The sequence below is a fragment of the Pangasianodon hypophthalmus genome, chromosome 17 (assembly GCF_027358585.1).
Source record: "Pangasianodon hypophthalmus isolate fPanHyp1 chromosome 17, fPanHyp1.pri, whole genome shotgun sequence".
Taxonomy (NCBI): domain Eukaryota; kingdom Metazoa; phylum Chordata; class Actinopteri; order Siluriformes; family Pangasiidae; genus Pangasianodon; species Pangasianodon hypophthalmus.
Genome location: NC_069726.1, coordinates 20,148,466 through 20,710,989, shown reverse-complemented (window position 1 = coordinate 20,710,989; position 562,524 = coordinate 20,148,466). Strand labels below are relative to the sequence as shown.

The window sequence follows — 562,524 nt, the reverse complement described above, 5'->3', positions numbered from 1 at the left end:
TAAACCAACAACTCTAAAATAGCAACGGTATTACATATTTACAAATTTCAAAGTTTGTAAAACTATATTATAATCCGCTTCACTTCCAGGCGAGGCCTAGTGAGTGGAATAACAAAGTCGGAGCAAGAAAGCAAACTTGGCTGATCTACTACATTTGGTGTACATTGTGTCCGTTTCATGTCTTTATGATGTGTGCGACCGCATTGCTACCTCTTTCCTAACATATGGACTGGCACTGTAAACACACACACACACACACAGAGTTCTGTAATGTGGCTTTGATGGCTCTGTGGTTTAACTTTGATGGTCACCGTACGGAGAACTGCTGAGATCTTTAAACCACAAAGAGGAAGTTTGGTGGATATTTATTAGCCCGTAATGGCCCCCCTCCTGCTGTAGGTGTAGCGGACGTGCATCCTCATGATGCCACACTGACACCTTTCTGTTCCTTGATTCTCTCTTTTCTTCTTCCTCCTGCTTTTCCTTCTGCTGTCATTCAGCCAGCACCACTCACTTCCTGTCCCTTACGGCGCAGGTTTTACAAGATGAACCCCCGTCATATTATGCATACTGGCTACTTCCTACTTCCTGTTTTCACATAATTACTCCCCATATATGGTGCATGAGGTGTGGACACAACTTTTAAAACTTTTTAAAACAAAAGAAAAATAGGAATTATGATTCGAACCATGTAACAGGTTTACTGTAGTGGTGGAACCTGAGAACACTGGGAGTGAGGCTGGACGGGACACCAGTCCATCATAGGACACCAAACACACGCATCCATACCTAGGGGCAATTTGCTGTAGCCAGATCACCTACTGTCATGTTGTTTGGAAGGAAACGCAAGCACACAGGGAGAACATGTGAAACTCCTCACGGACAGTAACTCGAGCTCAGGATCCTGGAGCTGTGAGTTGGCAACGCTATCCAGTGCACCACCATGGCGCTTGCCATAATAGAATTTCTCTCATAATTAATCAAAATTAGTGACGCTCCTAAAGAATATTCAAAATAAATGCAACCAGGCTGTCATCCTAGAAACAAAATCCTAACAAATTTGTGTATTGCAGTTAAGCTAGAGCAGGAATGTTAGCATACGTTGCTTTGTTGTAAAGATTCCAGTAATTGAGGCACATCTGAGCTGCTACAGCCCTACACCCCTGCTTTCTGTTCCTCCACAGAGCAGATCCTTTAGTGCCAAAGCCCCCGGAATATGGAATGCCATCATTCAGGAACTTCCTGATTGCACTTCCTTCTCACATTTTAAAAGTCAGCTTAAAAAGTACCTTTTTCTGCCAACAATTTGTGTGTTCGACACTGTATAAATGTAAGGCACTATATAAATGAATGAATGATTTATGAATTTATGAAATGAATTATTATTATTATTATTATTATTATTAATGCAACAAATGCAACAACCCAATGCAACAAACACATCCTGTATGCTATAGGAGCATTAGAGTTAGTAAGACAGCATGCTGGAACACGTTTGGAAACAGCGAACCCTGCAGATACTCTGTGCTTATTGACCTTCACTTCACCTTGTCACACTTTACAGCCCTGATGATTTACATCTCCAATTTTCAGGTATTACACATTACAGCATTTCTTTCAGCCACCACCGTTCAGTCATAATTCAATCCATCTCTGCCATTTTGTTTTTTTTCCTGACTGGGTGTAGTAGCAGATGATGTTACAGATGTTTGAAGCGTCTGAGGGATTAACACTCTGCTAATGAGCTTTTTTTTTTTTTTTTTTATTCTCATTCCCTTCATAATCCCCAGTCTGCTGTCTCTGTTTTTGTCTTTATCGCTTTTCTTTTTTCATTTTGTCTCCCTCCTTTTTTTACCCTTTCTATTTTTCTTTCTTTCTCCCTCTTACAACTTGGTGAATAATTCTTTAAACATGGGTAGGAAAACACATGATAAACTCACTGTTCCAGTGGTTAGTTGAGTACACTGTTGCTAGGCAACTGCAAAATATGGAACTAGCAGATTACTAGGACAAAGTTAATTCTTTTAATATTAGTAGTATACAACATAAAAGCACCGTGATGGAGGAAATGAGACAAATGTATTGTGACAATCAACAGTTCCCTCTGATGTGTTGATAAATAAGTAAGGATAGACTCAGTGTCAGTAATATTACACTGTAAGTATACTTAGCAACAAAGCTAACTGAACTTCCATGGCTTCTGCTGTATTAAGATAACAGAAGTAAGCTCTGTTGTGTAGACCAATATAAAGAATTTAAAAAACACAGTCCAAATATTTTTTGGTACTAAAAACTCAATCTGAAACACTTTTCAGCTGTATTTCCTTATTGTAGTTGCTAATAGAGTTATGATCTCCTAACCACAGGTAAAGACAGTCATACAGTTATGAGTACTACTCCAGCTAAAACCTCAAATTGAGCCTGAGGGGGTTTTGTGCTGACACATTCCTGGTTTCATTCTGACACATTCCTGCGTTCTTCACATTTTTCACACGTTTATCATGGAAAGTCTTGCAGTGTATAACTGTGGGCTGATGGGAGTTCAACACACCACAGATAGTAACATGTTTAACCTCACACACTCGGAGAGGACATGACCTAAGCACGTCAGAAGTTTGGGAGTGAGCAGAGGGAGTGAACGAAGAGAAATGTTTAAATCACAATGCCTGTAGTGTTTTCTATCCACCATTTTTACACAAATTCTGAAAAATGAACCTCTGAAAACATAAATATAACAAAAACATGGCAGTGTCCTAAAGATTGAGATGTAAAAGCCGCTGTATGGTAAGAAGAATGATGCATTTACACCTTTCACTCATTCATCCATCCAATCTACAGCGGTCCAGTTTGGGTGAGCCTGTGCCGTCAGATTCCTGTTCTTGGCAGGAGTGGTGGTATTCTGCTGTTGTAGCCCGACCGCTTCAGGGTTTCACATTTGTGCATTCTGAGATGCTTTTCTGCTCAACACGGTTATAAAGAGTGGTTATTTGAGTTACTGTAGCCTTCCTGTCAGCTTGAACCAGTCTGGCCTGGAATCTCCTCTGACCTCTCTCATCAACAAGGGGTTTCCACCCACAGAACCGCCTCCCACTGGATGTTTTTTGTTTTTCACACCATTCTGTGCAAACTCAATAGACTGTTGTGTGTGAAAATCCCAGATGATCAGCAGTTTCTGAAATCCTCAAACCAGCCCTTCTGACACTAAAAACCATTCCACAGTCAAAGTCACAGAGATCATATTTTGATATTTGATGACATTAAATGAAGCTAAAGCGCTTGACCCGTAACTGAATGATTTTATGCGTTTTGTTGCTGCCACATGAATTAGCAGGTTTGGAGGTGTTCCTATTAAAGTGGTATATAGTGGCCTAAGGTGCAGTTAGTATTCCAGTTCATCCCAAAGGTGTTCAGTGGGGTTGAGGACAGGGCTCTGTGCAGGACAGTCGAGTTCTTCCACTCCAACCGTGGCAAACCATGTCTTCACAGACCTCACTTTGTGCACAGGGGCATTGTTATGTTTGGGCCCATCAGTTCCAGTGAAGGGAAATCTTAATGCTACAGCATACAAAGACTTTCTAAATAGTTGTGTGCTTCCATATTTTGGGCAACAGTTTGGGGAAAGAATATATGGCTGTCATGGTCAGGTGTCTACATACTTTTGGCCATATAGTGTATATACACAAAGGTAGAAAACAGCCTACATATCCAACAGGAGTGTGTGTGAAGGTCTGTGTCTTAAGAAAGTTAGTTGAGTTCAAAGGTCAAACAGATGCTTTTGCTGTCAGGAGTAGACAGGAAGTGGATTTGCCTGTTTACTGTTTGTGCAGGATGACTTCGAGATAAAACAAGCAGTCAGACTCGACCTCTATCCTGCATATGTTTAACGTTTACATCGTCGGATTTATGCCTCCATGGGTTGTTATGAACTTCTGTGGATTCAGATAAGACACTGCAATTCACTTTTATTAGTAAAATAAATCTTCACAACCACCAACAATATGAGGTAATCCCCACAAATATGGTGACTCTTGCAGTAAACTTCATGTATGTGAAGAAGTAGTATGGATCTGCAATGTGGAAAAAGGGCTCAGCTTTCTGCAAGCTAAGATGGCATCCTGATGTCGTAGACACTGTTCATTGGTTTAAATGAGGTAGATAAAATTAAAAAAAAAAAAAAATAGGAACCTGTATATTAATGCTAGCTAGCGTGTGTTAGCTTGCTATTAGATACGTTACGTAAATATATAATAATTTATAAACATAAATACATACTAGATCCATAAAATAATATATAAGTAAGGTATTAAGTATTGCTATATACTGTAGCTAAATATAAGGATGTCATTGGGGGAGCTAAGTATGACTAGCTAGCTAGCTTAACAGTTACCTACTGTTACTGTTTAAATTAACGCTAAACATTAGCTCAAAGGAAACATTATTTTCCTGTACACACCATTTTTCCCTGACTCGTGATTATGAACAAGTAATTGTTAAATTTAAACTGTGAACTCTGCTATCAGTTGATTCAATTCAATTCATTTTTATTTGTATAGCGCTTTTTTACAAAGGTCATTGTATCAAAGCAGCTTTACACAAACAAAAGTAAAGTGAAGTTGATGCGTTACGATACATCTGTGAGCAATTACGTGTCAATATTTGAACAAATATATTAATGTGACTGGTTTATATTCATGTAGCAGTTGTCATGTTGATGAGTGTGAGATTCTTTAGCAGGCAGTTGAAATAAATTATAAAAGAAAAGTTTTTTTTTTTTAAATTACCCCATTGTAGTAGGTTATGTATTTCAATCTATCTTGCTGATAGTAGGGGCTTAATTTTTTATAATGTTTAAACTGGTAAAATGATATTTAATAAATAAATATGAGCACTTTAAACTTAAAATATTAAGGCTGTTATTTGTTGATCATAGTATCAAAATATAGCACACATTTGCGGTAATGAGTGTTAAATAGTCTATTATTTAGCATCAATCTAAAACCTTTTATTTTCTTCAGAGCAATAATGTTAATTGATCTGTAACCTAATTTGTTACTATTAATGTTCTTCCCAGCCCTCACTCGCTCACCTTTTACTGTTAATTTGAGGGAAATGTGCTGTGAGACTGCACCTCAGACACATCCTGAGTGTTTTACGGTTGGGCTGTAATTAAGCTTACGATTACAGTCCAGCTTTGTGTCTTGGCTCTATCAGGTTGTGTGTTTGGAGCTTAATCCGCCCCCGTAATGGCGCACGTTTTGCGTGTGCGAGTGAGAGGGTTGCAGGAGTGTGTTTGTCGTTAAGTTGAACAGTGTTTTTACGCTCTAATCTCTGGAGGCTTTTTCCTGGCATTGTTACTCCACTGTCTCCCGTCTTCCTCCTCGGCAAGGAAACTGGGGTCGTAGATACAGGATATACACACACAAACACACACACACACGATTGGGGGAACTGGAGTGGTGGTGAGCAGGAGTTTTTGAAGATAGAGGAAGGGATATTGGCCTTGAGCAAGGAGCGAGGGCTGATAGGAGCAGAGAAAGAGCGAGAGAGGATTTCTGAGATTTTCAGACAGGGATTTAGCATCAGTCTTAAGTTAACCTGCACCAGCTCTCAATCCTAATTTCGCACACAGAGAATGAGGTACAGCAAAATTTATCTCCCCTTAGAGTTGTCAGGGTTTTCAGGTCTGTTTGACAGAAAACAGCCCAATATTCATTCATTCATGCGCCTTATATGCTTTATTCGGGTCAGGCTGCATCCAGATCCCTTCTGGGAACACTGGACACAAGGCAGGAATATACCCTGGATGGGACACTAGTCGATTACAAGGCATCATTCTTACACAAACACACACTCCAGCTACTAGCATGTTTTGTAATCAGTCAGGGACCCTGGATCCATAAGGTAGCAACACTACCCACTACACCAGCATCTGCTGTAACTCCTTTATCCTGGGCATGAGGTGGGAATACACCCTGGATGGAACTCAAAGCCAATCCACTTACTGTCATATTTTTGGGAAGTGAGAGGAAACCCACATGGCCACAGGGAGAACATGCAGAACTCTTCACAGACAGTAACCTGAGCTCAGGTTCAAACCAGGGACCCTGGAGGTGGCTGTGAGGTGGCAACACTACCCCATGCTCCATCGTGCCACCCTGACATGAAATCGCCAAGCATTTTCAGGTCGACATGAAAACCTTCTAGACAGGAATGTTTTGGCTCTGACGTCCTACTAGTGCATGTCGCATTTAATCCCCCAGATGTGCAAAGAGTAGTCTGGCGAGTATGTGAACCATGCTGCTCATGTTGCCCCAAAAATGTAGTCACGTGTCAGAAGAAACCGGGCCTAAAGGAATCAAATTTCCTAATACTTTTTACCTCAGGATATGTGCTATTTTAGTAGGGTGCATGTGGCAGGGTGGTGTGTAGTTTGGCATGTAACTGCAGTCACTGTCCACAGTGCATTTGAATAGTATACTATAATACATGCTCATTAGCAAGTGGTGTTGGCTATATAGTAGTGACATGCGTGTCTGTGTTTGTCTGTCTGTGTGTTCTAGACACTTCTTGGATGTGTCCCAAACCACATGCCACAGTATTGAACAGTGTGTCAGTGTATAATGCTATAATACAGTAGTACATACTGAATAGCAAATGGTGTTTGCAGTGTTAGACCCACTGTTTAAGACAGTAGCATGTGGTTTGGGATGCAGCCACGGAGAACCTGGAACACACACTATGTCAAACATTATGTTCATTATCACTATTCTGTTTACAAAAGAAACCTTTCATTCTTTAGCAGCGTCAATCATATTGCCACACACATTGAGAGGAAATGTAAGTAGTTTCTGTGATTGTTTGTATAAAATAAACATTACACACAGTGATTCATATTTTCTTCTAAATCATTTTGCCCATTCTCCTGATGGGTGCCAATAGTTTTGGAATTAACTGTATATTGCCAACATTGCATCAGCAAGACAGTCAAGCTAATCGTTATTATCGCTTCATTTGAGGTGACTTATGCTGCGTTTGACTTTCCTCAGAAGCTCGGAATTATGTCTCGGAATTATATAATTTCCAACCTCTGGGCGTTCAAGCTACAAAGTGGGGAAAAAACATGGACGCCTCCATGTTCATCTTCTGTTAGCAACCATCTAGCAACTGTGATGAGTGATGTATATTTTCCTCCTCAAAACAGCAAACTGTATAGTCACTGTTATAAATTAAACAAGCTAATATGTCTGTATGTTGAATGATCATCAGACTAGCCCAAGTTCCTGAGTAGGAATTGCGAGTTAAGGGGGTGTTTTTTTCTCACCTTCTCTTTTTTTTTTTCTTGTCAGATGCTGGGAATTATTACTTACAACCTTCAGTGGAATGCAGCATTGATGTTGAAACTGTCTTAGCTAGCTAGATAGCTTCTTCAAATACAATAGCATATTTGTACAGTGGTACCTCAGGTAGCGCTAGTTAGCTAAACAACACTACCATTGCAAACATGGACTTTTACACATAAACATATTTAAAATATATCCTTTTTTGTTTTATATGGAAATTTGTTGGGCAAAATGAAACCTTCCTAGTTATCGTAAGTGTTTACATAAAGTTAGCTTACAGCAAAACTGAATTTTTGCACTGTTAGAGCTGTGCTAAACAGCGTTTAATGTCACCTATAATCTATAATGATGTTGCAGAGGCTTTACACAGATACTGCAATGCAGAGAAAACTGCCACTTTGGATATCTTCGCTTTCTCTGGTAAAGAAGCTAAAGGAAGAAAGAGAATGAGTGAGAGAAAAGGAGGGGTGACCTTCACTTACAAAAAGACTGGTGAAGTAATGATGCACATGGGAATATAATCACACACACGTTAGCTGTACATGTCCTCCAAATCTTGTTGTCCAGCTTACAGCCATCTTACACAGTAACTTCTACAGTGATGACCTGTGTGTGTGTGTGTGTGAGTGCATGTGTGGATGGACAGCTAACCACTTAAGAGCTCCATTTTAAAATGGACTGATTGCAAAGCCATATGGCTGCAACTCCTCTGATCCTACTGTACAATAGTGTATTATATTACAACCCCGCCTTAGTGACCAAACTACAAGTATGTGGGTGTGTGTAAAAAATTAAATAGTGTGACAAATTTCCATTTCAGCCCATCACGGTTATCAATCCTTCACCTTATCCTGTTACAACTCGCTATTTTATAAGAAAACGACTTTCATTGGCATATAACACTACACCGTTTCGTTCCACAACATTACCTGTAACTATAAACGGTTAAAAAGTATAATGTGTCATTCGTTAATAAATTCAACATTATAACCATTGGCAACCATTGCTTCACTGATTTTTTTTCCTATAAGTTGAATTTTTTGATGGTTGTATATATGGAGGCTTGTAAGTCATGAAAAGCTGGCTAACTCTTGAATGCTAACTGTAATTTCAGTATAATTTATGTTGGATGGAGTCATTTTTCATGTAATTTACCAACACATCTGAGGTAAATGTTGATGTTTGCAATACTTTTGTCTCACTTGCACTGTCAGTGTACCTTTACATTACAGTATCCACTGTCTATAATGGTTTTGTTGTAGCTAGTTGATTTGTTAGCCTCAGTCATCAGCTAGTTCCTTACTTCCCAGTTGCCTAGCAACTAACTGTTCGTGATATTCTCTACAGTTGTGTGTAACTTCTGCTGTCATTCTGCATTCTTAAAAGTTATGTGCTAGCTAGTTAAACCATTAGCTTTAGTCTTTAGCTAGCGTGTGCTTTGGTGTAGATATTTTCTAGCTGCCTAGCAACTTGAATTGTGAGCATATTGAATGTTTAGGGTCCCATTTATAGAACGCACAAATTCACAAGTTCTCTTTGAAGGCAGAATTTGTACCATAGTGATTTTTGTCATTTTAAATATATGTATGCTATGTAGGGTACAAATTAATGGGCTTCCACACCCTATCTAGTGCACTTTATATGGACTTGCCACACTAAACAGTGAAACAGTTCTTTTAAAAAATGCTGAAGTATAAGAATGGATTTTGCGACGTTCATTAAAACTGCTAATTGATGGACACTGATGAAGATCAAGAGGTCGCGTGTGTGCATGTGTGTGTGAATGTGTGTGTGTTCCCTGGATTTTGGCTGCCTGAAGCCCCCACGTTGGCCCAGAGGAAGAGGAAGACCCTTGGGATTTATTTAGAATTTTTACTGCTGCTGGTGTTTGTGTTGACCGCAGGAGTGTGAGTGTGTGTGCTCTTATCTGAGGCCTCCTGCTTGACCTCTTATCTCCCAGTCGGGCGTTAAATAGTTCCTGCTGTTCCCAGCGTGCAGGATGGAGGAGGAGAGTGGGATTGGAAAATAATTTGAGTTGTATGGAGAATAAGAGACACACGGCTGAGACTGAGAGCAGACGAGTTTAATCTTCCTGTGACAGTCACGTCCAAAAAAACAGCTCCAGCTGGCCTGCATCATCATCTTATCTTCCTCAGGGTATGAAATAAGGGGTTAGGCCATATCTAGTGCTCTTTATGTCCATCATGGTGTCAGTTAGAGTTCATAGGATTCCGTCGCCTACTCTCGATATATTGTATTGTGCAAAAGAAATTCAAAATTTAAAAAAAAAAAAAGAGAGAGAAAACTAAACCTGCATCAGTTCCTTTAGCGTGTAGGTTGTTGCATGCATCTTGGAGAACTTGGTACGGTTCTTCTGCAGACTTCTGTCTCTGCAGGTCCCAGAACAGTATCAATGAAAAGTAGACTATTACTTGATATATTACTTTCTTTAATGACATTTCTCTTTTAACATTTTTTTTTTTGGAAAAATTAATGTCTGCTCTTAAAATGTATTCTTTTCTTCTGGCACGCTAATGCAGAAGACATTACAATCATGACGCTAAACTCTGAGCGTATGAGATTACAATACAGAGTGCTATTAATGCGGTTAGCACTAAATATAAATCCTATCTGGAGATTTGCTGTAACTCAGGAACAATGATGTGTGCCGTCCCTCCTTCCTCCCTGTCATACTTTATTTTTCACTCTCTGTTTTCAGCAGGAAGAGAGACAATGGCCTAATCAATAAGACAGCCATCGGCTGAAGACACAACCTGGCTCCAGTAGGCATAAATAGAGGTCACTTCCTGTCAGCCAGGCCCTTCTTCCTGTAGCAACCAGAAGGCACCGGTGCTGCAGCGGGCAGTGATGAGTGCGTCAGCCTCAGGGGATTCTGGGTAGACACCATGGCGACAAGGACTAGCAGTATTGTGGAGAAGTAGACAGGTGAAAACCGTGTTTCCCATCATACAGTGATGATGTGTAAGAAGTCTATATTATGAGAATAACATAATGGAGGAAAAAATAGAATCTGTTTGTAAAACTGCCCTTAAGATGCCTGGTCAGAAATAGCAATACAGACACTGCAACCAGACTCTGCTTAAAAATCAGCGTTAACCAGTAAAGATATCTGGAGTTAAAAAAAAAACAGCAAATGTGAGTTTCAAATCCTGAGGATAATCATAAGATAATTATAAAACAATTTCAGTTCTAAAAACTTATTGGCTGAGCCATGTTCGAAGCCATTGTAAAATGCTCGATGTACACACACCTCGATCTAGCCACTTCATAATAAGTGAATAATTGCACCAGGTACCAATAAAATCATTATACTTATGCCACTGTTCTGTCCATAGAGTGCCCTAATCTTTGTCTGTTATGTTGCTTAGCAACCAGAGCTTACTTAATGCGGCATAAGAATTGTTTATTGCGAATATTATTAATAATAGATTAAATTATATAGTGAAAATTCAGTGTTGTTGTTTTTATAAAATTGATAAGCTTGAATGTTAATTAAACAGTGGCATATAGTACATTTTATTCGTTTACATTTTTTGTTGTAGAAACGTTCACAAAACAAGTTAGTTCCTATTCTCACTTACATTATAGCAGCTATAAACACTTCTCTCTCTATCTTTCTCGCTCTCGTGCTCTCTCTCCTCTCTCTCTCTCTCTCTCTTAAAGTTAATAAGACAAAAAACATGCAGCTGATTACCAAGAAACCGGAAAGCCCTCTGTGCTGAAGACTTTCCTATGTCAGACAATTTACAGCTTTATCTCTGACTGTTACAAAGTGCTGACGCTGGAGACTCCTTCCATAAATGTTAAGTGAGAAGTCTCCTTACAGAAGACATTTAAACAATTACACACATTTAAAAAAAAAAACTAAAGAATTACATGGAGCATGTGCTGTACAAGAACCTGTGTGAGTTGTTGCTATAGAAACAATAATGTATTAGAATGAGTCCATTAATATAAATATTGAAGCCAGAAAATTAATCAACATCATCTGACCAAACAGAATCAAGCATTCAACTGTGTCATGGTATAAAATTCTGTAATTAGCACAGTTACAAACTTTAAACTCACTACTCTGACTACTCTGAGGTCAGACTTTCCAACCTGACCACATACAATCCAACTCAAGTTCAACTGGTGCGCCTGTCTGCTATTTTTGCAAGTCTTAAATAACCAACCAGCTGCTGGTCTTATGGGTCTAAATAGCACATCATCTTGGGCACAACACGCCCTTCAGGACATCCCTGTTGTACACAAGTTTGGCGTAAGAGTCAAGTATTTACATCAGCTGAGGATCCTGTCCCTCCCAAACAAAGCCACAACAATGGCCTGACAGAGACAGATTGCTCCAGGTGAAACGTTTCTACCTTCAGTGACCCACAAACACAAGCCGGACACGTTTACTCCAGAGATAGTGCTTCCTCCTTTAGTGTGATACGGAGGAGTAGGCACTGACCCTTGGCTCATTAAAAGAATAAAACTTTTGGCTCAAGTCCTGACTGGAGCTGCTAAATACCATTAGCATGCCAGACAACAAAGTGTACGTCTCATTACTCTGAATAGACAGACGCCACACTCTTGGCCACACTTCAGTCATCTAAAAAAAGGCTATGATTAAGATTTAAGGGAACTAGTGCTGAGTGCTGACTTCCTCATCATGTTTTCATCATGCTTGCTAGCATAACATAGTAAAGCACAAAGGGGAAACCCAACTGCAGAGAAACAAATCATAGACAAAGAACACTTATGAGTTACTTAAGAGCTCTGATTCACAGTGATGGACCTTCCAGATCTTTTCAGTGAGTCAGATCATTTGACTCAACTCACCAATAAGAGTCAACTCTTTCGGCTCTTTTATATTTTTTCTAAAGCAGACATTGTTTGCGATATTATGGCTGATGATTCTTCTTCTTTGGCATTACTTACATCTATGACAAAAGAAAAAACACTCATGTATGCAAATCAGCACTTGATGTTCATCTAAAAGAGCCGACTCATTCACAAATGACTCATCACTGACTCACAGTTTGTAGGCAGCAGTGTTTACATTGTGCACTGAACTTTTAGATTTGTTTACTTGAAGAATTCACTGTCATTAGAAATGTCATTTTCTGTGCCCTTTATATGTATAATGTCATTTTCTGTGCCATATTTTTCATCATAATGAACATTCCTATCATTTTTTTATTAATGATATTAACTATAGGAAGTTTTGTGAGTAGCAATGACACATCAACTCTCTGGTTCAGATTTAGCCCCAACGGAGTTGTTTCTCAGTACACATTATGAATAAAATAATTTAGTTGTTGTTTTTAATTAGTTATTAGGTGAAGTGGTTTATTTATATTGAAGTATATTATACCCATGTTTTTTGCCATGAAAATAGCAACAAGTGGGAACAGCAATAAATCGACCCCACCCTAATTAGCAATACACCAGCGTTATACCACTAAACTATTAACGTATGAGAAATCCAGCTGAATTATTATCCAGCTGTTTTTTGAAACAGTTCTGATGGTTGATAAGTTATAATGAGCATGGAGGCTAATGTTAACATTATGGGTAGTTAAATGGACACTTTCATTTGTCATAAAGTAACTATGAATGACTGTTAATTTAATACTACAACATAAGACAGGGACAAATTTTGGGAGCTTTGTAACAAATTAGTAGTTTGTGATTAACTAGCAAGTTAGCTAGCTGAATACTGAGAGTTAGTGAAAGCCTTATTGCTAGCTTGTTTCATTAGCTAGCTAGCCATGTACCTGTTTCATAACATGTGTTATGATTTGGTTAGGAAATTAGCAATAAATCTTATTTCGAGTGCACTCTGATATTTTTTTGTTTGTTTTTGTCTCTAAATTTTAGCATTAGTTGCTCTCATTGAATAAAACCTACAGGTCTGAGCTTTTTACAACTCTTATTTTGCTGAGATTGATTAGGCTGAATCTTTACGACTGTGTTTAAAATGTCAAAATACCACAGTGAGTTAAATAAACAGAAGAGCTGCTAAGTGGTAGTTTGCTACAGCAGCAGCGGCTGCTCATCTTTCAGCTAGTCTAATTGTCGGCTGGAGACCTGAGGTAATCAGCACAGCTGGGGAAACAGACACAGAAAGAGAGAGAGAGATAGAGAGAGAGACAGAAAGAGAGAGGTTATGGAGCCATTACGGCTGAAACGTGTCTGTCACATGCTAGCCTGATTAGCATCCGACGGTTTCAGCAGCTCATTAAATGGAAACACACACGGCTGTGAGGTGAATGTTTGTCTGGGAACTTTAGGATGAGTGTGTGTGTGTGTGTGTGTACGGGGGATGGCCAGAGTGAGGAAACTCTCACCACTTTTACCGCCACACTCTGATGTGTGTCTGTGATATCAAGCTATTTTACCTTAGAGACTTTAGGGACCATCTTATTGGCCAAGACTGAGCCAACATCAGTGCTGATTTCAATGTGGCACTTTCCACAGATACCGCAGACCGAAAAACAAGTACAGTAAACATGTTTTTACCAACGGATCAGCGATATCTGAATGGGCAAAAATAGAATGTAAAGCACTGTAAGATGTTTATGAAGAGATGCAGGTCCACCCTGATAAAACTGTCTGTAACCTGCTTTATGTTCAAACCCATTTTCACAAATCTGGCTGTGTTAAGTTTCTGCATATGTAAAGTTAAGTCAAAACTTTCTGAACCCCTTGTATTAACATTGGTCCACTGTCCTGAAGACTTTCCCATGGTGGAAAACTTAATGACTGTTACAAAATACTGACACTGGAGTCTCCTTACCTAACCATAAGGGTTAAATAAACATCTTCTTAGAGAAAACATCACAAAATCAACAATTACAATTACATTTTTCTTTGTTAAATAAAAACACATTTTTAAATCTGTTTTTTTTTAATTAATCGTGGACTATATGGAGAGACCCTATGAATGAGCTGTTACTATAGAAACAATAATGTGTTAGAATGAGAGCATTAATATAAACCTTGCAGCTGGGACTACTGTCAGAGCTGCTGTTGTAGAAAATTAACCAACTCCTTCAAACAAACTGCAAAACAGCGCTGTGGTATAAAATTCATATATCACTCAACAGATATTACTGTTACCAAATATCTCTGCAACTTCACTCATATTTCCTTTAAAGCATAAACCATAGTAGTAACAATATACCATAATAACCACACTTTTTGCACAACACAAACCTTTTCTTCATGATGATGTATATAATGTTTAATGCAACATATAACTGAAGTAATTAAGCATGAGTAGTTGAGATTTAACAGTCTAGGCCAATAACGCAACAGTGAATCTGCAAGTTGTGGGATTTAAACCTACAATCTTCTTCATTATTAGTGCAAAATCTGAACCAGTGAGTCACCACTACCTCATTTAATAATCTTCATGTCCTCAGTCAGTGTTGTGGGTCATGCCAGGACAACAGCACAGAGGCACAGGATAGGGGCTGCATGTTCAAGGATGTTTGTCTTCTCTAATTAAGTGCATCATCTTCAGGAAAACCGGCCGGATGTTGTGTCCGGATGTTGTGCATGATAGGTAGATTTGTTGCTGTTGATGTTCTCCATCCTGAGTGTCCTGAGTGTTTATTGAAGTTTGTCCTCCTATTGATACTGTAGTTTATTTTACATATGACAAAACTTACAGTTCCTCAAATAGAACACTGAGGAGTTACACCAAAAACCTTAGTAACAGCTTGGCCCAAAATTGTATTTAAATACTAATAATGATTAGACAGACTTCTTTAGATTCGCACTGGAGCTACCAGGCTAATGTTGCTAACAAGTAGGAGAAACTTATAGGGCTACAAAATGAGCTATTCTGGCTTTTATGATTAATGTAGCTAGTTCCCCTGAAGCTAGCTATTTTTAATTTTATGGTTAATGCTAGCTAGTTTCCCTGAGAATTAGCTATTGCAGCTTTGTTGGTTTATATCAGGTTGTTTTCCTGGATATTAACTATATTGACTTTCCATGCTACCTAGTTCCCTTGAACATTAGCTATTCTTGTTTTTATGGTTTTTCTAGCTAGTTCTCCTGAATATTACCCATACTGGCTTTTATAATGTTACCTCTTTTCACCGAAGATTAGCTATACTGGCTTTTATGGCTCATGCTAGTTAGTTCTCGTGAAGATTAGCTATTCCAGCTGTTATGGTTTTTCTAGCTATCTCCCCTGAAGATTAGCTATTCCAAAATTTATGGCCTATCCAAGTTAGTTCTCCTGAAGATTAGCTTTTCCAGCTTTTATGATATTTCTAGCTAGTTTCCTTGAAGATTTGCTATTCCTGATTTTATTGTTCATGCTAGCTAGATTCCATGACTGACTATTCTTCCTTTATTTGCCAACAGTTTAATGTTCTACAAACTAAACTTGTCTCAAAAGACTCTGTTGGGACCGGGATGAAATGTGATTTGTAAGAGGTTATGCTGTGTGTGTGTGTGTGTAAAGAGTTATAAGGTGTGAACTCGTCCATCGTTCTGGTCCTGGTGATTAGCAGCCTGGTGTCAATCACCTACGACCTCTCGACACACGGACCGAGACGGCAGAGACTTTAGATCTGAGGAGCTCAAACTGTAAATCAGTGTCATGCTAGTAAATCAGGGGGGTTTAATTCTGCATTACACATAGGATTTATGCTCTATTTAATACACAGTTTAGTTTAAATCCTTAAACTGCCAACTTATTACTCAGTTATTCATTTTAAAGGATATAATTCAGTACCTACTGCATGTTATTTATAACTATAATAAAGTAATAAGTTTCTATTAACAGTGATTAGAGTAAAGAATATACAGGAGAGTCCAAAAGACTAAAAGAATTTTGTAACGCTAAGATTCCTTTTCACATAATGAAAAAAGTTTGAAAATATAAACATGCTGTAAAGAGTTGTAAACAGTGAAACAACCAATAAAAAGCGTATTGGAGAACTGTTTTTTTCTTAGCTGTGCGCTATATTTAGCGCTAACTGATGTCAGCTCACTTTCGAAACCAGCAGTGTCACTGTGCCGTGTGTGTGTGTGTGTGTGTGTGTGTGAGAGAGAGAGAGTTTATATTTTAATATATCAACACAGATCTGCTGCAGATGGACTTTCTACCATTAAGAGGCAAAACTTCTTCTTTTTGGTTCTTGAAAATTACTTTTTGTTGATCTCAGACTATTTTTTGTTGACTTCAAACTATTTTTTGTTGTTTTCAAGCGATTTTATGCTGAATTTAAACTATTTTTGTTGATCTTAGCAGTGCACCCATGCAGTACTTTCCAGTTATAAAGAAAAGATTAGGCTTTTCTTGAATGTGGAGAGACCTGAAAACATTAAGCTAACAGACAGCTTGATCATTCAATCACGGATCTGAAATTATATCTTAAATCTGACAAGAATGATGTAATTAATTTGTGGTCTTTGGTTTAAATAACAAAACAATATCTTTTTGAAGTTGTGGTTATGATAAAAGCACATATCTTCATAACTGTGAGAAAAAGGCATGACATGGCCAATCTTCTGTTTCTATGGTAACAGTGATCTTCAGACCAGAGGGTCTGACTTCCGACTCACTGCATACAGTAGGTGCACTAAGTTATAATGTTGTGGTTTCTACAATTAATGGAGGGCATTATGTGGCCAATAAGATAATTTATGATGCACACTGTGGTTGAGTCCAGTCCCTGGAGGACTAGCGTTTAGGCCACAGCACTCTCACTGCTGCAGCCCGGGTTCGATTCCCAGCCACTGGAGTTAAGTGCAACAGTGCGCTCTCAGTGCTGATCCCAAGCCCAGATAAAATAGGGGAGTGCATCCAGTGTAAAAACTGTGCCAAATCAAATCCGTGGACCAATGATCTGTTGTGGCGACCACTAACGGGAGCAGCCGAAAGAGGAACAACAACAACTGTGACTAAGTTCACTATCTATAGAGCTAGCTAGTTCCCCTGAAAATCAGCGTTTCTGTCTTTTAGGGGTTATTCTAGCTAGTTCCCACTAAAGATTAGATATTCTGGATTTTACATGCTAGCTAGTTCTCGTGAAGTTTAATGTGATCCTTGCTCTAACATTAAATAATCTTTATTCAACAGTGCTTTTGAAAACACAGGAGAAAACACACACACACACACACAAACCAGCTGCTCTGAGGGGTCTGTCACCAAGAGGCCTTTCTACTTAAGTCTTTATTTTTTTACTGTTTCCCTCACATCTTTTTTCTCTCCTTCTCTTTTTTCAGGTCTCCCTCTCTCTCTCTCTCTCTCTCTCTCTGCCTCACGTCCTTTCTCTCTGTTTTGTCTCTCTCTTGCTTCCACCCTTTGTCTCTCTCTCTCTCTCTCTCTCTTTCACTCTCTCTGTTTCTGCCTCTCTCTGTCTTTCTACATACTTTTTCACTCGGTCTGTCTCATACCTGCTTTCTTTTTTTGTCTTACTCTTTCTTTTGTCTTTCATTTCCTCTTTCCCTCTTATTCAGTTGTTCTCTTTTTTTTACTTCAAATTTCATACTTTCTTTCTCTTCTTCTGTTTTCTCAACCTTTGTTGTTCTCTTTTCCTGTCTCTCTGCTTATGTTACTCTTCTTCACAGCAGTCTTCCAGTGCGAAACTGGTAGCCATATGCTTTCATTACTTGTTAGCTAGTTTCAAAGCAGCAGCAGAAAACCAAAAAAGCAAACTCCATACATCAAACATGTCCTGGTTGATCAAATACATTTGGGTTGAGGAGGAACAAGCAGTGACTATTTTGTTTCCTTACATCGTGTACATGCACACACACATACACACATGCACTCACACACACACAGCTGCTGAAAGATAAACTAATTAGCGCCTGCTGCTCCTGCCGTCTTTATGTCACCGTGAATATGTATAGCGATACCATTTGCCTCATCAAATTTGCCTATCTGCATCGTTAAGACTGATAGTGAAAGATAAGAGGATTCCTGTGGGGTGTGTGTGTGTGTGAGAGAGAGAGTGAGAGGGAGAGAGACAGAGGGAGAGAGACAGAGAGAGAGAGAGAGAGAAAGAGTGAGAGCTCTGATTTAGCTTTAGCAATACACTGCAAAAAACATACATCTTAAAAAGGCAGTTTTGTTTAGTATTTCTTATTATGAGATTACTAAACTGTTATAACACAATTCACCCTATTTATAGGTATTTTTACTCATTTTCATTTGAAATATTTGCTGCATTAACAAACCATAGACTTCAGCAGTCAGGTATCCTAAGTTAGCGTATGTTCCTATGATAACAATTAAAGTTAATTAATACGTATTAATTACTGTTTCTTTAACTAAATACAGCTACATTAACCAATGTTTAATGCTAAAAAATAAGTGCCGAACTATGAATAAATGGAATTACGTGTTACTAAATATTGATATATACCTGAACCAGGAAATTTCGCTTATGAACTTCACTAGTAAACTGCCACAAACAGAATGATTAAGGTTTTAGTTCATTTTGGTTCGTATGGTGGTGGCATGGTGTGTAGCGCTGCTTCCTCACAGCTTCAGGTTTCCTGAGTTTGATCCTCATTAGTGTTTATGTGGAATGTTGTATGTTCTCCCCGTGACTTTGTAGGTTTCCTTCGGGTTCTCAGGATTCCTTCCACTATCCAAAAACATGCCAGTAGGTGGATTGGCTATGCTAAATTGTCCCTAGGTGTGAAAGTGTGTGTGCATACTTGGTCAATTATCTGCTGATGCATTAAGATCATTTGACTCTGAAAGATTATTAACATTAATAAAAATACTTGTATACCATTCTAATGATGATACGTATTAGGACAGTTTGCCTATACTGTTTTTTTTTCTCATTGTCTTACGTCCTCTTTCACTTGCAAACCTTGAAAATCTGAATTACAACTGAAAAATCATTAAAAAAAGAGCAGCGTTCCAATCACGGGAAGCAGCCTTCCACTATGCACTTCCTGCCTAGATAGTGGACTAAAGAAACAGAGAGAGAATGAAGAGGAGGGAAAGACCGAGACTGTGATCAGTATTAAGCATGAGGAGAATGATGTTATAGCAGAGGAGACTCCCTTCCTGAGCTCTCTCTGTGTGTGTGTGTGTGTGTGTGTGTGTGTGTGTGTGTGTGTGTGTGTGCGAGAAAGAGAGAGAGAGAAAGAGAGAGGGCACAGATAGTTGTGTCTGTGTGGGTCAGGGCCTCGGCGCCACTGACGGTGCAGTGCTGATAGACAGGACAGAGTGCCGAGTGAAGTGTCCCGCCTGCTAACACACACACACACACACACACACACACACAGTTGAGTAACCTGGATGACTTATTTAGTTCAGTCAGTACAGAAAAGTTACTTCTAATAGTGCTCATACTGTAATGTGTATATGTACATCCTGTATATTTCCTATATTTCCTCATATCCCAAATATCTAAAAAAGTATTAACTGTAAGTCAAGATTTATGTAATAAGGTCAGTTTCGGTTTACATATATGTCAGAAATATATGGAAATGGATCTGCTTTGAACAGGACACATTTGGGACTGTTAATATGACTAAATTATTTTTTAAAAAATTGTTAAATGATTAAAAATGACTGTATTTATTCTACAGTGCTATCACCTCCATCTCTAATAAGGAGTTGCTCTCGAGTGTAGCCTAATAAGGGTCCTTGAACAACAGCTGTCCTTACACTGCTTTCCAAATGGGACCGATTTTGTCTCAGAAGCACAAATGCTGCACAGAGTTGCCTCCCATTGAGACCTCATCACTCAGAGAACCAGCAGAAACGGCCACGATAAGAATATTGCACAGATTAAATATCGTGATGTATCGTATAACTGGATATCTGCATGCGCCTCCTAATCAGTTTCACTTTAGTTACTGAATAACATCCTTTATAAAGACAGTGTTTCTCACAGAACCAGCGCCCCAGTTCAACCTAGCTGAGACAGTTGAATCAGGTGATCTGGGATCAGGAAGACCACTGTGCAGGACAGGGGTACTCCAGGACAAGAGTTGAGGAACACTGAATAAGAAGCTGTGTTACATTGCTAGGTTTGCTTCAAATGAAAGCATAAAATCAGATGAAAAAAACAAACAAACTAGCAATTCATTTCTTAAATCTCTAGATTTTGCTAAATTATACCATTTGTTTCATATTTACAATAAACCAAGACCTGGGTTTAATTTTCTGATTAGTGTTTTATAAAAAGAATAATCTATAAATTAAAAAAAAAAATTCTAGTAAAATCAGAGTTGCTTGAAAGAAGCGAAAAAAATGTTGAAAATGAAGAACCACCTCCAATTTCTTAAATCTCTAGATTCTGTTTTTAAGTTTCTTTCTAAATGAGAAAGTAGTTTATCAAAACTGGACTAATTTCTGATAAACCACTGAAAACATTTGATTTTGGTAAATTGTGATTGCTGTGAGTTTGGGCGCTTGAGAGCTTAATGCCAAATTAGAGAGAGAAAAATACTAATGTTTTATTTATTTTTTTTCTTTCATTTTTATGAACCAATAATTGTTTTCTTTTTCTTTCTTATTTGCTTAATAAATAGAATAAGTCTAAAAAATCTAAAATAATTGTTATTATTTAATCCATTTTTTTTTTAAACGGATGGATTTCACATTTAAAACCTGACTTTCTATTCTAGTGGTTTGTCCAGTCGTGGTTTTGAGCACCTAATGATACATTTCCGGATGGTAAAAGACAATGTACGTATACGGTGTGTGGGAGTTTAAAGGTTTAATTCCAACAACCAGAAATTATATTATGACTTTCTTATTCGTGTCGAACCAAAGCATCTTTATCTCCTGTCTTCTTTTCCCCCATATTTCATAAAAACATAAAACCAGCAAAATAAAGAAGTCGGTCACTGCGTTGACCTTTTTTTCTGTGGATTCCTTCAGACACGTAATATCCTCCTAAATAATGTGACATTCCTCTTTAGAAAAGCAGACGTTCCTCCTCTGCTTCACGTTTATCAGGCTTTATCTCTGAGTCAGATGGTGAAGGATGATGCGCTTTTGTAATTTCACTGTTTTTAGTGATTATCTGACGAGCAGATGCAATTTTTATATTTTATCAGCTGGCCAAGTTAAACATATTTTTGGGTTGGACTGCAGTGAAAGACACACACACACACACACACACACACACACAGTTGAGTAACCTGGATGACTTCTTTAGGGTGATGGAGTAAGCACGGGATAATTGTCTACCTTTAGGCACCATGAAAATGTACTCCTGTTATAATTCTAATAAATAAAATTGAATAAATTTACCTTGTTTTTATCATGTTAAGCCTTGAATATTACCTGCTGATGGTTACGAACAGTAATATATAACAGGTTTGGCGTGTGTTCGTGCATTACAATTTATATTATTTGACTTTAATTAGTATGTTATTATCATAGACAACTGTATCATGACACTAACACTAATCATGAACATGTATTTATTTATAGATTTATATACATCCACTTTTTCTTATGATCTCATAGGGTAAGTATGAGAACAGGCATTACTACTGTACTTCTCCTTTCCTCTTCCGTTTGTTATGAAAAGACTTACAGTCCTTACGGTTATCGGCTCTGTTTTGTGTGTTTATTTTGCTGAAGAGAAATCCTCTGTATCCTGGTCTTGTTCAGGCAGGTAGGTGATGAAACTGACATTTCCACAAGTGTAATGGTGTGTTTTGCCAGTGGCATTGGCATGGAAATGGGGAGAAGTTTTTTTCTGAATAGGCTGTCGTTCACACATCAACCATCGGCTATTATGATCTGAGTTTATCTCTATAGGGCAAAAACCTCGCGTCCCGACTTGTCCTAACAAATCCACTCTCACGCTTTTTAAATGTACACTTTGTTTTGGCAACAACCCAGAAGTTTCCTTGTCTATTTTACAAGTTTGTTTTTAATTACTGCTACATGGAAAAGTGTTAAAAAAGAACAAATGACCAATTAGTGTTTTATTTGTAACCTAAAAGAACAAATCTGAAAGTGCTGATTGGCAACATAAGATTTACTGTTTTACTAGTTTATCCAATAATACAAAGGTTAATTGCAGCATTTTTCTATTCTTTATATTTTTCCTTTAGCAAAAATGACATCAATTTTATAACTTTAGCTTTATTTTTTATAGCTATATATGTTATTATATGTTATGGCTATCATATGTAATAAGTATGAAGAATTTGCTCCCATGTGCAAAGTAATGGAGTTTACAATAAAGAAAAGCAAAGGGGGCGGGCAGGAGGGCGGAAGTGAGAGGCGAGAGGAGGGAGGAGGGAGGAGGGGTGGGCTTAGAGGGCTTTAAAAAGGCACCGTGTCTCTCCCAGAGAGCATTCATACTTGGACTCACTTGAAAAAGGAGGTCTCTTCTGCCTTGTCCCTCACTGCTGATTCAGGACTGAGCTGATTTGTGAGCTTCACACTCTGAAACTTGATCAACTGAGCTTCTGAAACTTTTAGAAACAGCTTTGGACTTTTAGACACTTGAAGGCATCATGGATAACGGTACTGATGAATACATTGACTACATGTACGATCTGGAAAATGTGAACAACTCATGCGAGTATGATGATGAACTGCCAGTGTCGTACACTCTCATCCCCATCCTCTACATGATCATCTTCATCCTGGGCCTCTCAGGGAACGGCGTGGTCATCTTCATCGTGTGGAAGGCAGAGAGCAAGCGCCGAGCGGCGGATGTCTACATCGGGAACCTGGCTATGGCGGACCTGACATTTGTGGTGACCCTGCCACTATGGGCCGTGTACACGGCGCTGGGGTATCACTGGCCGTTTGGTGTGGCTCTGTGCAAGCTCAGCAGCTATGTAGTGATGCTCAATATGTTCGCCAGCGTCTTTTGCCTCACCTGCCTCAGCTTGGACCGGTACCTGGCCATCGTGCGCTCTCTGAGCAGCTCACAGCTCCGGACCCGTGGACGAATGAAGGCCTCGCTCATCGCCATTTGGGTTCTCTCAGGCGCACTGGCGTCACCCACACTGGTCTTCCGCACCACATTGCATGATAAAGTGACCAACCAGACCTCCTGCGCTATGGATTTCAGCCTCGTGGCGACCAACCAGACTGAGAACCTTTGGATCGCCGGCTTGGGCATCTTGTCCACAGCTTTTGGGTTCCTAATCCCTTTGCTGGCCATGATGGTGTGCTACGGCTTCATCGGCTGCACCGTGACGCGACACTTCAACAAGAATCTCCGCAAAGAGGACCAGCGCAAGCGGCGTCTACTGAAGATCATCACGACGTTGGTGGTGGTATTCGCTGCCTGCTGGATGCCCTTCCACCTTTTCAAGAGCATGGATGCCCTCTCCTACCTCGGAGTCGTGCCTGATTCCTGCGCCCTGCTCAACTTCCTGCTCTACGCTCATCCGTACGCCACCTGCCTCGCTTACCTCAACAGCTGCCTTAACCCGTTTCTCTATGCTTTCTTCGACCTGCGCTTCAGATCCCAGTTTTTGTGCCTCCTGAACCTGAAAAAGGCGCTCCACCCCAGCCCGGCAAGTTCTCTCTCCTCTCAAAAGACTGAAGCACAATCTCTAGCCACTAAGGTGTGAAGTACAGAGATTTTTACGAGAGGAAGTCATCTCGTTGGGGCCTTCGCAACTTGACGGTAAATCTACTGATCTTGGACAAGTAACCACAGACTCTTGCTTGTGTATCGCACCAAAAGACCTTGAGAGACTGCTCTTTTTTATTGACTGCTCTTTTTTTGATGAGCACATTGGTGCGGTCTGAGGTTTTCTGGTTTGCAGTGCCAGTCTCTTTGGCATCGCTTCCAGAGATCAGAACCCACTGACAGCTGCGTTCCAGACGTTAGTGTCGGACGTCTCGTAGACCTCATGTGGACTCTTTAGGGGGCTTGGCGCTGATGGAAGACGCCTAGTGGGTGGTCTGCGCAACTTACAAGGGACGTTTGCTCTCAACTTTGGCAAACGAGCTCCTCCGTAATTTTATCGCTTCATTTCTTAAGCACTTGGTCATACATAGATAAGGGTTGTGCCATTTTCTCCTACTGAGCAATTTACCTGTTGTCTTCATCACTGGGGATCAGACTATTGGGAGGGGGGAGCGGCTTAGGGGGGGTGTCAGCCGAGAAGAAGTGTTGCAGCTTGATTAAAGAGTCGTGTGTGTGTGTGTGAGTGTGTTTGGGGGACTGAGAATGCCAGATGGCAACTGACAAATGCTGTCGGAGGAGGGCGGGTTAATAAGTGGCAGCTTTTACAAATGATAGACTGCTGTGTGTGTGTGTGTGTGTCTGGACATTTATGGAATGTAATGGGTTGCTAACTTTTTCATGAATTGATTACCTGCTGTATGACACTGCTATGAAATAATCTGTAAATAAAATGTTTATTCTACTGAAACTCCTTAGTGTGTGTGTGTGTATGTGTTGTGTTTGATGTTGCAAAACACTGCTGGAATGTCTTCAGCATCGGGTAATGTACATAGTTTTCCGGTTTCACCCCCCACCATTTAGCTCGGCCATTGTCCAAAATCAAAACAGGCGTCTTTACAGGAAATGCATGTTACACACCAATTTCCCTTCAACTCCTCAACCGCACAAAAATGCTGTGTGTTTGTGTGGACTTGCAATCTCCTGGCATTCTTTTCATGAATTGAGGGGAAAATTTAGAATATAGAATATGATATCACAAAAAAGCTTCAATGTGCATTCATATCTTTACACATTCATTCAAAATGGCATCAAATTTTGATCATCTTTGCTTCTGTCTTATTACAGTTTAATTAAAATTAGTGCCTTAGACAGAATAAGAGAATAGATAATAGCAATTAAAAAGGAACTATATTAAACCACAGACTTATATGTTTGTATTTAAAAAGTGAAATGGACTCTAAATGGTGCTTTGTGAAAGGCAGGTGCATTTAGAAGGTAAATGAGTTTATAAGCCTGTAGTTAATGACTTACATACAATGCTAGTGTCAAAGTTTCATATTTGAATGATTTTTTAAATGTATGAAAGCTGCTGTATATTAACAAAATAAAGTGTGTTATTATCAATATAAAAGTGAAGTATTTATTGAAACTCGATTGTCTCATTTTAGAGAATGGGCTTTGCACGAACACTTCTGCGCTCTTCTCTGCGGTTCTTTCACTACACTTGCAATGGCAGTATTTTGCAGTCAATGTCTGCAAGAACTCCCAAAAATGTAAGAAGAGGATATGTGGCATAAGATATGTAAGAATACCTGCAAAGCACCTCTCGCATGCTGACGTAGTACGTCAAGCTGCATGCTTCGTTATACGTACACAACTACGAATGGTAAGAAAATACCTATTTTATATATAACTCATAAATATAAGAATAATAGTTCGAAAAACCTGAAAGACAAATAGCTTTCTCACTGTACTCTCACTTGAAAAGCGAGAGCAGCACTAGTTCAGAGCGGAAGTTAGTCATAGCAGTGAACGTAGTCAGTTTAGACCTTGAAGTTTAACAGAAATGTGCCTCAACAGCTTCAATCCTGTAGTTCCTTCACCCACAGCTTGTAATCGTCCTAATCACACATTTCTAAACAAATGCTGCGTATGAAGAGATGCTGACCCCTTATCTTCTTCATTAAGCCAAGTTAAGCACCTATGAGCTTTAGGCTGGATGTAATCTCATCCGTATGATCATCCACTCCTAACATGCGCTAATATTTACCCTTAATAAACCCTTCTTTGCTGCTTTACAGTTCAAACCCTAATCAAAAACTACATGGAAAACAATGCAAAATGATTAAACGTACATTAGATTAGATTCAATTAGAAGAGTGAAAAGTGGAAGAATTTGTGATTTCTTGGAGCTCATGAGGTCAATTTATACTAAAACAAATTAAAATATTGGAGCTCAGAGCCAGAGTTTTGGCAGAAGAGGTTATTATTATCAATTTTTAGAGTTTGAAAACTGAAAATGTCAGACTACAATACATAAAAAATAAATACTAACAAAATAGAGTGGTGTTACTGAAGCCCAATTTTAATAGTATATAGAAAATATGATTAGTTATCACACAGACAGACGTATATACACAGTCATTGGCCATTTTATTAGCTACACCTACCACATAGGTCAGTTTGTACGTGTATATTTACTGACTGTAGCCTATTTGATGTTCCACACAATGTATTGGCCCCCTCTACCCTGCACATCAGGTCAGAAACTAACACAGATGTAAAGACCTAGAGGTTGATTAACACACACTGTGCAGGAAAAAAGATGAATTTTAGTTTCTGAACACCTACATTTGATGTGGTGAAGTTTTCTGTGAGGAAACTCCTTCCATATTTAACATTTATGGAAGGAGTCTCCAGTGTCAGTGCTTTGTAACAGTAAATTTTTTGAGTCATCTGGACAGAAGAGTTTAGTAACATGACAAGCTGTGTTTTTTTAATCGTATTAACTTGAAGAAAGAGAAAAAAAGGGAGGATGGTGAGGGAACGACTGTTTATAGCTGCTATAATGTAAGTGATAACAGGGTCTAACTTGTTTCCCGGACATTCCACAACATTAAATATAACAATAAATATCTAAAAAGTACAACGTGTCATTCTTTAATTAATAGAAATTGTAACTGATGGCAAATTGCTGTGGTATAAGAGGAATAAACCACTTTGTGATATGCTGTTTTGGGAATATAATCAACAGTTCCTTGGCTTTGGGTCAGGCTGCATCACACCACCCCTTTGTTAATTATTTTCCTATAAGAGCACTCCCTTATTCCATACATAATTAATGATATTATCTCATCAAAATGTATTGTTCTGAATAAAATCTTTTTTTAACGTAACACTAAGTTGAAATGAAATATAATGTACAAAGGAAGTACATGTTAAAAACAAATTAACAAAATGCACAAATACAAAAGACAGCCAATGACAGCCATTGGGTCTTATATGATGGTCACGAAACACACTGAACTTAGCAAAATTACTAAACTGGTGTATCATTGTTTGTTTACAAAAATGATGTTGTATGTCGAATATCCAAGTACATAATGTACCAATTAGGGACACATGGCTGTGTGATGAAACAGTTCTGCAATAACAAGACAGTTAATAAACATGCATAATCTGGAGATTAATGTTGTGCAGCACAGAAGAAGATTATGAGCCAGAGGAAATGTGTGTGTGTGGGTGTGTTTGTGCATTGGGTGTGTATTGGTTGGGGTGTGAGTTGAAACGTTAGATAAGTCTTGAAAAAGAAGTCATGTTTATGATTAAAACACATATAAAAGGAGCACAGACGTTAAGCCGAGTGCAAATTAGGGCAAATTAATTTAATATAAAACGAGAATTCAGGACAGAACAGAAATAAAACATGACTCTCATTCAGAATATGCTCACACTGAACATCCTTTCAACACACTTAGTACTGTTTTATACTGTAATGTATCGTATCCGGTGTCAAACAGAATACGACGGCTTCCAGATTTCTGTAAAGCTGTTTTGCAACAATAGTAAAAAGTGATTTTATTTAAAAGTCAAATTTAATTGAATTGTATAATGAAATAGTGAGAATAGACGAGCTGTACTGCACAAAAATGGTGAAAATGTCTTGAATATATTCAAAGTTATGTATTATTAAGACCATTACTTTTTTTCATTTCAAGCTTGAAATTATTGTTCTGCTTTCAGACAATTCAAATAATGAGAAATATTAATAAAACAATATCAAACTCCAAGATATTTTCAATTGCAGTGTGTTATACAGAAAGACCCATTGAGACCACACAAATGTGTGTGTGTGTGTGTGTGTGTGTTCAGACACATATGCCTCCTGTAAGGCCATGTGTGTGGCCCGGGAGTCACCTTAGTGTTGTTTTAGGCTTGTTTATTTGTTTACCTGTCAGTGCAGAACTGAAAAATGTGCACAGGAAACACATGCTGCATGCTGTAAAGCCTCATTTACAGAATCTGCGTGTATTCAGGGCTCCAGGTGACATAAAGAACCGACCCTAAAGCATGCACATCAGGCCAGAAAATTAAATTATGGCTCTGAAAAGCAAACAGCCTTCTCCTGACCTTCTGCCAAGGTCCTGCTCATGCAGAGTTTCTGTAGTGCACATGTGGGCTGTGGTGTTTTTCCCCCTGTTCAGCCTTCACTCAGCAGCAGCTGGAGAGATTTGAACCTCAGCCGCGTAGGTGTCGGATTGTGGCCTTCAAAAGTCTCTGGTTACATTACGCACCCAAAATCTCCATGGATATTTTCAGAGATGTCGTAAAATGATTTGGGACAGTAATCCGATCCCGGCATTTACACAGATTTCATGGATCTCATGGTCACTTACACAAACGCTTCAAAGAAAGACGTATCAATGAGCGGAAGACAGAAACCTCAAGAACGTTACGTCTAAGTCATTACATTTACAGTCTGTGAGTCTAAAAGCCTTTTCTACTGCACAGGTATCAAAACATTCAGCAAAGAAGTGCATTTTTTGGTATTTCCTGGCTCAAAATAATTATTATAAAATAATTGTACTGATTATCATGCACTACAGTGTTAACAAACATTGAATAATTGGAATAATTTTTAAAATAGCAGTGATTTGTTAGTTATAAGCAGGTTCAGATAGTTCTGAACCTGCTTAAACATTAAATATCTTTTTTTTAAAAAAAAAAAAACTTACCAACATAAAAGTACAGAAATAATTTATGTAGGTACGATTTGTCATTTTAGTGCAGTTCATCAAAGGTGGGTTAAAATTGAGATGATTTTTATTTAAGGCATGATGGTTCAAAATGAAAAACGGAATAATACATCAGGAAAATAAAAAATAAAATAAATAAAATATAAGAAAAATGTATACGCAAATTTTCTGATCATTTTCACTTCTGTGCAACTGTACGGAGGTTTATAGTGTGTTAACATCCTTACAGTAGGATTTTTGTTTCAGCATATTTCATCATCAATGGCTTGATTTTTAAATTGATTTTTTTTAAAAATTAAAGTAAGTTATAGATTAGTTCTATATAGTTCCACTGTATTTACAGAATAATATGGATGAATAACTGAAGGATGAATAACTGAATAATAAGCTATTCCAGCCTTCCATCTTTCTTCAGCTCACATTCAGAGCCGTTAGGTCCAGCACAGCTAAACTGGGGCTCACACACTCCTCTACACACTCGCTAAATCCTGCTGTGAGAAAGAGGACCTCAGCTCAGATGTGTATTGGCTCTGCAGTGATTGAGCTACACACAGCTCTGGCCGTGTTTAACACCATCACAGATTCCTTTCATCTGCTTCCTCTGCAGCTTTCACCACCAAACAATGAACACCATGACACGTCATAAACAAACTCCACATTACATCAAGTCTAGCATTAGTGCATTCGTCAGATTTGCCAATTTCTCAGATTTTCCAGGTTTACCAAATGTTTTCCGGTTTTTCAGTTTCTCAAATTTTCTCTTTTTTTCCCAACCTTTTTTTCCAACTTCCAACTCATTTTCCAACTTCTTTCTTTTCCAAATTTCTCCAGATTTCCAATTTAAAAAATTTTCAAATTTCTCCTATTTTGCCCCAATTTATCCAGTGTTCCATTTCTCAACATTTTCCCCCAATTTCTCTAATTTTAGAATTTCTCCCATTTTCCATTTTCTCAAAATTTCAAAGGTGCTTCATCAGTTCTGCATTGCACAACATTCATCTGTGAATAGAATCAATAGAATCAAGTTTTCACATTTTCACATTGAATAAAACAACACAATACAGCTCATAGCACCCTGACACTTTGGGTAATTTTAAATTACTCAAAATACATAAACATAAAGAATGTATGCATACATATACATACACTATATGGCCAACCTGACAACAACACTTACATGTGCTTATTGAACATTCCATTCCAGATTTATTCCCCTTTGCTGTTATAATAAGCTCCACTCTTCTGAGAAGGCTTTCCACTAGATGTTGGAGCGTGGCTGTGGGGATTTGTGTTCATTCAGCCGCAAGAGCATTAGTGAGATCAGGCACTGATGTTGGTGAGGAGGTCTGGGGTGCAGTCGGTGTTCCAGTTCATCCCAAAGGTGTTCAGTGGGGTTGAGGTCAGGGCTCTGTGCAGGACACTCGAGTTCTTCCACTCCAACCTTCACACACCATGTCTTCATGGAGCTCGCTTTGTGCACAGGGGCATTGCCATGCTGGAACAGGTTTGGGCCCCTTAGTTCCAGTGAAGGGAAATTGTAACCCTACAGCATATAAAGACATTCTATACAATTGTGTGCTTCCAACTTTGTGGCAACAGTTTGGGGAAGAACCACATGTGGGTGTGATGGTCAGGTGTACACATACTTTTGCACATATAGTGTGCATCCTACAGTGATAAGATACGGCTGTTTATACGGACACATGAATAATCCGGTAATCTTATAACCAGTGATAATTTCAGCAGCATTTCAGTGAAATGTAAACAAGGTGCTGGTGTTTATGGAGTATTTGTGGATATTTATGGTCAGTTGGCATTTCTTGCTCTTTTTTATCCATTTGACTTTTATTTATCCACTAACAGGTGAAGCAGAATCCAAGAAATTTCGTACAATTTTTCCCTTTTCTCTAAATCAGCCAAGACTTGACTTTAGAGCTGTTCCAGGTGTTCACAGTGATACAAGTGTTAAAAATCCAGCATCTGAATGAATCTGAATGAATGAATGAACTTGAGTCTTACACACCATCACACCTGGTGTGTATACATACTCTTTGCTGAAACATTTCCTGTTTTGATCACACCGTGTGGAGCGTTACAGCACGACGCCTGCTCTGCTCTGCTGAGGTAATTAACTGGACTCTTCATTAAGCTAATAGCAGAACACTGCTGACAAATGAACAGCACAATAGACTTTAAAGCAGACGAGGCTGTGAGTCAACACAACACACTCCGGCTGATAATCACCACACACACATGTGCCACTTCCTGACACAATCAGATTCAAGTGTGATGTAATTCATTTAATGGGGCAACTTTAATTTAATTCTGTTATAATGGGATTGTTTTAAAAGTGGCACTTTAGTTGTGTATTTTTTTTTTTAAAAATTCAAGAATAAAATAATGTCCACTTTATAAAATGCTTCCAAACACTTTTCGACCATTTCTATGATAACTGAAACCAATACACACACAATGACATGTTGTTTGTGAAGATGATTGTTGTTTACGATCTGAGTCCTCAAGTTTAGTTTTCTCTTACACACACACACACACACTGCAACAAAAGATAATAAACCTTTTTTTTGTGTTATTTTCTACCCCATCATTGTGTTAATATAAGCGCAGATAGTGTGGTCAGATTTTTTACCCTAAATTATGTGTGAAAATCTGCCAGCAGAACAAAACAGTTGAAAGTTTTAAATGAGTAAAAATGTCTAGAAATAGACCTTATAATCACATATTTATTCCCCAATATTAAAATCATTTTCACTTGATAGGATAATTTTTTTTTTTTTCAAAAGCTGGCAAGCATGTGCTAAATAATCACATGGTATATATATACCATATATATATATATATAAAGATAATATAATATAAAGCTTGAAATTGTTTTGCGCTACTGGAGGATAATTTAGTTTCTTTCTAGAAAACAATTCTTGAAATAACCAAAGTTATCTGGCAATAAAACAAAACATTTGACACTCGAAATAAGCTTAAAAATTTTTCATTTAACGTAATTGCATAGGGAGAAATATTAGATAAATCTGCATATATTCAAGACAGTTGTACTTGCTAAGATATTATTTTTGCAGTGTTCTCTGTCATTTAACATATATTTAACCTAACCGAGATGACACAAAAAGATGTGTTGTTAATTAGCACATCATGTCTGAGAGTGTATGATTAGCTAGAGTTTACAGGTTGCACACTTGTCTCTACACTTGTTTAAACCCATTTAGTGCACTTGAATGAGTAAATAAATAGCTTAAATATGTAAGAGACGTCACCACGCCTATGTAAACTGTCCATAAACATGTGGAGGACGAGGCGCTGTGTATGAGTTGAATGGATTTGAATAAGGCTTTAGCAGCACCAGCTCTCATCAAGCCGCTGAATGGCTGAAGGTGTGTTTCAATGGCCCAGGTGTGGCTGCTGCCCGCTTTCATCTGTCTGTATGAATAGAGGTGTGTGTCGCTCCTGAATGAGCTGTGAAACACACCCTGAACGTCTGAGCTGTAGGGGTAAGTGTAAGAGTAGACTGACTGTGAATTCCATCTCACAAGGGGTTTAAAACATGTTTATAGTAAAGAAAGAAAGAGAATTTGAAAAAAAAATGTGTTAGAAAATTCTCACTTTTGAGTCACATTGAAGCCACAATGCAAATGAAACCTTTCTTGGCTAACAGAGAACCTTATTAGAACCGTCACTAAGCATTTGATACGTTCTAAGAAGATTTTGTAACAGTCGGGAAATAAACTCACAGCTCCAGGCTCTGTTTGTTACTGAATTTCACACGTTCTCCCCAGGGTTTCCTCTGGGTTCTCCAGTTTCCTTCCACTGTCCAAAAACATACCGGGAAGTGGATTGGCTAGGCTAGGTGTGAACGAGTGTGTGAACAATGTCCTGTGACAGACTGGCATCCTATCCAGGGGTGTATTCCTGACTCATGCACAGTGTTCTCAGGATAGGTTCTAGATCCGCCATGACCCTGAACCAGGATGAATGAAGATTATTAGAACATCGTGCACTAGAGATGGTACAGATCCAGTGAGCAGGATTGGTATCAGGTGATACTCACAAAACTGGTGAATCGGATGTGGGGGGTAAAAAAAAAGAAAAAAGAATGAATTTAACCCTTTCCTGTAACAAATGGAAAAGATTGGAATTAGGAGAGACTTTTTTGGAACTGTATTATATACAAAGAAACTTAATTGTTTTTTTTTTTTCATTAGAATTGAAATTTATTTATTATTTATACTTTATTATATTCTGCAATGTTAATTGTTTTTTGGGTGGAAGCATCTGTTTTGTGTAATGTTTTTAGCTGTGTATTTTCTCCCTGTATTTTTAGGTGCTTCAGTTTTTAAAAAAAAAAAAATTTAAAAATAGTTTTTAAAAGAAAAAAGATATCGGATGGGTATCGGTATCGGCTGATACTAAAAGTTTCGGTATCGGAAAAGAAAAAATTGGTATCATGACATCTCTGTTGTGCACACAACGTTCCAAAGTAGACAAAAAATAACACTTGGAAACATGTTTTATATGCAGAGTTAATGTTCCTACAACTAAAAATGTTGCAGTGAACATTTATGAACGTTAGGTGTAAATGTATACTCAGAACACTAAAACTTTTAAGAAAACATTCAGAAAAAGTCAAACTGGTAGCTGAGTTCAGGAGGAAATATAAATACAGTGAGTATAAAATGTTTAAACACCCCTGTTAACATTGCAGGTTTTTATGACATAAAATGACATTTTTTTCCCACCAATGTGATAGAGCAGCCAACAAAATTCAAGTGAAATACAAATAGAAACATTTTAGGAAAAAAAAGAAATGAAAAATTACAATACGCTGGTTGCACACCATTAATAATGGGGTATGTGACTGTGCTCAGAATGAACCAATCACAGTCAAACTCATTCAAAAGTAATTATCATACACCTGTAATCAATAGAGTGATTCTGGTTAACCCCAAATAAAGATCTGCCGTTTCTGTAGGATTTTCTTGACATCAACTTGGTTTCATCTGCTGAAGCCATGGTCCTTACAAAGCATCTCACTGTGGAAAGGTATCGATCAGGAAAGGAGCACAAAAGAATTTCCAAAACATTACATGTACCATGGAACACCGTGAAGGCCATCATCAACATGTGGAGAAAATGGGGCATCGCAGTGACCAAGAATCACCAAGAACAGAACAGTTCTCCAAAATAGGCAAAAAGACAAGACGAAAACTAACCCAAAGAATGACAATACCCATGATGAAGCATGGTGGTGGCAGCATCATGCTATGGGGCTGCTTCTCTTCAGCTGGGACTCTAAGCAAGATAGTGGGAATCATCAATGGCTCTAAATATCGATCTATTTTGACACAAAACTTGCAGGCCTATATATATATATATATATATATATATATATATATATATATATATATATATATATATATATATATATAGTGTTTCATGCTGATTGCTTATTACATTTGTTTGTTTGATTGTTTATTTCTTCATTCATCTTTAGTAAGCCCTTTATCCTGGTTAGGATGGTGATGGATCCAGAGACATACTCAATGTGTTTTGTTCCTTACTTATAACAGGCTTATGCATGGGTTATGAAGGCCCAGTGTGTTCACCCTTCAGATAAAGTGTTACTGATTAATGTTACGTGCACTAAACAAAAGAAACGTCCACGTCCAATCCCTTGAAACTGGATCAGTGTAAGAATTTCATTATTGTTACAATGAGACCTAAAACTTGCAAAGATCAATGAAAGTTTAGAAACTTGAGATCGCTTTGCAGCAGATACACTATATGGCCTTGTTGGACTTGTTGTCCTACTGATTCCTCAGGGAGATGAAGGAAAAACCCAGACACAATCGCTCGTTTACTAGGCCAGCGGAGGAGAAAAGCAGGCTAGGTCAGGAATAGCTCCTGAGGAAACGAGCACCATTGGCTCCACTGGATATTAACAATAGCCGACAGCGAGGGGAGGGAAACGCGTGCTGACCCTCCAGAAGATCTTGGAGGACCTCTCAGTTTCCTTTTGGGAACCTCAGCCTCCACCTCTGCGCTTCCTCCATCTTCCCTCCCCTGCTGAGGGTGAGGCTGAGGGGGAGAAGGTTCCTGTTCAGGGAAATCCTGCTTTTCAGCATCATCACTGCTGTTCATCTCTTCAGCACAGAACCTCTACAGCCTGCTTCACCCCCTGAAGAGCTGTCAGGGTGTTGGGCAGCCGTGATAAAGTCCATACAAACACACATCCTCATCACCTAACAGTCACACGCAGGGCAAGAGGGAAGAGGGAAAAGTGGAAATGCTGATTTACAACAGTGCAAGTGACCAATATAGCATGGAGATATAGAGACAGATAACAAAATGACAAAACAAATTGATTCAAAAAACTGTATTATACAGAAATGGTTGGATTTAAGAATTTTATTAGTGTATTCTTCACAAAAGCTGCGCTTTAATACTTTTTTTTTTGCGTTTTTCATAACCATAAAAAAAATCATAAAAATTACAAATTTTTTATGATCTTATTTTGAAATAACAAAAGTTACAACTGTCTCCTTGTGGAATAAAACACTCACAAACTCTACAACTAGCTAGCTAAAATTAACTCTGCAGCTGCTCCTTTAGCCTTACGCATCATCACTGTCTAGCAGGTTGTTGCTTCTTTTCTGTCTACTCAGGTTTCCACAGAGTGTTTTATTTCATCACTGGAAGGATGACGGATCTTCTAACAGCTATTGACATGCACAGGCCAATAAATGCGATAACAGGAAGCAACAGGGCTTTATGCTTAACCTTCAGTGATTAGTTGATGATTATAAATAAGACAATTTAAAGTGGTTATATTTTGTTTCGGTCTGGTTAACACTTTTGACTAGCGCCATAAACTCTGAACAGATGAGACGTCTGTTTTAAACTGCTGTTTTGATCGTCTTTAAACAGTCTGGTTTTGTTGTTAATTTTTTTTTTCTTTTAAACAAGTCATGTCAGAGAACATGAAATAAAAAATCTGTGAAAGTCTGTGAAAACTCTTCCCTTTCTCGATGAGCTGCTTTTATGCAAACGATTTAAATAAATGCACGTGATTGACAGCAACAGCGAATCTGTTACAAAAGCCTCCATGGTTTATGTTTAAGAAACTACAGGACTCGCTGAACCACAGCCAGTTTTTTCATACGTTGATCACTTCTGCTAAAGTGTTTTTTAAATACTTGGTTCAATATGCTGAAGTACTTTGCAGGGGCCACCTGATGATGACCCCTGCTCCAGGGGATGAGCTGAAAAACCCTTTAGAAGGATACACGAAACTTTTTTTTTTTCCTTAACAGTCTAGAATGCTTAGTGTCTTAAAAAAAGGAGAAAAGGGAAAAGATGGTTTATAAGTTTTGAAGATGAATAGCAGTGGATGGAGAGCTTCTCTCAGCTCATCCTCTTATGAATCCTGGCTGCTTGGCTTAAAAAGACATCTTCAAAATTGTAACACATACTACAACAAGATGTTTAAAAAGACCTGAAGGACTAATTAATGAGAAACTGCACCTGGAGAAGCCATTAATAACTGAAGCTGAAAGAGAGAGCAGTCTCCAGGTCGTCCTTTGAGGAACAGTGCATTATTAAAAGGAGCACGTTCGTGGCGGTCCACGGCTTGTGGGTGGAAAAGCGTGGAACCTTCCGGATCTGAGGGTGTGAGAGCAGGAGATCTCATCCTCCAAAAGCCACAAAGGCTCCCTTCATAACCTCCTCTATCCTCTCCATTGTAAGTGCTCAAACCATCTCTCTCTCACCAGCGCTAAATGAGAGCCCTGTGAGCGTCGGAGCACACAGCCGGCTCAGCTGCGCATATTCAGGCCATTCACACACACACACACACACACACACAGCTCTCTTCTCATCACACTGAGAGAGGGAGATCGGTGCTATAATTTTAATGATCTTATGCTACACTTGTTATAAAGAGACCAGTGTCAGAGTAAGTGTACTTCAGCCATTTAGATTTTGTTCTAGTGACCAGAAGGTTGTGAGTTCAAATCTCAGCAATGCCTTTCCAGCAGCTTTTCCATGATTGCTATAGAACAAACATGGTTTTCAAGCCATCATAGTAACCAGTTTCAAAACCACAGTTACGCCTTAGCAACCATGGTTATTATGGCATGTCTTCTGTACTAGCACTGTTATTATGTATACTGAATAATAGTGACTTTGCAAAGATAAACAGTCACACAAAATGTATTTGTTTAGTCAAGACATGTTGCTAATAAGTAGGGGAAGGTGATAGCCATCATTTTGAGCAGAATGCATTTCTAAATCATAACACACTCACCTCAAAAGACATTGTGTTGCTCAATTTGTACATAAAAGTGTTTTATAAGAACACAGTCAATGGGATGAAACTCATCTAGAATAAAAAAGTGGACCATGATTGCACCATAAAAGCTTTAAAGATAGACAACTATCTAGTTTCCATTTGAAAGATTTACACGAAACTCACCCCAGTGAGCAGCAATGCTACAGATATGAAGTAAGTGTCGGTTCCTGTTGTTCATTCAATTTTTTTCTGAATGTTTTCACTGATTTTGCAGGCATTTATGTAACAGAAAAGGTGAATCAAGTGAATCATATACTCACCAACATGAGATGTGCACAAACAGCACATTGTAGGCTTAGTCTTAGATCTTACAGAGTTAAAGAAATAACTATAATCGCATCCAAATCCCCTCTAACACACATTTTATAATTTGGAAATCTGAATGCCACACCTCTTAAACTTTATAAATGTGATTCTTAGAAATGCTTCAAATGGATGACATTCCATAACACCTCCGAGACAACAGCTGAACTCTGAACAGCTTTTTCTTTTTCTTTGTGCTGCATTTCTACTTTTGTGTGTTGTGTTGATACAGCTACTTCTCGTGCCTGCAATAACGACCAACACACACACACCTCCATCCCACACACACAGTCGCCGAAACAAACACTCTCTCGCACACACAGCCTCTTCCTCCGAACAGGTGCTTCACTCAGGAGACCTCCCGCGTGGCCCGCTGTAACGGCGTCAGCACTGCAGCAAAACCTGAGCACGTACAACAAGGGAAGTGTGTGACCTGCTGGAAGTGTGTGTGTGTGGTAGTCAGGAACATTTGTACATCCCCTAAAGCAGGGGTTCTCAAACTTTTTTCAGCCAGTCTCCTTCCTGAGGAAAGCAATTTCCAAGGACTGAGTTATGATCACAGAACAGATTTAATTCTAAGAACATCAGGACAAATGCATACAATCATATTAATTTATTATTAGAGCTTTTTATTCCTGAGTATCATATTAACACCAAATGAAACTTGCAGTTCGATTAAAGTTAACATTTATATTTATATCGTTTTTTTAGTTACCGGGTTTTAAATGAACCCCTTTCCTTTCAAGCAACCAGTCAATTAATCTTACAGCTGTGTTAACTAAATAATAACCATAACAGCATTAGTACTAGCTGATAGTAATCTCCAAAACCATCCGGTGATTTAAATAAAGAAATACAGACATGGATCCCCTAGATATACATCACAGACCCCTGAGAACCATGGCCTAGAGTGTGTGTCAAGTAACATTTCTACTAATTTGACCAAATTACCCTTTGTATTATAAAGATTCACTGAAATACAACAATCCTCACTTTAGTGTTTAAATACCCTACTGTAATGAGAACTATAATAATATGTGGACTTATATTTGGTGTAAGTACTATAAAAGTGGACACAAAATGTTCTACGAAGGTGTTGGTTATTTTTTAGGACCTGCAAAGGAGCCTAAAACAAACTTTAAACCCCCTTATTACTGGATTGTTTATCACACGTGTTCATGTATATTCTTCTTACAGGATTTTTGTAGAAAAATATAGAAAAATGGATTATTCTACAGACCAGGAGTTGTAAATTAGTGGAATAACTTAAAATCTAAAAGCAAGGTTTGGGCAGTTGTGGTTCAGTTGTTAAAGTTTGAGCTGGTGAGTAGAAGATAGTCAGTTTGAATCCCAGGCGCAATGCCAGGACCACTGTTGGGCCCTTTAGCAAGAACTGTAATTAAATATTAAAAATAAGAAGAAAAAATAATGTTATATAGCCCCTGTCTATTTAAAGAAACTAATGGTTTCTGAAAAACAAAAACCCCTAAGAGGAAGAGGAAAAGGTTAATTTTAAGTTGGGAGATGGGAGAAGGAAGTGCAGTGATGAAGGTCTTGCATGATGCCATTCCAAAGTTTGTTAGCTATGACACTAAATTATTTGACCTCCATTGATGTCACTGCAGAGGGGTGTAGGAGTAAAGGAGCTCAACGGTATGAAAATTAAATGTTTTTATAAATGCTTGCACAATTTCTGTATTATAAATTTCAATTTTTAGGCAGCGTGGAGCCACAGTGCGTAGCCTTGTCATGTCACAACTTTCGAGTTCGATCTTGAGTTCAGGTTACTGTCTGTGTGGAGTTTCACATGTTCTCCAAAATTGTTTTATGGGTTTCCTCCGGCTTCCACTTCCCAAAACCATTCCAGTAGGTGAACTGGCTATGCTAAATTGCCTGTAGCTGTCCCATCTGGGGCAATCGCCCCGCCATGCTTCCAGTCTTCTCGGGATCGGCTTCACCGTGACCCGGACCAGGATAAAGTTGTTACTGAAGATGAATGAATGAACTGAATGAATATCAGTTTTAATGTGCTGATGAAGAAACAAAAATAACAACGTAAGGATGTTATCGACAAACTAAAACATCTGTATATGTTCTTATACATTTTCCTTTTCTTCTTTTCTTTCCTTTTTACTTTACTGAAGTAACATTTCACTGTTCATATTCATCATGCCTTAAATAATGTTAGTTTTAAAATTGCCCTAAGGTGTGAATGTGCATGTGCATGGCGCCCTGTGATGGACTGGATTCTCATTTAGGGTGTGTTCCCAGCTTGTGCCCAGTGTTCTGAGGATAAGCTCTGGATCTACTGAGGATTAAGTTTTAAAATTCATGTATTGTTGTCTGGAAGCAATGTCAGTGGAGCCTGACCTCTACTGACACAAAGAGAGAACTACAGCAGGAACTAATCTCTCGGAACTAACATGTGCGCTAGAAAGACGCTGGGAACTATTTTGCAGCCGTACGGGATTGTGTAACGTTTATATATGTCCGTGCTGAAATGCGGTGTATTGGTAAGCTTAGGGCCATAGACATATATTTTATTTTTATTCATATTTTTATATATTTTATATGTCTATGCTTAGGGCTAGCTGAGTAGTTGATTTAGCTTAGCTTTTGTATTATCATACCAAACTAATTAACATTTTAATTTATTGGATTACGAACGAAATTACGAATACACCGATTGAGATATTTATTTATTAGCTATCTGAGTGAATTAGCTAGCTAGCCACTGTATTATTTAAGTACATAATGGCGTCCCGGAAGCAGAAGAAGGTTTGGCGCTATGTGGAAGAAGGAAGTCTGCTGAAGCTGAAGTCGTATCTGCGGAAACACAGAGATGTGGAGCTGAAGTTCACTCAAGGGAAGAGGAGAAGAGGAGTGCTGCATCTGGTCTGCTCTCACGGAGACGACGCGCTGCTCCGGCTGCTGTTAAAACACGGAGCAGATCCGCTGCAGAAGGACCGGAACGGGGACACACCGCTGCACCTGGCCGCCAGAAAAGCCCTGAAACACGGCAAAACAGGTGAGCTGATACCGCGCGGTGCTGTCTGCAGCTCTCCTGTCTGCTCTCCTGTCTGCAGCTCTCCTGTCTGCAGCTCTGTTCAGGGGAAAGTAGCTAGTGCGCACTCAAGAAGACGCTTTAAAAAAAAAAAAAAAAAAACACCGGATGACGTAACTGGATCATTTGCATATTCATTGCATTCACTGATGCTCCAGAAGGAAAAAACATGCATTTCTTATTTTGGCTAAATATCATATTTTTTCACACTACAGAAGATAGGTACATGTTTTCCAGAAGACAAAATAAGTTAAATTTACCCTGATCTTCAAATTCAAAAAGTTTTCACCCCCCGGCTTTTAATGCATGGTTTTTCCTTCTGGAGCATCAGTGAGCGTTTGAACCTTCTGTAATAGTTGCATATGAGTCCCTCAGTTGTCCTCAGTGTGAAAAGATGGATCTCAAAATCATACAGTCATTGTTGGAAAGGGTTCAAATACACAAAAAATGCTGGAAAACCAAAGAATTTGTGGGACCTGAAGGATTTTTCTGAAGAACAGCAGGCAGTTTAACTGTTCAGGACAAACGAGGGACTCTTGAATAACTATCAGTAAACAAAAAAACACAGCTGTGGATCATTCAGGTAACAACACAGTATTAAGAATCAAGGGGATGTAAACTTTTGAACGGGGTCATTTTTATAAATTCAACTATTATTTTCTCTTGTGGACTTTATGTAAACATCTTTTATGTGAAATATCTTATTCAGGTCAGCACTAAATAAACAATAACATGCATTTTGTATGATCGCTCTTATTTTGGTAAAATAATAAACATTTTGCAGATTCTGAAAGGGGGATGTAAACTTTTGACCTCAACTGTATGTTAAATGATAAATGAGACAATGGTGTACAATGGTGTACAAAGTAAAGTGGTGTGTGCTGTTACAGTGGTAGAGTAAAAGTGACATGTGCTATTTAATCAGGCAGAAGAGTAAATGCGAGTATAATAAATAGCACACACTAAATCTGAATAGTAAATATCTAAGTGTCTGGAATTGTCAGTAATAAAGTGTCGCAGTGCTAGATGAAGGACCACTGGCTACACAAAACCAGGCATATCTCTCAGATATTAAGGTGTACAGTAAAATTTCATTTTTAACTTGATTCTTTTGCTGAAACCAAACAAAACTTTGGGGGCATTCAGCTCCAACTTGATAATTTGCATAATATGCAAAACCTATTTTACAAATTAGACCTATGATATTTATTTATTTATTTATTTATTTATTTATTTATTTAGCCTTGAGAAATCTTGAGAAACTTGGTGCTCGAACATGATCTCTCTGCTCGTATAACCAGCAGCTGTGATTGAACTGGAGTGTCTTAAAGGTCAGCCTATCTTGCGATATACACTCATCGTCCACTTTAATAGGAACACTTTCATGCAGTTATCTAATCAGCCAATCATGTGGCAGCTGCACGATGCAAAAAAAAAAAAAAAAAAAATTCAGATACAGGTCAAGAGCTTCATTTAATGTTCAAACAGCAGAATGAAGATAAAATATGATCTCGGTGACTTTGACTGTGGCGGGGTTGTTGGTGCCAGAGGGGCTTGTTCGAGTATTTCAGAAACTGCTGATCTCCTGGGAATTTCTCACACAGCAGTCTCTAGAGTTTACACAGAATGGTGCGAAAAACCAAAAACATTGAGTGAGCGACAGTTCTGTGGGTGGAAACGTTGTTGGTAGCTGAAGATTAAAAAAAGCTTAAAAAAAAAAATAAATAACCTGGTCTTTTTCCAGGCTTTAAATGTCCTGTCTGTGCTCATGATTCTTGTTCTTGGCTGATAGGAGTGGAACCTGATGTGGTCTTCTGCTGTTGTAGCTCATCCACTTCAAGGTTTGATGTGTCGTGCATTCTGAAATGCTTTTCTGCTCACCGCGGTTGTAAAGAGTGCTTATTTGAGTTACTATAGACTTCCTGTCAGCTCAGACCAGTCTGGTTTTTTGTTTTTCACACCATTCTGTATAAATCCTAGAGACTGTTGTGTGTGAAATTCCCAGGAGATCAGCAGTTTCTGAAATACTCGAAACAGCCCCTCTGGCACCAACATCCATGCCACAGTTAAAGTCACAGAGATCATATTTTTTCCCCACATTTTTTTTCCATCAAACATTTTATGTGATTATAACATATAAATCAAGCAAAAAAATGTGATTTTTCACTAAACAATTGATTTAAAATGTCTGTAGGACAGATTCTCTAACTATGTAGTTCATGGTGGTTTTTTTACTTTATTTTTTTTTTTGCAGACTATGATGATCTGGTAGTTCCTTTGCGTAAACACTGTCCTGCTGCACTGAGCATACGGAACAACGCTGGAGTCACTCCTCATGAGCTGCTTCAGGGACTGAGCTTTAAACAGGTATGATATGATCCAGTCTCAATGCAGAGATCAGGTTTACTCATCTCTGGTCCTGAAACCAGCATGGTTTGGTGATTTTCCTGCTATAAAACACCTGATTTATCAAGTCATAATTATTAAAAAATAAAAAACTAAAGTCTTAAGAACATACTCTTCAGCTACTCAAGCACTTTTAGCCATCAGCTCATTCCACCAAGGTGCTCTAGGAAGCGTTATGCGACAATTTGGCAACTGTAGTGGGGAAAATACATTCATCTGTCCATCCATCCATCCATCCATCCATCCATCTTGTTCAATGTAATTAGGATTTGCTCATTTCAGTAATAAGTATACACAGACAATAAACAAACTGGAATAGGATTAAATTTCAGTTGTAAACATATTTCCTGTAAACTATTAAATGAAAATGAAATTAGTGAAGCACAGCTTTGTATTTGTGTGGTTCTGTACAGAAGAGGAGTCCTGGAGCAGATGCTCCGCAGCGGTCTGATCCTGAGCAGGAGTGGAGGGAGAAGCTGCTGGGGGAATGCCAAGATGAGTTTTTCGAAACATTTGGGCAGTATGATGACGGTGAGATTGTAAAATGAATATTTTATGCTAAGCAGTACTTCGAGGTGAGATGAGGCTAGCAGTGATGTCACATGATCACAAGTTTGTGACTGGCTGCATTCACGGTGTGTGGAATTGTGGAGGATGGGCGACCCTCCCATTATTCCCACTTAAACACCTACACACTATTTAATAGAGTGAGTGTTAGCTAGCATTAGTATATAACTGTTCATGTTAAACATTAGACCTGAAGCGAGTGGTGAATTTTATCAGCTGTAGTTCATTATAAGATAAAATATAAACTCAAATGTCTATTTTCAAACTTTATTTCCTTGGACACACGGCATGTTTGTATATCTCACTTCCAGGTTTGGACAGTTAGAAAGCTCACAAAATTCCACCTCGTAATTCCTACTCGGATGTCAATTTTAACAGTTTTCTCCCAGTCAGAAAGGGGGATTTATGGGTTTTTTTCCCATATGACATGAATGCAGCATTAGATGTAAGTTCTGCTCTTGCTGATCCACAGACATATCTCTCTTCCCAAAGATCTGGACTTTTGGAGATAAACATCCATTAGACCATGGCAGTTTAGCAAATCAATAAATCCACCATTGCTATGTTTTTCATGATCTCTTTCATGTGTTTTCCAGATTTTCTGAGAGATGACGAAGACGAGGGAGACTTTGCTGACTGGGCTGAGCGAATCAGAAGGGAGTATGAGGCCAAGCAGCGGGCCAGAGCGAGGACAGACAGGAAGGGAAGAAGAAAAAAGGAGGAGAAAAACGCAGAGGAGGAGGAGAGGCAGCGTAGAGAGCTGCACGCCCGGCTGGAGAAGGAGCACAGGGAATACCTGGAACGTGCCTCTCGTAAAAAAGACGAGACCCAGCAGGGGAAGAAGAGGCGCTATGAGGAGCGCTGTGACGCCGTCTTCCTCAGCTCCGCCTCCGGAGGCGGTGCCCTGGGATATGATGACATTCCCTGGCCTGCGCCGCGTGGTTCTGTCGACGAGATGATGGCCGTCATCCTGCATGGTGTGGACCGATCCGACACGGCCACTTTCCGGAAGTTTCTGCGCCGCCAGCAGGCTCTCTGGCACCCAGATAAGTTCGCCCAGCGCTGCGGTGGCCGGCTACAGGACGGAGACAGGCAAAGGATTATGGGTACAGTCACGGCTCTCTCCCAGGAGCTGAACAAACTGGCTCAGAGTCTCCGGTGACGCTACAGTCAACTGCTGGAGCCAGAAATTTTGTAGCTCTGTAATAATGGGATTATTTTACAGGTTCAGTGTGGAATTTGAATCTGATTGGCTGCAGGCAGTCAAAGAAATATTTAATAAACAATAAATATAAATAATGTTTCAATATTTTCAAATGCGTGGTGTTTTTTTTTTCTATGAAACTCTCAGGTTTCATAAGTGGAATGTAAAAAAAATTTAAAAAATCAGAAATATAACAATGTTCTGGAAGTAAATATTTTTGTATAGTCAACTACAGAATTAATGGCACCCTTCCCAAAAATGTACATATGTTAAACGTTGCATATCGGCTGCGATAAAATCACTAATGAAAAGGCTTGTTAATGAAAGAATATTTTCTTATTTGGAGTGAGAGTTTTTTAAAAAATTATTATATCTTGAGTTAACACAATACAAGGTTATACATGTAAATAATGTACTGTATATACAGGAAGAGTACAATCTTGTGTCAGTAATATCTGATACACAACCAACTGATACACAACTGATACAATATCTTTTACTATCTGTTGTAGGAGGATTATAGAAAGATCAGAATATTTCAGTTATGTCTGAGGTGAAATGATTCGAATTCAATGAAAAACACTGTTAGGAAAACCTCTTTAAAGTCCATAAGCTCTAAAAACTAATGTCCAGTTGTGCACAGCTGTAACAGAATCGCTCTTTGCCTCCTCCGTTTCTGTCAGGCTCGGCTCAGCTCAGCTCAGCATCATCACACAAATTACAACCTGTCATGCAGGAAAATCACTGGCTACCAGTTTCCATCCCTCACTGACCTGCACTCATTGATACTTCACTTCCTGGCTACTGTTTCTCTTTCTTACAGAGAGAGAGAGTGTGTGTGTGTGTGTGTGTGTGTGTCTCTCTCTCTCAATCTCTTCCTCTCCAGGACAGAGGACTTTGTGCCTTGTGGTTACTTAGTAACATGACCAGAAGACAGTTTGTTCTGTCTTATTAACGTCAAGAGGAAGTGAGGGAATGACTGTTTATAACTGATATTATGCACATGATTACAGGTAATAACTTGTTTCATGGAAGTTCCACAACAATAATGGCGACTATACATAAACGTAAATATACGTAACTATACATAAAAGTAGGGCTGTAGTCAAGGCACCAATGTCAAGTCCAACATAAAGACTAACTGAGGCCAAGTCAAGTTCGAGAATGAAGACCATCAAATCCTTTTCGAGGTCAAGCCTTTATTTCACTTTCATATACAGTATACGCCAAACACAAACTGCAAATAAATTTGAGAATTACCCAGAATCCTGCAGAATCATTCTGGACAATAGGTTTAGGCATATAATTGGGTTACTGGAAGACAATATAAACATTATTTTTACAAATTCTCACTTGAGACCAAAATTTATAAGATTTATTTAGCAAGACTGATGCCCAAGACTGAGACAAGTCCAAGTACAAATGCTAATAAGTCTGAGACAAACCCAAATCAATACAGAAAAGGTCTCAAAACTGGACTCGAGACATTCTTAAGTAAAATAAATAAGTAAAAAAACTGCTAGCATTGGCAAGTTGCTGTGGAATAAGAGAAATAAAACACTTCAGTACATGCTGTTATAGGAAAATATTCAACTTCAGGTTGTAACAGTAACTCCGCATCACTGCTTCATTGATTATTTTCCTATAACAGCACACCCCAAACTGTTTTATTCCTTACACAACACACAACACTGTCTCCTTGACTGGAGTCTAGCCTAGAGTGATGTCAATCACACATGCTCATTAGAATATTAGGCCACGCCCAGTATTCAGCAGGTGTTTCATTACATTTATATCTTGATCTTGATTTTTTTTTTTTTTTTTTTTTTCAGTTAAACTTTACTGGATGTTTAATAGAGTAACACTGACTTCTGGAATCATACAAACATTTTTATTTTACATCACACACCCTGGGACATCAACAGACCCTGCTGTGGAAGAGTGAATATTGCTACAACATGCAGTGATTGTATGTGTATATTTAATCTGAATAAAGGTCAAACTGTTATCATGTCATTATAGTGGATTTTCAGCAAGAATACTTAGTGTTCAAATTCACACCCTTTTAAACAAAGGACAGGCAGATGGCCTCCTCTGGGACAATACAGCACAGAATATATTCAGGGATGCTCGGGTTGCCAGATTGTGTTCAAATCCTTTACAGAGACCAAAAATGGAAATTAAATGACTATGGTTTAAATACAAATCATTTGTAAACATTTGTTATGATTATTTTACTATCATTACTAACAGTAAGATGTGAAATACTAAAAGTACAGGTCAACTGTTTCTATTTTTTTAACTTTACAAAAGAACATAATAATGTTATCAAATATATAATAACACTTTTCAATAGGCTATATCTGTTCATTGCACCATTGAGTTACAATACATTATTTTTCCTTTGTTTATCATAATTATGAACTAAAATATGATGTTTGTGATTGTGTTTGCAGACACAGAAGACAGGAGAGATAATATCTGTAAGATGTATGAAAATATCTATTAAATCTTTAGTTTTCACAGTTCAATCAAAGTTATAAGGAAAGCATAAGAAAATATGTGAAAATGACAAAAGAATTTGACAAAAATTAAAAAATTTCAGATCGCTGGAAACTCATGTGGAATTGACTAATAGACATTTGTAGGACTTATAATTGTAATTAAATGTAGACAAACTGTGACACAACCGCCATTCGAACAACCCTCATATGCAGTGTAATGTAATTTTTGGTTTGCAAGCTAAATTTCCCTCAGGCCTTCAGACAATCCTGTTAGACAGCTAGCAGGAGGATGAATATTAAACTCAGTTACAGAATGTCAGGAAGCCTTGGCGCTGATGGAGCAGTGATTCTCCTGCAACTTGATTACACTCCTTAAGACCACATCAGTCAGTTAATTCCTAGCTACGATCTGAGTTTATCTGTTAAAGCTTTCATCATATTCTCAGAGTACGCAATTATATTAACAGAGAGTTACTGAATGAGAGAGAGAGAGAGAGAGAGAGAGAGGTGGAATAGCAGGCAAGGCCTGAGGATCTCCTGAATGTAAATCATCTGTGTAGTGTGGTAAGGAGTGTTAAGTAAATTTTCAGTTCAGCAGGTTCAGCAGAACTAAAATGTCAAGACCACACTGATATTTCTAAAGATGTCGAAGAAAGTAAGTAAGATTTTTTTCTCTTATTGCTGAAACTTAAGCCATTATACATCTCTGGATTGCCTCGTTGCCTCAATTTAAAAAGTAACTATATCAGATTGTATTGGCAAATACGTCAGATAGGCGTCAGATATAACATCAGAACTTGGAATTATGTCATTTTGGACCTCTGTGTGTACAAGCTACAAAATGCAAAAAACATGGACGTCTCCATGTTTGTTTTTTGTTAGCTGACTGTGATGAGCGATGTATATTTACCTCTTCAGATTAGTCAGCTGTATAGTCAGTGTTATAGATTTAACAAGCAAATGCTCGTACCTACAGGATAAGTGATGTTAAAGTAAAGAAGTGCTACTGTGTTTACTGTTGTGAGCAGCCATGTTGATATGACGTCATTTGCTGATGTTGGGACTGAGGAGACCTTCCTGAATATCCGAGTAGGAATTTCCTAGTCAGAGGTCAGAACATCTTAGTTACAGGTTTTAGTCGAACGCAGGATTAGCGCTCGCTTCTTCTCTACCTGAAAAGAGTGATGCAGCTGCACTTTATCCTTTAGTCCTCATCAGACCAGCTTCCAAAGCTTCAACTTTCATCCTGATACCGCCATCAATGCCAGCGATTTTTTCACCATAACTCAGCGTAAATGCATCATATAGCTGCATTGTATTCCGAGTCCAGCATTTATACCAACATCTCCACGACTTCTATGCTGAATTTCAATTCAATTCGATTTTCACTTCAATTTTATCTGTATAGTGCTTTTAATAATGGGCATTGCCACAAAGCAGCTTTACAGAAATATATAAATTCTGGATGTTAATTTTAAATTTATAAATTTATCCCTAATAAGCAAACCAGAGGTGACGGTGGCAAGGAAGAATTTGAGAAACCTTGAGAGGAACCAGACTCAAAAGGGAACCCATCCTCATCTGGATGTCAGCGGATAGTGCGATAATAATTTAATAATAAATAAATAATTTCCCTTCTATAAGTGTATACTATAGAAAAAGTGCAGTTTGTGTCATTAATATGACTCTGGAAAATGGTGCGTTAGAAAAGACGCCCTTACTCATTTGTTTTTTAGCGAGACCTGATTGCGATCACTTCTGTTTGAGATGGATGAATTTGTTTCTCCTATTAAACTCCATCGTAAGTGTGCCAGCTATAACGCCACCCCCCGTGACATCAACAACTTCTCACAAGAATAACAAAAATATAGACTCAACCCACAAATTCTCACCAGAATCACTAAACCCATGACAAATATTTCAGTATAAACATTAGTAATATGTTTTCTTTAAGGCACGCCCACTCCGACTCAGTGACACGCCCACATTTCTGCTATTAACGCGAAGCTGGGTGAGTAGTAGTGTATCTGGCAACCTGAGGCAGAGCAGCTGAGCTCCAGCTCATTACAGGAGGGAGATTTTCCATCGCGCCGCGTTTTAAACGCTCAGCATCCTCAGCTGCGCTCATTCTCATCTTTTCTTATCGGATTGCTAGAAGCACAGGCGCTGTTGTTGACTGATTTCTCATCGCCTTGTTTCCGTCGCTTCAATGGCGAGGCTGAAATTAAAGGTACAGAGCGCCTTCGATTAATCAGTGCAGCTCTGAAGAGGTAAGCCACTGCAGCTGCTTTAATTCAGGCCTCATGCTGATGTGAGGGCTTTCAGCTGGAACTGTATTTTAAAGTGCGATTAAAACCAGGCTGCCTTCAAGCTAGACCCTGCTCCATCTAATCATATATAAGACTCAAAGACATAGTGCAAATATCTAATCATATATAAGACTCAAAGACATAGTGCAATTATCTAATCATATATAAGACTCAAAGACATAATGCAAATATCTAATCATATATAAGACTCAAAGACATAATGCAATTATCTAATCATATATAAGACTCAAAGACATAATGCAATTATCTAATCATATATAAGATTCAAAGACATAGTGCAATTATCTAATCATATATAAGATTCAAAAACATAATGCAATTGTCTAATCATATATAAGATTCAAAAACATAATGCAATTGTCTAATCATATATAAGACTCAAAGACATAATGCAATTATCTAATCATATATAAGACTCAAAGACATAATGCAATTATCTAATCATATATAAGACTCAAAGACATAGTGCAATTATCTAATCATATATAAAATTCAAAGACATAATGCAATTATCTAATCATATATAAGACTCAAAAACATAATGCAATTGTCTAATCATATATAAGACTCAAAGACATAATGCAATTATCTAATCATATATAAGACTCAAAGACATAATGCAATTATCTAATCGTATATAAAATTCAAAGACATAGTGCAATTATCTAATCGTATATAAAATTCAAAGACATAGTGCAAATATCTAATCATATATAAGATTCAAAAACATAGTGCAATTGTCTAATCATATAGACCAGACACAAAGACATAATGCAATTATCTAATCATAGACAAGACTCAAAGACATAATGCAATTACAGAGTGAGCTCCTATTTATTAAATCCCCATCAATTTCTCTTTATTATAACCAGAATACATGTGAATTTCTAAATCAGTACATATTACAATCACTCTTCATCAGCTGAATGAATGTATGCAAATGAGGCATCACGTAGCCTAATTAAGCATGCACACATTTGCATACTTAACAAACTCAACTCAGAAATCTAGTCTTTTTGTTGTTGTTGATGTTGATGATGATGATGATGATGATGATGCAGCATTTAAAATCTTTGTTTCACTGTGAAGACTTTCTCAAGCGAAATTTTCAGAACAATTTTTTGGAAAAGTCATTCTTCATTCTTTAACTGAGAAAACACTACAGGCTTTTATAATTTTGTCATTTTTCAGTATATAAAATACAGCTCAAATCCAACATTTAACAGCATTTTAGGAAAGATCCTTGTAATTTCCTATGCAGTATCGTTCTAAATAGAAATAGAAATTAACTTGTTTGGTTCAGAACATAGAAAAACTAATGAATCTGTGGAAATGAAACCACATTGTTTTTAAACTCCAATGTGGTTTAATGTGTTTCCACTCTAGTAAGTGTGGTTTGTAAAGGAAATTGATGGGTATAATCATAAAGACCCATAAGTTGACATATAAATCAGGAAACAAGGTTTTCTATGGATATATGACATGAAGTGATTGTTCCAAGTGGGTGGAGCTTAAAGACTTTATCAAAGTTGCTAAGTTGCAAGTTTCAGATAATGTGGTGGTCTTGAGTGGATAAAAACAGTTAACATTTTTCTGTTGAGTTTTGATGATTTTATTACTAGAGTTTACGAGAAGACATGGATGACAATTTAACCAGAAATCTTAAAATGATGGCCAAAATTGTTATTTCTATCTATAATGACTTGCTTAAATAATAAAACCAATAGCAAATGTTAATCATATGAGGGTTATTTCAGCATTTGAGGATGGTCTCTTTGCCTTTGACATTTTAATGAATAAAAACACACATAGTTTGCAAATACATAAAGCCACCTGCATAATCAATTTCTACATATTCTCTGTCAATAAAAACACTAAATAGTTGATATTTTCTTTTTTAAATATTAAAAATTCTTTCAATAGTTGCAAATGCAGTAAAACGGCATGTCCCTGGGATTAGTCAACAGTTTTTCTCTTAAAATGAACTATTTTTTTAAAAATGAAAACACTGTTAAAAAAAATGTAAGCTTTGATTTTACAAAAAAATGATTAAAATCATATTTTAATGCATAAAAAATTATGAAAAAAATATATCATTTTAAACTTGTCTTCAAATTCCTGTCAACCCTGTTATAATGGGGAAAAAAATGTTGTAATCTGTTGCTTTACGTCACATGACTCTAAGGAAGCTGTCACATTTTTCAGCATGTTTTTGTACATTTGGGGTCAAACAGAACTCATCAACCCTGTTGCACTTAAATCATGCAGAAAAGAATAAAATATTTGTAAAATTAAAAAATATATGAAAATGTTATTAGAATCTTTGTTGAGTACACGGGCTGCCTCGCCATGTGCTTCACTACATTGCTAGCTATTGAAGATTTAGCATGCTAATCATCAACCCTGTTAGTGCTCTTTTGTAACAGAGTTGACACTATTGCATTATACTTATGGCTGGGACACCAAAAAGCCTAAGTTTATTCCCAGTAAATTAAGAAAGTGAATTCACAATTGCATTCTATTCAAATAGTTAAAGAAATGTTTGGATTTCTTTTCAGTATATATAGATTTCAGTGGTGTGGCTCCAGTCAGAGCAGCAGAGAGGCAGAGACAATACAGGGCAAGGAGAGATGCTGACCTGTGAGAAGGCAGCAGGATTTGGAGAAAGAGAGAAAGAAATGAGGCAGAGCAGGTTGAAAGGGAAAAAAGAGCAGAGACTGAAACGCAGAAGATGGAGAGCTGCCCAGGAGAAGTGTCGTATGAAGGCAGCTACAGCAACCACAACTACTTCAGCTGCAACAGAGAGAACCCATTTAACACTTAAGTTCAGGAAGGGCGTTCAAGGTCACAATCTGAGTAGTACTCTGAGGAGGTTTCTTAAATAAATGTACATAGTTCAACAATGACATTGCAGCCTGTGCCTTTAAGAAAGCATTAGGTGATGTCATTCTAACTTTTTTCTTCTGGTCATCAGGGAAAATCTCAACTTGTGATATATCTTAAGATCCCAGTTATAAAAACTGTCATGTAGAACATGGTCCTAGGAGCTGTGATCCTAAGAGCACTATTTCTGATGCTCCAGTGTATGGTGTATGTGCAGAGCAGCAGTTGCCCGAGGACTACAGGACTGGGAAATACTGTTGTAGATCACTAATCCAAGCTAAATTCTTTCATCTCCACACCCGTTTCACTGACCTTACTGCCACCAGCTAACAAGAGAAAAAACTCCTATTGGACACATACACTTGAACATTACCAGTGGCACCTAAATCGAAATTCAGATTCCAAGAGATCTCACCTGTGCTCTGAAAAACCATGCTTTTATTGTTTAGGTTAAAGAGAGGACCTTTTGATAGTTCTAAAACAATTAATGTATATGTTGCAGGCAGAAGGATGTAGGAAGTAAAAGATAAAAAAACAAAACAAAGGAAGGTGCTACACTCACAAATCAAAGAACTTGAAAAGGGTCTCAGAAAAGAAAGAAGAGAGAAGGAAAAGCTCAGGAAAAGATTCAGCCTGTCATAAAACAGGCTTTCCGAGAACATAGAAGAGACACATGATGAAAACCCTGAAAATCCTCTTGTAAAGAGAGAGATTTCAGAAATAAAAGAGAAGTACAAACAAACTAGAATGGAAAAGGAGAAGCAGTTAATAACTCCTAACTGGAAACTAATTAAAAAGTACAAGCTGCAAGCATATGGACAGAGGAAGCTAGGCATCTTCCACAGAAAATGCTCAGGTGAATTTTCACATCAGTTCAAAAGATCTGAAGAATCTGAAGAGGTTAAAAACAGTGTCGTAGCTTTTTATGAGAGAGACGACATGAATTTTTGGCAGAGAATGCACAAGTATCTATTTCTTACACTCTGTTTTCCGTCTCCTTCCATTCTGGGTCATGCATCCAGCAATCTCGGACAGAGACATTTGTATGTGTAAACTGCATGAAGATTTAGGTTTTGTGACAGAGAAGCTTTCCCAGATGCATCTCATAACGACCTGGAAAGCCTTGCACCAACCTGGAAAGCCTTAGTGCAGAGTTCTCATGTTGTACAGCAAATAAAACCTGCATGTATGAAGAGTGCAAGATTGAAAACCTTCCCAGTCAACAAAACTTTCGGAGGGAGCCACTGGAGTCTCTGTGACACAATGGATGAACTTTTCAGTAGAACTGAAAGGAAGGAAGTCAAAATGGCACTGGACGATCTCAAATTGAAAAAGCATTCATTCAGTTCTCTTTTTGCCGAGAACTCAACAGGAAGAACTCTCTTCCTATACTGCAGATAGGCTTCTCTGAGAACTATTCTTGCAAGTACAGCAAAGAAATTCAAGCTGCTCACTTTGGTGGCTCGTAAGCAGACAGCACTACATACAGGTGTACTGTATGTAGGAGAAGAAGCTGAACCAGGTTGTTTTTGTTTGATCTCCCCAGCCAGACTGAAAGGTCCTCCAGTAATATGCCAACATCTTGACCCAGACCTCAACCATGTTAAGAGCAAGTATCCTGCTGTGTCCACATTACACAGTCCCTGTACTCAGTACAGACATAAAGGCAACTTTAAAGGCACCACACTGGAGAGAAAGGGCTTAAAGCCAGTCACGTTAAGAGAGCAGCCGATGGTGTTGGGGGCAGGGTGCTAAAGAGGACATCGGATAAACCGGTCAGCACTGGGCATGATATACCTAATGCAATGGAACTCTTCAAGGCTCTTGATAAGTGTAACACCTCTCTGAAGCTGTTCTGTGTGATGACTGAGGCAATTAATGAGGCCGCTGAAAACATTCCAGACAATATCACATCTGTTGCATCAACAATGCACATTCATGTCAAGTTGTAACAACACACCCGGCACAGCTGATATATCGTGATGTGAGCTGCATGTGTGCCATTGCACACAACGCACTCCAGTGCAGTTGTTACAACACACAGGAGTTCACTTTCCTGGAGCCTAAAGCATCTTTCTCTCCATCAGAAATTCAATTTGATAGCTCATAAGTACTTGGAAAATGGTGCATTGTGAAATATGAGGAAGATCTGTAGCCTGGAATAATTATGGCCGCAGAAGAAGGCTATGTACAAGTGAAATGTTTGCACCATACAAGAGCAAACTGCTTCTTCTGGCCAGATATGGTATCTCTATGATGACATTGTTTGTCAATTCCACCACCAAGGTCTGTTACTGCACACCATGTGGAAGTTGACCAAGACATATGGTCTAAGCTACAAAAGTAAAGATCAACATTTCAGAAGAAAAAATATGAAGTGACGAAGAGTTGCCTGAAATATAGTTAATATAGTTTGTTATAAAGTTTTCTAATTAATGTCTTTTGAGCAATTAAATCTGAAATCTATAGTTCTTAATTCATACCACTTTTAAAATGTTTGACTGTTTATAAAATGTTTCATTTGATGGATAAATTTAAAAATGTTCCATTTATGTTGTATGAAATGTTTTAAATAGTTACATTTGCTTAGCCAAATATTTCCATTTTTGAAATCTGGATTATTAGTGAAATGTCTACACACTGTACAGTTTTTATTGTTATGCAGGTTCTTTAGATTTTGCTTCTTTAGAATTTCTCAAGCGTCAAAGCTGATAGCACTGTAAACGTTTCGATTGCAAAAAATGTGTCATTCTGTTGGTCAGAAACTTTTAAACTGAGACACCTTTCTAAATATGTAAAAACTCTGTAATATCACATCAGAATCAACTAAAAGGAAAATTAAAAGACTACTTTGTTGACTGCTTCTTTTAACGCCATATAACCCAATAGTGTCAACCCTCTTAACACTGTGTCAATCCTGTTATTTACAGATATTAGGAAAATAATATATGTTGCCAATTTTCACAAAAATACTTGGATATTAAAAATTAAAGAGAAATATTTAGCATATTTCTTTGAAAAATCCTAACAGATTTGATGCCATTTTCTCTAAGGATTCAGAGGCTCACGTGTGCTTTTTTATGTTAAAAATAACTAAATGAAAAATAGCTTTTAATCAATTAATCATTTGTTATTTAATTGGGTACCAATAAAGTGATATAAAAGTTTTTTATGCTAGTAATTTAATTGCAAGATATTCCCTTCGTATAGCCATATGTCCATAACAGGGTTGACATATGAATGTAAGAAAACTGAAAAAAAAAATAATAATAATAATTTTAGTATAACAACATGCTGAGATGGCTGCACATGTGTTTCTAATAGTTTAATATGTCCCTTATTCAATGAAAGTGCAAGAAAATGTCCTCCAATGCTGAAATGACCCACGATACTAGCAATATTGTGCAGCAATATTGTAACCATTTGCACCTAAAGTTCTGTAAAGTCCTTTAAACTTGTAGATATTCATTATGTTGGTTTTGTTAAAATTTCCTGATATGAATAGATATATATGAATAAATTTCTTTTTTTGGGCTACAAACATGTGTCATCATGGAGGTTTCTTAAAGGATACCAAACTGCCTCATTTGCACCTTTAATTAGAGAACATAGAGGATATAATGTGTTGTAAAAACTCATTAAAGCTACATGGTTGGACCTTAAGGACCAAATATTTAAAGGTCCTTTTACAATTTTGCAAACAAAAATGCACTCGTTAAGTATATGCTCCTACTGCAGGATCCTACGATAGTGTAGGATTTAACATTCATTGAGCTGAATTTACGCTGAAATTACACTAAGCTGAATAAGACTTACATTTGAATTTAAATGGAAACTAATTGTCTAGGCTGCATGAAGATGTCGTAAAAGTAGGTAAAGCTGTTTTTATTTAAGATATTTTAGGATGATTATTATTATGGTCGTATTTTATATTTGTATAGCAACAGGGTTATGGTTGAAATTTTAATGATCCACGATGCAGTTTGTGGTACTTTATTGTGAAATGTACCACAGCACTGTTAAAGTTTTGAATCTGTTTGGTCAGAAGGTGTTGAATAATTTTCTGTAACAGCAGCTCTGACAGTAGTTCCACAAGATGTAACTATAATTGGATAAAAAGCAACATTCTTTAATTAATAAAAAAAAATGAATCCTCGGCATATTGCTGTGTCATAAGAGGAACAGGACACTTGGGATACTGACATCACACCACATCATGTTCCTTACAACACCATTACAGCCTATTCAGCCATTTTCTCTATGGAATATAGACTGGGGTTAACAGCACAGAATAAAATCAGGCAAATATACAGTAAAATGATCTTCTCACCTGTTTCAAAAATGGTCAGTTAGTAGTCTGGATAACAAGTTTAATCCACACCAAACTAGTTTGCTATATAACCAGCTAGACTGTACGTTTGGTGTGCATTTCACTTGTTAGCAAATCATAATTGCTTAAACTGCTTATTAAAATTTAAAAGACTATATTCACATGACATAGGTCAATGGTATGAGCACACGTCTTAGCGTGCAAGTTCAGCGGAGACTTTTTGATCTGGTTATGCAAAGTAGGCTAGCCAGCTTTTCTGTGACAGAAAGCTTTGGCATTACTTTGGGTGACATTAATGCTGGGGAAAACGGGACAGAAATAATCTAGGCTGCTTAAAGATTGAGGCATCATTAAGTTACATTTAGAAGTATGAATACTACAAAAAAAAGGAAAGATGGATTTTAATTCTTCTTACATTTTGATGTTTGATGCTTAATATGCTTTAACATGTGTTATCTATATTCTTTATTAGTAATTTATTTGCTGTTATGAATTGTGAATGTTCAGTTTTCCATCACTAATTTTTTACTTCCATCATTTCAGTACAATACATTCAGGCCTCAGTGTCGAGATTAAATTATGATATCATGGCAGCACTATAACATTCATCTGACATTGTTATAAGTAGTCTGTACTGAACTGATATACAGTCGGGTCCATAAGTATTTGGACAATGACACAGTTTTCGTAATTTTGCCTCTGTACACCACCACAATGGATTCGAAATGCAGCAATCAAGTTGTGATTGAAGTGTAGACTTTCAGCTTTAATTCAAGGGGTTTAACAGAAATATTGCTTTAACCATTTAGGGGTCATTTCAGCATTCGAGGACAATCTCTGTCCCTTTGACATTTTAATGAAGAAAACATACATAGTTTACAAATACATAAAGCCAGCTGCATAATCAATTTCTGCATATTCTTTGTCAGTAAAAACACTCAATATTTGATATTATATTTTCTTTTTTATATATTAAAAATCATTTCAAACATCGCAAACACAGTAAAGTGGAATGACCCTGAGTTTAATCAATGGATAACAGCTAACAGTGTTTCTCTCAAAATGAAGTAATATTTTAAAAAAATGAAATGAAACATAAAATGAATAAAATAATTTTTTAGTGCATAAATAGTGCAAAAATATCCTTTTAAACTTGTGTTATAAGGGGGAAAAAACTGCAGGAAGTGGTAATATGTTGATCTGTTCGACTTTAAGGCAGTGACTTCATTTCATTACAAAGAAGTATAGCATGCAAAGAATGGTACATTAGCTCTTTTTTTAAACATGTTTTTGTACATTTGACACATGGGGACAAACAGAACTCGTCAATCCTGTTGAATGTAAATCCTGCAGAAAAATATTTGTAAAATATATATGAAAATATTATTAAAATCTTTGTTGAGTACACGGGCTACCTCACCATTTGCTTCACTACATTGCTAGCTATTGAAGATTTAGCATGCTAATCATCAACCCTTTTGTAACAGAGTTGACACTATTGCATTATACTTATGGCTGGGACACCAAAAAGCCTAAGTTTATTCCCAGTAAATTAAGAAAGTGAATTCACAATTGCATTCTATTCAAATAGTTAAAGAAATGTTTGGATTTCTTTTCAGTATATATAGATTTCAGTGGTGTGGCTCCAGTCAGAGCAGCAGAGAGGCAGAGACAATACAGGGCAAGGAGAGATGCTGACCTGTGAGAAGGCAGCAGGATTTGGAGAAAGAGAGAAAGAAATGAGGCAGAGCAGGCTGAAAGGGAAAAAAGAGCAGAGACTGAAACGCAGAAGATGGAGAGCTGCCCAGGAGAAGTGTCGTATGAAGGCAGCTACAGCAACCACAACTACTTCAGCTGCAACAGAGAGAACCCATTTAACACTTAAGTTCAGGAAGGGCGTTCAAGGTCACAATCTGAGTAGTACTCTGAGGAGGTTTCTTAAATAAATGTACATAGTTTAACAATGAACGTCTGTGCCTTTAAGAAGGTATTAGGTGATGTCATTCTCATTTTTTCTGTTGATCAGAAACTTTTAAACTGAGATCCATTTCTTAATATTTTAAAACACTACTATATCATATCAGAATAAACTAAAAGGAAAATTAAAAGATGACTTTGTTGACTACTTCATCTAATGCCATATAACCCAACAATATCAACCCTGTTAACACTGTGTCAACCCTGTTATTTACAGATATTTAGGAAAATAATATATTTTGCCAATATTCAAAAATAAATACTTGGGTATTAAAAATTGAAGAGGAATATTAAGCAAACTGTAACCACATTTCTTTTTAAAATCCTAATAGATTTGATGCCATTTTCTCTAAAGATTAAGAGGCCAAGATCAGTGCTTTTATGTTAATACAATAACTATATGAAAAATAGCTTTTGGTCAATGATTTTTTTTTGCCCAATCACTTGTTATTTAGTTGGGGACAAATAAAGTGACATAAAAGGTTTTTTTATGCTACCAATTCATTGCAAGATGTTTCCTTCATATAGCCATATGTCCATAACAGGGTTGACATATGAATGTGAGAAAATGTAGAAAAACTGAAATTTTATTTTAATATAAGAACATGCTGAGATGGCCCCATAGGTTTTTCTAATAGTTGTCCCTTATTCAGTGTAAGTGAAAGAGTGACAAAATATCTTTTTTTTTTTCTTTTTAATTAATTATTTATTTATTTTACAAATTTTCAAACTCAAAAATGTTCAATGCTGAAATGACCCTTAGGAATTAGAGCAGGAATTACAGAGTCCCTCTGTTATCACAGGCTCAAAAGTAATTGGACAAACCAACATAATCATAAATATTAGGATTATTTTTAATAGTTGGATGTAAATCCTTTGCAGGCAATTACTGCCTGAAATCTGGAACCCATGGACATCACCGAATGCTGAGTTTCCTCCCTCGAGATGCTTTGCCAGGCCTTTACTGCAGCTGCCTTCAGTTGCTGCTTGTTGTTAAGGTCTTTCTACCTTCAGTTTTGTCTTCAGGAAGTGAAAAGCAGCTCAATTGGGTTGAGGTCATCGGACATTTAAGAACATTTAATTTCTTTGCCTTAAGAAGCTCTTGGGTTGCTTTCATTGTATGTTTTGGGTCATTATCCATCTGTATTGTAGAGCGGCGTCCTGTCAGTTTTGAAGCATTTGACTGACTCTGAGCAGGAAGTACAGCTCTATACACTTCAGAATCCATCCTGCTACTTCTATCAGCAGTCACATCATCAATAAACACCAGTGACCCAGTTCCGTTGGCAGCCATACATGCCCATGCCATAACACTGCCTCCACCATGTTTGACAGATGATGTGGTATACTTTGGATCATGAGTCATCCTTTCCTTCTCCATACTCTTCTCTTCCCATCATTCTGGTATAAGTTAATCTTGTTCCAGAACTGGGCAGGCTTTTCTTTTTTTTTTTTTTTTAGCGAGTCTAATCTGGCCTTTCTGTTCAGCAGCATGTTGAGAGTTCCCATGAATAGCTACCAAATGCAAATTGAACGCTTGGAATCAACTCCAGACCTTTTATCTTCTTAATTTGTCGTGATATAAGGAGGAAACAGACCACACCTGGTCATGAAACTGCTTATCAGTCAATAGTCCTATTACTTTTGAGCCTGTGAAAATAGAGGGACTATGTAAAAAATGGCTGTAATTCCTAAACGGTTAATGCAACATTTTTGTTACACCCCTTGAATTAAAGCTGAAAGAATATACTTCAATAAATCTTGAGTGCTTCATTTCAGATCTATTGTGGTAGTGTACAGAGGCAAAATTACAAAAATTGTGTCAGTGTCCAAATACTTATGGCCCTGACTGTAATAGTGATGGACCGAGTTTAAAATGTGAATGTGAACTGGCAACCCTGCAGGAATCAGTGACACCAATCTGGCAACCCTTGTTCTGGTGTAGACAGGGTTTTGTTTTATCCCCCCGACTGCAGTAAGATGGGCTCGAGCTTCAGGAGCGAGGAGATGTGCCTGGCACAGCTCTTCCTGCAGTCAGCTTCAGCATACGACTGCATCAGCGAGCTCGGGGAAATGGGCCTCGTCCAATTCCGAGATGTGAGTGCAAACTTCCTTCTTCTTAGGCCATCTACTAGGGTGTCCTTCTCACAGGAGGGTATACATATGCTTCTGGGTCATGCATCTTCAGGATTAGCATTATATGCATAATGTATGCAAATTGTTGCACCCATAGGATTGTTGTATGAGTGCTTTGCATTGTGGGATACGGTACCCTGTTCTGAAAAGCAACTAGTTTGTTCATGTCCCATCAATTGATCAACAGAAAGTGGCACAAATCTGTTTAAAAGCCTGTGTTTTCTAGGATGCCTGCGGTGCTTTGGCACAGATTAATACCCTTCTGTGGTTTCCGTGTAGGTCACTGTGTGTGTTTGTGTGTGTGTGTGTGTGTGTGTGTGTGTTCTCAGTTTCCCCTGTTCTTAGACACTTTAGTTCAGAGTGAATAATCAAATCTAATATCATGTCAATCAGTCCATCTTTTTATAGCTTCCCATTTTCAAAGAGAATATATTTTCTTATATCAGGATACAATTTAATCACAGGTCTAAATCAGTGTACCTTGTACTGTGTAACGCTGTTGTAATGTAACCATGACAACGATCCTAAATAGCGTTTTAGGCCAGGCTTTTTTGTTTCCTTTGCTACTGAACAGAAAGGTGTTAATGTTGTACTTAAACCAAGAATTTTTATTACGCAGATTTATAGCCTACAGTGCAGAAGAGAGTGGGGTAGCGCTCTCCAGTTGTTACCATAGCAACAGTCTTACGTGGAAGGTTATTAATATGTTAAAAGTTAGCTGAATAAAATGACCGTTTTGATATCATTCAGTCATGAAGGAAACATTTTAATGTGTCTAAAGAGATACTTCATTTGACTGATGTGGCCTGACAGATGATCAACCACATACATTTCCCATAGCTCGAAACTATTATCTCATTTACTCAGCACTAACTGCTTCAAACAAACATCAACAAACAAAATAACTTTTAAAGGCTTGAACTTTATGAAGTCCAGTGAACATATATCTTTCTCTGAATAGCTCACTGTTTCGAGATGTTGAAAAGTTTGTTTTACTGCTGAAACCTGGCACGCAGAAGTGTGTGTAAAAATGGACGTGCAGAGACCCAATCAGATTGCAGCCTTCAAGATTCTGAAGCTTGTGGCCAGAAAAGTGTACAAAAGATATCATTTTATTATATTATTATAATATTAATTAACACTAATATATGTAGTAATATAGAATATCTCATAGGAGAAAAATTAAAAATGCTTTCAAAAAAGCTTTTATACAACTTGCATAATACGTCCACACTGTTTCTCCGTAGACAAATTCCTAGGAGTAGAATTATTTGGATTCGTTTTTCCTTGCTCAGATACATCACAGTCTGTGAAAATCTAAAAATATACAACCCTGTGATGTTGAACTTATGGGACATCCTATATATATTAGATTAATGGCTAGGTCTGGGCTGATTTGCTAAAAGCATCACAGCGCAAAGATCATTAAAAGGTAGAGCGAGAATCACATTGAACACTCTCTCGCCCGTTTTCGATGAGCTTAACTTTGCGATGGTTTTGAGAAACCCAGGATGCCCAGCCCAGGATGCTTGATCACAGGATTACTAAAAAGTTGGGTGAGGTGTTTGACTGATGCATGCTGGGTATTGTAGTGTCCACATCAATGGACAAAACACAACAACACACTGTTGAAAGCTCAATTCTGATTGGTCAGAAGGTGTCGATTCATTTTTTAATAACAGTAGCTCTAGCTCTGACAGTAGTTTCAAAATTATCTTATTCACGCTATAACTGAATGATACAAGTTGTTTCTTTTTATTTAGCCAACTTTCTAAACCACTCATAAATTTTTATAGGTTACCTTTAGATGATGGTTGCTATGGTTACAGCTCAGAGGGTGTTACTGTAGATTTTAATTAAAACATTTTCATTCCTGGTAGCCTGTAAATGACCCTTTGAGCAGTGTGATAGGGAAGGTGATAGCGAAGCATAAATGTAGCCTAATTTATGGTTGTTGTCATGGTTACATTCCAGTGTGATATGATTGAGCATGATGATTAAATTTTGGATCTAGAGGTGCTCAATATGAAATGCCAGCCAATCAGAAATGAGTATTTATGCGACCATGGTACAATGTGGAATACTGATATAACAGTGTTATAGCGAGTAACAATACTACGCTGGGGTTTAGCTTTAGTCTGTGAGCTCGTCCTGGTGTGTCTGTGAGATATTGATTAAAGTGCAAAAAAGCCCAGACTCAGACGTGAGGTGAAGGTTAATGTCTCATTTCAGCTCAACCCCAGCGTCAGCCCCTTCCAGCGCCGCTTCGTCAGCGAGATCAAGAGGTGTGAAGAGATGGAGAGAATTCTGGGTAAGAGGGATTCCACTGACACATTTTAGTGACCTCGATAGAAAACCTACACACCAGTGTTCACCAGTGTGCTAGTCAGTAGCGTGACTGCTACTGCTAATTAGCGTTTCACCCGAGTGCTCTAACAGCAAGTGCATTTATATACAATTACTATTTAATTGTTTTTTAATTGATAGTCATACGTCTCTGTGTTACGTTTTCAGTTAATATATTAATTAAAATTAGTGAAGAATGATGGAATCTTCTTGTGTGTGTGTGTGTGTGTGTATATATATATATACACAGGATACCTCTTAAGGGAAATCAAAAAGGCCAACATTGCCATTCCAGAGCCTGAAGTCAGTCCTGTAGCTCCTGCTCCCAAGCATGTGCTAGAGATCATGGTAATTATCATTCTTTCAGTTTCTATCTATCTGTCTATCTGTCTATCTTATCATATTGTTGCCTGCCTTAAAATGTATCTTCCATACAGGAGATTTTTTTCTTGCATATTATTACATGCATTATTTTCACAGAAGCAGCGACACATCACTCCGGCGTGACACTAATATTGCTGTAACTTTGTTAAATGTGATGATATTTATGAAATGAGGTCATCAGGTTATCTGTCCATTATATATGCCATCATATTTTAACCATGTCTGTGATATTTAAAGGGCGAGTGATTGAAAGGAAATGAATCTGGTTAATGTGTGGATGTTTTGATTTCACACGAGTATCGTCTGTCTTCTGTCTCGGAGAGAGAGAGAGAGAGAGAGAGAAGTGAATATGATAATCAGCATGTCTGTCTATAATTATCATGGATTCATGGTATTTGATAATCTATATATTATACTTCAGCATTCAGTTATAAAACTTCTCTCTGCACTGAGACATCTTTTTTTATCACAACCCCACAGATATAAAACACTATACAAATGTATACTATATTTCTGTTACTTATTTATATTTTATACACATATTTGTATTTGTATGTTTTATGATGCATTTATATTCATATATATATTGATATTTATATTTTGTAAATTTGAAAAATCTCTTTCATTTTTGAAAATTTACTTTCTAAAACTTATATATTTTTATTCTAATATTCTATTATTTTTAGTCTTTTTCTCTTCATGTGTTGTATTTATTTTTATACAGTTTTATACTGTAATAAACTGTATCATACTATTTTATATATAATGCTATATAAAAAATTTTATATTTATATACTGTATTTTTTTCTTAGAAGTATTTTATTTTAGAACAGTTTTTTTATTTTTACAGAACATAATTTTGTGATGTTTGTTTTGCTTTAAATTTAGTACAAAACATTTTAGATTCCAAACATTAGTTTTCCAGCACAAAATTAAATGTTACAGAAAAATGTTTGTATGTCAGTAAAGAAAGCAGCAGATTCCATAAGAGACACTTTTCAGACAAAAAAACATAATGAAGGCTGCTGGGTTTCGCTGCAAAAATAAGAAGCGAGACGACAGTCAAAGTCTCCAGAAGAACTGTGGCTGCTTCTGCAAGATGCTCAGTAACACTTACAGCTCATTTCATTATAAAACTGTACAAATTGTAACTGAGACTACTATTTTTTTTAAAGCAAAGAATCGTCACACCAAATATTGACTTTGTTTCATTTATTACTGTTTACTGCTCTTTATAGTATTTTTTTAAATGTAGAAACATTTAATTTCATTATTTTGAAGACATCGTTGCTCTACAGCATTTCTTTGCATGTGCCTAAGACTTTTGCACAGTAATGTGTATGCATTATATATATACAGTATATAGATAGATAGATAGATAGATAGATAGAACTGCTTTTACATATAGCAAGCAATGTTGTGGTGGATCCTGGGAATAGACAGGAGAGGGCAATACACTCTAGATGGGACATGAGTCCATTGCAGACCTTAATATTGTTATGCAGAACATATAACTTTTAACCATATAGCCATTATATAACTTATTTATATTGTGTGTGTGTGTGTGTGTGTGTGTTTGTGTGTGTATGTGTAGGAGCAGCTGCAGCGTTTGGAGGTGGAGCTCAGTGAGGTGGCCAAGAACAAAGAGAAACTCCAGCGGAACCTTCTGGAGCTTACAGAGTACACACACATGCTGAGGATCACACACACCTTCATGCACAGCCGCTCCAGGGTGAGCTACACAGACACACACACACACACACACACACAGACACACAAGCACACACAAGCACACACACCAACCCCATACATCTCAGACATACTGTCATCTCAATCAGCTCTACCGTGTGTGTGTGTGTGTTTGTGTGTGTGTGTGTGTGTGTGTGTGTGTGTTCAGCACGAGGCTCTGGGCCCGCAGTATGAGGAGTTCCCATCTCTGGAGCCCGAGTCTGTGGCCGGCTGCACCAGCATGCAGAGACTGGGGGCCAAACTGGGGTGAGTGATGATGGAGCTTCACTTCCTCCCTATGGCTGTGTCCCAAACACCAGTGTTTCATACATGAGTTATCATTATGATTTATAAACATACAGAGAAGAGTTAAAAATAACGTCATAACCTGGCACTATTGTGGCCTGTTAGCTGATCAGGTGATGTCTCAAATACTTACTTTTATTGTGTGTAGTGTGTTTATGCTAGAAAGCTTGGTGAGATGCAGTGAATGATGAACTAGAGCCACAGGGAAATGAAGTGTGGGACTGTGGAAAGTTTTTACGCTCAGCGGTTGCAGTCTGCTCAGCATAGTGAAAGGGGCGGAGCCATCAGAGGGCTTTGCGTACTTTTAGTACTACAGAATGGCCTCTGCACCAACAGACATGCTAAACTAACAAGCTTGCTAGCTGTATGTTACAGATAATGTAGCTAAATCTATTTTGAGTGCATTATGGGTAATACATAATGGGTAATAGACACAGAAATAAAATACCAGAGGTCTGATTTTTGAGACTGATATTCACTCGTTATTTTAAGAAAAAGGATTAATTGAAACATTTTATAATATATACATATTATATATAACATAAAATTAAGGTGAATATGTAGTACATGTTAAGTATAATTTAGTGTCTATCTCAAGTAAGTATGTGTGTGTGTGTGTGTGTGTGTGTGTGTGTGTGTGTGTGTGTGTGTTAGGTTTATCTCAGGGCTGATCCAGCGGGTGAAGATGGAGGCGTTTGAGCGTATGCTGTGGCGAGTGTGTAAAGGTTACACGATCCTCAGCTACGCCGAGGTGGATGAGAATTTGGTCGATCTCGACACTGTGAGTGAAATCACACACACACACACAGCTCTTTGATGGTCAAGTACAGCTAGAAATAGACCTCTCTGAGGCCTGCTGTGTGTGTGTGTGTGTGACCCAAACCCATTTCTATGTTTTACAGCAGCTTTATTGTTACACACACACGCACGCGCGCACACACACACACACACAAACACACACACATACACACACAGAGTGTGTGTTATTGTTGGTTTTCCTCCATTTCCTCCTGCAGGGAGAGATCAGTAAGAGCGTGGTCTTCCTCATCTCATTCTGGGGCGATCAGATTGGACAGAAAGTTCAGAAGATCTGTGACTGGTAAGTAAGAAAAGTTTATGGTGCCTTCCTAAAACAGATTTTAAGAACCATCCCAAATCCTGGTATATATATATATATACACACACACACACACACACACACACACACACACACAGGTAGGAGAGGAAATAATAACTATTATGTTAGATTTGTTGAAATATGGTCTGCATTCTTTGCTTCTTGTGTTCTTGTTGTGTTATTACACCTGTGTGTCTGTGTGTTTGTGTGTGTGTGTGTGTGTGTGTGTTTCAGTTACCACTGCCATGTGTATCCCCACCCAGAGTCCGATGAGGAAAGAGCAGATGTAATGGACAGCTTAAGGACGCGTATTCAAGAGCTCAATAATGTACTTTCTTTACATTCTCTAAATTTCTTTCCTCATCATGCTTTCCTCATCATGCTAGAGGAACATAGACTAGAGTTTTACCAATATTTAAAGCTCTCAGTGAGGAAATGCCACAGAATCACTAACCCTAACCCTGTGATGTTACCTGTTTCTTGTGTGTGTGTGTGTGTGTGTGTGTGTGTTTCAGGTGCTCCACCGGACTGAAGACTACCTGAAGCAGGTGCTCCATAAGGCCTCAGAGTCAGCACACTCCTGGGTGCTCCAGGTAAAGAAGATGAAGGCCATCTATCACATCCTCAACCTATGCAGCTTTGACGTCACCAACAAGTGTCTCATAGCTGAGGTGTGGTGTCCCGTTAATGACTTGACCAACCTGCGGAGGGCTCTGGAGGAGGGTTCGGTGAGACGAAACTCAAACATACTGTTGTTGTGTTCTGTATTGCAGTTGTCCTGGTGTGGGCTTGGATCATTTGTAAATAACCAGATCCAGGAGGCTAATTCATCTTCTGTAGCAGTTAAAGAGAAACTGAGCTTGTAGCCCACAACTAAATGCTTAACTAAACACTAAAATAATGTATGTACGAGAATCACTAGCTCCTTTTTCTAGAAGTGCCTTAACTTGTTGGTATCTTTAGATTGGGGACAGTCTGCTCTAGCATAAGCATAAGAACGTGCTCTTCTGTATGTGCCTCTGGATAAAGGCATCTGTCAAATTCCATGAATGTAAATGTAACCTGTATAGATTGGTTTTACTACTCATATTGTGCTACTATTGTTTAGTAAAGAAGATAAAGGTGTAATTTTGCACTGAACTTTAGGAACATTAGGGCTAACTGATCTCTTTAAATGTGGACAGAGGAAAGGAGACGCCACTGTGCCGTCGTTTGTGAATCGTATCCCAAGTAAAGACACGCCGCCTACACTTTTGAGGAGCAACAAGTTCACATGCGGCTTTCAAAGCATCGTGGAGGCGTACGGAGTCGGAGATTACAGAGAGGTCAGTCCAGGTGAGTGGTGCTAATGATAACTCAGTGCTTTTATTCCTCAGTGACTAAGCCTGCATTCCTGCTAGCAACCACTGATTTTGTGTGCAAGTGCAGGACAATGTGAAATTTTATGATTCTTAATGGTAAAGCAACAAATCCAAATGATTTAGTCCAGTTAATTCCTGATACCAATTCTAGAGCACAGGTTTGTTTTTATGTTTTACAAATAAGACTAAAAAAATTGTATAATGCACAGACATATAAATTGCAGCACCTGCATTTCAGTGGTTCAGTGCATTTAATGATGTATAATTAAAAAGTATAAATAGAACTGCTTTCTGTCCACAGCACCCTTCACTCTCATCACATTTCCCTTCCTGTTTGCGGTGATGTTTGGGGATCTGGGACACGGCGCCGTCATGGCGCTCTTTGCCCTGTGGATGGTACTGAACGAGAAAAACTACAAACGAAGGCACTCAGGAAATGAGGTCAGAGCTGGAAACTAAATTAAAACTCTACTGAAGATGCTTTATTCATCAGAGAGGACAGTTAGGACACTCGTGTCCACCATTAAAAGCTGTTTTAACTTCATGCGCCAGGAAAATTTCATTCTTATTATTCAAAAATCCATTATTTTAACGTAGACAGATGCAGTGTTTAGCTGTGTGTTAAATCCTCATATGACACTGAAATCTATCTTAAATATCCTGGTCATACACTATTTGCTTTTTTCTGCTGATTATGATATATACACAATTATATTTGTATAAATTATAATATTTATAATTATATTATATCAGTATTTCTTTCAAATACTAACACATGCACTGGTGTTAATTGGTTTTAATCTTTTAAAGGAATGGTTTGGTCAAAGATGAATATTGCAGAATGTTCTCCTTACTTTGATTGCAGTCGATCAGCCAAGATGTGTCTGTGTCTTTTGCTTTGTACGGTTTAAGCACTGTGCAAACTGCAGGCCTGAATCACCACCCACTCACTTTAAAGTACATTAAAGTGGCTCAGTAAGGCTATTTCTAGAAAAACAGTTTGTCATTCTTTCATCTTCATCTTCATTACCTGCTTTATCATGGTCTGAGTCATGTATGTCATTGTGTATGTCGGGAATACACACTGGATGGGATGCCAGTCCATCACAGAATACAATACACACACACAAACACACACACAGACACACACTGCAAAAAAAAAGTCATTTTAGCAAATTAAAATATCTTCAGTGTAGTCAAAATGATCTAGTATTTCCTATTGTAAAATTAAAAGAAAATAATAAGATTAGTAAACTTATTTCTAGACTTTTTTTTTTTACTAATTTCAAGCTTGAAAAGTCTGGCTCTATTGATTATGCTCATTTTAAGCATTTATTTCTAGAAAGAAGCAAAATTGTCTGCCAATGGAATAAGAAAATTTAAAGCTTAAAATGAGTAAAAATGTCTAGAAATCATTAAACTTATTGGTTTAATGTTATAATAGAAAATACTAGATGAATTTGACTATATTCACTTTCTAGGAGTTTTTTTTTTTTTGCAGTGCATTTACACACTCCTTCATGCCTAGAGACAATTTAACATAGTCAGTCAGCTTTGTTTTTGGGAAGTGGAAGGAAACCAGAAAACCCAGAAGAAACCCTCTGTAGTGTGTATTGAGAAGCAGCAGGACACAAGTGTGTAAATAAAGCAGATGTTTTATTAGGGCAATCCATACAAATATACAAAATCCTAAACCTGGGAACACAGAAATCTAAGGCTCAGACTTAAAGACACAAACAAGACATTGGAACACCAAGGTATAAGTAGACAAAGTAACTGATGAGTAACACAGAACAGGTGCGCACAGTTGGCAAACAAACCAATGACAGGACGAGGGACAGAGAAAATACTGAAACAGAAACCAAAACAAACACTATGGGTGATTATTGCTATGAGAACTACAATGCAAAGGACAAATCTTTGACACCATCTATGAGGTTATCATTAACTGGTTATCATGGAACTGTGAGGTAGCAGCCTCCATGCTGCCTGAAACAGTTTATGATTTCATTGATTTGAGATCATGAACAATTCAACACAGCAAGTTAATGAGGAGTGTGTGAACATTTAGATATGGAGTTTGCACAGTGCACCTGCTAGAATGCATAAAAACCCATCTTGGATGTGTTTTTATCCGTGTGTAGATGTGGAACATGTTTTTCGAGGGGAGATATATCATCCTGATGATGGGTGTGTTCTCCGTCTACACGGGACTCATCTACAACGACTGCTTCTCTAAATCTCTCAACATCTTCGGCTCAGGCTGGAGCGTCAAGGCCATGTTCACAGAGCAGCAGTGGACGTAAGACACACACACACACACACACACATTATAGGCAAGTAGGGAAGCAGTAGAAAAAAACATGCAAGTGGAACAGTAAATTAAAATCATTTTCTTACTTATTTTATATTCTTCTTTTTTGTTAGTTTATCTTAAAATCTGGATATAAGATACGTCCCTGTACATTTTGGAGAAAAATCAACATGCATGATGCTTTGTTGCATTAATATCACAAGTTTATTGACATATTCAGTACTTTAGCACTTCCCACAGTTCTGGCGTAACTTAGTGTTTGTCCTGTTTTGCTGCATTTTGCTTCGAATTTACTGGGAAGTGGGAAGTTGTAACTTGGTATTATATCTTTTTTGACCTCAAGCTACAAAGTAGGGGAAAAAAAAAATGAACACCTCCGTAAGCAACAGTCTAGCCAGCTTAGTATGATGAGTGATGTACATTTACCGTCTCAAAACAGTGAACTGTAGAGTGAGTGTTACAGAATTAATAAGTGAATATGTCTGTATGTTGATGGAACTAAAGAAAACACTAGTATATACACTCTAACTCATTTAAAAGTAAAAAAAAGTCCAAACTTTGTTAAGGTTGATGCTGTGAACAGCCATGTTGAACTGAACTCGGGTGTTGAGGAATTTCATTCGGAAATTCATCTCGAGTTCCTGAATAGGAATTCAGAGTTGAGAGAGGTGTTTCCTTTGTTTTTTTCTAGTCAGTTTTGTTTTTCTTTTAAAAGTTCATTTCCATTGGGCTTTCAGTACCAAACAGTAGTGTTAATTCACACCACAGCCGACATATTACCGTAACTGCTGGAGTAGATGTTCTACCGTAAAGACACTAATACTAATACAAAAATGTTGAAATATACAGTGCTTTGCACATAAAATAACATAGAATCCAGAAAATACAGTACCTGCTACTTAACTCTATTTTTCTTCCATTTCTATATTATATAGAAATGAAACTTTACAGCTGAATGCTTTCCTGACGCTTGATCCCAACGTGTCTGGAGTTTTCACCGGACCCTATCCACTGGGCATCGATCCGGTATGGGATACAACATTTCTAAAGACTTTCATAAACATTTATAAATGGAGATTTAGGTCCTTAAATAAAATTATGTATAAATTAATTACTTAAACTCGCAAGCATATTAACATTTCTTTGTGTCATTTTCTGGGACACTTCTGTTTTTTAATGCTGGGCAAATGACTGAAAATGTGAATTAAGAGGTCTCATTTTCTCTCCCTGATGTGTGTGTGTGTGTGTGTGTGTGTAGATTTGGAACATGGCGACGAATCGGCTGGCTTTTCTCAACTCATATAAGATGAAGATGTCGGTGATCGTCGGGGTTTTGCACATGAGCTTCGGCTTGGTGCTCAGCGTCTTCAACCACCTGTGAGTCACTCACTGTCTGTCAGCCGCTCCTGCGTTCAAAAAAAAAAAAAAAAAAAAAAGCATATGCACTTCTGGTAGTGGTTCATTTTCAATTTATTTGCAATTCCTCTATTTACCTTAAAGTTAAGTGCAAATGTTTTCAAATGCTTAGGACAAAATAGAAAAGAAAATATATTTCACTTACAGCAGCAAGACATTCAGTTTGATTTCACAACCAACAAAAATGGAAAAATGTGTATGTTAAGAAAGTAAAAGGCAGTTTGCATCTCTCTTTCTAATGTCATGTCCAAATGTTATGTCCAACTTTTTTCTTTAGAACTGCCTCTCTGATATCACAGCAAAACGTTTCATTTTCTGCATTTTAAAATAATTTTTTAATTATAGCCACATTTTCCTGCTTTCACCCAGAAACTAAACTCTTGCACTTAAGTCTATCTATCTATCTATCTATCTATCTATCTATCTACATGTCTGTCTTTCTGTCTGTCTGCTGTGTTTCTGTCTACTTGTCTGTCTGAGTGACTGTGTTTGTCTGTCTGCTGTGTGTGTCTCTCTCTCTACATGTCTCTGCCTGTCTGTCTGTCTGTCTGTCTGAGTGACTGTGTTTGTCTGTCTGCTGTGTGTGTCTCTCTCTCTACATGTCTCTGCCTGTCTGTCTGTGTGTCTGCATGTATGTCTATCTGTCTACATGTCTGTCTGAGTGATCGTCTTTCTGTCTTTGTGTTTGTCTGTCTGCTGTATGTGTCTCTCTCTATATATGTCCCTGCCTGTCTGTCTGTGCATATGCATGTATGTCTATCTGTCTACACGTCTGTCTGAGTGACTGTTGTGGCTGTCTCTTGTGTTTCTATCTGCCTGTCTGTCTGGTGTGTGTCTGTCTGTCTACATGTCTCTCTGTCTGTCTGTCTGTTGCATGTCTATCTATCTGACAAACACATTCAGTGAGTCTCTGTCTCGCACTCTGTCTCTCTCTCTCTTTCTTTCATTGCTGTGTCTTTTTCTGTGTTTGTCTTTCTGTGTCTGTATGTATATCTGTCGACATGTCTGTCTGTAACCGTCTGGCTGCTGTGTGTCTATCTGAGCGTCTGTCTACATGCCTCTCTGTCTGTCTGTGTGTCTGTCTGTCTCTGTCTGTATCACTGAGTGTATGTGTTTCACATGTATTCTACATTTTCTCAGACACTTCCGTCAGCGTTTTAAGCTCTACCTGCTCTTCCTGCCTGAGCTGCTCTTCCTGTTGTCTCTCTTCGGGTATCTGCTGTGTCTGATCGTGTATAAGTGGCTGCGTTTCTCAGCGTGTGAGTCTCGCTCTGCTCCCAGCATCCTCCTGCACTTCATCAGCATGTTCCTCATGCAGTCCAGCTCGACCACGCCCCTTTACCCTGGACAGGTGAGTGATCACAGTGTATCTGTGCATACTGACCTGACTGTGTGTTATATACTAATGTGTGTGTGTGTGTGTGTGTGTGTGTGTGTATCAGACGGCACTGCAGGTGTTCCTTCTGGTCATGGCTTTGCTATGTGTGCCCGTGCTGTTGCTAGGGAAACCGCTGTACCTCTACTGGCTCCATCACGGCACCAAGGGCCTGGGAGTACGCAGGGTGAGTGTGTGTGTGTTCAGATAATATGATTATGATCAGATAATATGGGTTGCCAGATAATATGCTTAATATCTGAATAATAAGCTGGGATTTTAAGGGTTAAATCCTGACATTTACACTCTTCATGTTTGTTCGTAAAATGATGTCACACACTATTGATTGAGAGCTTTCAAAAAACTGTAATTACATGTATGAACAGTTTTAAAAATTTTAATTAATTACCATAATTCAGGCATGAATTATAGTAAACACACTTTAAGTTGCACTTTATAAAACACAACTTTACATATTCTGTGACTTATATAGTGTGTTATTGATTGTTCTCTGTGTGTGTGTGTGTGTGTGTGTGTGTGTGTGTGTGTGCGTGTGTGCGTGTGTGTAGGGTTACGAGAGAGTTCGGCGTGTGAGTGAGGACGATCTGTCCCCATCTGTAGTCCATGATGAGGAGGAAGGACTGGAGGATCACACAGGACGGGAGAGCAGCACACACCAGGTTACACACCCTGAACACTATGTTGGTCTTATTAAATACTTATTGTATTTATAGAATAAATAAATCTATAAATAGCTAATAAATGGAATAAGAACCTAAAATATAGATATATTATAGATATATAATGTATTATTATATATATTAATATGTATATAGATAATAGATTTAGAGAATAGATTTATAGATTCAACATATTTGGACGTGACGTGACAATACAAATGTGTTTATTTATTAACTGTTACAGCGCAGCATGATTCAATTCTCGAATATAATTATTGATGTGGTAACTTTTTTTATTAGAAGACATTTATTTAGCATTTACAGGAGGAGTCTTAGTGCTTTGTAACAGTCACGGTGCTTTGTAAAGTTTCATGGACAGAGGAGGCAGTTTACGTTTTCCAGTTTCTCTGTAAAATGACAAGCTTCATTTTTTGAGCGAGAGAGAGAGAGAGAGAGAGAGAGAGATGTGTGACTATCATGCATTAATAAATGAAACATTGTAATTGTTGGCAATGCACCATTGTATAAGTGGAATTACACACTCCAGACCATGCGGTTATATTAAAATAATTCTCTGCTTTGCATCATGTGACGTATCACCCCACCACAGCGTGGATTATTTTCGTATAACTGAACAGTCTGGAGTGTGTTATTCCTTTATATTCTGTTGTTGTTGTTGTTGGAACAAATGTACAGTAGGCCATTACTGCAAGAATGCTGTGTGTGTACAGATGTGTGTAAAATTTAATCCTGATCATTTAGATGCTGAATTCATTTAACAGACAGATGACTAACGTCATCTAGCTCAAAATTACTCTGTGCATCTTTCACTGGAAAAAAAATCTAACCTAAGCTTCGCCCTTTTTGAAATTTCTCTCTCTCTCTCTCTAACTCTATTTCTGTCTTTGGATCTCTTTTTCTCTCATACTGTCTCTCACTGGAAAAATAAGAGTATTAAGTCTGGCCAAAGTGGCTGGTAAATTAAAGGAATTTCCTGTCAGGGCAGGTGTTAAATTTGTATTTGTGTTTGTGTGCGTGTGTGTGTGTGTGTGTGTGGACAGTTTGATTTCGGAGATGCCCTGTTACACCAGGCCATACACACTATTGAGTACTGTCTGGGCTGCATCTCAAATACAGCATCGTACCTGCGCTTGTGGGCCCTGAGCCTGGCTCACGCACGTTAGTATACACACACACACACACGCACACACCCACACAAACACACACACAGACACAAACAAACGATCAAACAAACACACACACACACACACAAGAGAAGAGAGTAGTTTGTGAGGTTGTGTATCTTTTTACACAAAGGAGAAGGGTTTTAGCTTATTTTGATAAAATGACACACACACAGACACACACACACACACAAGAAATTATGGTCATTATATATTAATAATAATTAGTAATATTAGTAATAACAATATTATAAAGTATCAATATACAAATATAATTGTAAGCATTTTTGTTGGTGTCTGTTATTAAATGTGTGATATATTGTTTTTGGTTTCTGTGTGTGTGTGTGTGTGTGTGTATTAGAGCTCTCTGAGGTTCTGTGGACGATGGTTATGCGTGTAGCTCTGAGAATAAGCGTGCGTCTTGGCGTGCTCTTCCTCGTTCCTGTCTTCAGCGTCTTCGCTGTCCTCACCATCTCCATCCTGCTGCTGATGGAGGGACTCTCCGCCTTCCTGCATGCACTGCGCTTGCACTGGTATACACACACAAACACGCACACACACACACACACACACACACATATAGACAAACCAAGATTCCATCATTCTTCACTAATATTCATCAATAAATTAACTGACAACACGTAACATTTGACAGTTACGTTTCTCCCAGAAGTCTTCATCATTTTTACTACAGTGTGTTTTTATTGAATGAAAGCAACATGGATGACAACAAATCATATAGAGAACACTGTTGCTAGGCAACTAGGAAATATAGACATCAAGCTTAAGTTAGCTAATAGCTGAAGCTAATGATTTAGCATACTACTTCCTAGCCAAACCTAGGTGAAGGCAGAAAGAGTCAGAGTGGAAATGAGGCGTATTTCCCTCACACGTGTTGGGAAATTAGTAGGAAAAGACTCAGTACAGCTGAATTTACAGCGGAATTACTCTTAGCATCAACTGCTAAGCAAACTTGCTATCCAAGACAAATGCTAACTGAACTAATGTTACGTATTACGTTCAGTAATAAAAACGTTTGCTAGTGTAGCAGGGTAATAATGCTTTATGTGAGATTCTTTACTAATTACCACTTACTCATCAAATAAAACCTAAACTCTGCCCTTTTTGACCTCTCTCTGTCTCTCGCTCTCTCTGTTTCTCAATAATTTTGTCTCTCATTCTCTCTAAATGTCTGTCTTTCTCTCTGTGTGTCTCTCTCTCTCATTCTGTCTTTCTCACTCTTTCTTTCTTTCTCTCATACTCTCTCTCTCTCTATTTCTCTCTGCTTGGTCTCTCTGATGGTCTCTCTTTGATTTTCTTTCTTTCTTTCTTCCTCTCTCTGTCTCTCTATATCTCTGTCTGTCTTTGTCGGTCCCTCTCTTGCTCTCTCTCTCTCTTTCTTTCTTTCTTTCTTTCTTTCTTTCTCTGTCTCATACTCTCTCTCTCTCTCTCTCTCTCTCTCTCTCTCTCTCTATTCGGCCATCTCTTTGGTTCTCTTTCTTTCTTCCTCTCTCTGTCTCTTTATCTGTCCCTCTCATTCTCTCTCTCTCTCTCTCTCTCTCTCTCTCTCTCTCTCTCTCTCTCTCTCTGCAGGGTGGAGTTTCAGAATAAATTCTACAGCGGTACAGGTGTCAAATTCGCCCCGTTTGACTTTTCCCTCCTACCCTCAGTCTTCGAGCAGGACGGATTACTGTGACAGGAACAGTTTGCTTTTCAGCTCGTCCATCATGACGTACTGTCGCTCACAGACTTCCTCGTTACAGACCTCAGCTCAGCCGGAGTGAAGAGAGCGTCCGGACGCTTCGTCATGTCTCCTTCACGCTTTTTAAATCCCACACAAATCCGCCTTCGAGTCATGTCATCCATATCAGCCGTATATCAACGCTGGTTCCATTTGACACCTCGGTCTGTTCTATTTCTCTTTAGACAACAACTTTGAATTCATCACCTTTATTCAGTTCTGTCATATCAGAGTTTAAAAGTGCCATCAAGTATTTTGCAATAGACAGTTTTGTACGTCACGTGTACTGAGGATATGACAGTTAGCTGCGGATTTTAAACACACACACACACACACACACAAAACATCCAAGAAAACTTGTGAAAACTTTTGTAAGTAGAAAAAAGTCATACAGAATCAAGTGTATGGAGTTCACTTCCTGTTTAAAGTCATGAATCTAATGGCAAATGTGTCCATTTTTGCTGTGAAGATGGAAATTAGATTTTATAAATGTGATATGAGACTGTTCTCACAAAATTTTTGCTAGCCGCACTTGCAGATTTACAAATCAGACTATCTCATTGCTGAATTTATGTCCAATTAATATTGACAGGAAAATAACTACATACGTGTCATCCATGCATTCAGTGAACTTTTCATTCATTGAGTACACTATTAAAGCATAATTTCCGGAAAAAAAAAATCCTAATGGCTGGTTATATTTTTCACTCATAAGCATATGCTAGTGTTTCAGTTTTTATATCATTATAGAACTTTTTTTTTATCACGGTGTACCATTTTACCACCATATTATATATTTAAAAATGTCTTGCATTGGGTCAGTAATTTAATTCAACATTCAAAGCTAAGATTTTAAAACTTTAGAAAAATTCTTGGATTGTGTTCTGTATGGAGGACGCATTGTGATGCTCCTTCAAGTTTCCTTCATATAAGGGACTTTAGCAGACAGTTTTGTTAAATGCTGCTTTCTAAATTTGACAACTTCATCTCAGGAGCAAAAAGAAAAAATAATGCTGCCCACCTCATAAGAACACATATCAATATCACATGTCCTGAGTATCATATTGTGTGATATTGTATTTTATCAGGTTTTGCCCTTATTTTAAGGACATGTGTGAAGTGTGTAGTAGAGAAATTGTAGTTCTTTTGGCTGCTTATGGCTTTCATTAATTTTTTTTTCATGTGAATGGGTTAGACTTTATAAATTAGTAGACTTAGAAAGAAAAGCTTGATAAATGCTTTTGTAAGCTGGCTTTGCAAATTGTAGTTTTTTTATATCACTCATTTATTTTTTATTGATCCATTTAGATTTAATTCGTTAATCTGATTGTTAGCTACATTCACCTTGTAGGTCCAGTGCAAAATTAAGGATGCAAACGTCAGGGACTAAACATGTCTTGGCTATCTTACTAAATTTTACGTAAGGGGGAAATGATGTGAATTAAAAACATTTTCCTCTAATCTTGTTGGGGATCAAGACTGTTATCAATTTGAAGTTGTAAAAGAGAAAAGTTATTATTATTATTATTATTATTATTTTGCTATAACCTTCCAGCTTTGTTACATATATAGTTATTATTTAATATTTCAGCAGTCATCCCGGATGTTACACTTAGGAAAAATGGGATTCTTGCTAGTTGACATCACATCAGTACATAATTACACCACCAAGGTACATGTACAAAACAGAGGAAGGAAAGTAAACAAGTTTATGTAAATGTAAGAGAGACAGAAATCTAACATAATCTAAAGAGCAGGCCTGCATATCATTCAAATTGGCCGATTTAGTCTATTTTGTCTTTTAATTTAAGCACGATTGCAAATCTATAACAGTTTAAAGTCACAAAAATAAAGGATCCAAAATAAAATAAAATAGGCTATGTGATGTTACTTATAATAACACTATAATTATATCTCATATTTCTTATTCTATACAACACAGCAGTACATTAAGCTATGCTCTTTAAAGAAAATACCTTTAAATGAATGCTTAAACATAGCCATTCTTTAAATGTTACAGATAACCTTTAAAAATAAGAATGTAGACATTAATATGGCAAATCTGTTGGCTTTATGACAAGCAGGAATAAATCTAGTAGAGACTGGAACAGCCATATTCCTTCATTCCCTCCAAATAGGGCTCACACTTATATCCTAGATAGTATAAGAGAGTAATATGGTAATTATGGTAACATACTCTCGTGGCGTACTACTTAGTACGCTAGTATGCGTGTTAGAAACGTAGCCTGGATACCTGTGTCGTCATTACGGACGGATCCATTCGATATTTTTAAGACGGTACATATTCATTAAAAACCTCTCCGTCAACCAATGAAAGTGTACATTTTAAGCAATTCTCGTTTTCTAAAGCTAAAAACAAGTTTCATGTGAGTAGGTCAAAAAGAGATTGTGTCTTTAAATACATTTTCATAATATTGTATTGCGTGGGAATGGAAGCGCCCTGTCGCCATTTTCACGCATGCGCACTGGGGTTGGTAGCGAGACACGCAAATCCACGAAATGGCGTCCGCAGCAGGTAATTCAAATCTTTGTATGGACAAAAAAAAACATCCAATTTTTCTTTTTCTTCATAGAAGAGTCATTGTAGCCGATAGGAATTGTGTGCGTGATTAGATTTAGTTGGTATTATTAGTATTAGCGATAGGCGGTATGTTTATCTTTGTTTGCATAACCCGTTTTTCGCTTGTTAGATTAGCTGAGCGGGTTGCGGAGGCTAAATCCCAAATGGCTGCGTACTTCCTACACTAGTGCCCTACGTAGAATCTAAAATAATTGCACGTGCGCTCTAGATAGGGGACTGTAGACAGGTATTTAGGACTGAGCCGTTGTTTTATCAGGCCGGTTGCTTAGCAAGGCTGTAATATAGCTGGAGAGCGATGAAAATGGTCGCTTTAAATAATTAATTAAGGTGAATATAGAAGAAGTAAAGCTTTCAGTGTTGTAGCTAGCTGGGCGCTACATTAGGTAGAGAGTTAGCGAGATAGGGAAATAGATTTTGGAGAGATTAACCTTGGCGTAAACGTTAGAAAATGCTCCACTGGATTTAATAAGTTGTATATTTTCAAATGCTAATAACAGTGGAATAAACACAAGCAAGGCGTTAGCTGGATAAGTCGGTTAGCTTTCACCGTTTTAACCGTTCACGTGCTTCAACAGGCCGGAGGTTGAGCTTTAATTACCGCAGCTTAACGGTTTATTTAGATATTGTTTTGTTTTAATCACATGATTTACTATACTCAGTAACTTGTAAGTTTAATGGTGCGTATGTTATAATTTAGCAATGCATTTCTGAAGTCTCTTTGTGTTCAGGACACAATGGACTGTGCATGAACGTCAGCCTCAACAATTTCGTTTTCCAGCTTCTGATCCAGAAATGGATTTGAAATCACATTAAATATGTGGGAAATGGATTAGGGATAAGATTTATAGCTTGAGAAGGTCGACATTTGTGGGTTAGCTGCACATTAACAATGCCTCTGTGCCTCATTGGGATTACAAACATCAGGATTAGAGACAGTTATCCTTTCAGTAGCAAAATGAACCTTTCCTAGTCATGTCTGTTTATAGTGGATAATGTTTATGCAGGGATAAAAACATTTAACTGTACAGGACCCAGAGACTTACTGTAACCTGTGAAGATAAAGACAATCTCGCTGTGTATCTGAGCACTAGCGGTATCACGGCCGCCATCTTGAACAAACCCAATCACCTTTGTTTTATCTTGATTGCGTTTCAGCATCATTAACACACCGGAAGTGCTGGAGTACTGAATATAGTTCATCTTAGGGGTGAGGGATATGATAACACACAACATGTAGTACACTGTGTAGGGTTGCAAAGAAACTGCCAACAAAACAGTGCTGACATTTTAAAACATTGTGCCAAAGCTGCTGTTGGGTTCTTAAGTCTGATTGGTCAGAAAGAAGGCGTTGATTAATTTTCTATAACAGCAGCTCTGACAGTAATTCCAGCTGTAATTCAATTTACATTAATTACATTAATGCATTTGTTCAAATTCAAATTACAGGTTTATATTAATGCGTTTGTTCAAATTCAAATTACAGGTTTATATTAATGCGTTTGTTCAAATTCAAATTACAGGTTTATATTAATGCGTTTGTTCAAATTCAAATTACTGATTGTTGATATGGTGAAGTTTCTCTGTGATGAGCTGTTTAAGATTTATAGAAGGAGCCTCCAGTGTCAGCATCAGTAATGTTTACGCTTTGGGAAAGAGTTGTATGTTTTCTGGTTCCTTTAAACCTAATCATGGATTATTTTTCTACGACAGCATGTCTTGTCATGGTTTATTTCTTGCTTAATGTTGAAAAAATAGATAGACATTGAAAAGGAGAAAACACAAATTTTGAAAATTGAGCACTTTACAAGATTCAAAAAACAGTTTCAAATTAGTTGCTTCAAATCAGAGTTTTCAATTTAAAAAAAGTTAGATCACAGTATCTCAAAAGTGTGTTGTAAATTAAAGTTGAAAATAAAAATACAGACAGTGAGCAGTTGCTCTTTGGTCCCTTTGCAATTGGTGGAACCCTTTAACTTTTGTAAAAATTACTAACATGGAGTGTTTTTGGTTGCTGCAGATTATAACAGTTACGGACAGGCTGGAGGCCAGCAAGGGTAAGAATTTTTTTTTATCCGGTTAGCAGATAATATTTGTTTACTTTATTAGTTAGTTTACTACTGGCTCGTAATGTGTTGTTTTGCATGCTGTGCCATTTGCATTATATGTCTATAATCCTGAGAGGCTGCTGAATGCTGCTTCCTTTTGATTTTCCTGTGTAGTAGTTTAGTTAATGTGTGCGTTTGTTTGCTCAGGTATGGCTCCTATGCTGCCCAGCCTGCTCAGGCCTATCAGCAAGGTACCCAGGTAAATCACTCAGCCGTTCACTCACTCACTCACTCACTCAGCAAACTGCCTTTTAGTCAAGTCCTCTTTCCGAGTGAAAGGAAAACAAACCCTTCAGGTCTATGGGAGATGGCATTTAAGCTCTGGTTTGTTTTAGAGGATACAACTGTCTCTTAAAATGTCTATTTCAAAGGCTTTTTTGTTTATTTAAAATGTCAGCTCAAGAGCCTGCTGATTTTCAACGGCCTTGAGTTCAGAAGTAAATTTCCCACTCATTTTCTCCATAGACTAGAAGGTTATTCAGCAAAGAGTTTAAAGTGTCAAACCAAACAGCTATGAGATGACCTCATAAATAATTTCAAAGCAACAACATTTTGAAAGACAAGAAAAAACACGAGTACAAGACTCTGTGCTTATTGTCTTGTACAAGCGTAAGAACTACCGTTCCCATAACACATTCCAGATGCCATCTGGATCATCTTTCCTCCACTTTTAGCCTGTTTCTGCCATTTCCATTAGACATATTAGAATAGTAATGGTATCTAAGAGTATTAATACCTGGTTTCTATGAGCTATGCTTCATGTTCACAAATATAAACTTTAAAAAAAGGCAGACCAGTCCCAAAAAAAAGGTGGTGTTAATTCAGTCTGTATTCCATGGTTACAGTGAAGTCGGTGGTGAATTGCACTTCTGGGTTTTCTGAATAATAATTATAATAATAATAATAATGATAATAAACTTTATAATAACCTTTATTTAACCAGGTAAGTCAATTGAGAACCAGTTCTCATTTACAATGGCGATATAGTATTGTATACAGTATAGTGTAATATAGTATTGAACCTGGACATTAACAAATGATTTTGTATTTTTATTTATTTATTTATTTTAAATCAGACAGACTTGCATTCTACAGGAGCGTATAGCATTTTGTAGCTCATAACTCAGTCTTGTCAGGTTTAAAAATTCTTTGATGCCAAATTTTTTTCAACTTTCAAAAAAAAATTCTAAAAAGTGTGGTCTTACCATCATTGATTTGTGTGTTTAGCAGTCATATGGTCAGCAGCAGGGCTACGGCTCCTACACCCAGCCTGCTGATTCAGCGTACTCCCAGAGCGGCAGCTCCTCTGGAGGGTACAGCCAGCAGGCTTATGGGTCTTCATATGGACAGCAACCACCAGCCAGCGGTGAGGGTTTTTATAATGCTCATTTAACTATTTGACCTGTTCTGTGCTCAGATTATGCTGCTTATTTATCAATGGACTTGAAAAAAAAAAAAAAAAAAAAAGTTAAATCTACAGTATGGGACAGTAAATGTGTAGAAACCCTGGTGTGATATTTATTTAAACTGTCTGAGCATAAGTGTATTTTAATTGTAAACTTTCTCCCGTCTATAGGTGGCTATAACGCTACTCCGGCTGCCCCTCAGGGCTACTCTCAGCCCGTCCAGGGTTACGGAGGCAGCGGTTATGATGCGTCCTCTGCCTCCTCCAGCACTAATCAGGCCTCATATGGCAGCCAGGCTGCATACGGAGCCCAGCCTGCTTACACCGGGTACGGACAGCAGGCCGCTGCTTCTTCAGCTCCTCCCAGGTACTGCAGCTATTTATAATCACGTTCTATTCATAATTAGCAGTGTGGTTCTCTCCAGCACTAAGTTTAGAGAACCAACATGTTTATGAATAGCCATTGTGCCTTATTTATCCCCAAGGAAATTACAGGTTTTTATGTCCCTGCTTTGAATGAAAGTCGTCAGCTATTGTAGCCCACCTCTGGAATAAGAGCAGGTCCTGTCGTGAATGATTTTAACTGCAGCTCTTTATTCTCTGTCAGTTACAGCTCTGGTGGTCAGCAGACTCCAGGATATGAACAGAACTCGTATTCCCAGCAGCAGCAGAGCGGCTATCAGAGCCAGCAGGGCAGCTACGGACAGCAGAGCTCCTACAGCCAGCAGGGCGGATACCAGCAGCAAGCTCCGCCCCCACAGCAGCCTCCACCTTCCAGCTATCCCCCACCCTCTGGGTCCTACGGACAGCCTCCTGCCAGTCAGTATGGGCAGCAGGGCAGCAGTGGAGGTGCATATGGACAAAACGACTACAAACCCCCTAGTCAGTATGGTAGGGTGGGGCATACATGGATGTGGTTTCAGCCTAAATCAGCTGCAGCCACAAAGCCTACTGCTTATCTTTGTAATTGATTTTTTTTTTTTTTTTCCTTGGTTTTGTTTGTTCAGGTAATTACAGGCAGGACCACCAGAACGGCAGTTACTCCGAGTCCGGTGGTTATGGCGGTGGAATGGGAGGGGGGGAGAACCGCGGGCGCGGCAGAGGGGGGTTCGACCGGGGCATGATGAGAGGAGGAATGCGTGGGGGAATGAACCGTGGAGGCATGGGGTAAGTGTGTGTGCGTGTGCGTGCCACAGTCACTTCCATTCCCTTATACAGGAGCTGTGAACGGCCATAAAGGGGCTGAGGGCTATGCTAAATACACCCCCAACACGGTTTCTCCTGTGATTGAGTGGGCTGAATTCAGTTATGCAGAGCGAGGCATTACTAGAATGTAGGTCAAAGCGGATTGTTGGAAGGCTTGCTGTGTTGTAAAGGTAGTGGAACAGCAGTAATTGGCAAACTTCAACTCTTAATTTAAATAAAGTTGGTTATGAAAATGGAAAGTGTAGATGATTTAAATAGCTCTCAGCCCTTAGCTACATGGCCGAAGGTAAGAGGTTGCAGAACTGTTATTTTGGGGGAAAATGATCAAAAATCATTTCCACATCAATGTTTCATTATTAAAAGTTGATTGCGTGTGACAGAATCTAAGCTCTACTCTGTAAACAGAAACCTGAATAGATTTGGCTTTGGTTTGCCACATAAAGACTGAGTTAATGATAGGGGTTTATTGATCTTTTTTTTTTTTTTTAACCAGGTAGTCAATGGTCGTAGCTTTGAGGCACTTTATCAACGTGATATTAATAGATATTTTTCTCTCTGTGTATCTAAGAACATTCTGCTATTGGCCACCATTTGAATTAGCTACAGAAGTGCCGCAAGTAATGCTTTAAATTGCTGGGTTATTCTGTATTTCTATATGTGTCTGCAAAATGGAATCGCATCTTTTTATAAACTTATGACCTTCAGATGGTTTCTAAAATATTTTTGGAAACGGATAAATTAAGCTAAAACTCTTACAGTCTGTTTTTAACAAACACAATTCATGTATCTTTTTTTATTCCCCTCCAGATTAAGGGTGTATAATGGTCTTGGTGGGCAATTCTGCCAATGTTTTGATCAAAAAAGAAGCTCTCAAATGTTTCCAAAGGGTTTTCTGTGATTTTCAAAGGTTTTGCTGATAATCCAGTGATGAACAGGTGGTATTTGAATTTTGAAAGTGAATGCAGTGTTTCAAATATTGACACATTTCCTGGTTTTTCCTGGTTTCTGGGTTGCTAAATTGTGTCAGTTTACATTAAAATAAGATGGTAATGTGTCTACTGCCTTCAAAAAAGGACTTTAGTGAATATTTTAACTTTGGAAAAAATGATGAATCTCTATATCAGGTCTGTAAAAGGTCCATCCTCACCAAGAAGTGTTACTGTTTACAAAAGTGTTAAACACTGAAACAATATTTGCCTCAAGTAGCATTTTTTGTGTAAAGCATTGGAAACAAAAAGGGTATATTTTATTTAGGGTAATGCAAAATATTAAACCCGCTATAATGTACCACTCTGCACCAATAGCCCTGGAAATGAATTAAACGAATCAGTTGTCTGTCTTCTGTTTAATCTGTACCCAAATTAGAAATGCAAAACGCTTGCTTTTAGGCAGGAGTTTCTGCTGCCGTTTGTAGGTGGTGCTTGTTTTACTGCCAGCAATTTGCCCAAATACACTGCATCCATTTTCTTTTTCTTTTTTTTTTTTTTTTCCCTTAATGAGTTCTGGGAAAATATTTTAAAAATAATTTTCATATGGTTATTGCATTTGTCTCTTCTGAATGAATATGAGCAATTCTGCTTTAACATGCTTTGTCACATTTATACGCTGCAGGTAACAAAGTGAGAGCCATGTTAACACAGCAATACATTTACAGTACCGCTACTCAGTTCAGTGTGGCCCGGCAGCCTTTTCAAATGGGGACATAAAGAGTTGGTGGCGTCATTTAAAGCGAAGAGATTCAAGTGTGGTTTAACCCTCACGGGGGAATTGCAGAGAAAAGAGTCTTGTGTGTTTATTAACCCAAAAATAACTGTAATGCTGTATTTGAATGTTTGATAGCATTTTTACTTTGTATAATTATTTCTTAAACATATTTGTAACAAAGGAATGGTGTATATTTTAGTTTCACTGCTTTATTTTATTTATTTGACTGAAAGTGCATGTACCAGCTTTGTGTAAGCCGATTGTTTCAGATGCAGTCAGAAATTAGAATCATTTTTGTGGTAAAGGTGGGTGATGTGACAAAAAAAAAAAAAAAACAGTTAAGTTTTGCCTAGTGAGGCTTATTCAGCTAATCCTAATGTTTTAAGGTTGCTTTTACCAGTATGTAGACAGCTCAACTTCAGCCTTATTTTTCTGTTAGAAGGAAACACAAGTGATATTAAATTACTTTTGACTTTTTCTTCAACTCGTGTTGAAGCCCTCAATGTTGGCTTCTACTTGAAACCTTTCTTGATTCCTGAGAACTCTCCTATTATGTCTTGCAGTAGCCAATTAAAACCCCCATTTTTCATAAGCTTGATGGCTGTGGCTAAGTGTGGGTGGAGCGTTTGCATTGATCATGAACATCCAAACAGCATAAGTGTTTAGTGATTATGTCAATCTTGATCAAGATGTTGTATCGCCCACCTGTATTTTTTTTTTTTTAATTTATTTATTTTTTTAACTGAATTCACTTCGCATATTACAAGATTTTGCACAGATGATACTTTTGTTTTTTCTTTGTTCATTCTTAAAATGATCAAATCATACTAGCAGAGGTTTACATTTTCCCCATACAATAACCCAGCTGCTGGGCTGCATCTGAAACAATTAATTCATTTTTATTTTGTGTATTAAAAAAATATATATATATCCACATCTGTGGTAGTAAAGAAACTTCCCTGTTTTATTTAACCATTCTTACCAATGTTCAGCCACAAACATGTAAAGTACTTTACGCCATTTGAACACACTCTCCCCTCCCCCGAAATAAGTGTTAACTAAACCAAGTGTTGTAACTAGTAACTAGTCTGGGGGATGTTTAGGGCACATTGTTTGGGGTGTGTAGAGCCAGACGTGTCCACTCTCCCCCATAACCCCCATTTTGTGGTACTGAAGTGGCTGTTTAAAGGGAAAATCGCCTTCATATCTCCGCTTATTCCCCCAGCATCACTGGAGACAGAGGTGGCTTCATTAAGCCTGGTGGTAAGTTTTAATGAGAATTACCAGAGCATACACAAACTTGCTTTTGTTCCACCATTTTCATGGATATTTGATATTACAGAGGGGAAATATTCCTTTTTTTTGCCTTGCCATGCAAAGACACAAGTCTGCCGGCTAGAGTTTTAAGGGTTGTTATGAACAATTATCTATTGGTTGACAATGGGGTTGGTTCAGTTTAATAACAGAAATATGGGTTTAAAAATTACGGACTCCTTCAAAGAGTTTTTCACATTTTAGGGTTTAATGGTAACTGACCGTGCGTCACACACAATGTCAGGGTTTACTGCATTTTCTATGAAATTAAGGTACGGAGTCCAATTTGGGTTTGTGGTTTGGCACGTTTTTGCTATTCATGGCACACTTGCAGAAACAGTTAGGTTCAGGTGTACAGGTTAATTTGAATAGATTCTTTTAAATATTTTCCCCACAATATTGAAGCACAATGGTATCTTACTTCTCTCCTTATTTTTGAATGCTCAGAAGAGCAAGTGTGCCTGGGAAATCTTTACCTGGAGTTGGTCATGTCAGTGTTCAGAAAGTGAAGCATGTAGACTAACTTGCTCTTTTTCTTTCTTCCTCCCTCTGTCATCATCTTTAATATCAGGACCAGATGCAGACATGGGTAAGTGCAGCTTCTTCTGAGTGTTTTTCTTTGTTTTTGTTAGAATTTTTTCCCCCTTATACAAAATGTGTAGTGTAAAACGTCTTTAATGGGTGCAACCCAAGGCCTACATTGTGGATATTTGTGTGTGTGTGTGTGTGTGTGTGTGTGTGTGTGTGTGTGTGTGTGTGTGTGTGTGTGTGTGTGTGTGTGTGTGTGTGTGTGTTAGGTCGCCCAGAGGAGCAGGATGACTCAGAGAACAGCACCATTTACATCACCGGCCTGACTGAAAACGCAACAATGGATGAAGTGGCTGAGTTCTTTAAACAGAGCGGCATCATCAGGGTGAGGGAACAGTGTGTGACTGATACCGTCACTGTTTAAGCAAGAAAGAAATCATCATATTAAATGGGAAGTGGGTATAAAGATCAACTGATAACCAGTTGGTCAGTTTAGGCAAATTGTTCAATGCTCTTCACTGGAACTGATGTGGGAATATGAATAGGAACCAAAAAAAAGGTTGCTTTTGAATGACTTGGGCTTTGTAATTATAAACAGGTTTATTGACATGTTGTGCATCTTCTCCCCCAGATTAATAAACGTACTGGCCTCCCCGCTATAAACATCTATACAGACAAGGACACGGGGAAACCAAAGGGCGACGCCACCCTGTCCTACGAGGATCCGCCGGCTGCCAAGGCAGCAGTGGAGTGGTTCGATGGTGTGTTTGATTACAGTTTTTTCACTCATACATACAGGATTCAGAAATCTCACTCCACAACCAAGAACTGTTATTTCAAAAGTTCTGTAATGAAACATAGAGAAGTGTTCCAACTCAATCAACAGCTCTATCAAATAACAATTGCCAAGGGTTGGTTAGAGTGTTGGGAGTAGTGTGTTCCCTGGGGAGTTTGGTAAGCACATTATCATGAAACTGATGTACTAGCCATAGTGTGAAGTGCTCTGCACTTATTGAACAGAGTTTGTAACCTGCCCTGCGTAATGGAAAGGACGGAGCCATCTGAGCCCACTGCTGTTAGATTTCTCAATGGATGACGCACCAAGTGTGAAGTTAACGGTGGCCATTTTGGGTTCTTTTCGATGCTGTTCAGGCAGACCTCCAAACGGTCTACTAGACAGTCAATTACATAGTTAACAAGTCTGTCAGATTTGTAAAGAATAAAACACAACAGGACATGCTGTTCTAGGAAAATCAGTGATGCTGTGATGTGACTGCAGACCAATGCAAAGTAGAGAAAGACTCACCTGATTTGAATGCAGCAGCTCTGTTTCTATATTCATTATCTAAACAATGTTAGGAATGTACGTTACATTTTTATTTAAATGCTGCTGTCAGCATTTCTGTAATTGGGGAAAAAACACTAATGTTCCCAAAGCAGGTTGTCTTTTGCCAAAGAAGAACCCATTATTTAAAAATATTTAATTTTATTTTTAAAAACTCCTAAAATATATAAGCTTTGTCAGTATGTGAGTTATAAGTAGTTGAATGGTTTTCTTTGTTCTGCACAGGTAAGGACTTCCAGGGGAAGAAGCTGAAGGTGTCGATGGCCCGGCGGAAGCCCATGATGATGAGGGGTGGGATGCTGATGAGGGGAGACCGTGGGGGCATGATGGGAAGAGGAGGTGAGTAACCAGGAGGTCTTTAATGAAATCTGTTTCCCAGGGAACTATGTGGAAATGGTGCTACATCGCAGGGACATCGTAGGATGAGTAGGTTTGCCCTTATAACAAAGCTGATTTTGTGCCCGTAGGGATGATGGGTCGAGGTGGCATGGGAGGCCGTGGTGGAGAGCGTGGAGGCTTCATGCCTCGAGGGGGACCTAGAGGAATGGGCCGAGGGGCACCGACTGGTGGAAACATGCAGCAGCGGGCTGGAGACTGGCAGTGTCCTAATGCGTAAGATTCCCCTTTTCCCCTCCCCTTCTTTAAATCTTAAGACCTTTTGCTGTAAAAAGTCTTTGCTGTGTAGTGTCATGCCTTGCCTCCCATGTTGATTATTTCTTTCTTCTCTCGTGTTGCAGTGGATGTGGAAACCAGAACTTTGCTTGGAGGATGGAGTGTAACCAATGTAAGGCACCCAAACCCGAAGGTTTCGGTCCACCTCCCTTCCCTCCAGGTAATGGCATCTTTGGAGTTTCTTCTCAAAGGATAAAGATTTATTTTTCTGACCTGTCTTGAAGTGCAGACTGTAAGACGTGTTTAAAACCTCTCCTGAAGCTGATTTGACTTGCTTGTTGTTTTCAGGTGGTGAACGTGGCCGTGGTGGACCTGGAGGCATGCGCGGCGGCCGTGGCATGGACAGGGGTGCACCAGGAGGCCCCGGCGGTCCTGGAGGATTCCGTGGGGGCAGAGGGGGAGACCGCGGCGGCGGCTTCCGTGGCGGCAGGGGCATGGACAGAGGTGGATTTGGTGGGAGGGGCCGAGGTGGACCTCCAATGGATGACATGCGTGGAAGGGGCCGGGGAATGGGACCACCAGGGAAGATCGACATGAAGTGAGTCGGACTTTCACTGTGAAGGGAAACGTGGTTTCGGCAGCAATTCTTACATAGTTAAAGAGAAATTGTCGGAATAGACTTGTTTAGCATGTTGGATGGTCTTGTTTCTGGTTTTACTTTTATCAGTATCATCAGAGTTAATTGTTGGTCTGGCAGTGTTGCTCATAAGGCAGGCAGGCCATTGGACCTGGAGTAACTGAAACACATTTTAGTGTTTTTCTTGCTTTAGCATCTATTTTAACGTGAGAGGCACTCTGTCAGGTGTGCTAGAGCAGGGAAATATGTAGTACAGCTGAACTAGAGAGGCTAGACTGGGCAAATGACATTACTCTTTAGAAAATACAAGTTAATGTTTTAGCTCATGGACAGTGTTCACTAAATGATAGTTGTGTAATTCTGTTATTCTGTCTTTCTCAGGGGAGATCATCGCCAGGATCGGCGGGACAGACCATACTAAACCTCCCCACTACGCTTTTCATTCAGAAGATTTTAAACTTGTAATTCCATATTTATAATGGTTAGTGTTGGAATTGACTGGTAGTCCTTTTTATTTTTTTAGATTTTGTTCGTTTTAGTTTGTTCTTTTTGTGCTTTGTATTTTTCGCTCACAAGTCCAGATGCCATGCATGCTGTTCTGTGTACAGAATGAGTCTGTGCAAAATGTTTAATTGTGGAACAAGCTTTTTTTTTTTTTTTTTTTTTTTTTTAATGCTTTAAAGCTGTTTTTCTTTTTAGCACCCCTTCTTGTGTAAATTGAATTAAAAACGAAAACAAACTTGGTGCGGTTATTTTGATGTAACAGCTCATTGTATGATCGCTTGTGGAAAGAATGTGTTCATTTACCACATCGGCGCACTTTGTATGTACTAACTGTAGCATGTACAGTTTTGTCCTAGTAAGTATTTAGTTGAATAAGGTGTGTTGAAAATGGGCAAACACTAAACTAAACTAGACTCCAACCCTCAGGACTGGAATTGATGACCCTGTGTTAGTCTCAGATCTTTTACCCTGCATTCACACTAGCAAACACCAAATGATAGTGAGCTGTGATTACTGATAAGCGAAGCAGCGTTTAAATTGAGCTCATTTTTCTTGATTAGTTCAAAGGCTAAGTTCAAGAACTTCAAACAGCTCTACTGAGTTCCCATACTCCACAGCATTCTGTCCAGTGATCTACAGTTAAAATGTGAGTTTCATCCACATGTTTAGGTTCTCATTTGCTTTGTGTAAAGAAAATAGCTTCATTTTTTTTCCTGAGTTGTATTATATACCACAGTGCTTGCATCTGTTTGGGGCAGAAGGGTTGATTACTTTTCTATAACAATGATGTGCAGAGAATGTCCTATCAATGGGCCTTATTTATCAGTCTGGATATGAATGTGTAAGTTGTTCAAGCATTTACACAGGAATTATGGTATTCATGAAAATCCCATAAACTCAGAAAAATATATCCTAAATGTGTATATTTACACACAAGAAGAGTAATGTAAACCTCAATTTGATCAACTTCAAATCATATTATTTGGATGGATTCCTGCACTTTTATATGTACCGTCTAATTTAAATTGCTCATTTTATTACGTTTACAGTATTTAGCAGATGCCCTTATCCAGAGCGACTTACAGAAGTGCTTTGAGTCTCTGTCAAAAACACATCCTCATGCTAGTTCACTAGGACAGGGAATAAGAATGCTATCGAGAACATTTTGTGAAAACCAGTCACTATATATTGTTGACATTAAAGAATATTAAAAAAAATAGCAAGCTGACAAACTAATCATTAAATTATGGCAAAAGAAATGACGGTGTATAAATGGAGGATGGGCCGGTCTGTGCACAGAGCCACAAGCTGTAAACGTACGCCTCAGCTGATGGAGGCTTTAGCTCTCATTATTATTATTATTATTATTATTATTATTATTTCTATTATTGTTCTATATGAAATATTTTTATTGGCATAGAAGTGAGTCTAAATAACTTCCATCTCTATCTTTTGGACATTACCCTGATTGTTCATTTTATGATCCTGGCTGTCTGTGCACTTGAACTTTTATGGAGTTTCCTGTGCGTCACTACATGCAAATGAGCCGTGTCACGAACACGCTTTGCACTATACACGTGATCAATATACGCACGTGAGTAAGAAAACATTTACGCAAACATTTACACAAAACTTCACTAAAAGATTTATCAATGAGGCCCAATGATATTTGAACATTTATGAAAGCAGTTTCCACTGTCAGTGCTTTGTAACAGTAAGTTTTCTCTTAAATTCAAGAGAAGAAGAAAGATGCTAATGAAAAAATGATTGTTTATAGCTGCTATAACTTAAGTGATAACAGGAACTCATGTCTCAGTGTTTCACTGTATTAAAGCTAACTATAAAAGTGTGGTTGTGTTGATTAACAAATGAAAAATTGTAAGTGTTGACAAATTGCTGTGGTATAAGACGAATAAAACACTTCTGGACGTGCTGTTGTTGAAAACTTTTCATCAGTGAAGTCCTGCATCTTTAGCTTAGAGCTAAATCTGGCCTCTTCCAATATGGCGGACGCGTTGCCGTATCGCAGGAGCTAGCAACAGCTGCTGATTGGAACACACCAGTAATGGCGGCCAGTTCCAGTTACGACAAAAGTGCGCAGGTTGGACAAAAGCTGTAGCTTTATAACACACCACACAGCTGGTCTGACAATAACAGCGACGGAAAGCGCTCGATGCCTCCATCATCCGCGCCGGGAGGACCTTCATCAAGCTTTAACAGAGCCACAGACAGGGTAAGGTTATAGAGAAACATGTCGCTGGGCTTCATGAGGTCGTTAGGAGGTTATTATAAGATGCTGGGGCTTGTGTAATGATTAATTTTCTTTCTCAGTGCCTTATTTCTCTAAGCTGCGCAGTCAGGGCTCAGTGAGTTCATGCTAGAAATGTAGATGTAATATTAAACCACAAAGTCATTCACACACGACCTTTAGCTGTTTTCCTAGCTTTTATTTATTATTTTATTTTAAATGAACAGTGTTATGAATGTGTTATTACACTACTGAGTGAGAGTACTAAGGTTATAATGATATTCCTGGTGATGAGGTGCTTTTAAAGGATGACAATACAGAGATCCAAGCTAAATAATAATAATAATAATAATAATAATAATAATAATAATGCTCGAGTTACAGCCTTTAATATTTTATATTTATATTTCAAATCATAAGATTAAGCTTGCTAATTCATTGAATTTAAATTTCAGTATTCTCTGCACAATCAATGAGTATATGGACCAGACTGGAAATGGTATAGCCCAGTGTAGGGGTGTGGTAAAGTTTCATTTACATGTTTCTTTACGGGGACACGGGCTAGGAAACGTATATTAGTGTTTACTAGTTACACAACGGAGTACATGTCGTTTTATGAACCCAGAATCATCTGTTTTTACTTTATTTACTACGTTTGAAGTCTTAATTATGTAGGTGTCACCCACGCACACAAGAGATACAGTGGTAGGTTCTGCGGTTTAGGCTATAGGTGGCGTGAATGTGTGATCCTGACTGCAGTCGTGTCCTAATGCATAAATGTTTTGTCTGTTATTTGCCTTGCAAAATTGGGAACATGTGAGAGCCTTGTTAATAATAATAATTTGCATGGGCGGAGACGTCAGAAACAACAGGACGTCCTACAAACTCCGCCCACCGCCGTAGGTAGCGGTTTTGCATGTAGTTCTCGAAAACGAACAATTCAAAATGGTGACGTTTCTAAATATATCCTTACCATAAATCATTCACAGTGATTCATGTAATGCCTCGTGTGTATGTGTGTGTTTTTTCCCTGAAGTTCTTTCCAGTAATTCCTCTCGTTAGAAATTTACTTCCGGGTTTTAATTGGTTAGAATATCTCTGATTGACCAATCGCAGACGAGATCGCTGGGCACGTGGGAGGGACTTCACGTGCACCGTTTCCAAGGCCAAAACAAATGTCTGTTGCTACCTGATTGCGTCATTGCTGAAACCTGCCACTCCCGTATGAATAATAACATATTAATAATAATGAAAACACGTGTTGGGAAGGCAGCACGTGGTGTTTTCAGGCTTCTTAATGAAATCATGGATGTTTCTATAACTGGAGCTAACACACTGCAGTTTGAGAATCACAGAGGTGTTTGGCTGAGTTACCTAGCTGGAGCTCAGTTTAAGAATTGATTTATCCATCCTTATTGTCTGTGGCTCAGGGTCCCAACCCTGGTGCTGGAGATTCCCCTGTCCTACACACTTCATTGTTTTCCCTGCTCCGTACACCCCCGATTCATCTAATCAGCTTATTAACAGTCCTCCCTGAGTTAAAGTGGGCGTGTCAGAGCGGGGAAAACACTGAAATCTACAGGACGAGGGGTACTCCAGGACCATGGTTGGGAACCTGTGGTCTGAAGAATGGACGTGCTGTTATGTTCCATCACAAATTCAAGATGTGTTTGCGCCAACAGAGCTGAAGATGAAGCGAACATGATCAGCGCGGATGATGGCCCCTCTAAAAGCGAGGAGACCCGGGACACCGGGCAGAGGAGGACGCGTCCGCTTGAAACGCTGCACCTTCTGTCAGCCGTGGTGGTGTGGCTGGTCACGGGAACCACCATCTCCAGCCTGAACAAATGGATCTTTGCGGTGTATAACTTCAGATACCCTCTCCTCCTGTCGGCTCTGCACATGCTCACGGCCATAGTCGTAGGAGTCGTAAAGTACTGGTTTGTCCGAAACCAAGGCGTGGCAGAGCAGGACCTGACCTCCAGCGCCAAGTGCAAAGTGTTCCTGCTGAGCCTCACCTTCTGCGCCAGCATCGCCTTCGGAAACGTCGGGCTCAACTACGTGCAGCTGTCCTTCGCACAGATGATCTACACCACCACGCCGATCTTCACTCTGGCTATCTCGTCTCTGGTGCTTGGCAAACAGCACCACGTCCTCAAATACACGGCCATGATGCCCATCTGCCTCGGGGCTTCGTTCAGCATCATGGGCGAGGTGCAGTTTGATCAGACGGGCTGTCTGTTCGTGCTCGCCGCCACCATGCTACGGGGAGTAAAAAGCATCCAGCAAAGTGAGTATGAAAACCTCCATCAGTCAGTGTGAGAGGATTTTATTACATCTATAGCAACAAGACATTTAGTGTGCATTAGTTTTGGCACATGTTCCTTAATTATTGCCAATACACTATATTCTAAGAAATGAACTGTACCTTTCCTTGTTTCTGGGATTGTACTCTTGATATGTAGCTTCATTCATTAATTCATTCATTCATCTTCAGTAACCAGTTTTGTAGCAACCTAACATGCGGATGAGCCTGAATGGGACACCAGTTCACGTTCACACTTACATGTAGCCAACCCATCCACTCGTGCCCCATCAAGAGTGTATTCTTGCTTCAGTATTCCCGGGATAGACTCCATGTCCACTGCGACAATGATCAGGATAAAGTGCATGCTTATGTTTTGCTACCAAAAAAAAAAAAATCCAATTCTAGTTTGTTACAATGAAACCGTTACTTCACTTACTACACTCAACTACACTTACAGTCAGTTACCATGGCGACACTCAGCGATCCATCCAGCTATGGCTCCTTCGGTAGCTATTATCATTAATGGAGCAAAAATATACATCTGTACATTTGTCCATATTGTTTATTTGTCCATTTGTTTATAGAACTGTTAAGCAGTATCACTCTCACAGTCGTGCTGTTGTACTGAATATCAGCGCGGATGTGATTACCTGTAGCTGAACTACAGACGTGCTGATATTCAGTACAACAGCACGACTGCGAGTGTGAAAGCAATTTGCTTAAATATAATACTTTGCTATCAGAGTGCCAGAAAAAAAAAACTAAAAAAAAAGACATAATGCTTAATAAAGAATATTTTAACATCCAGTCAGCTCCTGTGTGAGTGTTAGTAGTGCTGCCGATACCTGCGATACTCGGACAAAAGTGTATCGTGATGTAATTTATCAGAATACCAACATGATATCACCCAGCTCTGCTAATAAGTCACATAGTAAGGATATATTATAATAAATATCCGATTCTTAGGTGATTGTGATTCTCTCAGGAAGATTCTGCATTGATGCGCAAAACGTCATCGATTCTTACGCAGATGTTTACAAAAGCAGAAAGTGGTCATAGTGTTGTAGGGCTGGGCAATATGATGATAAAATATCAATATCATGATAAATACTGTCACACTACACTGGTCTGAGATATCGTTGGTAACGTGAAATCTTTTTCTTGTTTTTAATAACCCCAGACGAAATGCAGCTGAATGCTAGCAGTTGATTTGATGTTTTTTTTTTCTATTTTATTCTTCTTTTCAGTGTTACAGTTTAGTTTTAGTAAGCAGTAAATAAATGTATAATCAACCTCAGTTTACAGTTTATAATTTGTACACTTTTATTTCAACACTGCTGTTTTGCTGACCGTCTGGTAGCGAAATTACATATCGTGATACTTATCATGTTGTGGAAATGTCCTCAGGGATCGTGATATGATATTTTAACATAAATTATGCATAAAAAATCAAAAGTGAGTCTACTTGTGCTGTGATTAGAGATTCCCTCCCTTACTAGCTATGCTTTTCATCAAGAAAAACGGGCTAAAGGAACTAGCAGATGGTTATTTAGATGATTTTTTTTATCAATGATCGATGATAAAAAATGAGTTTGCTTGCTACTTAGCTAGCAATATTATATCTCCAGTGTTTATTTTAACTTTCAGAAGTCAGAAGTGTTTATTTAAGATGCGGCTGTAGCAAGTATGTACACAGATACTCAAACACACACACACAAACACACACCACATGGCATCATTACTCATGTGATAACCATATGTGCCTCAGCGAGGCTACCTGTCAAAAGGGCTGTTATTTTAGCTGGCAGTGTAAAGTTTCTAAACGAATGTTCTTTCCTGGGAGACGCCGTGGCCAGAAATGGAAGCTGACTGACGTCAGGCGCTACTTTTGGTCCTATGAAACCTCTTTTCTGTGGTTGTTACTTCCCAGACGACTGTTTGAGCTCCTTGGAATCTTTTTGTCAGAGACACACCGCACAGCACCGACGCCCGCTCTGTCCACATCCCGTTTTAGACTAGCGGAGCTGAAATGTCCTGCTCAAACACACGTTTCAGCTCTGCTCATACCACCAGCTTTATCTCACTTCATGATGAAATTGTAGCTTTATTGATGGAGGGATGTAGAGCTGAGCTGTATAACAGAAGTATTCAGATACATGAAGGCTTGGAGGTGTTGTGATCACACATGCACAAATGCTCAGTCATCGATCTGGTGACTAAAACAGACCCAGTGTGAAAACACCCTAAGATGTGTTTCCTAACTTGCTGAAACAAGCAGCACACTCCCAGGAAGCGTAATCTCTTTTTATTCAGTGCTTACAAAAATAAACTATTTCACAACATGCACATGGGGAAAAACAAGACAACTGGTAAACAAGTAAATTTAAGACTTGTCCGATTCGCAGCTTGTTGCTACGTGGTTTCAGTGCGACGTTATAGCCACGCCCACATTTTTAACACACTGTCTATAAAGACTTGTTTATGGACCGTGCAGTTCAGTCAGTAATCGAGAGTACTCACATGTCATCGATCATGATAATACACTAACAGCGCTGTTGGATTCTTGCTTCTGATTGGTCAGAAGGTGTTGATTAATTTTTTTTATAACAGCAGCTCTGACAGTAGTGCTGGCTATAACTCAAACCACAGCTTTATATTACTACGCTTCTTCTAGTACCTCACTGTATTGTGGACACTCCATATAAACAGTTTTAAAACCCTTACAGTAGTTGATACGGTGAAATTTTCTGTAAGGAGACATTTTTCTTAGCATTCAGGGGTAAAGCTGACATGTAACTTGACGTTTTCCAGGACAGAGTGTTTTCCAGGTTCTCAGTAAGACAACAGCCTGCATTGTTTGTCTTTTTAACTACACAAGCGAGAAAAAAGAGAGGCTGGTGAGGGAGCGAGTGTTTACAACTGCCATAACATAAGCGATAAAAGGAACTAACGTGCTTCACTGACATTTCACAACTTTAAACGTAACTATAAATGGATAAAAAGTCTCATTGTTTAATAAATTAAAAAAAGGCTATAAAAATGTGCTGTAGTATAAGAGGAATAAAACATTTTTATAGGAACACCACCCCATCGTTTTTCTTATTTTCCTATAACAGCACACTCTCAAGCTCTTGAAACTTCACTGAATACACATTACGTGATAGAATCGTTGTTTAGGACACTTCAACAGAGTTATGTAACATGGACAAATTGCTTTCAGCTGGACTTCATGATGTTAAGTGGTGTCCACAGTAGAGTAATTAAACCGGTGTTTTAGACACACACACACACACACACACACACACACGCACTGACTAACATACAGAGTGAGAGAAAGAGACCTGGTTTTATTAAACATTGGATCACATGACTCGACACTGAGGAGGGTACAGTGGCTTAGTTGTTAGCACGTTTGCCTTGCCACTCCGGGGTTGGGGTTTCAAATCCCGCCTCCTCCTGTGCGTGGAGTTTGCATGTTCTCCCCGTGCTTCCGTAGGGTTTCCTCCGGGTATTCCGGTTTCCTCCCCAGTCCAAAGACATGTTTGTAGGCAGGCTGGCATATCCGTAGTGTGTGAATGGGCGTGTGAGTGATGAGTTCGCACCCCATCCAGGGTGTCCCCCTCCTTGTGCCGCGAGTTCCCTGGGATAGGCTCCATGCCCCAGAGAATGGATGGGTGGATGGATTCTACACGGAGAGACACGCACGTCTGCATGTTACAGAACAGAACAAGCTCTAAAACATCGTGTTTAAAGGGAGGATTAAAGACACATGGGATTTTCCATCGCACTGATCTAATTAACACAGAACTTCAGGCTTTAGAGTCAAGTTTTAGGTCACACAGTTATAAAAGCCCACAGCGCTGAGGAGAGCAGAAGAGCACCGATTCGATATCCAGTATCAGTACTGAGCCAATATGTGCAGAATTGGATATTAGAGGAAAAATAAGAAAGAATCCGATCTAATTCTGTAACAGACCAACATGCTTTTATAAAATGCTTTATATTTTTATGTAAAACTCTTACAGGGATTTATCTTCTACTGTTGGGTTTTTCTGGAAACAATTTTGATTACATATTGATGATATTTGCATAAGTACTGAAGTACTGAATACGTATTAGACTCAAATTGCAGTTACTTCCTACATTTGCAAAGCGATATTTGAAAAAACTGCAGTTTGTTTAAATCATGTTAATGGATATGTATTTGTTCCTACAGGGTCGTTGAGTGAGAGTTGGAATATAGTAATTGTACATGACCATGTATTTAAGAGAAGTGCTTCATTAAATACAATCATTTTAAAGCTTAGTAATAAAAAAAATATCGGATTGGTTTTGGTAATGGATACTCAGGGTTTCGTTATCATGGTAAACATTACACCACTGTAACATGCGTGTATTCATGTGACAGAAATCCACGCCAGAAAACACGAGCGAGTCTGTTTTTGATGCCGAAACACTCGACAAGGCAGTGCGATGCGAGCGTGTGATGATTTCAGTATACATTTTTGCATGATTTAAATTTGAATGCAAGACTAAACAAGCAAAAGACACGTCATAGCTTATTAAATACTTTGGAATAAAGAAAGAACTGTCAGAGCTGATATTTTAATGATACCGTTTTTTTTTTGTTTTTTTTTTAACTCAGTACATTTCCTCATCTGGTGTAAAAACACACGTAGATTACATAGATTGAGAGATAAGGAAGAGGATTGTCTGCTTTTGAACAAGGTAAATTAAGCTGCGAGTTGAGTTCTCCTCTTCCCAAAGCTTCCAAACAGCTGAGTAATCGGGCACAAATACTCATCTGGGTCGACGTGTTAGTGTCACGTTTCAGTGGGTTATTTTTGCAGGCTTGTTGATGGTGTGTGCCGTACACCGACCGAGTCAACACGTGTTCCAGCAGACTCCAAATTCACCTGCTTATTTGAAGAGATCACTGTGGAGTTTCTGTATTAATTCCTATTTCCTCCACTGTATATGTGTGTGTGTGTGTGTGTGTATACAGTATAAACTGTACTGCGTGGGTTATAAGTCACAATGGAGCAAAAAAACCCACAACCATCTTAATGTACATGGTTTTCATTTAAACCACAGCACTGCTGAATGCTGAATTCTAGTCAGACGGAGTTGATTAATGCCCTTTATACCAAAGCACGGTTGAATTCTCAAATCTGATTGGTTAGAAGGTGTGCATTATTTTTGTATAGGTTTATATTAATGTGCTGGTTCTAATACGTTATTGTTTCTATAGTAACGGCTCATGCACAGGAGCTTGTATGGTGGACGCTTCATAAAATCAAAGTAACTAATAGTAAATAATTATAAACTAATAATAAATGAATTTTAAAATGTGTCATGCATACATATACACAGTATGTTTCTCAAAGGCTTCAGGACAGAGGAGTTTACACTTACCCGTTTCTCAGTAAAAATGACAAGTTGCATTTTTAAGAGTGAGAGAGAGAAAGAGCAAGAGAGAGAGAGGAAGAGTCTGGTGAGGGAATGACTGTTTATAGCTGCTATGACGTAAGTGATAACAGGAACTAACTTGACTCACAGGCAAAATTATATTCAGTGATGGAGTTTCCATCAAGCATTCAACAAAATTGACTCTTCTAGACCTGGCCTGCCCAGTGGTAAGGCAAAAACGTGATAAAATATTTTCAAGCTGGTAACAGCGACAGCCTAACATACACCAAAAGACCAAAAGTTTGTGGACACCTGACCATCACGGCCATATGTGGTTCTTCCCCAAACTGTTGCCACAAAGTTAGAAGCATGCAATTGTATAGAATATGAAGTATAGTCTTTATATGCTGTAGGATTACAATTTCCCTTCACTGGAACTAAGGCCCAAACCTGTTGCAGCATGACAGTGCCCCTGTGCACAAAGTGAGTTCCATGAAGACATGGTTTGCCAAGGTTGATTAAGGTGGAAGAACCCAAGTGTCCTGCACAGAGTCCTGATCTCAACCCCACTGACCACCTTTGGGGTGAACTGGAACACCGACTGCACCCCAGGCCTCCTCATCCAACATCAGTGCTTGATCTCACTAATGCTCTTGTGGCTGAATGATCACAAATCCCCACAGCCACACTCCAAATTCTAGGAAAGCCTTCACAGAAGAGTGGAGGTTATTATTACGGCAGATGGGGACTAAGTCTGGAATGGAATATTAAAGACCTATGAGTGTGACGGTCAGGTGTCCACACACTTTTGGCCATATACTGTGTGTGTGTCTTTGTTAACCTGCGTGTCCTGTACTTTTTTAGGCATTCTGCTCCAGGAGGAGAAGATCAACTCTGTCTTCCTGCTCTACCTAATGGCGATCCCCAGTTTCTGCATCCTGGCTGTGGCAGCTCTGGTCCTGGAGAACTGGGCTGCTCTTCAGTCGCCCCACCACTACGACGGCCATCTGTGGGGCTTCATAGTGCTCAGCTGCCTGGGCTCTGTGCTCTATAACCTGGCGAGCTGCTGCGTGATCAGCCTCACGTCTGCCGTCACGCTGCACATCCTGGGCAATCTGAGCGTGGTGGGAAACCTGCTGCTCTCCCAGCTGCTCTTTGGCAGTCAGCTTTCTGCGCTGAGCTGCGCCGGGGCCGTGCTCACACTCACCGGCATGATCATCTACCAGAATTCGGAGTTCATCGTCGCATATGTGGATGCCCGCCGTGCAAGAGCCTCAAATGGCAAGATCTGCACTGATGAGGCAGAACCTTATTCAGGATGCACTTATGAGACGTCTTCATGTTTAGATCCATCTGAGGAGCCATCTTTAGAACTTTCCTCAGACATATGCCACTCTACTGAGCCATCTCTAGAACTATATGATGATTCTGACCCATGGGAAGAACTATACAATGATCTAGAACCACCTCCAGTAATAGAACATGACCTAGAAGCATCTCCAAAACGGTACCATGACCTCCAAACACCTCCAAAATTGAATCATGTTCAAGAACCACATCCAGCACTTGATCATGATCTAGAACCATCTCCAGATCCACGCTATGACTTCCGACCCCCTCCAAAACTGTACTGTGTCCAAGAACCACATACACTTGATCATGTCCTAGAACCAAATCCAGAACCGTGCCATGACCTAGAACCATTCTCAGAACCACCTCCAGCATTAGATCAAGACCTAGAACCATCCTCAGAACTAATTCAAGACCTAGAAACATCCTCAGAAGTAGTTCATGACCTAGAACCATCTTCAGAACTAGACCATAAGCTAGATTCATTCTCAGAACTACACCATGACCTACAACCATCTTCAGAACTAGACCATGAGCTAGAACTAGCCTCACAAGAAGTACATGGTCTAGACCCATCCACAGAAGTAGTCCATGACCTAGACATATCCTCAGAACTAGTCCAGGACCTAGAACCATACTCAGAACTAGTCCCTGACCTAGAAACAACCTCAGAACTAGTTCATGACCTAGAACCATCCTCAGAACTAGTCCAGGACCTAGAACCATACTTAGAACTAGACCATGATCTAGAACCATCAGAAGTAGTTCATGACTTAGAACCATCTTTACCACTAGACCATGATCTAGACCCATCTTCACCACTAGACCATGATCTAGAACCACCTCCAGCACTAGACCATGTCAATGACCTTGTCCATGACTTAGGACATTCATTAGAACTGTATGTTGACACTGAGTCACCTCAAGAATCCTCTATTGAAGGCTACATTGACGTAGAACCATCAGCAGACCTAGAACTGTTTCCACAACTAGCTCTAAAATCTGACAGGAGGACAGAGATAGGGTTCCATGAAAAGATGGACTGAGGACAGAAAGACAAACTGGAAATCGTAAGTTATGGTCCTTCCTCACATGAAGTTCCGATGAATCCTATCTGGAGGTTTAACTGGTTTTTCTTGTGAGCTCTTGTGACACATAATTACTCCTTTTCCACCAACATGGTCCGAGTGTCTGTTCAGGGAACCTCTTTTAGGGAACCATAGCCAGGTTTTGACTCCTTTTACGAAAACATAACATAGAAATAACCATTGTGGGTCATGAGTTGCTTATGTTGTTCTCATGGCGACAGTGTGACCATATGCATGCTACTTAATGTCGCTGGTTCTATTTGGCCAGCTAGGAACTTGTGTAAAGCACAGAACGGTTCCATCAGCACCAGTACCAGGTTGGTGGAAAAGTGCTAAATGTGTTTTGAGCCACAGTACCGGTACCTCCTTACTGTGCCAATAGGTTTCAGTTATCTCCAAGCTCACAAAGCTCTGAGACTCTAACTTTGCATATTACCTCCATTTTGGTTAAATACACACCGGTTGGCATAAACACTCCTGCATGAGTGACTGATCTTTATCTCCACTGTGAAGCCACAACGCAGGTGTCTGCGGGATTCTGGGTAACACCGGCATTCAGCAGGTCGCCTATGAACTGCTCAAGCACTTTTTTTTTGTTTTAAAAAAACTCAGTGGTTACAAATGAAGAAATGACCGCTTTGGTGGTTTGAGGTACTGTTCTTCTCGTTCTGCTAGTCTGGAAGGGGCTTGTAAAGGCAGCTCTTGTATGTCAGGTGTTTGTTACAGATTTTTTTTCTCAAGCTTACGTTTACATAAACTGCACACTGGTGAGATCATCTCCATTTCTGTTTAGTTTACAGTAAGGATGGACATTTAGGAAAACTGACAGGCCTGACGTTTGTGGGTGTATCCGTAAAAAAACAAAACAAACAAAAAAAAAAAAAACCTGACATTTCTACCTAGATAAATTAAACTGTTTAAAGAAAACAGCCATGAGCAGGTTTACTCACAGGCTTGGGATTAAACAAACAGTCTGACAAATATTTAAAAGTGTTCCCCTTACTGCAAACATACGATTAGTGTATGCAGATTGCTTCTGAAGCTATGAGGGAAATGTTAGAAAATAATGGAAGTCTGTTTCACCCAAAAATCCTTTTATCATAAACACATTGCCAAATTGTCTTACACTCACTTCAAAAGATATTGTAAAGTAGGAAGTTGCTAATTTTTCAATAACAGCATGTCCTGAAGTGTTTTATTCTTTTTATACCATAGCACTTTGTCAGTGATTACAATTATTAATTTACTAAAGAACAAAACATCATATATTTTTTATCCGTTTATAGATACATTTCTGTAACTTTCGTGGGACGTTAGTTCTTGTTAGCATGTGAAAATATAACATTATTATATTATTATATTATACATTATAATGGTATAAAATAGTTGTTTTCTCACTAGCCTCTCTTTTTTCTCTCTCAAAGTTGATAAGACAAAGAAAACCACAGGTTGTCACATTACAGAGAGACAGAAAAGCGTAAACTCCTCTGTCCTGAACACTTTCCTGTGGCAGAAAACTTACTGTTACAAAACTGACACTGGAGACTCCTTCCATAAATGTTAAATAAACATCTCCTTACAGAAAGCTTCAATTTATCTGCTATACAAGTCCCTGTGATTGAGCGGTTACTATAGAAATGATAAGGTATTAGAAAAAGTGCATTAACATTAACCTGTGATTTGAGAAATCGAAAATTAATCAACACACCCTGACCAATCAGATTTGAGAATTCAACAGCAATGTTGTTTAGGCTCAAATAGCAGGCAGAGTGCATATTTACAAATTCAAGTTTAAAGTGTCACCATATTATTACGTCATAAATTCCAGCTTTCGTTTACAATTCTGCTTGCAATTGTTGTAAAGCGGGGCTTAGAGGGGCGTGTCCTCATCGGTGTGCTTGTAATGTTACATACAACCCCGCCTCCAAAGTGATTGTCCAAAATGGCCGCCTCCATAACATTCAATCATTCTGTGATGCTATGAAGTTTTGTTTGTGTTTATAGATGACAGAAAGTCCTACAGTCTCCTAAACCACACCAGCAGGTCTGTGTGACATCACCGAAGAGCTGGAAGTGGTTTGAGGCAGAAGTGTGCAGAAAAAATGTTTGGGGTGACATAGACTTCCATTATATTAGCCTCACAGCTTAAGGGCAAAACTATAGAAACAATGGCCAATGTCTTTACTCACTAAAGAACAGCTGGAACATGTTATATAATCCTCATTACGGGGTTTTATTATTAGACTTGGCCTGTGTCTCTAAGGATATTCGGATGTCTTTAGCACAGCCGGAATGAACACCGAAACAGAAATGGCTTTGTGTTTGTCCCTCAAAAGGTTTTGTGTGGGTGCTTTTTGTCTATGCGACGTTTTCCTTGATGTTTGTTCTCAGTATTACTCATGGTGTTGGGATTTTTCCTGCTGTATTTCTTACTCAGACAGCAACACCAGTAGAGGTCATATTTGGAAGCAGTGTGCAGTGGTACGGTCACACACTCACAGCTGCGTGTATGTCGTCATCTGCTGGACGGAGAGTGGAAGTCATTCTTATTTATTTTTGCATTTTATTCAATGTAAATTGCACTGGTCATTACAAGGACCATTTTAGCTTGAAGTGGATTTATATCAGCGTCGTTTTCAGGAGTCAGTAGGTAGTCTTACCTTAGTGTTTACTCAGTTTGGTAACAGAGCTGACAGCGATCCCAAGGTCGTGTTACAATAAGGACCTGAGAGCGCAGTCAACTCGGAGAACTTGAAAATTATATCGTTAAAGTCACGCTGAATTAGTCATGTGCCAATCATTTGTTATAACCTACGAAGAGTTTCATCCCAAAATGGAGTCTGTTTGTTTTTTTGGACATTTTTGGTAATTATGGATTTTAAAAGTAGAGCCACTGGACAAGTATTCCATATCATAACCATGAGCATGTGTAAGGACACGCATACAATAATGCCAATCTACTGCGAACACGTTTTTATATCTAAACAAAGGAATGTTGGCCAAACTGCAATATACTGTATATCCATCTGAAACAATAAGGATTAAAGATATCTATTGGGGTTTCACATAAAATAAATAATAAATAATGATGGGAAATCAGTTAAAGTTTCTAGCATAATAAAAATTAATATACAGAACAGTCAGCAGTATCAGTGCAGTTAGAACAGCAGTATCTTTCAGAGCGAAAGAAATACATAATAATTGATCATTTTTTTCCGATGCTGCTGCTGCTTACATCAGGCTCAATTTCAAACAAAAAATTTTAAATGATCTACTAATTAATTATCTATTATATCTTTTATCTGCACTAATTATCTACTGAACTCTTCAGGCTGCATTAATGCAACTGTAAAGGATTTAAATCTTTTTATTTTTCACGCTGATAAAGCTAGATGAAGCTCTCAGGAACGGAGGTCTAATTCTGCTGGAATGTATCACGCTTTGTTCACACACACGTGATGGATAACATATTTCGCAAAAAAAAAAAAATAATTGTGCTTGTAACGCTTGTGTTGTAGTGAACCATCAGCATTCAGTAACATTGCGAAGATGTTGATTTGGCGAAACAAAAATGTCACTTAGGAAACAAAGTCTCCATGTACAGAGTGCAGAGTGAGGGGCCGTGATATGGTAGCAATATCGTATCATGATTCCTGAAGACTTTTTCTAATGATAAAAACTGATAAACAAAAATAAATTATTTTTAAAATAGGTTGCTCTTAGTACAAACAGATTTGGACGATGTTGTACTGAAGAAACTCAGGAGGCTCTCAGATGTCATCATTTATCACTATAATGATGAATATATCGTCATATCACACAGCCCTACAGCTTCAGTACGTCATGTACACGGCCAGAGATAAAGCCTCGAATGGATACATTTGCGAGAAGATCCATGGAAAATCAGTGCTTTGTGTCTAATCACGTTTTGTTAGAGAAAAGAGGAAAACGTCGTGTGCTTGGCAACGGTCATCTCATGCCTCTGACTCAGTGTTTACGCCTCCTCAGCTGAACGTGACTGTATGGTGGATTTGCTGTGAGTGATTAGTTTGGAGTTAAATACCTCATTAATATTCTTCTTCTTCTGTTAAAAGCTCCTTCTTCATATCATGGCATCAAAACTGCTTGTTGTACAAGTCAGAGGATTTACAGATAAAGCAGTAGAGAAATAAAACGTCATTCTCAGTCACACGGTTATGAATAAAAAGCGTATCAATAAAAAAAGCAATAGAAAAAGCCGTCGACTTGGTTATTACATCATGAGAATTAGTTTCAGGGTTTTTTTTTTTCTTTTCGTTCGTCAGTGGATTGTCCACTTCTCAACAGTTTTCTTCTTCAATAGCGCACTGTTGATCCATGTCTCTACTGCTTTATCTGCCTGTCCTCTGATTTGCCCTTTTATAAATGTATTCATTAACAGATTATTGATTGTCCTTTTTTGTTTTATGAGGCGAATGAAGTACTGATTGAGAAGGACGGCCTCGGGTTTAGGGTTTAGAAGAAGAACACAGTGTGGAATTAGGGAAGGTCAGAGGTGTTGCTGGAAAATGTTCTTCAGTGACTTAGAGCAGAGTTTCTCAATCCAGCATGTCCTCCTTCAGCTGCACACACACACACACACACACACAGATGCTGTAGGTAGGTAGATCTATATCAGAAGGAGTTTTTCAGGAACTAAAGAGTTCTGGAACATTTTTCAGGAAAAGGGAAGAGTTTCAGAACCCTTTTCAGAACTGAATATTTCTTGAACTTTTTCACTAACTGAATAGCTCTAAAACATTTTCGGGAATGTAAGAGTTCTGCATTTTTTTTTTCAGGAACTGAAGAGTTCCACAACCTTTGTCAGGAACCAAATATTTCTGGAACTTTTTGCATTACCTGAAAAATTTTGGAATTTTTTTTTCAGGAACTAAAGTGTTTTGGAATATTTTTCAGAAACTGAAGCGTTCCAGAATTTTCTACGGGAGCTGAAGAGTTCTGGAAACGTTTTATGAACTGAAGAGTTCCAAATAGAGAAACAAATAGTTCTGGAACATTTTCAGTACCTGAAGAGTTTTGGAATCTTTTTCAGGAATGTAAGAGTTCCATAACTTTTTCAGTACCTGAAGAGTTCTGGAACCTTTTTCAGTAACTGAAGAGTTCTGGAACCTTTTTCAGGTGCTGAAGAATTTCAGAATGTTTTTCAGGAATGTCAAGGTTCCAGAATATTTTTTCAGGAACTGAAGAGTTCCAGAACCTTTTTCATGAACTAAAACATTCTGGCATCCTTTCCAGATACTCAAGAGTTCCAGAACATTGTTCAGGAACTAAATAGTTCCAGAACTCTCCTGATCGAGAATTCCGCAGTTCCTGGATGAGTCTCTAGCCTCAGCACAGACAAGGCTGAGTGCACGGTTATGTTGTTCTTTACAGTTTTTTGTTGTTGTGTAAATATGATGTTAACACTAAAAAAAATACACTCTCATCTCGCAGCAAACATTCTACATCTTCTGAAATTCTTGTTTAATGAGCAAAGTTTTAAAATTGATCAATCAGTGAAGTATAGTTGGCAAGCTCCTCCCATATAGTTCCTGGTTGATTTAAAAAAAAAAAAAAAACACTAACATCAGTCCAGTTTCCTGCTGTGGAAAAGCTCCTGAAGCTCATGAGTTCCTAACAGGCATGCTTTAATGGAGACGTGGACGTGAGGACTGGATTGAGAAGCTCTTGGCACAGTATTGCACTGAGTGACTTTAGGACAAGCTGTCTTCTCTGTGAGTGTACAGCTGCGGTGTGTACGTTTCTCCTGTCGCTACAATGAAAGATGTAAATAATTTTTATTATATTTTATGTATTTTACAATCATGAATAAATATGCTTGTTACAGGATCTCGCTAGTCTCTTGTCATACTTCACTTATATAAGCTTTATTTTTATTTATGGCCTATTAAAAATGGACAATTTATTTCACACATAAACACCAGGAAAATAGTTATCAGCTGTTTTAATGTAATTACCTCATGCGAAACACTGCTTTTACTTTTACTCGCTTTCATTCCCCTTTTCATCTGTCCTTCTATCTGTCTCTCCTTTCCTTACTTCACAGTCTTCTCTAAACGGTGAAGCTTCCTGCATCTTCTGCAGTGTGGTTTTAATGCTCACGCTTGTCTATAATCAGAAGAGATGGACAGGACGAATGAAGACTAACGTTCTATATTCTTCTTTTTCAAGAATAACATACGACATGCATCTCGATGTGTATCAACAAGATACATTTAATACAGTCAGTGAGTAAACTACACTATAGTTTAGAGCTCTTTGACTCTAACAGTGGTTTAGTATCGTACAAGCAGCTCAGTTTAAAAAACAAATGATTAGCTTTGAGAATGAGAATCCTCACCACCACTGGGACTGCGCAGGTTCCTAACCCTGGTCCTGAAGACCTCTCAGTCCCTCACATTTGAATGTTTTCCCTGCACTAACACAACTGATTTAACTAATCAGATAATTACCAACCTTGGCTGAGTTGAACCAGGTGTGTTAGAGCAGGGAAAACACTCAAATGTGCAGGACCTCCAGGGGATCACCAGGACTAGCGCTTGTATTAAATGCTTTTTAAAATGCTTGTTATTTGTTTTAATGACTGCTTTTTAACACATGATGGCGCTAAAGGCACCCTGATCCGTAACTAACACCTTCTACCTCACCATGCTTCAAACTGGACATCAGGTCAAGTCAAATTTATTTAAAAACAACTTTATTTGACCAAAGTGGTGTACAGAGATAAAGCTGACACTTGAAATCTCAAGAATATATGGGGCATTCTTGGCCATGACAGTAGGAGGACCTGTGTGTGTGTGTGTGTGTGTTTGAGACTTCTGTCTCCAGACGTGAAGAGGATGTAGCCTATGTAAACAGCAGCAACGAAGCCAGGCAGCATGTTTTCCTGTTGTGCCTTAATAAGGCAGCATTTCTCTCTCCCTGTAGTCGCACAGCCTGCTTACATAATCATTTACTTCTATTCATTTGGCAGACACTTTTATCCAAACCAACATCCAAGAGAGGCTGAATCTGATCCGAGCGCAGAGCCGAGAAGTGGAGGGTTGTGGAGGGTTGTGGTTTTGCTCAAGAGCTTTCTGTGAGTCATGAGATTGAACTCGTAATTTACCTACCCTAACCACTGACACTAAACTAACAGACTAAGCTGAACCTCATGATGTTTCTACAGTTAATAATGATAATCGCTTTAGTATATTATGACTGAAGCTGAGAACTGACACTGGTTTGTAGTCTTGCATGGATGATTCAGATTATACAGATTGGTGATTGGGTCAAAATTAAATCACTTTCTCAGTAGGTTCTTATAAAACAGATAATAATGTTATTAAATGAAATCAGGTCAGAGATTGAAGAATGTGCCATTGAACACAAAAACGTTTAGCCACAGAAATAGTTATGTAGATGTTTGTTATGAACAAAAATTTGGTTGTTAATTTCGTATTTTAATAGGTTGGGTTGCTGTAATATAAAATATAATGATGCAGATTGAGACTTCGATACTGAAATCCAGTTTGTATCAACAAACGAAACTTAGATAGTGAGTTAGCTAGTGATGTTAAACTGTTTGTGATGGCAGGAGGATGTGCGAATGTTTCCAAATTGCATATTCATGTATATTTATAGATTCTGGCCTTTTTCCAGTTAAGATAAATGTGTATATTCTTATAAAAATAATGTTTGCTATGGGTTTGTTTTAATGTTTCCAGATCATTTTTAGTATTTCGTGGTTATTAAAACATATTAAACAATTTATTATTCTGCTTAACTCATTTCTAAAGACTTGAAGACACACATTCAAGGGTATGTTAAATAAAATGTCCTCTCAATTATATATTTATAATATTAGTCAAAATAAACATTTCTTTTATTAAATCATTTTGCTTCTATCTGAAAATCTCATTGGAAAGCAATACGAGAAACCAAGAAATAAAAAAAAAAATCCACATTCTCTGAATATGCAAATTAGAAATGGCCTGAATTTGCATAATGTTACTTAATTGGCTCTTATATTTTGTGACACGATAACATGCTCTTGTCACACGTTCAAAACTCTGACTCAGATTGTTCTTCAAAAGAAAACAGGTGTGACCATTGTCTCACTTTGACGAATCTGTGTACTCGAAAAAAAATTCCCTGAAAGGATTTTACCATAAAAAAAAGTTTGGTGTGATTTCAACATGTGGTTCAAAGGTCTAGGCTGGGTTTAAACTAAGATTTTTAAAAGACTATTTTTGTGTTTTGGAAAAAGACCCTCAAAACTCATAGCACAAGGACTGAAACACTCGAGCCCTAAAAGGTAGTAAATAATATATCAGTATGACAGTATATCCTGATTATGAAATCTGAAATAGTTGTATTGTTAATGCTGTGCTATACCAGTTTATATCATAGTGCTGCTAAATGGTTAACTCTGATTGGTCAGAAAGTGTTTTTTCTTTAACAGTAGCACTGGCAGTAAGTGCCACCTACAAACTGTTGTTTTTAATAAGTGACAGTGAGGAAACAGTGTTCCCACATTTGAATAAACTACAGAAGAATTAAGAGTGATCCTCGTTAATCCTCTTAAAGTCTACTTTAAACTATATTCCAGTAATTTCTCAAAACAATCACGATTAATAATGTCATCCTCTTTGGAAACGTGGAGCTGGAAGCTGTATTGAAAACCGTGATATTGGATTGGACGATTCTCCCACCGTTCCAAACCAGCTTCCCATTTCTAGCACTCATATCTTCCTCATCATCCTCATCATTCTCATTGCTTCTCCTCGGCTGTTTCCTGGCTCTCGGCCCATGTTCAGCCTGGGAGGCGTCTCAGGAGAGCCCAGAAGAACTCAAACAGTCCGACTCTGTGAGTTCAGTTTGGCTGATCTGAGGGGGAGTGTACACAGTAGCTTCCACAGCTCGACTCTACAGACCTCTCCAACATCTCCAACAGCCTCATCCTGCTTTTCCAAAGAAGCAAGAGCAGGAGCAGCAGGTGAGTGTCATCGGCTGTCCTGTTTGTTAACTAGAATTAGACTGATCTTATGGTGTTCTGAAGTATCATGTATTTATTACACTATAAAGGTTATCTAAGGCCAACATGCTATAATTTGTGGGAAAAAAAATAATTTTAACAATTTTCCTCTTACGCCAAATGAAATGTAGTTGATTAGCCAAGACAGCTTTGGTGCAACTGGTAAGTAACTGGAGTCATTCTAACTCGAACATTTTCTAATAAAAATACATGTCCGAATCTTCATATACTTACTTTAAATGTTGTTATTTAAGCTATGCAATCTTATTTTTTAATAAATATTTTGGCGAAAAAGAAGAAATTCCTTCCTTACCGGATTAAATTTAAAATAGAACTGTATTATCACTTGCTTCAACTGAACCTTCAACCTTTGATGGCCTACGTTGTTAGGTTCTTTAGATGGTTTTAGCTTTCTAAAGCGGTTTTACTTAATGCCTTTTGCTGTAGGGTTTTACAAAGAACCTTTAAGGTTTCCCCAGTGAAACAAAATGAAAAACCATTTCAGGTGTTATAGATTAAACCTTCTTTTCTAACGCGGTAGTATGTGTTGACCATGTGTCCGTGTTGTGAATTTAAACTCTTATATGGAATGATAATGGCACTAAGGAATGTGCCAATGCTCATATTTAGATTACAGTAGGTCCCATTGTGTCCTAAACCACATCAGCCCGTCTGAGTGACATCACTGAAGAACTACATATGGTTTGAGGCAGAAATTAACAGAAAAGGTTTTGGGTGAGACAGTCTTCCATTACTTCTTAGCTGCATTTGTGAGAAAGAAGCAGACGTCAGGCACCAAACATCTGGGCTGTTCGACTAACTTTGGGGTAAGGGGAAAATATGGATGTTTCAGTGAACTGTTCTTTTATGCAATGTCACCAGTTCTATCTGATGCAAGAGTGTGTATAATGTGATCTCAGTTATACATAGTTTTGTATTATTTAGATAACACACATCCTGTCTGTTTACACTATAGAGTGCTGGGACTCTCAGCTCACCCACTCGTTCTCATAGTGACTCAGTCTGTGTGTGTGTGTGTGTGTGTGTGTGTGTACAGTATGTGTGTGTATGGAATATGGCCAGTCGCTTTTACACAACACGTGAGGTGCAGACTTGTATCCCTCAGCTGCTGTGTGTTTTATTTCAGCACAGGCTAGCGCACTCAGTGTTTACGCTGAGATCAGCCTTCTGATAGCAGATGGCTTCTTCCATTTAAGTCCAAATTCAAGTCTACTTTCCTCTGAATGGAAAAATACAGAATTGCACGTTTTATCTCACCCTATAGCTTCTTATACCGGCCCCAATGAGGGAGCTTCAGATGTGAACCATCTGCCCCAGTGATTTCCTATACTTACAGTTATTTTAGTCATATTGAGTGTTTTCTTAGTAATTAATTAACACATCTGAGGTAAATGTTAATATTCCTGACAATTTTGTTTCATTTATACTGCCACTGTGGCTTTACATTGCCCGTATTAAAACTTACAAGTCAATGCTAAGTGTAATTACAGTGTAAATGTAGCTGTACTCTTTTCTTAGTAATTTATCAACACATCTGAGGTAAATATTGCTATTCCGGACCGTTTTCTCACTTACACTGTCACCGTACCTCTCTATATCATCTGTATTAAAACTTAGCAGTCAGTGCTAATTATAATTACGGTGAGTGTTTTTCATTCATCTGAGAAAAATATTGATATTCCTGACAACTGTGTCTTTTATTTTTACTTACATTGTAGCCCTCTACATAGTTGGTATAAATGATGTGTGTTAAATTAGCTAGTTAAACTGTTAGCCTCCTTAGTTATTAGCTGTAATGCAACGTTGCAATCTCCATTAGCATCTCGTTTTTCTTCTTTTCTCTTTTGTTTGTCTTTTCTTAGTAATTTATCAATACGTCTGAGGTAAATGTTGATATTCCTGACAATTTTTTCTCATTAATACTGTCACTGTGGCTTTACGTTATCCGTATTAAAACCATATTAAAATTTAGCAGTTGATGCTACATGTAGTTACAGTGTAATTGGGATATTCTGGCTCATTTCTTAGACATTTATTAACACATCTGAGGAAAATGTTTATAGTCCAGAGAATGTTGTCTTTATTTTCACAGTCTGTGTCCCTTTAAGTGGTCAGTATAAAAGACTTAATGCTATATTTTAGCAAGTTAACCTGTTAGCCTCAATTATCAGTTGTGACACAGTGGAAGCTCGGAACCCACAGAAGTTTGATTGGCACCTCTTTTTCTTTTCTCTTTTTTTTTTGGTTATGTCTTTTCTTGGTAATTTAAATGGTAAATGGTGCTATTCCTGACTCTTTTCTCATTTACACTGTCACAGTACCTCTCTGCATTATACATATTAAAACTTAGCAGTTGATGCTAAGTGTAATTACAGTGTAAAAATGAGTCCTGTTCAGTATTTTCTTAGTAATTTAACAACACATCTGAGGAAAATGTTGATATTCCTGACAATTTTGTCTCATTTACACTGCCATTGTGCCCCTTTATATAGTCAGTATTAAGAAATTTGATTCTTTACTAAGTAGTTTTCCAGCACATCTGAGGAAAATGTTAGGCGTACCAATTTGCATTATCCATGCTAAAAATTAGCAGCTGATATTAAGTGTAACCACAGTGTGATTTTAATCCTACTGCTTATCTCCTAGTAATTTGCCAACACACTCGAGGAAAATGTTGATATTTTACCATATATTTAGTATATTTATATTCCCATTTCCACTGTGTTTCTGCCTCTACATGGTTTGTATAAAAGACTTAGCCATTATGTGCAAGCTAATAAATCATTATCTTCAGTCTAGCCAGTTTATGCTCAGGGTCCATATTTCCTAGTTTCCCATAATATCCTTGTCGGTAATCGACACTGGTACATCACACTTATATTTATAATGTAATTGTACAAATCATTCATAACACACATCTTCATGTTAACACCTGACCTGAGAAAGTGTAAGATAAGATACTGGTTCTTAGACTACTTCATGTCGACCTCATGTCTCAGCGACCTTATTTATCTTCTCTGTTCTCTTTTTTTCCCCAGAAAAGGAGGGAAATATAGCGAATAAAGAAATGGCTGCGGTCAGTGCAGGTCCGCTAACAGAGGAACAGCTTGCAGCCATCCAGGATGAGCAAGTGCTGAATGACATGGTGGGATGAACAGCTAGCAAACACTGGATTCCAGTACCTTTTTTGGGCTGAAAATGTTTGGGACTGTGTTTAATTGCAGTGTGTGTGTGTGTTGTGTGTGTGTATGTGCATGTGTACAGTACTGTGCAAAAGTCTTAGGCACATGCAAAGAAATAAGCAAAGCAAAGATGCCTTCAAAAATAATGAAACTAAATGTTTCTAAATTAAAAAATACTATAAAGAGCAGTAAACAGTAATAAATGAAACAAAGTCAATATCTGGTGTGATGATCCTTTGCTTTTTTACCAAAAAAAAAAAAAAAATAGTAGTCTCAGGTACAATTTGTTCAGTTTTATAAGGAAATTAGCTGTAAGTTTTACTGAGCATCTTGCAGAACCAGCCACAGTTCTTCTGGAGACTTTGACTGTCGCACTTGCTTCTTATTTCTGCAGCGAAACCCAGCAGCCTTCTTTACTGACATACAAACATTTTCCTGTAACATTTAATTTTATTCTGGAAAACTAATGTTTGGAAATCTAAAATGTTCATATACTGAATCAATAATGTAGAAGTCATAAAATAAAAATCTATAACAAAGTTTATACTAAAAAAAAAATATGGTGTCTAAGACTTTTGCACAGTACTGTATGTGTGTGTGTGTGTGTGTGTGTGTGTGTGCGTTCTGTAAAACAAAAAAAGATGTAACTTTAAAATGCATGGGGTCAAATGAGCTCAGTGACTCAGATCCACCTCAAAAAAACTGTTATATAGTGTTGAACGTTTCTTCTTTTCTGTGTGTGTGTGTAAATATATATATATATATATATATATATATATATATATATATATATAGCTGGACAAGGCTACAGATTTCGAGGAAAGAAGAATGATCCGTGCCGCCATGAGAGAACTGCTGAAGAAAAAGCGGGGTGAGGTGCAGGTCACATCCCTACAGTGCTGTAAATGCTGCCCAAATGTGGCAAAGTTCTCGAGCCGTGTTTTTATAGCATCTCAACATCTATTTGTAGGGTGAGAGTCAGGGCTGTTGGCACAATCATGGTCATTAAAGTCATAGTTTGGCAGAAAATCAAATATACACAATTTTATTTAGTTAATCAAAATTTGTCCTTTTAACATTAACAAAAGAGATAAACTTTGCGATCTGTGCAATGGATTTGTTTATGGAAACCTTTTATGAAATGGTGTGCTGTGACACATTGTTTATCTTTCTTGTTTATCTCTCCTGTTGTCAATGCGGCTGCATCCTCAGAGCAGAGGGACCGAGAGCGCGCGGCGCGGCAGGAGAACCTGCGTCAGCAGGGTGTGTGTGTGGGACCAAAACCAGCCAATGGCCCCAGCAATGTTCAGTCACACACACACAGTGAGTTTCCCTCATATAACACACATCATACATCGTGATCACAGTGAAGGGGGCGTGGCCTCTATATCAATTAGTCACAGTGAAAAGTGTGTGCCATCAGACACAAAACATGTTTTGGTTGTTGGACTTCAAGTGCACTATAAGTATTTTTTTATTGGCATATTTTTATTTAGCACCCAAATATACTAACTAATATTTTTTTAACTGAATAAAATCCTTGTACCTCACTTTACGTGCTTGTGCTGTATTCTCTATTTTATGGACCTCCTTCATTGTTTTTTTTTTTTGTTTTTTTTGTAGAAACAGCTCAAGTGAAGTCTCCTAGTCCAGCACCCACAGGCTCACTCCCTAAAACATCGGGAAGGTGAGACTTTAATAGTAAAAACTGAGTTTTATCAGGTTTAATAAGAGTTTACCCTATTTTGTCATGCTAACTGGTATCATTAGCATTTACTTGGTTTAGCTGAACTGTGCTTTAATGGCTGTGGCCTAAACATTGTTAATGTTTGATAGACAAGCTTGTTGGTTATTAGGATTAATTTTAAGTAATAATTGTTGAATAAACTTAAAAGAACATGGATTGGGTAGAGGTATGTTGATACTCCGTTACAAAGAAGAGTCACTAGAATAGGCACTGTAGACTATTCAACACCTAGCTTATAGGCTTCTTGCTAACATGCTAATTAGTTTGTATGAGCCTGACATAGGAAATTGGGATGCTAAACACATAAAAGATCATTCAGCTCACTTTGCACTCCATTTCATTACACAATCATTCTGACATGCCATTTCTCTGTGTTAAAATTGTTGTCTGCTTGCAGTGCATTATGGGTATTATCCATTATCTCTCTGCCACTATGAATAACACTTTATGAACACCTGAAAATAGAGTACCTTATCAATAAGTATTCTTAAATAGGATTATATGATTTCTGCCATTTCTTTACCATAGCTGACTTCCTGCTAAGAACATGAACTAGACAGAGCGTAAGTCTGTTCTTTTCTTTTTCCTGGACACAGTGTGGCTGGTCCTCCCGCTGCTGGAGTCAGAGTGCCCCGAGGCTCGGCGCTCGGCGGCCCGAACACCAAAGACGTGAAACAGATGCTGCTGGACTGGTGCAGAGCCAAGACTGAACCATACGAGGTGAGTGCGGGGGGAGCTGAAATTTACGTGACCCTATAATCCTGTCCACATACACTAGCACAACATGTAAAATTTCAGCTTTTTTCTTTAGATTTATGTTAGTGGTTTTCTTTTTCTTTTACAATATGTTTACAATTACATTTAGCTGTACCCTTACCTAAAGCCAACAGGGTTTTGAATTTAGATATAAGAAGCTAGATGCAACACACTATAGCTAACTTCAAGAAGCTAATCATGAAAAATCAGTTTCCTAATGAATATATAGGACCTAACCTCGTTATGTTTGTGTGTAGGGTGTGAATATACAGAACTTCTCGTCGAGTTGGGCTGACGGTCTTGCGTTCTGCGCTCTGGTGCACCGATTTTTCCCTGAAGGGTTCGAGTACTGCACTCTGGACCCGTACGATCGCAAAGCCAACTTTGAGAAAGCCTTCAGAACCGCAGAGTGAGAAGAAGATCTAATCGTCTGTGTCCTTTACCAAGAACCGTTTTCATTTCAGTAGTTATCAGATCTTATAGTATTCCGTGTAGAATATGGAGATATTCTACACAAAACATGGAGATATAGAGGACTGCTCTATGCTCCGCAACACCACCGATACCTACATTGTGACGATCTTGCTAATGTTGCTGGTTAAGTTGGTGCTTAAGATGCTTCAGTATCAACACCGTTGGAGTTTAAGATGACTCAGCTTTTTCTGTTTGTGTGGGGAAGAGGGAAGGAAAAAACATACCATCCTATGATTGGTTATTTTTTTAAACCCTTGCATGAGAGTTTCAATAATATACTCAAATAACAGCTGCTCCATGATGGTCCTATGATGGTCCAGCTGTGCATTGTGTGTGTGCTTGTGTGTGTACGCAGGACGTTGGGCGGCTGTCCTCGTCTGCTAGACGTTGATGATTTGCTGCGGATGCGGGAGCCGGACTGGAAGTGTATATACACCTATGTCCAAGAGTTTTATCGCTGTTTAGTGGAGAAAGGACTCGTCAAGACCAAAAAGAAGACCCCTTAACCACACACACATACACACAGCGCCAAAGGTGAGTCACACACAAAAAATGTAAACTGTCACACACTCTTGAATCCTTACAGTCCTACAGCTAGTTTATTGCTGTAATGAATTACATGCATAGAAGTGTGACTACTTGTAGATCTTCTGGATTACGACATTACATCTTTTTGGTTGGTCTTGTACACCTTATGAAATTTAAAGCAGACAGGCAGGATGTATATCGCTCCATTTACATTTGTGAATGAAGAACTTGTAGTGAGAATGATGTTTATGGATAAATCAATATTTTGGTCACCTAGATGTCCATAAAACAAACTCAATGCATTAAATTAAAAAAAAAAAACACACACACACAAATGTTCAATGGATTCATAATGGAAATGAATAAAGCTACAAGGAATATTTTCAGAATTATTAATCTATGACAAAGAATATTATTAACAGAATAAGTCTAAGGAAAAATCTTAGTACATTTCTTTTACCGTTGAAGTAACTGCAAGTTTGAGAATGTTGTAGTAGCTTTGACACGAGTTATGGACCTTTCCCATGCAGAGTTGTGTTCAGCTAGCTAGATTATGTAGGTAATGTGTAGCTACTAGTGATGTGTCATTTGCGAACGAGTCGGCTCTTTTAGATGAACCTTGAGAGGTCCCTTTTTTTTCTTTATTTTTCGCAAGAGATGTAATTCACTTCACTAATTCACTGATGTTCAGTAACCGCTTAAATAGTGCCTTTGAAACCTCTTTTCATCTGAATAGTCAGACGTGTGTAGCCATGTGAGTGTCTTATCATAGAGAAGACATTTTATTGCAGTACCAAATTAACAGCACATTTCAAGTGTTTTAAATACCATATTTGTAAATAATAGATACGAAAAAATTAAATGGACTACACTACACAAAAATTAAATGGACAAAAGTGGTGGGTTGCCTGCAGTTCACATTAAGATGCTCCTCTCTCTTTCACTGCGGCTCAGTTTAACTCCTGCATACATGTTATTTGTAGTTCATGGCACTTTAAGAGTCTCAGTTCTGATGAAGTGTAAAATATGATGTGTGCTTATGTGTGTGAGAGACAAAGAGAGTTTTGCCTCACAATCTGTACATTCCACAGAGGTTACATATCTGTATTAATCTTACTCAGGGCAGGCACCATTATTGTGTGTGTGTGTGTGTGTGTGTGTGAGTGTGCGTGTGCTTGGATGACTTTTTATGGTGTTGTTGCTGTGTTATGGAGGCAAAAAGTCACCCTGCTTATTAAGGACATTGGAGCTGAAGCCAGAATTATATTTATCTGAAGTATTGAAATATCTCCAGCACACATCAATTTTATAAGAGTTTAAGAAATACATCATTTAAAGTGTCCTCTTATACTAGTGGAGTGGGAGGATATTTTACAGAACTCTTTTTCCATGAATAGGTGTAGTGTTGCAGGCCCAGCAATGTACCTCTCCATCTGCACTGAGATGATGCACATGTGATTAATGATCTGAAAATAAAATAGCCTAGGTTTAGCTTTGAGGGTTTGGAAGCCACACCTCCTTCACTGGAACTGACAGACACATAGGCCACACCTCCTTCACTGGGACCAGTGGACACATAGGCCACACCTCCTTCACTGGGTCTAACAGACACATAGGCCACACCTCCTTCACTTGGTCTGACAGACACATAGGCCACACCTCCTTCACTGGGACCAGTGGACACATAGGCCACACCTCCTTCACTGGGTCTAACAGACACATAGGCCACACCTCCTTCACTGGGACCAGTGGACGCATAGGCCACACCTCCTTCACTGGGACCAGTGGACGCATAGGCCACACCTTCTTCACTGGGACCACAGACAGAAATCACGCCCCCTTTGCTGGGACTGCCAGACACAGAGGCCATGTCCCCTTTACTAGGACTGGTAGAATCAGTCTTCACACTCTTGTTTTTCTTTTTTCTTGTTCTATCCAGGTCAGGGTTTTTATGGAAGTGATGTGGCCGAGATCCAGACCAGAGGGAAAGACCAACACATGCGCACACACACACACACACACACACACGTGCTTACTCAGGAACAGAGACACGCCTCCTTCAGTCCTGCAACAGAATGCCAGCACCAAATAAACCAGTCACCATCCTCCAGATGCTGTAAAAACTGCAAAACTGCATATGACCACTAGGTGGCAAACTTTGATCTTTGACTTTTTATACCACGTTGAAATGAGAAATGCACTGTCACAGGTTCCCAAATCTGGTCATGGAGAACCCATATTTTAGTGTTTTCCCTGCTCTAACACACCCACTTCAACTCAGGAAGGGCTGTTAATCAGCTGATTGGTTGGGTTGGGTGAGTTGGGAGCGGGAAAACACTAAAACGTGCAGGACGGGTGCTTCTCCAGGACCAGGGTTGAGGACGTGTGCACTATGTTGTAACTATTGCTGCCTTCAAATCCTCCTCTGAAGTTTGAGCGTACGAGTTGGGCGGTCGTGATTACGATGTGGTGTGTGTTCAGGTGGTTTCGGTCAGAAAAAAATGGACAGCATGAGAAAAATGTATTTAATTTTAGTTTATTAATTAAAGTTTATTTTGCTTTCCTGAAAGAAAATGAAGAACTGAACAGTTAACATGCAAAATTACCTCTTAAATTGTACCATGTGCTGTAAGCTCTTAGAAAAATGCAAATTCCTGAGTTGTAATTACAGCATTGTCATGGCGTTCAGGTCCGCTCTCCTCGTACCATATTTCTGACAGGACTTGAAGGCAGTATACAGTATATTGCTATTCTGATTTTTTTTTTTTTTTTAAATAAAGTATTACTGTTTGTCACAATGTGGTTGAAGAAGCCTTTATTTGTCACATATACATTATAGCACAGTGAAATTCCTTTCTTTGCATATAGAAGCTCATTAGGGAGTTGGGGTCAGCCATGATCCACCCCTGGAGCAGAAAGGGTTAAGGGCCTTGTTCAAGGGCCCAACAGTGGCAGCTTGGCAGTGCCTTAACCCAGAGCCTTAACCACTGAGCCACCACTGCCATTATCAACCCTCTCTGATACATAAACGACTTCATATTCAGATTCAAGGAAAAGTTCGCCCAAAAATGAAATGTACACAACTTTTCTGTTACTTCAAGTAGTCTATAAGCCAAGACATGCTTGTTTTGTGAAGGCTGTCTGTTTAGATTTGCACTGGAGCTACAAGCGAGAGTAGCTAATGAGTAATTGACGCTTATAGCTACCAGTTTAACATCGTTTCAATTCAATTCAATTCATTTTTATTTGTATAGCGCTTTTTTACAAAGGTCATTGTCTCAAAGCAGCTTTACACAAACAAAAGTAAAGTGAAGTGTGTGTGTGTGACGTCTCTGATGAGCAAGCAGGGCGACGGTGGCAAGGAAAAACTCCCTGAGATGGTGATAGGAAGAAACCTTGAGAGGAACCAGGCTCAACAGAGAACCCATCCTCATATGGGTTTACACTGTACTCTATACTCGTTCATAGCTACATAGCTGTCATCTTCCCAAAGACTATTTTTGGCTCAGTAATACTGTACGTACATAAACAGATTCATATAATAATTAAATATACAATCACACTGGAACTTTTCCTATATTATCATCTGACTGACTTCTGATGTCCAATTCCACGTTCAGCTGCCTACCTGAGTCTGATGCTGGTGCTGCGTGACACTACACTATGTTCTGAGCAAGACGATGATTTGCTTTCTTGATGGCTACTATGACTGTTTTGGTTCTGCAGCCTTTGAAATGCAGTTTTCACAATGTTATATTTAAGACTATAAACTTAATTACTCATCAGCAATGCCGAACTAATGTTGCAGCGATCTGACACCAAATACGTCGACAGACTACATTTTGAATAAAGAGGAACATTGTGTGAATGTCCATTTTATAATTAAAACACTTGGAGGCATGCTGTTGTTGGAAAATAATCAACAACAGGGTGGTGTGATGGAGCCAGACACAAAGCAAAGGTAATGTTACCACCCCAGAGTGTTTTATTCTTCTTATACCAGCTCTAACTCTAACATTTTTTTTTTTAAATAAAGAACTACATGTCATATGTTTTATCCATTTACAGTTACTTTTAAGGACAAGTTAGTCGTTGCTGTTATTAACGTTATAGCAGCTATAAACAGTCGTTCCCTCACCAAACTCTCTTTTTTTCTCTTTTGAAGACAATAAGATAAAAAAGAGCACTTTTTCCCTGTGTCTGGAAACTTAAAGGAACTGCTTTACCTCTGACACTGGAGACTCCTTCCATAGATGTTAAATAAACACTCTTTTTAATTCATTTATGTATTATGTATCTGCTATACAAGTGCCTGTCTAAGTTGTAACTATAGAAATGATTAGAACAAGTGCATTATTATAATAAACCTGTGATTTGCACTGCTGTCAGAGCTGCTGTTCTAGGAAATAAATCAACGCCTTCTGACCAATCAGCATCCAGGATTCAGCAGCAGCGCTGTGACAGAACAGTCATACAACAACCTTAACGGAAGGATTATGTCATAAGGTGATAAAGTAATGGAAATAGGTGTGCTTAATGTCATCAAAAAACGTTTTTTTAATTACACATTAACGTTAAAATGTCATCATTCAGTTATGATTTCACGTCATGTTTCCATTATTTTGTGTTCAAATGGAAACAACTTTCACACTTCTTCCCCCTCACTCTCTGCCCTCTCGCCCAGTCTGAGGCACTGCGTGACCCTGCGGGGGGCTGCAGCTAGGTGTCACTCGCGCGTGCACGTGCGTGAGGACGGCTCGCCGTGCGGTTTGATTCCCCCGCACGCGCTTTTTTTTTTTTTTTTTTTTTTTTTTTTTTTGCCTTGCAGCGTTCACAGACTCGCGAAACGCTCCGTGACGTCACTAACGCCTCTCGGTTTGACAACAACAGATGTTGGATGAGATGTGACAGAGACCGGTGACACACAACACCTCTCTCTCTCTCTCTCTCTCTCTCTCTCTCACACGGTTGTCCGGTAAGGTGTCGCGTGCAGTCCCTGTCCTACGCGGGGATAAAACGCATTCACCACCAAGGACAGGACAGGACAGGACCGGAGAGGAGAGGAGAGGACAGGACCGGAGAGGACAGGACAGGAGAGGACAGGTGAGAAACCCACCACATTCGTCATCACATCACATCACACAGGTCTGTGTGTGGTGCATGTGCATGTGCGCGCAATGTGTTTGTGCATATTAGTGACGTTTATCTGTTTTCAGCTGTTATTGGTCACGTGACCGATCTGCCCTCACGCGCGTCTCTCTCTCTCTCTCTCTCTCTCTGTATATATATGTATATATGTATAAGCTGATGTATTGCGCTAATTAGGCAAGACGTCAGGCTTCACAACTTTGGAAAAAAAGATCTTTTTGTTGACCTGTTACTGCTATTACTGGCTGGATGAAATTCATTTGGTGTTTCTGAGTCCCTGTGAAAATAAACCAGTAACTGGCTGAGGCGGTTTATCGTTTCACCTTGTGAATAAAAGGTAAGCTAAGCTACATTTCCGAGAGTCAGCAGTGACTCTGTACATTTATTACTGACATTTATTTGTGCTACAGTGTTTATTTTTATATTAGCAGAGTAAACCGGGACAGCGGTTCAGACTCACTGTAGGGGTTTGTGTTAGGGTTACAACAAAATCTGTTTAACTTTGTCTTATTATCCATTGCGCATGCGCGGTCGCTGGGTAACACGGTGCGGCTCTAACACATTTTGGTGTAACAGCGGTTCCGATGATAAATTTAATTTAATTCTCCTCTTATCTAGTGTTATTCATCTGCTAGAAACAGAAATTCAACTGTCAGCTTATAGAATATATATTTTTAAAACATTTTTATACATTATCTAAAATAAAATAAAAAAACTAGGCATCTAAACTTATAAATTTTAAACTTTCTAGCTTTATTTCAATATATATATTTATATTTTTAGTCATTCTTATAGTCTCTATATATATATATATATATATATAGAGAGAGAGAGAGAGAGAGACTATACACAATTTATAGATTTCCCAAATCTGATTGGTTAATCGGGTGTTGATTAATTTTCTCTCTCAGCAGCTCTGACAATAGTGCCAGCTGTAATTCAAACTGCATCTTTATATTAATTCGCTCATTCGAATACATTATTGTTCCTATAGTAACAGCTCCTTCACGGGGACGTGTATAGTAGATGCTAGTAATAATGGATTTTTAAAAAGTGTGTTATTTAACCAACAAAATATATACTCGTTGATGTGTTTTCTGTTTCTGACGCTTTAACATTTATGGAAGGAGTCTCCAGTGTCAGTGCTACAGTGTCAGTAACAGTCAATAGTTTTTCCACCACAGGAGAGTCTTCAATACAGAGGATTTTGTGTATCAACCGTAACTAAAATGGTTAAAAAGCACAATGTGTTGTTTAATAATAAATTAAAATTTGTAATCATTGGCAACCTGCTGTGGCATAAGAAGAATAAAACATATTGGGACATGCTGTTATTGGAAAATAATCCACTTCAGGGTGGTGACATTCACTCCGCTCTGCGTCAGGCTGCATTACACCCCGCCGTCATAGATTATTTTTCTATAACAGCATGCCCCAAGTGATTTATTCCTCGATCATTTTACATATAGGCATGTAATAACAGATATTTCAGTAAAAATAGACTTATCCTATATCACTGCCTCATATTTTATTTTATAAATAGTGTACAGGATATCACTATCAAAAATAATTACACACACAAAATGCTTCCTGCCCAAAGGTTTCTCCTATCCTAATAAGAGGTTCCTTTTGGTTCCTCTTGGTTCCACTTGGTGGAATCAAATCTGTCTGAATGACCTTCCTCAGCGTCCAGCCTGTGCATACTGATCAGCATCACACTGTGGCAAAAAAAAAAAAAAAAAAAAAAAAAGTGTATATATACAAAAATAAGTTAACACTGAAAATAAGGAAAATTTCAAAAAATTAATTTGGTGGAAAACTTTATCAAATCAGTTGCTTGTTATTAAAAAAGATAAAAAAATTATTTAAAAAAAAAAAAAAAAAAAAAAAAAAAAAAAGCAAAAAAGCTCTCTCAATATCCAGGATGGCCTAATGGATAGAGAGTTGGACTTGGAACCTGAAGGTGAACCTGAAGGTTGTGGGTTCGAGTCTCGGGTCCGGCAGGGATTGTAGGTGGGGGGGAGTGAATGACCAGCGCTCTCCTCCACCCTCAATACCACGACTGAGGTGAGACCCTTGAGCAAGGCGCCGAACCCCCAACTGCTCCCTGGGCGCTGCAGCAAAAAAGGCTGCCCACTGCCCCGGGTGTGTGTTCACGGTGTGTGTGTGTGCACTTGAATGGGTTAAATGCAGAACGCAAATTCCGAGTATGGGCCACCATACTTGGCTACATGTCACTTCACTTCATTTCCCAGGTTATCATTTTTGCCATATTGTTATAACATCCCAATTCAAAAGCATACGTCGCATGTTTTTTGGGTTTACTTTTTATTGCGTGGATCTGATACAAGAATTATTTTGTGCACAGAAGAGAATAGATGAGGTAGTAGATTGAATTTTGTGATCTCATTTGATGATTAAACTTTTGATTAAAATGCAGATGTGTCCGGTGTTAATGCTGAGTAAGGGCCGCTGTGGAGCTCAGTGTGGAGCGCGGTGCACAGTGTGTGTCTGGACATTTATTTACACCGATGCCTCGCTGCACAAGCTGCGCTAGTGTTGGTTATACACCTTCTTATCTTATTGCTCAGTTATTCATCTTACAGCATGTTATCCAGAAACAACTGTCCAAAATTATTCACTGTTTGAAGCTTAACGTTCGTTCCATGGGTTTATGAAGTTCACAGTGAGTTCTTTGGCCTTAAACTTCCTCACTTCATTGCTGCCATAGCAACAACTCGCAATGCAAACAGAGATGCCATTAATGTGGTGTTTATCGCAGTTGATGTCTCACCAATCCTTCACTCTGACGGTATGAAAGAGCTCAATGAAACCAGGAGCTCGATCTGTGGGTTTTGCTCTTGTACAGCTGATTACATCTTTTGCAGGAGAGACAATAAACAATAAAGGAGTGATGGAGTTAAAATATGATCCTTAATGGACTGTGATTTTATTGACTGTGTGAATTTTTGCATAAGACAGTACAGTAGTTATAATCTGACAGACTATTTGTTTCTCTCCTGACAAGCAGGTGCTTTTTTGCTGTCTGTTAATGATTAATGGTTGTTTAATGGTTTAATCGTGTTAAGGTTTAATGGTTGTCTGTTAATGATTTGTAAGTTGTTTATTTTTGTTGTAAATTTTTTAAAAAACATACTGAACAGCACAGAGAAATCAGAAAGTGCTGCAGTTTTCCAGCTAGCCAAGCGAGAACGTAGCTATACTGCGGACGTACAGAAGGAGCAAAAAAGTTTAGGGTGGACATTTTGGGTTGTACAGTGGTCCTGTGTGAGGTACTGCATGGTCACAAAAGGTTATTGTTTGATTTGACGTTACTGCCCTATAAACTTCCACAATCTCAGAAATAAAGGTACTTTTCTTGTCACTGGGGTGGTATCCCAAAGTGTACATCCTGTGCACCTTTAGTATGTAGCTTTTACCCGGGGATGTGCGTGTATTGTGCCTTTAATTAGCTTTTAGACTAAAGCTTTAAAGGCACATCAGTGGTCCTCAGTGAGGCTGAGGGACTTGAGTCAGGTCTTGAGACATATTCGTGGTATTGACTTGGGCTTGTCTCAGACTTATTGCCATTTATACTCGTGACTTGTGTCAGTCTTGGGCATTGGTCTCACTTAATGTGGTCTTTGACTCGACCGAGAGTTTGCCTCAAAAGGAGTTTTTCAGTGTCAATCTTGACTCATTCTTGCTTTTATTTGGCCTCAATCTTGATTTGGCCTCGACCCTCTTAAGACTCGAATCGATTTTAGCTAGTCCTGGTCTTGGACTTTACAATAGTGGTCTTGACTACACTGAAAAAAAACAGCTCAGTGAATTGAATTGACTTAATTTAAATGCGTACATCGGTTTCATGTGAATGAATTGAGTTACATTAACACAGCTTGTTTTAGTACGTCCAACATGATTCAGTCATGTATAAAATGAATAAACCGAAGCCCTGAATAAACTTGAATGCTGTGTGAATGCTGCGGCCGAGTTTGAACCCAGGTCACCGGTGTTGTAATGCAGCAACGTTACCCGCTGTGCTATCATGCCACACATTATTAATCAGGTCAATTTAATACTGTAGTCATTTCATCCTGTGAGATTTTATAACCTAAACGTTGGATGTTAATATTACATGAATTGATCACACTCACTCTACATAATTCAAACTAGGAATTAGAAACTTGTTTAAATTAAATTTAGTGTAAGCAGTGAAGTCATGTTTTGATGAGAAACTAAGTATTTGTATGTAAACTACACGTAATATTTTCTCTTAAATCTGACTGACCACATATTCCCTTTTTTTCAGTGTACAGTCCACAGGGTCCAATTAGCTTAAATTATTTTTTAAAAGTATACTATACACGTACCCTTGATGGTACCATGGCAGTGACAAGGAAAAGTACAGTTCGGTACCTTTATTTATGAGAATGCAGGTACTAGATAATGAAGTACATAGTGTAGAGAAGGGGTGTTCACCTAAACTTTGTAACCCACTGCAAAATGGTAGAATGGTGAAAACAGTTACCTTTTAATACTTTACTTTGGTAATTAGTCTATGGCTAGAAATAAGACAAACTGAAGTGGTTAAGTCACCACTACGAGCTGAGATGAGATGCAGGGAGAATAAGCACATGCTGGCAAATCCCCACAGCTACTCTCCAAACTCTAGTGGAAAGCCTTTTCAGAAGAGTGGAGGTTATTAAATCTGGAACTAGATGTTCAACAAGCACATATGGATGTGATGATCAGGTGTCCACAAACCTTTGGACATTTGGTCATATATCAGTTCTCTAAGCTTACCAAAGAGGTTAAATGAAATAAAAAAAAAAATCTGTGAAGAGTCTCCACTTTCTGTAGCTAATCTCTGTTCAGATGAGCTGTCTTCAGTGAAATCATTTAAATAAATGCATGTGATTGGTCACAACAGAGGATCTGCAACAGAAGCCACAATGGTTCATGTTTAAAAAACTAGACTTGTCGTTTTTCCCCCTACATTTATCAGCTCTGCTGCAGTATTTTTTTATGTACTCAGTTTGTTCCACTAACTGCTGTATATGGTGTAAGGATGCAGTGAGACTTGTAACATAGCCTTAGTGTTCTCACATTAAAAAATCATTCAGCAGGGAATGATCAGACACTGAGCCAACTGTTTCACCCCATTAGTCTTGATTCACAAGTGATAAAACCATCAAATATATATTTTTAAAATGTGCATATATTCCTGCTCTTATTGACATGATTATTTATTTCATAATTGCATTTTTATTTCTTTACATACAAGACAGGATAAGTGTAAAATATCAGAAAATAGAAGTGTTAACAAATGTTTTATTAAACACCAAATGCAAACGGAAATCTGGGAACAAAACCAATATTAAAATGAGGTGAAGGAGCTGTACGTCTGTCTTCTATCGTAGAAGTGTAGAAGGATGACAATACCAAGAATGTCAAGTTAGTTATTTTATTTTTACCAGCAAAGAGGTCATTGAGCCTTTGTGGTTAGTAGAGATACAGGAGCGAACCAGACACCAGGGTCATCGTTCATCATAGTCACATGCTTCCATTTTCCATTCTCAATATGATACAGGGATCAGAGCTCTGAGAGCTGATACTGAGCTGATATCCAATACCTTGAGCTGATTCTTAAAGCATATGCTGTTGAATTTTGTGAAAAGTTATAGGCGTAATGGCAAATTGGCATCTTAATTTTGTGTGAAAGATCCGCGTTGTGTGAATCATCACATAAAACACAACAGAGCGGACTGAGAATCAGATCACATCAGATCCGAAACCAGTCCAGCTTTTTAATGATGGCCCTGATACAAATACTCACATAAGTGCATGTACGTAACACTTGTACAGTCAGCTCCATAATTACTGGCACATTATTAATGAACATGAGCAAAACTGAATATATAACATTAATAACACATGCAGTGTTATTAATGTTATATAAATAACACTGCATGTGTTATTAATGTTATATATTCATAATAATAATAACACATGCAGTGTGTGATACTGATATGCAATTGATACTTCGTCTTTGAGTTTTTTTTTTAAATTAGAAATTGTTCAAATTGACATTGTTTGATTAGTCTTTCTACTAAGTTTATATAGGAATGAATTTTTGTTAAAGGTTTTTATTTTATACAGTATTTTTGCCTATTTTTAGAAGGTGTCAATTCTTCTCTGTCTTTATTATTATTATTATTATTATTATTATTATTTAGTGTTTCTTAATACAGTGGATAGTATCTCTGTCTAAGCTGTTTTTTTTCTATAGCATATTGTTATATGAAAGACTATTATTCGTTGTCTCTTTTCCTTTTTATTGGAGAGAATAAACAGCACTGCGATGTCTTCCACACTTGACTTCACACCATTTTCTTCCTCATCAAACACTGCAGTGCATGTGATCTCACCCGGTCTGTTTGTGAAGATCTGTCCCAAGATGCCACTGCGCAAACTCGCCGATCTGTCCACGTCGAGCAGATGGAGCCAGAGCGAGGCATTATCTCAGATACACTTAGACACTTTTCTGGATGTGGATCAAGTCCTTTGTAGGAGTAAATTACAGTCAGGAATGGTAGTGAAGATTGTTAAAAGATTTGACTTTTTTTTTTTTTTTTTACAGTTTTAATCAGTTAAATCTGACCTTTGAACGATTGGTCAGTGAGCATCACTCAGTCAGTGCTAGGTAAAAAAAAAAGAAAAGTATGCTGTCTTTAAAGAGGAATTATGGGATTGCAAAATTCCAGCAGAGGTTGTTGGGCCATGGAAGTTGTTGCCAGGCAACGTGAAAGTGGAGCAGGATAGATGAGGGAGGGAGGGAACGAGGGAGTGTCTGTCATCTGCAGGGAGGAAGATGATCCTCACTGAGAGATAGTTCTAAAAGCCTGCTGATGTCAGCCGTGACGTCCCGACCAGGACAGAGACGGGACATGAAAGCCAAACCTACTCACACTCACTCACTCACACACACACACACACACACAAACACAGTCCTGCAGACAGCATCAGCGGACGAAGGAGGAGGTGTGAAGAGCATACTAACTCAGCTCGCCCTCATTTCACCCTTCACACTTTCATCACCTATTCTGCATCAGCATCAAAACAAAATACATAATTTATTTTTTTTATTAAAGCTACCATTTCATTACCGTCGTTTTCTCACATTTCCACTAATAAAAAATGAATGAGATTAATTAATTAAGAGAATGAGAATTAAAGACTAATTACATTAAATTATACCTGTTCTCACAGGTATGCGTTTAAATACGCATCACGTACAGTGATACACATTGGACATTTGTTCACTAGCTTCTCAGCTTGAATGAAGAATGAACACTTTTTTTGGTCCAAGATCCACATAAAATGTTGAAACTTTATAAAGGGCAACTTCGCACTCTGGTTTAGTTTAAGCAAACTATTTAAGTTCAAATCCAACTTCAGGTGATTAGTTTAATGTTAAAGCTAACAGTTCAACACTCACCTAAAGAGGTTGCTTATTAATATGAGCTCTGCAGCTGATCAGCTCTTTTTGCAAAAACATATCAGCACATTCACCTAATAAACCTGAATATTAGAACCTAACTGCATGCTAAACTTATTTTACCAATTTAGCTCTTGCTCTCTTACTAAGAATATATGCCATGTCTTTGCTAAGTAGTTTAAATGCACGTATGCAGCTAGATTTGTGCCTCCAGGATGGGAGGAGTATTAAAAATATATTTTGCAGGGCCTGTAACCTAACGACAAGTTGAGAAGCATTATTAAGCTTTATTGTGCTCCTTGTATGACAGATTGCTATAGCAAAGTCACAGCGATTGCGGAGAGTTTTAAAGAGAAATTAAGAGACCTCCAAGTTGCTCCATAGCTGCAACTATGTCCCTGAATAGCTAGTATGAAATTGCTTAATTATGTTGTACAAGTCAGCATATTAATCATGGGATGTTTTAGCTCTGATGTGCCCTCTAGTGGATATGGCTTTTAATTATATACAGGTGAGAATGTGAACAGTGTTGCTTGCATTGCCGCTGTCTCCTCACATGTAATCACACATCAAGTATAACCCCAGGCTAACATGGCTATTGAGCTAACTAGCTAATGATTGCTAGTTACATAAGCTTCCTGTTGTGATGTTACCTAGCTAAGTGTGGCATGTCTTCTGGAAGATGGTCTCATTTTTACTGGGTGTTTGTCACATGCTTTTACCTCCTATGTTTATTTTATGGTTTAATATCAAGTATTTTTTCTGTGCTCTTTCTGAAGGTTGATGGATCCAGCACAGCCTGGCCAAAGCTGCTCATTCCTGATGCAATCCACAGGAGCACCAAGGCTTAGCCCAGCTTCAGTTCCCATCCTGCCCCCTCCAGCTTCAGTCTGCCCCACCACAAAGACATTAAACCCTCCAGCGATCAGCACTGCCAAGACATCAGATACATCCCTGCAGGAATGTGGAGGCCCAGTGTCCACCTCTTTAGGCTCTGTTAGCATCAGCCGACCCAGGCCTACTGCCAGATCTGGGGTAAAGTCCCCTAGAACCGTGGACCCTCCTGCCATTTTACCCATTATTCCAGCGACAAGCTCTACGTCTCAATCCCCTGCGGAGCCACTACAAGGACGCCGCAGCCCACAGAGCTCACAAAATTCTCAACTCAGCCCCAAAGATACTCAGCTCAGTCCAAATGCCCCTCTTAGTCCAATTCACGCCCAGCTTAGCCCCAGCGCCAAACCCAAGTCGTTAACTTTCCCTAGTCCTCCTGTACAACCTGGTCGAAGCGCAACTACACACTCGAGTCTTCTCCCTAAACCAAACCTTAACACTCAGTCCATCCCTATTCCACAACCCAGTCTCCAGAGCCAAACTCCAGAGCCGATCATCATAAGTCCTGGCACTGCAGAAAAAGCTCCACACAAGAAGCCCTCCAATGATTATGAAGATTTTAGGTAATAATGCCCTCTTCACAACTTATATATATATATATCAGTATTTGAACAGCTTTGGCTCAGCTTTTCTGTGGTGCTTGTGAATGTGTTGCCATAGCAATTAGACAGCAGCTTTTTTCCTTGAAGGTGAACCATTAGGCCTAATAAAGATTAATGGCATGCATCATTTGTCTCTCCTTCTGTGGTGATGCAGTGTGCATCACGGAACATAATCAACCAGCGTTCATCCAGTGTATGAAAGAAACATTTAAAGCAGCCAGTAATCTGATATGATCTAAACAATTAGAGCTGTTTCCATATAAAATGATAAGATGTAATTCATTACGAGATTGGAGAAGTGGGAGGACGCACTTCTTTCACTGAAACTGACAGGTACAGGGGCCACGCCTCTTTCAATGGAACTGACAGGTATAGAGGCCACACCCCCTTTATTGGGACTGACAGATACAGGGACCATGACTCTTTCACTGGAACTGGCAGGTAGAGAGGCCATGTCTCCTTTACTGAGACTGACAGGTGCAATGAGAATGAAAGGCACAGAGGTTACGCCCCCTTAATGAGGATTGACCTATACAGAGACCACAACACTTTTCCCTGGACTGACATAGAGGCATAGAGGCCATGCCTCCTTTACTAGATATGACAGATACAGGGGCCACACCTCCTTTACTGCAACTTACAGTTACACAGGCCACACCTCCTTGACTGTGCCTGACAGGTACAGAGGCCACACCTCTTTCACTGTCAGGCCAAATATTGAGACAGAAGATGTTCTACTAAAGGAAACCACAAGTTTTAACTTGAAAATTTTAAGCCTAATTGAAGCCTCTGAGGATTGGGACAGGCCTGTTTTGGGACACGGTCTCCCACGAGTCTGTGACTCCACAGAGGGTAAAACAATTAGAGCGGAGACTGTCTGATTTCCCTGATCTGGGTCTTCGTCATGGTCTCTAGGCTGTGAGTGACAGAATGAGCTCAGCGAGCTGCACTGGCCACGTTCCCGTTCACAGATACCACACAGCAGCTTGTGCCACATAATCTTGAGCTGCTCTGCCAGGCACATGATGACAAAACATGACAAAACATTTTTAGTAGTAAGTAGTACCATGCTAGATAATCCAGCATGATCTGACCAGATACCAGCTTCCAAAAACACAGACCGAGCTAGTCAAACTGGAAGATGGGAATCGTTTCTAAATTATCACTATTAATGCACTATCACACACATGTTTTTAAGAAACAACACTATAGTAAAGGCAGTTAGAAAATCTCAATCTCATTTATTGAACAAGTATTTATGAAGTTGGAAAATAACTTACCAGCTGGTGAGATCAAGCTGGATTTATCAGCAGTGTAGGGCATGGTATGGATTTTATCGGCATGGTAAGTTTCTATCAACTTTATGCACATGATACAAGCCATATAAGGAAAATAAGTTGAAGAAAATATGTTTGCTTTACATATCAATGATATTTTTCATAGGTTTTGCAGTAATGTTTTATGATACTTTTCTATTACTTATAGGTAACTATGCAGAGATTAAGCAGCAGCAACACTTAATTACTACTATTAACTACTAGGGAATATTAGTTAATTAATTATGTTTCACTATTGACTAAGCAGTAATTACTTTTTTAGTCTTAGGTTTCTCCTGCAGAACTGCTAGCTAACTATGGCTTTTTTATAATTCCTGCACATAATTAAACATAACAAAAAGCAAAAAAACCCTGAGGGTTGAATAAGGCTAAAGTCATACACATAAAAAGCCTTTTTTTATTCGTCGGCCTAAATCAGAACACATGGCATTTCTGTAACACTACAGACAGCTCTGTGCTTTGGCTCAGTTTGCACCTCGTGGCTCAGTTTCTCAGCTCGTCTTTACCAAAAATGCTGCAACCCAAAACAGGGCATGCTTGATTCACATCTTGCAGTCGGGTCAATTCAGGGTCGAATCGCTTTCTCACTGCAATTGAACTGCGCTAGAGTTCACTTGGAAGCAGATTGAGACCACTTCATTTAGATGCTGTTGGACTGGCTGTTATTTACAAACCCACTTTAAGTTTATAGACTAGAATAAACTAGTAAACAGTTTTCAGTATTAGGTCATAGTGTGATTCGACGGCTGTGAAAATAAAGTGTTGCACAAAGTAGCCAAATGTTACAGGAACACATATGTATTTAACTGTGTTTGTGTTTTATTGTACTAAAAAAAAAAAGCTGTTGGTCATAGAAGAAAACATTAGGGACCACTAAAAGCCCATTAGTACGTCTATGGATGCTGCCATTGCTGTCAATATATGTAGTGCTACGACTTTTATTTTTGATCCATAGCCATATCGATGTTTTCTGGGCACTGTCCTAATTTATTTACACAACATGCTGTAGGACTGATGGACTGTAATGGCTGTAATGACCTGCTTCTTTCATTAATTATTCATTCCTTTATTGATTTACTCATTTATTATTAAGTAGGAAAGCCCTACAGAGACTAGTGTCTCGTTTTCAGAGAGACCCGACATGTTGACAACAAGGTAATAAAAACTTCCTTCAAAAAGAGTATCTGGGGAATGCTGGAGATAGCACAGGCAAAATCATGCCAAAATACATGTTTTTCTGGGATTATGCAAAGATTTAAGTCTAAATATGGAACTACAACAATTAGACATTGGTCCTGGTACAGATTTAATGTTCTCCCAGTGTTGTTAACTCGTTGTTAAACTAGGTAGGGTAGTTTAAAAACAACTGAAAAACTCAATTTTTACAATTTTCAATTTCAAATTTTCAATTTTTACAATTTTCAATTTCAGTTTTACAATTTTTACAATTTTTGCATTTAAAATGACTAACGAGCCTCAGACTTTCATTGTGTTCTGAATTTTATTCTACTGGCGAGGGGCAAAAATAGCAAAAGTGAAATTTCCCAGGGTCACCATTAATGTCTAATTATGATTCTAATTATGGTTCTCTTTTAATGGCATTGTTCTATATTAACAGTGTGGTTCTATGTTAAGGGCATTGTTCTCTAATTAAGGATTTGGTTCTCCATTAAGGGCATTGTTCTCTAATTATGGATTTGGTTCTCCATTAAGGGCATTGTTCTCTAATTATGGATTTGGTTCTCCATTAAGGGCATTGTTCTCTAATTAGCAGTGTGGTTGTCCATTAATAGCATTGTTCTATAATTAAGAATGTGGTTCGCCATTAATGATATTGTTTATATTCTCACTGACATTGTTCTTTTGTTGATAATGTGGTTCTTCAGTTAATCATTTGATTCTCTCATTATTTATCCGTTGACCACACGTTATTTTGTGGTTCTCCATTACTGATATAGAATGATGTCGTTCTCCATTAAAGGCATGTTTCACTTCTTATTGGTGGTGTTCTCCATGCTAATGGCATCCTTCTCTCATTATTCAAATGGTTTGTCCTTGATTAGCGTGGTTTTCTTGTTTGTAGGGTTCACATCGTCACGTGGAACGTCGGCTCAGCGATGCCACCTGATGACATCAGCGGTCTGTTCGGCCCAGGAGTCACTGATGGGAGCACAGACATGTTTATCATTGGGTGAGACGGTTTGTTTTTCCCCATCATGTCATGCTACGTGTTCAAACCTGCAGCTGGAGACATTTGATTCGCTTTGCAATGGTAATCTGACACACTTCTAAAATATAACACACCTCTAAAGAGCTCTAAATTGGCGGGAGCAGGTGCATTAGCCTGAAGGGTTGGAAAGAAATTCTCCAGGGTAGTGAAGTCCTGCAGGATCAGGGTTTGTTGACTCTGTGAGACATTTCTCTTTGTCATTGCCCTGATGTCTTTCTTTGTCACATCCTGTCTCTCTGTTTGCCCTCTATCAGGCTGCAGGAGGTGAACTGTATGATCAATAAGAGGCTGAAGGATGCGCTCTTCATAGACCAGTGGAGTGAGCTGTGCATGGACACACTCGGCCGTTTCGGTTATGTGCTGGTCAGTGACATGATGCTTCTAGAAAAATCAGCAGAGAGGTCTAAAAGTCTCAGCTGACTTCCAAGAACTTTGTCTGACACAGAATCCATTGTTTTAAATGAACCTTTGTTTAGGTGTGTCAGAAACCTTTGTATGAAACTGAAATCTATTTATGAGATCTTGTTTGATTTTTTTTTTCAAACTGCTGTGGTTAACACTGTGTTGTCATGTCTTAATGACTAAATGATGTTGATACAGTCTATGTTAATTATCATCATCACTACTATTTTCACGCTAATTCCGCCTTATAATAGTGAACAATTATGGAATCATATTTGAAAAATATAACTTGGGAAATTTGCCCTAGCTTTTGATAACTGATGAAATAGAAACAGTTCTATAAAACAGTACAAGTGAACATTTGGATCCTGCTAAACATTTCTGCAGAGTTTAATCCAAACATGAATCTTTCCTGCTATGTATATATGCACCATAGGTGTTGAAACAAAATGTGTTCATTTGTCACTGTACTGTATCATGGATTTTTGTTGTAAGTGATAATAAGTGTGTGTACTGAGTCAGAGGACAAAAAATATTTTAATATGATGTTTCTGAGCTACTGTGAGTCCATCAGGTAATAGTACTTCACAGTCTTCATTGTGTCTGGGGTGTCAGTTTGTAATTGGCAGACAATTAGTAAGCATACATCATACACCAGTTTAGATCAATCAAACATGTCATTACACCTCAACAGGCACAAAACAAGTCAGACTACAGGTAATCGGCAGGAGCCACAGCCAATCAGGATAGACAGAGATAGCATGAGAAAGTTAAAAAAAAAAAGGAAAAAGGGAAAAGGATTCAGTACTGAAGGAGTTTTAGCTTTTTTGCTGAACAGTTATTCATTCTCAAATCTGATGGTGAATGACAGTCAGCTGATTCACCCACATTGTGGGGTTTGTATCGTTACCCAGTTGTGACGTTTTTGAGCTAGATAACTCACGATAGCCGGCTAGTGACTCACAGAAGGTGTTGGTGAGTTTCTCTATATTTTATGGATTTCATATATTTATTGCTCATCCCAATTATATTTAAATAAATTAAGCTCTTAAACAAATTTGAAAACTTGTTTTAATTATATTTTCGTAATATCAGTGTCAGGAACGCCATATAGCATATAGCTTATTGGCTTTGGAGAACGCTGCTTCATTCTACTGTATACTTTTATATGGCTAGAATGACAATAAAAACACTCTAAATCTAACTCTAGCAGCACATGCACTGAACATTACTGTTCCCAAATTTTAGCCTCCCTTGAAAAACTAGAACCTCCCTCTCTTCCTAAAAACCAATTAAATCCTTGCAATAACATAACAGGAAGGTGCAAGCACTAAAGGCAAGTACATAGCATGTGTCAATCTCCTACTAGAGTGTTACAGGCCAACCTGGCAAGAACATAGTTTATTAGATTGTAAGAAGATTCTTCCCATGCTAAGTATTAAGAAAGCTTATGATTAGTCTGGACTAAGTGTGTTAGATCAGTGTTGGAGGTAAATTCTGCTCAGATCTCTAGCTGTTGAAGCAAGTGATAGAGTGAGATCTGAGTGCAGCTTCTGTTTTTGGCCTGTAGGTGGCGTCTCAGAGGATGCAGGGCGTTTTGCTCCTGGTTTTCTCCAAGTTTTGCCACTTGCCTTTCCTGCGTGGGATTCAGACCCAAAGCACCCGAACTGGCCTCGGCGGCTGCTGGGTAAGTCATGTATTCAAACATCATTGTATTCCAGTTTATTTACATGCAATGTTGGTCTTGTGGGAGCAATCTACAGTTCACTGTCTGATTAGTTGGGAACTTTCTAGCATGTATGTACTTCAATAGAATTTCTGCTGTCAGTGTAAAGTGGGCGGGGCTAATGTTGGGTAAAGCTTGTATATACTTCATCCTCACCAACCACGAGGCTGATGTTGATGCAATCTAAAGCTAACATAGCACACATAGCCTATTGTGAAGGTTGAATAATCCATTATTTTGTGCAGATTGCACCGTTGTGTTTAGTTTTGCTTGAGTGCTATAGCAGGCTATTTCCTATAAAGAAACATTTCTATCCTGATGGGATAGGATCCAATCCAAGGCTCACTGAATGGTATGATAAGGACAAAAATGATGTAAATCATATCCTATGGCCTTCACACACACCACATCTCAAGCCGAAGAATATGTATGGGTAATTTTGGAATGATGAGTTAGGAAGCGCTCTCCACTACCATCATCAAAACACCAGCTGAGGGAGACTTGTAGAATCTGTGCCAAGGACTATTGATGCTGCTCTGGCAGCTCATCATAGCCTGAAACCTTACTAACACACTTAATGTTGACTTTTCTTTTAATTTTTATCATTTCTGAAATATGATGTAACTTAGAAGTGGTTATATCCGTTTATTTGTCCGCCACTATGGTGGCGCTGCTCCTCTCATACGTTTGATGTTTAACATCAGAGATGTGTGTTAGGCTTTGACCCTGGCGTTTAGGTGGATCTTTGATGATCAATGCTAGCCAGAGAGAGAGAAAGGTTAGGTTGGGTGTATGTTCATCTGCGTGTGTGTGTGAGTCTGTGAATAGACGTCACAGGGCTCGTGTACTGATATCGTCATGGCTCCAAGGTTGTGCTGCAGTCTCCTTTGAGCTGTGTGCAGTAGGACACAGCAGCTCATCTGTATACACACACACACACACACACACACACACACAGGCAGTATTTTAACCACCAGTGTATTACACAGAGAGTGAACACAATAAACAATAAGCACGATGAACGTATCGCTTTTCTTGTTCATCAGCATGTTCAGTCAGGTCCAAAAGTCTGTGTCACTACTAACAACTGATATTATTTAGTTATTAAAGACAACACAGACTTACTCAATTGATGCCTATTATTCAAAAATCTGTCATGTAAAAATGAGATCCAGTGTTTAGCTGGATGAGAAATCCTCCTCTGAAACTGAAATCTGATTGAAAATACTGTTACATGGTTGTGAGTGGTGTGTGAGTGATGTCGCTTAGGGAATACAGCTGTCCTCTGTCCTATTACACTCCATTAGTGCTGCATCACGCCGACCAACACATCACGTCATATCACAACCCACAGCTCCTGATTATTAACAGCAGCCCATTACAGGCTAATGCATATTAAGCCTTGTTAATGTTCCTTTTTGAACAGGAATTTTCAAGCCGTCAGCATGACACAAAAGCACTTCAGGAAGTGAGGAAGTGCCACTGAGCGAGTCATCCACCCCCACAGCCATTGCAAAGTAGTGACATATGAATGGGGCTGGAACATGTTGAGCAACAGTGTCACTACAAGTGACAGATCTATTAGTGTAATGGTAATACTTAAGGCCATTGTTCATATGACACCTTCATAAGCTTTTAAATGACAATATGCAGGAGACACCCAGTGTTAGTAATCACGTAATGGTAACACCTGTTGTAATAAACCTTTATATATTTTTTTATGTCAGTTGTCATTAAGAAGCGTAAACAGATGTTATGTACACTGCGCTGAAATCAGCTCTTACAAGTTCAGCTACATTCCTCAAACATGAATTGGTCGCATCATTTCATTTTATATCAAGTAGCTTGTAAAGAGAAACTAGAATCAGAGGAGTAACCAGGCCATGATGATAAATGCTTAACATCATTAATTTTTCCTAAATGGTTGGAATCGCTTTTCTCCAATCGCTCACTGCTTCTAAGGATGGCCCCACACGGACAGCCTAAAGAACCCCATGAGATTACTATGGAAGGCACCACTTAGAAATCATGTGGACGTTCTTTCTTGGATAGCCTTTGGACTGCAATTGCTAAGGACAGTTTTCACTCAAGTCTCCATCATTGAACAGTTAATAATCAGTTTGATACAATAGACTTAAGTTAAGTTAAATTGCTCATAAGTTCCTGTTAACACAGTTGGCACTTTCTGACTTTATAGTATACAGTTATAGAAGATAAATTATTTATTTATCTATCACCCAGATGAGGATGGGTTCCCTTTTGAGTCTAGTTCTCTCATGTTCTTGGGGAGTTTTCCTTGCCACCGTCACCTCTGGATTGCTCATTAGGGATAAATGTATACATTTAAAATTTATATCTGGAATTTATATAGTTCTGTAAAGCTACTTTGTGACAATGTCCATTGTTAAACGCGCTATACAAATAAAATTGAATTGATTTGAATTTTTGATTTCGAGTCAACACAACAGAGCTTTTCTTATAAAGTCAATGATTACAGTCTATTTTTATTTGAACCTTAACATTTTTATATTTATATTTTACAATTAGTCTCAAACTTTTTACAGCTAGAGTCCACTTTAACTGTAAAATAAATTCCATGGATCCCATCAGTAGGAGGGTAACTTGAAAGAATTCTGGGAGGTTGTGAGCGAGACAGGTATGAGCATTCTGAATGCTCTTTAGCGAAGATTTTTCATATGAAGGAAGATCAGCAAGAAGAGAGTTGCAGTAGTCATGTCTAGATATTACTAGAGCTTATATAAACATTTTAGCAGGTTTGAATTCTTCTGATGTTATAAAGAGGAAATCTGCAGGATCTGGTGATGGATGCATTGTGATGGGAGAAGTTAGGTCCTTCGTCTAAAAGCATGCCAAGATTCTTAGACTGTGAGGATGTTGATGATGACAGACAGGTCCAGCAGGGGAGAGTTATTCACTGGTAAGTATTTCAGTTTATTTTTGTCAAGGTTGAGTTTCAGGTGATGGATCGTTCATCCAGGTAGAGAGATGCCAGAAAAGCAGATCGATATCTTCCGATGGAGGAAAAGAGAAGTAAAGTTATGTGTCATCTGTGTAGCAGTGATAAACCAATTAGACCTGATCATTAAGTTCAGTGGTTTAGTATAAAGTGAGAACAAGAGTGGACCACGTACTGACCCCTGAGGGACTCCAGCAGTAACAACTGTAAGGTGAAGATAAAAACATAGTGTTCTCTCTGGCTTTGTGTAAATCTTCAGTGGCTACCAGAAGGCCAGTCTCTGTCAAATACAAGCCTTGTAACCAGACTGCTTTCCACCCACGAGCTCATTTAGTTTAAAATATCAAGACAGCTGTATGAGAATCTTACATTTCAGGGTTATGAATAGGAATGTAAGGAGAGAAACAGGCCTGTAGCTTGCACATTTACTTTTGAGACATGCTGCTGAGTAAAAATCAAAGTGTCAGGTCATTGCTAGTTTTGGCCACAAAATGGCCAACAATGCCTAGCACATCACATGACCTAGTCACACTCACGGATTACTCGCACCTGTTTTGTTGTGTGTTGTGATGTTTCATCTTGGTTATGCTGAGTCTCATGTATGTATTATACCACACTGTTCATGCTCTCGCTCTTGTTTTTGTTAATGATCTGTGCTTCCACTTTTCTATAGTTTTTTTGTTTTCCTTAATAAATACCTGCAGTTGGACCCGCCTCCCGATCCCTGACTCAAAGGCCTTCAATCATGTAATGGCCTACATGCCATTTGAAACTATAATATATGTAGCAATGATTAAATCCGAACATGCTTTCAAGAAAATGTTCCCCATTAGATTGAATTCAGTGTTATGTTCCTCAGACAAGGCCTCAGCAAAAACAGCAACATGCACATCTCAACTAAAGTGCATTTTAGTTTAATGGACAAAATCATGCACTTTCATGTTACTGTTCTGAAACACAATAAATTCTCATCAATCACTCCAGAGATTATTAAAGCTCTGAGTTAATCAGAACTCTGCCTCTCTTTCTTTGTGAATGTGAGAATGATGTTCTCTCTCTCTCTCTCTGTCTCTCTCTCTCTCTAAGGGAAATAAGGGTGGAGTGAGTGTGAGGATGATGATGTTTGGTCACCCCGTGTGCTTTCTAAACTGCCATCTGCCGGCTCACATGCGGAACCTGGAGCAGCGCATTGAGGACTTTGAGAGCATCCTGCAGCAGCAGCAGTTCGAAGGCGGAGCTGCCGTGGGCGTGCTGGACCACGAGTGGGTGGGGCCAGGGGTGTAGCAAAGACAGTTTTCCAGTTATTTCATATTTTTGCTAAAGCACTTTTAAAAACAACAAAATCTCTGACTAATCTCTGGACACTGCGGTCATATTACTCTGAGATAACAAATTAAATAAATGAAATAAGTAAAACAAACAAACAAAAAAAACACTTTAACTTTTACATTAGTAAAGATTTGGGAATTTTTTTTACCACCTTTGCTCACATATAAAAGCATGCTAGCCACACAAGTTTGGTTTAACTGAGCTATTTGACCAGAATGGTTTTACATCAACCACAATACAATGACCTTTAAAGAACCCTATATTAAAATGAAATATATGGCAATATGAAAGGATATTTATTGGAAATATATTTTTTTTTTTTCCTTAATTTTTTGACATTTTCTACTTGGGTATATTTCAGTCAGTTGCAGCTAAGTATACTTTAACCAAATAAGCATTTATTTAAATAGTTTGAATAAAATTTTTTTGAGGAAAATGATGCTATGACTCCAAAACCAGGTCTGCCATCGGGCTGTTGGGCTATCAGACATGATGTGTGTTCTCTTTCTCCGCAGTGTTGTGTTCTGGTTCGGTGACCTGAACTTTCGCATTGATGACTACGATATCCATGTGGTGAAAAGTGCAATAGAGAACAATAAACTGTCTGTGCTCTGGGAGAAAGATCAGGTGAGGCCTCTGTGACTCTCGGGTTTCTGGGACGACTGATTTCAGCCCCTTAGAGAGCAGGAGAGTGTACAGTTTCAGGGGTTTGTTTGTAGAACGAGGACATGTAATATTCATTCTGGACATCAGCATTGAGATGGAAAATCTGATACAATCTACCAATAATAATATTTGGTACAATAATAGGATATACTGTAGTAATATAATATAATATTATAATAATCCTCTTTGTAATGGGTGTTGAAGTTCATTGCAGTTCCTTTTACTTCCACAAGAGTCCGCCTCATCACCACATTTTTGGTCTGAACAGCTAAAGGATAGATAAAATGATATCAAAATATTTAGGGAGACCAACAGCCCTTTTTCTGAATTTCTGCTAATAATGAGACATCTTAGGCAAGTGAGAAATTGCAAGGCATCTAGAAAACCACAAGCATTTATTAACAATTTAGACAAGAAATTAGGAAGCTCAAATATGACAGTGAACTAGTAATTTGTTACTTAGTTATTTAGCTACCTCGTGCTCGGACTGCATATATTCCAGTTGCCTAGCAACAGCATTGTTGTGACTGTAGCCACGTAAATGACCAGCATTTCATGCAGATCTTCATCACATGTAGAATTTAGAAATATATTATTATACATGTTTTCAACTTTGTTTCACTCTTTCAGCTCAACATAGCAAAGAAGAGTGAATCTGTGATGGATGAGTTTGTGGAAGGCCCTCTGAATTTCCCACCTACCTACAAGTTTGATGTGGGAACACACACGTATGACACAAGGTGTGTACATTTCTGTGAGAACTAAAGTGATTTTGACGACTTTGTCATTATTTACACAAGTTTTTCTGTCTGCGTGTCAGTGCTAAGAAGAGGAAACCTGCCTGGACAGACCGAATCCTGTGGCGCCTCCGCAGGACGGGTTCCCCCGTGCCATCACACAATGCCGCGCTGCAGCGGGGTCTGACCTCGTGGCTTGGTGGGGCCACACGGGTCACGCAGCACTTTTACCGCAGTCACATGGGCTACACCGTTAGCGACCACAAACCTGTCTCTGCCCTTTTCTCTCTGCATGTGAGACAAAACAAAGATGTTGAGTCTTAAAGACATTTATACAGAAGCCAGCTGTTTATACAGCTGTGTACATTCATTCAGCTGCTCTAAAACATTTGTGTCTCTGCAGTTTCCCTTTAAGCTGGATCTGCCATTAGTGACACTGGAGGTGGAAAAGGAGTGGACCAAAGTGTCGGATGCGACAGCCAAGTTTACTACAGCATCAGGTTTCCAGAGAAGCACCTGGGACTGGGTGGGATTGTACAAGGTAAGAAAGAATGCACTTCATATGCAGGTCATCAGCGACCACTGAACTTAAAATGAACCTTGGCAGCATCACTTCTGGGCTTTTTCAACAGGCTTTTTAGTGTTACTTTACTAGCAAGAGTGAAAGTAATATCATTTAATCACTGAGTAGAATTTCTTTCGCTCTCATACAAAACTACACTCAGATTTATCTCACTGGGCAGCAGAAGCGTTCATCCGGCATTATCAAGAGATCACGCGTTTGAATGCCACGACTATCCGTGGCCAGGAGTCAAGAGAGCAAAACTGGCCGTGCTCTCTCCCCTGTGAATCAGAGCGACATTAATCAGGCATGGGAGTCTGTGAACAACTCTGAATGTTTTCAAAAGAGGGCATTTGGTGTTTCCTCTGGAGGAAGCACATGTTAGTCTTCACCGTTGTGTGATAGAGGACAGCTGGCTAGTGAGTGGGAAATGGCAAATTAGGAGAAAATAAGGTGGAAAATAATTATATATAAGGATTTCTCTTGATTTTTTTCACTGCACAGTAAGATTTGTTTTCCCCAGCACTTGGACTTTCAGTGCTACAACACTGCCAAGCAACAACTCAATCAGAATGGGTGACCGGTTATGAATTTTTGACTCATGAAATTGCGTGTACTCACCTACATTTGATCTCCATTTGGGCTCATATTTGTCATCTCACTTTGGTGATGTGTCCATAACACGTCATCAACAGTTGTGTAGAGACTCAGTCACACATGTAATGAACATGAACAAAGTGGATTATTTACTTCATCATCCTATTTTCCCCAGGATGATGCAGGAGAAAGTAAAAGTTAGACTACGCACACGTTGTCCAAAGTATAAATGACACAAAAGGACAGATGACAAAACCAATATTATTTTGTTGTTTGATTGTTTTGCATGTTTGATATTTGGAGGAACACAACATGCAGCCAGTTGAGCATTAACGACTTGAAACATTATAAAAATTAGAAATCATTAATGCAGCTCTCTATATGCCTTTAAGTGTGTTTGTGTGTGGGTATACTTTGCACTAATATTATTATTATTTTTGCCATGATGTAATGCATTGCTCAACAATAATAGTTCCATTGTCAAGATAAGGATAGATATTCGGCTTTAGCTCTCCCGTTTAATATCACCATCAGCCGCCACTGGTTGTCATATAAATTAGTCTTATTAGATTCTTTGCTATTTTACATTACAAACTTAAACCATATTACCCAGTATATACATGAAAAACAGTGCAGAATGAGTAATATTCATATTACATAATGAGCATAGTAAGGAGTGGAAATGTAGAACCATCCATGTAGTAAGGTGAAAGCCGTGTATGCAACTAGACCTGTCTGTGAGTTTTTCTAGGCATATTAATAACATCCTTCTGCAATGAAGGCTTATTAGAAATGTGCCAAGAAAGAAAGTGCTTGTTAAATATCCCTGTATGGTGTGTAACTGACTATCAGCACATGCCTACTGTATGCCTACTGTAATGGAATTTGTGCTTTCAAGACAGGAGGAGGCTGAAGACAAAATATCTTTGTTGCCAAGCTACTGAACAATGTAGATGCCAAAAAAACTTGTTACTGTTAGATATGAAGGTAGCGATTAAGCTACATGGCACATAGCAGTTACGCACATTCCTATTATAACTGTCAGTGTGTTAACTCATGACATTATGGTGCAATCAACTGGAATTTCAACACAGGGAGGTGGGTAAAGTGTAAGGTTATATGAATGCCAAAAATTGTATTTTTTATTGGACTCAGCTGTTGAATTAAATTATGATACACAAGCATTAATAATGCTCCAAGATTAAAACATTTTGGCTTACTTTTTTCACAAGTGGGAAGCCAGAGTATGCAGTGATTCTACATTAAAGGCTAAAAGTAAGCTAGCTAATTCATTACCCTCGTTAGTTAGTAATTTTGCTGCTTGTACTCAGCGTCATAGTTACCAGTTACCTAGCAACAGTGTTTTTACAAATGTAACCATGTTCTAACTAATTCTGTCAATTCCATTCAAATGCACCATTTCAAAATTGTTGGCAATATTAAAAACAAGACAGTTTTGCTTATCTAATTGATTTTCCAGGAGTTGCACCATACTGAGAAATGTCAGTATTGTGTCACATCTTGAACTCTGAGCTATCGGAAAAGTTTGAGTGACCAAGAGTGAACATGTGTAATCCTCTCATAAACACAGTGAAAACGGGACCTCTGATTAAACTTTGCACTATTGCAAATGTCATGATGTGTGTTTTAGATGCTGTTTTATATGTTCTCTGTGACCTCCTTTTTGTCAGGTGGGATTCAAACACCACAAGGACTATGCAGCCTATGTCTGGGCCAAATCAGACCATTCCACTCAGGTAATAAAAAAAAGCACCATAAGCCTGAAAAGCACTCAGACAATCTGCTTAGTGTGTGAGCTTACACTAAAGACCTTATGATGGTCGAACCAGCAAGTGCCGATATCTGCTTTGTATAGTCGAGTTTTCATTTTGCTTCCAGGTGACTTTTCCAGAAGAGGATTTGCCTAGAGACGCAGGAGAATACGTGCTGGGTTACTACAGCCACAACATGAACAGCATTGTGGGAATTACAGAACCGTTCCAGGTTGAGTGGCTAAGATCTCTTAAAGTAAACGCATGTGCAATTCAAATTTACCATAATCCTTCATTTAGTCCTAACACAAAGAATGCTTTAGCGTTTGGCTATGACCCAGCTGGTCATAAGTTCATTGCTCACTGCTGGACATTTCAGTACATGGTTTCGCTTCACTTTTTGGTCATTTGCCAGAAATTCACTGTAGCAACTCACAGCTGCCACACATTTCTTTGAATGTTCATATACACTATTACTGTATCTAAATTAAGCATGGAAAATACTATATAGCAAGCTATTTATTTGGGCTTAAGAGATTAGTATCATTGTTAGTAAGCACATCCTTGCAAGTTAGATTTTTTTTCACTCTAACTCTCACTTTCAGTAAATGCTTTTGTAACGTTTCCCAGGTTCAGGTAGGGAATGAGGAAGCAGGAGGCAGGCTTTGAACAACTCAAAAGGCGCTTTATTCTTTATCTTTTACTTTTGCTTTTCAGCGGTTTTTTTTTTTTTTTTTTTTTTTTTTTTTTTTTTTTTTTTATAAATACACACATACATGCACACACACACACGGCTCTGTGCTGGTTGGCTCTCTCTCGAGGCGCTCGTCTGTCTCCTTGCAACACTGCTGCAACCCAGAACATTAGCAGAATTCCCCGCAGGTGTGCATCTCTTATCACTCATCTTCTCGGGCTCCACCGTCCATTCACAATCCGGCGTGCAAGCATGCCCCCGCTTCCAGAGCTTTATCCTGGTCAGCGTTATATACTGTATAATATGATGAAAAATATTTACAGCTTATAGCAAGACAGAGTTACTTTCAGCTGCTGAATGTGAGACTATAGTTGGTCTCTTCTTTACAGTTGCTCCATATTGACACTCTTTCTCTTCTCTGCATTTTTTCTCCTTTCCTTTTGCCTTTCCTCTCTCCAAACTTCTTTCTCCTTTCCATTCCACTCTCTCACCTCCAGGTTCAGTTACCTGTCTGTTCCCCTCCTGCTCCGCCGTGTCCATCCCGCTCAGACAGTTCGGATGCAAGCTCAGAGGACGACAGCACCATGGTCCTGCTGGTTTCCAGCTCACGCAGTCCGAGTCCCAGGACACGCTCTAATAAACGCCAGCAGCGGCACCATCGCAGTCGCAGCCCGGCCGTGCCCGCTCTGCAGTCCCTCAGTCTGAAACCCAGAGACTCGCCCGTTCCACCCCGCCAGGCTGCGAACACCAAGAAGGAGCGTCTGTTTTCCCCTGACTCACCCTCTCTTAGTCCTCTGAGCCCCGCCAATGGCATCAGCGTCCCCGAAGCACTCGTTGCCGCCATGCTGGGGGAACACAGACCACCTCAGGGCCAGATCCCAGCCAAGAGTGGGGACTCTAACCGATGACCACATATCTGCTGTCCAAGACTTGTAGAATGCTAGTACATAACAGCTACAATGTGTGAGAGTCATGGTTTTTAGACGTAGCTCTGACCTGTTGCTGTGTCACATTGCAGTCTGTTTTCTGCACATCCATCTCTTCAAATCAGTGCCGGTTCGAGCCTTGCTATTGGGCCTCCTTCTTTTATCACAATCTGCTGTGCTCTTGAGCTTTTTGAGTATGAATAGGTAGCTAGCTTGTTATCTTGCTAATGTCTGAAGACCACTATGATGAGAGCTAAGCTGCTATATGATGAGAGCTAACCTGCTAACATATCATAAAGTTTATTGTTGAGAATCAAACTCATCTGCTCTAACTATCATATAGCTTTGATTGTAGTTTCTTAAGCTAGCTAGCTATTTTGCTAGCTACTTTTCTGATTATTGAGCTAGTGTTAGCATCCACTCTTGAGACACTCTCAATGCTAAACCAAGCAGCTAGCAGCAACTAGCAAGACTGAGTGTTTTCACATGTTTAGCAAAGACAGAGTGCTTTGAAATGTCTCTTTGCAGCTGGTGGACAGTGTGCCATGTCCATGTTTATCTTGGCAAATTGTTTTACCGATCACAGCATGGCAGTTGGAATAGCACAGTTGTAGGCTGTTTATCTTTAAATGTACACTGGAATGATCAGCATACATTTGGTTCTGTATGTCAAACATTAACATGTTCTCCTTTCAGCATATGAGCTTTTGTTACCCATGTGACAAAAAGAGATGAAGAGTTCACCTCCACATGAGCACATGGATGGATTAAACTAGCCTACAGTAATTTCTATAGAGATCATTAGTCTTAGGTATTCTCTTGTGGTCATTCAGAAAAATAGCATTCTCCTATATTTCTGCCAATTTCTATCTATACCTTGTCAATAATAAAAAGCAATATCCTTCACTATAGAAGCTATATACACACACGCAACCCCCAAGGGCCAAATTGTGATGGCTAGATGGACTGGGACAGAGCATCTCCAAAACGGCAGGTCTTGTGGGGTGTTCCTGGTACGCAATGGTTAGGAGGCACAAGGGGGGAGAACCGGCGACAGGGTCATCGGTGCCCAAGGCTCACTGATGCTCATGGGGAGTGAAGGCTAGCTCGTCTGGTCCGATCCCACAGAAGAACTACTGTAGCACAAATTGCTGAAAAAGTTATTGCTGGCTATGACAGAAAGGTGTCAGAACACAGTGTGGGGCTGCGTAGCCACAGACCGGACAGAGTGCCCATGCTGACCCCTCTCCACCGCCGAAAGCACCTACAATGGGCAGGTGAGCATCAGAACTGGACCATGGAGCAATGGAAGAAGGTGGCCTGGTCTGATGAATCACGTTTTCTTTTACATCATGTGGACAGCCAGGTGCGTGAGTGTCACTTACCTGGGGAAGAGATGGCACCAGGATGCACTATGGAAAGAAGGCAAGCCAGCAGACACAGTGTGATGCTCTGGGCAATGTTCTGCTGGGAAACCTTGGGTCCTGGCATTCATGTGGATGTTACTTTTACACATGCCACCTACCTAAGCAGACCAAGTACACCCCTTCACAGCTATGGTATTTCCTAATGGCAGTGGCCTCTTTCAGCAGGATAATGCACCCTGCCTCACAGAAAAAAATTGGTCAAGGATGGTTTGAGGAACATGACAAAGAGTTCAAAGTGTTGACATAGCCTCCAAATTCCCCAGATCTCAATCTGATCAAGCATCTGTGGGATGTGCTGGACAAACAAGTCCAATCCATGGAGGCCCCACCTTGTAACTTACAGGACTTAAAGAATCTGCTGCTAATGTCTTAGTGCCAGATACCACAGCTCACCTTCAGAGCTCTTGTGGAGTCCATGCCTCGAGATTATATATATAAACAGTATATATATATATATATGTTGGTGGGTAAGTTTTTCTTGGTATCTTGGAGAACGTGCCACGGTTCTTCTGAAGACATTGCTGCACTTGCTTCTGTTTTTTTTTTTTTTTTTTTAAGAAAAACCTGAAAACCAGCATTCTGCATTCATTTTTTTTTGTCTGAAAATCTGAAAAGTAGTCTGTTACGTTATACTTTCTTTACTGACATGCAAACATTTTCTGTAACATTTAAATTTTGTTGGAAAAGTAATGTTTGGATTTTTTTTACTGATGCAATAATGCAGAAGTCATAAAATAAACATCTGAAACCATTTGCCAAGATATACACAGGACATGGGTCCGGTCCAATTCAATCTAAAGGCCAATTCACATCGAAGGCATGTGAAGTAAATTTCTGGTCACAAGCCTGAAAAAGCCCGGCCTTCTGTCCTTCTAGCTAGTAGTGCTATGGATCGGACAGGCTAATGCTAGCTCCATATGGATGAGAGGAAAAAAATCAGATACTAATAGTTGTTAGACTTTGACGTGACCAATCGAAATTTTCGTTTACGAGGAGCTTCTCTCAGTCAGGCGCTAGAGCAAGTCTTAGAACACGCTCTATTCTACATTACACACTAATGTACTCGTGTAATGTGTATGTAGGACGAACCGGCACCAATGCAGATCCCCACCTGAGGCTCGTAAAAGTGATATGTGTGTGCGTGTGTGTGTGTGAGCTTTATTCATTCTTCCTCAGAAATCTAGTCATGACTTGTGATCATATGCAGAAGAGATCTTTCTTTTTTCGACCCACCTAATGTAGGTGAGTCTGAATGAACATTCACATCATGTTGTTTGTGTAGAAAAAACCCCAAAAGCCATAATCTACAGTATCTCCAGCCTTATTGTTCAGTACAGCTACCAAAAAACAGGGTGAGCTGGTCAAACTGATGGACTTTTTTTTTACTAGCTGGAAAGTGCTACTAATGTGAAATCATATTAAGAAAATAACACATTAAGGCAATTAGAAAAGCTCAAACATTTACTGATAATGAAGCTGGAAAACAATTCACCAGCTGCAAAGGTGGTCTTTGACCAGCTCGACTTGAGTTTTGGTAGCTGGTCAGACCAAGCTGGATTTTCCAGCAGGGAGTGCTGTCCGGGTGAAGAGGATCAAGCTATTATTGATGTCTTAGGTGAGTGCAAACGTTTGCATAGATTTATACTGTAGATGTTCCCTCATTATCAAATGTATCAAAATTAAATATTTTTCTTTGAAGTCAATAGACACCTTACTTGCATAAAGCCAAATGGGATGTGAACTTTTGAGGTAAGAAAGACGGATGCTGACACTCAATTTCATGTAATGTTCATGCATCTATTATAATAAAGTTTTTTTTTTTCTTTTTTCTTTTTGTTAGAAACCAAAGGGGGTGCAAACTTTTGCACTTTACTCTAGCTTCTCTCTACATAACAGCCAGACCCAAAAACAAACAAACAAATAAATAATATTAAAGTATGGTCATAGAATACTACTACACACTGATTTTGAGCAACATTTAAGTTAATTATGCAACAAGAAATGTCTTTTTTTCAACTAACTTTTCATCAAATGTTAACCCTCTAGATAACTTAGCTAACATTGAGTGAAAAAAAATAATTATTGTATTAATTGTATGTATTATGTAAAACACAAATTATATGAAATTTTATTTTGCTATTGCTTCTACTCGATCTGCGGAGCTGCAGCTGTCACTTACTTCATGACATTGTGTCTATTTCTTGCTCATAGACACTAAGTCATATTTGTGTTTTACGCTTTTCATTATGAATTATCTGCAGTGTCTAAGCAAATGATGAAGTGTACATGTCTAAGCAAATGATGAAGTGCAGCTGTTTGACAAAAGCTGGTCACCTGTCCTCTGATTTATTGCACCGTTTAGTTTTTGTGAATCACGTGAATGTCGTGTGAGAGCTGGTGAACGTTTTTGCAGTTTGAGAGCTTAAATACATTGATTGTGCAAAATAAAAAAAAGAATAACTTGAAGACTGTGTTTTCATTTATAAAAGTATCAAACGTAACTTTCAGGAACATCGTCTGCATGGCCATTCTTTCAAAACCTTGGGTTTCTTCTTTTCTAAATTTAATCAGTTATATTTGGAATATCTGCTTTGGAAACTTGGGCCTTTTCAATGTGTTTGGGGGAAAAAAAAACACCTGTCAGCAGACTGTCCATACTTCTTCAGTATTTCTCAGGCGTTACGTCCTGGAATTAAAGGAGAAGTCCACTCTGAAACACATTAAATATATTTATATTGAAGTATCTGTAATGTGTTTAGTGATTGTGGTGCTAATTTGCTGGTTGTTGCTGTATTCTCATTACTCCTGTGGTTATGTGCCTATGATGTCATAGGGGACATTGTTATTGCAAGCACAGTTACAATAGTGGTTGTTTATGTTTTGGCTTTTTTTTAAGCTTGAGATGAAGGTAGGTGACCCACTGGTTAAATTCCACCGCATCACTATCAGCAGGTAGTCAAAACCCATTAACGAAAGTGAAAATAGACCAACATGTTGATGAATTTCACTACAGAATAAATATCGGATGCTTTTGAAGATCATGCATTAATTGCTTCAGATTTCATTTGAAGACCATTTACAATGTAGGTGTTGGTGTATTAGGTGTCTGTGTTGGTATTTGGTTAAATAAGGTGTTATCATGAGCAATGAGAACAGATGGTTATCTAAACTCAAAACAGAGGTCATTCACAAAATGAAAGCACCCAGAAAGCACCCAGGAAGCACCCAGGAGGTAAACAGTGAGTTCTGTGACTGCAATTTGGTAGAAAAACTGAGCTTTTATGTTTTCTCAGTGTTTTTTGTTTTATGTGTTTCTCAGTATGCTTTGGTGCTAGGGATGTGGAATGATATTTATGCCACAAAGATTTGGATTTAAAATTTGAAATTGCATATTAAGTGTTGAAGATGTAAATGATGTCATTTGAAATGTTGGTTGCACAAAGTACTTCAAAGTCAGTTCATCAAATTCAGATTTTAATTCTTATTCAGGCCCAGGTTCTTTCATCAGGAGTCCAGACAGTTAGCAGTCTAGATTAGCACTAAAGGACAGGGAGTGCTATTTGGCTAAACTAACACTTTCAAATGGTGGAACTCTAGAAGTTCCTTATGGCTCGGCGTCCTGTCGGTGGCTAAACGATGCCAAGCGGTGACCTATCCTGCAAAGATCGGACATATATACACATCTCATAGAAACTCCAAACGTCTCTATTTGAGAGAAATTGAGTTCATACTAGTCTGTTGATGTTTATGCTGTTGCTGTGGCCACGTTCAAGACATAATATTTTCCGATTACAACACTGAGGACATCGTGGCACTGAAAGCCAAAGTGCTGCCCAAACAGATGCCATAAACGCATTTGCATGCTGAAATAAGTTATCTATCTAAACATGTCCATTATAGACAACTCCTCAGTAAGAACATGAGCTAGCTACAGTATCTGGTGTTAGCTAGCTAGGGCCTTGATCTAGATTTTAGGTGAGCTACATGGATTTGTTAAAGCAATGTAAATTAGGCATGGTAGCTAAGCGGCACCTAAGCCTGTTAGGTTCTTAGTTAGCACATCAACATCACTGATGATAGCTAGCTACTTAGCTGAGATGAAATAGGTGCTACAAAGATTGAGCGTATCGGACCAATTATTTATATCTAGATGTGTTAAACAACTTAGAACATGGGACCTTTGGTGAACAAAAGTATTGGAACAGATAGTCTTAAAGTAAATAACACTCAATGTTTGGTTGCATATCCCTTACTTGCAATAACTGCATCAAGCCGGCAACCCACTGACATCACCAAACTGTTGCATTCTTCTTTTGTATCATTTTTCATGGCTTGTACCGCAGCTTTTTTCAGTTGTTGTTTGTTTTGGGGGGTTTCTCCCTTCAGTCTCCTCTTCAGAAGGTGAAATGCGTGTTCAGCTGGGTTAAGGTCTGATGATTGACTTGGCCAAATCCTTTCTTTCTCCACACTTTGGCCTTTCCATCCCTTTGGTAGAGGTTAATCTTTGTTGTTTGTGGCTCGTCTCTGTATTTCTTTAATAATTCCAATCCGGGCTTCCATTTCTTACTGCTGATGAGTGGTATGGCATCTTGTGGTATGGCGTCTATATTTCTGTTCTCGAAGTCTTCTTCAAATGCTGGATCGTGATACCTTCACCCCTGCCCTCTGGAGGTTGTTGCTGCTGTCACTGACTGTTGTTATTGGGTTTTACTTCACAGCTTTCACAATGTTTCTCTCATCAGCTGTTGTTGTTTTCCTTGGCCGACCTGCTCAGTGTCTGGCTGTTGGAACACTAGTGGTTTCTTTCTTTTTCAGGACATTCCAAATTGTTCTAAGTTGTCTAACACATCTAGATATAAATATCAAGAAATGAAAGCTGACATTTGGATCTATCGTCTCATATTCATCTTTTGATCTCAAACTCATTTGTCTTCAGTGTATAGCAAAAAAAAAGAACTGGCCTTGCTGCTTTTAATACTTTCAGAGGGGACTGTATCTCACGTATCCAGCCTATGAATAGGCACACAATTAATCTTTCCTGCATAAATCAGGAAGAATGTCTAATGTTTATTGTGGCCATCAATGTATGAAAGTCTTCTTTAAAGAAGACTTAAACAGTAGAATATAAAAAACAAATACATGCTCTTTTCCAAAGTTTGTGAGATTTTAACAACCAATGAAAAAAAGAAGAAATGAGACTGCGGCACTGAAATTAGAAAAAAATGACTTCTCCAGTCTGGCAAAAAAGAACGGGGCAGAGTTGAGGACAAAGACTCTAATCCTAAGGTAGCTGCTTACACCAGCCCTCACCCCAGAGGTGGAAAGACTACTGGGGATACTGAGCAACAGAAGGATTCTCTGGAGGGGTAGTTGTGAACTTAACTGAGTTCCCATCTACACCACCACAACCTGGATTGCCTGTACATCCAGTCCTGTGTCAACTCCTGGGCCTTCACGTGCAGGGCTCAGTCAAAGAGCCCCACCTGAGCAGGAGACAACAAGAAATACCTGTGGGTGTAGTCAAGAACTCTTGAAAAGGAAAGGCTTCAGGGAGAGAAAGAAACATGAAGAGCAACAACAGCAGGAGAGGCACCATGAGGAACTGGTTCAGCTAAAGAAGGCAAACTTAAAAGAATGTTCTTATAAAAGAACTACTTAGCATTACAGACATTTCGGGAAACCCACTCCTGATAAGGTTTTCTAAAATTGAATTTCAGTTAAGTTGAATTCACCTTAAAACATCAAATTTTGAGTAGTAATGCCAATAAAACAAACAAAATGTTAGTATTGTCGCTAGGCAAAAATGTCACTACATTTTTGTCTAGCTCTAATATGCGTACTTATTTTGACATCAAGTTTGATTCCAATACCAAAGAATACAATTAGAATGTTTAAAACACCCTTAAGGATCATTTATAACACCAGTTTGCTACAAGTGCTGTATGGATGTTTATTCTACATTAGATAAATTATCTAGCTAGCAATGGTAAGTTTAAAAGGCTAGTTAAATTAGCATTGTCATTTTGTCATGTGTCTTGTTACTTACAGGTCTTACACTTTAGTGTGTTCTCAGCAACACTAATCCTCAAAAGCCTTTTGCCACTTGTAAAGCAACCAACTATAACAATAAAGACAGTGTTTAATCTTGGCACAACATTTCTTCCACAGCATGCTGCTTTTCTGCAAATCCACAGGCTAATACATAATGCTATGATACACAAACTGAGCATTAAAGTCTATATTTCTAAAGAGGCTGTGCCATTTCACCCAATTATGAATAATGTTTTTAATACAAATATACAAAAATGTTCTTCTGTTAACTCAAATCTGCTACTGCTACGACTATTTGTATGTGATGTATTGAGAGAGTTTGGAGAAACACCAGATTTACTCATTTCCTCTTTTCAAATATACTCAGTCAACCGAGACATGTCTGGTGTCAAGTGTTTGCTTCCTTGGTGTTAAGCTTGAGGATAATTATACAAGGATAATGTAGCTAACATTTCAAATCAAGTCAAGGGTTTTTTTTTACTGTCATTCCTATATATAGCTTGTATACATTGGAATGAAATGTCATTTCTTCAGAACCATGGTGCAACACAGAACAGTATGCAGGACTAAATAAAGTGACAACAGTGTGAGACGAGTGCAGGGCACTAAATACACAGAACAGAACAATAGATACACACAACAATAAATACACAGGACAATAAATACACAGGACATGGGCTGTAAACTATTGTGTAGTGTAGCAGCAATAAGTATAGCAGCAATATTGGCAGCAAAAACGAGTGCCATAATATAAAAGTGACTGATGCACCTTTGTAAAGTGCAGTGTGCAGTCATACTGGGTTATGTGTTTGAGCACTGGGAGGCAGCAGGGTGTTCAGTAATCTGACTGCCTAAGGGAAGAAACTGTTGCGGAGTCTGCCAGTGGTGGCACGGATGCTCCTGTACCTTCCGCCAGATGGCAGGAGAGTGAGGAGTCCATGAGAGGAATCCGCAATACTGGTGGCTTTGCGGATGCAGTGGTTGATGTACGAGGTGTCAGTGGTGGGTAGAGAGACCACGATGATCTTTTCAGCTGTTCTCACAATTTGCTGTAGAGTCTTGCGTTCAGAGTTCCCGTACCACCAAACTGTGCAGTTCCCGTACCACGCGGTGAGATAGCTGGTCAGAATTCTCTCTATCGTTCCTCTGTAGAAGGAGGTGAGGATGGGAGGAGGGAGTTTGGCTCTCTTCAGCATCTGAAGGAAGTGGAGGCCCTTCTGGACTTCTTGGCTAGGCAGGTGGTGTTGAGAGTCCAGGAGAGGTCCTCCGTCATGTGCACACCAAGAAACTTGGAGCTTTTGACTCTCTCCACAGTTGCTCCATTGATGTGCAGTGGTGAGTAGTCTACTCGGGCCCTCCTGAAGTCAACAATCATCTCTTTAGTCTTATCCATATTAAGAGCTAGATTATTGTCTCTATACCATTCTGGGAGCTGCTTCACCTCCTCTCTGTAGGCTGACTCATTATTGTTGCTGATGAGGCCCACGACTGTAGTGTCATCAGCAACCTTGGTGATGTACTTTGAAGCACAGTGATGAGTCAGCAGGGTAAACAGCAGTGGACTGAGCACACAGCCCTGGGGAGCACCAGTGTTCAGTGTAGTGGTGCTGGAGTTGCCAATCCTGGAGGACTGGGGTCTCCCAGTCAGAAAGTCCAGGATCCATTTGCAGAGGGAAGGGTCAGACCCAGCAGGCTCAGCTTTGTTATCAGTTGTTGTGGGATGATTGCTGTGTATTCCTCCAAGTCTGTGGTGTTGTGGTATGTAGCAGCTTGTCTGAACATATTCTAGTCTCTGTGCTCTAAACAGTCCTGAAGTGCTGAGATGGCTCCCTCAGAGCAGGTTCTCAACTGTTTCAGAACCAGTTTGGCACGTTTCATGAGTGGTCTGTATGCTGGGATTAGCATAACAGAGATGTGGTCCAAGCAGCCGAGGTGGGGGCGGGCTGCAGCCTTGTACGCACTGTGAATGTTGGTGTAAACAAGGCCTAAATTGTTTGTACCACGGGTTGAGAAATCAACATGCTGGTGGAATTTTGGCAGCACTGATTTAAGATTTGCGTGGTTAAAGTCTCCGGCAACAATGAAAAATCTGTTGGGGTGCGCTGTCCCTAGGTTATTGATAGCCTCATAGAGTTCACTTAGTGCTTCCCTTGCGTTAGCGCCAGGTGGAATGTACACAGGGACAATGAGCAAAGTGGTAAACTCTCTGGGGAGGTAGTATGGCCGACATTTCACAGTCATAAACTCCACCAGCGATGAACAGTAGCTTGAGGCCACAACAGCATTCCTGCACCATTCATTGTTTATGTGAACACACAGACCACCGCCGCGAGTCTTACCAGACAGTGCTGCTATCCTGTTGGCGCGATGTGCTGTTAGCCAGGCTAGCTGATTGGCTACATCCGGAATGCTGTCGTTGAGCCATGTTTCGGTAACATGGCTCAGCAGTCCCTGAGTTCACGCTGGGTAGTTAGCTGTAGTCTGAGGAAGTCCAGTTTATTGTCGAGAAATAGTGAACATTGGAGAGGAAAATGGATGGTAGAGTCAGACGGCTAGGGTTAGCCTTTAACATTTACTGGAGGTCTATGTCAGCTAACATGTTTTCTGTAAATTTCTTCCTCAAACCACATCCAGGTCTTCAGTGATGTCACTCAAACTTGTTGATGTGGTTTAGGACACAGTGGAAATTTTTGTAGTCTATAAACATGAATTCAACTTCACAATCTATATGAACATTGTATGATTATGGGGTAGCCATCATGGACAACTGGAATCACTTTTGTTTTGTGCATTTTATCATTCCACCCCTAAGCATCCGCCTCTTAAATTTTGTAGCAGATTTTTTGCTGCATTTGATTTGACTCTGAACTTTGGAATTACGTAATTTTTGAGCTTGGCACATTTGAGCTACAAAGTAGGAAAAAACATGGATGTCTCAATGAAAGTATGTGTTAGCAAACTGTATGGTTACTGTCATAGATTTAACCAACCAATGTATCTGTGTTGATTGATCTAAAGTAAATGCTACTATAAACTCTTTTAAAATAATGAAATGATATTTCATTTCCTGTTGACAGTGTGAGAGGCCATATTCTTACAACATCATATGCTAAACTCAGGGTAGGAGTTAAAAGTTGAGAGGCACTTTCTCTGGTTCTTCCTAGTCAGTGGTTGGAAAAAGTTATGAGCTTTTTTTTTTTTTTTTCGAATGCATCATTATAGTTGAAAGCAGGAAGTGATGCAGATGAAATTATAGTTTCATTTGAAGCTAAATCTGTAAATATGTTCTCTATCTGCTATTTCAAAATTGTTATTTAAATTATGTAGTTTTGCGATGATGTTTCACTGTTTGATTATCCTTGCATTTGACATGACATCTGTATAAATGTATGAATGTGGCCATTTTGAGAAGCGCATAGAGGACTGAAAGCATCAATGTTATTTTGTCTACACTTCAATAAGAATTGATTGATTGCTCTAATAGACTTCACTACATGCATCAGACAGCAGTGCAATGGATTCTCCTTGTCGTGCTCATCCTAATACCTGTGTTATCTATGGGACAACTGGGAAGTTTATCTCAACAGCAAGTATTGTTAACATTAGCAAAATTGGTTAGTTATCTGATATCTATGATATTTTACCCTCTATATCATCACAGAGTTTTTTCTCCTCCTGATGAAACACCCTGAGAAGTTCACTCTGGATCACAGTCCATTTTATCAACTTTGTGAGTGTACCTTTGACAAGTAAGGTGAGTAATTTAAGTCATCTTTCACCTCTAGTTATGTACACATTGTGCATCATTTACTAGTTAGCTACATTAGTCTCAGTGCAAAACTACCCTACTGAAACATCCAGCTTGGTCTGACCAGCTAGCAAAACACAATAGGTATACCATCTTTTCCAACCGTTATATCCTACTAATGCAAGTTAGGGTGAATTTAGGTAAACTGGGACATTCAACTTAGCCGCATTTATGTTCTTTCACTTTTTTTTCTTACTAAGGACAAAATCATTTTATTTCTATCAGACAGTGGAAGTGCCTGATAGAAAATACCATAATTTAATTCATGTGAGATCATATAAGGGAATGTGGTCAGCTTCAAACAGGAAACTAACCTAAAAAAAAATCTCAGAAATGTCTGCAATGGCAAGTTTTTAATTCAAGTTTATACAATTGTCATGAATAATTTATTCCACATATTTATGATGGATATAGTATACATAAGTTTAAAGTCGGTTCAAATCATGTACAGATGTTTATAATTGAATCATTTTCAAGATATCCCATTTGTGACAGCATGTTTGAGGTTAACTGGGACAGTCTGAAACTACAATATGTGGAGAGAGGAAAAATGATATAATGGATGCACTGATCAATTTTATGTGCATTAAATGGTGTTCGTATGAAACATCTTGATAAGCAGGGGAATAAGGCAGACTGGGAAATAATAGAGCCATACTTAGGCCTACTACTGAGTACACAGAAATTTTTATTTAGTGTAATGTGTTCAAGTTAATTTTAAAGACTGTTACTGATGTTTATTTATTTTTTTTATCCTGCTACAGCAAGAAATATATTAAATAATGTTACTTAATAAAATGATTAATCTGTTGCATTTGGAAAATATTGAACATTTATTAAACCCTGTTAGTTTTATTGCTGTAAGAAATAAATTATAGAACATTACTCAGGCCAACACCTTAATATGTAGTCAGTTTTATTATTAGAATATTAGAATATGTTGATGATGAATTTGGATAAGATTTGTTTTTAAACTTTTTAAAATATAACCAATATAGTGACCCTTTTATTGTTATAATAAAAAAATTGTCATATAATTTTTCCTTTATATTTAGATAGTTAACACTTCATGCTGGAACAGGTTTGGGCTTCTTAGTTCCAGTGAAGGGAAACTGTAATGCTACAGCTTACAAAGACATAATTTTTCCTTTATATTTAGATACTCAACACCTTGAGGATTTCAGAAATGTATCATGTATTGTGGTATTTGTTTCATTAACGGTAGAAATTCAAAAAATGTCCCAAGATATCTCAATTCACCCTATTTTTAAGAAAACAACACAATAGTAAGGCAGTATTTTAAAATCTCAAAAATAAAGTTTTAAAATCATTCTAATAAAGCAGTAAAGAAGCTGGGAAAATAACCTACCCAAAAAAAAAAGAAAAAATTCATTTGCATGATTGACTACATTTGGGTGAAGGGGAACATCGTGTGAATTAGATTTTTTTGCCAAATCATGCCTTTCGATGCAAGCCTTGGCAGTCATAATGACTGGACTTGTTTAAATGAAGTCCACTGAAAAGTGTGTTGCAATTACAACTCCTTATATCATCATTGTCTAACCTTTGCTTTGTGTTTATTCTAGCGTGTATGAAACAACTTGATAAGCAGGGGAATGAGGCAGACTGGGAAATAATACAGTGATACTTAGGTCTTCTACTGAGTATGCAGAAATTTTTACTTAGTGTAATGTGTTCAGTTAATTTTAAAGACTGTTATTGATGTTTCTTTTTTTTATCCTGTGTTATGCAGCTACAGCAAGAAATATATTAAATAATGGTACTTAATAAAATGATTAATCTGTTGCATTTGGAAAATATTGAACATTTATTAAACCCTGTTAGTTTTATTGCTGTAAGAAATAAATTATAGAACATTACTCAGGCCAACACCTTAATATGTAGTCAATTTTATTATTAGAATATTAGAATATGTTGAGGATGAATTCGAATAAGATTTTTTTTTTAACTTTTTAAAATATGACCAATATCATGACCATCACACCCATATGTGCTTTTTGAACATCCCATTCCATACTTAGTCCCTTTTATTGTTATAATAAGCTCCACTCTTCTGGGAAGGCTCTCCACTAGAGTTTGGAGCGTGGCTGTGGGGATTTGTGTTCATTCAGCTATAAGAGCATTAGTGAGATCAGGCGCTGATGGTGGGTGAGGAGGTCTGGGGTGCAGTCAGTGTTCCAGTTCATCCCAAAGGTGTTCAGTGGGCTTGAGGTCAGGGCTCTGTGCAGGAAACTCGAGTTCTTCCACTCCAACCTTCACACACCATGTCTTCATGGAGCTCGCTTTGTGCACAGGGGCACTGTCATGCTGGAACAGGTTTGGGCTTGTTAGTTCCAGTGAAGGGAAACTGTAATTCTACAGCTTACAAAGACATAATTTTTCCTTTATATTTAGATACTCAACACCTTGAGGATTTCAGAAATGTATCATGTATTGTGTTATTTGTTTTATTAATGGTGGAAATTCAAAAAATGTCCAAAGATATCTCAATTCACTCTATTTTTAAGAAAACAACACAATAGTAAGGCAGTTTTAAAATCTCAGAAATAAAGTTTTAAAATAATTCTAATAAAGCAGTAAAGAAGCTGGGAAAATAACCTACCCAAAAAAAAGAAAAAATTCATTTGCATGACTGACTACATTTGGGTGAAGGGGAACGTCGTGTGAATTAGATTTTTTTGCCAAATCATGCCTTTCGATGCAAGCCTTGGCAGTCATAATGACTGGACTTGTTTAAATGACGTCCACTGAAAAGTGTGTTGCAATTACAACTCCTTATATCATCATTGTATAACCTTTGCTTTGTGTTTATACTACCTTGTGTGTGCGTGTGTGTGCGTGGGTGTTTTTTTCCGGTTGCTCCCAGAGGTGTTGCTCTGAGGTTCTGTTGCTACGTTTGGATTGGTGGAGCTGAAACACTCCTATAAGGCTATCTGAATTAACCTGAGACGTCTACTCTTTGTTAATGAGTCCTGAACGAGGCTGACTGGATGCCAGTAAAGATCATGTGACAGGCTGCTGGTAAAGCTGCTTAAGAACACAGACAGCTCTGATCTGAGCTGAAAGCTGAGAGACTCATTCATGCCCGCATGACTGCACCTTTTCAATGACCTTTGTAAAGCTTTTTATCCCAAAATATTACAATACAGTGCTTCAAACACACTTTAATAAAATAATGCAACTTATGAAAGTGGTATTTTTTTACTGTAATTATCGGAAGCATGTCATGTGACGTGATGAATTTGAAAGTGAAAAGGAAAGGAAAAGGGAGTCCCTTATTAACTGATAAGGGAGAAACTGTAAGAACCTACAGTGAGGTTTTTATTTGCAGAAGTCTGTGGTAGCTTAGCAGTTAAGGTTCACTGCTGCTGACAACCACAAATTTGTAACTTAAAATCCCTGGACAGATAGAGAGCCAGAGTTGAGCAAAATCAATACAAAACCTCAAAGATGCAAAAAATGTAAATAAGTCAACAATTAACTGGATAGCTGAATTAAAAAAAAAAAACTTTGCTAACACTGTCCATTTTTTCCCCATTTAAAGGCTTTAACAACTTTCTCAGGACTTAGTGTATAAAACTGTGTATAAAACTGATTTTAATAATGATATCAGGAAATCATGTGATTTCATGCCACCAGCAGTTTCATTTGCTAGAATGAACTGGGCCTCAAATTACCTGGACACTAGCCACATGCTAATCTAATTAGCTAACACAGTTATGATCATAATTGCGATTATTACAGTCTGTTCTCAGAGGTTTGGCTACTGTTAAAATCTACTGCTTAGCTATCTGAAATCCTGCATGGGTGACCTGTGACAAATCTGAGCTTACTTACCAGTGGCAAAGTTAGCTGATGTGAGTGATATTTTGCTAAAAAGGCAGAAGCAGAATGTGGCTATTATCAATATTCAAAATATCAATATCAAAAGGTAAAAATTGTAGAGATGTTCGTATGCCAATTTAGTAGTTATTTAAGAATTAGATATTATGTAAAATTAAACAAATAATATATTTAATGGATACTTGTACACATACTGGGTACCTCAACCCTTAACTTCCTGGCTGTATTTTTGAATTAGCTTCCATTTCATTTTTTAAGCTGCTTTGGATAAAAGTGACTGCTAAATGAGAATATCACCTGACAATTCTCATCTGTATGAGCTCTGACTCTGTTGCTCAAGCTAGATTGCCGAATCAGCGGTTAAAGTGGCTGTGGTCAGCAGATTAAAGTGATAATTCTGCCAAAAATGAAAGAACGAGAAATAGACTCAAAATATGTTGCTCAGCAACATGGTATCTTTCTGAATAAACAACGTTTACAGTGGGCACAGACTCACCAAAACTGGGCACCTGGTCTTTTTCCAGTCTTCGACTGTCCAGTTTCAGTGAGTCTGTGCTCATGATAACCTCAGATTCTTGTTCTTGGCTGATAGGAGTGGAACCTGATGTGGTCTTCTGCTGTTGTAGCTCATACACTTCAAGGTTTGATGTGTCGTGCATTCTGAAATGCTTTTCTGCTCACCACGGTTGTAAAGAGTGCTTATTTGAGTTACTATAGACTTCCTGGCAGCACAGACCAGTCTGGTCATTCTCCTCTGATCTCTTTCAGCAAGGTGTTTCAGCCTGTAGACCCTCTGCACACACAGTGTTTTTTGTTTTCACACCATTCTGTATAAACCCTAGAGAAATTCCCAGGAGATCAGCAGTTTCTGAACTACTCAAACCAGCCTGTCTGGCACCAACAGCTATGCCACAGTTAAATCACAGAGATCATATTTTTTCCCCATTCTGATGTTTGGTGTGAACATTAACTGAAGCTCTTGACCTGTATCTGCATGATTTTACGCATTGTTCTGCTGCCACATGATTAGATTAACTGCTGATTAGATAACTGCATGAATGTCCAGGTGTACAGGTGTTCCTAATAAAATGAACAGTGAGTGTATGTTGTAGTAATAACTGATATTTCGAACAAGTTTCTTGTCCAAGAGCTTTTTTTTTTTCCAAGACAGAAAATATAATGAAGGCTTCTGGGATTTGCATGCAGAAAAATGAAGCAACTTTGACAGTAAAAGTCTCCAGACCAACTGTAGCTGGTTCTGCAAGATTTTTGCACGGTACTGTATAGACACATGCATACAGCATACACTGTCTGTGTATATGTCTGTGGGAGAGAGACAGAGACAATCAATGTACCATACAATGTCAGAACGGCCTGACGGCCTAAGAGTGTTGTACCTCTTTGGGTAAGAGTAACTTTTTTTTTTTTTACATGTCATCTTTGGCCAAATTATTGCTTTAACAATGTTGTTGTACCTCTTTCAGCTGCTCCCGTTAGGGGTCGCCACCATTTATCCAGGATTGGGACCGGCACTGAGAGCGCACTGTTGCACACAACCCCAGTTGCTGGGGTTGATTCCCTGGCCGGGAATCGAACCCAGGTCGCAGTGTTTAGACAGATGTGAAAAAAGTGCCTGAATCTAAAAGTGTTTCCCTTTGTACTTGGGTATGTGCAAATGAGTGTCAGAGCATGTCTGTGTCACCTGCTGACATCGTGCCAAAGGTCATTTCCCTAGTTGAGACATATAAGGCGGGTTTATGCAGTGCTGCAATGTGGCAGATTACGAAACAGTAATTACAGTAACTGAAGAGTTTTTTTTATAAATCAGACTAGAGCTAAACAGCTATGTTGTAGTTACATGTCTTGCTGCAAGGTTTTTTAACAATGTTTCAACAGTGTTCTGATAAACTAGAGAGAGCTGAATATTCTTATAAGTTCACATTAAATAATGTTTTTTTTTTTTGCAGTTTCCCCCTCCGAATAACTAAATAGTTCATCAAAAAAAAAAAAATCAGTTTCCTTCTCACCACAAATGTAGTTCAGCCAAGTTTCATACACTCTTGAGGGAAGTCACACTGCTCTGACCCACCAGTTTGGCAACTCTTCACTGCGAGATACACAGCATAAAATGAGCATTGTTAATCACAAACAGGTGTATGCTGATTCATGAAATTATCCACATGTTTTCCAAGACTTCGCCCTCCATTCATAAACGGTGCTTGGTCACACCCCCACTGCCACAATAACACACTCGGAGGAAAGTGTTGTTAGCCCTCTTCCGCATACATGAGCTCACAGACACCTGCGATTGGCTAGTGTTGCTCTGATTGACAGGGGGGAGAGTAATACCATCCCCATCCAGACAGCACTCTTGACTCATGGCCATGGACAGCTTCATTGTACTTTTTATCCATTTGTAGTTACTTTTAATGTTGTGGAATGCCCACAAAACAAGTTAGTTCATATTGTCACTTACATTACAGCAGCTATAAACAGTTTTTCACTCACCAGCCTCTCTCTTTTTACTGTCTTTCAAAGTTAATAAAACAAAAAGAAATACAGTTTATGTTACCAAGAAAATGCATAGGCTTTCTCATGTCAGAAAAAATAATTACAGCTTTACCTCTGACTGTTACAAAATGCTGATACTAGAGTCTCCTTCCGAAAATGCTAAATAAATATCTCCTTACAGAAAACTTCACCAAAACATCAGCACCAAAATATTTTTCCTCCTTCTGTATGTTATTCAGGAAAGCTGTTGAAGCAGCCAGTCTACGGCTGTCTTCTTGGAGAAATATGATCATCATGGAGAAAGCACATCCATAATAAAGCAAATGGGAAAAACTATCATCATCTCATCAAAAACCAGATCAGAGTGAATATGAAAGTTTAAAATAACTATCAAAACTATCATTCAAGTTGAGAAATATTGTTTTAATAATAAAGTAATAATGTCTTATAAACAATATTCTGATAATATTACAAGCTGTGGTAAGATGATATACAAATGGTACAGTGTAAAAGACTGTCTCAAGCTGTGTGTGTGTGTGTGTGTGTGTGGGTGTGGGTGTGATGCTAATTTGCTAACATTCACTTGTATATTTATATTTAAATAGTTGGCCTGTGAGTCTAATGCCCAGTTAGACTAGCAAACAAAGGCGAATTGTTAATATTGCAAACTTTCAGAGATTGAATGATGTTCTCAGGCAAAACGGTGAAATTGCTTCAAAACAAAATCAAAATAATCGAACAGTTTTAGATAAGGACTAAAAGTTACTTTTCACATGAAAACATGACATGAAGTGAATTTTACCAGTTAAAACATTTTAATTTTTGCTTTTTAAAACTTGAGTACATTTAAAAGTTGCAACATTTTTACTTTCACTTGAGTGCTTTTTTAGTCCATACTTCCACTTTCAACTGAGTAAGATTGTGACACATTATCTATAGTTTCACTTAAATGTTTTTTCTCTGTACTTTGTCCACATCTGGACATGAGCAGTGCTGGAGGTTCAGAGTCCACCTCAGACTGGATATTTCCTGCATCAACAGCTGATGAAATTGAGTTGGATTATGTGTGTGTAATCAACAATTTGTGGTGAACTCTGGACATACACGATAACAGACTCCATCTATGACAGCTTCATTTCTGAGCTAGTATGTGTGATACAAACAAGGAAGATTTTCCCATTTTCATGTCCCGTCAGACGTGAAACATCATATGAACTGATTGCTTATGCCTTTATTTAGTCTAAAAAAGGACAAAACTGTTAGAAATAAAGTTTTTTTTTTATATATTTGACCTGAGAATGCTGTGTCATTTCAAGGAAGCTGTTTCTGTTTGGTTATGAATTATTTGTGAGTCATTCCATCTTAAGTGGTCTACAGGTTGCTTGACCATTTTTAATTTTCAAAATTTTTTTGAGTGATGACCTCTATGTATTGACATTGCAAAACCACCAGATTTTTTTTTTAATTTTACTTGGTTTAACCATAACAACCACATTTGTCTCAAGGCACACAACAAATTTTGGTTATACAGCTGTTTACGGAAATCTCAATATCTCGGCTCAGGATGGGCCTAGCTCCTTCCTAAATGGTCCTAGTGCACGTTACAAGGTACATGTACATATATAAACATTTTGCACATTCTTGTTCCTTAGACTTAGAACTTACGTCCTAATGTAATGCTCAAGATGGCTCACGGTTCCACTTTTAGGGTCAGTTATAATAGGAAGGGTTCGAGTCTCAGTCTTAATTTTTTTTAGGTACCTAGGTAAGTGGAAAACTGTGAGTTTTTTGTAAAATTCTTCCACCCACCTGGACCACGAACTTCATTCAAGATGTTCAAGATGAGGATACCGCATGGGTTCCCATGAACAATGTTCTCAGAAAACTGACACCTGCCGAGTTGACTGTCACCAGACACTCCCACAACATCGCAGTGAGACTGAGGAAATACTCACACCTTCTAATAAAACATGTACATGTAAACATGTAAAATACTGTTCATTTTTATTATTTGTTATGCTTATATTACATCTGTTGCTTTCTCAAAATGCATGAATAAAATAGGATTTTCCCCAGATGTCTACTAGTCCTATCTCTGTAACCAGTGGAATCTCAAACTGAAACCTTTTACAGAAAAATGCTACTATAGAGGACTTATTTCTGTGAAATAAGAGATACTCAACCCGAAAGTGAAAATTTTGCACTTTCTCGCCCTCATAAAAAAATAAGAGAAGTCTCAAACCTGAAATGTTCTGCATGCACACTATACTTACCTGGGGACCTAAAAAATTAAGACTGAGACTCCAACCCTTTCCATTATAACTGACCCTAATAGTGGAACTGTGAGCAATCTAGAGCAAAATGTGCAAAATGTTTGTAAAAGTACACATGTACATATGAATGTACCTTGTACATGTGCTATAGAAATCAGTTTTTGTTCCAAGGACCTAAGACTATCCTGAGCCAAGATACTAATGTTTCCATAAACAGATGTATAACCAAAATCTGTTGTGTCATGACACAAAGATGGCCGTCAAGGTTAAACCAAGTGAAATAATAATAATAATAAAAACAATGATGGTTTTGGAATGTCAATACATCCAATACAATCACTCAAAAAAAATTAGAAAACTTAAAAACGATCAAGTAACCAATTCTACAGTTATTGAACCACTTGAGATGGTCGGACCCTTGCATCTCTGTGTGGACGCCGCTTAATCCTGAGCTTAAACGTGATTGGCTGGTGAAAATGACGGACGTCTCTTTAAACCAATCAGATTTGGGTGCTGGGCCCACATACGAAGAATATAAGCGACGGCACCAGTCACTGCATTCATTCATCGGGGCTGAGTCTAAATAGAAGGTGTGCTTGAATTCAACAACATTCCCGTTTTAAGGAACAAACTAACAAACAGCCAGCCAGCCATCCAGAAAGCCATTCAGTTTGCATATTAGCTACAGTTACAATTTTATTGACCAAAAACATGAACGGCCAAGGTAACTCCATCTTTGATGAAGATTGCTTCCTGTTCACTTCCGAGTCAGTCGGTGAAGGACACCCTGGTATGTATATCTAAACAGTATGGTGTTTTATTCTCATTTGGGTGAAAATAAGCATTTAAATACAGATTTATGCCATGGTGACGAGCAGGTGACGAATCAAAACTGACCCAAGCGTAGTGCGTTTGCGCAGTTAGCATGTTAGCAAACAATAGCTACGCCGGCCGGTGTATTTTTCGTGTAATGTAAGCGCTTGTTTGTTTAAAAATATCTATTTAACTGCGCACAGAATTGTAGTGTCAGATTCCAGAAACCATATATTCTTACATACAGCCTAAATAAAGTTTTATTTAAGGTTAATTTGCGGTTTGTTCGCCGGTATCCGTTAATGCTGACCACGCCGGGCGTTTGGCAGGCCAGAAAATAATGAAAATATAGATTATATTGTGTGTATGTGTATGGAAACGTGGATAAAGAGGTTAATTTTGCTCAAATGTTTTTCTTTGGTTATATCTGAGAAGCTAAATTAATTACTGTGAAGTGATGGAGAAACTGTGAGCATGCGCAGTAGGACGGGAGGACAGCATGTGGCCAGAGCAATGCTCAGTGAAAAAGTGTTTAATTTCTTTACATTATTTAAATAAATAATCACTATAATACTTATTATTCACACACAATGTCTTGACGTAGCTTTATATTTTTTTTAATATTCTCTATACATCTTACAAGTCTCTTTTTACAAGTCCAATCTCACAAACTGTTTATAAATGAAATTTTTAAAGCCTCTGGGTTTAATATTGTCTTTATTTTCTTTAACGGAGCCAGAGAAAGAAAATAATAAAGTAATAATTACTTTTATTATTAGTGTATTAATGAGTATGACTTAATCCTCCTTCTTATTGCCTGCTTTTGTGTCTCCACGTGTTTGCAGTCTTGCGTCAGCCTCCATCCGGTTGCCAGATTGGCGGGATTTAATTTTTTTTTTTTCTGTCCCCCATCTGGCACCCAAAGGAAAGTTATGATTATACCTGAGTCCTAAATATGTTCATTTAAGGCACTGTCTGGCTCAGTGTGTAGAAATAATGCTGTATGTTGTGTACACTGTGAGTGAGTGTTTCAGTCTCTAAATCAGCGTGTGCTTATCAGGTTATGCCGAGACTATCACTCTTTGGCTCGGTGCCACATTTAAGCAATGCACTGAATTGTGGTTGAAGCAGCCATATGTGGGAAGATGCATCATAATTCAGGAAGATGTATTCATCATGTGTGCAGTAAATGAAACTGTGTAGGGTGTTAAATATTGGGTTGATCAGAGTCCACATCAAAACTGTGGTATAGCCGGAAACCCACAACTTGTGTACTTAGAAATCAGTAATCATTTTCCATCTGAAAGGAATTTACTTTTGTTTCTGCTGAACTAAATAAAAAAAAATGTTAAGATCATTATCTGCATGCTTCTTGCTTTCTCTTTAATACAGAGCTTTGGCTGTTACCATGAAGTGTAATAACGCCCAAACTGGCAACCCTGGCCTTGGAGGGAAAATCCTTTATGTGATTGAACCACATTTAGGCTGAATCCTGAGCACATAATAAAAATTGCATAATATTTTTATTATTTTGTGCCACTGATTGAACATACTCCTGCTCACTGTGGAAGTGCGCTACATTAGACGCAGCCCATTGTTTTGTACCCTCTGTAGTGCACTACCACATGAAGCAGACCAGGACAGGTTGATGCGCAGGTGCCTCAAGTCCTGGCTACGTTGCAGCTGATTATTTAAGACGGCTTATGTCTGCTCTAAATATAGATTTCCTCCGAAGGCTGCGGGGTAGTGACCCAACTCGAACACAACCCAGCCGTTAAACAAGGTGTCTGTCTGCAGTTCAGCGCAAGTTCTTATTCATGCTCAGCATCAGTAGAAAGCGGTGAAAATAAAATTCTCGAAGCCATTTTCATGATGCAGTTTTATCCCCATGTTGGTCTAAACGGAAACTGTTAGCTACTCTAAGAGCAGAAACCTTTGTAAGGAAATGAGTTGCAGTTGTTTCATCTTGATTAAAACATCTGCATCAAAGGTTATGGAAATGTTACTGAATAACCAACAATGGTCGTGTTTAAAGTAGAGCTGGGGAAAAATGATATCACTATATTCGATATTACTATAAGTTATGTTGCAATACACTTTTCCTGAGATATTGTGTATATCAGCGGTATTTTTATAACAATTGGAAACTCGGTTTACATGCAGCTGATGCTGTAATGAATTTGTACTGAATCATTAAAACTGTAAAATCTTGACATTTTTTAGATGTTTTTAATGTTTCTTTATCAACGCCACTATTGATGGTTGTGTATTTCATGATCCATATCATGTATTGTTGAAGTTTCATGATATGATACTGGTCATGTTGCCTGCCCCTAGGTTTTTGTGATGTTGGTGTTCGCATGTTTGATGGAGGAGACGCTGAAAGTGCTGAGCATGCGATGTGTTCAAGCCTGTGATTTCTCAGTACAATAACGTGTACTGATGTCCCACTCAGGAAAAGAACATGAGCTGAACATAAGCGGCTCGTATCCATTACTGTAGAAAGGCCGTTTTCCTTTTAGTGGAATATTTATGACGCAAGGGACTCGTACTTGAAGCTTTTTTTGCTGCAGTGTGCTGCTTCGATCTTCAGGGAGGAATGTGGTTAGTCAGGATTCTTGGCACGATTCATTTCCTGTTGTCAGCCAGGTTGATTACAGTCTCGATAAGCAATACTCGTTCGTGTTTTTTCTTCATGTACTGAAAACTGAATGCAGAGCTCTGATTAATTTTACAGCATGAATCAGAAATTCCCTTTTTATTAATCATATTGCAGTAATGTGACTGTTTTACAGTAACGTACAATAAATCCTCCTGTAAATACATTAGATTTGTTTATTAGTGCAGACCTGGTTACGGCCCTCTGACGTCAACACTATGCACACTCTTTCCCCAGATAAGATTTGCGACCAGATCAGCGATGCCGTGTTGGACGCTCACCTCAAGCAGGATCCTAACGCTAAGGTCGCATGTGGTAAGCATTGTTACGGCCACAATAGCATCATTACTAAAAATGGAGGCTCTGTGAATGTCACAAATGTTCACAAGGGGGGTGTGTGTGTGTGTGTCTAATGACATCTAGAACTTTCTGTACTTGTATTTCAGTTTTTAAAACTTTTATAAATGGGCTTGCCTCCTTTTAATCGATCCTTTCTTACTACCTCGCTGCGATCTTTTATGTCTTCACAGAAACTGTGGCTAAGACTGGAATGATCTTGCTTGCCGGTGAGATCACCTCCCATGCCAATGTTGACTACCAGAAGGTCGTTAGAGAAGCCATCAGACACATTGGCTATGACGACTCCATCAAAGGTGTGACAGTAGCATGAAACCAGTCGTGCAACTAAAGCATGTCATTTTGCGTATAAAATGCATACTTTTTTTGAATTGCTTTGCATAGATTCAAATGTGCATTTTGACTTTGTAGTGTACTTTCAGTATAGGTTTATGGGTCTTAACCCTAAGAAACAAGTCCGATTTGATTTGGATTCATTACTGAGCATGATGCTAAACTGTACTGTTTTGTGGTGACTGTGTGGCTTAATTAAATTATTAAATGTGATCTTTTGCTTGTTGAATGTGTAGAATGTTTAGTGTTTATTCTGTGTACAGGTGTAGAAGTTGTGTGTTGCAGTGATGTAATCCTTCTTCAGTTTACTAAAAAAAAAAAAAACCCTCTACAGAGATTATGGTCTAATGGTGTCCGTAGCATCCCTTGTTGTAATTTTGGGACTCCTTCTGTTTTGGTTCTGTGGCTCTAATGTGCTTTTCATTGCTCAGGGTTCGACTATAAGACCTGCAACGTCCTTGTGGCTCTGGAGCAGCAGTCCCCGGACATTGCACAGGGTGTCCACCTGGACCGCAAAGAGGAGGACATTGGTGCTGGAGACCAGGTGAGTGTGATGAACTAAACAATAGTACGGTGGTTGTAGGACAAGCAGAGTATCATTAAAACACGGAGGACAGGATGATATTAACATGGTACATCAGCATGAATTGAGACAACTATGGCCTGTATAGCCTTTTTGGTCTGAGACATGCTTTATGTGGATTTCAGGGTTTGATGTTTGGCTACGCCACTGATGAGACGGAGGAATGTATGCCCCTGACCATCATCCTGGCACACAAGCTGAATGCTAAATTGGCTGAGCTGCGCCGCAACGGGTCTCTGCCATGGCTGAGGCCGGACTCCAAAACTCAGGTGAGGTGTTAGACTGCAGCTCTTTAAATGTAGTTTTTTATGTCTTTATTGACGGTTAGATTTCAGGTAACAGATTTCAGATTTGCTTAAAAATAGGGTGGATTTTTGGAAACTGTTCAGTAAAAAAAAAAAAAAATGTAAATGATAAAAAGATCATGCAAATGGATGTGTTTGCATCAGTTACATTTCTGGGCCAAGTTTCCCAAAAGTACCCCAGGACAGCGATCTTTCTTAAATGGCAGCGCGAGCATCGCATTGAACACACTCTCTCAAAGTTAAGATCTTAACTTTATGATCCTTTTGGGAAACTCAGTCCTGTTGAATATTCTACAAAGGAGTGCACACACTTTTCTATCAGCCTTTGTTTCGTCTTCTCTTTCTTTTCCGCAACACTTGTAAGTTTTTTCCTCAGTATTTCTTGTGCATGAATTAAAGATTCCCACAAATGTTCATAAAGAAACATCAATATTCTGTCACTGGATGCAAAATACTTAAACATGCAAATGAAAGCTATTAAAGTAATGCTCCAGAGTGTCTTTCTTTAGAAGCAAGAAAGGCTAATATGCACCTAGTTTGCAAGTGGTCACGTGCTTACCTCAGACTGCTTTGTCATGGCCATTAATTTTGATTTGTTTATGACAGTTGCATATAAAAATGGGAGGGGGGGGGGGGGGGGGATGTCGACGTGTCACAGTGATGCATCACGTCATCCCTGGTTGTTGAATTCGAGCACTTTGTCTCTCGTATAGGTGACTGTGCAGTACCGTCAGGACCGTGGCGCCATGGTACCCTTGCGTGTGCACACCGTGGTGGTGTCTGTGCAGCACGATGAGTGCGTGAGCCTGGATGAGATGCGTGATGCACTGAAGGAGAAGGTTGTGAAGGCAGTGGTGCCAAGCCAATACCTGGATGATGACACCATCTACCACCTGCAGCCCAGCGGGCGCTTTGTCATTGGAGGACCACAGGTCAGTGGGGAGTGGGTTTGTTTTACCCGTGAGAGGGTGTGGATGCAGTTTTTATTCCTTCACCTGGATTTGAAAATTGAGGGTTTTTTTTTTGTGTGTGTTAATTGTGGTGCAGGGTGACGCTGGTCTGACTGGACGCAAGATCATCGTGGACACGTATGGAGGCTGGGGAGCTCACGGTGGCGGTGCGTTTTCTGGGAAAGACTACACTAAAGTGGACCGCTCTGCTGCCTATGCTGCCCGCTGGGTCGCCAAATCTCTGGTGAAGGCGGGGCTTTGCAAACGCGTCCTTGTGCAGGTGATGATTTTTAACGAAGACCTTTACAGAAGTACTACTTACAGCTCTTTTTAATTGGGTTTCCCTTAATTTTACTGGTTTTGACCTGCAGCTGTCGTATGCCATCGGCGTGGCCCATCCTCTTTCCGTTTCCATCTTCCACTATGGTACCTCTGAGAAGAGTGAGAAGGAGCTGCTTGAAATAGTAAAGAACAACTTTGACCTCCGCCCTGGCGTCATTGTCAGGTAAAGTACGCTTGTGTGCAATATACCATCGTACTGTCATGCCCCTTGACGATTGACTCTTGGATCATTCGTGGCTTTGGAAGGGTGTAGGCTACAGCTGGAAGAAGGGAGTGTGGCCAGAAATGCATGACATATACATGTTACATCATTACAAGAAGCTAGTGTTATTGTTTAGTCAGAAGCTAACATGAGTTAATAAATAAACCAAATGAGGTATTGGCTGTAATTAAGTTAATCATAAAACTGAAGTAAATTACATACCTGTGTGTGTGCATGTGCTCTGTGGTGAATAGCAGCGGAGATGCTTATCGAATTCTTGTATCTGATTAACGTGTCATTTTCTTAGTACAAGCCCTTGCTCATGTTTTGGAAGGCTAGTATGACTATCTGTTTGGCAAGCATGGACAAGCGATGCTAAGATGCATCAGAGAAAGATGTTCTCTGTTGCCCTTCTATGAAGGTCAGACAGCACAGACTATTAAGGCTTGTGTAGGATTGTAAATTAGGCTGTACACATTACGAGATGCAGCGCAGTTTTTGTCTGTATGTAGTGTTCAGCCAGCTGCATCACATGTTTCTGATCAGGATGGTGTTAATTCAGGTGACCTGGAGGAGGAGTGCTAATGAGCCTGTAGTCTAATGGACTTTTTGCTAAAAATTTCAAAAGAAATGTCTTCAGCATACATGTTTCTTTGTATAAGTGTGTGTGTATATATAATGTTTTTTTCTTCAACATTCGTGATGGTTCTTGGCCGTGTTTCATCATGTTCTCCTGTGTACTTCCAGAGATCTGGACCTGAAGAAGCCGATCTACCAGCGCACCGCCGTGTATGGCCACTTCGGCCGTCAATCTTTCACATGGGAGGTGCCTAAAAAGCTTCAATATTAAACCTGTAACAGCTTCTCCTTTTGGGCAGCGGGTGTACACTACAGAGAAACCTTGCTGCCTTGAGGAGAAGGATATCCCTCATGCTTAACTCTAAATCCCATCCCACTGAATCAGTAAGTCCCAAAGAAGTCCGTCCTTCCTTTCGCTTGCTCCCCCTCTCAACACTTGTTGACCTTCGACCATGACCCTGTTCTGTGTTTTTAGAAAGGTCTGTCATGTGACAGCCTGGATAATGGTTTTTTTAAACCCCCTCTGTCCCATATTCCTCCTTTCTTTCCTCGCTCCCTCACGCTCCTCTCCCGTGTTCTACTGAAGTTAATGATGGCACAAATTAATGTTTTGAATGCAGATTGCTATGCATTGCCACATGAAGCACTGAAGCCAATCAACTTTTTTTTTTTATTTTTAATTTCCTGCAAGTACCATTTATACCAGCATGACCTTTTATTTAAGCGATGTTTTTCAGTCACTAATGTGATCAAAACCTGAGGGTCAGAGGAATGTTTAATAAGCCGAATGCCGCCAGCGTGTGGAATTGAGTATGGTGTAGTTAAAGTATAACTCTTGGCATTTTTATTAGCTGAAATGGTGTTATTTTTCAGATGTCTATTAACGTCTCGGTCCTGGCAGGCCATACGTATTCTGGTGTGTTACAGAGAAGCCAGAAGCTGCTAACAACTGTGGTCCTGGAGGACTGTGATTCTTAACTCCACCCCCTTCCTTCTGCTTATTCCTCAGTAGATTATTTTTATAAATTAAATCTTATCTCAGTAGCTCTGTTGGCCCCTCCACACCACGGTGAAGTCACTGCACTTCCCCCTCTGTGCGCGGTTGATAGCCGGCGTAGCTACAGAGAAGCTGAGCTTCCTCACCGCTGCAGAGGGGTTGCCTTCACCGCTTGAATTGCCCCAGTTTCAAGCCCTGCTGTCCATACGGAAAAGTCAGGGAGCCTCTAGAGCACTAGAAAGTTGAGTTCCTTTTTGTATGTAAAACTTTTTAAAGATTATCCTGTGCAGCAGTGTAACTGCGTGCCCAATGTGCCAGCCCGTGGCATCCTCATCGCATCGTACAGAAAAGCTTTGAGGCTCTGACACTGGGTGGCTCAGGAAGCTGTGACCATTGTTGCCTATTTTATTAGTTTTACCTGAGTGACAGCAGATTAAGAGAGGCTGACCATACACGCACATATTTTATTACATATTGGATGAACTGCCCTGCAACCGAGACAGAAGCAGGAGTTTGGCCAGTGTTGTACAGAGAAACTGGCCTTGTTTACATTGCTCTGCTCGGTAGCGGTCAGAGATGAGTCTTTTACATATTAGTTTTATTTTATTTTATTTTTTTTTTTAATGCCAGCCATTGGTGCACCAGACTGGCTACTGGAAGAGCAAAAGTGCCTTTTTCTGTTGTTTTTCTCCTTCCCTTCCCTGCCCTCCTCCCTCTCGGTTTTCTCTTCCTCTGTCCACCAGATTTCCTCCCTCTGTGATGTTCGTACCTACTGTAATCCTCCACGCCTCTGTTTTTCAATGTTGATACTGTCTCCTGATTGATTTAAATAAAACTTCTGCTCTCATGTGCTCAGTTCATCTTTTTTGAGTCTTATTTTTTACCCGGTTAAGATACAAGATCAAGATTTATGTTTGTAGACAAATAAGTCAAGTTTTTTGATTTAGCAGCCGAAATCTGATTTGCAAATTGGCTATGTAGTAGCATTGACTGTGTGTGTGGTTGCCACATTAAACGTTGTGATTCTGGCATTTTGTATGTTAGTTTTTTTTGTTTTGTTTTTTTATTTTTAAAATTTTTTATTATTTATTTATTTTTTGAACTTTGAAGAATGTGTTTAACTCTGCCAATCAATCCTTCAGGCCCAGTTTTCACCTTGTCTTGACATGGTATGTGTATTTACAGGGCGTCAATGAGTCCGTGAAGTCTTGCATTTAAATTTGTAAAAAAAAAAAAAAAAGAAGGTAATTTCAGACATTGATTTCAAATTCAAATTGATTTAATAAATGTACATGGTTTTAAATTATGGTGCAAACCCTCATGAGTAATTGCCCCAGCGGTATTTGCACCTAAATAACACCAGAAGCACTGAGGCACACAGGTCACACTGTGGCCGCTCTTTGTCTCACAGGACACCAGTCATACGAGGTATATTAGTAGAATGTAGCATGCAAATGTGCTACTGAGTATGATGAACAGAGTTTGTTAATCCAGTGGGTGTTTGTTAATGTTGCAAGTGTGCACAGTGTCCAACCTTTTTCTGCAGTTTTGAATTTGTATTTTAAACAATGATTGCGCTCACTGCGACAGTAGGACTACAAGCTGAAATACCACCATGCGAGTTATGCGAGAATATGTTGACGAACCTGTCCCTTAAATTACTGGTCATGACATAGTTTAACATTTTTAAAAACATAACTAACATAACTGACATCACTGTCTAACTTTCTAAGCAATAAAGAATGATTTGACTAATGCATACATTTATTTATTTTAAATTTTCTTTGAAATTGACAAGTGCTGGAAAAATAGCTTGTCCCACAAGACAGCTGTACTGCTTTAGAGGCTATTGCCTCATTTTAATGGCATAGGCAGAGCATGAAGAGTATGACGGCCATCAAATATATAAATTAACATAAAAAAAAAAGAGATAAGTATCTTTAACCCTGCATTTCATATCATTGGTGTTAACAGTTCTAAAATGTTTTGAAATCAAAATTGTGGTTTAGTTCTTCAAAGGTCAGAGTTCAGAACACTGAGGAGCCATTTTAGCCGCACCAGTAGTTTCCCTCCACACACAGTAAGTTATTCATTTACTTGTAAGTTAATTTTTTTTTTTGTGTGGATAATTTGATGTGTCATTGGAGTTGCTACTTTTAATCTTCCTGTAAATTAATTTTTACAGACAAAAAGGTCCTGTTTTTCATTTTGGAAAAAAGTAATAATATTGGTCATTCATTCAAGAAGAATTTCAAAATCGAGTATGAAAACAATTCAAAAATTGAACATTTTGCTGGTCAGACAGTCAGTATGTTTTGAGAATGACTCATGTATGGTTGGGACTGTGTTGAAAGAAGTACACTATAACATAAATATTGTATTTCATAGACTTTGTAGCCAGAAAAAAACATCTGGTGTATAAGGCCATGTTGATTAACAGGGGAGTGTATTGAAAGTGGTGCTGTGTCACGGGGTTAACGCATTGTCTTAGCTATTGTGTCTTCTGCTGTGTGCACAATTTACAGATCTACCTGTAATTAGTAAATAACATAGATATGATATATTAGTTAGCAATGGTCTCGTGTCAGCTATCACTACAACTATGGTATATTTACCTTAATATCTGTGAATAAGCTCGCAGTATTTCAGTGACATAAAACATAATTTTCCCTTTAACTGAATCTAGATACAGAAACAAACATACTATAGTTGCACTGAGTTACACCCTTAATAGTGATATTTGTATTTGACACACGAATGTTTTTACTAAAAAGTATCACTGCTCCTTAACATATGTGGTTAATGAGCTATAATAATTTTAGCATGTTATATGCATGCTAGTTTAGCACTGTGTGTATAAGTATTGCATTTGACAGGCATTATGATACAGATCGAATTAATTTTTGCTAAGCTTTTGTGTAGCTTTTTGTAAGCTTTTTTGGGAGCATCTGTTAAAGTCAAACAAAAAGACATGGGAGGTTTTGGAGTGAAGTGTTAGACAGCGCTCTCCATTACCATTATCAAAACACCAACTGAGAGAAAATATTTTGAAAGAAATTTTTGTTCATTGCTCCAGTACAGTTCGAGAGACGTGTAGAATCTGTGCCAAGGAGCATTGAAGCTGTTCTGGTGGCTTATGGTGGCCATTACTAACACATTACTAATACACTTTATGTTGATTTTCCCTTTAATATGTAATCAATGTATGTCCAGAAGTGAATCAGCACCATACTTAGACGTGGTTTCCTTTCCAGAGCATTTACATTTTACATTTTACATTTCAGAGCAGACAGGCTGGAATGAAAATTTCACTAAATGACTCACTAAGTCTTTGAGTAATAATGGAGACGCCTAAAACGTTAATCTTTAATCCCTTTAATCAAAGGTGATGGGTGTGGTGTCAGGTTTTTCATCAAGACTTAAATAGTATCTGTTCATTTCTCTAAAAAAGTGCCAAATGAATGATTATGAAAAATAATGTATGCAGTGTTATGAAATATACTGTCTTTATTTAGAATACACAAATGTGACCGGATAAACTGTTTACAGAGTTGTTGAAAAAATTGAGTGCTTGCTTTGTGTGGTGTGCTGTTATAGGAAATTAATCAGTGACAGGGTGGTGTGATGCAGCCTGACCTTAAGTTATAACAGCTATAAGCAGCCATTCCTTCACCAGCCTTTCTCTCTCTCTCTCTCTCTCACACACACACACACACACACACATTTAACAAGTCAAATACAGCTTGTCATGTTACAGAAACCACAAGTAAAGAGTAAACATTTGAAATCATTGGCAAATTGTTGTGATATAAGTGTAAAACGCTCTGGGACATTCTGTTGTAGGTAAATACTCAGCTTTGGGGTGGTAACAGTAACTCTGCTTTGTGGCAGATTGGATCACAACACCCCAAAGTTGATGATTTTCCTCAAGTGTTTTATTCCTTACTGTTATGGAGTAACATCTAATATCTTTAGTGGTCACAAGTGAGGCAGAGTCTTTTAAAAGAACTGTACCAACTGACCTAAAACAAGTGCAACATACAATGCTAGAAGTATTGGCACCCTTCATTCAAGTGAGCAAAACTTACACAACATTCTCTTTAGCCCAAATGTATCAGCCAAGACATGGTGTCTGAAGTTTGCTTCTTTAGTTTTGTGTGTCACTAAGAAATGTGGGAAACTAGCTACCAGTTGAATTTCATCCTAATTTTATTCATGCTTCCAAATATATGTTGAGCAAAGGGATTAGATTGTGTGAAATCTGCAAATATTCTCATTTTAAGTAAGAACTGAAGGTTCTAAATGTGATGGGAGGAAACAAGTCTGGGTTGCTGATGCAGTGAAGGAAATAATGAGATGTTAGAGGATCTGAACAGAACACAGATGGCTATATTTTAAGTTTTCCAGATATAAACTTGATTCGTCCTGTGTCACAATATAGAGTTTAGCATGTGATCCTGGAAACAATTCACAACTAGATCACAGTGACACTGAACTCAGTTTCTGCCGTGCAGGTCAATCCTGTTGACCGGGTATTTTGTCCTTATCAGAGCTCTGCAGTTAAAAAAAAAAATCCCTGCCCAAGGTTATTATTGGAAGTTACATAAGATATAAAACAATTTAATGTTTTGTAATACATTTAGTCATTTTCACAAGTCAGATTTATCATCCAGGCTAAATGGTTAGCTCAGCCTGTGTACTGCACACTATTACTAAACCTTCAACATTCATACTGATGTAATATATTTTTTCCCTGTATTAATCAAAACATATTGCATTTGAAATCCAGTGCTTAGGAACCTGTACAGCTTTGAATACCTGATTAAACTCATAAAGGATTTTGGCACACACTTCAGGAGTTTAGGTTTCCCAAAACTGGAACCTGCATAAAATAGTAAGCATCATTAAATATATGGAAAAAATCATTAGGGGTCCAAGCACTACTTTGCACACAGCCTTTGCTTGGACCCCTAATAATGATGATAACTTGTATATTTGTATTAGGACTGTCAGTATCTGTTTAGTGCACCAAATAATCATATCTGTATTAGGCTGTGGCCTAAACCAGAAGTCTGTTTCTAATGAATTTAGTCATTTCTGTTTTCCAAAATATAAACAAACTAGTAGCCGAATTTAGACGACTGTGACCCATGACCTGGCAGTTATAGTGGGGCAGCTAAGTGCAAATATTGGCGAAATCGTTCACAGGGACTCATCAAGGGTTAGTTGATATAAGAATAATGTTAGCCATTTGAAAATCAACCTGTAATGGTAATTATAAGTCAATGTCATGCACTACCAGGGCACACTGGTGACATCACTGCTGTGAAACTCAGCATGGAGCTCAGTGTCAGCTTCTGTAAAGAAATACAGTTAAGTGTTTTAATTAGCCCCATATCAGTTAGATGTCTGCACCTGCATTGACAGGATGTGCCATTCGAGGAGGGCCAATCCAAGGATGATGGGGCTTTAGTCATCCGGATGGTGTATAGTGTGCACGAAACTTGAATGACACTGGATGAACTATCAGGCTATATATAGGGCAATTTAATACATGAATGTAGTTGTATTCCATATAAGAAAGTGCTTACAATTAAGGTGGTAAAATGATAAACCCTCGGCCTTTAATTGATCATTACCATATATTCTTGAATATGGCTGACATTGGAGAATCTTCATCCAAGGGGTGAACAGATTGGAACAAGTGCTGTCTTTGTCACCTGGACAAAAAATGATCTTAAATGTCCACCAATTTCATATAGTATAGAACAGGATGGCTACAGTGTGAATGCAAAAAATTACCAATCATGCTTGATCCTGTCTGATTAGACGAAGGTGATGGTATTGAAGCAACTTTGAGGAGGTGCAAGGCAAAATATTATCAAGGCTATAGACTCATGTTTAACAATACAAAGCTGGAAAGGGCAAGAAAAAGAACAGCAACAAGTGAAACAAGCAAACAGTCCTTCCAGGCAGGATGCGTATGGAGTCAGACAACTGTATGTAGGCCACAGTACCTGAATCCTAGTGACTGGGGGTGGACAAAGCATGGCAAGGTTTGATGGAAGACTCTCCAAACTATCGCAAAGTGTTGCCAACAGCTGACCAAATGCGGTTGTAAGACCGATTGCCATGGAAGATGCAAATGCTATTGGTTTGGCCTGAGCTGCACTGCACTTTGTAGTTGTGTGTGCCGGTCCTAAGGTTCAATAAATACACAATGATGCATCCAGATGCCTACTTACCATGAAAACTGAATCATCAAGTAAAACATTAGGCAACTGAGACATAAAATGTCTTAAACCTTTTAAACGATGATGAATAAATCTATCCTACAAACCCAGATGTTGCAAAAATAGAAAATCCATTTTTCCAAACATAGGAATTGACCCCTCAAATATTAATTTTGGACAATTTGTTTTGATTATATGAGGATAATAGCATCCAGTAGCCATAATTTGGTGGCCATCTTGAAAAAACGGCAGCCATATTGGATTTTTGTTTGGCCAACATTAATTTCTTTATAAGCAGCCTAAAGGTGAACCACATGCAAAATTTCATGCTTGTATTACCATCTGAACGATTTTGCACTTAGCTGCCCCACTATTACTCAAGATGAATGTATACTAAATAAGTAAGCTAATTAATTATAGCTAACATAATTGGCTAGGCAGCAACGCACATTCTAACTAATGGTAAATATTGTAAGAGTGGAGTGGTCCCCAGTGGCAGGAGTGGCAGGGAATCCAGGGAAGGGAGAACTCCAGCTGAGGGCTTCTATTTTAGAAGTTACACGTGGCGAACTTTAAACCAATGGATTCAAAAAAACCTAAAAAAAAAAATGGCTTGATCTGATCCAATAGTAATATCTTCTGATAGCTGCTCAGAGCTGTAGACATCAGAAAAAAAATTAAATCCTGCCTCAGAATTTTTGGAATTTGACTCTAGCCATGACTATCTGACCTGCTGACATAAAAGCCTGCTCAGTTTGCATTCTTTGAGCATATCAGTGATTTCTTTAGGTCATAAGCCATTTAGTTATTTATGAACATATCACACCAAATTAGACTGCATTCTGTATTTAACACGTTTGTATTTACTGTCCTCTCACCCCTGTTGATCTTTGTTCGCCCTGTGCTTGGACCCCTAATGTTAAAGATAACCTATAGAGCACTGTTTCACCACCTTTTTTTCCATGGCACATTTTTGTAAAGGAAATTATTATATGGTACAAAACTGTATTGTTTTGCTTTTTTAATACACTGAAAAAGCAGGAAGCTGGGAGATGTGAAATACATGTAGACCCGGATAAGATAAGATAAGATTAGTTCAGAATTTGAAGTCTTATCTGGGAAGCCATGTTTAGGCTTTAATATTGCCAGAAATATTATTCCAGACCACATGACATTTGGGAGACATAAAGACGAACTTGTTTTCTATCTGCCTAAATGTGCTGCAGTCACAGCAGGAGGCCATTTTTTTCTTATGGGATCCTCAAATTGGGAAAAAGTGAAAAATTTCGAAATGTGTGTGATATTAGGGGCTTATAGATCCCACTTTAATAGACACAGACGCTAAAAGTCACAGTTTCTGCTTAAACTACTACATTTAATTGGTTTTTGTGTCAAAATATAAGGTCTGAATGACCAATAGAATTCAAGATATTGACAAAATTACAAGACAAGTTTACAAATTTGTGCTATATTGACATGCCCAGATGGTGATATTGACGCAGTCGTAGAATCATGAAGAATTGTGCGTAATATGTTTAAAGTATGGTCATGTTATGTTCCAAATTGCAGTGTCCTTCCATGTTGTCTTCACATTCAAAAGTAACAAGATATCAGCCCATGTTTTGCCTAGAAGTGACTGTAGCCATTTACATAAATTGGACAATATGTATGACTTAAACGTGCTACATAAATTAAATCAGCACATTTAAATGTGTTAAATGTTGGCACTTTCATTTATTTGAATTATAAAGAACACAATTTAATCTCAGAAATAAGTTATAAAAAACATACATACAATATAGACTATATAGACTATGTACATATTAGAACTGTTCTCACACATTTAGAAAGAATACTGCTGGTATGTGCCAATGTGAGTGTTTTTATTGTTTTGCAAGGGAAGTCTCAAATTTCATGTCAGAGCTTGAACTACTTGGGGCTTACTTTTACTTTCAGTTACATTTCCAGTAAAGTAAGATAATTTTGGAACTTGCTCTTTTGTTTAGTACCCAGAAAAAAGTTAATTCAAGTAACTTACCTGAAGTAATATGCTAAAGTCTGAGATCCAGTCAAATAGTTTACCTTATATACGTGTAGTTGAATAGGCAAAAATATGGCTCATATCTGGATAAATAGTCAACATCACCATCTAGGCATGTAAAAAAAAATAGCCCAAATTTTTTAATTTTCTCAATGTCTTGAATTCTGTTGGTTGTTCAGACCTCAGACATTGACACAAAACCAAAGAAATGTAGTAGTTTAAACAGAAACTGTGGCCTTTAGCATTCGTGTCTATTAAAGTGCGGTCTATAAGCCCCTAATATCACACATTTGGAAATTTTGCACTTTTCCCATTTTAAGGACCCAGTAACAAAAACTGGCCTCCTGCTGTGACATCTGAGCATTTAGGCAGATAGAAAACAAGTTTGTCTTTATGTCTGCCAAACTTCATGTAGTTTGAAATAATATTTCTGGCAATATTAAATCCTAAACATGACTTCCCAGATAAGGTTTTTCTTTTATTAGAAAACATTATATTTTCAGGGGATTGAAAAAATGTGATGGTGTGATGATGAATCCAGCCAAAAATACATTACCGACTTTGGTTTTAGGGCACAAGCACCAACAACAAAAAAGATTGAACAAAATCTGAGACATGCAGCAACAACCCTATCTGAAATTCCATGGAATGACCAATTAATCTATTTTGTTGACAAACTGGATCTGTGCAGTACCCTGTGAGCAAGAGTAATTGTTATAGTTCCTTGTTCACACCCAAGATCCTCTCATAAACACATCCTTCAGTCATATGGTGGTGTTTTACTGCGATCTATAGGGTGTGAAAGAGAGTGGCAAAGTAACAAGAGAAGAAAGAATCCCAGCTGAGGGCTTCTATTTTAAAAGTCATGTAGCTGTGCTGTTCCACATGGCAGAATTTAAACACATTTCCTAGTGTACATTTAGATGCTTTATGACTCTTGTTGATTCCTGATAAACAGTCTGCTGACACAACCATTACTGAATCTTAGCCATGCATTTGGTTAACAAAACAGACCCATTAAAGCTTGATTTTAATCTAAAAAATGTATAGAAATCATTGATTTCTATACATTTTAGGAAATATTATTGTTATTTTCTATATGATATTAGAGATGGCAGTCATAAATAAAGAAGCTGAAATTGACCTCTTCATAGTCAGGGCCATAGTTAGGAAAGCAGGAAAGCGTATAACTTCTGACTTTAGTCAAGTCGCCTCAGAAGAAGAAAGAATTACTTTCAATTTCCAGTATCCGTGACATTGCACAGCATGTCTTGTTTAGATTATAAAATAATAAAATATAATGTAATATGATAAGATCAAGGATGCTGTAATGAAGTATTATTATTATTATTATTATTATTATTATTATTATCATGTCTGTACTACCACTTTATAAGGAACACTTGTACATGTGCACCTGGTCATTTACGCAATTATCCAATCATGTGGCAGCAGCACAACGCATAAAATCATGAGGATACAGGCCAAGAGCTTCAGTTAATGTTCACATCAAACATCAGAATAGGGAAAAATTTGAGCTCAGTGATACTGGCATGTTTGTTGGCCCCAGACGTAGTTGCACAAAAGCATCCAGGGAAGCTTTTCGAGAAAGGTTCAGTTTCCTCTTAAGCACATTCCTAGAACACTTGAAGGACTTCCTGTTTTTATTGCCTGTACATTTATTACTAAAGTAACTGGATGTAACTTATGTGTGTATATGCATAAACATTTCATACATATTTTATACGTATACATAATATTCACATAATTTATATGTGTATTAATTAATCTTTATAAAGCTTTTACAGCATCATGAGAAGGGAGAGAGGTGACATGGTGGTGGTAGCATTGTTGCCTCACATCTCCAAGGTCCTGGGTTTGATCCTGAGCTCAGGTTACTGTCTGTGCAGAGTTTTACAGAGTTCAGGTGGATTGGCTACGCTAAATTGCCACTATGAATGAGTGTGTGAATGTGTGTTTGTGGTGCCCTGCGATGGACTGGCATCCAGTCCAGGGAGAATTCTCCTACCTTTGCCGAGTGTGACCAGGATAGGCTTTGGATCTACCGCTACCAGAATAAAGCAATTACTGAAGGTAAGCGATGAGAAGGAGAACATGGGAAATGCATTAGGGAGGCTGCATTATGATTCCCTGTTTGATCCTGAGCTCAGGTTGTCACTGTTTTGTGTAGTTTCACATGTTACACGTTTGTTTGGGTTTCCTTTGGGTGCTCCAGTTTCCTACCACCTCCCAAAAATACGCCAGTAGGTGGCTCGGGTTCCCACCTCATGCTCAGTGTTCCCAGGATAGGCTCTGGATCCAGTGCAACCCCGACCAGGATAAAGAGCTTACTGAAGATAAATGGGTGAATGAATGACTAACAAAAATAGATTTATAAACGTAGTGTCTTAAAGTCTGTGTTAGTTGGAAAAGAATATTGACACTTTACTTACTTTCCAAACTTACTTTACAGACTTTCCAAAATGTCTTCGGAATTGCTGTACCTTTTTAGATCTGGAAATCTGCATCTTTAAATTTCAGGCTTGTGCAAGAACTGTGCTTTACTGTATATGTAATATTTTTAATGTTTAATATGAATACGTACTGGTTTCACCATCTTTAGATTCTTCACACAATAGATTTGGTAGTACTAGACTTCTGACCTCTGCACTGCTTCTCTAAGGATGTGATGCTAATGGTTTAAGGTTATGACGTAGATTGTGCACTTTTGGACTGAGCTTGATGTCATTTCTTAATTTCTTTTTTATTTCTGAGCCTCTTTACCTGCATGTGGCTCATGACCCCAAGTACTCCTGTACCTGTCCTGGCTGTACTTTGGCTTTAATCTTTCACATTCTAGTTCTTCTCAGTACCTTCTATTTCTGAAGCTTCTTTTATAGCCACATCTATCATCTCTGCCTTTTTCTTTTCCTTTTGTATTATTAAAATATACAGTGGGTTCATTAAGCATTCAAATCCCTTCAGCTTTTGCACATTTTATTGTGCAGTGGATTTCATTTTAAATGGATTAAATTGACTTTTTTGCCATTAATCTAAACAAAATAATCCATAATGACAAAGTCAAAATATGTTTTTAAAAGATTTTGCAAATTATTAATATCAAAAACTAAAATCTCTCATTTAGTTATTCAGTCCCTTTATTCAGTATCTTGTAGAAGCACCTTCAGCAGCAATCACAGCTTCGAGATTTCTTGGGTAAGTCTCTACAAGCTTTGCTTCTCAAGCTCAGTCAGAAGAGATGGAGAGAATCTGTGCTGCCACCACCATGCTTCATCATAGGGATGGTATTGGCCAGTTGATGAACGATATCTGTTTTTTCAGTCATACAGTAGCTCTTGGAGTTCAATTTTTGTCTCATCAGACCAGCCAATCCTTTTCCTCATGCTCTCAGAGTCTAATAAGTGCCTGCCATATGCTTTTAGTCAGGAGTGACTTCTGTCTAGCCACTCTACCATAAAGACCTGATTTATTTCTGAGTATTTCTCAGATGGTTGTCCTTCCAGCAGATTCTCCCACCTCTGCAGAGGACTTCTGTTGCTCTGTTAGAGTGGCCATCACCTCCCTGACCAAAGCCTTCTAGTCTGTTTACTGAGTTTGGCCATACGACCAGCTCTAGATGGCTCCAAACTTCTTCCATTTTACAATGATGAAGCCCATCACACACACTAGAAACTCTTTACATAGTTTAATATTAATGCAGTCATGACAATCAAGTCTTCAATCATTTTATATAAACAAAGACAAAAATTACTGTTGATACTTGCAAGATTACAGAGGCAGAAAAAAAGGACTTAACCTAGAAAAACACCTGAATGTAACAGTGGTGTCCAGAGTTTAAAAGGCTCAGCTTGTTCATAAGCCCATCATTTTATCTTGTTCAGCTGACTTTTAGAAAAGCTGGTTGTGAAAGTAATCAAAAGAAAAAACACATCATGAGCATTAAATTAATAATGGCTGAAGAGTCAGAATAAACTGCCTCGATGGCTGATTTTATCTTATCACTTTATCGTATTTGTCTAAACAATAGCAGGTCAGAGCTCAGGTTCACCTCGTAGCCCAGATTAGAAAAGCAAACATGGACAGTTCTGTAAAATCCTTTTAGACTGCATGTTTAGATTCTGTGTGGCTGATGTTGTGATGAGAAGCGGCTGTGAAGCTGAAATCCAACAGAGAACAGACCTGTTTGTAAGAAAAAGAGTCAAAACTTATTACACAATATAAGAATCAGAACAGTATCTGTGTGCTATAATATACTGATAAGAATCAGAACCAGGAGGAAGTGTACCTGTACTATGCTGATATCTGATTTTAATTACGGGCGTGTCGAAAAACATGATAAATTCACAGTATGATAACTGTATCACACTTTTCAGTATTCAGTGCTGTTTTTTAGCTGGCTAGAGTTAAAATAAGTAGTTCCCATTTGTGTAGCTAAAAAAAAACAACGTTATACCATAGTGCCATTTATTTCTCGGTTCTGATTGGTCAGAAGTTATTGATTGGCGTGTGTGTGGAGGTAGGGGGGAGGGGTTACTGGTATCTTGGAAACATGACAAGCTTTTTTTTTTGTCTTATTAAATTCAATAGAGAGAAAAGTAGAGAAACAAGTGCTGGTGAGGGAACTACTGATTATAGCTGCTATAAAAGAGAAATAAAGGCAAGTGAAGGAACGACTGTTTATAGCTGATATTACGTGATAACAAGAACAAAGTGGTTTTGTGGACATTCCACAACATTAAATGTCACTATGAATGGATAAAAATATGTGTCTTAAAAAATTGTTAGGGTTGCCAAATTTCTGTGGTATAAGAGGAATAACCCCTTGGAGAAATGCTGTTTTCAGAAAATAATTAACTGGTAACAGGCTTGTAATTACCCTCCTGATGATTATTTTCCTAAAGCTCAGTAGGGAACCCACTCAACAGAAACACCACCATGGTCACACTGGTAGAACATAATGCTAGCAAACACTATAACTATTTCAGATTTCCTCATGTTATACCACAACACTGATTTATCATTACCCTCAGTATACAGAAACATAAATATGTGAGTTGCTGTTTATAGGCTGTGATCATGTGTGAAATATTTACTTACTTCTACTTCCACACGTTCATCCGGCAGAAAGAGACAACCTGAGAGGAAATTATCACACAAATATTCTTTACATTACTGAACAATAACCCTGTTATTTTAGTAAATCCTGTCCTAGACATCATTCAGGCTCATTTACCCTTCAGTAGGTGGAACAGGGCAAACTATGCACTCTAAGGTCTGGGTTTATAACACAGATTTAAGGCGCAGTTTGTTTTTGGCGCCCTCTGCTGTCTGTGAGGTGAACTGCAATGGCAACATAAACACTGACAAGTAGTCTTTCTCCTTATCCCCAAATGATCCAGTCTGTTCAAACCAGGAAAAGTCTGGGTGTCAGGGTGTAAAGCTAATATCCAGGCCAGAAAATGAGCACAGAAAAAGGTAAACTATTGGCTAAATTCTCTATTTTGTTCCATTTTGTTTCATATATTACATGGCAATGACCTTTAATAAATTACAGTTTTTCTGAGGGGTTGCTGGAATTACATGATTAATATAAGGCTATGAACATTATTAAACATTACAAACTGGATCTTTAGAGTTAAATCTGGGGTACATCATGCTGTTTAATACATATAAAGTTTAATACATATAAAAGGAAAACTGAAATCTCATTCCCAGAGAAGCCATTGTTATAATAACAGTAAGATAATCAACATTATTTCAAATGTTAAATTAATTAATAATAAATTAAGCTATTAATTAATAGTTAATTAAACTAAAAATACAAAGTCTCATACCAGGAACTTATTCAACTGATTTCAGTATGGGAATTGAACATTCTTACCTTAATTGTCTCACTCTCTTACTTAAATCTCACTCACTCACTCTCTGACACACTCACACACACACACACACACACACTCATCCTCATACACAACTCACCCCACAGGTGTGAGCAGTTTGTAGATCTCGGCAGGTGTAGCTCGGCCCCAGTGTGCAGGGGTCACCAATGTCTCCCTTCTCCGTCCTCTTAATCCCCATACACAGATCAGCTCTCTAAACACACCATGTACAGCAATGGATCATACTCAACATTCTGACTCTGTGTGTACAATATAGTCCAAACATTAAAAAAATTTAAATAATTAAAATTTTAATGAATTAAATATCTTTGTGACAGACTGTTGGGCCTCAGAAAGACATTATATATTATCATTATTATTATTATTATTATTAGCAGTAGTAGTAGTAGTAGTAGTAGCAGTAGTAGTAGTACTTTGGCGCCCTCTGGTGGCTCATAAAGCCATTACAGCATTCAGACGGTTGTCTCTGTTACTGTGCAGTTAATGTTCGTACCTCACACACATCCAAAGCCACTGCCTCTTTACCCAGAATCCCCTGGAGTTTCTCACCATAGCGCTGAGTAAAACTCTCACACTGCAGAAGACAAATAAAGAACAGACACAACTCATGAGCAGAATGTTTCGGCAGAAGTGACACGAGGTGACGTGAGGTCTGGAGATTTTAATTAAACTGAAACTCTTCCCAAAATTCTCTCAAAGAAATGGAGAGTTTGTACATGAAGAGGTCAGGTCCAGTTTAACCAGTTAGATCAGTCTGTTTATCCCCATTTTTCTCCCCAATTTGGTCACCTGCTAATTCCTAGGGTAATATCATACATTAACTACCAGCTGGGCAGAGTGAAGGCTAACACATGATTCCTCTAAGACAGGTGAAGACAACCACATCGTTTTGAACTGCTGCTCATGCAGCATCACAGGGCGCTAGCTGCCCTCTTCCACATACATGAGCTCATAGATGCTCATGATTGATTAGTGTCGCTGTGATTTACAGGAGAGAGAGCATGTTATTTTGCTCCCTTGGCTCCTGGTGGACAGAGAAGTCAGAAATTTGCACCAAGATAAGTAAAGCCAGCATGAAGCCTGGTCAGGGCAAGACATCACCAAATTGTAGTACTCCTGGTGACAACAGTAGCAAACGTGTTTGGCAGTCTGTTCAGTTTTTGTTGCTGTTGCCTGCACTGAATTCATTTAGAACCATGACCAAATCCTTGATGTTCTAATTTGGCACATAGTGCTCACCACCTACACTGCCATATTATACGCTATATAGTGAGTATATATATATAGTGTTTAGAAAGCCATTTGGGATTTAGCCAAAGTTTAAGTTGCAGATTTTCACGTGGCTCCTGGGTCTGCATGGTGGTGATGTTTAACTTTCCCCTGCCTCACATGCCTACTACATGCCTGCATTGTTACTACAGTGACCAAAATTAATACAAAAGCTACTAAAAAACAAATCAGATTTGGTCATTTGCAAAGTGGACCTAAAGTTTTAAATCAAGACTGTATGAAGGAACCCTAGGTGAAGAGGTCAGAGTTCTAAGGCAATCGATCAGAAGTGAAAAGATGAGACTTTAACCTTGGGTAGGATGCCAGGGTGCGACTGGCACACGGAGCGCAGGAAGGAGGTAACCTGAGGCTGAGTGGCGTTCGAGCCCAAATGGAGACGAGACAGGACGACCAGAGTCAGACACGAGTCACAGTCCGAGAGAGGAGACACCACTGCGAGGAAAGAGAGAGACATGCATGTCAGTAAAGAAGATGAATGACAAAGAAACACAGAGAGATGGACAGAAGAGCAAAACAGTGTAAGAGAGAAAGAGAGCAATACAGATGAAAGGGAACAGGAGAAAGACAGGACAACTGACTGTTACTGGGTCGAGCTGAGCTGCGACAGAACACAGAGCAGATGGAGTTGGGCGATGCTGCGTTCAGGAGCACCTCAAGCAGCATTTTCACTGATCTCTGAACCAGCTGTGAGCACTGACTTCTTAAGAGGAAGGGGAGGAGGGAACACACTTCATCCAACACACCGATCACAAAACTCTGACATGGACAAAACACACACACACACACACACACTGTACTTGTACAAATGTACTCATACAACAAAAATTCCTTATTCCTTAAGTAAAAGTGTAAATACTCATGTAGATTTGATTCTCTGTTTTGATTTCTTCCAAATGGAGAATTTCATTTCATTTATTTTCATGTGTGATTTTTTTTTTCCAGACAATTCATTTATTTTCGCATGATTTTTCCAGATGATTCATTTATTTTCACATGATTTTTTCATATGATTCATTTAGTTTTAAGTATTATTATGCACTTATTAATTTATTTTCATGTGTAAATTTTTTCCCCTCATGATTCATTTATTTTCATGCCTGATTTTTTTTTCCAGTTGATTCATTTATTTTCAAATGTGATTTTTTTAGATGATTCATTTATTTCTACATGTGATTTTCCACATGACTAATACATTTTCACGTGTTTACTGAGTTCACATGTGCATAACGTGGCATAAATTTGAAATGCAGCTTCACATATTTTTCACCTGTAATCACATATTACTCATATAATCACAAGTGAACTGTGTGTGTGTGTGTGTGTGTGTGCTGATCTCACCTCTGTCTGTGCTGTGGGTAGGAGACAGTCCAGCACATTCAAAGCATATGTGCAAACGCTGCATGGGAACGAGGCCTCCAGCTATATTGTGATTTGTGTGTGTGTGTGTGTGTGTGTGTATGCACAACAAGAGGAATATGATCATTTACAAAGCAACAAAGCAAGTAAATCAAAAACTGTTCTGTAAGATGTTTCTTTATCATTCTTTATCACTGTGCTAAACAGCGTTTAGGGACGAGAACATACACAGGAGTGAACTAAGTGCCACTTGTTTAGAGATAACTTGAAATTGCATGAGTGTATTATGAGAGTGTATTATGAGTATATGCATCTCCAAAGCTACATGGTCTGGATGAAAAAAAAACTACACAATGTTCGTCACAGCCTCAGCCGACAATCCTGTGTCTCACCACTAGAGGTCGCCAGAAACCAAATATTAATTGAGCATACTTAATGAATCAGTTTCACCTGTCTGGAATTATTACCCAGCATGCACTGAGCAGCCAGTTTATCAGCTCTACTATGCAAGTGACTTTGCAGGTGCACAATTACAGACTCTAGTTCATCTTGCTCTGTACAGTTTGCTTCCCAAGATGGACATATAGTCTATAGAATAACATCTGGAATGAGGACAGCTCCTGGTAGTGACTCTTGAGCTGACTTCAGCTGAATGCACGTGAGTACACGTGTCTGGTGTGTTTACCATGACAGTAGAGGGTGTGATGATCTTCTCTATGTAATTCATCAAAATGTCCTCCATCTGCAGCTTGAGCTCGCCTTCACACAGGTTAAAGTAAGTGCACACTTGTCTAGGGTTCTACAGAAAGACAGAGAAAATGGAAACACAGCCTTTGCTATTGTATGTTTTACAGGTTGGAATCTTTAGGAACATCACAATTTGATTTAATTTCAGTTTGCAAATGCAAATTATGATTTTTTTTTCCAAGTAGGTAAGTACCACATATGTTATAAAACATAACATTTTCTTCTATTATTAAAAAAGATGTACATATTTAAAGGTTAAAAAAGATTATCCATATTTGATTAAGATCCATGTTCTACTTTTGGTCAACTAACATAAGACTATTATAACAGGCTCCCTAAATGTTTTGCCTAAAGGACCGTTGATGTTGGAAATGTCGTTGGATAATTTCATGTCATTTATGGCATTTTTTAAAAATGATGTATAAGTTTTTTTTAATGTAGTATAGTATAAAGTGCACTGTTTCTAATGTGCATGCTATAATGTTTTACTGTTACACTTTATATAGTAAAGATAAAGTAGATAACATATAGAAAACCATGTAATATTTGTCCAATCTTTGAATCCGGTGTGAAAACAGCTGCGTGGATGATTATGATGTGGATGATTAAATTTGGTAGCGTAAGAAATGTCAAATTAAAGAAATTAGTTCAATATATAATAAAAATTTAAAAAAAAAAAAACAAGAAAAAAAATCATTGAGCATAATAAAATAAAATAAAAAAAAAAACAGAATGCGTTTCAATATTAAAACTTTAAAGCAATTAAAAGCTGAAAATTGCTGCCTCACAGCTCCAGGGTTTGATCCTGAGCTCGGCTTACTGTCTGTGTGGGTTTCTTCCGGGTTCTCTGGTTTTCTCCCACCTTACATGAATTTGCCACACTAAATTGTGTAAATAAGTGTGTGAATGTGTATGTACGATGGACTGGTCTCCCATCCCAGTGTATTCCCACCTCATACCCTGTGTTACCAGGATAGGCTCTGGATGAAAAAAAATGAAATGCTTTTATCCAAATTATTTGGTACTGTTCATTTTCCTCAGTAATAAAACTCATGTGTCTGGAATATTATACATTAACAAGGGATTGCAGAATTTTCTAACAGCTTTTTTCCCCAGAAACCTGGTTGTTTGTGCCATACATGATATAGTGCTCACATTTTGGGTTGATGAATTTATTTACAGAAATCCTTTATACCATCCACCTGTAGCTGTAATTAAATCTCTAATTTAATCAGCCTGCACAGTTGTGCTTTTTCTTTTGATTGATTTTCTTTTCCTCTAAAATTTTAAGATTTCCGCTAAAAATTTAAATTTTAATGGACTCTAGCAAAGCATCTATCTTTTGGGGATTTCTGGAAGTATTTTCTTTTAATGTGTGGGTTAAAATGACTAAATATAACGATATCTATTTATGATGTGCTCTTACAGTGGAGAAAATGTGATAAAGTACCCTCCCCCTAGGTAGATAAATTGTTATAATCTGCCCTCTTGGGTGCCCTTCCAGTGGAGGAGATGTGATGCAGTGCCCTGTATCGTTCCCCTATGTGCAGGGAGGCTTCAGCCCCTCAGACAGCCTTTATCCACCCCGCCACCTCCACATGGAAACCTAACCCAGACCAAACAGGGCTTATGATGTTTAATGAATCAATGCTTAAAAAATCAATGCCAGTAATCTTTCACAAGAGAATCATGGTGCATCTTGATCTTACAATCAATTATTCTTTCCGTCTCTACTTCGTAAACACACGTGTACAGTAAAATGAATTTTTCTTCAGTTCTAACCTGGAAGAAATTTGGGGTCACAGGATCAGTATGTTAATGATTAAGGGCCTCAGAAATTGGCGTGTTATTGCTGCCTGAATGTAAACTCTCAGCGGTTCACCGATGCAGGATAACTGACTCACCATCAGTTCGGTGAGGAAGGTGAAGACAAGAGGAAGGTTTTTGTCCACCTCATTGTGGCACAGCTGCGTAATCTGCGCAGGCAGCGAGTCACACACCTTCTCCAGAGTGCTCTTCAGCTTTGTCTGAGAGAAACAAAATGCAGATTAACGAATAAAATATCGACAAAAGGCAAAATAGTTCAGCCCAAGTACCATCCACCTGATCTAACACATACAATAATACAGAGAGGCCAAGAACCAACACAGCGACCATTTCTCTTCTCAGTGCTTCATTTATTTATTTTCTATTTCTTGATTTATTGTGTGTCAAAGAGAGAAAGCGATAAGAGGGAGATAAATCACAAGGCAACACAAACATTGCCAAAGTTTCTCAGCTTAATTTCCTCTGCTTTTTAATAATTAATCATTTCTTTTTCTACTTGTTCTTGACCTCTTCTGAACCTCACTAGAGTCATGCAAGCAAACATGAAGGAGAAAGGAAGTCACGATCATGCACAATGTCTTTATCCCACTATTGTAGGCATGTGCCAATATTAAACTTTCATCACTTCACTCCTATCATAGATATTGCATCAAAAAATGACAACGTTTACCTGTCCCTGACTGCATTGCACAACATTTTAAGAAGTCAGATTTTTTTACAAATTTTTATCAGAAGTCTTGTTTGGTGAAAAGAATTATGGAATTTTGTGATGGATCCGTACAATCCTTCTTTCCTGTTCACCAAAATAATTATCCTGAAAAGACCTCTACCAGTGTAGATCTCTACCAACATAGGTCTCCTTCCTTTAAATGGAACATTGAATAATGAATATTTTGTGTGTTCGTGACAATATCATGCCTGATAAATATTGTGATGTATCGTATACCGGCACATGCCTACGTTGTTGACGTGATCAGATCAGTTTTGTCACTTCATTTTATTAATAAAATAAAATTCTCACCTGAACCTGATTCTGCGGAATGAAAGTAAAAATGTGTTTATAGACACAGAGCTTATATTATGTTCTCATACATGTGTGATCACATTTAACAAATGCTGAAATTGAATTTAGTACCAACAAACAAGCAAACAAATAAATAAATTGTATTAAGCTGTAGTAGTTTGATGCATACGAATATTAATAAGTCTATAATTGTATATGTGCACAGACACTGAATATTAGCAGTAGTTCATCACAGAAACTGGAAATTGAATCTAAATCACTATGAGGAAATATGATCTTATTGTAAATGTAAATGCTTCAAGATTGTTTTTCATTTATTTATATTATTGTGTGTGTGTGTGTGTGTGTGTGTGTGTGTGTGTATATATATGCTGTTCACCTAAAAGAGTTGACTCAATCGACTCTTTGTAGTCGACTCTTTGACATCGTAGATGTATTCACTGTTGTCACGCTTGTAATGTAGTTTAACCAATTTGCTTCCATGAAAACATTTTTCTTTTCAACGTCTGAGCCGTTTGTTAGCGTGAAAGGTAAGACATGTCAGGATAAATGGAAATGAATCTTCTGAAACAGCTGGCTTATTAACATTAATATTATTGTCATCCCTTACTTTATGTCAGCGCACTGTAATAAACTTGTAATTGCTTATTTTAATGATTATTTAATAAAATGCACTGCAAAGTGATGTTTTGTTAATTAGAAGGTAGCACAACATTCATGAAACAATAAACCACAGTTAAGCAAAGAAGAGCAAACAATGGTCATAATATTGCTTTTAAAAAATGGCAGTGAGTCATTTGTGAAGTCTTATTGGTGAGCTGAGTCAAATGACCTGACTCACTGAACAGAGCCAACACTAGCTGGGAATTCAGGTGACTAAAAATATATCATGGACTCTTAAACATTTAAATGTGAATTGTTTTTTGCCTTGAAATAAATAAATATTAGAAACGTTCAAATAGCACTTTAATAGAAATTGGTTCCGACACCAAAAATATGTTCCTACCTGGAACTCTTCATCCAATAGCAAGTGTTTCAGGATGTCTATGATTTGGATACAGTCTTGGCAGGCTTCATCATCCTAAAATGGATCATCATATTAGTCATGGTAATTGAGGAAATTATTAAGCATATTAAGTGCATGATTTTTGCATTCTTTTACCAAACAAATAAAAATAAATGTAATTATTCATTAGAAAAATTCATGCACTGATCACTCCATTTTCAGAAGGAGTGTAAAACTCTTACAGTATTATTTTAGATTATTATAAATATTTTTTTCAAATCTAAAAATAGAATTAGAGCCTGAAAAGCTAAAGCAGAAGTGAGATTAGTGTACATCTTGATAAATGTGTTATGGTTGGTGTATTTTAGGTACACGTGTGCGGAGTTGGAGGATCTGAAAGCTGTGACAGCCTCACTAGTGTGAAAGAATGAAACCTTAAACTGAACAAACGCAAGTGCAGATCTCTGAGTTTGGATTGAACGTTACAACGATCACATCAGGATCAGGGTTAACGAGTGGTGTTTATAGCAAAATCAGGCTGGAATTAAATTCAATTTATTCTTAGTCCCAGCTCTAATAAATAACTGCCACTGATAATATATTAAAGTAGACAATGTTTCACTTTCCCTAAATGTAGTCATGTAGTCATTTGCTTCTTTAGCTTTGCATTGGTATATTTACCATCTTAAAACAATGAACTGTGTGGACAAGATTTAACAAGTGAATGCTTGATTTATGCTATAAATCAATGTAACAGATTTAATGTGAATGCTTCACTTGCTGAACTTGGAGTTGAGGAGTCCTACCTGAGTTCCCGAGTTAGAATTTTGAGTTGAGAGAGTGTTTTCTTTGTTTTTTCCTGATCTTAGGTCAGGAGCACACCTACATTATCACTCTCAGCTCAGAGGGCATCATTTGCAACAGCAGCAAGTTATTTTGCAGTAAAGTGCTACAACACAGACATCTTCCACCATATTTTAACTTCATAAAACCTACAGAATATTGTATTCTGTGTTCATGAATGTCTCCAGTGTGTGTGCATGTGAGTTATGGTTACTGTGAAAAGCTGTCTCACCTTAAGGACATTAGTAACCTGCACTGCTTCTGGACTGAGCATCCCTGCTTTGGCTGTAAAAAAAAAATGAAATGAAATTTCAATCTTTAAATAATTGATTTATCACACACAACTCTGTGATACGAGGCGGAACAATGGTGCTGTGGGTATTGTAGCCACCTCACAGCTCCAGGGTTTATATGGTTCGACCCTGAGCTTGGGATACTCTCTATGGAGTTTTGCATGTCTGAGTGTTCGTGTGGATTCCCTTCGAGTTCTCTGGTTTCCTCCATCTGTCTAAAAACACGCTGGTGGGTGGATTGGCTATGCTTGATTGCCCCTAGGTGTGAATGGCCTTATCAGGAATTCACCTTACCAGGATAAAGCAGTTCCTTACGGTGAATGAATGAACTCTGTGGTGTTGTTAGGAATATCAAAGTTGTTCCAAAAGATATAAGATGAATGTTTGACATAAAAGTGCATTGTGATTTTTTTTAAGAGAGAAAAGTCACAAATAATTTACTACACACATCTCCTCCATCATTAGGAAGGTCTGTAAAGGTCTAAAGTAAATTTAAAAAAAAAAGAAAGAGAAAATGGAAGACAATGTAGCTGTCTAAAAAGGAGGAACTACTAATGATGTGTTTTTAAAAAAAAGGAAAAAAAGCAATCAATAATGTGATTAAATCATGTGATAAAATTAATAATATTAGTAAAAATTATTTATTGTATTATGTGCAGGTTTTGGTGTTTTATCATGGGTAATGCAGTAAAACAACACTGATGTAATATCTCACAGGTCAAATCCTTTAGGTTTAATAAAGTAAGAATAATCTGAAGTGTAAAATATATTCAGCTTGAAAAATATAACTTTATTTCAATGTCATTTTAATTGTAGAATAATTTATGCTTTGGCTGGATTTAATGTTCATGTATTTCTAAAAAAAAAAAAAAAGCGATAACTAATGCATAAATGATACACGTCACATCGTCACTTTGAGCCTGCTAGAGGGTAAAAACTCTAAGACCATTGCTATAGAGTCCAAATAATATGTTATAATGTTGTAATAGTTCATTTTTTGTACAGCTATGGTGGCTTATGTTGTAAATCTACAGCATCTTATTATACATGTTTATTAAAATATGTGCATAGAAATGCTGACACGGTTTTGCTGATGTATCTTCTCTGCCACTAGATATAACTTTGTCTCGTGTTTTTTCCCCAACAGCCATAAAGCAACAGGCAACAAGAGAAAAAGAAAAAGAATTATTTTAGCAGTTCATACTTACCAATGCCAAGAAGTGGAAGGAATAAAAGCAGCAGGATCCTGGGGAAGGTCATGTCTCTTTTCAGTCTGCTCTTCAGTTTGGAGAAGTTCTTCACTGCGCTCTGCTTTGGCCCACTATATACAGTTTCTCAAAAACAGGAACTAACACCCTGAAGCACTTTCAAAGAGCATTTAACATGCTCGAGTTTGGCCAAAGCCACAAAGCCAGCCTGAGCTGATAAGGTGTAAAGCTCTTGCATTGTTCAGAAGCTGGAGCTTTGACCGAAGTCACGGATGAAACTATCTCTCTGAAAAAAAAGAAAAAAAGAAACAGCTCCAGTTTCAGGGTCCAGAGCAGATTTGTTGATTTTTTTTTCTTCTTTAGATGATTTCAACACTGAGTTTTAGCCTATATAAACCCTCAATGACACGGTAAGGAACAAAAGATGAATATCAGCTCCAGTTTGCTTTTTGATACGCACTTGATGTCTGATCTTTTCTATGAAGCTGATATGTACTTTAAAAAACGCACACATTTAAAATACATGTCTATATGACTCTGCTTTGGATCGTGATTATTCACTCACATGAAATGATCAAACAGCAAACACTGTATGTGACTGTATGTGAGATCATTCTAACACTCAATAAACAGTATTATCATAATGTAGTGATGTAATCATTTAGCAAAAGATCTCATACTCATACAGATTATCTGAATATAGTATGGTTCTAATCAAGAAAAGAAAGAAGAATAAATCTGATTACAGATTTTACAGCTCACTGATATTTTGTCCTCATACTCTCAAGGATTTACAGCAATGGACTTATCCAAAGTCATATTCTGTTAATACTTTTACATCTACACACTTATTTATTTCAAAACAACTATGTACAGATGTTTATAATGATAATATGGATGCATGAAACATTTCACAGCTATGGTTTAATTCTGTATTGATGTATTTTATATGCATTAAATGGTGTTTTTTATGAAGCATCTTAAGAAAGGGGAGTAAGGCAGACTGGGAAATTGAGAGTGTTACTTAGACCTACTGCTGAGTATGCCAAGGTTTTTAATGTACTGTGTTCAGATAATTATTAGAGATTGATATTGATGTTTGTTTTATTTCTAAATCCTGTGTTATGCTGATACTGCAAGAAATAAATTATACACAATTATATACTTTTTATTGATTTTTGTGGGTTTTTTTTTATAAATCTGATCATACTGAATTTTAGAAAAAAAATTACTTATAAATGTGAAAATTATTGAATATTGTTTTCTAAACCTTGTTATTATTGCATAACTGTAAGAAATGAGTTATAGAATGTTACTCAGGCCAACATCTTAATATGTAGCCAATTTTACTTAGGCCACTGTATTCATACAAGATAAAAATATTATAATGATGAATTTGGAAAAGTCTTGGTATGAAATTTGATTTATTGATGCCATTAAAAATTATTGATACCATGATGTATTGATGCTATACATGCTTTAAACGTGCCACTGAGGATGAAACGAAACCAACGAAAATGTGTCCCAAGTTACAAAACGTCTTTAAAACATAAAATTTTCAGTCAGTTTCAACAAAAGGGTAAGCCATGCTTCTTCAAAATATAATGCATTGTAAAATTTTTCCTTTACATTTAGGTAGGCCAACACTTGTATCATGTATCATGTGTTGGGGATTTGTTTATTAATAGTAAGAAAGGTGGAAATATAAAAAGTGTTCCAATATATGTGAATTCACCTATATAATAATGGTCTAAAATAATAAATGATAGTAGAGAATAAAACAAACGTATTTATTCACAGTTGAAAGTAATCATGCACAAATGCTTAATGGCAGCTTTTAGGAAATAACATTGCAAATTTCCCAATTCTCACTTGTTCATTAATCTATGTATTATTGTATGTAATATATTGTATATTATTGTGACATTTACCTTTCTATACTATATGGCCAAAAGTTTGTGGACACCTGAGCATCACATCCCCATGTGCTTCTTGAACATCCCATTCCAGATTTATTCCCCCTTTGCTGTTATAATAAGCTCCACTCTTCTGAGAAGGCTTTCCACTAGATTTTGAAACATGGCTGTGAGGATTTGTGCTCATTCAGCCACAAGAGCATTAGTGAGATCAGGCACTGATGTTGGTGAGGAGGTCTGGGGTGCAGTCGGTGTTCCAGTTCATCCCAAAGGTGTTCAGTGGGGTTGAGGTCAGGGCTCTGTGCAGGACACTCGAGTTCTTCCACTCCAACCTTAACACACCATGTCTTCATGGAGCTCGCTTTGTGCACAGGGTCACTGTCATGCTGGAACAGGTTTGGGCTTGTTAGTTCCAGTGAAAGGAAACTGTAATGCTACAGCAGACATTCGATACAATTTTGTGCTTCCAACTTTGTGGCAACAGTTTAGGGAAGAACCACATATGGGTGTGATGGTCAGGTGTTCACAAACTTTTGGCCATATAATGTATATCTATGGTTTCTAATCTATGTAGTGCACTTAAGTTTTACTTTTTACAGTAGTGGTTCTCAGAGTGAGGTCTGAAGCATAGCTAGATGGTCTGTGACTTCTTTTTAAAGTGCTGGGAATTAAAACCCACCTTTATCAAAGTTAATATGTTTATTATTGAGTTACAGTTATTAGTCTGTTTCACAAGTCATTAATCCAAACCTCATTGTCTCAAAAGCAACTAGGCCTATAAAAAACATTCAACTTGGACCCTAACCTGTCATTAGAATGTTTGGGAATAAAAAGCTCTATGGTTTCAAAAATTTCAATTCAATTTTATTTATAATGCACTTTTAACAACAGAGATGTTTACATGCACATCAAATTCTGTTTAATGTCTGTAGTCATATTCTGAATACGATGTTTATATGCGTACAGGCATTGGAATATTTCCTTATACATGGTTGTCGTAAGTTTGCCTGAGTTGCCATTCCTAAATACCTAGCTTACAGCTAAGCATCTGTTAGCACCCACAATTCCTTGCGGTATGACCATCTCCTTTCAGTGGATTTTCCGAATAAGGTGTTTACATGCAACAAATCTCCGATTGAAACAGGAATATTCCGGGGGTGGGAATCAGAATTTGGGGAATCACAATATTGTCTTAATCTGAATCGGGCAATCGGATTGCGGCGTTTACATGCATGACTCAATACTAATAAGAATATTGCCAAATTCTGATTAATATCCGAATATTGATGTGCATGTAAACGTAGCCAGTGCCACAAAGCAGCTTTACAGAAATCGAAATGGAATGGAAATGGAAATAGAAACAGATTTAAATTTTTTTCCATAGAGGGTCGAGTCGAGCCAGGCATGACCATGTCAATGAAAAAACCCCTGAGACGACATGGGGAAGAAAGCTTGAGAGGAAGCAGACTCAGAATGGAACCTGTTCTCATCTGAGTGACACCGGATATTGCGATTATAAATCATCTTCTACAACACAGAGAGAACACAGAGTATTAGTTATGCTCTTGTAGTGGTTTAAGAGGAAGAGGATGTACAAGCAGGGACTCCAGCAGGACTAGCTCTGACAGCAAACAACTAAAAGAGAGAGAAGACCAATAACAATAAATAGCCAGATTATCACTTTACATACTGTATTTGAATAATGAGCCTTTGTTTTTTGTAAAATGTAATACTTAGATAATAACTTAAGGGGCTGTGTGGAATTTATTTTAGAGTTAAAGAGGCCCTGAAGGTAAAACAGTTTGAGAAAACTTCTGCCATAGAGAGTGATTTGGGATGCGGCCCTGATGATTACCCAGAATTCCTGCTACCGCGCTCACTTCCTGGAGACGAGCGTCACCACGCGCCGGTTACTAAGCATGGCGGCGCTGCTGTGGCTGTTTATATTAACGTATTTTGGAAATACTATTTGCGTTAATAATGCGAGCTCGAGCCAAGTGAACGTCACGCACATCGTGTCGAAGGACACGTCTGTCTTTGATAAAGCTTTTAATTTGACCGGAAGGCAAGAAAACGCTACTGTGGGGAGCTCAGGAGAGCAAAGCGCCAGCGCCGCAGTGACTGATGGAGGAGTCCGGCCAGAAACAACCCCCTTTACCACGCCTGAATTAACAACAACGGAGACATCCGCTCTCACATCAACTGATTTAACAGCGGAAACACCCTTATTTACAACACAAGGCTCAAAAACAAGCATATTAGCTCCAGCAAGCCCTAATACAGAGGGTGGGGGCATTTCCTCACTGCCTTTACCCCTCTCAGGGTCACTGCCTCAGCCTGTCACTGAAGGTACAGCCTTAAAGGTGCAATAGTCGATTTTTAAAAATATCTTACTTGTACGAATCACCTGGAAAATATTTAGGTTATGATAAAAAAATATATTGGTTTAAGCCTTGACTTCAGCACAAGTGTACTAAGTGGCTGAGGAAACCCTTTTAGAAAACTGACTTCCGGGCCGGAAAGCTTGTTTGTGTTTGGATGGGCTTCCTGTCAGTCACTGTATAAACATTATCATTATGTTTGTGTTTAGATGGGCTTCCTGTCAGTCACTTTATAAACATTATCTGTACAAGACACTGTAGATCCTGGGGGTGTAGATTTGTGAACACAGGCAGTATTAGGCTAAAGGAGTAAAAAAAAAAAAAAAAAAAAAAAAAAAAAAGAAAAAAATCAAACTTACCTACATAACTGTTAGAGACCTAATCTAGATCAAACCGAATTGACTCATCTTACCTAATGCACCTTTAATTATAATTAAGTTTAGCTCATTTTATATTAAGCTTAACTCTATAATACTAAACTAAGCACATATGGATCTGTATATTACTAAAGCCACTGCTAATATGCTAATATGCTTTAGTCATATACAGTATAATTTAGTTTTTCTAAGACAGTAACGCTCCAGAACTTCAGTGTGCGAGTTACAGGGTATTTGGTGGGAGTTTAACTCTCCAAATTAAGGCATTAATAAAAATAAAAGTAAAAAAAGAAAAGAAAAAGACAAAGGTTTGAGGGCTTTTAAAATGATTCCTTGTGATTAATTTCTTTAGCAAATGCTAAAATATGATTATCAGCTATGTTAAAGAAAAAACGCATTTAAAGCAAACTTTTAAAAACCCTTACACTGAACCGTACCATTATTTAAATGTTGCTTTAAGGCAAGACACTACAGGTGAAGAGACCATTCTGTCAGTCATGTAGGACTCTGACTTCGAGCACATTTTATTGTGCTTTATTTAGTGTTTTGCTTTTAATGTGATCAGACCATGAATATAGATTTTAACCGTCGTGGCATTAAAATCTAAACACATAATCCTACAGGTGAAGATGTTCAAGGTTTTATTAAAACAAAACTGACAAAAAAATAAAAAAATAAAAAACTATATATCAAAAGAATCTTCCAGTTATTGCTGATATTCTTACAAATATTTTTTGTATTGGAACCTTTTCAAAAATCTGCATTTATTTATGTAAACAAAGCTTCATCTCATTAAATATGTGTAAATTTGCATACTTTATAGTATCAAAAATCTAGTCTTTGGATGATGGTAGAATTAAATTTTTTATAGCACTGTGAAAACACTCTCAAGAGAAAGTCTTTACAGAAAAGTTTGTTGGAATGTCATTTATTTATTGTTCAATCAAGAAAAAATGGCCTGCACGGTTATAAAACTAGTTATATAGGTAGTCTAGAAACTGAGATTATTGGTCCTGAACAAGGAAAAAAATGATTTTGAGAAGAGCGAGTTTATAAATAAATGTGATTTCATGTATTTCTACACTAGTAAGTGTGGTTTATAATGTTTAAGGTTTATAAATGCATAACGTCATATTTATAAAAGAAAACAAGCTTTGCAATAATGTGACACTACTTGATTTTGGCTAGTGGGCGGAGCTTAAAGACTCAATCAAAGTTGCTTATTTTCAAATAATGTGGTGGTCACATGTGTACGGAAAAGCAGTAAAATAACCATAATACTTTTTTTTCCCCACATTTTTAATGCTACAGTTTATGAGTAGAGATGCAGTTTATCCAGCTGGATAAACGATAAACGATATTTCTTTTGCAGTATTATCATATCATAAACTGATCAAGCCAGTGATATAAAACAGTAACAGTAAACAGTAAAAAACAGATGAAATGAAGTGAGATTGCACATACTCATTGTAATGATGGTTTGTGTTTGACTCTGTGTGTGTGTGTGTGTGTGTGTGTGTGTTTGCTCCAGTGTCTGCTGTGTGTCCGTGTAACCTACAGAGAGAGCGATGTGATATAAACTGCTGCTGTGATCCGGACTGCACTCAGGAGTTGGCCCTCTTCACACAGTGCTCAGTGCAGAAAGTTGTGTAAGCTTCGCCTCACACACACACACACACACACACACACTTACTAGTGATGGGTTTTTAGACTAATACATATTTTAAACTAACATGCTGAAACAAGTTCGTGCTGCAGGCTTTTCATGTGATGTTTATGGTTTGTATATATATATAGTGCAGTGTGAAACCATATCAGACCTGACAAATGGATTAATATAGCCTTTACATGATCAGCTCTCTTTGGCTTGCTCATATCACAGGTAGAATGTTAAAAATCTACCTGTAAATAATTTGTCTTGGCATTAAAAAAATATAAAACTATATATTTTTAATAATCTACAAAAATTACAAACTCTGGGAGCAGCTGATTACATGTAAACATTTTGTGCTGAATCTTTGAATTGGAAAATGTTCATTTTAATTACAAACCTTTTTTATTTTCATCCTTTTCAGTGTTAATTAATTTGTTTTTTTCATGTGTTAATTATAATTTTTTTATTTAGCATGTTTTTTCACAGTTCCTAAATGCAGCACTACTGTTTGGCAAACCTACAGATTGTAATACAAACTGTGTATTATGCAAATCTCTGAGTATCATGATACAATATTTGTGTCATATCACACACTCCTACTTAGCAAACGTGGCAGATGCATGTGAAAGACCAACATTTACACCCACTGATCTGAGTTCAAACTGATTTAACTAAAAATCCACAGAAATGATCATAAATTAAATAGAATTAAAATCCACAACAACCAATATGAAGCCATAACAACCTGTGAATAGTGTTCCTACTTTGACCTGAGTTCAGCTCATGATCAAGATTTAGTAACATGTTGCAATTTCATTTTTGCTAATTAAAACAAACATCAGTTAATAGAGGTGTGAATTACTTTCTTCATGTCAGCTATTGCAGTAAATAAAGTGATGATAGCAGTATTTTGCCATGACTCCAACTCCTACATTTAAAACTAGGTATATATGATTATACCTTATAACAATGCTCCTACTTGTGTGTTTTGCCAGCGGGGACGCTAAGCTGTGCAGCCAGGATGCAGCCCTGTACACACTCACTGTAACTCCAGAAGGTTTGTCCAAAGTGATGACGTCTGTCCAGAGAGAGAGCAACCCTGACGTCTTCTGCGTACAGTCAGCTAACTGTAAGTGCAACACCACTTTACACAAGAACAACTGTGCTAATTCTATATTAACAATGATATCATGGACGCTACCAAATATTTTCACTGCAGCTTGTTTTATTCAGGAGGAAGCTGCCTGGGTAGGCACCATTTCTAGGCAGAGTTTGTGTTTTGAGGAAAAAGTCTGTGCCAACTCATTATGTTTGAGACATGTGCTCGGCATGCGTCCTTCTCAGAAAATTCTATCTTTCCTTTTTGCTCTAAGATGAACAGGGCATGTCCTTCATCAACCCGACGATTCCCACCGAGAGCAATTTCGACAGCCTCTTTGATCGCTTTGTGGGATTCTTCTTCAGAGCCTCTAGTGGAGACGGCCGTGCGCTACAGACTGCTGCACAGGGAAACTCTCCAGGATACGTGGTAAAGTTGTGCATTATCGCTGTTTCAGTCATGTGACTGTTTTCAAAACCACTGATTCCCTCAGGTCTGAAACAAACATAGCAGGATGTGCTGGAGGTTCATGCGGTGAGATCTAGGACATTTTTACTAGCTAGCCATCATGCTAAGAGTTATTACACGAACAATTAGTAGTGAAGATGAAGTTTAGCCAGGACTGTGAGGCGATTTGTCTCTTTTTTACTGCTGTTCTGCTCTGCTCTCTTTTTGTTTCTCTATCCTTCTATCTTTCTTTCCTCCACCATGACCTCTAACGTCATAAGCAAAATGCAAGCAAAATGTTTCGTATAGGAAAAATTTAATCAGGCAGCCGTCCATAACATGGACTAAATACCATTAAAATGGCAATACCATTTTAATGTTTAAAGAGTGACTCAACCTGCCGTATTTTTCAAACTATATACAAAATGTGTGTGTGTGTGTGTGTGTGTGTGTTAAATGAAGTGACAAATATACAAGTATGTGGACACCTGACTATCACACCCATATGTGCTTTTTGAACATCTTGTTACAATAACCTCCACTCTTCTCAGAAGACTTTCCACTAGATTTTCAGCCACAAGAACATTAGTGAGGTCAGACACTGATGTTGGTGAGGAGGTCTGAGGTGCAATCGGCGTTCCAGTTCATCCCAAAGGTGTTCAGTGGGGTTGAGGTCAGGACTCTGTGCAGGACCCTCGAGTTCTTCCACTCCAGCATTGGCAAACCATGTTGCTTTGTGTACAGGGGCATTGTCATGCTGGAACAGGTTTATTCCAGTGAAAGAAAATGTTAATGCTACAGCATACAAAGACATTCTATACAATTGTGTGCCTTCAACTTTTTTTTTCAACAGTTTGGGGAAGAACTACATATCGGCATGATGGTCAGGTGTCCACATACTTTTGGCCATATAGTGTATCAATGGACGAAGTTTGGCTATGTAGTGATTTCCCATATTAAATTTACAAAATGTTACTTTTGATGCTACAGCTTTAATGTCTATCAATAAGTAATTTCAAGTTTTTTTAATCTATTTCTAACTACACTGCAATTCAAACGTTTTGGAACCCCCTGTACCCCCGATATTTTTATTTTAAGAAATGGGTTCAAGGTACATAGGATAGAATTAGAAGCTCTAAGTAAGACATAGGTATAAATGAGCTCAGGGATGTTTGTGACTTTTATTACTATCTAATATCAGCTGTAAGACAAATCTAGTCTTACAGTAACAATTTCACCAAACAAGTACAACAAGTATAACCTGAGAGTGAATGATGACGTCATCCCTAAATACATAGATTTAGATCTCTAATAGACCACATGTTTAATTTTTTAATTGCCAACAGTGGGAACACTGGCAGTGTACATGTACATTTGTATGATAAGTGCATATATATATGTATGTGTATATATGTATATATATATATATATATATATATATATATATATATATATATATATATATGTATATGGACTACATCAAGTAGATAGATCTGATTATGGTTCTTCATGCCTGCTGTGTTTGTCTTCAGTATGGGGATCTCATCCAGACGATGGATGAAGCCCAACAGCGAGGTTTCTTCAGGCTTCCAGCATCTGCTGGTGCAGTGAACTGCTTAGACACGAACCCTGCAGGTAAAATGACACATCCTCATCGGACACAGACTTTGAATCCACAAAGTACAGTTCGGGAAATTTTCCAGGTATCAAAATTGCCCAAGTTTTGAAAAAAAAAGCATGTCATTATTACAAGATAACACTTTTTTTCAGACATATTGGGATAATTTCCTGAGATCTAGAGCAGCTGTTCAGAATAAAAATGTGAATCCATGGCCTTTTAGGGCTTCAGTAAAACTAAAAAAAAAGCACTTTAGTGCTGCGATTATTGCTTTATCTCATCTTTTGTTATAGTTGTGTAGTTTTTCTTATAATCGCTTACATCTGTCTTAAATATATTGATTCCTCTATCCATCTCATCCACCCCTCTGTATTACTTCCATACTCAGCACAGATTAAGAGAACTTCTTTTTATTTTATTTTTTGACATCTTTCTTACTGCCTTTTTTCTGTTTCTCTGCAGCCTTTCTGAAGGATCAGACAAGCAGATGTGTGAGGAGCTTCTCTTTGGCACAAGACTGCACCATGTTGGATGCGCTGAACCTTAAAGCGTACATCAGTTTCCGTGTTTTTTCAGTGAGTCCGGAGCCATGCAGGTTCTTTTCAGTTCGGTATTGTGACTGAGCTTGGAGCAGGCAATTCCATAATTATGTGCAACATACAAGCCATTTAAATAACATAGATGGATGGATATAGATTTCAATATCGCTAGGCAACTATGATAATATGAAGCTGCATGTGCCTAACTACTATCTCTTAAATCATTAACAGACTTTAACTAATTTTTCTTTTTTTTTCTTTGCAGGGGAAGGACAGTGGTGCTGATGTAAGAATACAAATTTATTATATTATGCTCACTTTATCTGGTTTAGCCATGCTTTGGAAATTGAAGACCCATAATCCTGTACTTGTTAGATGGCCTCTAGTAGCAGTGCTGTGACGCAGTGATTAGAAGATCTAAAATATTTCTAACGTTCAGGTTGCTATACTGGTGTAACAGAACAACATTTCACAGGATGTGCGAGCAGCTGGATTAGCAGGACAGGATTAGTGCCATGTCTCTGACTGGTGTGTGTGTGTCTGTGTGTGTGTCTGTGTGTGTGTGTGTCAGCTGGTGTCTGTAACAGTGGAGACCATTACACTGCAGTCTCTAGAGGGTACACACACACTGGTGCAGACGGATGCTGCTGCTTCTGACTACACACCCGTGTTTCATGGTCAGATATGCAACCAGGTGGTGCTGCAGGTGAGCAATCAGAAAACCTCCATTTTATTGACTACTGTCCAACAAGGACTAGAGCAGGAAAGTACTACACATGTATACAGAAAGAAATGATTAAGAGTGCATGTGCAGAATAATGTTTAGTGTGTCTAAATTGAAATCATTCCCTAATGGATGAATCTTAAATAAAGTAAGTAATTAATCAAATAATAGATTTGATGTTTTAAAGACGGATGTACATATGTAAATATAAAGATAAAATATAAACATTATTTTACATAAATGCAATACAATCTCTAATAACAAAGAATTATTAATTATTTTTATTATATATATATATATATATATATATATATATATATATATATATAAATCAGTGAATAAAATTAGTATTATATATGAATTGAGCACTACATTGAATTTACAGTAAGGTAATCATATGTGAATTCCATGAAATAATTAATTATGTGTATATTATAAACACATAGATTTTTATTAGACTTGCAATACTTGTGGTCTGCTTTCTGAAATCTGTTTCAGGTTAAATACACAGTGAGGTTTGATGACGCCGGGCAGATTGCGAGAGTGACGGCATCTTTCGTTCTGGGTGCTGTTGATGAAAACACACTGCCGATCCAGCAGGAGTTTCAGATAACCTTTGTTCAGGTGTGTGTTGAATGGATTTGTGAATGTTTTGTGGCTAAATTAACATGAAGTATATTAATAAGTATATGGTACATCTATATGATTTGAAATATGCATATTTTTAGTGCAACTCAGTATACTATATTCTACAGGAGACCAGAAGTGATGCTACGCTTCGCTCCAGTGGAAATCCTGGTTATGTGGTTGGGCTGCCCCTTGTGGCCGGATGGAAAACTGCAGCGTATCCTTTTCATCGATCTCTCCTCTGATAACATTTAGATTTTCAGTGATGCAAAATTTTATAATTATAAAATAAATTTATATACCAAAGAAACTATCTGCTTTACTCCCTTTGTGGTTCTGGCTTTAACACACCTCACTCAGATTTTCAGCTTATGCTCAAACCCTTCATCTAGGGCTAGAAAATTTAAATGTATTTTAATTAGAGATGCCACTTTTCTTTGCCAGTTCCGATATTGAACCCTTGAGCGTCAGCCAATACCGACACCCATCTCATATTGTTCTCTTTAAAAACTACTAAGCTTTAAAATGTTTTATTTTTTTTTAAACGGAAGCACTTCACAGTTAAACTTTTTCACACAAAAATCACTTACACTGTAAATATAAATATAATAAAGTATAAAAAAGAAATCAATTATAACAAAAGAGAAACAGTCAAGTCTCATTATATGCAAACATTTCCAGTTCCAAAAATAAATTTATTCTCCAAATCCAGTTCCAGCCTCTGCCATTTGTTACAAGCTCTGATATCTGATGTGTTTTCCCTGAGATTCGATCAACCATTTTTGCTGGTATCTGTCTGATAACCGATACTGAGTATCAGATCAGTTCCATTTCTAATTTTAATTATAATATTTTTCAGCTTCAGATTTATACATTTGAAAGAATACTGCCTGTTTTATAATGTACAATTTAAAAGAAAAGCCTATTTTCTGTTGCAATAAAACTGTTCCTAAATTGGCAAAATATCTGTGATTAATTTTCATGTTTGTCATTATAACGTAAGCATGCGTTCATGAATTTAAAATCAGGCGTTAGTGCCAGAAAACACACTGTGCAGTGCAGGGGGAGCTAGAGTAAGCAGGATGAACAACTGCTGCTTTACAGTATGTAATTTTTTGCTTATAGACCAGGCACACGGTGCAATCTCCACGATGATCCAGCACAATCTTTTGCATACTTTATCTTTTATAAACACTTTCTGAAATTCATGATCACTTCATGTTTCATCAGAAACAGTGGAACTGTTTATGTTCACAGTATGATAACTGTACATCCCCATGTTACCATTTTAGTACAAATCACGATATCATCTTCCTGTTTTCAAAGAGGATGACATTAAATGAACCATTTAGTGGACTGCTCTTAGACTTCAGTAATTAATTCATAAAATCATGTTTTTAATAATAATAATTATGTAATATAATAATTATATAATAATCATAATCTTGTAACAGACTTAAAATGTTTAGAAATGTTTGTCATCATCTATTTTGGTATATCATTGTTTAATGCTGTAATATTTCAGATCAGGGAAAGCTTCTAGTTTATTGACACATGCATCAGTTCTTGATTCCTTAACTCCTTTTTTAGGGGAGTTATTCGAAGCTCGGATCCAGACGGGTCTCTCACTGTCTTAAAGAGTTCTGCAGAGCAGGACTGTCTGTTCGGCCCGACCCGGCGCTCACCCGTACTGTTCGGGACAGATGTGGTGTCAGGCTGCACCTTTAGGTACAAGATTTAAACACTCAAGCAGTCAGACTTGTAAATGTTCATGTTGCATTACATATATTTATTTGCAAATAATATATATTAATTTATAACCATAAACGTATTTGTTGTTAAATTTTAGGCTTGAGGACAGTGCAAACTGTTCGTTACTCTCTGAAGTCATTTTGGGGAGACTGAAAGGTCAGACATTTCCAGATTACGTGTCATCTTTTGGAAATTCTCTTCCTCAAAACCCCATGGACTGGGTTCCTATAGAGAATCAAACCACACCAACGGTAAATCCTTACATGTTGTTCTAACTCACACACTAACTCCTATGTAACAGGGTTTCAGGATCATGGTATCCTTATATACTGACCTGTTTGGATATGTTTTTTGATAGAGACTTCAACACACTTCTGTAAGTTGCTGTGGATAAGATCATCTGCTAAATGCTGTAAATGTGCTTATTATTTCTTGTTAATTTTCTTTATTTTTTTTAAAAAGGAAACCACCCTCTTGTTTCATATTGGATCATGCTTCCATGGTGTGCATGGTGTGATAGAATTGATGAAGATGAACTCAGCACAAAGGGAAATGAACCTTTATCAGAAGCAAATTCCTTTTTTTGCATCCTTGGCCATTTACCTGAACTGGGTTATTTACCATACATTGTGGAAAGGAAAAAAAAAAAACACTAAACAATATTTAAGTTACTAATTTCTTCATATTTTGAGGAATCTGAACAACCCAATTTATTAGAAAATATATCCACAAGCAGCAATCTGTGGAGTCCAAGCACTGTTTCTGCAAAAGCTGCAGTTGGAGTTTGAGTGATTTAGCGTGAGAAAAAAAAAAACCCAGCCCCACACACAGCTCTAACCAAAACACAGACATAAGTGAATCAAGGACAGGAATTGTCACATTCCAACAGTTAGACACTTTTGTGAAATCACGTGATATGAAGCAGAGACTTCACAGGATCACTTGTCACACTGTGGTGTCTGTTGTACACAAGAGTGGCTTTTTAAGTAAGAGAAACCTTATGTAAAGGTGAGTTTCCCAAGAGTCACAGTGAAGCAAACAGGCTTGAGTTGCTATATAAATACTGTTTTGAATCCATCTCATTTTACAGCGTTGTCAGCAGGGGAATGGTTTGACCTCTACTGCTGTGTCACTATGACCGGACTTGAAGTGTACAATCCATTAGATCCATTGGGCTCAAGTTCAGCTTCAAACTGGTTTTCCTTCTTTCTGCTTTGAGATCTGAGGTGTTGATTACTTAAACATTTTTTGTTAGGACTTGTTCAAAGTGGTTTTAAGACAACCTTTATTGTACACAATTTATCAGTGTTAAACCACTTAGACGACACTTTGCTTAGTGTGGAAAAAAATTATATTAACCCAATAATAATTTTTTTTTTATTACTTTGTTTTTTTTTTCCCTGTTGTCCCTCCAGTGACTAGTGTTATAATCAAGTGGCTTGTTTTACTTAGAAATTTATATTATATTATGGAAGAAACTCATCAATTCAAAAGTTTATTTCCTTTTCACATTGTCTTTAAACTTCTTTCTAGGACACGCAGGGATGCAGCATTCCAGTGTCCTATCATCTCGAAGTAAGATGGACCAAGTATGGTACCTTGGTGAATCCCCAAGCCCAGATAGTGAAGGTGATGGAAACAATCCAGACCAACACCAGCACCTTGGTAATTCTAAGCAGGTTTTTGGTTCTCTAATGTTTATTACTAGTAAGTCAAAGTGACTGCTCTTATCCTGAAGACTCTGCTGAGGTTCTTCATCAGTCTCACAGAACACTAATGCTATGAACTTATAATTAAAATCTCTGATGTTATGTCATGCCTTCCATAAACTTGTTATGCACTGGCACATAAAGATGATTGGACAGCATTGTAAGTTGATGATAGTGGTGCATTTATCGTGTTCAGGAATGGTTTGTCAGCATTTTAGCGTCTTTGTCTTCTCTGTCCTTGATGTGGATATTGTTGTCCTTAAAAATCCATTTTTTGGGGTTCCTGAGTGGCGCAACAGAAAAGTGTTTGCCATTTCGAGTTCGAATCCAAGAGTCTCCCAAAGAGCATTACTCTCTCCCCTGTCCATCAGAATGAAACTAGGCAGTTGTGGGTGTCTATGAGCTCATGTGTGCAGAAGAGGGAAGTTAACACTTTCCTCTGAGGCTGTTCTGTGGCCATGTGAACGAGCATGAGCAGCTGTTCAAAAAGATGCTAACACTCAGCCTTGCCATTAGATAGCTGCAGTTATAGGTACTCTTTGGCCCTCCTGAAGGACAGAGGACCCTTTTGGTTCCAAACAGGAATTTGAGTACCACTGTTTGACAATTTGTTGTGAATATAATGCACTATATTGCCAAAAGTTTGTGGACACCTGACCATCACAGCCGTATGTGCTTTTTAAACATCCCATTCCAGATTTAGTCCCCCCTTTCTTGTTATATTAACCTGTGTTCTTCTTGCTAATTAAATTGCTCTTAAAGATCTTACCCTTGATAAATAGTGTTAAATGAAAGATTTTTTAGTATCACAAAGAATTTTTTAACCCTTTAAACTACAGTAGCATGTTTTTATGATGAATATTGTTTGTTTTCCCAGCCATCTCCCTCGACCGGTGGTGGTGTCGTCTCCGTCATGAGCTCTGTGAGCTTCATTGACGTGTCGCTGTCAGCCAGCCCAGGATTCAGAGCTCCTCCCACGATCAATGCCAAACTGCCCTCCGACTTCTTCTTCCCATTCGTATGAGCAGGGAAATGAGTAAGGGTTCGACATGGAGGTAATTTCCAGTCTAATGTAATTGCAAGGAATACAGTGCCAAAATTTGAATTCCATGAATTGCATATTCGGCTGATTTCATAAATCTTTAAATTGTAACATAGATTTTTGTATTCTAATTTAATGGTTGTGGATGAGTATTCACACATTCAGCTTGTACTTTATGTCTCACTTTAGGGGTTTACACAACATAATTTACATGCTGAGATTTGATATTTGGATCTGCAACTTAAACTGTAAACTGTAGAACGGTGTAATTTGGACTCACTTGGCCCCGCCTCCAAAAACATGCCACAGGTGGAATATTTCAGTTTCACAGTGATTCGGGAAAGTACTGTGAACAATGTAAGTGTGTAATTTGATATGTGTAATTCCAAAATGAATGTTGTTAAGATGACAGAAAAAATATTTTGTGGTTGTAGCATGAGAATTGCACTAAGGAAACATGGACTACAATCACAGATGTATTTTTCCGATTTCTGATTATGGATTTGCAATTTGTAAAATTAGGATCTTATTGTTACGTTTACTTGTAACATTTACTGTTTGCAAAATGAAAATAACATGACATTTAAATTGTGGAGGACAAATTTTGCTTGAGCAAAGGATGTGTGAAAAGGATATTTGTATTTTTCTTGGTTTTTTTTTTGTCCCACCCTCCCCCACCCCCTTAATTATTTTCTCCCACAGTACTGGCAGCAGTGGTAATATATTTTCAATCAGGACAAACAGTATAAGATGTATATATTTATACAGATATATAGGGCTACCAAACCGTTTATATATAAACTTGAGGCCTTTTAGACCTTTTTTTTAATATCATTATTCTGTACTGTGTCCTCATTTCCCCCCTACAATAACGGCGTTACTGTAAATAGTAAATTATTCTGTATGAACTGTATATATTGCACTCAGATTCACATTTTGTAATAGTTTATTCTGTATGCATACTATTTTCAATTAAAATAAAAAAATACTTGATTCCTTTACATAATATTAGTTAAAGTATATTATTTTGCAGCAGGCTAAACAGAAGCTTAACAATTTAATTCTTAGCAATATATTAGTGCACATACTGTAATTCTGCATAAAGTCTTTGGATAAGAAAATAATCAAGAGGTGCTATAAACCTTAAAGAAACGCTAAAGAACAAGCTCACTGTTGATTCCCTTCTTCCTGTTACATATCCTGTTAAATATTCCTGTTACATGTGCTGATATAATGTGATATTCATGATGCATTTTAATGTTGTCATGGACAGTTTAAATAATCAGGACTATCTGTGTTACTTTTGGGAGAAGGCTCCGTAGATAGGCACGATTTTGTACTCCTGATTCCTGAAATAAATTCTGTCTCTCGTTCAAAAGGCAGTATAGTACAGTTGTCTTCTAATAGTCCTTATTATGGACAAATTAGAATGAAACTCCTTGGAGAAGGCTTGGGAAAAAAAAAAAAAAAAAAAAAAAAAAAAACACATGGTGGCCAGTACCATCACAGATGCTGCACTCCACTTAACTCAGATGTGGGAAGTTGGAACTCAGAATTACGTCAGTTTCAAACTGTGTGTGTTCAAGCTACATAGCGAGTTATAAAAACATGGATGCCTCCATGTTTGTCTTTTCTAAGCAAAAATCCAGCCAGCTAACTGACTAATGTATATTTACCTCCTCAACTGTATACAGCGAACTGAACAGTCAGTGTTATAGATTTAACAAGCTAATATGTTGATTGATCTAAAACAAATACAAGTGTGGACAGTATAACTTGAGGGGCTACTTCGTTTAATGGTGATGCCGTGAGCAGACGTGTTGATTTGACAACTCGGGATTGAGGAGACTGTCCCAACTTTCCAATTACGAATTCTAAGTTTGTCCTAGTCAGAGGTCAGAAATCCTGAGTGACATGTTTTAGTTGAGCCTGTAATTTTGCGATGTTATTAAGTAACAGTTATTCTATAATGATTTACTGTCAGCACATTCCTACTCTGAACACTCCTTCAGGGCCTTGTTGTTCAGAAAGCTGCATTGGTATAGCATTGGTATAGCTAAAATTTATCATCCTTGATTCTGGCTTGTAGCACTGGCGTTAAATACGAAACTAGAACTCTGAGCTATAGATTGTTAGTTTACTATATTTCCCTTCACTGGCCCATATTCATAATGAATTATAACGAGTATTTTGTACAGCTGGTAATGGTGAGATACGGTCATCAGTACTGGATGGAGTGCTTTGTTAAGAGTGCTCTCAGCTTGCTGACCTCTTGCTCCTGTAAACGAAATCATAAAATACATATTAGTGCTTCCTCTCAAAGTAACTCAAAAAGTCATTTATTGCCATTTCAACCCCCAGGGAAACGAAATGTACACTGCTTTGTGTTTAGGGTAAAACAATCTGCAGTATTAAGTCGCTCTCTTTCCAATGTGTACATGTACTTCATTAGAAATTCTGTCCTTTCGATGTAAAGTGGGTGGAGCTAATCTTAGACAAAGCTTGCACATACTACACCTTCAGGGAGAGCATAACTACTTTATACTCTATTGATCCAGTGATCAGTAAAGTTAAAGCAGGTAAAAATTCATAAAAGCAGTTTTGGTTAGACCTTCTCTCATGTCTTTCTTTATTGAAAGACTATAATGGTTGTCCTTTTTATGTCACGATTATATATAATATTGCAGTTTAAGCAAATATGTAGACATGGTAGATAGAGAGCAGACTGAAAAATTCTAATATAAGCAATAGAAGTTGATATCATTCATACATTTTTAATAATTTACACATTCACGTTTTCCTTGCTCCAAAACATGCATGTAGTACACGACAAATTGAAACTGTAAAACTATGAACGTGATGTGGTCATCAGTCTGCTCAGCAGGTCAAACACTCACCATTGCAATTTTCTGCTCTTGCAGCTCGCTGATTTGATGGAGGAGATTATCATTTTCCTCTTTCAGCTTGTGCACTTTGTGATTAGCTTGACTCTTCACTGACAACAGAATACCTACAGGAGAAACAACACAGAAAATGTACAAAAGGAATCAATTTTGGTGTTGATGAAGTTTGCCAAAAACAGAGGCATGTCTCAGATTTCAGATTTTTAGATCTCAGATTTCTACCTTGAACATTTGTGTATGCTTTTCTGCCATGATATCCACGGCAGCAGGATGTCCAGTACCACTGTTTGACAATTTGTTGTAAATACAATATTTCACTCTGAGATATCAGTTTTGGACAATGTAAAGACACTAAACTATACCTTGCCCTTTCATAATACTAAAATTAGAACATACACTATATGGGCAAAGGTTTGTGGACACCTGACCATCACACCATACATGGTTTGTCAAGGTTGGAGTGGAAGAATTCGAGTGTCTTGCACAGAGTCCTGACCTCAACCTCACTGAACACCTTTGGGATGAGCTGGAACACTGACTGCACCCCAGACCTCCTCACCAGCATCAGTGCCTGATCTCACTAATGCTCTTCTGGCTTGGACATAGTCAAGGACCCAGTGTATGGTATAAGAATATAGCACACAGTACGTGGTATGAGACACACCCCTTTTACTGAAAAGTCACCAAACATTTTCTGGTTGATCAACTAAATTTGAGGCAATATTTTTTCTAAACTGAAGGTTTGTAGTTTGTTCCTTTAGTTTTCCACTGGATATACAATGCTAACATTAAGGCTAAAATTTTATGGATGTAAATTAAAATGGTTTTAATCTATACAGTGTATGACTTGACTTTGTGTATTGTTATTGACAATTGACATGTAGTGTCAGAAAGCAGAAAAAAAACGGAGACTGTCTGAGATGCTAAACACCCTGTTGGGTTAAGGGTGTGTGTGTGTGTGTTTCAGAAGGTAAACAGCGCAAAGCTAAACTAACAAATTGAAATCATTTTTTCCTGAACTCTTCCTTTAACCATATGAGCTGTACCATTAATGATCCTGGCCACCCTCCACAGCCTGAGCAGGATGAGTAGGCCCATGCCATCAAAGGCGTTTTCTTTGGAGATGTACACGATATCTAGGATGAAGGACACAATCACGACGATCGCATCAAACACCTCAAACTTGTGGTGGAAAAACTCGAGCCGATACGCGTACAGCTTAAAGCCCAGCTCCACTAAGAAGAAGGTGAGCAGCGCCAGGCTGAGGTAGTGAAACACCTGCAGAATGACAAAAGAAATAACTACTGGTGAGGATTTTCCTTTCTGATTATGAAACGAGACTAATTTGCTTTGGATATTGCTTCAGCTCACCTGTGGAGCGATGTGGTGCTGGTCCGCTTCGATTATAGACAGGTCTAAGAGCAGCTCACACAGAACAAATAAGGCATCCAAGATCACCAAGCACACAACAGCTATCTAGAGCACAGAACAACATTCTCATTATCAAGAACCCAAACAGGGCATGTGAGGTTTATCTGTACTACTATAGCTTTATAGTAAACTTATCTTTAAATGTCAGGAAACACACTGAGGGTTAATTTAGAGGACGGAAATTGAAACATAAGAGGACGAAGGTTACTTCTTTAGTTTTACTAAGGCTAATTTAGCTAATGGGTCAGGAAAACCCATCTTCCCTTCCATAACTACATGCCCAAATCTTCAGAAACTTGCTTTAAAGATAGGCTTTTAACAATACAAATAAACAATTTGTAAAAAGGAAAGAGAGTCTTTATATACATTTAAGTTAAAAGTTAAACTATTATTGCCATCTGTGTAAAGCTGGCGGTATACTTCAAACGACGAAGGAACTAAACGATGAACCTCCACCAAACATGCAATTGTCAGTTTACTCAAAAAGAGTAAACATCTTGCTAGGGTACAGAATGGTGCTGAGAGGACTGTGAGCTGCACTGCAATGTTAGAGGACTGTGAGCTGCACTGCAATGCTTTTTGTACCGCTTTTTTTAAATGTATTGCATGGTATTCCTTTTTTATATCAATATCAATTTGTAAATGCAGCCATGCTGTTAGACATAAAAATCAGTGTATGGTGTTTGGATAGGAAATGTTTGGTGTTTTGGATGGGGCCTGTGAATGGCAACCCTGTCAAACAGAACAAATAATCCAATAAAGAAAATCCAGCATAGTTAGCACGAATGTGACAGAAAGAGATGTCGGTTGTAGTGTTGGTTTATTTCGCAAAGCAAAAACTGAGAAGAAGGTGGCATATAACAGATAGAGTTGGTGCTGCTGCTTCTGCAAACACGTAAACAACAAACCCAGAAATGATGTTTAGACCAGTCACAGACAGGAGGTCTTCTTGCGTCAAAACATCTTTTTCGTTTGAAGTATACTGCCAGTCTAACTTCCAGCTTCACCATGGAAGGTGAGGTTGTCCAAGACGGCTGCTGCCATAATGTTAAAGTAGTCAGGTACATTGTGAACTGGTTGAGGTTTGATACAAATATTTATGGAAAGGATTTTGAGTGAGAAAGACCTCCATGAACTGAATTCAATTGAACTTTCTGAAATACATGATATAGATATTGCAGCATTGCACCAATCCAACTTTTTCATCTTGCTCTGACACCATTATGACACTAGTACTGAGAAGTACTGAGCAATACCAACATCCTCACAGTAATTGAGCCAGCATCCTGCAAGTTACGCAAAACATCTGTTCTGTTCATGTGTATGATTTGTTTCAGTCAACATCAAATACATTTCTGGCATAAAGTACATCAGTGGATCAGAATGGGAAATGCAAAGATACCAATCCAGTGTTTCAAGCCAATATTGGAGTCATACATCTCAAATAAATATAATTATTTTTATTATATATTTATATTGTACATTTTCTCGCTTGTTGGAATTTGTGTTTATATCTTCACCACAGAAGTTCCTTATACACCTTTCTTGGCATACAAAGTGAAAAAAAGGTTCTGATTCTGAGATATGAAGTTAAGTTACGCAGAATGTTTTCACTGCATCTTCAGTACCTGAAATTTCTCCGAGCTGAAGAGACTTTTCAGAGCATCTCTGAATGTCAGCCGTGTGGCCGGTTGTTTTACAGGCTCCCGGTCTTCGGTAACTTTGTGTAGTTCTTCTTCATTCCACTTTGAGGCACCGTGGTGGTCGTCGCCCACCACCGTGAAAAACCTCAAAAACCGGACCATGGTCAATCCAACTCACCCACTCAGCAACTAACAGCTACGAAGCTCTGCATGAGGAAACAGATATTATCTTCAGTCCATTTTAGCTTCATCCTTATTAAGCCTTTGATCAACGTGTAAATAAAATGATGAAACGGTCATCCTACCCAAAATATCAGTCTGGATCTCAAACAGAATGTATATAACAATTATTCCATGGACAAAGATTATATTAATTATTTAAAGATTATTAATAACAATTTAACTAAAGCCTGCATTAAAAACAGTTTCTTTCAACAAACCATGAGCCTAAAGAAGTTTGTTCTTGCCAGTTTTAAACTCTTCAGTCTATTTGGTTGTGTACTATAATAAGAAAAAATGAGAAGTTAAAGCTTATCATGCATTTTGCTTTCCCCACATACATGTCACAATAAAATTACAAAATCAAGTTTGGAGATGCAACATAAACAATGCAACACAGGCCACATTTAAACTGGACACATTTTAATGTAGACAAAGCATTATTTCTGCACCAGAGGGCCTAAATGGCTGTGTGTGTATCAGTGTATACACTCACTGGCCACTTTAATGAACATCAGTATCTCTGCACATTCATGCAGTTATCCAAAACATCAGTCTTTTTTTTTTCTTCTAATTTTCAGCTGTCCAGTTTCTGTGATCCAGTTTCTGAAATACTCTGACCAGCCCATCTGGTACCAACAACCATGCCATGCTCAAAGTCAAAAGATCATTTTTCTCCATTCTGATGTATGATGTGAACATTACATGAAGCTCTTGACCTGTATCTGCATGATTTTATGCATTGCGCTGCAGCCAAATGATTGGATAACTGCATGAAGTTTAGTGCACTGGTGTACACTTGTTCCTAATAAAGCGGACAGTGATTGTGTGTGTACAGAACATGTGGTTTGGGACGGTATCCAAAGAAAAACTGCTAGAAAATATAACAGCTTTTTACCCCACCATTGCCTCTTCAGTAAGTAAATACTATCCTGCACAAAGTTTTAAAAAAGAACATTAACTAGACAACTGTCTAATCTTCTGTTATTATTTCTTCTCTTTGGAATGTATTGTTTTCTTAATGTCATTACATGAAAGGAAATTGGGTGAGTTACACAGTTCATTTAAAAATAATGGAAGCATCTCTGAATCATTAATGCATTGGTTTTTAAATTGGACTCCGAGGACCTTCAAAGATTTGTCGAAGCATATCCTGGGTCAGTGATGTTTTAAAAATGTTGTTACAATATGGAAATTTTAATCCATCATTATCAAAATCATTATATTTATTATTGAGTTCTTATAGCTTTAGCCTGTTTGACGCATCTCTTTAATTTAATGGATTTAAATTGGGTGGTGTGATGTGGCCCAAGGCGAAATGGAGATACTGTTAACACCCCAAAAACAGAATATCTTTAAGGGTTTTATTCCTTTAATGTTGTGGAACTTTCCTGTGTTCCTGTTATCACTTATGTTACAGCAGCTGTACAGAGCCGTTCCCTCACTTTCTCTTGAATTTAATAGGACAAAAAAGAATGCAGCTTGTTACTGAGAAACAACAAAACATAATGCCCTCCATCCTCTCCTGAGATGGAAAACTTACAGGAACAGGTTTTCCTCAGACTTTTACAAAGCACTAAACCTGGAGACACCTTCCATTACATGTTCAGTCCATTACATGTACTTTATGAAGCTTCACCTTATGAACAATTATCTGTTTTCTTTGTTAAATAACAACACATTTTTTCCATGGAACTTCCATGAATGCTAAGTGATGTTCAGTACAGCAAGCTTCACCATAGACTGCAGGACCCTGGAACAGCAAGTATAAAGGTTCGTCAAACTACAGCCCAGAAACTAAAACTAGCTATGGTTCCTCTAGTGGAACCAGTTTAATTCATTCAGGGTTTAGCTGATTTACAGATAGGCTAGATCTAACCTGTGATGTTCTTCAAACCCCTTCACACTCCCTCTGCATTGGCTATTTCTAAAAATCCTTCCTACTCATTTTTGGCCTTTCCTATCCCCACACTGAGTTGTCTTTACACCTGCATTATTTCCTCCTTGTCTACATGCCTGCCTTTTCTTTTGGTTAAGATAACAGAATTTCTTGTTATTGACTTGTGGTTTGTTGTTTCTTAAAATTTTTCTTGCTCATTTTCAGTGTTTCTTATCCTTGCCCTGAGTTGTCATTTATTTGCTTATTGTTTAAGATGAAACTGAAGTGTATTATTGACCTGTGGTTTGGTTTTTATTGGGAAAGCAAAGCAACAGTCAAAGGAAGAACCACATGGTTGATGTTGTCAATATCCTTGCGACATCGTTCACCAATCACCTCCTAGTGTGTAATAAAAAGAAAAAAAAACTGTCCCCTGGTGACCACTTCCTCACTGTGATGGTGTCCCTAACTGCTGCTGGGCTTAGTCAGGGGCATGCAATATAGTACTTCTGACAAGGGCTCTGAGGCGCAACAGAAAAGCGTTTGCCCTATCATCCAGAGTGTGCAAGTTCGAATCCTGATGTCCAAGGCCGTGCTCTCAGGGAGCGAGCAGCACTAGCGACACACACGTCTGTGAGCTTGTGCATGCGGAAATGGGCGGATAGCGCTTTCCTCCTCTAGGACGGAGTGTGTTTCACTGCCCCCTGACGCTACTTGAGCAGATGCGGTTGATTGGCTGGCTTCACATGATATCGCATGAATCCCTGGTTTGTAGCTGTTGTGTGATAGGTGGTGTTTCAGATCAGTAACAGGTTCTTATCTATTTGTAGGCTGTCAATCAAACAAGAGATCACTGACATGGTATAAACAAGTATAGCATGTTTTGTTCTGTTCAAACCAAGTGGTGGCATTTAGACAGACATGATGATGATGTAACCTGAGGCTGTGATAGACACTTATATGATGATTAGTATGTGACGCTAAATTGCTAGATAGATGCATCCCTTGCTTGTTGGCGGCGCTAGCCTTGTAACTCCAGTACAAGACTAAAGAAGGAAACCTCAAACAAAACACGTCATGGAATTTGTATGTATTTTAAATGTTGTTGTGCTTACAAGACAAAAGTATGTGATGCCAGCACAGACCAGTTTGTGTCTTTTGCTTATTTAAAAAAATAAATCAATCAGACACCACTTTGTCATAAGACATGATTTCATTTACACGCATGCCTCACATGGTTCCTATTTGTTTATATGGAAACTACCTTCTTTAATGTCCAGGATTTCCTAATTTCCTCACAATGAAAACAGCAAATTTAAGACATCCATAAAGTTTTTAAATGTACATTTCTGACCACTTCCCTGGCATTTTCCTGTTTTTCTGTATCTTTAATTAAATAATTATCCTTGTCAGTGCACAGTTGTAGTAGAGATGGTCTTAAATAAAAACCATACCCAGTGCAATTCTTCTTAACTGTTCCAAAAAAAAAAAAGCTCCTTCAGACATTGTGTTCAGAAGAAAACCTGCTGTGCTGATGATGTTCTCACAACACTGAAGTCTATCACGCCAAAGAAAGTGCAACACAGACAGCACTACAACAAAAGATATGTAGTAAGATTTTGGTAACAAGAGACTACAGCCGTATTCATTATTTATGTGTTTGCCATGGATTTATAAACTTTCAGTCGCTCTGCTGGTGCTGAGGTTTTTGACACTTGAACCACCAACAGCTAGCATTCAACCAGGGCCTGTAAAAAGGTTTTAAGGACATTATTAACAGATTACACATTCATAAATTAATAATTATGCGTTCAAGGGGTGTGTTCGTTCACCTTGGTGCTCTTGACCTGGAATAAATTCATTTTCAAATAAAATTATCGCAAAGTAGTCACACAGGTATTCTTTGGGGGAAAAAAAATGTCTCAGCTTCATGTTTTTCCCCCTCAGACCTTACAGTGTTTTTTTTTGTTTGTTTTTTTTTTCCACATTAAGTTGTTACTCAGTGTGGTCTTGTTTACTTTATGACTGTGAAAGAACTGATTTTAATGATACACTTTAAAAATTATGATATTATATTTCAGCACTGATGGCCCTGATTTGATTTTTTTGGCTACTGTCTTTTGTTATTGTGTTGGTTTTCGACGTCCATTGCTTTTATTAAGCAGACCTGGTAACCCTGTTCATTCATATGAAGACCAATCCATTTCTTGAGGCATAAATGAAATTCCTACGGATTTTAGTTCAGGTTTTAAAACGAAACTCCAGGTTTAGCCTGTGAATGAGCTGCACCGGATCTTCCCAGCTGCCTCACTGTTTATTAAAGAAATCCGTTGAAAAACGTTTACGTGACGGTTATTTTTAAATTTTAAACAACAACAACAACCTCGCGCAAAGTGAGCTCGCGCACAGTAGTTCTATAAAAGACTCGGCGCAGGCTAAGATGCTAAGTACGAGTTTATGTTCTTTAAAGTTTTATTTTCCAAGCCACAAATGAAAGTCTGGCTGTTAACCGACCCGTCATAACGTGTCCTGTGCTTAGCTCGTGATTTCCTTTCCCACTCCCTCACACGGTCAATACAGAATTTCTATTTTACTGCCTGCAGTTCAAATAAAACGAAGATATGCGACCAATTTCAACAGCAAGAATCCAAGATATAAACAAACCAACAATGTCCCGCATCACAGTCTGTAAAATGTTTCATTTAGAGCTTTGGGGCTTCCTAATACATTACATCCTGCAAACTGAAAGAAGAATCGGTGTTACCTTTCCGCCGAATGTTCGGTTAGTTGATTTACAGCTCAGGTGTCGAGTGAAAGTCTTTAAAAAGTTAGAAATGTTGATAGTCTTTAGATGAAAGTCTCCATTTGTTTGGATAAAACTTTGACCCTCCTAAAAACTCCGCCTCTGCTGTGTTTCTGCCTCCAGACTGATCCGAGATCAGCACGCGCCAGATACATTCACATACATAGCGATTTATTTTAAACCACTTTCTATCTCATCATCCAATTTCAGTAGCACATTAAAGCATATGAAATAAAAATATGATATTATATTTTATTATATTATAATATTAATAAATTAAGTTAAAAATGTAATATGTGCACTTGGGCCTAATGGCAATTTTAATAAACTGAGTGGACACTGAACAGTTGAAGACCGCAAAAGACCAGGTGATTTTTTTTTTTTTTTTTTCCTAATCTTCAACTGTCCAGTTTCAGTGAGTCTGTGCCCAGGATAGACTCAGATTCCTGTTCCTGGCTGACAGGAGTGAAACCCAGTGTGGTCTTCTGCTGTTGTAGCCCATCCACCTCAAGGTTTGATGTTTTATGCATGCTGAGATGCTTTTCTGCTCACCACGGTTGTAAAGAGTGATGTTTGAGTTACTATATAGTTCCTGCCAGCTCAAAACAATCTGGCCATTTTCCTCTGATCTCTCTTATCAACAAGGCATTTCCACTCACAGAACTGTCGCTCACTCAGTGTTTTTTGTTTTTCGCACCATTCTGTGTAAACTCTAGAGACTGTTTGTGCAAAATTCCCAGGAGATCAGTTTCTGAAATACTCAAACCAGCCCCTCTGGCACCAACAGCCATGGTTAAAGTCACAGAGATCACATTTTTCCCCCTTTATGATGTTTGTCGTGAACATTAACTGAAGCTCTTGACCTGCATCTGCATGATTTTATGCATTGTGCTGCTGCCACATGATTGGCTGATTGAATAACTGAGCAGCTGTACAGGTATTACTATATATATATATATATATATATATATATATATATATATATATATATATATATATATATATATATATATATATATATATATATATACATATGTGTGTGTGTGTGTGTGTGCACACAACAGTGCAGGACTATACAGTGCAGAGACAATAACAATATATATCTTTGTACACACTGCAATATGCAAGTGCATCTGATATATGCTAAATGATAGCCTAATATTAAGAAATGAGAAAAGTTGAGTATAAAATAGGTGTATGTGACCTGAAGTTTTTTGTTTGTTTTTTGTTTCTTTTTCTTTTTTTAACTGTAGTTAGTCCTAAACTTTTCTTGATGTAGCTGGAAAAAGGCATGTGTAGCACACAACATAGCCTATATTTGTGTTACAGCTGATACTAAAACTGTCAGTATTAACTATGAGACAATTTTAAGAACCAAACAAATGTACCGGACTTTAATAAAGCACTCGTATAGAGTCTGAGATTTGTATCTGAGAGTAGACGATGAAGAAGTCCTTAAATACAAAGGTTTAGGTGTTTGATTAAACACTTATTTTTTTCCTTATCTCATTATCATAAATCTGTGGAATTATTAATTATACATCCATAATCTTCTTAATGTTCGAGGGTTTTTTTTTGTTTGTTTGTTTGTTTGTTTCACATTGTAGCTATGAGCTTTATTAGCTTTATTATAAATTTCTGAGTTCCAACCAGTAAAAAACCAATAAAAATATCAGTTTTAGCAGTATGAATTTAACAAGTATCATCAATGGTTCAAAAAGTTAATGCTTATTGGCAACATTTGTCTTTACAGTGTTCTTTTCATCTGAGTACTGTTGTTTTTGGTGAAATGGCTAACAGAGTTTGGAGCAAAGAAGAAAGGTTGTATAATTAGTAATCTAACCTTGGTGTGTTATAATGTTCCAGTGTGACAGTGTTGTAGTGTCATATAAGTGTTAACATTTATTAATCACCCTGTAATATACACATCATTTAAGTGTTTTTATTTATTTTTGCAACACTCATAAAGAAAATGTCATCAACATTTTATCAATATTTTATTTATTTATTAATTTATTGGGGTTTTTTTTCATTTAGCACTAATTATTTACCTTGGGCTACTGTGTCTGTGGAGATTCTTTGCATGTTCTCCTTGTGTCCGTGTGTGTTTCCTCGAGGTGCTCCAATTTCCTCCTACCTCTCAAAAACATGCCAGTAGGTGGACTAGCTAAGAAAAATTGTCCCTAGGTGTGAATGAGTGTATGAATGTGTGTGTTGGTGCCCTGCGATGCACTGGCATCCCACCCAGCGTGTATCCTGCCTCATGCCCAGTGTTCCTGGGATAGGCTCCAGATATACAGCGACCCTGACCAGGGTAAGTGGTTACTGAAAGTGACTGTGTTTTTTTTTTTTTGCTGTGTGTTTGGTCATTGTGTCCTTTAGATGGTGCTGTGTATCTGTTCAGCTCTCTGCGCCTCTCCAAATATGTAAAATGAACTAAGATCCTTTTTTTTAAAAAAAAATGAGGATAAGGATTTTTTTTTTTAACATATACACTCTCATTAATGCAATTCAGCTTTATTTATATAGCATTTTTAACAATGGCTATTGTCTCAAAGCAGCTTTACAGATATCTAGATACAGAGTTAGATTGAACTCTTATTCACAAGCCAGAGGCAATGTTAGCAAGGAAAATCTCCCTGAGATGACATGACGAAGAAACCTTGAGAGGAACCAGACTGAGAAGGAAACCCATCCTCATCTGGGTGTCACCAGATAGTGCGATTATAAGTCTTTACTCTTTTACAACTGTATACTATAGAGTCAAGCAGTGCTAAGTGTGTTGGAAAGATCTTCAGTTTAAGCATCAGGGTCATGTTTTTGATTTCAGTAGAGTTTTAGCTTTAAATCTATAATAACCGGGTTAAATTATTCACTGTATAATGAATGAGCATGAGATTTGAGCTTTAAATACATAGAAAGCTACAAGCTACACAAAAAAATCTGTACATAGCATATAACATTTTTTAATTAATGTATATTATAATCTCTAAAAGCACTTTTGCCTGCGCTACAAAAAGACCTTTTCGAAAAATTGCACTAAACTTTACCTTTCAGGATATAAACGCTTTCACTAAGATGACACTCTCAAGGGAACATCTTTGCACCATTAGTCTGTGTCTTTCGCCTAGGAAAGTGGATATATGGACATGTAAAACTCTTTTTAAAGTACATAATTGAATCACTGTGGTACCTTTGAGGGTTCATTTGCTTGTCCTGATTTTACTGAGTGACAAGCACCACTTGGATTGTGAGGCTAATGTAGCTAACAAAGTAAGGGAAGTTTTTATCCACACGTTTAAACTGGAACTATTTTGGACCATTTCTAATGTACAATTCCACCTCCAACCTGAGTCTGACAACCCTGAGATTCCAAGTGCCTTCACAAAGTCTTTTGAGGCAAGCATGTGATGATTTAGACATACAGTGTGCTTGATGCTAAACTGGAAGCTATATGGTTCCATTATTTGTTACAACATTACATTATTTGTTACAACCATAACATTACAACATTAGACTCATAGCTACAGTGCAAACAACACCAAAACTACTATATTTGTGGTACCAGTACATATGTAAAAATTGTGTATTGTGTAAATTGCCTAATTATTGCTATAAATCTTTCTAAAATCAAAGAACATATGTTTCTTGAGATAATTGTTGAAATTTTCCTTTAGCCATCAGCACATGCTCAGATGAATGGGCCTGAGTGTTCGCTGTGTGGTATGAATGGGGTGTACAGAGACCTATCCGCCCCTCATCCCCCCGTCCTCTCGTCTCCTCTCCTCCTCACACACAGCTGGACTTAATGAGAGTATAAAACTCTGAATCGGCCTCTGTTCAGCCAAAGGTCCTCTGCTACACATTTAAAAAAAATTCCCTGTCTCCAAAATGGTGCGCTACTACCTATATGTAATATATCACAAAATGCATTATGGGTTTTCTGTAACCTATTGCAGTGCATTGTGGGTATTTATGATACTCTCTGCTGCGCTTTTGAACATGGACATAAAATGGTAAAATAGTTTACTATGTAGTGAATAGGGGGCAGTTTTCATGTCTATTTCTGAGTCAGGATTAAAACACTCAGAAGTGTGCTGTTATAGGAAACTAATCAACGATGTGGTGGTGTGATGCGGCCCAACGCAAAGCGGAGTTAACCTTACCCTCCCAAAGTTGATTGTTTTCCAACAACAGCATATAGTGTATTAATTTCTCTTATACCACAGCAATTTGCCAATGCTAACATTTCTTAATTAATAAAGAACAAGACGGCATATTTTTATCCATTTATAGTTGCATTTAATGTTGTTGAACATCTGTGAAACAAGTTAGATCCTGTTATCACTTATCACGCCATAGCAGCTAGAACTATCCGTTCATTTACTAGCCTCTCTTTTTTAATTTAATAAGACAAAAACAGCTTGTCACATAACTGAAAAACCGCAAAGCGCAAAATCGTCCATCCTGAAGAATTTCCAGTGTCAGAAAACTTAGTTACAGCTTTATCTGTGACTGATACAAAGCACTGACACTGGAGACTCCTTCCAAAACTTGACTCCTCCCAGAAAACGTCACCATTTCAGTGATTATATACGGTTTTTAAATCTGTTTATGTGAAGTGACATCATGCAAGTCTTGGTGTAATTTGTTACTGTAGAATGACAGCGTACGTTAATATAAATCTTTCAATCAAAACTACTGTCTGAGCTGCTGTTATAGAAGACTAATCAACACCTTCTGACCTGTCTGTCTATGTCTGTATCTGTCTGTAGTCAGTGTGTATGCTTGTTTTTTCAGTGTAATCATGGAGGTGGATGTGTCAATGTGAAGCTCTTTATGTTTGAACAGAGAGAGAGAGAGAGAAAAAAAATCACCTGACTGACTTTAGTTTTATTGCTGAATTCTCACTTCCCTGCTGGGAGCTTTTTCACCAGCTAGCACAAGGGTTTCTGAGGTACACAGCAAAAACCCAGTGCTGAATGAACACAAGGTTTACTGAACATAAATGAACACAACATATAAAGGGAAGGTAACTGAACTCTGCATGAGGTAACCTTCTGTAGGTCACTGATACATGTTAAATTCGACCATGTATGAGTTAATTCAACAATTTAGTTGGTAATTAACCACTGTAAGAGTTTTGGCTTTTGTTTTGTGTTTTCCCCTCTGTTTATTCACAGGGAGATTAGCTTGCTAATCCGTTGAGTTAGTGATATGCTAATTTAACTGTCCAGACTAATCAGGAGGCTAACATCATATCCATGACTAAACTCGACGCCATTCAGTTTAGAAAAAGGACATTTCTGCTTTAATTCAAAGCCCTGACTGGCATTTTTCTTAAAGAAATCACTGAAATATAAATATTCTATCATACAAACTGAAAGATTGACACACTGGCTAAAGTGCTTTACCACACAGCAGCCTAAACTGGTTGCTATAGCGACCAATTAAAAGAGAGAAGTTCGCACGCGCCGTTAGCTCATCCCTGATATCACCCATTATGCTAAGAAATAAAAAGAAAGAAAGAAAGAAAACACACACATTTAGCCATCTTCTCCTCATATTAAATTTCAAGGCATTTTGATAACTTGAGTGGGCATTTATACTCTCAGTGTTGTTAATTTCTGGCGGTTTTCCCGGGAGAATCAGGAGGCTTTAGCTGGAGAGGCGGAGTGGAGCTGTACAGGGTTGCCAGATTGCTTTCAGAAAATCCCTACAAACTATAATATTGGCTAAATTACACTGAAATGCTTGATAATGCATATCAAATATAATATTTTACGGTATTTAGATAATATACACCTATGGAATATAATATAATGCACTATTGTTTATTTAAACATGCTTTACACGTATAAAAAACACCTCAGATGGCTACATATGGCATCTATTTTAAAGTCTCCAGCTAAATGGCTAAATATGGCTAAACGACTAAATTCTGCGATATGCTGTGAGGTAAATGTTGTGGTATTAATAGAGTAAATGTGGAAAAAAGTTGAGAGAAATACATTGTTAAGGAATAACTGATGACTGTGTGTGTGTGTGTGTGTGTGTGACACTTTCTCCATGACTTTGTGTGTTTGGCTGGAGCTCTTTGGTTGACATCATCTTGTTCCTCATCAGAACATTAATTTTTTTCTGAACATTTGAACACAGTTATATCTAGAGAGAACATGTCATCTTTACAGAGCTGCTGAGGTGATATGGGGGCCATGAGTTAAGATATTAAGGCAACAAGTTCATTTTTCAAGGCCACAAACGTATCTTGTATCTCGCAGCACCAATTATTATGTTGTGGCAACGAGATGCCAGAGTCATGGCCATGAATTGTGTAACTTGAGCTCTTGACTTAATATGTTGTGGCAATTTCATTCCAAGACTGAAGTGAAGTGTAATATTATCAGTAATTTCCATCTCCGTGTTTAGGTTCCTGTGACCACAGTGGTCTAAATACAGCAGTTGCTACGAGTTAAGTATTTTGCTGTTGCTATAGTCATTCATGGCTACATTTTATTAAAAAATAAGTCTCACTGTGAAATGATCTAATGTCAGTTCTAACACTTAAAATTTCAATAAGAAACTGTTAATAATAATAATATGATAAAATATTCTCCAAAGGGTTAAACTATAAAGTCACAAAAACACTGAAAATCTAAGTAACAGGTTGATGTATGATTAGATCATAAGTGTGGTGTACATAAATTCATATCAGCAAAATCTTTTTAAAATATATCAAGCACATTAAGAAAAAGAACACAAAACACTGCAAAGTATACATCAGATGTCACGCTCCAAAGTTTAGCGCTCCATCTTATTAACCAAGACCTTCAGGAACTGAATCTGGCATAGAACAGAAACAAATCCTTAAAGGAACCTTGAGGACCTCATATACAAAATAAATCATGGATTAAAGTGTGCTTATTTTATCTAGTCAAGATTACAGAATGTAAAGTCATTTCTTATCATAGTATAGATACATAAGATCATGAGTGGAGTAATATAACCTGTTAGTTTAATGTGCACAGACTTTGTTTCTGTGCTATTTTTAGATTGGGTTTAAGGTAAATCCCTTATTTCGAGGTGGATATATACAAGTTATACCTAACCAATAGAACACTAGACGTTATTGAGATTTGGTTGCATAAATAAATCAGAGACAGAATCAGATTTTTTAAATTGATGTTTAAGGTTAAATGTCACTGAGGAATTTTAGTTAACTTAACAAACTGGAACAAGCAAGAGATAAGAGTAGAATAGCAGAAAGAAAACAAATAGAGTAATAAAATGTTTACTTTTTACTTTTTGCCCCTTGGTATTGAGTCTAAGGGCATGTTCACACTTGGTGCGAATACTCAGGGCCGATTCTGGACTCATAATCACAGTGGCTGAACAGTGGCTCCTATTTCATATATGGCCTGGTCTTGAAAACAGTGTTTACACTTAATCGATTGTACTGAACTTGGGGCTGGAAAAAAACGCAAGTGAAAACAATCTAAGAGTAACTGCATTTCACTCTGATTATCCAGTGCATATTAATTGAATTAATTGCCATGTTTAAAGGTAAAAATTTATGGCCAAAACTTGATCATCACACCCATATGTGGTTCTTCCCCAAAGTTGGAAGAACACAATTGTATAGTCTTTGAATGCTGTGGCATTACAATTTCCCTTCACTGGAAAAAAGAAGCCCAAACCTGTTCCAGCATGACAATGCCTCTGTGCACCAAGCGAGGTCCATGAAGCCAGAGGAAGATCTCGAGTGTCCTGCACAGAGCCCTGACCTCAACCCCACTGAACACCTTTGGGATGAACTGGAATGCCGACTACATGCTAGGCGTCTTCGCCCAACCTCAGTAATGCTCTTGTGGCTGAATAAACACAAATCCCCGAAACCTAGTGGAAAGCCTTCCCAGAAGAGTGGAAGAGTTATTATAACAGTAAAGGGGGAACTGAATCTGGAATGGTATGTTTAACAAGCACATATCGGTGTGATGGTCAGGTGTCCATAAACTTTTGTCCATAGTGCCTAGCTTAACCAGGATTAAGCAGTTAGTGAAGATGAATGAGTTAATGTGTTAATGAATGAGCCACAACCAGCAATGACAGAGGGGGATCCCTTCCAATATGGCAACCCTAATTCAGCTCCTCTTTCATAGACTGCTGAATAGACCTTCTCAGTTCCTTGTACACTGACAGAACAGTTTCAGTGCTTTTCGTCTCATCAGACACACGCTGTGGTAAGTCATCACTGATTTCTCACAGCTTTCTTACAGATTTGGGGTTTATTACACTTAGTTTAAGTGATGCAAGCTCCTAAAACTGAAGCTCCTCAGACTGAAACTATAGCTTAAGGACATGCTTCTAAAACTAAAGTTTAGGTAAGAACACAATTTTAAAACCACAGCTGACATAAAGGCATGTTTTTTAAAACCATACTTGCTTGTAAAAACTATAGTTTAGATAAGGACATGCTTCTCAAACTACAGTTTATATGAGACAAACCATAGACACATCCTGTGGTCTTTAATATATAACTGAACTCCTATATTACAGGAGATTTAAATAATTTGTGGGTTTGGGTAAGATAGACTTCCAGGACTTGTTAACTAAATTGGCCTTAAAGCTCCAGTGCCTGTCTAAAAAAGCAAATTTATGTTAAAAAAAAAAAAGTGATTAAATAGAATTTCCCCCAAAACTACTTTTTTAATGGCTGAAGCCCAGCGCAACCCTCTAACACCACTGAGGCATTCCTGTGTACAATACCTGAGTAAACACAGCATACTGAAATGTACTATACTTAACCGTGTGTGTGTGTGTGTGTGTGTGTTGATCGTTATAAAGGTTTTCAGGATGCCATGGAGCATTACTGCTGCAGTCTTGGCATTTCAGAGTGAAAAGAGATAATGTCAGGCAGGCACACACACACACACACACACACACACACACACACACCGCTCAGCCTGGAGCAGTTTGGTTCAGTGCATTTCAGTATTGAGTGTATTTTCATTATATAGAGGTAGAATTAAACCAGCTGTTATGACAGTTAGACTCATTATCCTTTTTCTTCCTTTCTAGCTTCTCCCTCTCTCTTACACACTCACACACACACACACACACACACACACACACACACAAACACACACCCCTTAATATCCTAACATATTAATGCATCTAATTAATGGTATGCCTTGACCTAAATCTACCCCTAACCTTAGCATCAGTAACTAAAACCTTTTAGTTTTTTTTAAAAAGAAAAGCTTTTTTTTTAAGGTAAAAAAGCAGTTTTCCTCATGGGGACCTGCCTAATGTGCCCACAAGGTCAAAACTATCAGTTATTCCTATCTTTGTGGGGACCATACACACACACACAGCGCAGCCGGATGTACTTTAGTGCATTTCCATATGTCATGTTTTTTATATAGAAATTGAATTAAACCAGCTGTTATGACAGTTAGACTCATTAACCATTTTCATTTTGTCTTGCTCACACACACACACACACACAGAGTGAGTGCACTATGCATTCCAGAAACGTGTGGGATTCAGTTATACAGCTATACCACGCGCTAGATAAGATATGGAATACCAGCTCTTCGACATCCTAAGTATTGCACTATATTGCAAGTGTGTGCTTAGATTCTTGTTCTGGGCTGACAGGAGTGAAACCCGATGTGGTCCAATGTGGTTTGTAGCCCATCCACGTCGAGGTTTGATATGTTCTGCATTCTGAGATGCTTTTCTGCTCACCACGGTTGTAAAGAGTGCTTATTTGAGTTACTGTAACCTTCCTGTCAGCTCGAACCTGTCAGCTCATTCTCCTCTGACCTCTCTCATCAGCAAGGCGTTTACACCTCCAGACCGCTGTAGAGTCTGTTCTGCACCATTCTGTCTACAGAGTTTACACAGAATGGTGTGAATAACAAAAAACATGCAGCGAGTGGGCACAGAAGATTGGAACATTTGAACATTGAAGATTGGAAAACATGGTTAGGTCTTTTATCTTCAACTGTATAAGTTTTAGTGTACAGGTGTTCTTATTAAAGTGGCCAGTGTGTGAATAATTGTGTTTAATTTCATTGCGTTTCAACCGTAATCACTCATTAGCTTCGTAGCTGGGATACACACCTCATTAGATGTTCCTGACTGGCTAACATAGCCAGAATGTTATAATTGCAGTGAAGACAAATATGAATATTGTTAAAAAACGTTTAAAAAAAAGAAAGGCTATGAGACAGACGATTAACTTCCTTCTGTAAACACATTCCTCAGTCAGAGTGTATGGTTTTGTCAGCCACGTTTTTCACACTTTCATGGAATTCTCTTCATGAATTATTGCCTTGCCGTCTCACAGAAAGAGACGTGATGCTCCTACAGATTTATCCAAAATAAGGAACTGAAGAAGAAAGTTGTCCTTATGTTGCCTGTTGAATGAGTTTATTTTAGGAGCACGTCCTTCCTCTTGAAATGATCAAAACACTATCTAGTTGAGAAGGATGGTCTACACGGAGTTTCACAGTTAGCAGTTCTCAGTTAGTGCTTTCCTGCTATAAGGTTACATTAGCATCAGTTGGGAGCGATGCTGCAGGAGGCTTCATGTGTCTCAGAGGAAGCACGCTGTAGCCCTGGTGGCTGATGGAGATCCAGATAATGAGGTGGAAAATGGAAATAACCAAACTGGAAGAAAACAGATACACTTAAGAGAATCTTGTATATCACAATTTTGTGAAAAGGTATATAATCTGGAATTTGTTAGCTAAAATACTCACTGAAGTGAGATTTATTTCTATAGCTTAGCGCCTGACCTCTAACTCCTTAACAATATCGCCTCTTTCTTTTCTTGTGTAAAATGAAAAAAAATTACTTTTACAAACATAAGTATTCTGCCATGGCTATCTATGTACTAAACTTAGTGGTTATTATGTACCATGTAACCATTAGCATCATGCTAGCTACCAGCTTTCATTCATTATTAGCTTTAGCATTAGGAGTGTATATTAATCATTTGTATCATGTTATATGTGACTTGGATGTAAGGTAACTTGAATGGAAACAGCAGTGAGTGTGTGTGTGTGTGTGTGTGTGTGAGTGTGTGTGTGTGTGTGTGTGTGTGTATGAGAACTGATTTGGTATTTTAGCGGGAGCACAGATGGCAGAATGAGGAGATCCAGCTTAATGAAGGGGAGCGAGAATCACCTGAGGCCTGAAAACACACATCAAACACTCCTTTCTCTCCTCCATTCTCTCTCTCTCTCTCTCTCTCTCTCTCTCTCTCTCTCTTTCTCTATCTAATTCTTTTCGCCCACATCTGTTCCCTTTTCTCACATTTTCTTCTCTTTCATCTCTACTATCTATTGCATTTCCTGTCTGTGGGCAGTGTGTGTGTGTGTGTGTGTGTGTGTGTGAGACACCTGGAACAACTTTCTTGGTGCCGTCCTTCACTTCCAGCTGTAAAACCAAATGGCCTCCCTTTCTTTTTATCTTTCTCTCATTTTTTTCAATCTGTCCATCTCTATTTCTCTTTCTATCTCTGACACGTTCTCTTCCTTTCCCTCTTATACTCCCTCTCACTGTTTCTCTCTCTGTCTCCTTTTTTTATTCAAGTTCCCCTTTGCATTGTCAATTGTCTCTTTCCGCTTTCTTTATCCTTTCTTCTCTCTTCCTTTCTTTTTCTTTCCTACATTTTTCTTTTTCTGTTTATGTCTATATGTTTCACTTTCTCTCTCTCTCTCTGTAGTATTATCTCTCTCACTCATCTTGTGCTGGACATGGGGGCGGAGTCATGCTGGAAGAGACCACGCCCATCAGGAAAGAAACGTTTCATCACATGATTAAGGTGATCAGTGAGAAGGACTGTGTATTGATTTGCAGTGATGCTTCACTCTGAGAAGACGAGTGGACACAAACCATGCTGGCGAATTGAATAAACGCCCCTACAGCGTAACAGAGTCACCATTTTAACCTTTAATATGTCACCCTTCTGTAGTTTTATTAGCTGTAGGACTGAATATCGTGCAGTAGGAAATGCTTTAGACAGAAGGGATATGAGACCATGTGTGAGACAGGAAAAAGCGAGAAAGAGGGAGGATGAGCAAGAGAAAGATCAGCCAAAGTTTAGAACATGAGAGAGGAATAGGAAGAATGAGAGAGACAAACAGAAAGTCTGAGAAAGAGGGAGGAAAGGCACAAAAGGCTCAAAAAAGAGAAGTAGAAGGATAAGTGAGTGGGTGAGAGACAGAGAGAGCAAGAGAGAGAGAGAAAGAAAGATTTTGCCATCTTTGCCCTGCAGACAGGAAACAGTCTAAGAGGGAGGAAGTTGTTAAAGAACACAGGGACGGAGAGGTGACGCGTCTCTGCCTCTGTCTCTGTTTCTCTCTCTCTCTCTCTCTCTCTCTCTCTCTCTCTCTCTTTCTGTGATTGTGTTTGCCCCTCTCTCTGCTCTCTACATTTGTCTGTCTGTCTGTCTGTCTTTCAGTACAACTCTGTTTTTCTTTTACTCTCTCTTCATCTCCGGTGTGTGTCTTTCTGGGTGTGTTTGCAGGAAATGTGTGCAAATGTGCGTGTATATGTGTGTGTGTATAAATTGCCTGTGATGGCATAAACAACATACTTTCTATGCATCTTGTGTGTGTGTGTGTGTGTGTTTGTGTGTGTGAGAGAGAGAGAGTATGCAGTGGCTGCAGTGTGTCCGGTGTGAACCGTTCTGCTGTGTTAAATGGTGAGTGTGTACGATTACTCAGGGTTTCCACGTGCTGATGCCAGTGAGATCATTACCCTGTGAAAAACTTGGTGTTTTTAAATTGATGCACACAAACACTTGAAGCCATAACAGCAGTTTTAATGCTTTGTGTGTCAAATCTTGTGATGTATTGCATAGAAGGATGTCGCTATTTGTAATATGTGCAACATGAGAAGTAAAAACCAAGTTGATAAATAGTTATAAGATTAATAAAATCGATTTAATATCAGGTATAGAAGTACATAAAAGTAACAGTGAAGAAATGAGGTCTGAATAGAACTGAATAGCTCAGACGCTCAATAAAAAAAACGCCAACGGAGGAAAAATCCTGCATCATTTCCTGTGTGTGTTACAAAGCCAGCAGAACTGGAGTTCAGAGAATAATGAGACTGGGATAAATTAGCCGTATTTGCTAACTAGACAGTTCCTGAAGACATCTGCAGGCTTTTAGTGTAATTAACCCTATCTGCAGGGCGTGTTGAGTTGTGTGTGATCTGTAGGATAAAGGAGGATGTTAAGTAACTAAATAGACATTCCCTTGAATCCAGAAGCTTGCTTTTTACTTAATTAATCATCAAAAACTAATACATAATCCATTCTGAGTTGTACTGTATTGTATTATTATCCCTACTGCCTTCAGCCAATGTATCAGACTTGGACGTATATTAGTGTAGACATATAACAGAATACATTAATTTGTGAGAAGTAATGAATAAAACAGTTGGGGATATTCTGTTATAGGAAAATAATCAAGACAGGATGGTGTGATACGGTCCGACATGAAGCTGAGTTACCCCAACAGAGATTCTTTTTTAGTGCAACAGCATGTCTGGAAGTGTTTTATTCCTCTTATACCACACCAATTTGACAACACTGACAACTTTTTAGTTATTAAAAAAGTCACATGATAATTTTTATCCGTGTAATGTTGTGGAATATCTCTGAAACAAGTTCCTGTTATCGCTTACTTTAACACTTACACCTATAAACAGTCATCCCCTCACTAACCCCTCTGTTATTTCTCTCTGTTAAAGTTAAAATGAAAAAAAAAATTAAGAGAAACTGCAAACTCCACTGTTTGGAAGACTTTCCTGTAGTGGAAAATATGAAGTTACTGATACCACCCCGAAGCAGATTATTTTCCGATAACAGCATGTTTTTTAATGCAGTTATTATTATGGAAAGTGTCCGCCTAAGTCCCTGTTTATGAGCTGTTACACAACAGAATATCTTATATCAGATAAAAGCTGTTATCATATTTCAGGAAATGCAATGAAGGTTATTCTTGTTATTGAGCACATGTATACTGTAAATTTGGTACCTTTCATTTCTCTACACCTGAGCATCCAGCTGAGTCATTACCGATAGTGAAGGAAGACTCAAAAAGGTACAACAATTGCAAATTTATATTTGCATAAGAATTTGCAGTGGCTCAGGGGCGAAGTTAGTGGATCTATCTTCACACCGCTTCATTTGTATGAAATGGAATTAAATCCAACCACATCACATTATTACTGTAAAAACGCAACAGAAAAGGGTCGTATCACCAAGAGATCATAAGTTTAAATCTTGACAATGCCACAGTCATCCGTGGCCAGGAGTCCAAGAGAGCAAAACTGTGCTCTCTGGGTGGGAGGAGCATACTCTCTCTCGCCTGTCAATCACAGCGACACTAGCCAATCGTGGGTGTCTGTGGGATCTCATGTCTGTGGAAAAGGGCAGATAACGTTGTTCTTCCGAGTTTGTTATGCTGCCCAGTGATGTAGCATGAACAGCAGTTTGAAAAGATCCAAGTGGCTAGGTTCATGTGTTCATTAGAGGAAGCATGTATTAGCCTTCACCCTCCCTGGTTGGTAGCTGTCGTAGGATGGGGAGAGCTGGCTTGTGTGTCGAAATCAGCCAAGACTAAATTAGGCGGGGAGGAAACCCCTACTGCTGCAATTTAAAGTTACACTGCTTGTTATAGCAAGAAGCCAAAAATACAAATCTAACAAAAATGTGTTTTTTAATAATCATTTCAATTCAGTTCACAAAAAAATTTATAACAAAAAAGAATGAAATACAAGGGAAAAAACACTATTATGTATTTATATGATATCAGATTACACAAGGAGAACTTTCTAAAAATAATAAAAAAAACTATGTAATAAGAAACTGCTAAAATGAACAATGAGGAACAACAGAGACAGAATCACAATCCTGAATACCCCACACACACAAACACACACACACAAACCCAAGATGGACTGTCTATTTAAAATATCAGTCTATGCTAGCTAGCAAACATTAGCCAGTGAGCTAAGCTAACATTACCTAATGTTGCCTAGCTTTATCTCCTATTTAAACTTGCCATACTTACCCTGCTTCGCTACAATCATTGATGCCAATCATTATTTTTAATGAAATTTAGGATGACAGAGTAATGAAAGAAATTAAAACAAAAAAATTGCTATATGATGTTTCTTTGCTGCTTCTGGTAAATATTTTAGCAGCTCGTTTTACAGTAAAGTTAATGATACCGTATGTTTACTGTGTAATTACAGTATATTCACAGCAGATGATACACAGTCAGGACTGTAAATAGTTTCCCAAAATACCAGGTGGGCTACAGGAAATCTCTCTAAAGCACATTTACCTCATGAATTTGGTTTGAATACAGTATTGTACTATAGAAATTTCAGAAGTTGTTTACAGTGTAGAAACTGAGAGATGTTATATATTTACCAGTAAATTCTCTACTTCATTAAAATAAATGTAAAAAGGTGGCATAGAAATTGAAATTTACATCATTTTCTTCTTCTTTGGTGGGGTTATTGGCAGGTTGCAGAGAAATTAGTAATGCAGCGTCATGTGTTTAGAAAGAAATGTGATTCCTACTTGACTCATAGAGCCAGTTTTGCCATTACCACATGAGAGTTTAACATGTAAACAAGCTGAATGAAGTTTTGGGAAAATAATAATAGCCAAAATTATAGTGTCTGCCCATTGAATAAGACCGTTTTAAACTTTTGATTAGTAAAAATGGGTAGAAGTAGGTTTAATTGATTTATAGTAATCTCATAATGAGAAATGTTAGATACATGTGCATGCACCTTATATACCTTAGGTAAGCAATAAAACACTTTGAGTGTGCTATTATAGGAAAATAATCAACAACAGGGTGCCCAACGTGGGTGCCTTAATCAACCGTTAAGTTGATTATTTCCCAATAACAGCAAGTTCTGGTGTGTTTTATTCCTCTTATACCACAGCAATTTGGTATTTATTACATTTTTTTTATTAAATAAAGAAGAACATGTCATACTTTTTATCAGTTTATAGTTACATTTAATGCTATGGAATATCCATTAAAGAAGTTGGTACATTGGAGGAGAGAATGGGGAAAAAAGAGGAGAAGTTCCTCAAGACAGAGAAAAGACAGAAGAAGAGTGATGGAGAGGTTATCAGAGAGGAAGAAAGAAGAAAAGAGAGGAGAGGAAGAGGAGAGAAGGTGAGGGATGAAAAGAGGACAATGATAATAGAGGAACAGGGAAAAGAGGAAGAAGAAATAGAGAAGATGGAAGGAGGATGGATGGATGGAGAAGAAAATGAGGGTTAGCAAAGGAATGGGAAAAGAGGTGAACAGGAGAAAAAAGAGATGAACAGGAGAAGAAGGGGGAAGTAGATAGAAGTAAGAGGAGAGAAAGAGATGGCAGGATAAAGAAAGTGAGGAGAAAATGGGAAATATGATGAGAGTTTGGACTCACTGGGAAACTCACCATGTCACTCACCTGAGGTAGAGAGACATAGAGAAAGAGGGAGAGAATGATAGAGAGCAAGATAAAGAAAGAGAGAGTAACTGATCACTCAAAAGGGTGTGCTAACTCTCCTACCTGCTCTAAAAGTAGGTTAATGAGTGTGTGTGAGAGAGAGAGAGAGAGAGAGAGAGAGAGAGTGCATTTGGTGGGTCACGTACCCAAATGTGTGTATTCCTGATACACCCCTGCTCTCAGTGCTAACATAACTAGTCCTTTCATTCGACCCAGTCTTTACTTGTAAAAGAGCTGATTGTGTGGTAGTCATCACACACACACACACACACACGTGTGTGTGTGACAGGCAATCACATGCACTTTACCTCCTCTCTTGAGTTCAACTTCTTTTCCAACAGCCCTTTTCTGTTTGCCGATAAACCATGCATCTGTGTGTGTGTGTGTGTGTATGAATGCCTCGTCTTTTGCCCGTATGTTTGCTCAGCTCACAGTACGCTTCTTCTTTTCCCTCATGAGGTCGTTTTTAACACTGCCCTCTCACTTTCACACGTTCACAGGTCGCTCTAAAACAAGAGCAGTGTGTTTTCACACTGAAACCCCGTGCACTTTGCTGCCTCAAATATATCACACACAGCTTGTTTTCACTTCTCTATTTATTCAAACCTGTTTGATAAAGTCAAGCTGGTATTGCATAGACATTAATCTTTAAGTTTCATGTTTAAGCCCAAAACTGTACAGAAAGTAGAAGGGTAACTACTAAGGAGGTAAATTCCTGTTAAAAGTCATTATACGTGCATTTTATGTCAAATTTATAATTTATATCAGCCAATTTCGTAACCTGTGTGCTGCTCATGTGACATTTGCAAATCATTATTCACACAGTCTGTTTGTAAAAAACTAAATTTTAGACTTGGCCAGTTAGCTCTCGGGAGCATTCCACTTGGCCCCACTCCTTAATTGGCCCCACCCCAGATCTCTTGTGCAAGCGTCCCCAGCTCTCTGCGACCTGGCCCCACCCCCTCATCTCTCCGTCCACTTGGCTCCACCCCGTTAGTTGGCTCTGTTCTCTGTTCTTTGGAGTTGTACCCATGTCCACTTCAGTGTTTTGTGACCATACACCCAGCCCCATCCCTTCAGCTCTTTAGAGCAATCCAAATGGCCCAACCCCCTTTTTTGGCCACACCCACAGGTCTCAGAGTCATACACCTGTCCAAGTCTCCTCAGATCTCTGTAGCTACACCCCTGGTCCCACTTCCCTGGTTCAACTCTTTCAAGCCATCTACGTAGCTCCACGCCTTAACTGACCCTGCCCCAGATCTCTGGAGCTATATACCTGGTCCCACCTCACCTCACCCCACCCCACCCCAGCCCTCTAGACTCACTGTTACTTGCAATATCTACATTTTTTCAAGATTATAAAATAGGATTCATAGCTGTAATATGAACATTGCAGATATATTTATATACAGGTTTCTTTGTAGTGAGCTCACACTTGGACCTAACTCTAGACAGTCTGGCTTTTATTCATTAATTCCTCTCTCTCTCTCTCTCTCTCTCTCTCTCTTTCTCTCTCTAGGTAACACAAAAGAAGATGAAATATGCAGGAGGCTTATATTAAACACAGAAGATAGCGTGGATACAAACTGCTGACTGAGGAAGATGAAAAGTGTCTGCTCACGGAAATGAAAATCTTCTTGGACATCTAACGATTCTCAACATGTCCCATTTTGAGTCATACAAAGGAGAAGTATGCTGACTCTTCTGATTTAAGCTCAAAGAAGCATGATATGAACCTGGACATGTGAATTACTCAATGAACAGTTTCTCGACAGGTGTCATTACTGAGGGTTTAACGGTGCGAAGTGGCGTGTTTTGTGTCATCACAGCAGGACTGAGCTGTTTTAGCCACAGCCAAATCTCCACTAAAGTAGCCTCGTTCTAAAAGACAAAGGACAGGCTTTAACATGACTTGAAATACAAGAAACACACATGTGTAGGTGTACCTTTATGTAGCTGACTCAATCAAAACAAAAACCTCCTCTTTCTTATCTCAAAGAAATTTATCTTTAGGAGCAATAGCTGCTTAACCAGATTGGAGGTTCTCGAGCTGGGCCGAAATGTGACTGAAAAGAACATGCGAATGAGAAGGCGAAATTAGGGACAATCAGATCTGTTTTGGAACAAGTGTATCTTTAGCATCCTTTAGTAAGAGAGTGTTGCTCACTCAGACAAACCCTCCTCTTCTCCACTTCATGTCAAAGTCAGCATTAGCAAGAACAACAGTAATGGCTTATTTAGCATTTCATTCTTTTGTCTTAATTTCACATCTAAGATAAAGCAGACATTACTATAAACACATGACGTATCTGATTATATTTCTATGTGAAATGATAACTTTTTTGCTAAAGACCACAGTGGCATGTTGATCTGCTGTTCCATTTCATATCAACCAGAAAGCCTTAGCAAGTATCTACTTGACAAGCTTTTAGTATGTTGTCTCACTTCAGCATCTAAGATAAAGCTGTGGGAAGGACAGAATTATATTTGTGTGATATATCACACTGTGTTTGAAACGACAATACTATCCAATTAATTTGAATTACCATTTCATATCAAAGATAGCTTTAGCAGAGGTAGCATTAACTGCTTAATCAGTGGTTTGTCCCACCAATGTGTTAGATATAGATATATGTGTGAAACACATTGTCACTGTATTTTGCTAGAAATGTTGCTCAGAGGATAGCTTTAGCAAGCACAACAGGAACTACTTGACCGACTGTGCCATTTCATTTTTAAGCTATCATTAGCATTAGCATACGACAGCAGTAACCGCTCAATTAGCTTACTGTCTAAGATAAAACTACATAATGGATATGACTATACATGTGTGTATGTGACACTGGTTTGTTCGAGATGTTGCGCAGAGGATTGTTTTTGTGGCTCTCTCGCGTCTGTGGCGTTTTAGTCCTCGTTTGCTGCTTTCTTTCTCTCCTCTATGTCATCACTTGCAACCCTCATACCGATGACCCCTTGGTGGCACCCAGGCTGGGCGCACCAGGCTCTCCAAGAGGGCCCGGGGTTCCTGGTGTTCTCAGCGGCGCCCCCTTGGGTTCATCAAGCCACGAAAACTATCAAGCTTTGCTTCAGGAACGTGAGGAGCAGCAACGGCAACACATTTCCAGCCTGAAGAAGCAAATCGCAGAACTGAAGGAAGCCCTGCAGGAGCGAGTTGAGTGGCCAAAGGAGCTTCAGGAGAAAACGGGCAATGCAGCGACTGATCTGAATGAGTTTCTCCGCACCCAAATGGGCCGGGCAGAGATAAGTGCAGGTGTCCGCTTGCCAAATGAGTATGCTGTGATTCCATTTGACAGCTTCACGCTGCAGCGTGTGTATCAGCTGGAGACAGGACTCACACGCCATCCTGAGGAAAAACCAGCTAGGAAAGATAGACGCGATGAGATTAACGAAGTGGTGGAGAGCGCCGTGCACACACTGAACTCGCACAAACACAATATGGGAGATAAATTTAGTGCAGACAAGGTGTACAGCATGGCTGATTTCATTGAAGGTAAGTTTGGTTCAGCTGAATTGGTTCATGAGCTGTTTGACTCTGGTAATAATGGATGGTGCTAGTGTGACGTAATTTTGGAGGGAACATTGTAGTTTAGTTTGCTAGCTGACTTGTTTGGGTTTTGGATACTATGAGCAACAAATTACATTAAGAAAATGATGAGGCAAAAGTTCAGTGTAACAAAAAAAATGTGCAGAATTGCCAATGTTAAAAGTTGCTATAGCATTGCCAGCAAAGAGTTACAATTTTCATAAATGAAATGAAATTAGCTAAACTATTTTATTGACCAAGTAGTGGATCAGCACTGATAAGTTGCTGCTTGTTATGAGTTTGTTGGAAGCAAATAATTGAAGAAAGTTTGTATTTGATAACAGGACCGAAGTGTTTACAAGAACAAATAGTTGGTCAGGAAGCATTCTTTTGATTAGCTATTTGCATTTAGCAGAAGAAGTAACATCAGTTATGAATGTAGCTTTGGTTTGACTAGCTAACTTTAACTATCTGCTTTAGTTAATCGGGCCAACATTTCCAATTAAATATCAGTTTGGTTCACAATCTATAAACTTTCACAAACTTTGGATATTCAGCACCACAGAGTACATTGTTGTGTAGTGTAGCTTGACCTTCTTTTATCAAAAAATTCAAAAGGTTTGCCTAGATAAACTTACCTCAAAGTGAAATTAACTACTAATTCCTTATCTCTCTTCCCCACACTTTCCCATTCAAGTGAACTTTTTTGTCCCCAAATATTTTTTCTGATTAACTGATATCAAATTAAGCTAAATTTTAAAACACAGTTCTGTCGTATTGCCTGAAGAACACAACAGCCAGGTTTCCAGTGAGTTTCCCCTCAGGAAATCCTGTGATATGGGGAGCATGTGTGTGTAAATGCAGCAGGAAACAAAACCAGCTGCTTTATTGTGCACAGCTGAGCCATGTCTCTCACACACACACACACAGAGAGAGAGAGAGAGAGAGAGAGAGAGAGAGAGAGAGAGAGAGAGAGAGAGATACACAGAGTTACGCATAAACACAGCAGGGCAAAGTTCCACACAAAGGTCACACACACACACACACACACACACACACAACGGAAATAACCAATTCATCCACTGAAAACTTCACACACCCACGTCAGAGTGTGTCATGAGTTAAGCTCTTCAGTATAACATATTGGAAGAGTTACATTATCTATGAGATTTGGTAGCTAAATATAGCACCACAAAACTTAACAAAGAAGGATTTGTGTGGAAAGTGAAAAGTCACAGAATCCATATACTCTTCAGCCAAAGTTAATTTGTCCTCGTCTTGAAAAATACTTTTGTTTACATTCAAAACTGTAAAGTTTTCTCAGAAATCCTGTCAAGTTAGCTATAGCTAGCTGGCTAGAGTTAGCAGTGAATATAATGAACATTTATGAAAAGGACTTTATCTAAGGAACCCTGTCAGGTTAGCTAGTAGCATTAGCAGCGATGATTATAATTGATTATGAAAATACCCTCAGTAATATTGTCAAGTTAGCTCATTAGCCAGCTAGTAATTAAGCACTACCACTGAAGATTGTAAACATTTGTTTTTATACGACCTAAAAATCCTCTCAGAAATCCTGTCTAGTTATCCTGTGTGCTGGATATCATTAGCACTACCACTGAAGATTATAAACATTTATTTTTATACGACCTAAAAAGCCTCTCAGAAATCCTGTCAGGCTAGCTCATGTTAGTCAGCTATGTAGCCTTAAAAGTGAAGATTATCAGCTTTTATGAATATGATTTAGTTGTTGCACAAAGCTGTTCAGGTTAGCCAGCTTTTAACTTTTAGATTAGCTAATGTTAGATAGCTACCTAGCATTGACAGTGAAAATTGTGAATATTTATGTATATATTCAGAAAGTATCTCAGAAAAATTCCTGTCAGTGAGCTCGTGTTTGCTATGTGGGTAAAAAAATCTCTGAGGAAAAAACACTATGCCCTGTTCTCCCAGTGTCCATTTGGGTTTCCTCCGATTTCTCTACTTTCCTTTCATTGTCTAAAAACATGCTAGTAGTTAGATTGCGTATGCTAAATTGACCCTAGGTGTGAATCAGTGTGTGAAGGAGTGTGTGCGCGCCTGGTGCCCTGCAGTGGACTGGCTTCCCATGTAGGGTGTTTTCCCCGCCTCACATCCAGTGTTCCCAGGATAGATTCCAGTTACACAGTGATCCTGACCAGGATAAAGCAGTTACTGAAGTTGAATGAATAAATTAAAAACATGCCCTTATGAATGCAATGACTTCCTTTCTTTCACTTTGAAGACTTCCATATTACGGACTCAAAGACACATCTACATTCCCTCCTATGAGCTAAAGTCATTTCAGTATATGGCCTCAGTGTACAACAATTCCACATTACACTCAAAGACATGCTTTGATCTGTGATTTCCACATAATTCCTCCTGGGTCAGAGTAATGTTCTGTCACATTGCCCCAGATTGTCTCTTTAAACTGTATAACAGTACAATTGTAAGATCCCCAATCTGCCTTCAGTACTAACTGATAATTAGTAAAAGCAATTCTGATGGAAATGAAGCGGTAAAGTTGTTAAGTTGAGCACATAGAGCTGCATGTTCTCGTATTGTTCCCGTTTCAGTAGGAGGTGGCATTAGGAGGAAGTGGGGCAGGGTGCAATCACAGCATGCAAGACTTGTTTAATCTCGTCGCTTTTCCTGTTATTGACATCCGTTGACTGAACATGACGTTGTTGTGTGTTAGTAGAATCTTGCTGAAAGTGTGATTCCATGTGACACACTGTCCTTTATGCCTTTTTTTCACATGTATTTTCATGTTATTTTTTTCATACTTGTTACATTTCACATAAAATTATATAAAAACCTGGAGTGGGATCTTTGCCTACCTGGATCCTTCTTACCAACATGGGGCTCCTGTCCAATATAGGGCTTCTGACAACAATAGGTTTTGCATCAGCATGGAGCTTTGGTCAGTAAGAGGCTTTTGCCCAGCATGAAGCTTTTGCCCATCCAGGGGCTTCTCCTCAACCAGGAGCATATGTCCAAATTGGGGCTTAGGCCAGCAGGAGACCTTTGCCCATTGTGGCCCTTCTGCACACCTAGGTGTCCTGCTCAAAAATGGGGCTTTACCAACTGGAAGTTTCTGCTCAACGTGTGACCTCTGCCCATCATAAAGCTTTGCACAACCAGGGGCTTCAGCCAGGAGGAAGCTTTTTCCCAGCATGGGGTATTGCCCAGCAGCAGGTTTCTGTCCAATATGGGGCTCTGGCCAACTGAAAGCTTTTTCCTAACACAGGGCTTCTGCCTAACCAGGGGCTTATTCCCAAATTGGGGCTTTGGCCAGCAGGAGGATTCTGCGCAACATGAGGCTTCTGTCCATCCTAGAGCTCCAGGGTCTTCATCTAGGATTCTTTTGCCTAGCATAGGGGTTTGCCCAGCAGGAAGGTTTTGCCCAACAGAAGGCTTCTGCCCAACATAGGGCTTTGCCAACAGGAGGCTTCTGCCTAACCAGGGGCTTTCCCAGCAGCAAGCCCAAATTGCTTCTGCCCAAATTGGGGCTTTGGCCAGTGAGAGTATTTTGTCCAACATGGGGCTTCTATCCACATAAGGGTTTCTACCCATCCAGGGGCTTCTCTACTCATTTACTTCCTCCAAATTGTGTGACATTTATAAGTAAGTGTGTGATTCACACCCCTGATAACACAGATATTAATTTCAGGTCGCATGACTGACACTAGAGATATGAGCTGGTGTGTAAAGATTTTAGGATATCCCAGTACGTAGTTGATAGTGACCAAGACAGTGTTCTTTACTCATCTTATTCCTTTACGTCTACTGCAAGGCATTCTGGGTGTGTGTGGGTCAAAATAGTGTCAATAGACTTCAAGAGAGAAACTGATTAGAACCACAATCATGTTAACTGTAATGAAATTTATAGTTTCTCTGGTTCTGATTGAGTGCCTTCTGGGACCAAGACGTCTTCAGAATGTTACCAACAGCTGAGGCAAAAGGGAAGTTTAGACAAGTGAATTTAGACAAGACTTTCATGCAAACCTTTGTGTCAACAGGGTTTCCTCCTTGAGCAAAGAGTCTGTAAGTCTGTGCGACTTTGATTTCCAGTCTGAACAATAGATCCTGTGATGCCATTCAGCACAGATCCGTTAAAATGCTTTTGTTGTGTAGCTGTGAGAAAACGACACCAGTGTTGATGGATTTAAGCGTTTAATAAAAGAAATTGTGTTTATCATGGACCCATGTGTGACAGTTTTCCAGCTGTTCCTCAACTCACCAATGCTGAGATGAAGCCAGAGAGAGTGATGTACATGGTGAGGAATGATTGAGTAAGCATTTGCCATTGTTTACAATATTACCATGAGTCTATTTTTATTCAAATAAAATTAAGCTGTTTACCCATACTTGTTCTCACTGGGCAGCAATTTGTTGAAGACTCATCGTTCATCAGCTGCTTTCTAGTCAACTAAACATAACACAATTAAATAGGAATAGCTTTTGTATCACAGTGCAAGCTTAATAGCTTACGGAAGCACTGAACTGCAAGGTGTAAAAAATATTTTTTCATTTGCTTTGTCATTATTTTGACTTACTCAATCATTATTTTGTCTTAGTATCTTGTTATTTTTACTAAGTTGATTTTTTTGACTTAATGTCTTGTTATTTTGACTTACTAAGTTATTTTGGCTTAGTATCTCGTTATTTGGACTTACTAAGTTGTTATTTTGACTAATACATTATTTTGACTTACTAGTACATTATTTTCACTTACTAAGTCATTATTTTGACCTAGTATCTGATTATTTTGTCTAACTAATACATTATTTTGACTTACTAATACAAAATAATGACATAGCAATTGAAAAAACAAATTCACACCTTGCCTTCAGGACTTCCGTAATAGCTAAACATAACATTTGGTTAGCTAATATCATACTTCATTGATCACTAGCTAGCTGTGCAGCCTCTCTTTTTGTCTTTCTCTTGAAACTAATAAAACTAACAAAAAAAAAGGTGCAGATTGTCATGTTGCCAAGAAACCAGAAAGCACAAACGCCTCTGTCCTGAAGGCTTTCCCATGTCAGAAAACTTAAAGTTACAGCTTTACCTCTGACAGCTCTTTCTTTCAAGTCTGTTGTCTCAGTATGCCTCCGTTCAAATCAGCAGCAATGCGGCGTGACAAAGTGGCTGGAAGTGATTCATTTTCATTGTAAGCTGGTGTTTTTGTGGTTCTTTTTGGGTACATTAAACATTTTAAGCCTGTCAAATAGGCAGCAGAAATCGTGAGAAGCAAAATGTTGTTTTTGGCTCATTCTGACATGATCATGATGTGCTGCAGAGATGCATTTTATACACAAGCATCCCTCCAGAATTTTTATTTTTAGTGAGAAGACATTTGATTTGTGATCAAATAGATAGTTTTGTATATGTTCTGTAGCTAGCTTATGAATCCTTGGCAACTGACAGAAACTAAAGATAGGAACGCCCACTAACGACCAGCTTAGAGCGACTTGAGCAGTGTGAGGTGAAAAATCGTTGGTGGTCTGAGTACTGTTAACAATGAAAATGTTTTGAAGCGTCTTCTGGTCATGCGGCTCACAGAACAGATACACACCATCTCCATGACACTATATATATATATTGCCCTGTGCTTTTTCACACTTGTGCATGTGAGTAAAATGTACAGTTGTTATCTAAAGAGTTTGAGAGGACAGGTGTTGATTGGATATCACAGTAGCATGAATAAGTGCCTTGTTTTTGTGCTTGTGTTATGATATAAAAAAAAATTATGTTAAGTCTAGTGTTATAGCAGTGATCTGACATAGAAGTAATAGTTCTGTGTCTTCTCTATCTCTCTCTCTCTCTCTCTCTCTCGCTGTAGGTCTAGCACGAACTGAGAAGGATAAAGGAACGCTGTACGAGCTGACATTCCGTGGAGATAGGAAAAATGAGTTCAGGCGTCTCGTTCTGTTTCGTCCCTTTGGCCCGTTGATGAAGGTGTCGAATGAACGTGTGGCGACGTCTCACACTGCCATCAACATCATCGTACCGCTTTCACAGAGAGCCGACAAATTCAAACAGTTCATGCATACCTTCAGGTAAAACCATGCCCTTCAGATACACCTACATCATCAGCAGGGTTTATTTTTCAAAGCACAGGTGAGACTATATGTAGGTGTATTAAATATAGTGGTGTATATGTTTAAGTAATTGTAATGTAAGTAATTAAACATATCATTTAGGGCTGCGTAATAAGGCAAGGTGTGCTGTTATAGGAAAATAATCAACAACGGCTTGATGTGATGTTAGTTATCATACCAAAGTTGAATATTTTCTATAACAGCATGCCCCATAAACAAAATTGTTTATTTCTTCTTATACCACATTAATTTGCCAAGACACATCACATTTTTTATCCATTTATACACTATTTATATTAATGTTGTGGAACGTCCTCAGAACAAGTTACTTCCTGTTATCACTTATGTTATAGCAGCTATAAACAGCTGTTCCCTCACCAGCCTCTCTTTTTAATAAATGTAGCTTTTCATGTTACTTATAAACTGCAAACGTGAACGTCCTGAAGACTTTCACGTGGTGGAAAACTTTAAGAAACACTGATACTGGAGACTCCTTCCTAAAATGGTAAATAAATGTCTCCTAACTGAAAGCTTCTCCATATCCAATTTCACATTATTCTTTTTATCTGTTTATGTGGAGCATCCTCCATACAAATCCCAAGTCACTATAGAAACTATGATGCATTAGAACGAGGGCTGTAAAATAAATTATGCTCAGAGCTGCTGTTATAGAAAATTATTCAACACCTGAACCTGACCAATCAGAATTGAGCATTCAACAATGGTGTGTCATAAATAGTTTGAAAATCATTATTGTAATGATTAGCCTTTGTGTTCAGTGTTGTAACGACAGGACGGGTAGGGGATGGGCCTGTGCTCTCAGAATGCTGATCATTTAAATCCAAAGAAACATAATATTTTAGAATGCAGGAATCTGTCAAAAACCTCTGATGTGCAAAGACATGTCACAGTGCTCCCCCTAAAGACGCCCTATTTCATTAGCATGACTGTGACTTTCAATAAATCTACTTGCAGAACTGTCAAAATTGACATACCTATCGGGAAGTCAATTGAGAAAGAGGAAATGAAAAGAGGTGAAAAAGAGGAAGCAGTTCATTATTAGCTAGAAGTATAGGTGCTTAGTTTGGAGAGTAAATAAACAGAATGTAGATTCATTGGACTGTAAATTAATTAATCTCATTTTCTTGGTAGAATTGGATGTCCAAAGTGTTTTAGATGTAGTAAATGATAGTAGAAGCAAAAGTGTGTGTTTTTCAGCCTACATAATGTAATCCGGATTTGTTTAACAAGGCAGTTGACCTACACAGTATTTAACTAGCAAGTTGTTAAGTTAGCATGTTGTTTTGGAGCCTAACAGCTTACAAGTCTATAGTATGAGTCAGAGAAATAATTTATCTCAGACAAACTAGACTAATTTATCGCAGACAGACTAGACTTGACTACAGGTAAAATATATAAAGTATTATTCCTATTGTGGCTACTTTCTAATGATATTATTTCCAAAGAGGAATTTGTGTAAAAAGAAATATAAAATCTTATGTGATGATATATTTCTGCGCATATACTAAGTCTTTTGAGTAATGTAATGGCAATGAACGTTAGACACTGGGAAAAAAAATGGCCACAGAAGGATCACAAGTACTCTCTGGAACTGCTTTTGTTTTCAGCTCTCATTTCACAGCTCTCTGACAAGTCACCAAATGTTTTATTAAGCCCTGTGAGTATCAAGAGCAACCTTAGACAGTCTGGATGCTATATCCACAAAATATAATTAATTCAAGTCATATTAATGAAGGCCAATTTTTAACTATATCGCATTAACGGTTCACGGATCGGGTGCATGTTACAATCTGTCCCCATCGTTTAGCCTTAATACTTCCTGCTAAAAGTAATTAGAATCTATTAGAGATTTCTAGTGGTTGTACTGGATTTTACTGTGTTTCTGGTGGTCTCTAATGTTGATTAATTTTCTATAAGAGCAGCTCTGACAGTAGTTCCAGCTGTAGTTCAGATGATAAGTTTATATAAGTGCACTCATTCTAATATGTCATCGTTTTTATAGTAACAGCTCATTAACAGGGTCTTGTATGGCGGACGAGCTATTTAATCAAAGTCTAATAATAAACATTAAGAATATGTGTTATTTAATAAACTCAAACACATAATCATTCATATGGTGAGGTTTTCTGTGTAAGAGATGTTTATGTAGCGTTTATGGAAGGAGTCTCCATTGACAGCGCTTTGTAAGAGTATGTTTTTCTGACTCAAGAAAGTCTTCAGGACAGAGGAGTTTGCGCTTTCCGGTTTCTTGGTAACATGAGAAGCTGCATATTTTTGTCTTATTAACTTTAAGAGAGAGTCTGGTGAGGGAACAACTGTTTATAGCAGCTATAACCTATGTGATAACTTGTCTCGAGGACATTTTGTAACATTAACTGTACCTATAAACAGATAAAAATCATCACACCACCCCAATCATCAAGAGCACACCCTGTTGTGTTTTATTCCTTTCTTAATGGAATGTGTTGTTCCTAATGGTTCCCGATGGCTTTTATATATTTTATTCTGATGGTAATCGTCCACCCATGAAAGAAAGCCTGGGATGGAAGTCTTCAGGATTCTGATGGAAACCATTAAACCCATTTCTGTTACATGACGGAAATTTCTTTTTTCTTTTATTTTCAGCAGGACTGTTCCAGCTTAGTAATTTTAAAGCATCTCAGAGGCTTTGTCATGCATACATGTCAAATGTTAATTTTCCAGTGTCTCTACTAGCAGGGTAATAGTGACACTGGAAAATTAACATTTGACATGTATTTGACTTGAAAACTGGTTTCAGAACTGGGATAAAAGCATTCATGGCTAATAGCAACTTTGGCTAACAGCAACATTATAGGAATAGCAACAGTAGGATAATAGTAGCACTGTCTCAGACGCCAATGGCTTTATGAGATTATGAAAAGGAATGTAGGTCACTAAAGAGTGCACACAGGATAGGGAGGGCTCTTTTATACATTATCTGATGGAAACTGTAATCGGGAAGCATTTAAAGCCTCTCAGACTCAGTACTGCGATCTCTTTAATTATGCATTTCTTCCCATTTAAAGGTTGTGCACTACATTTGAGTATAAATTGAATCATTGGCTGTATTTCAACCCATCGATGAGCTTCCTGTGAGACCACTGTTTAAATGTTAATGGCGGGATTTGTTACCTTCACTTTGCAAAAGATGTAGTTTACATTTTCTCGTACATTGACGATGGGATGAATTTTTTATTCTCTATATTGCATTCAACCTGCTCTGTTTGTTCATTTTTATTTCTCAACAAGCACAGTAAAATGAAAAAAAAAAAAACATAAGAAATGATTGAATAACTAACAAATTTAATGTATAGTTCAAGTACATAAATTCGCTCTTGACTCTTAGTAATACACATGAGCTAAACACACGTCATGCGTTTTTTAGAGTCTGGATAAAAGGAAACACAGGATAGGAACGAGGGGTAGGGAAAGAGTGATTTTTGTGTTTAGTGGCAGTAAGGGCTCAGAGGTTAAGGCTTTATTGTACTTATCAGACGGTTTGAATCCCAGTAACACCAAGCTGCCACTGTTGAGCAAGACCCTTAACCCTAAGGAATATAAAAAAAAAAAAAAAGCCAAATTATTAAATCTAAAAAAAAATTGTTGGAGAGATGTTTGTCTTAATATGCTGATTAGGACTGCCCACTGACATAATTATTAATGCAGTGAATTAATGCTATGCCTGCAGTTAAACCTTAACCTCAGTAACCACAGAAAAGCATTCCCCTATCATCAGGAGATCATGAGTTCGGTCCAGATGATGGATTGATGGACAGCAGACAGCCAGCTGTAGCCAGGAGTCCAAGTGCTGTCTGAGTAAGAGGAATGGTGTTACAATCTCTCCTGTCAAGTAGAGCGACACTAGCCAGTCGCTTGTATGTGGAAGAGGGCAGATAGCACTTTCCTCTGAGTGTTCAGGTCTGGAGGAGATCTGACTGGTGGCTGCTTCAAGCTCTTAGCATAAATTACACTCCTCAGTGCTGATGTTTGCCGTGTCCCCCAAACGTGAGCGTCTCCAGAGCTGAGCTTGTCTGAGTTTTTGCCATTTTTCACATGCGTAGAAAGATAAAAAGAAAAAAATGCAAAGTCAGCACAAACCTGGAACATTTGGCGTCTGAATATCAGAATGTGTCTGTGTCCAACTGCTGGAATTTCACACCACTGTTTGTGTGTGTGTGTGTGTGTGTGTGTGTGTGGCTTCTGTTTTCAGAACTACACGTAATGTGATAGTATCCACCAACCCACAGAGATAAAATTGCACACAAACTGTATTATTGAATACATTTCAATAATCCATTTTCCTTTGGTGTATTTTTATTAAATACATTTTATATACACTTTGTATAAAAACTATTTGACATGTATGAAATTGGCCAATTAAGATTATATTTAGTAGAAATACATTTAATTTATATTTAAATTGAAAATGACTAACAGCTTTAAGAACTTAATTTTTTATTTTCTTTACAATTCTATCAAATATATGTTCAACTCAGTCTACATATACTGTAATCATTAGGTTACGTTTTAACTCCATTTTTAAAAGGGAAGTGGTAGCTCAGTGGTTAAGACCTTGGCCTTCTGATTGGAAGGTTGAGAGTTCAAATCCCAGCACCACCAAGCTGCCACTGCTGGGCCTTGAGCAAGGCCCTTAACCCTCAACTGCTCAGTTGTATAAGTGAGATAATTGTACGTCACTCCGGATAAGGGCGTCTGCCAAATGCCGTAAATGTAAAAAAAAAAAAAAAAAAAAGGGGCTTGGTCTATCAGCAATACATTCTGAATTTTATTGCTTGGAATGCATATTATAAGAGGAATAAAACACTTTGGGACGTGCTGTTAAGGGAAAATAATCAAGTTCAGGGTGGTAACAGTGCTTTTCGTATAACAGAATACCCTCGAGTGTTTTTTTTCCTACATATCCAGATGCTTCTTTGGGCATCATGAATAGTCATCATGAATCCCTCAGTTGTCTGTGGCAGGTAAAATCTGGTGTGTGTGTGTGTGTGTGTGTATGTGTGTGTATGTGTGTGTGTCTTAGGGAGGTGTGTATAAAGCAAGATGGACGAGTGCACCTCACCGTTGTCTACTTTGGCCAAGAGCAGATGAACGAAGTCAAAGGAATCCTGGAGAGCACGTCCAGGTACAGTACATAAGTTTGTGTGTTTGTGTGTTTGTGTGTTTGTGTTGTGCTGAGACCTATACACACCATCAAATGAAGTAGGAAGCAAAGATGAATAGCCATCATAGGAAGCCGAAGTGAACTGTTCCTTTTTTCTACAGGGCGCACACACACACACACACACACACACACACACATTCGGTACTCTTTCTGAGCATGGAAGATGATTGCAGGGCTGAGTTTCGGGTGGAGATCTCACAACGTTAGACTGGTGCCGCTGTGATCTTTGACCTCAAAGAAAATGATGGTGTCCTCTGCCAGATGAACTCTACATACCTCTCAGCCTCCTCATGCTTCTCATGCCTCTCTTTCTGTGCCTCTCTTTCTGTCTCGCTCTCTTTCTGTCTTTCATTTTTACTTGATGTACCTATCTGCATAACTTGTATAAACAGCTATTTGCTCAAACTTAGTAACAAACTCTCCAGTTAATGTTAGTTAGTCACCTGACAAGGCATTATAAAGGTTTATATGCCAGCGTTGTTGAGATCTCGAATCTGATTGGTCAGAAGGTGTTGATTAATTTTCTATAACAGCAGCTCTGACAGTAGTTCCAACTGCAAGGCAAATAACATGTTTATATTAATGAATTCATTCTAATACATTATCGTTTCTATAGTAATGACTCAAACAGGAACAGGAATGACGGGCACTCCATATAAATGGATTGTTGATATGGTGAAGTTTCAGTGAGGAGATGTTTATTTAGTGTTTTTGGAAGGAGTCTCCAGTGTGAGTACTTTGTAACAGTCAGAGGTAAAGATGTAACTTTACGTTTTCCAACATGGGAAAGTCTTCAGGACAGATGAATTTGCATTTTCCGATTTCTCAGCACTATGACAAGCTGTATTCTTTTTTTTTTAATTCAAAAGAGAGAGAGTGAAAACAAGATGCTAGTGAGGGAATAACTGTTTATAGCTGTGAGTGATAACAAGAATGAGTAGAAAGTATGAATAAATTAATTAATAAATTGCAAGAATGAGTAAAAAGTATGACATGTTATTAATCAATAAAATAAGTATACTGTAGTTAGCAATGGCAAATTGCTGTGATATAAGAGGATTAAAACTGTGCCGTTATTGGAAAGTAAACAACTTCAGGTTGTTAACAGTAACTCCACTTCATCACACCACCCCATTATTGATTATTTTCCTATAACAGCAGGCACCCAGGTGTTTTATTCCTTACTCATTAGGAGCTTTGCTGTATGATGTGTAGTACAGAAGGTTTAAGAGTTCTGTGAAAGAGTAAAAGTTCTACCTTAAAGTAGAAGTTCTACTTAGAAACCTTTAGGATGCCTTTTGTTTGCTTCGAACTGCTGCTCCTGTGACATCATATGAGGAGACTGCTAACTAACCACTTTATACTTGATTCTTACTAAACAACATGACCACAAAGTTTCATTGAAAAAACCTTACCTTTGATAAAACCTTACCTACCTTTACCTTATAAGGAACTTAAAGCTAAGTTCAGTGTTGTGTTAGCAACAAGCTGTGATGTAGCATCACATACCCGTCCTGTGAATGTTAGAATAACACCCTTAACATGTATAACATGTAAACACACTAATAAATAAGCAGACTACTGTAATTGCTGAAATAGCACACCAGCTAATGTGTGTGTGTGTTTGTTGATTGTAATTGCCATAAAAATCCATTGTAGGAATGTAGAGAAGGTCTCCCAGTCAATATGTGACCTCCAGCCTGACACACAGACACATACACACACACACACACACACACACACACACACACACACACACCAGACATCATTCCAAAAGCCAAACACACTCTGACCATGATTAATTTATAGTACACACACACTCTGTTATACCCCTCCCTCCCTTCTGAAGCCTTTATATTGTATTCTGTGTGATCTTCAGTCTGTTCAGAGGAAACTTTTGGTCTCCAGTTTAAAGAGAGCTGAACACACATCTGCGAATCGATAGCCATGAATAATTTGTGTTCATTTGAGATGGAGAAGAGATGTCACACGCACTCCAGCTAATTCAGACAGAATATTAATACACAACAAAATAGCTGTTCTTATTTGTTTTCTACTTGCCAAGTTACTTTTACTCTATATAATTTTAAAGGATTAGTTTAGCCAAAAATAAGGTATTACCTCAGATGTTTTATTCACGATACTATACTATTTTATATTACACCGTCCTATCCTGTACTATCCTGGGCTATCCTATGCTACATTATACTATACTAATACAGGAGTGCAAGTAGTTTATTCCTATCATACTCCAATGCTAAGATAGAGTATAGTATAGTATAGCATAATATAGCATATTACAAGATAGGATAGTGTAGTATAAAATAGTATAGTATAGTGAATAATACAGGTGTAGTATAGTATAGTTTAGTATAGTATGGTATAGTAGATCAAATAGGTATAATATAATATGCTATATTAGATAAAATAGCTATATATGCTGGAGTGTGATAAGAGTGTGGTAGGCTTGACCTGAGCCTCTTACAATCTGGAGAGTGAAAGGACGAAACTAAGTGCACTCCTGTGTTAGTCTTGACCATCTTAATGTACAGTGTGAATTTCGTGAAAATCAGAGAAGGTTCTTTTTTGCCCATAAAAACCCACATAGGCTAACCCCTTACCATTTTTTTGACGTTCTCTGATCTTCACCAAATTCACATTGTGCTTTAGGGTGGTCAGGACTAACACATGAGTGCATTTAGTTTTGTCCTATCACCAACAAAGTTGAGATAGCATAGTATACTCTAGTATAGTGTAGGATAGTGTCGGAGAGCTATATTATAGTACAGTACAGTAGATCGAATAGATATATTTCCGTCCAAACTCATGTACTGTTGTGTTAGCCTTGACCGTCCTAACTTACAGTGTGAATATAAAGTATTATAGTACAGTCAATAAAATAGGTAGTGTATACTGTGGTATAGTATGGTAATCATAGATAAAATAGGTATGGTATAACATACTGTAGTATAGTAGATTAAATGACTATAGTAAAACAGTACAGTAAAGTACAGTAGATGGTATAAGCAATGATTCAATTCAAACTCATACAATGCGCATGTACTTTAACTGATATCGACTAGTAAATGTTTATATTTGTGCGTCCTAAACCTGTATATTTTATTGAGTGTAATACAATAAGAAATAAGAGCATGACAGGATGAAACAAAGTGCATTGCTATGGTAGTCTTGACTGTCCTAATTCATGGTGTGAATTTGGTGAAAATCAGAGAATGTTCAATTTCTTTCTCAAAAATAGACAAAGGCTAAACCCTTACAGTTTTTTGGCCGAAAGATTTGACTTTTTCCGATCTTCACCAAATTCACCCTGTGCATTAGGGTGGTCAGGACTAACGTGGGAGTGCACTTGGTTTTGTCCTATCACTCTCTAAAACTGAGTCATAGTATAGCATATTATAGTATAGCCTAGCATAGCATAGCATAGTATAATGTATTATGGTCTAGTATGGTGTAGAGTATGGCATAGGATGGGATAGGATGGTGTAGTATAGAATAGTATACTAAATAAAAGATGTATAGTATACTATGGTACAGGAGATGAAATAGGTATAATATACTGTAGTATAGTAGATTAAATAGCTATATTATAGTATAGTACAGTAGATAAAATAGGTATATTTCCATGAGAGGCTCAGATCTCAGTTCTGGAGCATGATGGGATAAAACTAAGTGCACTGTTGTGTTAGACTTGACTGTCCTAACTTACAGTGTGAATTTGGTGAAAATCTGAGAATGTTAAATTTTCGGCCAAAAAACCCAAAAACACAAAGGCTAACCCCTTACCATTTTTTTGGGTGAAAAAACTGACGCTCTCTGATCTTCACCAAATTCACACTGTGCGTTTAGGTGGTCAGGACTAACACATGACTGCATTTAGTTTCATCCTATCACCTTCTAAAGTTGAGATATAGTATAGCACACACTGTGCACACTGTGTATATTTTATTGAGTGTAATATATTGGAAATGAGAAGCTCAGATATCAGCTCTGGAGTAAGATAGGACAAAACTAAGTACACTCCTGTGTTAGCCTTGAACATCATTACTTACGGTGTGAGTTTGGTGAAAATCTGAGAATGTTAAATTTTTGGCCAAAAAAACAAAAACACAAAGGCTAACCCCTTACCATTTTTTTGGGTGAAAAAACTGACGTTCTCTGATCTTCACCAAATTCTCACTGTGCGTTTGGTTGGTCAGGACGAGCACATGAGAGCATTTAGTTTCATCCTTTCACCTTCTAATGTTGAGATATAGTATAGCACAGCATAGCATACTATAGTATAGTGTGGGATAGTATGGGAGAGAACAGTACAGGACATGATAGTGTAGTTTAAAATAGTATAGTATAGTATAGTCAGTAAAATAGGTATAGTGTACTATAGTGTAGTAGATAAAATAGGTACAGTATAACATACTGTAGTATAGTAGATTAAATAGCTATAGTATGACACGGTACAGTAAAGTACAGTAGATTGCATAAGGAATGTTTCCATTCAAACTCATGCACTGCATGTGTACTTTAACTGATATCGACCAGTAAATGTTTACATTTGTGCATCCTAAACCTGTATATTTTATTGAGTGTAATGTATGGGAAATGAGAGGCTCAGATATCAGCTCTGGAGTAAGATAGGACAAAACTAAGTACACTCCTGTGTTAGCCTTGAATATCATTACTTACAGTGTCAGTTGGGTGAAAATCTGAGAATGTTCAATTTTTGGCCAATAGGATGGTGTAGTATGGAATAGTATACTAAATAAAATAGGTATAGTACAGTATGGTACTGTGGATAAAATAGGTATAATATACTGTAGTATAGTAGATTAAATAGCTATATTATAGTATAGTACAGTAGATAAAATAGGTATATTTCCATCCTAACTCGTGCATTGCATGTGTACTGTAAGTGATATCGACCAGTAAATAAAGTTAATACTGTAATATAATGGAAATGAGAGGCTCAGATCTCAGTTCTGGAGCATGATGGGATAAAACTAAGTGCACTGTTGTGTTAGACTTGACTGTCCTAACTTACAGTGTGAATTTGGTGAAAATCTGAGAATGTAAAATTTTTGGCCAAAAAAAGTAAGTTGCCATTTTTTTTGGATGAAAAAACTGACGTTCTCTGATCTTCACCAAATTATCACTGTGCGTTTAGGTGGTCAGGACTAACACATGACTGCATTTAGTTTCATCCTATCACCTTCTAAAGTTGAGATATAGTATAGCACACACTGTGCACACTGTGTATATTTTATTGAGTGTAATATATTGGAACTGAGAAGCTCAGATATCAGCTCTGGAGTAAGATAGGACAAAACTAAGTACACTCCTGTGTTAGCCTTGAACATCATTACTTATGGTGTCAGTTTGGTGAAAATCTGAGAATGTTCAATTTTTGGCCAAAAAAAACAAAAACACAAAGGCTAACCCCTTACCATTTTTTTGGGTGAAAAAACTGACATTCTCTGATCTTCACCAAATTCGCATCATGCGTTTGGTTGGTCAGGACGAGCACATGAGTGCATTTAGTTTTGTCCTATCACCTTCTAAAGTTGAGATATAGCATAGCATCCTATAGTATAGTGTGGGATAGTATGGGAGAGAACAGTACACTATGTTATACTAGACAAAATAACATGATAGAATATACCATAACATAGTAGATAAAATACCTATAGTACAGTAGATGAAACAGGTATCTTTCCTTTTAAACCTGTGTGTGTGTGTGTGTGTGTGTGTGTGTGAAGGAGGACTCAGGAGACAGGCAACTTTGACAGAGCTTTGTGCTTCTTTTATTTTATCCAGGGATTTATTATTATTTTTTTTTGGCATGAGCACTTTTCAGCGTGTTTCTCTTCCGCTCACTAATGAAGATTAAATTAAAAACAGTAAGCCGTTCACAGCTTGCTAAGTTCCACTAAGATTAAGTTCAAGTTCAAGTTTAAGCTTAAGCTTCAGATGAGTGTGTTGTGTCGGCTCCGCTGGCTCTGTGTCTCTCTGGCTCACAGCATCCACTGAAAAGAGAACACACACATAAGTAGGTTCCCAGTAATGACACACAGGTGGGAACAGTCATGCATTACCTGCCAGTGCAACCCGCCTCCTCTCTCTGTCAAAAGCCGATGTTTTACCATTCTTCCTCTGCCATAAACTGATATCCACCAGTAAAGGTTTAAATTTGTGCGTACCAAACCTGTGTATTTTACTGAGTGTAATATATTGTAAATGACAGGCTCAGATCTCAGTTTTAGAGCGTGATAGGGCAAAACTAAGTGCACTCCTGACTCAATCTAGAACGTCTTAATGCATGGTGTGCATTTGGTGAAAATCTGAGAATGTTACATTTTTTTGCAGATTGTAAAATTTGTAAAATTTGCAAATTGCGTTAGGGCGGTCAAGAGTGCAGTTAGTTTGAATCTTATCAACCTCTAATGTTGAAGTATAGTATAGTATAGTATAGTATAGTATACTGTAGTATGGTATGGTATGGTATGGTATGGTATGGTATGGTATGGTATAGTATAGTATGGTATGGTATAGTATAGTGTAGTATAGTATAGTATAGTATAGTATAGTGTAGTATGGTATGGTATGGTATAGTATGGTATGGTATGGTATAGTATAGTATAGTGTAGTATGGTATAGTGTAGTATGGTATAGTGTAGTATTCAATTCAATTCAATTCATTTTTATTTGTATAGCGCTTCTTACAAAGGTCACTGTCTCAAAGCAGCTTTACACAAACAAAAGTAAAGTGAAGTGTGTGTGTGTGCCGTCTCTGATGAGCAAGCAGGGCGACGGTGGCAAGGAAAAACTCCCTGAGATGGTGATAGGAAGAAACCTTGAGAGGAACCAGGCTCAACAGAGAACCCATCCTCATATGGGTTTACACTGTAGTGTGCGTGTGTGTGAGCACAATGTGTGTTGGTGTAGTCCATGGAAAACAGCTGAAGCGTTTTCGTGGCAGTATGAAGCATTGCCGGTGGACAGGTCCAGAGTGAAGGGGGGGGAGGTCTGGATCACCGGCAGCTCAGGAGTGTAGCTCGGCAGAATGGTATGGTATAGTATAGTATAGTATAGTGTAGTATGGTATAGTATAGTATAGTATAGTATAGTATAGTATAGTATAGTATGGTATGGTATGGTATGGTGTAGTATAGTATAATGTAGTATGGTATGGAATAGTATGGTATAGTATAGTATAATGTAGTATGGTATAGTATAGTGTAGTATAGTGTAGTATGGTATGGTATGGTATAGTATAGTATAATGTAGTATGGTATGGAATAGTATGGTATAGTATAGTATAATGTAGTATGGTATGGAATAGTATGGTATGGTATAGTATAGTGTAGTATAGTGTAGTATGGTATGGTATGGTATGGTATAGTATAGTATAGTATAGTGTAGTATGGTATGGTATGGTGTAGTATAGTATAATGTAGTATGGTATGGAATAGTATGGTATAGTATAGTATAGTATAGTGTGGTATGGTATGGTATAGTATAGTATAGTATAGTATGGTATGGTATGGTATGGTGTAGTATAGTATAATGTAGTATGGTATGGAATAGTATGGTATAGTATAGTATAATGTAGTATGGTATAGTATAGTGTAGTATGGTATGGTATAGTATAGTATAGTGTAGTATGGTATGGTATGGTATGGTGTAGTATAGTATAATGTAGTATGGTATGGAATAGTATGGTATAGTATAGTATAGTGTGGTATGGTATGGTATAGTATAGTATAGTATAGTATAGTATAGTATGGTATGGTATGGTATGGTGTAGTATAGTATAATGTAGTATGGTATGGAATAGTATGGTATAGTATAGTATAATGTAGTATGGTATAGTATAGTGTAGTATAGTATAGTATAGTGTAGTATGGTATGGTATGGTATGGTATAGTGTAGTATGGTATGGTATGGTATGGTATGGTGTAGTATAGTATAATGTAGTATGGTATGGAATAGTATGGTATAGTATAGTATAGTATAGTGTGGTATGGTATGGTATGGTATAGTATAGTATAGTATAGTATGGTATGGTATGGTGTAGTATAGTATAATGTAGTATGGTATGGAATAGTATGGTATAGTATAGTATAATGTAGTATGGTATAGTATAGTGTAGTATAGTATAGTATGGTACAGGATAGGATGGTGCAGTATAGCATAGTATGGAGAAGAAAATAGGTATAATATTGTGTAACAGAGTATGTTATAGTAGACAAAATAAGTATATTAGAATATACCACAGTACAGTAGATAAAATAGCTATAGTACAGTACAGTAGATAAAATAGCTATAGTACAGTACAGTAGATGAAATAGGTATATTTCCATTCAGGCTTATGCACCCCATGGGTACTTTAACCGTGTAGAACCTGATGTATGTGTGTGTGAAGGAGGACTCAAGAAACAGGAGATTTTGACAGAACTGTTCTTTTATTTTATCCAGGGATTTTTTTTGTGAACACTTTTCAGCACACTTCTCTTCCACTCACTGAAAATTATTTTAAAGCAAAAACAGCAAGCCGTTCACAGCTTGCCACGTTCCACTAATATTATTTTTCGTGTTTAAGCTGAAGGTGAGTGAATGTGTCGGCTCCTCTGGCTCCTTCTCTCTCTGGCTCACAGTGTCTACTGAAAAGAAAATACGCACATAAGTAGGTTGTCGGTAGCAACATACAGGTGGAAACAATCACGCGTTACCTGCCAGTTCAACCCACCTCCATTCTCCCTCCACAGCTTATGCTTGACCACGCCCCCTCTGCCACAAACTGATATCGACCAGTAAATGTTTACATCTGTGCGTACCAAACCTGGATATGTTACTGAGTGTAATATAATGGAAATGAGAGGCTCAGATATCGGTTCAGGAGTGTGACATGATGAAAGTAAGTGCACTACTGTGTTAGTCTTGACCGTCTTAATGCACGGTCGGAATTTGGTGAAAATCTAAGAATGATGAATTTTTTGCCCCAAAAAACACAAAGGCTAACCCCTTACCATTTTTTACGCAAAAAAAAAAAAGACATTCTCAGATATTCAGCAAATTTGCACTGTGCATTAGGGCAGTCGAGACTAACATAATAGTGTTCTTACTTTTATTCTATCCAAGATACAGTACACTCCTGGGCAAGAATTAAACAGATGCACTCCTGAGACCTCCCGCGCCACCATTTGCTTGTTTCCTTTTGCTGCAGTGAACTGTTTGGGGAAAAGCTAGAAACAGGGAAATTCACTTATATAGTCTTCTTGTACACAGAGGTAAAATCATGATAATGATTTAAATGTTTGATGTAAAATTCAAACTAACACTGGGTGTCTGGGTGTACAAAATATCTTCTGGAATGTTTTTTTTTTTCTTAAAAGATTTGTCTTTATCTAACATTCTGTAGTATAGTAGATTAAATAGCTATAGTATAACACAGTACAGTAAAGTACAGTAGATTGCATAAGGAATGTTTCCAAACATGTTTCAAACTCATGCACTGCATGTGTACTTTAACTGATATCGACCAGTAAATGTTTAAATTTGTGCGTCCTAAACCTGTATATTTTATTGAGTGTAATGTATGGGAAATGAGAGGCTCAAATATCAGCTCTGGAGTAAGATAGGACAAAACTAAGTACACCCCTGTCTAAGCGTTGAACATCATTACTTACAGTGTGAGTGTGGTGAAAATCTGAGAATGTTCAATTTTTTTCCAAAAACCCCACAAAGGCTAACCCCTTACCATTTTTTTGGTGAAAAAACTGACATTTTCTGATCTTCACCAAATTCGCATCAGGCGTTTGGTTGGTCAGGACTAACATATGCGTGCATTTAGTTTTGTCCTATCACCTTCTAGAGTTGAGATATAGCATAGCATAGCATCCTATAATGGAATTGAGTGGCTCAGAAATAAGAGCATGACTGGATGAAACAAAGTGCACTGCTATGGGAGTCTTGACCGTCGTAAGTCATGGTGTGAATTTGGTGAAAATCAGAGAATGTTCAATTTCCTGCTCAAAAACACACAAAGGCTAACCCCTTACCAGTTTTTGTCCAAGAAATTTGACATCATCAGATTTTCACCAAATTCGCACTGTGCACCAGGGTGGTCAAGATTAATACAGTATTTAGTTTCATCCTGTCACAGTCCAAAGCTTAGACATTATATAGTACAGTACAGTACAGTATAGCATAGTGTAGCATAGCATAGTATAGAGAATAAAATAGGCATAGTATAGTATGTATACTATGTACATATAGTACATATTGCACTGTACTGTACTATAGCTATTTTATCTACTATACTATAGTATATTATAACTATTTTATTGACTACACCATAATATACTACATAGTATAGTATACATGTATGTATGTACTATGTATTTATAGTATACTATGTAGTATATTATGGTGTAGTCAATAATATAGCTATGATATAATGTACTGTAGTAGATAAAATAGCTATAGTATAGTAGAGTACAGTATATCAAACAGGTATATTTCCATTCAAACCCGTGCACTGCATGTGTACTTTAACTGATATCAACCAGTAAATAAAGTAAATAGTGTAATATATTGGAAATGAGAGGCTCAGATCTCAGTTCTGGAGTATAATAGTGTTTGGTGTCTAATATTTGCTGCTTTAGAATAATGTTGCCACCATCTGATGGAAGTCTTACTCAGCCAACTCTATTAACAAATTTAAGTTCTAACTAGAACTGTATTATTATTTTCATCACTTTCACACACCAGCTTTCCACCTTGAGCCTAGAGGGCAGACTGATAATAAACTGTGCCAAAAAAAAGTAATCATGGTTGCCTGAGATGGCTGTTCCCATTTACATGGTGAAGTTCACATTTGTAGATGACAGTAAGTCCCACATTGTCCTAAATCAGCAAGCAATGAGTAACATCACTGAAGAACTGGATTTGGTTTGAGGTAGAAATGTACAGAAAACATTTGGGTGAGACAGACTTCCATTAATCATAAACACCCTTTGAGCTGTAGAAATGTTTTATTAATTTATATGTATTGTTGAGTATTATTTTGTGTATATTACTGAGTGTTTATGGGAGTAATTTGAGGTGCTTAGTGTTCTGAATCCCAGAACACTGAACCCATTTTGCCTTTGTAAATTACATGGAGACATTAGGCTAGCCTGTGTGTGTTTGTGTGTGTGTGAGACAAACTTGCCCAGAGCTTCAGTACAGTGGAAAAAAGGTGAACAAACTGAAGTGGAGGAAAAAGGAGTCTTTCTAGACAGTCCCCTTCTCTTGAAAACAAACCAGTATCGCAAAAGGAAATATTTGCAGTCTGCTTTAGCCGGGGTTGAATCACACACACACACACACACACACACACACACACACACACACACACTGTAAATCTGCCAGGTTCTGTACTAACCGCCCTGATTACTGCCTTGTCTACATTGTTATTGGCTCATTTTGGAGAATTAGTGGTTTCTAAAGGAATTTGAAAAAAATCCAAAACTATGTGCTTATGTGCTAAGAAATTGAATCTGGGAAAAGTGGAGCACAGAACACTTGATCTGAGACCTGCTCGATCTGTGAGGTGGGCCTGTCAAACCAGGATGATCTAAATTATAGGCTTGGACCGTTTGTATATCTCTGCGAGGGTCATAATAAGACTTGAATTAGTTAATAGGAAAATTGTGCATATCGGTATTCAGGATTATTATACTGTGAAGAGCTGCTTGACTTCAGCTCATGATATTTTGACCTGATTTCAGTTCCAGTGAAGGAGGTGTGGCCTCTGTGCCTGTGTCTCCACAAAGGAGGCATGGCCTCTGTGTCTGCTAGTATCAGTGAAGGAGATGTGGCTTCTATTCTTCTCCAAAGTAACATATTGTTCATCTCTCTCTCTCTTTTGACTCAGAGAGCTGAATTACCGTAATTTCACAATGATCCATCTGAATGAGGAGTTTTCCCGAGGCCGAGGTTTGGACGTGGGTGCCCGAGCATGGAAAGGAGGAAACGTTCTGCTGTTCTTCTGTGACGTCGACATCGTCTTTACTGCTGACTTTCTCAACAGCTGCCGCCTGAACACACAGCCAGGTCAGTAAGAGAGTAGGAATAGAAAGTAGCAGAGAGAAACAATATGTTAATCCTTTACACTACTCATCACCCTGAGAACACCATCCCTACAGTGAAGCATGCTGGTGGTAGCATTGTGTTAAAAGGCAGGATTCAACCACGTACCCTGGAGCTTACACGTTATATTTTTGTTTTGTTTTGTTAGATAATATAGCCTTCGGCGTGGAGGGCTTAGCTTTTGCAAACAAGACGTAGATGTTAACAATGATCAGTGGCATTGTTATGGACTGTGACTTTGCAGCAATGTTTTTAATACATGATGTTTAGCTGTTGATAGAAATCTGACTAATTAACCCTTATGTTCTGTTCAGGGAAACAAAGATGAAGTGATGAAAACATATCTGCTGTGCTGTGTTGTTCTATTCTCTCTAACTCTTTTTTCCACTCCTGTCTGCCATTTATGAGTTTATGAAGGGACTCTGGGGCTCTGTTTGCATCTGGATTGTTTATATCGATTATGACTGAGAGGAAGGGAATATAGATTTTCAAATCCATGTGTCTGTCTCTTTCAGGAAAGAAAGTGTTTTATCCGATTCTGTTCAGCCAGTACAATCCCGCAGTGATTTATGGAGGCAGCGATCACGTCCCGCCTGTGGAGCAACAGCTGGTAATGAACATCGGTTTAATCAACATGCTGCTAATTTTTACAGAGCTGGATTGTTAGGGATGTGTTCTTTTAGCTGCTACAGCTCAGAGTGGATAACATTAACAATAGCGGAATCAATAGCTGATAGAAAGTTGTTCATTTTGTTTCACCGCTGGAACAAGATCATTTCTCTAACAGAATTGAGAAAGGATCTGTCTATCTGTTTCTATCCCTCTGTCTGTCTGGTCTGTCTATCAGCCAGCTATCTGTCTGTATGTCTTTCCGTCTGTTGTTCTGTCCTTTCACCTGTCTTGTGTCCATATGTCTGTCTGCCTGTCGGTATGTTTATATGCCTGTCTGTCTGTCTCTCCGTCAGCCTGTCAGTACTTCTGTCCATCATGTTTGTCAGTCTGTCTGTCTTTGTAATGCATTATTAGAGATTATAAACTTCACAGAACATTGTTAAACAGTTAAAGAGCTATAATCACATTAGTTTATGAATATGGACTTCAGAGAAAGTGTGTGTAGCATTAGACCATGTTGAGACACACAGCATGATGACGTCAGTGTGTGTGATGTTTCCTGTGCAGGTGATTAAGAAAGACACAGGCTTCTGGCGGGACTTTGGTTTCGGGATGACCTGTCAGTACAGATCTGACTTCATCAACATAGGTAAATATGAGACTGAACATGACACTCACTCCTCCTTTCTTAGTCTGTGCTAGATTAAATCACCATTCTGCATCTTGAGAACACATGATGAAGGATAGCTCTGCTGCCGAGATATCCAATCAGATCAGCTCCTTTCGTTCCCTTTAAAAAGCCTTTCTCGGGTTTATACCTTGTCTCTATGAGATAAATAAATTTGGCAAATTTGAAAATGTATTCAATTTGTTAATCATACTACATCCCTTCTATGTCTGATTCCCATTTGGTAATGAGCTGCTTGTTTTTGTTTTGTTGTTGTTGTTGTTGTTGTTATGGATAAAATCATTCAGTCAGTTGTAGCTGTTTAGTAGTTTGGTGAAGTGGGTTATTTATATTGCAGTGTAGTGACATAAATAGTGAACATGCGAAAGACCAGCTTCTAGGAAATGGGACAAGACTTTTAAGGCTTTGCTTGAAGTCCATTTGGAAAATACCATTTTGGCTTTGTGTCTTGGCTAAAAATGGCTCTTGATATGCAGTAACGTAAGCACAAGTTTGGACTGAAAATTTGAAAATACCAGATTTAGAATGTCACACCCACGTCAGTGCAGGCGCGTCCATTTCTGACCATGAAAACAACTGGCAGAGAACAGAAAAAACCTGGTCTACGTCCAAACAAAACACCACTGTGCTTACACATACACACACACACACACACACACGTATCCTGTTTGCTGATTATTGTATTCTCTGTCCTGTGTACTCAGGTGGATTTGATGTGGATATTAAAGGGTGGGGCGGTGAGGATGTGCACCTCTACAGGAAGTACCTACACAGTAACCTGCTGGTGATCCGTGCGCCGTCTCGTGGCCTTTTCCACCTGTGGCATGAGAAGCACTGTGCCGACGAGCTCCCACCCGAGCAGTACAAGATGTGCATGCAGAGCAAAGCCATGAACGAGGCATCGCACGGGCAGCTGGGGATGCTGCTCTTCCGGCATGAGATCGAGGCTCACCTGCGCAGACAGAAGCAGCGCATCGCCGCCAAGAAAGCCTGAAGCATGAACCATGGTGACTTACAGGCACATGAAAAAAATACAATATAGAAAACACTCACATATGTATGTGAATTGCACAGGCTTTGGGCTTCAGTGCTTTTTTAATACACACTTTTTGACTTCTCCTATTGACTTGGAAGTGACAGTTGTTTCAACAGGAGCACACTCAAGAACAGGTTATTTCCATGAAGCTTGTGACATTGGAAGACGATACATTCAACCAGTCGAGTGGTTTAAGGTTTAACAATGCCGTTGCTAGGCAACTGGAAACATGGATGTCAAGCATAAGCTAGCTAATGCCTGAGGCTAACAGTATAGCAAGCTAGCACACACAAATCTTTTACAATGTAAAGGCACAGAGACAGTAGAAACAAGACGAAACATTTAGAAAACTTCCTTCAGCAATTTTGGTAAACAGTCATTATAACTAAAATTACACTTAGCATCGACCGCTAACTGAATTTCTCTGGGTTCTGCCATATCAACATTGTGTCACAACTCAGTGTGGATGAATCCGACTCTCCTCAAAACATCATTTATGATTTATACTGTAGTTATTTTTTTTAAACTAGACATCTTGTTGTTGAATGCTGGCCAATTTAGAAGATGTTCCAAATGCTAGCACATAGAAGCCATCCAAATAATAACTTCTAGATAGACATTCCTTTATTTTAAAGTCTTCTTACACAGTTATACTGCAAGCGTATGTTAAGTAAGAAATAAAACACTCCATGTTGTGCTGTTACAGGAAAATAATCAGTGACAGGGTGGTGTGATAAAGTATAGTTACTGTTATCTCCCTGAAGTGTTTTGTTCCTCTTATACCACAGCAGTTTGCTAACACTAACAAGGTGTTTACTAAAAAGCGTTATATTTTTTATCCACTTATAGTTACATTTAAAGTTGTCAAACGTCCGCTAAACCAGCAGCTATAAAAAAGCCCTCAGTGTCAGAAAAGTTACAGCTTTACCTCTGACTGTTACAAAGTGCTGACACTGGAGACTCCTTCCATAAATATTAAACAAACTTCTCCTCACAGAAAATGTCACCATATCAACAATTACACACTTCAGTTTAAGTAAGTTGTTGCCATAGAAATGATAACATATTATAACAGCACATTGCAGCCAGAACTACTAATCAACACCTTCTGACCAATCAGAATTGAGAATTCAACAGCGCCTGTAGTATAATAAAACCTAAAGATAGCTGTGTTATGTTTACCTGTTATGTTTAGTGATCTGGGTTAGGTTTTAGCTGAGTGTGTTTATTTAATTTACACACTGAATAATTAGCCAATTAGCTAGCAAGCTGCTGTAACGTAAATTTATGGCAACAACACACGATCTGTGTATACCGCCCCTAACCATATTTTCTCAATCGGTGTAAGTTGAGTACTAATGAGAATGATTTCTAATGAGAACTCTAGAACACTAGCATTTGGGATGTTGAAAACGTAGGACCTGAGGATGTCACCCAGTAGCGCTCATTGGTTCATTATGTCATGGTGTCCTCTTTTGGTCATTGGAGGAACTGCAGCAATTTAAAAATGTAATTTTAAATAACAGGTTTGCTTGGTGAAATGTTAAATAACCAAGTTCATCAATTTCTAGAGAAACCCATAATGATAATGTCTTAATAATTGGTATTCTATTTTTTAATTTTGGTTTATTTTTATTTTGAGAGTTTGAGATGATATCGTTAATGTGTCCATGATCTGGACTTTATTCTAGATGTTTAGCCAGAAAGGCCAGAATGTTCATCAGTGTTGCTTTCACTCAAATACACAAACAGTGCAGTTAAATTAGAGCTCCCCTTGATATAATATTAATTAAAAGTACAAAATCCACTATTTATATGTTTAGTTCAGTTAAAGTTCAAAAATACTTGCTTTTGAATATTTATTATACACTCTTTATACTATTATTTATTAAGGGTTCTTCAGGTTTTCATCCTGGGGAAGCCTTAAAGGTTCTATGTGAAAACCTACAAGAGTGTTTTCCTATCAGATAGGGTTCCAAGTAGACCCCTTTTAGGAAGCTAATAACCTTTAACTATCCAAGAACCATTTTTTTCTAAGATGGTACAAAGTACCAAGACAGTTTAGCTAAATTGTAAACGTCTGCCAGGTTTTTTGGTTTTGAGAAGAAAATAATTTGTACCACACACATACCCATACTTAATCCACACACTCTAAGAAAAGGTGTTCGCACGGGTTCTGTGAGGGTTGTTTTATTTTATTTTATTTTTTAATGAGTTAAACACTTTGCTTCAGGGTTCTACATAGAACCTCCCTGTTCTACATAGAAGCTGCCCCAAGAGGAAAAACTGAAGAACCATTAAGGGTTCTACATTTTTAAGAATGTAGTTGTTAGGTGTTTTTTAAATGTTTCTATTAAGGAGAATTGGCAAAGATAAATTTAAAAACTTTCTTAAATGTTCTGCATGTATCCATGTTTTCCTGATTTTTGCAGATATTTTAGACAATCTCATTTTCTCTCTTTTTAAAAATAACGATTATTGACACACGCTGGAGATCATAGTGGAGGGAAGAGTAGAATTTTGACTTTGCCATGTAGAGAACTGAAGGTATAATGTCTCTAAAATGGCAGTACTTTACTGAAGTAAGGGTACTTCAAAAAAAAAAAAAAAAAAAAAAAAAAAGCACTTAAGTACAGTAGGATATTGCATGTAATTAACAGCCTAATGATTGCTCACTGATTTATAATTCACATCAAACTGATCAATCTTTAAACTCCATTGATCCTTATTTTTTTATTTAACACATCGTCAGTACACTTATCTATGTGTTATGTGTTGCTGTCTCTACTGTTTTCAGAAGACACTTTACTGGATTTACACCACGCTTTATTATCAGGATTTCAGTTTTTTCCCCATTGCTTCTGCAATTTACATCAGTCCTAATTTATTGTCTATAGAGAGACTGGATATTGGTCAAAAATGATAAGTCTGTTTATATATAAGCATATATATAGTTTATACTTATATATTAATACTTATAGTTTAAGCGTTAATATGCACAAATGTATTTCTCCATTGTCTCATGGAGGTGAGAAAGGGAGAAACAGTGATCTGAAATGAACCATTTTTACAGTTTGATCCGTATACGTTTATATCGGTGTGTATGTTCAGAGGATGTTCAGTTTTATGAACAACAAATCTCATAATGTCAATCATAACTTGTTCTGGTCACAATCACTTGTTAATTACGTTGTCTAATTACATTGATTGATGTTGGAGATTGTTGAGGTCCGAACTAAAAAAAAAAGAAAGCTATTTGAACGCATCATTTCTAACTGAAGTGTTTAGAACTGGACGTTATTGAAATAACCGACTGACGTTCACTTTGTCCTGAGACCGTGTTCCCTGTTGTTTTGAATGATTTGAATGGAAAAAATTAAAATGTATAATTAATGTCTGAAGCAGACAGAAATACAGTAGCAGTAGATATGACGAGTGGTTCAACGAACTACGACTTTTATTTCTTTCTTTACACAGCTGATGGGTTCTGTTTCAGGATTTGGCTGCTGGAAGTAGCCTTCACAGGGTAACGTTACTTTAATTATGTTGACAAAGATGAGGTGAAAAATCGTTCCATTTTAAGAGAAGGTGATAACAGGGTTTTGTGGTAAACTAGCGACCATAAGGCTTCTCGGAAATCATTATACTCTGCACGTACATAGCTTTTTGTTAAAAAGGCCCCATTAAACTGCCTTGATATTTGCGACATCAGTGGCATCTAGCAGGAAGTCGAAGCCTGATTTCTGGATTTATGGTCTTCATGCAGTTGGACAGGAAGATTGTAAGTTCAAATCCCAACACTGTGCGACTGTTCGGCCTTTGAGTAAGACATTTCATGCTTAACTCTTCAGCTCTGTGCTGTAAAAAAAAATCATCTGCCAAATAAATAAATAAATGTAATGTGTGATATGTGTTCTCAGCCAAGGACTATGCTGTGCGACTCTGATTTGTAATATTGTTTGTATTAGGAATGAACTTAAATTAAATCGTAAGCCATATTTAATATTATTAGTGTTATTTGGACCTCCTTAGATGCAGATTGAGCCAGGTCTTAGATTATTTCATTTATATAGGAGGTTAAAGAAGAATGTTTTCAGCTTGACTTTAAAACAGGAAATGTAAGAGCAGGCTTGAAGAGGAAACGGAAAGGTTTGGGATGTTCCAAATGTTTAGACCCTAAGACAATAATTGATGGACAAATGGAGTCATTTAGTCTTTAGCTTCCCATATTTAACCTATATAATAAGAGATTTCTATTTATTTATCTTATACATTGTTCTTGATTTGAACCTTTTTTAAAATGAAAAACCTTTGCACACATGAAATATGAAAAGATTCAAAACAAATCTGCAACCTATGGGTATGTGTAAAATATCCATGTTTATACTTTAATAGAAATTTCCTTACATTTTTAAAAATGTGAAACAATTCCTTAAATAACAACAACAGTAATGCATCAGTAATAATAAATTTATATATGTCTTTATATAATACACTGAGCTTCTCTGTGTGTTAAAATGACTTTTATGGCAGAATGTTCTGATAAACATTCATTCAGTTTATATTATATGGATTGATTTTGTAAAATGAATTAAATGAATTTTCAAGCTTGTATTATTGTGTTTAAAAAAAGTAGATTTATGGACACAGGGATGAAATTTAAATTAAAATGTTCAAATAAAATGTGTCTTGTCTTGTGTTTTAGCAGTGTTCAGTAGTTTGTTCAGGTTGTCTTTTCAAAAGAGCACAGACACACACACACACTTACCTAAAATCAAAATGAAGAAGTAATCGTCTCATAATGTAGCTGATGTAGATGTGGACTCACGTCAGTGACTAGCTGAAAGATAACTTCATTTTAAGCTAGAAACTTCTAACAAACACCACACACTAGCATTGAAGAAATCAAAACTGTTGAGCGTACAATCTAGTGATATCTATGTGCGATATAGGAAATATACAGCGTGTCCCAGAGGTCTCCTTACATAGGGAAAATTAACACTTTTTAGCAAAACGTCTTCCAAAATTTTTCATACTTGGTTTATATATATTTTTTCAGATAGCCTTTAAGAAAGCCTTTGACAAAAGAAGAAAGTATTGAAATCATTCTCATGTCTGGATCAGGAAGCTGTCGCAAGGTTGCGATGGACTTTAACAGGAAACATGGCGAGTACATCACACACGACACTGTTGCCAAACTTATTAATAAATTCAACAAGGCTGGAAGTGTTGCGGACCAACCAAGAAGTGGACGTCCAGGAGCATCCACTGACGAAGGCACAACTGACGTGGTGCTGGCAAACATTGTCCCCTGTGTATGGAAACTTTTGGGACACCCTGTAGTTTGTGGAGTTCTCTCCATGGCCAAAAGTATGTGGACACCTGACCACATAACACTTGTATGTGCTTTTTGAACATCCCATTCCAAATTTAGGCCCCCTTTGCTGTTATAATAAGCTCCACTCTTCTGGGAAGGCTTTCCACTAGATTTTGGAATGTGATTGTGGGAATTTGTGCTCATTCAGCCACAAGAGCATTAGTGAGATCAGGCACTGATGTTGGTGAGGAGGTCTGGAGTGCAGTCGGTGTTCCAGTTCATCTCAAAGGTGTTCAGTGGGGTTGAGGTCAGGACTCTGTGTAGGACCCTCGAGTTCTTCCACTCAACCTTAACACACCATGTCTTCATGGAGCTCGCATTGTGCACAGGGGCATTGTCATGCTGGAACAGGTTTGGGCTTCTTAGTTCCAGTGAAGGGAAACTGTAATGCTACAGAACACAGAGATATTCTAGACAATTGTGTGCTTCTAACTTTGTGGCAACAGTTTGGGGAAGAACCACATACGGGTGTGATGGTCAGGTGTTCACATACTTTTGGCCATATTGCGTACATCAATACATCCCAATGCAGAATGTGTGCTATATCAATTGCTAAATTTTAATCTATTAAGTTAGACCACTTAATATCATTGAGTTAAATATTTTGGTTAACAAGACAACCTGTTGATTTCAGCCTCCAAAATGTCACAATATTGTAGCACGTTTTCTGCGGTTTGCTATCATACTTCTCATAAATGACACAGTGGCTTGACTATATATTACAAGCACATATAGTATAAGAGGTCTTTTGTCAAAAATATTCCTTTGTATTGTTATTGAAATGTATATAATTATAAATTATAGAACTTAGACGTTCATTATTTTCTATTTTATAGCCTATTTACAGAAAAATGGACTCTTTTCATTAAACAAACTTACACAAAATGAACGTTTTACTTTAGGTAAAAGATGTTAAGTACAGTAGTTAATAAGAAAGTGTGCATGTAAACTTTTCTACTGTCTCCATTTTAACCAAAACAGATGAGTGGCAGTTTTATTTTCGTACAGAACACAGTGGTTACTATAAAAACCAGTATAAATGATCAAAAACTAGACCTCTGAGTCCTCATAGCTAGTTACAACCATAGTGCTGGATTATTATTTGATTAGACCTAGTTCATAGTAATACAGAAAAATTTCATTGCATTTTGTTAATCATTTTGCATTTTTCTTCTACACTAAAATGGCATCAGCCACCAAAAAACACCTGAAAACACTAATGTGGCCAAAACATAAAAACACTGTTGTAGTATCTTGAATGTGAATAACATACTTACTGAAATATCCAGTAGGTGGTGATATTATACTGTTTTCCTTTCCCAGTATAATTCCTGCAATAATAAGAGAAAAGAACAGCAGCACAGTTACAGCTAGTTACACATGTAAGAGTTACACATGTAAAACATACACAGTACACACTAAGAATATGAGAAAAGTGTCTACTCTGATGTTTGAAGATACATTTCAAAATCCCTCATGTTAGTGTTCACTAGGCATGAGTGAGTGTGTTTGACCAGCTGCTTATACACTCCTCACCTGTAGATAGCAGCACTCTGTTATTTATCATGTTTAGTCTTAGTGATTCAAGGCCACAGGTCTTGCTTTATGATCCTTTATGATTTCTTTCATAGACATATAAAATATAGTTTAATATAAATATATAAGTACATTTAATATAATTATATGTCTATGGTTTCTTTACTAGGTCTGCTGAAGGCGGGAAAAAATGCTCTCATAACCCCATGTTCCCTCTATTTCCTCTGTTTTCTCTTGCTATGACTCAGTAAGGGAACTTACAGACATTACTCAAAAAAAAACTTACTCAAAAAATTACTCACATTACAAAAAAAAAATTAGCTGAAAACTAGTATTCACTGATTATATAAGATCATAAAAGGTATGTTTGTGAATATACCTGTGGTCTGGATGTTGAGTCTTTTTTTTCCTTTGGTAATATAGGGTTGATTCCTATGTTTTATTTTCTAGGAAATTGGGAAATAGAGCTTTTGGAACATAGGAATCTGGCAACATACTGTATGGTTGTTTCCTAAAGAAATTACTTAGGGAATGTAGAGGCCTGGCAGAACAGGACCCTTGGAACCTTGGGACCTAGAACGATAGGATCCTGGTAATAAAAGAGCCCAGGAAACTTAGGGTTCTTTCCTTGAGAATGTCACTTTGGGAATAAGGGTGCTTGGGACATTAGGCTGTTTTGTAGAAAATTATATTTAAGGACCAGAGAACCTTGAGAAACCCTGAGAATAAAGAACAGATTTCTTCCCTTGCAAATTCCAACTAGTGAACATAGAACCCTGCGAATGTACACTGCGAATGTCGATCCCAACAACATATGGTCTTGAAAATATATTTCTTTCCTTGACACTATCATTCAGGGAACATAGAACACTTGAAAGTATAGTTCTTTCTTTTAAAATATTAATTAGAGAACACAAGGGAACACAGGGAAGATAAGAACCATTCTGGTCAAGACAGAGAGGAGTAAAGCAGGTGTCTACGTATATTCAAACAGCACAAATGGAGGACTGTATAAAGGAAGTGAGGTTTTCTATCATTTTCTATCATGGCTAGTACACTAACTAGATGGACTGCTAACTAACAGAAAGAAGTCTCGTCACCTGTCGTGTACAGTAAGAGGAAATGCATATTGTGCCATTTAAACTTATGAAAAGCTTCAACGAACCTGCATCATACCACGGATGTGTTTCTGACAATCTACAGTGACCTGATTGGTCTTTTACCAGCCCTTAAGACCATGACAGAGCTTCAACCAAGGACAAGAATCAAAGCTGTTGATGTAACAGATAAATAAATAAAAACATTAATGAAATGTACAAAAAGTAGAAATCAGCATTTTTGCCTCTTCCACACTTTACCTCGAATTATAATCCTCAAAACATATTGTATTATTTTTTACATTAATTTCTGAATCCATTTAACATCTCATGCTTGAAACATCCTTTTCCATCCAATATAGGGTATGAAAAATACATTACGAAAGTATGTTTCCCTTTTTTCCCCCCCACATAACATTAACTCATCAGGAACACATTATTTTTGGAATATTCCACAAGTCACAAGTCACAAGTCACCTGTTCATCAGGAAGCTGCATCATCTGAATTTCCTGTAGATCATGTGAAGACGAATTGTGATATTGACTGATGAGGGCACTTTGAACAAACAACCTAAATTGCAAATTGAAAGTAAATTGTATATATATTTATATGTATGTATGTATATACTTTATATATATAAAGTAAATCATTAGTCCTTAATGTCTTCATGCCATTAGTGTGGATGCTAGCTAACCATATTTTGCTGCTAACATATTTTGTGTATTTGATCATTTTATGCTAAAAAATATCCCCCTCAGTCCTGTTACTTTCATACCTGTTACTCATTTATGAGCAAACTGCAGCAGTTCTCAGCAATGAAACCTTGAAAAAGAGGTTGAGAGTTTGTTTAACACATGGGATTTTTGAAGGTTTAATGCATGTTTTCTTACATTCAGTACTGAAACTTTCAAGAGCTACAAGGGCTAAATGTCACCCAGTGGAATCATCCTTAAATTAATTGGATTCTTCCTTCACTGCAGTAAATGATAAGAGGTCAAATTTACTGTACAAAGTTCAGCAATAAAGGTCAAAGCAATTTCTCAACCATGTATGGGGTTTTGTTGCATGACTCACATGATGGCCTTTATAGCAGTGAAGTAAGGGATTTATTTCTGTGCATGCATGTTGCTACTTTGGTTGGGTGTGAACTTAATTTTCCTGTTCTTACCCATTTGCTATTTTCATGGTCAGAAATGGGCACGCCTGCACTGACGTGGGCAGAGAGACAAAACAGGACATGACATTTAAAATCTGGTATTCACAAACCTAACAATCAGCCAGCTGGTTATCACAAGCGCTAAAATAAAATCTGTATGTGAATTCCGGCCTCTGCCAGGTCACCACATGTGCCAAGGGTCACTAAAATACAGAGAACACCCATTACACAGCAACACACACCGGTGCAGAGATCTTGTGAGAAATGTTATTTGGTATATCATCAATATTTGTGCTTACAACATTATTTATAAAGGTGTACAGGTGTTCCTATTAAAGTCACACAGATCACATTTTTCCCCAGTCTGAGGTTTGATGAACATGACCTGAAGCTCTTGACCTGCAAGTGCATGATATTGTGCATTGCGCTGCTGCCACATGATTGGCTGATTAGATAACTGCATGAATGTGCAGGTGTTCCTAATAAAGTGGACAGTGAGTGTGTATTTATGTGTGTTTGTGTGTGTGTGTGTGTAGTACAAATTTAAGTGAAGTAACACGTTTCTGAGGAAACAAGGGTAAAATGTGTGTAAAATATAATGTCATATAGCATATAGTGTAGGAATATAGTGCATAGTGTACAATAATATATAGTTTGCTCCAGAATTATTGGCACCCTTGGTAAAAATGGGTTAAAAAAAAAAAAAAGTTATGAAAAAAAGTCTTTGTGGTTAATTAGCTTAATCTCACACTGAAAATATGAGAGACATCTAACCTTTAAAAGAAGTAAATATATTCTAAGTAATTGTTTAACAAAACAATATGTATCAATTATTGGCACCCCAAGAAATTCTTATAGACAGAATATAATTAACATTGTTTGTTCCAATTTATCATTTATATTTCACTTTTTAAAAGAAACTCTTAAGTTATACAATACTTGCTGTCTTTCTCTAAAAAGTAGTGTAGTGGTCAGGGTCACAACGGATCTGGAGCCTATCTTGGGAGCATTGGGCTCAAGACAGGAGGATTCACCCCAAATGGGACGCCAGTCCATCACAGGACACCATACACACACACACACACACACACACACGCACACACACACTCACACCCAAAAGCAATCCAGCACAGCCAATCCACTTCTCTACATGTTTGTGGACAATGGGAGGAAACTGGAGAACTGCAAGGAAACCCAGGTGAACACAGTGACAACATCTGAAACTCCACACAGACAGTAACCCGGGCACAGGATCAAACCAATGACCTTGGAGCTGTGAGGTGCCACCGTGCTGCCTACAACTTCAATTCAACTATTGTTTAAATACATGACCATTAAGAAGAAAACAGCCTTATTTCAAATTTGTTATGGAAGAAAAAGGAAGAAAAGGAGACCTCCCAGCAGTGACCTTCCTTTATGTATAAAACAAAAAGAGGAAAGTGTTTTTTTTAACATGAATAAATTCTTCATTCTTTATTTCTTTCACAGCAGTCCGTTGTGTATATACACACACAAACTTTCACTTCCTGATTTATCCAAAAGCAGCATGTGAGCCGGCTAAAAATATCAAACACGTTATTTGTTATGGCGATTAACATTCTTCTCAGGATCATGAACAGTGGAGCAGTTTGTGTTTTGTGTCCTGGTGACATTTCATTTAATCGAGTATTTTAAGCAGGTATACGATTCAAGAAAGCATATACAGTGGATATAAAAAGTCATGTACAGGTTATTGTACATTTTAAATTTTTATACCTTGTAACTTCGCATTGAGGGTCGAAAAAGTTCTGATGTGATTTATCTTGGTTTCATTTTTTTACATCACAAAAACCTGCCATTTTAACAGGGGTGTGTAAACTTTTTGTATCCACTGTAAGCAGGCATGGTGATGTGTGATGTATTTACATACTGATGTATAAAGCCTGTATAAGTGTGTGTCTTTGAGTAAAAAATCACGTTAAGAATAGATGTTCAGCTCATTAATTTGGCCTCTGTATATAGTTTATACTTGTTTTCAAGTTACTGAGTATTACATGAAACCTCTTTAATCTAAGTTATAGTTTGCTGAACTATAACAACTGAATAGTAACTACATAACAGTGAAAATGTTTAATTCTTTATAAATTTTAGAAACGAGCTTTTGAGCATAAAATCCAAATAAATTTTGACCTCTTTTGTACTTTGAAATGATTCCTAGATTTGTTTGACGAAGGAAATATCTCGTAACTTTATTTTCACTGAGGTTTTTGGTGCAGTAGTGAACAGGGGTGTGAACCACAGACTTCTTTCCACACGATACAATTCTGATTCATAAATCAACGATTCTGTAGTAGATGATATCACTGAATCTGCTGCGATACGATACTACACGATACAATCTGGTAACCTCCAATCGATATGTGACCAACCTTCAGAATCAGGGGTAGGCCTACTGTTAATCTGTGGATGATGATGATGATGTCGAAGATGATGAGAAGGACAATTTTAAGTATCAGAGTTAAAAGCAACTCAAGTTTACATTCATAGTTGTAAGTTTTGAAAAAAAAAAAAAACACCCCATGATTATTATGAAATTATATCAAATCATTCCACAAAGCAGGATAAAGCAGGTTGTTGTTTCCACCCCAAAATCTGTTACACTACTAAATTTTATATTAGAACCACAGCACTCTAACAGCATAAAATATATATATATATATATATATATATATATATATATATATATATATATATATATATATATATAAATTATAGTCAAGTATAAGATAATTTATATTTGTTTTCAGGTTACTGAGCTTTAAATTAAACCTTTTAATCTGTGCATTGTATATTTGTGTATTCAGTGTGAACACTTTTAGGGGAGAAAAGGCTGAAATTTGGCAATAACAAAAACGTGACCTCTTCATATCTCTCGCGCGCCCTCTAGGCGTGAACTATTTTTTCTTTCTATTTAAAAAAATATATATAAAAAAAATAGAAATTAAAAAAATATACAGATATATATATATAAAAAGTGGGAGTTCCCTGATTCTAAAAAAAAGCAAAAAAAAAGCAAAAAAAAGCCCATTCCAGTGTTGTGTTTTTCTTTTGTCCAGCAGCGGCTATGGGCGTGTCCGGGGAGTTTTCAGCGTCACACACGCCGTCGTGACGTCGTAACCGGAGAAAAAGACACTCGCGTGCGTGCGCATGAAGGTCTCGCGCCTGCTCACGGCTCCGTCGTCGCTCGCGCTTTTAACATTATTGTAGGCTGCACTTTATTATTTTGGAAATGCTTGGTCAGTCACAGCATACACTTCAACTCAGCAGCTTCTTAGTCTTCTTCCTCTTCTAATATGTCCACTTCCGGGTGATTATTATGATTATTATGATGATGATGATGATGATGATGATGATTATTGTTATCAATAATGATTATTACTGTATTTCTGGTCGTCGTCAGTCGCTGGAAGCTCGCGCGACGCCGCTGATAGGCTGACGCACACTTGACCCAGTTTGATTATTTTCCACAGCTGCCGGTCGCTAGTGTGAACCTGAGGAACACCGAGCTCACGCGCATTCGTTTTCCTTCAGGACGCTGTGAAGATGTTTGACGCGCGCGGGATTCCCTTCATCGCGCTGGACATCGCCTGTCTGATCCTCGGTATGTGTGTGAATCTGCTCATTTCCTAACCTGCGCGTTCCTCCTGATGTGTGTGTGTGTGTGTGTGTGTGTGTGTGTGTGTGTGTCAGAGGCTGCACGGTACATCATCCGCCAGTCATCGCGATAGTATCGGCTTTCGTCTTGGCGATATTTCTCACTCAGTGCTGCAGATTCTGTAGAGTTTACCTCTCAGACGTGTAGGATAAATCTGAATCACAACAGAGAGAAAAATACAATCTTGAGATATGATATGTGATATGATATGTGATATGATATGTGATATGATGTTCGTATCGTGCAGCCCTGAACCCGGGGAAGAATCTCACCTCAGATGTACTCAATCAGCCAGAACAGGTTTTTTCATGTCTAAAGTTTGCGTCTTTTGTTTAGCAAAACTGTAACGAAGGTCTGTCTCAGCCCAGAATCTTTCTGCAAATGCACGCCCAAATGTTCACAATAATCTGCATCACTTCATCTTTCTCCATACATTCACACTCTCAAGCCGTCGCGACAGGTTCATTTGCTGTGTGACTCAGGGCCTCAGTTCTATGCAAATTAGGTCTGATGCATTAACGAAACATCCAGACGATTAGTTCGACTGATTCCGCAGACCAGACGTGATACACAGCGTAGCCATCACTTCGCAGAATAGATGTGTGTGTGTATATATATATATACGCACATACCTCTCTGCTCAGACCAGATTTCCTGTGTGGTCAGATGCTTTTTCAATTCTCCGCTCACTACTTTAGTTCCGAGCTACCTATATAGTTCCCACGGAGGGTTTGACATGCAGAAATGAAAGAAAAACGTCTAACCATGGTTTCATCTTATCCTGTCATATACAACCTCTCATTAAATGTGCAGAGATGTTATGATAAGATGAGATAAGACGTACCTTTGTTGATCCCTCATAGAAGAATTCATGAAGAATTATGAAGCGTGGGAGAGTGTAGCAGAGATGGTTGGTGCCTCTTTGGTCGCGATGACGTGAACTCTGTTGAGCACGTCATATGAAGCGCTGTAAGATGTCTGATCTCAACTCACAACCCAAAAAAATTCTTTTACAATGTGCAATGTTTGTCTGTGGTCAAAAATCATACAGCGTGTTATAACTCTGGTGCAAATCTGAAGACACCAAACAGTAAATGTGGTGGCTGATTGACTGCATTTGGGGTGAGAGGCTCAGAAATTGCGTAGCTTTGTATTTTCTTTTCACTAAATTGTTCCAGCGATCCTGAGGACTGAAGGATGAGCTCCATTTGTTGTTAATGATTATAACCTGATAGTTACGTCTGTTTTCATGAACATACACATCTGCTTTTAGTGTGAGTGTGTTTTGAGTTGCTCCACCAGATCGTGCCAAGTTTATCATTTTATCATTATCACTACCATCATAATCTTTGCAAAAAAACATAACCTGTCTGGGAAGAAGGACCAGATATTAGGTTGTGAACGAACACACGAACACAGACACACACACACACACACACACACACACTGTTAAACCATCCTGCAACAACAAAGCCACTGGGTTTGCAGTGTTTTCCATTAGGTGTGCCATTTCTTATGCATATGAGGAATATATTACAGCACACACACACACACACACACACACACACACACTCCACACACAGTCTGTACAAGGCCCCAGGTCCTAGTCTTCATGCAGGTGTGTTATTAAAATGACAGACCATCTAATGAAGTGAAGTGGAAATATAGTTTTTGAGAATTAGAGCTGCACGATATGATGACATGATATTGATTTTGCAGTAAATTAGGGTATAATTGCTTGGCTGCTTTTTTCCTGTGAAACACAATACTTGAGAGTACTGTGTGTGTCATCAGTACCTCTCCATCATTAGCTACATTTACAACATTTTATTCATTATTAATGATATAATATGATGTAATGTTGGAATGAAAATCACTCCAATCAAGCGTGGTGGATAATCTGTTTAAAAATCAGTGACATGGAAGCATAATTACTTTTTTTGTGTGTGTGAGAGACATGGCCAAAAAAAAATTCTGCGGGGAAAAATGTACGTTATTTAGGACATTCTCATGGCATTTTTTTTCCCTGTGAAATTGATTGCTTAGTAACAATTCAGGGCTGATATGTTGTAGCCATTTAAGCAAGATTTTAATGTTTATTGTATATTTATATTTAATAAATATATATTTTTTTGTTTTGGTAAGTTATATACTTTTGTTCTATAAATAGTCTAATTTAATGTAAATTTAAGTTACATGAGGAGGTGTTTCGCAGAAATTGACTGTCAAACGTCGTAAGATTGGCGGTTGATTAAGTGTGGGAAACATGGTAAGAAAACCAAAATAAACCAAAACAAAACAACAAAATGTTCAGTTCAGCCTACTACACTACACTACACTACAATACAATACACTTCTCAGATTTAATACACTGTACTTCATTTCATAGCTTTTGGACACTTATTGGGACTCTAACTGCTGTTGTTTTGGAACAATAAATAACTCCAACTTGCTGGAAGTGTGTGGAAAATACTGAGGACACCATGCAGAATTTTAGAATAATCACAAGATCGAATGTCCAGCTAACATTTTGCGAACTTGTTTATTTAGATCATTTGGCTTTTGTTGAGACTAAAACACAAGTGAGGTTATTGAAGACGAAAGTTAGCTAACGTTAACTATGTGTTACTCCGACAGGATTTTCATGCATGATTCATATTCCAGATAAACAAATAAGCATTTTACTGGAGTTAATCAACCTTGGCTCACAAACAGCTTATGAACAAATCTGTTGCAAAGAGAAACAAAAAGGTGATGATGTTCTTTGGCATTTTTGTTTGATGTCTTCCTTTTTTCTCTCATTAAAACAGGAAGTGAAAAATCACAGTCTTGAGTAACCTTATGTTAAAATAGTGTGAGGGTAAAGAGGCTCAGGGTTTTGCTTTGATTGAGGGTTTTTTTTTTTTTTGATCAGGCTTGATTTTTGTCCTTGCAGTCAAAAATCACAAGGTGATTAGAGGTTAAAAGAGTTAAAGGCTAAAGAATGGAACATTATTGAAAAATAAGAATTTTGTCTTATAAGTCAGTGATGCTGATGAACGCTGCACAACATGGCCAGGAAATGATATAATTGGAAATAATTGGTTAAATGCTAACTTTCTGGCACTTTGCTGGAAAACCCAAATGCCATAATACAAATCAAGTATTGTGCTGTGATATTTTGTCAGATCACCCGTTCCTACATGTGGAATGCATTACCATGGGAAGTGGATGCTTCCTACTGCGTGAAGCGTGTGTGAAGATGACACATGGTGTTATGATTTGTGTTATATGATTCATACACACCACAACAGTTATAGCTTGTAATTCTGTGAGCAGTCAACTTATTTGCTAATTAAATACAATTACAAATTTATTCCTAGCTTTGTTTAGAGGAAGAAATCTTACTGAAGTGTGATAAGTTCAGTGGGTTGTTATGATCATGTTTGTTCTGAATACACACATGCTGGTAGTGTTAGGTATCTTTATTATGTGTTTGTAATTAGTAAAGTGCAAGGGGTGTGTGTGTGTGTGTGTGTGTTGCGTGCTGGTTTGAAGTTGCAGCTCATGTTACTGCCAGGAACACAGCTGCTCAGATGGTTCTTGTGTCCGTTTCACCTACCAGCACTAGTGTGTGTGTGTGTGTGTGTGTGTGTGTGTCTTCCATTTCAAATATGAATCTGTATGTAGGGTTAAAATCACAGAGGGATTGACTGAAGAGATGTATTCTGGGTAAATGTAAATATTTGACTAAAACTGCACTGTCATTGTCTCATGCAGGGGAAAGCACGAGTGTGTGTGTGTGTGTGTGTGTGTGTGCGCGTTTAGATTAACAATATTTCTGGATAGATTCCCTTACATCAATTAAAGCCCGGGTAATTGGATTGATTCTGTTTTGGACCCTCTGTCATGTCCTGGCTGAGGAAGAAACGCCTTCTTCATTTCCTTTATTTATCTTCATTTATCCTGAAGCGACTCCAGCACGGCTACACTGCTTCCATCAGTCTGCTATATTTTAGATTTAATCAAAGCTGACCTTCATTAGTTTAGCTGCAGTTTTGCTCAGCAAACTGTATAGCTGAGAGGCGTTTATGCCAAGTTCTGTATTCAACTCCATTCTTTTTTGCCTTTAACTGCAGTCTGTTCTTGTTCTAAATCATCAAATTCTTTTATCTTAAGTGCTGTTCGGATGGGATTAGACTTCCAGACATGCTGTACGTCTGTGATAATTACAGTCAGTTCACAGAGGATAAGTGATCTCTGCGTAAACCACAGAGATGGGAGTGTCTCCACAATGCTCGCATGTTCGTCACACTAAAAATTACAGTCCTACTACAGACACCTCATTTTAGAACAAACTCACTGTTTTAAATTCTGTTAAGCCCTTGTTGTAGTGGACAGTCTATATCATCAGTAGGTCACCTGAAGGTTTTTTTGTTTTTGAAAGTTCTTGATTTCGCTTTGGTTTTCCTGGGAGACGATAGAAAAGAGCGAGTGCTTCCTGAAGTGCTTTATACTGAAGAAAAAGCATAAAACCTCATGTCCAGCAGCATATAATGGAATCTTTACCAACATGTAAATATGGCTGTAATATGTAATAAATAGAAAGTAAAATAGGGCGTAAAATACAGCGTGCACGAACAGTCCAAAAAAAAAAAAAAGAATTACTAACGTTTTCAGAAAGGACAAAAATCCCAGAGATACTCTAGCACTAATTAAATTACCCCACCTCCTCATGTGAAACTAATCCAGTCCGAATAGCGCTAGACATAATTTAGCTAATAATACAAATACTATATGTCTAGTGTTAAGCCCTATTTGGACTGGATTAGTTTTACATGAGGAGGTGGGGTAATATAGTTATTTCCAGTCTGTCTCTGGGATTTTAGTCCCATCTGAATCCGTCATGTCGGTAATTTTGATGGACAGTGCATAATTCCTGTGTCTTAAAGAATATGCCATATTTTACCTTAATAACCCCAGGTAATATACTGTATATCCTCTCTGAATTGACATGTTGGAAGAAATTCCATCATATCCTCTGGGAAAAGAGGTTTAGAGATTTTTCTTCAGTATAGAGACATTCCTAGGAGCATTCTTTTCTATCATCCCAAGCTGAAACCAAACCGAAACCAAACCGAAACCAAGTTAAAAAAAATCAGAACAGTAAAATGTAGATCACATTTAAAGGGCACTTATGGGGTTGTGTGGGAAGTTATTGTGTTCCTAGCACAGGTGTAACCTATATATATATAGGTTACACCTGTGCTAGGAACACAATAACATCTATGAGGTTTTATATATATATATTATGGTTGCATAACCTAGTAATGATCAACATGCACATAAGCCTTAAAAAGCAGTTATAATAAAAGTCGAAACAATCGGTTTGCATAAAAGATATGGGACAAAGATTGCATATCGTGTGCGAATCATTCATAATTTCAGGTGTCTTTACTTAACTGACAAAGTGTATGTCCAGAAGACTTCTCACACCTGAATAGTACTTTAGACTGAAAGTGTAATCCTCTTATTTTAGCTGTGATTTGGGTATAACTATCTAGATCAGGGATTACGGCAGGTCTTATATGAAACTTCAAACTGTAGTCCAGTTTACGTCTCAATTATTTTAGTTCAACGAAAAGATTTGGACTCCACACTGTTTTGATCTTGCGTCGGTGGCCGGCTTTGTTAGGCGGTAGCATAAGTGCAATTTTGGACCGAAGTGGGCTGAAAATACCAGATTCTGAACATCACAACCCCTGTTGTACAGCTCCACCCACATCAGTGTGTTTCATTTCTAACCACGAAAATAACAACTGGGCGTCAATGGGGGAAAAAAGGGCTTAACCAAATCAGTAATATGCCTGCACAAAAATACAGCTCCTTGATGTAATTTAGATCATCAAAGAGATCCAGTTTAGGTGTAGTTTAGTTTAGTTTAGTTTAACCAAAAAAAATCCAGATGTGGACTTGAGGCTTGGGGCATTTTTCCACTTTTTAGACCTGGGTGCGGTCCAGAAACCCGATCTCTGCTCTCTATGAAAACGGGTGAAGCTTCAAATGAACTCCTGAGGTGGGCGTCAAATAACATGATTGGTTTATCTTGTTATTATCGTGTTACTTATCGTGTTACGCTTTAAGTTTCAGGGATGCCTTTTACTAATCTGTGTGTGTAATAGCAAGTTATACAACTGTAAAATGTGTTCATATCATATAAACCTCCTGTGTTTGAAACATCACACACCTTCATCACAGCCTCAATCAATCTTCCACAAACAGCAGTGATGTATAAAATCAATCATAATAACTCACAGCAACTCATAATAAATGTGTGTGAAAAGACACTTGCGATGAGGAGGACGCCCTCCCCAGGGTCTCTGCAGCCATCCTTAAGCTAAATGGAATACTTTTTAACACCTTTTCAGTTCCATTAAAAAAGTCATTTAAAATCAATTTTGCAATAATGCTCCAAATATAAAACATTTCAATATAACTTACCTATAAGGACATTTCTGTTTATGTGGGCATTTTACAGCAGATAAAAAAAACAACCTAAAAAAAACAAAAAAAAACATCTCGCACTGAAGTCACACAACTGACATGTCAGAAACCGTTAGCCAACATTAGCCTCAGTTTAACACACGCCAGTACCACGTGTGAGTGAGTGACTGTGTGTGTGTGTGTGTGTGTGTGTGTTTGTGTGTGTGTGTGGGTTAGGTCTAGGTTTAAAAAAAAAAAAAAAGTTTCAATTGCATGCCAAAAACTGACACTAGAATAAAATAGGATAAAATGTTTTAATTTAAGACAATATTTAAGAAATTTAAGACAGTTGAATAAAATTTAAAGCCTTTCATTTGTGATAAAATTATGACTGGTTTATACCAACAAAGATTAAGCTTTAATGTAGATCTATTTAATAATTCAGTTGCACCAAACTTACTTTTATTTTAGAGTGACTTTCTTCCTGTTGCTGCTGAAATTCTAACTTTTCAGTTTCAGTTAAGGATAAATTTGAATCTTAAAGCTAAATTTGTACTGAATTTCGATGTGACAGTTCATTGTAGGAAAGAAATTATGCTTCTAAATAATAAAATCTTTTTAAACACTGAAATTCATCATGGTGGCCAATCAGAATGTTAATTTAATCAGAGGTTAAAGTTTTAGTTGCTGATTTGTAAAGCAATGTTTAAAATTAAGTGGTGCAACACAACTTATCTTAAAATAAAACCTGAATCGACAAGTCCTTGATTAGCTCCAAACTGGATTTGATGTTATTCCTTATTGTAGCCTAATTAAAAACTTTATACGGAACCTGCGAACATCCTGCCTGTCTTTAAATGGGCCTCGAATTGGTCCTGGGTGTGGACCGCCCTCTTTAAACTTGGACTAAAGTGTGAAAACGCCCTCTTTAAACTTGGACTAAAGTGTGAAAACGCCCTTTTTAAACTTGGACTAAAGTGTGAAAACGCCCTCTTTAAACTTGGACTAAAGTGTGAAAATAGTCTGATTATTCAGCTTACACTCAGGATACAGTGGGACCTAGTCACACACACATTCATGTTCATGATAAAGCACCAGGCTGGCTCGGCTCCACACGTGTGTGTGCGTGTGTGTGCGCGTGTGTCACATGCCCTAACCGTCAGTAACAGACTCTGTTGTTTGCTGACATGGAACATCAGCCTATTGAATGAGGACATGCATGTGTGGACATGTTTTTGTATCTTGGTGCAGACCAGATGTCCCCACAAGTATAGGAATATCTGAATTGAAAAGAAAAACAAAACAAACAAACAAAAAAAAAAAACTGAGAGCCAGAATGTTTCCTTTATGTAAGTGGAAGGTCCTCACAAGGATAAAAAGTGTGTGTGTGTGTGTGTGTTTGTTTCCCCTGGAACAATAGCCTAAGGCTCACGTTAGACTTTAACCTGTCAGCTTGTGTGACGTGTTACGATTACACACTCAGCCTGATAAAGTCAGACAACACACTATTATATCACACACACACTTGAGATTTTGGGGTCAGAGGCCAGATTGCAGCAATAATTTACACAAATATACTGTTAGTCCCAGGGAATGGAGTGGTAAATATTAATGCTTGCATGTTGCCAAACTTCACTGTTACGTTATACATTGAGCAACGTGAATGGACACGATCCAAACATAACATCCGTAACCATTCTGCCTTAGACACGGTCCTGATGATGTCACTCTCTGAGGAAAAAAATGATCAGCTATTCCAGTGACTGTGATTTCCAAACCGAGCTTGTCATTGCAAACAAACCTTTATCTCATAAGCTCTGTTTCCAACCAAATGTTTTGCAAATGTTAAGCGATGACATCATCAGAAAAAACTCCAGCCAAACAAACACACACACACACACACACACCATTTGGTCCAAACAATCCACCTCCATCCTTTTTTTTTTACCACATCCCTTTCTTATCCACACATCAAGTTGTTATTGTTTCCATTTAGGTTTTTTATTTCCACAAATTCAAAATGGGCATAAAAAAAAGGTCGATGGAAATCTGGATGTTTATTTTTATGTGGGTTTATTTTTTTTTTCTGCCTTTTAAAGACACCCAGTTTTATATATTATACAATTTTAAAGTCCCAGGTTTAGAACTTAAAGTTTAGAGCCCCAAGATTCTGAGTCCTTAGTTTAGAGTCCTGAGTTATAAACAACACCACAGCAAAACAAAGTTTATGGGCTTTGTTTTTGGGCAAAATTCAATATTCACAAATGATCATGTACATTTCTCTTAACTGCTCAAAATATTTTTAATATGTGTTGATTTCCTCCAGTAACTTTATGATGCACATTTCCAAAGGTTCAAGGGTTCCTCGCTTGGTCAAGGGGTTCTCCTTGGAATAATCCCTCTGTTATAGGGTCTTACATGGAACTTTTAAGGTTTTTCCAGAGGGATAAAACAAAGAACCCTAAAATGGTGCCAGACCTAGCTTTTTTTTTTTTTTTTAAAGAATGGAACAAGAATTTAATGTCGTTATTTATAATATCGCTTTAATCACATTTCTTCCCAATTAGGTTTAATTTTGGGTGGAAAAAAAAAAGAGGGCGTGGCCTACATGGTCATGGCCACATTCTCAGCAGAATGACCATGACAAATCAAGCTGTACTGATTACATTTAGCCAGATATTTAAAAACCTAGGAAAATTATTAAATAGCAAAGTCATGATATGTTTTGAAGCTTGCCAGTATTCAATAATTTAATCAAATTTTCCCAGGTCTCAGGACTGAGAACTGTTCAGTTTTCATAGCTGCTGATCCTCTAGCTGTATTATTTACACACAGCTGCCATGCTCAATACACTAGTCTCTCAGTTCAGAATGGCTGAGAGTGCTGTGTTGAGATGTTAACCCTTTGTTAACCCTTCTTCCATCCACAGCTGGCCTTCCTCTGGCGGCCTTTAACCTGGGTAAACTCAAGCCCTTTCAGAGGGGCTTTTTCTGTAACGACGAGAGCATCGGTTACCCGTTTCACTCCAGCACCATCACCTCCACTGTGCTCTACACGGTGGGCTTCACACTGCCCATCTGTAGTGTAAGTAACACTAGCTACAATCGCTCACATGCCCAGGGTTTCCCTTTATCTCAATGGGTTTGATTGGTCACCAAATTCATGGATAGTTTGTAGGAGCACGTCTTATAGTCTGGACTGACTCAGTCCAGAAAATAGTATTTGCAGATAGTGGTAAGTATTTTAACTGCAGTATGTACAGGGTACATAGAGTTTAGCATACTGATGGACTAGCAGCAGTTTTCTGAGTCCTGAGTTTTTTTTAGTCCCAAATTTTTGAGTCCTGAGTGTTTTTGAGTCATAAGGTTTTAAATTCCCAATTTTTGAGTCCCCAAGTTTTTAATTTTTTTGAGTCTGAGTTTTTGAGTCACCCAGTTTTCCAAGACCGCGAGTCTTTCTTATTTCTGGCTAGGAGTCTGAGAGAGACTCAACTAGCAGGTAAACGTGATGGACAAAAGATAATGTTATTCTCTTCCTAAAGGGGTTCTATATGGGTTACTGCTACCATGGTTCATAGAACTGAATCCCAAAAGGAACAACTCAGTTAACTCTTAAGGCTGCTAGATAGAATGGCTATAATGGTTTAATATAGTAGCAGTTACTTACCAGGTGTGGTTTTCTGCCTGTTCTGGCTCCGTTTTAATATTCTTACTCTTTTATACTTGCTCATTGATTCCTTCAGCTCCGGTCTGAAGGAAGCCATTTGCCTTGATCAAATGCAGCTGAGCTCCAAAATCTTCAGCTCAAACATAGAAAAACACAGAGAGGAAGAACAATTTCTCATTTTCATTCTCTATGTGTGCGGATTCCCTGGGCATGTCACCTGACATTACTTGCATTTTCAGCTTGCAAAAGAGGATGCAAAGGCAGAGGATGTCAACTCAATGTTAGTCGGTAATATACTGCAACATTACTAATAGCCATTGGTGAATACCTAGAGCTCGTTAATGCTCCATCTGTAGTGTTATCTCGTTAGTGTTTTCTGACACTGCAGATGAAGCAGCTAAAGAGAGGCCATGCCTGCAAATTGGTCAGTTTCATCAAAAGTTTTTAGTTTTCATCAAAAGGTAGAAAACAAATGAGGGAGAAAACGTGTGGACTTTTCTAAATTGTGGACAGATTGTCACAAAGAAAGATTACCCATCAGCATTTTGTTTATTGAATAGATATTATAAATAGGCACAGAATCCAATTAAAAGCCGGAAGTTTTGGTTCCAGACATCTGAGGCCTCAAGGCTCTGGAAGATAAGAGAAGATTGTTTTGGATTTGATCACTCTTCTGGAGCACAGATGAAATACTTGGTCTGTTTTTGTACGATGTCCCTCCAGAAATAGCTGAAATAGTTTCCCGGAACATCTTTGGTGTCCTGATTGGCCACTGTTACTAACTATTGATTTACAGCAGCTGTTTTTCTAAGGAAGGAGTTTTAGGGACAATGTGTTGTGTGTGTGTGTGTGTTTGTGAGCACAAATGTGTTCACGCCTGTTGGTCTTATATGCGTGACTTCGGTGCATCTGTTTAAACACCTCACTTTGATGAAACCGTCGGTTTACCCATAATGCACCTTGTGAACACCAAGTGTATCTCCATATATAGCCACATGTATGTGAGAGAGAGTGAGTATGCGTGCGTGTGTTTCACCATATGGTTTTGAAATACTTATTGAAATATGAAACCCCAAATATGCAACTTTCATCGGGGACTTTGAAAGTGATATTATGTCAGTAGTTAACTTCCAAGAGTCATTCTTTCTGTGGCTTAATTTTTCCAATTGTGTTCTATTGGACATATAGTGCACTACAGAGGGGTTTTATATTAAATACGATTATATTATACACTATATAGTGAGCTTATATCGTGATCAAGAAGCCATTTGGGATTCGGTCAAATTGTGTGGGTTTAAAAATAGATATCTGCATGAATACAAGTTAAAAAGGGAGAATTTTTACAAGGATCTAGAAATTAAAAAGTAAAATGCAGCAAATGTTATTTATTGAATCATAGTAAACTATACCTACTGTCTTTAGCAGTATAAAAATTATAGGCAATTAAAACTAAATGTAACTTGACAGCTCTAAAATGCAATTTATGGTCTCCAATAAAATAAGGATGTGATAAAACGATTAGTCAAAACAGCCGATTGGACTCACGAAGCAAATACGAGCCAGAGTCAGGAGAACTGAGGTCACTTGTAGGGCATATCTGAGAATCATGGTTCAAATTCATACCTGAGACCAGTAATAATAATGATAATAATAATAATAATGTTTAATTTATACAGTGACTTTGTATAACCAGAAAACACACCCAAAAATTCAACAGGCATGAGAGGAGAAGAGATAAAGGTTTTAAGTCTGGCCCTCAAAGTGGAAAGATCAAGGTAGAGAGTTTCCGAGTTTAGGGGCCATAGCACTAAAACATCTGCCCCCAGCAGAGACCAGTCTGAATTTTGGGACTGCTAAAGCCCAGTGTCAGCCTACCTGAGAGTGCGAGCAGGGGAGTACACGTGAAGCAGCTCAGCTAAATAGGGCAGACCTAAGCCATGTAGGGTTTATATGTAAGTAGAAGGATTTTAAACTGGATGTGCAGTGAAACAGGTAGCCAGTGTAACTGATAGAGGACTGGGGTGATATGAGCACATTTTTAGAATGAGAGAGAATACTAGCTACAGAGTTTTGAATGTATTGTAGAGGACGCAGGGTTTTTTCAGGAATGCCAATAAAGAGAGAGTTACAATACTCAAGTCGGGAGGATATGAAGGCATGGTCCAGAGTTTCTGCATCTGTCTTATTAAGCAAAAAAATCAGGTTTTCATCAGGTTCATTAGAGTTCAACAAAAGTAAATACATAGTCATAGTTAAAATATGCAGATGGAAAGAAACAGAAAAAACCCTCACCGCACCAGAAACTTGGAAAACAGGATATACGGGAACTAGAAAATACTCATAACAACAGTGAAAACACATGCAAGGCTCCACAAAGCACATGTATGAGAGATGTACTGAAACACTTGCTGAACAAGTTGCCAATTCCATGTGAATTCATAGAGCTACAAAAGGTTTAATCAGAAACCTAAATGAGAACTTGCGTTGCACATTGTGAAACTCACATATGGAAGACACCACGGAAGGACAAATGAATCATAACTTCCATATTGTGATATAGAGGGATGTAGAGAAATGAGACAATGATCAGACAGATGAAAAATAAGATCTTTAGCATCTATAATGATTAATGATTCATGAAAGATGATTTGATGATTGCTTGAGGAGTTCAGACAGGAAAACACCAAACTTGAACCTCAGTTGTCCATTATGGACATGGATGGATGGATGGATGGATGGAGGAATAGATAGAAATCATGGAAAGGCCAATTAATGCTATAAAATTATATTGACTTTGATGTAGACATGCAAGCTGGGTAAGTGAACCTTGGTTAATAATACAGTGGACAAAAGTAAAATATCATGGACAAAAATAAAACGCCTGGTGTAATCAGTAAAGAGATTAAATGTGATGATTTGAGAAGCAGGAAAATGTTCAGCAAAACCTAACTAAACTACTGACTCTGATCACCTTTTATGGGGTTGGCTGGTTTGTTGGATGGACTTTTGAAAGAGCAGGTGATGATTTCATCTGATATGAATTCAACAAATGATGGAGAAATGGAGAATAGGAAAATGTTTCTACCTGATTTCTTTTAATGTTGCTAGACCACAAATACCTCTGAGCTAAATTAGCAGTGCAGTGGCTCCCTGGTTGCCCAGAGTGGAGCCCATGGATGACTCAGAAAACCCCCCAAAAAAAACAAGTAAAGATCTTAAATAATATGCATGTTAATGTGAATATCACCACTAAGAAATTTGGTGGAGAATTCTGCTTTACACTGAGAACTGTCAGTTGTTTGTGGGCTCACAAAGTGCAAAGCCAAACTGTTTCCTTTTTAGACACACTGACGCCTCACTATTTTAAACTCCTGCAGACTCACTGTCATCATTCATGCAAATATGCCATAGTTTTGCATTGCAGTTTGACTGAAGGTGACGTTTCAGTGCCTGACGTCTTCTGAAGGCTAACCTCTTTGTCATTCTCTTATAACCCATGTGTGTGTTGGCTTGCTGTAATCCCATAATCACTGAGGAATTGCGCCAGGAACTCACATGCTTTTCTTGGGTCTTGTGTTTATAGGGCATAAAATGGAAAATAGAAGTAGAAAAGGTCAATAAGAGGTCTGACCCAAATTCAGTTTTTATATACGTGTAAATTGCAGGTGTGTATTCAACACCCATATGCCAGATTGACCATTCAGCCATAATTTAAAAAACAAAAACAAAAAACAAAACAAAAAAAACCCCAGACCTCAAATTGGGCTTAAATTTGCTGTGCGATCACATCCTTCCAGATTGGATGCTATATTTGACTAGGGAAGTTTCCCATGCCGACCTTAAAGCCACTAGAGAGTCAAAACAAAGGAATTAAACTATGTAAATAAGAAGCTGAAAAATTCAAATGACTTCAGATTAGCAGATGGTTAAGTTTGATGGTGTAGGCTATGGCTAGATCAGAAAGAGATCATCAAAACAAAATTATATCCTTGTATTTTGCACATGTTTTTAATGATATATTCAATATATTTCCTTCTGGTTATCACCACATGATACGAGATATCACAGTATTTAACCCATTGCCCATTCGGCAGCGATTAAGCTTTTGGGCAATTATAGTGATAAAATAATTAAATATTGATACATGTCCAATTTCATGGTTCTGGCTCAAGCCTTAACAAAGAGAACTCAGAGAAGGTCACATGGGCCATGATAAATAATATAGTGCTAGAATATTAGGTATCACATCATCACTTTCCATTTTCAAATTGCTGCAGAGTTTAAAATTTTAATTTTTTTTAATTTCATAATCTGCATTTGTACAGTAGATTATTATAGTTACTAATCAACTGCATAATCTGCATTTGTACAGTAGATTATTATAGTTACTAATCAACTGTATAATCTGCATTTGTACAGTAGATTATTATAGTTACTAATCAACTGTATAATCTGCATTTGTACAGTAGATTATTATAGTTACTAATCAACTGTATAATCTGCATTTGTACAGTAGATTATTATAGTTAATCAACTGTATAATCTGCATTTGTACAGTAGATTATTGCAGTTGCCAATTAACTGTATACAATATACTATATACTACAATAATCTACTGTACAAATATATATTATTGTAGTTACTACTTAACTGTATAATCTGTATTTGTACAGTAGATGATTGTAGTTGCTAATTAATTATATGATCCATATTTGTACAGTATTTTAGTATTCCTACTGATTAACTATATGATATTTGTACATTACAAACATTGTTGCTATTAATTAATTTTAATTGTATGATCTATATTTGTTCAGTAGGTTTTTCACTATTATGACTCACCTTCTAGTACAAAATCACAATATTTTGTACATCATCTATGTGTAATATATGATGTAATCACACTGTATCACATTGCTGCTCTGAGACTATGTCTAATATGTCATGTAGCTCACCTTTCATGCTAAACACCATCTGCTGATCTCACATGTCCTGGTAAACTGGTACTTAAACAACTGTCTCATGTCTGCTCTCCATCCACAGCATGTTTGTGTGTGTGTGTGTGTGTGTGTGTGTGTGTGTGTGTGTGTGTTCGGTGTTGGGCTTGGCCCTGTGTCATGTGCGGACTTCTCTTTTAACCCACTGCTGTCATTGTTTTTCTCTCCCATTGCTTTGTTTGTTTCTTTTTGGTAGTTGGACTCCCATTCGCAATACTCACACTGCAACACTCACCATTCAAACGGGGATTTTTCTGTAACGATGATTCGATCAAGTACCCTCTAAAGGATGACACCATTTCCTATCAGTTATTAGGAGGAGTAATGATACCTCTCACGCTGCTTACTGTAAGTGTACTTGGTTTTGTTCATGTCGTCTCTGCCTCATCCTCAGTCTCTGTTTCTAGCGTGCCTCAGTGTTGCTCGGCTCCAGTCCTGAAGGGAAAAACCCTGCACTGTTTAGTGTAAAAACGCATTGCTTAAGTTTCCATAACATACCTCACAAAGGGCTGGTGCAAACTGAAGAAGCACAGGTAAATATTCACTTCCAAGTGGATAACAGCTAGATAAAAATCACGGGGACGAGATCATCTAGACCAAGACAGAGTACATATATAAAAAAAAAAAACTTTTATCATTATTCGTAACAAACATCAAAGTAAGAAAAATTATTCAGGTAATTTACTTTAATAAAAGCATGATGTAATACTAAAAACAAAAAAACTTTGATTTACACTAAATATATAATTACTTATCTATATACTGTTCATATCAGGATTGTTAGCATGAATTTCATATCATTCATGTATTGCAATACCAATATTGCAAAAATAAAATCAATATTCAGACATCAATCAGAAATCAGAAAAATCAATATTCAGACATCTAGGATCTGGTGTTCATAGTTAACTCATGAAAGTCTATGTTTATGAAATGTGTTTCAGAAATGTAGAAAAACATCTCTGAATAAATCCATGACAATAGTCCTTTGGTTTAACATTTTAAAGAAGAAAAGTGCTGCATGTGTCCTAAAAGCCATACAGAAATTCTGTGGCTGAATTTCAAATTTTTCGCGCTTTTGTAGGTTTTACGTTGCCTGGTATGTTACACCCTATGTAGTGAGCATTTAGAGTGTATAAGCTGACTTTTAGGATTTGGCCGTAATGTGTATTAGAGTCATAAAAAAAATCATAAAAAGAAAAAAGGATTACTGCATGAAGATGAGTTGAATTTGGTGAATTTTTACATAAATCCTGGGTACCGGAAAAATACCAATATTGAGCTAAATATCAGAAAATCAATAAATAAATGAAAATCTAAACGAAGCATTAAAGTTTAGGATAAAATTGTGATTTTGCTTAGTTGAAAGTGACCCAGATTTTACCATCTGTAGTTTATTTTATTTTACAAATAAATAAATAAATAAATAAATCAGGTTCATTAATCTTTCATTGCTGAATGTTTAGGTACATAAAGTAGTTTTATTTCATTACTGCCCCATTACTGGTTGACTAGAATAGACAGGTTAGTGTTAATGCCAACATTTCTGCTTCATCTGATGAAAAGCTTAAAGAAGTGTGAGGTTTGTATAGACAGGACTGGAGTCGGGAACTCTGGCTTTAAAAGCTCAGTGCCTGCCATCAGCTGCTTTGATGTTTAACACTTTGCTTCAGATCTGTTTGGTCTGCCATCATCCTCTTTCAACTACAATAATGAATAAAACATCCCAAGCTATTAAAACTGACCAAATCTAGGTCAGATCTGATCTAAATCATATAGAAATGCACTGTTTTCAAACTTGTAAGAGTATCTGTGACCTTTAATGAAACAAAGACTCATCCAAAATCTCACACAAGGGAAACAATGTGTCACACAAACCACATGCCCACTTACTTAACCCACAGAAGCATGTTTCTCAAGGCATAAGGAAATCCCCCTTACAATTTAATAGCTTTAGTCTGCTGGAAATGTACTCATTTTGTGTATTATTAAGTTTTTGGATATACCCTTTGGCCTTTTGTTTAGTTGCAGCTCTTGGGTTCATCTGACGGTTCTTTAGGTATCAACAAATTCCAAAAAAAAAAAATGGAAATAATTTTTTTCCAAGTAGGATATGTTCATGGAAAAATTCTTTTATTTTAAAACATCGCTTGTCTGATGTCTCTGATATTATCGGTGTGTACATCCCACTAGAAAATTTCCAAGAGACAGCTTCCATGATGCCAAGTCTATCGCATAGCTCTACAGTTCATAAAATTAAGCATGTTTTTCTTTGTTGAAATGTTCAACAGTAGCTAATGTTAGCTGAAATGTTTAAAACTCTCCACTTTTGTAGCTTTAGTATGTACTCTTCTACCTGGAAAGGTGCAGGTGAGTAAAGTAAACTTTAGATTAAAACTTTAAAGGTACCTCAGTGGTCCAAATATGTACCTTAACTTATTTTTACAGGTACATTATGTTCACGTTTCCAGCTGAAAGATACATGCTAAAGGTATAAATGATGTACCCTTAATGGTACCACTCCAGCAACAAGGAAAAGTACAGTTTGGCACCTTTATTTCAGAGAGTGAAGTAGACTAATATTACCCAGCTACACAAACTTCTGAGAGAGAGATTGTTCAAACGGTACAAAAAAAAATGGAAAAAATGTGTACACAATGTTTGCTTGATTTTTTGAACTGAAATACAGAGCTACACCATAAGCTTCCTGACTAGTGCGGCTCTGGGGTGGGAAGAGGCACATACTGGCAAAATCAGATGGCAGTGATTTGGGTGAAAGGAATGTTATTTTAGGAACATGTCCTACTTAAAGAATTTAGCTTCACACTGTGCATACTAACACCTTGCCAAGGAGGAAAATCCAAGATTTCTATGAAGTAAAATATGAGAAAATAAGGAAACCCATCCAGGATCTGAGGCTCAGAAACCAGGCTTACAGTGTGAGCTGTTTCACTCCACAATCAGAACAAATTCAGAACAAGAGCTAGATCTCAAAGAGAACTGGGATTCTTCCTACTTTATATTTTTTACAGTTATTAGTTCGGAGACACAAGTGCTTCTATGGCAAGTTATGAACTAATCCGGTCAGTGCAGAACATTAGCCATGGAGCTTCTACTTCCCTGTAGCCAGGTGACATCGAAAAGAAAAGAAAGAAAAATAATTGCAGACCATGGGTTACCAGAGATTGCTGCTTTGTCAACCAGCACTTCTGCTCTATCTTGCCTTCTAATTATTTGAGTGGACATCCTCATTAGTATCTGGTCAAGTTATAGTGAATTCTTTCACAGGAATGTGCTACTAACCTGTCTTCTGTCCTTTTCCTCCCGTGCAGATGGTCATTGGAGAGTGCGTTTCAGTGTATCTAAAACGTATCAAATCAAAGTCCTCTTTCAGCAACAGCTATGTTGCCTGTGTCTATAAAGCAATCGGCACCTTCCTGTTCGGTGCTGCCATGAGCCAGTCCCTCACCGACATCGGCAAGTACTCAATCGGCCGGCTGCGACCTCACTTCCTGTATGTGTGTCAGCCTGACTGGAAGTTGATCAACTGCTCGGGTGGAGCTTACATCGAGAACTTCTCCTGCACTGGGGACCAGAGGATGGTCAATGAAGCCAGGTGGGTGATCCTAGGCACTGATCCAAGAGCACACTCTTAATTTATCGAAAGTCAGCTTTATTATACATTATACATACTTCTCCTTCTGAAAAGCCTTGACCATTTCATGAAGTCCTCTTTCCAAATCACTTAAACTTAAATTAGAAGAGCGTCTTCAATCCAACTCGGCAAAACCCTATCAGTTACCTTAATTTAAAATTTATACCTTCTGGTACTGATAACTAACTGAAGTCATTTTTACATCTGCATTTTATAATATATTTATTATTTCTCATTCATAGCTAATAGAAACCAGTGGAGAAACATCAGGTGAAAAAAAAGGAACAGCTTAATCTGCTTTCTGTTGCACTTTTGTCAGAATTTCCTTCTTTCTATAAGCTACGAGCAAGAAATTATAAATCACCTGTCTAAACCATGACTTTAGAGATTTAAAGGAGGCGGCCAGAAGTCAACCCAACTACAAGAAAGAATCCTACTGGACAAGTTATCCAGCTAACAGAGAAATTCCAGCTCATTAAAATGCACCCTGGGAATTTCTTAGATGTCTGATGCCCTTAAAGTCAAATGGCGTACCATCAGCGCTCTGGTCTACTTCATGAGTGGCTTTGAAGTGGAAATTAAGAGCATGTAAAACATTTATGCCCTTCCACTCTACTACAGCTACTTTCATGTGGTTCTGTCTGGAAGGCTTTTTTCCAACCAAGTAAGCATGTAAGATCTGTATTTGAACCATAGCAGGCTACTTCTTAAGCACTCCGATATCTCAGATGGTCAGCACCAAGGTTAGAGGCTTAATGCTCCTTCCAACAGTTACAGGGCTTTGAATGGTCCAGTGGCATTGGATCAAGCGTCATAAGAATGCCGCAGTCATTGACATACAATCTGATCAAAATGGTGTCCAATTAATGGAGTTCCACTTGGCTCCTGACTCAGGTTTCTGATTGTTCCTGGAGGACCAGGGGGAGAGCTTTGATCATTATGTCGGTAGTCCTTTCAGTGAAATCCAGTTCCCCACAAGGGTTTGGATCTGTGCAGCTTTTGTGGCGAGACTGTGGTTCACACACTCCAGTGTGCTCCAGTCCTGTGGTGAGCTGCTAGAGCCCACACATACAGAGACAAAGAGTCCGACGCTCAAGGTTTCAGTGTGGTTTCTTGTGCCAGAATCAAGGCCAGTGGGGAAAGTTTTTCCAGAGCGTTCTCATTAACAGTAGGTGTGGTTCTTGCCTTTGATAGGAAAGCACGCTGCTGGACAAAATCCACTGTTTTTCCTAGGAGACGGGGCCATAAATAGAACAAATAAAGCACGGGGGAAGTGTGATGCCAAGAATAATCATGAATCACCCTTCGTTAGGTGATACCATGGACATATGGCCTCACACCAAAGCAGGAGTATGTTTGGAAAATTAATGACTGGCTAATCAAACATATCTGCTTAGTCCAGTCCTCAGAGTTATAAAGTAAGCTGGAAATAAAGCAACCTTGGCCCTGATGAACCTATGTCAGCTCCAAAGATAAAAAATTAATGACGCAGATTTGAGATTAGGGTTGAAAGGTCCGAGTTTGCATCTGAGAACTGGCTTATGTCATTAGTTATCAAATGCTAATCATTTTCATGAATAGTAAGGATCAGCTGAGTCTCACATTAGATCTGCAGTGTGTCTACTTTGTCTCTGTCTCTCAGCCATACGTAATTGTTCTCTGCTTCTTTGTCTCGTGCCTTGTGACCTGTAATTCGATCCGTCCAGAGGAGCACGGCAGTTCATTTGAGCTCTTACATGGCAGCGTTCCAGACAGACTGCTTTTAGCTAGATAAAGAAAAGACGCATATATAATTTTATACTTCTAGTGTTTGTCGAGGTCCAGGCTATGTGCTGCCTGGTTCTTGATGAAAAAAAAAAAAGAGTTATTTAAAACCGATGTACAATTTCATCAGCATCCAGAATATACCCATACATCAAGAAAGCATCTTCCTAAATATTAGAAACATTTACGATACGCAAGACCAACCCAGGACTGAATATCAGTGTTGGTGGATGTTCTCTCGATGTCGTAATTTCATTGTAAATTTAAAATGTATGCAAAGTTCTAATGCAACTATTTTCAGTTTCATTACAGAATCTAATCTGTTTACATTTTCCCATTGAACACTTTTCCCCAAGAGCTCAGTCTTCCACTTAGAGAAACGTTTAGAATAATGTTCTAAGTGGATTTACACTTAGCTTTCAAGTGTTGTTGAAGGTTTGTTGTAAAATTCTCCTTTTTGTGACCATCATTTATATTTTGTGACTTTGTATACTTTGTGTAGAACTATTTAAGAACTCCATCACTGCGTACCATCATAGTGATATATCGTCACACTCTTAATCTATAGTAAGCAAGGTTTATTTTTTTTTTTGTATATTTATATTATGTGATGGGGTTCAGTTTAATGACCATGTATTCGTTTCAGCACTCGTGTCCTGGTGTCTCTGAGCAGTTTTTATTGCAGTGAGCCTCTGGCTAATATAAACAGGAAGACACAAAATCCCTCCGGATACTCTGCCCACCCTTATTTTGCTGATCCTGTCCACACACGCTTCCCCCCACACTCGTCACTCTCGGCCTGCCCTTCTCACCCGGAAAAGGGTGTGCACACGTAGTTCCAACTTCTCACGTCTCTAGTGAATTACTAAAACACACACAGACACAATATTTAAATCCAGTTTGTTTGTAAAGGACTTGCAGATGTCATTCAGTTTGAGCAAACAGAAGGTCTGCGTAAACACGAGTGTCATAAAAAGCTTCTAATGACTCTTGGTGTTTTCTGCTCTAACACACCTGTTTCAACATTGACACGCTGTTCAGGAGTTACAGAACACTTACACACACTTATCACTTAACATCAACACAAATAAATCACAATTAGTTTAACAATGCCTTTAACCCAGATTTTATTGCTTTTTCTTAACCACTTACAGGTTTTATTTGTTTGTACATTTACTCTGTGTGAAATTGCTCAATTCTAAAATTTGAATTAATTAATAAATAAATGAAATAAAAATTCATACAAACGTAAGATTAAATAAATTTAAATACATATAATATAAATAATAAATATTAATAATATAAACAAACTAATTTATATTTTATTTTATTGCTAAGTGCATACTATTTATTTATTTGCCAATAGAAATCAAGAACTGTACAAAAGAAATTTGCTGACAATGAACCTAAATCTGAGAGTTTTTAAAAATATTATTATTATTATTCATATTATCCAAATCTATCTAACATCAGATAAAAGTAACTCCCAACTCAGTAAAGGTGAACGTATAGGAATATGGAAGAGAAATGGACCCTGAATCCATACAGAATCTGAAATCACAGCTAAGGTGAAATTTGAGGAGCAGGACTGATTAAGTAAAAGCTGATTGTGGATTCGAGTCGTGGCAGTGTAAGAGCTCACTGTCAGCGTTTTAATGCTTTGCTTGCTGAGATCTCTTCTGTTTTTCTGCATGTGTTGCAGGCTGTCCTTTTACTCCGGCCACTCCTCATTCTCCATGTACTGTATGCTGTTCCTGGCAGTAAGTACCTATTTATAACTCTATAAAAAAAAATAAAAACCTCATCCTACAGCCTCACCAAACGGCTGGGCAGCACCTTAATAACACATTACCGAATGGGAAAGGTAGACCTTTAATAACACAGAGTGAAGATTACAGCCTTCTTCAGGTTAGGGCTGTGTCCTAATAATTAACTCAACAACTCATCTATTCTTACTAGCAAATATTTTCTCAACATGTCTACTAGTCATTTCAAACTGCAAACCTTCTCAGTCACATGTATATAGTAAAAATGGAGAATACAGTCATATTATTTATCAGATTGCACATAATACTCCATTAATAACATGCTTTCAGAAAGCATAGGGTCCGTTTAGCATCTCGTTAGCTAAAGAGGCAAAGTGTGTTTCCTAACCAAACCTTGGAAACACCAGAGTACTGATAAATGCAAAACTCTAACGGACCAACAATTGAGCCCTGAGGTACACCTGATTTAGATCCATGAATCATTTTACATTGGATATACGTTAAAAGGATGTGAGAAATCAGAACTCGTGACTCAAAGAACACTTCGTCAAAGGAGGAACTGTGCATAAAGATCAGTCTGTGTTTGTATTACAGTGTGAAATATTTCTTTCTTTAAAATGTCATTTTTAAGCATCTGATTAGACAATTCAGGAAAACAACCATCTAGGGGCATATCTGTATCCGTTTAGTGCATTTCTTTAGTTCTCCAAATATTCATATCTGTGTCTGGATTTGGATTTAAAGCCCAAATTGGTGTTTTTTTTTTTTTTTTAATAAATAAACCACATTATTATGCACCCCACAACCCAGAGGTAGTAATGTAAGCAGTGACAGCATGGTGTGTGAATTCTGGCTCTAACAGTTCCTCAACCTCATCTACATCATTCCAGTTCATAACTGGTCTTGAGTGCAGATGTGCGGAAGACTGTTTTTTAATCCTGCTTGTGCAGCTGTTTATCTTATTTTATCATTATTTTCTAATTCACTTAGTTCTATTTCCCAAAATATATACAAACTGACCAGGAAAATACTAAGGATGAATCAGTAGAAGCTGTACTTTCATTTTAACATGGTCTTCTATTCTGACCGCTCATTTGCAGCCTGAAGCATGAAAAAAATGGAGGCTCATGAGTGGCACAGCAGAAATGCGTTCACCCTATTGTTAGGAGATCGCAATTTCGAATCCCAACGATGCCACAGCCATCCATGAGTCCAAAAGAGCAAAACTGGCTGGGTGGGCGGGATAGCATCCTTTCTGTTGCCTATCAGTAACAATGACACTAGCCAATTACAAGCTTCTGTGAAAAGAGGGGCAGACAGCGCCTTCCTTCGAGTGTGTTACACCGCCCCATGATGCAGCAGGAGCAGCAGTTTGAAAAGATGCGCATGGCAGCATCACGTATCTTGGATGAAGCACGTGAAAGCCTTCAACCTCCCGGGCTGGTAGCTGTTGTATGATCATGGAGAGTTAGCTAGTGGTTAGGAATTGGACAAGACTAAATTAGCTACATATCGCTGTGGCGCTATTGCTTAAAGTACATTGTAATATTGATTTTGAATATTTGGGAAATTACAAATGTGCATGCCTTCAACATTAAGAAAAAAAAATTACACACTTGTCCCTGACAGAATTATACTTTTTTTCCCCCAAGTAGTCATTGTGTGAGATACAATATCATTATAATATAGATTTTGATTAAAAAAAAGCTATGCATTTATCGTAGCATGAAAACAGTAATTCAGTTCCTTTCTTTCAGTACCAGTAACCTTTGCTGGAGACGTAGCTATCTTTTTTCTTTATAACCTTTTGCATAACCTTATCTCATCCATCTGCACTACTTAAATTACTCTCACATCCCAACACTACACTTATCTTCTCACCTATGACCTAATGAAGCAACACTTGGGTCTGCAATACTCCCCATAGGGAGAAATGAGTTATTAGCCATCATAAATGAGTCCCATGTAGCAACAATAGCAAGGTTTACATGACACACCTACATGGCATAATTAGTTTCGTTGAATGAACACACACACACACACACACACACACACATTCTTTCTTTCCTGCGTAAAGGTGGAAAAACATTAAGATAATTGGGGCCAGAGAGCTGTTATCAGGCACTTGAGTAAGACTTTTAATCCTCAAGCGCTCAGCTCGGACTGAATTTGGTTTCATTTATTCAACTGCCAGATGAATAACTCCAGAAGTCCTTTGTATTGATATTTATACATAATAATGTATATATATTATATACATAGAATTGGGGAAGTAGTAAATCGCACTCTGGTACACAAAAGCTGTGCTCAAATGCCTGACTATGTTAACCCTGTTCAAACTGGGTATGTAGTAAACATCAAGAAAATTTCTAGTAAAGCAAAGATTAGCATGTAGCAAGAGATATCACTGTAGTGTATTGCATCCCACAATGCTAAACAGTCACTCCAATTCCTACTAAATATACCTTTATGCAGAAATTTTGCATTTCTTAACTATTTTCAGATTTTTTATTTTTTTTTGGTGAGCTATTGATGCTAGTTGAGCTGTTGCTACACAACGCATTGACACTGCACTCCTGTTACACAGTTAATGGTGAAATGTTTTCGTCTGGTTTACATTGTTTGGCTTTGTACTGGGTTTATTTTTTGCTGGTGAGTCGACTGAACCTGTGCTGCGCTCTCAACTCGTTTAACCAGCAGCTATGATGTAAGCTGGAGAGCCGTATAGTGTGCAGGACAGTCTCTAACATCTGTTCAAATAGTCGCTAGGCTCTTTTTTGAAATAAAGTCGTAAAAGGGGTCTAAAAAGTCACCAACGCTGTCCATTTAAGAGTCTGTAGCTGATGGTTAGGCAGGCAGCTGCTCTTTGTACTAGGGGTATGACGGTATATCAAGATAATATGGTTAAATATAACTATATGGTTAAAATTAACATGGCTGAAGGTTGTTTATTGCTACACAACAACAGGTGGAGGCAAAGAACACTAAAAACCAAAGCAAAGTTTGTTATGTTCTGATTTTATAGCATTCACACGAGGGTCCTCGCAACTAAAGGTTGTTGTACAGTTTTTGCTTTTGTTACGTCATAAATACTGTTGTCTAGCTGTTCTAGTTATTTTTAATTAAAAACATTTTCACGCACTGCAGACTAAATTATTTCTTTCTGCATAAATAAAATCATTAGTTGAATAGCAAGAGAACACCCTTTGAGACATAATGGTAACAATCGCACAATGATGACTTTTACCTATGAGGAAACAAAACCTACACAAAACCTCCATTTGTTTGAACACACACAAAACAAAAAAAAAAATCAGAACATAACAGAGGCTTTGTTTCGTTTCCACAAAACTAAAGGTTGTTACATCTCACATGGTGTTGCTATTCTAATTATTTTTCATTAAAACATTTTCACACACTAAATTAAATTAATTAGTTGAAATGCAGCCTAGGCTGTTATGATCTTTGTCCTGGTTACACAAAATGATACAGAAATGATTATATCTCATTAGAGGTGTCCTAATATATATATATAAAAAAAATGTAAAATAAAGCACGATTGAGAAATGAGTATTTTTCTTCGGCTGCCATGCTGTAAGAAATCAATATAGCGCTTATATGCTGTTTAGGTATAAACTCTTAAATTCTGTGACAAATAGATTAGCAAGTTTTGCAAGAGATTAAATTGAGAGAGAATCCACTTTTAAACAATATTCTAGCAGTTTTCCTTCTCTCTCTCTGTCATTGCGGTGTTTTATCAGGAGGTTCTAAGCTTCAAATCATTATATTGGGTTGTGCGATTGTTAGACTGTTTCAGCCCAGTGGAGCAGCGTCTGAAACCACAATAACGTAACAACACGAACCTTTATTTAAAGGCGTTATTATTACAGTTACTGCTGTGCATATCGGGATGTTCACAACAGGAGTGAGTTTGTAATCAACAATATTGACGTGAAGCTTTTTGTAGACGTACTCTCCTCTCGCAGTGTGCATCAGGGATTTTTTTTTTTTTTTTAAAAAAACCACACTACATTTCTGAATATAGAAGCTGAATCATGCTTTAGAGCTGGGCAGATGCCATACAAGGTGTAATCAGTGTAATTGTAATTGCCCATCCCTAAAGAGCTCTGTAATTATGCCATAAACACAGACAAGAGGTATTTCTCTGCCACGAGTATTGCAGCAGGGAACTTCTCAACAAAGTCAACATAAAAGATGGCTTTTGAATTTGGCATTTCTTCCGATTTTATTTCCTTTATTACCACTATTTACCACCATCTTCCCTTTTATTGTTATTTCTATGAATTCTATTTCACATTTAATCTGTGCTCCAAATCATGATCATCTAGTGCTGGCGTTTCCATATTCCACGTATGAAACTTAAAAAGCGTGGTGAAACAGCCTTTTGTTTTTATCCACCAAACATCTGGAGCACACCACTACACATTTGTCAGGCTCCATCCATCACTGATTTTTAAAACAAAAACATTTTTTTCACTTTTCAATAGCTTTTATTATTTTTATAAAAATCGTTTTACTTCTACTGGCACTATACTTTTACATCACTATTATTTTTTTTATTATTATTATCATCATTATTTGCCTGCTGCCATGCTTTGCATCAAGGCCACATCACACCAACCTGTTGTTGATTATATTAGTATAACAGTACACTCCCAAGTGTTTTATTCCTTACGTAACCATCTTTCTGAGCTTTTGTGTATTTTGTTTAGTTTAGGAAACACACACTGTCTTAATCGTGTTGGTGACGCCTCAAGGCAGTTAGCAGGCAGTTGATTTAGCGGGTTTGTCTGCTGCTTGGCCCCGGCTGCTCTGGATCGACAACAGTTAACTAGGCCTGTTGTAAGACTATGAGCCACGTTTAAAAATATGAGAGCAGCACATTTCTGAGTGGGATGGATTTCATCCTGCCCTGAAAGGCCAGACTTGCCTTCAAAAGTAACCAAATTATCTAGAAAGCCCATTTTGTTTTTGAGAACCACTCAGACATCCAGTAGTGCAGCGACGATGAATCTAAGGCATATTACAGAACAAGACATCATCTTCGTTAATTTACACACATCTGCATCTTATGAGGCAAACGTCAGACACTAAACATGTCTTAGCTGATTAATTGTAAAGATTTGTACATTTTATTTTGGCCAAACTGTTCCTTTAATCCAATGTATAAAAGCCAAAATGTACATTATGTAATAGTATCATCATTAGTACTTCTAAATGATTGTTTCTTCCCTCTCTCAGCTTTATCTGCAGGCTCGAATGAAGGATGAATGGGCTCGTCTCCTGCGACCCACAATCCAGTTCTTCCTGATTGCTGCATCTGTATATACAGGACTGTCCCGTGTCTCTGACTATAAACACCACTGGAGTGACGTCCTCACGGGCCTCCTACAGGGAGCGATCATGGCCTTACTGGTGGTGAGTGTCCTTTTTAAACAGATATATTATTGTACTGGTGTCTGGAACACTAAGGGGCAGGTACAAAAAGCTCTCGGACACAATTTTAAATTCAAGGGGCACTTTACAAAGCTCTATTATGACCTGTCTTCACACAGAGGTTTTACAATTGTTGCAACTACTCTTACCACCTTTTTAGGGATTTTCAAAAATAACACACTTTAAAATCCACAAGATGCCTGGTGAATTCAGTTGGAGCGTATACTGGTCTCTTTTTTTCCCAACAAGGTGTTGATTATAGCACATACTGTTCAGCTCTTCCTTGAGTTTTACTGCCATCTTAAACATCTACACTTTGTCTGGATTTAGAAAAGCAGCGTATCCCATCACTCCTCAACCTACAGAGGCAGAATTTAACAATCATCCATACAAAAGAATTACTTCAACTCATCAATAGATAACTATCATCCGTGTGTCCTGACTTACTTCTACACACACAACCTCTGTTTAACAGCTAAATTTGCAGTTAATTTACACATTCACTTGAACACAAGATCTGTAAACCAACTAACTAGCAGCTGCTTTTCAGTGTTAAAACAGATGTTTACAGTGTATTATGGGTAACACTGCCACTAACACTTGAAGTAAAGAAGTACACTGTACAAACACTTGAAAATGGTCTAGCTCAGGGGTTGTAACTTTTTGTAGTCAGGGACTTCTGTATTTAAAAAAAAAAAACAAAATAATAATAATAATTTTTAAAATCCACAGACCAGCTTTTTATTCCTGAATGGTCCACTCACAGAATACATTATTTATAGGCATAACTGGGTTGAGTTTTGGATTAAACCTATTTAATTCATGTGACCAGTCAAACTAGCTAACTACAAGAACTCAATAATAAATATGGTAACTTGAGTAATGTTAAAAGTCGGTTGTGTTTTCTACAAATGCAACAATATCTATCTTTTTACAGTTCTTAAAGATATGCTACCACTAAAGATATGTGGCTAACATTTTTAATGCGACCAGACCCTTCTGTTTTATTACTATTATTTAAGTATTATATGAATCTTTTATGCTTAATGTGTAACTTCTAAAGTGTGTATGATCTAATGACCAAAATCCTATTTCAGGGATTTATTTATAAATGTATTAATGAGGCCACTGTGTGCTGCCCAGACGTTTCGGTTGCCTGGAAACCTAACTGCCTGGGGTAAAAACTGAGTATACTGTAGTCCTTATCCTCTCCTGATAAGGGTTTAGATGTAGCACATCATGTTCACACCCTCAACACAAAGTTGCTGATGAACGTTGTAGCTATGAGCTGTAGTGGTCCCTCATTTCATAGCATTGCCAGTTGGTCTTTTTTTTTCCCTCTCCTCATGTGTAACCACATCAACCACATTTCAGAGAGTTATATAGCATTTTTGCTCTGCACTTTACTCGGTTTAGTCTGTTTCCAATTCTGTAAAGATCGCATGTCGTGTGTAAGCTACATAACCTCCCTAGTAAAGATCGCATTTAAAGATGGCACAGATTGCATTTAAACATGTATAATAAATAAAAACATTTGTTTTTCAAAAGTCAACAGGAAGTAGGGTTCATTTTCTTTCTCGCTGAACAAATGCTACATTCGACAAAAGGTCCTACCTCGTAATTTCTGACCAGGAAAAACCTGAGACTCCTCGACATGGAAGTCCTGCTCGTGAACTCGGAAGGGCTTCCTCAACACCGAGTTCATCAAATCAACAAGGCTGCTCACAGCATGAACAGTAAACAAAGCAGCACTTATTTAAAGCTAAGAAGTTATACTGTATATACACCAGTATTTGCTTTCGATCAATCAACACAGACATATTCGCTTGTTAAATCTATAACAGTGACTATACATTTCACTGATTTGAAGAGGTAAATATACATCACTCATCACAGTTAGCTGCATATATTGTTGCTAACAAAAGACGAACATGGAGGCATCCATATTTTTTTGCCCACTTTGTAGCGAATTCCGACTTTCCACTTCTGAGTTAAATTCCATGCAGCGCTACTCGTCTGCAAGGCAACTACAAACCAAAACCGAACAGCCCAGACATGAAATCAGCATGGGTCAGCGATTTGTCCACTCCTGTATTTTGAGCTGTGTTCCACTTAATTCTTTTTAGAGCACCTTGTAAAAGTGTCATTTTAAGAACACATTTAATCCTTACATTTCTCTCTCAGGTCTTCTTCGTGTCTGATTTCTTCAAGAAGCCGGCGGCCCCGGAAAAAGATGATGAGATGCTGCGCACCACTCTGCAGGAGACGCCGACTAACGGAAACCACTACGACGTCCCTAACTGAAGCTGGAAGGAGCCCTCGTTCTGCGTCTCACTGTTCCGAGAGCACGGTCTGTCAGCACGCACCGACTGTGAGGAAGGACCACTGGGGTGGAAACCTGTGAATGTAACCCCCGCTTTCCCCCTCTGCTATGCCCAGACTCTGTGGCCCATGATGCCTTTGGGCTGCTGCTTTCCTGTGTATGATGCTAACAGATTTGCTCCTCAAGCAAAGTTTTATTTTTTTTTGTTTTTTTAAAAGAATAAAGAAAAATAAGTCGCTATACACTTTTTTAATTAAAATTATGTTAAAACACTATGTACAAAAAAAAACGCATTGTGCTGTATGAAGGCAAAAGAAAGAAGAACGTTAATAAACATATTCCGTCATCACCGTCTTCACGTTGTCTTTATGAAAAATGAAAGGAACAAACAGAAATGATAAAGGGAAGGAAGGGAAGGAATTTGGTAAACAGCAGCTTCGTCCCTCACAGGTAAAGACTGGCAGCAAACACAATGTCACGCTTGATCTTCGTGATGCCTGTCAAAAAGACAAGAAAATTAAAAAATAAATAAATAAATGATGAGCTTCAATGCCTGAGATACGTCCAAGTGTGACATTTGAGGGAATTTTTCACCACTTCAGCTAAAAGGTTAGAGCTCATTTCCTGTCAATCATAATTTTCTTTTCAGATCCATAATTTCGTAAGTCATGTTTGTGAATCTCTAAATATGCTCACAATTTAATGTATTTTTGTTGTTCACAGCTTAATGTATTTTTATGTTCGCCTTCCCATAAATTCAATATCAACTAAAATCTTACTCAAGAAATACTGATGGAACAGATTCTGAGTATTCTAGGGCTTGAAATATTTCTAAGAACACTAACAATACATGAAATCTAGCTTTAGGGATGGAGTATTTTTGTTTTTTTGCGTCATACCGAGAGCGAACTTGTTCTCCAGCTCTGTGTTCCCGATGGCCTTGGCCGCTTGGCACATCTGCCTCAGAAGCTCCTCCAGGCGCCTCATGCAGCGAATAATGCTGCCTGAAATTGCAGGGAGAGAGATAGAGATAGAGAGAGAGAGAGAGAGAGAACACAAAGAGAGAGCATGAGAAAAGAAGAAATTGCTCCATGTCCTCCCTACGGAGTGATAACATGCACCCAGTTCTCTCCTGCTTGATTGCATACCAAGCGAATCAAATCACTTTTTGGCCTTGGTGCACTTCACTAATTCACTGTTCATTTCCATTACACATTGATTTTTTTTTTTTAAAAGCAGATTTTTCTTGGAAGAATTTTCCCTTTTTTCATCAGAAAGTAACAAACTCAACTGGGGAAAAAAGTACAAAAGCGTGCCAGGAACTCCATCTCCTCCGCTTCTGTGTTTTCGGGTTTAATTTATCACACTCGTTTCACTTAACCTCCCGGAAACACAGAGGACAAGGAGCTGGGCTTTATCACGCTACACCATCAGAATGAGACGTGTCAATATTAAATTTCAATATCATAATATTTGTTTAACCTTCAATCACGGTTTACAATATCCCAGTATTTAATTGAAATGCTATAGCAAGACATGTTTTAAAATTTAATCCTTGCTTATAGCCTAGTCTACTAACTAGTTTTTTATTATTTCCATTCTTAGAACATTTCTAAAATTCCTTCCCTAAACGTTTAAAACAGAATGTGAATTAAGCACACGTTCTGTTGGCAAGGTATAAAATACTTTTCCAGAAAACCATAGTAAGGTAGTTTCAGTAAGGGCCTCCGTCACTGATATTAGAACAACACGAGACTCGTCGCTGCCAAGAAAATGTCTCCATGTAACACAAAGCAAATCCAGATGTAACTGATCCAGGCATGTGTTGATATGATCATATTGCAACATCTTGTTAAGCTTTTTTAGAGCGCTGATGGATGCTAATGAGGGAAAAATCACCTTCGAAAACATCCGTCATTTTGCAGATCTGAGAGAAGGAGGCTCCGTTGGCCCAAGTGTACACTACGTCCATGAGGTGAGGACGGAACTGGTTCAAGTAGGCGTCCTCATCTACGTCCAGCTTCGCCTCGGCTGAGACTTTAGCGATGCGCTTGGCACATTCCTGTCAGTCAGAATGATTGGTTAAATAAAACCCCGTTACAGTTGTATTGCTATAAAATCTAAGACATTCTGGAGAATTGGTATTTAGCACAGTGGATTTATTACATCACAAAATTTAAGAGCCAATCATTTTGCAATATTGAAATGGTTCCTGCAACAGCAGAATCTGTATTTCTAAATCAGGGTAAAATTGTTATTGCCTTTGTGCATGTTTCTGTTTTTTCATGCCTCTGCCACAGAGCACTATGGTTTCAGGTAGTCCGTGTGTCCATCCGAGATTCTCGTTAGCACGATATGTCAAGAATGAGTGATTAAATGTTCGTAGGATTTATATGTTGTTATTATTATTGTAACCAGCAGATCAACTGATTAGATTGATCCAAACAGAGTTAAGGTCACAGCAAGGTCAAATGCCTGAAACAGTTTTTCCTCAATAGCTTCTGTCCTGTTTGTCATACAGAGATGTTACTTATGTGTTCATGTACAGGAACTTAAGGCCCTTTTTTTGGCTAGCTAAGATTTTTGCCATTCGACATGTAATGATATATTTCTATAGAACTGCCACATTAAATCTTTTGTTATTCAAGATACGTATTGGGAAAATCGTAAATAGTGGGGGAAAATTAATGTTATTACAGTGTACAATATTATAATAACTCTACATAAATGCAGATTAAAAATAAGACTATAAAGTTAAATTGCTTTTAGGTCATTATAATGAAAGTCTGGAGGCAAAACCACCTGAGTAGAACTGGTTTAAGGGTCTAAAAAGGCCAGGAGTCTTCCAAGTGTCAATGTGTCGTCTTGGAAATAGGACAGACTTTATATCCGGAGCATGAATGGGACTTAAATATGCTGTCTGTCTAAGCAATCTCCTCTTAAATATTATCTGCATGTTGAGATGTCAAAATAACAGAAACTACAGAAATATTGTCTACTAACAAGAGATTTGCAAGAGAGACCAACTTCAGAGACTCCTTTCTAAACTCCACCACATCGAGGCATGAGCACTGATGTGACACTCCATTTATGAATGTAAACACATGTGAGAGGAACCACAGTGCTGCATCAACATACACTGTGTGTATTTCAGACTGAATTTATGTTACCTGCATCTGTCGGAGTGGACCTGCTAACTGCTCTGTAAGTTTAGGCATCTCATTAGCCTGCAGAGAGAGAGAGAGAGAGAGAGAGAGAGAGAGAGAGAGAGAGAGAGAGAGAGAGAGAGAGAGAGAGATGACATTTCTAACAACGGAACAACATTCATTAAAAGGAAATAAAATAAACTGACCCAATGCACTAAACACAGTGTAAGCAAGCTCGCTATAAAAATATGAAATATGTAAACTTTAAAAGACCACACACAAGGAAAATAAAACCCATGCATCAGACATTTAATAAATCTGAGCGTGCGCTGTTCCAGTAGCTATCAACTGACCACGTTTCATGAGTTCCACCCTCGCAGCGAGCCACAGTGGTGCTCATCGACTCATCTTTGAACGTTTGTGTTATGAGATTTGAGACATGTTGCATAGAGGCCACATTCTTAAGACACTCAAACTCACTTGAACCATCCTATCGTGCCAGGGGCAGCTAGAACTGGCCAGAGACTTTATATTAAAGGTGCAGCCAGTGATATTTAAGGCAGAGCACTGTTTGCTGCTTCAATAAAATATCTGCTCAGAGGAGAAACTCCAGGCCCTACAAAAGGAAGGAAAAAAATTTATGTGGCTCACCAACATCCAATCAGGAAAAGGAAGCATCTCCACTCACTCCCTCAGTCATGTAACCCTGTCTGTTCTTTCACTAGCATTCAGATGTTCTAGCTCAGGCATGCGTTGTGGGGTAGAGGGGTATATCGGGGCTCAGATCCTGATTTGGGGAGCCAAAGAAAAAGCCGCAGGAAAGACCACGTTCATTCATGTTGGGAGATGCCTAACTCATTTACTCTTTCATCAGTAACTGCTTTATATTGGTGAGGGTCACTGTGGTTTAAATTATAGATTTGTATATATTTTGACAAATAGAACCAACTAAGTCAGAAAATATGATTGGAAGGAGCAAACAATAATAACTGCTTGCTGAGTGGGTGGGGTTGGTCTGAATTTCTTCAGCAGTGGGCAGTATGGGACGTAACATCTCTAGGAGCTAGTGGGATTTGGCAAGAGTGTCTGCAAGAATGGTTGGGATTGGTCAGAATTCCTTCTTGATGGAGCTGGTTTGGTTAGAAATAGTTCAGAAGTGGGTGGGTTTTGTCAGAATTCCTTCAGAAGCAGGCAGGATTGGTCAGAATTCCTTTAGGAATAAGTGGAATTGGTCAAAATTCCTTCAAGAGTGAGCAGGACTAGTCAAGAATGTCTGAGGGAGAGGGCAGAATTTGAGAGTTTCTTCAGGCGTGAGTGAGACTTGTCAGAATTCCTTCAAGAGTGGTTGTGTTTGGTCAGAACTCCTTCAAGAAGGAGCAGGATTGGTCAGACATCATTAGGGGGCTGGTGGGATTGGTCAGAATTCCTTTATGAGTGAGCAGGAGTGGTCAGAATTGCTTTAGGAGGGAGCAGGAGTAGTCTGAATCCCTTCGAGAATGGGTACAATTGGGCAGAATTTCTTTCAAGACTGAGTGGGATTGGTTAGAATTCCTTCAGGAGTGGGCAGGATCAGTCACAATTCAATTTTTGGAGCAGCCAGGAATGGCATTAAAAACAGTTCCATGAACATCTCTATGGTGAGGGCAGGAAGCGTGAAGAGCTTAAAACAGCGAGCTTCAGCTTACTTCCAGTACGACCACCAACAACTGCAAGCTTGAAGAATCTACCTCTGCTGAGACAGAAGCTGGACTACTGCAAAACTCACTAATGATCATCACATTGTATACAGTCCAGTGATACACTGCTGAACCAATATATCACCAGATGTCCAGCGACTTCTAGCTTTGATGATTTTAACAGTCAGTAGGAAACACTGGTCTGTGACACTGGTGTAACCTTTGACCTCCTACAAATGCCCGAGTGCTCTCAGCCACAATCCATTCAGAGGAGGAGACATAAGCTGTGTATTCTGCAGCATGCGTGAGAGAGAGAGAGAGAGAGAGACACGACAGGTGGAAACACTCCAAAATGACAGCTGACAGAGGAGAGAAACCAGTTGTCAACACACACACATACACACACACTGTCCCATAATACCAACTGAAAAAGCCTCAACACGCACACACCTTCCACACAGCTACCATGCTCGTCGTTTCTTCCTACAGAAAGTTACAACTTTATACACAAAGTTACAACAATCTCAGTGTATCTTAGTCTTAAAATAGTGCTATATATGACTCACATTTATAAAAAAAAACAACAAAACAACAAAAAAAAAATGTCCTTTTCTGTTACTAGGGGTTCACTGAAAAATGGTGTTGGCCTCTCTGTTATTACAAGGAGCAAATTATTATTTATTTATTCATTCATTCATTCATTGAACACTTTTTCCCTGTGGCTAGATGGTTTAATCTTATTAGTAGTGTTATACACATAGTATATCATTTCACTTACATCACAGTCTAAACAATATTTTGAGGCCCAGACTACAGCTATATTCACACTCCTCAATTCTAAATCACTTCAGACACAATCTGGAAATAAAGTGCAGGTAATCGCTAACCTTAAAGGTGTTGTTCATGTTACACAGTGGGCAAAGCGAGCGGCTGTGAATTCACAGAAACAACAAGGGCGATGAGGTGAAATGAGAGCTGTGTCCTCACTGCAGTGTTATCAATTACTATATAAAAAGAGCACAGTGTCATCAGAGTAACATTTACTGACCGAGTGCAAGCGGAAAAACGATCACTAATGCCAAGTTAATCACGTATTCTGATCTCATCGTTTAGACAGAGCTTGCATTGCCACATATCAGAAATCAGACTTCAGGACTACAAATAAAACCGGGCCAAATCAGAATGCAAGATAACCTGGACGGAAGAATCTAACAATTAATCAAAAGAGGAATCATAAAAGAGGAATTTGGGCCACTTTTACATGCAGTGTGAAGATAAAACCATGTAAATTTCGTCTTGCTAAGGACTGACAAAAGTTTGTCATATTTTCCAATATTCTGACAGCAGAATTTACTAGGTTGAAGAAACACAGTGCAGTCTGTTTTTGCGGAGTAACTCAACTACAGTGTTAAAGTCAGCATAAAAGAGAAATTCGAATAAATTTTGTTTTCTGCAATGTGATGCATTTCTGAGTGAAACACTGATAAAGATTGTTCCAGGCTTTCAGAAGCTCATTCCAGACAGAAACAAGTAACTCTAACTGAGCATCAACAGCTTCATCACGAAATCTACTCAGGCCTTCACTGAGCTACAGCTCTATATCAAAATGCACACGAACTTCTCACTTTTATCCTGAATTCACACTAAACATATCACACATCAGTGTTGTGGCTCAGTGTCACGAACAGTCCGTCTAATTCACATCACAAGCGCTCCACATGTGCTACCAGCACGACAGCATGCATCGGTTTTAATCAAGAAAATTATTGTCCAAATATACAACTGGGTAAATGAACCATGGAGGATGGGTACAGATCAAGTCGGTTGAGCCAGCTGTAATTACAACGCAGTTCAGGAAAACACTACACGAGACTGCAACATGGAATAAACAACCTATTTGTATTTTTCCTGGTTATATAAGGGTGTTTTTACACCTATTACTCCATTTGCTGCATCAGAATCAGAGCAAAAGTGATACTTTGTTTTAGTTCATATACTATTTGGTTTGATTTCACACTGCACGTAATAAAATGAACCAAATCGACCCAAAAAAAAAAAAAAAAAAACCTTTACCAAGCAGAGCCAACTCTAAATAAATAATTAGGCAATTGTATAAATAGCTAGTTTAAAACATTTTCTGTAGTGTTTATTTTGTGTTTTTGTTTATCGGTCACTTTCTTACTGCAGTTGAACCATGCTAGGTAGGGTTCACTTGGAAGTGGGCCAAGATAAATTGACTCAAACGCTCTTGGACCAGAGTGTGATCACTGTGTCCTCACCTACCTGAAGAACCGCACTGAGGGGAAGAACATACTAGAGCTCAATTCAAACTGTACAAATGCTGCAGATGTGAAAACACCTTGAATGAAAAGATACAGCAAACAAAGTGTGTGATTTCAAAAAGGTTCTATGGAATGTATGCTTCACTTCCACACACAAGTGAAAAAAATAGCGATGACGTGTTAAACAAGGGCAGCGGTCTCTAGCGCACCACTGACACTGCTGATATGGAATGAAACGCTTGTTAAAATAGGAGTGTAACTGCTGTTTGTGACGTCTCTCACACAGTTAGAAAAAAATGCTTTAGAATACGCACGCACACAGTTTCCACTGGAAGCATTACTGGAATGCATTGGCTCAAATTCGGATTCCTGACTAACATCAACCTGCTCTTCATATAAACAGCATTAAAGTGTTTTACACTGCAGCTCAAAACATCAAGTATTTACATCCTGAGATGTAAATATACATATCTGAGATAGAAACCATATTTTCTAGGCTATGACTTATGTATACTGTATTTCTGCCTTCTAGTGGATGCTGTTTATTCAGGAAAGCCAGGTATGTATTCACATGTTTGGCGTCTTTACATTAAATAGGGACTTTATGGTACATAAACAGAATGTGTGCATAGTTACATTTTCCTGGAAGACAAAGCAGCTCAGTAAAGCTGTCGCCTGTTCAGCAGTCAGATCGTTAAAGAGACCGTTAAACATCATCTCGGTCAGGAGCAGCTCGTCCGCACTGGAAAACACACACACACACACACGCGCACACTGAAACATTATATATTAAACAATATTTCCCAAATCTTCAGCCATTTACAATGATACCTGTGTACATCATGTCTTATTATTTAAATAACACAAAATGAATAAAGAATTTAACACTTTGTCTCAAGAGTGTTTACAGCCTTCTCTTTTGGTCTCCTTTGCTCTCAACCCTAAGCATGCAAACACATCCGCTGAGTCATCTTGTAACCTTCAAGGCTTATATGAGACCATAAATATCTTCCTTATATTAAAAAAGTTACAAGACGGAGGGTTCCTCTTATACAGACTGCCATGATTGGCTGCTTCACCTGCTGATCTCACAGGCGACCCGCCCCTTCATCTCGATGACATCGGAGGAGGTGGCAAACCCGAGGCGTCGCAGCACGCGCTTCCGACACTTCAGCTCGTCCATCTGCAGCACGGTGCGGGCTTTCTTCAACTCCCGCTTTGCTGCCTTGATATCACCCGCAATCTGCAACACACACACACACTTTACTACACTTGCACCACACTATTAATGGCTGTTTATCTGTGGAAATGCATCATACATGTAGACAGATATAAAGATACTATATGAGAGGCAGAGACAAATGATTGATGCAGATTGAGATAGTGGTCAAGACATGATTTTGGTCAGTGCTACAATGCACACAGACAGTGCATGTGAAACAGAGGTTGAGTACGCACGCAAGAGCGATATTTAGAGACAATAAGAGGCGTTTCTGGGTGTGTCTGTGTGTGTTGGTTGTTCAGGTAGTTATACTTCAACCAGCAATTTCCCTAAAGTGCCATTGTTGTGGGTCAGTACCTAACAACTCCAGTGATCACGAACGTTCGAGATATAAAAACACAGACATCGGATCCACACGCACACACATTACTCACTGCAGACACGTTACAGACGCTGGTTTATGATGAGGATTTGTGAATGTGCAGTTAAGTGTGATCTGTCTTCAAATGGCTCAGATCTGTGCTACACCTACTTTGTGTTTTTGGGTCCTATAAATGTGAGTGCAGCCAAAAATGTTTTCCAATTCCATGACACTTGTTGACTACATGACATTTTATAACTTTTCCCCCATAGATAACTCAGTATTTTTATAAGAGCTTTATAAAAAGCAATCTCTTCTGACTTAATCTCCAATGTAAGGTCAGTTTCCTGCCTTTGTTTCCTTACGATGAAGGAAATCTGGGGTAAGAAATGATAGTTATTTCAACACAAACAACAATGCTAGACCACCATGTGCAGCACTGAGCATTTATCCGCAGGAGAACAAGTAACCTTTCACAAAGCACTGAATTATTCTTTTCTGCTTCGAAGATCTGCACCACAAATTGATCATAAACCTAATAATCTACTAGGCTTTTGTAGCAAGAAGTGCTGGTAGCTTAGTATTATACATATTCCACACTAAGCAGGAATATTTTAGATCGAAAATGCTAATAAGCAAAACCTATAACACCTGTATGTGTGTCTCTGTGTGTACTCACCACTGCTTTCTTCTCACAGAGTGTGTAGACAGTCCCGAGGCTGGGGTCAGTGTGGAGTGGGTGTGTGTACATCCTGTGCTCAAAGGCCTCCACCTTCTGGATGACCTTCTTCAGCCCTGAGTCTGTAATGCCCATATCATCGATGGGGTCTAACAGAGGGAGACCATCAGGGAAACGTTTCTGCACCTCCTGAAAAAGAGAGAGAGAGAGAGAGAGAAACAAAGAGAATAAGATACAGATACAAAAACAATGAGAAAAATAGAAACTACATGAGTTACAAGAATGCAGCGAAATAGTGAGTAAACTTCTTCAGCTGAATGTGTTTTCCCTAGCCTAAGCAGAACTCAAATTTTGGAAGCTATGAACTCTTAAGGAGCCCAATTTCTAAGAGTGTACAGACTATCCTTTATATGCATACACTCTTACATCACTATTCCTTCTTTCATCCTATTGAATTCTGGTGAGCCATACATATACATATATAGTGTGTGTGTGTGTGTGTGTGTGTGTGTGTGGGTGTGTGTGTATTACCTGTATGGATTTAAGCATGCTCTGTCGGTTGTCGTAGGGCCGCAGGTCTTTGGGGATGTAGAGCCGCACTGAACTGATGGAGGTGAGGAGATTCAGCATGACGGGCACCACCTGATTAAATAAAATTAAAAAATAAATAAATAAATAAATAAATAAGTGATTCACTCCATAACCTTCTCTCACTCATTTACATCATCATCATCAGAAGAAACCAAGAGGGAGAAATATTTATCACATCAAAAGGTTCTTTACCCAAGAACATAACATCTTGCATAACCAAGATCCTTTGGCACACCCATCCTCTCGGAACTGTTCAACACTTTTAAAGTAAGTTTTTCTTTCTTTTCTTTTTTTTTTTTTTTTAAACCTAACAATCTGTTACAATACACTCTCTCTCTCTACACACACACACACACACACACACACACACACACACACACACACACACACACACACACACACACACACACAAATGCTGCCAATCGTCTTTACGACATTTTATTTATAAAATGGGCAGTGCCTGATTTATTTATATATACACACAATCAGACACTGCCCACTCCCAACTTCAGGGCACACCAACTTAGATCTATATATTAACTCAAAAACACATGTTCTGTGGATCCTTTAGAATAAATAAATGGGTGTATATTTCCTCACCTGCATCTCTCCTTTCTCTCCCTGTGCTGCTGGTTTGGCTGCCTCCGTTGCAGCGTTTTTCACACTTTCCTTACTGCAGTTTAATAAAACTTCCACAACATACAGAGGATCCAGATCACCAGTACTGGCCTAAACACACACATACATACACCATACAGTTTATATTTTGCTTCTGAAAGAAAAACAAAAGTCTGGTTATTACTGGATACAATTAAGGGCAAAGGGTATGTGCCAATATTACATTATATTTTCACTTATTTATCACGGCTTAACCATAACATTGTATTTAATTAGTACATTAGTTTATTTAAAAAAAAAAAAAAAAAAAAAAAAAACCAGCATGGGTATCATGTTTTACATTCTTTTGTCTGAAAAGAATTATGGGATTGCCTTTCTCTACAAGGACAGTGCTCGTTTAAATTGAGACCTTCCACTAAATATGTAAGATGTTTTCCACCAAAATGTGTAAAAATTATAAAACAGTTGAAAAAGTACCTGCTTTTGATCTTTCTGTGGGTCAAAACTTGACTCAGTGACTCAATATAAAAATCAAAAGACTGTCAAACAAAACTTCATAAGCTCTCATATAGCTCTCATAGAATGGGACAGCTTTACCTCTGCCCACAAAAATGCTGCCTACTTTAGCAGCCTCCTTCCAAATGTAACACAATATGCACTGAATGCATCTTTATCTTAATAACTGGTACACTATATAGCCAAATGTTTGTGGACACCATCACACCCATGTGGTTCTTCCCCAGACTGTTGCCAGAAAGTTGAAAGCACACTATTGTATTGTATTACAATTTCCCTTCACTGGAACTAAGAAGCCCAAACTTGTTCCAGCATGGCAATGTCCCTGTACACAATGCGAGCTCCATGAAGACATGGTGTGTGAAGGTTGGAGTGGAAGAACTCGAGTGTCCTGCACAGAGCCCTGACCTCAACCCCACTGAACACCTTTGAGATGAACTGGAACACCGACTGCACCCCAGACCTCCTCACCAACATCAGTGCCTGATCTCACTAATGCTCATATGGCTGAATGAACATAAATCCCTACAGCTACATTCCAACATCTTGTTCAGTGCCTTCATAGAAGAGTGGAAGTAATTATAATAGTAAACAGGGTACAAACTCTGGAATGGGATGTTCAAAAAGCATATATGAGTATGACAGTCAGGTGTCCATACAGTGTAACTGCTGGGAACTAAATGGAACCTACCTTGACGTTTGACTTCTTGGAGAAGTTAACAATGATGCCCCAGCCAAAATCCAAATTGTCCTTTTTCACCTGTAAAAGCAAGACGTGGAAACAGTCAGTGACATGAAGGAGGTCAGAAGTCACCCTGACTACTATCAGGCTACAGGAAAGGCAAGTAACTAATCTGGATTAGTATAAGAAATTAATTAATTACACAGGAAAAGAACTTAAACTACTGAGAAAGAATTAGCACTAATATTATACCAAGAATACAGAATTAAAACTTTTTAAACAGAGTGCTAATTTTAACCTATAATTTTAACCTATAAAAGCTAGCCAGCAAACAGAAAAATCACAGAAACAAAGCAAACTGATGTCACAGGGGTCAGAGGTCACCTTGACTAGGCGGCCAGGCTGTAGGAAAGGCAGGCAGTATTTGGGTTTATGTACGTATTCTTCGATCTCTTTGGCCAGCTTGGCTAACTGCTGGCGGATTTTATAGTAAGTGACCACGCTGTCCTCATTGGGGATCTCGATGCTGTTGTACATCTCCTCCAGCTTCTGCATCTCTGAGAACAACAGAGAGAAATAGTAACGCAGTGATGCTATCTACAAAGACAGCCTGAGACTAAAAATATTTGAGAACCTCTGCTCTAAACTACATGGGGTTTTTTCCTCATTCATTTATTTATCTTTATGCTGGTCAGGGCTGAGGTGGAACCCAAGCTAGGTACAAGCTAGGTACACAGTGGATGGAACGCCGGTTCATCACAGGGCACCACACACATTCACACCTTGGGGCAATTTAGAGCCACTAATACACCTTTGGAAGGAGGAAACCGAATAACCCGGAGGAAACTACATGGACACGGGGAGACCAGGCAAAACTCCGCACAGACAGTAACTCGAGCTCAGGATCAAATCAGAGACCGTGCAGGGACAGCAAGGGAGAACCACTAGGTTGGTAATAGTAAGAAGAAAAAAAAAAAAAGCCTAAGCCTGTCATAGACGAGTGTTACTCAGTCATAAAACTTAAGAAGCCATCAGGTATCAATATGCAAATGTAGGGCATGCAACACCAGTTTACATGGAGAAGAGGCGTGGCTAGTAGGGTTGGGCGCATTTCCAATTTGGATGTTCATGAGCACAAAAGTATAGGCTATTAAAGTATTTATGGCTCTCAAGGAAATAAATGTGTGTGTGTGTCTTACTCTCGATTACACCAGGGACAGCTCTGTAGTGCTGGAACTGGTAGAAGGACTTCTCCAGCATGTACTCGGGGTTAATCTCCTCCACACGCAGCAAGTTCAGGACCATGTTATATGTGAGGTGGAAGGCACTGTTCAGAGGGTCAGCAGAACCCTGTTAACAAAGAGGGAGAGAGAAAGAGAGAAATCAAGTTGATTTAATAACTGGCTATGATTATACATTTTAGCTGTATAGTTGCTGCTGTTGTCTGACTATAAATGTAATAATAAATGAAATTGTTACAGGCAGTAATTTACACCCATGAACTGCAGGTTACTTCCTCAAGAGGCAAGTAAAGGCATGAGAGCAGAGGGAAGTATTTGCACAGCATCCTCATACTGTTGTACAGCATCAACTCATAATTTAAAGTCATGGTTAACCCATGTTCTCTGTTTAACAGAGACATTATCCTCCTTTAAAAAAAAATAAGACTACATAAAAAATTAGAGTAATATATCAGAAGTGTCTCAAGCTTTGAGTCACTACACAGAAAAGCAGTTAGCCATTTCCCTGAAGTAAAACCATTAAACTCTCAGTAACACACTTTCGCAATTACACAATCTCCCCAGCGTAGAGAATATTCGTAGCAAGCATGTGTCAGCCAGATATTCAGCCAAGTTGCTTGTGTCAGCTGTTTTGCAGGATTTATAACAACTTTTGTATGTTGGTTCCACTGTGTCTGTTCGTTCGTTTTTATAAGCAAAGTAAATAAAAAATATGCCCAAAAAGCATGTATTTTCCACAAGTTGATGGCAAGAAACCATATTTTATTTAGTTGTGACTTGCCGCTTGTGCCACTGCTCGTATCGCCCATCCCAGTAGCAAATATAAATTGATTTGTCAATGCACGAAACACAATGCTGCATTAGTGCTGCCATATTTAAGGCATTTCCGCAGTTGGTTTAATTTATTATTCCATCATTAAAACCACTAGTTTGTTCCACATTTTCAATAAACAGGCAAAAGCTATGAAATATATTAAACTGAACAGTTGAGCAAAGTTAAATGAAACAGTTTGGGATTTTTTACCCCCATGGCAGACATTTCCCACAATTAATCAAACTCCCTAGCCATTTTCTGTCATCTTATAAGGTGTTGATGCTCAGCTTCTGAGAAAAACCTCATCAAATGAATGTAAACTTATTAAATTAGAAAATTTCTGCAGCATAAATAGACAGAATAATACATATAATTTACAGTAAACCAAACTGACTCTTGTCTCAGGATTTGCTCCGCCCAACTGTACCAGCCTGACACTTGCCAGTGTATTTACACTGCCCACCTACAAACCATGTTTACCTTTCCTCCAGTATTTCCTCTCCCACCAGCCAGACCAAACTGACTGCATCTGAATCTTTCAACTTCGCCAAATTTACCCTTGCCCAAAATTCTTACCCAAGGACTACATCTCAAAAATGAATTTCTGAGTTTTAAATAATGGATTATTGACCAACAAGTTCTGCCCAACAAAATAATCTATTAGTTGTTGATAAATGATGAAGTAAAAACAGCTCTTAGTGGTGGAATCGGATTTTTTGGAACCAAACGTACATAACTGATTGGTTCTGAAAGTAGCTTTACTGGCAAGACTCCATTCAAACCAATTCATTAATACAAAGCAGTCCTTTGCGCTCACTCACATCATAACTGTGCATGAAAAGATGAAATGCATTGACTGTGAGAGCCAGCGTCCAGAAAGATAGAAAGGAAAGAAACATCCAGATGACGGCACCCATCGATCAAACTGAATGCTGAGCTCCAATGGGGGAAAAAGTGGACATATGCGTCTGCTGATTCATTTTAGCTTCACAAACTTGCACAGATACTCTGCATGAAAGAAAATAAAGTATGCTCAGTCCTGAGCAACACTGCCTGGCTCCATCTGGGACCAACTGGAGCAAAAAGAAACTGGGACGTGTCCCCGTGTCAGCTAAAAGAGCAAGTCTTGACCCAAATCATGTGTATGGATGATGTACTAGCGAGTCAATCAGGCTCTATAACAGGAGAGGAGAGGATAGAATGTGGACCATCACTCCCATTACCTAATCACAGAAAAACTCTCAAACACTTTCACAACTTTATGGTGGTGATATGTGGAGTTGTTTCACTCCTCTGTCCTGTCTGGACCATTCAGTTATTCAGTACATCCATCCATCTATCAGCTTCAATCCATATACTGTACCTTCCATAAGTATTCACCCCCTTGAACAATCTGGAACTTACATGGATTTAAAAGATAAGTGACATGATGTGAAGTTTAAAAAAAAAAAAAAGTCACAAAATTATTTAGGGGAAGGGGAAAAAAAAAAGTGTAAAAATTTTCACACAAAATAGGACTATCTTTCTAAGTAAAAGGAACTCAGTCTCATGCTTTGCTTCCTCACACACTAATTGCTAACAGATCAGTGATTGTGCAGTCACATCTGAGACCTTCAGCTTTATTTACCTTTAAGAGCTGCTTCCCCACAGCTGGACTCATCTTCTCATCCACCATAAAGATGACGATTCCTCTCTCGTCCATCCCTCTCCTCCCGGCTCGGCCTGACATCTGGATGTACTCTCCTGAGCTGATCTGATAACACAGAAACACGCACGCACGGACACACAGGAACAGCCATTGGACATGTTTTCGACAGAAATACTCAGAACAAAGAAATGAGAACGGTTACATGATGATGTAAGCGACTTGTTCTGAAGCAATCTGATAAGTAAGAGTACACACATTTACTAGTCAGTTACTCCAAAAATCCATTTACAGCATCAGGGTTTCTTTTGCATGAATTTAAAAATGATGAAGTGAATTAAAACTCCATATTGTTCACACCATCTGATCGGCAGAGTAAATCTGAAATGAACTACAAGATTTCCCACTAATTTCACATTTTAACTTCATCATGAAACATATTTTTACTGGCCACTTTATTAGGAACACCTGTACATTCATGCAATTATCCAAACAGCCAATCACGTGGCGGTGGTGCAATGCATAAAATCATGCAGTTACAGGTGAAGAGCTTCAGTTAACATTCACATTAAACATCAGAATGGGGAAAGAATGTGATCTTGCCTTGTTGATGAGAGATATTCAGAGGAAAATAGTCAAACCGGTTCAAGCTGACAGGAAGACTACAGTAACTCAGATACAACCATGATGAGCGGAAAAGCATCTCAGAAAGCACAACATATCATACCCTGAGGTAGATGGGCTACAACAGCAGAAGACCACATCAGGTTCCACTCCTGTCAGCCAAAAACAGGAATCTGGAACTACAGTGGTCACAGGCTCACTGAAACCGGATAGCAGGTGATTGGAAAAATGTTGCCTGGTCTGACAAATCAATTTTCAATTTCTGCTGTGACATGCAGACAATAGGGTCAGAATTTGGCATCAACAGCGTGAATTCATTCCCAACTTGTCTTGTGTCAAAAGTTTAGGCTGCTGGTGGTGTAATGATGTGGGGAATGATTTCTTGGCACACATTGGGCCCCTTAATACCAACCGAGCATCAGCCTATATGAGTATTGTTGCTGACCAATTGCATCTTGCACCACATTACAGCTGCAATTTACTCATCTTATAACGGCTACTTCCAGCATGATAATGCGTCATGTCACAAAGAACAAGTCCAGGATTGACCAGTATGTCAAAAGGATGTTTCAATCATCATCTGGAATCCATGCCATGAAGAATCCATGCCATTTTGGGTGGGCCGGTGAGTGTATGCTGCATTATAACTGTATGACTGTACTGTAAAGGTCTGTGCTCTAGGCCTTGCTCGGATTCTGCTTTAATGGTCTGTGATTGGACTGAAATCTGCTTCATTTGCCAAACAAGTAAAAGTAAAATACGACACCATCCGAATAAAATGTATGGAAAATTGCACATGAACATTTTGCATTCCACCTAACCAAGCACAACATCATATTAGTGTTTGACAGCTAATGAATTGTAAACAATTCTCACTGGAGCAACTTCACTCTCCATCAAGCACATCTGCTCTTGTTCCAGGACCCCAGCACAGATGAGTGAAAGTGAAGTGAGGTCAGAAACAGTTGTCCAAATGTAAATTTGGTCCAATGTGTTCCCTGAACAGACTCTCAGCCGTCCAGTTGGAAGAGATCTCACGGGCTTAGTCATAACCATGTGGCTTTGATTAAGCTCTTTCCTCATAGATATCAACACAGGAAACAAACTCAGCACCATTGGCTGGAGCATGTACATTTCACAACTACTCATCTTGCAGATGCAAAAGTTCAGTAGCTCATTTAAAGAAAATCCAAGATAGCATCTTTCTACAGTAGCAGCCTCTTAAACGAGTGCTGGGTTTTTGCACATTTTTGCTTATCAATTTTCAGGTAGATTTGGTGTGCAAAACATCATCCATTAAAGTTGCGTTTCCATCTGTGGTAATTGTGCAATACATTTGATATTTAGACTTATTTTTATGGGTCAGTCAATCCATACATCTACATGCTTAATCTATCTATCCACAGGATCCATCCATTTATCCATGCATTAATCCATCTAAAACGCCAATCATCCATCCATTTATCTACAGGATCCATCCTTTGATAGAACCCATCTACAGGGTCTACCCAGACATCCATTAAACCATTTGTAGGATGAAACCCACCATCCATCCATTAGAGCCTCCCATCCACTAATACATGTATAGTATCCAACCATCATCTACGGGATGCTTCCATTGCTCCATCTACAGGGTCCACCCATTCATCCACCCATCCACAGGGTTCACCACGGTTGTAAGAAATCATTGTGTTATTATATCGTTTCTGGCAGATCAAAACAATCTGGCTATTTTCCTCTGACCTTTCTTATTAACAAGGCATTTACACCCACAGAACTGTCACTCAGTGTTTTTTTGTTGATTGCATTATTCTGTGTAAATTCTAGCAAGTGTCGCGTGTGAAATTCCCACTAAATCAGCAGTTTCTGAACTCAAACCAGCCCATCTGGCACCAACAACTATGCCACAGTTAAAGTCACAGAGATTACACGTTTTCCCCATTCTGATGTTTGATGTGAACATTAACTGAAGCTCTTTACCTGCAGCTGTATGATTTTATGCATCGTGCTACTGCCACATGATTGACTAATTGGATAACTGCATAAATAAGCAGGTGTACAGGTGTTCCTACTAAAGTGGACTGTGATTGTATCACTCTCTCTCAAATTATATATACACACACACACACACACACACACACACACACACACACACACACACACACCCCTATATATGCACAGGCACACACGCCAATCAGCCATAACATCAAAACCATTGACAGATGAACTGAATAAAATTATCTTATTACAGTGGCGAGATATAGAGGTGGGATATATTAGCAATATATCAGCAAGTGAACAGTTTGTTCTCGAAGTTGACATGTTGGAAGCAACAAAAAATGGGCAAGCACAAGATTCTGAGCGACTTTGACAAGGGCCAAACTGCGATGGCTAGATGACTGGGTCACAGCATCTCCAAAACAGCAGGTCTAGTGGGGTGTTCCTGGTACGCAGTGGTTAGTATCTACCAAAAGTGGTCTAAGGAGGGACAACCAGTGAACCAGAGACAGGGTCATGGGCGCCCAAGGGTTTTTGATGCGCATGGGGAGCGAATGCTAGCCCGCGTGGTCTGATCCCACAGAAGAGCTACTGTAACACAAATTGCTGAAAAAGTTAATGCTGGCTGTGATAAAAAGGGGTCAGAACACACAGTGCATTGCAGTTTGCTGCGTATGGGTCTGCATAGCCACAGACCGGACAGAGTGCCCATGCTGACCCCTGTACACCACCAAAAGCACCTACAATGGGCACGTGAGCATCAGAACTGGACCAGGGGGCAATGGAAGAAGGTGGCCTGGTCTGATGAATCACGTTTTCTTTTACATCACGTGGACGGCCGGGTGTATGTCGCTTACTTGGGGAAAAAATGGCACAAGGATGCACTATAGGAAGAAGGCAAGACGGCGGAGGCAGGCGGAGGAGTTATTGAGAAAAAGTTATTTTTTAAAAACAGATTTGTTAAGAGGACAGAGACATCCCTGTATTTTTGAAAAGGAAAAAGGGGTCAAATTTTGTTTGCATCATGTGATGCTGTGATGCTCTGGGCAATGTTCTGCTGAGAAACTTTGGGTCTTGGCATTCCCTGTGGATGTTACTTTGATACATACCACCTACCTAAACATTGTTTTAGACCAATTACACCCCTTCATTGCACCAGTATTCCCTAACGGCAGTGGCCTCTTTCAGCAGGATAATGTGCCCTGCCACACTGCAAAAATTGTTCAGGAATGGTTTGAGAAACATGACAAAGAGTTTATGGTGTTGACTTGGCTTCCAAATTCCCCAGATCTCAATCCGATCAAGCATCTGTGGGATGTGCTGGACAAACCATGTGCTGGACAAGTCAGATCCATGGAAGCTCCACATCACAACTTACAGGACTTAAAGGATCTGCTGCTAACATCTTAGTGCCAGATACCACAGCATACCTTCAGAAGTCTTGTGGAGCCAATGCATCGACAGTTCAGAGCCATAGATAGATAGATATATATATATATATATATATATATATATATATATATATATATATATATATATATATATATATATATATATATATATATATATTTGGTATCTGTAGTAACTACACTTTTTTTTTTTTTTTTTAAATTGTTTTACATTTTTATTGTACACATTTTTACTCTACACATGCACGTATATGTTTGTCTTTCAGTGCCTCTCATGTACCACACTGCTCTGTAATTGTACTTTAGGGCCTCAAAGCTTTAAATCCTGTCAGTTTAAAACCCTGAGCAGCCTGGGGATCCAGAGGAGACATGGCAGTGAGTTTCTGCTTTCTTACACTCAGATTCATTTCACACAGAGATTCCAGATGTTCTTCACAAAGCGTTTTGGATGGCAGCGTCCTATGAGCCTCGTGCCAGAACAGAGAGGCCAAGCGCTTTTCTTTTTTTCCCCCGTAAATTTTAAATTCCAACAGCTCGAGTCATTTAGACAAACAACACGTGGCCATGTGGAGAGTTATTGAGAAAGAAAGTTATTTTTTAAAAACAGATTTGTTAAGAGGACAGAGACATCCCTGTATTTTTAAAAAGGAAAAAGGGGTCAAATTTTGTTTGCATCATCTATACTGGTATAGCATAACAGTACTGTTTTATTAGGTTTTCTTATCATGGTATGCAGTCGCACCCCCATGCTGTATACCATCTTCAGAACTACATTGGCCACTTCTCTGCATTTGCCCTACCATCTTAATATTTGGTTTACTATTTTATCAGCCCAAATAATTTTTAGATTGATATTAATTAGGTGGCATAAACTATGGATGAATGTGAAATACAATGTTGTCTCAGATGGTTTAAATGGTTTTGTTTGGTGCATGTTTTTGTGAGTGGGTGTTTGTATATCTTGGTGGAGACCAAATGTCCCTATATGAACACAAATATCTGACAGTTTTGACCTTGTGGGGCATGTGGCTGGTCCTCATAAACAGGCAAAAACTGCTGTGTACGTGTGTGTGTGTGTGTGTGTGTGTGTGTGTGTGTGTGTGTGTGTGTGTGTGTGTATACCCAGCGGAAGTCTTTGCCGTCGAACTTGCGAGCGCTGGTGAAGAGCACGGTGCGAGCAGGCATGTTGATTCCCATGGCAAATGTCTCTGTTGCAAACAAGGCCTGCAGTAAGAGACAAATATTGAAATATTTAGTATTAATGAATTTTTTTTTTTTTAATTTATGAATAAGTGAATGAGCGAGTCTGACCTTCAGTAGTCCCTCAGAGAAGAGAATCTCGATGGCCTCTTTCAGGATGGGCAACAGTCCGCCATGATGGATCCCGATTCCTCTCTTCAACAGAGGGAGAACATGCTCCACCTAAACACACACACACACAGAGTCTAGTATTACTGTGTGACTGAGGACTATGTTAAGTCCACCTCAGTACCTAAAAGGAACTGTGTTGACAAAACCTGCACAAAAACCACTTTTGTCACAAACTTATTGTTAATATATTCCCTTCCACCCCAGCTTGCATGTTACTACAGGTGGACAATTGTGATGGACAGTTCTTCATGTGTCTTCACCTCCAGACTCAAACAATATTGCACCATGCAATTTTCTCTGGGATTATCTGACACTTATGAGTGGAAAAATAAGATGAATGATATTGTTAACAAGATAAGTTTGCTGGATGGGCAGGGTTTCTGAATAGCCTGTCAGTCTGTAAAGTATGAATAAAGATCATATTTTATGGACATACCCTGAACTTCTGATCTGAACATCTTTTTTTTAGTCTCAAATGGGTGGTTTTGCATACGTTCTGTAGCAAGCTATATCATTTACATGCCCACACAGCAGTAGGTCTAGGATACCAGCTAGGATACCATAGTGAAACCAAGGCAACCAGCCAAAAAATAAACTAAAGACTGGACCACCCAACAACGACCAGCACAGAGCATGGAAAAAAATACTGCTAGTGTGAACGCATGGCAAGAACTGAGAGAATCATCTTACTTTTACATGTTACGTTAATTAAATTTATTATTACGATTAGGCCTGATTTCAGAAACTTTATAAAACTCCAGACTGTGAACACCGTATGACGTAAATCACAATTCTGTCCTCAAAACTTCATATCCCATTTCTGTACCACAGCATTTCCAAACACAGCTGAATCAGGTACAGAAAGGCAGTAACACAGTAGTAGGCTAGAAATGATCTAATAAAGATGATGGAAACAAATTTGGTCTCAGACCGACATTCATTTTGTGTCATTTTGTTGCTTGTTTTTTTAGAATATTCCCCACAATTAGACAGATGGAAACTCACACAAGATTTCCATTTTCTTTCAATGACTTTTTGGAAATTCACTTCAAATGTGAACTGTTAAAGCAGCTGTGTTACAACACAGAGTTAATCCCAGCTGAGGGACAGATGAACCTATTATACAAAGTACGCAACTCATGTTAAAAGCAAATTTGGACAAGCTGTTGTGACTCAATCCTGCAATACTGGTGTGTTGCAACAATCTGAGCGGAGCCAGAACTATGAGGGGGTCAGAAAAAGGAGAGACGCGAGAACCCGGGATGAAGGAGTCACCCGAGAGAGCGAAGATGCCCTCACACAGCATGGCAGAGCTTTATGAGACTCTTAAAGCTAATTTGGTGCAAGTCTGCATGATGTTTGTCTTGTGTTTTATGATAAGCAGTTTGGCCTTTTAAAAGCTTGGAGGGAACAGGGTTCATTTTTGAGGTAGTAGTGCAAATGAGAAAAAGAGAAAGCAAAAACACAAAGGAGAGAGAGAAACGTCGGCACTCGCGTATATTTATAACAAACACATGAACTCAAGAAAGCATTTAGAAAAGAATATGTCGATTTACATCTAGAAGTCTTACAAACTTACATTCGGTACAATCCAAATTGCCCGATATTGAATAAATAAAGTGATGGATTTAAATTAACGTGTGACATCGGACCACGACATGCCCATTGTTCATCTTGTTAAAAGTCATGAGAACACTGTTGCTAGGCAACTGGTCAACAGAAACACTGAGCTTAAGCAATTGGAGTCTGAGGCAAATTATTTAGTAGTTGTTAAGAGTCTAAAAGGAACAGTGTTCTTGAAGTCCGAACTCTCGAGAACATTTCCCTAACCCTGCGTTCACACTAGCCAGCTATGAGTTGCTCGTGTTGCTTGTATTTTGTCTTATGTGGGTGTGGAGCAAGCAATATTTATGTTGCCTGTGGGAGTTGTTAGCATATACAGTAGTTGGCATATTATTTATGTCTTTAGAATGTATTAAATATTAATTCTAATATTTTAATAAAGCAAGAAAAAGTGTAAAAGTTGGTTGTTTGAAGTACGTTACATGCCAGGCTTCATAACAGCTGTTAGCAGATTAGCCGCACAAGCTAAATGTACTAGCTACAAACACTCAAGATACACCACTGATCTCTGCTACTTCCTTCCAAATACATGACAAGATAAAATGAAAAATTATTTCTTCCATCTTTTTCTAGTCAATCAGTACACAGAACATAATAGGAGGTAGGGACTAAAGTTGTGAGGGGAGAATGAAGAACATTGTACCACACGTGCAATATGATCGAACCAGTCATTTGGCTTTGTTGTTTTACCATGTCATACTTCATTTGCATAAAAGTTGAGAAATCTCAACTCGCATGTCACTTGCCTCTGTCGCTGAAATCGCGGTGTGACACGCGCGATTCCCATTGGAGCAACTCTCGCTGCGAGTGTTGCGTGCGTAAGGAAAACGAACTGTCACTTGTCACTAGTGCGAATGCAGAGTAAGACATAAATTACTAAGAAACAATCCTGCATGAGTGAAAATAATTGCATTGTAATCCCACATAGCATCAACTGCTAAATTTACTTTTATTGGTTCTGACATTGTGTTAGAAATTTCAACTTCTGAGCCGGCTGTCAATTTTGAATCTGATAAACCAGTGATGAGAAACAGTGTAAACCGAGCAACAGTGTGTGTATGTGCCCTCTCACCTGGGGCAGCTTTTTATCCTCATCTGACAGACAGTCGATGGCGTTGCTGAATACCTCCTCCACCAGTTTCTTCTCTTCATCTTGAGATATAAAAAGTGAGAAACACAAAGATTTCACTCTTTTGTATGCATTGTATAGTTGTGTATTGCCTTGTGTGTTGCTCTGTGATCCTGGGGAATCGATATTTCATCACACTGTATACATAAAACGATTTTCCTGCAGTGGTGAATATTTTTATCTTGACTTAATTCCTCTATATGACCTGAGAAATGTTTTTACAGTATTATCACAACATAACTCTACAGAGAGACCCGGGGAAGTACAGACTCTCGTTTTATGCGAGGCTTCTCTCAGTGTTTTGTTTTTTTTCCTTGGGTATGATGGATATCATCCATCAATATGACAGATATTTGCTCTCTATGCACGCTCTTTCTCTTCCCTTGACCCCATGCTGCATTCATAGCTAAACTGGAAACAAGGTTCAGTACTTTTTCAAAAAGGTATATTAATTAAAACAACCAATCAATAAAACGATTTTTTTTTTAAAAAAGACAAAATATATTCAGTCAGTCATCAATATACCTGGGTTCCTGTTCAACTATCGCCTATGTGTGGGAAAACTCTGTTTCTCCCCTTCACAAGCATGACTCAAGCATGAGATTTCTATAAAGCTGTTTTGAGACATTCAAAGCCAAACCTGCATCTGAGTAAACTGACCTCCAGCCACTGGGCTGCTTTGTGGTCAGAAGCGGAAACTGCAGACATCTGAGTTTGTTTGGAAGCAGCACAATTCCTTATTCATACTATTCATGTTACTGCGTTTAGAGCACGCTCTGGTAAAAAGCAGTTTCTGACCATGAAACCCTGAAACAATAAAACTGTCTGTTTAGATGAAAAGACTGTCATGATTTTGGAGTGAGCTTAAATTAATACACTTGGGTGATTGCTAAAAACATTTGGCAGCACAACCATTTCAGCAACTTTATTAAGATTTAATGAGCTTTTCCTGTTATCCATCTTCTCCTCCTGGTGTTTGTTTATTGTCAAAAATAACACCAATTGCTCAAACTTTTCTTCCATTGATCAATACAGGAAAATGAAAACGCTGAAGTACTGCAGCTCTTGGTGATTCCTGAGCAGCAGCACAGTGTAGCTGTGTGTGTGTGCGCGTGTGTGTGTGCGCGCGTGTGTGTGTGCGTGTAGATGAGCTGTGATACCTGTATTGAAGTCGAGTTTGGACACCTGCAGAGCGTACGCCTCACACTCCTTCTTACTGAAGCTGAAGATGATGACGGGCTGGAAGTTCCTCTCCATGATCATCTTCACTATCTTAAACACATTGGATGGACCTGAGAGAAAAAAGAAAAAAATCAGGTTAATCAGAAAAGCTGTACACAAAAGTATAAGCGTAAACATAATATACCAGCAATGTACACATTCACTGACAAGCTGCAACTTCGTTAAATTGAAAGGGCATTTGTGCAACTCAAAATATCTGCAGCAGCAAAGAGTAAGCAATAATTCAAATAATAGCAACATGCAAAAATAGGTTGAAAGCCCTGAAAATCATCCGATTAAAAATGACAAGCAAGAAACATAAAACATAAAACACTAACATAAAACACTCATAGGAAAATAATCAACAACAGGATGGTGCGATGCAGCCGGTGTGAAGCGGAGTTACTGTCACCACCTCACAGTTGATTATTTTCCTGTAACTACATCACAAAGGGTTTTATTCTTCTTATAACACAAAGTTGCCAATGCTAACCATTTTTATTTACTAAAAAACTACACAATATATCTGTGTATCTGTTTATAGTTACATTTTGTGTTGTGGTGCAAGAAATTAATATACACACATAACATTTTGCAAAAGTACAATGTTAATGAGCCCTAGATAGATTTCATCCATTTTTAAGAGCTAGAAAGACACTTGAAATCTAACCCTTGGTCCCGCCTCTTCTTCCTTTAGGGTCCCATTTTCCTCCTCCTCCACTCGCTCCGGAGTCTCCAGCGTCCCGGAGAACCTGCATGGCTGTGTTGAAGTTATCCTCCCTGAACTCACCCTAACACAGGACACACACACAGAGACAGAGAAAGAGAGAATATGGTGATTTCTACAGTGCTATGAACAAGGCAAACAGTTCATATAACTGTTTAACACAGAAAAGCAGTCATGTGATTGTGTTCTCATTACTGTATTTCTATAGAGTTTCCACTACAGCACTTACCAAAAAGATTTAGAGAATCATGTAAGTTTATTAACAAAGAGTGCCAAACGATTAACTGACACTGTGATTCAGTTATCCAATTAACGTTTCAGGAAATGCAATGTCGATAGTCTTATAGAAGCTACAATCTATCAGCAGATACGTTATCTCACTAAGGCCAGGTGGGGGTGGGTCACTTTTGGCAGACTTGGCAACCCTGCTACTGTCAAAATGACAAAAAGTGATCAGTGAGGACGCATTCAAGACATGACTACACCAGGTGTGAATGACTGACTGTTTCAACTGTGCACTTCTGATCAGATCACCTGAGACAGATGTTTATATTAAGTCTGAACAAGGCCCATGAGACACAAGACACACTAGAGGTCAGATTCTGTAATACGAACCATTATCCTGTTAGAAAGACGCTTAGACAGACTGCAGAGTCAGAGTTTTACTAAATAATTTACAGAAAGAACATCAGGTGTCTGTGGAAATATATTATCCAGTTAACAGGAACTCTCAGCACTTTCTGTAAAGATTCTCAGCCCTACAGGTCACTGAGCAGTTTAGCAGTACTGAGGTCAAGTGACTTGCTTGCTTTTACAGGAGTAGGAACATCTTCCAGACCTCAGTAACATGACAGGTGGGTTACACAGATTTTCCTGATACAACGTAATGTCTATTTAACTTCCCTAGAGTTTGCTATAATAAATTAAAAGCTCTAGATAAATGACGTTCCTTCAACAAAAAATAAGGAATAGAGGTGAAAAAAAAAAAAACAAGCTCAGCCCATAAACACAGCTTACATTCTCATCCACGACCAAGTGAAGTCCGTCACCTCCTGCTGGAAAGATGTAGTGCTGCAGCGGAGTGGGTCGGTAGTCTGTGTACACCACGTGGCAAGGCTGAGCTCAGGGGAAAATAAAAACAGATCATTAAAATAACATCCACACTCAAGGCTGCTCATAGTGGAAGGAAAGAAAGGAAACATTTCAAGAGACATTTACGTTACAGTGGCAATAAAAAAAAAAACTGAGCTATAATTTGGAAAACTGGACTAAAACAGCAGCTCTCAAAATCCTGCATTTGAAAATTAAAGACACTACCCCGGCATGTATTATTTTTGTATGACAGAACTTACATACAATAATTATGATTATTAAATAACAGATAATTTCAATAACTTATTTCTCAGAAATACAACACGTATCTACGCAATTTGGCCAAAAGTTTGCGCACACCTGACCATCACACCCATATGTGGTTCTTCCCCAAGCTGTTGCCACAAAGTTAAACGCATACTATTGTATAGAATGTCTTTGCATTCTGTAGCATTACAATTTCCCTTCACTGGAACTAAGAGGCCCAAATCTGCTCCAGCATGACAGTGACCCTGTGCACAAAGTGAGCTCCACAAAGACATGGTGGCTCATGTGGCTGAATGAGCAAAACCCCACAGTCACACTCCAAACTCTAGTGGAAAGCCTTCCCAGAAGAGTGGAGATTATCATCAAGGCAAAGGGGAACTAATTCTGGAATGGGATATTCAACAAACACATATGGGTGTGATGGTCAAGTGTCCACATACTTTTGGTCAAATGTCCACATACTTTTGGCCAGTATACATAATTCCTTAATTAGGGGGCCAAGCACCAAAAATGTGTGGGCAACCTATCTTTTCTTATTGTTATTCTTCTGCATCTTCTTTCTCTTCTTCTGGCTAGGTTGTCTATGGCAGCCCATAGAACCGCCTGGTAAAAAGTTGTGAAATTTGGGACACTGATTGGGGAGGGTCTAAGGAACATTCTCACCAAATTTGGGCCAAGTGGTGCCAATGCTCTAGCGCCAGCATCGGGTCAAATTTGGGCCTAATTTAGAAGTATGTTTACGGTCTTAACATTTTAACCGTGTATCCAAAATTTAAAAGCCATTCCAGGATTCCCTGGGTCAAGACGAGTTCAACGCACCCTATCATGTCAATTTCCTAATTAGATTTTCCACCATCTTGGATTTTGCCAAAAACTGTTTTTTCCCCCCACAACTCCGCCTTCAAATTTTGTCCAATCATCACCAAATTTGGTAAACGTCATCTTCAGAGTAAACCTCGAAAAAGGTATCAAAAGAATTTTGATACTCCAAACGGTTTGCCTGTAATGGGCCAACAAATCTGACAGGGAGGCCGCCAAAAAAAAGGAAGTGCAGCTCTCTCTCAGTAACAACTTTGCACACTGACACAAAACTTGGTAGGTGTCTTCAGGACTATGACCTGAGGCTATGCAACAAATTCCATGCCAATGACACCTACTGTTCAAAACTTACAATAACATGCTAAAAATGCTTACATCTAACTGCCATTTTTGCTACTCCACCTCCAAATTTTGTACAATCTTAACCAAACATTGAATTTTGATATTCAAAACCGTTCTACTGTAACACGCTGGCAAATGCAAAAAACAGGATGTGACGCAGCAACGCATCTACGTATCCTCACGCAACTTGATAAGTATCTTCAGGACCATGCCCTGAATGCACCCAAGACGTTTCATGACATTCAGACCAACCTACAACTAACTGTCATTTTTGCTACTCTTCCTCTGAATTTTGTCCAATCTTCACCAAATTTGGCTCGCATCATCTTGAGACCTGTCTGAACAAAAGTTATCAAAGGAACTTTGATATTTAAAACTGTTCTTCCATAATAGACTGGCAAAATCATCCAACAGGATGAGAGGCTTTATCTCAGTAAGACATTTGCATATTGTCATAAGACTTCATCTTCAGGACCTTGCCCTAAAACTTCCATAATTGTCTAAATTCACAGTTCTACATTCCTATGATTCCCTAGGGTAAGCTGAAGTGAATGCTCATCAATGTCTGAATTTCAAGAATAGCTTTGTTTGCCAATTTGAAATTAATTGAAACTTGTTTCACACCTTACAAAAGTTATCAAATGATTTTTTATACTTTATATAGCTTTCCATATTTTATATTTCTTTCTTGTGATTTTTAAGCAACAATTGTAGTGCGTCTGTGAATGTGTGGCTCACCAGTCTGGGTGCTTGGCCCCCGAAAATGCTTGTTGCAGCTTTAATATCACATTACTCTTACAGTTTATAAATAAGGAATTAGTGAAAAACGAGTAATGGATAGATGACAGCTTAAAAATACAATTTGAATCTATCTAACATAACTGTCTCGAGTTGTAAAGGTGCTGGTACCTGTGTGTGCAGGTGACAGATCCACTCAGCGAACTGCCGTGCGTTGGGGATGGTGGCCGACAGGAAGACGTAATGTACGTTATCGGGAAGAAGGATGATGGTCTCCTCCCATACCACACCACGCTCTGAAATTAAAAAAAATAAATAAATAAAAATAAAAAAAAAAACTACAATAACTACATCAGACAGTAAAGCCTAGGTAAGTTGTGTTCCTGATCTCTATCTCATGATCACTCTAACAGTCATCTGACAAACTTCACTTAAACTGATGAAAAAATTAAATACCCCTTAAAGGCAGCTGAGTCTCAATAAGAAAGAAACAGAGAAAGAAAGTGGAGACAGGAGAGTTAAAATCGTGTCTAGAAGAAAAAAATGTCCAAAAAACCACCCTATTCCAATACCTGCACTTTTTTTTTTATGTAAACATGTTTTAATATGAGACATGGCTACATTAATAAAACAAAGGGATGCACAGACCTCCGAATGATTTTAGTCTAAATCAATAAATCTCAGATCAAAATTCACTGATGTATTTGTTATATGTGCTGTGATTTTCTCCCCAAGTAGCTTAGCAATAATCATTCATCTGAAAATCATTAGCTGAAGATGACACACATCTTTATTTTTATTTGCACTGGATCAAACACTCGGAGCTCTGATATCGGCATTATATAGAAAATCATTAGCATTGTTTATTATCACCCACCCGAGTCCCTCATGTAATGGATCTCGTCAAATATGACCCAGGCCACCTCACGCATGACCTCTGACCCCCGGTACAGCATGCTCCTCAAAATCTGTAACAAATCAGAGTGAAGGAGGATTAGTTTTTTTTCTGTTCACACTGCTGCAAAATAACATACTGACAGCTGTTTTGTAGCTTAGTTCTGTTATCTGTCTGTGTGTGTGTGTGTGTGTGTGTGTCTAAGTGCATGAGAGAGAGTTGTACCTCAGTGGTCATGACGAGGCAGGAGGCAGTGGGGTTAATCGTCACGTCTCCAGTCATCAGTCCCACATCCTGGAACTCCTCGTACATCTCTCTGTATTTCTGATTACTCAGGGCTTTAATGGGGCTGGTGAAGATCACTCGCTGCTTCTCCCTCAGAGCCAGAGCAATAGCATATCTACACACAGACAAATGCTCAGACTTGAGAACAGAAATCTAAATAAAGTGATATTTCACATAATCATGGTCTGATCATCATCATCATCCCATAATATTCATCTCATGACAGTCATTTTTGGATATAATGCTGCCAAATGAAAATAGGTACATTTTTAGTGCATAAAAATAGATCTTTTTTTTTGGCGTAACATATTGTAACATAACTGCGTTCAGATTTGTTCAGTTGATTAACATGACTAACGAGAATCTTATAGTGAATGAGAAATCTATATGTAAAGGAATGCAGGTGTATCATGTACAACACGAAGCCTTTAAATTCTAGACGCACTCGGCACACACGGTTTTCCCGGCTGAGGTGTGAGCGGAGACGAGGACGGATTGGTTGTTGTCGATGCACAGAATGGCCTCGCGCTGAAATGGGTCGAGAAGGAACGGGTACTCCTGTGGTGAACAAAGCAAAGAACAGAGAGAGAGAACCATTATTACTGACTGTTCATCTGTTTCTCTATTAACTGGTGCAAGCTGATGGCTGTTCTTTCAGACGTCCACGCAAAATAAACCACTGTTAAACACAGAAACCGCTAAGAAATTACTCTTGTATGCTGATATGTGTCAATTTATCAGACGTTCTATAATTGTCAGTACAAACAATACAGTTATTGTGGATGCTTTAAAGAAAATGACTGAACAGTAGTTGGTTACCTTGGCTGCTTTTCCTACTCGTGGCTTCAGTGGAGTGTATTGCTGATCTGCAGGCAACGCCACCTATGGGGGGGATAAAAATTTAAAAAATGATAATAATAATAAAAAAGCTCAACAATATGTACACACATCAATTATTTAACGTTTCCTTTAATAACTGCTTGTGTGTTTGTGTTGGCTCACCTCATGTGTGCAGCCCTCCACCGTCTCAACCTGCTCCACTTTGACTTTAGGCATCAAGTCTGCAAGACTGCAAGATGATAAAGAAACACACATTTTGAACTCTAGGCAAAATGCCACCTTATCTACATGTTCATTATCACGAGTGACTAGACGTAAATGTGCTGCATAATTTAAACACACTTCACTTTTTAAAAAACACTAATTAACACTAATACGTGAAACGGACGATGCTTACTTGATCTCCTCTGATAACACCGTATCCAGTTTGGGCTTTTTTCCGTACGAAACCTCGTCAGCGCCATCGTTCTCTGCCTCTCGTTCCGTCTTTGCCCCAGACGGAGATTCTGTCTTTTCTCTGCCATGTGTGCCAGCTGTTTTCCTGAACAAATAAACAAACACAAAGGAAACATTCACATTAGCAAGCAACAAAGCGACAGACTGGTGCTCCATCCAGAGTGGATTCCCACCTTACACCCAGTTTTCCTGGGATACTGTCCATACTGAAGTTGAGCATGAAAAGAATGAACATCAGAGACGTTTCATTTTGGGCTAATTTATCACTTTGCTCCTGCTCCTTCACATTTCAATTAAATACAACCAGGTAAGACAACACTATCAGATAATACAGGGTCAACTAAACACGTTGACTTGTTAGTAGGAGTCATATTATTTGACTCAGCTCCCTAAGAAGAGTCGACTCTTTCGTCTCCTACACTGCTCATGCCTCATACACACAGCTCAACATTCACACACATCTGATATTTAAAAGAGGTTTCCAGGGTCACATTTTAATTCAATTATAATTCGACAGTTAGGACAAAAAAAAAGTCATATATGCGAGTCGACTACAAGAGTCGGTTCACCTAAAAGAGTCGGTTCGTTGGCGAACGACTTATTCCTGGAATAGAAACCAAGCAGTTCCTGATGGAAGGACTCTGCAGTTTGCAAATTCACCTGCTGTACTGAAAAGCTTGGCGTTTTTTCCGCTCCACAATCACTACACGCATTTATTAGCTTGTTAAAACTGAAGCTAACTAAGCTACTTGTTAACTTGGCGCAGTAACGTTGCCATGGTAGCTAACTGGCTAACGCGTGCGCTAGCCGGCTCTGTAAATAACCACATACATGACAAAATAATGCGGAATATTTCGCTATAATTCAAATGTTATATAGAGTATACACATACCCGACACGAGACTCGGTCTTTGAGCTTGTCTTTTTACTAGAAGTCGCCTGTTCCTCGTCAAAAACGCTAAATAAATCGTCTCCGAAGACGTCCGCCATGTTTCCCCCTCGAGAAGACACAAATCCCACAATGCTGTGCGCGCGTGCGCCGGAGGGGAAAAGAGAAAAAAAAAAAAAAAAAAAAAAAATCCACCAAACTGTGTGAGTCCACCAATAGTAAGAACAAAGCAAACAAATAAATAATACAAGTCTTCCTACTCTGGGCTTTATTATTTTTTTATTTTTAAATAAAAATTTTATATAATGAATGTTGCTAAAGTATAGGTTATAAAGTATAAGTTATATCATTTTCTTATGGTATAATGATGCAATATTTTATGTTATATGACAGAGCTATTGGATTCTCGATTCTGATTGGTCAGGGTCACGGGGAGCCTGGAGCCCATCCCAGGGGCCTCGGGGCACAACACACACACACACACACACACACACACACACACACACCCATTCACTCACTATGGACAATTTAGAGATACCAATCAGCCTACAGTGCATGTCTTTGGACTTGGGGAGGAAACCGGAGGACCTGGAGGAAACCCCGAAGCATGAAGAGAACATGCAAACGCCACACACAGGGCAGAGGCGGGAGTTGAACCCTCAACCCCCAACAAATCACTGCAACGTTCTAATACGTTATCGTTCCTATAGTAACAGCTTATTCACAGGGACTCGTAAATAATGGAGGCAGTATAGCACCATGTGACACCGCTTCCACAACTACATAAACAAACTAACGTTGTGTCTTAAATCCTGTACTTATCTACAATTCTAGATTTTACAAACCTCTTAAACCTACTGAAAGGGCTGTTCTGAGTACCATTCAGGATTTTCTAGATTAATAAACAATTTTGAATATATGGAGAGGGTACACTTATACTGCGTCCGAAATCGCGTACTGTAACAGTAGCTACTGCGTTTGATTCAGTACCTACTGCTCTGTCGTTGATCCAGTACGTACTGATCAGTGTATGTGTTTAGTATGAATACAATCCGGACATACTACACCCTCCATGTTGGCATTGTCATGTGACCTATGATGTCATAATAACCTCATAAAGAGCCCACCAGATTACAGTAAAGTGATTTATATGATACTTACGGTTTTCGTCAGCGTTTAACGATTTAACTCGGGTGTTGTTAAACAAGTAGGGTTTAACCACAAGGAACAGCATTTAATACCTACAGCGCTTACACTTAAAAAGAACTGACGCACTGCCTTCCGCCATTTTTGTTTCTGATAGCTCTTCCCCGCCAGTCCAGTTGCATTATGGGATAGCGCAGTGTCCACTGCTTCCATACTGCAGAATCTCAGAGGAAGCAGTAGGCCATTTCTCACCTACTGGTTTATGAATACTGAAAATTCAGATATACTACTCATTTGGTGTACTGTTTTTCGCCTACTGTATAGTAGCGTAGTAGGGAAATCAGTCTACTGCCTTTACACGCTTTGTTATGCAAAACAATCATGACGAATCAATGAATATGCAAATTGGTTTATGATGTCATCCAGTGACTTTTACTGACTTTCTGAACATGGGTGAGCTATTTTCCCCTGAAAGGACAGAACGATACTGACCACATGTGTACACATTTTTGATATATAATATACTGTATATATATATATATATATATATATATATATATATATATATATATATATATATATATATACACACACACACACACACACACATTTTTTTTGTTAGAAGTCATTGAAGTCTTTTATTTTGAAACAGTAATGTCTCCGGCTTCACACTGCTGCACAGAGCTGTGCGTGGACCAGAGGACCATTCTCATTCCGAACTGAGATTTTTAATCCTAATTTCCGGTTCTGAATCCTGAGTTCTGGTTCTGAAATCTTCATGGGCGGGAAGAAGAAGAAGTCGGCGCCTGTCAGCTCAGCAGCTGGAGCTCCAGATGCTGCAGCAAAGAAACAGCAACATCAACCACAACCACAACTACAATCACAAGTACAGCTACAGCAGCAACAGAAAACAAACTGCAGTAAAACTAAAGGTTTGGTGCTGTTCTAAATAATAAATAATCTAAATAATCTAAAGCTAATAATAATAATAATAAAACAGATGTTACAGTGTGCTGTTAGTTAACAAAGAAAGGGGTATAAACATTGACATGGTGAAGCTTTCTGTGAAAAGATGTTTATTTAACATGTATGGAAGGAGTCTCCAGTGTCAGCGCTTTGTACCAGTCACAGGAGAGCGTTCAGGACTGAGGACTTTCCAGCTGCTCAGTAACATGATAAACTGTGTGTTATTTTTCTTCTTTTCTGCTTAATTTCAGCAGAGAGGCTGGTGGGGGAACGGCTGTTTATAGCTGTTTTAGCATAAGTGATAACAGGAACTAACTTGTTTTGTGAACAATCTGAGCATTCACAACTACAACTACAACTACAGCAGAAACCAAACTGCAGTAAAACTAAAGGGTTGGTGCTGTTCTAAATCCACAGCACTCCACACTACCCCTGTGCACTCTGCAGGACTTCACTGGGTTTCTGTTCTTTTCCTTTTCAGCCCCGAAAGCCTACAGCCTTCCCAGCAGCAGCTCCTCGCCGGCAGACAGCAGTGCGGCTGCGGAGAAATCAGTGCTCAAAGTGAGCAAGAATCCTCCACCCTTTCTGTTCTATTTATTCTCTCTCTCTCTATAATAATAAAATTTAAAAAATAAAATACTAATAGATTAAAATAAACAAAAACATTAGATATAGTGCAAATGCTGTACATAAATTAAGGACAATATAAAGGCACTATATACAGAATAATTGAAAAAACAGGATAAAATGAGTAAAATTACAGAATGAAAGTGAAGTCTCTCTCTTTCTCTCTCCCTCTTTCTTTCTTTCTTTCTTTTTTTTTCCTCTGTCTGCCTCTCTCTGTATTTTTTATATTTTTTTTTATTAAAAAAGTGTTTATTAGAGAGAGAAGCACAGAGTTCTCTCTCTCTCTCTCTCTCTCTCTCTCTGTCTGTGTGTGTTTCTTTCTCTAATGAATAGATTTTTAATAAATAAAGAAATAAAAGGAAACTTAAGGGGGAAAAAATCCCTGTCTCTCTGTCCTTCTGTGTTTGTCTCTTTCTCTCTCTTTCTCTGTGTGTCTCTATCTCTCTGTTTGTGTCTCTATCTCTCTGTTTGTGTCTCTATCTGTCTGTTTTCATCTTTTTCTCTCTCTCCGTCTCTGTATATTTCTCTCTATCCATCTCTCTCTGTATACAGTATGTGTTTGTCTCTGTCTTTTTGTCTGTCCCTCTCTCTGAGTCTCTCTCTCTCCATTTCTTTCTCTGCATGTCTGTCTCTCTCTTTCTGTCTATCTCTCTCTGTGTCTGTATGTTTGTATCACTCTCTCTCTTTCTATTCCTATTTAGGAATTATGATTCAGTGATTGAATTGAATAGTGAAGTGTTGGATTTGTAAATTGTACGTGTCTCTCTGTTCTGAAGGTTGTCATTCATCCTGATCTGGAAAAGAAAATCGTCAAGCTGATTAATGATCACAGACAGGAGCATGCGGACAGAGGACCGATATCAGGCAGGATCACGTCTAAAAAGCTGCTGGTGAGGAACATGTTTTACTTCATTGTCACCGGTTCGATCCTGAGCTCGAGTGTGTGTGTGTGTGTGTGTGTGTGTGTTTCCTCCGGGTTCTCCGGTTTCCTCCGGGTTCTCCGGTTTCCTCCCAAAAACATGCTTGTAGGTAGATCGGCTACTCTAAGTTGCCACTCGATGTGAATGAGTGTGTGTGTGTGTGAGTGTGTTGGTGCCCTGTGATCCACATGAATGAATGAATGTGTGTGTGTGGCTGATGGGACTCGTGTTTAGAAATTGAAAATGCGTTTACACATTAAAAGATCTCCTCAGGTGAGAAGTGGCCGTAGTTCAGTTTCTTGTTTTTCGTTCTCATCGCAGTTATAAGCGGAGACGTAGAGTCAAGTCACATGACTCAGACTCAAATCACAAATGAAATGAATTCAGACTTTAATGACTTGAACAGAGGCTTTATGAATAAAAAAGACTCATGAAGCTTGAGAATAGACAACAGGCGGGCTGAAAAATGAATAAAAAGAAACGTTGTCTGTCTTTCTGTCTGTCTCTCTCTCTCTCTCTCTCTCTCTATCGTTTATTTCTCTTTCTTGTTCTCTCTGTGTTTGTTTGTATCTCTGTCTCTCTCTGTTAATTTCAAGTTCAACGTGTGCTTTATAGCATGATATTTTAACAATGTTGTCAAAGCAGATTAATATAAAAGTTATATAGACAAACAATAACAGCAAATAAAGGAAAGGAAAAATGCTAATGAATAAAATAAACCCTAAATAAATAGACATGAATTGGTTTAACAGATGCATTGCAGAAAGAAATGTGGTATTGAACTAACTTACATAAATTACATAGATATATAAAATATTATAATCGATAATATTATAATTGATATTATAATCGATATTAGAATTGATATTAGAATTGGATTAGATCAGAGGATATTTGTGTTATTTCTCTCTCTCCAGTTGTTTTTTTTCTCTCTTACTTTCTCTCTGTGTGTCTGTCCATTTGTATCTCTCTCTGTCTTTTTCTGTCTCTCTGTCTTTCTGTCTTTCTCCCCATTTCTCTGTTTCTTTCTAGCTCCCTCTTTATCTCTCTCTCTGTCTGTCTCTCTGTAAGCCTTTCTCTCTCTCTTTCTCTCTCTCTTTCTCTCTCTCTCTGTCTCTGTTTGTCTTATTTATGAAATACTTATTTATTAATAATTATTAAATAATTGATTTGAAGGATGAAATGTTGTATTTGGAGCAAGTATTTTTATGCAGCTCGTATAAACATCTTAGTTTCGCTCGAGTTTCTTATCTGAACTGAGAGTTCAGTTAGACTGGTGTGAGTGGATGGGTGTGTGTGTGTGTGTGTGTGTGTGTGTGTGTGTGTGTGTGGTGATGGACTAACCATGTGGTTATTACTTGCTTGTGTGTAGGATCTGTACACGGCTCTGCAGAAGTTCGGCTTTAAGACGCAGCACATCGAGGAGGCCATGAAGAGCAGCGTGTTGTACGGAGGCGACCTCCACTCAGCGCTCGACTGGCTGTGTCTCAATCTCAGAGACGGTAAAATCTACAGCAAAAATCCTAGTGAAATACGAGTAAATATAATTTGTAATGATTATTTGTTATGGGTTTGAATACTGTTTATAAGGCTTTATATGTAGGAGATCACACACACATTGACTATTCACTGCTTAGGTCAAGGGGAAGCTCTATACTTCTGATTAATGTCACACACAATCACACAAGCTGAGTAAAATCTAATTTGTCATTCTTCTGTTGAAAGACGAGCTGCCGGAGGGATTCAGCCAGAGTTTACGGGAACAGGAGAACAGCAAGAGCCGAGCAAAGTTTCAGGATCAGCAACAAGAGAAAAGCCAAGCAGTGGCCCAAACCAAGAGCCCCAAACATGAAGAACAGCAACGAGCAAAGGTTAAACACCTACAGACCCCAAATAAACCTCAGCTCAGTCACTGACATCCTGCAGGAGGGAATAACATCTGGATTTCTGTCTAACTCCCGATCCAAATGCAAAAAGATTCAAATCTAAATCCCAATAAAAAAAAAGAAAAAGACTCAAATCTAAATCCTCATCCAAATACAAAAAAAGATTCAAATTTATGTCATGATCAAATGGAAAGAGATTCAAATCTAAATCCTGATCCAAATGCAAAAAAGATTTAAATCTAAATCCCAATCAGAAAAAGAAAAAGATTCAAATCTAAATCCTGATCCAAATGCCGAAAGATTTAAATCTACATCATGATGAGAAAAATATTCAAATCTAAATCTAGGGCCAAATCTGAAAAGATTCAAATTATAAGTACTGAGCCAAATGCAAAAAGACTCGAATTTAAATCCTGATCAAATGCAGAGCTATTCAAATCTGAATCCTGATCCAAATGCAGAAAGATTTAAATCTAAATCTTGATTGAAATCCAAAAAAAGATTCTAAAATAAATCCTGATCCAAATCTAAATCATGGTCAAAATGCAAAAAAGCTTCTAATCTTAATTGTGATTAAATGCAAAAAAGCTTCAAATCTAAATCATGATGAAAATGCGAAAACAAAAGATTCAAATCTACATCATGATCTAATGCAAAAAATATTCTAATCTAAGTCTAGGGCCAAATCTAAAAAGATTCAAATATAAATCTTGAGCCAAAAGCAAAAAGAGTCAAATCTAAATCCTGATTCAATGCAAAAAAAAAAAAAAAAGATTCAAACTTAAATCATATTAATATACTTATTAAGATAAATGCTAAAAGAATGTTTTCTGTATAAAATATAGAAACGAAAGAGAATGAAAAAACACTTGACACTGTGTATAGTTGTGTTAAAAGTAGTCATAGATATTGTTTATTTAAGGAATAAATCTGAAGACCTGAACTGTTGCAGGTGAAGGATGATGGGACGAGTATGAAGGAGTGGATCCTGAGATACGCAGAACAGAATCTGGAGGAAAGCAGCGAGGAAGAGGAGGAGAGGAACGGAGACGGATCTCAGAGCCCAGAGACAGACGAAAAATTTGATCCTGTTAGTCAAAATACTTTCCGTTTTCCTTCTAAACCTGTAACCAGACTGAGCTTGGTGTAACAGTGATGCTCCATGCCACGTTAGTGTTATTGAAAGATGCAGGGTGTGTTACTGTAGTGATGATGATGAGTGTGAAATATCGCTCTCCAGAACGAGCGCTATCTGACGCTAACGGCTCAGCTGTACGACGCGAAGGAGATGGCCTCAGATGCTAAAGCCAAGAAAGACAAAGCAGGACAGCGGAGTGCACAAGACCGCATCCGGCTCATACAGCAAGGTACACGGTTTATTTCATCACTTCTTTATTTCAGTTACACACACTGATTAATGATAAATTAATCACAGTCAAAAATGAGAACAAATAAGACTGGCTGTTCAGTTAGCACAAAAGTAATGGCGCCCTATACGAAGAGGAAGCGCTAGTGCGTGCCTATGGTAGCTGCAGTGGCAGAGCTGCATTACTGGAAGGTTTAGCACATGCCATGCTTAGGAGGTGCTCTTTCACCACCTCCTCATCATTTTGTCACTTTCAGTTTTCTAATTCATGGGTGATTGGCATGTGATTGGCATTTATTGACAGTCAGCTTTACTGAAACTTTTGTGAAAGCAGGAAATTTTAATTCGGTTTGGCCCACAAAAATATTAACACACACCTTTACTAAAAGATTGATAATTGAGCCTTAATTTTGTTGATTGTTTTCAGACCAACAGGATTGAAAAGAGTCTAATTTGTGAGAATCTGTTAAACATAGCAAGAGCAATACACACATTTAGACAGTATCATATTGGAGTGTTTAATGATGCAACACTGTTAACGTTCAGAAAAGTCAAAGCAAACGAACAAGCTGTGAGTTTTCTTTTAAAAGGAGACAAACATCTATAATAACCAGTGCTAAGAAGTGAAAGGCATCTGGAGTTATTTAAAATATTTAATTTTACATTCATTTTACATTCTATTACATCAGCTAACTAGCTAGAGAATTCCCCTAACCCACCATTTCCACTTATTAGCAATATAATGATCTCAGATGTCCTCATCACAGTGTAGCGTCTCACCGATATATCGTCATTGTCACTGAAAGTATCGCTGTTGTTTTTAGAGATGAAGCCGTTGGAGTCTCACCCGCTGTTTAACCCGGCGATCAAAGTGACAGAGGCTCCTAAAGTAGAGAAAAAACCTCCTCCTGTGGTTGCTGGGAATGACGAGCTCAACTTCAACCTGTTTGAACAAGCCAATCAAACGCCAGCAGAGAAACGTAAGCTTTACGCTTCAACACTGACACATTTTTATAATAATGTACTTATAAAAATGTAAAAAATTGATCCTTACAACGTGATGATCTCTGCATCTGGCGTTCAGCCGAAAAGACAAAGAAGGAGCCGAAGGACATCCGTGATTTTGACTACACGGGTCGCAGCTGGACGGGAAAGTCGCCCAAACAGTTCCTGATCGACTGGTGCAGGAAGAACCTGCCTAAAAGCCCTGCGCCGTCTTTCCAGAAAATTCCATCTGGGAGATACTGGAAGTGCAAGTGAGTCAAATAATTCATTATTTCTATACACTTTCTGCAAAAAAATGTATACTCTACATAGACTGTTGATGCATATTTCATCCACCGCATCTTTGCTTTTTATTTGTACAGACTCTTATGTTATTGTGCAATAATAAAAAAAAATGAATATATAGCTGCAGAAATAACTTTTGGTGGTATGTCACATGCGCAGCTGATGTCAGTACGTTTGTGCTATCACCAACATTTTTGGCTTTTAATTATGTGGAATGTATATGATAAAAAATTAAATAGGATATCAGCTTACACATGATATTACATGGTGTATAAAATAATATGGTTTAACATGATGTTATATTAATATACAGCATTAACTATGACAAGTCCGTGGAGAGTAAATGTTGCTTATAGGTTTTAGTTAAAGTTTAGCCAAATGCTTTATATTTATTTGATGTTTAATAGTTGTGTATGTGGTGTGTGTTTGTGTGTGTGTGTGTTTCAGGGTGCGTATTCAGAGGCCAGACGATGTGTTGGAGGTTTGTCCCACCATCCTGACGGAGGACGGCATGCAGGCACAGCATTTAGGAGCCACACTTGCTCTGTATAACCTGGTGAAAGGGCAGGTGGGTGGAACAGCCGTCAGCCTCAAACTCTGCATCCGTGACCAAAAAAACATCTTTTTATTCTTAAAATCTGTTATTTAAAGCTGAGATAGATCCAGTGTTTAGCTGTGTGAAACATCCTGTTCTCAATATTTCTCTCCGTCTCAGTCTGTCCATCAGCTCCTCCCTCCTCCGTACCGGGACGTTTGGTTGGAGTGGCGTGATGGAGAGCAGCAGCAGGAGGAGCGCACTCGTTCAGCCATTAACAAACCGCGAGATCAGTTTATCTCCCGCCTCCTCGCTCGTGTCAAACAGCAGCAGCCTCGGTCAGAGCCCTGCCCCACAGACCCAAGCCCCTCCCACTGCACCGAGGACTCGTGGGAAGCTCTGGCGGACACGGAAGAGGAGGAGAAAGAGGACAAGAAGAAGGAGAAGGAAGAGGAAGAGAAGTCGCGCTCACTCTTTTTACAGCTCCGTGGCTCAGAGCTGGCACTCAGGTTGTTAATAAATAATATTAAAGTAAGGCAGTAAAGCATGGTGGTGGTAGCGTTGTGGTAGCACCTTTCGTGGTCACTGACTTTTCATGGATGGCCTCCTCTGGGCAGAATCCTGGTTGTGCCATATTCTTTACATTTTTTGAGTGTAGCATTTGTGTCAGGGATGATGATTTAGACCTCTGATAGACTCCTGTCCTCATATAAGAAAATACAGACACTTGCCAGCCAATCAGAAAGGAGCATTTCTACATTCTATAATGATTTTATTCATTATAGACTACATTTAACATATTTTGTGTTCACACAGGTTGTTGCCAGAGCGCCGACGGCTCCCTGTGTTTCAGCACCGTGTGCGAGTGCTTGAGGCTCTACAGCGCCACCGTGTGGTGGTCATTGCGGGAGAGACGGGCAGCGGAAAAAGCACCCAAATCCCCCAGTTCATCCTGGAGGAAGTGCTGGGAAAAGAAGAGGAGAAAACAGGGCAGTGTAACGTGGTGGTCACTCAGCCGAGGAGGATCTCCGCCATGAGCCTCGCTAGCAGAGTAAACCAGGAGCTGGGGAGCGAGGACCAACCGGGGAGCAAGGTGAGGATGAAATCTGAGTCAGAACTGCTTCTGTTTCATTGGTTATCTCTAACTTTCACTCTCGCTCTCTTTCTCTCTCTCTGTCTCTCTCTCTCTCTGTCTCTCTCTCTCTCCCTGAAATATAAATTCATCAAAATAAGCTGATGTATATGGGAATGAAATATATACATGTTCAGATATAGCTCACAGTAGCTTGATATCAAGACTTCAAAGGAAAAAATCCACTCTGAATAATTTGCTTATTCATTTTTGAAAATAATGAAAATACATAATCAACCAACAAATTAGCACCAGCATCGCTTAATCACATCACAGATATTTCAGTATAAACATATTTAATGTGTTTCAGGGTGGAGGAATATTCCTTTGAAGGAATAGTTGGAACAAATATTAAATGTACAATGTACACAATGTTCCCCCATCCTCTATGTAGCGATTGAGCCAAGACATATTTTGTGTGTGTGTGTGTGTGTGCGTGTGTGCGCATGCGTGTTTTTGCAGAACTCGCTGTGCGGGTATCAGATCCGGATGGAGAACCGGTCCAGTGCGTCCACACGTCTCCTCTACTGCACCACCGGCGTCCTGCTGAGGAAACTACAAGGAGATCCACTCCTCTCCTCCATCACACACATCATTGTGGATGAGGTGAACACACACACACACACACACACACACACACACACTGAATTTTATCTAATTAACCAGAATTGCTTTCATTTTTGTGTACTACAGTTAGTACTTGAAAGACAAACCCATGCTTCCCTTTAAGTCTGGACAGTTTTCTACTTTAATCCTTGAGCCTTAAGATTCCTGAAGGTTTTACCTTAGGAGTGCTATTTTTTTATACATCTTCAATATTTATATCTATTAAATGCACAATAGTTCATTGTGTTGAAATGTGTGTAGGTCCACGAGCGCAGCGTACAGTCAGATTTCCTCCTCACCATCCTAAAGGATGTGATTCACAAGCGTTCCAACCTGCATCTCATCCTCATGAGCGCCACGGTGGACTGCGATAAATTTGCTCATTATTTTAACCGCTGTCCCGTCGTCACCATTCCCGGCAAGACCTTTCCTGTAGAGGTGAGTCTGATTTGCTGCTCCCTGGTCGACGTCGTCTAATGCAATGACTCGAAAATGTCAGTGTCAAAAACACTCCTTAAATCTAATTAATTAGCTAATTAACAGATTTGAGAGTGGGGAAAACACCAAAGCCTGTGATATAGTATATCACTGAGTGATATGAGTGTGTTTTGTGTGTGTGCTCATTCTTGTGTTAGGTTTTTCACTTGGAGGACATCGTGGAGGAGACGGGCTACGTGTTGGACCAGGACTCTGAATACAGTCAGAGATTTGTGGAGGAAGAGGAGGAGATCAGTGTCTCCGTCACACAGAAAGGAGGAAGAGCTGTGCAGTACCAGGTAGGTACAAACAAACACACAGTCTCTCTTAAGGTTGGTTTACACCTGACTTATGTCTGAAACTTTCCATTGTTGTCTTGATGGTTGTCATGAGCTGTGTCACAAATGTAAATTTCAGACGTTCTGTTTGAAAAATTCCTTAAAAGACGCAAAAGTTCTTTGCTGAGAGTAAAAGTACACTCCCATTATCTCCTAAATATGCCAATCAGAATCTTCTTAAAATGGTTACATTGATATGAAACTTTGACCCACTGGAAATCTGATATAGTAAATAAACTCTGAAATAAATCTGTCTCTTGGCTAGTATTTTGTTGTGACCTTTTATGGAAATAAAGTAGACACCCTAATCGACTTAACACAGGAAATGTATGGTAACACAAAATGGGTGGATCTGTGAAGTATGTAATATTTTGGTCTCAGCTGTATTTGTGGAGCTGAACTCTATTTATTCAGTTTTTTTGTTGCGTTATTTTTGGTTAGGTCTTAAGTAAACTATTATATACAGTATGTATACTATTCTAAACGAATTATGCTTGGAACCTTTTCTGAACGGGTTTTTCAAAATGTGCTAGATTTAACCTTTTTTTCCTAAGAGACGCAGTAAATCTTCAACTTTCACTACATGCCTGACATTTGTATTTGATATAAATGTGTAACACATTAATGGCGTGTGTGTGCGATGTCATCAGGAGACGATCGTGCGGGACCCCGGGGCATGCTGGGATCTGGGACCGGAGCTGGATCACTTCAGCAGCCGAACACGTCATGCTCTGCAGCACATGAACCCCAACAAGATCAACATGGAGCTCATCCTGGAGCTGCTCGATTACCTGGGTAACACTGACACACACATCTGCATCTGCACAGAAGATTTCAACTGGCTTGTGTTTACCTTCAACTCTAAACGGAAACTATATTATTAGCATACAACTGTATTATCAGCATACACAACAAGTGTATGTGGCTTTAACAGGAAGTTGTGGTTGTGGGTTTTAGACAAGTCGCCCCAGTTTGCAGCGATAGATGGCGCTGTGCTGCTCTTCTTGCCTGGACTGGCTCACATTCAGCAGCTCTACGACCTTCTCACCACCGACAAGAGGTTCAACTGTAAGGACAGGTGATGCTTCACACAATGCTGCGTTCATATTAACCAGTGCTAGACATTGTTCAGTGGTATTCAGTACTTGTAACAGAGTTCTGCTTAAAATGTAATTCAAACCAGATTAAAAATGGCATTATGAAACATTATAAATGTTAGCTGCTGCTTATTCTTATTTTTAAAAAAATGGGTGGAGCAAAGGGGCGGCAAAACATTTGTTCAAATATAGGAAAATAATCAACAACACTGATTGCTGTCCAATAACAGCATTTCCTCGAGTGTTTTATTTTTATACCACATCAACTTGCAATTTTTATTTATTAGTTTATAATTCCATAGTAACAAGTTGGTTCCTGTTATCAGTTACGTTACAGCAGCTGGAGACTCCTTCCATAAATGTTACATAACCATCTCCTTACAGAGAACCTCACCATATCACCATATCATATTAGAATGAGTGTATTATTACAGTATGTACATGTGCTTTGCCTTGTAGCTAAAACTACTAACCAAGCTGCTGTAATAGAAAATCAGGAAACATCTTTTGACCAATCAGAATCGAGAATTCACCAGCACTGTGGTATATTGGACGGGTCACCCCCATAATTTTTCCTGTTCCTTACGACGAAAACAGTGTAACAGAGCAAACGAACTGTTAGAATTATGTATGTTAGTCTAGTCGATATTATTTCGTTTTGCATTATGGAGTTTTGATTGTGATCTTTCGTTGCAGGTATAAGCTGGTAGCGCTGCACTCTACACTGTCGTCTCAGGACCAGGCCGCAGCGTTTACAGTGCCCCCTGCTGGAGTCAGGAAGGTACTGCATGCGTCAGATCTGCGTCTCTGGTCAGAGTGTATGGCTCACGGCATGTGTGTGAAATGTCCCGTGTGTGTTTCAGATTGTTCTGTCTACAAACATCGCTGAGACCGGAGTCACCATTCCAGATGTGGTGTTCGTCATCGACACGGGGAAAACTAAAGAAAATCGGCAAGGCAGCACGTTATTAACACACATTCCCGTCTTTAATGGTCCTCGTTCTTTAGTTTTGAGTAAAGATAAATATGCTGTTTTCTTCTCCGTACAGATAAATGTGTGGAATTATTGTCTGTGGTAAACACACATACGATTAGATTAGAAATCAGGTGGCAAAAGCTGGATTTTTTTTCTTTTATTAATTTAAGATAGTATGTGACTTTGAATTTTTCCAAAAGGGAAGTGGTGAAGGAAGTGGACGAGGCGCATTTAAAACAGGTCTTCATTTATTAGAATGTAAAAGGTGACTAGTAATCCAAGATAAGCTGTTTTTTTTTGTTGTTGTTGTTGTGTGCGTGTGTGTGTTCAGGTATCATGAAGGCAGTCAGATGAGCTCTCTGGTGGAAACGTTTGTGAGTAAAGCGAGCGCAGTCCAGAGGCAGGGCCGAGCAGGACGTGTCCGAAACGGCTTCTGCTTCCGTCTCTACGCCAAAACCAGGTGTGTGTGTATGTGTGTGTGTATGTGTATGTGTGTGTGGGTGTGGGTGTGGGTGTGGGTGTGAGACTCAATAACACTGAAACAGGACACGACACAGCAGTGTCAACCACATTGTTCTTTTTACAACACACTATTGGTTCACTTCATGTTTAGGAATTTAAACCAGTTATAATTTTGTGAATCAAATGAAACCATTTATAATTTTAATTCATTTTAATATAATTAGTGGAGGAATTAATGTAAGTCTTAATTTTTGTAATACATTTTTATTGTGGTCTTCTTGCTATAGTTTTACAGATTTCTCAGACATTTATAATTATAATCAGACATAGACAATTATAATCAGGCCCATTATTTGTATATTTTAATTGTTTGATTTGTTGAATTGTTTCATAAAATGGTTATTGCATTTTTAAGTATGTATAATTATAATGTAATACTTGCTTTAGATTTAGATATTTCAGATTTTTTTTTATTATTTTAGTATATTTATTGGTATTCAATTCTTTATTATTAATTAGATGTAACAATAAAAACATTTTATTCTCGTAAAATCATTTTAATTAGACCATGTACATGAACTAATCATGATCAGAGGAGCTTCATGACTGCTGAATTGCTCAGAAGGTTCCAGAACCTTTGATAAAAAAAAGTGAAAAGAAATGAAACAGCAGTGTTTCTCTCTGTGCAGGTTTAACAGTTTTATCGATTACTCGAAACCAGAGATCCTCAGAGTGCCACTAGAGGAGCTCTGTCTTCACATCATGGTAACACCCTCTTTCACACTCTTTCACACTAAACCAGAGTCTCTCTCTCTGTCTCGCTCTCTCTCTCTCTCTCTCTCTCTCACACACACACACAGACACATAAACAAACCCTTTGAAAATACTTCTTGATTTTTAGTTCACTTTTAGGTTATATCACATCTATAAGTGTTTTGTATTTGACACTTTATAATTATTGCTCAGGGTTTATGAATTATGATTTGATTATCTGAACTCCTTTGTTAAAATCATGCTTGTCTAGTCAGTTGCCTTTTAAAGAAAAGGGAGTGGGCTGAGAAGCTCTCAACACACTCGTCTCTCAGCTTTCTGCTAAGTCCATTATCTTTTTGTGTGGTTGTGTGTTTAGAAATGTGAGTACGGCTCACCAGAAGACTTCCTGTCTCATGCTCTGGATGCACCACCTCAGCAGGCTGTGTGCAATGCTGTGGGCATGTTGAGAAAGATCGGGGCGTGTCAGAGGGAGAGTTACGTACTCACACCGCTCGGCCTTCATCTCGCCTCGCTGCCCGTCAACGCCAAGATCGGCAAGATGCTCATCTTCGGCGCCATCCTGGGCTGTCTGGAGCCGGTTGTGAGTTTCAGGGGTTTAATGTTGGGAAACGTGGAGCATACATCCACGTATGAAGTCTATCTGAAGATCCTGTTCACATATCACTTCATTTTTAAATTTCTAAAGCATATTTTATTTACGCAGTAGTGTAGTCTTAATGATCACAAGCATAAAACACAGCTACACCTAATGCTTCTGTGTATTCACACCCACAACCTTGTATCTCTCAAATCAATCTACACTATCTATAGTTGTTTTTTGCCATGGTTTCATCATTTCATCAACATCATTTCATTTCATCCCAACCCATTTTGCATTATCTGCAGTCACTCAGCTTCCTGTTGCTATAGATTAGCAGCTCACATTAAAAAAAGTAGCACGTATGAAAGTATACCAAATCAGAACTCCTCGCTCCTGTGAGGAAGATTTGGATCACTTTTGCTTGCAGTGTATTTAGATTCTTAAGTATCTTTCTCTTTGGACTTGCAGGCCACCATAGCAGCCGCCATGTCGGAGAAGTCTCCGTTCTCCACTCCCATGAACAGGAAGGAGGAGGCCAACCTGGCCAGAGATGCTTTAGCAACAGCCAACTCTGATCACCTGACCATCTATAACGCCTACCAAGGGTGAGTTCACAAACCCAGACACCAGCAGCATGGAGGCTTCTGTAGTTGTCATCTGGATTATTCTCTGCTCCTCCATTTACATGATTTAGACATGAACTGGTGGCTATAAACGTCCATTACTTAGCTACATTAGCCTTGTAGCTCCAGTACGGAACTAAAGAAAGTCATTTAGTGTTCCAAACCAACACTGGCTTTTTTTTTTTTTTGATTAGTGAGGTCTTTTAAGTGTAGATATATGTATCCTATGGTGTTTACAGGGGTTCATTTCCTTACTAACAGGTGGAAGAAAGCGAGTCGTGATGGTCTACGTACTGAAATGTCTTACTGCAGGAAACACTTCCTGAACCGAACCGCTCTCATCACCATCGAGGTAAAAAAAAAAACAAAAACACTTTGCATGTTTGCAGCCACTTCACAATACAATATGTGTCCTGCTACAAGCATTGCAACATGAATTAAAATGTTACATAAGGAATAAAACACTTTCAGGATGTGCGGTTATAGGAAAATAATCAACAACAGGGTGATGTGATGCAGTCTCATGCAAAGCAGAGCTACAGTTACCTCACTGTGGCTGATTCTTTCCCAATAACAGCATGAGCTGAAGTGTTTTATTCCTCTTACACCACAGTAATTTGCCAGCAATGTTTACCATGTTTATGTATTGATAATCAACAAATGTTTTTTTTTTAAATCCATTTATAGCTATGTTTAATGTTACGGAACAGTCACAAAACAAGTTAGCTTCTGATATCACTGATGTATTGCAGCTATAAACAGTCTTCCCTCACCAATCTCTCTTTTTTTCTCTCTGTCTTGAAGTTAATAAGACAAAGAAATGTAATTTGTCATGTTACTGATAAACCAGAAAGCTTTCCCGTAGTAGAAAATGTACTTTTACAAAGCATTGACACTGAAGACTCCTTCCATAAATGCTAAATAAATGTATCCTAACAGAAGATTGTATTAGAAAAGTGTAATTTATATACCACATACCAAAGCCCAAAGATGCTTATTATTTAATTTTCATTAAAAATTACCCATTGGTCAATTATCAGTGCTAGTCTTTATAATGTGTGTTTTTTGTTTTTTTCTTTGTGTCATTGTGCTCAGAGTGTGAAGCAGGAACTCGTCCGGATGGTGCAGCAGACCGGCCTGTGCAGCACGTCTCTACCCTCGTTCTCCAAACAGGAAGTGCCGGTTGTAGTGGCCGTGCTGAGTGCGGGTGTATATGACAACGTAGGGCGGATCCTCCCTGTACCTTCCATCCTCCCTGAGGAGCGTGTCGCCTGTACGGCGGAGACACCGCAGGGAAAGGCGCAGGTCCATCCATCCTCCGTTAACCGTAACCTCCAGACACATGGCTGGCTGCTCTACCAGGAGAAGGTATGATAGTGTGAATGGCTTAGCTAATCAGCTAATTACTATGTGTATGACAGCACAGGGACGCTAAACACGTGTCTCTAACCATGGGCAACAGGATGTCACAGAGCTAAAAACAGCTGAACACTGAAGTCAGAATCACTTTCTCCCGCAGTACATAGTTTAGTATCACTCAGACTGAGGTGGGGGGCGTGGCCTAAAGTTTGAAGCCGGAGTTTATTAGACAGTTTGTTAGCTGCGGTCAACTACATGTCAAATTTATGTTGTGTGCCTGATTGGAGTGATATAAATCAACCTTTTCTAAACATCTAGATTAAATAAAATGTCACAAACATGTCTCAGCTAACTTATACTTATTTCTTGCTTAAATTTTCTATGTCTAGTGTATTTAATTTGAACCCATTTCTCGAAGTTTAAGTTCTCTTAAGTTTGGTTAATGCAGAGGGTTCAAATACTTTTGCCCAGCAGTGTATATGATATATGATATGATCTTAAAGGTATGTCTTTTCATTGTGTTCATGATTGATTTGCCCAGCAACTGGCTTTTCATGTAGTGATAAATAAAAGTTGAATCAAGTCAGTTTGGAGTGTTAGATGCAGCTGGGAGATGATGTCGTGATGTTAATATTATATTAGAAATATTTGCTGAAATATAAAACGTTGATTTTTCCCATCAAGGCTCAATGACTTATATAATAATAATACTAAAGTTACAATTTGATTTGTGTATATAATTTTATACCTACTCATTTTCATTCTGAATCTGTTTATGTACAAACTAATAGATGTAAAAAAGTTGAATAATAGTTCTTTGAAGTTGGAATTTGGATTTATTTTGCTTTTCAGGTGAAATACTCGAAGGTGTATTTGCGCGACACCACCCTCACGTCTCCGTTCCCCATCCTGCTGTTTGGGGGTGACATCGACGTTCAGCACCGCGAGAGACTCGTCTCTGTGGACGGATGGATTCACTTCCAGGTTTGTCTACGCTTCTTTTTCTAAGCTAGATATTTGTTATGCATTACTCAGGAACATGTCACTGTTTCTTCAGTTCAGTCAGCGTAGAGTGGGGACACCAGGGGACGCTGTCTCACGGTTAAACAACTCATCCCATTTGTAAGGAAGTCTAATATCAGACTCGCAAGTGGCATGACAGAAAAGAGCTCAGCAGCAGTACTGGCGTCACTCGTCTTAAACGTTCTCTGTATAGTGATTTTATCTTGAGAGGAAGCAGACTTGAAAGGGAGTGCATCCTCTTTGGGTGGCACCCCATAGTGAGATTCTGATCAACATTATCCATCTTTAAAAAAACTATTAGCCAGTGAAAGATGTCTAGATTTAATAAAGCAATAAATTAGTTTTTTTTTTTTTTTTTAAATACTGGGGATTGAATTGGATTGAATATAAATAAACTATGCTATACCATATAACATGAATGATGTTGTTATGTTGATTTTCTCATCAAGGCCCCGGTCCGAATCGGTGTGATCTTCAAACACCTGCGTCAGCTCCTCGACTCGCTGTTGGAGAGAAAGCTGGCGAATCCTAAACTCAGTCTGGAAGGTACGTCACACCTACAGTGTTGAAATTACGCTGGGTTTAGGTTAAATGCAAAGATATGTCTAATTTACTTTATTTAAAACACATATTTGATGTGTTTGAGAGTTCTTGTGTCTGCGTGGCAGCTGTCTGACAGACTCTCAGTAAAGAGGAGGAGTGTCCATGTTTAGCCTCGTTAAGGCTCCTCCCATATTTGCATTAGAACACAATCGTAATTGGATTAGTTAGCCTATGAATGCTGCCCAGTCTCATGCTTTGGTTGCCCTGAAACCTACAGGCTAACATAACTTAACCCCAATACATGACAAGCTAGTTATATAGTTAAATACATAAATGCCGACTAATGAAAATAAGTGAATATTCTAGTTCTTTTCAAAGAATATGTCCTCCCCGTCTCCTAATGCTGATACATTGCAGATTGAGACATACCAGATCGGTCACTTATTCTTCACTTATCGGTCGCTTAGTCCTGGTTCTAAAGTGTTGTAGAAGTCGTCGTCATGGCAAACAGAACTGACTCAGCAGAGCCAAAGCAGCACTTCATCCTTTCATACAGTGCATTTCTTTTGTCTTAATAGAATAACTAGTCCTATTCGTTGTAATTTATGGATTTGTGTAGGCTTGCTTTCTTTAATTAATGTTTTCCATATGTAATATGGAAATATTTTTGATTGGGATTCACAAAATTTTCATTATATTTGTGTGTAATTGAAAAACTTGACTGTCTAATCCATATGTAAATTTGCAGTAGTATCGCTAATTATATGAATGAAACCGATCAGTTGAGGTTCATGTTAATGAGTTGCATTATAGCTAAATTTACAAACTCAGGAGATCTTGTAGGATACAAATGTTATCCTGAACTAACAGGATTTTCATGAATACCAATTTTTTTTTCTTGTGTAAATGCACCTACAAACAATTTCTGAATAAATTTGTTGGTATCCAAGTTATTTTTATGGTCTTTGATGACCATTAAAAAAAATAGCTTTGAAAATCAGTAGGGTTTTTTTTTTCTTTCTCTGGTTGGTGGATGGGAGAAAGCCTTCCATCTCAAAAATGTAATATTTTGCTATTAATATCACCTAGTAAACATACAGAATCTGCCGGGCTACAAGAGTTGGAAGAGTCCAAAAGTCCAGGGGTGGGGCTGGACCTGATCCAACTCCACCCATAAGCCTAACCCCTTAAGCTCTAACCCACGAGACATTGTACAACAACGGAAAAACAAACACACTTATCCAAGCTGCACCACACCGAGCTGTCTCTACCCCCTGGAATTTTGTTTTTGACTCCACCCATGTAGGAGTGGATGGATCAGGTCCAGCTCCACCCCCTGGACTTATGGTTCTGCAGTGAAGGGTACTTGAGTGTGTGTGAGAGGAAAATAAAGGGGCAACATGACTTTTATCTGTAATTCTGTAACTATCAGTAAGGGTTTAATTAATGGATTAGTGAATCATGTACTCTTTACATGTGCTCCTTTCAAAAAAAATGTTATTCATGTTTATACTATCAAGTGTTGTTCTAAAACTGGAACATCTTACAGCAAAATGAAAACCAGAGCAACAGCGTATTACACGTTAACTTCCATCACCATGTTTTGTGCTCTTTCCTCAGATGAGAAGACCATACAGATCATACTTGAGTTGATTAAATCGGAGAAAATTCCACGCTGAAGCTCCTGAGTCCGTGCTGAGACTGTCAAAAAAGTGGACTAAATCATTTTTCTCCTCTAAAGACTACTTAAGCTCATCAGCTTGGAGTGTGTGTGTGTGAGCGGAAAAAATACACATCTACAGAAACAGCGTGGAAGCATGGATACTTGAACCTTTTCCTTCAGGACCGAGTGTGTGACAGTGCTAAGCTCCTCGCCGAGAGGTTTAGTGTGTATCAAGTGATTGAGAGGATTTTTCCTTGTACTGTATAAATGTTATCACATCTAAATAAAAAAAATTATTTCAACACAAAGTCAATACATGTGATATTCCTTTAATCCTATATATGACTGGCTGAAATGAAACTATCCGTCCTGTATGTGTGAATAATTGGATGTTGATTAAAATGAAGATCAATTAATCAAAAAAACGAAAATAGTAATTACGCAGAATTATTTTACAAAGAACTTACCAATCATTGCAGGACTAAAATAAAACACATTCATTAACCACAGCACTGTTGAATTCTCAGCTGTCACATGATTCAGCTGTGAGATTTACATGTGGTTTTTTAGACATGTCACATGTTGTTTCACATATAGTAAGACGATTTTTTTTTTACTTGTGATTCATTTGTTCACATTTAGGGCATGTGGTTTCATTGTACAATGTGATTTTTTTTTTTTTTTTCTGATCAATTTATTTTCCGCATGGGATCCCAAATTGTTCACAGGATGTCCCATGAGTTCACGTTCAATTTCAGGGAATAACATGGCGAAATGCACCTTCACGTGTTTTTCACACATGATCACATGTTACTCGTACACACTAAATATAGCTAGGTTAAAAAATAGCCCAATTTGGGTCCATTTGGAAAGCCAGTACTGGGTCTGGGTCATTTCTCATTCATAAGCACCCGTTTCTCAATCATAAACACACGTTTCTCTTTCATATGCACACGTTTCTCTTTCACAAGCACCCGTTTCTCAATCATAAACACACGTTTCTCTTTCATATGCACACGTTTCTCTTTCATAAACACACGTTTCTCAATCATAAGCACTCGTTTCTCGTTCATAAGCACACGTTTGTCTTTCATAAACACACGTTTCTCAATCATAAGCACACGTTTCTCAATCATAAACACACGTTTCTCTTTCATATGCACACGTTTCTCTTTCATAAACACACGTTTCTCAATCATAAGCACACGTTTCTCGTTCATAAGCACACATTTCTCAATCATATGCACACGTTTCTCAATCATAAACACACGTTTCTCTTTCATAAGCACACGTTTCTCGTTCATAAGCACACATTTCTCAATCATAAACACACGTTTCTCTTTCATATGCACACGTTTCTCAATCATAAACACACGTTTCTCTTTCATATGCACACGTTTCTCTTTCATAAACACACGTTTCTCTTTCATAAACACACGTTTCTCGTTCATAAGCACACATTTCTCAATCATAAGCACATGTTTCTCATTCATAAGCACACGTTTCTTTCATAAGCACGTTTCTCATTCATAAGCACACGTTTCTTTCATAAGCACACGTTTCTCGTTCATATGCATATGTTTGTATCTTTTTCACCAGTTTGATGGTTGTGATTTATTAAAAGTGTATTGTTTATGAAGAATATTAATCAATATAAAGACCTTTTTAAAAAAATAAACTAACTGAACTCATGCCACAATTAAAGAGAAGATAGAGGGATAATGAAATAATTGCTGCAAGAGGTCAGGGGCATGATTAAACGAAAAAAATGAGAAAAGTCCACCTTATGAGATCATTGTTTTAGAATTGTGTAAAAGCATGAGCCGTGACTGTGTAAATCAGATGATCTAGACATCTCGGCTTTGCTGGATTGTTCAATCAAGTCTGATTTTTGGCATCCAAAACCCTTTGACTCTGAAAAGTTATTTTTCTTTTATTTTGGACTAAGAAGAGTTTCCACGACACTATCAAGCCAAACTACAGTTTAGAAAAGATCACTGCCTATATACAGTAATGTCCAGAGAAATATCATTTTGAAAGTTTCACATGCTAAATGAAGTAAAATGTGGACTAAAATGAGCATTTCTTCAGACTCTTTTTTTCCTGTTTCATGTCTTCTGCCTTTTCTCCTGCAGGTCTCCAGCCTAGCATGTTGCTAGAGCCATCCTCAAGCCCACAAGCTGAACACAGCAGCTCTGAGGGGAAACTCAGGCTCACGCGCAGTTTAACACCAGCACCAGAGCTGTCACACTCTGACTTTCTGACCTTTAGGGAATATTTCCTCAGGTTGTTTTCATGGATGAGGTTTTTAAAATGTTAGAGTTTGTTGTTTCCAGTCTGGTTTTGTTTGTTTTGGGGGCTTTTTAAACTGAGCGCGCGAAACCTCACTGGAATGTGGCTGTGAGGCGCGTGCGGAGTTAGTGAAAGCACAGCGTCACTGCAGCTCGCGCCTGACAACCAACACCAAGCAACGGCCACCGCCACAGCGCGCGCTGCACCCGCTCATCTCACCCGCCGGCGCGGAGCAAAGCAGCCCAGAGCGCGTGCAGCCATCCTGTCACAGTGTGCTGGAATGCACGAGCTGACACCCATACACACACACACACACACACATACACAGAGCTGCTTTTCAGTCAGGTAAGAACCGCGGAGTTTTGTTTTGTTTTTGTTTGTTTGTTTTATTTATTTTGTTTAATTTGTTTAAATAAGCATGGGTTAATTAAAAAGCTTGTTTTCTGATTTGCATGACAAAGGGAACTTTGAATCACTTGATTTTGTGGTGTTGAAAAGACTAAATATTTCTTATATTATTTGTTGATTTGTTTGTTTGTTTTCTATTTGTTTATTTCTATTTGTTTTTTGTTTAAAGCAAGTGTAGGTTCATTAAAATGTTGTTTAAAAAACTGAATGGTAAAAGGGATATTTAATTATTTGCTGATTTTTTTTTTTTTTTGGTGTTGAAAAGCTGAAATGTTTCTTTAAATTGTTTGTTTGTTTGTTTGTATTTTTGTTTATTATATTATTTCAGTTCTGTTATTTCAAGGACGATTCCGTCTGCTCTAATTCAACAGACAAGATCATGATGGATGCTGTGGATCCTGTTCAACACTACCTGGGTAACGCCATCGAGATGAACAGACAGGTGAGAGAGAGAGAGAGAGAGAGAGAGAGAGAGAGGGAGAGAGAGAGAAACAGATAAAAAGGCAGAGAAAAAAGAGAAATATTATCAGACAGAGAGATAGAGAGAAAAATAGAGAGAAACAGACAGAGAGAGAGAGAGAGAGAGAGAGAGAGTGACAGAGACAGAGAGAGAAACAGGTAAAAAGACAGAAAAAAGAGAAATATAATCAGATAGAGGGGAAAAATAGAGAGAAGTAGACAGAAAGAGAAAGAGAGAAACAGAGATAGAGACAAAAATAGAGAGAAACAGACAGAGAGAGAGAGAGACACACACAGAGAAAGAAACAGATAAAAAGACAGAGAAAAAAGAGAAATATAATCAGACAGAGAGATAGAGACAAAAATAGAGAGAAACACAGAGAGAGAGAGAGAGAGAGGAAGAGAGAGGAAGAGGATGCTAATGATGCTAAACTGGAGGCTATAAGCTTCCCTTATTTATTAGAATTGCAAAAGTAAGGAAGCAAACTTGAGACATCAGACATGCCTTCGCTCATTAACTGTATCTGGACTAAAAGGGAAATTGTGTATTTAATTTTCAGATAAACTGTTCCTGTAAAATGAGGCTACCTCGTTTAAAAAAAACAACTTCTATTTAGTCTACGTCAGACATTATCTGGTATTTAATCGCCTCTAAGTCTGTCGGTGTTGTTTCTGGAGTTCACGTGTGTCTGCCCCTGAGTGAGTATTTCCTCCTCTGTCTGTGTGAAGCTCCATGTCTCAGTGCAGAGGAAGCAGGAGGAGATCTCAGCCCTGAAGGAGAGGAACGCTCAGCTGAAGGAGTTGGTCAAACAGGCCGAGATTTACGCTGCTGTACTGGACGTAAGTCAGGAAAGCTCATTACTGTATCCAAAAAGTCGTTTGTTTACCTCATATGTGCGACCTCCGTCATCATGAGTCAAAGTTTTCCCATGTTGTAAGGAATAAAACACGATGTAGTGTGCTGTTGTGGGAAAATAATCAACGATGGCATGGTGTAATGCAGCCCAATGTGAAGCGGAGTAATGCTGAGCTGGTGGTACGCTGTAAGTAGTAATTTGCAAGTTGTAGTAACGTCGTTTCCCACATCAGCACCTTCGATGTGCGACGTGGAAAACAACATGGACGCCTCCATGAAAGCATTGCTCCGTCTCAATTTGCCTGCTTATACAATGCACTAAAAGTATGTACTCTTTTTGTGAAGAAAAAGAACATACTTTTGAGTGTGTAGCAAAAGAGTATGCGAGTACTGGGACATACTAACTAACATCATGTAATGGAAGAGAACCTTGTTGCCTTTGATTCACCATTCCAATGATTTATTTTTCTACATTTCATTTACACCTCTCTATGCGTAATGTGTCCTTCAATTCGGCAAAGCAAACATCACGAAACACCTCCCTCCCTCCCTCCCTCCCTCGCGCAAGGAGTTGTGGGTAATATTAGCTGAAAAAGTGTCCATAGATCCACACTTCGAAAATGTACCAGAAATAGTAGACCATCTGGGTACTTCTCGGAAACTCATTTCAACATACTACGATTTGGGACACACTAACTCTGATCTCAGATACTATTTAGAACGGATAATAAGCGAATTGAGACGCAGCATGTGTCTTTTGTTAGTTCTGTCAGGGCACGTAAAGCTCATAAAAAAGCTACTTTAAGTGCACTTTTACACTTACAGGCCTGAATAGCTACTAGTACGGTTCTTCTATAGTGAACTTAAAAACATTCATGCAACAATTTGGACTGCAGCACAGCAACAACAGAACAACAGCAGACAATAGCAAGTAGCATTAGCAACAAGTAACAAGCTAGCCAGCTAATGCTAATGAGTGATTCCTCTAATGTTGATGATGACCTTCTCAAAACCGAACAGGTTCAGTGTTATAGATTTAACGAAGTACTGTCTGTATATTACCTGATTGAAAACCAGTAGTACTAATAAGCTAATTTAAAAGTAGAGAATGGAGACGTTACGCTGTTCACAGCGTGAGCGGCCATGTTGATATGACATCACTCAAATGTAAACAGGGAAGAAACTGGTAGTTGAGGAGACTAACACAAGTTGACGAGCTGAAATTTCATGTTGACGGGGTGTTTTCCGTTACTTTTACCACCTGACGGCTGGGAATTACAAGCTGCAATCTTGCTTTCGAACGCATGTACATAAAGTGCCGTCATTCCTACAGCGTTCACCCGATTTGGATTTAAATACCATCAAATTGAAGCTGACAGTCTGCACATTCATATGTGTGCACAATCACATTAATTAATTAATTAATTTAATTTCCACTCTAATATACTCTGCTAGACAGTTAAATTAACAATACCTTTAAGGAATGTCAAAATATTGATGGACCTGACTGTACATATGATCAGTTTATAGTTATGTTGTGGAACATCTGCAAAACAATTTAGTTCCTGTTATCAGCTGTTTTAGTACCTAAACACAGTAATTCTCACACCAGCCTCTCTCTTTTTCTATTTCTATCTCTGTCTCTTTCTATTTCTCTCTATCTCTCTGTATGTTTCTGTCTATCTACTTCTATTTCTCTCTGTGTCTTTATCTGTTTCGTTTCTCTCTATCTCTCTCTCTTTCTCTCTGTGTGTGTGTTTATCTGTCTATCTGTTTTTCTCTCCCTCTCCTTAGCCCCTTAAAAGTTACAGCTTTAACTCTGACTGGTACAAAGTGCTGACACTGGAGACTCCTTCCATGAATACTGCTGTATGTTTTTATAGTTCTTTGTCGAATACCACCACTTATTAAAAATCTGCTTATTATTAGGCTTCATTTAGCCAGGCTGTTGCTATAGAAACAATAACCTTGTAGAACAAGCTCATAGCCTGAATTCTAATAACAACACTATATTTAGAAGGCTATATTTAGTATAAACAGGAAGTCAAGAAATTGAGGTATTCCCACCAGGGGGTGCCAAGACTTTCACAGTTGGCTCATTCACCTCATTGCCACAATGACTTCATCTTCAATTTTTTTTTCTCCTTTCAAGGCCTTCATGTCACAGCCTGACAAGACCTCAAACTGTGTGGCACACCCAGCTTCAGCTTTCACACCACACTCACATTCATATTCCTTGACTGCTGAGCCAGCTGAATGGCATTTCAGTGCAGCTCTACAGCCAGCTTGGCTCGAGTCTCTTCTCAATCACACACCACCAGAAGAGGAAAAGGAGTGGTCACACAGAACCCTGTCTGAACACACACTGAACACAGGAGTGAAGAGACAATTATGGCCAAATGACGCTGAGTCCAGCAGCGCTGATAGTCCTGCAGAGTGTCCAGACAAAAAACCCAGACTGGACCAAGAGTTTCTAGCCCAACCTGAACATCGTTCATCTGAACATCTGGCTTCAGAGACGGTGCAGGTTTTCGGATCCTTCCGCGGCTTACGGGTTTTGAAGGCCACACCCTCTGCGTCCTCTGACCTCGGGAGAGAGGGGAGGTGTGTGTTTTTTAAGACGTCCATCAGAGAGCACAGCACGGTCCGGACCAGAGTTTTCCCTCACGGCAAAACGTTCACGTCGCACACACCTGACGGAGGCTGTAGGTTCCTCTGGATTCCCAAACAGAACTGAAACACTTCCTCTATTCTTGTTTGTTTTAGATAGCGCACTCTGAAAAAGTCAGAGGCTATGATTTCCTAAAGGTTTGTGCAGACTTAACAACATGAAAGCTAACAGGTCACTGATGATTGTGCCTTTCACATATGTATATGTCTGGTTTTGTGCATTTGCCTCATTGTGTATGAAATCTGGTGCATTTATAGCTGCAAGTGCAAAATACAGGGTCGTTAGTTCATTTATAAAAATTGTAATAGCTGGAAAATGGCAGTGGCATAAGAGGAATAAAACACTTCCTGTTATTGGAAATTAATCAGCTTTGGGGTGATAACAGTAATTAGTCTTTTCATCAGGCCACATCACACCACCCTGTCGTTGATTATTTTCCTAAAACAGCACACCACCAAGTGTTTTATGCTTTATAAGAGCACAGCCGTCTATCTGTGGTAATACGTATATAAATGGAAAATCCATCCATGTTATTTATATCTGTGTATTTATTTGACCTCATCCTTGTCTGGCTCCAATCGGCTTTGGCATGTCGGCTTTTCCGCCAGGCGAGATCAGACGCTACATCATGGTGACAATCAGATTTTATTAAAGCAGGCAGTACAGGGCAGTTTAACAGCTATTAAATCACAACAAATGTTCTTGCTACTTTCTGTCTATAAACAGATAAACCAGAAACCTGATATGAACTTTTCATAACACATTTTATCAGTTTGATATTATAACAAAATACCATCTGAAAAATTACCAAATGTCTTTTTTGGTGTTTTGTAACTGACATTAACACAATGCCCATTTGAATTACAGTAAATAAAAAAAAGACAACTTTAAATAACTGAATGCAATAAAACAATAAATAAGAAAGACAACAGTGTCTCTCATGACACTCTCAGAATAATCTAACAAGACAGAACTCGCAAACGAACACACCCACTAAGAGTAAAATCCAGTGTACATTTACAATGGTTCATCATATCTACTGATATTGTAGAATTTTCTGAAGGTTTAATTACTATATTATTATTATATGATTCTGATATTCAAATAGACAAAAAAAAAAAAAAAAAAAAAAAAAGGAAATAAATTACACAATGGCTGTATCATTGTAGTGAAATACAGTGTGGTGTTCTTACTCTGTTCTCTACTCTATTCTTCTTCTTCTTCTTCTTATTATTATTATTATGTGCTGAATGTTTGGGGTGAATTCTAAGTGACACCTACTGAACACCACATGGATTAGTTAACATCGACACAGCGGGGAGGATTCTCTGCAACAGAAGAACACAACTGACATTAATACTACTACTACTACTACTACTACTACTAATAATAATAATAATGTCATCTACACATAAAGTACGTTTACATTTAAAGTTAGAGTATATGTGCACATTAGCTGTCTACAGTGCGAATGTAGCTAACAATTAATAAAAGCTCATAGCTGCCAGTTTAGCATTGTGCAAACTACATGTCGAAATCCTCAGCAACCTGACTCTACTTGGTTATAATCTGACTGAAGAATCTATCCAGAATTTTTTTTAGGAATCGGATTGACATTAGCTGAAATGTTATCCATTATCCCCAGCTGTTATGGATTAGCACTGAAAGGAGAGTCAGGGAGTGCTATTCGGCTAGACTAACACTTTCAAATGGTGGAACTCTAGAAGGTTACGGTTCGGCGTCCCGTCAGTGGCTAAATGATTCATTAGCGGTGACCTAGCCTACAAAGACCGGACATATTTACACATATCTCAAAGAAACTCTGAGCGTTTATATTAGAGAGAAATTGAAGGTGTACAATTCTCTTGATGTTTACAAAGTCGTTGTTTGTGGGCATGTTCAAGACAAAATGGTTTACGATTACTCACTTGTTAGCTGAATAAAGTTAGCTAGCTAAACATGTCTATTATAGACAGCTCCTCAGTAACAATGTGATCTAGCTATCTAGTGTTAGCTAGCTTGTTTTATTGATGTATATTTAAGTGTGCTATTAAGTTTGTTAACGCAAAATAAAAAGGGCTTGTTAGCTAACTAGCAAGCTAAGCCTGTGTAGCAGCAGGGGTGTGGTCGAGCGCCGGTTTGTGAATGGAGAGTGGAGTCTGGTGAATGAGTGGTAGGGATGAACGTGCACCTGTGGGTAGATTACTAATAAATTTTCTGTGTTTCAGTGAGCCTGAACCAAATATCCCTCCTACCTGCCTGTGACCACAAACGTCTTCTGCTGGCATGGAAAGGTGTCTGATTCGATAGTAAAAATGAATGTGCTTATGAACAGTTTTCTGATTCTGACACCCAACAGCACGATGTGACATTATAGAAAACAAATTCTGGCTTATTGCTTTTAAAACTCAATTTAATTCAATTCAATTCAATTTTATTTGTATAGTGCTTTTAACAATGGACATTGGACGTATCTCACTCAGGGGTCTGTATGGTTCCGATTTGATTTGTGTGTGTATGTGTCTATATATACAATGACCTCAACCCCACTGAACACCTCTGGGATGAACTGGAACACCGACTGCACCCCAGACCTCCTCACCTGACATCAGTGTCTGATCTCACTAATGCTCTTGTAGCTGAATGAACACAAATCCCCACAGCCACGCTCCAACATCTAGTGGAAAGCCTTCCCAGAAGAGTGGAGCTTATTATAACAGAAAGGGGGGAATAAATCTGGAATGGGATGTTCAAGAAGCACATGGGGGTGTGATGGTCAGGTGTCCACAAACTTTTGGCCATATAGTGTATCTTCAGAGTGACATATCTCACTCAGTGGTCTGTATGGTACTGATTTGATTTGTGTCTGTGCGTATATGTATCATGTCGACACCGGAATCGGCGTCTATCTACACTTCCCAGAATTCAGTGCGGCCTACAAGCATGGCTGCTGAAGACTACAACATCCAGATACTCTCACGTTCACACTCACCAGATTACTGATTACACACCTGGACTCAGTCACCTTCACAGCAACATTCGCAGTTTAAAAGGACTCGCATACATTGCAAAATATACGCTCTGTGTCATTTTGTGCCAGTTACCAAGCCTTTTGATCCTATGACTGTCTTTCTGTTTTTTTTTTATCTATTTATTTTATTTTATTATTTTCTATTTTACTCTATTTATTATCTATTTATTTTTTTTGTTCTGGCTTTCTCATTTTGCTCTTGCCTACCATAGTTAATTTTGTTTGCTTATTGCCTGACCCTTGCCTGTTTTTTTGACATCGCTTTTGGATTACGTCTCTGTCTTGTTTGCTACGTTTAATAAAACCATTGATTACCTGCACTTGCGTCCTCACCTGCTTCCTGCTTGTTAGTATCGAATTACACTGTATCCTGGATCATTTATAGTCGAATACACCACATCACCTAGGAAAATATGAATATTATGCTGTAAATTAACATATCATACCGTGTAAAAGTAAAACATAATCCAGCATTTGGATAAAAACTACGAAAACGTGTATTTTTCAGACCTTCTGTGTTTGGCAGTGGAGGCGCGGCTCCTCTCCTAAAGCAGAACACAAACACACACATTTCAATTGTTTATTCATTATTAAGACCAATTCAGTTTATAGGTAAAGAGGAAAGCAGCTTAATAACAGGAAGTGACGCCGACACACCTGGTGACGGACGGCGGCTGTCTGCTTGGCACTGTTCTCTGATTGCTGTAGAAATTCTCGTACGGTACAGAAGCTGTGGGCCAATCAGAGGCGAGATTGTTACTATCGTTACTTCGATGATAATACCCACGCTCACCATATTACTTGAGAAAATTGTGTGTTTGGGCAGTGTGTGCATCACCTGGAGGTTTGTCTCCAGTCCTCCTCAGGTTGACGAAGTGCTCGATGTCCTCCTGAATGTCACACTGCTCCAGAGACTTCCTCACTTCCTCATAGAGCTGCAGTGAAATTGTCAACCACCCACCCACCCACACACACACACACACACACACACACACACACACACCAAAGAAACACAGGCTAACATTACATATTCAGTATCTTAATAACACGTAGACAAACTGTGCATCAGCAGGCTCTGAGTTGATGTCACAAAAGCACACTATATTCTTATATCATACGTTGTAAGGCAGTAAAGATGAAATCGATATCTTCTGTTTTGCACTAAACGGAAATGAGAGTTTGCTGCACAGAATCTCTTCAACTGTCAGAACAGCCTTTACAGGATTGACTGTGTTTTACAAGCATTTCCTTGATGTTCTGCCCTTTAGCTGTGACAAGGAATTCTTGCAGAGTGTATCACATGGCCTGTTCTGCTGAACCGACATGTCTACACTGCTACTCTCACTATTTACACACATTGCATAATCCCGCCTGTACTTTGCCTGTTCATGCCTAATGTTACTCACAAATGAGTGACAAATAAAAGGAAATAGTTCTGGCTCTGTTGTGCCCTTGAGGGCTATTTATTTTTCAGGATTTTTGCTCCAGTAAAACGTCACTGCCAATCAATACAATGTTATTCTGACTGATCACCTTTATCATGTGATGAAACATTTCTATCCTGATGGGAGTGGTCTCTTCGAGGATTACTCTGCCCCCATCCACAGGGCACGAGGGCTCACTGAATGGTTTAATGAGGATGAAAATGATATAAATAATATGCTAATGCCTTCACACACACCACCCAAAACCCAACTGACCACCTATGGGGGATTTTGAAGCGACGTGCTAGACAATGCTCTCTACCACCATAATCAAAACACCAACTAGAATCATGCTCATCACTCCAGTACAGTTCCAGAGACTGGTAGAATTTGTGCCAGAGGAGCACTGAAGCTGTTCTGACAGCTCTTGATGGCTTAAAACATTATTAACACAACTGATGTCCTTTGACTGCATTGTTGTTTTCTACCCCTGTGCTTTCTATATTTGTCCGATACAACGCTGTTACTTCCTGTCTTCCTGTCAGTGCAATTCTCTGTTCACATGCTTTCAACATGCCCACGCAAATTTCTGTACCAGACAGGTACTGGCAAATGAACTGATTTCAAATTATGTTTTACAGTTTTTTCAATGGGCATGATGGCTTTTCTTTTTATACTCAAGAAAAAAGGCCTCCTTTACGAGAAATTAACTGGCACCAAGGCCATGCCTCCATTATGAGGACTGACTGGCACCAAGGCCTCCTTTATGGGGACTGACTGGAATGAAGGCCATGCCTCTTTTACAGAGAGTTAGTTTGCACCAAAGCCACGCCTTCTTTATGGGTACTGACTGGCACCAAAGCAATGACTTCCTTATGGGGACTGACTGGCACCAAGGCCACACTTCCTTTACAGTGACTGAAATGCAGCAAGTCCATACTTTCTCTACAGGGACTGACAGGCACCAAGGCCACAGTTCTGTCGCTCTGACGGAGAGGCACCTAGGCCATACATTCATACGGGGACTGACAGGCACCAAGGCCACACCTCCTTTACAAGGACTGACAGTCAAAGAGTCCACACCTTTTTACAGGAACTGACTAGAACCAAGACTACACTTCCTTTACAGGGACTGATTGGCACCAAGGCCACACCTTTATAGGGAATGACAGGCACAAAGGCCATGACTTCTCTACAGGCAACTAACGGGCAAAAGGGGCAATGTCTGTACAGGGTCTTACTGGGATCAAGGCCAGGCCTCCTTTACAAGGACTAACTGGCACCAAGTCCACACCTCATTTAGAGAGACTGACTAGCACCAAGACTACATTTACTTTATGGGACTGACAGGAAACAAAGGACACGTCTCTCTTACAGGGATTGACAGGCAACAAGAGCAACCCTCCATTGCTGGTACTAACAGGCACTAAGGCCATGCCTTCTTTATGGGGAATAGCTGGTATTAAGGACACGCCTCCATTATGGGGATTGGATGGCATCACGGTCATGCCTTCTTTATGCGGACTGACAGGCAAAGATGACTTTTTATTTTTTACCATTTCTAAGTAATAGTATACTCACAATGAAAGAAGTGTGCATGTGATGCTGTTTACTAGCAGGAAAGAGAAACTTCCATTTAGTCACATCACTAAATAGCTTTCTGTCCCACACGCTGTTCTGAGATATAAATAATGAGAAGATTAAGTGTGACTTTTAGCGTTTAGAATGTGTCTGTGGTTAAGTGCATCACTTCGCCATGCTTGCTGTGCATGATCACAAAATCTGAAGGCCCTTCGTATTGCCAGCTAGTGTCAGTGTGTACTACATTGTTGAAGTAAAGTGCACAGGATGTTGAGACATTTCCTGTGTTTGGAAGATTTGTGTTATCTTCTAAACCATTGTTCTATTCTGTATACACCAGCTCACAGACTCATGCCTAAAGACTGACTAGTGTGTCATTGATTGACACCGGGGACAGGAAGAGGTCCTGACCACCCAGAAAGCAGCACAGTTATGCTCGGCCTTTTCAGGGCAGCTGTGGTATTTTCAAGATTCAAACTTGCAATTTTATTTCAATAAAATTAAACTTTAGAAATCTGCAACACTTGGAACCTTGTGGTTTTTGCCCTCAACCCAGTTACGCTCATTATATTGTAAAATTACAGCCGCAGATTTTTTTTTCTGTCTGAGAAAAAAAACACTTTGATTTTGTGGCTTTGATTTCACTTTGAGCACACTGGACTTTTTTTTCCTTTCACCACCTTCAAGAGAGTTTTCAAGAGGTCAGTTTTCTTTATGTAGTTTTTTATACTTCTGTACAAATTTCAGTATGAGCACAAATTGACTATAGAGACACCAATTTAAAAAAATCGAATTATCACACAGCTCTTTTCCCTTTTTGGTGCATCATGGAGCTACATTTTTTGCTAGCTCATGCACTAACCAATGCCATTGTACATTTATCCACTGCTGTAAAAGCAGATGCTTTGTACTACATATGTATTACACTGCAATCCTGTTTTGAGTAGAGCGTGTGACAGATGAGGAAGTTTTTGATTTCCTGTTGATAGCGATACAGGAGCCAGGCAGGTCTGAGCTGGATGAGGAATAGTGTGAAGAGCAAGAGGACATGGTAGACATTCTCAGTGGTTGTATGAGGTGTTTGTTGAACCAATGTTTGATATTTTTGTGCCAAGGAATGAATTTAGTCAACGCTTTGAGAAAGACAGCTACAGCATTGCACTGCACATTACTGAATAATACGATAGCACATTAAAAGTTTTCATGGTTATATTTAAAATTCGGTATAGTGTTACCTCATCGCTGGTCACACACTGCTGCGAGAGCTGGTTCAGGTGAGTCCACACGACGTTCCGCAACACACTGATCCTCTCCACTTCTTGTTTCTCGAATATCTAAACTCAGATACAGAAAACTGAATTAATATTCATAACTGTGACTTCATAGTTATACCACAATACTATTGAATTTCCGAATGTAATTACTGAGAATATGTTAACGCTCTATAACAGCAGCTCTGACAGTTCCAGCTGTAATTGAATTAACATATTTATATGAATGAGCTCACTCTAATATGTTGTCGTTTCTATAGTAACAGCTCATTCACCGGAACTTGTAGGGTAGATGATCGAAGTCTAATAATAAACCGATTAAAACATGCTGTTATTTACCAAAGAATAATAAGAATAAAAGTATAACCATTTATATCATGAAGTTTTCTGTAAGGAGACTTTGATTTAACATTTATGGAAGGAGTCTCCAGTGTCAGTGCTTTGTAACAGTCAGTAAGCTTTCCACCATGAGGAAGCCTTCAGGACAGCGGACTTTGCGCTTTCTGGTTTCTTGGTAAAATGACAAGTTGCGTGTTTTTTTTTTTTTTTTTTTTGTCGTGTTAACCTCAGGAGAGAGAGAAAAAACAGAAGAGAGAGAACAACTGTTTATAGCTAGTGTACTGTAAATGAAAACAGGAACTTCTTTCATGGTATTAATTAGGGCTCAGCGATACGACTATATAATATCGATAGTGTGATAAATTATGATATTGTAGGTATCATGATTTTTAAAATATTAAAAAAATATTAAAAATTAAAAAAAAAAAAAAAAACAATTACAATCTCTGAAAGCAGATTTGATAAAGTTTTTTACTGTTTTCACTATTTTAAATTGTAAGATGTCACTTTTTTTTGTACAGATTTTTACAAAGATTTTCCTGCTTTTCAGTGTTAATTTATTATTGGAGACATTAAATAACAGATCATGAAACACAGTTTTTACAGGTTTATTTTTAAATGTAACACTACTGTATTTTGTTGCCATATATAATGATGCATATCATGTATCTCAGAAATATTTTGAAATAGGGTGATATGATATTTTTGTCACATTACCCGACCCCTACTATGAATGGATAAAAAATATGATCTGTCATTCTTTAATACTTAAAAACTGTAATCACTGGCAAATTGCTGTGGTATAAGAGGAGGAAAACACTTCAGGATGTGCTGTTATAGGAAAATAATCAACCTCAGGGTGCTAACAGTAACTCTGTTTCATGTCAGGCTGCCCATCACACCATCCTGTTTTGTGTGTGTGTGTGTGTGTGTGTGTGTGTGTGTTTATGTTTGTGACCATGTGCGTCTGTGGTTCTCACCTCACATGCTTTTACATGCTCATTCAGCCATTCCTCTCGCATCTTTCCCAGTGCAAGCACGTTCTGGTTATAAACTCTGTCTGTATGAGACACACCTAAGATTACACTCCAGCACTGTGTACGTACATGTGTATAGACATTTATTACATTTGTTACATTTATAAAGATGCTAATACAGAAGGGTGGACAAACTAAAGGGAAAACAGTGACTCTTATGCTGTGGGGGCGTTTATTTATTGATTTTCTGGCATGGTTTGGATCCCCGTCACTGCAAATCAGTACTGTGGTTCTCCTGGCTGATAACCTTTATCCCGTGATGAAACATTACTATCCTGATGGGCGTGGTCTCTTCCATGATGACCCCGCCCCCATCCACAGGGCACAAGAGTTCACTGGATTCATGAGGCTGAAAATAGTGTAAAACATTTGCTGTGGCCTTGACTTTCACCAGATCTCTGAGGGAACATTTTTGGAAGAACATTCAAGAGTTCATCCCTCTAGTATAGTACCAGAGACTAGCAGAATCAATGCCAAGGGCTAGCTGTTCTGGCAGCTTCTGGTGGCCTGAAACCTTACTAACACACGTTACGGTGTTTTTTTTCCTTTAATTTGTCACCAGTCTGCATGTAGATACTCAAAAGTTTTGACACCTTGCCACTATGACATACGACTTGGAGTATTAAAGAATTTTATACTTAAGATATTTAGATACATTTTATGTTTTACATTCTTCAGAAGAGCCTCTGTTTTTTCCCCAATAGTCCCGATGACATTTTCTAATTTTCTCATGCTTTTGTTAATAATACATCCAGTCCATTAAATGTTTGTAAATATTGGACTCATCTACTTGATATCTACTACGCACACCACATTATCCATCTATCCATCCATTTTCTGTACTGCTTATCCTACACGGGATCGTGGGGAGCCTGGAGCCTATCCCAGGGGACTTGAGGCACAAGGCGGGGGACACCATGGACCAGGTGCCAGTACATCGCAGTGCACAATCGCACACACACTCACACACTACAGACAATTTAGAGATGCCAGTGAGTCTACAACGCATGTCTTTGGACTGGGGGTGGAAACATATCTATGGCATATATATATATATATATATATATATATATATATATATATATATATATATATATATATATATATAATGTGTGTGTGTGTATATTTACAAATGAATTTACCGACATAAATTTATGATTTGTGTGTGTATGTGACATATATATATATATATATATATATATATATATATGTAAATATACATACATATACACATATACACACAGTATATATACATAATGAATGAAATACATTACAAATACAAATGAATTTACACACATCGATTTATTTCCATACAAGAGATGTGCGTATGTGCTTATCTACATCTAGCTGTCAATGTAAATAATTTGTAAATGAGCTCACCTGCTTCCTCTGCTGACTGTTTGGCTTGCTGTGCTTTGGCGTAGAGCTGGCAGGAGAAAGACGTAAGAACGTAAGAAGGAAAGAAACAAAGTGAGAAAGAATGAAAGAAAGCAAGAGATTGACATCAAGCCTCTACGCAGGCTCTGCGCTGCTCTTCACTCACTCAACTTTTCCTATGATTCAAAAACAAACTACACTTCTGCAGTACCAGTCTTTTCTCGTCAACCCCCCCCCCCCCCCCCTCTTGCAGAGCTCAAACTGATGTTTGCATTGTCAGTGCTCATGCTCTTTACAATCTAACAGAACTGATGGTCATAAGCGATTCAAGAGAGCGAGACATGATGGTTTGAGGAATGTACAGGTTTTTAGTTATTCAAGATAATTTATTAAATTTCGAGTTTAAATAAGTAAAAATTCTTCAGTTTGTTTACACTGACATGGCACATAAAATGTAATACTGTAAGGAAAATACAGGCTTATACATGCAAGACAGTGGTAGATGATTATTTTTAAACTGTACGATTCTTTTTACAAGATTCTTTTTAAATTATTACTTTTCACACTATATGAGATGAAATAAAATCTTGTTAGAATTCTTCCAAAAATTCTGCCAATATTTTATTGGTATCTACTTCTTATATGAAATTCTTGCTCTTATTTATGAAGCCCATATTCCAGGCAAATACCTTCTACGACTTTCTCAAAGTGTCATGAATGTGCTGTTAGTAAAACTTGAAGGATATGGAAAAAAAAATACAGAAACACAGTGTCTGTCATCTCATCATGCTAACTGTAATGATTGTTGTTCTTTCTTCCACGTAAAGCCAAAGCTGCATAAAACCTTCAATATCATCTTATGCATTTTGACATAAGCCTATCATAAATTCTTCAGCATTGCCTTATATTTAAAATATTTATGCAATGTGTGTTTTATGTAAGTACGCGTCAAATAAAGCGCTACCGAAAATTACTACGTTCTGCTTACGTCATCAAGTCAGCGTGGATCGAGTCGCATAAACACAAACATTCTTCAAAGTGAGCTTGAGGGAATAAAGATATTTATTTTCAGTGTATTAGCATTTTATTTTATGGTTTGGCATTGCCGATGCTGTATTTATAGCTGTCCCAATAGCTCAAGAGAGATTTTAATCAAAATATTTCTGACACTGTCAAAAGTTTGTCGTCACAGTGGCACTAAATCAACTCTTCTTTTAGTAGGCGTGGCCTATGTGCCTATCAGTCCCAATGAAGTAGGCGTGGCCTCTATTTCGGTCAGTCTGGGCTTCCCAGACCAGGAAACATTTTATGTGCTCTGAATGTTAATGTAATCATTTCCTCCTTAGCACACAAGAGCCATTTTACACAGCAAAAAACTAACTAACTAACTAACTAACTAACTAAATAAATCATTAAACCAGAGTGTGGACAACAAAAAGAGTGTAAGAGCTTCTTCTCAGTGCTCTGTGTGAGAGTGTTTTTTTTTTCCCTCCGTGTAAGGTTATTTAGCTTTACTTAGCTTCAGGTAGCCAAAATAAGACTTACATTGTATTACTGCAACCAGAGTTGCTCTGGGAGGTTCATACAATCAAGAACTTACCACTGGCATGAGTAATGAAGAAGATGCTAGTCAGATACTGAGTAGTTGATTTTAAAGTTGAAAGAATTTGACCTAGATGACATGAGTCGTAGTGAAACTGTCAGGCCTTGGCCTCTGACCACATTATTGTATTGCATTACACCAAAACAGTGAAATTTTCACTCTTTTTCATCTATATTTTAGTGTAGTCCACTTTTCTTGACTTGGCTAACGCATGATAACATTTTGGCCACTTGAAGCTAAACTGAAGTTAAAGGAATGAGAATGTTTCTGAGAATGAAAGCTGACAGTACGGTGTGAAGACACTCGATCCGCTCACCCAGAGCGCTGACAGGAAGTGTGAGTTTTGGCGTGTGTTTCCATTCTAGCGCTTCAGTCAACCTACACCATTACAGCACTCTTTATCCGTCCACACTGAGAGCTAATCATGAAACATTTTTTGTGTTTTGTGGTGTGGTGTGAAATTATACTAGCATGTGATTTTTGTTTTTCCCAAGCATGCAAAAACAGAGATGTACAGAAACTGAGTGGATACACTTTTTTTCTTAAGCTCCAAACACAACACTGAGTTTCTTACTGCATTATCACATGCTAAACATCAACTTGATTCCAAATTTTTTCATACATTACCAAAATTTTTCATACATTTAATTTTTTAAACTACATTAAAAAACGGCATGTGTAAACAACAGTGCTGTGTTTTTGTAGCAATTAAATTTCAGTAAAAAAAAAAAAATTATGATAAATATAAATAAAAATATGCAAGATTTAGGAATATTTAATAATTTTTCAGCCTTTCATTTTTAGACTGAATCACCTTAAACAAGCAAAGAAAAATAAAAGCAATGAAAACAATTAATAAATAATAATAAAACAAAAAATTTAATGTCTGAAGTAATTATTTTATAAAGTAGTAACAGTAAAAATAATCTGTAATATGCTTTATGCCAGGGCTGCGTGATATGACAATAAAATTTTGATATGAATAAATGATGCCACAATATGCTTTTCTGGGATATTGCGATATCTTTTTTGTATTATTAATTTTTATTTTTTTTATAATTACAAAACTATTAGACTTAAACTGTTAGGCAGCTGTTAAAATCATCCTCCCGTACTTTATGTTCAGTAAGCATAAAATAACTATGTGAAAATAAAAAAAAATTATGTTTAATTATTAAAAATTAAAAATTGTGTAATAATTACAGGAAAATAATTATGTGAAATAGTTCGCCAGCTAGTTAACTGCTAATAAACTATTTCTATCTTCAAGGCTATCTACACTATATTGCAATAAAATTGTTAACTGCATTAAAATCTTGAGCATTTCTCATGATATCTCGCAGTTTTGGTATCATTACATACCTTCTCCTGCTGTTTGGCGTTGCTGGTGGTGGCGTTTCGGTTCATCGTCTGCTCTGCGTCTTCTTTATCACGACACTTCTGCTCATAGGTCTTCTTAGTCTGGAACACACACATACATGCTAGTTAGCAAGAGTGATATTCTGAGGTTTACGTCTCTAGAGTCACTGGAGTTACAAGTCTAATGTAGCTAACAAGTAATGGAAACCTATCTTACGCTTCTCTTTTCAAAAAAGAAATACCTGCCCAAATCATCATACACTTGGTTCAAATATCATCAAGCTTCATAATTTCACTGTTAAATAACCTACATTTTTTGTAAAACAGCATGGACAGTACTTCTTTAAAGTCAAAATGGAACTACATTATCATCTATCACAGTCATCTATATACATTATCATCTCATATAACTAGGTGGTCCTCATTAACTTCTATAAACAAATAAATAACCTCAAGTGACAACAAATAACACAACAGATTTCAATATGTTGTCATTTCCTCCCAAAAAGTAAACCAACATTCAGAAACCAGGTGGGAAAAATAAGTACACAGAGGCCTGTAGGTCACATGATGTAGCTCTTGGGTTTTCTTTATATCTCTGATATATCTCTGTCTGACCTTGGACTGAATTTGCTGGGATGCCCCACCTGGGAAGACTGTCAACTGTCTTGAAGGCTCTCCATTTGTAAACATCAAATCACTGTAGAATTTCAAATTGTTTGGAGATGGCCTTATAACCCTTCCCAGATTGATGAGAAGCAACAGCTGCTTCTCTGAGGTCATGGCTGAAGTTCTGTTTCCTTGGCATGATGTAGACACACACCTGAGTGTCCCATAACACCAATCTGCCAAAGGTTCTGCTTTTGTAGAGGTAGTCACACTTCTTGATGATTATTATTTCTTTGTTTATAGAAGTTGGTGAGGACCTCCCAATTGTTATTTAAGCCCTGATAAATAAAAACATAGAATTGAAGGAGGGTGTACTTTCTTTTTCCCATGACTATATATCACAGTGTTGAATTCTTGAATCTGGTTTAATTAATCTGATTTAATTGCTTTTCTGGTCAGACTAATAGGTGTTGATTAATTTTCTATAACAGCAGCTCAACTCATTCAGGTACAGCGAGCACTCCACACAAACTGATTAAAAACATATATAATTGTTGATAGGTGATGTTTTCCTAAAATGATTATTTTGCATTTTTGGAAGGATTCTAAAGTGTCTAAAGTGTTAGTGCTTTTTGTAACAGTCAGAGGTAAAGCTGCAAGCATTCCGAAATGGGGAAAATCTTCAGGGTGGAGACTTTCCACTTCGTGGTTTTTCTGTAACATGACACGCTGCATTTATTTTCCTTAATAACTTCAAGAGAAGAAAAATAAAATGACTGTTGACAACTGCTATAACATAAGTGATAACAGTCAGGGATTTGTAGAGGTGGCAGATGCAAGTGCAGATTTAATTTATATAAAGGTGCCAAGCAAATAACCAAGAAACATTGAAAACAAGAATCTTAAACCAGAACAGGAGATACAAGACAAAACATGCAGACTAAGAACGAGACTATGGTACACCCAGCAACACACAAACACGACAACAGATGCTAAAACACAGGGACTTATATAATGGTGCTAATCAGGGTGAGACAAGACACAGGTGGGAATGATTGAAAACATGTGATGTGCTGGGGCTGATGGGAAGTGTAGTTTGGTGCCCCTTTGGTCCCTTTGGTGCCCCTATCTTAACAGAGCCCCTATGACAGAGGGGTCCTGGATAATCATGCGAGAAGTCTCAATGCTGATAAGGGCCCTTAGGTGGACGAAGTTTCTCAGGAGCGATACCCTTAGCGTAGCCAGAAGGAGGTGCGATGTCCTCCACAAGGCAGTGAGACAGAGTGATCTCTTCCGCATGGCTAAGAGGTGGTGCGGAATCCAATGCAGAGCACGAGAACGAAACCACGGCCACCATGAAGCCACTGGGTGAGCAAAGTCCAAGGCTGATCGATGTTCTCCATGAAGCCAGAGGGGGGAGAACGGGACTATGATACACCCGACAACACACAAGCACAACAACACCAGACACTTGACAACCAGACGCTAAAACACAGGGACTTATATAATGGTGCTAATCAGGGTGAGACAAGACACAGGTGGAAGTGATTGAAAACATGTGACATGCTGGGGCTGATGGGAAGTGGCGCCATCATGGCAATAACATTACATGTAATGAATGAAATGTTTTGGGGCATGTTGTTATTGTAAAAGTCAATAACTATAAAAGTAGCTCTTTTTTGTATAGATGATTATTTTCCTTTAACAGCACACCTCCAAGAAGTCTCGTAGCTCCAGTGCAACTAAAGAAGCAAACAGCGTACAGGTCTTAAGTGTTCTACTACAACACTGCTGTATGCTTGCTTTCTGGCAGAACAGGTCCGGGGAAAAAAATCCATGCACGTGCGACATAAAGTGGGAAATTGCTTAGCAACAGTTAACCACTTATCAGGATCTGATAGTGAAAGTTGATGAAACGGGAACACACACAGACACACAGAGGGAAAAGAAAATGTCCTGTAATAAAGGTTCATGTTTTATGACAGCACTTTTGTTCCTCTTGCAAGCCATCATAACTGGAGTAACTATGATCGGGTGTTCCTGCAAATATAGATATATACAGCATGCCCTTACCATAACCCTGGCCAAATGATTTCACTCTTGCAGTAAAGACATTTATTACTCTTTTTGATTACAAATAACAAATAACACAGTTTATGCTAGGTTAGCTTTAGCACAGAACGTTCAATATATTTCAAATTAACATGAACATTTTCTAAATTGTTTTAAAGATCTATTTCAAAACACAAGCTCTATGGTGAGGACATCCAGAAAATAAAATATAAAAATATAATATTTAGCTTTTTTTTTTTTTTTGAAACTGAACCTAGATTGAGTTCCACACTTGCTAACTTATGTTTCCATGGAAAAAAATTTGTCACATAGATTTACGGTAAGGATGTATAAAAGTAATAATAATATTAAATGACTGATCAGCAATAATACTTATTGAAATATTTTTATTTAACATTTATTCAATGCTGGCTCAATGGTAATAATTTCATTTTATAATTTTATAACTGATTTTTAAGTGTGGGACATGAACCAAACTGGCATTTTGACATAAAATATGCTTCGTAAATTGCAATAAATAATAAATATGAAATAACCATTAAATAATTATCATACTAATAAACTATTTTCTATACTTTGCACTAAAAAGTTTAACCTAAACATGCCTGTAGTTGATTATACACCTGATTATAAATAATACACACAAAAAAAATACATTAATACAAAGAGAAAATGAGATGAGTATAATAAAATTGGATAGAATAATTAAAAAAAAAAAAAGCTTCTAGTATCAACTCATATTCAAGCAGTTATTCCAAACTGATAAAAAAATCTGCTTTATCTTTTCAGGTTAAATTTCAGAAACAATAGTTATGTCCAAAACAGAAAGCAGCCTTGTGGAGTCAGAAGTCAGTTCCTATGTCTGAAAAGGCGCACTACCCCATTCCCTAGCAAATACCAAGTGCATTGTGGGAGTTCTGCATTTCCTACGTCAGGGATTTTCAAGCATTTCGCAGTTAAAGACCACTTTAATTGACAAAAAAGTGGACTCCTTCAGTCGATACAGATGTATTTTATGAACTTAATCTTTAATAATAATATTTTGGCCATTTTGGAGACATTGAGCTTTTTAATTTCTGAACTTTTCACTCAGAGAGCACAATTTTTTTAAAATCAAAATTGTCTCTAGATTCAAGTTTATTTCCTACTTGTTTTGAGAGTTACTGAGTTTTGGATTAAACCTATTCGATTCAAGTGACAAGTCAAACAGACTAAAACCTATAAGAACTCAACAATAAATATAACTTCCATAATGGTGGGTTGTGCAGCATAATGCGAACTCTTTTCTAACATGATTTTAAATTAATGGTACTCTTAATGTGGTCTATTTGTGTTAATGTGAGACTGAAAAACATTGTCTGCCAAACGCTGTTAATATAGTAAATGTCATTGTAAATGCTGATATCTGAGAAATAAGTGTACTGAATATATCTATATAAAATCTCAACTGGCCTTGATGTTTTGGATTGTATTAAAATAAGCAAGCCAGTTTGTGACTTCCTTTTCATCACTGTGTAAATGAGCTGCAGATATTCACTTCCTCTTCAGTTCCCACACAAGATATGCAGCACAGAGCTGGTCTGTCATGTATATTCAGGCGGAGTGAACACGTGCCCTCTCAGTTTTTATGAACTCTAATAGTTCATTTAAAAAAATACATCAATCTCTATTCAACAATTCACTAGCAACAGCATTGCTACACAACTAAATAAATCATTTAAATGCTGAACTGGTCATTCAGGGTATTTTTTTTTCACCAGTTCACCATTTCACAGCCTAAGGCATGATCTAGCATTAAAAAAAAACCCAGTCTATCCACAAAATTAGCATTATTAGAAACAGTTTAACCCACAACCTAGCATTACAGTCATTAGGCTAACCAAGCATTAGCGTAGTAAACAAGCTAACTGAGTAGTAATTAAGCTAAACACACACACAAATAGCTTCAATAAACTGTTTATAACTCAATTAACTTAATTAATTAATACAAATGAAGGCTTCTAAAAGTTAAAACAAAACTGATGTTGTGTGAGCATGTCAGCTAGCTATGGACCTGCTATTCATGCTAGCTGGCTAAAGCACACTCCACTTGTAAAATCACTTCAGTTGTAACAGGGTATGCTAGTTATACTACAGCTTTAGTTACTTTATGGCAAAATGAGCATAATTTTAATGATTTTACAAGTGGATTGTCATTTAGCCAGCTAGCAACCAATCTGCTATTCTTGCTAGCCGGCTACAGGACAGTCCACTGGTAACATCATTACAGTTATGACAGGATATGCTAGTTGTACTACAGCTTCAGTTAATATATGTGGCAAAGCATGGAATAAAAATGAGTATGGTGTCCCAGTACAGACTGCGGATGGTTCACATAAACAGTTTAAAAAAACGTCATTGTTAATATGGTGGCGTTTTCTGTTAGGGGATGTTTATTTATATATAGCGTTTATGGAAGGAGTCTCCAGTGTCAGTGCTTAGTAAGTCTCGGAGGTTTTCAGACACAGGAAAGTCTTCATGACAGAGGATTTGGCTGTTTTTTCAGTTTTTTGGTAACATGAAAAACCGCATTTATCTCTTAATTTTTTTGTCATATTAATCATTTGTATGATTAATGCCTTTTGTGTGTGTGTAAATGGACTCTGGTCTGTGTGTGTATGTATGTGTGTATGTGTGTGTTTGGACATGGAAGTGTGCTGAGCAGGATGTGGACTTTGGTATGTGTGTCTTGATGTGGAAGGACCCCTGAGTGAGGGGTTGCAAGCTTGTGCTTCTGTCTTTCAAACCAGTATATAAACTGGTCGTCTGTCTCAGTGGGCAGAGATGAGTGGAGGTATACTGTGTGTGTATCACTTGTCTCTCCAGCTGTATAATTGCAATAAAGCTCGAATTATTGGCATAGATCTGGCCTTTCCTAATATTCATTTATTAAATTTATTCCACAGCAACGTCCTGGACCACAAAGCTAAAACAAGTCAATGTGTCAATATTTAAGTATATATCCTGTATTGTAATTCTGTCACAGGAAATAATGTGGATGGTGAAGACGTCAAAGCTCATGTTATAGCAGTGTACAGCAGAAAATGCTCCCTTACAAGTGAATATGGAGAAATGTATATAATATTTCTTATTAAGAGATTATTATAAATCTAATATAAAATTATTCAGCCTGCTTTTAGAGGCTGTTCACATTTCAAGCTTAAAGAAAAAGTAACTTTGCTTCTTTCTAGAAATAAATGCTTAAAAATTGAAAAAAAAAAAAACATCTGCCAATTGAACAAGAAGTGGAGATTAAGTTTAATAATCAGATCTGGTTATAGGAAATAGTAGATATATTTGACTATATTCAAAATAATTGCACTTGCTAAGATGTAAATTAAGATGTCATACTTTTCATTTCAATTTTTTGCATTAAATTTAACATTTCATAGGACTTTTACAACATAAGGGGTTGTTTGTTGAATAGAGTCTCGATTTTACATGAAAATGAAAAGATGAAAGAGTTAATATATTGTCAAACACACTTCTCTATATATGACCCAGTGTATGCTGATATTTCCCCTAAAGTGCCGATCACATGCCATTTCATTTCATTCACATCACAGAGGCCTCCTGTTCTCATCTTCTACATTCCTGTTCCTGCATTCTTACACACACTTGCTATTTTCCCAGAAGTGCACATCTCTTCTGCACGTTCTTAATGTTTCCTACTTCCTGGTTTTACACACCACCCTCACAGCTCCACCCTGTCCAATGAATAAACAAAGGGAAACTTTTACCTCCATGGTTTTCTTGTACTGTATCGCTTTCTGTTTGTGCAGCACATCCATCTGCTGCTCCACCTGCAAACACACACATCTACAATAAGACCCTAATTTAAAGTTGTTTTAATATAATGAATTTTAGCAAAGCTTAACTTCTTAGATTCACTGACAACCATCATGTCTGAGAGTTAAACTGTGTTTTTTTAGTCACAAATAATCATGCTGTTGGAGTCGACAAATTGATGCTGATACTGTGTGGGTTGAATATGTAAGGAATAAAACACTTCAGGACATGCTGTTATAGGAAAATAATCAACAACAATGTTAGTGTGATAAAGTGGAGTTTATGCTACTACCCCAAAGTTGAATATTTTCCTTTAACAGTATGTCACAACTTATCTTATTCCTTTTATATCACAGGAAATTAGCAACATTAACAAATTTATATTTATTAATAAATGACATGTTGTACTTTTTAAAAAAAATCTTTTCTTTATCACGTTCTTAACTTTTTTTTTTAGTTACACTTAATGTTGTGGAACGTCCACAAAACTGGTTAGTTCCTGTTATTACTTATGTTATAGCTGCTATAAATAGTTGTTCCTTCATCGTCCTTCCTTTTTTTCTCTCTTTTGAAGTTAATAAGATTAAGAAAACCTCAGCTTGTCATGATACCGAGAAACGTGAAAATTTCCCAAAATGGAAAACTTAAAGTTACAGCTTTACCGCTGACTGTTACAAAGTGCTGACACTGGAGACTCCTTCCATACAGGTTACATAAACATCTCCCTTACAGAAAACTTCAGTGTATCAACAACTATACGTTTTTTTAAAAATCAGTTCATCTGGCACGTTCTTAATATGAATCGCTGTGACTTAGCTGTTGCTATAGAAACGATAATGTATTTGAACCAGTACATTAATATAAGCATTGAAGCCGGAACTACAGTCAGAGCTGCTGTTATAGGAAATGAATCAACACCTTGATGACTGAGCAATCAGATTTGAAAATTCAACAGAATATAGTATTATTTCCATATAATTAGGTGTGTGTGTGTGTGTGTGTGTGTGATATTTGGCTTTACCCTCTTTCTTGCTTCTTTCTGTTTTTCTCTGAACTCCTCTAACTTTTTGGCTTCATCCCTCATGGCCTGGGCCAGATGCAAGTGAGACATACTCACCTGTTCAGTTTCTGTAAAACACACACACACACATACCCACAAACACACACACACACGGCCACAGTTTCATCACAAGGGGAAAGACTATCAAACAGTCTGGTAGTTTACTAAGTTTCACAATTTTCACAGCTCCTTACTTACGCAGTTTGAAAACATCAAGTGATCGCTTCAGCGTGCTAAAAATAAACAAGAATTACCAGAGAGTCAGTTCGTGTGTGATGAGAAAGAATGTGAAAACAAAATGAATCTACATGAATAAGAAAAAGCCAAATTACAGGTTTAAAGCAAATGGAAACCTTACAAATTACAATGCAACTCCACAATATAAGAGAAGAAAAATATAAAGTCACATCAACTCTAATTAAAAATGATAAACCATCTCTATAAGAATATTTTTTAAATAATATTAATAATAATAATAATAGAATAATATAATTGTGTGTGTTGAATATTACTATTTACACCACAGAACTGTTAAATTCTCCATTCTTTTTTTATACCATAAACCACATCCATATTGCAATGCATTCTGGGTAAGTTCAGCTCCTGAAGTCAACAGTGATGTCGACTCAACCCATTATCTAATGGTCATCTAATGAGCGGATAAGGTAATGGAGCTGTCTTCAGGATGGTAACAGATATCCAACCAAGAGGAAATGGACAGAGGAAGTCAACGAGTGTGCATCAAAAATGAGTATTGGAACAAGGCCATGCCATTAAATCTGCTCATTCAGCCTCTTGCACTCATATCGAGTGTTACTAGAGACCATCTCAATGCTGCAAAAGGATCTAAATGATCTTTTAAATGTAGGAACATAAGAACGGCGAATGATGTACAGTCAATTCCCTATCAACTATCAAGAGATTTTATTTAATCTGTTATTAAATACTAGGGCTGTAGGACTTGAGTCCAGTCTCGAGATGTTTTCTGGACTGACCTGGACCTGTTTTTGACTTACTGGCACTTGCTCTTAGACCCTTTAGTCTTGGGCATTGGTCTCGCTACATATGATTTTAGTCTTAACCAAACGTTTGTACATATAATGTTTAACAAGAAGTAATTCCTTCTCCTGGAAAACAGCCTCATCACTGGCGCAATGCATAAACAAAGGCATCTATTTGAAGTAAAGGCTTGGCCTCGATAAAGGATTTGACTTTTTTCTTCTCAAGCTTGACTTGATCTCACTTTGGACTCGATTTTGACTTGGCCTCAACCCCCTTAAAACTCGCTCTTAACTCGATCTCTGCTAGTTCTGCTGGTCTTGGATGACGGTGGCCCTGTCTACAGCTGCCAAATCATTACTTAATATTCAAGGATCCTTAATGCAGCACTGACACACATCCAGTGATTAGCTGTGTGACAAATCCTCACGCTGAACTGAAATCTATCTGAATTGTTGTGACACCATATACTGTACTTCATCAAAATCAACATCACTAAGTGACAACTCAGTGGTGGCGAGTTCACAAAAAATGTCATTTAAAAATTTTTTAAAAACATTTTTCAAGGTTGACAGCATAGTGAATATAAAACGTCCACACACCCCTGTTAAAACTGTTTTTTTTTTGGGATCTAAAAAATTCAACCAAGATAAATCATGTCAAACCTTTTTCTGCCTTTAATGTGATATAGCAGCCAACAAGATTCAAGTGAAAAACAAAGGGGAAAAAATAATAAAAAATATATATAAAAAAAACAACAAAAACTGCATTAAAGGTGGAAAAAAGATCAGACATGATTAATTTAATCACAAAAACAGGAGTGTGTAGACTCCAGCTTTGATAAAATAAGAAAACTGATTAAAGTAGGTGACACCTTTGAAAAATACTTAACGTGATTAAAATGATAGTGTTGTTATATAGTGCTTAAAATAGATTTTATTTATTTAGAGTCATTATAAACGTCCCTACAGTCGATGCTTAGCATCCTAATCTTCATCGCACGAACCAGAAGACTGTAAGTGGGTCCTAGGAGAAATGATTCTGGTGGGGATTTAATGGTTCAGTGAACATATTGTTAATAAAACATGTACTAGTTCACAAACTGCTGTAGTATAAGAAGAATTAAACATGCTGCTATAGGAAAATAATCACTCCGCTTCCCGTCCTGCAATAACAACACGGCCTGTCATGTTTTATTCCTAACATTATTAATGCTGTGTCTCTTACTTCATTTCATTGTGGCCGCACACCTTCTTGGACAAACCCAGCAGCTCCTTCGCATATTTCTCCTCAATTGAAGCTCTAAAAACGTAGAAGATTAAAATGTTGCCAGTGGTTAAAGTTGCAATGTTAAATTCCTTAAATTCAACTGATCAGCTCTGTGCATGACATGAATTTCAAGCATTCAGGATTTCAAATCAAAAAAGTTGTTTCTCACAACTAAGCTGAGGGAACTTACATTTTAGGTTTAGTTTGCAACGTGACTCGGGTTAGTTCTGCATTTTATACGTGCAATAAAATAAGACTGCAGCTCACTCAGCTACTTTCACTTTCTTCCCCAAAGCCAGCAGTGGTCACTTTGGATGTCCAGCCTATGTGACTGAGTTGAAAATAAATCCAGGATTATGTAATTCTGAGCGATATCTGGCATTCTAACATTTGTTTGGCATTGTGTGGTTTAAACCAATGGGCAAGAGGAAATAAGTCCACGGCTGATGAGCACTACTGAGATATCAGCTATGCAGAAGTGACATATCTGCTTAGGTTTTAATACAATTAGCATCAGTTCCACAGATGAGTTTAGTTCAGTTCTGTCTGCCATGTTTACTGTCTGCGCTGTGGTTGGGTGAAAATGATGCTCTATTCTGTACACGTACTGCATTCGGAACGGGACAGAGAGTTCATCTCACGGGCACACCTAACACCCTAAAATACCTCTTACACAGGAAGCCTTGTAGGTAGGGGAAGTGATGACATTCTGAACTTTTATTTCATAATAATAAAATAAGTTTAATTTACATAGCACCCTTCTTATGCCCAAAGTCACTTTACAAATTTGGAAAAAAGAAAACACACGAACAGTGATTGAAGTTCAAGGGTGTTGCTGTTCACAGTCCCACTGAGAGAGAGAGAAAGAAGGAAAGAAAGAAAGAAAGAAAGAAAGAAATGTGCAATATAAATCTACAATGTAATGGCAGTTAAGTGTGAAAGTTTGAAAAAGAAAGAAAGAAAGAGCTGTGTAATATAAATTTACATGTAATGTAAATGCAGTTTTGAAGGCAGTTAATGGCAGTTAAGTGCAAAAGAAAGAAAGAAAAATAAAGTGTGAAAAAAGAAAGAAAGAAAGAAAGAAGGCTCCAATATAATAGAAATGTACGACATAAATGCAGTTTTGAAGGCTGTTAACATGTTTGATGATTAGAATTTATAATTTCCAGTTTATCTAATAAAAGTGTGTGTGCACTGCTTCCATTACAGTTCGGTGCAAAGTGCAAAGTTTCAAAAAAGGAAGGAAAGAAAGTACATGCAAAAGTGCGAAGGAGCGAAAGAAAGAAAGAAAAATAAAGTGTGGAAAAAGAAAGAAAAAGTGCGAAAGTGTGAAAGTGTGAAAGAAAGAAAGAAAGAAAGAAAAAGAAAGAAAGTGTGAAAGAAAGAAAAATAAAGTGTGAAAGAAAGAAAGAAAGAAAGAAAGCAAGCTCCAATATAATAGAAATGTACGACATAAATGCAGTTTTGAAGGCTGTTAACATGTTTGATGATTAGAATTTATAATTTCCAGTTTATCTAATAAACGTGTGTGTGCACTTCTTCCGTTACAGTTCGGTCTGCAGCAGCAGGGAATCGCAGCCGTATCAGCAGTTTAAAAAAATAAACAGACAAAAATATTACTGAATGCATTGACTGTTAGAAGTGAGAAACAGGATGTTCTGAGCTAAAAGCGAGAGAGTGTCTCAGTAAAGAACAGATGATGGCGTTGACATGAGACCGCAGAACGTCCAGCTGATATCTCTCTGACCACGGTAACATGCAGAAATGTTGATACTCTGACACCGACCTAAACCACACCCTTAAAAATGGTTACAGGCTACAGGAAGTGAGAAATGAGCTAGATAACAGAAGATCTCAGTTCATTTCACTCAATGGCCCTTCTTTATGTTATTAAATAATGGCCTTTTATACCAGAAGTAGTGCACTCCATGTCTGACAGTGCATCATTTTCACTTCCTGTCTCCGTAATCTACATAACTACACTATATAGGATATAAAATAATGACTGCCTGACACTGTCCTGTACTGTTTGTCACGTTGAAAACATTTCTGCTTGTCCCATACAAGCACACGACATAGTGTAAGGAATGTCTAAGTGTCCATTTTTATTCCTCACCTGGCTTTCATGAAGTCTTCGATCTCTTTGCACGTCCTCTTGCCATCATTGAGGTGCTGGAGGATGGCATCATAGCCCCCAGTGCTGGTCAGCTCATTGTTCTGTCCACGTTATGTGTGAAAAAGATTGCATCACTTTCTCTTACACTTCATTTTATAAAAACACCTGCTCATTCATGCAATCAGCGAATCATGTGGCAGTAGTGCAGTGCATAAAATCACGCAGATACAGATCAAGAGTTTCAGTTAGACCATCTTTAAAAAGTTGCCTGGTCTTTTTCCTGTCACGCTTCTTCACCTGTCACGTTTCAGTGATCCTGAGCCTACTGTAGAATCAGATTCCTGTTCTTGGCTGAATGGACTGGAACCTGATGTAGTCTTCTGCAGTTGTAGCTCATCCACCCCAAGGTTTGACATGTTGTGTGTTTTGAGATGCTTTTCTGCTCATCACGCTTATAAAGAGTGGTTATTTGAGTTACTGTAGCCTTCCTGTCAGCTCAAACCAGTCTGGCCTGGAAGTTCCTCTGACGTCTCTCATCAACATCTCTCATTGGATGTTTTTTGTTTTTCGCACCATTCTGTGTAAAACTAGACAACTGGTATGTGGGGAAAATCCCAGGAGAACATTAACTGAAGCTCTTACCCTGTATCTGTATGCTTTTATGTGTTATTGGCTAATAGCATAATTGCATGAATGAGCAGCACTAAAAATAATAATCACAGATTTTTAGCACAATATTGAAATCATTTATTAGGATTATTCGTCTAATTTCATTCCACTTCATTTTATATTCATATTCATTTTATATGTATTCATTATAATCTCTCATATGCAAAAACTTTACATCTTTAAGTCATCTTATGAATGCACTCTTCAAATTTACATAAATGTAAATATCATTTGGCTTGGACGGTGTGATGAAATGGAGTTACTGTTACCACCCGGAAGCCGATTATTTTCCTATAACAGCATAAAGTGTTTTATTCTTCTATTACCACAGCAATTTGTCAATGTTTAGGATTTTTATAATTGATTAAAGAATGACGCACTGGAGACTCTTTCCATAAATGTTAAATAAACATCTCCTTAAATAAAGCTTCACCATTTTCTTTGTTTAATAAAAATGTTTAAAAATCCTTTTATTATTAGCGAATTAATTTAATCCTGTGATTTGTCTTGCAGACAGAATTACTGTCAGAGCTGCTGTTATAGAAAATGAATCAAAATGAATCCAAACCAACATTAATCCGACCAATCTGAGTCGAGTATTCAATATTACATTTTTTTCTCCCAAGCACGTAGCTTTCATTTAGAATGGCGTCTAGCGATTAATGGTGTAATGGTGGAGATGTTTGGGTCTTTTTTAGGTTCCTGGATACCATCATCCGTCTTTCAAGTGGAAGGACAAGAGCAACATATTAAGAAAAGCCTAGATGAGACGTTTCTCTCGGAGCCAGCTTCAGAAATGTGATGTGAATAGGACATTTACGATACAGCAACACGGCACATTCGAGCCAGCAGTTAGAGAACGCTAGTGTGCACACTGCCTCTATAATTATCTGATGCAAATTTTTGCACATTACCTCTATACACACCAGCAGAATGGAAAGATATGCAAATACGTTTGCAGATATGCCACATTAAGCAGGCAAGAGGTTCACCATCTCATGCAGAACATCTTAAACCTTCACCTATTAAGCTCCCTTAAGCTCACCAATATACAGACATGTGACAAATGAAAGGGAAAACCAATATCTGGTGTGTTATTCAGGTTTTGGGGTCTTTGGTATTGATTCTACTAGTCTCTGGAACTGTCCTGATGACGATGATGATGATGATGACGATGGAGGTGGAGAACGCTGTCTAACACGTGGCTTCAAAATCAATTAGCTTGAGATGAGCTGAGAGTGAAGACCACGGCATATGATTTACAACATTTTCATCAGTGAGACCTCGTGCCCTGGGGGAAGGGGCGGGGTCATCCCAGAAGAGACCACTCCCATCAGGATAAAAAAGTTTCATCATAGGATAAACGAGATTAGTCAGAAGAACTGCAGTTTCCTTTAAGAAGGCAACTAGATCCAAACCACGCCAGTAAGATAAATAAATGCTCCCACGCATAACAGTGCCACTGTTTTTTCCTTTAATTTGTCACACCGTCTGTATGCATATACAGTATTTTATAAATGTTGCATTGATTGTTCGTGTTTTATGTATATCAGTATCTGGGACTCAAGCTGTACAATCTCATAGCTGCTTAATTAATTGAAGAAAAATCACAATCACAACTAAAATGCTAACATAACTAAAAATCAGCATATCATATTAATGTTGTTATAATGTTATAGTGGTTCCACACAGTAAACCGTATCACCTACAAATCACTAAAAGCAGCCCTGAGACAAAAACGAATGAGTACAAACACTGAATTATCTAAAAACAATAGCCTTTTAGTTCCAAAAGGAAATAAATGACTTCAATTAAAATAATAAACTGAGTAGAAATTGAAGACATACACTACCAATCCAGGTTTGGACACACCGACTCGTCCAAAAGACATTATTAACACTAAAAAAACCCATAATTATTCAGTGACCAAAAAAAGTGTCAAATAAATAAAAAATTATTTTAGATTTTTAAAATTCTTAACAGTAGCTCTCATAAATCTTTGCACAATCTTCACCCAGAAGGCTTTTCTTAAACTTCTCCATAATAAATAACCCAAGCGCCTCACTGCTTCCCCTAAATGAAAATGATTTGTTCGGGTGGGAAACTATTTCATTTGAATTATAACAGCGCTGTCGAATTCTCAAATCTGTTAGATGAATTTTCTATAACAGCAGCTCCGACAGTAGATCCAGCTGTATATTATATAAATGCACTCGTTCTAATAAGTTATCATTTCTATAGTAACAACTTACACAGGGACCTGATGTGACGAGAGCTTTGGGCTAATAATAAACAGATTTTTAAAAACATGCTGTTATTTAACAAAAAAATACAGAACTGTCGATATGGTGTGAGAAGATGTTCATTTCACGTTTATGGAAGGAGTCCCCAGTGTTTTGTGGTTTCTCTGTAGCGTGACAAGCTTTCGATAAAATGAAAATTAAAAACAAAAAAAACCCCAAAAAACCCTCTTTAACTTCAAGAGAGGAAAAGAGAGAGGTTGTTGAGGGAAGTTGTTAAGTTATGTTGCTATAATGGAAATAAGTATGTTGTTCTTTAATTAAGAAAAAAATGTAATCATTGGCAGATTGCTGTGCTTTAAGAGGAACAAAACATGAATAAAATAATCAACTTCAGGGCATCACACCACCCGATTGCTAATTACGCTGCTATAACAGCACATCCCATCATTCAGTTCAATTCAATTCAACTTTATTTGTATGGCGCTTTTTAACAATGGACGTTACGTCCATCAGGGTTTATTCCTTACATAAAAAAACTACTTACATTTTGTTTAAGAAATCAATTCATAACTTGGGCATTAATTTCACCATTTCATACGTTTGTCTTAGAAACTAATTTCAACCATAAGTCTATATCAAAATGCCATGTTGGTTAAGACATTAGGGTTTTGACTTGTAGTGTATATGGCACATCTAGCACCACTTAAAGTAGCGTAGTTAGTGACTCTATGTTCCAATATTGCACTGAGGCATCCTTACTGACTTCCCCTAATGACTCATCAGTATTAATGACTAGTGTTACTTCACTTCAGCAATAAGAACAATGTATGGATGGTGGAACAATGGAGGTCTTCAAGCCCAAAGTTAATGTAGAACTTGTTTCGTGTTACTGTCTATGTGGCGTTTCGCACGTTCTCCTCGTGTTTCTGTAGGTTTGGTCTGGGTTCTCTCTGGTTTCCTCCGAGCTCAAAAAAAAAAAAAAAAAAAAAAAAAAAAACCCTGAAAAAAAAAATGGACCCTAAGCGTCAATCAGTGTGTGAATGTATGCATTGGTGCCCTCACGCCCAATGTTCCTCGGGATCGGAACCTCCAGATAACCACCATAAAGTGCTGCCTAAAGATAAATGACTGACTGAATGAAATATTTTATACTATAAAACATTCAACTTTTTCTCCACAAGCTTCATTCACTTTTTTTTTTTTTTTTAAAAAAAGAAAGGGGGAATTGTGTCAGACTGCAGCACCTTACGGACAAGTCTATAATGATGTCGACTTGCTCTGTCATCTACCAAACTTCACTTAAACTGAAAAAGTAACAGGACGTCAGGAACGTTAAAATGACATTTACCTAAGGGGAAGTGAAGAGGGGAAGTCAAGGGACGTGTTAAAGCATCAAAACACTTAAAGAAGCCACCCCAGAAATAACATTATAGCCTGTGCCTTGAATAATGTAGTCCCAAATTTAGACCATGTAAAAAAAACACCCACACACACACACACACACCAAAAAACCTTAGATCTTAGATATATTAAAATAGCTTTTAAAAAAACACGTGACATCAAGTAACTATGAAAGTGTTCACAGTGAAACTATGTGGACTATGCAGGCCGACAATTTATAACATTAAGTGTTACAAAATGAAATAAATAGTCCTCAGTGGAAATCTTCCACCTCCAACTTCTGACTTTCCGACTATCATTATCCAGGGAAGTGTCTGGCAAGTCCTGTAATTTCTCCACCCAGACATAATCATAGCCTCAAGCCACAAGTGTGAGGATTAAGTGTGTGACACAATGAGAGTTCAGAAGGAATGAAAAACACTTTCTATAAGAGATGACAAGTCTAGCCGGGATACAGGGTGCATGTGTGGAATGGGATAATGATCAGGATGAACAGTAATAACCATGCTTATTCAGGAAATTACATCCCTAAACAGATTGGGATTAAATACACACTCTGAGCTAGGTTTGAGTAAGACCAAGGAGTTGAAGGAGTTTTGAGTTGGTATGTTGGAGTTATAAAGTCTGATCATATCAAAGCTCCATAAAGTGTACGTGGCAACATTTTTCCCTTTAAGGAGAAGCACGAGCTTGTTTGGAGATTTCACTCTGACACTTCTTGGCTGTTTAATCCAAATTGAGGAAGTTGCCCCAAGAAATAAATAAACTTAGTGCAAATACACAGGCTGCTCTAATAAAAACGCTGATCAGCTCACACACTAAGAGAGACATCAGAGATACTTTCAGAACTTATCTCATATAACAGGCCAGATTAAGTGTCCAGTCAAGCAGTTCTTACCCAGAAGTTGTCCTTAAAGTGCAGCTCCCTCATGGTGATGGTCTGGACTGAGTGAACTGCTGATGACTTTCACACTGTTATTAAGCAGCACAGCACGGAGGAAGCGCGGGACGCGTCTCAAACCAGCAGCTAGTTCCTACTTCCGGGAGTGCACTAGCTTACAGCGCGGCACGCTCACAATGCGCATGTGCACACCGTGCGCGCGTGGATTTTATTACTTTACACCACTACCCAATCTGTAATCTGACCCATTTTATGACACTACACAGGATTTTATGATACTTAGTAATGCAAACTGCCAATGTGAAATATTAAAACTAACGGGCTCCCTGGTTCTACTAACAGGTTACTAACAGGTTCTCCAGTTTCCTCCAGGTTCTCCGGTTTTCTCCAGGTTCTCTGGTTTCCTCCAGGTTTTCCGGTTTCCTCCAGATTATCCAGTTTCCTCCAGGTTCTCCGGTTTCCTCCAGGTTTTCCGGTTTCCTCCAGGTTCTCCGGTTTCCTCCAGGTTCTCCGGTTTCCTCCAGGTTCTCCAGTTTTCTCCAGGTTCTCCGGTTTCCTCCAGGTTCTCCAATTTCTACCAGGTTCTCCTGTTTCCTCCAGGTTCTCCAGTTTTCTCCAGTTTTCTCCAGGTTCTCCAGTTTCCTCCAGGTTCTCCAGTTTTCTCCAGGTTCTCTGGTTTCCTCCAGGTTCTCCAATTTCTACCAGGTTCTCGGGTTTCCTCCAGGTTCTCCAGTTTTCTCCAGGTTCTCCAGTTTCCTCCAGGTTCTCTGGGTTCCTCCCATTTGCCAACAAATTTGGTTTGATGAATTTGTATGCCCCTATGTGTAAAGGAGGACTGTGTGAAAATGTGTCTGCAGTGTTGCCAAATTCTTTTCAGAGGAAAGTAGCTATAACACCCTCAAACATTCACTAGTTGATGACTTCTATTCAATAGTGATCAGTGATTTGTCATTGGGAACAATGGTGATCAGTGATTAATAGTGGAAATAATGGTGATCAGTGATTGGTAGTTGGGAACAGTGGTGATCAGTGATTGGTCCTTGGGAACAGTGGTGATCAGTGATTGGTCCTTGGGAATAATGGTGATCATTAATTGGTTGCAACTCAGTCAGGCTTTACACACTGGTGGTGAGTCGAGTGAACCTCCTCTCTTAACCTGTATAACAGCGGCTGTGATGTGAGCTAGAGATCTCTGTCGCCAAATCTAGCAACAAAGTCTCAAAGTGGTCAAAACTGGCTCTGCGATGGCGCGGCATCCCATTCAGGGTCGATTCCCACCTCACTTCCGGATGTGGTTACCCGATCCGTGTCCCCTGCCCAAGTCCCACACCACTGTTGCACATGCGCACATATTTTATTATGCTTTACGACTCTACCTGATCTGTACCACGCGTGTCATTTCACAACAGCACATTTTGTGACATTTTGAAAATAACTCATACACCATATGTTGTGACAAATCGCATGTACAAAAAAAAAGAATAAAAACGTTAGATTTTTTTTCCCCACGTTGCAAAAAATATATTGTGCAGGAAAGTGTATCCTCACTCCACGTCGTTGATTATTTTCCTTTTACAGCACACTACCAGATGTTTTATCCTTAGATAATTATAGGAAAATCCAGTCAGTTTACCACCTATGGAACAATGTCTCGATTTGAGACACACCCTGTGAAATCGACCTTCCCTTTACTCTCCTGCCATCTTGTGGGCAAACTTCAACATTTCTTTTCAATTACACAATTTCAAGATATCATTATGGGGCAAAGTTTCATGTCTATAATAAATTCTGTTGTGACAGAATATATATACAGCTGAGTCACCAGTGAAATTTCTGCAATATTACACCTTTTTAAGTTTCCTTCTGAGAACAACTTGTGAAACCATTCATTCAGAAATCAACCTAAAGAATACTTTCGTTTTCCCATCATCTTTATTGTAAAAAAACATGAGCACAAGTTAAACCCATACGCACCCAGGACAACGCGTAGCCTCTCAGTTGCTTTATCAGTAGAATAAAAACACAAAGAAATAGAAAAATACGACAATCGTTACACTAAAACCTAATCAGAAAATTCACACTACAAGATCGCTAATCTGACTTATAAAATGTGAGTGAAATCCAGACAGAGGAAAGAAGCAGACGGCTTCGTGAACGCTTCGTGAACAGCTTTTATATTCTCCTCAAGGCATCGTCGATATCGTCGATCTGCTCTTTCAGCTGGGTCCACTGCTCCGGGTTCAGAGAAATCCCTGAGAACGAGAGCAGAGTCCATCAGGACAGATTTCTTTCTTTCTTTTTTTTTTCTTTTAAAAAAGAAATGATGCAGACCAAAAAAAACAAAACATGAAATGTTCACAATTTCTCCCTTAACCAAGCCTAAGCTTCTTTTATATTGTCGAAGAGCTTTTACAATAAACATACAATAAAAACATCATCTCTTCAGACATCATCTTCTTCTGAACAAAATCACTTGAATTTTTTTTTTATTAGAATTTTTTAATCCTCCTTTTTTGTGTAGCCCCTTGACTGAATGTTTAACTGCACTCCTGTGCACTAAAGATGCTGCTTTCCCTCATACGCAAAGTGTATTTGTGAGGGGGAAAAAAAAAAATCTTTTGCACAATCTTTTGCACAACCTTTACCTTGTGCAAAGGAAGTGGTTGTAGAAGAACAACTTTCAGTGCACGAAGAGGTGTGTTTCAGCTCTGACCTGCCTCCTAGTGGACACAGCTCTTAATCACTACTAGGTGGGCGATTTGACAAGAAAGATCATATCACGCTTCTCTGAGGCATTTCTATGACATACTGTACTGTGCAAAAGTCTGTACAAAAGCACTTTATATTTCCAAACATTACTTCTCCTACAAAAAATGAAATGTTACAGAAAAATGTTTGTATGTCAGTAAAGAAAGTGACATATTACGTAACAGACCACTTTTGCTTTTTTGTTTTTGCACGCAAAAAAGTGCGACAGTCAAAGTTTCCAGAGGAACTGCGGCAGATTCTGTAAAACTTAGCAGCTCATTTCCTGATAAAGTGTAGATGAGACTAATAACTACTAACGGAAAAAGTGTCACACCAAATATTAGTTTATTACTGTTTACTGCTCTTTAAAGTAAGTGTTTTTTTGTAGAAACGTTTAATTCTCATTATTTCTGAAAGCATCTTTGCGTTTGCACTGTACTGTATCATATGTATCATGAGATATATATATATATATATATATATTTGCTCAAACTGCCAGCAGTACAGTAGATTAGTTATACAGGTTAATGTCTGCAAAACATCTCATTTTTTTATATATTTCAAAGATGATCATTTTATTTATAAAAACAAATGTAGCATTTTAACATTTTAAAGATTAAGTACAACATCAAATCATCTGCTTCCAGTCAGTTCTTAATGAAATTTATTTTTATAAAACTTAAAAATATCCACAGAAAGTGTACTGTGACCCAGTTTATCACAGTATCAGTACTTTATTGTCATATCACCCAGCCATAATCCTGACCTTACTGAACCTCCGAAGAGTAAAAAAACAAAAAAACTTTAGCGGCTTTTTTATGGTCCTAAAACCTGACACTCCTAAAACTTTGATAGTCGATATTATTCCGGGATGGTACAGTAACACGAGATGTGGGAATCTCTAAAGACTTCACAGTTCAATTTATATAGTTCTGTAAAGCTGCTTTGTGACAATATCCATTGTTAAAAGTGCTATACACATAAAACTGGATTCAACTCAATTTAATGTCTGTTTGGTTATAAAGAGGGTTTATCTTGATTTTTATGCTCTGTGTCCCACATGATGATTTTTATCACAGTGAGACGACAACTTCTCCTAAATCACAATTTCATTTGTCATGACAGATAGTGCTTTTTATAGCAGGGCTCTGGAACGTACGTCATTCTGATTTTCATATTATTTACCTATTCAAAAGTAAAACAATCCACATTTGAATACTGAAGAGTCCCCGTTCTGCTGTGAGATTAGTGAAACCTATACGGTTTCAGCTTTAATATCATTTAAGCCCGAACAGCATTATTGAAAACTGGAAATAAACAAAGTTTTAGAATTTTGAAAATTTCAAAGCAAAGAATTGAAAGGTTCAATATTTTGAATAATCACTACTGAAGACTCCGCACTATTTGTAGGTCACTATTTAAATTGAAGTAAGTTTGTGCTACTGACCAACTCACTTGTACAAAAGGTCAGGTTTTGCTGGAGTCTTATCTCTGCCATTGAAGCACGAGTTCAGACGACACTCTGATGGATCTGATCTAACACGGATCATCAGGTTTTAACAAACATCACCAGCTCCAGGGTCATTCAAGCAAAATGGGGGCGTACCAAATACTCAAAAATTCCTTTGTACTTTTGTACAAGTGTCATCTTCCTAAATAAATATCTAAAAATTAAAGACTGTAATAAATTAGGATACATGTAATCAGATAATTACTTTTTGTCTGTGACTGAATCTCTATTGGGCATAAAGTGCATTTATGTTAAATCACATGTAGTAATAATACACAGAGAATAGGACACCATTGTAATGTGCAAATTATTCCTGGGTGAAGACGTGTTAAAGGCGGTGTGTTTACAACGATCCTGTCCTAAACTTGTGTTAAATATCAACAACAGGAAGAATACTGTGAGTCAGAGAATCTAAAATAAAGCCTGTGTCTCATGAATATATCATATAAAAGCAAAACAGTACAAGTCTCCTGCTGTTAGTAGGCTCATTTATATTCAAAAATGAAACCAAATTCAAATCTGAATGCAATTTCCTATAGAATTTATCATCCTATAAGTCAAATCTCATGCCAGCGGCATTGATGGGGATGCCTAGTCCGTCTTGTTGCTCATCTGTATGCCAGAAATCCTCATAAAATATACTTCAAACAGAAAGGAAGATATTAAAGAAAAACTATGTAAGATCCTGTTTGGCTCATTTCCAAAGTCTACTCAGTTCTTCTGTGGGTTACGATGATAATTCCATATAAATCCTACAAAAATTCAACCACTTGTTTTTGACATTGTGCTAATGTGAATCTCGGACAGACGCACTGACGCACACGTGGACAACGCGAAAACTCAGTTCTGGAGGCAGAGTAACTTTTTTTTTCTATTTTAAAAAAGGCTTTAATGCATAAACCTGAGTAGAAGTCTGGTTGTGATGTTTTGTGCATAAATGCAGAATATTTTTAGAGAAAATCATGACGCATCAAAGAAGCGATTATTTTTCCATCTCTGATACAGACTAGCAAAAACACGTAGATAAACACATCTTAAACCAGATATCAACATCCTAGCCAAAGCCTTGCTGCTGTAAAATTTTGATAATCTCCTCTAGGGATTTGCATACTTGCTAATTTTATTTGTCGCATATTTATTATACTATATGACACTACAGTCGTTTCTATAGTGGTGTATATTAGTGTTTACTCTGTGTATCGAGGATGAGGGGATTCTTACCTTTCTTTCCTGGTTTCATTTCACCTTCCTGGTCCATCCAGTACTCGCGGATATCGATGAGGACTTTCCCTTTGAACTCTCGCACACTCACATACCTCATCTTCCCTATCTTAGAAAAGACATACACAAAAGCAGAACAGAAAAACCTCAGTAATTTTTTTATGAGAGAATTTAGATAACTGACAGTATGATAGACAAATATATTGAATTCATTCGTGAACCCGCTGTTCTGTCAGGTGCAATGATTTGGTTTCCCAGAAACCTAATTAACTAGGCCAAGTGGTAGCGAACGTACTGTAAGAACTGTAGTTAACTAGCGCCAGAGTGAAGCTTAAAGTTTAAACATAGCTACATACCAAATGAAAAACGTTTGTCAATAGTCAATAGTCCTTTTTTCTGGTTGTTGAACCTACTTGTTTGCCAGGCAACAATGCAATAAAAAAAAACAAACAAACAAATAAGCCTGGACAAAAACCCCCAGTCCTGGGAGCCTGGCCTACTGAACTGTCCAGCCCTAATATAATAAATCCATTTGTGAAAAAGCCAGTATTGCAGTTTTTGAGATACTAGTATCCTACAGGTTTCCATTTTCAAACAGAATGACATTATGAGGATGGGTTCTCTGTTGAGCCTGGTTCCTCTCAAGGTTTCTTCCTATCACCATCTCAGGGAGTTTTTCCTTGCCACCGTCGCCCTGCTTGCTCATCAGAGACGGCACACACACACACTTCACTTTACTTTTGTTTGTGTAAAGCTGCTTTGAGACAATGACCTTTGTAAAAAGCGCTATACAAATAAAAATGAATTGAATTGAATTGAATATCCTATATAATGCTGCAACACTGTTCAAGTTATTAGGTGCTGGAATATATTCCATCCATTTTTCTGTACTGCTTATCCAACACAGGGTCGCAGGGGCCTGGAGTGTATCCCAGGGGACTCAGGGCACAGGGCGAGGGACACGCTGGACGGGGTGCCAACCCATCGTAGGGCACAATCGCACACCCATTCACACACTACGGACAATTTGGAAATGCCAATCAGCTGACAACACATGTCTTTGGACTGAGGGAGGAAACCGGAGTACTGGGATTCGAACCCCCAACCCCGGAGATGTGAGGCAACAGCGCTAACCACTAAGCCACTGTGCCTCTCCTGGAATATATTATCAGTAATAACTCCTGACCTGGAACATGTTATCTTTTTTATTGGCGCTGCCTCCGCTGCTTTTAGATGCACTGGACTTTGATGACTCCCCACTCTTCTGTTTCTTTGCTGGCTTCTCTATCATTTGCTTCTTCCGTTTGGCCTGGTGAGGCAAAGTAAAACATTAACAACCGTTAAACGCTGCCAGGCTTAGTCTTCTCATCTTTTCCGTTTACTGAAAGGCTGGTGATCATAATCGTCTGTACCTTTGTGTCAGCTTCACTGTCTGAGTCACTGCTGGATGTTGAAGACAGCACTTCCTTTGATTTAGGCATCCTGCAGACACAGTGCAAAGCATTTATGCACATTTTGTCACATACAAAGAAAAAACAGCCGTTAAAACTTAACAATCTTACAAATAATATGATAATATCAGTGTAATTAATGGTATCTAACGTTTTGGCTGCTTCCAAATACCCGGATGTTCAGTCTCAGTATTGATCACCTAATGTAAATTTGTAATGCAAATAAATAAATAAATAAATAAATAAATACATACATACATACACACATACATAAACATAACCCCCAAAGACACACCTGTTCTGCTGCTACAGGTTGTTATTTTTTCAGTTTGAAAAGTTATCTTATTGTACTTAGTAATCGGGTGAAATCAGAAAGAAGGATTTTGCTGTTCTTTATCACTTCACGAAATGAAACCACAAGCGCGAAATCTGAGAACGCGCATGCGCACATGGGAGGCCACCTGTGTTACGTCACGCCCGGAAGCAAATTGATTAATTTCACCGTTTCAAATTCACTTTTGCGATTTTTCTGGTAATTATCTATATTTTGTATGCATAATTTGCATTCCGTTACGAACAACATTTTACGTTTCTGGTTTCTGCTAATCTACACACGGACTATTTGAAAAAAAAAGAAAAAAAAAAAAAAGAAAAAAAAAAAAACCCTACGCGCCTCATAAACACCTCCTCTTGGCCTAGTTAGCGTTAGCATGTGGTTAAACTAGCACGTTAGCTCATTTTGTCCATGCACCCACTGTCTTAGTGATATCCTTTGCTTTTACAAGAATTACAGGAGAAAATCTGTAATTCCACTAGACAGCTAGGTAAATAAACATACATTAGCCTTCTAGCTAACTACAGCCAAGAACTCTGCGCATGCGCATTGTCACTCCTGTTAACGCGGGCTCTGAAGGTGGCAGCCAAGGGGGGCGGGGCTATTGGGATACCCGGATTAGATAGCACAATCTGATTGGCTGAATTTCCCCCGTTGTTCTATCAGATATGTAGACCACAAAAGCAAGGACAAGTCTACCTTCTTTACATTTTCGACAATAAATAAAAACCGGCAAAGTTTAAAAATATATCGTTAACCACCTCGGTCCTGTTTTAGTTTTGAATGATACACTGCACATACTCACGCGACAGTTAGAGAAATTCTGAGTTACACAGTCAGTCGTGTTGAACGGAAGATCTCACGGTGGAAACAACGGCGTTCCTGCGAAGCCTCAAAATGAATCCAAAATGGCAGCCTGTTAGACAGCATAGTGCACTACGTAGCACATAATGGCCATGTTTTCATACCCTATGTAGTGCACTTATACAGACACAAGGGAGTGATTTGGGATCGAGCCTCACTCTGCACAAACAGAGCTGTTCAATGGCTCTGCAGTGCAGTGTGGGAAAAGAGTCACGAGTCGAGTCAAGAGTCGAATCACGAGTCAAGTCTGAACTTGTCTTAAATTAGTCACGAAAAGAAAAGGAAAAACTGTTAATCTTTTTACAAGATGAGCACAGCATATCAGAAATAAAAACACAACTCATATCACCCCACTACTACACAGCATTTTAAAACCAATTTCACTAAAACAAATGTTTTTGTATTTTCACAAAAAATGAATATTGAACTGAAACTGTCTTAGCACATTGTATGAGTAATCCTGAGTGCAGTAATCCATTCATTACACATGAATTCATCTGTCAATCTGTTATTGAGTCAATAATCTCTGTAACATTAATTAACAGCTAATCTTTAGTCCTGTAGCCCTAATTACATGACACATATACAGGATGTAAGTTTTTTCTCTGAATTGTTAAACAGTATTGATAAAAGGAGAGTCCTGTGTTCTATTTTCTACAAAAAAAAAAGTCACCTAAAGTAGAGGAGTGTGTTTTTCAACCTCCCAAAGGTATTTAGTCCAATCCCACCTGCTCTCAAAGGAATTCAGTCCAATCCCACCTTCTCCCAAAGGAATTCCGTCCAATCTCACTTTCTCCCGAAAGAATTCTGGCCAATCTTGCCTGCTCTCAAAGGTATTCTGTCCAATCCCACCTGCTCCTGAAGGAATTCTTTCCAGTCCCACCCTCTTCCAAAGGAATTCTGACCAAGCTCACCTTCTCCCAAAGCAATTCAGACTAAGTTCACCTTCTCCCAAAGGAATTCTGTCCAATCCCACCTGCTCCTGAAGGAATTCTTTCCAATCTCACTTTACCCCAAAGGAATTCTGTCCAATTTCTCCTGCTCCTGAAGGAATTCTGTTCAATCCCACCTGCCCCCGAAGGAATTCTTTTCAATCCCACCCTCTCCCAAAGGAATTCTGACCAAACTCCCCTTCTCCCAAAGGAATTTTTGACCAATCCCACCTGTTCATGACAGACGTCGCTCCCGTGACTTTTTTGTTGGGTCCGACAGGATCCCAGTCAAAATGCACACTAAACATAAAAACATTACATTTCAGCCTACCTACCTACCTAGATAAAAGGATGAACATCTAGATATGTGGAAATGTTATGCTTTTAACTCAAATGAAGTTACATTGTCTTATTCCATTATAGAATGAGTGCCCTCCACTTGCCGTCCAAATGTCATAACAGAACCCAACATTTGATATATGATGTAAATTAGTTAATCAGCAAATCAATTAAATCACTCAGAAAACAGATTTTAAAGTGTGTCTTCCAAATAACGTTAGTTGTTACATAAGTGTGTTTTGTGGTATGAACCTTGGTGACCTCAGGAACTTTTTCACAAGATCTCTAAATGCATCCCAATGAGGAAATTTGAAGCTAAGGGAATACAAAGTTCTGAAAACCTATACATGCTGTCATAATAAGCGGCTGTATTTTGCAAACAGACCACATCATTTTCATATATACATGCAACAACATGTTAATGGACAAGATCTTGTTCAGAACAGAGCGTCCATATCTCTACAACAACAGGAGATAAGCACACTGTCTAGATAACACTATAGATCACTCTGTATGATGGAAAATATTTGCAATTTCTTTTTTTAGACCTAATCCAAAAAAAAAAAAGATTTCTTTTACAGGTGCTATATTTATTCCTTCAGAAAATATTCTTCAACAAAAAAATTGCTAATGAAAAAAACTCTTAAAAACATTAGCTATGTTTATATTTAAATATTTGAATGTGTTTAGTGATTGTGGTGATAATTTGTTGGTCGGTGCTGTTTCTTTTTTGTGCAGTTGTACTTTCGGGAGAGGCCTGTCTCGACAGGTTAGTGATCTGCGATATGATGAGCACGATGGTGTTGATGCTGGTGTTCTCATGAAAGTTGAAGCTTTGGAAGCTGATCTGTTGGAGCAGAGTGTACAGATGAGGAGGTGAAAAGACGCTGCTGCATCACTCTCCTTAGATAGAGATGTGAGGGATAATATTGCTTTTGATTTACATCAGAAGGAGGAAGTGGGAACTTCCTGCTTCTTCCTACGTCAGGCTACAAAGTGGGGAAAAAACATGACGACTCCATGCTTGTCTTTTGTTGTCGAAGAGCTAGCGTGCTATCTGTGATGAGCGGTGCATATTTTCCATCTCAAACGAACTGTATAGTCAATATTCAGTGATTTAACAAGTGAACATGTCTGTATGTTGATTGATCTAAAGCAAATATATACAGTGTAACTCATTTAAAGGTAAAACGTGCTGCTTTGTTTATTGTTGATGCTGTGAGCAGCCATGTTGATTTGACGTCACTTGCTGAACTCGGAGTTAAGGAGACCACCCCAAGTTTCCGAGTACGAAATGCCCAGTTGAGGGAGCATTTTCTTTGGTTTTTCCTCATCAGAAAAATGAGTTACGACCTTTAGTCTGACCGCACCGCTATCAACAGGTGGTCGAACTGGATTGTGGGTAATATAGGAAACTGTTAACCAATGAGTCAAAGAAAGTTTAGGTTTAAACTAAAAAGTCAATTCGGAATTTCATTATAAAATAATCTTGTACGCAGTTAAAGCTCACATGTTAATTATAAAGATTAATGCAAGTCGTTCAGGGGAGAGTCTTCCTTTAATTTAGGCACCTAGTAACAACTTTACTTGTATCTCTATGTTGTCCTTATCTGCTCTTTAACCTTTCACCTGCATTGTTAATCACGATTTGCAAGCCATAAACCATAAAATCATCATCATTTCTCAGTAGCACGTTGAGGAAACTAAGAAGAGAAACTGTAAACAGCTTGCCATGAAGTCTTCAGTGACGTGTGTGGGGGAAATCCTCTCGTCTCACAATGAATGCGTCACTCAGTCAGTTGCATAACACTGTAGATTCAAAGCTCAAATTATTTCCACTCTCTGTGCACGTTCACTACGTAGGGTTGAAATCGATTGTTTCTCCACCCTGTCTAGTGCACTATGTGTTCACTGTGGAGTTGTTTGGAGCGCAGCTCTTCTAAATATAACTGATAGAAATAGGTGCCAGTATAAGCGGAACTGGATTGTCCGAGTTCTTATTTTTCTCCGGTAGTGGAAGAGAGACAGAGCATTTCTCCTGCCTTCTCTCAACACAAAGACTAGATTTACTTCAGAAAATGGCCAGCAAAGGTAAACAGGATGAACAGTAACACTGTTATAATGTGTTTCTTTTGTTATTAGTAGCTACTTTTATTATGATGGTTGGAAAGCAAGAGCAGGCAGGATTGATACATTTCTTTTTCTTCTTTTTGTGGTTGTTGTTCTTGTTCTTTGTAGTAGTAGTAGTAGTAGTTGTTGTTAGTAGTAGTTGGGCAGTATTTGTTTTTTTTTATTACTACACAATAGTCTACACGAACAATCTTAAAGTTTTTCCTGAATTTTCTTTTCTCTGTCCACAAAAACAAAACAACTAAGAAACTAACACACAATAAGTGTAAAGCAAAGGCAATGTAATTATTATTTGTTCCAGTGCTATGGATGTGTAATGTTATGTATATATATTTTTTACATATCATTTTTATACTTATATTTTTTTATATAAACATATTTTTAATTTTTGTTCAGCTTCAGTAACCGCTTTATCCCGGACACGGTCTCGGTGGACAGAACACTGGGTGCGAGGCAGGAATACACTCTGGATGGGACGCCAGTCCATCGCAGGACAACAACACACACATTCACACACTCATTCACCCTTAGGGGCAATCTAGCGTAGCCAATCCACACAATCCATGTATTTTTAGTGGAAACTGGAGAACCTGGAGGAAACCCACAGGAAAATTTTAAAGTAAAAGGAAACATTTTACTGTATTGCCCCTAGGTGTGAGTGTGTGTGAGTGTGTGTGAGTGTGTGCATGGTGCCTTGCGATTCGGGGTATGTCCCTGCCTCATGCCCAGTGTTCTCTGGATAGACCCTGAACAGGATAAAGCAGTTACCTGAAGAAGAATGAATGAACGAATGAGTGAACATATTTCACAAATGAATTTTAACAAATGGATGAATGTAGGATGGTTTCAAACTGATTTTTCTCCTAAATCCTTATTACAGGATTATTATCCAAATTAGATGTTAACTTTGTGACTCTTTTTCCCATCTTCCTTTTTAGAGCAGTCAGTGGAGGCTGAATGCGCGCTCCAGCTGCGTACGCTTGGAGATCTGATCTACTGGAAATACATGCTGCTGGAGTTCCTGGCGAGAACTTTACAAGCAGCCAACGAAGATCCAGCAGGAGGGACGTAAGTCCTGAAGAAGAGACACTTCATGAAGCCTCTAACCAGGAAAAGGTCACTTGACGCATTAGCAGACATGGGTGCACATTTTCTGCATCCATCAGAAAAAATGAGTTTAAAAAAAACAAGCTCCTGTGAGGGTTGTTTCTGAAATGGAAGGCAACTGCTTCACACCTTGCTGTCGGTCGATGATGTCTGGGGAAACTACTTCCTATCTGCTATTTTACTACTCTGGAGAATGGACTTTGGACTGTGTAGTGCCAAGGACTGTATGCGGAACTGGGTCCTGATATCTTCTACGATGGCCTGGTCACATTCTGTCACATAGACACTATCACAAACACCTTCGCATCAGCATTCCACATTTATTTATATACACCTGTAACCTGTTACAATTGTGTTTAAGTGGTTGCTTAAAAAAAAAGGATGCTAAGAGACTAAATGCAATTAATTGTGCTTTTGACTGTTTTCTAGCTTTTTCTTTTTCAGAAAAAAAACATGACTAACCATTACACTTTACTTTTAAGATCCTCTACCTCAAGCAGGCTTTCGCTGTGCGGTTTAAGCGGGCTTTATCTAGTTTACTCCTTGACCTACTTTATATGTCCCAACAAAATCTTATGCCAAGAATGTGTAGCAACATGTTCTACATATCAGATTATAGATAGATCTTAGATCTTTGATTAAAGAAAAAACGTTTTACATTCTGCTTATCACTCAATGCAATATGGATTGTGCGGGAAACAATGCATGCATAAACAGAAAAACAAAACACTCAGTGTAATAGCAATTGTAGCAATGTTATAATTTACAGAAAAGGTGCTTTAAAAGGTGAAGAGGAGGAGTTTGGTGAAATTGCTGGCTGGGGAAAATAACGGACAATACGGAATGTCCATTCCTCAATGTGTGCTTTATGTAATAAGGATACAGGAAGCTATCACGCATTGCTGTTTGTTTCTGTGCCACGTTTCTTTTCATCCTGCCATGACAAAATGTACTTGTAGCTGTCCCATGAATTTTGCATCATCCTGTGCCATCCTCCTATTGGTGGCTTTTAGACGAGTGTTGTAGCGGCGCTTTTTAAACTCTGTGTTTTTTTAAATGCCTTTTTAACGATTTTTTAAACGTTGAAAGAACCTTGTCGTCGGCCATCTTTGGCTGCAATGGCACTAAAATGGCCGCCGATGATGTAAACACATTGCGTTATGCTTTCTAAAACCAATGATCACAACTCAAAACCAAAAAAATCTGTTTTACGATATGTGATTTTTTACGAAATGTGACAGCAAAATCGGGTCGAAAATCGTACAGTGTAACCCCGCCTTTAGTCTCAACTGTCTTCGATGTCTTGCTCATGTCTAACTGTGTGAATGATTTTCACATGTACTGTCCAGAACACTGAGATCATCTAACTATCTGTGGGGAATAGGCTTCCTGTTTATGAACCCAGTCGAGGAATCTCTGACTAGTTTAGGTTCAGAGATTTACTGAGCACTTTCAAATGTTTTTTCACTGTACTATGTTACATTATTGTATATTTCTTCTTTTATTTTACCTGTTTGTTTTATTTACATATTTGTAATTTATCTTTCATTCACACTCTTGATAAAATACTTTTACCCAATTGTTGAGAATTTGTACTTTATTATATAATTATAGTTTGCAAATGGCCGAATGGCTGACTGTTGTTGATTTCTTCATCTGCTAATTTTGGGTACAGATGCTTGTTCCATTCTTGTACTCTCAAAAAACACTGATATACGTCTTACTCTGTGACATAAGCCTGTATGTCGTCATACTAATCAACAGCACAGACACTATGAAATGGCAGCGATCTGGGCATATTTCACGATTACTAAGAGAAATCAAAGCAAAGCAGACCTCAAACTGTGCTCTGTGAAAATATCAAGAGGAGGAATTACTATATTATTATTATTATTATTACTATAATTACTGTATTTCTAAAATACAAGCACCCTGATAAAACATCTTATGGCATTTATACAACAAAGGTATTTGTGAGAGTGCAGAAAAACTGAGAGCACTTCATGTCTGCGAGAGTTCTTGGCAACTTGTGCTCATTTTTATGACCACGCTCACCGATACTGCTCTGAGCGCTTTCTATTAAACATATCGTTTAAATGTCATAACATCTTAGACATAAAACTCATTGCTAGCAGCACAAGGCAGCAGCCACCATAAACAGAGCTAAATAAAATGTTCCACAGGGCCATTATTGCTTCATGCTCAGTGGATTACTCATTTCAGTATCAGTATCGATGATTAACAAAAACCATGTACTTATACACACTCTGAAAAAAAAAGGTATTGGTACATTTACACTATACACCCAAAAGTATATGGACACCTACGCACCATGGTCATGTGCTTTTTGGAGAATCCCATTCCAGATTTATTCCCCCTTTGCTGTTATAGTAACCTCCACTCTTCTGGGAAGACTTTCCACTAGATTTTGGAGTGCGGCTGTGAGAATCAGTCAGCATTCCAGTTCATCCCAAAGGTGTTCAGTCGGGATAAGGTACACCAAAATAGAGCAAAACATTTCACACTACTCAATGGATGGAGCATACCATTCTCCTCATTTAGTACTTCATTTATCCTCCCACACACACGCACGCACACCCACACACACACTTATGCATGAGGTCATTAAAAAAACAAACAAACACGTATTTATTTCATGTGCATATTGTTCCAGACATAATGTGCAATCCTTTTCAAATCCGTGCTAACAAGAGGAATATATACACAGTATGACAAAACCAGTGCATTACTTGGTTCACAGCAGTGACTTTAAACAAAAATCTCTCTTTCTCACACCCTAAACGTGCCTGTATTTTCTTTAATACATGTGCTTGCAGAAGTGGAGTGCTGATGCCAATGGGGATGAGCTCATGTATAATATAATCAAACAAAATTCAACATAGCATGTGTGTTTTTTAAGAAAGAAAGTGGACAAAAATAAAAAAGAAATAAAAGGCTGAATCAGAAATGTTAAAAAAACACAATAACAGAAACAGTTTTTCACAATCTAGACATGAATAATTGAATCATTAATACATTTTAGACATTAGAAAATGCCTTTTTACAATGCATTTTCAGTTCTCAGAGAGGATGTTTTAAAAATCCTGAATCACAACAGTGGATTGTACAACACACTAGTCTGGACACACAGTTGGAAACCTCAATTAAATGTAACTGATTTTCGGATTAATTATGTCAGATTTATAGGCAGCTGTAATTCCCGTACCATTTGGTGACATGGAGCAGAAGAAGGATGTCATACAAACAGTAACTTGGTTGAAAGAAATGCAAAAAACCTATTGTTATAAGAAAACATTGGCACTTTAAGCAATGCATAAGTCATATACAATTAATGAAGTTAATTAATTCAGCAGTTAATTCATTGCTAGCATTCAGTTGAGCTGACGAGCTGACGCAGTCATGTGGTGTCCTGTTATTTATAAAACATCCAAAATTTACATCATTTACACAGGCAAGGTTACATGTATTCAGAGCTGAGTTATGCATTTCATATGCATTCAAGTTTGATTTCATTATCCAAAATACCTGTATATATTTTATGCCTCTAAGATTGCCAGATTTTCTTCAGTAGAAGCATCAGAGACAGGATTTTTAATAGTATCTAGTCCACCACCTTTAAACACGAACACATGCCTTTAAGACAGAAAAAAATCAGGGATAGAAAATACGGACTGAAGAAGGAAACTGTTTTTTTTTTCTTTTCTAATTGAATTGTAACACATAAGGAAATGACAAGGATCAAACTCTATCTAATAGGAGTCTAGTACATCACTAATATATTGGTGTATGAATAGTTGCTGAATAGCACCTGATCCTGCACATCCTATTATTTGGGTTGTGTAAGGGTCACAGAGGTAACAAGCCTGGTAACACAGAGATGGGAAGCCAGGCCATCATAGGACACCATACACACACACACACACACACACTCACACCTAGGGCAATTTAGCGTAGCCAGTCCACCTATCTGCAAGTTTTTGGACAGTGGAAGGAAACCAGAGAATCTGGAGGAAACCCATATTAACACACAGGGAACATATGAAACTTCACACACATGGTAACCTGAGCTCAGGATCAAATGGTAACCCTGGAACAGTGAGACAGCAATGCTACCTGCTGCACCACTGCGTCAAATTTATACATTTAATATTGGCTTTGAGTGTTGTTACAGTCCAAAAGCATAAATATATGCCTCCGTTTCAGGCAAACTCCACCTCACATACGAAACTCTTTCCTGACTTCTGAATCGTGCTTAAGTCTGTGGTTGTGTTCGAGATCTAAATGCGCAATTTTGGTCTTGTCATATAATGATAATGATTTGTTTCTCTTCATGCTTTGATCATCATATATTACTGGGTAGCATTTTAACATTAAAGGAACCTTTATTGCGGTGGGTTACCTTCAGGTGGTGCTACCTCAGCTAGCTGATTTTATTCATGGAAATGAATTCTGACCCAAACATGGCTGTTAATCAAAACATACAGCCTTCACATCAACGTAACGAAGGAATAGTGAAGTGCCAATGTTTGTGTTGAATAACGCAATAAATTGTACAACTGGTTATCGGCACATGATTAGCCCAAGACAAGAGCTGAAACAATGATGGAAAAACTATGCAATATTATAAAGCAGAAATTTTTTTAAAAAAACAACAACAACTGGAAAACATGTACACTGCATAACATTTGTTAATAGTAGGTTGTTTCGTGAGCAAACTCATCAGCGGAATGTAACATAAAAAAAAAGCACTAATTAAAAAGAAAAAAATAGGGGCAGACTTACAATTAAATTAAATGTTTCCAATTTTAAGAAATTTACAGATTTTCAGTTGCTACTAAAAACTAACTTGAATTCTAAGTAATCTGAACCCCCCCGAGGGACTTTGCAGTAGAGTGTGTTTTCCATTACTATAGGAACAAGGGGTTATTGATCATTCTGATAGTCATTAAATTACAAGTATTATTGCAAACATCGCTCTATATACAATTTTACTCTTATATACATTTACAGTACAATCAGTCAGATCCCCCAGCACTTCGGTGAGGAAAAACTTGAAGAATGTCATGAATATCAGTGTCAAATGCTGCATAAAAGCAGAGGAATGTGCCAAAACAGTCAGTTAGCCTTAAAGAAACAACACTAGCTATATATTGAGCACAAATGATATATATATATATATTTTACGATTAAAAAAAAAATGTCGTTTATTCATGTAAAGGCCTCCATTGGTGTAGCTGAGACATGAGGGCATGGCTGAAGGGCATTAAAGAAGCTCCGGTGTGAAATGTGATGCAGAGGATATGATGAAATCTTCAGATTTGGTGGGATTTTCCATTCTTTTTGTCATTTTTCATTGGTATAAAGATATCCAATGGCATGGTTAGATTAGACAACATGGCCTCTGAGCACTGGAGAAGATTTGATGTGATCTGTTTTGAGGGTTTATACATAGTTATATAAAACAGCTGCTTTGGTTTGGATTTGGATTTCCATTTAGCTGAAATTCACTACTATATCACAATTTCTGTTAAGTTGGTCATAGAGCACCAAATGGGCTTTGCAGACCTGCTAACCCTGAAGAGGAATAATATATACATTTCTTGTCTTGTAGAAATTGGAGTACACATATGCATGAGGGTTTTACGGTAATCACTATGCTTATGGGGCAAAAAAAGGCTTGGTGGTTACCATAAAACTCTGTATATACGCACACTCCAGTTTCTACTGCAGTGGGCTTGAGTGTGCTGTTTGAATATGTCTGATGATTATTTGTAGATTTTCAGCCTTTTTTCTCTTCTGGCCAAAAGATTTCAGTGGCATCTTTAATAAATATAGCTAACGGATTTTCACTATATTCTTGTCTAATGTTAGCTGTACATACAAGTGTAATATAAATTGATAGATTTTATTTCCCGGTAATGAACTCCAAATATTCTCCATTTACTTTGACAGATGGCGAGGGCGCATATGATAGGGAGAAGGGGGCGGGGCTTTCAGGGGGCATCGGTAAATATCGTACAGTTTAAAACACCTACACGATTGTCAATCATTCCAGATTCATATGACGATTGGCTCAACTGCTGTTTTTTTTGGGGGGAAAAAAAGGCATATTTTTGAGTGATAACTCACACTAGCTTACTCCAATGTTAAAATGTGGCGCTCTTGTGCTGGGTTTTGAAAGGCATAAAGCATGATGCATATATAAGACGACAACCCAAAGTCCAACTGCTGACTTTCAAGGTTGAGAAGCCATCCTGAAAATCCAAACAATCTAGAGTACATCTTCCGTATCAAGATCTTCAGGTGGATGTTGGTGATGCTTCTGGTCCATTCTGTTAAACTGTAATGTGTAGCATCTCTGTGGGTCTGTGAGTGTGAGTTTGACCTGAGGGCTTTTGAAGGCTGCAGACCTGAAGACTGGAGCCTTTAACTGTCTCTCATATCCTCCTTCATGTCTTCCACTGATTTTCTCTTAAAGAAGCCAAACTAGAGAAGAATGAAGAAACATCATTATAACACACTGCTGCAAATAAGTGAATATACATGATGACTAGTCTACAAGTACCCTATATGGCCAAAAGTATGTGAACACCTGGCCATTGAACATCCCATTCCAAAGCCATGGGGGAATTCAAATGGAGTCGTTCCCCTGTTACTGTTACAATAGCCTCCACTCTTCTGGGAAGGCTTTCCAATAGATTTTGGGGATTTGTGTTCATTCAGCCACAAGTGCACAAGAGATTGGGCAATGATGTCTTGCAAGAAGGCCTGGCATGGAGTTAGCACTCCAGTTCATTCCAAAGGGGCCGAGTTCAGGAATTTGTGCAGGACACTCGAGTTCTTCTACTCCAACCTTGGCAAACCATGTCTTCATGGCGCTCGCTTTGTGCACAGGGGCATTGTCATGTTAGAACAGGTTTAGGCCTCTTAGTTCCAGTGAAGGGAAATTGTAATGCTACAGCATACAAAGCCATTTTGTACAATTGTGTGCTTTCAACTTTGTGGGGAAGAAGCACATATAGGTGTGATGGTCAGGTGTCCACAAACATCACTTATGATTATCAATCATTACCCATGAATTTCAATCCATAATGCAGGAGGAATGGAATGAAATAAGACGTGTTCCTTGTGTATGTCCTTGCAACAGACATAAGAGGTAAGGCAAGCTGAACATGAGCACAGATTGGCTGATTTTTTTTTGTATACAGTTAGCAGTAACTGTAACTGTTTAAAGCATCCTGTTAACCATCCACTCAGCAGATTATGAGAACACAGGAGAACGTTCTGGGAATATAATACAAAACAGGTCAATTTTAGTATAAAAAAGTAGTGCTAGTCTTAATACGGTGCATCTTCCACAGTGACTGACAGGCACAGAGGCCACGCCTTCTTTACCGGGACTGACAGGTTCACTTCTTCATGTCTCTAAATTAGCAAAAATTTGGCTCTGCATGAGGACGTTTATTGGCTTATAAACCATGTAAACACAAAGGGTGCCTAAGTGTGCATTAGTCAACCAATCGTTCAGTCTTTCCTTTTAGATAAACGTTTTTCAGCTAGCCGTCCACTTCTCAACTGCTGAATCAGAATCCATTGTACAGGAAAACATGTGCTGTGCTGTGCTGGGTCTAAATGGGTCTAATGTGATCTCTGCTCCTCCAGTTCTGGTCTCTTAACTGTCTCTCAGACTTGTTTGCGTACTATGGATGATAGGGCCTTTTCTTCTTATGCTCCGAAACTGTGGAACTCTTTACCATCTGAACTTAGAGAAGCCCAGGCTTTTAGTATATTTAAATCTTCTCTTAAAACTTTTTTCTTTAGGATTGCTTTTACTTGATTACTTTGTTTTGTTTTGTTTTTTAAATTAATTATTATTATTACTATTATCGTTCTTAATAATTTAATTGTATTTTATTATTGACTGTTTGTTGATACATGTTTATATACTCTTATGTAAAGCGCCTTGAGAGGCCTTATTAAAGGTGATATAATTAATAATAAACTTTATTTTATATTATTATTAAATGGATCCCTCTTACCTTCCAAAGACAAAATATAACCAGTGCCAGTATTAGTAGTCCTATGAGGATACTGAGGATGATGATCCACAAAGGAATTCCACCTCGGGACTCTTTGGAGATCTGCACACGCACCTGCAACAGCGCAACTTACGATAAATATTGCATTTTTCTGCCATCATGTTCACGACACACTTTACAACTGGGTGAGATATGAACAAAAATTAAAAAGCAGATGTTACAGTATGTGTGAACTCCCATGCCCAGGCGTCTTTTACTAACTCACAAAGCAGCACAGCGCACGCTCACTAAGCAGTCACATACTGATCTCACCTCTCTGTTTTCGTCGCTTTTGCTTAACTGGAAGAAAGCCTTGTCCTTATTCTCCAATTTAGCGTGAACTGTTAAGAAGAGACTGGAAAACTCGCCCTGTAAAAATACAGAAATACAAATAACTGAAAATAAAATGAGTGATAATTCAAATAGACATGAATATCGAATAAATACTTAAGTCTGCTTTGTTGTGGGAAATATTACCTATAAATCTATACTATTTAGACTATTTTCCTTCCAAAATGATAACAGAAAGGGACTTAATTATCATCTGCTTGATTTTATTTTAGCTATTTTCAGAGATAATATTTCATGTTTAATTGTAATTGTAGGTTAAATATTTTTTTTATTTATTAAAATGGCTTTATAGAATTAGTTTATGTTTTTACACAAATAAATTATTATTGGAGCTACTCCCCGAGTTTTGCGCTCCATTCTGTATATGAGTAGATATACAGTGTTTTATGTGAAAGTGAATTATCGAATGTTGAAAGTGTCTCAGTAATCCCCAATGGCTCTATGATGAAGTGAGTCTTACGTGGATGAACGTCTGCTTCCAGACTCTGAAGGTGACGTTGACCTGGTTGAATCTGGCAGGAGGAATATCACAGCTGAACGACCTGCAGGGGTTCGCGTTCTCTTTACAGCTCTGTGTGTGTGTGTGTGTGAGAGAGAGAGAGAGGGACAGAGGAGGAAAAAGAATGAGTGAGAGAGAGAGAGTGTGGCAGAGACAATAAGAGAGACAGAGACAGAGAGAACAAGAGAGATAGAGTGAGAGAAGGTGTGCCAGAGAGAATGAGAGAGAGACAGAAGGAGAATGAGTGAGAGAGAGAACATAAGACCATGAGAGATACAGACGGACAGAGAACAAGAGACACAGAGACAGAATGAGAGATAGAGAGAGAGAAACAGAGAAAGATTGCCAGAGAGAAGGAAAGAGAGACAGAGAGAATGAGAGAGAACCAGAGACAAGGAGAATGACAGAGAGAGAGAGAACAAGAGTGAGAATGAGGGAAAAATTTACCAGTGACAGAAAGAGACAGAAAAGGAGTATGATAGAGAGACAAACAAAGACAGAGAACAGGAAACAGAGACAGAGAGAGATAGACAAAGAAACCATGTGAGAGACAGAGACAGACAACACGAGCCAGAGACAGAGAGAAAAAGAAAAGAAGTGAGTGACAGAGAGACAGAGCGAACCAGAGACAAGGAGAATGACAGCCAGGCAGACAAATCAAGAGACAGAGAGACAAACAGACAGAACAAGAGAGACAGAGACAGAGAACAAGAGATAGAGACAGAGAGTGAGAGAAACAGAGAGAACGAGACAGAACCAGAGACAAACAGGGTGATAGACAGAAAGCCAGAACCAATGAGAGTGAGACAGACAGAAAGAGAATGAGACAGAGAGAGAGAAAGAAAGAGAGAGAGTTTATGACCAAATAATTGATATATTTTTTAATATTTACTGTTTGATAGAAAAAAAAAGACAGTAGACAGAAATGCATCATACTGTCTTGCGCACACACACACACACACACACACACACACAGTGTTGAATGGTATACTCACCAACAGATAGTCACTGAGTGTCTCAGCTTTAGCTATATGGGTGAACTGTTTTGTCTGGCTGATGTTCTCAGGGTTAACGAGCGCATTACATTTGATATTCTAAAGGAGAGAGAGAGAGAGAGAGAGAGAGAGAGAGCACATAGTGAGGTGAAACTCTTACACATCCTTTTCAGACGTGACTTTCTTCACATGTCTTATATCTGAAATGGATCCTCATAAGACCTAAAACACGTCTGCGTCTCTAGCTGGCTGGACTGACGTCTGATGTCTGGACCTCTCATAATATACAAATCAGCACTTAACTTGCATCACAAGCTGTGTGGTTTCATAAGAACGTATTCTAATTATAGCAAGCCAGATTATTTTCCCGTACTTATAATAAGACAAAAGCATGTAAAGTCAAGTGTCACGTCAGCTAAAAAAAAAGAAGACACACTCACGGCTGAGGAAGTGAGGCGAGTCAGATAGAGCAGGATGTTCTTTGCCTGTGTCATGTATGGAAACGTGATGGCCAGACTGAGAGGAGGACTCTGTGTCTCTGCATCTCTCTCAATCTGTAAAACACAAGAAGAGATCACACTGGAATTCAGTCCTGATTCGAAAGGGATGTAAGGAACAAAACACTTCGGGGTGTGCTGCTAAAGGAAACTAATCAATGATGAGGTGATGTGATGTGTTACCACCTGGAAGTGCATAATTTCCTAAAAACAGCATGTCCTGTAGTGTTTTATTCCTCTTACACCACAGCAATTTGCAAACTCTTTCTAGTTACATTTAATATTGTGAAACATCCACCAAACAAGTTAGTTCCCCTTATCACTTTCGTTATAGCAACTATAAACAATCGTTTTCTTCTTCTTTTTCCCCCACAACTGTTCAAACAAAACATCCTTCTACAGGAAATCTTCAATCTTTTTCTTACCGTATAACTGATGTTCATCTCTTCTCCAATCATGCTGGTGTCGTTGATGACAGTCGGTGCTGTTTCTCCCTCCTTCAGGGTTATATGATTCTCCTTCATGCTCAGTTTCCTAAAAAAACAAAAACCACAACATAAATATAAAGGCACAGGCTCGCTGAAATTGGCCAGTTGAAGATTGGGGAAAAAAAGGTTGCCTGATCTGATGAATCGTGATTTCTGCCATGACATGCAGCTGGTCAGAATGTGGTGCCACCAGCATGAATCCATGGACCTAACTTCCCAACATGTCAGAGTGGTGGTGGTGATGTAATGGTGTGGGGAATGTTTTCTTGGCACACACTGGGCATTGTTTGAAAGCCATAGCCAGTCTGACTTCTGGTGCTGACCATGTGCATCACTTGGCCACAACACCTTGTGGAATCCATGCCATGAAGAATTAAGGCTGTTCTGCGAGGATCTTACCCAGTATTAGTATGGTGTTCCCAATGAAGTAGCTAGTTAGTATAGTTTTTTGAGTTATTAAGCTTTAGATAAAATCCATTCAATATAACCTGACCAGCACATTAGGCTTAGACCAATATTAACTAAAACAATGTTAAACAATCGTAATGTCATGTTTAGAAGAATCACAGATCCCTGAAGAACCCCACAGTGAGAACCGTGACTGTAGTGAGTTCTAACGGCATTGTGTTTAACATGCACTTACGCAGTGAAGGTCAGACTGGCTTCATATATCACCGGGATGGAGATCTGTACAAAGTTGTCCTGAAGCACCGACTTGCGCTCTTCGCTATCACTACGGCAACAGAAACAACAACAGTCGGGTTCCGAGTACAGAAAAAACACACAGCTTTTACAGATCAGGATCAGAGTAAAACATCTCACGTGGTCGCAGTGACGTTGATGATGATGTCTTTGCGAATGTGAGATGGATTGACCTCAAAGAGAATCTTGAAGACTTCCTGTGGGAGCAATAAAAGAGGAAGTTATTTTTTACTCCCTCAGTTATGAGGTGAGGAACGAAACACATGGGGGCATGCTGTTATAGGAACTTAATCAATGATGGGTGGCGTGATGGGTGGTGGAAGTTATGCACATCCCAAAGCATGTCCTGAAGTGTTTTATTCCTCTTATAACACAGCGGTTTGCCAATGATGACAATTTCTATATATTAAAAAATATACACATCTTACTTTTTTATCAGTTTACAGGTACATTTATCATTAATGTTATTGGAACATCAACATCAATCAGTTATACATTAATTAGGTTATAATGGTGTGTGAACATGATACTCAGATAGAATTCAACATCATATAAGGATTTCACACACAGCTGAACAATATCAGCTTTAAAAACTGGATTCTTCAACAGTAAGGAAAAAAAGTAAGAAATGTTGTGGATGTAAACCTTACCGATACATTGGATTTGAGGAAAGGGTATCCTACTGCACACGCAGCCTTGGTATGATTCAACTCACAGTCTTTATCTTTAGGCTACAGGAAAATAATAAATGTTAAATTGAAAACATTAAATAGGAAAATACTAAATACCACAGAAATATTGATATTCATCAAATTTAAGAGAGGCTTCAGGAATTTCAGTCCAAGAGGTTTGCAGCAATACACAGTGCACCTTCAAATCATCAGGTAAATACAGACGGGTGACAAATTAAAGGAAAAAAACAACATAAAGTGTGTTAGTAACATGTTGAGCCACCAGAGCAGCTTCAGTGATCCTCATCATAGATTCTACAAGCCCCTGGAACTTGAATGGTGCTCATCGCTTTGGGACATATCCAGAGAACTGTATCCAAAGACTCGATCCAAAGGTGCACTGAAGCTGTTCTGGCAGTTTGTGCTGGCCCCAAGATCTTACTAACACACTGTCAGTTTTTCCTTTAATTTGTCACCCAACTGTAGCTCAATTTGGCTGACAGGTTTGATCCAGACAGCTAAAACCGACCTCCACTTTGACGTAGTTGATGTTTTCCGTGGTGCTGAGTGTGACCTTGGTGTTGTACGCATTATCTCCACTATTCATGATGTTAATGCTGACATGGAACTTCTCATGGTAGGCCTTAATGACAAGGCTGGGAGTCACAACGCAAAGAAACAGGCATTAGTGAACAATTAGTGATTTATTTGGCTAGAATGGTCATTGCATATAGGCCATAATTCTATTATGTTGACGTCCTGAAACAATGACGCGTCATAGCATCCGTATTCCCATCTACAGAATGTACAGATGTCATGTTAGTAATAATAGTAGCTCCTGCATTTCTTTTTAAACAAATAAAGTCTGTTGTCATTTCATAGAATGCTGGATATCAGATGTTCAGGGTAAACTCATTTACATAAGGGGCAGGGCAGAGTGACAAAAGACATGCCCTATATCAAACTCTGGCATAAGTGAGCCACTGTGTTACATTTTTTCCTTTAAAAAAAAAAAAAAACACCTGTTTTAGCTCAATAAGTCAGTAAGTGCCATAACATGCAGATAAATGGATGTCAGATTAGTACTAATTATTTTTTTAAAATTACTAAAACTGTGTTTATTTGAAGCATTCATTTTTTTCACTTTCTGCAAACATAGAGAGATTTAAAAAAAAAAAAAAGACTGTGACTGCTAGTGACCACTAGAGGGCAAAATGAAGCAACAAGTTTAAGGTTTGTCCTGCTCAAAAAAGATAATGATAAAAAATAATGATATGATTATGTTATTATTATTATAATAATGAACACAAAGAAAATAAATGTTGGCACTCACAGTGTAGAATATTTTTAAGGCTAAAACATGGACTTTTTGCTGTCTACTCTGTTCTTCACTGCAGTTAAATGGTTTTACCTGCTGACATTCGGTGTAGCTTGGAGGTGTAAATCAGCGATGCACTTCTCATCATTTCCACAGTCTACTAAAGCAAGCTGAAAAAGAAATAAATACATAACTAGAATAAAACATGCACAAATGCATCCTCTGATAATAAATTGCCTTCTCATCAACTCTGACATATCATCTAATAAACTAATAACTGTTTAGTTTCGGGAAACGATTCTGACAAATTTACACTGCCTTGCAAAATTATTCGCCCCCTTGAACTTTTCCACTTTCTGCATTGCTAGAACCTGGAACTGAAACGGATTGAATTGGAATTATATGTCATGAATCTTCACAAAATACCAACAGGGATACCAGCTCATGCAAATCCTGGCAATTTTACATTTTTTATTTGTAAGGGTTGCAAAAGGTCACTGGGAAAACCCCGCCCCCTGAGCTCTGACATGCTAATAAGCGACTACAATACTTACGTTACTGCAATAGTTATGTTACAAAGTAGCTGCTTACACATACTCTACAAACTTGACAAGAAATATATTACATCATGCTCCCATACAGAGTATAGAAGGAGGCTTGGTCCACCCAGAGCCCACACAGAGCCCACATGGGGCCCGCCCACACAAGGCCCACCCACACGGGGCCCACCCACACCGCACAGGCCGTACGCCACTCCTGGCTACTCCAACCCCAGTCCAGCTGAACAGCAGGGAGCCTTCACACTCCACATACACACACTGCAAATCCTCTGTAAAGGTCGGATTCTAGTTGTATATTGATATATCATCTAAATACGTTGTAAAAAATGGTGTGTTTGTGGCCTCTGAGGATTGTGTACCGCCAGAATCTTATCATTCCCTATGATGTGTGGGCAAGTGCTGTTTCTGGAGGAAGGACAAGATCAACAGTGAGAGAAAAAATGGAAGAAATATGTGTGGAAGAATTGTTCTACCAGGATTCACTCTTACAACTAGTCATTGAGACAACCCTTAAAAGGAGATCTAAATGTTACCTTATCAGGGTTAAATTTCATGTTCACAATTTGACCAAAATTGGCATCAAATCTTTTACTGAACACACCAAACAACACGCTAAACAACAGCTCCTCAACTAAAATTTCAAGCAAAACTTTCTAACTTTATAACCTTACGTTCACATTAGCAAGCAAGAATTCATTTTCTGTGTACGTGTGCGACAATGCAGCAAAGTGAGGATCCGAAAAGAGATTTTGTCAATTCTATACAATTATTTATGACGCAGTCATACCCAAACAACTAGCTCGCATGATAATTCAGACCAATCCTATGACACACGTGGTCCGACGTTTTCTTCAGTTCCCCACTCACAACTTTAGCTCCCACTTTAGTTCCTGTTTGACATGCAAAAATGGAAGAAAACCTTATAACAGAGTTTCGTGCATTCTTCCCTTGTCCACATGGGTTTCCTCTGGGTTTTCTGGTTTCCTCCCATCTCCCAAAAACATGCTGTTAGGTTAATTGGCTGAGGTAAATCTAATAATGTGAATGTGAATTAGTGTGTGTATGGTGGTCTGAACTGGAGTCCCATCCACAGAGAGAGAGGAGAAGCGGTGCCAGACAATACAGCAAGTCTCCGAGATAACTCCCATTTCTTACTGATAACTTCATTAATGCTTCAGGCCAGCTGTGTGTATGTGTGTGTGTGTGTGTGAATGAAAGACATGGCACTATTAAGCCATTAAATCATTGTGACCTACTTTAAGTCACACATCCTCTTCTTGTACAGCCCAGAACTCTAAAAGCATTCACATTGCCACTTCATCTCAAACACATTCCCAATCATCAGCAAAATTTGATATCCAGTATTCCCGAGTCCCAACGGAGTTGCACAGAGAGCGTGAGAGTTTCCCAGCTCCATCAGATTCTCATTACAGCGCTGAGTGGGAGAAAAACGTTTTCTCTAAAGAGCGGAAAATCTCAGAGTACTTATGAAACACTTCGCTGAACTTCGGCTGGATCGCTCACAGCTGTTACTCACAGCGCTGGCATTCCAGGCTCAACACTAAATTAGTAACACCAGGTGAAGATAACACTAATCTCATCCAGAAACAAACTCTCCTCCTCTACCCGCCCTCAGAAAAGTGATTTTTTTATTGGTTAGCTTCTCTTGGATGGCTGATTTCAATTGTATGGTGTGATCTCACCAATGTGTGATCTCAGCAAAAGCTTTTATGCAGGGGTGGACAAATGATTAATTCATTAGCAAACCCACTTATTGTGAATATGACATTGGAAATCTCATGATCTCCATGAACACTGACTCTTCCCCTAACTCTCATAACTTTTTTTAAAAATACAAATTAAATTGTGAGAGATGCTACACACTTGTCTCAAATGCAACTAGCAGTAAACAAGCCGGCTGGCTATTTGCAATGACAGGAGCACATGGGGGTGTTTTTAAATTAGCATATTTTAGCATATTTATACATGCATTTGTAATTAGGTCAAAGGTATAGAGATGTTTCTAGACCATTTTTTGCAGTTTCTTGGGCCTCAGAGACACATGTTAAACTATGTGATTCAACATAGATCATTTTTAATGCTTGTTAGCTTTACGCCATTATACAATCATTTGCATGATAGATCTGAAACCTGCTCACAGTGCATTATTGCTATTATTAATACACACCAACATGTACCAAGTCATGCGTGGAAGTGTTTGGTACTAACACCGGCAGATATAAACCACCACCCTCTCATTAGAGTAAAAGACTTAAGTGAACATTACCGTTTTATTGAGTGATGTAGGTAACGTTCCATCCAGCACTGGGCCCCTGTCTACATCCACTAACCCAAAGTCCAGAGACACCATCAGAGGATCCCTAAAGTCCAATTTGTCCTGCAATGAAGAAAAAAAAACACCATGGCACATCTGTCAAGGTCACGACATTTCTGGCCTCATTACGTCTCAGGAAGCCTTAAATCAAGCCGTACTTATCTACAGCCAGGTCCAAAACTCTGAGTCCACTAACAAGAGCTGTAGTAATTATTGTTGAGTTACAGTTCATGCTAGGTACAAATATTTAATATTTCATCTTTTGAGCTTCAGAATCAATTATGTCAAGTACACAGCTAACAGTTTACCTGTTAGCGACGATCGCTAATTATATGATAGTTTACTAACAGCATGCTAGGGAACTTACTAAGACTAGCAAAACGCGCACGCACACACACACACACACACACACACAAAGAGAGAGAAAGAGAGAGAGAGAAAGAGAGAGAGAGAGAAAGAACACAATGGGGAGGAAAATTCTGGAGAGTGGAAGATACTGAATATCAGTTGTTTTCTTGAAGATAGCTGGAATGATACGAATAAATGTAATGTGTTCTGCAAATTTCTGGAAAGTTGCCAAGGATACACATGAACGGAGAAAGTGAAAATTTGCACCTCAGGAACTGTGACAACTTTTGGGAGGTGATGACAATGCTAGCTTCTTAGCATCAGTTAGCTACAGCTGGAAAATTAAAAATAAAGCTAGTTAGCTGGCTAAAATAAATACAGTTTTGTAATCAGGTACCTGTTTGTCTTAGCTAATTTGCTAAACTATTATATTGTGTAGTTCAAATCAGTATTTTATGCTACATCAAACTAAAACAACACTACAACACTACATCAAACTAAAACAATGAAAAAGTAAGCTACTGCTATAGTTAGCATTTGGCTAATCACATTATCAGTGAAAAACCGGGACATATTTCTGGTGAGTTTTCGCAGTTTATGATCCTAAAAAGGCGAAGGACAAGCCATGGTAAAATTTCTGAGTAAGAATTTTGTACCCTTTAGTTTCTCTTGGCTGCTTTTTTATCTATGGAAAAACACTCTGTTCTGTTTCTGAGAGGTCTGGATGTAATTTTACTGATATCTTCCCTTTGATGCCACACGCTCTGTTCTACATTAAACTTCAGGCATGGTTGCTTCTGATCTTTATATTTTGCTACCTGTTCTAAAAAAGGAACAATTCAGTTCAAGTTCAACTAAATCAACAAGATAGTGACATGAAAGCAATTAACACAATGTGCAGTGTAATGTTTTCATTTAATTCAGTGTACAGATCAGCACACACACACACACACACACCATCAAGCCAAAACTCCTTTTTGGGGAAAAACATTCAAAACAGAAGGAGAACATCTAGGGCCAAACACAACACTAGCACAGGAGCCAAGTTCAAACGATTAAGTAAACTGCCCTGGTGATGTCATACAATCAATTGTGATTAAATTGATTTTTATCCCAAAGACACCTGTGACTCAGCAAACATGGGACATTCGTGCTCTCAACAATTCGTGTATGTATGTGTGTGTTTACTATGTATGTATACACTCACCATCCACTTTACATTCATGCAATTATCCAATCAGCCAGCATAAAATCCTGCAGCTACAGGTCAAGAGCTTCAGTTAATGCTCACATCAAACATCAGAATGGGGGAAAGTGTGATCTCTGTGACTTTAAAACAGACTGGGGAAAAATGTGATCTCAGATCTCAGACTTTGACGTGGCATTGTTGTTGGTGCCAACTGAAAGGGATTTTGAAGCACAAAAATTGCTAGAGTTTACACAGAATGGTGCAAAAAACCCAAAAATATCCAGTAAAAAAACACCAGTTCTGCTGGCGAAAACGCCTTGTTGATCAGAGAGATCAGCGGAGAATGAGCAGACTGGTTCAAGCTGATAGGAAAGCTATGATAACTCAAACAACCACTCTTTACAGCCGTGTTAAGCAGAAAAGCATCTCAACAGCAGAAGATGATATCGGGTTCTACTCCTGTCAGCCAAGAACAGGAATCTGAGGCTACAGTGTGAGGCTACAAGATAAGTGTGTGTGTGTGTGTGTGTGTGTATTTGGTCATGTTTTTGTGTTTTTTTTTCTATCTTCTATATCTTTGAAATGGCCCCACAAGAAAAGGAATATCTGACACTTTTGACTTCAGGGACATTCAGCAGAACGGAAAATTCTTTTTTACAGGCATGGAGTGATAATTATGGCAATAGAAGATCCTCACAAGGATAGACGGACATGTGTGTATATGTGTGTGTCTGTGTGTGTGTATGTGGACTGATTTACTTGCCGACATGTAGAAGGAGAGTTCATTGCACAGAGAGTCTCTGATGATGACGTTCTTCTGGATTTTTCTCTCATCTGTACCATTAAATCTTCCTCTCGCAAGGGCACGCAGAGAATCAAGAGTCAGAGTGTAGTGGATCACTACACACACACACACACACACACACACACACACAGCTTTTACTATCTTTGTATCTAAACTTACACCCACCCTCAGAAACTGAAAGGAATTTTTTTTTTTAGAAAAAATGCAGCTTGTAAAAACACTGATGTGGAAATTGTGTTAATCTTTGCTGAAAGTTTATGTAAGGAAGTATTACATAATTGATATGTTGCCCTGAGGATTGTTCTAAAAAGTGTAGAAACACAATACAGTGAAAGTGAATCAGTCATAAGCTGACACACTATACACCAGAGTTTCAGCTTTTTACAGAACATGTGTGTGTGTCTTGTGTTGTATGTTATAACATATGAGAATTATGAGACCATGCAATGAGAGTCTGGAGTAGAACCGAAATGTTTAATATCTCACATGTCTTTGGGTCCTTTGGGTTCGTCTCTTTTTCGGACTTGATCTTGTATCTGAAACACACTTTGGTCTTCACACACACTGTGTTCTTGCCATGGATTTGACACGTCGACTGCTGCACGTTGATTTTGTTGGGATCGAAGCTCATCTCGGCGTGGAGAGTGGCAACATCCCGAGACCTGTGACAAAAATAATTGTACCACAATGCTGTTGAATTCTCAAATTTGATTGGACGGAAGAGGCTGATTATTATGATTTTTTAAAAAAATAAAATGTTTATATTAATGCGCTCACTCTAATAATTTAGCGTTTCTATAGTAACAGCTCATTCACAAGAACTTGTATGGCGAACACTCCACATAAAAGACTAATAATTAATGGATTATAAAATGGATGTGTTTTTATTTAGCAAATTAAAACATATAATGGCTGATGTATAAATGGTGAAGCTTTCCATAAGGAGATGTTTATTTAAAATTTATGGAAGGAGTCTCCAGTATCAGGGCTTTGAAACAGTCCGTAAGTTTTCTGCTGTGGGAAAGTCTTCAGGACTTTGGCTTTCCCGTTTCTGAGTAACATGAAAAGCTGCATTTTTTGTCTTATTAATTTCAAGAGAAAGAAAAGAAGAGAGGCTGGTGAGGGAATAACTGTTAATAGCTGATATAACGTAAGTGATAATAGGAACTTGTTTTGTGTATGTTCCTCAACATTAAATGTAACTATAAATGGATAAAACTTCTCATGGAATGTTTCTCAGCAGTTTCTCATGTAACCGTTTATGTGCAAATGTTTTTTTTTTTCTGAATCAAAAAGTAAATATTGCTCGATGCTAAACTGGTAGCTATAAGCTTTCCTTACTTAATAGCAACATTAGCCTCATAGCTCATAACTTCTCATACCATGTCTCTGCTCCAGATTTTGGACAGAACTGAATGTTCTCCATTATAGCAGGAAACCTTTATCCCATTAACAGTTCCACATTCTAACAGTGACATGCAAATGAAAATCCCAAGAGACTGGGTGGAAGATCAGCGAGAGCCAAGACAGCGGAGTTCGCTTGTATTCGCAGATCCGCTCAGCCACAGCAGATGTCAGGAGGAAGCGAGGGAGGCAGTAAGGAAAGGCACGAGGGAGGGAGGGAGGGATGGTACGAGTGGGCGACTTGGATCTCCTCTACAACTTCAGTCTATACGGCTCTGAAAAAGGAAGTGTGGCCAGGCTCTCACGTTTGCTCTTGGGAGTGAGAAATTCCTGTGCAGTTTGTGAACAAGTGGGTCTGAAGATGAGGAGTGAGAATGTGAATATTCAGCAGTGAGAGATGCTCAGGAACAACAGAGAAAAGGTGTCCTGAAGATATGCAGGTGATATTCAGAAGGTTGTGGGTTCGAGTCTCTGCTCAAGACCTTCCATTCATTTAGTAACAAAGGATTATTTGTACATGAGTACAAGAACACCTACATACAAACAAAAGATTTGTCTTATTGTAAGTGCGTATCTACTATATGTGTATATCTTGAGCTATGAGGCAAATGCAGCTGATGTACTGGAAGTCTAAAATACTTTCACACAAAATCTTTTCTCTAAATTTCTGCTTCAAAACACTTCCATTTATTTGATAAATATAGGAGCGTACTGCAAATTTACCGCTTTCATTTATCGTTAGTAAACGCGTTACGCTGGTTAGGGTCGCGGTGGTAAAATGATTCATTTGTTAAGTTAACGCACAACACCTCTATTATGGATACACACACACACACACTCACACTCACCAGTACAGCGCAGCCCCTCCGATACCTCCAATAGTGACATCTATAATCCCGTCATCATTTAAGTCCATGATTCCGTGAATGGACTGACCGAAGAACTTCATCTTCTCTCCGTCACCTCCAGCAGCTATGCGCTAACACACACACACACACACACACACACATTAATTTTACTGTTTTTATAAGACTACATAGCTACTTAACTCTATGTCTACACCTTTAACCACAGTAACCAGGAACACATCTTCACTTTTTTTTCACATAAAAGCTGTATTTTTATGACCATCTCCAAATTCTCATGTATTATTAATATTACCGTGACATTTGGTCCTCACAAAAGGCTAAAAACAGGAAATTAATACTAAATGGCCAATATATTAACTGTGACAGTATACAAATGTCATTCGGTAAAAAAAATACGTTGGCTGATTTGAACCTTTAATAGACTTCTCTCTCAGTTCCTGTCATTACCTGGACATATTTTTCTCGTATCGTGTGCTCAGTGCCGTGGTAGATGTACACTGCCCCCCGGTGGTCATTCTCCAGCGGCGACCCGATCACCACGTCGTTAAAGCCATCCAGGTTGAGGTCAGGAACAGCGGCGATGGACGTACCGAAGCGAGCGCCGCATGGCTCGTTCTTGTTCACACTCGTACAGGAAGCGTGTGAGTGCGCCGTGCAGCATGTCTGGTTTACCGGCCGCAGGGTCATCTCGTGTTCAAACATGCCCTCCTGTGGAACCAAACAACACTGCAGCTCACACACGAGTCAGAAACAAATAACACGCTTAAAAGCTTTGAATAATCAGCAATACAGAAATATAGACCAGGACTGTCAGAAGGAAATCAAATAAGGTTTGGAACACGGGTTCAGTGAAGTTATTGGCTAAATTATCATATCATTATGGCAGATATTGCCATATATTACATATTACATATACACTCAGCGTCAACTTTAACAGGAACACCCGTACACCTGCTCATTTATGCAGTTATCTAATCAGCCAATCATGTGGCAGCAGCACGATGCATAAAATCATGCAGTTACAGGTCAAGAGCTTCAGTTAATGTTCACATCAAACATCAGAATGGGGAAAAGGTGTGATCTTTGTGACTTTAACTGTGGCATGGTTGTTGGTGCCAGACGGGCTGGTTTGAGTTCAGAAACTGCTGATTTCCTGGGATTTTCTCACACAACAGTCTCTAGAGTTTTAAATAATTTTTTTAAACAAAATTTTTTAATAAAAAAAGAACAAATTACATGCGACATTATTAGACACTTATCTTTTTCTGTGGCTGAAACTCAATCGCCATTTAGTATTTAATATTTTAATATATTAATATAATTGAATTCATTAGTTAATATACTATACTTATAATTCAATTTATTCATTTTATTTATTCAATTTAACTATTGAAAAAATAATTTATTGTTTAATATAGTATATTTTTATTTTTTTTCTTAGAATATATTTACTTCAATTTATTGGGGAAAAAAAAGGCTAGATTTCTCTCATAATGTCAGTTAATGAACCAAAAACTTTTTTTAACCCATCTTTAACAAGGGTGCCAATAATTATGGAGTAAACTGTATATAGGGAATGGAAAGCCATTTGGGATTCAGCCTCAGCCTTAAGATGAGTTAAAGGTGTCAGATTGTTACAGGGATTCCAGCTAAATATCAGCCACAAGAAAACGAAATAAAATTCTGAAATGAAACATTTTGAAAAAAAAAAAAGACATTGCCTCTTTGTGATTTTTCTGAAGATTTGCTTAAGAAAATAACATACTTCGGAGAATTTGACCTCTCCCTCTCTCTCTCTCTCTCTCTCTCTCTCTCTCAGTACCGTGTTGAGCTTGTAGACGTAGACCTGTCCCTGCTCGTCTCTCTCAGGCCCCATGAACATGGGAGCTCCCACCAGCAGGAGGTCTGTGTATGAGTCTCCGTCCACGTCCAGCGTTTGGAGGACGCTGCCAAAGTACGAGCCGATCTGACACACACAAACAGATCGAGACAACATGGAGATTTAAAAGATGTCCATTTATTCAAATGTAAATGTACTTTATTCACTATATACTATAGTATTAAAGCACACTATGGTGCATATTGATCACATTTTTTCAACTGTATCGGGATTATTCAAAGAAGGGCACCTGTTCTCCTTCGAGGTTCTGCATGACCGTGACCTTCTCCCCGTTGAAGCGGTACACAATAACTCGGCCAGTGTGGTTGTATCTGGGAGCTCCGGTGATGTAGAGAACTCCAGAGGGTGTGTATGCCGACTGCACATCGTAACCTTTATCCCAAGATTACAACACATTATTTATTAAAGAAAAACATGTACTTTTTATTCATTTATGGTTATGTTGTCAAACATCTCAGATAAAATATTTCTTCTAACACATAATGAAGATTTCTGCATGAAACCTTCCATGTGGGCGGAGCTTTGGATCTGTCATTTATCTCTCTGTGAAAGGAATATCGGTCCATTTTATTGCAGCCTCACATTCCACTTGTGACACTATAATTAATGTAAAACAGCTGGAGTGTAATTTGCTATAATCCACTTGAAGGCTTAAACTTTTATTACGTAGGCGGTGTGTGGTGGTGTAAGCTAAACTGAGCCAAAAGTTTTCCCCCTCACTGATGCGCTATTATTATATTCCTAACTCCTCTCCTTTTCAGTTCAACCCCACGGACACGTCTGACTCTGAGGAAGCTCCTTAAAAGGGGATGTGTAGAGAGCAGTGGAATTTTCTTTCTCTCGGGAAAGTGTTTATGGGAACACAGTGGAGTGTTTAGACTGCGACCGAAGCCCTGTTTCTGTGCTTGTGTGAGGAATTGTCAGGAAGAATACGACATGTGCCCTTTATTTATTTACACGCTCCATCCAGAAGGCTCATGGTGGAATGGAAGGGGACGACACATGGCGGTACGAGATGGAAGATGTTTCTGCAGGTGCCGTATATAAAACGCTGGTGTTTCAGTTTAGTACGTACCCACGTATCCGGCCATGCCTTGGTACCTCTCTACTAGAGGGTTGTGAAAGATGTTGTTTTTGGGCACTACAAACTGATTACCCGACTGCATGACGACGGTGCCGTTCCAATCGTACGCTCCCACTGCGCCCAGCATCACACCTGCCTAGAGATAATAAGCGATATCAATAATAATAAAAAAATATATGAAAGTGTATATGCACATCATAGTGAATATGAAAAGTTCCCTACTCTTTATGCTCTGTATAAAGAGACATCACAAAATGTAAATAACACCTTCTATATTCAGTGTAATGCATAACAAGCCACTCTGTAGATCAGGGGGTTTTCAAGGGGTTCTTCATTTACAAATGGGGTTTATGAGAGAAACTCATACTCAACAGAGTTTGTTTGCTAATATATTTAAATGTTTCTGGGAGCCACATTCAAGTAAGTTACATTTAACTGAAGAGATGGAGAGTGTATGTACTATTTTAGTCATTTTCACTATCCTACCTGAGCTTAGGAGTTCGGCAATAAAAAGGAAAAAAATCTCGGTCCATCTACCACCACTAGTTCCCTTTGGTGGACTCGTTGGACCACCAAATGTAACCTCTGTGTGTTCGAGCTAAAAGTGGGAACAAACCATGAACGCCGCCATGTTTGTCTTTTGTTAGCTGCTAGCCAGCTTACTGTGATCATTGATGTACATTTACCACCTCAAAACAGCGAACAGTTTTGTCAACTAGTATATTCATGATTCATGATTCAAGATTCAATGACTCCTTTAAAGCCAAGAAGTGCTACTTTGTTTACTGTTGATGGTGTGAACAGCCATATTAATTTGACATCACTGGCTGAACTCAGACCATCCTGACTTCAAGAGAAAGAATTCCGAATTGAGGGGGCATTTGCGTTGGTTTTTCCTAGTCCGAGGTCAGAAATTACGAGTTACAACCTTTAATCGAACACACTTACTGTAGACCAAGGGTCTTCAATCTTATCCGTAAAGGACCGGTGTTGCTGCGGGCTTTCATGACAGCCAAATTGGAGCCACACTTGATACTTGATTGGAGACTAAGATGAGCTGATTAAACAAGTGAAATCAGGTCCTTTGTGGATAAGATTGAAGACCCTTGCTGTAGACATTTCCGTAAATAAAACATTCACTCTGGATGTTTAGGAGAGAATGGGGCTTACTTTAGACGTGTGAGCGCTGAAGCCTGACTGGGACATCTCCATTTCAAAAGACGACGTGTGATTCCCAGACGTAGCTGTTCAGCAATACAAAGCACAGTCAGAATGGTGTCTGTTATATTATCTTATGTATATGTCAAGTAAACGTCAATGAGAATCAGTTGAAAGCCTTAAAATTCATCGCATCAGCATAACAATGGCACACAACATAGTCGTAACGTTACAATTGTAACAGTAATTTTTTTAGTTCCACTAATTTACTTTAACATAGCTGTAAAATGTCATTCTGAAAATATTTTTCAATAATATTTGCTCGGAAAGTTTGTTCTGACTTAGCTAATTAGTGAACCAGCTAGCAACAGTCGTGTAGTAACTTTAGCTACATAGCTCAATTAGCATCACCAGTGAATGTCACTCGAGAATGGATTGTTACCACTATAGTTAACATTTTCTTAAAATACTGTTAAAACTTTTTCCAGCGCTCATAGCTTACTAATATTCTCACATCCCCGCAAGTTCACTGGCAAGTCTTTTGTATTCTTGATATAGAGAAACAGGAAGTGGTGTCTAATGAGAGATTCTGGTTTCATTACGATATGTAACGTAAGAAAGTCTTCGTTACCTTCTAATGCAAAGATTTTGCTCCCTAGAGCATCGACGATGGTGATCAGTGCCCGCTCGTCTTCCACGTTGAAGAAATGATCGTCTGTTTTATTGCTCGCAATGGACTTGATTTGTTCAATGAATTTATTCACTTCCTCTTTGCTTTTATTTTGTCGGTTATAATCACCAAGAACCTGTGATTGAACAAAAACTGAATGTCAGTTCTACATTAGTGGATCCCACTGTTTATCCAAGTATGAGCTGAGACTGGGGAAACAATACTCTACATTTATCCATTTACAATCTTTTTATTGTATGTTAAATCAACAGAAAACAGGATTTTCTTTCACATTGTACATTATAAGCCTTTGCAGAGTGACAGAGAGGTAACATTAGCTCAGCTCAACATTTCTTTGGTATTTAAAGGGCAAATAGCTGTGCAGCTAGTGCTATTTTCAAAGTAATTTTTCATTATACAAATAGAACGTGTGCAGCTGAATGAAACTGTCTTTGTCTTCAGTTTCAACATGTGTACTGGAGGACCACTGAGACTTTGTGATTTTTGTAACAGAAAGTAAATTAGGCCCCATTAAAAGGAGGATAGAAACTAATACGTGTGAAAAAAACATTTAGACTCATAGGGTAATATTTTTAAATACGCTTTATTACAGCTGTTCTTGGACTAAAAACCTGTATCTGAAATCTGTTTTCAATTGTACTGTACGTTTTTTTTAGTTTGATTTACAAGGTAGAACAACAAAAGACAGACAAGAAAGTATACAGGGTAATATAAAAAACAAAATATAAACCAATTATTTAGAATAAGCGATATACAGGTACATGTCTGAGATATGGTACATTTAGAAAGACATACTCAGTTATGGCATTTTTGCAGCATTTTGTTTTGTTTTGTTTCATTTGTCCCAAATCCCTAAATGTAATTATTATTAGAGGGGTAAAACATGGTGCCTAAGACAAACATTAAATGTCGATTGGACAGGCAGCATTACAAAATGGCCGACACAAATCACAAGTCTTTAATAAACTTTCAAACCAAAATGAGCTAAGATACTCACAGCGATGGCGAACCTCTCGATCCCATCCTCCTCACAGTCTTTGACGACGTCTTTCAGTCTGTAGTCATCATGTGACTCTCCATCTGTAACAATCACCATGACTTTCTTGACCCCTGGTCTGGCTCCTCGCTCCACAGTGAACGCCTCTTTCCTGTTAATGGAGAACTGATCAGTTAATCGATTAACAGTAACACACATACTCTTCTAATACAAATCATTAACTCGTCTCTAACTCCTTCACCCAACACACACCTCGCTGTATCGATTCCCAGCGCTGTCATGGTTTTTAAGCCCTGTCTCTGTTTGATCCCAGCTGCGTTTTTAACCAGGTCTTCTGTGTTAGAGAACTGGCTGAGGTTAAAAACATGGCCGACGTCATCTCCGTATGACACAATGCCCACCTGAAGAGGGAATTAACAAAAAGCGTGAGTCAAAAACCCCACAAATGTCTACATAATATTACCATTTATACCTTGATTCTGATTGGTTAGAAGATTCATCTTCTATAACAGCAGCTCTAGCAATAATGCAGCTCCAAATCACAGGTTAATATTAATGAACTCATTCTAATATGTTACTGAAACTCATTCACAGTGACTGAAATGCTGGCCGCTCTGTATAAACTAAACACAACAAAAATTGTATATGTATGGAAGGAGTCTGCAGTGTCAGTGCTTTGTCTGTAAGTCAGTAAGTTTTCTGCCATGGGAAAGTCTTCAAAAGAGGGGAGGTTGTGCTTTGCAGCTTTTCAGTAACATGAAAAGCTGTGCTTTTTTTTTTTTTGTCTTATTAACTTCCAGAAAGAGGCTGGTGATAGAATGGCTATTTATAGCTGCTATACTATAAGTGAGAACAGGAACTGACCTGGTTTTGTGGATGTTTCAATATGAAATGTAACTATAAATGGATAAAAAATTATGATGTGCCATTCAATAGTAAATAAAAAACTGTAATCGTTGACAAATTGCTGTGGTATAAGAGGAATAAAACACTTTGGGGCAGGGTGTTATAGGAAATGAATTAACTTTTATTCCATGTGTTTTATTCCTTACATACGGATTAGATAATATACCTATTTACGATCAACATAAACACACACAGTGTCCCGGTCAACACAATGCACAGAGAAGTGATTCATTCAACATGATGTCATCCATTAAAAAGGAAAATGCGGTCTTCCTCAGTTTCCAGTGCCACGTTCAGGAAAACTCTCCACTTTCTCCAGAGCGAGGCTCTGTGTAAAGGAATTTCCTGAAACGGTTTTAATAAGACATCGCGGGAAAAACCGCACTGAGGCTGCATGAGTGATTAACACTGAGGTAGGAGATCATCTGGAATTAGAAACCGGGGTGGAACAGTGGCATGACTTTACCATTTCATCTAAGCTAATCTCATTAAAACAATGCTATCACAGGCCGGGAAAGTGACGACAGTTTGTAGCTGCAGTAACGTAAGTGATAACAGGAACTAACTTGTATATGGTACAAGGTATATACGGTATAAGAGGAATAAAATACCTCACAAGATGGTGCATTGTCTCTGTCCATACTGACCAATATGTTGGAAGGTTTTGTTCTGTTTAAAACCAATTTTGTCTAATATCAAGCCACTTTCCAAATTATTTTTCATCTCGCACATCAAATTCATTTTCCTGTCCCAACACATGTACAGAGATCATCTCTGTGGTTCTCGCCTACACTACAGGGTGCTCCAAAAGTCTCCATACATAGGGGAAATTAACACTGTTTTAGCAAAGTATCTTCCAAATTTTTTTTTTTTTTTCAGATAGCCTTTAAGAATGCCTTTGACAAAGGAAGAACGTATTGAAATCATTCTCATGTCTGGATCAGGAAGCTGTTGCAGGGTTGCGATGGACTTGAACAGGAAACGTGGCAAGTACATCAAACACGACACTGTTGCAAAACCTATTAACAAATTCAACAAGATTGGAAGTGTTGCGGATCAACTGAGAAGTGGACGTCCAGGAGCATCCACTGACGAAGGCACAGCTAATGTGGTGCTGGAAAACATAGTCCCCTGTGTATGGAGACTTTTGGGACACCCTGTATATGTACATATAACACTCCAAGGTTTCTGTATAGTTAGAATAAAGCTGTGTACTCAAAGTGAGGAAAAACTATATAGTGAGCAGAAATCTCACCCTGGCTGGAGGGATTTCGATCTTTTTGAGAAACTTGACCAGAAATTCTGTGATGTGTTTCCAAGGGAAAATGCTGTTGGATCCATCCAGCACGATGACGATGTCCATGTCCTGCTTACAGTCTGGAAAAAAAAATGGCAGCAAGGACACAAGGTGAAACATGAGCAACAAATAAAATGTGTCACAATGTTTTTAGATGTTGTGCTATAATATAAAGTATAAAGCATGATTTCATAACATATCTCACACTACTTCTGTCTTCATGGGTCTTAATGAATGGACTTTTCCCCCTACTGGACAAATCTGTACATTTCGCTTGTTAATACACGTAAAGTGTATAAAGTTCTAATGTTTTGCCGTCGTTGCTATGGCGATGTGAACAATCTCTCAACTGATAAATCGATGCACTGTAGTCCAGCCAAAATGAGATCTTTCAAAATGTGAACGAAAAGCGGTACATCAGAGAAAAAAAGAGGATATCTGTAATCTGTATTCAGATTGAAATGTGAAGTGGGCATGGCCTAAACCGAAAGTTTTTTTTTGACGCTAGTTCCTCAAACTCAGCTACATCACTCGAGATGAAAAATAGTCTCAACTAGAGATAGGACTTTTTTTTTTTTTTTAAATCCCACTTGCCTTTTGTTTGTACCTGCTCATGGTACATGGTACATATATAGTATAATAGTACATCGTAAGTACATAGTAGTAGCTTAATTTAAAGTAGCATGATTTTTGGTAGTACAGTACTGATGTGGGACACAGAGACTCAGAGCCTGCTGATGTAAGTGCATTATCAGGGGAAGTGTCTGTGTATATCTGCATGTGTGTGTGTGTGTGTGTGTGTGTTTGAAATGAGGAGATGCTGTATTTAAGATGAGTCACAGGTTCCTGTGCATCTGAGACGTCAGCTCTTATAAACCGTGTCCTAAATTGGGCATGCAGGCCAGAGGGCAAGCCACAGTTTACATGCCTCGGAATGTGTTAATATACACACTTGCCACGTGTGCCTCAAGAGAGTGTGAGTGTGTGTGTGTGAGTATGTGTGTGTGCACCTTGGATGGTCGGGGCGATAGAGTTGAGCACCTGGAAGGAGGAGCTGACGTTGGAGCAGATGCCCGTGATGTACTGCTGATTTCCACACATGTAGCCGTACTGAGGACCGCACGCCTACAGGAATAATGACACTGATATTTAAAAGGCACATTTTTTTTCCACAGAAACACTCACTGTGTCATGACAGGGGACAAATCAGTAGCCTGGGAACCCTTCATGTCCAGACTATTAGCATTTTATTCATAGCTGCCCACTGGACAAGTAGCAGAAAAAGAAAATAAAAATACTCCTTGTTGATTTTCGTGAAACAAAAGTTTTCTTTTGTAGGCTTTTAGCTGTGTTTAAATAAAGTACAACATAAATTTTTACATTAATATATTTACATATTAAAATCTATTTCCTCTATTTCATGCTGACTGAATAAAGTGAGACAAATGAAAAAAAGGAATAAAAAACAAGGGAATAAGAAGGAAGAGCAAGGAAGAGAGAGAGAGAGAGAAAGTGCAAATAACATCTTTTTAGTGATGGAGACAGAAAGAGAGAGAAAGAGAGAGAGAGAGAGATGGAAAAAGAAAATGAGAGGTTCAAGAGACTCCTGAACCTTGTCTGTTATGGTCGCAGGAAAAAGTGTGTCAGTCTTTCATTCATAAATGAACGTTTTTTTTTTAAAGTTGGTCATTAATTCAAACTCAAGCTGGAGCACCGCAGAGACGCGGCGGCTTCCCAATTACAAACTCCCTGTGGAAAATGTGAGTAATATTTCAATAAAACTCCACAAACACCCAGCCTTAGGCTTTACTGAGACGGTCCACATGACCGAGGTTTGAGGACATTCTGAGGAAATTGGGGGGAATCATGAAGGACACATTGTCTCCATACCAGAAATCCGTTCCCATCCGGATTGGCCACCAGCGTCGTGCCCATGGTCATATTCTCTTTAACTTCGTGTATATTTGGGATTGTTGTGTGCGCTGGATAAATAAAAACAGACAGTGAGGTTATAAATGATTCTGTAAATGTTTGTAACAAGTTGTGTCTTGTAAAAGGCACACAATGCTGTAATGTCGTAGAAAGAACACACTAAACATACTGTAATATACTAATATTACACTGTACTAATACTATATGATGATATTTTGGTGGATTTTAAATGTCACACACCACTGTTTTGTAACACTCTACCTAATAGTTCAGCGCAGCATATTAATTCGTGACCACAAAAATAGCAACAGAGCATGAACACGAAAAAAAATGGCAACACATCAGCAATAAGCAGCAAATTACGCTTCAATGACACATATACACACACAAAAAAAAACCCAGCGCCCAATAACTGATGACTGGACTGTGACTTTGGAAGCTGACTGTTTGTGTATAGTTGTGTACTTACAGTCTAGACAGTATAAATTTAGGAGAACACTACATCTGTGGGGTTTTGTCCTTGCATTTGACATTCAAAGAAATGCCATGTCTAATAAGGCATAAGGCATAAAGCCATTCATTCACTCTTCAGGAACAGAAGACTCGTTGAGGCCAACAATAAGGGCAATATTGTTTCATAACACACACTGTAGCTGCTTTGTCAGTACACACGGACCAAAGTTCAGTGATAAACTAAAAAAAAAAAACCTTTTATAAAAAGAGCTTGAAGATGTTCATTTATGTAAAATCAAAGAAAAATGAATTTAAACAAAGTAGTGTGCAAAATTAATTTACACAAAAGCCTGAAAGAGGCTTATGATAATCATGGGTTCGAATTATTACTGCTCATACGGACAACACAGTGGTATAGTTATGTGTTTACATCCAAATATGGGGCGAAAATTTTTTTAAATATAATGTTTGCACACCCTCAAGACAAAATAAAGAAGTTAAAGAAATTTCTAGCAACAAGATATTTCGGCTCCGATTTACAAAGACGTAAATGACAGCTAAGCGAATACTAGAAAGCAGGGCTAGAATATGGTATGATATGATATGGTATGATATAATATGATATGTATGACGTGGTCTGTGGCAATTTCGGATCTTAAAGAGGCTCCTGGAGTAAAATTGAAACTGAAACTTAAGTGTAATGGCGATGCAGTGAGAAGAATCAAAAAAACTGTTCAAAACAGGAACGTTATATGAATGTAAAACAAAATTGTGTAGACATGAGTGTACTTTTTTCAAAAGCTGCCTATTTGGTTGATTTCTCACAGCTCCAGGGTTTCTGGTTCGATCCTGAGCTCGGGTTACTGTGGATGGGGTTTCCTAAGGATTCTCCTCGTGTCTAAATTGTTTCTAGATGTGAAAAAGTGTGTCAGTGTGTGTGTACAGTGCCTTGTGATGGACTGGTATCCCAAGGGTATATTCCTACCTCACACCTAGTGTTCCTGGGAGAGGCTTCGGATCCACCAAGATAAAGATAAAGCACCACCAAGATAAAGCAATTACTGAAGATGTTCCCAACTCTTCATACGACAATAAGGACTGTTAGCATATACAGTCATGTGAAAAAATTAGGACACCCCATGAAAGCCTGTGTTTTTTTTAACATAGGTAAACATATAGACTTTTGAGCTTCATTTTAACAATAGTGGGAGATTCAAGTAATATAACTAAACAAATACAACCAAAGAAAAGTCTTTTTAAAATGATCTGTAAAATGTAATTTAAAAAATAATCCAATTTCTTGTGAGGAAAAAGTAAGGACACCCCTACATTTATTTGTACTTAAAATGGCTAAAATTACCTACAGGTATATCACATCAGGTGCAAATTATTAGAACATCGTTACAGAGCATTTTGAAGGAGGCTTGCCTTATTTAAACCTCAGACATTTAGTTTGGTTTGCTCTTAATTGTTGAAGTGAGAGGTATCACCATGGTGAGATCCAAAGAGCTCTCTGAGGCTTTCAGAAAGAAGATTGTTGATGCTTATGAGTCTGGTAAGGGATATGAAAAGATCCCAAAATAATTTGTAATCAGCCATTCCACTGTCCGGAAAATCATTTACAAGTGGAGAACATTTAAAAACAACTGCCAACATGGCCAGGTCAGGCCGTCCATGCAAATTCACCCCAAGAGAAGAGCGCAAGATGCATAAAGAAGTCTCCAAAAACCCTAAAATATCATCACGGGACCTCCAGCAAGCTCTTGCTACAGTTGATGTCAAAGTGCATGAATCTACAACCAGAAAGAGACTGCACAACTTCAATTATCATGGGAGGTTGGCAAGGAGGAAATCTTTGCTGTCTAAGAAAAACATGAGGGCAAGACTGAAGTTTGCCAAAGTACACATAGACGAAGGCCAAGACTTCTGGAATAATGTGCTTTGGACAGATGAGTCTAAAATTGAATTATTTGGACACCATAACAGAGGGCATGTTCGGCGTAAACCAAATACAGCATTTCAGCAAAAGAACCTCATACCAACTGTGAAACATGGAGGAGGAAGTGTTATGGTGTTGGGGATGCTTTGCTGCAGCAGGACCTGGCCAGCTCACCATCATAGAATCCACTATGAATTCTACATTGTATCAGAAGGTGCTTGAGGAACATGTGAGACCATCTGTCAAAAAATTGAAGCTGAAGCGGAGCCGGACCTTGCAACATGACAATAACCCAAAACACACCAGTAAATCCACCAAGGACTGGCTGAAAGGTAAAAAATTTCTGGAAAGTTCTGGAATGGCCAAGTCAAAACCCAGATCTAAATCCTATTGAGATCCTGTGGGGTGACTTGAAATGGACTGTGCATGCAAGAAACCCCTCAACCATCACACAGCTGGAAGAGTTCTGCATTGAGGAGTGGGGGAAACTTTCTCCCAGTCAATGTCAGAAACTGGTAGATGGCTACAAGAAACGTCTCACCGAGGTTCAGCCAATGAGGGAAACACTAGCTATTAGGGCATAGGGTGTCCTAACTTTTTCCTCAGTTGAAAAACTCATTTTTGTTGATTTCTTTTGTTTAATAAGTGAAAACAAAGTCATTTTTTGTTGTTTACATGCAATTACATCACTTTCATCTACAGGTACAAATTAAAACAAGATCAGAAATTGACATGTTGACATTTCTTAATAAAGAACTGAATATTTAATGGGGTGTCCTAATTTTTTCACATGACTGTATGCATATATATATGTATGTGTATGCATATATGTATGTATGTGTATGTATGTATGTATGTATATATATATATATATATATATATATATATATATATATATATATATATATATATATATATATATACATACATGTTCATTTTTTGGATTGTTGCAAAATACACATACATTTTAGGTTTTTTTTTTTACAGTTTGTAGGCTAAATAAACTGTAAAATAGAGACTAAAAAAACAAGGGGATGCAACATTTTGCACTGAAGTATACTCACTTTTTTGTCGACAATATCAAAAAGTGTCAATTTAAATAATTTCTTTTAATTTTCATGCACAAAACAGCATGCTATGTTCATATTATGTGAAATAATGTGCTATGTTCTCTCCATAGACAAACTGCAGTAGGTGGTATTTGGTTTTATGATGAAAGTATTGCTAAAGTCATTTTGCGGCACTGAATTTAATGTTTTGCACAAAAACGACCACGGCACAAATACACACGCAGGAAAGAATCCACTGTAAAGCCAGTTCTCACCAGGCAGGTCTAATTTTATACAGCTGGAAGAACTGCCGTGACCCACAGGGCATTTGTAGACGTCTCCGGTCCGCTGGGCTGGCTGTCCCTTCAGAGGAGAACCAATCAGAACCCTTTCGAGAGAAAGACAGAGGCAAAAATGGGGTCAAATTCAAACTTTGGAGCCTGGGGGAATTATGGGAAAGCAGAAGAGCACTCAAACTCCACTCAGACAAAGTAAAGCTAATTGATTTTCTGTTTTTCCTGTAGAGAATGTAAGCAAAGGGAGTACAGATGGATGTGTGTTACGTTTCAGAAGCAGTGTGTGCTTGTGGATGGAAAAGAGATCATTGTCATGTAAACCCACATTTTCATGGGTCATGGTTCATCGATGATGATTTGAAGTTGTAAGTATGTTGCAGACAAACACTGTCTATAGTTCATGGGTTGCTCCTACACGTGGGTCAAAAAGTCTGGGTCAAACACAAACACTAAAAAAAACCACAACAATATTCGCTCGTTCTGTATTAAATCCAAAGCTCTTATTGAGATGTCTCTTAGAAAAAAATGTTCACATACAAATTATTTACAGCATCTTATACATGATTAATATCAACATTCTGTCATAAGCACACAGAGTACATGTATATCAACGAATCAAACTTTCAATCCACTATGCTATTGGAACAAGCTCCTTTAAAGTCCCTCTAAACGTATGCTTCCTTATTCAGTCCGCATTTTCTATCCCTTACTTTTTCTGGCTTAAAGGCAAGTGCTTGTGTTTGAAGTTTTAGACACTATTGAAAAAACCCCATCTCAGATGCTGCTACTCAAGAAAAATCTGGCAACCTCAGAGACATAATCTACACACAGGTAATTCTGAATGAAGCACTCTGAAAATCAGCTTAAGCAGGTGTGTAACCCGATTCTGAACCGACTCAGTCGCCAACTCAGTTTGCCAGTGAAACCTATTGCATTTCAGTGTTACTGCTTTCCAAATAGGGGGGTTATGGTGGTCTAGTAGCTAGCATTGTTGCCTTGCACCAACAGGGTTGGGGGTTCGATTCCTGCCTCTGTCCTGCGTGTGAGGAGTTTGCATGTTCTCCCCGTGTTTCGAGGGTTTCCTCCAGGTACTCCAGGTTTTCCTCCCCCAGTCCAAAGACATGAGCTGTAGGCTGACTGGCATCTCTAAATTGTCTGTAGTGAATGTGTGTGTGTGTGTGATTGTGCCCTGTGATGGTCCCCCAAGTTCCCTGGGATAGGCTCCCTGCAACCCTGTGTAGGATAAGCAGTACAGAAAATGGATGGATGGATATTTTCCAAATATTCTTCTCTAAAATGCATTCATCTTAGTATAAACTATAAACTAGTATAATTTGAAAAAATATGCGATCTGAATATTTAGACAACTTTTAGTTTCAGATGATGATTTCTCACACATTAAACACTAGTCTTGTATCAGTGCATAAGTTATGTTACACTTAATACATAAGTATAAAATATTAGCTTCTGAAAACTGGTAGTAGAGTAACACTTTAGCTAAAATGAAAACAATTAAAGTTTAAATTAAATTAAAATCTTTCTGAGCATCACAAGCATCTCATGGTGTAAGGCTACAAATACCCTTCGAGCTGTTGCCTTAATTTAAGGCTGTACATCAAACAAGTCGAGTAATTAGCATTCCAGCACACTAATGAGGCGTGACGAAGCACCGTGGACAGAACAGCAGGAACACACACTCAACATCCTGTTTATGGCTCAGTGTGCCCTTAATCTTAAACTGATCGGAGCGTAAAGTATTCAGAGGGATGAATCTAAATATAATCATCCCACTCATTTCTAACTCAATTTACTCACTGATGCATAAGCAGGAAGTGAAGTGTGTGTCATGTTCTTTTATTAACAATATTCATTATCCGTATCCGTGTCATTCCCTGCTGCATTCAGTCAACTTGCACTCATTTTTATGGACTTTTACAGACAGGTGAGGTCAGTGTATGGAGTTCTCAGCATTAAGAAGGGCCATGTCCATGTAAATATCAAACGAAAATGTAGTAACCTGAATAATACATCAAATGGACAAATTACAGCAAAGGAATTTTGCATACAGGGGCCTCATCTCATTAGCAGGATTGTAAGTGTTTAAATGAATGTACATGTGGTACTCTCAAAATTAAGAGGACTTACGTATCAGAAAGTACAGACTTAACTATCAGAAAGTACAATGAGCAAACATGAAGGTGACGGAGAGAGAAAGTAGGACAGTGTTAGTGATGGAGGTAATAATAAATAAATGAAGGCTGACTGCCAAAAAAATAAGTAAGATTAACTCAACATCCTTTTTTTTTTTTACAAGCAAGCTGTTAGAGGAGTTGGCACTCGCTCTGATGCATAACATTATTAATTTAGCTTTCTCAGTAAAATCGTTCTTTTGCCATAAGCTGCTTTATTTTTCATCCAAACTATATTGTTATCTGGGAGTATATATATATTACTGTGCAACAACAACAAAAAAAACCCCTAAAGTGGTCAAATAAAAGTGTTTTCTGCATTGGTGCATTTCTGCAGATTATTTTGCATGTTGTTAAAGAAAGTAAGATATTAGGTAGCAGACCACTTTTCAGAACCCAGTAAATCCAATTTTGTAGAATTGTGGAAACATCTCTAACAGGCTTGGAAACACTGGATGACCATGTACCTGAGAGTGAGAACTAAGACAAATTTTATATATTCAGCATGTCTGAGTTTTTTGCACTGTACTTTATGTACTCCAAGGTAACAAAACAGTTGTTATATATATATAAAACGCAGTTTCTGGCAAAATAGCATTTTTTAAAGGCAATCTAAAGAACCTTCCCCCATTTTTTCACTAATTCCCTAAATTAGTCTTGACCAATTCCCACCCACCCATGCGCCAGCTCTCCCCTATCATACGACAGAGGGTGATTCTTTCCGAAGTGCTGCTCATGCTGCGTTACAGAGCACCATAACACTCTCGGAAAAAAGCGCTATCAACCCTCTTCCACATACATGAACTAACAGACACCTGTGATTGGCTAGTATCGCTGTGATTGACAGGGGAGACAGACAACCTGAAGTTTTAAACTCAACCTGAAATCAAATCTGACTTTTTTTGGGCACACTGTACCTGATTTATCTGTTCTAATCACTTAAAAGACAAAATTACTTTTGCTTTAATCTAAAATGAATAATCAACCAAACAAACACATGCAGGTGGATAAAACCGAAGTTCCGCCAACCCAGATATGTGGTTTCAATCAAGAAACTTGTCAGATTGTGGAAGAACAATGTGTTCGAATTCCTGTAGCATGCTGTCTTTAAAGGTAAACGGTGGTCACACTAAAATTTGATTTATTTTTTAATGTTTATTGGTCTTTATAGTAAACATTTGAATATTTAGAAATGTTTAATTTTATTACATGCGCCTAAGACTTTTGCACATAAAATACAGTAATAATATGATTGTTGTTTTTGAGTCTATATAATTCAACAATCGGGTGATGAGTTAGAAAGCAGCCGACCTCCGCTGTTTTTTTTTTTTTTGCAGTTCCCCAAAGTGGCTAGTTAAAATGTCATTTTTTGAAGCCTAACAGGCTTAGGTGGACTGGGGACATTATTCGGATGACATAACAAATACATAAAATATGTTTTCACTGATTTGTGATTATTTAATGAGACCTTTGGGTGACATAACTCCAATGTACACTGCTCAGGAAAAATAACTGGCCAGAAGGGCCCTATTATTATTTTATTATTATTTTGGAGGAAAGAGATTACAGTCTAGTCTATCTCTGTGATTGATGGCTTTAGTTATTTATATCAGAGTTGATACATGACAATACAAAACAGTTCTTGGTGGTAAACTCAGACTCTAGGATTCAACTGTAGGAGTGTACAGATGTGTATAGGATAATAAAGAAAAGTTATTGCAGTCTGTTAAGGTCAGCAATGGACATCTGCACAAAAATATAGTGATGCATAACAAAGACATTTGGTGCATATTAAGATCCTGATATATTTATGCATATTTATATTACAGAATTTCTCATTTTATCTGTGTGAGATCTCTGTTTTATGCCCTTTTGGGATTTTCCTGGAAACCTCATTTAGAGTTACATGTGTGTGTGTGTGTGTGTGTGTCTCCTGAGGAAAATGACACCATTTACTGCAGCATAAAACTCACAACACGCTCCTCAGTCCTTTACAAGACGGGACACACATCACTGACACTTTTACAGGTGGCACTGTATGAGACTCTAAAAGTCTGTTTCACTTATAAAAGAAAATAGAAGTGTGTGACAGTAAAAGTGTTTAAGACGCGATTCATTCAGAAGAGCATGCGCTAACATCACTTTTAATGGGTTCTGGGTGCTTGCTTGGGTGAGAGTTGAAGTTTTCACTTCAGGAAATGGAAAAGGGTTTTCTGATGTTTAACAGATGGCTCAGTCCCAAACGGATGGGACTCAAACGAAAAGAAGTCGAGAAGAGAGCAGAAAGTTTAACAAGGCTAAGCTAGAAGTGCTGCTGGAGATGAACAAATCGAGATGTGATGTTTGCTAGACATTAAAATGATCTATCACATAGTGAAATAATAATAAAATAACAATATTCCAACAGGGCAGGATTTCCCATTTACATAAACTAAATTGTTCCGTTTTTTTTATTTAATGTTTTTAATTGTGAAAGACAAATCGCAAGTCAGTAGGCACTGCAACTCTGACGTTTGCATGCCTTTTCTTCACAGCTTTTAAAAAAAGTATTTATACTAATATTGTTGATTGTAAATTTAATTTCAAATCACAGGTTTATATTAACGCACTTGTTCAAATATCATCTCTATGGCAACAACAACCTTAAATGTCAACAATTACCTAAAATGGCTGATATTTTACATAACCATAGTCTAATAAATATATTTTTAAAAAATGTGCTCTTATTTAACAAAGATTTGTTGATACGATGAAGCGTTCTTAGTGAGTGTTTTTGGAAGGAGTCTCCAGTGTCAGCACTTTGTAACAGTCTGAGGTAAAGTTTTCCTTTGGACTGTGTGTTTCTTGTTAAAAGAGAAAACAAAAGGGGAGCTGGTGAAGGAATGACTGTTTATAGCTGCTATAATGTTTTGCAAATGTTCCACAAAAGAAAATGCACCTATAAACAGATAAAAAATACAACAGGTCTTTAATTACTAAAAGATTGTCATTGGTAGCAAATTTCTGTGGTATAAGAGGATTAAACACTTCAGGATGTGCTGTTATTGGGGAAAAAAATCATCTTTGGTGTGGTAACTGTAACTACGCTTTATGACACTGTCATGTCATTGATTATTTTCTTACAACAGCACAATCCCAAGTGTTTTATTTCTTACTTAATACAGATGCTCTGACTAACCATGGGAATCTGTGATCTATGCTAATGATCTATGATTTATGCTAATGATTTTACCAAAGCTAATTATGTTGTGTTAGATGCTAGTTAGTGGTAGTGCAACCACACAGCCTCTATAGCCGTGATCTACACCTGATATCCCACCAACGCTATATTTTTTCTGGACCAAGTCGTTAAACCAGAGACAGCGCTAGCCATTTGTGCGGTGTCTTTGCTGTAGGCCAGTGTGGAACACTGCAGCATGTATGGAGTAAGTGTGTGTATCAGATATGTGTGTAGCTCACCATTTGCCCTCGCTGTTGTTGAACTGCTGCACGGTGTAACCGAACATGTCTTCTATCGGCCCGCTGAACGACATCCCGTTCTTCTCGTCCACGTTAAAGGACAACAAACACGACGGCAGCACTGCAGCGGGAGAAAAAAAAAATCAAACACAAACGCATCAAATAATCACTTCGTATACTAGGCATGTGTTTGTATTCCATTTGAACATTACATTAATTGCTTGACTGACAGTGAAACACTCAGCTGCGAAATTATTGGCACCCTTGGTGAAGGTCTGTAAGAAATATATCCAGGATTCCTTGGTTTGAGTCTGAGCTCGATGTCAATGGGTCAATGCGTGTTTCCTCCAGGACCTCTGGTTTATTTTCACCTCCCATAAACATGATGAAAAGTAGATTAATTGGCAACTCTAAATTGCCCCAAGTGTGAATGTGTGTGTGTGTGTGTGTGTGTGTGTATATGGCTCCCGTGATGGACTGGCATCTCATCCAAGGTGTGTTCCTGGAATAGACTCTGGATCCAGCGCCATCCTGACCAGGATAAAGTGGTTACCAAAGATGAACCATGAAGGTTTTCAACAAAATATTTTGTTGAATATACAGGATATATATTTCATTTTTACTGATTTGTCTCATATTTCCAGTAGAAGATTAAGATAATTAACCATAAAGACATTTTTCTCATAACCTGTTTTTAAAACCCATCTTCAGTAAGGGTGCCAATAATTCTGGAGCTGACTGAAATAGTAGAGAGTCAATATTAGTGTCCAATTTCATTTCTTTCATTTTTTTCCTCCAGATTTTGGACTCAGTACTGGCTATAACACTTTTGCATATCTGCATTATTTTGCTCAACATTAAATTCATGATTATTTATCACAATTCTTCAACCAAGTTAGTATCGTTACACTTCCAAATCAATAGAAAACTGTCTTTCTTTACATGCATTATTATTATTATTATTATTATTATTATTATTATTATTATATTATAGATGATTAATTGTGCAGCAACAATAAACAACAACAACAAAAAACCTCAAATGGTGTTCAGTAACTAAAAGAAGTGAGAAACTTCCAGAGAACGGAAAACAATTTCTCCATTTTACCCCAACTATGTGTGGGAGTAAAACATCCACATGGGTGCCAGAAGTATTTCATAAATCAATGTTAAAAAGCCTTGGATTGGGTCAGTCTCTTTATTTCTACAGACAACGGCGTCTCTGAGTGTCGCATATGACCAGGACAGTAAACTACAGGCTTTAAATGGCTCATTGTGACGAGACCACAGAGAGGCTCTTCATCCAGCACATGAAACTGCATTCCCTTCATAACTCACTCACTTTCTCGGTATCTGAAGCAGTGATGACGATTAACAAGCCTTCTCAAGACGAGTTTAAACACGGAGTGCAAATGTTCATAGTCTGTATTTTTGCCTATGGATAATAGTGAGTGTTTCAGTGCACACAGTACACGTGAGTCAGAGTGGAAACTCGAAAGTGTCGTTATTCAAACTCGAACTCTTTCACACAGCACTGCTCATTATTAAAGTTGTGTGTGTGAGAGCGCGGTGTGCATGTGCATGTGTGTGTGTGAAAGAGAGAGTGAGACTAAGTGAGTGAGAGAGAGAGAGAGAAAGACAGAAGGGCATTTTGTGAGGCCCACATGCAATCAGCGGAAGTTAAGATTATCCATATGGGCTTCCAGATCCTCTGTGTGTGTGTGTATGTGTGTGTGTGTGTGTGTTTGTAATGTTTGGAGCAGTGAAAGTGCTGACCATATGCATGCAACAGAAACAGAGGAAAGTAAAAAAAAAGACAAGAAATCAAAAGAAAAGGTAGCGGTTGAAGAAGATGAAGGAAAAAAAACAACATAAAATAAGACAGACAGGGAGAGTATATAATGAGATAACACAATAATAATGCAGTAGAAGAAGAAAAAAGAGATTAAGATGATGAAGATGAAAAGAAAATGAAGAAAAAGAAACGATAAAGATGTAGAAGAAAATAAAGATGGAATAAGGACAAAGAAAAAGAGAAGATGAAGATAAAGATGAGGAATTGATCACGAAAATTAAGAAAAAGAGAAGATGAAGATAAAGATGAGGAAGTGATCACGAAAATTAAGAAAAAGAGAAGATGAAGATCAAAATAAAGTTCAAACCATGGATGAAGAAAAGGAGAAGATGAGGATAAAGATGATAAAGAAGATGAAAAAGAAGATGAACAGAAGAGAAGATCAAGATAAAGTTCAAACCATGGACGAAGAAAAAGAGGAGATGAGGGTAAAGATAGCAAAGAAGATGAACAGAAGAGAAGATGAAGATAAATATAAAGTTCAAACCATGGATGAAAAAAAGAGAAGATGAGGGCAAAGATGACAAGGAAGATGAACAGAAGAGAAGATGAAGACAAAGATGAAGAAGATGAAAAAGAAGATGAAGATGAACATGAAGAAGTTCAAAAAAAAAGATGAATAAAAGAGAAGACGAAGATAAAGATGATGACGATGGTGAGCAAGAAGATTAAAAAAAGAGAAGATGAACAGGATGAAGAAGAAAAAGAAAACAAAGAAGACAAACAGGAAGCAAACGAAGACCTTCACTTCCTGTGCACTGAATGCACGAGGCTGACGTAACTAATGTGTTAGGTGCAGACTGTCTCTCTGAAGAGCTTTTCTGTAAAAAAATTCAGCTTCCTGTCATATTTCTGCTTTCCAACTTTGGGAGGCGGAGCCAAGGGAGCAGAATAATACCAAAAAGAGCTAAGGAAGTAAGTGATACCTGCTGTTCAAAATGGCTGCCCCATATCGTCACAGTGGTCGCTGAAATTTTGTTCACGTTTATAGATGACTATAAGACGACCCATGACTCCAGTCTCAATTTCGTTAAATGAAATTAATAAGAAGAAATTTAGTCGACAGAACAGATGGAACGGATCAGCGATTATTTCTCCGCTGAGGTGAGCGTGAACCGGATTTCAGTGGACTCGGAACGAAAACGGAAATGCTAGAACTTCACTTTTGAATGAGGTAAACGCAAAAGAGAAACATATTTCAGTTTTCAGAACTATTTATAGACGAATGTCAAAATTTGACCATATGAAGTGTTTTCTACATCAGTGTGATGTCACTGAAGAAGAGGGTGTAGCTTGAGGCAGAAATGTACGTAAGACCAGACTTCCATTACACGTTAGCTACATCAGCTTATCGACATTTAAGCTTAGATGAGGGGTGTGTGTGTGCGTGTGCGAGTGTGTGTGTGTGTGTGTTTCTATGGGTGAGCTTTAAGACCAAGATAGACAGAGTGCATTTCCTCGGTAATATCTCCTTATAACAGAAACATAAACAGCCAGAGGCAGACACCCAGACAACACACACACACACACACACACACATTCATCTCCTCTTAATGAAGTGTTCAGTTATAAGAGGCTTGGTGGGAGTATGTGAGCCGTACAGTAGATATGCAGAGCTCCTGCAGAATACAAACACACATTTCACACACACTTTTCAGTTAAACTATGAACTAATTACTTCTGTAATTACTAATCACACACACACACACACACGGATGTATTTCTGTCTCACACCTAGTGTTTGTGGGCCCGGATCCACTATAACTCTGACCAGGATGCAGCTGTACTGATAAAAACTATGACATATCATTCTTTAATAAATAAACATGTAAAATATAATTGCATATATAAATATAAAATTATTTCCTGGTCGCAGAGTCAGAATTTTAGCTTCAAGGAAGACCATTATTTTAACGTTTTAGCTGGATCTACGAAGGCTTGGTTGGAAAACGTTCCAAAAAATAAATAGATTCCTGCAATATAAAAACAAAAATCTGTTTTAATAATGATTTGAGTCATGTTATTAGAATGCTGTGTGAGCTGGAAAAAAACTAGTCTACAAGTCACTGTCTATAAATGCTAAAAAGCTCTGAGAACACCAAGAAACCCGGACACACTGAACATGTTTTTTTAAAAAGTTCCTAGAAAAAAATTGTGCTAGCCTTAAAAGGTTACCAGGGTCTCAGAGTTCAAAGTCAGTATCAGGTGTTAGTCATTAGCATACAACAATTAACACTGCGGGTTAGGAGCGTACATGCGTTACCGTTTGAGTGAAATACGGTACATACTGAATTATTTATGGAAACAATGAAAAAGAAACCCCTAACCCAAACAAAACCTATCAGTTTATTTTTGCCCTGATTCATGATAATCAATCCTCATCCAAAGAGGAACTGCGGAGTGAAGTGCTGGAACGACAGCCAGGTAACTCGAACCCTCTCCGACTCCATTACAATGCACACACACACACGGGGAAGATAAACCCACTCATTTAGCTGATTCAAGATGGCTGCCGGCCAACAAGTGCTTTAGCATTGATCAGAAAAATGGAAAGGATGTCCAGTCGGCCTGAACATCAGCGTCTGGTTAATAGTTGCTTTGGATAAAAGGATCTGATCAAACGTTATATTCAGAGGAGAATCCATTTTCAGAAAAGAGCAGAGTCAGACGCAACAGAAACAAGCAGGAAAGTTTAATGTAGGAGCTCGAAACAGGAAACACAGACAGGTGCTCTTAACTATGTAACAGAAAACAGAGCAAAACAGAAGGGAGTACACACACACTCACGCACGCACACACACACACACAGCGTAATGATGCATAATGAGGCAAACTATGAAGGACAGGGATGGACACACAATAACAGAAAGGAATTATGATAAGAGGGGCGTGGTCAGGAAACACAACACACAAAGGACCAAGTAAACAGGAAGCGACAGAATCCCAATCAGGAAATCAAAGCCAAGTAAACCGCATGCTCATTTATCTGTTACTTCAGCCATCCAGTCCATAACAAAACTAATGTGCAATGTATCTAAGTAATCTATTAATGATTACTGCCTCTTTTAGGCTGAGACAGGAATGCATAAACTAAGAAAAAAATGAAATAAACTTGTCCAGGTTGGGGGGAAATAAAGGGAAAAAAAAGGTGGTATATCATTTATACGGTGTAAGTCAGTCACCACACCAACGTACCAATGTCTAAACACCATTATGAAAGGAAATGCCCTTAATTGATAGACAGACAGACAGACAAGCAGACAGATAGCTAGACAGACAGATAGAACGACAGATAGATAGATAGATAGATGGAGAGACAAATAGACAGAGTTAGAGAGATGGATGGATGGATAGACAGGTAGATAGATAGACAGACAGACAGACACAGACAGATAGATAGATAGATAGATAGATATAGACGGACAGACAAATGGACAGTTAGAGAGACAGACAGACGGACAGGTAGATAGACAGAGATAGACAGACAGATAGACTGATAGATAGATAGATAGATAGATAGATAGATAGATAGATAGATAGATAGATAGATAGATAGATAGATGGCTGGTTGGACAGAGAGGTGGATGAACAGAGTCAGTCAGACAGACAGAGAAAGATAGCTGGACAGAGATTCAGACAGACAGACAGGTAGATAGATAGACAGAGATAGACAGACAGATCGATAAATAGATACTGTAGAAAGATAGATAGATAGATAGATAGATAGATAGATAGATAGATATTTTCATGCGAATCTTGCATGCTAGCATTTGCCTTAAACACTGAATGTGAATGGTATTATTTGGAATTTGTGCTTTACCATCCAAAACTAGAACTTTGGACATTTGCAACAGCACAATCCTAAAACCTGAAACACGCTTTCTCAATTCAGGCACACTTTTAAAAAATCTGCAATTTAGCATCTGGGGACTATCAGCCAGCAGGAAAGTACACAGAATAACACAATCACCTGGTGTGTGTTAGCTAAAACTACTTAGACACAACTTAATTTGTTTGGACAATTCAATCTCACGGCAGTTCCACAACACCTGGTGGTTTCTGTAACCAGAAGAAACAAAGCCGCTAATGTTAGCCTGTTGTGGTCTCTGGTTATTAGCTTTACAAGATCAGAAACATGCTGGATTTTTACAAGCTCTGTGGCATTGCATTTGTTTGTGGTGTGTAATGTGATTTTGTCCTCAGTCATCTGATCGCACGACAGCTTCATCCCGTCACATACTCCGCTAAACCTGAGGCGCGATCAGTGCGAGACTGAGCTAACTCTAAACGCTAAAGTGGATCTAAAATAAGAGCTTCAGTTCAATAACAGCGACAGAGGACACACTCCAATGACAAAGCAGCACTCAGGCTAATTAATTTAACACATGGCACAAAAGGCAGAGAGTCAATATCTAAAATATTCCTCCTTCCTTTTGCTTCATCTACTCTTTCCCTCTCTCTCTTTCCATCTTAATAAAAGTCCTAACATTTCCTGCATCTTGTCAATATTATATTCATAAACAAATGCCCTGGCTCGTATAATACGCATAGAATTTCACAATATATGTGACTGATTTTTTCTACTCATGCAAGATACTTCCTGGTTTTTGGGGGGATAGGTGGTGGGTATTTTAGAGGAAAATAAGCTGTAAAAGCACCTCTTTGTATCTATCAAGATGTATTATCCTCACAGATAAAGCACATGGCTGTCAGGCTCTTCAACTATCTCTGCAAACACACTGTGACCTGTATACGACTCGAGTCTGCATGGATGTTATCTGGTACTGTGGTTAACACAGTGGTGTATTAGCTAATTCTATGAAAGAAACACGTCAGCTAAGCTAGCGAACTTACTTATAGTTATTTATAGTTACATTTAATTTAATGTACCGGCCATAAAACAAGTTAGTTCTCTGTTATCCTCTATGTTACAGATTGTACAAAAGTCTTTCTCTTCTAGCTAATAAGACTAATAATGCAGTGTGTCATGTTAAGCCTCAAAGTCGTCGGTTACGAAGCGCTGACATTGGAGACTCCTTCCAAACATGCTAACTAAATATCTTTATCAACGATTCCAAACCATTTTTTTCTGTTTATGTGGAGCATATGCCATACAAGTCCCTGTGTGCACTTTTACTATAAAAAAGATAACATATTAGAACAACTGCATTAATATAAACCTTTGAATTACAGCCAGCACCACCGTCAGAGTTGCTGCTGAGACCGTTGAGACCAGACATGCTGTGGTAGAATTACGGAAATCCCATAAACTTCAAGATACATTTAAAAATGCATGTGACTGAATAGATCAATAACTGGAGAGTGAACATATGGAGGAAGGCAGAAGTACAATCAGGGTTGCCCAGGAGGAGAAATTAGCATTGATGTGTGCCACCACTGTGCTCCAACACTGATCGTTTTATTAATTCCCCTGCAGGCTACTGAGTGAACACTTCCAAGTCCAGAGCTCCCGATCCAGATGTGTCCTCTAGAGACCTGAATCCCGTCCCCCATTGACAAGAACAGCATCCAAATCCGTCCACCAAATGATGCAGTGCTCCCGCTGCTCATGTAGGCTTTCATCCCTACATCCTCCCACGACCAGACCCACAAGATCATGTTTTGTCACACACCCACACACGTATACACACCCTGACGCTCCCTAAAAAGTGCTGATTTCAAGCAGATTTCATGCAGACACACACCTAAACAAAAACAATCGCCCATGCCGAGTTCAGCAGACAATGATTAATCGAGCATTTCATAGAGAAACTAAAAATACACACGTTCGTTTAGGTCATTTCCTGTATCGCGAGCACAAAGGAAAAGTACTGCGGCGATTCAAAGGATGTAGAGACACTGTAGGAAATAGGGATTAGTTGTGTGTGTGTGTGGTTTTTTTTAATGAAATAGTGTCATGCTGAATTTTCTGAATGTATTTTCCAGACAGGCCACAGAATTTACATTATATTCTAATCAATACTGGTGCATTCAAATGAAACTCTCCCATCACAAAAACAGTTGCTAAGCAACTAGGCCTGTCACTATCATTACTATTAGTATAAGTAATCATGATTATTATTACGCGCTGAATGTTGTATGTCACAATATCAGAATTAATTTGATTACTAACATGTGCCCAGCTTAACACACTCATTTAACCTTCTCCTGCACCTATTTCTGGCATTGCTTTTGTATTTTTTTACCCAATAGTTTGATTTCACAATTGTATTTTTCCATATAAACACACTTTCATTGAAAAATAGGATTAGGGTTTTCATACACAACTTTCACAAGCATTGTTCTACGAATAAAACCACCGATCTGCAGTATCCGATTGCTCTTTTACATATCTTTGTCAATATCTAGTGTAGGTTGTTAGAGGAAAAGCATCAACGATGTTGTGGTGTGATGCAGAGTTACTACTACCACCCCGAAGTTGATTATTTTCCAATATTCCTCTCATACCACACGATTTGCCTACGTTTTATTAATTAACATAAAAATGACACGTAATACTGTGTCAATCTGTTTTTAGTAACATTTAATTCTGTGGAATGTCTGCAAAACAAGTTCCTGTTCTCACTTACCTTACAGCAGCTACTGTATGAACAGTTCTTCCTTCATCAACTTCTCTTTTATCTTTTTCTTGAAATTAATAAGAAAATGCAGCTTGTCATGTTCTCAAGAAACTGCGAAGCGTAAATTCGTCTGTCCTGAAGACTTTCTCCAGTCCGAAAACTTAGTTATAGCTTTACCTCTGTCTGGTACAGCGTGCTGACACTGGAGACTCCTTCCATCCATGCTAAATAAACATCTACTTACAGAAAATTAAGTCTCGGTGAATGAGCTGTTACTATAGAAATGATAATGTATTATACGTAATAGGACACTATTATACTTGTTTTTTATACATTATACTCTGCAAACTCATTTTTATGAAATACTTTCACTCTGCATGGGGCAGCGATGGGTTACACAACATTATTGTTCTTTTCCCAGCAAAAAGGATGTGCACTTCTTTTCAGATGATGACATTTCCTTGCCCACAAACCTGGCAGCATTTCCAGTATTACTGTCATTTGAAAAAAAAAAAAAAAAAACATGTCTAATTTGGTGTGCAGTGTGAAGAGGAACCCCCTGATAATGTCATTAAATAAAAACCCAAACAGTTCTCCACCTCCCGAATATTTGCGACATTAAAGTAACAGTGCCGGTGATTGCCATTTCTCTTCAGGATTACTCATGCACAAAATCAACAGTTTACACGAAAGCACGTGGACGGAGACCACACTAACGAATCACTGCACATTTTCTGCTCTAACACACTAAGTTCAACTTGTTTTACTTCACGATTTCAATCTCACATTGAAATCTCTCCACCAAACTCCATCATACTTTACCATCATGAGCTCAGCACAGGGTGTTCAGTTCTTATTTGATTGTATGAATGATAACACATAATAAATGTTTTGTTTCTTGTCTGAGTTTCGAATAATAAATTCTTAAGAAATAAAGCCAACTCAGTAAAATGCTTTGTTTTTTATGCTAATCAATTACTTAAAGATCATTAGATTAGATATCAGTAGTGCATGCAGACTTTTGAACCCTGTTGTATATACAAAGTCCCATTTGCGAGCGGAAATCGTCTGTGTCTGTGAAAAAAATGCCCCTTGAGGCTGACTGCTGAATGTCACATGGTGAGGAAGTCGAGCTGAACACACTGCTTCTGCTCCTGACATTATCCAGTCCACTTCCTTAAGCAGCTTGTGCTCCCAGCCTTTTTTTTTTTTTTCACTTTAAAAACTGGCAAGAATTCAACAGGCTGACTATTTGGTCTACGTCTAACAAAAAGACCAGAATGTGTCGACTTAACATGAGACCTCGCTTTATTAGATGTACAATCAAATACATCTACGGAGTTTGGTGTCTTAAAATAAATTACGCTTTTTACAAATAACTCAAAATTGTCGTAAAATTGACGTAAAATTGTTGTAAAATTGTCGTAATGGGCTTCCAGCCCCTTAAAGGAATGGCTTCGTGATAAAATCCACATTAACACAATTTTCTTCTTACTCCAACTTTGTTTGTTCTTCCGATATGGAAAAACTCAGGTGTATTAACTATTACATCTGTCAAACATTTCTGTTTTGTGCTACCGTTAGATAAGTAATTATACTGAACGAAGAAAAGCACATCTATAACAATTTAATATTACATTTTTAAAATAAAACATATTCAAATGTACTGTGTGATTGTGTGAATTTTATGAATAATATAGTAAATAAATGATAACAAATTATCAATGATAGATTAATGATAGTCTTTTATGTACCATATATAATGTACTATATATGTAACTAGCAGTGCATTATGGGAATCCCTCTGTCATTCTAACTTGGTAGAACAGATCTTAAGTGATCTAGTGTTTTCGTAAAATGACTGACATTTGAGAAAAAAAATAGCTAAGCTTATTGTGACAACTTGCCTTAAAAATACCACCAGTGTCAGTTTATTACAGTTATATGATATTCGATCAATTTATTTTCGTATTTTTAAGCCTCCTATGGATGAGGCCTGGGAAGAAATCTTTACAGAGGTCAAAGTTCACACTAAATATACCATCATGCTGGGAATGTGGGGTTTGAAAGAGCAACTTTCATCTGTGTGGTCTGAAGTGAAGAGTAAAAAAAAAAACAATTTCTGGTTCTGTGTGTTTACCTTTGCTTGAGAAAGAACAGCTAGAGAGCAAAGAGCGAGCTGCCGAAACATCACATGGGCTGACTGGGGTTTCAGACAGAACATTAGCCACTCCAAACTACCCTCTAACCCCCCGCGTTAAGCGCTGGTATGCACCCTGCAGTCAGACGGTTAATGGAAAAGGGATGGTGCCATGTGAAAACGGAGGAGGAATGGTGCAGGGTTTGGGGTCTGGTGAGCAGATGATGGTATGATGTTATTCTCTGCTGAAGTGTTTCAAAGAGACAAGATAGAGAGACTGATGAGTTGCCAGATTAGAGAAAATCCACCTTGGGTTGGAAATAATACATATATATATTTTTAATGATCTTATAATAATATTAATTATTATAATCATATATCATTTACAATGATGTTTTGATATAATTTTGGATTGTTCCAATCTGGCAACCCAGACTGATACAGAGTGACAGACAGTTTTTCCTTCTCTTGTTTAAAGTGGGTTTTAAACCACAATATGTCTGCTAACTGTAAATCCAGACCAAACTAAAACTCAGAATCAGTGCTCAAAGATGATAATATAGTTCCAAAGCTATAAAAAATGGACTACAGATGATAATTTCCTGACAAACTGTGTCACAATATTTTTTCTGAGATATTGTGGATATCGTAAAATGTTTTTATTACATTTTCACATGTTTAAACTAATTACAAACTGACTGGAATTTTGAACTTCATTTCATTTCATGTTCTGGAATTTCATATGATAGAAATACCTTTGTGAATCGTGATATGATTTTTTTGTCATATCACACACCCTGAATTGTTAGCTTCATCAGCCTCATAGCTCAAGCTCAGATGATTGACTACATTTGGGGTTAAGGGGAAACTGTGCAGGTTAGATTAGACAGAATGAAAGGAAGACAGACAGAGAGACAGATAGATAGATAGAGAGAGAAATGCACAGTAGTGTGTTACACATTACGAAGATTATGAGGAGGAAATGTCGTGTTCCTCAGCTATAAATTTAGCTTTGCAGATCAAAAGAGCTGAACAGGCCTGGAAGAGTTCACAGAAAGACTTTCCTTTAACAAGTTGTTTGTTGTGTGTGTGTGTGTGTGTGTGTGTGTGTCCATGTGTGTTGGAGCGGAGACACTTCAGTCTTTCCTCTCTGATGCCCTCAGACAGCTGAACTGCCAAAATGAGTCATGCAGCAGAAATTCAACTCAAAAACATGTCTTCTCGCTCTCTGTACATCTGTCTGTCTCTCTGTCTGTCTCTCTGTCTCTGTCAGTGAAACTGTCTGTAGATCCGCCTGTCTGTCTGTATACCTATATGCCTGTTTGTCTGTCCCTGTCTGTCTGTCTGTCTGCCAATCTGTCTCTGCCTGTCTGTCTGTCTCTCTCTTTTTAAACGTGTCAGTCTGTCGCTGTCCACCTGTCTGCCTGTCTCTCTGTATTTATGTGTTTGTCTGTCTGCCTCTCTTTCTCTCTGTCTGTATGTCTCTCTGTATAACTGTCTACCTGTATATCTGTCTGTCTCTCTGTATTTATGTGTCTGTCTGTCTGTCTCTCTGTATATCTATCTGTCTGTCTGCATTATATGTGTGCCTGTCTGCCTCTCTATATATCTGTTTGTTTGTCTGACCCTGTCGGTTTGTATATCTGTATCTGTCTCTCTGTACATCAATCTGTCTGTCTGTTTGACCCTGTCTGTCTGTATATCTGTCTGTTTGACCCTGTCTGTCTGTATATCTGTCTGTGTCTCTCTGTACATCAACCTGTCTGTCTCTCTGTAATCTCTGTCTGTCGCTCTGAATATCTGTCTCCCTATTTAACTGTCTCTCTGTTTATCTGTTTGTCTGTCTGTTTCTCTGTATATCAGTTTTCTGTCTCTCTGTATTTATATGTCCCTGTCTGTATGTCTGTCTCTCTGTGGCATAACATATGGCATGCCTACTGTGTGTGTGCACATGTTTTCTTGTGCTTCAGGGTACATGACCCCAGGTCACAGAGCCACAGGGTCACGACCCCGAGGTCACACCTGTCTGTCCCCCCACAGCGAGCGAAGGCGTTTTATTTGCACTGTTTTACTGCAGAGCTGCTTTTCCCTCTACTATGTTTCACTACATGAGCTTCTGAAGCAGTCAGTTTACTGCCTTCTGAACGAGACGGAGTTTATCTCAACACTGGCTGAAAAAAGCTGTGCACTGAGACACAGCTTCACATGATTTATTTCACACCTTTAACCTCAACATCATCCCTGTGAGACAAATATCATTTTGGAAAAATCACGATTTATGTTCATTTGAGAAATTGAACCTATAAAGCGTTGGTTTATAAAACGTTTCCAACAGAATAAAACAGGTAATATTTAAACGTGTACAAAGGTCTCACATTGAACATTACCCAGAAAAATAAGGTTTTAAGGAAATGGAGCGGTGTTTCTTCTGGTGCACAGGAAGTCACACTTCTGCGTCCAGCAAACAAAGCTTTTAAGTTGCAAACTCTTCCTACTTTGACACAGTGGAGAAAATCTGCAGAATACAAATTTAGCATCAGGTTTGTTTGCACAAGCTTTGCTTAATGACACATCTGTCCATCAAGCTCTGAGGTGTGATTTCCTGTGTAGCATGTTAAACACCATAACATTTCATTCAAACACTAATATGTACTTCAGTTAATCTCTTTAATTTGGTCTATTACCATCCTTCATGCTTAACACAACAATTCCAAAATTAAATATACACAATGTCCTTCTTAGCTGATTAACCAAGTCAAATTAGCTGATCAACCAAGTCATGTTGGAGGCTATTTTTTTTAGAAGTGTAAATGTTACATATAAAGAGACTTAAGCATTTTTTTTTGTTATTATATTTGCAGTATATGCCACGGCTTTCTGTAAGTCGTGTTTCTAGCCATGTATTTTTCACATATTTCTCTAAGTAAATTTAAAGCTTTGTAGTTTTTAAACAGAAAATATCAGATGGGTATATTATACTCAAAAATTTGAAAAAGTAGTATCATGCCATCTCTAGTGATGCCGTTTATAGCTACTTCTTTAGCATTATGCAAACTGTGTGTCTAGGATCAAACTCTGTTCAGTCGTTCTGCTTGCTAACTGTAAAAAACCGTCGGACGAATGAAGCTAAATAAAACTGTCAGATTGTACCTTCTGAGTAAATTCCAGAAATCTACAGTGATATCGACTCAATTCCTCATCTAATGACTGCCACTTGTGCTAATAAAGTAGCAGAGGTTCCTCTAAGATGGCAGCGAGGGGACAAATCTGAAAAAACATCACAGTTCCCAAGGCAACAAGTACTGTTTCAGTCCTGTCTACACCACCACAATGCTTAGTTCCTGTATTGTGTGTTCATTTGTTCTGGGTTTCATTCTGGCTACTTTGTTCACTTTACATGTTTCAGTGCTTCATCGTGACTTAGCGTTCAGCTGCGTCTTGATTTGACCATGTCTCAATAAGATACCGATCGTAGGTTATCCTCGGGTAGTGACTATGATTTGTGGATTGCAGCAAATAAAAGCAACACTCTCGCATTGACTCACTGACTGTTAAAGTCCTGCTGATTCAAAACACTTCCATGAAAGTCTAAAACCCAGCCGTGGTTTGTGTCACGTTATTCCAAATATTACAGATAAGAAAAGCTGCAGATTCCCCGGCAGAGGACGAAAGACAGATAAGATTTTAAATCCCAAAAAAAAAAAAAAAAAAACTCTACTGGTGATCCAGCCATGATGTGATGGTTAAATGGTTAACGCCTCATGAACAGCTGATTGTGATTGAACTGTTTCCAGTTACAGAAAAAGCAAACATTACAGAAAAAAAAAAGCAAAGGAAAGAGAGAAACAAACCAAAAGATAGAGAGATGAGAGAAAGATTCAAGTAAGAGTCAAAGAAAGAATAAAAGAAAGAGGGATAGAAAGAAAGGAAGGAAGAAAGAAAGAAAGAAAGAAAGAGAGAGTGAAAGAGCAAAAGAAAGAATGAAATAAAGAAAGGGCAAAAGAAAGATTGAAAGAAAGCACAAACACAAGAGTCGACAAGAGAAGGAAAAAGTCAAGGCCAAAAAAAATGAAAGCATGAAAGAAAAAACACATGAAAGAAAGTAAAGAATGAATGAGCAAAAGAAGAAGTGAAATAAAAAATGAATGAAAAAAGAAAGAGCAAAAGAGAGAAAGAAAGTTAAAGGAAGAGCAAGTGAGTGAATAAAAAAAGCAAAAGAAAGAACGAAAGAAACAAAGCGAAGGAGTGAAAGAAAGAGTCGAATAAAGAAAGAAAAAGAAAGAAAGCGAGTGAAACAGCAAAAGAGAGTGAAAGAGCATAAGAAAGAGTGAAAAAAGAAAGAAAGAAAGACATTTATGACGAGTGGAGAAAAGCAGGTGTGACAGTCAGGAGCAGGATGCACGTGTGTCGAATTGGCGTTGTGTTTATTAGAGCTATTTCAGTGAAAGAGATATAAACTCTTGGTCGAGATCTAAAAAAGTTCAGGCTGGAAAAAATACAGGATAATAAAAGATGGATAAAAACAGCCAAGGGTCAGAACCAGAGAAAACACAAGTCTAACAGGAACCAGCAAACTGGGAAAGGGACGCAGTATCAGGAAGTCACGCCTTAGAATGACTGTATAAATACACAAGACTACACACAGTGTAGCGGGAAGACGAAAAGGAAGCAGGAACAGGCGGAAACAATCACCAGGCCGCAAGCTTAATTTCATGAATAATTAATGAGTGCAGATGGCTTCCACCAATCACAGAGCAGGACCACTGTGACAACAAGAAGCAGCCATCTTAGAGTTAATCCGATAATGTTAGCACAACGTTAGCATTAAAGAAGTCAGCTGATGCTATTTAGCTTGCTAACGTGACAGATCCATTACACCTTTACACTGTTGCGTGTGACAGAATGACGTTAACGTGTTAAAAGAGATCAAAACGTTTTAATTAATACTGGTAAACAAATCCCACTGATAACATTTATATTTTTGGGAAAGGAAGATCCACCATTAAAGGAAACGTTGTGAGGGTTGGTGCGCTTGTGAACTTGGTGCCCTGTGATTAGATGAAACCATATTCTCATTAATTATTCATGAATTCCAGCCCTTTCTTTCTACATGACACAATATCACTAAAAAGAGGAAAGTATGCGAGAACAGGAAGTCGTGACCAAATATGGTAAATGGAAGACAAAAGGACAAAACGGACATACTGTATGATGGACAGGGGCAGGCGCTCCACATAATCTAAGCCTAATAATAAACAGATTAAAAATGTGTTGTTATTTAACAAAGGAAAACGTACTATATAATAATTTATACGGTAAAGCTTTTTCTAAGGAGATGTTTATTCAACATTTTTGGAAGGAGTCTCCAGTGTTAGCGCTTTGTAACGGTAAGATGTCCACCATGGGAAAGTCTAGAGGACAGAAGGCTTGGCATTTTTTCTACATTTCTCGGGAACATGACGAGCTGTATTTTTCTTATGAATTTCAAGACTGATGGACCAACTGCTTGTACCTGTTATGACAAAAGTGATAACAGGAACTAACTTGTTTCACAGACAGGGAAGTCAGTAAATCATGTCTATCCATCTACCATCAGATGTATTTTTAGCACTAAATCCAAACAATACAATGGCTCAACTGCTGTGTATCTGACTAACATTAAAGATCAGCGCAAAACATTTCCCACAGTCAAGACATGTTTGGTTAGTTTTCTAATGGGCATACGAGGATCATGTAGCTAACAAGTAAATAAGGTCTATCCCCACCAATGCCTTCTGTATATACGTTCATAAATCTTCATATACTCGTGCCACACAACAACTTTAAGCTATGTAATCTCATTTTACGACCACAGGCTCAAAGTGGAAGTATATTATCCACGTAAATCCCAGCTTTCCTCAATTCAGTAGGCGGAAAAGGGCCTAATACCAGTGATACCATATTGCACTAAAGAAAAGATTGTTTAAGATGGCTTCCCCTATAATGCTAACAAGAAATTCTAGCATTCAGAAAGAAAAAAAACCCTTGTGCAGGTTGTGTGACACCAAATTTGTTTACGTTTTAAAAAAAATTTATAATTTTTCCAGATGTGTTGCAAGGAACAGTAAGAAAACAGCAAGGCAATGGACCGATGTGACTTAATAATAAGCAGCTTGTCCATACTTTTTTCTGATCGAAAGAGACCACAGCCCCAGCCTCTTGGTTTCTGTTGACTCACAAGACTAAGGCTGGTGAATTCACAGGTCAGAGGTCACCTAGATAAACTCTTTCAACCAGCAGAAGTTTTTCACGTCCCATGTCCTTTCCCCGTCAGTGAATTAGTTGTTTTTTATCGCAATTTTATTCATGTGTAGTCTGACCGCTGCTTTAGTTGAACAAATACTGTTGTATTGTGATGTCACCTGCATCGCTGTAGCAAGGGATCAGAAATCGTAAAGGCGATTAAACCGTAGACACGTTACCTTTGTATAATGTTACAGCACTTGGCGTTTTGCCAATGTTAATAGATTAAAGTAAGTCCCACTGTGTCCTGGAAGTAGTTTGAGGAAGATATTGCATAGACACCAGACAGCTCATCTTGGTTGATTATCGAAATGTGGGACTGAGGCGGAAGTTGTGTTTGATAGAGTAAGTTTGATATTTTTGCCTAAATATTTCTTTAACACAGTCAGCATGTAATGTATAAAACCTGCTGAGCAATCACAATTCAGGAAACAATTTACTCCTTTATTCCTGATTAGAAATAACCATGAAGGTCCACTAATTCCAGAAAGCATGAGAAACTCATCAAGTGTATGTTAACGTGACGTAATTACAGATCGTCATGAAGGCCTGGACCCAATCAGCTAGCGACAGGATGCCTTTAATAAGCATCCAAGTATGGAAGATGGTTCAGAGCACGGTCTTCTGGGACCTTTGATGTATCTGCCTGTATACTGTGTAGATTTACGAGGTAGAAACCATTCGTTACATTACAATTAGAAATGTCACTCTCTGTCTCTCTCTCTCTCTCCTTTGTCTCGTCTTGTCTTCTCGTCTCTATTTTAGGAGCACATTACAAAATTAGCCATAAAACACTGCGCAGTCTGTAGCCAGAGATAAATAAAGACACGAGGAAATGAGAGAATCAATTAAACGTGGTGAAGTGAGTGAGGTTAGTGAGTTCAGGTCATAAATTTAGAAAGCCTCACGTGGCTAGCAAACAGAACTGGTGATCAGAGCTAGCCATCAGAGCTAGCATTCCATGCAGGGAACACATGCAAACATAGGAATGTTCAGTTTATCAGAGCGGGGAGATAAACACCGCAGTCACAGGACATATACATGACCAGACACATGATCTCAGCCATGCTACGGTCATTTTTTTTTTAATAAAAGTTTTAGTGTGTGTTTGTATTTGAGCCATCAAACAGTAAAGATTAGAAGCATAACATCAAGATTAATACTTGACTTAAAATGGCCATCTAAATTACCACATAGAAACTTCTCACACACTTTACCTCCCCACAGGAAGTACTATGTAGCAATCAATAACACACATAACAGCTTTTTTTTTTTTTTTTAACAGAAGTCTCAAAAAAAAACCTTATCACAATGCATATTTAAATAAAAAAACAATAATTCCCTGGTACAGGATACACCAATATGTCTATCATTTTGGGTTAAAACTGTAAAAACAGTCCCAAATAAATAAAATGTCCATGTAAAACTTTAACATGGAAGTAAATTATAATTTAACGACTAATTTTTTTCTCCTCAACTATCTGATCCAGGATTTTCAGTTGATATCGACTCAATTTCAGATCAGTGCCTCTTCTTCTTTCTGTGCCTTTAAAAATGTAAAATCCAAGAACAAAATTTGCAACATTTTCCCTTCTTTTTTCCCCAAAGAATTTTACTGTGTACACAATATGCGTCACTATAGCAGTTCTGTGTTTGCTGTATGCACACACGGTATAGTATCTATATCCACACTATATGGCCAAAAGTTTGTGCACACCTGATCATCACATCCATATGTGCTTGTTAAACATCCCATTCCAGATTTTGCTGTTATAATAAGCTCCACTCTTCTGGGAAGGCTTTCCACTAGATTTTGGAGCGTGGCTGTGGGGATTTGTTTTCATTCAGCCACAAGAGCATTAGTGAGATCAGACTCTGATGTTGAGTGAGGAGGTCTGGGGTGCAGTCAGTGTTCCAGTTCATCCCAAAGGTGTTCAGTGGGGTTGAGGTCAAGGCTCTGTGCAGGACACTCGAGTTCTTCAACCTTGGCAAAGCACATCTTCATGGAGCTTGCTTGTCATGCTGGAACAGGTTTGGGCCTCTTAGTTCCAATGAAGGGAAACTGTAACCCTACAGCATACAAAGATATTCTATACAACTGTGCGCATCCAACTTTGTGGCAACAGTTTGGGGAAGAATCTCACGGTGTGATGGGCAGGTGTCCACAAACCTTAGGCTATATAGTGTCTACTGAGTTCTTCAGATTGTCTCTCTGGAGGAACCATTAAACTATAGAGTATTGAGTCACCTTGCTCACAATGGTGTCAATGGTATATGTAAATTTACCTCTTAAAAACAACTAAAAATTAACTTTAAAAATTAAAATTAACAATATATACACAAAATATAAATAAATATGCATAAAATATATATGCTATACATTCTCCAGGTTAATTGTGTACCAGAAGTATTACAAAATTATAAGCGCTGCAAGCAAAATATCACAAAGTATCAAAATCTAAATGCATATATTCAAATTTAATGTTTTAAGAAAGTGCTTGTTGCACCAACTGCTATTTCTCTTTTTGTGGAAATGCTCTAAAGCATTGCTCAAACCGACGACTGAGCTGAGAACTGTCCCGATGGGTGTACTCTGTCCAAGACTTCCAGCCTTCTACGCCACTCAAGCAGCTTTCATTCACCAAATCTCTCAAACTCAAACAGTCAAGCATGAGTTTATAGTCTAATCAAAGTCAGCCTCAGTCCTTCTCACGCCCAAGCATGCTTTACGAAGAAAGAAATTCAAACCAAATGACAAGGACAAATGCCACAGTACAACCGTTCATGGTAATCAACATTTATAATGGAGCGAAAGAACGAAAAATTCAAATGACTGCAAGTGAAATGCGTGTCATCACCATCAGGTTGCTCTGATTGCATGGGTGTTTACAGGATTTTTCAAGCATGTTCACATGTTTCTCACACACCCAAACCGATTAAAGGCAGATGGTGAATTTCTGGTGTGAAACCAAAACCACCTGTTTGATAAAATAAAGTGTTGAAGCCTCAGATTCCACTGCAGTGTCACACACACACACACACACACACCAGAGCTAAAGAAGATGTAATACCATACAGCGGAAGTGCGTGGAAAGGTGTGACAGCATGTGTGTGTGTGTATCTACACATCTAACTCAATTTTCTAAGAAAGATCGCATGCCTGCATGACTCTAAAGACAGAGAGAGAGAAATGAGAATGAGTGAGAGGGAGAGATGAAGAAACAGGAAGGAGAGAAAAAGAGAAAAGTGAGAGAAAGGAGTCAAGAAAGAGAAAGAGAGACCATGGTGGATTTGAAAACAAGCTCACTTTTAACTAACATCCTTTATACCACAGCACTGTTGAACTCTGGATTCTGATTGGTCAGAAGGTGACAGTAATTCTGACAGGTTTACATCTATCTAATAATGTTAGTGCATAGCTTGTTTCATGGGCATTCCACAACATTAAACATAACTATAAAAGGATAAAAAGTACAATGTGGCATTCATTAATAAAATTTTAATTGTAAGCATTGGGAAGTCAATAAGAGGTATCAGTGTGAAGATAAAATACTTTTGTGATGTGCTGTTATTAGAAAATCATCAACTTTGGGGTGGGAACAGTAACTCTGCTTCATGTCACGTTGCTGCCCCTTTGTTGATTATTTTCCTATAACAGCATGCTTCAAAATGTTTTATTCCCTACTTAGGTAATTCTAAAGGAACTGATCCGGACAGCTTCCAGTGAATTTGACTGACATCCATTCATTTTTTCATCTTCAGTAACCGCTTCATCCTGGTCAAACTCTGAACAAAAACAGTACTAAATTGTACCTTTCCTTGTCGCCGGGGTAGTACCCTTATCTTTTTTTACCTTTAATATGTATCTATCACCTAGAAATGTGCATATATTATACATTTACAAAAAGACTTAAGGTACATACTTGGACCCTAATTAACTTTTAGAGTAAAACTTACAATAAACAGTATAATCCATGCACATTTCTAGGTAATAGATACATATATAAGGTACAAAAGGTGTACGCTTGAAGGTATCACCCTAGCAACAAGGAATAGGACAGTTTAGTACCCCTTTTTCTGAATGTGTAGGGTTGTGGTGGATCCGGAGCCTATTCCAGGATCACTGGGTGTGAAATATGGAATATTCATTCACTCCTAATAGAGGTTTAGAGCAGCCAATGTCATCTACCAGCATGTTTTTTGGACAGCGCAGCATATTACCAGGAGGACTGGGAGTATACTCGAATACTTCCTAACACAGTAACACACCCATTTTAACCTTATAAAGCATGAAGTCATGATTTGATTAGCTGAGTGAGATGTGTCACTGAAATGTTTCTCTTCTGAGATCCCAGATAAACATTTTTACTTTTTTTCCAAGCAGGTTTCTGGTTGTTGAGGACTCGGCTGGGAAATATCGCACCAGAGCAGGAAACTCATGTATATACATACTATGTATGTACTATTTCCCAAACAAATCCGGATGGTCCCCATTCAGAGGCATAGCCACACAGAAGGCACATGGTGGTTGTTTCCACTCTGGAAATAAGCCTTGCCACCCCAACTGCCACTCCAACACTCACCTCAAAGCTAAGAGGTCTATTACACATTATTGTAATTGTTTTGACCAAATCTTTTCAGTATTGGGAACTATAGAACAACTATGCAGCTCATACACTCACTACGTGGTCACTCATTCTATGCCAATTTATCATTCCTTCATCTTCAGTATGCACTTTATGTAGGTCAGGGTCACAATGCATCTGGCCCCTATCCCAGAGAACCAGGTGGCACAATTCACTCCAGGTTCATTCAGGACGCCAGTTCATTGTGCACACACTCACACACATTCACACACTCACTCACACCTAGGGGTTAATTTAGAACAGCCAGAACGACTACCTGCATGCTTTCGGACAGTGAGAGGAAACCGGAGAACCTGGAGGAACTCCACATGTACACAGGAACATCCGAACATCCCAAACTCCGAGCTCAGGAATCAAACCGAGGACGCCAGAGGTGCTGTATCACTTAAATCAAACATTTGTCCAATGCATAATTTCATGGTGCTAATATTACTTTCATTCAAAGACATCCCATTACTCAAGGCTCATTATTTAACACCGTCCTGTGGAAAACTGGATGCTTGGTCCTGCTTTGGAATGAGCATGCATATGCTGCAGGTGTATAAAAGTCAGGTAATTAAAAAACCTCAGGTGTTAAGGTAGCACATAAATACACTCTCTAACACACATACATAGTGATATGTAGTCTACTGTAAAGTTTTCTCACGCGCACAAACACCTCATCAGTAGTTAATGCGAAGGAAGAAGTGCCGAGCACGTGCAAGACCAAACTACAATAAAAATAAAAATAATAATAAAAAAACAACTCGGCTTCTCCAAAGCTGTGCGCAATGAGGCCTTTGGGAGAAGTATACTGTACAAGAAGCACCAAGAGGCTTTGACCACTTAAAGTGCACGCGCTTAATGTTATGGACTCATCAGTAATGCATTAGGAGCACACAGCGCGAGTCACTTGTGCACAAGTCGCGCGTGCGATGCAGCAGAAACGCCGCTTTTTTTTTTGGAAAAGCGCTCGCGGACACCCTGCAAATGAAGTGAAGAAGGGAAATAAGTAACTAAATACATGCGTTACTTACCGAGCAGTGCCGCGAGCCTTAAGCATTGCTCTCCAGAGCGCATTTCGAGCTGTCTCGTGCTTCTCGTATCGTCTCGCGCGCCTAAAAGCGGTTTCCCGTTAAACAGCGCGAGAGCGTGCCAGAGCGCAGCAGCAGGATTTCTGTGTGCGCGCGCGCGCGTGTGTGTATACTACTGAAGAATGTGACTTGCTTTTTTGAGTGTCTTGCATGCGCTTGGGGTAAATACAATACTCCTTGCACCGCGGTGCATTTCGGGACTGTATCGCCCTCTGGTTTTGCATGAAGTACTTACAAAAGTTAATGGAGTGCATTAAGGAGAAGAGTTGCATCTGACACTGAGCTGAGACTCACAGTCAACTATATATACATATAAATAACTGTTTAAAATCAGCTGCAAACATGGATATCATTGATCCTGCTTTATTTTATATTAGCTTTATCCTGGTTAGGGTCTCCATGGATCTGACACTTATCATGGGAATGCTGGGTGTAAGACAGGAACACACCCTTAATGGGACACCAGTCAGTCCATCACGGAGCAACATACACACACATTTACACCTAGGGGCAATTTAGAGTAGCTAATCCACCTACTGGTACGGTTTTGTACAGTGGGAGGAAACCGGAGAACCCAGAGGAAACCCACACAGACACAGGGAGAACTGCACATGTGATTCTCAGCGTAGACAGTAACCCAAGCTCAGGATCGACCCGGGGACCCTGAAGCAACGCAAGGGCCACACTACCCACCGTGCTACCATGCTGCTTTGGGTATCATGTGAAATAAATATTTTGTGGATCATACTAAATACAATCCCTGAAAAAATTTAGTTGAGGTCAGTTCAGTTTAAGGGCGAAAAATAAAACCCTATAATTGAAAGTCAACTGAAAATGTGGGTCAGTGAAGCTCAAATGAAATTAATTATAAAAAAAATTATTAAATAAAAAGAACTGCTGCTACTTCAAGCAAATCTTTACATTTTGTTACAATATTTTTAATCAGATTTGTAGTATTAACACTCAAAATTTCTGGAATGCACCATATTTTGCTGACGTCTTCCCATATAGCAAAACAGAGTGTTCTTCAGTAGTATACACACACACACAGACACTTGTACCAGCGCACGTACGTATATGTGCCATCTGGGTGTCCATGTGATGAGCAGATTCATCTCAAGTTTCATTTCAGCGTGCAGTTTGCACAATACTTAGCTGGTAGCTATTAACCTTCCTTATTGTTAGCAACATAGTAGCACTAGAGCAAATCTAAAGAAACAAACATTTCAGACACCTTATATGGCTGAAAACATATGTGTTTGTCTGATTTTAAATAAACACTATGGGCTAAGTGGTAATTCAACACTGTTGTGAAAAGTTTGTATAGTCTGAACTGTAAGCTTGATGTATAACATAGCACTTTAAATTCCTTTAAATTCCTTAAAAAAGCTAGTGTAAGTAGTTTTGAACTGTGTCCTGACACACCTTTGACCTGAACACATCACATCCCTGCCTCACACACGTTTTGAAGTTAAGTGATAGCAGCAGTGTGTTAAACATTACCACATGAAGGGGCAAGCACTCGGTACCAATGCAATTCTCCTTCACTGGAAGTAATTTGTTATTTTGACACGGACCCCAGTGGAGGCCTCTTTCTCCAGCAGCTACTCACTCCATCACAGAGTCGAACAAGGAGAAGGTCTGCCTTCCATGTGCTCAGTGCTCAGGTGTTTAAGTCGTCTGGGTCAAAATGATTTTTCAAAGATGAATGACGTTTGAGACTAGCACTCAGCTCGGTTTCACTAATAAACATGAAACGCTGTTAAAAGTCATATTTATACCAGAGTGCTGTTCAATTCTCAAGTCTGACTGGTCAGATGGTGTTGAATAATTTTCTCTAACAGCAGCTGTGACAGTAGTTCCAGCTGTAACTCAAATCACAGGTGTATATTAATATGCTTGTTCTAACACACTACCGTTTCTATAGTAACAGCTAACACGAGGTTAAAATAAAAAAAAAAAATGACATAAACAATGTGTTGTTATTTAACAGAAACATATCATTGTTGCTATGGAAAAGATTCTGTACGGATGCATTTATTTAGAATTTATGGAAGGAGTCTCCAGTGTCAGTGTTTTGTAACACTCAGAGAGTTCTGTAAATTTAGCTTTTTCAACACTGAATTTTTCAACACTGAATTTTTTGGTACAATTTAAGTGATAACAGGGACTAACTTATTCCACAACATTAAATGTAACTATAAATGGATAAAAAGTATGATGCGTTGTTCATTAATACATCAAAAAAATGATGTTGGCAAATTGCACACACACACACTCATTATTTTCCTATAACAGCACACCTGCAAGTATTTTATTCCTTACTTACAAATACATTATATTCACGACATGGAATATAAAAGTGTTACAGAATATTTTAGATAAAGTTCCCCTTTTGCAACAAATTTAGTCGATCATTCACATTGTATTTGAGATACAAAGCTTATGTGGCTAATGAGTAACAGAAGTCTATCTCACACATTTTTCATATACTTGTGGAACTATTTTATCATCTGCATAATGTTCAGCTTTAGGAATCGTAGCGTAAGTGGTGGAATTTCAGAAAATTATTTCAGTTGTTCAAGATGGCCGCCCTATAATGTTACATATAACGTGTTTTATATTACACTGTTAATTCATGTTTATAGATGACAATAAGCCCCACTGTATGCTAAACCTGTGGTTTTCAGAGTGGGGTCCTGGTTCCATGAAGCATAAGCAGGGGGTCCAGGGTCCGTCTGGGGGTCCAGGGTCCATGAAGCATAACTGGGGGTCCAGGGTCCATGAAGCATAACCAGACGGTCTGTGACTTTATTTTGTTACAGTGATGGAAATCACAACCCACATTATCAAAGTTACTATATTTAGGGGTCCAAGCACCAAGTTCTAATCAGCTCTAATATGCTTGGTGGAATGTTCAGGAATAGAAAGCTTTATCACTCCAAAAAGTATTGACTAAAAAATTTTGATAATGTGCATGAAATAAATCTATACATACAGTTAAAAGGGTCGCTGGATATAAAAAGTTTGAGAAACCCTGTCCTAAACCACATTAGCAAGTTTTCGTTGAAGAACTAGATATAGTCTGTGGCAGATATTTATGGAAATATTTTGGGCGAGCTCCCATTACTTGTTAGCTACATTAGTCTCATAGCTTGACTGCAAAATTGCACAATGTCACACACACACACACGCACAAAAACGCACATACACACAACAATGTATCTGAACATCTCAGGAACTGGCTAAGAGACGGTTTACATTCGAGCTTCCTGTGTCTTTTACTCCCTACATCACCCCAGGAGTACACTTTAGGAAGTCTGCAATTAGCATTTTCCTCTTACTTATCCTCATTTTTTTTTTTTTTACGGGGACACACACCCATCTGACAAATAAAGAGAGGTTATCATTAAAAGTGTAAGAAGTTATCATATTATGCCATGTTCTAATGCATCACCTTAACAACCTTCACAGGGGTTTGTATGGTAAGTTGTTACTATATATTTATTTAGCATTTTTGGAATGAGTCTCCAGTGTCAGAGGAAAGTCTCTAGAACAGAGAACTTTGCACTTTCTGGTTTCTCATTCAAACATGTCAAGCTGCTTTTTTTTTTTTGATTAAAAAAAAAAAATGGAAACCTGTTTACTCAAAAAAAAAAAAAAAAAAAACCAAAAAAAAAACCCAGATCTAAGGGCAGTTGTTGAATTCTGTCAATTCTGCCAATTTTGTAGACGGCTTTCATAAATTGTTTAGTCAAAGGTATTTGTAAAAAGTTCTAAATCTGTATAGCTTTTTTCAATTTTTTAAAAGTAAGAATTACTACTGAGGCACTTCAGGCTGGTTTTTGCCTGGTGGTGCATGAACATGACAATACAGAGTAATGTGAGCATAACGAGACTAATAAGAGGAGCTGCCAAAAATAACGGGTGTGGTCACGGAATAGAAACTACTAAAAACAGGAAGTAAAACAGGAGATATACAGGAAGGAGTCTTCTGTGATGAAGGGCTAGGCTTCATCTCCAAACACATACCAGAGGAAGTCAGCTCCTAAAAACACAAGAGGATCGGCTGGGAAAAGGTTTCCATCGACGTCTATTCATTTCAGGGCGTATTGATTGATATATAAAGACAGAACTAAACCATTTTATGGTTTATGTTGTCATCTTGATTTATCCTGTCAAATACTGTGCAGTTTCTCAGGTAATATATATAATATACTGTAGAGACTGTATATACAGGTGACAAATTAAAGTAAGGACCAGTAGCTCTGTTATTCTGTGTGACATTTATTTCATTTAGAGGGAAGAGTCACTGCAAATCAATACAACCTTCTTCTGACTGATCACCTTTATCCTATGATGAGCAGGAACTGCTGCTGGTTTCAAGTCTTCTACCAGCAAAACTTTTCTATGTTCACAATCTCTTCATGGTCACTGGTAGGGAAAACATGAAATATTCGTAATTTACAGAACATAATTAGCAGTTACTGTTGAGTCAAAATGTCATTTGTCAGAACACCTGATTGATTCTCAGTATCCATGAATACATATTTAAAACTCTGGACTTTTATCAGTTCAAGAAATCTGTAAATTCCTTGCTGGCTCTTGACAAACACTCATTATTGATATATTTGGACTTACATTAGTGAAAAGTGTTGAAATACCCTTGGAAAAATGTAATAAGAGTTGCACACGCACACACACAGAGTACAATATGTTTTTCGTAACTGGTGTGTTTGCTTGTTTGGTCACATCAAGCCCGCCCCCCCATCTGATTTCCAAGATAGTGCTTTTAAGCTGTTCTGTCTCCCTCCTGACCAGGCTGCTGAGCCTTGCTGCTGACTGAGTTAAAATAATAAACCACTCTTAATGTGAATGTGTAAGATGGGAGATGGATGACAGGAAGTCATCCTGTGACAAAATAATCTGTTTAGTCATCTCAAGAGTGGTGTCTGTGCTTTCTTTAAGCTCAGTGAGCACCGTCTGTTTCTGGGTTTCATTTTTACCTTCGTAGATTCAAAAGGTGTGACAAAGACATGTCAGAACATAACTGCTGGATTTTTGTAGACTGCAGTGTTTACAAGAATTTACTGAATCAAAGAAGCATGAGTAGTGAGTCAATGTATACTGGCACTGTTCAGCAGGATAGAATAAACAGGAAGTAGTTTGCAAGACGAATCAAATGCAATGACCATGATGATGTGAGACAATTTGGTCAAAGACACTTGAACAAGACTGAACTTTCAGTTTGATGATGAGTGCATAAAGCATTTTAATGTGATGCTCCAAAGGGGACAGCAAAGCTCGGTAAATTGCACAAATAGACCTTAAATGCGACATGCTCTTGAATAATCTCATATGTTGTGGAATAATAAGTAGTGACTTTGCATTACATTTGCTAATGGACTCTTTGACGACCCCAAAAATGGAGATCTTTTGAGGTCATTCACCATCAAACACAAACAGTCACCATTAAACAGTAATAATTCACCATCACATACCAACACTCACCAACAAACATCAATGATAATAATCAAAGACCAACATTCAGCACCAAACACTAATATTCACCATCGAACATCAACATACTCCGTCAAACACAAAGTCACCATCAAGCACCAATATTTTCCAGCAAACACCAACATTCACCATCAAATGCTGTCACCATCTGAGACCAACATTTTCCATCAAACATGAACACTCACCATCAAACCCTAACAATCTTCATCAAACACCAGCATTCACCATCAACACTACCATTCACCATTAAACATGAACATTCATCATCAAACACCAAAGTTCACCACTAAACACCAACATTCACCATTAAAACACTAACATTCACCATCAAACACTACTATTTACCATCACGCACTAACATTTACCATCAAACACTAACACTAATCATCAGACACTACCATTCACCATCAAACATGAACATTCATCATCAAACACCAACATTCACCATCAAACACCAACATTCACCACTAAACACTAACATTCACCATCAAACACTACCATTCACCATCAAACACTACCATTTAGCATTAAACGTGAACATTCACCATCAAACTAACATTCATCATTAGAACACTAACATTCACCATCAAACACTACTATTTACCATCATGCGCGAACACTCACCATCAAACACCAACATATTCAAACACCCACATTCTTCATCAAACACCAACATTCTTCATCTAACAATGGTCAACATTTAACACCAGCATTCACCAGTGAACACAGTCACAAGATTACTTTGTCTTTCATACAAGTGTTTCTTGGGGAGGTTTCTGTAATATCTTCCTCTATGATGAAGTCAAATGTCATCATAGTCTTACTGGTTGATAAGCAATGCTGATGTTTGAGTATAAATGTTACTGTTGGAGAATGTTGTTGAGGCAGGAAAGTGTTGCTGTGTATCATAGACTGTTGGTGTTTGTTGGAGACCGTTGGTGAGTCTTGGTGTTTGATGGAGAGTGTTTGTGATGCTGTGTCTTTGTGTGTACTGGGAAATATTAGTGCTTTTTAGAGAGTTTTGTTTTTTGTTAGAGACTTTTTCTAGCTTTTGGTGTTTGATGGTCATGATGAGTGTTGCTTTTCAGTGGAGAATTAGAGTGATTTGGCATTTGATTTGGTGTTTGCTGAAGGATGCTGGTGTTTGAGAATGTTGGAGTGTGATGGTTAATGTTGGTCAGTCTCTGTGGTAAAGTGGTAATTTGGTTGCTCTCTGTTGAAGAATGTCAAACTGTTGGGAGTTTCTGTGTGATGTGGGTGTCAGACTCTTGCATTGGTGTTAACTGGGGCTCTCAATGTTGGATTTGATTTAGTTCACATTGGAAGGCCTGCATTATACAACAATGCTGTTCTACTCTGAAAGAACATTAAATTAGTTGTTGTCCTAGAAGTGCCTTAGAGGAAAGCTCTCCAAGTCGGAGAAATGGAGAAATTTATAATTCACTGAACACAGACTAATTCACACTTTAATACAATTTCAAAATGTCATTGAGGTTAATGCATAGTGTTGTACAATGCCCGTAGTTGGCTCTGAGGAATTCATCTAATGCTGCTAGGGTTTGTTTATGTCTTTGACTTTGTTGGCCACTTGTTTAGCAGCATATGACTCTGCATGTGTATGTGATTTGGAACAAATTAGATTCCGCTAAAAGCGATCTTCATGACTTGGGTGATGGATGAAAGCAGTGTAGCTTACGATCATTGCGTCTGGATAAGTGAGTGTTATTATACAACTGCAAACTGTGACATCTGGGCCACATTTCTGCAGTTAAACACAGATGTCATAGTGTCACACCTATGGACAGCTGAAAAGTGGAGCATATACAGTCAGGTCGGGAGGTATCTGGACAATGACAGAGTTTTTTTTTAATTTGCCTTTATACACCACCACAATGGATTTGAAATAAAACAATCAAGATGTGATCGAAGTGTAGACTTTCAGCTTTATTTTAAGAGGTTCCACAAAAATATGGCATTTGGCATTTAGGAATTACAGCCATTTTCAACAAGGTACCTCCGTTTTCAGTTTTGTAGCATTTGGCTGAATGTGAGCAGAGAGTATATCTCTATACACCTCAGAATTCATCTTTCTACTTCTGTCAGCAGTCACATCAATAAACACCAGTGAGCCAGTTCCACTGGCAGCCATACATGCCCATGCCATAACACTGCTTCCACCATGTTTGACACATGATGTGGTATACTTTGGATCATGAGCTGTTCTTTTCTTTCGCCATACTTTTCTCTTCCCTTGGACTTCATGTTGGTAGCTCCAGTTGAACATCTGCCAAATGCCAACTCAATACCTGATATCAACTCCAGACCTTTTATCTGTTTCATTTGTCTTGAAGTAACGAGGGAATGGACTGCACCTGGTCAATTAACTTCTTGTCAGTCGATTGTCCAAATACCTTTGAGCCCCTGAAAATGGAGGTACTTTGCTTAAAATGGCTGTAATTCCTAAGTGGTAAATGCCATATTTTTGTGGAACCTCTTAAAATAAAGCTGAAAGGCTACACTTTGATCACATCTTGATTGTTTTATTTCAAATCCATTGTGGTGGTGTATAAAGGCAAAACTCTGTCATTGTCCAAAAAAACTCTGTCATTGTCCAAATACTTCCAGACCTGACTGTATTTCAGATTCTGGGGTTGTTTGACAGGTCAGGGTGAGGGGGATAAAAACCACATGTTAGAAATGAGAAACTTAGCACAGAGCTGCGAGAGTATCATTTTTGCCATATTTTGAGTTAAGTTACACCATTATAAGCACAGTGCTCGTTTGAAATAGAAAACAGGGACAGTTAATTGATAATGTACAAACATAGAAGAGTATTTTGAAATTGTTCCAATTCACATGCTGATTTAAACAATATTCTAGCAATTTTCCCTCCTACATATCACTGCTAGAGGTTTATATTTATAAGTTGGCAGCAGATACTATGATATTGGGTTGGAGGGGTATCATATGTGAGTTTATTCTAGCTTTCCTTTGTGAAAAAAGTATACTAAAGTAGTGCTGAAATAGTTATATACTTAACTAATTTGTGATGAATCAGTACTAATTTGTACTTAGAACATACTGGAACTACACTTAGTGTGTGCGTACATACATTATATGTATATAAACACACAAATATATATATATATATATATATATATATACACACATATATAAAATTTGTGTGTTTATATATATAAAGTTGTCAGAATTTGGAGTCAAGGCCAAAGTCCAGATAAACATTTAGTAGGTGAAACACGTAGAAATAAACTCTAGAACATAAACAACATGGAAACGTACATGAACCACAACATGAAGGTGACAAATGCTAGACAGTGAGTGCTCCCCAAGACAGAATTTAAATACCAGTGCTCATTAGATTACAATGTCATTCAGGTGATTAACGTGAAGTGCCGGGGCTGATGGGAAATGTAGTTCTGCACCTCTTTCAGCACTGACTTGACATACGTATGCTACTGATATGTTATTTTTGGCCACCATTATGACATAATTGAAGTATATAGTTCTGTGCCAACAAAGTGAACTCCAGAACACATTAAAAGTGGGTTTCAATCATATTTGCTATGCCATCCATGTGCTCTTCAATTATACAATTAGTATATCTGAGTACATAACTACTACAGTATATTTACAGATACATTCATGCATATTTATATATTAGTATATCAAGTCATATACCTCTAGTATGTTTACAGTATATGTAAAGCACTTTAAAAGTCTATATGTAAATTTGCAACATAGCATCAATATAATGGTACATATACTTTATGTGTACAAATACTATATATGAATAAGCTATATAATGGCTTTACAGTTAAACTATATAAACACTAAACATACAGAGCACCCAAACTGAAGTACACTTTTCCAAAGTATACTGACCTATAGATTAAGTAGTAGGTAAAAAGATAAGTACAGAGTAAAACAATGTACCTGACGCATTCTCCATATAATTCAAGTAGACTAATATCATATCAAATTATACTTCTTTTTCACAAGGGTTTCATTCCTACTATGTGTCTAATGTTTTCTGTTTTCATCATTAGAACTTTTGATTTCATAGCCTACTTTTATAAATAGTTTCGTGTGGTTAGTGGTGACTCAGCATTACCAGCGATTTTATACGGAACATCCAGTGGTATCCGCCAAGCGCCGCACAGTGAGAAACAACCACCTTAAACAAATTTCTTTATTTTAAAAATGATGTATTTTATGTTTGTTTTTCTTACTTAATGAAAAAGTCATGCAAACAAATTAAAGAAATGTACATAGTATTTACCCCTTATTTATATTTATTATATTTACCTACAATCAGCCAAACTGTTTAGTTCTGTAGTTTTGCACTGGAGATAAAAGGCTAACGTTGCTAACAACTAATGGTAGTTTGTTGCATCAGCATTTAGCATCATGGATCGTGGCGAGCCACTGATCTCCACTTTTGCTCATATATGTGCTGAGGATCATGCTGCCAATATTAAATTTATTCATCACAATAATTGCTTATTGAAATTTTCTTCACGCTGCCTTTTGAGAGGGACAGACTTTATCTTGGGAGCACAAAAGCTATCCACAATTGTTGCCTACCTCCTGAAACATGTCTCCTCCTGAAAGAAACTCAGAACTATTAATGTCTTCAAAGGTCCATGATAACAATATTCTGTGTATTTAATATTGCAATGTTATCGATACCCTCAAGCTGGCTTTATTTATAAGATTAAAGTCAAATATTGTAGACTTTTTAAGACATAAGTCATACAATCTGAAAACTCAAACTGTCTCAAGTTGTTCACTAGTTTTGTTTTGTTGTGCACTGGTTGTTTTAAAGTCTAAAGGGCAGGTAACAACTAGATGACTGATTGCATGCTATCATGTTTAACTGTGTTTACTGCTAACATGTCCTCTCTGATAAATCACTTACCAGTTAATTTAACATGTTAAACAGCCTCAGTCTGACCTCATGTCCCATTTGGACTGTGGGGTCAGGAGTTCAGGAATGCTAAGAATTAACACAGTGGTTCAAATGAATTTATACCACAGCGAGGTTGAATGCTTGAATCGGATTGGTCAGAAGGTGTGCATTATTTTCGTATAGCAACGTGGACTGTAGTGGTTTATTCCATCTGTTTTGTTATCAATTAAAAATTCTTAAATAATGGCAGCCTCTTCAAGCTTTAGATTTGTAGCTACTCTATTCAGTGTTATACAAACTCGCAGTGTTATTCAGCTCACTCTTAGCTAGCTGTATTTTAAAACATCTAGTTGTACCTAAATTGGAACGCTATTAAGCGCTAGTAAATAGACAGTTGTTCTCTACTCTCTTTGGAGGGTTGACAACATCGTCACAAAGTCTAATTATCCTGGAGATTAGAGACCACTTGAGGTCATGGTGCAACTCATCACTTGACCTTTCACCCCATGTAACATTTTTGTGCTCCCATCTCTCAGAGACACTTCCATGGGTCAGATTAGTTTTTAACCTCTAGGTCATTACGCCTCACCTCAGCACTGGCCTCTTATCTGCCTTAACACACTGCAGAGGTATCTAGACACGTACCGACTTTACATTCCAGATCACTCTTTATTACTGTTTACAGTGTTACCATGATATTGGATTATGTTCTACAATTGTTCTACAATTAGCTATTTAACTGTAAAATAACTTTGGTACACTAATTTGGGTTACAGCTTTATCACATATCAATACTTAGATCTTGTTTTGGACAGTGAGTTGACTAATAAAGCTAGCTAGCATATTACTAGCTAACTAATGCTAACTAATATTTTACATACCCAGTTTGTAATAGTTTGTGGCAAACTAATGCTAGCTAGTAGGTTATGTACTCTGTTCGTTTGTGGCTAACTAGTTATAGCTGGTATGCTACGTACTCTGTTAGTTTGTGATAGTTTGTGGCTAACTAATTATAGCTAGTATGTTACGTACGCTGTTCATGTTACATTAGCTAGCTAATTTTGACACTCTTGCTAACATTGTGAGCTAGTTAACCATCAAGCTAGCCAGCAAGTTACATACACTGTCTGTCAAGTTGTGTTGTTAGCTAGTAAACTATGAGAGACCCATAACACCTTACATTAGTAAATGTATTCATCAGAGAGCATCATTTTTTCATAAAATTCATTGACCAGAATTATGAGATCGTCTTGTCTGAGTAGAAAACTTACAATGTTCCCAAGCATCGGCCCTAACAATGCTAACTCTGCCACAAAAAAGCCTCCTTCTGAAGTGTCTATGATTACAAATGACTAATTATTTACACATGTAAGAGAGTGTATTGCGTGTTTACTGCACTATGTGTGGACAATTCATGGGTTTCTGAGTGAGTGTGTATGAGTTGCTATTGTTATTGTGTTTCCTGGAGGTCCTGCTAGAAGTTCTTGTTGAAGAAGAAAATGAAAGTTGACATAATGCTGGGTTTGGCAACTGCTTGTGAAGAACTGTTGATGAATTGGACCACTATTTACACTCGATATTATATTAATGTGCACACAATTAATTAATGAAGGCAGAAATGGAAGGCATTCATGATTTTTGGTCATAATGAGTAATGCGGTATTAAAGGAATAGCACTGAATTTTAAAAAGGCAGAGGTGAGGAACACCACAATGGGATGCAGAGTGTTTTTAAGAGTCTACACCTCCAGGTTACAGCCGTAGCTCGTATTATTCGAATGTTTAGCGGTTTAAAAATGAAATCTAAATATACAGTAGGCCTAGCCTGACTCTGTATGTGCCTTTACCTTTAAGTGACTTTTTTATTTGTATGTGCATATTTTGTTTTGCTCTCAGTTGTAATTTGTGCTTTTATACAGTACAAAGCATCACAGATCTATGGTTCTTGGTTCAATCCTGAGCTTGGGTTACCGTATGTGCGGAGTTCGCTGGTGTCCCCTGAACATGTTCTTGTGTCTGTGTGGGTTTCCTCCATGTTCTCCGGTTCCTTCCCACCGCCCAAAAACATGCCGGTAGGTGAACTGACTATGCATTTTTTCCTGCTAGGTTCTATGTAAATAAAGTCTGCTATTATGTGAGCAGGGTGAGTTACTGCATGAGATGGCTTTAGCAGATTTTGTAACAATCCTTTGAATGTAACATGACCTCAGTCACTGCCTTTGCATTGCATCAGCGTCATTGTTGCTTTCTGAAGCACAAAGCAACAGGATGGAGCTTCCGGCCTTTGTGCAGTCAGTCAGCAGCTATTGATGTGCTGCTTTTGTGGTACTGTTTTTTTTTAGCATACTGAGTGGTTAAAGTATTTAAGCTACACCATTTTAAGGAATAGCGGTGCGTCCAAATGAAATGGTGAATTTATGCTTTCAACAGCGGAAAGTGAATACATGATATGATCAGCTTTTAAAGTGACTAATGTCATAATTACACTTTTGCTGGGAAATATGGACACCAAGGATAAGCTATTTAATTTTGTCAGTTATTGATTTAGCTAGCACATAGCTGTTAGGTCTGTATGGATGATGTAACATCAGTGGACAGCGGAAACAAGTCAAATCAGTTGAGAATATCTACGTTTCCTCCAGATGTGTTCATAAACTACTAAGACTCACTATGATGAAAATGACACTGTACTTACGCTTAGCATTCTGTAGGCTTCCTCACTTGAGACAGACAAGTAAGATGGCGGAAAAAGAGTAGTCGAGAGTGCAAGTCGACAAGGGTGTATTAAAACCAGTATTGGAACATAGACCTTGATTCCACTGCCTTATTTAGCCTCTGTGCTGCAGTAGTGCTTTCCAAGGAGGAGTGTGTTCTGTTTCCAGGCTTGGTATGTTTGTTCCCTGGACTATAAAGCACTTTATTTGGACAGGCTCCTGTATCCACATTTAAATAATGTCCAACCACGTTTAGTGGAAAGAACCGAAAACCGTTCTGGGTGCTGTTTCTAATCTCTAAATAAGGGAGGATGTGTTCACCATTTGGCAAAAGAGTATAACACATGACTTCTGCAGTGCCCTTTAAATGGTTGACATAATGGAAGATGTGTCATGAACTGTTTACTAGCCATTCCATAACAGTCATGTTTATTTGTGCAGAAGCTGTTTGAATAATTCTTATCTGTGTTTAAGCCTGGAACCTCTTCCTAACCTCCCTCTATCAAAGATATGATTATACAGTGATATACTGTATCTTTGATATACAAATATGTAGAAAACTGGAGGTTGGACTGCACACATAGAATACTCAGATTTAGAATAAGACCTGTTCCTAAATCATATAAATAACTCAGTTCCAGTGAAAGAAACGGCCTCTGTATCTGGCTCAGTGAAGGAGGTGTTGTCTCTGTATCTGGCTCAGAAAAGGAGGTGTGGCCTCTGTACCTGTCTCAGTGAAGGAGGCATGGCTTCTGTATCTATCCATCTCAATTTAGAAGGTATGGCCTCTGTATCTGTCCCAGCTAAGGAGTTGTGGCCTCTGAATCTATCTTGATGAAGAAGATGTGGCATCTCTATCTGTCTCAGTGAAGGAGGCATGGCCTCTGTATCTATCTCTCTCGATGAAAAAGGTGTGGCCTCTGTATCTGTCTCAGCAAAGGGGACGTAACCTCTGCATCTGTCTGTCTCAATGAAGAAGGTGTGGCCTCTGTGAATATCAGTACCAGTGAGGAAGACATGGCCTCTGTATCTGTCCCAGCAAAGGTGTGACGTCTGTATCAGTCTGTCTCAAAGAAGAATATGTGGCCTCTGTCAATGTCAGTTCTAGTGAAGAAGGCGTGGCCTCTGCATCTGTCTGTTTCAATGAAGAAGGCATGGCCTCTGTACCTGTCATTCTCAGTGAAGGAGGCGTGGCCTTTGTTTCTGTCAGTCTCAGTCAAAGAGGCTTCCCCTGTTCTGTCAGTGAAGGAGGTGTGGCCCCTGTACCTGTCTGTCTCAATGAAGTAGGTGTGTCCTCTGTACCTGTCCGCTCCAGTGATGAAGGTGTGACTCATGTGTCTGTCTGTCTGTCTCTGTGAAGGAGGCGTGGCCTCTGTGCCTGTCAGTCCCAGTGATGGAGGCATGGCCTCTTTGTATAACTCGATGTACTGAAAGAACATAAAGGCAATGACTTTAGCTTTGTGACTTCTTTTTTCTTTTGGCTATTTTTTATAGATAACATTGCCAAAAGGCACATAAGCAAGTCTGTTTGAGATTCTGAACTCAGCCCAGCCTTTTAAGGTTAGTGAGTGCTGACTTAGGCATGCAGTTTGCATGAAGCTAAACTGGCTATAATCATCCATTACTTTTTAGCTACATTACTGTCATAGCGCCAGTGCAAAACTAAAAAAGTACACTTTTCTTGGCTGATAGACTGCATTTGGTTTAAGGGGGAGGTTGTTTACATTTCTATTGGAATGAACTCATCATTTAAAGTGATACTCCTCGTCTTTGTTTTACAAGTGCCTCTGCAAAAATGATGTAAAATGTCGTACAACGTTACAAACACCATTAAGACAGAGTGCACTGTTTTTATGAGCACTTTGAGTTTGACATCACCTTTGCTCTCCATTACATACGTGTGTGTGCGTGTGGACAATATGATGTAAATCTATCCCTTAGTCTCTAACTGTGATGGTGCATTTAAGAGGTGATGCTGGTCATGAACCCACTGCTGGGGGTTACACATGAACCTGGAGAGGCAGGAAATGGCTCCAGTATGACAGGACAGGGAGACCAGAAGGTCTTTGATCCCGTCTGGAGTGATTTACACGTCCACTCACGCCTCCCTTGTGGTTAGAGAGTGATTTTAGTGTGCATCTGCAAAGATCTTGAGCCAGCAGGGTGATTTTAAATATCTAGGGACTTGTGGCACATGGACATGTTTTATTATATTGTAGACGGGTCTTTATTCATCAGAGGTTCTTTATCAGTCGTACTGACTGGTCGGAAATTCTCTAACATTTTACTGTTCTTGCTAGAATGTCAGCCATTAAGGATATAACAAAACACATAGAATAAATTGAACAATACTTACTTCTTTAAATATTTCTGACCAATAAATGAAAGAATTTTACAAATATGTTATCAGACCTGCCCACCTCTCAGCCAGTTTTTGTTTTGGCTGGACTTTTGTAAATTTAAACTTTTAAATGAAAAAAGAAATTATGAAAATCATATTAAGAAAATTCATGTTGTTGCACCAGCTTCACTGCTGATGTATCTTAAAGAAAAAGTCCTTTATATATTTGAAAACCTATGTCACCTATGTATCTAAGGCACTAATATGTATATCTATTTTTTTCTGAAGGATGCTAAAATATCTTATCTTTTGATTGAAATCTGATGCTGACTCAGTTGTACACTCGTTACTGTTCTTGCTGCTTTCAGTCAATAAGCACACACTGTACTGTACTGAATCTCATCTTACTGGATGTCACAGGGAATTAGAAATAAAATGTGACGGCAATGTGTTAGAATTGACTAAATACAACAGTTTTGATTAATGAGGCTTTTTGTTTAGCTAGTGCACAGCTGTGTGTCTTGTCCACTTGGATTGTGCACAACTATGTTACTGAAATGGTAAGGCAGACGAGGCACTTGGCTGTGAGACAGCATGTGTGCATGAGTATGTGCATGTCGGAGTGTATACACATGGCATATTTCTATAACTTTAGGATCGTTATGCAGGGGGAATGTGAAAATGGGCCATCTCTCATTCCCTCGTTTCCTCTCTTGTGCATACGGTTGTGCCCAAATCAGATTGGACTCTAAATGCCCTCATTAGTCCCCTTTAAATGACGACGCAATTTAGACTCATTACGCTTCAGAAGGACAACCAAGACAAAAATACATCCTAGCTCACTAAGGTTTAGAATGATCTTTGCATTTACATTCATTCCTTTGACAGAGGCTTTTATCCAAAGCAACTTAGAATTGAGTTAAGCAGATGAGAGAAAAGGAGTAATGCAGCAGTGGCAGCTTGGTGGTACCAAGCTTCTGATTAGTAGCCCAGCGCCCTAACCGCTGAGCCACCAGAATGAATATCTTAGTGAACTATTCCAAAATGTTTACACGACACAGGAGCCTTCTGTTTTCAGATTTGAGCCAAAAAGGCAATAATGTTCCTTTCTATTGGACCTCTTGTTCGACTGGGAACATGCAGTTTGTACATCCTCGAGTCTCATCCTCTGTCTGAAATGTACTGCAAAAAACTGACAGCAAGTGAAAATGTCTTGAATATAGAAAAGATTTATTCAATTATAAGATTACAGTATACCTACAAGATTAGTACACCTATCTCTGGACATATCTGACTCATTTCAAGCTTGAAATAATCTTGTTCTAGTGGCAGATCATTTCGCTTATTTTATTTCTAGAACGAAGCAAAATTATCTGCCAATAGAATAAGACAATTTAAAGCTTGAAATTAGTAGAAATGTCCAGAAATAGGTTAAATAATCTTATATTTGTTTTATTGTAATCTTATAATAATACTTATAATAATACTCAATAATTTTTTCTCTATTCAAGATATTTTCACAGGTTAAGATGTCATTTTTTGCAGTGTGATGACCTATTCCTGAACTCTAAAGGGTGTATTATTGGTGTATTGTTCTCATCATACAGTAGAATACATCATTTGAACAATAACCAATTCTTGGATTTTAATGAATTTTCTACATTAGGGTTCCAAACAGGACATTTAAAAGGGCAAAACCCCCCACAAAGTGCACTATGTAGTGAATAGGGTGTGGTTTTGGACACACACTCAGATTTGTGATGCAAAAATGCTATAATTCAGGTTAGCAAATGGCACAGTCCTTTGATTCGCAAGTTTATGATATTTATTACCCTACGTTCACACTACCGAGCATTAAAACGATGGGTGACCATTCTTTTTCTATGTACATACCTGACATAGAGCCAAAATTTAGTGACATTGACAAGCAGCAATCCAACAGTTCAACAAGCGGCATTTGAATTGAGATTCTGTTCAATCTGTGCAAATTAGGTATGACACAGTAAAGCAACAAATCCAAATGATTGGGGAGCTGGGGGTTCGAATACCGCCTCAGCCCTGTGTGCGCAGGGTTACATGTTCTCCCTGTGCTTTGGGGGTTTCCTCCCCCAGTCCAAAAATATGTGTTGTAGGCCGATTGGCATTTTCAAATTGTCTGTACTGTGTGAATGGGTGTGTGAGTGTGTGTGTGACTGTGCCCTGCAATGGATTGGGCTCTCTCTCTCTCTCTCTCTCTCTCTATATATATATATATATATATATATATATATATATATATATATATATATACATGATGCACTAGAATTATAAAATGCACTAGAATTGGTTTTTGTTCAAATACTGTATGCTGAGAACAAAACACATAATACGCCCTTTAGAGTTCGGGAATAGGTCACCACACTGCAAAAAATGACATCTCAACCAGTGAAAATATCTTGAATAGTGAAAATAATACCGAGTATTATTATAAATGTTATTATAAGATTACAATAAAACAAATATAAGATTATTTAACCTATTTCTAGACATTTCTACTAATTTCAAGCTTTAAATTTTCGTAATTCTACTGCCATATATATACGTATGTATGTATGTATGTATACACTACCATTACAAGCATAGTAACTGTGAGCAATTTGCTAGCTTGTTAACGTTGGCTAATTTGTACTGTTAATAGAAAAAAACACTTTTTTATATGTGGTAAATGTGAAGCTTGTGGATCAACCGATGGAATGTAGATTTCTTGAGATAATAAGGGCCAGTTAATAAGATCAAACTGTTCAGGAGGGCCTTTATTTTTGAATCTAGGATGGCCCTTTGGAAAGTAATTGGAAAACTTCTCTCAGCTGCTCCTCTTGTAAAGAGAAGCTCATTTCCACTGCAGAGGAACTCTAACTGATTCTTTCCAGCTTTTCAGTGACACGCTCCTATTGTTGGAGACCCACATTACACCAGTATACTTCATCCCCCCCCCAGTGAAACTGGGAAACCCTGGTCTAAAGAGTTTGTCCGTATCATCAGAAGAGACTGAATGAGATTGAATCCTGATGTTGCCACAGCTGTCATGGCCAGCGAGCATAACAGCCACTGCTCTTTGTGTGGCAAGAAAAGCAGTGTTTCATCTCCCTGTGTTAATATTCTAGCACTAGTGTGCTCTTTTTTAGGAAAAGCTTAAACATCTGACCTCCTTCAAATTCTCCAATGTTCAAAACCAAGCAGCTTCCCAAGATTTGGTCTACTTTTGGGAATTTGGGAATCTGGGAATATGGTGCATTTTTAGATTATTTCTCACAAGACTCATGAACTCTCTCCTCTTTCAGAGGAGGGTTTCTCTGGCTGCTGTGGGAACGGAGAGACGTGTGTGTGTGTGTGTGTGTGTGTCCCATGTATGATTCTAGTTGGTTCTTCTGCCATTAAGATGTCATCACAGCATGAAGGATGGACAGATCTTCTCTCTGCCTCTCCTCTAGCTTCCTGTCCATTCTTCTAGACAGGTTTTCTTTGTATCCTGTCTAAAAGAGCGATATATCAGCAGAAACAGCTGGACATTTATATCAGAGGCCATTTCAGTTAATCATTATCTCTCCCAGCTCAGAAACATTTGCATTGCAGAATGTACAAACCTCTTTTCTGCCATCTAGTGGCCTTCGATTTTTATTACACACACTCTACTTTCTTTCTTCCTGTATTTAAATTCAATTATTGATGAAGATATTCATGCCAAAAGTAGTGCCTGTCATGTATCATGTAATTTCTAGCATATGAACTCACACTGACTTGTAAAATGTCTCACTGCTTGCACAAGCTCAGCATCAGTGAGAGAGTTTGTGTATCTCAGGATATCATGTGAGCTTTCAGGCAGAACACAAACCAGTATTCAACAGAAAGAAATTCACATTATGTCTATATTATGTCTATTGATATCAGAATTTTCGAGTCAAATCATCGAAGGCAAATCACAGGTATATATTAATTCAATTGGATAAAAGAAGCACATGTAGTAGTATCTACAGTGAAGTATATTTCAGTGATGAGAGGAGTTTACGCTGTGCAGGTTCTCTGTAACACGACAAGCTGAATTTTTCTTTTGTCTTATTAACTTCATGATAGAGAAAAATGCGAGACTGGTAAGGGAACGTTTATAGCTGCTATAATGTAAGTGATAACTTGTTTCACTAATGTACCACAACTGTAAATGTAACCATAAATTGACAAAAAAGTATGACATGTTGTTCTTGAATAAAATAAAAAAATGTACTAATTAGAAAATCATTCTGTTATAAGAGGAATAAAACACTTTGGGTCTAATATCTTTAGGGTGGTACTAGTGACTCCATTTCCTGCCAGGTTCACCACATCTCAGCATCACTGATTGATTTTTTATAACAGTACGCCCCCAAGTGTTTTATTCCTTACATAGCAAAAGTGGTAAATATACAGTCTTATAAATTTGCAAGTCTTAGGCACGTGCAAAGAAATGCTGTAGAGCAATGACGCCTTCAAAAATAATGAAATTAAATGTTTCTACATTAAAAAAATACTATAAAAAGCAGTAACAGTAATAAATGAAACAAAGTCAATATTTGATGTGACAGCCTGTTAGTTTAAAAAAAAAATAGTAGCCTCAGGTACAATTTGTACAGTTTTATAAGGAAATGAGCTGTAAGTTTTACTGAGCATCTTGCAGAAGCAGCCACAGTTCTTCTGGAGACTTTGACTGTCACACTTGCGTCTTATTTTTGCAGCAAAACCCAGCAGCCTTCATTATGTTTTTTGTCTGAAAAGTGTCTTATGTAATATTATGCTTTCTTTACTGCCATACAAATATTGTTCTGTAGCATTTAATTTTGTGCTGGAAAACTAAAGTTTGGAAATCTAAAATGTTTTTGTACTGAATCAATAATGTAGAAGTCATAAAATAAACATCTATAACAAAGTTTATACTAAGAAATATAGGGTGCCTAAGACTGTTGCACAGTACTGTATATGGTAAAAAAAAAAGAATAAATAAAATAATGCTAACACAGTTGAACTTTTCATGTGTGCAAACATATTGCTTTTACTGAAATAAAGACTTCTCTCAAGTTTGGAGGAAATCCTTTTTTTTTCCCCCTAAAAATCAGTTTGCTAAATCTTGCCATGCCTTTTCCTGCTTAAAAGATGAACTGTGTATCAAGCATTTTTCTTCTAGAAAAATATACTAACTTTTATCCATTTACGCAGATCTGTGCAAGAAGCATTGGCACATTCATCCATAACAGACATGATTGAAGTCTAAATGTTTGTGCTACACTAATGACAGTTAGCTATATTACACTGCTTATTGTAGACTACAGTAATAGCATTCAAAAGCCATCTTCTTCACACTGTTCCTATAGACTTTGTATTTAAATTTTTGTTTATGTTTCCGTCAAATTGACTGAGTCCTGACTGAAATGGTGTACTAAAGTGAAAAGCTGATTTTAAATCTGTCCCATTTCATCCATCTCTTAACATTACTACTGTTTGAAGACTCTTTTCCCCTCAAAAATGTTTATCGATTAGCTCCAAAATAAAAAGGAGACAGATCGGAGATTTTACAAATGCTACAGCTAATATAAATAACACTAAAGCATCTCATTTCAAACAATCTTTGATGCAAAACAACATTTCTGAGATAATCTGAGATGCTAATGCCTGATTATGAGCCTTATTTTCACCACCTTTTTTCTCTTAATAAACCGCATTAGCATACACTCCAGTATTAGCGTACGCTCCTGCATTAGCATACACTGTAGGATTAGCGTTCTCTCCAATATTAGCATACTCTTCAAGCATCCTACGTTCAATTAGACTCAAGTGTGCCTTTCACATTCACACATTCCCCTCTATTCATCTTTTCCCCACGTTTCCACTCAGAGAGACAATGTAAAATACGCTTGGTCTCGCCTCAGGGCCACGACTGATGCCCCCTCTTTTTTTTTGGCTATTGACATAATAAAGAGGAGCTCTTGTTACACACTCTCCTCAGAAGTGTTTTAAGTGAAGGAGGATGCTTCATCAACCTACACCCTCTTGTACTTTAAAAGGATGCAAGAACATCCTTGAAGGACATGAGATAAATACTTGTTATTAGCCTGAGGAGAAAATGCTAATCAGATGTTTTTAAAGCATCAGGCTTTAAAACCACCTGAAAAACAACCCTCTGATCATTTGAGTGTTTGAGGCGCATGGAGTGTGTGTGTGTGTGTGTCTGTGTGTGTGTGTGTTTGCATGAAGGTGTGTTTAACATATGAATCACAGACAAGCATCAGAGCAGCGTAACCACCTGCGCTGTGAAACACAGAATATTAGCACCATTACAACACACGCTAATGTTCATTTCCATTCCTTATACATGTGCTGAACATATAGATGCTTAAATACACAGCTCAGGTGACACTTTTTACAGACTAAACACTATACTTAAGTATAGTAATAAACTACAATTACCCAAGTATTGTCTACATCTGATAAAGACAAAGTGTTACCGTTGAAGTTATTATGGAATATTTCTAGCATATTTGACATAAACCACTCTATTTCACCATTATAAACTATTTGACTATTTTTTTGACTATTTAAAACCAAACTCACTATATGTGTGTCGCTATTAATACCATTTCTTTTACATTGAACTTTATCACTTCTGGCTGTCTTGTGAAAAAAAAAAACATCCCAGACATAGCTGTGGTGATAATGTGAAATCTGTTTTACAGACATTACTGACTGTTTTCGAGGTCATTATTAAAAATGTAAACTGTAAAGCAGTCACACAGAGAGCAGATCGACTTCTGAGTATCAGGCATTAAATGTTTTTAACAATGTGTTGTGCATATAAAAGGAAAGAAACTATACATTAGGTGATTGATGAAATATTAAATTAAATGTGCAAGTGAGTCTTCAGAATTGTTTTCAGTTAGAAGAATGATGGTGTTTAAAGCTAAGTTAATCCTAAATGCTAGAATGCATATCTAGTTAGTGTTCTTGCTAGTAGTTTTACTGTATTACACTGTCACTGTCACTGCCATGGTTTTATTGTGGTACTTATTAGTAACTATGCTTATTACATATTTAATGCAATAAGCATAGTTACTAATAAGTATGCTTATTACATATTTAATGATATACTGTATATGAGCATATGATACAGCTATGATTTTGGTTATTTTTAATATAACTCTATGGTAACTCTAGAATGAGGATATGTTGTTTAAATGTTTTTTTTTTGTATCTACTGTATGTAAATATGAACAGCTTTCAAAACACATTTTAAAAGACAGAAGAAGAGTTGTGTTTCATTTATTTAAAAAAATAGAACCAGGGTGAAGATTTTACAATAACGCAAGAAATTAATATCGCGTAAGTGACATTTGGCCAAATGTTCTGTTTTTTTTGCTCCGCTAGAGGAAATAGGTCCTGAAGAAGCCACACTCACTTTATAGCCCGTCAGCTAGCTGGCTAGCTAGCTCACATTGATTTCTACAGTCCCCTTAAAGGTGCTTCTGGTAAAATTGGTGTCACTTCATCCTTTTCATCTTCATCTGATGAACTTTAATATTTTAAGTCAATAGTTATATTCCTGAAAAGTATTGTTTGCCATGCTCACTGATGACGTCACTAACACTGCTGTAGTAACTGTTTCAAACTAGGGAGTGGAATTTTACACAGCGAACACAGATGAGCGGAGTGGTACATACAGTATAAGGTCCCAGTACGATTATAGGAACTATATGTACTCTTGGAACGCTGCTCGACCAATCAAATTAGTGGACAGGAGCTAACTGTGAAATGTGTTCTCACTTCGATTATCAGCATCATCCACATCAATCTCTGCCTCTCTCTCATCTCAGGCATTTGCAGAATTAAAACACGACCCTCATCATCATCTCTTTATTCAATTGATCTGTGTTCATACTCACATTGGTGGGGAAATAATCACTGATTCATTTAGTCACTTCTGTTCTGCTGACTAAATTTCTTTTTATTAATGTCTTTGTCTGCTATCACCTTCTCTGTTTTGATGATGACGTGAAGGTGCAGGGGCCATAATCTGATTACAAACTCAACTGATTAAGCTTATGTCCTTTTCACTATCCACTGAATCCTGATGATGCCATGGCCATCCGTGGCTGGGAGCCAAGAAAGCAAAACTGGGATGGTATACTCTCTCTCCTGTCAATCAGAGTGACACTAGCTAATCGCAGGCATCTGTAAACTCATGTATGTGGAAACAGGGTAGATAGCATTTTTATTTTTATTTATTTATTTATTTAAAGCTCTGAGTGTGTTACGTTGCCCTGTGATGCAGCATTAGCAGCAGTTTGGAAGCTTGCAGTTGGCTGGCTTTGTGTGTCTCGGAGGACACACTTTAGCTTTCACCCTCCCTGGCTGGTAGGTGTTGTATGACAGGGGAGAGCTGGCTGGTGGATGGGGATTGGGAGATGACCAAATTGGAGAGAAATTGGAGGAAAAATTAATAAAAATTATGAGGAAATAATACTTAGCTGGTAAGGTTTTGGACATCTTTAGGCAGACTGACTGTAACTATGTTACATTATCTTTACCTTTGCAGGCAGAAAGCCTAGGCATGGTTAGGAAGTAGCGGAAATAAAAACATTTCCATGTTTTTTTGGTAAAATATATTTAGTTTAATGGAAGTTTAGTGAACGTTCAATTTAATCTTTTTGGGTTTGTTTTAGTTATTTTCCACAATTCACTCATAACAGTATCTGATGGGTTTTTGCAAACCACTTGACCACAGCTTGTTAAAAAAAAATAACAACCACAAATAACATGGAAATTAAATAACGGGCTTCCATGTCTCTATCGCTCTCTTAATCCAGCCTCCTGACTCCTCATTCCTTGACACTCATTACCTGCCCACTTGCCAGCATGCTACGGTCTTATCCCGGAAGCCTGCTGATGAATTGCTCAGAAAAGATTAACAAGGCAAACATCATAGAAAAGTTAGAGATATTGTACCTGTGTTTAACAGTAGAACTAATCAAATACACACCGTATTACTCGTAAGAGAGCGTTGTAGGCAGCCCTTAAGATGGTGGTGGGAGTTTAACCAAATGGAAATGGTGAAAATCAAGTCATGTGAGGATTAGTACTGAAACAGGATGCAGGATTAGCATATCCTCCAGTCTTAGCATGCACACTGATATTAGCATACTCTCCAAGATTCAGTGCTCATTTAGGCTCAAGTGTCTCAAAGAAGATGCTAAAGACAAGATCTGAGTTTATTTCACACTAATAAAGCCCAGATGCAGGTTCTTTGTGAATTCATGTTTGCTCTTGAATCACCATTTTAATTGAAACCTCTCGCTCAGGCAAAGCGGCTATAATTAATATTTTGTCACTCTTTTGAGCAACTTCACAAACCTCCTACACAGGGTTCAAAGATGAAAGCTACGAGAGCAAAAAGCACAGATTTGATTCATTAATTAATTTCTTTTCGGTGAGGATGAATTGCCTTGGTTGAAGCCCTGAGCCTCTTTTCATTATTTGATTTAGAGAACAAAGGCTCCGTGGATAAGGGCCGAACTGGAATTGAACCGTATTCACACACAGTGACATACAGGATACAGAACACAGCAGATGTTTTACATAGACATGAGGAAGAGGAGATACACAGAGAAAAATCACTGTCTGATTTTATTAAGATTCTTATTCCAGGTCTCAAAGTTGGGTCTGTGAAGCGGGTCCATGATTTTATATGTATATATATATTATTACAGTAGTGAAAATCAGAGCTTACCATTATAAAAATGATTATATTTACTATTGCAATCTTATAGAAGAACACTGATGAATTCTTGATTCTGACTGATCAGAAGGTGTTGATTAATTTTCTGACTATGACTCAGTCACTCCTCGTTAGTATAGTGGACAGTATCTCCGCCTGTCACGCGGAAGACCGGGGTTCGATTCCCCGACGGGGAGAAACAATAACTTTTCACTTCTCAAACCTTTAGGGGGCAGTCGTGGCCTAATGGATAGAGAGTCGGACTTGCAACCCGAAGGTGAACCTGAAGGTTGTGGGTTCGAGTCTCGGGTCCGGCAGGGATTGTAGGTGGGGGGAGTGAATGACCAGCGCTCTCTCCCACCCTCAATACCACGACTGAGGTGAGACCCTTGAGCAAGGCACCGAACCCCCAACTGCTCCCTGGCCGCTGCAGCGAAAAAAGGCTGCTCACTGCTCCGGGTGTGTGTTCACGGTGTGTGTGTGTGTTCACTACTGTGTGTGTGCACTTGGATGGGTTAAATGCAGAGCAGAAAAACCGAGTATGGGCCACCATACTTGGCCACAAGTCACTTCACTATAACTATGACTTTATTGTTTCTATAGTAACTTAAACTTCACATATCTAAGAGTAAAAATCAACTGATAACTTATAAATCTCAGCAGTACTCTTGAGTATGCCCTTCACCTCCAGCTCTGCCTTGCTTGTAAGCGGCTATGAATAAATGTAAATGGCGTGTAGGTTGCACAAGAACACAGCGTGGGAAAGTGGGTTTTTGCTTTCACCTTTACTTCAAACAAATCCACTGCAAATACAAATCATTTCTATACAAAGTGTGATTAGTGCAGGTCCACAACAAGTCCCATATCTGTGCGGCTTTATCTGTGTTTAGACTGAGCCGATCAAACAGTACAGAGAAACTGAAGGACAGTGTGAAAAAAAAAACAGGATGAATGTGTGAGGTAGAGGTGTAAAGTAAAGCAATTTCAGCGAATATAGCAGAGATTAGAATGTGATTAGAGAGGATTATTCATAATGAATCATGGAAAATATTTATTACAGTCATCATTATGTGGAGTTTGAACTTCCCATGAACACAACCAACTATTGAATAATTAACAAAGTAATAAAATAAATAATATTAGTTGACAATAAATAACAATGTTTTCATGACAGAAGAGAATAAACATAACTATTGAGTATATAAAAGACTAAATAACTTTTATTACAGATAGAACCAAAAGGTTGGGAGAAATAAGAGAGAAATGATTTTACATTTTTGGGGATTAATAGAAATAAACTGAATAAAAAGCTGAAGAAAAATAATGACCTGTTACATGAACATCAATTTGTAAAAAAAACAAAACAAAAGTAACAGAGAATTTTGAGAGTACTTGTACTGTGGTGCTTTCTTTGAGAAGTAGAAAAAATATTTTTGAGTACTTTGAGGATAATCGGGCCTCACTTTTCAGAAAAAAAAGTAAATAGTTTGCAAAAGCAATTTACGCAAGAAATGTGATATACAGTACAGGAAAATCCAGTTCGTTTGGAAAAATGTTCATATCCATTCATATTCGAGAGCTCCTGAGTTGATGTAAATTGTGTAAACATATAAAGAGTCTAATTCGCTAATGTGAACCTTATATATATATATATATATATATAATATAAATATTAGAATTTAATTAGAAGTGACTTACTGCAATTTTCTATATGGATTTAAATCACTTATTTATTTCACACAAACTTAACAAAAAAAATTCTGTGAAACTCAGTCGGTTTACCAAGAAAGCAATCCAAAACAATTCCTTAAATTAAGACACATAAACTAGCCATTTAATTAGGACAAAAGTAATAGCACCCTATAAAAGTAGAAAGGCCACTGAGCTGCATCACTGGAATATTTAGCACATGTTGTGAATTTTACCATTCTGTTGTCATTTTCCGCTCTCTCTTTCAGTCTTTTAGGCAGGTTTGTGAGCATCACTAAATGTAAATCAGCTGTGCCGTGAACGCGCTAGATAATTTATGGCTGATTAAGTTTTATCAACATACTGTATGCACATGACTGTGAAGCAAATCTGACTGTCATTTTAAGTTCAGTTTGGCCTACTAAGACATTTACACAAAACTTTACTAAATGATTGGTACATAAGTGGCAATATTTCTTAAGACATTTTAACAGCATTATTTACGATACGATTTTAACTTTGTGTAGCACATTTAATAAACATTGTCACACAGTAGCTTGATTTAATTGAGAGACTTTGTTACAGAAATGCTGCCCTTTTCACGAATAACACTTCATTTTTAAAACTGTCGCCTGGATCAGTGGTCACACTCCAAGTCTTTATCAACCCAAGAAAAATGAAGTTCATGTCTCCTCCTCTGATGGAATGGCATTTAAGTTTATATTTTGTGGCTCGATGGATTTTAACACAATATCAGTTTCTGTAGAATAAATGCTCATATTACTGTCTGATATAAACTCATGAAAATCACAAAAAAACACTAGTACACCTTTCCATCCTTCTTATGCACTTAACTCTCCTGTAGTGTTCACTACTTAGCGGTGAACATTAGGGCTAATCTAGCTGGTTGAGAGTCACCGTTTCCTGATCACTGTCTGAAAACAAGAGACTCGTCAGGAGCTTCCAAGATGGCTGGAGACTCTGCAGGTCCAGTGGGGGCATCAGTGTGTCTAAGTCCAGGTTCTCAGGAGTGACAGCCAACAACGGCTCATCTGTCATATCGGTCTGTGAATAAAATTAAATAAAGCTGATAATGTTTCCTGCTCTGCACTTTAATAATAACTGCATCTTCATCAGCTGTCTATTACAAATATCACTCCTGAGACTCCTTGAAAGATTAAACTGCTAAGAAAGATTAAATCACAGTGCTGTTGAATTGTCGACTCTGATTGGCCAGTAGATGTTAATTTCTAACAGCAGCTCTGACAGTATTTCACAGCTTTATATTAATACACTCTTGACGTTCTCTGTGAGGAGACATTTATATAGCATTTTTTGGTAGGAATCTCCAGTCCAAGCACTTTATAACAGTCAGAGGTAAAACTGTAACCACAACATGCGAAAGTCTTTAAGATGGAGGGCTTTTTTGTCCTGTTGAAAAAAACAGGCTGATGATTTAATATCGAGCCCTTAGAGTATAGATTTATGGGAACATATAGAGTCATGGGAACACAGGGCCTATAGAGTCATGGGAACATAGGGCCCTGGCAATATAGACTCCTGGAAATATAGGGCCCTGGGAATATAGGACCTTGGGCATATAGAGTCCAGGAAACATAGGGTCTTGGGAATATAGGACCCTGGGAATATAAGGCTGACCCTTGATTCTAAAAGGCTGTGCACTACTTGAGAAGTTATATTAAATCAGTAAGAAATGAAAAGTCAGTGCACATCCTGCATTGGCCTACCTGTTCTCCGCTCTTGTGCTGCATTTGTCTCTCCAGCATGCTCTTTTTCTTGTCTTTGCATCGTTTGTTCTGGAACCAGATGCGGATGACACGCGAGCTCAAGCCCGTCAGCTCCATCAGCTGTTCCTTCACTGTAGCGTCCGGTCGCGGGTTAGCGTTGTAGCATGTGCGCAGCACATGGAGCTGAGACGGGCTGAGTGCTGTCCTCACACGTGCAGTCTTCTCAGGCTTGATGGGCACAACCGGCCAGCCAGAATCACCTTCTCCACCCGACTGGGAAGTGTCTGCATGCAGGTGGAAAAGACACAGTGTTAAATATAGACTACATCCACTGAGTCAGATGTGAATGTGTTCACAGAAAATTGTCAAGTGTTCATTTTAAACTTCACAGCAGTAAATTAAAATGTGACAAAAGTGTTTTAAACATTCAAAAATCTGTAAAACAATAAATTGCTTAATATGTTTAAATGGCAGAGGAACATGTCTGCACCAGTACTAATGCATTTATTCATTCATTCATTTATTTATTCATTTATTCATTATTCCTCTTCAGAAAGCGCTTTATCCTGGTCATGGTTGCAGTGAATCTGGTGCCTATCCTGGGAACACTGAGTGCAAGGTGCATACCATTTCCAAAACTACCCATGTTTTTGGTAAGTGTAAGGAAACCGGAGAATCTGAAGGAAACATGCAAAACTCCGCACTTTACCATTGCATGAATATTTAAATTGGAAATGCCTTCACACTCTTGTACCAGTCTTAATTAAGAGTATGTAGGCAAGAGCTGGAATTTTGTACCTGAAGCCTGACTTCCAGGGTAAGAATGAAACTGTGTACATACAGTACGGTTTTTGGTCAGAATCATGAATATAACACTGTTGATGTTGCTGTGTTGGTTTCTAAGTGCTCCTCTCTGACTGGTTTGTATGTTTACCTGCTCCTTCATCACACCTGTCCAGGTCAGTCAGATGTGCTGAGTCATGTGTAAGTGTTATTAGTCTGTGATTGGTGTTTTCACGACCAGTGCAGTGCAGGAAGCCGTCTTGGATGGTAAACTCATCTCCGGGCAGCAGCTGCCGATCGCAGTGCTCACACCGGAAGCACTGCACGTGATAGACGTTATCTCCTGCACGCATGACGTAATCACGGCTGCTGATTGACTTTAGACATTTTGCACATTTGGTGGTGTATAATCTGAAAAGCAAGTTGTAAAAATAATTTGTAATTAATGAAAGGATGTCACAGAGTGGACCTCACACATTGTCCAGTCAAAGTACAAATTACACAAAAGCACAGATGCCAGAACTTAAATTTATTTTTTTCTTTTTCATTTGTGAATGATACTGTTGCAACTTTTCTGTTTAGCACGTTTGGTATTCGGAGGAAACACAACTTGTCACAGGATTACAGATGTGTAACACACACACACACACACACACACACACACGAACCTATCTGTCTTTAAGTGTGCTTGTAAAATAGTTTGCCCCAAATCATTCTTCTTATTATTTTGTTGTTGTGCTATTGATAGATATTTGATCGATATTCAATCTCCCATCTAATATCACAACCAGCCGTCACTGCATGTGGCTAAAAAGCACAGAAACATTCTTAAGTGGCTGTTTGTATTACCCATAATACACTGCAAGCATAGGTCAGGTCTGTTTAACCCTCACAAATGTCAGCGAGTCAGTTTACAAATGTAACATGATTGCGTAATTAAAGAAAATGTAAAAATTATCAATGTTATCTGTAACATATACAGTAGCTAGAGGTCATATGTGTTAAGTGTCTTTGTGTTCTCTACAGGCTTGTTGATTTACAGTAAGTACAGCGCTCTTAATATACTCTACCTCTTAATTAGATAAATAGCTAACTAGCAATTCATTATTCATTATATCCATGTGTAGTGTAGTAGCTAGGAATTAAACATGATATTCTCTTTTCTAGCAATTGATGGGAATTTCCAATGAGTCACCAATACGAGGTCAATCTTTCGGCTTCCAAATGGCTCACTGCTGTCCTTTTTTTTCTTTCTTTCTTTCTTTCTTTTTTTTAATAAATCAGATAAGGTTTGTGATATCATAACGAAGCATTGTTCATCTTTACCTAACTGGCTAAAATTGTTTCATGAAATCAGTCTCTACCTTCTAATTAACAAAATAATTTGAATAATTAATAATTATGTATTGATAAATATAGTAAGCATGAATTAATGTTATTTTTATGGTAAAATTACACTGCAAGTTGTGACAAAAAAGTGAGTCCGCTCTCAGTGTTCACCTAAAAGAGCCGATTCAAAGAGTCAACTCATTCCTGAACAACACATCCTATAATCCTATAATAATAAATAATAAAATTGATTAAAAACCTGATATAATCATCTTTACACAGGGTCTTTCCGTCTTTAATGAAGCAGGTGTGAGACTCGTCTAGGTTTTGCTGACACTCCACACACTTCAGACACGCTATGTGCCAACGCAGGTCAGGAAACACCCTCAACACGAAGCGGTCGCGGATCTGAAGCCCACAACCAACGCAGAGTGAAGGGAGGCCTTTTTCTGCTGTGTAGAACAGAGAACATATAAACTCATGTTTGTTATAATATGCATGTTCATAGCACAGTGCTGTTAATTTCTCGATTCTGATTTGGCAGAAGGTGTTGATTTATTTTCTGTATCAGAAGCTCTGATAGTAGTTCTGGCTGTAGGGCAAATCCCAGGTTTATATTAATGCACTCATTTTAATACATTACAGGGACTTGTATAGGTGACACGCCATATAATCCCAGGGTAATAATAAAAGGATTAAAAAACACATCTTATTTAACAAAGAAAAATGCATAATCATTAATAGGGAGGTTTCTGTAAGAAGACATTAATTTAGCTTTTAAGGAAGGAGTCTCCAGTGTCAGCGCATTGCAACAGGAGAATCTTCGGATAGAGGAGTTTGCGGTTTCTCAGTAACAAGACAAGCTGTGTTTTTTGCCTAAATTAATTTCATTAGAGAGTAAAAAGGGAGGCTGGTGAGGGAACGACAAGTTAAAACAGGAACTAACTTGTTTCACGGATGTTCCACAACATTAAATGTATCTATAAACAGATAAAAAGAACAATTAAAGAATTGCTGTGGTATAAGAGCACTAATGGTGGTAATGGCCTGAGGCTGATTATTTTCCTATAACAGAACACTCCAAGTGTTTTATTCCTTACATATTGTATTTTTATTTTTTTAAAACATTGCATTAAATATAGTATACATTAAAAGCGATACATATATGACAGATATCAGCACCTAATAATATTGATTAGCATACACAAAGCATTTTGGACCTAAAAAACACGGACAATCTTTTAATCATGAGCATCAAAATCAACAGTGGCTGAAGCAATAAAAGTGGTAGATGATATTTTTTTCTGTCAGCCATTTTTGGATGTAATTATTTTAATAGCCAAAGTTAGTAGCAACTTTTTTTTTTTTCATATTTGTGCATGTTAAATGTTTTTAATAATGAGTACTCACCTTTTTGTGGCTCTTCCATTTTTTAGGGTAAATGTTAGAGTATCCGTTCCGACCGTGAATCACCTCTCAGCATCCTCACGACTGCACTTTTTGGTCCCGTGCCCTTTTCAGCAGCGCTTGGCCACTACACTGAACCCCTCTGAGTCCCACTTGCTTTTCTATAGATGTGACGCTGAATCGTCCTGCCTCTGAGAAGACTGATTGGCTGGGACACAGCTGTTCAAATGTAATCTACACTCATTCAGAGGTTTTTTTTCCCCTCTAAAATCTAACAGGTGCAGTGTTAGACCATGTCGCACCTCCCACCTTTTATTTGAGCTGTTCAGGTGAGAACAGCTTTTAGGTTTCTTAAAGCAGCAGTTTGTATGATGCTAAACTGGAGGTTGTAGGTTTCAGCTATTACTTGTTAGCTACATTGGCCTTCAGCATGTAACAGACGTAGCCAATTCTGGGCACCAAAGATGCCTTGGCTGAACTGGGATATGGTCTAAATTTCATTTCTAGCCCAACTCTACCTTTACGTAGCTGTGTAAGGTTTCTGCGGTTTTAGACTCTAGGGGTAATTTTTAATTTATTTGTGGCAAAGGTCAGATAAAAAGGGTGAAACAACAGATAAAGATATATAATAGTATAATACAATGCAAACATATTCACTTAGGTTATTTAAAGAAAATTATTTAAATATGTACAATACTATTTTGTCTATTTATAAGAGTCATAGAGCTTTATATTAGTGAACTTTCCATCAACAGAACACATTAGGTCCAGGTCAGCTATAAGAACCTAATATAGCTTATAATGGTAGGTAATGGTGATAAAGGGAGGTTATGATTTCCACTGCTGTAAATAAAATTCATGGACCCCCTGGGTACACTTCACAGACCCCTCTGTTCCCGGACCCCACTTTGAGAACCACGGATCTAGACAATGACCTCAAAGCAAAGCCACGTGATATGACCTACTTAACATCTAGTGCACTCCACTTGGGGTAGAATGTATAGGAAATATGATTAAACCACAGATCATAAAGTCACTCACATGTAGACATAAAATGCAGGTGTAAAGCAACAGCAAGATAATACCGCCTGTTGTTTACCTGGTTGCCTTATCAGTCTTGTTCGAAGATAACAAATCAGGTCTTTGTCAGGTCAAATCAGGTCCTAGGCTGAAAAAAACTTAGCATACAAAGCATTCCTATTGTCCTATGATTGACCCAGGACATACACGGGGACTCTGTCTGAAATCGTACCCTATGCACTATATTCTTACACTATACACTAATTGACCAGCTAGTATGTACACTGAAAGGAGCGACAGAACAGAACAGCCTTTACAGGAACAACCACCCATGTCTGCCCTAAGGTTGCTGATCCTAATTCATTCATTAATTAGTAAATTAATTCCATGGACTATCTCAGCACATATTTATTTTATGAACATAATCTATCTAAAATATTCAAATATTCACCTCATTATTGGCTATTTGCTGGAAACATAGAGCTTAACTCTTCCTGAACTTTCCACCGCAGAACACATTAGATTCAAGTTGACATTATTTTGGATTAAACAAATTAAATTCAACAAACCAGTCAAATCACCTAACAACAAAGAACTTCATAATAAACAGAATGTTCATAAAGGAGGGTTGTGAGTTTCACCAATGTAACAAGATTTAAAAAAAAAAAAAAAATCGCAGACTCCCTGGCTATGCTTCATGGTTCCTGGACCCCATTCTGAGAATTACTGATGTAGAATAGTTGGCTTGGTGTAATAACATTTATACATAAAATTTCATAAAATATAAGAACAAGTCTCTATTGTAAAAATGAACATTTACACTAGTACTGTTTTTAGCTATATTGTATTGATGTTACTTGTTATTAGTATAGGATATATTGTATTGATGTTACTTGATATTAGTGTGAAAATTAGGTAATCAGATGATCGCAAATGAAGAATGGTCCAGTGCTGGCCCATGTGGATTTGACAATGATGAATTCGTCTGAATCTGGCTGCCAAGAACGCAGCCACAAGCCCACGCTGACAAGCAGATGTTACAGCTGAAAAATGAAAATTCAGCATGTGCATTGGTTGCAACTGGGTTAATTTGAATTGCCATTAAAAACTTTAAATGTGGCTGCTTGGGGGTGTCATTCGCTGCTCCAAAGTCCCTGGTTTTATTCTTGGCTCATAATGGGATGTGTCTGAATGAGTTTTCTCTGGGTTCTCTGGTTTCCTCGCACCTCCCAAAAACATGCCGGCAGGTGGATTGTCTATGTTATAAATTACCCCTAGGTGTGAGTGAGTGTGTGAATATGTGTGTGCATGGTGCCCTGTGATAGACTGCTGTCCCATCCAGGCTATATGCCCCTCTGGCACCCAGTATTCCTGGGATAGGCTCCGGATCCATGTGACCCCGACCAGGATAAAGCGCTTACTGAAGAGGAATGAACGAAGGCTTACAATGGGGAATTTTAATTGGGCCCACAGTACACTTGCCATTGTGATTGCAGCCCTTTGCTTCCGAACACTAAATTAGATGTGCCCTGGAACCCTGTCCTGTTGGGGTGATCTACTACATTCTGGGTCAGGGGGAAAAGAGTAGCTTTTATTTTTGGCTGAAATCTTTAAAAATCTTTGTATCAGTTTCATTCAGTTATTCAATGCCAGTCCTTCTCAAGCAACAAGAATAACATAAGCCTATAAATACGAGCTCTTGTAGCCTTAATTGGGTGTAGAAGAAATGATCTGCCCACTTCCGTGATCTCTGGCGTCACCCCGGATATCTCTGTCGTCATCACGCTCGCCATATTGAATCAGGAAATCGGGACTCGCGAGCCGGACGCATGTAAACATCCACGTCAACAAGCAGCTGTTATTTCAGAAACGAGGAGAAATTTATCTTTCTTTTCCCCTCTAAGCTGATGTGTTATTAAACAGTACTGTTGGGACGTGTTGCTGATCGGAATACCGGACTGTGAGTGGGAATAATGACTTCGCTGACGCAGAGGAGCACCTCGGGCCTGGTGCAGCGGCGGACCGAGGCCTCGCGTAACGCCGCCGCCGACAGAGAGAAGATCTCCGACGGGGACGAGCACGAAGAGCGCCGCGGGGAGGAGGACGACGACGAGCTGGGAGACTCGAAGGAGACGCGGCTGACACTCATGGAGGAAGTGCTGCTGTTAGGACTGAAAGACAGAGAGGTGCGGGAAACACACACACACACACACACATTAATAATTAATAATAATTACTAAATGTACTAATGATCTGAGAAGTCCCAGGTTTGTATAGTAATAATAATAATAATAATAATAATAATAATTCTTCTTCTTCTTCTTCTTCTTCTTCTTCTTATTATTATTATTATTATTATTAATAATAATAATAATAATAATAATAATAGTAATAATAGTAATAATAATAATTCATCTGAGATACATACCCTTGTGTGATATTATTTTATATTATCTTAGACACACACACGATCACAATCTATAGCACGTTTGTCACGCCTCCGGGGTTGAGGGTTCGAATCCCTCCTCCACCCTGTGTGCGCGGAGCTTGCATGTTCTCCCCGTGCTTCAGGTTTTTTTTTTCGGGTACTCGTTTTTTCCCCGAGTCCAAAGACACGCGTTCTAGGCTGATTGGCATTTCCAGATTGTCCGTAGTGTGTGAGTGTGTGTGTGATTGTGCCCTGTGATGGGTTGGCACCGCATCCCCGAGTCCCCTGGGATCGCGACCCTGTGTAGAATAAGCAGTACAGAAAATGGATGGATGGATGGATGGAAATATCCAGTATATATTATAATATCTAATTCAGCTTTAGAAGCTGTAAATAGATAGATTAGGGTTTATGTTTATTCAGATATTATTGCAATATGTAATATTAAAAGTATTTGCCTCACATCACAAATTAGCAGACAGATTGATATGTCAGTAGGTGGGTCGATTAATAGACATACACGCTTCATCCATAGTGTGAAATACAAAGAGTAAGAAAAAGGGTGTTTGATAGTAATTGGGGAGCAGGAAGTGATTATTTGTATTTATTTGTTAGTGAACTCCACCTAACAGCCTGTTTGCCCAGCAACCAGTTGTGCTGTGTGTGTGTGTGTGTGTGTGTGTGTGTGTGTTTGTGTATGGATATCTGAATGCGGCAAAGACGTGTCGTCAGTTTTCCCAGCTGTCACATGTACCTTAAGAGACCGAGTCCCTGTAGTATCCTGAACACTTTTTATATGTGGACTAGATTTATTAGTTTCAGTGAAGGAGGCGTGGCCTTTGTGCCTGTCAGTTCACTGAAGCTGACACTTTTTTTTCTTTCTCCAATTAAACTTATCTCAGAAGGACATATCCAGCCAGACTCTTTGGTAGAACTTACATATTCAGCAATGGCAGAGAGAAACAGCTGACATGGCGACAGCTCGGATTTACATAAGCACAAGGTGGCAAAATGAAAGAAATCTCATTTGTTTAACTGGGAACACATTCTTACAGCTTCGTTAATGTTTCCAAACAAGATTCAATAACATAAGTCCAATGGAAGTATGTATATATCTTACAGGCTAGAAATACGGTATCAAAGTCAAAACTGTAAAAGAAATCGATATAGAAATTTGGGAAAACAAGGAAAATGAGATAACGACAGATTTCAGTTTCCAGTTTTCCTTTTACTTCTTTAAAATAAAGACTAGCTAACACATACTACTGTTTTGATATCTGGTTAATTATGGTGTGTGTCTGTGTGTGCGTATGTGTGTGATGTCACAGGGATACACGTCATTCTGGAATGACTGCATATCTTCGGGTCTGAGAGGCTGCATGCTAATCGAGCTCAGCCTCCGAGGACGACTACAGCTCGAACCTTGCGGCATGAGGAGGAAAAGCCTGCTGGCCAGAAAGGTGTGTGTCCAGTAGTGGAGCTGTACGATGCTGTGAACAGCTTGAGTGTTTGGCCGGTTTCTCTTGCTCCATAGTCTCTTATTTGCACATTGTCTTCCTGAGTTGTGTGGGAGGAGGGAGGAAAATGACACACACACACACACACACACACACACACAAACGCATGCGCTTTAAAAGATTTTCAGGATATGATGTGTATCAGTTGTGGAGTCTGTGATTCTGTCAGCTGTGGTGACGTTCCAAAACGCTGCTTGAGAACTCGATAGTTTGAGTTCCCAGTGTTCCTGACTCCCACATCTGTTCGAATATCATCTTGTCTTGTATGAGGCAATTGCTTGCTGAATTCCTCACTTGTTCTCCAGCAAGAAAACATTGAAGTCACCAGTCTGCCACCCGCTGTCCTGTGATATTCAACATGTGCATGTGGTTATTCCAGAATACTGTTAACTTGTAAGTGTGGAAAATGGTTAACCTTTAGTTATGGGATATTGTTAACCTGCAGCTCTGGAATATTGTTTTACTGTAGTTCTGGAATATTCTTAATCTGTAGTTTTGGAATGTTTTTATCTGTAGTTCTGGAATATTGTTAACTTGTAGCTCTGGAATATTTATCTTGTAGTTCTTTAGCTGTAACTAACCACTAGATATGGAATATTGTTAATCTGAAGTTATGGAATATTTTTTAACCCGTAACTTAGCAATATTATTTATCTGTATTTCTGGATTGTTGTTAACCTGTAGCTCTGGAATATTCTTAACCTGGAGCTCTGGAATATTCTTAAACTATAGTTTTGGAAAATTGTTAACCTGCAGTTCGGGAATATTGTTAATCTGTAGTTTTGGAATGTGGTTAACCTGTACATGTGGGATATTGTTCATGTACTTATTGGATATTGTTAAGCTGTAGCTTTGGAATGTGGTTAACCTGTACTTATGGGATATTGTTCATGTACTTATGGGATGTTGTTAAGCTGTAGCTCTGGAATGTTGTTAAACTGTAGCTAAGGAATGTTGTAAACCTTTAGTCTGAAGTTTAAGTTTAACCCTGCATGTCATGTATAAACACAAAATCCTCCTGAGGGTGAAACATTAAACAGTGTCACTTCACAGTTTCCAAGTGAATTAATTTTAGTTCATTCTCCCCTGTGTGTTTAGGTGCTGTGTAAATCAGATGCACCCACAGGAGACGTGTTGCTAGACGAGGCGCTGAAACACGTGAAGGAAACGCAGCCTCCTGAGACGGTGCAGAACTGGATAGAGCTGCTCAGCGGTGAGAAGAAACACACACCTCTTACACATCGCTTTACAGCCAGAATCTCTGTGAATGTTTTACCACAGCACTGTTGAATTCTCTAATCTGACTGGTCATATGATTATAAACTAGTGTCAGCAGCTGTAAGATAAATCACAGGTTTATATTAATGCGCTCATTCTAATACGTTATCTTTGCTTGTATACTTTGTTTGCTTGGACAGGAGAGACGTGGAATCCCCTGAAGCTCCACTATCAACTTCGCAATGTTCGTGAGCGTCTGGCGAAGAACCTGGTGGAGAAGGGTGTGCTGAGCACAGAGAAGCAGAACTTCCTGCTGTTCGACATGACCACGCACCCGCTGAGCAACAGCACGGTGAAGCAGCGCCTCGTCAAGAAGCTCCAGGAAGCCATGCTCGACAAGTGGGTGAGGGAGCCGCAGCGCATGGACAAGCGTCTGCTCGCTCTTATCCTCCTTGCACACTCCTCCGACGTGCTGGAGAACGCTTTTGCACCACTGCAGGACGACCAGTACGAGCTCGCGACAAAGCGTGTACGCGCACTGCTCGAGCTCGAACCGGAGACCGAGGCGACCAAATCCGGTGCCAACGAGCTGCTCTGGGCCGTCGTGGCCGCTTTCACCAAATGAAACCTGACTGAGAATGGAAGAGATGGAAAGAATGAGTGGACTTTATATTCGATGAACCTGCTAGAAAGAAAGAGAGATTGTGGCTGCTTGCACCAAATGAAAGGGAATGAGAGATGACTTTGAGCTCATAACCCTTGGCTTTATAGCTTGGGTTATACTGGACGATATTGGAGGTGGTGGGATCATAATAATGGTGAAATTCCTGATAATGAAGGAGATGATGATAATTATGATGATTATGATGATTATAATAACGTTTCTCAATGAAAACGACCTCCATAACTTGGAGATTTTGTGTAGTTCAGTTGTGATCAGAAAATAATTGTTTCTCTGAGAGATTTTCACTTAGTTCCTCTAATAAGGTCATCTTCCCATGAGGAAAGCTGGATCTGCTTGTACACAGGTATCTACCAATAGCACGTTCAGCAAGAATGGTTCCGGTTACAAAATCACTGCCCTCACCTTACAATAAAAGAGTGGTTAGGTGAAAAAATGTACAATGTACAAAATTGCACAGCGTTCCTTTACCACAAGCAGAGTTTACACTTGGGTTATGGGTCAAAGTGTCTAACAAGTAATACAAGACTATTTCAAAGAATCCGTTCCACAGAAATGTCAGATGTTGAACATGTCATGGCTGATCAACTACATTTGGCTAAGGGTGAAATCGGGGAATTTTTTTTTGTCATGCTGTTGCTTTAACATGTGATCTGTATCTGGATATTGATGTTCCTTTGTTCACTGTTTCTCAGACTGGTCTGTCTACCGACAGCTGACATGACATGATCATGCTCTGGCTGAGATCCGATCCCCGTGCCGTCCAGAGAGACCTCCAGCTTTTGTCCCTAGTATTTTTATTCAATCAGATCCTGATTCTCACATAATCACTGTAAAAAAAAAAAAATCAGTCATTTTTTTATGTTGTTAATTTTTTTTTTTTTGTAAACCACCAGACCCCAGCAGGGCTGGTGGGTATTTTATTATTTTTATTAGGGATTCACTGTTGGTTTGATTACTGCGAGCATCTCAGTGTCGGCTTCATATCGGATGATGTTATTCTAACAGGCAGATTTTTAGATTTTTTTTTTTCCCCCCACTCTGTTAATTTTCTAGCGAGTACATGATTCAGGGTTTTCCAGAGAAGGGAGTGTGTGTGTCTGTGTTTCCAATGTGCATGAATGATTTAATGCACATCATATGCAGAGTAAAGACATGCATGCAGAGTATGTATGCAGATGTATGCAGAGTAAAGAAATGCATCTCCATCAACAGTAAGGAACAAACCCCTGAACAAAAAAATTCAACATTAAGTAGACCTAATTAATTCGTCCTGTATACTCTTCCGAAAAGCTTTATCTACCATTTTCAACAGGTTTAAAAAGGAAACAGCATCAGAATAACCAGAATATCAGCAATCAGAATTGCAGAATAACCTTCTGGGTAGGTTCTAGTCAAGTTGTCAACTCGGCCTCTAATATAACCATCCTCTAAGGAACTTCACTTGAGCTGATGAAGAAATTCACAATACAAACAGAACATGAATGCAGTTTTATTATCAATAATTTAAAATCAAGTTCAAACTTCTTAGGCTATAACTAGCATGGGGGAAACATCTCCACTAATATGTAGTTTCTGAATACAATCTCAGACACACTAATGGCACTCACAGTGCAAAACCATTTTACCTCCATTTACCTGAACTTGTTTTGTTTTCTTAAAATGGATTTATTTCACCCTTTGTCATTATACTTTTTAAACACTATAATATGGCTTCAAAATTTCCAGATTTTCTGTATATTAGTGAGTACTTCTGTTTTGTTTGGGTTCTTTATAATGATGTACCGATCCAAACTTTCCAAAACTTGGAAATTGGACCAAAACTTTCCTGGATTGCTGGATTATTATCAAATTTTCTGGTCCTGTCCACTGACATGTTTTGTCTGTGAGCTTGACTGGTCATTATTTTCATCGGAAGCTCATCTTATGCCGCAAGAGAATCACAGCAAACAGGATGTCCTCACAGCAACACCTTTTCTGTGAAATGAGAAAGTAGGATCAGTTCATCCCTAGTTCTTTCTTAGTCATTCCACCTTACTGTGAATGAGAAGAGGTTTCGGGTTTGATTGTTGATCTGCTGTTAGTTAACTACTGTGTAGAAGTAGTGCTGGTGTGAAAGGAAACTGTGGCTTTGTATACATGCTTTTTACCTTGTAATAAAGGATGATCCTTTAAGTGCCTGAACTGGATGGAAACAAAGTTCTCCTCCTGCTTTTATTTTACATCGTAGTGAATGTGCAGATCTCTCACAGTATTCAGTTAAGCTGGGCATACAGTACATAACAGTGCAAAAATCTTTGCGGGTTTGAAAACTTGAGAACATTTATTTAGAGATGTTTATTTAGCATTTATTTAACATAAATGGGTGTAACGTTCTTTTTAAATAAAAAGTTGTTTGCAATGGCAATAAGAGGAACAAAACACTTTGGGACGTGATTTTCTAGGAAAATAAACAACGACATGGTGGTGTGATGTGGAGTACCTGTTATCACCCCAAAGAACAAACAGTCCAGACAAATCCAGGGTCAACAACCCAGTCCAAATAACTCAGCAATCCAAATACAAAGAAATGGGCCCTAGGTCATAGGTTAGTAATTTTATTACCAATATTCTTCAAGTCCATGCACTTAGATTCATGCTGCCCACATTTTAAGAATGTCAGTAGTCTTTATAAACAGAGATCAGAACTGATTGCTCTGCAAACAAAAAGTATTGCACCTGTAACAGACCCCTAAAAAGTCTGGAACTGACCTCTGGTCAGGCCAAATATTTCATTGTTAAATAAATCCAAACACTGATTCTGCATGAAAAATCTCTGTTTCTGCTTCTGTCTGACATTTCAAGTGTTGTATAAACACTACAAAGCATTTTGGTATCTGAAGTAACACAATGAGTGAAACTGTCATTTTGTCTTGATAAACCAAGACATATAATATATGGAAACTGCTTATAATTGTCTCTTGAATGAAGATTATGAGGCAGAATTCCAATATTTATTACACAATATGAACATCAGTGTTTAATTTGCAGTAGCATTCTGCTCTGTGCATGGACGCAAGAACAACCAATCAGTAGTTTCACACCTGAAGAAAGGGACTTGGAATAATGAGTCATGTGATATGTGAGTAGTTAATTTTAGTCAGCTGACTTTGAATTAATGGCTTAAAAGGCAGGCTTACATGGTTTTGAGCTGTTTGTGTTTTGAGGTTCTATGAGCCAGTACTGAAGTGGTATCACGGCAGGCCTTAAGCCTTCCGGTAGTCACAAGTTGAGTCATTATGTGGGGTTGCAAAAGGTAAATGAAAGTGAACATTTTGCAGTTCTCACTTGTTTATTTTTCCATAATGTGGGTTTGTTTGTGTTCTTAATGTTCTTTTGTCTTGTAGGTTCTGGTTACTCTTCATTGTTTTACTGTATTTAAAAGATGGAAGGGCATTTGGAGGTAAGCTATTATAAAGCTTGGACCAGTATGTTACCTTGTATTGACATTCATAAACTGACATTCATAACCTTTAAATTTTTTTTTTTCTCTTCTAACAAGTGTGGCGTAAAAGGCCTGCACAGGATTGGTACAGCGTTGTTGCCAAGACCCCTCTGGATCAGCTTCAGGAAACTGCCTCCTTTCCTAATGGAGCCCAAACTTCCACAGCCACGAGGGATGAAAATGAAACTAATGCTGGAGGTTTGCAAACTAGCATAGCCTCTCAGGCAGGCTTATCTTCATCTGAAGCCCTGACAAATGGCTCTTTTGGTCAATACAAGCCGGTATTCCAAACTGTTCAAGGTTCCCAAAGTCAGAACATTGTTTCATATGTTCAAGCCACATCTAATCAGGATGTTCCATCTCCTGGGCCTCAGAACATCTATGGGGCTCAATCTTCTGGACAATCAAGCTATCTTTCTTCAGTGAACCTGCAGTCTGGTAACACTGTCCATTCACCCTTGCACCAGCAAAGTCCCCCACAACAATTTGCCAGCACTTTCCAAACTAGGCCTCTTGTGATGCTCTTGTCTCCACCCCAGAGTTCAGGAGGTGAGTTGGCTTCAGCCTCTCCTCAAAGTAGCTATGGTTCTCAATATTCTAGCACCAGTCAATATGCTTTACAGGGAGTGGGCCAAAGTGTGAGTCATCCCCAGATACAGGCAAGGCTCAATACTCTGTTTGGTCAAAGTCCCAGTAGGCCTCTTGGTGCAACATCTGCCCAACAAAGCAGAGGTTCTAACAGCTCGTCATCTGAAGGGACAAGTGTATTTCAGAGCAGTCAGCCCCAGCAAAATGCTAGCTCTTACAGTGGTTCTCAAAGGCAAAGCTCAATGGGCTATGGGCTGTCTCAAGGGCTTGCAAGCCAGTATGGTGGAGGTCAATCAAGCTCTGCCCCTGCTTTTGTGGCTCAGCAGGCCTCTGAGAGTGCAACGTTCAATGGTTCTACTTCTAGTACTTCAAGCTCCTACAGTGGTTTTCAACACCAAACCTCAACTGGCTATGGGTTGTCCCACTGGCTTGCCAGTCGCTATGGTAGCTTTCAGACGCAAGACGGAAGCCATCTGAGCTCTGCCCCTGCATTAACTGTGACCCAACAGGCTTCAGAGACTGGAATGTCCAGTGGCCCTACTACCTCTGGTATGTCTTCCAGCTCCCACAGTGGTTCTCAAAGCCCATCTACCTATTGGCTGTCACTAGGACTTTCCAGCCCCTATGGTAGTTTCCAGACACAGCATGGCATAAACCAGCATGGTTCTGTGCCTGGATTGTCTGTGATCCAGCCGGCCTCAGAGAGTGCAATGTCCAGTGGTTCTACTTCTAGTACTTCAGGCTCCTACAGTGGTTCTCAAAGCCAAGGCTCAACTTTCTATGGGGTGTTTCATGGACTTTCCAGCCCTTATAGTAGTTTCCAACCACAGCAAGGCATAAACCAACTTGGCTCTGCCCCTGCATTAACTGTACCCCAGCAGGTGTCTGAAGATGCCACAACAGCTAATGGCTCCTCCACCTCCAGTTTATCAAGCTCCTACACTGGTTCCCAAAGCCCAGCAGCCTACTGGCTGTCACTAAGACTTTCCAGCCAGTATGTTGGTTCCCAGGGACAGCAAGGTGTAAACCAGCTTGGATCCATGATCCGGCCAGCCCCTGAGAGTGCAGTGTCCAGTGGTTCTACTTCTAGTACTTCAAGCTCCTACAGTGGCTCTCAAAGCCAAGGCTCAAGTGGGTATGGGCTGTCTCAAGGGCTTGTCAGCCAGTATGGTGGTCAATCAAGCTCTGTCCCTGCTTTAACTGTGATCCAACAGGCCTCTGCAAGTGCAGTGTTGAATGGTTCTACAACTTCAAGCTCCTACAGTGGCTCTCAAAGTCCAGGCTCAACTGTCTATGGGCTAAATCAAGTGCTTGCCAGCCCATATGGTAGCTTCCAAACACAGCAAGGCACATTTCAACTGAGCCCTGCCCCTGCATTAACTGTAACCCAGCAGGCAACTGAAGGTGCTACAACAGCTAATGGCTCCTCCACCTCCAGTTTGTCAAGCTCCTACACTGGTTCCCAAAGCCCAACTGCCTACTGGCTGTCACTCAGCCGAATTGTTGGTTCTGAGACACAGCAAGGTGTAAACCATCTTGGATCTGTGCCTGGATTAACAGTGATCCAGCCGGCCTCTGAGAGTGCAATGTCCACTGGTTCTACTTCTAGTACTTCAAGCTCCTACAGCGGTTCTCAAAGCCAAAGTGCATCAGGCTATGGGCCATCTCGAGGGTTTTCCAATCCCGATGATGGTTCTCGGACACCGGAAGGCATACAACTGTTGAGCTCTGCCCCTGCCTTAACTGTGAACCAGCAAGCCTCTGAAAGCACATCTCATGGCTCTAGTAATTCCAATACTTCAAGTACCTACAGTGCTTCTCAAAGCCATAGTTTGTCTCAAGGGCTTGCTGGCAGCTCTCTTGGTATACCAAGCCAAAGTGTTCAGAAACTGGGGGCCTTCAATCAGCTGGTTCCTGCTCGGTGTTTTGGTCAGCAACCTTGTAAAAAGACTGTGTTCAGTGGCTCATCTTCCAATTTTTTCCCCAAGCTTTCCTGGTAGTCAAAGCTCAATGGGCTATATCTTCACTTGAAACCTTGACTGTCAGGTTACATTTCAAGGGACTCCTGCCCTGTTCAACTTGATAAAGCAGAGTGTCTAGTGAATTATGAAATGCTTGCCTTGTCTGTCTAAATTATCTATTAAAGCATCCTTGTTGTATTCTGAATACTGTCTTATTTTTTTAATGTCTTTCATGTGGTGTTGGTTTTTTAAAAATACCTTTGGGTCTGTTAACCATATAAATACTTGATTTTTAAAAGCTGAGTTTTCAAAAGACTGGCAAAGGTCCTGACATTGTCTTAATATCCAATTTGGGTGATCAGAGCACACATTTCAAAACACATGAATACATGTATGCACCTCTATTGACTACTTACAACTGCATTGTTGGTGGCTGGGTTGCTAAATATAGCAGAACATGTTTTAGGCTCTCTGCTATGAATCAACATGCTTCAGCTGCTCACCTTTCATAAAACTCCTCTAGAGAGAGGAGTAGGAACTTCTTGGAAACAAGAATCAATTGTATCAACTAATTACATTAGTTTGTTAGGTCCAACATGCTGTATATCACAGATGCCATTAATGTGTTGTGTGGAAAGTTAAAATTAATTAACTTCTTAATCAGTTTTTCACTTGCTGGATCACGTAAAGGCTTCCTTCATGATGTACTTATTTTAAGTAGATGTATGAACATGTAACTGAATCAAAGATGACTGGACTCTTGGAAAACAGTAAAACCATTAGATCCTGAATGGAAGTCATTTGGCTAATTCCCCTAAGGGGTACTTTTTTTTTTTTTTTGGAAATGTACACCTCTAAAGTAATGCATTGCTTTCAAAATGTGCCCTACATTTTATTTTAACAGAAAAATGAAAAACATGAGTAGAAGAGACAAGTAAAACTAGGAAAGATTGTATTTGATGCCCATCTTAAAAGAAAAATGTTTAAGAAATAATTACTTGCAGTTTTATCCTCAATGTAAAGAGAAACTATATACAGTGGCTTTCATAAGTATTCACCCTGTTGGCATTTGTATGGCTACAATGTAGAACTAAAATGAACTTCATTGGGATTATATGTCATGAATCTACACAAAATATCCTGTAATATTTAAGTGGAGCAAGAAAATCAATATAATATTCAAGATTTTTAACAAGTAAAAACAAAAGTTGTGATTGTATTGATTTACCCCTATTAGTGTGAAAACCCCAAATTAGTTCTAATGCAACCAGTTGCCATCAGAAATCACATAATTAGTTGAACAGGGCCCACCTGAGTGCAATTAATGTTCTGCAGTTAGTGTTCAACCTGTTCCTGCATGACCTCAGGATTTGTTAGAGAATGTACCTAAACAAACAGCATTGTCAAAACCAAGGAACTAAATTAAAAAAAAAAAAAAAAGTCTGGGACAAGTTTTAAAAAGCATCAATCAAGGTTTAGTTATAAAAATATACCAAACATCATTAAATCCAGTTTTAAATAATGGAAAGGATAGGATGCAAATGTAACTCTGTCTAGAGGAGGCCATCCACCAAGTCAGAGACCAGGTATGGAGAATAGGGTTAGTAATAATTTACAGAAGTTATACAGTGTGCCTCCACCAGATGGTGCTCTGGTCATCTGAATTTAAAGAGCGTTTTCCTGAGAAGAGGGAATTAGTGGGTGAAAAAAATTTACAAAACTCCACATGAAATAACTTTTATTTTGAAGTAAATAAATTACAAAAACTGCTACACAGAAGAGTCATTAGGTTGAACATCAGTTAGCTACAAAAGAGATCAGCCAATTAAAGCTGACAGATACAAAGGAGGCAAAAATGTCAAGTGTTTTGTATCTTTTGAAAACATAAGAGGCACAGACAAGCTATATGAGCAAAGAGGAATAACAGATCCAACAGGGCCATGGGGTATATCAAGGCTTTTTATATGACCATGTACAAATGCTGCTCTCCTGTGATACTCCTACTTACCCATAGAATAGCACAATATATTGTTTTAGTCATTATTGCAATATTAGCATTTGCAATACTCATACTACAGAAGCCTGCAATATGCAAATAAGCAAAATCTTACTTGATTGAGTTCTGTGAGCTTTCTCACTACCTCAGTGGCAGTACTATGATATAAATTGGTCAGATTAATGCAAGCTAATGTAACCATGATCAGTACAGATTCCCCAGTTTTTTTTAATATATTGCAATGTATATCAATATTGCACAGTGTAGAAATATAATTGTAATATGCTTTTTTCTCAGTTTCATTTAGCCCTAAAAGAAGAACAAAAATATGCATCATACACCAACCCAGATATGTAAACATCATCACAGCCTAGCTTCAGGCATGAAAGAAGTCTGGCTACAAGATGACTGGAAGGAGATGCAGCCTATCAGGAGACAGAGAGAAGAAAAGAGATGCAGGACGGATGCCATTTTACCTCTTTGCTGAACAGTTAAGGCATTTATTTGTTCTCTAATTTGGTGGGAAGCTAATGAATGATAGGTGATGGCTGATTTATCCCCATTGTGGAGTTAGATGTTTGTTTTTCTGTATATTTGTATTGCAAACTTGGGTTATACTAGATAAGAATAAGTCACCTGGGGTATCTGCTCATGTTTTAGCTAGCATGTTAATACTATCCAGCTCATACCTAAGATTTCTGACATTATTTCTATACGAGATCTTTAGAGTCCTTAATACTGGTGTCGCATCCCAGTCTACCGTACTAAATGGTTTGTTACTACACTACTGGTGTCATTACTATTGAAGCAAACTACTTATTGCTCATTATGCGGTTTGGAACATAGCCCTGAATTCTCTCTGAATGTGTGCAGATTAATCCACAGTTGCAGCACAACCCACATTAAGCAGTGTTGTTCCATAAGTACCTTGCATTAGTATTTTTCTACCAGAGAGGATGAAAATCCAGTCTTCCATCCTGGATTTGTATTTCATTTGTATATTTATTTATTTATTTATTTATTATAATAGCATTGATATTTATTTATTTATTTATTGGTGCATTAGTAGAAATAAATCATTGTAACTGCAAAAAATGCATATGAAGTTAAAAAAGGTAGCTTTTTATACTTTTGAGTTCATCAGTGAGTTGGTTGAGTTACAACAATATATGTAATATAAGAAAATTTTCGGACCTTATTTAGGATCTTTTTTTTTTTTTTTTTTTTTTTTTTAAGTGTGTTCTATGATGTTACTTTATAAACATTACAGTACATTTGACAATAATGACCAGAATGGACTTTATATGCAGTGAACATGATCAATGAGTGCACATTTTGGTATTTTGTGATGCAGACCTGCCAACCTTGACAAGAGATTTAATACTTTTAGAAGCTTACAGAGCTTAAAGCGCAAATCTCCGTATTCTTTCTTCAAAGAACTGATGGCTTTTATTCTTGATGAATAGCTGTCAATACGTGGACCTTTGGTATAATTTGAGGTATAATTTCCTGTACGTGAATAGCAAAATGACTAGTTGGGTGAATGTATGGCTTAATTGGATGAAATTACTAAGTCATTTGGGATTTTGAAAGCCTGCTTTTAGCAGTTAAGGCTGTAATTCTTTCAGTGAGCCATTTTCAACATGGTCCATACAAATTTACATAAAATAGTATAAATGCCATTAGTCATTATTCAATAATTTTACTAAATTTCCCATAGATTTGTCATTCAGGGGATTATTGAGGTTGCACAGTCATTTACTTCCATAAGCCACTAAATGATGAATATATAAACAATCAGTCAATGTAGGTCCAAGTAGAAATACAGAAGTGTGTTCGTTGATGCCAGTAAGGGAAAGTAAGTAATCGTTATTCATCTATCATGCATCATTTGTCTTCTGGGATCTCAGTGACAACAGTAGAGTCAATATTTGCTAAGGCTTTCTGTATTTAGTTTTTGGTGGTCATATTCTGTCAAGCAAACATAATACTAAGAGCATGCTACTACCTCCACCAATACTGTGTGCACACAAGTAGCAGAGGAAAACCAGTAAGGCATAAAACATGATGGGATGTGCTGTTATAGGAAAGTACATTTTATATATATTTACACACACACACACACACACAGTACTGTGCAAATGTTTTAGACACCCTATTTTTTTTTTTTAGTACAAACTGACATCTACATAAGTCAGTACAAAAACATTTTAGATTTCCAAACATTAGTTTTCCAGCACAAAATTAAATGTTACAGAAAAATGTTTGTATGTCAGTAAAGAAAGCAGGAGATTCCATTAGAGACACTTTTCAGACAAAAAAACATAATGAAGGCTGCTGGGTTTTGCTGCAAAAGTAAGAAGCAAGTGTGACAGTCAAAGTCTCCAGAAGAACTGTGGCTGCTTCTGCAAGATGCTCAGTAACACTTCCAGCTCATTTCCTTATAAAACTGCACACACTGTACCTGAGACTACTGTTTTTTTTTAAAAGCGAAGGATCATTACATCAAATATTGACTTTGTTTGATTTATTACTGTTTACTGCTTTTTATAGTATTTTTTTTAAATGTAGAAACATTTAATTTCATTATTTTTGAAGGCATCTTTGCTCTTAGCATGTGCTGACTTTTGCACACTACTGTATGTATGTATATAATGATGTGGAACATCTTTGAAACAAGTTAGTTCTTGTTACCTCATACGTTATAGCGACTATAAAAAGTCATTCCCTCACCAGCCTTAAAATTTCAGCTTGAGCTCTTTACCTATTACAAAGCGCTGACACTGGAGACTCCTTCCAAAAATGCTAAATAAAAGTCTCCTCACAGAACTTCACCACATCAATGACAAATTTGTAAAAGTCCCTGGGTATCTTGTTACTATGCTACTATTCTTACTATAACAATAACATATCAGTATGAGTGCATTAATATAAACCTGTGATTTGCCTTGCAGCCAGAACTATTGTCAGAACTGCTGTTATAGAAAATTAATCAACACCTTCTGACCTATCAGAATCGAGAATTCAACAACACTGTGGTAGAAATGTTCATAAATGATCATATTCAGTAAGGCTGGCCAGGAAGCTGTGATTTGTTAAGCAGAGGCAGCTTGGGGATTTTCCAATTTTCTGTCCTCATAAAGCAGCATTGAGAATCGGCATACAGATGAGATTTGGTTTGCTTTCAGTCCAATCTGCATACATGGCATTCGTGGGCAGCTGAAATGAACAAGCTTTTGTGAATCTGTAAATAGAACATTGAGTACAAGCGGGGTGCATATTTTCTATGCAGAAATACAACATGTCTGTGTAAATCCTACAAATAAAAATGATAGCAGCTGCAAATGCTTGATTTTGATGTTTGAGGACCAGAGGAGGTTTGAGCTGGCTAATTTAGCCTGTGGTTTGCTGCATTTAGACTTGCAGAGTAATGTGAACCTCACAGAGCTCAAAAGTAGCATCACGCCTGAAGACGATATGTACACTGAATACACATTCACCTTGGAGCCCTTGGCAGTGTTGTTATCACAGTGATACAGGAGTTTGGGGAAGGAAAGAGACTGGGGACTTTTTTTATGGCCTTGGCATCCATCTTTCTGTTTGGAGTCTGACCGATTTATCAGGTGGCTCTTATGAAGGTCCCTTAGATTGAAGGGAAATTGTGTCACTAATATCTCTCTATATATTGTAGAGGAAAACCACATTCATGAATGTAATGCTATTTAAAATAAGAATGAAACACATTGTAGGGCACTAGCAGTTAATTTATAAAGAATTATTATGCTCTCTTGCTCTGCCAATGAAAGAGCAAAACTTTAACAGTTGCACAACTTGGGAGCCCACAAAGCACTTTAAATTTCCTTGGGTGTGTATGTAAAGGCTCATTTTTGGAAACAGCTCCAAGGTCCCCGGTTTGGTCCGGTGTTACTCTCTGTGTGGAGTGTTTGTGCATGCTCTCTGTGTGGGTTTCTTCTGGGCTCTATGGTTTTTTCCCCATCTCCCAAAACATGCCAATAAGTAGAATGGCTATGCTAAACTCTGTTGACACCAATTTTGCTTGGTTGTAGCCAAGGAATCTTATATAAAAAAGAATTTTGTCTGTAGGTCTTATGATTCTTGAGATACAGGCCAAAATGTTAAACTGCTTTGCTACAGCGCCACCATCATGTGTTGTGGAAGAAAAAGAATACTACTAATAAATTTAGCCATAAGCAGCGATCTACGGGGTCCAAGCACCTTTCACAAACAGCTTCCCCCCAGTGGCCACTTCTTGTGAAGTTAGACAGATGGACCGGCATCACATCCTATATTCCTACCCCATGCCCAGTGATCCTGAGGTAGGGTCAGTATTTGACTCCTGTATTAAAAACCTGTGTTTTGTTCATCTTACACCTATTAAAGCCAACAGTAATATACTGCAAGTACATTAAAGTGTCTCAGTCAGGATATATTTTGGAAAAGTCTGCATATTTAGTCAAAGCCCACTGATTATACTAATGATCACAAGAAATGAAAGATGTTGCCTCTGTCACTTCCAGTGTGAAAAATGACATGCCTATGGCGAAAGAATATTTGCACCAGTAGTCAAATCATCTAAAGTTGGCATTTATATTAGCATTCCTGTGATTCTTAGAGAATACGCACTTCTTTTGTGCTTGGTCTCACCCTCTAGGTGGAAATAAATCACAGAACAAATGTACAGGTGACTACTAAAGTTTTTAAAGTCTAGTTACCCTCCAAAGTGAAAAAGGAGAAAATAGCATTTAAAGAATTCATTCCAAGTTCACTGAAAGACATTGCCTGGCCTTTTTCCAATTTTCAACTGTGCAGTTTTGGTGAGCCTGTACCCAATGTACGCTCAGATTTCTCTTCTTAGCTGACAGTAGTGAAACATGATCTCATGATGTCTTCTGTTGACAGATTGTGTGTTCTGAGATGCTTTTCTGCTGTCTGTGTGTAAAGAGTGGTTATTTGAGTTCCTGTCAAAACATAAAATTCTACATGACTACACATAAATGCAGTGCAGGACATTGTTCATATCACACTCTCCAGTGTCACCCAAATGAGAATGGGTTTCCTTTTGAGTCTGGTTCCTCTCAAGGTTTCTTCCTCATATCATCTAAGGGAGTTTTTCCTTGCCACAGTCGCCTCAGTCGCCTCAGGCTTGCTCACTAGGGATAATAATTTTGTCTAACATCTAGGACTGTTTGCATGTTTTTTGTTTCTTATGCTCTGTAAAGCTGCTTTGAGACAATGTTCATTGTTAAAAGCGCTATACACATAAAATTGAATTGAATTGAATTGAACTGTAGCCTTCCTGTCTGTTCACACCAGTCTGGCCATTCTCCTCTGAAATCTTTCATCAACAGGGCGTTTCCATCTGCAGAAATGCCATTCACTGGGTGTTTTTTGTTTTGTCGCACCATTCTGTGTAAACTCTAGAAACTATTGTGTGTGAAAATCTCAGGAGATCAGCAGCTTCTGAAATACTCAAACCAGCCCATGTGGCACCAACAACCACACCATGGTCAAGGTCACAGAGATCACATTTTTACACGGTGAATGTAAATATCTACAAGGTTTCTCAACATAGAAAAGCATAGAAAAGCATTCTCATATTCCATTTTTTCACCCTGATTAATTGAGCATGCATCCAAACTATCTTTAATGGTGTTGGTAAAGTAAATTGAGCTAAAAGTGTTACTGATCTTTATTGCCTCAGCTTTTTTTTTTTTAGCTCTCTCAGCTCCACTGTTTGACCTACTTCATGAGGACATTAATCAGATGTCCGTGGTACTTTGACTCGCATCACTTCCTCTGAGTGCCGAGGGCATTGGAGGCCCTCATCATACGCTTGTGTGTGTTCGTATACTTTCAGCGATTCTAATCATGTCAGTATATTTTGGATTCAATCTGCTAGCCTTTCTCTCATGAATTTTAATGCACCACCCTTGGCGTATGCGCATCACATTAACACGGCGGCTCCAACAGAGATGTTTTGCTTCCGTTTTGTCACTTTCTATTGCGGTTGTAATCACACAGATTAACAGCCATTTTAGGGCAGAAGTGAGCTGTGTGTCAATAATTATCGAGAGTGTTGACTTAAAAAATCTTCAGTGATGTTATATATGAGGCTGATGTATATGATCAAAATGGATTCGAACTCGATATTTATTGAGCTGAGTGCAACTGTTTTCACTTTCAGAGGCAAAGAAATATTTCATGAAGACTTCATCAGTGTAAGATGTTTTCTCAGCAATCGCTCGGTTGCCCAGTGGTGCGTTCAAGACGTCATCTCCCCGTCAACGGAACTGAACCAGAGTTAGCACATAAGCACTCTGAACCTTACCTGACTCTGAAATGAACTCCCAAACGAGCCACAGGCCCTGGGGGTGATGTGATTCATAGTCTTGCCATATTTATTGCTCACTCCACTGCTGTGAAGATGAAAACCGCTCATAACACACGCATTTCTGAATGACTCAAAATCATCCTTGTTATTTTAAAACACGAGTTATGATTTCTGATGCCTGTGAAGCGCACTAAGCTCTGTGACTGAGTCAAATATTATTTTAGTCTGAGTAAGTATCGTGAATAAACATCCACCACCCAGGCTTTCGATAATGGATAAAACAGGTGCATACATTTACATATTTACATAAAAGAAACTGTAATTAGGCAAGCTTGAAATGCCTAACTTGTGTAGCGAGGGTTTGTGGCTTGGCTGAGATGCAGCTCGGGCTTGGCAGGCTCCAGTTCAGAGTCTGCAGTCGGCTGATCTGGCTCACGACTGATTAGATGGCCTGATTCCTTCAATTATTTACATTTGAGGCAGAGACCGCATCCGAGGGAACTGTTCAGAGGGCACATTAGCCCTTGTTCGGGTTTTAAGGAAACAGATTGGAGATAAGCTGACACTGTGGGGAAGCGCATGCATGAGTGTTCACATGCCTTGACCTGTAAGATGGAGTAACGCTCTAATTATGCACATGTTGGAGTAGTAATCTAGTACACAATCTGTCAGGAATAAAAAAACACAACAGGATGTGCTATTATAAGAGATGAATCCACACCTGAGTGCTCCGGTGTAGTCCAATGCAATAAGAATTTACGCTTACCTCCTCAAAGTTGATTATTTTCCAATAATTTGTCAACGCTAACAAATTTTTATTTATTAGAGAATGACGCCGCGTTGTCTTTTTTTAAAAACTCTGTTGATAGTTACATTTATTGTTGTGGAACATCCATTTCCTCATCACCATTTCTCGTTTCTCATTCTTGATGTTGTAATACAGCTTGCCATGTTATCAATAAACTGCAAATTCCTCTGTCCTGAAGACTTTCCCAAAAATTGGCAAAAAGCTTACTGACTGTTACAAAGCGCTGACACTGGAGACTCCTTCGATGTTAAATAATCATCTCTTTAGATGTAATACTTTGAGGATTCAGCAGTGCTGTGGTATATTGCCTTGGGGATGTGATGCACCTTGACACAAAACACTGCTGAATTCTGAGATCTGATTGGTCAGAAGGTGTTGATTAATTTTCCATAAAGCAGCTCTGAGTAGTTCTGTCTGCAAGACAAATCATAGTTTTATATTAATGCTCTCATTCTAATTCATTGTTCTGTAGTAACAGTTTAAACACAGGGATGACCTACATAATCTACGGCTAATAATAAACTCAAAAACGTGCTGTTGTTTAACAAAGAAAAAATTTATTCTTTGATATGATGAAGCTTTCTGTCCTTCATTTATGGCAGGAGTCTCCAGTGTCAGCACTTTGCAATGGTCAGTAAGTTTTCTGCCATGGGAAGATCTTCAGGAAAGGCAGCTTGGTCATTTACGGTTTCTTGGTAATATGACAAGCTTTTTTTTTTGTCTCATTAACAAGAATGGTGAGGGAACGACTGTTTATAGCTACTATAACATGCGAAAATAGGAACGAATTTGTTTTGTGGACATTCCACAACATTAAACATAACTATAAATGGATAAAATGTCATTCATTAATAAGTTAAAAAATTGTCATTGTTGGCAAATTGTAAGAGGACTAAAACAATTCAAAACAGTGCTGTTATTGGAAAATAATTGTGTTTTAGGTGGTAGTAGTAAGTCGGGCATTGATTATTTTCAATTCAGAACACGCCCCTAAGTGTTTTATTCCTTACCTATGTAGGTACCCTTCAAAGAGCCCTAAGAATATACAACCACTTAGAATATGGGGTTATGCCTGGACAAGAGAACAAAGGAACCTGGGAATATCAAATCATTTCCTAGGTGTGTGATGTAAATGAGGGGAAAAATCTAGTTCCAGGTACTTGCATTAAGTAAGCATCTTTTTATTCTGCTGCTAATTGAAAAGCTGTTAGTCATTCCCAGATATAAAACATTCCTCTGCTTAATGGCAGTCTCGGAATGACAGCAACACGGCTAATGAAAGCATTTTGCTGGAAACCTACTGCGATCTCATTTTAATGGCGAGAATTCGCTTGTGTCAGAAGAATTATCTCCCATATGTTATTTGTAATGACATTTGAATTATAGCGTTCTCTCCACACCATGCAAAGCAACACGCAAAAATACATTCAGGGATCCGTACATTCTGTTCGAGTTTATTATAGCCTGAATCGTGCGTATTAAAATCATTTGGCAGGCTTTCCGGTACTCATCCGCTATCTAAACTGTCCTCTCTCTCTTCTTTTTATCTCATTTGCAATGTAATTTCTAATAAGGACTTATTTTGACACATGGGAGTGTAAAGTGGAGGTAAATTCGATTTGAAAACTCAATTACACAACTGGGGTTTGAAGCAGATGAGTCCATACAGATAGACAGAGCCGTGGCCAGAAAACTGAAGAGACTTTTGCAAAGCCAGAGCTCTTAAAATCCCACCTGAGCTGTTTCGTTCTTGGTGTGTTATCTAATTAGCAACCTAAAAAAGCAGATCGCTGACAGCCGGTTTGTCTCTTCAAACCACAGAGCCATGAGCCAGAGGTCTGCTTTATGCCAACAGGAAAAGCACTAACCTGGCTTAAAGAGCAAACTGTCATCAACCAAACACGATTGGCATGGCCAGCTCAATCCCAAATTGCTCCCAAACCATTTCCAGATATTGATTAATGGCATAGTGGGTGTGTGAATGCACTCTCACATCCCATCTGGGCAGGGTGGCAGGGTTATTATCGTTTCAGTAGAGGCAGCACCATCTCTGTGCTGCTTTTCTCCTTGCCATTCTGTTTGAACTAAAAGGAGTACAGCCGAGACGCTTCAGGCAGCAATGAGATCAGCTTCTTTGTACTGTGCAGGAGGGATTTCTCAACACTGTGTCCGAAATTCATATTTACAGGATTTTTTTATTCCAGAGAGACTTACAGAGGAAAAATATCCCTATGCTTGTGCAGATAGTCTTGAGTCTTAAGCAGGCAAATGCAGCCTTTTACAATTACTCAGAAGACCCATCATATTGAAATTAAATTCTTGTGTGTTTTTTGTCGTCTCAACTCATTATATTGTTTATCCATTTATTTATTTATTTATTTACAATTAATGTAAAATGACCCACTGCTGCCATATTTCTGTGTGTCAAAGCCAGGAAAAAGGAAAGTCAATATAGAAAACACCATTTTAACCCTAAGTGGTTATAAAATAATATAATGTGATGATCAGAACACTTTTCAGTGGTTGACTAAACCGCATTTAAAAAAGAAAACTACTATTTTTGAATTGCCTTTTATATTAATGGCCACCATTCCGTTAAACTATATGTGGAAATGTAAATTTGGGAGCAATTGGGGATTGTGTTTGTCTGATGGCTCATTCCTTAACCAGTCTTGTGTTTCTCCTCGTGGCATAAAACATGAGCTCATGGCTCTGTGGTTTGAAGAGACAAACCAGCTGTCAGCAATCTACTTTCTCATGTCGCTAATTAGGTAATGCACCAGAAGCTCAGATGGAATTTTAAAAGCTCACTAGTCCCAGCATTGAAGCTCTATGGTGCACACTAAAATAGGGAACAGATTTAGGGATTTAGGTCTAGATCCAGCCACAAATGACATTGCCAATGGCTCACCATTATCTATTCACTATGTAGGCCACATAAACACTATTACAAATGCTTCACCATCATCAGTCCACTGAGGACATGTCCCAAACCACACATGCTATTTGCTAAATAGGCCACATAAACACTGTTACAAATGCCTCACCATCATCAGTCCACTATGGAGGTGTCCTAAACCACACTCTATTTACTATGTAGGCCACATAAACCCACTTTAAAATGGCTTACCAGCACGAGTCCACTGCGGCTGTGTTTCATCGCACACTCCACTGTGTCCTCATCACTATAAAGGCCACTTCTGGTCCAAAGTATTTTTTGTACCTTTAAACACTTTCCTTGGAAAAAAAAATCCTCTATTATAATTGTGATGATGATGAAAGGAGGAGTAAGACAAGCTGAACATAAATGACTCCATGTCTTTTTATCTAGTTATTAATGCACTAATTGTCAGTCTACCCATGCAATATGGCACCGAATGGCATAGACTACTGGCTACACTCTAATCCCCCTCCACCTTTCTCCTGGCCCTGTCCTCATCCTACTATCAACACGTCTGCAGCGGGCACCTTCAACCGCAATTACAATGTCTTCAGTTAATTAGAGGAACCTTAATGACAATCAGCCACTGCCCCCTTGTACATCACTGGATTTATTTGCCAGATTTGCCGGTAATTAGGCTGGGTGCAACCCGCCAGACAAGAAAGGGTTTACCGACTAACTATATAAAGTAGTTCATTCTTGGGGCACAATTATCATGTATGGTGGTGATGGTATTAAAGCACGATTATCATGTATGGTGGTGATTGAAAAACTGACAGAATAGATAGAACTGTGCAGTACAAAGAGAGACAAGGTTCTTTAATGGCCTGATATTAGATCCATTTCGGGATTTGCTTGGAAATACCATGAGTAGAGACTAGAATACTATAAGAACTCCATAAATTCATAACTTTGTCTGAATGACCACTCAGATATGTTTAATGCATCGCTATGTGTTTCTAGTTTGTTGTAGGTATGAATTGTAGATGAAGACTGTGTTTCCCTGAGTTTCCATGTCAGAGTTATGTTAAGATTTTAAGATACACTATATGGCCAAAAGTATGTGGACACCTGACCATCACAGCCATATGAGGTTCTTCCCCACACTGTTACCACAAAGATGGAGCACAGAAGAATATCTTTGTATGCTGTAGCATTACAAGTTCCCTTCACTGGAACTAAGAAGCCCAAACCTGTTCCAGCAGGACAATGCCCCTGTGCACAAAGTGAGCTCCATGAAGACATAGTTTGGCAGGTTTGGAGTGGAAGAACTCAAGTGTCCTGCACAGAACCCTGACCTCAACCCCACTGAACCCCTTTGGGATGAACTGTTACCCTGACTGCACTCCAGGTCTTATTGTCTGACATCACTGCCTGACCTCACTAATGCTCTTGTGGCTAAATGATCACAAATCCCCAAAGCCACGCCCTAAAATCTAGTGGATAACCTTCCCAGAAGAGTGGAGGTTATTATAGCAGTTAAGGGGGACTAAATCTGGAATGGGCTTTTCAAAAACACATATGGGTGTGATGGTCAGGTGTCCACAAACCTTTGTCCATTTAGTGTATATTTTTTGTTTGATATAAGGGTTTCTGTCTTGGGTAACTTGAGCAATAGTAGAATAAATCATTTTGGGATGAACTTTCTCCAATCGAGAATGCAGTCATGATACTGTGACTACTATGTATGTGCTGATAATCATGCATATATCATGAAATTATACATACATACACAGTAGTGTTCTCATGGACAGTTGAATTTATTCACTATCTCTGTATTACTTTCAGAAGCAGGCCGTCTTGGTTGAAGTAGGCAGCATTCCTGAGCAGCGTTTGTACTCTCAAGATAAATGCTGTCCCATTTAGAGGGCAGTGTAAGGACAGCTGTCTTCTAATGTTCCTTATTTTGGAAAAAAATTGAAGGCTGTATCACATATTGCTGGGATTCATTTACAGTTAAAATATTGCCCAAGGACAACAAGAGCAAACAGACAGGATTATGTGTGCACTGGCCTGGGAAAATTCTTGAAATTTGGACTTTCAGACTTTCAGAAATACGTAAGGGCAAAAGGCATTTTATTAAAAATCATATCTATGTTTACATCATAAACTCTTTTAAGAGTCTCTTGACATCTCTATTATCTTAGTCGGAATGATCATACTCTTAATATTATCCTGAGCAGACAGCTTTTTCCTTGTGTATCACTCTCAGCAGTGTTTCGGTTATGACCCTTAAAGATGAGCAATTTCCTTTAAGCCTGAAAAAAGGATAAATGCAGACTAACAAGAGAAGATCATGTTAGTCACATGATCACTGCAAATTTCTTGATAGTAATAAGGGTTCCACACACAGTTATTAGCTGCTAAATATGAAATAGCACTTGATCCAGCACATCCTATGAAATAACACTTGATCCAGCACATCCTATGAAATAGCACTTGATCCAGCACATCCTATGAAATAGCACTTGATCCAGCACATCCTATGAAATAGCACTTGATCCGGCACATCTTATAAAACAGCTCTTGATCCAGCACATCGTATAAATCAGCGCTTGATCCAGCACATCGGATAAAATAGCACTTGATCCAGCACATCCTATGAAATAGCACTTGATCCAGCACATCCTATGAAATAGCACTTGATCCAGCACATCCTATGAAATAGCACTTGATCCAGCACATTGGATAAAATAGCACTTGATCCAGCACATCTTATAAAATAGCACTTGATCCAGCACATCGTACAAATCAGCGCTTGATCCAGCACGTCGGATAAAATAGCACTTGATCCAGCACGTCGGATAAAATAGCACTTGATCCAGCACATCTTATAAAATAGCACTTGATCCAGCACGTCGGATAAAATAGCACTTGATCCAGCACATCTTATAAAATAGCACTTGATCCAGCACATCGTATAAATCAGCGCTTGATCCAGCACGTCGGATAAAATAGCACTTGATCCAGCACGTCGGATAAAATAGCACTTGATCCAGCACATCCTATGAAATAGCACTTGATCCAGCACATCCTATGAAATAGCACTTGATCCGGCACATCCTATGAAATAGCACTTGATCCGGCACATCGGATAAAATAGCACTTGATCCAGCACATCAAGTCATGAAATTATGATGTGTGTGATGCACCTTTTCACTGCTTTCACTATTATATTTTGAGTTTTAGAATTAAAGAATTGGTCCCATGTTTTGGTTAATTTGTGATTTTCCTTACAGAAAACATAGCCACGATTTAATAGATCAGCTGACCAAAGCATTCATCTGCTATGGAATTCTTAATTTTTCTGTAATAATCAAAGTGTCATAAGTATTACAGCAACTCAGTATCAGTATGATAATATACATATCTCTTCCATGCAGGTCAAACAATTGTGACATCTACAGGGAAGATTCAATTAATCAATTCATCATATATCACAGTGCAGTTGAATTCTTGAATCTGATTGGTCTGAAGGTGTGCATTAATTTTATATAACCACACAGCTCAGACAGCAGATCCAGCTGTAACAGGAACAATAGGTTTATAGTACTGCACTCATTCTAATACGTTATTGTTTCCATAGTAACAGCTCATTCACATGGCTTGTTTGGCAGATGCTCCACATAATCCAACAAAGAAAAACATATATATTTGTTGACATGGTGAAGTTTATGCCATTTATGTCACATTTATGAAAGGATTCTTGAGTGTCAGCACTGTGGAACAGTCACAGTGCTTTGTAAAGTTTCCCAGCATGGGGAAATCTTCAGGACAGAAGAGTTTATGCTTTCTGGTTTCTCAGTAACATGACAAGCTGTGTTTTCTTTCTTATTAACTTAGAGGGAAAAAAGAAAGGCTGGTGAGGGAATGACTGTTTATCATTGCTATAAAGTTAGTGATAAAAAGAAATGAACTTGTCTTGTGGATGTTAAACGTGCATTAAAAGTAACTATTAACTGTTCAAAAGTGTTACATGTCATTCATCAATAAATTAAAAAAATGGTCCGTCGTGTTTTCCTTACATGACACACACACACACACACACACACATATATATATATATATATATATATATATATATATATATATATATATATATATATATATATATATAAAATACTGCTCATTAATGACACTCCACATGTTTTAGGTGTATTTACATTCTCCAAAATGTGTTTCAGGGTGAAATATTGGGATTACAATAAATTATTATACAGTGGCACTGGACTTAATACAGCTCCACGCTCGAGTCAATACTGTGCAAGAAAAACGAGCTTAAGCTCAGGGTCAGAATCGTTACTGAGACACACCTCTGTTTTCTGCAAAGTCTACCCTGCCCAGGTAAATCCCAAATTTCTAAATAACACTCAAGGTCTGAATACAGATGTGCACAATTTGTGTATTAACTCCTCACTACATGTGTGTAACTCTACTCTGAATACAGCCCATAACGCTTAAAATGTCTAATCACATGCACTGACCACACACCCACAGCTGTCATGATGAAAAGCACATAATTAGAAACACAAGTCTATAAAAATCGACTAGGTCCTTGATCAACAGCTCTATTAGGTCAGAGCAGGTAATACAGAGCAGATTTACACACCACTGTGGACGCTGCTGAAATCTACTCACACCCTTCATCCTCCCGTCCAATTTGTTGATTTTTTTTTTTTTCCATTAGGACTGCTGACCTTGGAGCTCGAGAGTTAAAAGGACTACATGTAGCAATAATGAGTATCTCTCTTTCTCTCTCTCTCTCACATACACACACACACACACACACATGCACTAACACAACATGAACACAGACTGCTGATGGGGTGGGGTTTTTTTTTTTTCCCTGGTAATAAACAGACAAAGCATTTAAGAACCTCCAGTGTGATTTGTGTTTTATATCAACCGCCATTTAATAAAAAAACACAAGAAGATGGATTAAAAGATGATTCTATATTCTATATATTAACAGATGATTCTATATTTAGAGGTTTGGTGTGTGTGTGTGTGTGTGTGTGTGTTTGTCAGTATTAAGGTTGTAAACCAGAGGTTTTCACACAATATGATACGTTATTTAACAATATGATAAGATACGATACAATATGATTTTGATTCATGAGGCTGTGATTCCATATTTGAGGATACCAGTAGCCTCCAATTAATATGTTACCAGCTTTGTTCAGAATCTGCGGTAGGCCTACCATTAATGCATGAATGATGATGATGATGATGTAGACAACAGCTATTTTAAGTATCAGAGTTACAGGCAAATCAACTTGCTAGCCTGTTTACACATCATCTTAAAAATATGAATTCTGAACTTCTTCCACATCATTTTCACACCAATAATAATTGATTTATAATAATTTATAATTAAATCGATTATATAATTTAATTCAATGAATCAATCCAAATCGTCCTATCGTTAAACCCCTAGTCAGTATAGCAGCCAATCCATGGTCACAACAACTCGCTACGTTTTTTCTTAAGGAAGTAACTTTATCTTGTTACCTTGTTATCATTTGAGTTTAGATGTGGATTAATCAATCTGTCTATATTTGTTTAAAAAAATCTTGAAGAGTAAGAATTCCTGGCGAGCTCCATGTTTAAAATTATCTGCCATTTCTTTAAAAAAGATGTTTGGTATATGTCTCCAAGAAGCTTCCATTTTTCCTCAAATAATGTCTTGGATTTCAGTGAAGTAATGATTTAAACGTATAATAAATGTAGCATTAAAGCAGAATGAGTGTGTGGATGGCATAAGATCCTTAAAGGTCACAAGAATCAGCAGTAAGTTCACAGTTATCATTTTTTGAGCTGACATTTCAAAGACACAATAGTGGACAGATATGACAAGATATAATACCCATGTGTCATGGATTCCCCCTCTCCGTGTGTGTTTTGTTTCGAGTTCCCTCTGTGTGTGTTTGTTTTGCTTCTAGGCTCATCCCTGGCCCTGTTCACACTGACATTAACATGCGTCCTGGGTGATCGAATCACAAGTGGACATCTGAGACGCATAGCCGTTCACACCTGGCATTACGAATACGTCTTGAGTGACCACTTGTGATCAGATTTCATACGTTGCTTCGGCTGGAGAAAGGCTGTCATGCACATTGATTACGTCGGTCTTCCTTTGCATTTATTTTCAAGCAGAAATGTCCCACAAATCCTATCTCATGAACCTGCACACACTATTTCAAACGTTTTAATCACGTGGCCTGCTAAATGAAAATGACAGATGAAACTATGAAAAGCAGCTGCTGTCGTCTCTGCTGTTATAGCACCACCTTTATCCATTAGCTTCGCAGCAGCGAGCTCTACCTTTCAGTGCGATTTGCAGCTAAGGCAATGATTAATTGGTCCTTCACTGCAGTCCAGGACGCATAGAAGACATTTGCATTCACACTACATATGTGATGTTCATTCCCACCTGGGTTTAGTGCTGTCCACTTGTGATCCGATCACCCAGGACACATGTTAATGCCAGGTGTGAACGGGGCCTCTGCCTCTGTCCTGTCATTGGTTCGTTTCCTGATTGTGTTCACCTGTTCCTTTTTAGCTCTTAATTAGTTTGTCCTTTGTCTCGCTCTAAAGTCTTATCGTGTATTCATGCAGTGTATCATGCAGTCATTGTGTATTCAAGTCTGAGCCTTGATTTCTTTGTTTCGTGTTCTGTGTGTAGACACTTTCCTGTTTTTCTCATTTTGATTATGAATATACCTTGTTTGGTGCTGCCTGCCTGTTATCTGACCCCTGCTACGGACTGACAATGAGTCTTAGATTTCCCTCAATAAACTTCACACTGAGCGTACACACTCATCTTACCTCTCACTGTACGTTACACTGCGTGACCTTCATGTGTATTGACCAGCTCTATTGTTTAACCATTTTAGTGAGAGGGGAACAACATATGGTGTATAAGAAGCTTGAAGGATCTGAGTATTCTTATAAAATTATGTGTGCATGTACATGTGTTACAGTTTAAATGAAATACATTGTGTCACAACTGATAAATTCAATATAAACCTTATTATTTAAATAACACTTATTATTGTGAAAATGACAGTTCAGTAGTGATTCATGTCCTTTCCTTTGGTTTGAGAAAGGTTTATATACTGCTCTCTTTAGGTAGCCTAACTGGTATTTTCCACAGACTAAAAAAGATTTGCAGCAACTCCCTACTGACAGTATAATTTAGTCCAAGTTACGCATTAACCTGAGTCGGGAAAACTGGCCCTGCAATTAAATCCGTGCAACAAATAGGTGTAATTTTGCTTCTCTAAAAGTTTCAAGACTTAAAACTTTCTTCCAGAAACTTTCCCACATCTTTATAGATTCCTACCTCTCTATAAATACGCAGAATAAAAAATATGCATCTGTCATCCGGAGGGTTATAACAGTTTGTCGTCTGCAATGTTCCATCATGCAGTTGGTGCAATTAATGTAATGCGTTCAAATACAAGCTGTTTTTTTTAAATCATCAAATAGATGACACTTGTTTGATAAACAGACAAGCTGCACGCATAAATCTGCAGTACTGTGATCGTTCGTCCTTCACACTGGACTGCTGTACACACTCGCAGCCCATCTGGTTGGTGAGTAGTTTAATCACTTTCTCTCATTATGCAGTAGTCTTAGTGGTATGTCTAAAATATCACATTATGAAATATTATATTTTTCAATATACTATATGCATCATCATACTTAGTTTTGTGAATAAAGTGCCAACAAAACAGTTGAGTACAAAAGTGCAAAAAGTTTAAGGGACATTTCTGAGAAAAGTCTTTCATCATCTGTGCAGTTTCTGAAGAAACTTTGTATTTTTGTGTTTCTGGTGAACACATTATGTTCTAGTACAGATTAGGCAGCTTTATCCAATAGTGCTTCATCAGTCTGAAATAATAAGTTGCCTCAATTGTCCCCTATGTAAAGGTCAATCAGCGTCCCACTGGCTCTAAAATTACGCTGTTAATATCGTTCTTTTCATGAACGCCCTTGATGAACACATTGAGTCCTTTTCAAAAACGTTCTTTTCTTATGGTGATAAAAAAAAAAAAGGCCAGAATGGGGAAATTCAGTGACTGCAAAATATTTAATGATGCAAATAACCATCTTCTAGAGCTCTGCTGGTCATAATCTTATGATAACTTCAGAGAAATTCAGTTTGCTTGAGATCAAATATTGTTATACTACAGTGTTATTGAGTTCTCAAATCTGATTGTTGATTCATTTTCTATAACAGCAATTTAAATGAAAAACTCAGGCTATTACATTATTGTTTCTGTCGTAGCAGCTCATTCACAGGGACTTGTATGGTGCACGATCCACAAATGTTTTATTTAACCAAAGAAAACAAAAAAGATATTGTAAAGGTTTCTGTTAGGATGTGTTTATTTAACATTTATGGAAGATAAGATAAGATAAGATAAACTTTATTGATCCCACAGTGGGGAAATTCACTTATCACAGCAGCTCACAGACAGTTATAGTGCAGGAAGAAAGAAAAGGAAGGAAGAAAGAAAAGTTAAAACTATAACTATATATATACACCCTTAGGAATAATAAAAGAAATAAAATTATATAAAATTATATAAAATTATAAAATATTGCACATTTGAACATCACTGTAATGCGGTGTTGTAAGAAATAAAATTATATAAAATTATAAAATATTGCTTGGCTAACATCCTCCTCTCACCCACCACCTCCACAGAGTCCTGAAGGAGTCTCCAGTGTCAGCACTTTGTAACAGTCAGTAAGTTTTCCAGCACCAGAAAGTCTTTCGAGCATGCTTTCCTCTTTCTCTTAACAAGTCAAGCTGTGTTTTTTTTTTTTTTTTTTTTTTTTTGGTTGTATTAACTTAGAGAGAGAAAAGAGAGACTGTTGAGGAAACAGCTGTTTTTAGTATTTATAAACGTGTTTAGTATTTATAACTAAGTGATATCAGAAACTTAACTTGTCTCATGAACGTTCCATAACATTAAATGTAACATGTTATTAATGCAGCAAATTAATTAACACCTTCCAGCCAATCAGATTTGAGAATTCCAGAGTGCTGTGGTATATACAGTATTAGATATAAAAAGTGTATATCTTGCCGTTTTAAGTTTTGTTCTGGATAATATTCAATGGGGAGTGTTTGTAACCTAAATACAGGGCAGTGTCTGTGCAAATGTATTTTGCATATTTTATATTTTAGTGAAATTTCTCAGTTATGTCTCAGTACCTCTAAATCATGTGAAAGTTTATGCAATAATTATTTGTAAATTATTTGCAACATGTGTAACATTTTTCAGAAAACCACAAAGTAATACTCTTTATTTGAAATTTTATTAATCAGGATCACACCGTTGCTATTTGTCTAACTTGTCAAAAGACTAATAAGTTTTGTCAAAGACTTTTCATCTACTCCATCTGTTAGGCACATTATTGGTAGTCTGTGTACGTGAAAAATAAGTGACAGACTGTAAGAACCGCCTCCTTGCGAAGATGTTTCCTGATTGGTTAATACAGCTGGACTGAGCTGGACTGCTCTCAGAACACAGATCCTCTATGATATATTTAAGGATGCAAAAAACCCCACAGTTCTTTAAAGACAGTGCTCTTGAACACCAAAATCAATTACAGCAGCTTTAAAGCTTCTGCTCATGACTTCAGTGGAACAGAACCATCTACAGGTCAAAAACCGCCTCAGTTGTAAGGTGTTACTTTAAAGTCACACGTTTTCCTTGATGATGAAAGAAGACTACAGAGCGAAGGGAAAATAAAGAAGCAGTAGAATGAGGTCAGAGGTCCAAGACTGAAACAGAAACTCAGATTTAATGCCGTTTCTGCAGTGAGTGTACTCTGATGTACATGCAGTGACTTATGGACTTAGTCATCAGTCCAACCATTTTAAATCCTTTTACTGGAAATTCAGAATGGTGTTATACTCCCGGCTGATTATTTATATAAAGTACTTGTTTATGATTTTATGATTTATTCTGTCTTTACATAAGTTTCTGTCTTTAGTTCAGTATTAATAGCAGGGTGGTGACCAGTGATGATAAACCTTCACTGACTGATATGGCACAATTTTATCTAAAAAAGGTTTTTATTATTTATACACTCACTAACTACTTTAATAGGAACATCTGTACACATGCTCATTCATGCAATCAGCCAATCATGTGGAAACAGAATCTATAAAATCATGCCGATCCAGGTCAAGAGCTTCAGTCAGTGTTCATCAGAATGGGGTCAAATGTGATCTCAGTAACTTTGACTGTGGCATGGTTGTTGGTGCCAGATGGGCTGGGTATTTCAGAAACTGCTGATCTCCTGAGAATTTCAAACACAGTCTCTAGAGTTTACACAGAATTCTGCGAAAAACAAAACAAAAAATCCAGAGGCTGAATAGCCAGACTGGTTCTAGCTGACAGGAAGTCTGCAGTATGGTATACTCTTCACAGCCATGATGAGCAGAAGAGCATCTCGGAACAAACACCAAGTCGAACCTTGAGGACAACAGCAGAATATCACGTCTGATTCTACTCCTATCAACAAAGAACAGGAGTCTACAGTCGGCACAGGCTCACTGAAACTGGACAGTTGAAGATGGCAAAAAGACCAGGTAATACTTTTCTTTTCTTCGACTATATGCTTTAGGTGAGCCTCCCATCTCCCATCTTCTACTTGCAAATGATTGACTGATTGGATAATTGCATGAATGAGCAGGCGTACAGGCGTTCATAATAAAGTGGCCTGGCGAGTCTATATCTTCTCTTTTCCACAATATATGATTAAGATGTACCTCAGCATTAATCTGTGCATACTCCCTGTCTAAAACTGACAAATATCTGCTTCAGATCCATTCAGAGCTTTCAGATTGTCCATCACGCTGTACCCCGGGTTCTTTCCGACACCCTATTCTGACACCATATTACATCTGTACTCCAAAATCTACACTGGCTCCACATAAAAGAACATATTCACTTTGAAATCCTCTTACTCATTTATAAAGCCCTCAGTAATCCTGCTCCCTCCTGTGCCTCTGACCTTCTCCGTCCCTCCAATCCCTTTCACCTTGTAGATCTTCGTCTTCTGTCTTGCTCACTATAACTGCCATCTCACCCTCGGAGTCCTGCAGTCTGAGTCACTCTCTGTCTTTAACACTTGTCTGTTTTCTCAGAGTTCTTCTTGCATTCCTTTGTCCTTTTTTTTTTTTTTTTTGTAAAAATGACTTTTAATGTCCCTGATATTGCCTGCTAATGTTCTTTGGTCAATTAGTTTAATGTTTCTAATATTGTCAATGTTCTGAAGCATTGTAAGCATCTCTGAGTTTTCAAAAAAAAAAAAAAAAAGGATCATCTTCAATTTCATTAAGCACTTTATCCTGGTCAGGGTCACGGTGAAGCCAGAGACTATCCCAGGAACACTGGGAGTGTGATGGGAATACACCTTGGATGGGGCATCAGGGCATCATGCACGCACACACACACACACACACACACACACACTTGGGGCAATTCATCATAGCCAATACACCTACTGGTATGTTTCTGGGAGGTGGGAGGAAACCGGAGAACCTGGAGGTAACCCACAAGATCACATGGAGAAATTCCACTCCGACAGTAACTCGAGCTCAGGATCAAACCGGAGATGCTGGAGCTGCTGGAGCTGCGAGGTGGCACTGCCACTTTTTTTTTTTAATCACCACAAAATTAATCTCATCTTCTCAAATTAAACCGCTCTCTGTGCAAGGCCAGCTTTCTTTTTCTGTCCTCTCCCAGTGCAGCTGTCTTCAACTTTTTATCACCTCAGTCATTTTCAGTCTTCACATAGAAATGTGTGACTTTTTCAGCATCCAATTATTAATAGAAGAAGGTTTTCATTTTAGAGGTTTGAGAGAAACAATGTCTGACGTCCTGGAGGATTCAGATACAATAATATACACATGAATTGGCCAAGCATCATGAGTGAGTAAACTTTGATGGTTTGAAATAGATCAATAAAGACTGGTAAACTAGCAGTGAAAGATTTCTGATGAATCTGAATTGGTAAAACAACAACAACAACAAAAAAGCTTTCAAATCTTTAGTGCATAATAGAAGACTTTACCATAATAGAAGACTTTATGCTTTACCAGTTCTTTTTGGATTTCAGCTAGGAACTAGGGGTGTTCCTCAATGATGGTATCTGTATCTGTGTCTGTTTCGTGCTCCAAATATCTGTATCCGGATCTGTATTTAGGTTTTGAATTAGAACTGGGTGTGGTCTAAATTGTTTTTTTTTGGATGCTAGAAAAAAATTCAAAACAATGATGAAGTGATTATAGCTGACAGAAAAAGCCACCTAATAATATTTTATCAAATTGTTACATTCCAGAAAGATCTGAAAAGTTTGCTGAACACACAGTACTAATTTTCATTAATTTTCCAGGTAAGATTTTCTTTAATGACATTCTTTATAAAGAATGATAATTCATAATGATTCAAGAATGATCATTCATGATAGCCTGTTTCTTTTGTGAATTTCAGTTCCGTTTGTACAGAAATATGGTAATATTTTGGAGCTCAGAAAGGCAGTGTGCAAGGTCAGGCTGCTGGAGCAAGCCAATAATGATAAAAAATTTTATTTATATCTATATTTGTATCTGTTTAGAGCACACTATCTGTTCATTCTGAATAATGTATTCCTATTTGGTTACATCTCTACTAAGAGTATTCAATAATCCAATGCTTAATGATCCTGAAATCCGACTCAAAGGATACAGTCCCCTCAAACGTATTGGAACGGCACAGCGATTGTTTTATTTTTGCTATACATTGAAGACTTTTGGGTTGACTTTTGAGATCAAAAGATGAATATGAGACGATAGTTCAGAATTTCAGCTTTCATTTCCTGATAATTACAAATGTGTTAAACAACTAGATGTTTAAACAAATTAGAACATGGCACCTTTTGTTTGAATCCACCCATTTTTCAAGTGATCAAAAATATTGGAACATGTGACTGACAGATGTTTCTTCTTACCCAACTGTGCCCTGTTAGACTGAATAATTAAACAATTAATAGCTCTACTGTGGTTTGAGCCCTGGTTTGCCCTCAGTGACATTACCAACAACCTCCATAGGGAAGGGCTGAAGGTATCACAATCCACCGTTCAAGACAATGACCCCAAACACACTGCCAATGTTACAAAGGATTTCATCAGGGGAAAAAGGTGGAAGGTTTTAGACTTTAGGCAAAGTCAATCACCAGACCTTAACCCAACTGAGGAGCATTTCACCTCCTGAAGAGGAGACTGAAGGGAGAAACCCCCAAAACAAACAACAACTGAAGCTATATGCACTCAAATATTAAGTGTTATTTACTTTAATTTACTTTAAGAATAACTGTTCAAATACTTTTGCTCACCTAAAAATTGGGTTGTCTGCCACCAAAGGTGCCATATTCCAAGTTGTTTAACACATCTAGATGCAAATATGAGGAAATGAAAGTTGAAATTCTGACCTATCATCTCATATTCATCCTTTGGTCTCAAACCCAAATGTCCTCAGTGTATAGCAAAAAAAAAAAAGAATTGGCCTTGCTGTTCCAATACTTTCTGAGGGGACTTTATGAAGATGACGGTGACCGTTAAAGATGGGAAGTAACAAAGTACATGCATTACATTCCTCTATAATTAGATTAATTAATATAATATTATAATTAGTACAGTGATGGTCATAAGCTTACTTTTTTGCAACAGACTCTCCAACCTGAAGACTGTCCTGGGTCTACAGCTTGACCTCTGACTGTTACACAGCACTGACTGAGAGAGAGTTTCCTTCCTAGAGACTAGAGACTCCTTCCAAAAATGCTAAATAAAAATGCATCTTCTCACAGAAAATGACACCACATCAACAATAATGTAAGTTGTTACAAAAGAAACAGTAATGTATTAGAAATAGTGCAGTACTCTAAACCCCTGATTTATCATGCGGCTGAAACTACTGTCAGAGCTGCTGTTATTAAAAAATAATCAATGCCTTCTGACTAATCAGTTTTGAGAAATCAACAGCTCTGTGGTATAAACATTACAGTTTTTTTTGCCAGTGCTGAGAATAGTTCATTACCCAAATGAAGTTAGTAACTGTACACTTACAAAGTGATCTACTGTATATGGATAACTACCATATAGGTGTACCTAATAAAGTGGCCCTGCAGATTACAATAATTAAAGTACAACAATACTGATGTCAATAGTGTACGGTTCCTTATATAGCAATGTTCTGCGATGTGCAAAGTGATATATGATAGTAAACCCCATCTATTTCTCATTAGTCATATGCATCTAATAACACTGTGATCCAAAAAGCATTTGGATTTGTGTTATTCTTGCACAATTTCGTCTCTAGGTTTCTGCTTTAATCGCTACTCTGTAATTAGCTGCTGATGATATTTCATATAATGTTCCAGAGAAATGTTCTCCCGCACTCTGTGACCTCCTTGAAGCTTGACACTTTTATCTCCGGATTGATCTGTGCCGACATTTTGAGCGGCTAGCTATTATAGCGAACTCATTTAATTTTCATCTCTGAAGACAGCTGGACAAATCTTAAGGAAAAAAAAAGGGCGAAACCATAGACGCTGTGTTCTGAACTATGAGTAAAGACAGGCTGTTATTGCTGTTGGTTAAATGACTGAGTACTTATCGCAGCGATTTAGATAATTCCACACATTTACAAAGCAAAATTTCTTTCGATTTTGCAGACAAAGGAGCCGTTTCTAAGATGCATGAAATCCTCGGCCTAGGGAGCCGATAATCCATCTTTCACAACATCATTTTTCAATATCTGTTCCTCAGAAGTGTGGCTTGGAGCTCATTTAGAAAGAAAGACAAATGAGGCGACGACGTGGTATTTCACTGTTTTATATTTTACTTGGAGTCCCATCAGAAGTGTCACTGTGACTCCATGACACCTCAGAATCCATGATGGATCCATTTTCATTACTCGTTCTTTTTGCTCAAAGCTCAGTAGAAATGACAGGGTTAGTGGTTTCTGGCTGTGATACATTTTATTTAAAATTGTGTCCGCTATCCAACCAGGCACTTTCCTGTCAAAAGCTGGTGAAATTGTTTTTAACAATCAGAATTTAAAGCAGATTCTTTTACAACATAGTGTATGTTCTTCAGCAGCAGTGACAGAAGTCTTAGTAACAACTAGGAATCATTGGGCAATGGCTTTTCCCAAATCCTTTTTTAATGAAATATTCACTAGTTTTGATTGTAGACGTGACAACATTGCTAACGAGAATATCCTAGCAGACAGAAAGGAAATAAAAAAAAAGAATTTACCACAAAAACCGTCACTCAGGTTCTCAATCATGGGGTCACGTGAGAGACAGATGGGGTTATGGGAAATGTGTCCTGCCACTTATAATGTATGTATTTCTATTCATGTAAAGCTAATTTATGTATTATTTAGTAATAATTTAAACTGTCAGATTATTATTATTATTATTAAAATTTCATTAGGCTGCATTCAATTTGGAGTGCCCCTAAAGCCCATATTTAAAATGTGGAATATTTAAATAAAGTGGATATTTAAAACAGATATTTCAAATATAAATAAGCATGTTTTTGCACCTCTGTGATGGATATGATTATATTTTGACAGGTTTTGCTACTGTTCAATTCATTTGCTGAGAATATGATGACGCAAATTGAGTTTAAGATTCTGAAATCCTGTAAAAAAAACAAAAAACAACAAAAAAACAAGCTAGTTTAGTGCCAGTTTGCTATTCTCTTAGATTATTTGTAAATTGTATATTCATGTGTAATCACATATCTGGGAATTGTTAATGCGATTAATGTACATTAAAAGAGTTTAGCTAATGGGTGCTATAGGAAAAAATATGAGTTATGATGGACAAAAGAACACTCAGGACCTGTTTTTTGCTTGTTTATTTGTTATTAGATTTGGGTTGCAACTCAGTTTCCAAAGTGAAAATTTAAGGTCGATCCGGATTGAACATCATTAAGAATGGCGAACATCATTAAGTCCTAAAATACACTCTCTATAAATATCTCCACTGAGCAGTGACCTGCAGCGGCTGATGTATCATTTGGAAGGTCAGGCTGCTCAGTTAGGAATAAAAACCCCAAAATTGTGTTGGTGTAGGATGAGGAGCTGCAGTTTGAAGGTGAGACAAGACAAGGTAACGACGCTAAGGGAGTATCGCTCGTGTGCTTGTAAAGCAAAAAAAGAAGGCTGACATCATTTATTTTTAGTCACAAAATGTGATTTGGATGAAGTGTGGCATAAAGAGTGGCATAAATCAGGGGTGTCAAACTCATTTTAGCTAACAGGCCACATTGCACTTAGTCTAATGTCGAGTCGGTGAAAAAAAATCACTTTAATAGAGCATTAACACATCAACAACTCCTCTTAAATGTGTTCATTTATCAGCGTTTATCTGAAAGGTCCGTTCTAAACGCACAAACACATTGAACGTTACATATCACCTAGAAAACCGATGAACACACTGCAAATCATTACTGGAATTTTTTTTTTCAATACACCATACACTGTCCTGCATAAGTATTCACCCCCTTTTGTACTTTTCCACTTTACAACCTGGAGCTGACCTAAATGTGATTATACATCATTAATCTACACAAAATATCCCACAATACTGAAAAGATGGGAAAAATCTGTATAGTGTGCAAAAATTATTTACAAATAAAAATAAAACATAAAAAAAGTTGTGATGGTGCTGTGAAAGCCATAAATTAGTTGGAAAGAGGCATGGTTACGGTAATGTTTAGCTTGCTAATGAAGAGTTACATATTAGCAGATTTTGTCAGTAGCTGAGTTTCTGGCTCTGAGTTTGTTGCTCAATTTTACCTCCTAGTGGAATAACAGAGAATAGCTCTCTCTATTTTCAAAACTTTCAACGTTTTAATTTAGAACACTCTAAATTTATTTGGTGGTCGGGTTTAGAAGCATTATCAGGCCGGTCCCGGTCCATGTGCCATATGTTTCATATATTATATATATAATATGTATTTTTTTTTCATTGAAGCTGACACAATTTAGGTGGAGTGTGTCTTATGGTCTTATACTTCAGGACAACTTTAATTTTGCCCTGGAGACTGAAATGAACCGGATTGAAATCAAGTCAGAGAATTCTGCACTATGTTTTTCCCTCTAAATGGGTTGAAATTTGGGTTGTCTCTCTGGCTCGGGTCAAAGCTGTATGATGTCTTGGGGAGAAGAATGTTGTCCATGTTTAGAGGGCTGTGTGGATAATTTTCTCCCACTGCTGCTTTGGCCTTCTGTTTTTTAGATGTGGGTTTAGTTCCAGGTTTTTTTTTTTCTCGTTTCTGAGATGGAGGTTTTTTGCACTCACCGTCAATGTCTTCAAACTCTGATGTTTGTTCTAAGAGTCTATAAATTGCTTGGATAAGAAAGAAGGAAGGAGGCATGAAGAAGGCGTGGCTTTTGGGTCTGTCAGTCACAGGGAAGGAGGCACGGTCTCTGTGTCGGTGGGCAGGGTTGCCAGGGTCATGTTTTTTACACCAAAATTGGGCTATTTTTGAAACATGTTTGTGGGTGGAAAAAGCAAGTCTGCTTTTTGGAATAGTTTAAAAATAGTTCATGGCTGCCAAGATCTTATTTTAAAGAAAATAATCTAATCGGTTTTTCTGCAAACGTGGGCTATGGCAAACAAAGGGAATTGAAAATGCAGACAGTTTATCTACAATGTACAGAACCATTTCTACTGTAGTGAGAGCTATATACATATTGCAGTGATTCAAGTCATAATGCTTTTTGTATAGGAAGGCCAACTATGTCATCATGTCATCATATTTTTTTTTTCAAATAATGAAAGGTGGAACATCAAGAGGACATGAAGGACGTTCATGCATTACAAGGTTTTTTGTGCATTTTTTTTAGATGTAGCTTGGCTGGAAATTTTGCTGAGACCTGGCAACCCTGCCAGTGGGTGCCAATGAAGAAGGAATGTCCCACATCATCTTACATCAAGTCAGCTCTAAATTGCATTGTATTGCATCTTCATCTGATTAAATTGTATCTTTTATACATTACATCACTGTTTATGCATCAGAATAAAAGAAGAGATGCACACCACTAAAAGTAGGTGCAGTTTGAACACATACTCAGATCTCCTCCAAAGTGGTTAGAGAGAAATTTCAAATAAATTTGGTAATGAAGTGAGCCCAATCAAAATAATTACCAAAACCTTCGGGGGCAGTCGTGGCCTAATGGATAGAGAGTCGGACTTGCAACCTGAAGGTGAACCTGATGGTTGTGGGTTCGAGTCTCAGGTCTGGCAGGGATTGTAGGTGGGGGGAGTGAATGACCAGCGCTCTCTTCCACCCTCAATACCACGACTGAGGTGAGGCCCTTGAGCAAGGCACTGAACCCCCAACTGCTCCCTGGCCGCTGCAGCGAAAAAAGGCTGCCCACTGCTCCGGGTGTGTGTGTGTGTGCGCACTTGGATGGGTTAAATGCAGAGCACAAATTCTGAGTATGGGCCACCATACTTGGCCACAAGTCACTTCACTTCACTTGAGGTGTAATTGTTGGTTGAGGTAATATCAAGACAGACTATGACAACTTCCTAGCGATTTGGTGACTCCACTCATGATCTGAACAGAATGCTTCAAAACCCTGCTTTTTGTATGAAAAGTCTTGAGTACTCCAATCAGATTTATTAGACACCCAGGCGTAATTCCTTTGCAATAAAGTCATTAGTGTGCATTGGTCTGTAAAAAGGACAGCTGAAAATGAAAGTGTTGGTGCTTTAGAGGACTTTGCCAACAGCAGGCTTTTTAAGACCCATAAGGGTTTTTGCTTTGTAATAATAAATGGCTTATAAGCTGTTTTCGAGTCCCAGGGGCTGACCACTTGGAATCGTGTTCTGAATTGGAGCCAGCACTAGGGAGATCATTGAGGAGAGATTACATGCAGCACATGGCCTATTTATATGCATATGAGATCATGAATAAACAAAGTAGACACGTTAATAACCATTTATGGCTACTTTGAGAAGATCAGGGTAAAACATAAAGCTTGTGCAAATGTGATCTTGCAATTTTACATGGAGTTAAATTTGGAGATGATTGTGCATAGGACTGTGGAAGTAGAAGTCCTAATACATTGAGCCCCAGGAGATTCAGGGCTAGCTCTGTGAAATATTGGCATAATTCTTAGCTATTTTTGCTAATGTTTTTTTTTTATAGTGTCTAAGCTCAAAGGGTGCAAAGGACCCTTTTGTTTTTGGGCTGTTTGTTATTTTTTCAAACTCGCCACATCATCTACATGCCATCTGATTCACTGTCATAGTGCCACCACTTGGCAACAGGAAGTGAGGCTTGTAAAGCAAACTTAAATACTCCTATACTATTTGGTCAATATGAAGTCAAGATATTCATGATTCTATATTGCAGAGGAATTTTTAAGCAGTGTTGTTAAGCAGTGCTCTTAACCAGTGTTGCAATTGTGAAGTGATCAATTGTCTTGTAATGCAAACAGGATGTGTGGCATAACTCCACTGTACATCGTGCATTGTGGTTCAAAGATAACATTTATGTTCAGTGATACGCCATTATAACATTGACATTCCAGTACTGGCTCATAAAACAGACATTGCTGCACCGTTGGTACGTGGGCCCACCAATTGCTGCTTGCAGCTATATTTCGAATTGTATTTATGGGCAGCTATGGGGTCCCTGGAGGACTAGTGGCGTTCTCACTGCCATGGCCCGGGTTTGATTCCTGGCCAGGGAACTGACCCCAGCCATTGGGGTTGCACAAGACAGTGCACTCCCAAAAAATTGGGGAGGGTTGCATCAGGTAGGGCATCAGGCGTAAAAACTGTGTCAAATCAAATATGCGGAACAATGATCTTCTGTGGCGACCCCTATTGGGAGCAGCCGAAAGAAGAAGAAGAAGAAGAACAACAATAATTATGGGAAACTATGCTAAATGAACTATCATTACAGTAAATAGGTAAAAGCACAAACTATCACAGTAAACAGGGTAACCCATGAATTAGCCTTACAGTAAACACTGGGTTTATGTGCAGGTCTGGAACATCTGGAAAATATGGAATTTGTGTTCTGTTGTCATGGTCACTCATGTTACTGTGACTCAACACACAAAGGTTATAAATTGTGTTCAGACATTTTAAGCCCTATTGGTGATTTACTAGTTTTATGGACATGGGGAGGTGAGATAATGTAATTATTAATGTAATCATGTCTATAGGGATCTAGTCCTGCCTGAATCTATAGCACATCAGTAATTTCTTACAGACTGCACATGTACACATCTGAAAAAAATATGCTGGAATTTTCCTTCTGTAAAATAACTAGTAAAAATAACCCCAGGCAGTACATTTCCCATCCAATTTTTTTGGTAAATATTTTGTTATATCCTGTGGAAAAAGAGGTTTTGCTTGAAAAAAGGTTTCTTTTTCTTCAGTACAGAGACACTCTAGGAAGTGCTATTTTCATTCGTCTCCCAACGAGATCAGATTCTGGCTGAGTTTAAAATGCCAAACAATAAAATATAGACTACGTTTAAAGGACTTACAGGAAAAGTGAGACTTCTGGAGGCTTTAGGTAAGTTATTGCATTCCTAGCACAGGTAAAGCCTTCAGACATGTCATGGTCATATGACTAATTATCAAGCTCAACTTGTGCAGCTATGAGCCCTACAACAAGGTCAAAACAATCAGTTTGTATTAAAATAAGGTATATGTAGTATAAATGGAATTTATAGTGTGCTGATCATGACTACATCGTGAAGACATTCCTGTCTCTCACTCCCATCTCTCATCTCTCTCTCACTTTGTAGAGAGATCGCTTATTCTGTGCAAATCGATAATAATTACTACAGACATCCTACGGCAATATTATGTACAGAAATCCCATCTGAATAGTACTGTATACAATTTGTGCAGTTCTAAAAAGCAAGCTAGAAATGTTTTGAAAAGGTCTGCTTTCATGAGACAGAAGAAAAGAGCAAGAATATTGAAACAGACTCCACAAATTAGCAATCCAGTGAAAATCAGGCCAACCATCATCTGGCAGTAAACATGCTAATCAATGAACTTGCATTACACTAAATACGCTAACTAACAAATGAAATACTGAACAGGCTAAAGCATGATCTAGTATTAAAGTAAACAGGTGAATCCAATATATTAAACAGGCTAACCAACCTATCATTTATAGTAAACAGGCTAATGCATGATCTGGCATTGTAGGAAGCATTATAGAGCACAGTAAATAAGCATTATGATAACCAGGCTTAAGCAGTATTACACTAAATAGGCTAACTGTTACATTTAGAACATTTAGCACATATTTAGCCTCAGAACATTTAGCCTCATATAGACCGACCTACAAAAGTGCTAAGTAGTCTTTTACAGAAAAGCCTATCCTCATGCTAGTCCAAAGAGGCCATGGTTTAAAAATATAACGTTAAGCTGAAACCCTGTTAGAGAGGAGTTAGGGTGGGAAAGTGGAAGAAAACAGTACAAGTCAAGTTTATATAGCCTCAATTCTTCATGGAATGGATTCCACAAGCTGTTGGAAACATTCCTTTGAGATTCTGGTCCATATTGACATGATTGCATCATGCAATTCCTGCAGACGAACAGGCTAACCCACAAACTAGCATTATAATGAAGAAGCTAACCCACAAACTAGAATTATAATGAACAAGCTAACCAACAGCAAACTAGCATTATAACGAACAGATTAACTGACAAAGTAGCTTTACAGTGAAAGGTCTAACCACAAACTAGCATTATAGCATTATAGCGAACAGGATAAGCCACAAACTAGCATTATAGTGAACTAGTATTAAAAAAGGCTAAACTAAAAACACACACATCTCCCATTTTATAAACACTTAATTAAGTGATAAGGGTCAAAACTAGTAAACCCTATAACTTATCCAGTGTATTTGCCTTTTGATGAGACAGACCTGTCCACCCATCTGTATACACCTGTCCATTATCCAAGTAGTTACCAGTTAAATGTCTCAAATCATTAACATGAAATAGACATGCCCCATCCACTGCAGTATAATTCTGTCTTTATTGCTCAGAGGAGGCTTAAAGTGAAAATGTACATGTCACAGAATCTCACTTGATTGTTCTTGATTCCCACAATCTTACTACCAAGAAAGATAATAATTACAGCCTTCAAAAGAAATCTATTCAGCTCTCACTGATGGTGAAGAGCAATTTTCTTAAAAAAAAAAAAGAAAAAAAAAAAAAGAAAGAAATGTAACCTTGATCAATGGGGCTGATTTGTCTGGTTCTTTGTGGCTAAAAAGGCTAAAAAGAGCAGAACCATTAGAGTGAGATAGTGGGAGTCGCAAAAAGCAGGAATAATGAATAAATGTCATTTTCAACGGTGAGGTTGAGAAATCACGTCTTTCCTGCTTCTGACTTACTATATGGCATTTTGATCACTATTAGCCTGTCATAGTTATAATGGCTCTAAATTGAAGCGGCCATACTTTTAAGTGACAAAGTGATGGCTACACTGGTCTACATTTGCCATGTTCTGAAAGTTTAATTGCTTTTCAATTAACAGGTTTTGTATTGAAATAACTGGATGCCAAATGTACCTCTGAAAAGCACATAGCCCACAGCCAGAATCATGAAATGTCCAATCTAGGGATGTAACTGAATATGAATACATTACTTGCGATGAATGTGTACTAAATAGATACAAATACAGATATGTACAGGAGGCACAATAAAAAAATATTATCTTGTACATTCATTGCATGAATTTTTCATCACTCATTTTCAATCATTTTCCTAAATCTTATTGGAAAATCATACAAGCATTATCATGAAATGCCGCAGGATCCCATTTTGACTCACACTGTGTCCCAGCTTTGTAGTAGATTCTGAAAGTGTGTCCAGCAAACCTTTCTAATCTTTCCAGAATATAACAAACCCAAAAAGTAAAGTAGATTTTAACAAGTTAGAAAAGCTTTATATACTTGAGTAATGTAGCTGAGGTTGAGGAATTGTACAAGTTCAGGAAGTTGTTAAATTCTGTGAGTGAAAAATGACTTCATTTTCTAGCAGCCTTGAGTTTTCTTTTTCCAATTTTTCTGGGGGCAAATTGGTAGGTTTCGCTTACGACAACAACAAAAAACTCCACAAAAACCCCCAAACAAACAAACAAACAAAAAAAACCCTTCCAGTCCAGACCACGCCCACTTCCATTTCAAATCCAGATACAGATATTTTATAGCACTAAACAGGTATAGATAGTGGCACTGTGTTACAGCCCTAGTCCAAAATGAACATTGAGTATTGAGTTTAAATGACTTGTAACTACCCCCTTAATTGCTGGTGTAACTAG

General features: G+C 38.2%; 23 protein-coding genes, 1 long non-coding RNA gene and 1 other non-coding gene across 37 annotated transcripts; 18 read left to right on the top strand and 7 right to left on the bottom strand.

Annotated features, from left to right (window-relative positions):
• The first annotated feature begins 22,655 nt into the window (after positions 1-22,655).
• aplnrb (apelin receptor b) lies at positions 22,656-24,710 on the top strand. The gene has a single exon (XM_026942478.3). It carries the CDS (start codon positions 22,827-22,829, stop codon positions 23,898-23,900), a length of 1,074 nt encoding a protein of 357 aa, XP_026798279.1. The 5' UTR covers positions 22,656-22,826; the 3' UTR covers positions 23,901-24,710.
• A 15,366-nt stretch (positions 24,711-40,076) lies between these two features.
• Positions 40,077-45,000, top strand: nfkbil1 (nuclear factor of kappa light polypeptide gene enhancer in B-cells inhibitor-like 1). Its single transcript, XM_026942752.3, has 4 exons — positions 40,077-40,706; positions 42,997-43,109; positions 43,562-43,679; positions 44,312-45,000. Exons 1-4 carry the CDS (start codon positions 40,433-40,435, stop codon positions 44,875-44,877), a joined length of 1,071 nt encoding a protein of 356 aa, XP_026798553.3. The 5' UTR covers positions 40,077-40,432; the 3' UTR covers positions 44,878-45,000.
• A 4,454-nt stretch (positions 45,001-49,454) lies between these two features.
• atp6v0a2a (ATPase H+ transporting V0 subunit a2a) lies at positions 49,455-79,335 on the top strand. Of its 2 annotated transcripts, none has more exons than XM_026942465.3 (21): positions 49,455-49,693; positions 60,889-61,040; positions 63,312-63,390; positions 63,676-63,773; positions 65,404-65,541; positions 65,707-65,804; positions 66,498-66,624; positions 66,860-66,942; positions 67,195-67,288; positions 67,476-67,688; positions 68,145-68,295; positions 68,623-68,762; positions 70,466-70,623; positions 71,571-71,661; positions 71,894-72,012; positions 73,192-73,402; positions 73,494-73,613; positions 73,996-74,106; positions 75,168-75,285; positions 75,652-75,823; positions 76,884-79,335. In XM_026942465.3, exons 2-21 carry the CDS (start codon positions 60,924-60,926, stop codon positions 76,984-76,986), a joined length of 2,541 nt encoding a protein of 846 aa, XP_026798266.3. In that variant the 5' UTR covers positions 49,455-49,693; positions 60,889-60,923; the 3' UTR covers positions 76,987-79,335. The 2 variants fall into 2 exon arrangements, with proteins under 2 accessions (XP_026798266.3, XP_026798267.3); XM_026942466.3 differs by having other exon boundaries at positions 60,848-61,040.
• Positions 79,336-79,470: 135 nt separating this feature from the next.
• ewsr1a (EWS RNA-binding protein 1a) lies at positions 79,471-91,228 on the top strand. 4 transcript variants are annotated; one of them, XM_034312375.2, is made up of 16 exons: positions 79,471-79,567; positions 81,651-81,687; positions 81,886-81,937; positions 82,969-83,104; positions 83,315-83,510; positions 83,751-84,025; positions 84,151-84,310; positions 87,279-87,316; positions 87,939-87,956; positions 88,165-88,280; positions 88,527-88,656; positions 89,466-89,579; positions 89,708-89,852; positions 89,978-90,072; positions 90,201-90,450; positions 90,871-91,228. In XM_034312375.2, the coding sequence occupies exons 1-16, from the start codon at positions 79,552-79,554 to the stop codon at positions 90,908-90,910; spliced, it is 1,818 nt and encodes a 605-aa protein (XP_034168266.1). In that variant the 5' UTR covers positions 79,471-79,551; the 3' UTR covers positions 90,911-91,228. The 4 variants fall into 4 exon arrangements, with proteins under 4 accessions (XP_034168266.1, XP_026798270.1, XP_026798271.1 ...); XM_026942469.3 differs by having other exon boundaries at positions 79,472-79,567; positions 82,966-83,104; positions 83,757-84,025; XM_026942470.3 differs by having other exon boundaries at positions 79,472-79,567; positions 82,966-83,104; positions 83,751-83,992.
• Positions 91,229-93,068: 1,840 nt separating this feature from the next.
• On the top strand, positions 93,069-109,002 carry slc35e4 (solute carrier family 35 member E4). The gene is made up of 3 exons (XM_026942523.3): positions 93,069-93,226; positions 94,924-95,531; positions 101,823-109,002. Exons 2-3 carry the CDS (start codon positions 94,943-94,945, stop codon positions 103,352-103,354), a joined length of 2,121 nt encoding a protein of 706 aa, XP_026798324.3. The 5' UTR covers positions 93,069-93,226; positions 94,924-94,942; the 3' UTR covers positions 103,355-109,002.
• Positions 109,003-109,160: 158 nt separating this feature from the next.
• Positions 109,161-121,957, top strand: smtna (smoothelin a). The gene is made up of 11 exons (XM_026942524.3): positions 109,161-109,662; positions 110,409-110,513; positions 112,080-112,412; positions 115,511-115,617; positions 116,450-116,525; positions 116,867-116,977; positions 117,278-117,341; positions 117,998-118,121; positions 118,415-118,566; positions 118,987-119,165; positions 121,099-121,957. Exons 1-10 carry the CDS (start codon positions 109,530-109,532, stop codon positions 119,135-119,137), a joined length of 1,356 nt encoding a protein of 451 aa, XP_026798325.3. The 5' UTR covers positions 109,161-109,529; the 3' UTR covers positions 119,138-119,165; positions 121,099-121,957.
• Positions 121,958-123,995: 2,038 nt separating this feature from the next.
• On the top strand, positions 123,996-153,299 carry LOC113543966 (inositol polyphosphate 5-phosphatase K). 2 transcript variants are annotated; one of them, XM_026942521.3, is made up of 13 exons: positions 123,996-124,262; positions 132,588-133,265; positions 136,725-136,832; positions 137,126-137,234; positions 138,844-138,960; positions 143,063-143,238; positions 143,821-143,932; positions 144,602-144,711; positions 144,792-145,002; positions 145,112-145,249; positions 147,559-147,624; positions 147,767-147,871; positions 148,831-153,299. In XM_026942521.3, exons 2-13 carry the CDS (start codon positions 132,592-132,594, stop codon positions 149,239-149,241), a joined length of 2,337 nt encoding a protein of 778 aa, XP_026798322.3. In that variant the 5' UTR covers positions 123,996-124,262; positions 132,588-132,591; the 3' UTR covers positions 149,242-153,299. The 2 variants fall into 2 exon arrangements, with proteins under 2 accessions (XP_026798322.3, XP_026798323.3); XM_026942522.3 differs by lacking the exon at positions 123,996-124,262 and adding an exon at positions 124,491-124,644.
• A 16,437-nt stretch (positions 153,300-169,736) lies between these two features.
• On the top strand, positions 169,737-178,168 carry mat2aa (methionine adenosyltransferase II, alpha a). The gene is made up of 9 exons (XM_026942776.3): positions 169,737-169,983; positions 172,903-172,980; positions 173,196-173,318; positions 173,787-173,899; positions 174,064-174,207; positions 174,957-175,175; positions 175,291-175,473; positions 175,565-175,698; positions 176,485-178,168. The coding sequence occupies exons 1-9, from the start codon at positions 169,905-169,907 to the stop codon at positions 176,585-176,587; spliced, it is 1,176 nt and encodes a 391-aa protein (XP_026798577.1). The 5' UTR covers positions 169,737-169,904; the 3' UTR covers positions 176,588-178,168.
• An 11,099-nt stretch (positions 178,169-189,267) lies between these two features.
• sftpba (surfactant protein Ba) lies at positions 189,268-201,198 on the bottom strand. 2 transcript variants are annotated; one of them, XM_026942517.3, is made up of 13 exons: positions 201,103-201,198; positions 199,834-199,886; positions 198,759-198,833; positions 197,750-197,761; positions 196,806-196,928; positions 194,840-194,953; positions 194,137-194,217; positions 193,377-193,554; positions 193,088-193,230; positions 192,002-192,082; positions 191,588-191,701; positions 190,706-190,743; positions 189,268-189,787 (listed from the first exon to the last, which is right to left on the bottom strand). In XM_026942517.3, the coding sequence occupies exons 1-12, from the start codon at positions 201,152-201,154 to the stop codon at positions 190,708-190,710; spliced, it is 1,062 nt and encodes a 353-aa protein (XP_026798318.1). In that variant the 5' UTR covers positions 201,155-201,198; the 3' UTR covers positions 189,268-189,787; positions 190,706-190,707. The 2 variants fall into 2 exon arrangements, with proteins under 2 accessions (XP_026798318.1, XP_026798319.1); XM_026942518.3 differs by lacking the exon at positions 197,750-197,761.
• Positions 194,538-202,264, top strand: LOC117599321 (uncharacterized). The gene is made up of 2 exons (XR_008304363.1): positions 194,538-194,812; positions 201,042-202,264. It is a non-coding gene; the product is annotated as an uncharacterized LOC117599321 (long non-coding RNA).
• Positions 202,265-204,850: 2,586 nt separating this feature from the next.
• On the top strand, positions 204,851-217,993 carry tctn1 (tectonic family member 1). Of its 2 annotated transcripts, XM_026942845.3 has the most exons (15): positions 204,851-205,367; positions 207,308-207,425; positions 208,426-208,559; positions 208,804-208,958; positions 210,509-210,611; positions 211,057-211,169; positions 211,399-211,419; positions 211,705-211,839; positions 212,356-212,481; positions 212,613-212,701; positions 214,075-214,212; positions 214,334-214,487; positions 215,770-215,901; positions 216,823-217,000; positions 217,177-217,993. In XM_026942845.3, the coding sequence occupies exons 1-14, from the start codon at positions 204,866-204,868 to the stop codon at positions 216,967-216,969; spliced, it is 2,067 nt and encodes a 688-aa protein (XP_026798646.3). In that variant the 5' UTR covers positions 204,851-204,865; the 3' UTR covers positions 216,970-217,000; positions 217,177-217,993. The 2 variants fall into 2 exon arrangements, with proteins under 2 accessions (XP_026798646.3, XP_026798645.3); XM_026942844.3 differs by having other exon boundaries at positions 216,823-217,993.
• On the bottom strand, positions 217,916-227,986 carry hvcn1 (hydrogen voltage-gated channel 1). Its single transcript, XM_026942867.3, has 6 exons — positions 227,827-227,986; positions 222,950-223,170; positions 221,262-221,366; positions 220,937-221,168; positions 219,885-219,997; positions 217,916-219,265 (listed from the first exon to the last, which is right to left on the bottom strand). The coding sequence occupies exons 2-6, from the start codon at positions 223,124-223,126 to the stop codon at positions 219,209-219,211; spliced, it is 684 nt and encodes a 227-aa protein (XP_026798668.1). The 5' UTR covers positions 223,127-223,170; positions 227,827-227,986; the 3' UTR covers positions 217,916-219,208.
• Positions 227,987-236,051: 8,065 nt separating this feature from the next.
• csgalnact1a (chondroitin sulfate N-acetylgalactosaminyltransferase 1a) lies at positions 236,052-278,474 on the top strand. Of its 2 annotated transcripts, XM_034312504.2 has the most exons (9): positions 236,088-236,105; positions 239,603-239,701; positions 245,933-247,924; positions 253,827-254,043; positions 259,169-259,270; positions 271,242-271,420; positions 271,972-272,066; positions 272,636-272,717; positions 273,461-278,474. In XM_034312504.2, exons 3-9 carry the CDS (start codon positions 247,240-247,242, stop codon positions 273,748-273,750), a joined length of 1,650 nt encoding a protein of 549 aa, XP_034168395.2. In that variant the 5' UTR covers positions 236,088-236,105; positions 239,603-239,701; positions 245,933-247,239; the 3' UTR covers positions 273,751-278,474. The 2 variants fall into 2 exon arrangements, with proteins under 2 accessions (XP_026798354.2, XP_034168395.2); XM_026942553.3 differs by lacking the exon at positions 239,603-239,701 and having other exon boundaries at positions 236,052-236,105.
• Positions 278,475-286,111: 7,637 nt separating this feature from the next.
• On the top strand, positions 286,112-317,089 carry plpp1a (phospholipid phosphatase 1a). Of its 2 annotated transcripts, none has more exons than XM_026942555.3 (7): positions 286,112-286,305; positions 286,469-286,599; positions 296,045-296,199; positions 305,111-305,394; positions 308,900-308,957; positions 314,226-314,402; positions 316,605-317,089. In XM_026942555.3, the coding sequence occupies exons 2-7, from the start codon at positions 286,542-286,544 to the stop codon at positions 316,722-316,724; spliced, it is 852 nt and encodes a 283-aa protein (XP_026798356.1). In that variant the 5' UTR covers positions 286,112-286,305; positions 286,469-286,541; the 3' UTR covers positions 316,725-317,089. The 2 variants fall into 2 exon arrangements, with proteins under 2 accessions (XP_026798356.1, XP_026798358.1); XM_026942557.3 differs by lacking the exon at positions 296,045-296,199 and adding an exon at positions 301,975-302,126 and having other exon boundaries at positions 286,113-286,305.
• Positions 316,974-349,092, bottom strand: mtrex (Mtr4 exosome RNA helicase). The gene is made up of 27 exons (XM_026942552.3): positions 348,945-349,092; positions 347,994-348,137; positions 347,759-347,825; positions 347,576-347,638; positions 347,202-347,314; positions 346,697-346,871; positions 346,454-346,544; positions 345,748-345,872; positions 343,336-343,434; positions 342,262-342,382; positions 341,531-341,662; positions 340,314-340,393; positions 337,559-337,669; positions 337,370-337,471; positions 332,199-332,324; positions 329,716-329,866; positions 328,901-329,073; positions 328,526-328,594; positions 327,301-327,429; positions 326,641-326,751; positions 326,110-326,298; positions 324,927-325,090; positions 324,484-324,589; positions 319,914-319,970; positions 318,643-318,805; positions 317,643-317,747; positions 316,974-317,240 (listed from the first exon to the last, which is right to left on the bottom strand). The coding sequence occupies exons 1-27, from the start codon at positions 349,040-349,042 to the stop codon at positions 317,188-317,190; spliced, it is 3,117 nt and encodes a 1,038-aa protein (XP_026798353.3). The 5' UTR covers positions 349,043-349,092; the 3' UTR covers positions 316,974-317,187.
• Positions 349,093-350,753: 1,661 nt separating this feature from the next.
• dhx29 (DEAH (Asp-Glu-Ala-His) box polypeptide 29) lies at positions 350,754-369,597 on the top strand. Of its 2 annotated transcripts, XM_026942793.3 has the most exons (28): positions 350,754-351,019; positions 351,535-351,614; positions 352,457-352,570; positions 353,973-354,102; positions 354,326-354,471; positions 355,439-355,576; positions 355,727-355,853; positions 356,677-356,832; positions 356,937-357,108; positions 357,590-357,710; positions 357,858-358,186; positions 358,494-358,770; positions 359,272-359,415; positions 359,677-359,853; positions 360,051-360,191; positions 360,881-361,025; positions 361,188-361,308; positions 362,024-362,108; positions 362,191-362,279; positions 362,635-362,763; positions 363,455-363,530; positions 363,895-364,119; positions 364,588-364,724; positions 365,004-365,094; positions 365,838-366,110; positions 366,954-367,085; positions 367,574-367,670; positions 369,288-369,597. In XM_026942793.3, the coding sequence occupies exons 1-28, from the start codon at positions 350,866-350,868 to the stop codon at positions 369,344-369,346; spliced, it is 4,065 nt and encodes a 1,354-aa protein (XP_026798594.3). In that variant the 5' UTR covers positions 350,754-350,865; the 3' UTR covers positions 369,347-369,597. The 2 variants fall into 2 exon arrangements, with proteins under 2 accessions (XP_026798594.3, XP_053097477.1); XM_053241502.1 differs by lacking the exons at positions 350,754-351,019; positions 351,535-351,614; positions 352,457-352,570 and adding an exon at positions 352,589-352,705.
• A 1,989-nt stretch (positions 369,598-371,586) lies between these two features.
• LOC113544165 (multicilin) lies at positions 371,587-376,505 on the top strand. The gene is made up of 4 exons (XM_053241503.1): positions 371,587-371,967; positions 372,402-372,472; positions 373,219-373,329; positions 375,498-376,505. Exons 2-4 carry the CDS (start codon positions 372,410-372,412, stop codon positions 376,080-376,082), a joined length of 759 nt encoding a protein of 252 aa, XP_053097478.1. The 5' UTR covers positions 371,587-371,967; positions 372,402-372,409; the 3' UTR covers positions 376,083-376,505.
• Positions 376,506-376,642: 137 nt separating this feature from the next.
• On the bottom strand, positions 376,643-406,359 carry pstpip2 (proline-serine-threonine phosphatase interacting protein 2). 2 transcript variants are annotated; one of them, XM_034312904.2, is made up of 15 exons: positions 406,204-406,359; positions 400,993-401,093; positions 398,835-398,909; positions 396,807-396,841; positions 396,570-396,676; positions 395,500-395,562; positions 389,042-389,140; positions 386,080-386,125; positions 384,643-384,722; positions 383,288-383,386; positions 379,886-379,982; positions 379,705-379,777; positions 379,558-379,592; positions 379,363-379,450; positions 376,643-377,344 (listed from the first exon to the last, which is right to left on the bottom strand). In XM_034312904.2, the coding sequence occupies exons 1-14, from the start codon at positions 406,234-406,236 to the stop codon at positions 379,395-379,397; spliced, it is 999 nt and encodes a 332-aa protein (XP_034168795.1). In that variant the 5' UTR covers positions 406,237-406,359; the 3' UTR covers positions 376,643-377,344; positions 379,363-379,394. The 2 variants fall into 2 exon arrangements, with proteins under 2 accessions (XP_034168795.1, XP_034168796.1); XM_034312905.2 differs by having other exon boundaries at positions 379,381-379,450.
• A 1,760-nt stretch (positions 406,360-408,119) lies between these two features.
• sub1a (SUB1 regulator of transcription a) lies at positions 408,120-414,517 on the bottom strand. 2 transcript variants are annotated; one of them, XM_026942459.3, is made up of 5 exons: positions 414,276-414,517; positions 413,098-413,167; positions 412,872-412,994; positions 411,686-411,794; positions 408,120-408,458 (listed from the first exon to the last, which is right to left on the bottom strand). In XM_026942459.3, the coding sequence occupies exons 2-5, from the start codon at positions 413,164-413,166 to the stop codon at positions 408,379-408,381; spliced, it is 381 nt and encodes a 126-aa protein (XP_026798260.1). In that variant the 5' UTR covers position 413,167; positions 414,276-414,517; the 3' UTR covers positions 408,120-408,378. The 2 variants fall into 2 exon arrangements, with proteins under 2 accessions (XP_026798260.1, XP_026798262.1); XM_026942461.3 differs by lacking the exon at positions 414,276-414,517 and adding an exon at positions 413,432-413,588.
• A 3,166-nt stretch (positions 414,518-417,683) lies between these two features.
• Positions 417,684-420,421, top strand: pmaip1 (phorbol-12-myristate-13-acetate-induced protein 1). The gene is given in 3 exon segments (XM_034312835.2): positions 417,684-417,696; positions 418,674-418,783; positions 418,785-420,421. Coding segments are annotated over 3 exon segments (153 nt in total). The 3' UTR covers positions 418,815-420,421.
• Positions 420,422-421,464: 1,043 nt separating this feature from the next.
• Positions 421,465-482,042, bottom strand: itga1 (integrin, alpha 1). The gene is made up of 30 exons (XM_026942659.3): positions 481,843-482,042; positions 459,323-459,443; positions 453,654-453,766; positions 449,896-449,987; positions 449,016-449,130; positions 447,964-448,085; positions 446,055-446,203; positions 445,803-445,953; positions 444,746-444,920; positions 444,127-444,200; positions 442,948-443,092; positions 442,102-442,244; positions 441,795-441,938; positions 440,420-440,680; positions 439,952-440,082; positions 438,186-438,361; positions 437,658-437,794; positions 435,310-435,420; positions 432,556-432,632; positions 431,674-431,800; positions 431,124-431,204; positions 430,594-430,670; positions 430,415-430,504; positions 429,709-429,817; positions 429,227-429,340; positions 428,787-428,885; positions 427,753-427,863; positions 427,215-427,310; positions 426,903-427,016; positions 421,465-425,349 (listed from the first exon to the last, which is right to left on the bottom strand). Exons 1-30 carry the CDS (start codon positions 481,883-481,885, stop codon positions 425,290-425,292), a joined length of 3,558 nt encoding a protein of 1,185 aa, XP_026798460.3. The 5' UTR covers positions 481,886-482,042; the 3' UTR covers positions 421,465-425,289.
• A 25,258-nt stretch (positions 482,043-507,300) lies between these two features.
• trnad-guc (transfer RNA aspartic acid (anticodon GUC)) lies at positions 507,301-507,372 on the top strand. The gene has a single exon. It is a non-coding gene; the product is annotated as a tRNA-Asp (tRNA).
• A 50-nt stretch (positions 507,373-507,422) lies between these two features.
• LOC113543999 (insulin gene enhancer protein isl-1-like) lies at positions 507,423-515,798 on the bottom strand. Its single transcript, XM_026942564.3, has 5 exons — positions 514,135-515,798; positions 512,984-513,176; positions 511,547-511,806; positions 510,613-510,896; positions 507,423-509,929 (listed from the first exon to the last, which is right to left on the bottom strand). The coding sequence occupies exons 1-5, from the start codon at positions 514,151-514,153 to the stop codon at positions 509,759-509,761; spliced, it is 927 nt and encodes a 308-aa protein (XP_026798365.3). The 5' UTR covers positions 514,154-515,798; the 3' UTR covers positions 507,423-509,758.
• A 1,125-nt stretch (positions 515,799-516,923) lies between these two features.
• On the top strand, positions 516,924-523,195 carry golph3b (golgi phosphoprotein 3b). Its single transcript, XM_026942750.3, has 4 exons — positions 516,924-517,337; positions 518,908-519,039; positions 520,195-520,309; positions 520,515-523,195. Exons 1-4 carry the CDS (start codon positions 517,125-517,127, stop codon positions 520,937-520,939), a joined length of 885 nt encoding a protein of 294 aa, XP_026798551.1. The 5' UTR covers positions 516,924-517,124; the 3' UTR covers positions 520,940-523,195.
• A 980-nt stretch (positions 523,196-524,175) lies between these two features.
• Positions 524,176-527,234, top strand: zgc:173837 (mucin-19). Its single transcript, XM_026942489.3, has 3 exons — positions 524,176-524,291; positions 524,383-524,438; positions 524,538-527,234. Exons 1-3 carry the CDS (start codon positions 524,275-524,277, stop codon positions 527,066-527,068), a joined length of 2,604 nt encoding a protein of 867 aa, XP_026798290.3. The 5' UTR covers positions 524,176-524,274; the 3' UTR covers positions 527,069-527,234.
• Positions 527,235-562,524: the final 35,290 nt, after the last annotated feature.

Excerpts from the sequence above, each read along its gene's own strand:
- smtna (XM_026942524.3), top strand. The coding sequence starts at position 109,530 with ATGCTCACGCTTGTCTATAATCAGAAGAGATGGACAGGACGAATGAAG. Across the intron at positions 115,618-116,449 it reads AGCAAGTGCTGAATGACATG|CTGGACAAGGCTACAGATTT; the intron begins GTGGGATGAACA and ends ATATATATATAG. Across the intron at positions 118,122-118,414 it reads CCAAGACTGAACCATACGAG|GGTGTGAATATACAGAACTT; the intron begins GTGAGTGCGGGG and ends GTTTGTGTGTAG.
- pstpip2 (XM_034312904.2), bottom strand. The coding sequence starts at position 406,236 with ATGAGGGAGCTGCACTTTAAGGACAACTTCTGG. Across the intron at positions 389,141-395,499 it reads AGTACAAGAAAACCATGGAG|ACTAAGAAGACCTATGAGCA; the intron begins GTAAAAGTTTCC and ends TGTGTGTTCCAG. Across the intron at positions 383,387-384,642 it reads AGCATGTAAAAGCATGTGAG|ATATTCGAGAAACAAGAAGT; the intron begins GTGAGAACCACA and ends ATCTGAGTTTAG.
- zgc:173837 (XM_026942489.3), top strand. Across the intron at positions 524,439-524,537 it reads AGATGGAAGGGCATTTGGAG|TGTGGCGTAAAAGGCCTGCA; the intron begins GTAAGCTATTAT and ends TCTTCTAACAAG.
- hvcn1 (XM_026942867.3), bottom strand. The coding sequence starts at position 223,126 with ATGGTCCGGTTTTTGAGGTTTTTCACGGTGGTGGGCGACGACCACCAC. Across the intron at positions 221,367-222,949 it reads TCAGCTCGGAGAAATTTCAG|ATAGCTGTTGTGTGCTTGGT; the intron begins GTACTGAAGATG and ends TCTGTGCTCTAG. Across the intron at positions 219,998-220,936 it reads GGTGGCCAGGATCATTAATG|GTATTCTGTTGTCAGTGAAG; the intron begins GTACAGCTCATA and ends TTTCTCCTGTAG.
- dhx29 (XM_026942793.3), top strand. The coding sequence starts at position 350,866 with ATGGGCGGGAAGAAGAAGAAGTCGGCGCCTGTCAGCTCAGCAGCTGGA. Across the intron at positions 361,309-362,023 it reads AGGTTCAACTGTAAGGACAG|GTATAAGCTGGTAGCGCTGC; the intron begins GTGATGCTTCAC and ends CTTTCGTTGCAG. Across the intron at positions 365,095-365,837 it reads CCGCTCTCATCACCATCGAG|AGTGTGAAGCAGGAACTCGT; the intron begins GTAAAAAAAAAA and ends CATTGTGCTCAG.
- LOC113543966 (XM_026942521.3), top strand. The coding sequence starts at position 132,592 with ATGGATCCAGCACAGCCTGGCCAAAGCTGCTCATTCCTGATGCAATCC. Across the intron at positions 136,833-137,125 it reads ACAGACATGTTTATCATTGG|GCTGCAGGAGGTGAACTGTA; the intron begins GTGAGACGGTTT and ends GCCCTCTATCAG. Across the intron at positions 147,625-147,766 it reads AATCAGACCATTCCACTCAG|GTGACTTTTCCAGAAGAGGA; the intron begins GTAATAAAAAAA and ends TTTTGCTTCCAG.
- golph3b (XM_026942750.3), top strand. The coding sequence starts at position 517,125 with ATGACTTCGCTGACGCAGAGGAGCACCTCGGGCCTGGTGCAGCGGCGG. Across the intron at positions 517,338-518,907 it reads TAGGACTGAAAGACAGAGAG|GGATACACGTCATTCTGGAA; the intron begins GTGCGGGAAACA and ends GTGATGTCACAG. Across the intron at positions 519,040-520,194 it reads AAAGCCTGCTGGCCAGAAAG|GTGCTGTGTAAATCAGATGC; the intron begins GTGTGTGTCCAG and ends CTGTGTGTTTAG.
- atp6v0a2a (XM_026942465.3), top strand. The coding sequence starts at position 60,924 with ATGGGCTCGAGCTTCAGGAGCGAGGAGATGTGCCTGGCACAGCTCTTC. Across the intron at positions 63,391-63,675 it reads AGAGATGGAGAGAATTCTGG|GATACCTCTTAAGGGAAATC; the intron begins GTAAGAGGGATT and ends ATATATACACAG. Across the intron at positions 72,013-73,191 it reads CTCAGCGTCTTCAACCACCT|ACACTTCCGTCAGCGTTTTA; the intron begins GTGAGTCACTCA and ends ACATTTTCTCAG.
- plpp1a (XM_026942555.3), top strand. The coding sequence starts at position 286,542 with ATGTTTGACGCGCGCGGGATTCCCTTCATCGCGCTGGACATCGCCTGT. Across the intron at positions 286,600-296,044 it reads CATCGCCTGTCTGATCCTCG|CTGGCCTTCCTCTGGCGGCC; the intron begins GTATGTGTGTGA and ends TTCCATCCACAG. Across the intron at positions 308,958-314,225 it reads ACTGTATGCTGTTCCTGGCA|CTTTATCTGCAGGCTCGAAT; the intron begins GTAAGTACCTAT and ends TCCCTCTCTCAG.
- LOC113544165 (XM_053241503.1), top strand. The coding sequence starts at position 372,410 with ATGATGGATGCTGTGGATCCTGTTCAACACTACCTGGGTAACGCCATC. Across the intron at positions 372,473-373,218 it reads CCATCGAGATGAACAGACAG|CTCCATGTCTCAGTGCAGAG; the intron begins GTGAGAGAGAGA and ends GTCTGTGTGAAG. Across the intron at positions 373,330-375,497 it reads TTTACGCTGCTGTACTGGAC|GCCTTCATGTCACAGCCTGA; the intron begins GTAAGTCAGGAA and ends TCTCCTTTCAAG.
- aplnrb (XM_026942478.3), top strand. The coding sequence starts at position 22,827 with ATGGATAACGGTACTGATGAATACATTGACTACATGTACGATCTGGAA.
- nfkbil1 (XM_026942752.3), top strand. The coding sequence starts at position 40,433 with ATGGCGTCCCGGAAGCAGAAGAAGGTTTGGCGCTATGTGGAAGAAGGA. Across the intron at positions 40,707-42,996 it reads CCTGAAACACGGCAAAACAG|ACTATGATGATCTGGTAGTT; the intron begins GTGAGCTGATAC and ends TTTTTTTTGCAG. Across the intron at positions 43,680-44,311 it reads ATTTGGGCAGTATGATGACG|ATTTTCTGAGAGATGACGAA; the intron begins GTGAGATTGTAA and ends TGTGTTTTCCAG.
- LOC113543999 (XM_026942564.3), bottom strand. Across the intron at positions 511,807-512,983 it reads TGTAAAGATGATTATATCAG|ATTATACACCACCAAATGTG; the intron begins GTTTTTAATCAA and ends CTTGCTTTTCAG. Across the intron at positions 510,897-511,546 it reads CAGGTGTGATGAAGGAGCAG|ACACTTCCCAGTCGGGTGGA; the intron begins GTAAACATACAA and ends ACCTGCATGCAG.
- tctn1 (XM_026942845.3), top strand. The coding sequence starts at position 204,866 with ATGATTACCCAGAATTCCTGCTACCGCGCTCACTTCCTGGAGACGAGC. Across the intron at positions 205,368-207,307 it reads GCCTCAGCCTGTCACTGAAG|TGTCTGCTGTGTGTCCGTGT; the intron begins GTACAGCCTTAA and ends TGTTTGCTCCAG. Across the intron at positions 212,482-212,612 it reads TTCAGATAACCTTTGTTCAG|GAGACCAGAAGTGATGCTAC; the intron begins GTGTGTGTTGAA and ends TATATTCTACAG.
- ewsr1a (XM_026942468.3), top strand. Across the intron at positions 83,105-83,314 it reads ACAGCAACCACCAGCCAGCG|GTGGCTATAACGCTACTCCG; the intron begins GTGAGGGTTTTT and ends TCCCGTCTATAG. Across the intron at positions 88,281-88,526 it reads AACAGAGCGGCATCATCAGG|ATTAATAAACGTACTGGCCT; the intron begins GTGAGGGAACAG and ends CTTCTCCCCCAG.
- sftpba (XM_026942517.3), bottom strand. The coding sequence starts at position 201,154 with ATGACCTTCCCCAGGATCCTGCTGCTTTTATTCCTTCCACTTCTTGGC. Across the intron at positions 191,702-192,001 it reads TGGCTTTGGATGTGTGTGAG|AGAGCTGATCTGTGTATGGG; the intron begins GTACGAACATTA and ends TGGTGTGTTTAG. Across the intron at positions 190,744-191,587 it reads AAACTGCTCACACCTGTGGG|GTTGTCTCTTTCTGCCGGAT; the intron begins GTGAGTTGTGTA and ends ATTTCCTCTCAG.
- slc35e4 (XM_026942523.3), top strand. The coding sequence starts at position 94,943 with ATGATCAGCGCGGATGATGGCCCCTCTAAAAGCGAGGAGACCCGGGAC. Across the intron at positions 95,532-101,822 it reads AGTAAAAAGCATCCAGCAAA|GCATTCTGCTCCAGGAGGAG; the intron begins GTGAGTATGAAA and ends GTACTTTTTTAG.
- mtrex (XM_026942552.3), bottom strand. The coding sequence starts at position 349,042 with ATGGCGGACGTCTTCGGAGACGATTTATTTAGCGTTTTTGACGAGGAA. Across the intron at positions 343,435-345,747 it reads TCTGTCACCTGCACACACAG|CCTTGCCACGTGGTGTACAC; the intron begins GTACCAGCACCT and ends CCCTGAGCTCAG. Across the intron at positions 326,752-327,300 it reads GAGAGAAAGGAGAGATGCAG|GTGGTGCCCGTCATGCTGAA; the intron begins GTGAGGAAATAT and ends TTATTTAATCAG.
- csgalnact1a (XM_026942553.3), top strand. The coding sequence starts at position 247,240 with ATGTGTGTATGTGACACTGGTTTGTTCGAGATGTTGCGCAGAGGATTG. Across the intron at positions 247,925-253,826 it reads CATGGCTGATTTCATTGAAG|GTCTAGCACGAACTGAGAAG; the intron begins GTAAGTTTGGTT and ends CTCTCGCTGTAG. Across the intron at positions 272,718-273,460 it reads ATCTGACTTCATCAACATAG|GTGGATTTGATGTGGATATT; the intron begins GTAAATATGAGA and ends CTGTGTACTCAG.
- mat2aa (XM_026942776.3), top strand. The coding sequence starts at position 169,905 with ATGAACGGCCAAGGTAACTCCATCTTTGATGAAGATTGCTTCCTGTTC. Across the intron at positions 173,319-173,786 it reads CTATGACGACTCCATCAAAG|GGTTCGACTATAAGACCTGC; the intron begins GTGTGACAGTAG and ends TTCATTGCTCAG. Across the intron at positions 175,699-176,484 it reads CGCCCTGGCGTCATTGTCAG|AGATCTGGACCTGAAGAAGC; the intron begins GTAAAGTACGCT and ends GTGTACTTCCAG.
- sub1a (XM_026942459.3), bottom strand. The coding sequence starts at position 413,166 with ATGCCTAAATCAAAGGAAGTGCTGTCTTCAACATCCAGCAGTGACTCA. Across the intron at positions 412,995-413,097 it reads ACAGTGAAGCTGACACAAAG|GCCAAACGGAAGAAGCAAAT; the intron begins GTACAGACGATT and ends TTGCCTCACCAG. Across the intron at positions 408,459-411,685 it reads AATGAAACCAGGAAAGAAAG|GGATTTCTCTGAACCCGGAG; the intron begins GTAAGAATCCCC and ends TCTCGTTCTCAG.
- itga1 (XM_026942659.3), bottom strand. The coding sequence starts at position 481,885 with ATGCGCTCTGGAGAGCAATGCTTAAGGCTCGCGGCACTGCTCG. Across the intron at positions 438,362-439,951 it reads GGAGGGGCTGCGCTGTACTG|GTCTCGGGATGTTGCCACTC; the intron begins GTGAGTGTGAGT and ends TTTTTGTCACAG. Across the intron at positions 430,671-431,123 it reads TCCTCAAATCCAATGTATCG|GAAGTCTTCAAGATTCTCTT; the intron begins GTAAGGTTTACA and ends TTGCTCCCACAG.